General features: G+C 41.0%; 4 protein-coding genes and 1 long non-coding RNA gene across 28 annotated transcripts in view; 4 read left to right on the top strand and 1 right to left on the bottom strand.

The window, feature by feature from the left end:
- LOC122551561 (uncharacterized) overlaps positions 1–28,169 on the bottom strand; it is a 38,611-nt gene extending 10,442 nt beyond the window's left edge. For 2 of the 3 annotated variants that reach the window (XR_015757673.1, XR_015757675.1), the window contains exons 1-5: positions 27,862–28,169; positions 26,844–26,897; positions 25,024–25,124; positions 22,514–22,707; positions 6,712–6,815 (exon numbers count right to left, since the gene is read on the bottom strand). This is a non-coding gene — a long non-coding RNA (uncharacterized LOC122551561). Of the gene's footprint in view, positions 1–4,863; positions 5,057–6,711; positions 6,816–22,513; positions 22,708–25,023; positions 25,125–26,843; positions 26,898–27,861 lie in introns of those variants that run through there. The other variant, XR_015757674.1, reaches the window with a different exon arrangement.
- LOC122551560 (ferroportin-like) overlaps positions 1–63,144 on the top strand; it is a 67,782-nt gene extending 4,638 nt beyond the window's left edge. Inside the window, exons 2-15 of one of the 9 annotated variants that reach the window (XM_087989026.1) lie at positions 8,197–8,319; positions 14,869–14,973; positions 16,780–16,852; positions 17,564–17,632; positions 17,975–18,064; positions 19,215–19,322; positions 33,162–33,266; positions 33,349–33,416; positions 34,360–34,519; positions 34,642–34,757; positions 41,731–41,854; positions 45,151–45,378; positions 53,415–54,083; positions 57,636–63,144. In XM_087989026.1, coding sequence (XP_087845152.1) covers positions 33,179–33,266; positions 33,349–33,416; positions 34,360–34,519; positions 34,642–34,757; positions 41,731–41,854; positions 45,151–45,378; positions 53,415–54,083; positions 57,636–57,961 — 1,779 coding nt within the window. In that variant the 5' untranslated portion in view covers positions 8,197–8,319; positions 14,869–14,973; positions 16,780–16,852; ... (2 more) ...; positions 19,215–19,322; positions 33,162–33,178 and the 3' untranslated portion in view covers positions 57,962–63,144. Of the gene's footprint in view, positions 1–8,196; positions 8,320–14,868; positions 14,974–16,779; positions 16,853–17,563; positions 17,633–17,974; positions 18,065–19,214; positions 19,323–28,255; positions 28,413–33,161; positions 33,267–33,348; positions 33,417–34,132; positions 34,264–34,359; positions 34,520–34,641; positions 34,758–41,730; positions 41,855–45,150; positions 45,379–53,414; positions 54,084–57,635 lie in introns of those variants that run through there. The other 8 variants (XM_087989025.1, XM_087989023.1, XM_087989030.1 and 5 more) reach the window with 8 other exon arrangements.
- Positions 63,145–91,136: 27,992 nt separating this feature from the next.
- Positions 91,137–384,786, top strand: LOC122551557 (rap guanine nucleotide exchange factor 4). Of its 7 annotated transcripts, XM_043693618.2 has the most exons (32): positions 91,137–91,408; positions 150,274–150,416; positions 163,371–163,459; positions 166,175–166,321; positions 236,005–236,077; positions 247,634–247,692; positions 262,247–262,300; positions 264,996–265,102; positions 268,529–268,650; positions 269,885–270,068; positions 270,760–270,844; positions 285,626–285,686; positions 291,933–292,009; positions 292,431–292,577; positions 296,327–296,442; positions 297,017–297,105; positions 299,624–299,665; positions 304,802–304,892; positions 306,026–306,176; positions 310,158–310,246; positions 322,576–322,612; positions 322,925–323,003; positions 332,098–332,244; positions 336,015–336,112; positions 349,226–349,351; positions 356,049–356,227; positions 363,237–363,327; positions 378,360–378,410; positions 379,958–380,045; positions 380,308–380,372; positions 381,180–381,234; positions 383,185–384,786. In XM_043693618.2, the coding sequence occupies exons 1-32, from the start codon at positions 91,326–91,328 to the stop codon at positions 383,310–383,312; spliced, it is 3,153 nt and encodes a 1,050-aa protein (XP_043549553.2). In that variant the 5' UTR covers positions 91,137–91,325; the 3' UTR covers positions 383,313–384,786. The 7 variants fall into 7 exon arrangements, with proteins under 7 accessions (XP_043549553.2, XP_043549554.2, XP_087845144.1 ...); XM_043693619.2 differs by lacking the exon at positions 262,247–262,300; XM_087989022.1 differs by lacking the exon at positions 150,274–150,416 and having other exon boundaries at positions 91,372–91,408.
- A 22,259-nt stretch (positions 384,787–407,045) lies between these two features.
- LOC122551555 (mitogen-activated protein kinase kinase kinase 20-like) lies at positions 407,046–550,727 on the top strand. 7 transcript variants are annotated; one of them, XM_087989012.1, is made up of 20 exons: positions 407,057–407,255; positions 408,196–408,376; positions 419,002–419,089; positions 431,535–431,636; positions 439,009–439,074; positions 440,636–440,664; positions 443,489–443,626; positions 446,590–446,676; positions 467,418–467,492; positions 471,390–471,496; positions 489,720–489,855; positions 501,953–501,997; positions 502,553–502,583; positions 502,674–502,813; positions 505,113–505,175; positions 514,539–514,631; positions 531,795–531,911; positions 536,396–536,470; positions 544,072–544,216; positions 546,920–550,727. In XM_087989012.1, the coding sequence occupies exons 2-20, from the start codon at positions 408,218–408,220 to the stop codon at positions 547,768–547,770; spliced, it is 2,547 nt and encodes an 848-aa protein (XP_087845138.1). In that variant the 5' UTR covers positions 407,057–407,255; positions 408,196–408,217; the 3' UTR covers positions 547,771–550,727. The 7 variants fall into 7 exon arrangements, with proteins under 7 accessions (XP_087845141.1, XP_087845138.1, XP_087845140.1 ...); XM_087989014.1 differs by lacking the exon at positions 407,057–407,255 and adding an exon at positions 407,287–407,410; XM_087989013.1 differs by lacking the exon at positions 407,057–407,255 and adding an exon at positions 407,288–407,423.
- Positions 550,728–572,632: 21,905 nt separating this feature from the next.
- Positions 572,633–576,716, top strand: part of cdca7a (cell division cycle associated 7a) — a 27,724-nt gene continuing 23,640 nt past the window's right edge. Inside the window, exon 1 of one of the 2 annotated variants that reach the window (XM_087989017.1) lies at positions 572,633–572,800. In XM_087989017.1, the coding sequence (XP_087845143.1) occupies positions 572,780–572,800 (21 nt within the window). In that variant the 5' untranslated portion in view covers positions 572,633–572,779. The remainder of the gene's footprint in view (positions 572,801–576,716) is intronic. The other variant, XM_043693609.2, reaches the window with a different exon arrangement.

Here is a 576,716-nt window from a genome sequence, read left to right as displayed (position 1 = left end):
CACCCCCCCCCAACCCCCACACCCCACCCCCCAACCCCTCACCCCACCCCCACTCCCCCCCCCACCCCACTCCCCCCCCACCCCCCCCCACACCCCCTCCCCCCACCCAACTCCCCTCCCACCCCCTCCCCCCACCCCCACACCCCACCCCCCCCCCACCCACACCCCCCCCCAACACCCCTCCCCCCCCACCCACCCCCTCCCCCCCACCCCCTCCCCCCCCACCCCCACTCCCCCCCACACCCTCCCCCCCACCCCCCCACCCCCCCACACCCACCCCCCACCCCCAACCCCCCCCCCCACCCCCACCCCCCCCCACCCCACCCCCCCACCCCCACACCCCCCCCCCACCCCCCACCCCCCCCCCACCCCACACCCCCCCCCCCCCCCCACACCCCCCCCCCCCCACACCCCCCCCCAACCCCCCCCCCACCCCCCCACCCCCCCCCCCCCACACCCCCTCCCCCCCCCACCCACTCCCCCCCCACTCCCCTCCCCCCCACCCCTCCCACACCCCCCCCCCACTCCCCTCCCCCCCCACTCCCTCTCCCCTCCCCCACTCCACCCCCCCCACCCCTCCCCACTCCCCCTCCCCCTCCCCCCACCCCTCCCCCCCCACACCCTCCCCCCACCCCCCACCCCACTCCCCTCCCCCACCCCACCCCCACCCCACTCCCCCCCCACCCACACCCCTCCCCCCCACCACCCCCCCCCCACCCCACCCCCACTCCCTCACCCCCCACTCCCTCCCCTCCCCACTCCCCACTCCCCCCCCCACTCCCTCTCCCCCACCCCCACTCCCCTCTCCCACCCCCCCCCACTCCCCTCCCCACCCCCACCCCCCCCACACCCTCCCCCCCCCCCCACTCCTCTCCCCCCCCCCCCACTCCCTCTCCCCCCCACCACTCCCTCTCCCCCCCCACCCTCTCCCCCCCCCCACTCCCTCTCCCCCCCCACTCCCTCTCCCCCCCCACCCACTCCCCCCCACTCCTCTCCCCCCACCCTCCCCACCCCCACTCCCTCCCCCCCACCCTCCCCCCACTCCCCTCCCTCTTCCCCCACTCCCTCCCTCTCCCCCACACCCTCTCCCTCTCCCTCCCCTCCCCTCCCCCCACTCCCCTCCCCTCCCCCACTCCCCTCCCTCTTCCCCCACTCCCCTCCCCCCACTCCCCTCCCTCTTCCCCCCCTCCCTCTCCCCTCCTCCCCTCCCCCCACTCCCCTCCCTCTTCCCCCACTCCACTGCCCCCACTCCCCTCCCTCTTCCCCCCACTCCCTCTCCCTCCCTCTCCCCCCACTCCCCTCCCTCTCCCCCCACTCGCCTCCCTCTCCCCCCACTCGCCTCCCTCTTCCCCAACTCGCCTCCCTCTTCCCCCCACTCGCCTCCCTCTTCCCCCCACTCCCCTCCCTCTTTCCCCCCCACTCCCCTCCCTCTTCCCCCCACTCCCCTCCCACTTCCCCCCCACTCCCCTCCCACTCCCCCCCACTCCCCTCCCTCTTCCCCCCCACACCCCTCCCTCTTCCCCCCCACTCCCTCCCCCCCCACCCCCCTCCCTCTTCCCCCCCCACACCCTCCCCCCCCCCACTCCCTCTCCCCCCCCACTCCCTCCCCCCCCCCACACCCCTCCCCCCCCCCACTCCCACTTCCCCCCCACCCCCACCACCCCCCCCACCCACCCCCCCCCACCCCCCCACTCCCCCCCACCCCACACCCCCCCACTCCCACTCCCCCCCCACTCCCTCTCCCCCCCCCACTCCCTCTTCCCCCCCCCACTCCCTCTCCCCCCCCACTCCCTCTTCCCCCCCCCACTCCCTCTTCCCCCCCCCACTCCCTCTTCCCCCCCCCACTCCCTCTCCCCCCCACTCCCCCCCCACTCCCTCTTCCCCCCCCACTCCCTCTTCCCCCCCCCACTCCCTCTTCCCCCCCCCACTCCCTCTCCCCCCCACTCCCTCTTCCCCCCACTCCCTCTTCCCCCCCACTCCCACTCCCCCCTCCACTCCCCTCCCCCCCTCCACCCCTCTCCCCCCTCCACTCCCTCTCCCCCACTCCCTCTCCCCCCTCCACTCCCTCTCCCCCCACTACCCTCCACTCCCTCTCCCCCCACTACCCTCCACTCCCTCTCCCCCCACTACCCTCCACTCCCTCTCCCCCCACTACCCTCCACTCCCTCTCCCCCACTCCCTCTCCCCCCACTCCCTCTCCCCCACTGCCTTCCTCTCCCCCCCTTCCTCTCCCCCCCTTCCTCTCCCCCCCCCCTCTCCCCCCCCTCCCCTCCCCCCCTTCCTCTCCCCCCTCCACTCCCTCTCCCCCCTCCCCCCCTTCCTCTCCCCCCTTCCTCTCCCCCCACTCCCCCCCTTCCTCTACCCCCACTCCCCCCCTTCCTCTCCCCCCACTCCCCCCCTTCCTCTCCCCCCACTCCCCCCCTTCCTCTCCCCCCACTCCCCCCTTCCTCTCCCCCCTCCACTCCCTCTCCCCCCCTTCCTCTCCCCCCCTTCCTCTCCCCCCTCTCCCCCCCTTCCTCTCCCCCCCTTCCTCTCCCCCCTCCACTCCCTTTCCCCCCATTCCCCCCTTCCTCTCCCCCCTCCACTCCCTTTCCCCCCACTCCCCCCCCTTCCTCTCCCCCCTCCACTCCCTTTCCACCCCCTCCCCCTCCCCCCTCCACTCCCTTTCCCCCCACTCCCCCTCTTCCTCTCCCCCCACTCCCCCCCACCCCCTCCCCCCCCCACTCCCCCCCACACCACTCCCCCCCACTTCCCCCCACCCCACCCCCCCTCTCCTCCCCATTCCCCCTCCCCCCACTCACCCCACTCCCACTCCCCCCCTCTCCCCCCACTCCCCCCCCCTATTCCCCCCCTCTCCCCCCCATTCCCCCCTCTCCCCCCCATTCCCCCCTCTCCCCCCCATTCCCCTCCCCCCCACTCCCCCCTCTCCCCCACTCCCCCCTCTCTCCCCCCCGTCTCCCCCCTCTCTCCCCCCCTGTCTCCCCCCCCACACCCCCCTCTCTCCCCCCCTGTCTCCCCCCCCCATTCCCCCCTCTCTCCCCCCCTGTCTCCCCCCCCCATTCCCCTGTCTCCTCCCCCATTCCCCTGTCTCCCCCCCCATTCCCCTGTCTCCCCCCCATTCCCCTGTCTCCCCCCCCATTCCCCCCTCTCCCCCCCCATTCCCCCCCTTTCTCTCCCCCCCATTTCCCCCCCTTTCTCTCCCCCCATTCCCCCCCCACCACCTCTCCCCCCCATTTCCCCCCCACCTCCTCTCCCCCCCCCCTCTCCCCCCCATTTCCCCCCCACCTCCTCTCCCCCCCATTTCCCCTCCCTCCTCTCCCCCCCATTTCCCCTCCATTCCCCTCCCTCCTCACCCCCCCATTCCCCTCCCTCCTCTCCCCCCCATTCCCCTCCCTCCCTCCCCCCCATTCCCCCTCCCCCCCATTCCCCCTCCCCCCCATTCCCCTCCCTCCTCCCCCCCATTCCCCCTCTCTCCTCTCCCCCCATTCCCCCTCCCTCCTCTCCCCCCCATTTCCCCCTCCCTCCTCTCCCCCCCATTTCCCCCTCCCTCCTCTCCCCCCCATTTCCCCCTCCCTCCTCTCCCCCCCATTTCCCCCTCCCTCCTCTCCCCCCCATTTCCCCCTCCCTCCTCTCCCCCCCATTTCCCCCTCCCTCCTCTCCCCCCATTTCCCCCTCCCTCCTCTCCCCCCCAGTTCCCCCTCCCTCCTCTCCCCCCCATTTCCCCCTCCCTCCTCTCCCCCCCATTTCCCCCTCCCTCTCCCCCCCATTTCCCCCTCCCTCCTCTCCCCCCCATTTCCCCCTCCCTCCTCTCCCCCCCATTTCCCCCTCCCTCCTCTCCCCCCCATTTCCCCCTCCCCTCCTCTCCCCCCCATTTCCCCCTCCCTCCTCTCCCCCCCATTTCCCCCTCCCTCCTCCCCCCCCCATTCCCCCTCCCTCCTCTCCCCCCCATTCCCCCCCCTTCCCCCCCTTCCTCCCCCCATTCCCCCCCTTCCTCCCCCCCATTCCCCCCCCTTCCTCCCCCCTCCACACCCCCCCTTCCTCTCCCCCTTCCACACCCCCCCTTCCTCTCCCCCTCCACACCCCCCCCCCTTCCTCTCCCCCTCCACTCCCCCCCCTTCCTCTCCCCCTCCACTCCCCCCATTCCTCTCCCCCTCCACTCCCCCCATTCCTCTCCCCCTCCACTCCCCCCATTCCTCTCCCCTCCACTCCCCCCCTTCCTCTCCCCCTCCACTCCCTCTCCCCCCCTCTCCCCCCCTCCACTCCCTCTCCCCCCCCACCACTCCCCCTCCCCCCCACCACTCCCCCTCCCCCCCAACCACTCCCCCTCCCCCCCACCACTCCCTCTCCCCCCCACCACTCCCCCTCCCCCCCTCCCCCTCCCCCTCCCCCCCAACCACTCCCCCTCCCCCCCAACCACTCCCCCTCCCCCCCAACCACTCCCAATCCCCCCACCATTCCCTCCCACTCCCTCTCCCCCCCACCACTCCCTCTCCCTCTCCTCCCCCCCACCACTCCCTCTCCCCCCCCACCACTCCCTCTCCCTCTCCTCCCCCCCACTCCCTCTCCTCCCCACTCCCTCTCCCCCCCACCACTCCTCTCCCTCTCCCCCCCCGCCACTCCCTCTTCCCCCCCGCCACTCCCTCTTCCCCCCCGCCACTCCCTCTTCCCCCCCCGCCACTCCCTCTTCCCCCCCCCGCCACTCCCTCTTCCTCCCCCACTCCCTCTTCCTCCCCCACTCCCTCTTCGTCCCCCACTCTCCCCCTACTCCCCCACTCTCCCCCTTCCCCCCCTCTCCCCCCCCCACTCCCTTTCCCCCCCACAAAGATGATTGATGAGGACAGGGTGATAGATGTCTATTCAGACTTTAGGAAGGCTTTTGACAGGGTCCGTCATAGCAGGCTGATACAAAAGGTGAAGTCATATGGGATTTATGGTGAACTGGTAAGATGGTGAACTGGCTCAGTCATAGACATAGTGTAGCAGTGGTAGGGTCTTTTTCAAATGAAGATCTGTGACCGGTTGTGTTCTGCAGGGATCAGGGTGGAATGCCTCCTGTCTGTAATATATGTAAATGTTTTGGAGGAGAATGTCAGTGGCCTGATTAGTAAGATTGCAGACAACACAAAGATTGGGGTGCCATGAATAATGAGGAGGACTGCCAGAGGATACACCAGGGTATAGGCTAGAGACTTGGGTGGAGAACTGGCAAATAGAGTTTAATCCAGCAACATGTGTGTTGATGCAGGAGGGAATTATACTGTAAATGGCAGATTTCATTGGTTGGGGCATAGAGTATAAAAATTGGTAGGTCGTGTGCAGGTCACACATGGAATATTGCAAACAGTTCTGTTTGCCACACTACTAGAAGATTGTGGAAGCTTTGGACAGGGTAGAGAAAAGATTTACCAGGATGTTGCCTAGTTTGGAGGCTATCAGCTGTGAGGAGAGACAGGATAAAGTTTGTTTGTTTTCACTTGAACATTAAAGGATGAGGCATGACCTGATAGAAGTATAAAAAATTATGAGAGGCATAGAGAGAGTGGATAGTCAAGTCTTTATATGAGGGTTGAAATGTCAATTACTCGGGCACATAGGTTTAAGTTAAAAGGAGAAACACTTAAAAAAAAAAGATGAGAGAGCCAGGTTTTTTTATACAGAAAGGTAAGTGCCTGGAATGCGCTGTCAGTGGTGGCAGTAGGAGGGGAGGCAATAGGCAATGTTTAAGAGGCATCTTGCTAGCAGAATGCAATTACAGAGCAATTCCTTCATTTTGGCACCCCACGTTCACTCACTCCATCACTGTCACACAGTTGCAGCAATGAGTACGATATGCATGATGCACAGCAGCAACTTGCCAAGTCTCCTTCAACAGCACTTTGGAAACCCACCCCCGTAACCATTTGGAAAGACTAGGAGCAGATGCTTGGGAACACCACTACCTGTATGTCCCATTCCAAACTTACTATCCTGACTTGGAACTCGAACAGCAGTCTTGGTGTACCATACCAAATGAACTGCAACAGTTCAAGAAAGCAGCTGATCACCCACCACCACCTTCAGTAATTGGGGATGGGAAACAAATGCTGGCCCTGCTCGTGACATCCACATCCAAGGAAAGGATTAAAAAAAACTACTGCAAGCAGTTTGGATTTTGTGCTGTCTCAGAGTCATACACCGGAAACAGACTCTTCATTCCCACATGTCCATGCTGACCAGGTTTCCCAAACCAAACTAGTTCCATTTGCCTGCATTTGGCCCATTTCCCTTTAAACCTTTCCTATTCATGTACCTTTTCAAATGTTTTTTAAATGTTGTAATTGTACACACCTCTACTACTCTCTCTGGCAGTTCATTCCTTACATGCACTACCCGCTGTGTTAAAAAGTTGCCCCTCAGGTCCCTTTTAAATCTTTACCCTCTTGCTTTAAACCTATAACCTCTAGTTTTGAATTTTCCTACCTTAGGGAAAAGGCCTTTGCTATTCACCTTATTTATGCCCCTCATGATTTTATAAACCTCTGTAAGGTCACCTCTTAACCTCCTATGCATGAGGGTAAAAAGCCCCAGCCAATCTAGCCTCTCCTTTTAACTTAAACCCTCCAGTCCCGGTGACATCCTTGTAAACCTTTTCTGAACCTTTACCAATTTAATAATATCCTTACTATGGTAGAACAATCAGAACTGTATGTAGTACTCCATAAATGGCCTCACCAATGTCCTGTACGGCTGCAACATGATGTCCCAACTCTTATACTGAATGCGCTGATCGATGAAGACAAATGCACACTTGATTAGACTGGTAGTTTCAGGTTGATCTGCATTTAAATAAAAAGGGTAATATAATTGGACACCCACACAAACTTGCTTACTAGATCAGAAAGCTAGTACATTATGCTTAATACAATTCGGCAAGTACAGACCAGAAATTAATGAATTTACATGACATTCGAAGGAATTTATGGGTGCAGCCCTCACCAGGTCTAAACATGTTATCATTTAAAGATTGCTTAATCAGTATCTTTCATCAGCTAAGAAACAATTTAAGCAATCATAAACCGTGTTTTATATGTTGCTTATTTTACACATCTCTGACTGAAAACTTGGATGTTTTATCCAATTAAATCATCTTCGACTGTCACAATTTCTTGTTTAATAATTGTTAATATTTAATATTGCAACTGCCTAAGGTAATAATTTACAATTGACATCACTTATGATTTTCTGATGTGTTTTTTAATTTTGTTTTTTTGTGTTTCAGTTACGTGATGTAACTTTTTATTTAAATGTTTTTACTTTAATTTTTAAACTTTTTTGCTTCCTCAAGGTAACCAGCTCCTTTATGTTCCGTTAACTGGTACCTCCGGCTTGCACTCTTATACTCCATAACTGGGCTGTTGTAGCCTTCTCTGCAATCAGGGGTGCTCCATTCTCTCAAGATACCTTCTTTATTCATCGCACCCCTTGGTCCATGCTTGCTGGTCCTACAAGAACTTACCCCCACATTACCAATCCCAGTTCTCCCTTACTGTTCTTTTGTAATGATCCACCCATCACTTTATGTGCTTCCACCTGTAGCTCTGTCTTCTGATTCCTTTGCTCATGGCTGCCACAGATAAAGTTCTAGTCTCTCGCAAACAGTTCTGCATGTCCTTTGTGAACTGAGCTGTGACATCCTGCTGTTGTCTTTCCTACTTTTACCCACCTTGTTTCTCCTAATCACTTCAGTATGCTTCCACCTTTCAATCCTGATTGTCAGCCTTTGGCCATTACATTTTATATTGGTCATAGCTTCTACTGTAGTCATATGAAAGTTTGTCAGTTAAAATACTTCTTGGGGTATTAAAAATTATGTTTACAGAATTTTCTGCTATGAGCTACTTTGATAAAATAAATTTAAACCACATCCCATTGTCATCTCACTTTGGCTTCTTTCTTGCAATTTTCAAGAAAAGATCAGACAAGCTTTTGATACTGCTTGCTGAAACAGTTGGCCTTTCCAAAAGGTTTCAGTTCTGTCCTGATACCACATGATCGGCTTGCTCAAAAGAAAAGTTCAACAGAGCAACAATGGATAAAGAAACCCAAGGATAGTTTTAGATCCTAACACATTGGGTTTAGAAAGATGGAAACTGAAAACTTTAAACATTTGAAACCCAAACAAAAGCTATTTTAAACCTTCCCACTTTTATTTTTAAGGGAGATGACCAACCAATCCACTCAGAAGAAGTGAGTCAGTCAATAACATTATTTGAGGAGGCTGCACATCTCCCAAGATAAGAAGGACTCTGTTACTAACTCATTGCCTGACATCCCTGGCAGGTAAAAGGAAGCTAGATCTATTAAATAATTATTTTGACAGTGTTGGTTGTAGGCAACGAAAGGCATTTCCACCCTATGAAGAAGTCTCTGGCTTTCCACTCTATCTATACCTCTCATCATCTTGTACACCTCTATCAAGTCACCTCTTATCCTTCTTCGCTCCAATGAGAAAATTCCTAGCTCCCTCAGCCTTATTTCAGAAGATATGCCCTCCAGCTCAGGCAGCATTCTGGTAAATCTGCTCTGTACCCTCTCTTTCACATCTTTCCTATAAAGAGGCGACCAGACAGGGCAGCATAGTGGCACAGTGTGGAGTTTGTACATTCTCCCTGTGTCTGTGGGGATTTCCTCTGGGTGCTCAGGTTTCTTCCCACAGTCCAAAAATGTGCAGATTAGTGAATTGGCCATGCTAAATTGCCTATAGTGTTCAGGGTGTGTAGGTTAGGGGCATTAGTCAGCGGTAAATGTAGAGTAGTAGGGGAATGTGTCTGATTGGGTAACTCTTCAGAGGGTCTGTGTGCACTTGTTCCAACCATAAGGATTCTATGATTTCTAGAACTGAACGCTATATTCCAAGTGTGGTCTAACCAGGGCTCTTTGGAGCTGCAGCACAACCTCATGGCTCTTAAACTCAAACCCCATGCTAATGAAAGCCAACTCACGATATGTCTTTTTAACAACTCTATCAACTTGGGTGGCAGCCTTGAAGGATCTATGGACATGGACCCCTAGATCTCTCTGTTCCTCCACACTGCCAAGAATCCTCCCTTTATCCCTGTATTCTGCATTCATGTTTGACCATCTAAAATGAATCATTTCACACTTTTCTAGGTTGAACTCCATCTGCCACTTATCAGCCCAGCTCTGCATCCTGTTGATGTCCCACTGCAACCTACACCAGCCCTCCATAATATCCACCACCCCACCAACCTTCGTGTAGTCAACAAATTTATGAACCTACCCTTCCACTTCCTCATCCAAGTCATTTATAAAAATCACAAAGAGAAGAGGTACCAGAACTGATCCCTGTGGAACACCACTGGTCACCTAGCTCCAGGCCGAATACTTTCCATCTACTACCATCCTCTGTGTTCTATGAGCCAGCCAATTCTGTATCCTGACAGCCAGATTTCCCTGTATCCCATGTCTCCTTACTTTCTGATTGACCCTACCATGGGGAACCTTATCAAACGACTTGCTAAAATCCATGTACACCACATCCACTGCTCTATCTTCATCAATGTATTTCGTTACATCCTCAAAGATTTGTGAGGCATGAGCTGCCCCTCTCAAAGCATGCTGACTATCTCTAATGAAACTATGGTTTTCCAAGTAATACAGTCATAGAGATGTACAGCATGGAAACAGACACTTTGGTCCAATTCGTCCATGCCAACCAGATATTCTAACCTAATCTAGTCTCATTTGCCAGCACTTGGCCCATTTTTCTTTAAACACTCCCTAATGATATACCCTCCAAATGCCTTTTAAATGTTGCAATTGTATCAGCCTCCACCATTTCCTCTGGCAGCTCATTCCATACACACACCACCCTCTGCGTGAAAAAGTTGCCCCTTAGGTCCCTTTTAAATCTTTCCCCTCTCACCCTAAACCTGGATCCTCTAGTTCTGAACTCCCTCACCCCAGAGAAAAGACCTTGTCTATTTATCCTATCCATGTCCCTCATGATTTTATAAACCTCTAAGATCACCCCTCAGCCTCTGATGCTCCAGGGGAAACAGCCCTAGCCTATTCAGCCTCTCCCTATAGCTCAAATCCTCCAATCCTGGCAACATTCTTGTAAATCTTTTCTGAACCCTTTCAAGTTCCTACCCTACTGTTCTTAGAATACTGAATGGACTCTCAAACTCTTAACACTCACTAGTACCTGTGTTTTTGTTTTTGCTGCTGTTTACCTATTATTTACTTATCTATGCTCCCTAACTCTGTGATCTGTCTGTATTGCTCACGAGACAAAGCTTTTCACTGTGCCTAGGTACACGTGACAATAGATTCAATTCAATTCAATTAAATAAGTTAGAACATGAGAGAAACTAATTAGAAATATTTTTAAAATGGCAAGTATTTCTATAGATATCTAAAAAGGAAAATTTTAAGTAAAGCGAGTGTTGGAGAGTCAGAATGGGGAGCTTCTAATCCATAGTAAAGAAATGTCAGGTGTAATGAGTATATATTTTGCTTCTCTCATTGTTATAGAGGATACAAAAAAAATCCAGTAATATTTGTGAATCAGAAGGTTGAAGGAAGACAAGAACCTGATAAAATTATTATACGAGTGGGGTTTTGCTAGGGCGTGTGTTGGGCTCTCCACTTCCTACAGTTTATATCCATGGAGATTAGGATGAGGGGACCGAAGTCTTGGTGGCTAAATTTGCAGGTGACACAAACTTGAGTAGGAAGGTATGTTGTGAAGACGATATATGAAGTATTCAGATGGATATAGACAGTTTGAATGAGTCAGCAAAAATCTGGCAGATGAAGTATAATGTGGGAAAATATGAAGTTGTTCATTTTGGCAAGAAGAATTTTAAAAACATATTATTTAAATGGAGAACTATGGCACAGTACTGAATTGCAGAAGAATTTTGGTGTTCTAGTGCATGAGTCACTAAGCATTATTTGCAAGTACAGCAAGAGATTAAGACAGCTAATGGAATGCTATCCTTTAATATTAGAGGAAATGCATATTAAATGCAAGGGTGTTATATTTCAGTTAGATAGGACATTGGCAAGAGCAAATATTGAATATGTGTACAGTTTTGGTTTCCTTACTTAAGGCTGTAAATGAATTGAAGACATTTCAGAGTATGTATACCAAATTGATATCTGAAATGAGTGGATAGTCTTCTGAGGAAATATTGGACTAACTTGGCCCAATTGGAATTTAGAAGAGTGAGGGGTATTTGATTGGAGTTTATAAGACTGAATGGTCTAGAAAAGATGGATATGGAAATTATTACTATTTTAGTGGGTGAGTCCAGGACTAGGAGATGTATTTTAAAATTAAGGATTTAGGACAGAAATGAAGTGAATTTTTTTTTAATCTGAGTTGTGTGACTTTGGAACTTTATGCTTCAGAACATGGTGGAGGCAGGGTCTTTGAACATCTTTAGGGCTGAGGTACATAAAACTCTTGTTTGACAAGGGAATCAAATATTATCGGGAATGGATGGAAATGTGGAATTTGGAACACAAACAGATCAGTCATGACATTACTGAATGGCAGAGCAGGTTTGAAGTGTTGAATTGCCTATTTCTTCTCCTAATTCATTTGTATGTACTAACAGCATAACAATCAAGGACTGCAGCGGTTCAAGAAAGCAGCTTACTACCACTAACTCAAGGGCAATTAGGAATGGGCAATAAATGCTAACACACTAATTTGCATAACGAATAAAACAAAAGATGCATTACTGGGCTTTCACTGGCTGTTCAGCCAGCAGGAGACCCCCATTGTCTGCATACTATACCATAGCATGGGTGCCATTTATACCACACCCCAAAAACATTACTTGAAGTGATAACAAAACTCATGATCTTCCACAATAATTTGAACTGCAATTATACCTCATCTCCATGCCAAGAACTGCTAAATAATTTTGAAAACTATTAGTGGAGTTTAGTGACAGATCTGTAGAAACTGTGCAGAAATCACATAAATGGTGAGGAATACAATTTCTCCAAAGTTTCCATTGAAGTTGAACCTGGAGATCAGAAGAGCCCTTGTGGAAATTCAACGTTTAAATACCTACCTTACATTGGCACGTCTTAGTGTCTTTAATATCTGAACTTTTTAAAGAAAATTGTGATCAATATAAATTATATGCATTAGTGAAAGAATACATATAAAAGTCACATTTGCAGTTTTTACAGAGAGTATTAGAAATTATGCCATTTGTCGAGATTTCCTTTCATAGAAACTAGGAGCAGGATGTGGCTTTTCAGCCTTTTGAGCCTGCTCTGTCATTCATTATGATCGTGAATGTTTCTCTAGCTCAACGCCATATTTCTGCTTTTTATCAATATCCTTGATACATTTAATATCTAAAAAAAATTATCATTTTCTGAGGAACTGTTTCATTCAAATGTTAACAGGGTTTATATGCCAATCCAGTTTGACCACAATACATGAAATTATTAGAAGTTTGACTTGACTACCCAGATGATGGTGAACCAGATGATGGGCATTACTAAAGTCATTTAATGGAATCATAATAAGTTTGGGTTCCTAACATCCAGTGTCTCATAGATAAATGGTCAAACTTCAGACCGTGAAATTGTTTCAGTTTCCTGCTGAAAATTTCATTTCACCGTTAAAGCTTGAACTTCATATTGGTATAAGAGAATATAATTAGTTACTTATTAGTTGTGATCAAGTCAAGGTGCAATACTTGATAATGCATTAAACTAGAAGCAGTGACTGAGAAGATACTGCATAAATCAGTGCACTGAAATGCTGTGGACTGGTGTTAATGTATGACAAATATTAAACAACATAAATTATTACCTCAGACTGCACCTGGAGGTTGTGTTTGGGGAAGTGACTTAGCAAGTGTTACATTGTCCAAAAAAAAATGCAGGACAGGACCTATAGTGCAGGGAAGGGAATGAACAAGGAAGAGGGGTTCATGTTCTGAAATTGTTAAAGTCAGTGTTGAGTCCTGAGGCTGTTAAGGTGCCAAGGTAGAAAATGAGATGTTTTCGTGTAGATTGTATCGAGCCTCACTGGAGCACTGCCATAGGCCTGAGGCAGAAGTCTGTGCATCTTTGGACTGTGGGAGGAAACAGGAGCACCCAGCAGAAACCCATGTAGACACAAGGAGAACATGTAAATTCCACACACATACTGTGAGTAAGGTTGGAATTGAACTCGGGTTCCTAATGCTGTGAGGCAGCAATGCTCACCATTGAGTCACTGTGCCCATTATCACATTGCTGTTTATGGGAGCTTGTGCATAAACTGACGGCTGTGTTTCATCCACTGCAATATTGACTAATCTTCAAAAGTACTTTGTTGACTCTGAAGTGTTTTGGAATGCTGTGTATGTGTGAAAAACACGAGATAATTACAGGTCCTTTTTATATCTGTCAACATGAGTCCATAAAAGTGTGACAGCTCTCTCTTGCCAGTTTAAAGAAAGTCATTGAGAAGATGCAGGAAATTTTGAATGGGAAAGATGAGTAGCCAGAAATCATTATCTATGTGGAAACCAATGGCATAGGAAGGAAAAGAATTCAGGTGCTATGGTCAGAATTTCATAAGCTCAGGAGAAAGTTATAAGATAGCATCTCCAAGGTAGCAATCTTTGGATTACTTGCAGTGTCAAACAGGACAAAGTGTAAAGGTTCAGTCGGATAAAAACAGATCAACCAATGACTGGAAACACTCTTTGAAGTTCAAATTTATAGGGCATTCGTACAAATTTTTGGGCTAACAGAAATCTGTTCAGTATGAACATTTTACACCTTGAAAGAATTAGAATAACGGTTCTTGCTAATGGTTAACGTTTAAGACCAATTTAGCAGAAAGATGAGCACAGCATGGGACATTTTCAGAAGAAAAATAAGATTCACAAATGGCTGGGAGACATGAATAACATTTAAGAATAGTTCAGAAATAGATGAGATTAAATGAAGTCAAAGCAAGACAGACAATGATGAGTGCCAACACGTAAGACACATAGCCATGAATGGGCTATGAAGATAAGAATTTGTCAACCACAGATAACCTGGGATTATATTATTGCGGCAATAACAGACATGCCTTAAAGAAGAGGAGAATTTGGGATCTTAAATGTTCCTGGCTACACGTAGGTCAGGAAAAACAGGAAAAGAGAAAGAAGAATGTGCCAGCATTAATTATCAAAGAAACTGCAATAGATTGGTACAAAGAGAAAAGGGGAGGAATTCCTGAATTGTCTTTAAAATAAACTCAAAAGCTGAAGGCAAAATACTGGATCTGGTTCTGGGGAGTAAAGTTCAGCATGTTTCAGTGGGAGAAACCTTTAGGAAATAATGATCATACTTTCACAAGTTTTAGAATTGTTAAGCAAAAGGACAAAGACCAATACTGTATAATTAAATACTTAATTTGAAGAGTGCTCAATTCAAATATGATCTGGTATGGGTAAATTTGAATCAAATATTGGTAGATAAAACATGACAGAATAATTAAAGAAGAGAAGGTTTGGGTACAGAGTAGATATATTCTGCAAACAAGAAGGGAAGTATATTCAAAGCTAGACTTTTCTGGAAGACCAAAAAAAGAGATCTCATGTATTGGACCAATACAAGCAGATGAAAAATTGCTAAATACAGCAAATACAAAGATGTTCTTTAAAAAAAAAGATTTGTAAGAAGTTATTAGACAGTATTAGAGGTTATATAGAAGGGAAACCAATAATCTTTTATAAACATATATATAGTAAAAGGGAGCAGTGCCAATTAGGGATCAAAAAAGAAATCTCGTTGTGGAGGCCATGGCTTGGAGTTGGACTAAAAGCACGTTTTGCAATTGTTTTCATTCAGTAAAGGATGCTGCCTACTCAACAGTAAAGGAGGACTTGGCAGAGATATTGAATAGGATGAAAATAACTTGGGTTGGCCAGAATCAAAAAGGCACCTGTCGAATTGGTAAGCATCCTACTTATGGAAGCAAGGTGGAAATTATGGAAGCTCTGGCAACAGTCTTCCAATTGGTAGTGTCAGAGGGCAGAAGGATTATAAATTGTATTCTTCAAAAATGGGAAGGGAGTAAGCTGAAAAATTATGAATAGTTTTGATAGCTTCTCCCTATTTATTCTATTTGCAGTGCTAGATTGTTTGGAAACCGGAGGACATTATTTTAGGGTGTTAGACAAAAGAACTACAGGCAACATGAAGAAATTTGTTTCTCATTACGTTATGATCTCAAATGTATTGCCTAAATGGGCAGTGGAAGCAAGTTCATAATTTAGAAAGGGCATTGGATAATTATTTGAAGGTAATAAAATAACAGATCTATTGGGAAACATCAGTGAAGTGGAAATAATTGGATTGATTTTTCCACAGGCATGATAAAGAACTAGAGGCAGCTGTCTAATGACTTCATTTTCAGTGATAAAACCACATCACAAGAATGTTGAGGGCTGAGTATCAAAGGATGATCTGGAATAAGATTGTTTTGTAATGTCAGAGCATTGGTAAAAAAAAAACTTGATTTATTACTATCTTGGTTTCAGCGAAGATCTTTCAATCGAGTAACTTTAATTTTAAAAGCAAAACTTATTAAAAGTTGAATTAATTGTTCATCAGAGAAAGTAAATTGCTGACAGTAGTCTATTCTTAATAGGGACACATCTTTTTGTTCTTGCCACAGTTCACTTTGCTGTCATTACTGATAAGGTGCTCCTGCACCCTCAACCATCATATACAGGCTTTTGTAATTTTGTGAATGATCGAAAGTCTTCACATGTGCATTGTTCACATTTATGCTTAAATGACTTGCAGAAAAATCTGGAATGTGTCTTAGACTGGGTTGTTGGAGGTCATTAGAACAGCAGATTTTCTGGAACAAGTACAAAAAGCATTTCAAAAATGCTTGTGTTTGTAAAATATCCAAACACTCCTCAATTATAATCAACCACCCTACTTTCTGCAAAGGGTAAAGGTTTAATAAATATACTAGCAAAATCACTGACACAGTTATGCTATTTTAGGCTGAATGTGCGATACTTTATAATGCAGAACCCCTACACTGTGGAAGTAAGCCATTTGACCTATCAAGTCTACACCAACCCTCTGAAAAGCATCCCACCATCTCCTTGTCACCCTGCATTTTCCATAGCTAATCCACTTAGTTTGCATATTTCTGGATACAATGGGCATTTTAGAAGAGCCAGTCCACTTAATCTGTACAGTTTTGGACTGCAGGAGGAGACTGGAGCTCCCAGAGGAAACCCACCCGGAGGGAAGATGTGCAAACTCTACACAGACAGTTGTCTGAGGCTGGAATTGAACCAGAGTCTCTGGCACTGCAAGGCAGGAGTGCTAACCACTGAGCCACTGAACCACTGAGCCAACTAAATCCATGTAACAGGACTGCAATAGTACACCTACAAACTGTTGTTAAATATTCTAAAGTCATATTAGTAATATTTAAGTAAAATATGATGATCACACACAAGTGCCTTCCTTATCCAAATTCAATGTTTGACATTGGTAAAAATGCTATCTGTGGACACCTGGGTGCTTATTGTACTTGATTGCAATGGATGGGTATTTGGAAGGACCCAAGGCCATTATTTCATGGCCCTGAGTTAGCAGTTTGCTGACCTCGAAGTAAGCATCACTGAGAGATAAAACCCTCTCTATAGTGAGAATTCCCCAAGCTTTCTCGTGAAAATTTCAGCTCTGTCATCTTGTGTTGGTATTGCAATTGATTACAGTTTTTTTTAACAGGAAACTTACAGCATGTACCAGGCGTGATAACACTAGACTGTCCAATCAAGTAATCACAAAGGAATTTTCACAGGTAAACAAACGACAGTAAAATAAAACCACTTTTAAAATGGAGCAAGTGAAAGATTGAGGTGAGGATGAAAGCCAGAATATTGTGAAAATGTTTGTTTTAAAAAGTCACTAAAAAGGTGTTCGATTAAAAACACTGATTACTTAATAAAATTAGTTTTTCAGGGACAAGTCTTTTTATCATTAATCACATCACTCTGAGAACACCAGTTACACTTGAGGTGTGAATTTTTAAGGAGTTTCCCATGGCAGTGTGGGAGCTGGGAAGTTGAAGTCTTGCTGATTTAAGGATTGACAAGTCTGGGTTGGGGTGCACACCAGAACACAGGCAATGTCGGAGCCTTAAGTAACAGATTGTAACTTCTCTGACTGCCCACTTTCTCAAACTTGTGCCTAGTTTCAGAAGGGTAAGAATGGCAGACATCGACAATTTTTAATTAATTCCCCTGCAAAATCTGCACAGTGTTGTGGGTATTTAGACTGAAGGTGAACCTTTCTGGGATTATTAATTAAACCTCAGATCTCTTCATGACATCTGTATAGTTAGTCTATCCAATAAGGCAATGTGCTAACAGTTAAGACTATTTCTTTGAGATTTGATGGTCTTCCCTGTTTCAGTAATGAGTGAACACTATTTCTCCTATGGGTAATAATGCCTAGAGTGTTAAAAATGAAGACTTGAAAGCTAATGTTGTTTTATCTGGTATTTCCACAGAGCCACTTGCAGTGCCTGGAATGGATGGATACAGTATAATACCATGTTATTGGCTCTATATTGTCACAGGTTAGTTGTGTTATTTCTGACAATAATCTGCCCTTAACAGTGGTGCTTTTTTTGTGTCAAAGTTTACTTTGCAGTTATCTCCAATGAGCTGCTTCTGTAAATTCAACAATCACATACAGGCTTTTGTAATTTTGTGATTGAATAAACATCCTCTTATGTGCGTAGTCCATGTAAGTGCTTAAATAACTTGAAGGCTGTTGGAGATCATGCTAAGGCAGATTTGCTATACCAAATGTAAACAACATTTAAAAAAAAATGTGCTGTTTGCAAAATAACCCAACATTTATTAAGTGTCTCTGTGCTCCACCTTTGTATATTAATTTTTTGTTGTTGTATCTCAAGCAACCACAGTACACATCCTGCACATTCTGTGTTACAGCTAATGGATAAAGATGGGTGTGAATCAAATGAAAACTACTCCTTAAAAATGAGGTAGGTTCAATGAATAACTTAAAACGTTTACAAATTTAGCTGAAGAGCACAAATTAGAGAATGTTAATGGAGGGAACAATATATGGAAAAGTAACTTTATTGCTGAGGCTCAAAAGATGATTGACAGCCAGCTTCCCTTTGTGGATCAGCAGAAACTCACTTTACTCAAACGTTGTGAAAGTATAACTCTCAGGCCACTGTCTCAACAATCCCAGGTATTTGGAAAGATATGTGGAGAAGTATATCTGATGTATAGAAAAGTATACAAATAGACAATGAGGTTGATTTATGTCTCTTGCATTGCCATATAATGGTATGCGTGCCAATTATTTTACATTGCTGTATTTTTTCTGAGTGCCAGTTATCTAACATTGGTAGAAATATCGATACAAAGAACTTGGAGCAATTAGCTATATTACTCAACATAGCTTTGCATTTAGTTGAATTTACCCCGTAACTTTCCACAAGTGGAATATGTTAATATTTTTCATAATTGTTACAAAGAAAATATTATGTTTATGAACAGCTAATTCTTTCTCTACATAATTAGATTTGAGTACATATGGTGTTTACTCCTTCTCCATCTTCAACCTGCATGACATCTTGCGTCTCATTCTTCTAGATCCACAATTATAAATGCGTTCTGTAACTTGTGTTTCCTCTGCGAAATTGTATTTCAAATAAGGAGTGCTATTCTTTACACAAAGTACCCTTTAAAAGACACCATTGTCTTGGGATTGTCAACATCTAAATTCCTTGTCTTCAAAAAGCAGACCAATGTGGGCATCATTGCCTGATAAGTGACATAAACTATATTACGTATGGAAGTTTGCGAAAATAATAATACGCCCGCTTTATAACATGTTGATCACATAAATTTACTGTGGCAATTATTTTCATTTCCTTTCTTTTCAGAACAAATACTTTTACTTAGAAAATATTTCTCAGAATGTGGCTGTTCCCAATAAGACCAGTAATTATTGCCCATTCCTAGAAGGAATTGTTGGACTTTGACAACAACTCTGCAGTTATGATGTCATTTCTATTGAAAGGAATTATTCTATTTCCAGATTTTTAAAACTGAATTCATATTCTCAAATTGTAGTTATATGTCTTAAATAAATACTTACCGTGTATTTATTTTCTCCAGAAAGATCACAAGCTTAGAGGAAGAATTCAGTAGTCAGAGATGTCACTTCACATCACTTAAAGCTGATGCCAGCTAGGAGAGCATTACTGAATCTAATGATTTAACACAGTGAGTTACTGAACAAGGATAATATGACATCTGCTGCTTGAAGGCAGGCTGGTACCGTATGTTATGGGCTTTGCTGATTTTTATTGCATGTATCCGCAGATGAAATGGAGGAGCCTTCACTTGTTAAATGATGAGTAATCCACTGCCTGTTCGCATAAGATGAATAAAGCTGGTCCGGTTATAATAGAGGTTTACAGCATGGAAACAGTCCCATCTGTCCAAATCGTCCATGTCCACCAGATATCCTAAATTAACCTTGTCCCATTTGCCAGTATTTGGCCCATATCCCTCTTAAACCCTTCCTATTCATAAACCCATCCTATCTTTTAAATGTTTTAACTGTACCAGCCTCGACTACTTCCTTTGGCAGTTTGTTCAATCAATGTATCACCCTTTGCGTGAAAAAGTTGCCCCTTAGGTCCCTTTTAAATCTTTCCCCGCCCACCTTAATCCTATGTCCTCCAGTTTTGGACTCCCCTACCTATGGAAAAGACCTATCCATGCCCCTCATGATTTTATAAACTTCTATAAATATGTATCCATTATCAGTTGTCAGTATCATACAGCAAAGCTGCCAGTTCTACAGAATGCTGAGAGACACAGAACATTAATGGCATCTGTAGAGAAAGCTCATGACCATCTGTAACATCTTGAACAGCTGAAATTTGTTATGGACCAGGCCAGACCCCCTCAAAACGTTTCAAACAAGTGGCCCAGACCCTAACTTTGCTACTTGTTTTAAGCACGTGTAAAGTGGACATTCCAGGATGGATGCAGCTGGTCAAACCACTGAGTTTTAAACAAAACAGGATTTATTTATAAGATTACCGAATGAAACACAAACAAAAGAGAACAGAATACAGAATAACTTAACCTATCCAAAAACCCAACAGATTGTCCCAACTTAATGATGCTATTCCAAACACTTGCAACAATCCCCATAAACACTCCTTGGCACAAAAGGTAAAATCAAACACAGGGTCTTCCAGGAGATAAATCAGAGAACACCAGCCTGGACCTGCTTCTTTGGGTCCAGCAGCTTTTTTTTTAAAATTCTACTGCTAAAAACCAAACCAAACAAAACCAGAGAAAAGCTGAGCTGGGAGAACTGGCCACTCCCCTGCTACAGAGAAGTTTTCTTTTTCAAAGACTTGAAAACCTGTTGCCTGAGGCAGTATCTGTTAGCTATAATCAAACTGTCCCTAAAACCTATCAACTTAGATTTTTCAGAGTGTGTCTTCTACGACCTCTCCGAAAAAAAAAAACAAGGACAACATAACCTTGTTAAAGGAGCAACTTTGTCCACATTGATTTGAGTTACAATGCCGGGTGGCACGGTGGTTTTGTGATTAGCACTGCTGCCTTACAGTGCCAGGGATCCTGGTTCGATTTCACCCTCGGGCGACTGTCTGTGTGGGGTTTGCACATTCTTCCTGTGTCTGTGGGGTTTCCTCTGGGCGCTCAAGTTTCCTCCCACAATCCAAAGATGTGCAGGTTAGATGGATTGGCCATGCTAAATTGCCTCTTTGCTAGGTGGGTTAGGCATGGGAAATGCAGGGTGACAGGTTTAGGGTGCCTCTAGGTAGGATGCTGTTCAGAGGGTCGGTGGACTCGGGCCGAGTGTCCTACTTCCACACAGTTGGGATTCTATGATATCCCCTTTCTTTTAAAAAAAACAAGTTGATTTTGTAAATACATTAGGCATGATCATTTGTATCATCCAGAAATTACATTGCTTAGCTGCATTGGACTACAATGTCCTACTTATGCAAACAGAAGTCTAGAAATGTGTACAGTGTGGCACATATCGTCTATAGGCTCCTTCTGTGTCAGAAATAAGCTGGTCACCATACTAGACTGGGCTGCACACAATGAGTTTAGGATATGCAACTGAATCATTTAAAATGTACCTTTAAAATCCGAGGATTGTTGTAGAATACTCTTCTGAAATTGCATCATCCCATTAGCTGATTCAACATGTGATAGACACATTCAGAACTGGTGGCATTAACACCAAGGACGTATCAAAAGTGCTATTCTGGGATAGATTACATCAGGTCCTGGGACTTACCTTAATGTTTTAGAAGACCACCCAATACAACCTCCTCCTTAATATTGACATGCCCTAGATTTTCAACATACTCCTCTGTAACCTTACCATCATCCATCTTTCTCCTTGTGAATACTGATGTGACGTACTCTTTAAGGACCTCACCCACTTTCTCCATGCATAAGTTCCCTCCTTTATCCTTGAGTGGGCCTCTCCTTTCCCTCTTGTTCCTAGTAGATGTATAAAATGCCTCCTTAATCTTACATGTCAAGGACATTACATGACCCCTTTTAGCCTTGCTAATTCCTTGTTTAAGTTTTGTTTAAGAGTTTGAAAATTATCTGTGATCTCAATACTTTTGGCTCAATTTATGTTTCTCTTTGAAGTTTTTCCAGCTTGCATAAAATGGAATAAGCAAACAATGCAGACGAGCTCTGCAATTTCCTACTGATTGCTGTTTGTGTTACATGCTCTTGAATGCAGTACAACACTGTTTTCACTGTCCCCACTGTTGCAACGTTCTGCTCTACCACTGACAGTTAGGAAACTAGGGAAATTATCACCATTGAGCCGCCCACCGTAAACATTCTGGGTATCACCATTGACTAGAAACTGATCCAAATTTTGTTTCCATGTCGATTCGGTCACCCGAGATAGAAATGGAAAGGTCTAGGAGGGTAGGGAGGAGTTTGAGACGGTCCAGAAACTGACCCAGCCATACAAGTACAGAGGATACAAGAGCAAGCCAGAGACTGGGAATTCTGAAGCAATGGCTCACTATCTGACTCCCCAAAGCTTACCATCTATAAGGATCAAGTCAGGAGTGTGATGGAATATTCTCCATTTATGTGGATGAGTGCACCTTCACTAACACTGAAGAAGCTTACCATCACTTAAGATAGAGCTAAGACATTCTGCTTGCTAAGCACCCCAGCCACCTCCTTAAACCTTAATTCTCCCAGTCATGGCATATACTAGCTGTAATGAATACCATCTGATTATGTTTATGTAGCTCATCAAGGCTTTTTTTTGACAGCAACCCCCAAACCTGTGACCATTACTTGAAAGGAAAGAGCAGTAGGGTGTGTGTGTGTGTGCGCACATATGGGGTGGAGTGGAGGAGTTTAAATAAAGAACCCACCTGAAAGTTGCTTTGCAAGTCACACTTCTGACATGGCCGTATATCGTTGCATCTTCATCATTGCAGGGTCAGAATCCTGGAACTCTTTCAGTCAGGTTGTATCCACACAACTTGGAGTGCAGAGAGTCAGGTGGCTCACTGCCAATTTCTCAAGGGCAGTTAGGAATGTGTAATAAAAGCTGGCTTCACATGTTCTGTGATTGAAGAAAAAATTTCAAGAAAAAGTATTAATTGGCTGAAAGCAGACTTAGTTGTGTTAACTATATATATAAGATAAACTCACTTGGCCATTCAAGTAGTTCAAGTACTTTATTCTTTAAAACGTGAATGGAATGTACTTTTACTATTTAATATTACAGAATTTGTTAGTGTAGAATTCTGTTAGCTCAAAGTTGACTATGCTATTTTCATAGGACTTTTTCCTTTATATGGAAGAACCACTTTAAGCTTGACTTTCTGGTGAGATCTGCTCAACAAAGCCCAACAGTTACAGTATTATCGATGAGACCTCCAATGGAATTTTATAGATGCCAAACTATTTGAGAAGGAAATTTCAGCATTAGATCATTGTGAAAATACTCAGTTGGGAAGAATTTATTTTTAGCGACTAAAATAAAATTTTATTGTGTGTATTCTTGATTATCTAATTTTCAACATGTACTTTTCAGTTTTAAGTAAAACTGTCAAAATATGATAGGCAAATAAACATTTCTTCTTTCTTGAATCTATGAAATGTTCTGTGGTGCTCGAATATTATAGTAAACAGCTGCAGTAATGAGTTCCTTCCCAGAATGTATTGCATCAGGGAGGCATAATTATATATTCCATGGGTAACTACTTCACTGTTACGAGATTAATTCTTCCATAGGTGTAGCAGCATATGATTCAAATCATTTTGTTTGATCAATTGAAATTTAAGAGTTTTGATAAGATAAATTGGTCATGTACTGAATTATTTTTGCCACTATCATTTTACAGTTCCTGCCATTAAAATCAGAATTATTTTTAAGTTATCTTCATTAAGATCAGCAAAATAGATACTGATACAATCTATTTTAAGGATATTTTCATCTCAATTAGTCAGAAGGAGGAATTGTCTAAGATCTAACTTAGTAAAACACATGTTCCCATATTCTTATGTATGACAAGTGACAGTGTTTCTCCAACTAAGACAGCAGATGAAGCTTTCAGTGCTGAAGTTGATCTTTCCATTTTTCTCTTGGAATTACATCTGAGGTCATAGACAAAATAAAGCAACCTAAGTGAACTAAACAGCGTTTCAGTCTCTAACGTTAACCCCATTATTTGTTTCAAGTGAATCAGTAAAGATATGAGGCAACAATTGAGAGTTAGGAAAGAAGCTTACGTTGTGCACAAATACAGCAGAGGAGCTGCATGATAAGAATGACTGAAGAAATTAGAAGAAAAGTGTAAAAAAATTAGGAAGACAAATAGGCTATAAAATTAAATTAACAAGAAACATCAAATAAAAATTTTAGAAGCACACCTGTAAAAGAAGGAAGGCTGGAATGGGTGTAGAACCATAGACTTAGGCATTGGTCTTTTTCAGATTGGCAGGATATGACAAGTAGAGTGACACACGAGGTGCTGGGGCTTAATGCGTTATAATTTACATCAATGAGTTTTAGGTGTGTGAAGGCATGATAGCTAAATTCACAGACAGCACAGAGATAAGAAGGTGTGTTGTGATGATGAGTTCTTCCCAGCCCCGGAAGAAAATGGATGTTGGCAAGTCATTTGGAAAAATTGGTTGATGTTGCCAGAAATGAGATTCTTGGGGGAGAAAAATGTTTGATTCCCGAGCCAGATTTGAATGTCAAAATGAAAATCTTGCTTGAGTGTCAAAAGGCTTATTTGTATCTATTTACATAGATTAGCATGCCATTATTACCTAATCTCACCACATTAATATGCACAGTACTGAGAAAGAGGCCTACCAATTGACATAATCATCAGTCACCAACTCAGATTCTGATACTTCAAGGCTAGTACAAAGTTGGAATCAGCAAATGGTGAGAAATCTGGGCTTGAATAGCCTGCAAACAGGACAGGGGCGAAGGATAATTTAGTTGTGAGTTCATCAGAAGGTGAGGTGAAAGATCAGGACTGCTGAACAGAACTCGCCTTCTTGCAAAATAAAGGAGAAAGCTGATGGGCATTCACACCTAGTTTCTGGGTGCTTTGGTGACCTGGCAAACAGTCTTATGTCATTGCCAAGGAGCATGGAGGAGTGTGGCTCTAACCTAGCAAAGGGTAGAACTCAGAGCTTGCCCTTTTTTTAACATATGTTCCAGCTCCTGTCATGCAGCACACCTGATGGCACTTCAATTGCTGAACCCATATCTGTCGCAGTCTTGGGTGGATAGATGATTTATTCTGCTGGCTCCCTGAGGATGTGGCAACACTAACAACTCCACGAATACACTTCCAGAAACGCTTAAGTACTTCCAGATACATTACAATATAAACACTTCTAAAAGAAACCTTACCTTGAATTTAGTTTCCTGGTCTTTTTAAATAATACCACTGAAAGGGCCCATTTTGCAACTTCATGCTTATAGTCACGTAGTATGACAAAACATGGGTAGTGCTGATTAAAAAAAAATACATGCTGTCAAAACTCTTTGTCTTGCACTTACATAAAAAAAGTGAAATTTCAAAGGAAGCAACAAAAGCCAGTGTATTCTTTCTCAACCAATCACCATTCTCTTCTTAGAACTTAGAATCTCTACAGTGTGGAAACAGGCCCTTCGGCCTAGCCAGTCCACACTGACCCTCTGAAGAGTAATCCACCTTGACTCATTCTCTTATTTCTTTATGTTTCCCTTAACTAATGCACCTAATATTATGGGCAATTTAGCATGGCAAATCCATCTAACCTGCACATTTTTGGATTGTGGGAGGAAACCGGAGAAAACCCATGCAGACACAGGGAGAATGTGCAAACTCCACAAAGACAGTTGCCAGAGGCTGGAATCGAACCGGTCCGTGGTGCTGTGTGGCTGCAGTGCTAACCACTGAGCCACCATGCCACTCTTTCAATACAACTTGTTGTTTCTTTTGAAATTGGGCATTCCTGCATCTGTCATGATGAGTGTAAGAAAAAAATTTTCATAGCAAGTCTCATTTTTCAGCAAACGTTTTGTGCTTCTTGTTTGCACTGAAATGGAGGAATATGTTACCTGCACTTGCGTTCCCCAAATTAGGAATCCTGGCATTACATCAGCCAGTTATGATTTGGAGATGCTGGTGTAGGAGGTTATAGTCCAACAGGTTTAATTGGAAGCACTAGCTTTCGGAGTGCTGCTCCTTTATCAGCTAGTTGTGGAGTACACAATTGTAAGACGCAGAATTTATTGCAAAAGTTTGCAGTGTGATGTAACTGAAATTATACATTGAAAAATATTTTGATTGTTTGTTAAGTCTCTCTCATCTGTTAGAATGACCAAGAAGTAAAACTAACACAGTCATTCTAACAGATGAGAGAGACTTAACAAACAATCAAAATATTTTTCAATGTATAATTTCAGTTACATCACACTGTAAACTTTTGCTATAAATTCTGTGTCTTACAATAGTGTACTCCACATCAACCTGAAGAAGGAATAACGCTCCGAAAGCTAGTGCTTCCAATTAAACCTGTTGGACCGTAACCTGGTGTTGTGATTTTTAACTTTAATCACCCAATTAGACTGTATCCATTGAGAGACTGCAACATGCAGAAACATTCCTGAATGCAGAAATGAAGCAGCCAGCATCAAAGCAGACAGAACAAAATAGGATAAAAGCCCCATTGTACCAGTTATACTCTGGGAAATGTTGCATCTGTAAATTTAAACTGTCCTTGTGGGAATGCACTGACAGTATTTTGTGTATAACAAAATGTCAACTACATATAATCATAAGAAAGGAATTTTTTGAAATCTAAACAAAATTTAAATCATACTGTAATCAGCAACTTGTACTCAAACACCAATAACTGCTTCACATCAAAATATCTAAATCTCAAACATTTCTTCTTAAGTTGCTTGGGTAATTTTTGACATCCAACATTTAATTAATTTAGAAGATCAAAGTAATGATATTTGAGGAGGAAGGAAATAGCTTGCATTTATGACTTCATGATTTCTAAATATTTTACAATTAATAAAACAGTTTTTGAAGAGTAGTCACTGTTGTATTGTAACATGGCAGAGAATTTGTTGCCAGCATGGTCTCAAGATGTAATGTGATAATGATCAAATCATCTGTTTCTTTTGGGATATTGATTAAGGAATAAGTATTGACAAGAACACTGAGGAGAGCTCACCTGCTTTTGTTCAAAATAGAAGCCTCTGGCGAAAATGTGATCTTTTATGTACTCCTAAGGATAAATGGGTTTAGCACATGATTTAAAAGATGCTGCCCACCCACCCAATAGTACAGCATTTCCTCAATACTGCACTGGAGTGTTAGACTAGCTTTTGTGCTCAAGAGAGTTGACTGGGTCCTGAACACAATCTTCAGTGCAAATAAAAATCTTCTGTTCACTTGTTTAGTAAAGCCTTTCATTAAACTGAATAACATGCCAATACCTTTGTTAAAGTAACAGGTGCTTATGACTAAAGCTGAGTAGCATTATTTCAGCTCTTGTTAAATTGAGTGCTCAGCACAAAAAGTAGTTGTTCAGTCCAGTCAGCTGACAGCAATCTCCACCAGCCTTGTTAGCTACTGTATTCCAGTCATTATATCCTTCTATTGCATATGGTCTCATGCCAATCTAACTCCACCGTAATTATACCTATGCTATTTGACTCAACTACTTCTTGTTCCACTTTTTTGCCATTCTTTTAAGTAGAGAAGCTTTTTCTACAATCCAGTTGAATTTATTTATAAGTGTATCTATGACCCTAGTTTTACACTACATTTACAAAATCACATTCTCTACATCAACCCTCCCAAAATCCTTCAGAATTTTTCTAAAGAATAAAAATTAGTTATTAGATATTTCATAGAAACTCACAGTACACTAAGAGGCCATCCAGCTTTTGTTGTCTTTGTTGGCTGTTTGAATAAGTAGTTGTGTTTAGACATACTTGTTTTCTGACTGCAGCCTTCCAATCCTCAATATTCAACTTTTTAAAATAATTTATGTAATCAATTGCTGTCATCTCTTCAACATAACACTCCAAATCCCAACAAGTCTCAATTAAAATATTCCAGTTTTCCCTCTAAACCTTTTCAAGTATTTTAAATCTACAACCCCTGGTATTGACCCGTTCCACCAGAAGGAACAGACTTTTCTAACTTTTAAAACTCAACAAAACTCTTCAAAAGCACACTGGTACCTCTAAAGCTCCTCTGTTCTGAACAGAACTTGGTTCACCGTTCCAACATCTCGTAACCGAAGTCTTTCATCTGTGGTAATATCCAGATAAATCTCTTCCGTACTCTTTCTAAAGCCTAGACTTGGCCTATCACATTCTTTTTGAACCCAGTCTCAGTCTAAATGACCTGAAACTAACTTCTGGCGATATGCGTGAGTAGTTTTCATGGTTCTGAGGCCATAGTCTCATCAAAATTAAGTAACTAGGCACTTATGCTCAGTATTTAAACTCTGGTAACTCGGTTTGCCCTGACTGTTTGACGCTGACAGTAAAAGGTCATGCATGGGTCTATTTTACCGGAAGAATTGTTGGAGGAGCATAATTGGGATTTGAGGTGTCGATGCTTCAAACCTCGGTCCACAAAATATTAATAGAAAAATCAAATGCCAAAGCTCTTTCGAAAGAAAAGTACGCAAACCCCTCGATGGGCTTTTTAGATTGCGATAAAAGTGTGTCTCTGCAAGCACCGCCGCCCCCCGGAGCCCGTAACCTATCGTGACTCTGTGTGCTGGGTGAGTAGGGAAGCTGTCCCGACTGGTAATTATTGACAGAAAAATCGAGCTTGTGGTATCACTTAAATTCTTTGTGTTTCGTGTACTTTCGCTGTTGCCTGAACCGTCGGTTAGGTCGAACAATGTTTACAATGAACGAGATTTACATAGCATCAGAGGGCAAAGTATTTGGAAGGGAAAATTCTGACAGGCCAGCCACAACAAGGAAGGATCTGGTTGGCTCGTCCTCAAGGATGTGGCTGCGAGAATTTTTGTTGTTCAACTTGTAAAAATCTAAAAAAGCGCCTCCAACTGGATTTAGCTTTCCATTTCTTCTTGCTACTGATTTTAATAGACATGTGCTGCCTCCAACAGCCCAAAACTATAATTTGCAGCTGATTTTGTTGACATTGTCAATAATATACTGAATGTCAGTAGATGAAAATTATCCTTCACTTGTCAAATTTCATCCTTAACATTTTAAATAAATGTTTTAGTCTATACTCTTACTTTCAGAAGCCACTGGCATACGTTACACTGAAGCAAGCATTTGACAGGAAGGTGGTAGGGAAGATCAATGTAAATCTAATGTTAAAGTAAATCAAGTTTCAGGGTTTGGATGGAATCAAATGACACTAATCTCCAGGCAGAATATTTGGTCCAGAAACAGATTTTAGTCACGTGATTTGCTCAGCTACGTAATAGCTTGGCTTAAAAAGAAAAGGATTTATCGCAAGAAATAAACTTAACCACAAAATTTAACCACAAAAGTGTAACAATACATTGCACAAATACTTAATTAACAAAGTACATTGAGTTGTCTGGTTTCATTCTAATAAAAATAATTAATTCTGTAATTTAAGGCTCAGGTACATGCTCAGTTCCTTTTGAAGAGGCAATCAGTTTCATTGTAGCACAAAAGTAATATACGGTAGATGCTGGAAATCTGAAATAAAAGCATAAATTTTTGGAGAAACTCAGCAGATCTGGCAGTTACTGCGAAGACAGAAACATTGTTAACATTTTGAGTCAATTAATATTTCTTCAAGAACTCAAAAAAATTACATTCAGCAGGAAAGTGGTTCTGAGCAAGTTATTGGAGCTAAGGGCTGACAAGTCCTTCATTCTGTTGGATGTTATTCTAGGATCTTAGGAGCATAAGATATTGGAGCAGAATTAGACCATTCGGCCCATTGAATCTGTTCATCCATTTGACCGTGGCTGATATGCTTCTCAACTCCACTCTCCTGCCTTCTTCCCATAACTTTTGATCCTCTTGCCAATCAAGATCCTTTCTATCTCTGTTTTAAATACATTCAATGACTTGGTCTCCATAACCTTCTGTGGCAATGAGTTTCACAGATTCATCATCCACTAGCTGAAGAAGTTTCTTAAAAGAAATGGCTAGTGAGATCATAATCGTTAGTTTAATCGTTGAATTTAGAAATTTTCAGTCAGAATGAAAAGTAGCAAATAGAAACTCTTTATTCAAGAAGTGAAGGAGGCAGAAAACTGGAAAATATGAGCCAGTTATCTTGACATTTGTATTAAGAAAGATGTCAGAAACTTTGGTTAAAGACATTATAACAGGGGACTTTAGTTTGTGATAATCAGGCAGAGCTAAAAAGGTTTTGTGAAAGAGATAACAAGTTTCATCAATTTATTCGAATACTTTGAAGGAGTTGCATGTGCTGTGTTTAAAGGGCAGCCTGTAGAAATACTATCGTTGGATTTCCAGAAGGCATTTGATAAGGTGACACATCAAATTTTATTGCGGAAAATTAAAGTTCAAGATATAAATTGTAACATCAGAGCATGCTAAAAGAACGGCTGACTGGCAGAAAACACATAAGTGGATTTTTATCTGATTGGCAGGATATGACGAGCAGTGTCCCACCAGTGTCTGTGTTGGCCTCAACTTCTTCCAATTTATATCAATGACTTAGATGAGTGGAACAAAGCCATGATGGTTAAATTGTCAAGCATATAGGTAGGAAATTAAATTGTGACGAAGGCATAAGAAGTTTGTAGGCAGCTATAGATGGGTTAAGTTAGTGGACCAAGAGCTGGCTGATGGAGCATATTGCAGGAAAACGCGAAGTTATTCAATTCGGCAGGAAGAATAAAATCAAAGCAGAGTATTACTTAAATGGAGAATGAATGCTGAGATGCAGAGGGTTCTAGGGGATCTAGTGCAGAGTTACAAAAAGTTAGTATACAGGAAGAACAAACAATCAAGAGGCTAATGGAATACTTTACGACTTTATCATGAGAGGAATGTAACGTAAAAGCAAAACTGCTGTGATTTCATTCTGCATGGCATTAGTGAGACCTTATCTCAAATATTGCATCCAGTTTTGATCTCCTCAATTGAGAGAGGATGTAAATGCGTTGGAGGAGGATTAACAGGAGATTTATTAGATTGATACTTGTAATGAGTGCATTGTCTTGTGAGGATAGATTGGATAGGCTAGCTTATTTCCACTGGAGTTTAGAAGTTGAGGGGTGACTAGATTGAAATATTAAAGATCCTGAATTGCCTTGACAAGTTGGATGTCCTGCTCACATCTGGAAAGAATGTTCCAGAAGTAGGGTTTACCGTTGTATAACTGAAATGAGAAATCTTTTCTGTCAGATGGATATGCAACTTTGGAACTTTCTGCCTTAGAGGGCGATGGAAGTGGGGTCATTAAGTATTTTTTAAGACAGAGGTACTTAGATTCTTAGCGAGGTTTGAGAAAATTTGTAGCTCAGGTTGAGATTCTGGATATAGATTTGCTCGCTGAGTTGGAAGGTTCATTTCCAGACATTTCGTCACCCTACTAGGTAACATCTTCAGTAGACCTCGGGCGAAGCATTGCTGATAAGTCCTGCTTTCTATTTATATGTTTGGGTTTCTTTGGATTGGTGAACACCAAATAGCCACAAAAAGACATGACCCTCTCTCACTAGTATCCTTACATACAGATGAGGAAGGACACCACTTTGACTGGGACAACACATCCATCTTAGGACAAACCAAACAAAGACACGCATGAGAATTCCTAGAAGCATGATTTGGAGATGCCAGTGTTGGACTGGGGTGTACAAAGTTAAAAATCACACAACACCAGGTTATAGTCCAGCAGGTTTAATTGGAAGCACTAGCTTTCGGAGCGCCGCTCCTTCATCAGCTGGTTGAGCGGCGCTCAGAAAGCTAGTGCTTCCAACTAAACCTGTTGGACTATAACCTTGTGTTGTGTGATTTTTAACTTTGTAGAAAGATGTAGACAGGTTAGGAGAGTGGGCAAAGAAGTGGCAGATGAAATACAATGTGGGAAAGTGTGAGGACATGCAGTTTGGTAGGAAGAATAGAGTAATGGACTATTTTGTAAATGGGGATAAAATTCAGAAATCGAAAGTGCAAAGGGACTTTGGAGTCCTAGTCCTGGTTTCTCTTCAGGTAAACTTGCAGGTTGAGTCAGTAGTTAGGAAGGCAAATGCAATTCATCTTGAGAGGACTAGAATATAAAAGCAGGGAAATATTTCTGAGGCTTAAAAGGGTCTGGTCAGATCACATTTAGAGTATTGTGAGCAATTTTGGGCCCCTTTCCTCAGGAAAGATATATTGGCCTTGGGATGAGTCCAGAGGAGGTTCATGAGGATGATCCCAGGAATGAAAGGCTTAACATATGAGGAACATTTGAGGACTCTGGGACTATACCCGATGGAGTTTAGAAGGATGGGGGGGATCTGATTGAAACTTTCAGCATAATGAATGTCCTAGACAGAATGGAAAATGTTTTCATTGGTAGGAAAGATGAGGACCCGAGGGCACAGTCTTAGAGTAAAGGGAAGACCTTTTGGAATTGAGATAAGGAGAAACTTCTTTAGCCAGAGTGACGAATTTGTGGAATTCATTGCCACCGAAGACTATGAAGGCGAGGTCATTGAGAATATTTTAAAAACAGATAGATAAGTTCTTTATTGCCGTGGGAATCAAAGGTTGTGTGGAGAAAGTGGGAAAATAGGCTTGAAAAACCAATCTGCCATGTATGAATGACAGCGCAGACTTGATGGGCCAAATGGCCTAATTTCTGTTCCTATGTCTTCTGGTCTTATGCTTGATGTATAGCTAAACTCCATTTAAGCATCTTTATTTCCATACTCCTAGTTACCACAATTCCATTAAAACTTATTTAATGTCAACTTACAAAATCAGATAAAGGCCAAGATTTCATTGGCCTTTTTGATTACTTATTATTACCGGAAGGAAACTAGCAGTTAGTAACTTATTGGGTCACTTATCAGTGATGAGTTTTAATTTATCCCAGGACTAACAAAACTAAACAAAAATTATGCCAAATATTCAGTAAAATACAATTTAAGTACTGCCAGACAATAATTATATGACTTATTAGTGGATAAGTATAATTGAGTTTTGCGGCATCAAATAATAGAAAATTGACTGTCTGTAAATTGTGAATTACTTGCTCCCAATTTTCTTTTTTGGATTTGTTCATGCAATATGAACACCACTGGCAGGGCCAACATTTATTGTCCATCTCTAACTGTTGCTGAGAAAGTGATAGCAAGTTTTTTCTTCAAAGTTTGCATTCCATACCCATATGGGGTAGTTCAGGCTGGAGTTCCAGGGTTCATGTCCAAATAAATTTGGACATTTTATTTTATTTACTTTTGAGACCGATTTATTTTGAGAAAAATAAGTAGTTCTACAATATAAATGCATGTTGTAAAATTGATTTTTGCTTTGGTCTTTCTGTTTTTAAGGTGCTTTTTAACTATCCATGGATTTTCAAATAGAAGAAGAGCCCTCTGTTAGCACAAACACACATTGTACAAGAAATAAAAAGGGAGGATGTTTAAAGAGACTAGGTAAAACATTTAATTATTTCTTCACAATACAGGGTGATTTAAAAAAAAAACAAATTATAACATTTTATTTTAAAATATATAGATTCTACTTGGAGATTCTTCCATTCAGCCCACTTTTTTGTCTACCTGACTCATTTAATATCTACATGGGTGAGTGACTTTATTTAACACCATTGTACATTTGAAACTTTGTATAGATTTTAAAATTATATTTACCACAATTGATTATTAAATTATAATTTTCAAATATTAATTAAAACTATAAAAAGTTATTTATTTTTCTTGGCCAAGCCTTTTATTGATCCTTTCTTATGGCTTTAAGTAAGGGAACCTTATCTATGTTATTATTCCATTGTATGAAATGTAGTAAACAGATTTTAAATTATCTCAGAATCAACTGTTTTGAACTAAAATGTCACACAAGTTATTATTATTTAACCTGCACAATTTGTAAATATGCTACTAAAGTTCAAAAAAACTACACAACTATTTTTATAGATACAGTGTAAATATCTGTTTATTTTTACAATTAACAATGAATTACAGGGAAACCTTTTATCTTAAGACAGCAGCTGGAAAAGTTGATATTGCCATTCAGTAAAATGCAGTTTGAAAGGAACTATACATCTGAGCTGATAATGAAACCTTATCAAATGTTTTTGAATGTTATGACTTCAATACAATTTCTATCTCTGCATACCCTGAAAATAGGTTTCGGGAGATCTTAAAATGCAGTAATATGAAAGTTACTCATCATAGAATACTTTTCTATTATATATTTTACAGCATTATAATTCTCAGTCGAAATATTCTTTGCTGCAGAATAATGAGATAGCTATTCATGTCCACAATCTCCCTTATATTAGATTATTTGTTTGAAGTGTGTTAGCTTCGTGGCTTAATTTACCCTGACCCACTTTGAGATTGAATTGTGTTGGCTGAAGGATGAGAACAAGTTGTTTTTCTCTTTTGGTCCAGGGAACCCAACAAAAGGCAGGTGAGAGTATTTTTCCTTCTTTCCTCCCAACCGCCGAGGATATATATATTATAAAAATCTGAAAGTGTTATAATACATTTGTATTTTGTTCTTCAGGGCGATCGCATGTGGCACTTTGCTGTCTCACTTTTCCTGGTGGAACTCAATAACAATAGTTTGCTGCTTCCAGCAGTTTTTGGTTTGGCTGTTTCTTCATCACTTATTTTATTTGGTGCCTTAGTTGGAAACTGGGTTGACAGAAACACCAGAATGAAAGGTTTGATGGTTTTATTACACAGAAAAAATAACTCATGATGAGCATTAACATAGTAAATTAACAATGGTCCAATGTATTGATATATTAACCATAAACCAATATTTTCCTTTTTTGAATTTTAGTTGTGCAAGTTGCTCTTCTTATCCAGAATCTCTCTGTGATCTTATGTGCTGTGGTGCTTATGTTGCTATTTGTTTATAATGCTGAGATCACTATCCTATGGAATGGTTGGATGAAGGTAAGTATGACTTAATAGTGTTAAATTTGCTTGTCAAACAAGGCCTTTTTTGTTATAAGACCATATTAATTTCTTCATGCTTGTAATTATTATTAATGTCATTTTCTCAAAGTTTATCCAAACCGCACGAGTGATTAAAATAATGATAAACTTTGGATGAATTGCAAATTTGTTTACGAAAACATTTTTTTCTCTTTGTTTTTAGTAATGCTAAGTGGATTCTGTGGAGCAATAAATGGAAACTGCCAAGTGGTTAGCCTGGTGTTGGATTATGGATAGGGGAAGTCCTTGGTTATTAGTGGGAGGGATCTTGGGTCAAAGAGAAAACTGACAGTATTATTTGAGAGTTGAAAAAGGGAGAGGCTGGTCTTGGGATAACTGCTGACTGGATGTGAGACTACTAGAATATACTTAGATTTCCTAGACTCAGTATCCCTGCTTATACTACACTAACAATCAAACACATCTCTAATCAACAGCCCAACACTATACCACCATTCAGCACTTCCCACTTCTTATTGTTGTAGAGAATCCACCAAGCATTGTTAAAAACATACTACTCTGCCCTTCTTCAGAATATGTTTCCATGTTTCCAATCTACCTACATACCTGCACCATCTTGCTTTATGTCCTTAAAGCATTTTAAAAAAACTAAAATTCATATTTATGAATTCATAAAATTACATATTTATATAAAAGAACAAAAACTACTAGTTTACATTTCACATTATGGACATAATCCCATAATGGACATCTTATGGCAACAGTAAGGTTTGTGGATTAGAATTGAGAAAAATGCTTTCATTTTATATGTGTCACATTCATTATTTATAGATCGCCTAGGAAGTGGCTATAAGATATTTTGAAAGCATTGAATAAGCTTTTTACTAAGTATACTCAGTGCATTAAAAATGTAGACCTTAGTTAGAGTTCACAATACGGTTTCAATCCTTGATGAAAGACAAGGGAGGAGGCATAAGTATTTGGGTGCAATGTGGGAGTAGCAAGAGCTAACAGAAAGAGGAAGAGCAAACATGGGTTGGTGGAGGGGATTGTGGTGGTGAAGAAGGAAATCTGTAACCTCTCATTACTTTTCCTTTCTCATGTAAAAAAAGGCTTTCTCAGCACCAAAATAAGGAACCATCCATTTATGTAAAGTGTAATAACAGTCATGACCACAAAAAGCATTGAATCTTAATCTGATTTTACTTGTGGCAGGAAATGTTAATCTGATTTTTCTTGTGGCAGGAAATGTTACTTTTTAGCCTGTTATCTAGGAATAGGAGCTGTGGGGAAGGCAGGAAAGGACTGTCTGTGGGGAACGCTGTCAAAATAAAAGAACTACGAAGGTGGGAGGAAAAGGCTATCAATGGATATAGATTGAATAAAGTTATAAATAGGTCATCTGGATGATGTAATTAAAAAAAAGAACACTTTGACAACAGGAGATAAAGTATGGAAAACAATAAAGTGTTAAAGCTGCTTTTTGAAGTTCTGAAACACAGTACTACATGCCTTGAAAGTGGAGCTGAAAGGACTTATAGGAAGTTACATTAAACATATATACATTGTTAAGTGTACAGGAATTGCCTACTCTACTGTTTTTATGGGATCAGGATACTTACTGGGCACTTCTGAACTCCTAGGCCCAAACTTCAATGCAGCATTGACTGTCATTTTAGAATAACCCAATGGGGTTTACAGTTAATTAAGTAATTTAAGTGTTGTGCACTGCTGTGCACAAATGCTGCAGCCAATTTGTTTGTGAGTGATGACTGGGACATAATAATTGGCTGGAACATCAAGTAGGACTGCTGTAGCTGTCAAAATAGTGTAATGGATTATTTTGGTGCCCCAGTCATCACTCACTAAACAAACACATTGACCACTGCATGACCATTATCACATTGTTGATTGTAGTTTGTTGTGCGCAAATTGGCTGCAGCATTTCCTGCATCACAGCAGTGACTAACACTAATTGGAGAGGATAGGCAGTACCTCAATTTAACGTCACATTTAAAAGATGGAGCCTCTGACTGCATAAAGTATTGAATGGTACTATCACCTAGATTTTGTGTTCAAGTCTCTGAGGTGGGAGTTCAGCCAAGAACCTTCTGACTCAAAGCGACATAACACTTAAAAATTTGTTCACAGGAGGTGGGCCTTTCTGGCTAGGTCAGCATTTCTTGCCTAACCTGAATTATCTTTAATTCAATGGTGATGGGTAGCTTTCTTGAACTGCTACAGCCAATGGTAGATGAGTACATCCATGCTGATGTTAGGCTGGGAGTTCCAACATTTTGACTCAGCAACAGTGAAGGCATCTGATATAATTACACATCAAGATGGTGTGTAGCTTGGAGGAAATTTGCAGTTGTGGTATTCCTATGCATCATCAGCTCTGTCTTACTACAGGATAGAGGTTATGTGTTTTGGGGGTGCTGTCTAAGGAATCTTGGATAAGTTGTTTTATAAGTGGCACACACTGCATTTATAAGTGATATGCACTGCAGCTACTATGTGTCATAGGTGGAGAGTGATAATGTAAATATTGGATGTGGTGCCAGTCAAGTAGCCTGCTTTAGTTTGAATGGTGTTGATATTTGTGTGTATTGTTGGAGCTGATCATATTCAAGCATCTATAATATTCCATCATGCATGGGTAGTTCTGCTATAACGTGCATTTCGTTAATGCGAATTCGCTATAACAAGATTGATGAATTGGTGTTTCTAAAGCACAAACTTTTAAAATGTGTGTTGGCTGTAATATGATTACATGGGCAACATTTTAAGCACTGTTTATAAAGCGTGATTTTTCTGTAATGCGGAGTTGCACAAGAATGCAACCATTGTGTTATAGAAGAACGACCTGCACCTCACTTGTACCTTGTAGATGGTGGACGGGATTTGAGATGTCTCCCAGGATGTTGATGGTGCAGAATTCTTTAACAGTAATGCAAATGTCAAGAGCAATGCTTGGATTCTGTCTTGTTGTAGATGGTCATTTCCTGGCATTTTTGTGGTGTGAATGTTACATGCAACTTATCAGCCCAAATGTGGATGCTGTCCAGGTCTTGCTAAATCTGCTTCAATATCTGAGGAGTCACCCTATCCAATACTTGCAAAATTCATACTCTCTGCCTACAACAGACAGTAGGTGCAGTGATATCACTTATAAATGCAGTTATTAAACAACTCATCAGGGTTCCTTAGACAGCACCTCCTAAACACATAACCTCTATCCTGTAGTAAGACATTGTGCAATCATTAGCGAATATCTTCACTTCTGATCTTACAATGGAGGGAATATCATTAATGAAGAAGCTGAAGATGGTTGTGTCTAGGACACTACCTTAAGGAATTCCTGCTGAGATGTCATAGTCATAGAGTCATAGAGATGTACAGCACGGAAACAGACCCTTCAGTCCAACTCATCCATGCCAACCAGATATCCCAACCCAATCTCGTCCCACCTGCCAGCACCCAGCCCATATCCCTCCAAACCCTACCCATTCAGATGCCTTTTAAATGTTGCAATTGAACCAGCCTCCACCACTTCCTCTAGCAGCCCATTCCACACACGTACCACCCTCTGCATGAAAAAGTTGCCCTTTAGGTCTCTTTTATATCTTTTCCCTCTTACCCTAAACCTATGCTCTCTAGTTCTGGACTCCCCCACACCAGGGAAAAGACCTTGTCTATTTACCTTATCCATGCCTCTCATGATTTTGTAAACCTCTGTAAGGTCACCCCTCAGCCTCTGACGCTCCAAGGAAAACAGCCCCAGTCTATTCAACCTCTCCCTATAGGTCAAATCCTCCAACCCTGGCAACAGCTTTGTAAATCTTTTCTGAACCGTTTCAAGTGGGCGGCACGGTGGCACAGTGGTTAGCACTGCTGCCTCACAGCGCCAGAGACCCGGGTTCAATTCCCGACTCAGGCGACTGACTGTGTGGAGTTTGCACGTTCTCCCCGTGTCTGCGTGGGTTTCCTCCGAGTGCTCCGGTTTCCTCCCACAGTCCAAAGATGTGCAGGTCAGGTGAATTGTCCATGCTAAATTGCCCGTAGTGTTAGGTAAGGGGTAAATGTAGGGGTATGGGTGGGTTGCGCTTCGGCGGGGCGATGTGGACTTGTTGTGCCGAAGGGCCCGTTTCCACACTGTAAGCAATCTAATCTAATCTAATCTAATCCTTCCGATAGGAAGGAGACCAGAATTGCGCGTGATGGCCCAACCAATGTCCTGTACAGGCGCAATATGACCTCCCAACCCCTGTACTCAATACTCTGACCAATAAAGGAAAGCATACCAAATGCCTTATACACTATCCTATCTACCTGTGACTCTACTTTCAAGGAACTATGAACCTGCACTCCAAGGTGTCTTTGTTCAGCAATACTCCCTAGGACCTTACCATTACATGCATAAGTCCTGTTAAGATGTGCTTTCCGAAAATGCAGCACTTCACATTTATCGAAATTAAACTCCATTTGCCATTCCTCAACCCATTGGCTCAGCTGATCAAGATCCCATTGTAATCCGAGGTAACCTTCTTCGCTGTCCGGTACACCTGCAATTTTGGTGTCATCTGCAAACGTATTAACTATACCTCTTATGCTCACATCCAAATCATTTATGTAAATGATGAAAAGTAGTGGGCGCAGTGTCCAGGAGGCGAGATAACAGATCTCCAATAACCACAGCCATCTTCCTTTCTGCCAGCTATGATTCCAACCAGTAGAGAGTTTCCACCTCATTTCCTATTGATTCCAGTTTCGCTAAGGCTACTTACTGCCACACTTGGTCAAATGTCAACTTGAAGTGAAGGACAATCAAACTCATTTTCCCTCTGAAATTCAGTTGTCTTGTTCATGTTTTGACCAGAGCTGCAATTAATTCAGGAGTTAAGTGGCTTTGGTAGAACCCAAATTGACTGTCAGAGAGCAGGTTATTGCTGACTGAGTCCTTTGTGATAGCACTGTTCCATCACCTTCCATCACATCTTCCATCACTTCGCTGATGATTGAGTATAGACTGATGTGCAATAATTGGCTAGAATGGATTTGTTCTGCTTTATATGGGCAATTTTCAACATTTTCAGGTGGCTGCCAGTATTGTGACTGTACTGGAGCAACTTGGCTAAGGGCACAGTAAATTCTGGAGCATGTCTTCAGTATTATTGCTGGAATTTTGTCAGGACCCATAGCTTTTGCAGTATCCAGCTCCTTCAGCCATATCTTGATACTGTGAGAATTGAACCAAATTGGCTGAAGTTGTTTTCTTCACATTCTATATTCTCTTTTACACTTTGCTGTGTGTACTGTTCTTTCAGTAACACACTCATCACATATAGTGTATCCATGTCTGTAAGGCCTATTTTGTCCGACTCATATGTCTGACTTTTGTCTGGGCACGTCCTGTCCCCTGTTCCTAGTCACTGCTTATTTTTCTCTTCCTGTCTCTTTCCTGTTGGCTTCTTTCTTTCTGTTGCCTTGCTCCCACCAATCCTCTCAGTTGCCTGTGTTAACCCTCAGTGACCAGCATTATTATCCTAAAGCCTCATCTCATTGAGGTTTTCTAGCTTCTTTTCATTTTTCAGCTGGTTGGAGCAACCAACAGACTGGGGACAGGAATAAGGGATAAATCAAGAAAGAACAGCAGAAAGACTGGGCAGTAGACAGGGGAATAGGAGACTTGCAGGGATGATGAGAGATTAACAGAAGATTGTAAGAAGGAGAAATGCTGACGCTAAAACTAGAACAACATCAGTCCCAAGGAAGGGTCACTTGACCTGAAACGTTAACACTCTGCAGATGCTCCCAGACTTGATCAGGTTTTCTAGCAATTTCTGTTTTCGTACCAGAATCTGTGAAACGTTTAACAAATCCGCTGGCAATTTTTGATAATGCAACTAGAAAATTAGAAATGGAAAACTGGTGGATGTGATATTTTTGATTTTCAGAAAGCTTTTGACAAGGTTCTGCATATGAAGTAATTAAGTGAAGCAAGAGCACATGGTGTCCGCAGAATGTTCTGGCATGGATTGTGAACTGGCTAACTGACAGAAAAACAAAGAGTAGAATAAACAGCTAATTCTCAATTTGGCACCTTTGACAAGGTGGGGTAACAGAAACATTAGTGCTTGTGTACAACTAATCACAACCTACATCAATTATTTCGAATAGGGATTAAATGTGATATTTCTAGGTTTATAGTTGATATAACTGACACTTTTACCGAGTTTTATGAGGAGGATGCAAAGGCACACTCAAGGGGATTTAGGTAGGCTAGGTAAATGGGCAAAAATTTAATAGATGTAATTCAGTTCAACAATTGAACATCCACAGCTGTCTCGGTAGTAAATTGCATTGATCCAGAAATCTGAGTGAAGAAATCTCCCCTCTTCTCCATCTCATAGCTGATTCTTTTTTCTGACATTGGAAATCCTGGTTCTAGATTCCTCAGTAAAGAGAAACATTCCCCCAGTAGCTACCCTATCAAGCCCCTTAAGAATTTTAAATGTTGTATTAAGATATAGGCAAATTTAGTTACTTCAAATGCATCAGACTATTTGACAGTATATATAATCCCTATCATACCTGATAGTCAGGTTTGCTTTCTGGTCTAATGGTTCTGTTAGGGAAAGGACTAAATGGTTTGGTCAACTTGTACTTCGTGACATGTGGCTATGCTACTAGCATTCTCAAGAATGTGCTTGTGCTGAGAGTTGCAGACTTTACTCTATTAAAATAAACGAGTGTATCAAGAGGTTCACATGTCCTAACAGGCTGTCTTCAACACAAAGAACAAACTACTATTCCACAAGTGGCAGTGATTTTATTTAACAGTTGGCCTTGCATGAATTCCTTACTTTCAGAATATTGTTTCACTTTACATGAGCATGAAACTCTATTGTAGACACTATATAGTTTATTTTCTTGCTTAATGGTAATCAATTTACTTCTTGTTTAACAGATTGTTTGTTACACATTGGTGATTGTCATCGGTGTGATTGCAGACCTGGCTAGCACAGCAATGTCAATTGCCATCCAACGGGACTGGATTATAGTGGTTGCTGGAGACAGTGACAAACTATCAAGTAACTATCATAGCTCTTTTGGAAAAATACAATTTCTTAGTTGCTGAACAGATATACATTTTCATTTTTCACCTTGGAATCAAAGGTAGTAATTGTAGAAATGGCCACAAAGTTACTTATAATTTAGCATTTCCAAAAAATGACCTTGCTTTCAATGTTGATTTTGGCAGTGTTGTTTTTTAGTTTTGTGATTAAAAATTCTTGCGTGCATTCTTTAACTTCATTTTTTCCCTCCATCTGTGCTTACTGACCCGACAGTAACCCAACCCTATGTTTTACATTCCCTCTCTGCCTCACATCTTCATCAATGCATTCTCATCTTTTTTTATTTGTTTGTTTTCTCAGGTTCAACATGTCTACTCCTCCTGACTGTGTGCCCTTAAAGCATGTCTTCCCTGTGACTTGTCTACCATGTGCTTCACCTCTCCACTACTACTTTGAGATGCATGCTGTCATTTCCTCTGTGCATGTTCTCACTAGCTATTGCAATTTTGTTCCCTGTCCAATGACTCACCTGCTTACCCTTACCATCCATAGTGTCCTTTCTCTTGCTGTCTCTCTGAGGTAGATAAAACTTAACGACAACCAGTCAGGATAATTCATGACATCTTAAATTTCCTCAAGGCACTTTTCCATTTGCCATGCTAGGTAGTTACAAGCGTGTTATCTAAGGTTATTACAAATAAAGATTTTGTGTTTATTTTTGATGATATTACAAAATCAATTGAGGTTTATCTACTTCAGTGCCAAAGTCAGATTTCAGACTTCCTGGAAAAATTAAATGACATGCATTTAGGACTATATTTTCTCCATTAACTACTTTTCATATGAAAGCAGAATGAAGCAAGATTTGAAATATTTGTAGAATAAAACTTTATTAGTAAGATTTTCTTAACTGTCTATAAATGGGTTTTGTTATGATCTTGTTACAGACCATTCACATTTCAAAAGAAATCCAAATAACCTGTTTTGACTAATAGAAATATATCTGACAATTTCACTTTTTAAACAAAATACAAATTTAAATGGATCAATTAAACAAAGTAAGTATAAGTGATCCAACACAAAGGCTTATAATTACTTACGTTTTGGACACAGGTTAACCTCTTATTTCCCCCATGAATTCTCTTATAAGATAAATCAGTCTTAAAATCATTTACTACTGCAAATGTGAGGGACCACTCACACATATGCTCCATCCTCTGGAGAATTTTTCAGCGCCACGCTTTCTCAGAGATCAAATTTTATTCACGAAGAACCTTAGGAAAAGTTGATGAGCAGAGAGATCTGGGAGTTCAAGTACATTGTACTCTGAAGGTGGCTGCACAGGTGGATAGAGTGGTCAAGAAGGCATATGGTATGCTTGCCTTCATCGGACGGAGTATTGAGTATAAGAGATGGCAGGTCATGTTAAAATCGTACAAGACTTTGGTTCGGCCGCATTTAGAACACTGTGTACAGTTTGGGTCACCACATTATCAAAAGGATATGGATGCTTTGGAGAGGGTGCAGAGAAGGTTTACGATGACGTTGCCTAGTATGGAACATGCTAGCTATGAAGAGAGGTTGGGTTAGGATTGTTTTCATGAGAAAAAAGGAGATTGAGGGGGGACCTGATTGAGATCCTCAATATCATGAAGGGTGTAGGCAGGGTGGATAGAAATAAGCTTTTTCCTAGGGTGAGGGATTCAATAACGAGAGGTCACGCGTTCAAGGTGAGAGGTGAAAAGTTTAAGGGGGATATACGCGGAAAGTACTTTACACAGAGGGTGGTAGGTGCCTGGAATGCCTTGCCAGCACAGGTAGTAGAGGCAGGCATGGTAGATTCATTTAAGGTGCATCTGGGCATATGCATGGGTAGGTGGGGAGCAGAGGGATATAGATCCTTAGAAATTGGATAATAGGTTTAGACAGTGAATTTGGATCTGCTCAGGCTTGGAGGGCCAAAGGGCCTGTTCCTGGGCTGTAAATTTTCTTTGTTCTTTGTTCTTATTTAATCTGATTTCATAAATGGGGTTTACAATCTTTTGAGGTTCACTGAATGTTTTTTAAAAATTAATTTGGCTCAAATTCCAAACAAAACTTCTTTCTGAATGCGGTTCTCAAAATATATAGGGGTGCCAGACAGATCTGCCTCTGGAAGTCCCCAACCACTTTGGAAAATGCGCTCATGTAGGGCAACAAATCTGGGAAATGTTGCCTCCATAAATAAAAGGGAGGGACATAGTGAGGACTTGCTCTTCCAGTTGCAAGCTGGTTCCCTCTTGTGCATGGTGCTGATATGCTCACTTTGAACCTATCAGCAGAAAATGTAGAAGAGACCCAGCCTGTGATGGAAGGAGAGGGAGAGTGTAAACCACATGAACCATGAATGAGATGTTTGTGACACTATTCAGTTGAAGTGTCACAGCTCAATATTTTACAGATTTATAAAACTGTTTCAATGTGCACTATTTTGCCTCTTTTGATAAAAGAATTTATATTATGGGCTTGAGAAAAATATTGACATTTCCCTGCTGTGCCTGAGACCTTATCAGTTCCAAATTTCATAAAGGAATGTCACTTCCATATTTTTTCCTCCAAAATCTGGGTATATTCTATTGATAAAGATGAGATATGCTTTCCATTCAAAGACATTAGTACTGGACACTACCCATGTTTTCATTCCAATAATTTAGATTATTTTTGGAATTCTTTTCTGGTCAACATTAAACAAATTTTAAATAAATTGAAATCTGCTGTATGAATATTTTTACAGTCTTAATATTGTTTTCAAACACATTTTTGTTTGCTTTAAGATTGATCCTAAATTAGCACATCTAATATATTTATTTATCACCTTTTTTGAAATATTTTAAATTAAAAATCTTTCAAAATCCAATGCTTAACATTGAATAAAATAAAAAAAGGAAAACTGCAAATACCAGAAATCTAAAATAAAAACTGAAAATGTAAATTTCCAGCTGATCAGTCAACATCTGTAAAATGAGGTTATTGGCATTTCAGGTGTGGGACCATTCAACAAAATGTTTAAACAAATTTTACCGGTTAAGGGATTTTATACAAAAATTTCAAGTGGATTTAATACATGTCTTTTTAGTAGCCAACAGCTGTCATAGATCAGGAAAATTCTGCTTTTATGTGAAAACAAGTTCAGTGTAAGAATATGATCCTGATCATTCAACTTTTCTCAGAAGTTTGAAATCTGAATTTTATTAGTTATTAGTGTGAACACAATATAGAATATTATACATTCCCAAAGATTATCGAACCAAGACCTGCGTTTGCTTTTGTAGGCATGAATGCTACATTGAGGCAAATTGATCTTCTCAGCAAACTGCTTTCACCATTGGCCGTGGGCCACATTATGGCTAACACATTTTCTGTAGCTGGATGTGGTTTTATAGCTGGTTGGAATTTGTTCTCCATGTGTTTTGAATATTTGTTGCTGCAAAAAATATATAAAATGACTCCAGGACTTGCAAAAAAAGGTGATAACCAGAAGAAGGAGGAAGAAGTTTCAGGTATGAGAAATCATTTGAAAAAGACACTGTAACTAAAATAATTCTATAATCAGTTGTTTTTGCACAATTTTTTTTCTTGAATTAACTCATTAAAAACATTTAATCATAAAATGATGTTATTTAAAATCAAGTACTGAATTGTTTAAATAATAGTTTATGGAAACCGTATGTTCTCTGGCACTGATTGCAGACTGATGACAGACTACCTCTGATTGTAAAAACAAGAATGCCTATTTTTGTCATTATGGTGCAGATAGTAAGCTAGTATTGCAGTTGAACTTTTGTAACTATTTCAAGTAATTCTGCTCAGAAGTCTTAACCAAAATGATTCTCAATCCCAAAGAGCAATAGGAATTAGTTCCCTGTTATGGACGTGAATATCTATGGGATTTCTCGATTTCTTGTCATAACTTTGGTAGATGATGGTCAGAAATCACTTTTTAGGTATTCCTCTGGGAGTTAAGCTAATTTCTATTTCAGAAAAGCCTCCCAGAAATTTTATGCATGTTTCTTTAGTTTCTGATGTTCTTTCACTGATGTTGTTGCCTTCTACATGCAGAAATTACATATTTATCATCTATACCATCACCCCCTTACCCAAAATCAGCAATTACTCCAGACTAGCGGGTTATAAAATCATGAGGGACTTGGATAGGATGAATAGCCATGGTCTTTTTCCTCAGGTGGGGAAGTCCAAAATTGGAGGGCATGGATTTAAAACAAGAGGGTAAAGATTTAGAAAGGATAGAAGAACAAAGAAAATTTACAGCCCAGGATCAGGCTCTTTGGACCTCCAAGCCTGAGCCGATCCAAATGTACTGTCTAAACCTGTCGCCCAATTCCTAAGATCTGTATCCCTCTGCTCCCCACCTACTCATGCATCTGTCCAGACGCACTTTAAATGAATCTGCCTCTACTACCTTTGCTGGCAACATGTTCCAGGCACTTACCATCCTCTGTGTAAAGTACTTGCTGCGCATATCCCCCTTAAACTTTTCACCTCTTACCTTGAATGCGTGACCTCTCGATATTGAATCCCTCACCCTGGGAAAAATCTTATTTCTATTTACCATATCTATATCCTTCATGATTTTGTAGACCTCAATCAGGTCCCCCCTCAGTCTCCTTTTATCTAATGAAAACAATCCTAACCTATTCAACCTCTCTTCATAGCTAGCACCTTCCATACCAGGCAACATCCTCGTAAACCTTCTCTGCGCCCTCCCCAAAGCGTCCACGTCCTTTTGGTAATGTGGTGACCAGAACTGTATAAAGTATTCTAAATGCGGACAAATCAAAAATCTGTACAATTTTAACATGACCTTCCAGCTCTTATACTCAATACCCTGTCTGATGAAGGCAAGCATACCATATGCCTTCTTGACCACTCTATCCATCTGTGCAGCCACCTTCAGGGTATAATGGACCTGAAGTCCCAGGTCTCTCTGCTTATCAACTTTTCCCAAGGCTCTTCCATTTACAGTATAGTTCGCTCTAGAATTAGACTTCCCAAACTGCATCACCTCACATTTGCCTGGATTGAACTCCATATGCCAATGCTCACCCCAACTCTCCAGTCTATCTATATTTTCCTGTATTCTTTGACAGTCTCCTATGCTTTCTGCTACTCCACCAATCTTCGTGTCATCTGCAAACTTACTGATCAGACCAACAATGCCCTCTTCCAGATCATTTATGTATATTACAAACAACAGCGGCCCCAGCACTGATCCCTGTGGAACACCACTGGTCACCTTTCCCCATTTCGAGAAACTCCCTCAACTACTACTCTCTGTCTCCTGTTGGGGAGAAAGTGAGGTCTGCAGATGCTGGAGATCAGAGCTGAAAATGTGTTGCTGGAAAAGCGCAGCAGGTCAGGCAGCATCCAGGGAACAGGAGAATCGACGTTTCGGGCATAAGCCCTTCTTCAGGAAGGGCTTATGCCCGACGATTCCTGAAGAAGGGCTTATGCCCGAAACGTCGATTCTCCTGTTCCCTGGATGCTGCCTGACCTGCTGCGCTTTTCCAGCAACACATTTTCAGCTCTGTCTCCTGTTGCTCAACCAGTTCTTTATCCACTGCTAGAATACCCTGCACACCATGTGACTTCACTTTCTCCATTAGTTTACCATGGGGAACCTTATTAAACGGCTTATTAAAGTTCATGTATATGACATCTACAGCCCTTCCTTCATCTATCAACTTGGTCACTTCCTCAAAGAACTCTATTAAGTTGGTAAGGCACGATCTACCCCACACAAAATCACGTTGCCTATCACTGATAAGCCCATTCTTTTTCAAATATAAATAGATTTTAACCCTTAGTATCTTCTCCAGCAACTTTCCCACCACTGACGTCAGGCTCTCTGGACTGTAGTTACCTGGAATATCCCACTACCCTTCTTGTACAGGGGGACGACATGAGCAACCCTCCAGTCATCCGGCACCTCACCTGTGTTTAAGGATTTTACAAAGGATCTGAGAGGTAGTTTTATCATGCAGAGGGTGGTGCATGGATAGAACGAGCTGCCAGTGGAACTGGTGGAGGTGGGTACAATTACAACATTTGAAGGGCGTCTAGATGGATATATGAATAGGAACGGTTTAGAGGGATATGCGCCAAATTCTAGCAAATAGGACAAATTAGGATATCTGGTTGGTGCAGATGAGTTGAACCAAACACAGTCTGTTTCTGTGCTGTATGTCTCTGACTCGAGTTATCTTTGGAGGGCAAGAATATTTCAGGTTCATTTTGTCCATGACAAATTGCATCTTTGAACTCCTCCCATTTCCATGGGCCTCCAGATATTTTTAAGAAAGTCCAAAGAAAATTGTAAGGATGATATCAAAATTGAGGCAGAACAACCAGCAGCAAAACGGGAAAATGTTTCCTTTTCCAGAAAAGAAGAGGCTAAGCGAGGAGCTGATAAATTAATATTATGAAGGGCTTTAGTAAGGTACATACAGAGAAAATCTTTCAATTTTAGAGGGAGTTTGAAACTGAGAGCCGTATAAGGTAGCAATAAACCTAATCGAGAATTCAGGAGAAATGTGAGTCGGATTGTGGAATTACTTGAAATGATGATGATGCATTTACAGAGAAGTTAGTTTTATGCCGGAAGAAGAAAGAATGCCATCCACTGAATCTCTCTGGCATTTTGAAGATGTTCTCCATTTTGAAGAGCCCCCAGTTCTGCTTCGTGAATCCATTCGCTGCCAGGCACTTCTTGAGAAATCATCCTATGCCTTTCAAAACCAATTTTACTACCAATGTCAAAACAATCTTGCCATGATATATCTCTCCGTAACCCCTCTGAGATCTTCCTAGTTCTGTGTCTATCGCTCTCAAAATCACAGTTTGAAGATTTCAGTCTGACTTCCATCTTCTTCCAGCATTGAAGAAGTCTCAAGTGACAACATCTATAATTGACTGTTTCACTCTTCCTTTTGACCTCTCTGCTATTGTCCAGTTTGATTTACCATGCCATTATTATTCAGTGCTTGTACTCCATGGGGTGACTATTGTGCAGTTCCACACTTTGTAAACATAACCGAGTCAATGTATCTTTCAGAATTGTTTGCTGTTTCTTTCTGTGTAACCAGTACACTGTCAATCAGTGCTCTTCCATATTTGGCTTATCTGTTGTATGTGCCACTTGCCTCCTTACTTCTTTTCAATGCCTTTGTGCTGTTGGATACTCTGTTCAACAGAAAGGGCAGAGTTTTGTCCTCCTCTGAATTGCTTTGCAGTAGCAGGGATGATGAGTGTGTAAAATGAGCATATCTCCCAGGCCTACTCACCTGCTCCTGCATTTGTTGTAATTGTGACAGGGGAAGCAGCAGGCAATTTGCTAATTAATCCTGAATGTCAGCTTTAAAATCTTTATTTGTAAATTAGAGTCATAGAGATGTACAGCACAGAAACAGACCCTTTGGTCCAACCCGTCCATGCCAACCAGATATCCCAACCCAATCTAGTCCCACCTGCCAGCACCCGGCCCATATCCCTCCAAACCCTTCCTATTCATATACCCATCCAGATGCCTTTTCAATGTTGCAATTGTACCAGCCTCCACTTCCTCTGGCAGTCTATTCCACATATGCACCAACCTCTGCGTGAAAAGGTTGCCCCTTGGGTCTTTATGTCTTTCTCCTCTCACCCTAAACCTATGTCCTCTGGTTCTGGACTCCAACTACACCAGTGGAAAGACCTTGTCTATTTATCCTATCCATGCCCCTCATGATTTTATAAACCTCTATAAGGTCACCCCTCAGCCTCCGTGCTCCAGGAAAAACAGCCCTAGCCCATTCAACCTCTCCTTATAGCTCAAATCCTCCAACCCTGGCAACATCCTTGTAAATCTTTTCTGAATCCTTTTAAGCTTCACAACATCATTCTGATAGGAAGGAGACCAGAATTGCATGCAATATTCCAAAAGTGTTCTAACCAATGTTCTGTACAGCCGCACCATGACCTCTCAACTCCTGTACTCAATACTCTGACCAATAAAGGAAAGCATACCAAATGACTTCTTCACTATCCTATCCACCTGCGACTCCACTTTCAAGGAGCTATGAACCTGCACTCCAAGGTCTCTTTGTTCAGCAACACTCCCCAGGACCTTACCATTAAGTGTATAAGTCCTGCTAAGATTTGCTTTCACAAAATGCAGCACATTGCATTTATCTAAATTAAACTTCATCTGCCACTTCTCAGCCCATTGGCTCATCTGATCAAGATCCCGTTGTAACCCAAGGTAACCACTTTCACTGCCCAGTACACCTGCAATTTTGGTGTCCTCTGCAAACTTACTAACTATATTTGTTATGCTCACATCCAAATCATTTATATAAATGACAAAAGCAGTGGACCCAGCACCGTACCTTGTGGCACTCCACTGGTCACAGGCCTTCAATCTGAAAAACGACCCTCTACCACCACCAAACGTTCTTGTACACACTTAACAAATTCCTCTCCATCTAAAACCTTAACACTATGGCAGTACCAGTCTATGTTTGGAAAGTTAAAATCCCCTACCATAACCACCCCATTATTCTTACAAATGACTGAGATGTCCTTACAAATTTGTTTCTTGATTTCCCTCTGACTATTAGGGGGTCGATAATACAATCCCAATAAGGTGATCATCCCTTTCTCAGTTCCACCCAAGTAACTTCCCTGGATGTATTTCCGGGAATATCCTCCCTCAGTACAACTGTAATACTATCCCTTATCAAAAATGCCACTCCTCCTCCTCCTCTTCCTGTGGCATTTGTATCCCGGAACATTAAGCTGCCAGTTCTGTCCATCCCCGAGCCATGTTTCTGTAATTGATATCCCAGTCCCATGTTCCTAACCGTACCCTGAGTTCATCTGCCTTCCCTGTTAGGCCCCTTGCATTGAAATAAATGCAGTTTAATTTATCAGTCCTACCTTGTTATCTGCTTTGTCCCTGCCTGCCCTGACTGTTCGACGTGCTTTTTTTCTCAACTGTACCAGTCTCAGACTCATCTCTTTCCTCACTATCTCTCCGGGTCCCATCTCCCCCCCCCCCCCCCCCCCCCCCCCCGATCCTGGCACCAGGGAAGCAACACCATTCTGATCTTTGCTGCTGCCCACAGAAACGTCTGTCTGTGCCTTGGACTAGAGAGTCCCCTAACGTAATCGATCCCTTGGAACCCAGTGTATCCCTCATTGCATTGGCGCCAGTTTCAATACCAGAAACTTTCCTGTTTGTGCTACATTCCCTTGAGAGTCCATCACCCCCTATGTTTTCCAAAACAACATACTTGTTTGAAATGGGGATTGCCACGGAAGACTCCTGCATTACCTGCTTACCTCTCTTCCCTTTCCTAGAGTTAACCCATCGATGTGACTGTATCTGCAACTTTTCTCCATTCCTATAACTGCCATCCATCACATGCTCTTGCTCTTGTAAATTCCTCATTGTCGCTCCAACTGATCCATTCGATCTAATAGCATTGGCAACCAATGGCATTTATTGCAGATATAATCCTCTGTAACACGTAAACTCTCCCTAAACTCCCACATCCCACAAGAAGAGCCTATCACTTTTACTAAAGGCCATTTTTGCTTCTTCACAGTCTACAGACCCAGAAAATAGCCCCGTCTTATTCCTCAACAAATCACTGCTCCAGGCGAACCTAATACTTATGGCTTATATTTTTAAGTTTAATCAAGAGACATATCTCAATAAATATATAATCAAGAAAGAACCCATTCTATTCACTACTGCAGATGCTCCAAGGCAATACTTAAAACTATTCACTTATCTGCCTCTGTGCTGTGACATCTCCCAAATAGATTCCTCCAAGATTAGTTGTGAATTTCACTGTTTGTTCATTTTCCCAAATGCACTCCGATGTCCAGAGATACATGAATTAAACAGCAAAGGCAGTAACTGCGCAGGTTCACTGCTGTGTCAGTTAGCAATGTGGGTTTCTTCTCTCTCTCCTGCACTGACCTCACCATGTGCTGCCTTTGTCTGTTCCTCTCCCTTTTAAAAGTGCCGTTGTTTTGACTTTTTTTTCTCCAAAGTTCCAAAACAATGCAACAGCATAGAAAACAGTAATTGCTTCTGGAATTTGAGGAAATTACCTCCCATATCTAAAATACCTCAAAAGAATGAGGAGCCTATTACAGCCAGAAATCTTTCCTGTTCTCCATCTTGGATTACCCAAAATCCTTTCCTCCATGACTGCCCACCCTCTGCAATTTGCAGCAGTACTACCTTCTCAGAGCATTCTCTTGCATGGGCTTGTTTATTAGATCAGAATTATCCAATTTTTTTCACGTGCTGGGAGTGGGCAGAGATTAGAGCTGGTGAGCAAATCAAAACGATATGTGACTTAGCTGTACAGGAAACAAGAGTTTCAGAAAAAAAACACACATACTCTCCACATTCCTAACTCATCCACTATCCCTCCCAGCCTCCCTCTCACACACACACACACACACACACACTCACTCACTCTCTTCTTCTGCTTCAGTCTCACACTCTGCCTTCCTTACAGAAATTCTTGCCATCCCTCTGCTTTCCTCTCTCACATTCTTCCCCATCCTCTTGTGCTTTGAAGACCTCAGCCTGAACTCGGTGACCCTGGTGAAGAGCTTATGCTCGAAATGTCCTCTCTCCTACTCCTCGGATGCTATCGCACTCTTCGATTCAGTGACCCCTGTCTCCTTCTCCAATCAGAATCAGTTAGTCTCCTGCTTTTGCTGCTGATAGGTTTACTAATGAGCCTATTAGCAGCAAAAAAAAACCCAGGAGAGAAGTGACATCTGATTGGAGGAACATCTTGCAGAATCTTCCAGCTGTACTTCCTGCATTCAGAACCCAATTGGCAGAACAGATAGGACTGTTTGTTGGGCTGCCTGTTGGACAAGGCAAAAGGGAGGACTGCAGATCAGAGTCAAGATTAGAGTGGTGCTGGAAAAGCACAGCAGGTCAGACAGCATCCGAGGAGCAGGGAAATCGATGTTTCGGGCAGGAGTCCTTCATCAGGAATGAGCCTGTTAGACAAGCCATAGTTAGATTATGGTTGATCTGTACCTCAACCCTATTGATCCACCTTTGACCCATATCTGTTGGTATCCTTGTATAACAATAAAAAGACCATATGCCTGTAAGTTTACAGCATCTACAACTTTTTTGAGAGAGTTCCAGATTTCTGCTTTTTATTTAGTGAAGTAGTGCTTCCTGGTTTCAGTCCTGAATGGTGTGGCTGTAATTTTTTCTTGAGCTCCTCCGTGAAAGGAAACACAGATTTCACTGATACCTGCCTGAAGTATAATGCCAAGAATGAGAAAATTGTGGGTGTGATATGCATAGTTGACTGTTCAAGACAAAATGATTTAAACATCACTGCACAATGATGACTTTAGTCTTAAACTTAGACTTTAGTTTTTAAACTTAACATTTTTCAAGTTATAGTGTGCAAATATGCACATTGCTTTTGCACTTCCTCAATTTTCTGGAACATTCCTTTGCTTTGGATTGTTTTTGCTATTTCAGAAAGAAATCAGACTGCTTTTAAAGATGGAAGAATGGCCTCCGCTGCAGTTTCAGTTGAGGATGAGCTGGTAAATAACAACTGTACAAATCAAAATGACAAGGAAACAGGCTGTATCAAAGGCATTCTGGTTTCTGGAATCAGGACATTCCGAGACGGTTGGATTATCTATTATAAGCAACCAATGTTTCTTGCAGCATTGGGTCTTTCATTTCTTTACATGACAGTACTAGGATTTGATGGAATTACTATAGGGTATGCTTACGCACAAGGAATAAGCAGTTCTGTACTTAGCATCATGGTGGCACTGTCTGCTGTCACAGGACTAATAGGAACTATGTTTTTCACCATATTGAGAAAATATTGCGGCCTTATTCACACTGGATGTTTCTCAAGTATTGCACAGATCACTTGCCTTACACTATGCGTTGCATCTGTGTTTGCTCCTGGAAGCCCACTTGTTTTGATTGCACCTCTGTATTCAAGTGCATCGGATCAGCTGGAAAACTATACAACTACCATCTTTCCCACTGACGTTTTGAATACATCTGTCACTAGTGTTCAATATGACGTACCTTCGCAACTACCAACCAACCTGACGAATTTCACAGAAACAAAGGAATATCTTTCCATAGCACTATATTTTGCTGGTGCTGTTTCAGCAAGAGTTGGTAGGTAATAGTAAGAAAGTAGCTTGATAACACCTTATATGTATATCACAGTATAAATGTTATGCACATTTAAGGACATCAGGAATGTACAATATAGGGATGATTCATGAGAAGTAACAGTGTTACAAACCCATGTTAACATAATGAGGAAGCATTCCAAAAAATGTGTGTAGTAGTAACATAGCTTTGTGGATATGCCTATGACTTACACTGTAATGGTTCAAGGTGGTCACTCACTACTAACATTTCAAGGACAATTGGAGATGGACAATAAATGCTATTCTTATTAGCAATACAACATCTCACCTTTTTGTTTGGTATTTCACATTCTTTTGCACCTCAACTCTTTCTATTGCAGCTGTTTGTTTGCCTCTACCAAATGAACTTTTATTTGGCTTGTTCACCTGCCTAATGCTTTTGGCTGTACCAACATTTAAAAATATTCTTACTGCCAACTCCTATAAGTATTCTAACTGCCCTGTAATAGGATCTAGGAACAGGGCACAGAAGTCTTCAAGCCTGTTCCCCCATTGAGTTAGATTGTGGTTGATCTGTTCTGGGATAATACGGACATTGGTGTGATGATTACGACATTGGTTGGATCTCACTCACTGGCTTCTGCCATTCTTATTTGTTGGCTGGAATTCACAGAAAGGTCACCTCATGAAAAGCAAAAAGAGAGGATAAAATGTCAGGATAGAGTTATAACTTTGGAAATAGGGGTAAATAAAAAAGATATTGGCAATAGAAGCAAGGCAAGAGGATCCTTTTATTCATTCATATGATGTGTGCATGTTGCTGATTAGACCAGCAATTATTACCCATCCCAACTGCTCTTGAGAATCTGGTGTTGATCTGCTTTCTGATGGTTTGCTAAGCTGTTTCAGTGCACAGGTAAGAGTCAGCAATGTATTAGATTAGATTAGATTCCCTACAGTGTGGAAACAGGCCCTTTGGCCCAACCAGTCCACACCGACCCTCCGAAGAGTAACCCACACAGACCCACTTCCCCTCTGACTAATGCACCTAACACTGTGGGCAATTTAGCATGGCCAATTCACCTAACCTTCACATCTTTGGACTGTGAGAGGAAACTGGAGCACCCGGAGAAAACCCACGCAGACACAGGGAGAATGTGCAAACTCCACACAGACAGTCACCCGAGGCTGGAATCGAACCTAGGACCCTGGTGCTGTGAGGCAGCGGTGCTAACCACTGAGTGACCATGCTGCCCCTACAGCGTGCTGGGAATTACATATAGATCACACTGGATAAAGACGGCAAATTTAAATTCCTAAAGAATATAGTCAACCAGTTGACATTTTATGGTAATTTGATAGTTTGATGATTACAATTATTGATGCTAGTTTTGTTGATGTTTTATCTGTGGATTTAGTTCAGTGATTTGAATTTAAATTTCTCAGTACCCAAAGAGAAAATAGCACTTGGGAATAAGAAATTTAAGAGAGGAAGATTATCAAGAAATGTGATTCGGAGGGGCAAACAAAGCTCAACAATAATTGTCCGTGTCTTTCTGTAACATCATCAGACTTTCTTAAACACTGTCAAGTTATTTCTTGTATGCTGATTCCTAACGACAGGCGAAGAATGCGTTAGGTGGATTTGCTACCACCTTCATCTTTCTTGTTGGGGATTCATTGAACTTCCTTGGTCTAGTAAGGTAGAAGAGAACCACCAGGAAATCTAGTGGAAAGAGGCTCATGTCTTTTCTCTTATAACTTTTCCATTGGAAATCTTTTGACACAAATTTCAATCCCTTGCAATCGTAAAGTACATGTTTTTTCTACGTTACTGGAAATTATATAGCTATTCCTATTCAGGTGGGTAAATAAATGCCACAGTTACATCAAACTATCTCCACAGATTGTACTTTTATGACATTTTACTGGCTCTCTAATAAAACTGGTGTTTTATTGCAAATGTTAAGAAATGTATGAAACTCAAGTCACATCTTTTTCAGCAGTAAGTAACAGTATTCATGTCGAACTTGTGGAGACAACATTTCTAAATCATTGTTATATTTCACTCTTAAAATTAATTCCCAAGAGATTTTAACTCTCAACAGTTTTTATTTGGAAATCACAGAATCTTTATAACACAGAAGGGTACCATTTGGCTTGATGTGCCTGTGCTAACTCCCTAGAAGAGCAACTCAGCATGTTCCACTCACCCACATTTTCTCTGTAGTCCTACATTTTGTTTTTTCTTCAGATAATTATCCAATTCCCTTTTGAAAGCAAGGATTCAGTCCACCTTCACCACATGCTCGGACTTTAAATTCCAGATCTTAAAAACTCACTGTGTAAAAAAAAAAGCATTTGCAACAGCAAAGTACACTTTCAAGTTAGACTGTAATCACCAACAAAATGTTTATAAAAGTAGTACAAACCTGTTTGCACATGTGCTTAAGTTTTTCTTGCGGCAAACTGGCATTCTAGTCAATACATTTGAACAATAAGACGATACACTTTATTCAGTGAAGAGCATCCAGTTAGAGAAAAAGGGGACTTTACTGTTGTAATTGCAACAGGAATATAAATGTCAATAGACCTCATTGGTTCAAAGAATTTACTGTTAAATGAAGGTCTAATAGTCTAGAAACAAAATTAGGAACCAAAAGAGGTGATGCTGCAATGGTAGTATCACTGGACTGGAAATCCAGATGTTTAAACCCACCCCAGTTCATCATGTTCAGCACAACGTCGTAGACCAGAGGGGCCATTCCTGTACAGTACAGTTCTGTGTTCTATCTATGTTCTAAGGTTATGTATGTATGTCTTTTTTTCCCCTTTCCCCATCAGTATAATCTTCATCTTCAAAAACAAACTGCATTAGAATGAGCCTGTAACAATGCACTCTGCTTAAGCATGCACTCATTCAGAATCTTATGGCTAACTATTATCAACTCAGTGCAGTTACTTAACCACACAAAATTTCTTCCTCCACTTTAACAGGGTCATATTATATAAAAACTGAAAGAACAGCGGATGCTGTAAATCAGAGACAAAAATAGAAATTGTTTTAAAAGCTCAGCAGGTCTGGCAGCATTTGTGGAGAGAATTCAAAGTTATTGTAATGGATCAAGTGACCCTTCCTCAAAACTGCAGATACACACAGACACTGCCAGGCCTGCTGAGCTTTTTCAGCAGTCGGTTCTGCTATAATGTATATTTCCTCAACGCGAATTGGCTTTAACATGATTAAAGAATTTAGACCTTTACTTGAACACAAATTTTCCTTACCTGTATTGGCTATAATGCGATTCTGACTCTATTAAGTTTAAATGGGGTTGCTATTGTGCGATTTTCTTATAACACGAGCTTGCACCAGAACAGAACTATCGCATTATATCAGAATTGTATTATGATATCTTTTACTTAAGCTTTCAGAAGGTATTGTTAAATATTCAACTGCCTGCCTTCATCTTTATAACTTGATGATTTTTCAGGAGAAAATGCCCCATGATGTCCTCAAATGGCAATGTGGCATCTTCAACCTAATTCAGGTATTGACTTAAAAATATTTTTCTAGGTTTGTGGAGCTTCGACCTGACAGTAACACAGCTTATCCAAGAAATGGTTTATGAATCAAAAAGAGGAATTGTAAATGGCGTTCAGGGCTCCATGAATGGTATTATGGACCTTCTCCACTTTGTCATGGTTATCATCATCCCGGCACCCGAACATTTTGGTATTCTTGTTATCCTGTCTGTGATCTTTGTTTCAGTGGGTGGGTTGCTTTTCTTTTGCTTTGCAAGAAAGACTTTGGGAAAGGATTTATTCAAATGTGTTTGTATGAAGGAAAAACACTCTGAGAATGGCAAAGATCCAAAGATTGTAGCAGAATCTATCCTTTGATGGGCTGTTGTAGATTTTAGTGTTAGTTTAGAGGATTTGACAGAAGTTAATATCACAAAACAGTTTCTATGAGGTGTATTACAATGAAAATCCAGAACATGGAGACTAATGAGAATTCATTTCAGCTTGAGGACAGAGACTGCAATACACAATCAGTAATAGAACTAAAGTATTTAAAAATAATATCGTTTCAAGTATAACTTGACTGAGTTTTTTTTAACTTATTTTGTCTTAAAAATTGCCAATACAGTTTGACTAATAAATCAGGTGAAAGTTTGTGTGTGTGTACACGCACATTTGATTTTCTGCACATTTTTACCAAAGGGAGATTCTGGGCAGAATCTTATATATTTTGGCTAAATTGAAGTTGTGTTAGGGTTTCACGCTGTGATAGCTAGTGAGTTTTCTACTCATAGCCTACTAAACACGCAACATTAATTATCTTCCATGTGCCATGACGTCTCTTGCATCTGATTTTCACCTCATCTTCCCACACCGTGTTTCTGTAACAACTTGCTGCTCAGTGGATATCCTGGATTTCACAGGCATCCTTTGCCCTTGTGCCATCTTTAGAAGCCAGTTGTGTACCTGGACAAACACTGTCAGCCGTGAGCTCCCTGCATGTTTGCTGATGGTTGTTCCTGACGAGGCAGGTAGGGAGAAATTAGCACCGAGCCATGGAGAAATGACCTCGAGGCCTTCCTGCACAAGATGATGCTTCCTGTTCCCGCTTGACCGGCATTGGAGGCCACAATTCCAGACGTACCAATCTGATCTGAGGATACCACCTTTATAAAGTAGTCTCAGCTGTCTGGAGGAATCTATGGCACTGGAGGAAGAAGATAAATGTCCTTCACACTCCATCAGCATGTGCCTTCATCCTTCCCCTGGTATTCATATGCATTCTATCTCAGCTCCTCTCTCCACCTCTCACAAAGGCTCATGCTCTTCCACTTTCACTTGCTTGCAATATCTCCCCATTCACTCTCACCCACCCTAACCAAGACACCAGTAGCCCTGCTTGCCCTCTACTGCTACTCATTCTCTCCCCACCTGCATCAATAGTAATAGCTATGCCATCCACTTCCATTTTCAGTAATACATGCCTCTCTCACTTCCATGAGGAAAAAAGGCCACAATGGAAACAAAAAGAGTCAAGATGAATGATGTGCTGCCCCTCAATCAATTTCTCACCCATTATGAGAAGAGCATCTTGACTGATCAATCCGAGCAGAACCTGAACTGGTTTCAGAGCCTGCCCTTGATTTACCAAGCCAGGAATCGGTGTGCGAAAGCTATCTTCAAGACATGCCTGAAGGCTGCTTATATCTTTGTCAAGATTTCTGTCTTTGTGACTGCACAAAATGGCATGGCAAGGCAGCTCTAAAATGAGCCTGGTACCTCATGCTGAAGGGACAAAGGCATGCAAGGCAGGGATGCAGCAAGCATCCAGGCAGGGTCACAGTGAGGGAGTGCAGAGATATAGCCATGGTCCAGTCCAGCACTAGCAGTGTCCCTGGTGGGGCAGACAGGTCCAGATGGACACATCAGCAATCAGCAGTGCACTGAAGCATTGGGTACCCATACTTCACAGTGAAAGGAACCCATCACATAGCCTTTACCAGATTGTCTACTAGGGCTTAGACTTCCTTCCTCAGCTTACACTCATCTGACGCCTACTGGCGTGACATCAGCATGCATGCATTGCCCTGCCATGCTATGTCTTGCATTGGAAGTTGGCACAGTCAGGCAACCAGGCAGGTGGCCAGGTTGTGCAGCAGTTCTCAGTCCAAGGATACATTTATCTTGTTTTACATAAGTTGCCACATCATCAAGCATCTGTGCCATACAGTGTTAACGTTGCACTGAACATCTGCAGCAAGCAGTGCAACATATCTGGAAGCCTTAGAAGACTAGTCCATGGGAGTATTTGTTAGTTGGTGGAAGGTAACCAAGAGCAGAATTCCATACCAGTCCCAGGCTTCAGGCATCCTGTTGCAGTTTCATTGCACAGTGTTGACATAGTGTCACCATGCTGCAGGGAATCAGTCATGATCAGTCCTTTGTCTTCATAGGGGCATGTTCCAGGCGCAAGACTATCATGATGGGTGACTTATGTGTCTACCAGCTGGGTGTTTGGGCAGGTGCTGGCACTGAAAGGGTGGGCCACAGTCCCATCGCATCTGTCCACAGAAATGAAGGGAGATGGGGAAATGCTTGGTGCCAGCTCATTCTTCTCTGCTATTTCTCCTAACTCCTAACACAAACAATCAGGGCAACTTCTATTGGCAGTATTCCTGCAGGTGCACAGCGGGCTTTGAAAGATGGCACGGCCCCAAGTGATGCTGATCTTATGGAGGACCCGTGCATTGTCACAGGTTTCTCAGTGAACAGCAAATGATAAGATGGGGTAAACTGGTGTAATTCTCACCATAAGGATGCAAACATTAATTAAAGTAATGAATTTAGTAAGATATGGAGTTAACTTGCTTGGTCTTGTGGTAAGAATCACTCCACCAAACTCAACAAGACTCGTTCTTACCCAGAAAAAGTACTTTTAGTGATAAGAATCTCAATCACGTTTTTTCAATGAAGTTGTTATTCCCCTTTCATTTAGGATGGTTTATACCTTTTCTGAAGGGTTATCAAATGGATTGATATTGAAATGTAGTTACTAAGAGATAATTGAGGCGGTGATTGCCTAGTGGTATTATCACTGGGCTGTTATTCTCGAGACCCAGGTAATGTTCTGGGGACCTGGTTTGAAACCCACCATGGCAGATGGTGGAATTTGAATTTAAGAAAAAATCTGGAATTAAGATGCTATAAATGACCATAAATGCATTACTGATTGTCAGAAAAACCCATCTGATTCACTAATGTCCTTTAGGGAAAGAAATCTGCCATCCTTACCTGGTCTGGCTTAAATGTGACTCCAGACCCACTGCAAATGTGGTTGACTCCCAACTGCCCTCTGGACATTTAGGGACAGGCAATCAATGCTGGCCGAGCCAGAATGCCTTCATCCCGCAAATAAAAAATAGTTGGAGAATAGAGGTTCTACTTAAATCCCCCATGATATGATTTCTAATTCCTTTTCACCTTGATTTTTTTAAACACTTTATGAACTCTGCCTTTCACTCCACTCCCTGCCCAAGCTGGAATTTTCTTTGTTGTATAAGATAAAAACACAGTTTCAACACCACTTTATGTTTGCGTATATTTTCAAATTTAGCCTCTAAATATTTATCTTTCTGTACTATAATCATGCCATTGATGAACCTGGGAAAATTGCATCAGGCAAATACGCTTTTCCTGAATTGAAAATTGATAAAGAACAATCTATGGCCAGCTATCTCACCAGAGCATCTAAATGATCTAGCAGAAATGTAAGGTGAATGTCAGATTTGTCAGAGCTTTGCTCCTGAAATACTGTACCAGAACTTTGCCACAGCTGAAAGACAAAAAGAAAGGTTTCTGTGTTGGAATATGGCTCATATACTTAAATTACATTGATATTTTTAATGCCTTTTATAATCAGTTGACATAATTATCATTTGGTACATATTGCTTATCACTTTGTGAATTAATTTTACATTACCTATTTCATGCATTCTTTTTCATAAATGCTCAGATTTGACATCATACTAAGAAACAACTTCTAATATAGTTGTTCAATAAATCACAGGGACCTGAAATAAATCCTTAATGGTGGCATTCTGCAAGTAAAATGGCTTGAGCCATTTTAATATTCCAGTATGAAGCTGCAGTAATGACGTTTTCACACTTTCGCATTACATTTTATGGGATTTTTTTACCACAGAATTTTTTTAAATTCTCCCCCACACTACTGCCTAATAGCGATAGTGCTTATTTTCCCCCAGCAACCACTGATTTTTTTAAAGTGATTTGTGAAAACTTTCAACTAATGATTGTTGAGTTTATCTATGTTAATGTTCAATGTCACAGCTGAAAGCACTTATGATTAAACATTGTTTACCAAAATAAGAAGATGTTTGAGGGTTTTTGGAGTAGCATAATGAACAATAAAGAAATTGGTAGTCACTGAAAGATGACTAGATTAACTGCAAAGATTTTAGCAGCCCTATGGAGATAGGGGGAGCTGGTAAAATGTTTGGAGGGTATTGAAAGAAACCCAACAACTTCCCACCATATAAATAGTGGTCCAGCCAGGCACTGACCTGAGGTGAGCAACCAATTGAGGTAATTGTTGGCTGTTTTAAACCTTGTTTAATATTTCACCAGCACTGGACCTGGGCCTCTTATGCTTTTGTGGTGCAATAGTAATGCCCCTACCTCTGGGCCAACTGGTGTGGGTTCAAGACTCACCTTCTCCGGAGGTGAGTCATAGCATAGCCAAACAGGTTTCTTCAAAATAATTTTTGGTTTGGTCCCTGAGCATGCTTCATGAGGAGACCAAAAGGTACATTGAGTTGGCTAAGTAAGGGTGGGGTTAGAGGGGATATGGAGGTGTTGGTGGATGGGAGGATGGGTCTCTCCAGTGGCAATGGCCATTCTGGTGGATTCGACATCACTGCATCATCAACGTTTGTCTTTACTGATAGCACAGGTGGGCAGGCTGCTACTCTAAAATGGATGCTAATCTCAGTGGCCATCACCAGTAAAATCTCCTCTGTGGTTCCAATACTTGCCTGCTCAGGCTCGGGATCTACAACGTACTGATAAAATTCTGGCCAGAGCACTTGAAGCTGAGATAATTACTAAGCCAGTGAAAGAGTTGAACTATTAAAAACTCCAGGTGATCTTAACTTATATGATTAAAAATCGAAGTTCAATAAGAAGTATTTTAGTATTACTGTATTTCAATCAGGTATATTTTCTAACTTTGGAAATTATATATAATATATATTATATATTATAAACCTGTTATACATTATAGGTTTAAACTCAACTAATATTGGAATGATGCAGTTATTAAAATCAAATTTATTTTTATGCTTATGATGATTTTGATTCTTTTCAACTTTCAAGTTACAATAGTGATTATATTTCATGTTCGTAATTAGCTTGAAGTGCTTTACAATGTTCCAAGGCTGTGAAACTATGTTAATCTGATGATGGTTGATCATGAAACTATTTGTGTTGATTGTAATTCTGTCTGTAGTTTCCAAGCTTACCAAATAAACTAGTTGCTAGCAAGATGTTCAGTGTTCTTAAGTTATTGAATATTTAAATATTTGCAATGCCAAATGATAATCACGGGCTGTGAAGACCCTATAAGTTATTGCATGAATTCAGATCAAACACATTGGCCTGGATATTTCCAGAGGCAGCAATGACAGCATTCCACTCCTATTCTTTTCCATTGATACTGAACTCCACATTACTAGTCAGGAATTCTGATCCAGATGCCTTCAGAAAGCAGAGCATGTCTGATATCATGGTGCAGGATATTTGGGGCAAATCAAGCCACGTCCCCTTTCACAGCAGACAGTCTGCCAAGTTCTGTGATTTAAATGGCCAGCAGCACAGCCTTTGACAGCCACTATGAAAGGGTAAGTTCGTAAGGTCATTGTCGGGTTAGGGTGGCCCCTGGTGAAGGGGCTAGGGAGCAAGGTAAGTGATGGTGTGCTTTGGGTAGGCCAGGATTAGGGTGTGTGTGCTCACGCCACTGGTGACTTGGAATGTGGCATGTAGGTCGCAGCAGGTTTGGGTGACATTAGGACCAGTGGTACGCAATGTGGTGAAAGTGATGGGGCAAGCAGAGGATAAAGGGACCAGTGGGCAAGTTAGGTATCAGAAGTAGACAAACAGGAGGCTGGAAGAACAGAGTAAGCCAGGCAGCATCAGGAGGTGGAGAAGTCAACATTTCTGATGTAATCCTTCAGAATTGAAATGTTGACTTCTTCACCTCCTGATGCTGCCTGTCTTGCTGTGTTCTTCCAACCTCCTGTTTGTCTACTTTGGATTCCAGCAGTTTTTTTTTTGTCTCTAACTAAGTTAGGTATCAGGGTTAGTGAGCGGGTGGGACATCTAGGCTGGCAGGTGAGTAAGATTTCAGGGTTGGCAGGTCGGTTGCATGACAGTATACAGGTAACTGTACAAGCTGGTGACACAGTGGGCAGTTGGGGGTTTGGAATCATTTTGATCCACTGGAGTTTTAAGCAGTTCAACGATTATTTTCCTACTGTAATATTCAATGTCTTAGTGAATAAAACCTCCTGTATGCCTTCTTGAACATCTTATCTGTTTGTCTGTTACCTTCAAGAATTATGCATTGCCACGATGTCTGTTCCTTTACATTTCTCGTTATGCTCAATTACAACCTTTAAAAGACATTTGAATAAGTACATGAGTTGGAAAGGTTTGAAGGGATATGGGCCAGGAATACTCAGATGGGATAGTTTAGTTTGGGATTACGTTCAGCATGGACTGGTTGGACCAAATGTTTCCATGCTGTATGACTCTACCATTTCTTGTGTAGCTCTTTGCCTGATTTTCCTTCTTCAAATACATTCCTCCACACTTATCCTCCGCTACATTGATGACTGTATCGGCGCCATCTCATTCTCCCACAAGGAGGTTGAACAGTTCATCAATTTCACCAGCACGTTCCACCTGACCTTAAGTTCAGCTGGACCATCTCAAACACTCCTTTCCCCTTCCTGGACCTCTCCATCTCCACCAACAGTGACCGACTCAACACTGACATCTTCTACAAACCCACTGACTCCCACAGCTACCTGGACGACACCACCCCTCACTATCCCTAATTCCCAATTCCTCCGCCTCCGCTGCATCTGCTCCCAGAAGGACCAGTTCCAACACAGAACACGGCAGATGACCTCCTTCTTTAAAGACCGCAATTTCCCCTCTCACGTAGTTGATGACGCCCTCCACTGCATCTCATCTTGCGCTTTTGCCCTCGAACCCCACCCCTCCAACTGCAACAAGGACAGAATCCCCTGCCCCTGGTCCTCACCTTCCACCCTACTAACCTCCGAGTACATTGCATCTTCCTCTGCCATTTTTGTCACATACAAGCAGACCCCACCACCAGAGATATATTTCCCTCCCCACCCCTATCTGCTTTCCATAAAGACCATTCCCTCTGTGACTCTCTTGTCAGGTCCATTACCTACCCCCACATTTCACCCTCCCTCCCCAGCACCTTCCCCTGCCACCGCAGGAATTGCAAAACCTGCGCCCACACCTCCTCCCTCACCTCCATCCAAGGTCCCAAAGGAGCCTTCCACATCCATCAGCGTTTACCTGCACTTCCACATCTGTCATTAACTGTATCCATTGCTCCCGATGCAGTCTCCTTTAATTAGGGAGACAGGGTGCCTACTTGCAGAGTGCTTCAGAGAACATTTCCAGGACACCTGCACCAACCAACCCCACCATGACTTAACACTTCAACTCCCCCTTCCACTCCGCCAAGGACATGCAGGTCCTGGGCCTCCTCCCTCGCCACTCCCTAACCACCAAATGCCTCATCTTCCACCTCGGGACCCTCCAACCCCATAGCATCAATGTGGATTTCAGCAGTTTCCTCATTTCCCCTCCCCCCACCTTATCCTAGTTCCAACCTTCCAACTTGGCACCCTTATGACATGTCCTACCTGTCCATCTTCCTTCCTACCTATCCGCTCCACCTCCTATCTGACATATCACCATTGCCGAAACCTCCATCTATCTCTCGCTCTAAGCTACCTCCCCTCCCCCCCCCCCCCCCTCCCCCCCAACCCAGCTCCAACCCCTCCCAATTATCTCTCCACCCCCACGGCTCCCAGCCTCTTTCCTGATGAAGGGCTTTTGCTCGAAACGTCGATTCTCCTGTGCCTATCCACCTATAGCTTGTCACCTTGTGGGACATTTGTTCACTGTAGATGAGTTAGACCAACTGGTCTGTTTCTGTGCTGTATGACTGTAATGACTCTATGACTTTCAAGTTTTATACCATTTACAAATTTTGAAGTTGTGCTCTGTATAGCCATGTCTAAGCCATTAACGATGGATCCTCTCATTGCTTGAATGGACGCGTGTTCTGTGAAAAAGAAATAAATTACCATTATATTTTAGGTTGATGTCTGATGTGTGACATTAGACCAAATCTCAGTTTGTATAACCAATTGCAAGTATTGCACTTGACGTCAGTATCAGAGGGATAGATGGAAACATCTGCTTTATGTTGCATTCACTTGTTCTGAAGATACTTTGTTCTGCTCACGTTATCCTGTGCAGCAATTTGTGAAAATTCAAGAGATCAAGAACTTTTTAAAGTAAAAATTAGCAACTTTATTTCTTAAAGTATAGCAGAGAATAATTAATTAACAACTATTTACAAGTACTTTCTCTAACCTATCTTTTACCTTCCCTTCTACAATACTAGTCCAATAAAACCACTCGATTAAGGTTCACCAAAAATCCAGTTTTCAAAACCAGCCAGCTGTTGAATCTTCTACTTGGATCTTCCTGTGTCTTTTTACTTTCTTAGGGATTATGCTTCACAAGTCACAGATCAATAAAGGTACCTTTAAGAGAGCTATTCTCCAGGCAGTCTGCAGGTGTTGTTGGCTTGGCAGTTCTCCTCCCAACTGTTCAATTTTTCCCAGTCTTGTACCTCTAAAGCATTGGATTGTATCATTGACTTTTAAGATTGTCAATATACTAAATTCAAACTTGATTGGAGTTTAGTATTTTTCAGGATATAATTTAAAATGATTGGCCTAATTCAAATCTGTTTTGTCTTTTCCAGGCAACCAGCTAATCTAGTTTTCAACCAAGTTTTGCATTGTTATCTTATTCAGAACACCTGGTGCTATGTCAGGTACTTCTCTTAAAGGTACAGTTCAGCCACATCTACATAACAATAGAATGCTCCTTGTTGCTTTATGTAATGCTAATATGTTATCCATGTCTCACATCCATAAAGGAATGATGTAAAAGCCACTGCTTAGTAAACATTCATCTTTGAAAACGATAAACCTTTACTCAGACTGGATAGATTCTGTTGGTAACTTTAATGGTGATGCAGTGATGCAGCGAGAGGTAGATGGAGGTTGGGGCAATGGTGAAGGATGATGCCCAATGCAATATTGACCCTCCTTATAAGTGTAGCATAAACATTCAGGATAAACCAAAACTGAATTTGGATTCATGGTACAAATATGATTCACAAAGTTGGGCATCTCTATAATTAGTGAGGTTCTGTTATCTGTGTTTTGATAAGCTTAACCTGTCTGTTTAGATGCTAAGTGATTGCACAGTGCACTAACAAGATGTCTACATAGGATGCCATACATTTTCCCGAAGTTACAGACAGAGACAACTTGTAGAACTCTCTTCTGAAGATGCAATTTTCTCAAATTACTATTTGGATTAGCCATCTGGCAGGGTATATTCCAACCACATATGACTCATACCATAGAGAATTCACTAGGTTGTCTCTGTATTGAAAATGTCATTTCAGATCTCAGGAAAACTACTCAAGCATGAGTCAAAATTTGTTCAGCTTATGGAAGCAGTGAGAAAAAAAGCCATAGTGTTCAGCAGCAAGGATTATTAAATCCACCTGAGTCAAAAAAAGGCTTGTTTAGATGGACATCCAGCTGTTTGTTAAATCATAGGAATCGTGACAAATATCACAGTTTTGTAATTTTACCTTCAATAACAACATTGTTGACAAGGTATGCTATTTCTGATGTCTGAGATGAGAAGACTTTTTAAAATGTAATTCTCCTGGTTGGAAACTCCAAACTATCCTCAGCAATATTTTCAAGCCACCTTAATCATCTGTTAATCATTCATTGTGATTGTGATGAATATTCCATTCTGGGAATTGATGTTCTGGGATGATTATTCTCTTCAATTTTTAATTGGTAATGTGTTGAAGGGGTATGGAGAGAAGGCAGGAAAATAGGGGTGAGGAGCAGAACAGTCGTGATCGAATGGTGGAGCAGACATGATGGGCCGAATGGCCTAATACTGCTCCTACATCTTATGAATTTATGAAAACAACTGCATCAGATCAATCTACTCTTCAATGGTATTAGACCTGATCCTACCAAAATAAAAGATGTACAAAAAATGTCCACACCACAAAATAAAGGTGACTTATAAAAGTGTGTTGTTTTCTTCAACATTTTGTCCCCATAAATTCAGATTTTGTGAGAAAAGTGTCCAACTTTGGCATTTGCTTCACAAAAATACACCAACAAAGTGGCAGGAAGACCACCAACATTTTTTTCAATCCCTCATATGCTTTATTTTACAGAAAATACATTTTTCAATATAATGTTTGCTCCAAGCTAACCACTGTCAGAAGGAGATCATCCCAGAAAGGTCTGGGAGTATGTCTGTTGCAGGATGACAAGCCTATTATGTTTTGTTCTGAAATTCTTACGACAGCTGAGGTGAACTACTCCCACACTGAAAGATAGTTGCTTCTGTTGACGAACAACACCTTCTGGACTGAAGTATTGGGTGTTCTCGCAATGTATACCTGGTACCTGAGGGTGGTTGCTGGAGAAGTTTGCAAGGATGCTGTCTTGTCTCTTTCAATCTGTAAGAGTTGAGGTAGGAACTGTATGCAGCGCTTTCAGTGGATTCTTTAGTAAGGTAGTTTGGAAAAAAAATCTAATAAAGTTTCAAATATCAGGACTCCTAACTGTTTCTCAACTGAATGTAAAATCTGATTTGAAGATTTCCCATCATTCTGTACAACAAAATGAAGTCATTGACAAGAAACTAAAGGAACTGTGAGAAAGTCATCTTATCAAACACCTGGGAGAAAGTGAGGACTGCAGATGCTAGAGATCAGAGCTGAAAATGTGTTGCTGGAAAAGCGCAGCAGGTCAGGCAGCAGCCAAGGAGCAGGAGAATCGGCGTTTCGGGCATAAGCCCTTCTTCAGGAGCCTGAAGAAGGGCTCATGCCTGAAACGTCGATTCTCCTGCTCCTTGGATGTTGCCTGACCTGCTGCGCTTATCAAACACCTGGCCTGGTTCGTTACCAAGCACCAGATCCAGTGTGGCCTCCCCTCTTGTCGGCCTTTGACATACTGTGTCAGGAAACCCTCCTGCACACATTGGACAAAAACGGATCCATCCGACATATTAGAGTTATAGCATTTCCAGTCAATGTTTGCTAAGTTAAAGACCCCATAATGACCATCCTGTTCCTTTCGCTCTTACACAGGATCGTTTTGCCAATCCTGTCCTGCTCATCGCTGGAACTTTGCGGAGACCTATAAAAAACTCCCAGCAGTGTGACCTCTCCTCTCCTGTTTCTCGCCTCAGCCCATACCACCTCAGTAGATGAGTCCTTGTCAAAAGTTTTTTCAGCCACCGGTATGCAGTCCTTGACTAACAAAGACACACCTCCCCATCTTTTACCACCTTCACTTCTTAATGAAAGATCTAAACCCTGGAACCTGCTACATCCATTCCTCACCCTGCTCTATCCATGTCTCCGAAATGGCCGCAACATCGAAGTCCCAGGTACCTATCCATGCTGTAAGCTCACCTGCCTTATTCCAGATATTCCTGGCGTTGAAGTAGACACACCAGATCCAGTGTGGCCATCCTGTTCCTTTCGCTCTTACACAGGATCGTTTTGCCAATCCTGTCCTGCTCATCGCTGGAACTTTGCGGAGACCTATAAAAAACTCCCAGCAGTGTGACCTCTCTGGTGCTTGGCGTTGAAATCTGCTTGCTGTCTGCCAGCGCATTCCTGTAACCGTGAATTCCTGTCCATGCCCTCCCTACTCACAACCTCCTGTGAACTGGAACTACACCTCAGGTTCCCATCCCCCTGCTGAGCTTGTTTAAACCCATCCGAATAGCACTAGCAAATTTCCCACCCAGGATATTAGTACCCTTCTGGTTCAAGTGAAGATCATCCTGTTTGTAGAGGTTCCACCTTCCCCAGAATGAGCCCCAATTATCCATGTACCTGAAACACTCCCTCCTGCACCATGCCTGCAGCCATGTGTTCAGCTGATATCTCTCCCTGTTCCTTGCCTCGTTATCACATGGCACGGGTAACAATCCAGAGATAACAACTCTGTTTGTTCTATCTCTCAGCTTCCACCCTAGCTCCCTGAAATCCTGCCTTACATCCCTATCCATCTGTCTACCTCTGTCATTGGTACTTTTGTGGACTATGACCTGGGACTGGTCACCCTCTCCCTTCAGGACCCCAAAGACACAATCCGAGACATCACGGACCTTGGCACCTTGGAGGCAACACACCAACCATGAGTCTCTTTCGTTCCCGACAAACCTTCTATCTGACCCTCCAACTATTGAGTCCCCAATGACTAACATTCTCCTCCTTTCCCTCTTCCCTTCTGTGCAACAGGGATAGACTCTGTGCCAGAGACCTGCACCCCAATGCATGCCCCTGGTAAGTCATCCCCCCAGCAGTGTCCAAAATGGTGTACTTGTTTTTCAGGGGCACGACCACAGGGGATCTCTGCACTGACTGTTTTTCCCCTTCTAACAGTTACCCAGCTTTCTTTGTACCTAGGAGTAACTAGATACCTGTAACACTTATTTATCACAGCCTCTGCCTCCCAAATGATCCAAAGTTCATCCAACTCCTGCTCCAGTTCCCTAATGTGGTCCTGGAGGAGCGAGAGTTGGGTGCACTTCCTGCAGATGTACTTGGATGGGACACTAATGGTGTCCCTCACCTCATGCGTCATGGAGAAGGAACATTCCTCTCCCTGCACTGCCATCCCTGCTAGTCCCCTTATCACAATGTAAAAAAGAAGAGAAACTTACCTGATGTGTCCCTGGTGTTTAAGGTTAGAGGAGGTGGATGGGTGACTCGCCCTACAAAGGTAGGGTCTCAGGTTTAGAAAACACTCACTTACATAGCTGAGGGGAAAGCAAAGTCCCTCCTTTCCCAGAAACCTCTGCTCTCCAATGTCAGATGTAAACATTTAAATTAGTGACGCACCTTTCTCGGCAGGCCCCCAGTCCAAGCTCCCTCCCTTCCTTCTGCTGAAAACAGAAAATATTCTTATTGTATAAAGATGATTTTACTGATGTGCAACCTTGCATATATTTATCAGAACAGGTTTCCTAGTCTTTAAAAGATGATGTATTATTGTACAAATCTCAGAAAAAGTTATACACTTAAGACAGCGAGATGACATCAAGACACGTAATGCTCAAATATAAGCAGCCACCATCTTTTTCTCTGTCCGTTCCTTTGTTTGTCTGTTAGCAGCAATTAGCTAGTCAGCTATGCAAGAAATCTAACACAAATCAAAGTAAACATATCACAGACTGTAAATGCAAGTCAGAGATGTCATATTAGTGTACATGGTTGGTCATAAACCTCAGGATACCTGACTCAGTATGAACCAGACTATTTGTGACATATCTTACATGGGATAACACAGAAAACCATGAAGCACATCATACTGGCAGCCAGTAGTTATATCATGGAGGCAAGAAGTAATTCCATCAGTGTCTGGCATTCCTTGCTCATGGAGATCTGAGAGCATAATACATGTTCTAGAAGCTTGCTCATATCTTAGTTATTATTGTTAAAACCAGTCTTAGTGCTTCTGTTCAATAAATTCTGGGAGCTCAGATGTCATGTTGTAAGTAATAGATTTTAACTTTTTCCAAAAATGCTACTTTCCAATGCTATTTTGTCTTCTTGGATGGCTGTAATTTCTAAGGCTAATTTGTGTTCCAGCTCTTGTCTCTTGGCCATGCCTTTAAAAACAGTTCCATCAAGCTACCATCTCTGTGCCAAAGTGCCTTAGATTTTATCTTTGTCAGACCAAGATTTTCCACCTCAAAGAGAATGGGTAAAGTGCATACCCTTGAGATCTCTGTGTAGTACAATAACGCTGTCCAATATGTGCCATTTTTTGAATGTTGTTTTTGGGTTGTCTGCATGCTGACAGATTGTTTGTGTTGGTCAAACACCTTGCAGTTAGAGAGAAGGAGTTTGCCATCGCAGTTGTTATGCCAGTACCATAGCATCCTAAAACTCATTCCAGCTTTTGCTGTCTGTGACACTTATGCATCGAAATCCCCTTGAATCATGAGTTTGTCTTGGCAGGGTAATCTCTAATTATTTCATTCAGGTTGCTATAAAATACTTCTTTGGAGGCTCTTGTGGTGCACTGGTAGTGTCTCTACCTCTGAGCCAGGAGGCCTGGGTTCAAATCCCACTATTCCAGATATATGTCATAACATCTCTCAACAGGTTGATTTAAAAAAATCTAAAATGCTTCTTAGACATATTCTGCATGTGTCATCATTGGAGCATAGGTGCCAATAAGCGTTGCGTGCTGGTTACTGGCAAAAGAGGGATGTATGAGTCAACCGCTGATTCCTGTAGGGACTGAGTCAAGCTTATGTGCCAGTTTGGATTGATGTCTTACTGTCGAGGCTGGGATGTGAACTTGCCAATCCTGTAGAATGTGTAGCCTGCACCAACCTCCTCAAATTGAGCCTCCTCAGCCAGCCTGTTTTCACTTTGAGTGACTGTGTTGATGTTGTACCTCGCCAACAGTCCAACTTTGAAGGCTGATCTGCACTCATATTGTCTCGATGTCATTAATATGGATCAAGAAACTAGTGTTCAGGAATTGACCACTGGGGAATTCTGTCCTATACCTTCTTCCTGTCTGAGAAAATAAGCTTTCACCAAAGTTCTGGTTGCTTTCACCTCTGTTTTCTGTTTCCTATCAGTCAGCTAACTTCATGTTCATGCTGCCATTGTCCCATGTCATGGATGTCAATTTTGCTGAAATATCTATCTCTTTATCAATGCCTCTTGGAAGTTCATGAGCACCATATCAATCACCACATCCCTTCTTTTCAAAAGGCTTCTAAAAGGGATTAAACTGACAGGCCTGTGGTTCCTGGGTGGATAACTTATGCAGTTTGTTACAATTGTCTAGTCCTCTGGTGTCAGGAGGATGAAACAATCATGCTAGTACCTCCACTATTACCATTCTTATATCTCTCGGCATTGTCAGATATACCCGATTTTGGTTCTAATAGTATTTCAATGTTAGGTGCAACCAACTTTTCTAATATCAGTTCTTTATCAATCCTTAGCCCATCTATTTTCCCAAATTACTTCCTCTATAATTATAACTTTGACAGCATTTTCTTCCTTCATAAAGGCAAATGAAAAGTATTCATTTAGTATCTCAGCTGTGCCCTGAGCCTTCTTCCTAATAGAAGACTTGAATTCTGTTTCATCTGAATTGCTACTTCCACTCAGCTCCTGACCTCACTACAGCCTTGGTTCAAACATGGACAAAAGAGCTTAATTCCAGAGAGGCCCTAACGGACCTGGAATCAATGTGTATTCGAGGTCAACTCTTTGCTGGTTGGAGTCATACCTGGCACATAGGAAGATGCTTGTGACTGTTGGAAGGCAGCCATCTCAGCTCAAGGTCATCTCTGCAGGCATTCCTCAGGGTAGTGTCGTGGGCCCAATCATCTTCAGTTGCTTCATCAATAACCTTCCCTCTATCATAAGGTCAGAAGTAGAGATGTTCACTAATGATTGCATCATTTACAACTCCTCAGATACTGAAGCAATCCATGTTCAAATGCAACAGGATTTGGATAATAACCAGGCTTGGGCTGACAAGTAGCAAGTAACATCCACATCACACAAACACCAAGCAACAATAAGGGACAATTTAACCACCGCCCCTTGACATTCAATGCTGTTACTATCATGAAATCCTCCATGATGAATGTCCTTGGGGTTATTATTGAACAGGATCTCAACTGGACTCACCACATAAATACAATGGCCACAAGAGCAGGTTACACACTAGGAATACTGAAATGAGTAACTTACCTCCTGTCTCCCTAAAGCCTGTCACCTGTAAGGCACAAGTCAGGAGAGTGATGGAATACCCCCCATTTGCCTGGATGGGTGCAGCCCCAACAACACCCAAGAGCCTTGACACCTTCCCAGACAAAGCAACCTGCTTGGTTGGCACCACATCCATAAACATCCATTCCCTCCTCCATTGACGCTCAGTAGCAGCAGTTGTACTGTCTGTAAGATGCAGAAATTCACCAAAGATCCTCAGACAGCACCTTCCAAACCCACAGCCATTTCCATCCAGAAGGACAAGGGTAGCAGATACACGGTAATACTACCACCTTCAAGATCCCCTCCAAGCCAGTCACCATCCTGACTCGGAAATATATCGCTGTTCCTTTGCTGTCGCTGGGTCTAAATCCTGGAATTCCCTCCCCAAGGGCATTGTGGATCAGCCTACAGCAAATAGATTGCAGTGATTCAAAAAGGCAGCTCACCTCTCAAGGGCAGCTAGGGACGGGCAATAAATGCTGGCCAGCCAGCGATGCCCTCATCTCATGAATGAATAAAAAAGCTCTGTCCTTTTGCTTGTCTTATTTCCTTTTTAATTTCTCTGAACTTTCTGTTTTCATCCTGATTCTTACTTATGTAAACAACTTAACATCTATAATGCACAGCTTGACAGATTTTTCTGCCTAACCTCACTGTCCATTTCTTTTGTCACCTGGTGATACATGGCTTTGTTTGCTGTACCTTTCCCATTCTTGGGATTGGACTCCAATTGTTGCATGTAACTATTTGTATCTGCAGCTAAGCAACCTTATTTACCATACTCTGTGCATTTTCATATATACACTGTAAACACAGTTATTGCATTCCCACATACCCTGAGATCACATAATGACCTGCTAATTTTTATTCTACGGTCCTTGTGCAAAAAGCAGTGGGTGATGTGAGAACAAACTTTTTCACAGAGATAGGGAATGGAATGCATTACCTGGAAATGTGGTGAAAGCAGGTTGAATTGAAGCATTGAATGGGGCATTGGATGATTATTTGGATAGAAATGGTGTGCAGGGATATTGGGAAAAGGCTGTTGATTGACATGAAGTAATAGAACCTGTGCAGGCATGTCGGACTGAATGGCCTCCTGCACTGTAACAATTCTGTAATTCTGGAAAGCCTTGACCCAGCTTTTGGACTTGCTTTCTTATCTAGGTTTGATGCCAAATTCAGTTTGCTAATGTTCCTGGGACATTTTACAAAAGGGGCTACATACCTGTAAGTTGTCCTTGCACCTGTTATGATCTCATTGTCATTTCCTTCACCTCCTGATACCTGTACCATCACTCAAACCTCAGAAACACAATTCTATCCCAACAGACATCTACAAAACAGTTCGTCAGCTTAATCCTAACACAAGCTCTTCATTCTTACTGGTACATATTAATGAGTAAACATCAGACAGATCTCCAGCATTCACATAGTCCCTCTCTTCCCTCAATGGCAACACCACAGACATGGTGGAGAAGGGCACATTTTATAAGGATAGTTTCTAGTAACTTGGGGGGATATCCTTTGGTAGATCTTTGTCTATTTCCTTCTCTGAATCTCACTTTCACATAAATAGGGCAAAGGTTAGCTGCAATTGTCTTTGCTTATCGATGCCTTTTGACTGTGAACATTTCTCTCTCTTCCCTTTCAGATAGTCCCTGGAGAGCACATTAAATAACAGTTAAGAGTCTGGCAGCCCAAATACATTGGAGGCTACTTTAAACAGTTTTGCATCAGGAGATGCACTGGGCATAAGCAACACGAGCAAGGCCTGATGGATCAGATAGTGCAGGAAACATGCCACAAAGGGTGTCCTTGCATGTTATCTCTGGTGCAGGATGCAAACATTAAGTGCTTAACGATGGAACCGAAAGAAGAAAAGCAATTGAGACACAGTGCACTCTCTGGCACTCTCTGCATTCAGATCAATAGTGTTCGACTGTTGGGGTTAAAACTGACAAAAAATCACAAACCTGAAACGTTAACTCTGTTTGCCTTTGCACAATTGTTTCCAGACCTGCTAAATAGTTCTGGCATTTTCTGTTTCTATTTCCACCATCCATAGTATTGTGCTTCTGTGTTTGTTTCAGGGCTACAGTTTGGAGTCTATAGGGTACACATTTTATTTGTTTGCAGAGTGATGATCATCACCTGTACGTAGGTCAAAGAGCAGAAAGAAAGCCAATGTCATTCTCAAGCAATGGGATGCATTGCTTGAGAATGTAAAGATAGTACTGCAGGATGTAAGATGAGGAATCCTGCATGAGAAAATGTAAAAAGTATATTTTATATTGAAGTTGATCACACTTCTTTCCAGCCTCCCTCTCTCCCACTCCCCTTGTGGTCACTCAATCTTCCCCAAGCCTTCCCCCTCACTCTAGGTTAAAAGGACCCAGGGTCCCCTCACAGTAGAGGCCTCTGCCCGCAGTGCCCACTAAGCAGGCCTTATCCCTCCCACCTGAGCCGGGGCCTAGTCTCTGCCTTGTCTGCCTGGGGCTATTTTCATCGACACATGTAGACACATGCTGCTGCCTGGCTGGTTGTGGCCAGCAGATATCAATGGCCATGCCTGTGCAAGCACGCTGGCTATTCTGCATGTTGGCCATTTATTTGTTCATGACAATCATCTCCAGAAGCCACTTGTTCCAGTTGGTCTAACCCAATTTTTCTTGGGCCTTAAATATTACTGATGCTGTCTTTAATTATCACAATTCCTATAAGGATACTTTACTTTCCTTCAACATTTTCCTTTTCTTTGTATGAAATTGTTAAGAAGCCATTTGGTTGGAAGCTTTTGTTCTGCTTTTGTTTACATTTAGACATTTGTACAATTCTGTGAAAGAGATCATTACCCTATGACTGTAAATCACAATCCTTTGCTGTGAATATTTTGTAGTCGGAGCAGAAAGTATCAGTTGTGTTATCAAGAAATACAGTATAGTTGGATAACGAAAAGTTTGCGTTTGTGGCAAGCCTCTCTCTTGTGAGACAATGTTTCCCATCACAGTGGTCAGCCTGTGTTATTTGTCACAGGAGCCCCTTTGGGTAATGATAGTTTCAGTTGCATTAACTGCTCAGGATGACAGTGGGCTGACAAGGCACACCATTTGCTGGGTTCTGCTTTCTTTGGCTTTGTTCTCAGCCAGCTAAGCTTTCATTTCTGTTTGTTTCTTCAGATGTTTTTCCAAACAGTCAGCCTCCAGTGGTCATGTGATGATGCTGTGACTTTAAGAATTATTTTGTCCTTTTTGTGAAGAGAGATTGTAAGACAGAGGTGAAGAGCAGTCTACCAGGACCACCAGAGTAAACAACTTGGGAGCTTTGGGATTTTGTAAATCAGCCTGAATGGGTGTGGCTGGCTCTCACAGATCAGGATTTCTGGGTTTTTGGCTTCAGCTTTAAGCAGAAGCTATTGGGAGCTCAATGAGTTGGAACCTTCAGTGAATGTCTCCTGGCTCCTACTCTCTTTGAATTTTCTCTTGGATGGGAGAACTGCATGTGAGAATCTGTGTCTAAATTTCCCTTTTTGCAAGGGGTATGTTTATGGGATGTTACTATATTGGAACAGTTAATTAGTAATAGTTACTGTCTCTGTTATTTTGTTAAATTTTCTAACAGAGTGAAGTTATTCTAAATTTCTCTTTCTTTGGTTGTATTTTAACTGCAGGGTTTAAATAAATTGTGTTTTGCCTAAGGTCGAGTAGTTTGACCAGTCGCATTGTATCTGGAACAGGCACTTCACATTTGCCTTTAAAATAAGTAAAAGTTAGGTCTAGGCTACTTTCTTCAAGTATTTTGAGGGGTCTGGTCTGATATGACTGTCAGTGACAGTCTCCCAGTGGTCAGTGACTATATCTGCCATCTTTATTGCTTGCACGTGTCCTTGTAGCCTAGGCATTTTTGATTCAGCTTCTTCTCCATTGGAGTGATAGCCGTAAAGTAGTTGGCTGATTGAAGACTGAGCTTCTTTGTTCATTTTAATCGCTTTGTTCAGGTGCATTGGATCCTGTCCATTTGTTGAGCTCCAAGCTCCAAGCACCATTGAGACGTATGGACTACGGCCACTCAACATTTTATTATTTGAGGGTTATGTGACTTGAGTCAGCCATGGCTGATAAATGTGAAGCAATGGTTCCTCCGACCTGTGGAGATAGCCCATATGGTCAGTGGGCATGCTGTCTGGTGGAGGTGATGAGGGGGAATCCTCCTGTGAAGCTTTAGCCTGGGGCCACAAGGGATCCATGTATCATCATGAGGAGGCACAGTTGAGGAACAGTCAATGAAGAGCTTTTGCACTGACAAGAAGAAACTGGCACATGTAATTATTTTCTTTGTATTATTGCTCGTCAGTGTTGTGGGATGAAAATACATGCTAGATGCATCACATTGAGCTGCTGCATACACAACTGGATTAAGAATTACATTTATATAATACATCTTATGACCATAGAATATCTCAAAGCATTTTATAGTCAATGAAGTACTTTTGAAGTGTTTGTTTAATGCAGCCAATTTGCATCCAGCATGGTCTTACAAACAGTAACAGTTTTGTTGATTGAGGATAAATATTGGCCAAACACCACAGATACTTTCTCTGTTCTCCTTTAAAATAGTGCACCAGGAGATTTTACACCCACCTGAGAGAGCTTCAACTTTACATCTCACTCACAGAACAGCACACCAACACTATAGCACTCATTAATAGTACAGTGAAGCATTAGCTTAGATAGTTGGGATTTGAACCCACAGCCTTCTAATTCAAATGCAACTATGTAGCAACTGATCCACAACCAAAGCTGACCGTTTAATTTGTTTCCCCCTGTTTACCAAACCCTATCATATAGGGCACCAAATGAAGGGGAATTGTTCATAGGTTGGTTTCTACACCTGTGTTGATCAGAAAGAAACATTTACAAATATTTAAAGTGAATAAACCAGAGTCAGGAAATTACATGCTTAAACTCAGCTTCTTTACAGCTGGAGTTCACAGCAGAGCCACTGTGTGGAAACACCACTCTTGATCCAATTGCTGATATTAAGCCAGCTTTAATTTCTGTAAACTAATTTTTGGAGGACCGTCTTGAAACCCTCTTGTGAATCCCTAGGAGGGTGTGCAGAGATATGGATTCCTGGTTGAGAATCCATGATTTAGAGCATAACAGAGAGCCGAGATTTGCACCAGTCAGACACTGGGCATGAGTGGCCTGTCAGTCAGGTAATCCAGACTGTTGCCACTTAGGCTGTTGGGATCCAGTCTGTGCTAGGCCCTCTTGGCCTAAAGCTGCATTAGGCCATCCGCAAAGACTATCAGCAAGGGTTATCTGCTACCGACTAGTTAGCACTATTTAGGAGCAATTGGACAAAGATTCACATAACATGGTCACCAAGGGAATGCATAAGGGTAATTAGTTGACTTTTGTACGCAGTATGGAATTATTTAGTTGATAATTTTGGGGGTTTACAATTTTTTTTATGTACTGGTTTTAATTTTGCATTCTAACCAAATAAACAGTGTGATGATCAGTAATTAATGTATGGTCAGGATAAAGCTTTATATACAAAAACCAAAATACTGCAGCTGCTGGACGTCTGAAATACAAACAGAAAATATTGAAAATACTCAGCCTGAATGAGAATCTGTGGAGAGAGAAATGGGGTTAACATTTCAGATTGATGGCCAACATTTAATGAAATGGTATTTTCTATCTTTATTTAAGATGTAGAAGTGATGGAAGAATTGGGAATTATGATTGAATTACTGACATCAAACTCTGAAGAGTGCTTCAAAGACTACTCAGCCATAATTGGGCAGCCTGGGTTGCTTCTTCTTTTCCTCTGTCCCCATCTCCACCCCCTCCTCATGTTTCTACTTGAGAGTTGCTGATCATGTAGGTAGTGACACGGGCTGTCCGCTCATGAGAGGGAGGATTGCAGTCTGTCACAGACCAGGATGAACCTTGAAAGTGTGCTTTGCTGAGTATTTCAAATTCTTCCAGATCTGTCCAGGATTTATTTTGGCCAGTGGTCTGCTCTACCCATATTTCAGGTGGCAGCGTGGCTTTCATTGAATGCATGCTACAAATGGGAGTCTTTGGGTTGCACACCAGTGTCACAATGTGCACAACATTGTCTATCTCATAGGCTGCAGGCAAGGATGCCCTGAGACATGGTACATTGGGGAAACCGAGCAGAGGCTACAGCAACGGAAGAATGGACACAGCACAACAATCAACAGACAGGAGTGTTCCCTCCCAGTCGGAGAACACTTCAGCGGTCCAGGACATTCGACCTCGGACCTTCGGGTAACCATCCTCCAAGGCAGACTTCGGGACAGTCAACAACGAAAATTGGCTGAACAAAGGCTGATAGCCAAGGTCGGTACCCATGGGGATGGCCTCAACTGGGACCTTGGGTTCATGTCACACTACAGGTGACCCTATTGCACTACACACACACAGACAGATGGACACAGACAGACACTCAGACACACACACTCCTACACCCACACACTCCTATAGACACACACACACACTCACGCAGACCCTCTCTCATACACTCCCACACTCCCACACACACCCTCTCACAGTCTTAAACCCCTTTCCACTCACGCTCACACACATATGCACACTGTCTCACAGACACTCATGACCCCCACCCCCCACATACGCACACACACACACACACACACATACACATATAAGTTTGTGGCATGAATTTGTACTTACAGAATTACATTTTACTTTGCTTAAAAACTGCATGAATCCACGTAAGATTCTGTAAATCTGTTTTTTTAGATTAGAATTAGTCTGACCATTGTGGCACAGACAGCCTCACACAGGGAAACTCACACCTTCAATACCTTACCTAGGCCGACATGTCAGCAATTGTTAAAGTTCACTTGAGAATGTAACTTTTAAAAGAAGTTTTGCGATTTACATATGAAAGAACTGAAACCAACATGGTCATTCTAAAAGATGAGAGACTTAACAAACAATCCAGGTCTTTTTCAATATATAATTTCAGTTACATCACACTGCAAACTTTTGCGATAAATTCTGCGTCTTACAATCTTATTCTCCACAGCCTACTGATGAAGGAGCAATGCTCCGAAAGCTAGTGCTTCCAAATAAACCTGTTGGACTATAACCTGGTGTTGTGTGATTTTTAACTTTGTACACCCCAGTCCAACACCGACGTCTCCAAATCATGACCATCAGTCACTTGGTCAGCTTTTCATTCAGTCACCATCTTTTGCTTCGCCATGATTGCCCAAATTCAGTTGGCACTTCAGCCCCAGACTGAAAGCATCAGTGCAGTCACCCTCTGGCCTCTGGAAATGTGCTCTGCCTCTGCTCTTCCAATTGTACTTGTCGCAGAGTTCCATGAGGTCATCCTTTTATTGAAACACAGACCGCTTTTTGACTGCCAGAGACCCAAACCTCCTCCTCCCCTTCCTTTTCCAGCAGGTTTTCCTGCACTGTGTAGCCTTTGTTCATTCTTCAAGTTATTCTTGATTCAAAGGGGAATATTTACATGTGCATCCATGCCTGAAGAGCAGCTTCTTTGTGCAGAAGTTTATAGATCAGAAAATCCTCTCCATTACCTGCCTCACCATTCCCTTTAGACTTTGGCAACTTAAAGGAAATATAACAGCTCTGAACTCCTGTCAAATTGAAGCAAAGCTCGAAGGAGAGCAACTAGGGATGAGCAAGAAATATTGGCCAGTTAGCGACGCCCACGCTCCATGAGCGAGTAAACAAAAGAGATCAACCTGTAAGTAGTTGACGGTCCTTTTTAACAGTGCTGGTGCATGGGGGCGGATTCTCCATGCTGCTGAACATATGTACAGCTCAAGCAATGGATGTGTTCAATGAGTTTAGCAGATAACACTTCACATAAGGATATATTTTCATTCTCAGTACTTGCTATAAATAACAATCACACAAAGAGCAATGAAATATCTTGCTGTTTGTTTTGCATTGCTGTGGGTCTTTATGTATACTTTGTCATGTAAAGGTAAAACCCATAAAGTTAGACTGTATTGGATCATTCATGTGACAGTTCTGAAGACTGGATGAGATGGATAGGGATTTTTAGTGAAATGGGGAAGAAAAGGAAGATTCATGGGAACTCCTTCATAAGCTCCTTGGAGAGCCAAATGCACTGCTGTGTAAACTTGAGGTGGGAAACTGATACATAGACATCATCATGGGCATGTGTTTTACATACCACTGGTCTCCACCTCCACTAGAAGAGGCGTCAGACACACCCTGATATATACAGAAGTAGGAAGGGCTCATGCCTGAAACATCGATTCTCCTGCTCCTTGGATGCTGCCTGACCTGCTGCGCTTTTCCAGCAACACATTTTCAGCATATACAGAGGTAGCTCATCCAACAGCCACAAAATGTTGGACGGATTAGGCTAAAGTGGTTGAGAGTGGGACTTCCATTTCTTTGTGGATTGGTTTAAAGTCTAATTCACCTTGAATGTTATTTTACGAGTCAGGTGGGCTGTCAATTTTGGCACCCACCCAGACAATTTTGTGGTGAGCTTAGTAGAAGTGGTGGGCTCGCTGACCAGTCGGGGCACATAAAATTCAGCTCAATGCAAGGCTGCTCCCTTCACCCACTTATAAAAAAACATGGACAGATCTCTAGTGCCTTCCTTGTTGTTGCTGCCCGTCCTCCTGTTGCAGACCCAAAGGCAGACCAAGCAGAATGATCATCAGAACATAAAGACATACTAATGAGGATTGTTGAGGTCCCAGCACTGATTCATATTGCACACCACCTGTTACATCTTGCCAACCTGAAAAAGAACAATCCATGCCTACTGTCTACTTTCTGTTAGCTTAAAACCTCTGTCTAACCATGCCAAAATGCTACCACCTTTTATTTTCCACAATAATCTTTGATGTGGAATGTTATCAAATGCTTTTTGGAAATCTTACCAGTGTCCCTTTATCTATAGCATGCATTAGCTCCTCAAAGAATCCTAATAGATTGGTTAAACATGATTGTGTTTTTAGAAAACTTATCCAAGTTTCCTGCTATAACTTATTTAATAATTGCTTCTTACATTTTGTTTTATGACAGACATTAGTTAACTGGCCTGTAGTTCACTGCTTTCTGTTTCTGTCCTTTTTTGAAAAAGAAGTTACATTCACTATCTTCTAACCTAATGGGATCACCCTGAATCAGGACAGTCTAGGAAAATTAAAGCCAACGCATCAATTATTTCACTAACTGCTTTTTCTAAGAATGTAGGATGAAGTCCATCAAGAACCTGCCAGCTGTCAGCTCCCAACTACAACAATTTACTCAGTATCACTTCATCAATGATTGGCATTTTTCCCCGAGTTCCTCTCTCCCTTCTATTTCATGATTTATCGCTGTTTCTGGGATGTTACTTGTATCAACTACAGTGAAGACCGATGCAAAAGACTTGTCCAATTCATCTATTCTGTCTTATTAATCATTCTCTAGTCTTACTTCTAATAGGACCAATGTTCATTCTCCTTCTTTAAATATTCATAGAAACTCTTAATTTCTGTTTTTATATTTCTAGCTATTTATGTTTCTTATATTTTCTATACCTATTTATATATAAATTACATTTATACTTTGCTCCACTTTATAGATATTTTGGTCTTTCTTCACTGTTCCTTACATTCCATCCAATCTTCACAGAATCATAGAATTGTCATAGTGCAATAATGGAATTATGGAAGGAATTCGACCCATCATCCCAATTTACTACATATTTGCAAACTTGGTTCCTTGCTCCCAATATATAGTTTGAAATCCTCTGTACTTCCTTAATTATAAAGTCAGCAACAACACTAGCACCAGGAATTCAGGTGCAAAGCTCACTTCTCCCACTTCAATCTGTAGGCCACACATCCATCTTGTAGCCATCATTCTAATCCAGACAAGCTCTAAGAACCTCAAAGCTGCTGTACAATTGCAATAGCTGAAAGTTCCACCATTCCTGCTCTCTGACTCCCCCCATCTGCCTCACTCACAGCTCCACTCTTGTGTCCATGAACACTGACCAAATTAAATGACCTACCCCTAAGAGGTGTACTTGCCACCTGGACCAAAGAAACCAGGTAACATCCCCTCCCTCGTGTGTCATAGTATCTGTAGTTCAGACTCTAGCCCATAAACTGTGAGCCCAAGCCACTGAAACTTCAATCATTTGCCACAGATGTCTTTGCTCTGGTCCACAATGGCATCCAAGAACTCCAAAATGCAACTATGAAATAGCATCTGTCCTGATAGCCTTCATGATGTTATGTATTTTGTTACCCTTACCACCGGTTGCTTTTTTTTTTGATCCTGAGAAATAGAATAAACACTAGTCACTTACCAGAAACTCACTAAGTAACTAGATTCTTCTTCTACAGCAGAGTGAGAATCAATTTATGAAGCTGAATAAGTTTAGGAAAAGAGAAAGCAACATAAATTTCCTTCCCTTCCTCCCATTAACCTCCCTGCACTTTATATGTAGTTCCCTATCTCTATTGTAAGTAGCATTCAAGTGTTAAGGCACACAAAGTTGGCTAGTTTTATATGTTCCTGAGTCAAAAGGCCTATCTGACTTACTTAATGAGATCCAGTTGTAGCTGATTCTTAATTAAGTTGTTTTTTCACTGGATATGGTGTGAAATCCTATTTAATTCTGACAGCTACAGAACTTGAACAATAGATTTCAGTTTAATGCCAACTGCAAAGTAAGTTAAATTTATATAAAATAAAACTTTTGACTTCATTAGTAAACAAGTGTACATACTCAGTGGTAAAGTACAGTAAACAAATGCACAGTAGAAGGGTTCTCCATTTAAATTGTTTATCTAGAAATCTTGAAATCTGGGACCTACTTATTGTATTTGGGTAGAATATTTGCCAGTTTTAAGAAAAGCTGCAAATGAAACTACGAGGAAGCAACAAGAGAATAAAATAGGTAAAATTACAAGAGAATGGAAGCAAACAACATTGACCATCTAGAAATGTCTCAGTTAAAGCTTTTAATCATAAATTGTTTTAAGAAATTAAAGAAAGAGGAACATTATAAATGGTGCAGAAATAAATTTTAGGATGATCCATCAGGCAATGCAAGCAACATGTCCATTCCAAAGAAGAGACATATTGGAGTTGAAATGTTAAATCTGTTTCTCTCTCCCCACAGATGCTGCTATACCTGCTGAATTTTTCCAGCATTCTGGTTTTTTTATTCCACCACTGACTGACCTGGTCCAATCCTGTACGGAATAACTGCTAGATTAAATCCACGGTGGTGGTGAGTGAACCAACAAGAGGGAAAACCTATTTGACATCATCCGCACCAATCTCCTATTGCTGATACATTTGTCCATGGCAGCATTGGTAGGACATATCACTATACAGCCTTTGTGGAGAAAAAGCCCCTTCTTCACATTGAGAATATCCTCCATTACACTATCAACATGCTGAATGGGATAGACTTTGAACAGATGTAGCAACTCAAGACTGTGGGCTATCAACAGTAGCAAAGTATGTGCTAACGTACTAAATAGGAGGAGAAGCAAACCATTATTTGTATCATCGATAGTCACAGGTGAGGTGCTGGAAGACTGGAGATTGGCAAACATGGTGCCACTGTTTAAGAAGGGTGGTAAAGACAAGCCAGGGAACTATAGACCAGTGAGCCTGACCTCGGTGGTGGGCAAGTTGTTGGAGGGAATTCTGAGGGACAGGATGTACATGTATTTGGAAAGGCAAGGACTGATTCAGGATAGTCAACATAGCTTTGTGCGTGGGAAATCATGTCTCACAAACTTGATTGAGTTTTTTGAAGAAGTAACAAAGAAGATTGATGAGGGCAGAGCAGTAGATGTGATCTATATGGACTTCAGTAAGGCGTTCGACAAGGTTCCCCATGGAAGACTGATTAGCAAGGTTATATCTCATGGAATACAGGGAGAACTAGCCATTTGGATAGAGAACTGGCTCAAAGAAGACAGAGGGCGGTTTTTCAGTCTGAAGGCCTGTGACCAGTTGAAAGTTTTCATATTTCCACTGCTCTACTCTTCTTAGTCTGTCACTCAGGATTGATAAATCCAAAGGGTTGCCTACCTACTCGGTCTCATGCTTGGAGGGGCGGGTCGATGAGCTGTTGGAAATTTGAGTTCTCTCTGATGCCTCAACCTTGCCCCATGTGTTTTCGATGAAGTCTTTTGATGTATTTGGTGCCTTCCAGAATGAACCTCCTAGATCAGTCACAAGCCAGGACTCTCATGAGTCGGGGGAGATATTTGATCTCTGTAGGAGTGCCTTGAACACATCTGTAATGTGTTTCGATTGTTCTCCCAGCAGACTTTTGCCTCCATCCAGTTACATGAGCCATAGGAATGGGAGTACACCATGCAGTCCCTCACACTTACCTCACTATTCGATAAGATAATGGCTAATCTGTCCCGGTCCTTAACTCTTACTTCATAGCATTCAATTCCTCAATAATACCAAAATCTATCGGTCTCTTCTTTAAATGCTTTCAGGGATCTAGTCTCCACAGATTTCTGACGTAGTGAATTCTAGACTGGAAACTAGTGATTGCTGGGCCTCTTGCTGAGATATTTGTATCATTGATAGTCACAGGTGAGGTGCCGGAAGACTGGAGGTTGGCTAACGTGGTGCCACTGTTTAAGAAGGGTGGTAAGGACAAGCCAGTGGTGGGCAAGTTGTTGGAGGAAATCCTGAGGGACAAGATTTACATGTATTTGGAAAGGCAAGGACTGATTAGGGATAGTCAACATGGCTCTGTACATGGAGAACATCTCCAGGACACAGATGCAAAGCAACCTCACCACACTGTGGCTGAACAATTTAACTTCCCCTCTCATTCCCCCAAGGACATGCAGGTGCTGGGCCTTCTCCATCACCAAATTCTTACCACCTGCTGCCTGGAGGAAGAACATCTCTTCTTCCGCCTTGAGACCCTCGAACCACATGGGATCAATGGTTAGCACTGCTGCCTCACAGCGCCTGTAGACCCGGGTTCAATTCCCGACTCAGGCGACTGACTGTGTGGAGTTTGCACATTCTCCCCGTGTCTGCGTGGGTTTCCTCCGGGTGCTCCGGTTTCCTCCCACAGTCCAAAGATGTGCGGGTCAGGTGAATTGGCCATGCTAAATTGCCCGTAGTGTTAGGTTAAAGGGGTGGATGTAGGGGTATGGGTGGGTTGCGCTTCGGGTCAATGTGGATTTCACCAGTTTCCTCATTTCTCCCTCTCCAACCTTATCCCAGTTCTAACCTTCTAACTCGGCACCACCCTCATGACCTGTCCTACCTGTCCATCCTCCTTCCCACCTATCTGCTCCACCCTCCTCTCCAACCTATCACCATTACCCCCACCTTCATCTACCTATCACACTCTCAGCTACCTTTGTCCCTAGCCCTACCCCCTCCTGTTTATCTCTCAGTTCCCTTGGTCCATAAGCCTCATTCCTGATGAAGGGTTTATGCCTGAAACATCGATTCTCCTGCTCCTCGGATGCTACCTGACCATCTGTGCTTTTCCAGCACTACACTCTTGACATGGGAAATCATGTCTCACTAACTTGATTAAGTTTTTTGAAGAAGTAACAAAGAGGATTGATAAGAGCAGAGCGTTGGATGTGATCTGGTTACTCTCAGTAGACTGGTTAGCAAGGTTAGATCACATGGAATACAGGGAGAACAAACCATTTGTATACAGAATTGGCTCGAAGATAGAAGACAGTGTGTGTTGGTGGAGGGTTGTTTTTTCAGACTGTGACCAGTGGTGCGCCACAAGGATTGGTGCTGGATCCACTGTTTTTTGTCATTTATAGAAATGATTTGGATGTGAACATAGGAGGTACAGTTAGTGAGTCTGCAGCTGACACCAAAATTGGAGGTGAAGTGGACAGCGAAGAAGGTTACCTCACAGTACAACGGGATCTTGATCAGATGGGCCAAAGGGCTGAGGAGTGACAGATGGAGTCTAAATTAGATAAATGTGAGGTGCTGCATTTTGGAAAGGCAAATCAGGGCAGGACTTATATATTTAATGGTAAGGTCCTGGGGAGTGTTGCTAACAAACAGACCTTGGAGTGCTGGTTCATACCTCCTTGAAAGTAGAGTCGCAGGTAGATAGGATACTGAAAGAAGGTGTTTGGTATGCTTTCCTTTATTGGCTAAAGCATTGAGTATATGAATTAGAAGGTCATGTTGCAGCTGTACAGTACATTGGTTAGGTGACTTTTGGAATATTGTGTGCAGTTTTGGTCTCCCTCCTATGGGAAGGACGTTGTGAAACTTGAAAGGGTATAACAAAGATTTACAAGGATATTGCCAGGGTTGGAGGTTGAATAGGCTAAGGCTGTTTTCCCTGGAGTGTTGGAGGCTGAGTGAGGGGTGACTTAAAGAGGTTTATAAAATCATGAGAGGCATGGATAGGGTAAATGGACAAGGTATTTTCCCTGTGGTGGGTGAGTCCAAAACGAGAGGGCAAAGGTTTAGGGTGAGTGGGGAAAGATTTAAAAGGGACCTAAGGGGTAACGTTTTCATGCAGAGGGTGGTGTGTGTATGGAATGAGCTTCCAGAGGACGTGATAGTGGCTGGTACAATTACGGCATTTAAAAGACATCTGGATGGGTAAATGAATAGGAAGGGATTAGAGGGATATGGGCCAAGTGCTGGCAAATGGGAGTAGATTAATTTAGAATATCTGGTTCGCATAAATGAGTTGGTCCAAACAGTCTAATACGGTGTTGTACATCTCTATGACTCTCTGACTCTGAGAGAAAACATTCCTTTGCACCTCAGTTTTAAATGAATCTCTACTTATTGTGTAATCATGGCCACTAGTTTGAAATCCGGACTAATGGAAATATCTCTTCAACAAGTGCCCTGTTGAGCCCCCTCAAAATCTTACGTCTCAATGAGATCACCTCTCATTCTTCCAAACTCTGATGACTAAAAGCCTAACTTGTTCAGTCCTTCTTCCCAGGGAACAGCCCAATGAATTCATTTTAAACTACCTTCAATGTCAGTATATTGTTTCTTAAATACAGGGACCAAATCTGTGCACAGTACTCCAGGTGCAGCCTCACAACATACCCTGTTGTAACAAGATTTCCCTGTTTTTAAATTCAAACTCCCTTATAAGAAAGGCCAGAATTCTATTTTCTTTCTTAATTACTTTAAAAGTTGCTTCAGGAATTTGGTGTTAGTCTTACATGTATGTTCAACAGAACTGGTTTTGAGTGATCAGTGTTTTGCTGTTATTTTAGGAGAGGATGCCGTTTTATCATCCCCAGACTCACAGACTTACAGTGGCTACCAGTCCAACAAGAGCTCAATTTAATGTTCTCATCATTGTGTTCACATCTCTTCATGGTCCCTCCGGCTTTGCATCCCCTGGGGAACTCTGCATTTGACCAAATCAGTCTTCTTGTACTTTACTGATTTATTTTGCCTCAATCACTGGCAGCCATGCCTCTTGCCCTCTGTTTTGATACACTTAGAAGTGTAATAACTTTTGAAAAAATATTTTATGTGGAAGAAGTCAAAAGTCCCCAAAATATGACTGCATTTTAACAGAATGGATCCGAGCACATAATATGACTTATCAGAAATAGTGCGACACCAATTTGCAGCTATAGAGCTAAACATCTCCCACCACCAGGTTATAGTCCAACAGGTTTATTTGGAAGCACTAGCTTTCAGAGTGCTGCTCCTTCATCTGGGACAGCAACTTTGTAATTTTTAACTTTGTACCCACAGTCCAACTCTGGCACCTCCAAGTCATAGCAACAGTTAATAGTTATTGAGGCTTTTATAAAGTAAATGTATAAATATTTGGGAAAATATAGTGTGGTTAAGGACATTCAAATGGGGCTAAATGAGCAGGTACTCTGGAGAATTGTAACGGTGCTCTGGGCCTTATTAATTTTGTGTTTTCCATTTTGAACTGAAGAGCATGTGCAATCTTAAGTTGGTATGTACATAGTCAATCTTTATGAATAGAAATATTGAAGTAATCATTTCAGTGCTAATTCCGTTGTCCATTGTCCTTTTGCACACTGTATAGAATCAGCACTTGGATTAGCCTTTATTCCTGATAAAGGGCTTTTGCCCGAAATGTCGATTTTGCTGCTCCTCGGATGCTGTCTGACCTGCTGTGCTCTTTCAGCACCACTAATCCAAAATCTGGTTTCCAGCATCTACAGTCATTGTTTTTACCCATAGAATCAGCATTGTTTGTTTATGTGTCCAGGTCAAGATGAATTCCTGTAAGATTGATGAAGTGTTGTGGTGTGGTATAGTCACATTTTACACTGATGCAGTGCTGTTCTACAAAATGTAACACACAAAAACACTGCAGCTGCTGAACCTGAAATAGAATATGGTGAATTCTACAAACACTGAACAAGTCAGGCAAGTGAATTGACCTTTTAAGCAAAGACACTTGCTTTATTGCTCTTCTAAAGTTGGGTAAAACACATTGTTAGCACAGTGAGTGTAATGAATAGTAAAGTGTTCAATTCAGGTCCCTATCATTAATAACCTTCACCCTGACTCAATCAATTCAGCCAAAAAAGAAAGCTCTCAGGCAAAAGATTTGTCCAAGTACTCTAAACAATCGTGGCAAATTAATGATACATACAGTAAGTCCCCTATCAAAGAAAATGATGCATTGGCTTTTGAAATGTTCATTAACGAGAAAGTGAATACTGCAGATCAGAATCAAGATTACAGTGGTGCTGGAAAAGCACAGGACAGTAGCATCCGAGGAGCAGGAAAATCGACGTTTCGGGCAAAAGCCCTTCATCATCAACATTTTGAAATGTTCAGTTTGCTGTGAATTGTGAAGGCTTCGGTCTCTATCGCAAAGTATCTAACTCACCTCAAATGGAAAGCGTTATAGTTATATAAAGGATCAAGTTAAAATACAATCAGCATTGTAATCCGGATATTTGCAGCGCTGGTGCTTTGTAAATTGAGTGTAATCATCCTCAATTTTACCACCAGCACAATGTTGCATGTGTTTACCGAGTCCTACCGGCAATTCAGACAAACATTTTCCCAACAGACGGTAAAGTGCGGGATGTTACATGTGGAGTAGCCAACCCTGGCTGCAGCCGCAGGTTCACTGATAGATGTTGAATGTTTGCACTTGTTGCACAGAGAAGCTGGTGTTCAGTCAGCAGTGCAGTGGTATCTCTCACCCCCCCTGCTGTCAGCTCTCCGCAGTTGCTTGTGTCCGCTCTCATGGGTGCAGACAGCTGCTGTGGCCCCTCGACTACACGCTGCACTTTCCCTTTGCTGAGGCACAAAGCGCTTCTCTCTAGCTTCTGCACTCTGACGTCAAAAGGAGTTGTTTTTGCTCCCAGCTGTGGGGCTTTAAATGTGAGGAGATGATTTTCCCAGCAGCCAGCTCCTCCTGACTCGATCGTCCTCTTGTTTGCAAGAAGTCTGTACAGCTGCTGAGCCCATGATCTCCCTGGCCATGGTCGCTGCTCATAGCTCGTCCCAATCCTCAGCATCATCAGAATGGATCTCTTGCCTGGATAAAAGGTAGCGAATGTCATCTGGGAACCTTCAACATAGGACAGGAAGTAAAAATAATGCGATCAAGATTTCTTAGCAATAGCTCGACTCGGGTTTCTTTCGGTTCTGCAGAAAATGAAATCAAGGGGATGTGATGATAACAAAGACGTTTAATGATTTTAGAATAGTCCACAATAGCAGGCAGGCAGGTTGGAAGATGGTTACGCGGTTAAGATGTTTTCTTTCGACCTCTGAATAATATCGATTACATATGTATAATACATATATCATGCAGTACAGACAATTTTCCTTATTCCTACATCAGACCTGGTTAGCTGCTTATTTGAATGCACAAGTAAGCACCGCGATAGGAGAATGGTGTTATTTTGTATATTTAAATCCCACAAGTATTGTAGATCCATGTAAATATCCACCTTAAAACGCGACACCGGTATTTTTTTGCAGACAATTATTACAAACTTTGATTTTTAATATTTTATGTGAAAGATGTATATTTCTGAACCTCGTGTTTCAGTGGGGATAAGGTGATGTAAGTTTGGTGTCCATTTCTACCAGCCTCAATTGGAAGAACGGCAAGATAACGTGGGAATGTAGGCCTCCCGTGTACATCAAAGCGATGTGATAATTTATAGATTAGAAATGAATAACGTTATGTGATTTATACTTGGGCAACTAACCATTTCTGCCGGCAGTAAAGCTTTGGAATACACTCTTGAAATCTAAATCAATGTTTTATTCATAAGGTTACACAGGACCCTTTAAAACTAGCTCCAGTAAAATGAAATAGTTGATGGCTGAAGCGTGCTCCTGATGCACGTGCAGAAATTGTGATGATTGTTAATTGGTTCCTTTTAAAATGGTTTTGATTTTAAAATGTACACAAACATTTTTCAATATTTATGTTGATATCCATAGGGCAGTAGACCCCAATAATCAAACACGGGAAACTTACACTTTGACAGTGTGTATGCCATTCAGTGGTATACTGGGGATTGACTAAAATTGAATGTTAAATTACACGTTAAGTTAAAATAGAGTTTGAACAACTAATTCCAAGGCAGTAATATAAACTCAAATATTAGATGATAGTTTACCCTGTGAGTTATGTACAGGAGGGATTATATGATACAGATGATCTAAAAAAACGTATCTGACAAGAAAGTAACAGCAGTGAAAGCAAATTATGTAAAAATTCATGAATTATTACAAGAAACATTAAAATTCACTTCAGGCTTATAGAATCAGAATTATACAGGAGGAAAGGGCTTTCAGTCCATTAAGTCTGTAACGCTAAAAATATGCTACAGCACAACCCATCCTAGTCACACTTTCCTGTACAAGTCCCATACGAATGTTATGATACTTAAAGTGCTCATCCAAGTACTTTTTAGAGTTTATGAGGTTTCCTATCACAACTACTCTCCCAGGCAGTGCATTTCAGTTTCCAACCACTCTCTGGGTAAAAATGTTTTTCCCCTCTAAACCTCCTACCTTTCACTTTAAAACGATACCCCTTGTCTCTGACACTTTGACTAAGAGGATCAGTTGCTTTCAATTCACTTTTGTCCATGCCTATCATAATTGTATAGACTTTTATCAGGTCCCCCCTCAACCTACTCTGCTTCATAGAAATCAGCCCAAACTTATCCAGCTTCACTTCACAGCTCAAGTGCTCCATCCCAGGCAACATCCTGATGAATCACCTTTGTACCCCTTTCAGTACAATTACATCCTTCCTATAGTGTGGTGACCACAATTCATATTGTATTCCAGCTGTGACCTCATCAAAGTTTTGCACAGCTCCAATGTAATATCCCTGCTCTTATAGTCTATGCCATGACTGATAAAGGCAAACATCTCATATGCTGCCTTAATATAGAACATAGAACAGTTCAACACAGGAACAGGCCCTTTGGCCCACCATGTCTGTGCCAACCCTGTATGCCATTCTAAATGAATCCTATCTGTCTGCACATAGTCTATATCTCTCTATTCCCTGCCTGTTCATGTGTCTGTCTAAATACCACTTAGAACCAGATATGATAGCAATGTTTTATCAGTGCACTTGGCAGCATGCTCCATGCATATATCACACTCTGTGTAAAAAAAAATTACTTTGTACAGCTCCTTTAAACTGTCCCCCTCTCACCTTAAACCTATACCCCCAGTATTTGATACTTCCACCATGGGAATAAGACTGACTATCCACTCTATCCGTGTCCCTCAATTTTATGTGCTTCTATCAGGCCACCTCTCAGCCTTTGTTGCTCTAGCAAAAACAATCCAAGTTTGTCCAAACTCTCTTTATAGCTGATACTCTCCAATTCAGCAAAATTCTGGGTAAACCTTTTCTGTATCTTCTCCAAAGTTTCCATATCCTTCCTATATTGTGGCAATCAGAACTGTACACCAAATGTGGCCTAACTAAAGTTATATATGGCTGCAACATGATTTGTCAACTTTTATATTCAATAGCCCAGACTGATGAAGGCAAGCATACTGTCCACCTTCTTTACCACCTTATCCACATGTGTTGCCATTTTCAGGAAGCTATGGACTTGCACCCAAGATCCCTCTGTAAGGCAATGCTGTTAAGGGTCCTGCCATTAACTATATATTTTCTACTTGCATTTGATCTCCTAAAATGTGTCACCTCACACTTGTCTTCTGCTATTCCTTTGCCCAGCTTTCCAACTGATCCATATCCTTCTATATCCTTTGACAGCCTTACTCATTATCCATAACTCCACCAATTTTTGTGTCATATGCAAACTTACTAATCAGGCCACCAACACTTTCATCCAAACAATTTATATATATTACAAACAACAGAGCTCCCAGCACTGATCCTTATGGACACCATTGGCTACAGACCTCCAGTCAGAAAAATACCCCTCCAAACTACCCTCTGTTTTCTATAGCCAAGCCAATTTTGTATCAGGTTTACCAACTCACTATGGATCCCATGTCACTTAATCTTTTGAACCAGCCTACCATGAGGGACCTTGTCAAATGCTTTAGTAAAGCCTATGTAGACAAGATCCACTGCCCTTCATCAATCATCTTTGTTACTTCCTCAAAAAACCCAATCAAGTTATTGAGACATGATCTCACCCACACAGTGTCATGCTGACTATCCCTAAGAAGTACATTGTTTTCCTAATGCACATAAATCCCATCCCTAAATATTTTCTCCAATAATTTTCCCAACCACTGATGTAAAGCTCACCAGCCATTAATTTCCCCTTGGATTGCCCCTGTTGCTCTTCTTTAACAATGGAACATTGGCCAAAGAGGATACATAGATTTCTGGCAAGGCTTCAGCAATCTCCTCTCTTAATATTGTAGGATCAATCAAGTCAGGCACTGGGGACTTATCTACCCTAATGTTTTTCAAGACATCCAACATCCCCTCCTTCTCAACACTGATGTAGGATTGTAGAATCCCGAAGTGAATAAAGCAATCCATTCTGGCCATTGAGTCCACAGCAACCCACTGAAGAGCATTCCACTGAAACCCACCCCATCTCTGTTACCTTGCATTTCCCATGGTTAATCCACCTATTCTACACATCCCTGGACACTATGGGCAATTTAGCATGGCCAATCCACCTAACCTGCACGTCTTTGGACTTTTGGAGGAAACTGGTGCACCTGCAGGAAACTCATTCAGACATGGAGAGAATGTGAAAACTCTACACAGCCAGTTGCCCAAGGGTGGATTCAAACCCAGGTCCCTGGCACTGTGAAGCAGCAGTGCTAACCACTGAGCCACCCCATGCTCTAGAGCATCAAGATACTTCTCTCTAATCTTACCATCATCCATGTTCTTCTTCTTGGTGAATACCGATACTCTATACTGTACCCACTTCCTCTGGCTCCACAACTAAATTACCTCCTTTGTCCTTGAGTGGAGCTATCCTTTACCTAGTTACCCTCTTTCTCCTAATATATGAATAAAATACCTTGGGATCCTCCGTAATCCTACTTGCCGAGAACATTTCATGGCCTCCTATAGCCCTCCTAATCCCTTGTTAAAGTTCTTTCCTGTTTCCTTTATATTCCTCAAGAACTTGCTTGATTTCAGTTTCCTAAACCTCACATATGTTTCCTTATTATCATTGATTCAATTTCTCTCGTCAGCCAGGGTTCCTAAATCTTGCCATTCTTATCTTTCATCCTCACAGGAACATGCTGGCCCTGAACTTTAATGATCTAACCTTTAAAACACTCCCACATGTGAGATGTAAATTTACTCTGAAACAGCTGACCCCAATCTAATATTTCCAGTTCCTGCCTCATCCTGCCCTTCTTGCAACCACCTTTCGATAAAGGCTACAATATCATAGTCCCATGTATTAATCCAGGCCCTAAGTTTATCTGTCTTATCTGTTATACTCCTTGTATTAAAATAAAGATACTTTAGACCATCAATCCTGCCGTGTTCATTAATCTGGCCCTGCCTTTTCTTCCTAATAGACGTACTTGACTCAACCTTCTCCTTAATGAATCCAAAGTGGAGCGTTTAAATTACAGTAATGGTGAATAGTTCCTTTTCTGACTGAGGAAGCTGTGGCACTAGCAAAGCTGTCCAGTTTAGGTGCATCTGTCTTTCTTGTACAGGTCCCTAGAATAATCTAGATATCTGAAGTTTTCCCTCCTACACCAGCTCTTCAGCCACCTATTACCTTGCTATTTCTAGCACATGTTATAATCCCGAGATTGTAACTGGAGCTCGGAATCCCGCTTTTCCATTTTCTACCTAACTCCCTAACTTCCCTTTCAGGACCTCACTTCTCTTTCTACCTGTGCTGTTAGTACCAATATGGACCATGACCTCTGGCTGCTCACCCTCTCCTTTCAGAATGTCTTGAGGCTGCTCAGAGCCATCCTTGAGTTTGGCACTAGGGAGGCAACAAATATTTTGAAGTTTTAATCTTGATCACGTAAATGCCTATTTGTGGCCCTGACTATACAGTCCCCTATCATTACTGCTCACTTACGCTTTACCCTCCCTGCTGTAAAATAGTACCAGTCATGGTGCCATTGATCTGGCTTCTACTGTTGTTTTCCACTGAGAGGCCAGCTTCCCCAACAGTATCTAAAATGGTTTACTTGGTTGAGAAGGGAATAGCCATAGGGGACTCCTGCACCGCCTGCCTGCCCCTCCTGGTGACCACCCATCTACTTGGCTGAAACTTTAGTGATTAGATTAGATTAGATTACTTACAGTGTGCAAACAGGTCCTTCGGCCCAACAAGTTCACACCGACCCTCCGAAGAGCAACACACCCAGACCCACACCCCTACATTTACCCCTTCACCTAACACTACGGGCAATTTAGCATGGCCAATTCACCTAACCTGACTGTGAGAGGAAACCGGAGCACCCAGAGGAAACCCACGCAGACACGGGGAGAATGTGCAAACTTCACACAGACAGTTGCCCGAGGCGGGAATTGAACCTGGGTCTCTGGCGCTGTGAGGCAGCAGTGCTAACCACTGTGCCATGTGTGGCCACCTCCTTGAAACTCCTATCTATAAAACTTTTGCCTCCTGTATGCTCCTCAGTGAGTCCACTGGCTGCTCCAATCGATCCACAGTGAAACCTAATGCTTACTAAAGCCTGCACTTTGACCACACAACCCCACTCCAAAATGGCCGCTCCAATGAGAGCTTGCCTCCTTCTTTATGTGCTGCTGTCATATCTCCCAGAGTCCTCCTCAGCCATTTCTCACCACTGTATTATGGCCTCTGTAGTTCACCCTTACTATCCTATTAACCTGTCCTGCCACTTTCAGAGATCTGTGGATACGCACCACATGCACTCTGTTCCTCTGAGCTTCTGAGTGTCTTGCCATTTATTGTGAACTAAGAGAAAGTGAGGACAGCAGATGCTGGAGATCAGAGTCGAGTGTCTGGTGCTGGAAAAGCACAGCAGGTCAGGCAGCATCCGAGGAGCAGAAGAATCAATGTTTCGGGCATAAGCCATTCATCAGGAATGAGACTCAAGAGCCAAGGGGGTAGAGAGATAAATGAGAGGTTGGTGGGGCTGGAGGGCAGCTAACTGAGAGTGTGATAGGTAGATGAAGGTGGGGGTAATGGTGATAGGTTGGAGAGGAGGGTAGAGTGGATGGGTGGGAAGGAAGATGGACAGGTAGGACAGGTCATGAGGGCGGTGCCAAGTTAGAAGGTTAGATCTGGGATAAGGTGGGGAGAGAGAAAATAAAGAAACTGGTGAATCCACCTTAATCCCGTGTGTTTGGAGGGCCTCAAGGTGGAAAATGAGGTGTTCCTCCTCCAGGTGTCGGGTAGTTGGGGTTTGGGGTTAGAGGAGGCCCAATACTTGCATGTCCTTGGTGGAGTGGGAGGGAGAGTTAAAGTGTTTGGCCACGGGGCAGTGGGGTTGCTTTGTGTGTGTGTCCCTGAGATGTTCGCTGAAACTTTCTACAAGTAGGAGTCCTGTCTCCCCAGTGTAGAGAAGACTGCAATGGGAGCAATGGATACAGTAAATGACGTGTGGAAGTGCAGGTAAAACTCTGATGGATGTGGAAGGCTCCTTTAGGGCCATGGATGGAGGTGAGGGGGGAGGTGTGGGCACACGTTTTGCAATTCCTGCAATGGCAGGGGAAGATGCCGGGAAGTGAGGGTGGATTGGTGAGAGGCGTGGACCTGACGAGGGTCACAGAGGGAATGGTCTTTACAGAATGCAGATAGGGGTGGGGAGGGAAATACATCTCTGTTGGTGGGTTCCGTTTGGCAGATATGGCAGAGGATGATGAGTTGTATGATAGGCTGGGGCCTATTTTCTCTGGAGCATTGGAGGCTGAAGGGTGACCTTATAAAGGTTTATAAAATCATGAGGGGCATGGATAGGGAAAATTGAAAGATCTTTTCCCTAGGGTGGAAGATTTAAGAATTAGAGGGCATAGGTTTAAGTGAAGAGGGGAAAGATTTAAAGGGGACCTCGGGCAACTTTTCCATGCGGAGAGTGGTGTGTGTATGGAATAAGCTGCCAGAGGAAGTGGTGGAGGCTGGTACAATTACATCATTTAAAAGACATCAATAGGAAGGACATGGGCCAAATGCTGGCAAATGGGACTGGATTTAGTTGGGATATCCAGTCGGCATGAACAAGTTAGACCAAAGGGTCTGTTTTTGTGCTGTACGTCACTATGACTCTATCAGCTCCCAGTGATTGATCTTATTTGCTCTCATAATTTACTTTTTGTAGATATTGTAAACTTTTTAAGCCTTTCAAGTGTCAATTTCCCTCAGTTGAGCCATATCTTTGGGATGGATTTTTGTGTAGGTGCTTCACTATGCGTGTGGCCATACTCGGTTTTTTGGAGGAAATCTGATTTCCCCCAACATTTCTGACCTGGTGTCATTTCCCTCAGGCCTGTTTGAGTGTTGGACCGAGTGTGCAAAACACACACCTGTCCCTACTGAGGTCAGATTCCCATTGTTTTGACTTTTCACACTCACTCCTCATACACTCGAACTTGGCTTGCAAACTGCATTGTAAACCTGGGCGCTGTGAAAAGCCATAAAGAGCTTGTGAGTTCACATTTGGACAGGTGTGTAGCTCGTGATCTGTCAAAGTATGCACACCGGGTTTTCCTGAGTGGGGGTGGGGTAGCTTTGGCCTTTATCTCCAGGTTTAGAGCTAGTTGTTTCAAATCCCACCGTAGGAGTGGAGGAGCTAGATGGATACTTGAATGTAGTGCTGAGGGAATGCTGCCGTATTGGGGAATATTTCCTTTTAGATCAGATGCAAAACCAGTTTTGATGATATAGCATATTCCGTGGCCCTAAGAAAAGAAGAGCAGGGAATTTTCATGATGTCGTGGTGAAATTTTCTCTCTGACCAACTTCATTAAAAAGGATTGAAAAAGTAAATTATTTATCACGAAGCACTTTGCAATATTCTGAGGACTTGATAAGAAGCTATGCACATGAATTGCAGTTGTAGCTTTTTAGTTAGAAACAGCATAATGTAAAATATGTTTAAATTCTACTTACTGGATCTTTACTAATGGCTCACGACAACATGTTTGGTTAACTTTATTTGTACTTCTACAAGGTATTTAAACAAAAGAAAAGCTGTGCATGCATGAGATAGAGAGAGAATGCCCAATAGGTTTAGCTACAATTAACTATGAAATACCATGAAATGTGGGCGGCACGGTGGCACAGTGGTTAGCACTGCTGCCTCACAGCGCCGGAGACCTGGGTTCAATTCCCGACTCAGGCGACTGACTGTGTGGAGTTTGCACATTCTCCCCGTGTCTGCGTGGGTTTCCTCCGGGTGCTCCGGTTTCCTCCCACAGTCCAAAAAAAAAAATGTGCAGGTCAGGTGAATTGGCCATGCTAAATTGCCCGTAGTGTTAGGTAAAAGGGGTAAATGTAGGGTAATGGGTGGGTTGCGCTTCGGCGGGTCGGTGTGGACTTGTTGGGCCGAAGGGCCTGTTTCCACACTGTAAGTAATCTAATCTAATCTAAATCCTCTGTCTTTCACCATATTGTGCTTTAGTAATGCCTGTTTCCATTGCTGACCATGGAGTACTATATAGCACAGTGGTAATGCTCTCACTGCTGTGTGTGGCTCCAAGTCCCCTTCAGTGGGCATCAGGACATGATTTAGGCTAACACTGCATTGCAGTACTGAGGGAATGTTCCATGGACTGAGGTATCATTTCTTGGATAAAACATTAACGCAAAATCCTTTATATCTTCTGAAATGGATGTAAAAGATTCCACAGCAAGATTTCAAAGAGGAGCAGAGGAATTCTCCCGTGTCCAAATAATATTTATCCCTGAACCAAGATCACCATAAAGGATGATTTGCTTGTCATTACATTCCTATTTGGAAAGGTTGCTGTGTTTCTTATATTTCAACAGGAGCTTCAGTTCTCTGCCCAAAGGCGATTCTAATCCACAGTACCGTGAACTGTAGCGTGGACAGGGCAAGGAGGCTCAGCTGGAATGTGAAGTTGGCAATAATCTGCTCCACACCAGCTATCCAGTCATCTGTTCCAATCAATTCTTTAAAGAGCTGGAACATACACTTTGCCCTGTTTGTTGCATCCTGGAGTTATGAACAATGATGGTACGGGCTGCAATTTCTTTCTATGACATGGCTGAAAAGGCAACTGTCCTTCCCTAAATGGCTGCCTTTGTCATGTGCTGGGAGGATCTACGGATGATACTCACTGTGCCATAAGATATTCACAGCTATAACTACATTTCCAAATTGTTTAATTGCTTATAAAGCTTGGTGGGACATCTTAAGGTCTTGAAAGATCTTATGTAAATGCAAGTTATTTATTTTTCCTTCAGTTACAACATACTGCAATATTATATCAAGCATTGATATAAGCCTTGGTTATCTCTCCAGAAGCTAAGAGCCAGATATTAAATTTAGATGTTAGCACATTTTACAAATCAATAACTTTTAATGATTTATGGAAAGGTTGTTCAGATGTAAGTCTTAAATGCAGTTCCATTCACATTAAAAAAATCTTAACAATCTGTTGCAGTCATGGAAGACCTTGAATTAACTCTACAGAGGCTGGTATTCTGTCATGAAGTCACTCTTTATTTCCATGGCGGATGTCCTTGACACTGATCCAACTCCCTCAGAGCTAGCATTCAGAGTGAACAGGGTGTCTGACACTCCAGTTTTTTTTCTTTTTTTTTCTTTTTTCTTTTTTTTCTCGAGTGAAGAAGGTGACACTCCTGTTTATTTAAAAAAAAAATTCTCCACACTACCACCTAACTGCGGTAGTGTTTATTTTTTCTCCTGCACCCATGTTGTATGTGTGCAGGTGTGAGACACAGTGAAAGACACAAGGTGCACAAACCTTTATTCAGTTTCCACCACCAGGAAGAAAGGAAACACCCAAGTCGCACACTGGTCCAGCTCCCTCAGAGCCAGATCTCAGAGTGAACAGAACCTCTGACACTCCTGTTTATTTATTTTTTAATAAGATGTCTGACACTCCTGTTTTTTTTTACTTTTTTTTCTTTCCCCACACTACCACCTAACTGTGGTAGTGCTTATTTTTTCCCCAGCACCCATGTTGTGTATGTGCAGGTGTGAGACACAGTGAGAGACACAAGGTGTACAAATCTTTATTCAAATTCCCATCACCGGGAAGAAAAGAAACACACGAGTGGCCAGTGACAAGCACTGCCCTTCACATCAAAGGGCAATGCTGTGTGATCGAACAGTGAAGGGGAGGGCAGGGATTAAATCAAAATAGAGTTGGAGGGGGAAATAATACACTCCACTCCTGGCGGTGTCCACCTCTCCCTGAACAGCACACTCCAGTTTATTTTTTTCTTCTTTTTTTTTCTAAAACTCCTGTTTTTTTTCTTTTTTCTTTTTTTTTAACCCCCACACTACCACCTAAGTGCGGTAGTGCTTATTTTTTCCCCAGCACCCATGGTGTGTGTGTGTGTGCAGGTGTGAGACACAGTGGAAGACACAAAGTGCACGAATCTTTATTCAAATTCCACCTCCAGGAAGATAGGAAAACACCCGGGTGGCCAGTGACAAACACTGCTCTTCACATCAAAGGGCAGTGCTGTGTGATCAAAACAGTGAAGGGGAGGGGAGGGACTAAATCAAAATAGAGTTGGACACACTCCAGTTTATTTTTTCTTTTTTTTTTCTTCTTTTTTCTATAATTTAACTCCACGCTACCGCCTAACTGCGGTAGTGCTTATTTTTTCCCCAGCACCCATGGTGTGTGTGTGGAGGTGGGAGACACAGTGGAAGACACAAAGTGCACAAATCTTTATTCAAATTCCACCACTAGGAAGATAGGAAAACACCCGGGTGGCCAGTGACAAACACTGCCCTTCACATCAAAGGGCAGTGCTGTGTGATCAAAACAGTGAAGGGGAGGGGAGGGACTAAATCAAAATAGAGTTGGACACACTCCAGTTTATATCTGTCAGCGAGAGCTCCCTGATTGGATCAGATTAAGAGCCTGAATCAGGGAACCCATATCCTATGTGGACCACCTGGCTGATCACATTACAACCACTTTATTCCTTCCCCTCTGAGTCAGAGAACATAGGCTGTTTTTATTTTGTAGCTCCTCCTGGGTGTTTTAGTACCAGGTCAGGTTCCTCTGACTCTACATTGGATGCACACAGCGTGTAATGTTCAGGAATTCACCTCTTGTGCCTGGGGTCTTGGGGAAATTCATTCCCTTCTTCCAGTGGCAAAGACATCAATGTGGCAGCATCCACTGTGTCCATCTCAGAATCTGAGGTCTCTTCAATGCTTGATGGAGAAGGAGACCCCAGGGGTTCTGACAGCCTTTCTGACTGTTCCGAAGAGCAGGACATGTTTTGCTCTCACACTGTTTGCAAGTTTGTGGCTTTCATATGGTCCAAGTGCTTGTTCAAAACTATCACTCCCTACCTGAACTTTATATATCCTTTGTTCATTGACCAAACCTCTTTCTCATGTAGGTCCATTTCTGTAGTTTCTACACCAACCTTTGTCCTCTGTAGTAAACTGTCTCTTGCTCAGCGCAGTCTGGCATCTGGCACTGGCCCTCCTGATGCTGTTTCACCCTCTCCTCTCGGTCTGGGAAGATCAGATTTAACCTGGTGTGGCATCTTGTTGGAGCTATCCTGTAGTTGCATGAGGGGTGGTACTACAATCAAATAGGAACCGGGACAATTTGGTATCTAGCGAAGCTGTAGGCTGTTTCTTCAAACTTGTCTTCAAAGTTTGAGCTGCTGTTTCTGTCAGACCGTTGGATGACAGATGGTATGGAACTGTCTTTATATGTTGAATCCTATTTGACTTTAGGAAATGCTCAGATTCTCTGCTGGTAAACAATAGCTTATTATCTGTGACCAACATTTCTGGGAGTTGGTGGAGGCTGATACAATTGCAACATTTAAAAGCCATCTGGATGAGTATATGAATAGGCAAGTTTTAGAGAGATATAGTGGTCAGGTCCACGCGCCCCTACAACCCACCCTCCCATCCTGGCACCTTCCCCTGCACCGCAGGAACTGTAAAACCTGCGCCCATACCTCCTCCCTCACCTCTATCCAAGGCCCTAAAGGAGCCTTCCACATCCATCAAAGTTTTACCTGCACATCCACTAATATCACTTATTGTATCCATTGCTCCCGATGCGGTCTCCTCTACATTGGGGAGACTGGGCGCCTACTAGCAGAGCACTTTAGGGAACATCTCCGGGACACCCGCACCAATCAACCACACTGCCCCGCGGCCCAACATTTCAACTCCCCCTCCCACTCTGCCGAGGACATGGAGGTCCTGGGCCTCCTTCACCGCTGCTCACTCACCACCAGACGCCTGGAGGAAGAACGCCTCATCTTCCGCTTCAGAACACTTCAACCCCAGGGCATCAATGTGGACTTCAACAATTTCCTCATTTCCCCTTCCCCCACCTTACCCTAGTTCCAAACTTCCAGCTCAGCACTGTCCCCATGACTTGTCCGGACTTGTCCTACCTGCCTATCTCCTTTTCCACCTATCCACTCCACCCTCTCCTCCTTGACTTATCACCTTCATCCCCTCCCCCACTCACCTATTGTACTCTATGCTACTTTCTCCACACCCCCACCCTCCTCTAGCTTATCTCTCCACGCTTTAGGCTTACCGCCTTTATTCCTGCTGAAGGGCTTTTGCCCGAAACATCGATTTCGCTGCTCCTTGGATGCTGCCTGAACTGCTGTGCTCTTCCAGCACCACGAATCCAGAATCTGGTTTCCAGCATCTGCAGTCATTGTTTTTACCTTAGGGATATATAGGTCCAATGCTGGCAAATGAGACGAGATTAATTTAGGATATTTCGTCAACATGGAGCGTTAGATCAAAGGGTCTGTTTCCATGCTGTAAATCCATGACTCTGAGTCTATAAATTTGTGTATTGCAAAAGATGCGTGCCATTTTTCTGTCATTGTTCCGGTGTTTGACTAATGAATTATTCATATCCAACTACTTTGAGTGGTTGTCTACAATTACTAAGAACATTGACTCCTTGAAAGGTGCTCAATAGGCAACTTGTAAGTAAATTCAGGGTACACCCATTCATTCCCATGAATGTGGGGGAGCTGATGATGGGAACTTTTGATACTCTGGGCACTGCCCCACCAACACAGCTATGTGCGCATCCAGTCCTGGCCATCAGGCATAACTTCTCAACAACATTTTCATTTTGGAAACCTCTGGATGACCCCGGTGGAGTTCAGCCAGTATTTGGCAGCAAACTTTGCTTGGACCAATCATTCTTGCTCTCCATTACAATATGATCTATGGAGATCTGGTCTCTCTGGGTCCAAAGTGGTTTCAGTTGTGGTTGTGATGGACCTGTAGTTTCCCCCATCGCTAGCAGCTGTTTCAGTTTTGCCAGGACAGGATTGTTCTGTGTCCAAATTCTGCTATTGTCAGCTATGACTAGAACATTTAAAACTATTACGGACACTTCCAGTGGTGGTATATCCGCCAGTGGGAGGTGGCTCAAAGTGTCTGCATTTGCTACTTGGCCTCCAGGAGGGTGTTCCAATGTGTAATTATATGTGCTGAATTTGGCCTGAAGCTCTGGGCAGCACTGCCTTGACTTCTTTAAGCAGACCTAATAGAGGTTTGTGATCCATTGTTATTACAACTCTACATCCATGAAGGTGGAGACAGTAAGGATTGCAGATACTGGAGGCTAGAGTCAATAGCTGAGAAGCCAGAGAAGCACAGCAGGTCAGATAGCATCTGGAGGAGCAGGAACATCAATGTTTCAGGGAATCCTCATCTAACTGCAATTTGCAAGTACAAATGCCTCATGTCCAGCTTGGAGAAGGACAGCACACCTGCTAGCTTTGTGTATAAGCCCTCTCTGCAAGGAATTAGGTATTTATCCAGTTGCAAAAAGTTTGTTCAGAATGCCCACAAAGGCGAACGGACCTTTTGGGCTTCATAATCGGTACCACTGGTGCTGCCCATTCCACATGCTGTATTGGTTTGATAATTCCTTCGCTTTCCAGCTTTCTGTACATGACACTGGGTAGCCTTACAGAATTGTGAAATTGTTTCCTGGTCAACATGTAAGTGGTCTTGGCTCTTCAATGGCTGGGTTGAATGATTTAAGTTTCCCAAATAATGGCATGATGCCAGAAATGCTTGCCCCAACTCAAAGACAACTGTTGCGAGCAAGTTTCTTAAAGAATGTGCTTTACTCTCATCACCACTGAAATAACTTGAGAGAGGCTGGTATCCCATCACCAAGTTGCTCTTTATTTACTTATGGAAAGTCCTTGACACTGGTCCAGCTCCCTCACATGCCAGCTCTTGGACTGTCAAAATGTCTGACAATCCTCTTTTTATCCGTCTGATTGGACCAGATTAACAGCTCTCGTCAACTAACTCATATTCTGTGAGATCCACCCGGCTATCCTTGTTTCAATCGCTACAGAACTTGTACAAAATACTGTTCTATAAAATATCAAAATAAGTGAACCAGCAGCGTGACTCAAGCTGATTAACCTGAGTTATTCATAGTTGTAGGTCTTCTTAAACTTGAAGCTGTCTGTGATTTTTATAAGAAGCAGAATCCAAATTCATGTTTAACAATGTAGATTGATTTTTATGAGCATTGTACTGCAATTCTAAGTGCAAAAGCCAATGCCATTCAACTTGAGTTTGTGTATAGGTATATACAATTTTTGTTATTACAATTTGAGAGATAATGGTAATTCTTCATTGTCTTGGCAGTAATAAAAGTCAACCAAGTAGGGAAGGGTAGCTGGTTCCTTAGTGAATCCATTGATTTTTAACAAACTCTAGGAGCTTTCATCATTGTGAGCATAGGAAACGTTTGGAAAATGAAGGCTACAGAACATGTGCCCTTCCCCAAAGAATGAATGTTCTCTGATGTACTCCCAAAAAGGGATTAATTTGATTTGCATACAATACTTAGTGACACTTTGCAGATTACTGGGATAAAATCCTATTCTATCACATTTTGGCTGTCACATACGTCCCTTGAATATACAACATAACAACGTAGTATAGGTCCTTCGACCCTCAATGTTGTGCCGACTTGTTGAATCAATCTGAAGCCTATCTATCCTACACTATTTCATTTTCACCCATGTTTATCCAATGACCATTTAAATGCCCCTGAAGTTGGCGAGTCTACTGCTGTTGCAGACAGGGCGTTGCATGCCCCTACTACTCTCCGAGTAAATAAACTACCTCTGACATCTGTCCTGTATCTATCACCCCTCAGTTTAAAGCTATGTCCCCTTATGCTCGCCATCACCATCTGAGGACAAAGGCTCTCACTATCCCCTCTGTCTAACCCTCTGATCATCTTATATGTCTCAATTAAATCACCTCTCAACCTTAGAGTCATAGAGTCATAGAAATATACAGCATGGAAACAGACCCTTCGGTCCAACCCGTCCATGCCGACCAGATATCCCAACCCAATCTTATCTATTTATCCTATCCATTCCCCTCATGATTTTGTAAACCTCTATAAGGTCACTTCTCAGCCTCCGACGCTTCAGGGAAAATAGCCCCAGCCTGTTCAGCCTCTCCCTGTAGCTCAAATCCTCCAACCCTGGCAACATTCTTGTAAATATTTGGATAGTTAAAGTCCCCCATAACAACTACCCTGTTACTCTCACTCCTATGCAGAATCATCTTTGCTATCCTTTCCTCTACATCTTCAGAACTATTTGGAGGCCTATAGAAAACTCAGAGCAGCTGACCTCTCCTTTCCTGTTTCTAACCTCAGCTCATATTATCTCAGTAAGAGTCCTCAATTGTCCTTTCTGCCACCATAATACTATCCTTGACTAACAATGCCACACCTCCTCCTCTTTTAACATCTTTTCTGTTCTTACTGAAACATTTAAATCCCTGAACCTGCAACAACCATTCCTGTCCCTGCTCCACCCATATCTCCAAAATGGCCACAACATCAAAGTCCCAGGTATCAATTCATGCTACAAATTCACCTACCTTATTCCGGATGCTCCTGGCATTGAAGTAGACACACTTCTAACTACCTTCCTGCTTTACGGCGCACTCTTGCAATCTTGAAACATATTTCTGACCTCACTACTCTCAACTTCCTGGACAATGGAACTACAATTTAAGGTCCCATCCCCCTGCTGAGTTAGTTTAAACCCTCCTGAAGAGCATTATCAAATTTCCCTCCAGGATATTAGTACCCCTCTGGTTCAGGTGTAGACCATCCTGTTTGTAGAGGTCTCACCTACCCCAGAATGAGTCCAATTATCTAGATATCTGAAACCCTCCCTCCTGCACCATCCCTGTAGTAGTTGCTCTCTCTCCCCATTCCTTGCCTCGCTAGCATGTGGCACGTGTTACAAACCAGAGATAACAACTCTGTCTGTTCTAGTTCTAAGCTTCCACCCTAGCTCCCTGAATTTCTGCCTTAAATCCCCCTCCCTTTTCCTACCTATGTCGTTAGTGCCTATGTGGACCACAACTTGGGGCTGCTCCCCCTCCCCCAGAGGAAAGGAAAGGAAATTTTTCAACTCAAATCATAATAATTTTAAGAGTGGAATGAAAGCATATATTTTCTGATTCAAAGTATATCTCATATGCCCTAATGATTGTTTGATGCTGACTGTACAGAGTGACTAGGAGATGCACAAGATTCATACAGGTCATTCCACTATAGCACGACAGTTGTGTTCTTTTGCAGCCTGGCACTACAGAAACTTGTGCTTTGGAAAACTGCTATAGAAAATCCCGCTGTAGAAGATGGCTAATAGAAAATCGCTGTGTTCATTCAGTAGAAAGTTTGAGTTACCCAAACAACATCCACAATTCGTCAATTGCGTTTTCGATAATTTGCGCTGACGAAACATGTGTTTTCGCAGAACGACCTGTATGTTTTATTTACTTTCCTACATGATTTTGGCTTTTGAGATTTAGGTTAATTAAACATCAATGAATGATCTTTGTGACTTCTTTTCAAAACTACACTGATTCTGTGCTCATGTTGTTGGTAAGTATGACTTCTGCATTTGGCTTGTGAGTTATTGGAGTCTGTACTAACTTCTGCTACTTTACACAAGAGAATGTACCGTGACAGTATATTTGCAGGTCAGCAGCAGCAGAAAGGAAGTCTTTGCCATTACTGCATTGACATCAATTACTAATACATAGCACACATCCGTCTAATAACTGAGTAGGTGATATCAAAAATAATAAGAGAACTTTCTAGTCATCAATGTAATGCAAAAATATGCAAATATGAATACTAGACTGAAGAGAAACGGTTGCACCTCATTTAGTTTTGTTAATTTAAGACAAACTTTTCAGAGTAGTGTTGACAAGTGAACCTGTAGTGGTTAACATTGAGTTTAATCAAAGAATCCCGACAGTGTGAAAGTATGCCATTCGGCCCATCGAGTTCATACTGACCCTCTGAAGACCATCCCACCTTGACCCAGACTCCTGCCATATCCCTATAACCCCTACATTTCATGGTGCATCCCTGGGCATGCCTGCACATCCCTGGGCACTATGGGCAACTTAGCACGGCCAATTCACTAACTTGCACATCTTTGGACAGTGGAAGGAAGCCAGAGCACCCGGAGGAAACGCATGCAGACACAGGAAGAATGTGCAAACTCCACACAGACTGTCAGCTGAGAGTGGAATCAAACCTGGGTCTCTGACCCTATGAGGCAGCAATGCTAACCACTGATCCACCGTGCTGCTTTGTTTCATCTTGTTCTTGGCATTCTTTAGTAGGTGTACTGAAGCCTGATTGGAAAAGAACAAGATTTACTCTTAAACACCAAAATAAAGCTATTACTCTTGCCAAACATAGGATGGTCCCAGCCCAGGACAGACAGTTCTGCAGACCTATCCCTGGGTCTGCTTTATTATATTTTCCTAATTAACCTGTTTACAGCTGTTATTACACACGTCTGTAACAGGTGGGTCTTGAACCCAGGCCTTGCAGTCCAGGAATAGGGATATTACTGCTGTACCACAAGAGGGCCCGAGGGTCTACTTTATAAAGGGCTCAGGTGATGAGTTCTAGCTTAGCAGGCCATTGCCAGTTCCCAAGAGTTGTGAGCTCCATAAGGAGATTAGTTAGTGATTCCCCATGGGCCGTGTACTGTTTACTACAGTAAGTAATGCATGCTTGTGCAGGTGGTCAGTGCTGTGATCTTTAATGTTTCTCACATGTTCTCTGTGGACTGGAGCATGTCTTTAATATTTAAGTGTTGCCTTGACCTATCCTTTCCAGGTCATTGCTGAGATACACCTTACAGAGAGGCAGTCCTGAATTACTTGCTTCCTAGTATGATAAGTTGCTAAGTGTTTCTAAATGTACAGCTCAGAAAAAAAAGTTTAACACTTTGAAGCTGATGACTTAAATGTAACAGATGCTTCCAAAGCATTTTACCAGTCTTTCAGTTTTCTCCCTTCCCTCCTCCAGAAAATCACAGTTTCATTAGAAAGAGTTCTTTGGAAAAACTCAAGGTATATAATAGGTGACTTAGTGTTTGGTAGCAGATTTCCCCATATTTACCCTTGCACAAAGGGTTGTTAGTCCAATGATAGTAACTCGCTCATGATTCACAACCATGTGTTTTTATAACAGGCTTTAATGCATTTATTGATAAAGGTCTGACATGTTAAATGATACGCAAATAATAAAACCTGGTTCCTGATGTACATAGTTTTATTTTCATTTGATCACAGGACGTGGGCATCAGTGGCTAGGCAAATATTTATTGCCCATGCTAATTGCTTAGAGAGCAATGAAGAGTCACTCACATTGCTGAAGGTCTGGAGTCACATGTAGATCTGACCAGCTAGGTCCTGAAGTAACTAATAAACAATGATTGTTGTAACGATTCTGTTTACTTCCTTCAATAGAAAGTATTCAATTATTTTTAACAGCAACAACAACAGCATTTTATGCACTCTTCTGATGTGCCATTAATCAACACAAGGGACTGTATGAAAGGAAAAAGTCAAAGGAACACATTTCAAGACTTGGAAAAAGCAATTAAGGCAGTGACCAAAAGTTTATTTGAATTTACGTTTTTAAGATATTTAAAAGAAGATATAAAATTGTTTTGGCATAGGGATTAGGAAAGGAGTTCCATACAGAGGGCCCAAGGGGTCTGAAGATGGGATTAAGAGGGGATACACAAAAAACGGAATTAAGAAGATATAAAGCTGGACGGTGTTCCAGAGACTTGTTAGGACACAATGATTCAAGAACTTAACGATAACATTGAAGATTCTTCTAATCCGGTAATTTAGGGTATAGGTTGCCAGTGTAGGTCAGCATGATGAACAAATAAAACATATTTTTGGGAAAGCTGCATTTTGAACAAGTTTCTTGATAGGAGGCCAGAGTGATGGATGTTTCACAAATCACATTTCGAGGTAATGAAAGCATGGTTAAAAGGAGCAGGAGAAAGTGTGGACTGCATTTCAGTGTAGAGAATGTGGTGCTGGAAAAACACAGCAGGTCAGGCAGCATCCGAGGAGCAGGAGAATTGACGTTTCGAGCATAAACCTTCATCAGGAATGATGGAGCAGGAGCAGGAACTGAGGTAGAAGCAGAACATGGTGCTGTTATAAAGGTGGAAATAAATAACTTGGGTTTGGGGTTTGTTGTTTCAATCTGGATCTACTAGAATGCTAAGTAGGAGTAAGTTGTGACTCATAGATGACAGATGTTCTTTTGTCATATTTCCATCACTTCCCTTTTCTCCATATTGCAGCTTTTGATTATTGCTTATAGCTTATTATTGCACTGGTATTACTAAACAGTCATTTCAAGTTAAAAGACTTATTTGATCTCCTGCGGCATCAAAGTGGTTTAAATCACATCAGATTGCATCCCATCTTGATAGCCAAGCATCAAAAGATTTTTAAAAATTAACCTGGAAACTTTACATCCTTTCCTCTTTGATGTGTGGTGTACATTGTGAACCTGTGTTAATGAAGGTTTCTAGCAATAATGTCAGTTTAGAGTGGACTGAAGTCCATGAAAAGCATCTTGGGAGACACTATTTATAGATGGGAAAGGTCAGAAATGGAGAATTAGCAGTAATTTACTTTTACAGAATCACTTACATTTATATAGCACTTGGCTGTTTCAAAATTAGGATATCCCAATCATAGAATTCTAGAAATATATAGCATGGGAAGAGATCATTTGGCTCATTTTGTTTGTGAGGCCTAAATCTCATTTTTCAGCTCATCTAAATTGTCGCATATTGAGCGAACCTGCAAATGTTCTTTAAGTGCAATGAGCATTTCACCTTTCACCCTTCCAGACAGTGAAGTCCAGACTACCACCAACCCTGAGTGAAAATACATTCTTCTCAATTTTTCTCCAGTTGTCTGCCAATTGCTTTATATCTATGGCTCTGAACATTGACCTTTCAAAGAAGTGTAAAAGGAGATTAGAAAGATAGGGAAAGGTGGACATTAGCTCTTTTAATTAAAGGTGTCATTAGTACAGTAGTTAAAGATGATCTTAGCTCAAAAAGTGAGATGTGGAATCAGTTTTGTTAGGGATAAGAAGTAGGAAAAGTATGAGGTCAGTTTTGGGAGTTGTTTATAGGCTCCTTAACAGTAGAACTACATAAACAGGAAGAGATAAATGAGGTGTACAGGAAATATGCCTCAATAATTATGGATGATTTTACATATATATTGGGTGAATCAGACTGGTAAAGGTAGCCTGGAAAATTAGTTCATTGAGTGTATTTATGATAATTCCTTAGAACAGTATGTACTGTAGCCAACCTCAAGACTTGCAAAATGGGATTTAGGTCTGACAGACAAAATGAACCAAATGATCTCTTCCCATGTTATATAATTCTAGAATTCTATGACTGGGACATCGTCATATTGAAACAACCAAGTGCTATACAAATGTAAGTGATTCTGTAAAAGTAGAGTACTGTTATTTCTCCATTTCTACTCTCGATGTGGGAGTGAGCAATGAGACTGGATTAATCAATAACCTCATGGTAAAGGAGCGTCAACGTGACAGTAATTATAAAATGATTGATTTCACATCTGACTTGAATGGGCAAAGTGTGGGTCTAAGATTAATGTTTTAAATCTGAACAAAGGTTGTGGCGATATCGTGGGAGTGTAGGAGAATGAGAGGTGAACTATATAAGATCCTGAAGGACTAGGTATTGAGGATAGATACTTGTTTAGGAGGCTGGGGTATATAGGAACATGGGTAATAGGAGCAGGAGTAAGCTGTTTGGCTATTCAAACCTGCTCCATCGTTCAATATGATCATGGCTGATCACCCAACTCAGTACTGTGATCCTGCTTTCTCCCCATACCTTTTGATCTCTGTAGTCCTAAAAACAGTAAATAACTCCTTCTTGAAAACATTCACTGTCTTGGCCTTATCTGCTTTCTGTGGCATTCCACCGGTTCATCACTCCCTGGGTGAAAATGTTCTCAGTTCACTCCTAAATGGTTTACCCTGTATCCTTCAACTGTGTCCCCGGTTCTGGATTCCACAGTCTTTGGGAACATCCTTGCTGCACTTATCCTGTCTCCTCCTGTTAGAATTTTATAGATTTCTATAAGATTCACCCTGTCATTCGTTTAAATTCCAGTGAATATAGATTTTTTTTAGATTACTTACAGTGTGGAAACAGGCCCTTTGGCCCAACAAGTCCACACGGACCTGCCGAAGCTCAACCCACCCAGACCCATTCCCCTACACCTAACACTACAGGCAATTTAGCATGGCCAATTCACCTAACTTGCACATTTTTGGATTGTGGGAGGAAACTGGAGCATCCAGAGGAAACCCACGCAGACAATGTGCAAATTTCACACAGAGAGTCGCCTGAGGCGGGAATTGAACCCGGGTCTCTGGCGCTGTGACGCAGCAGTGCTAACCACCGTGCCACCCTAACATAGTCCTAACCCATCCAATCTCTCTTCTTTCATCAGTTCTGCCATTCAAGGAATAAGTCTGAGATAATGTTGGGAATAAATATCTCCCTTTTAAGATATAGTTTAGGAAAATTCTTTTTCTCAGGATTTTTAGCATCCGAGTTAGATGGATTTTTGACAGACCAGGGCATTAAGGGTTTTGGATTTGACATTGATACCACATCCAGATCGACCATGATTTGATTTAAGGTAGGCAAGAAGGGTCTACTTCTTCAATAGACACTGCTGCAGTGTCCCTCCTATCACCTTTGTCGAGACACTACATATTGATATCAACTTCAATTAAATCTCTTTGCCCCCTCTGCTGCAAAAGAGACAATTCTATCCAGTCTTTCCTCATTGCTACATTTTCCTGATCTTCTAACTCTTTCCTCTCAACTCTGGTCTCTCTAATATTCTCTATGGTATTTATAATTGTTGACCAATGCATCAGTTCATCTGCTGTATATAGCAGACTACTTGCATTGAAACATATACTGTTCAGTACTGCCAACCCCTTTTATTGCCTAATTCCTAGTCTTTTTTGCATCTTGCTTCACTTCTTGTTCATTAAGTTTCCACTTTCCATTTCCAGATGTGCTTTTCTCCCTTTTGATTCTTTGCTCAGATTTCCATTTTCTGCCATGTTTATTTAAACTCTGCCACAATAATAGCAAACCTATTCATGATAACAATGGTCCCAGCCTCACTGTTTTACAAAGTATCTGGTTTGAACAGGCCTCACCCACTGCCACACCATTTACAATGCCTCCAGGAATGTAAAACCTTCCCTCATCGTGTGCCTATAGCCACACATTCATTTACATTCCCACTCCAAACCTGTACTCACCAGAATATGACATTGACAGTAATCAACCTTACAGGTCCTTCATTTTTAGCTCCCTAAACTCTGGTTGCAAGATTTTACCCTCTTGCTAGCTCCAGGATTTTGTCCCTCATTCTATCTTTGTCACTGGTGCCAATATGCAGCAGTTTCTGTCTGTTCATCTTCCCCTCCTCAAAATGTCCTGCGGCTGCTCAGTGACATCCATGACCCTGGCATTAAGGCAAAAACATACCATCCTGGATTCAACTGTGGGGCTGCAGAGATAATTAGATCCCCAGCACTTTATTTTTCTAACCCTCCAGCTGCCTGCTGTCCAGCTATGTACAAACACATGAATCAAGACCACAAATAGGCCATTCAGCCCATCAAACTTGCTTCATCATTGCATAGGATCATGTCTGATCTGACTGTTACCTCAAACTCACATTCCCATCTACCTTGATACACTTTTAACCCCTTGCTTAATAAGAATCCATCTACTTCTGCCTTAAAAATATTCAAGATCTATGTTTCTACTGCCTTTTCAGGGACAGAGTTCCAAAGACTCATAACCCTATAAGAGAGAAACATCACCTAAACACCATTTAAAATAAGAGACTCCTGGTTTTCTAACAGTGACCCATGTGCTGTTTACCTGCCCTGGCTGCACACTCTAGGACAAATCACCATCATGAGTATTTGGAATTAAATACAAATTGGAAAGAAAGGTGCATTCAGGTGTCTCCCATGGCTGGGTCTTCCATGAATGTCTGGCAGTCTTGTGTTCCCTGTCTGCCTGCACATGCTCATTGTGACATATTTCAGTGATGTCAGCTGCCACGCAAGCTCCAAAACAGGATCTTGAACTCCTTTAGCTGATGACACCACTTTCAGGTGTGGTTGCCCAGGATGCAAGAAGTGACCTAAAGTTCCCACGTGGTGCATCAAATGCATTCAATCAGACTGAAGTGCTCTTCCATACATTTCTTACATGACTATCTAAACATACCAGAAATTTGTATAATACAACCAGAAATTGCTGACTATTTGGTGTGCAGTATCCTTGTTAGTATTTCTGTGTCATGTTTTTCTGAAGAATTTTTAACAACTGGTATGTTATGTTTTATGCTGTTTTTGTACAATTATATTTTTACACCGACTTTGCCCTCTTCAAGTCAGGCAACTTTTTCAAGACCTCCAGCCGAGCCCTCTGAATCATTGTGACTGAGCACACAAATTAAGTGACATATTGCTGTGGTTGGCACTGAGGCCAAGCTCACATTTAAAGTGCCATATTGCCATGATTAGCACCTCTTTAGTATATTTGTAAGTTGTCATCTTCCATCAAAAACACCCTGACAGAGACTACCAGTATGCTTAAATTTTGTTACTAAATCAGTGTTCTCTCAATTGTTGTTTTATTATTTTCAATAAAGTATGCACTGCACTCCAAAGGTAATAAACTTTCAAGGATTTGTAAAGATATAGAGTGAAAAGAAAAAAAGATTTGTGATGACAAATGTATGTTCTTTACAGTCAGGCAAAGTTATAACAGGGAACAAAGCTTTGACGCACAAATTAAATACAAATTTTGATTCTGGTTTCACAAGCAAGGGCACAAATAATGTCCCAAAATGTTGGCGAACATAGGATCTAGTGAGATGGAGGAAGTGGAGGAAATCAGTGTTAGTAGGGAAGTAGTGTTGGGTTAATTGATGGGATTAAAGGTTGATAAATCTCCAGGGCTTGATAGTTTATAACCCAGAATACTTAAGGCAGTGGCCTGAGAAATAATAGATGCATTGGTGGTCATCTGTCAAAAATCTATAGATTCTGGAACAATTCCTGTGGATTGGATGGTTGCTAATGTACATTCGCACCTACGTTCGGGACACCACCCACGCCCTCCACCTCCTCCATGATTTTCGCTTCCCCGGTCCCCAACGCCTTATCTTCACCATGGACATCCAGTCCCTGTACACCTCCATCCCCCATCACGAAGGACTTAAAGCCCTCTGCTTCTTCCTTTCCCACCGTACCAACCAGTACCCTTCCACCGACACCCTCCTTCGACTGACTGAACTGGTCCTCACCCTGAACAACTTCTCTTTCCAATCCTCCCACTTCCTCCAAACCAAAGGAGTAGCCATGGGCACCTGCATGGGCCCCAGCTATGCCTGCCTCTTCGTAGGATATGTGGAACAGTCCATCTTCCGCAGCTACACTGGCACCACCCCCTACCTTCGTAGGATATGTGGAACAGTCCATCTTCCGCAGCTACACTGGCACCACCCCCTACCTTTTCGATGACTGTATCGGCGCTGCCTCATGCTCCCACGAGGAGGTTGAACAGTTCATCCACTTTACCAACACCTTCCACCCCGACCTCAAATTCACCTGGACCATCTCAGACTCCTCCCTCCCCTTCCTAGACCTTTCCATTTCTATCTCGGGTGACCGAATCGACACGGACATCTACTATAAACCGACCGACTCCCACAGCTACCTAGACTACACCTCCTCCCACCCTGCCCCCTGTAAAAACGCCATCCCATATTCCCAATTCCTTCGTCTCTGCCGCATCTGCTCCCAGGAGGACCAGTTCCAAAACCATACAACCCAGATGGCCTCCTTCTTCAAGGACCGCAATTTCCCGCCAGATGTAGTCAACGATGCCCTCCACCGCATCTCTTCCACTTCCCGCTCCTCTGCCCTTGAGCCCCGCCCCTCCAACCGCCACCAGGACAGAACCCCACTGGTCCTCACCTACCACCCCACCAACCTCCATGTACAACATATCATCCGCCGTCATTTCCGCCACCTCCAAACGGACCCCACCACCAGGGACATATTTCCCTCCCCTCCCCTATCAGCATTCCGAAAAGACCACACCCTCCGTGACTCCCTCATCAAGTCCACACCCCCCACCAACCCAATCTCCACTCCCGGCACCTTCCCCTGCAACCGCAAGTAATGCAAAACTTGCGCCCACACCTCCCCCCTTACTTTCCTCCAAGACCCCAAAGCACACTTCCATATCCGCCACAAATTCACCTGCACCTCCACACACATCATCTATTGCATCCGCTGCACCCGATGTGGCCTCCTCTATATTGGGGAGACAGGCCGCCTACTTGCGGAACGTTTCAGAGAACACCTCTGGGACACCCGGACCAACCAACCCAACCACCCCGTAGCCCAACACTTTAACTCCCCCTCCTACTCCACCAAGGACATGCAGGTCCTTGGACTCCTCCATCGCCAGACCATGGCAACACGACGGTTGGAGGAAGAGCGCCTCATCTTCTGTCTGGGAACCCTCCAGCCACAAGGGATGAACTCAGATTTCTCCAGTTTCCTCATTTCCCCTCCCCCCACCTTGTCTCAGTCAAATCCCTCGAACTCAGCACCGCCTTCCTAACCTGCAATCTTCTTCCTGTCCTCTCCGCCCCCACCCCACTCCGGCCTATCACCCTCACCTTGACCTCCCTCTACCTATCGCAATTCCAACGCCCTTCCCCCAAGTCCCTCCTCCCTACCTTTTATCTTAGCCTGCTGGACACACTTTCCTCATTCCTGAAGAAGGGTTTATGCCCGTTCCTTGGATGCTGCCTGACCTGCTGCACTTTTCCAGCAACACATTTTCAGCTCTGGTTACTAATGTAACCCAAGTATTTGAAAAAAAGGCAGTAGAGAGAAAGCAGGGAGTTATAGATCAAACTATCAACACTCTAATTCTCTGCCACCTCTTATTTCTCTGTCTGGCTCTGTCACCACCTGTATTCTCACTCCTTTCTGCCCCTTCCTCCCACCCCTTTCAGCATAACCAGTACATTTTTCTAGCTGCTTCTAGTTCTAAGAAGGGTCACTGAACTCGAAATGTTAACTCTGTTTTCTCTTCATAGCTCCTACCAGACTGGTTGAGTTTCTGTTTTTGTTTGAATTGTAGTCCAATTAGCAGCGAAAGAATTGGACAAGGTTAGCGTGGGTTTATGAAAGGGAAATCGGCTTAACAAACCTTCTCAAATGTTTTGAGGATATAATGGATAGAGTTGATAAGGGGAAGCCAATTTAATGGACTTTCAGAAGACTTTTGATAATGTCCCACATAAGAGGTTAGCATATAAAATAAATGTGCATGGGGTTGGAGGTAGTGCAATGACAGGGATAGGGAACTGGGTGATAGATTGGAAACAGAGTAGGAATAAAAAGGCCATTTTCTGAGCCGCAGTCAGTGACCAGTGAGGTATTGTAGGGATCAGTGCTTGGACCCCAGCTATCCAAAATGTAAATTCATGATTTAAAATAGAGAACTGAATTAAATCTCTCCAAGTTTGCAAATGGCACAAAGTTGGGTGGGAGGGTGAACTGTGAGGATGATGCAGATCTTCTTTGTGATTTGGACAAGTTGACTGAACTGTCAAATACATGGCAGATGATGTATAATGTGGATAAATGTGAACCTATCCTTTTTGCCAATAAAAACAGGAAGACAGATTATTATCTGAATAGTAATAGATTAGGAGAAGGAGAGGTGCAAAGACACCTTGCTGTCCTTGTACACCAGTCACTGAAAGTAAGCATGCATGTGCAGCAGGTAGTGAAGAAGGCAGACAGTATATTGGCCTTCATGGTGGGAAGGTTTGAGTACAGGAACAGGGATGTCTAGCTGTGATTGTACAGGGCCTTAATGATATCACACCTGGAATAATGTGTACCATTTTGGTCTCCTCATCTGTGGAGGGATGTTACGACTTTGGAGGGATTGCAACAAAGGTATACCAGACTGATTTCTGGGATGGCAAGGCTGATGAATGAAGAAAAACTGGATTGGTTAGAACTGTACTCATTAAAATTTAGAGGAATGAGAGGGGATTTCATAGAAAATTCTAACAGGACTAGATGTGGTAAACGCAGGAAGGATGTTCCCGATGACCAGGGAATCCAGAACCAGGGTCACAGCCGAGGGATACAAGGTCAGCCATTTCGGACTGAGATAAGGAAGAATCAGTGCACCCAGAGAGCAGTGAATACAAGATATCCACTGTTACGCTCCAGGTATACCTGGAGAGGGAACACGCAGTATCCAGCAGTACTCTTGACGTCTTTTGTGATCAGAGGCTGGAGTGCATTATTAGCTTGAAATCTATAATTTAATTTGATGAGTTTCCTTGCTAGTTTCTTTTGTTATAGCACCCTGTTAAAAGGTTTTCAATGAGTTAATTATTTTGTTCTTTTAGAGATGTACAGCATGGAACCAACTTGTCCATGCTGATTAGATATCATAAATAAATCCAGTCTCATTTGCCAACTCTTGGCCCATATCCCTCTAAACCCTTTCTATTCATATACCCACCAAGGTGGAACCAGCTAGACAGTTGGTGTAGCACCTGAAAATAGAGATAGGAGAAAAGCCAGGCTACATACTGCCTCAGGAACAGAATTAGTCTACAGGCCAATAAAGGGAGTTGGCTGTGGGCAATGGAGGCCTAGCCTTATGTACTGGAAAGGTAATGGAAACCAGGACCAGTCTTGGGTAGTAGGGAATACAGACAGTCCTGAAGAGCATTGAAATGCTTGATGATTATTTCCATGGATCATCTTCAATTATGTGTTGATTTCTGAATGTTGTGACAAATATTTGTGATTTTGACAGTAAGCAACCATCCACTGGGAATATAGGAGAATAGAGGCAAATAATAAAATCATTCAGTGAAATGGAAAATAATAACCAGCCAGGGAGGAGGTGGGAGGGCTGGCTGCAGCTAAATGAGAGCTGTTGCTGGTAAATGTGTTACCATGAAAAGATGCAGGATATTAGTTTTGGTTTTAAAAGCAGCATTTGACTTGTTGCTTAGCTACCAAGGCTGAGGATCAATATATACTGGCTATCTGTGATTAGGCTGTCTTAAAGCTGTCAGATAGGAGTCAAAAACCTACCTCAGATTATAAAAGTTTGATAATCTTGAAGATTTTTTTTTCTTGAGGAAGTTAATGTGCTTTTATATAAAAATAAATCAGCTGGATAACTGTAGATATTTGGACATTCATCTTTATTTCATTACAGATTCAGTTTGTGTTTGTCATTTTGTTTGCTGAGCATCATTAGATGCAGAAAGATAAATATTTCCATGGTGTCAGACTTTATATTCCCAGAGACTGACTGGGTTACATACCGAGTGTTAAATGCAAAACTGGAAATGATCCATTCAGTAAACCACATGCTTTGTCAAGATGTTCTCAGCTTTGTGGATTCAGAAATAATGCAGATTCAGAGTTACACTTAGTAGGGGAGCTAGTGGGTAAAGTCAAAAAATAGTTGCTGGGATTGCAAAGCACCATTAATCCATGGTCTCTACTTCCAATGCAGGCAACATACAAACTTCACCAGGAGCTAGTATAAAATATGAATGTTAGCCATGAGACTTGTTATAAAGATCATTAGGTGATGAGTCACTTGGCAAAAGTACAGACAGTTGGTAGGCGAGAAATGGGCTTGTGTTGAATTAAGCAGTTCCTGACTGGCCGTGCAGTTGGTAAGATATGGAGTTTGAAGATATATTCATTAACCTTTACTATTTAATTGAAGGCATTGAATTTTTTGCAGCATTTCCTCCAGGAGCATGTGGTTACATTCCTGGTACTTGTATTCCCTTGCACGGCTATCGGCACCCATTGTCTTCTCAGGCTTTGGGCTGAATCCTACGTTTTTTTGGCTAAGTCTGAGTTGCGTTGAATTTTTGGGAGGGTTTTTGGAGTGAATTTTTTTGTCCTACATTACCAAACTCTTCTTACTAATGACCTACCCTTCCCCATAGCATCTCTCACCTCCAATTTCCACTCCATTTTACCATGTGCCATTCCCACAAACTGCTTTTCAGCAGATATCCACTTAATAATCAGCATTCCTTGCACCCATGCACCTGGATGAGCACTGGAATTCTGTAACTTCTCTGCTTGTTGGCGGAGAGATCTGGAATATGGCAGAGAAGGGCAAGATAGCATGTGTTGGTCCAACAGGAACCTGGAGGTCCTGGTGGTAGGAAGGAGAGGAGTCCTCTTCCTGGAGGACTGTCAGAGGAGGCTGCACCACCAAACCTGGCCCGCCTGGTTTGAGGGTACCATCTGGGTCTGCAGGGTGCAAAGGGATGTTCTGCATTCATAGGGAGTGGGATAAATGACCTGACCTGTGAAGGTTGGGGTGGGGGGCGGTGCGCGGGGGGGATCCTCTATAATTTCTTCTCAGTTCATTGTTAGACCTCCCCTCCCATCCCAGATTTGCACCAGCACTAAGAGCTGTGTCGCTCACTCATCTCCTCCCCTCTTTCACATTCTAGGAGAAGACAGCCTGTAATTGGAGAAAGACAGAGCCCATGTGCAAGAGGGAGAGTTACTATGGAGACCCAGGTCCAGGATCATCAGGGGCTGCTGGAAAGGCACATGGACCTGTACTCCATCGCCGTAGCCATTGATCCCCAGGACTGAAGGCATGGCAATAGGGGAACAGAGAACTGTGACTCCATTGCAGGTGCCCCATCCTCCCAAGGAGACAGGGCAGTAGCAGGCACCCAGTGGAGGTAGAAGCACACACAGGCCCTTGGGCGGTTTCCGTGCAGGACACTGCAGAGTTGGCTGGACCCTCCATCAACGAGAAGAAAGTGAGGACTGCAGATGCTGGAGATCAGAGTCAAAAAGTGTGGTGCTGGAAAAACACAGCCAGTCAGGCAGTCTGAGGAGCAGGACAGCCAATATTTTGAGCATAAACTCTTCATCAGGAATGTGGGGGTCCCCAAGAGGGCTGAGAGATAAATGGGGGTGGGGGGGGGGGGTGAGTTTGAGGGGAAGGTAGCTACGAATATGATGATGGGGGCTGATGATAGGTCAGAGTGAAGCGGATAGGAAGGGAGATGGACAGGTAAGACAGTTTGAGAGGGTGGTGCCAAATTAGAGGATTGGATCTGGGATAAGGTGTAGGGAGGGGAGATGAGGAAATTGGGTCAGATACACTAAACAACCCCACCGCCCTATGGCTGAACACGTCAACTCCCTCTCCCACTTTGCCAAGGACATACAAGTCCTGGACTTCCTCCACTGCCAAATCCGAGCCACCCAATGACTAAGGAAGAACACATCATCTTCCACCTTGGAACCCTCCACCCACACAAAATTAATGTCGATTTCATCAGTTTCCTCATCTCCCCTCCCCTCACCTTATCCCAGATCCAACTCTCAAATTTAGCCTCTTGAACTGTCCTAACTGTCCATCCTCCTTCCCACCTATCCGCTCCACCCTCCACTCCGACTTATCATCATCAGCCCCCATTGCATCTACCTATCACATTCCTAGTTACCTTCACCCCATTTCCACCACCCCTCCCATTTATTTCTCAACTCTCTTGGGCTACTCCCCACATTCCTGATGAAGAGCTTATGCTCAAAATGTCAACTCTCCTGCTCCTCGGATGCTGCCTGACCGGCTGTGCTTTTCCAGCGCCTCACCTTTTGACTCTGGGCCCTTCCTCAACTTGGGGAACCATGTAATCACATAGCATTGGCTGCTACTGAGACCTTTTGCCCTCCTGGTTCAACGTCCCTAACTTTGGGCTCTCTCTGTGCACGATGGTGCAACTGTAAGAGATTTGCCCAGCAGTGGCTGAGCCTGGGAGGTGCCATGTCCAGAAAACCTCAATGTTGTAGAAAGCCAGGGAGTAAGAAGCCTCCATGTGCTGCACCTTACGTAGACATGTAAGCTGTTTTGTTGCCCTGTGTAAGTCTGATGTATGGTCAATAATGCAATACCCTCCCTCACAGTTGGAGTCATTTACTCCTTCCACTCCGAGTACATACACAGCCATTTCCTCCCATTGCACATTTTCAGTTTCCTGAACAGTGCAAGGTACTGTGGCTCCCAGCCTTAGCCTGCCCGTGTGGTTGAGACTCCAGATATCCACAGCCCCTTCCTGGCAGCACATCCTGTCAGACCTTTTGGACTCAGACTTCCCAATGCACCCCCAGCTGTCTCCATTTCCCCATCACGTGCCTACATTTCCCTTGCAGATGCCAACAAATGAGATGTACATACCTTAAATGGTTTCTGAGCCCCCTCCCCATCTCCTTGAAGCCTTGAATGCCCCTTACATGCCCTCCCACTAACCATGCTTTACTCTATTGTGCCCTTCTGTGGCAGAGATTTCCACAGGGTCATCACTGTCTGGGAGCAGTGATTTCTCCTCTTCTCAGCTCTAAATGGTCTACCCATATCCTTAGAATGTGACCCCGGTTTTGGATTCCCTGGTCATCAGGAACATAGACTCATAGAGTCTACAACACAGAAACAGACCCTTCGCTTCAACCAATCCATGCTGAACATGCTGAATCCCAAACTAAATTCATCCAACCTGCCTGCTCCTGGTCCATATCCCTCCAAACCCTTCCTATTCATGTACTTATCCAAATGCCTTTTAAACGTTGCAATTGTATACAAATCCACCGCTTCCTCAGGAAGTTCATTCTACACGTGAACCACCCTCTGTATAAAACATTTGACCCTCATGTCTTTTTAAAAACTCTTTCCTCTCACCTTAAAAATGTGCCCCCCCAGTCTTGAAATCCCCCATCTTAGGGGAAAGATACCTACCATTAACCCTATCCATACCCCTCATGATTTTATAAACTTCTCTAAGGTCACATCTCAATTTCCTATGCTCCAGTGAAAAGTGTCCCAGTCCCTGCTGAGATATTTGTATCATTGATAGCCACAGGGGAGATGCTGGAAAGCTGGAGGTTGGCTAACGTGGTGCCATTGTTTAAGAAAGGTGGTAAAAAAAATCCAGGGAACTATAGACTGGTGAGCCTGACGTCAGTGGTCGGCAAGTTGTTGGAAGGAATCCTGAAGGATAGGATGTACATTATTTGAAAAGGCAAGGACTGATTAGGGATAGTCAACATGGCCCTATGAATGAGAAATCATGTCTCATAAACTTGGTTGAGTTTTTTTGAAGAAGTAACCAAGAGGATTGGTGAGGGAAGTGCATTGGCCTTCAGTAAGGTGTTTGACAAGGTTGCTCATGGTGGCCTGGTAAGCGAGGTTAGATCACATAGAATACAGGGAGAACTAACCATTTGGATATAGAATTGGCTCGAAAGTAGAAGAAAGATGGTGGTGGTGGAGGGTTGTTTTTCAGACTGGAACCCTGTGACCAGTGGTGTGCCACAAAGATCGGTGCTGTGTCCACTGTTTTTTGTCATTTATATAAATGATTTGGATATGAACATAGGAGGTATAGTTAGTAAGCTTGCAGCTAATCCCAAAATTGGGGGTGTAGCAGACAGCGAAGAAGGTTACCTCAGAGTGCAGTGGAATCTTGATCAGATGGGTCAGTGGGGCAAGGAGTGGCATATGAAATTTAATTTAGATAAATGTGAAGTGCTGAATTTTGGAAAGGCAAATCTTAGCAGGACTTATACACTTAATGGTAAGGTCCTGGGGAGTGTTGCTGAACAAAGAGATGTTGGAGTGCAGGTTTATAGTTCGTTGAAAGTGGAGTTGCAGAAAGGCAGGGTCGTGAAGAAGGCGTTTGGTACGCTTGCCTTTATTGTCAGTGCATTGAGTATAGGGGTTGGGAGACCATGTTGCAACTCTACAGGACATTGGTCAGGCCATTATTGGAATATTGTGTACAATTCTGGTCTCCCTCCTATCAGAAGGATGTTGTGAAACTTGAAAATGTGCAGAAAAGATTTACAAGGAATTTGCCAGTGTTAGAGGGTTTGAGCAATAGGGGGAGGCTGAATAGGCTGGGGCCGTTTTCCCTGGAATGTTGGAGGCTGAGGGGTGACCTTATAGAGGTTTACAAAATCATGAGGGGCATGGATAGGGTAAACAGACAATGTCTTTTCCCTGGGGTGGGGGAGTCCAGAACGAGAGGGAAGAGGTTTAGGGTGAGAGGGGAAAGATATAAAAGAGACCTAAGGGGCATCTTTTTCACTCGGAGGGTAGTATGTCAATGGAATGCGCTGCCAGAGGAAGTGATAGAGACTGGTACAATTACAACATTTAAAAGACATCTGGTTAGGTACATAAATAGGAAGGGTTTGGAGGGATGTGGGCTATGTGCTGGCAAATGGGACTAGATTAATTTCGGATATCTGATCAGTATGGATGAGTTGGACCATAGGGTCTGTTACCATGCTGTACACCTCTCTGACTTTTTGACTCTATCCAGACTTTCTTTATAAATCAAATCTTCCATTTCCGGCAACATCCTGGTAAATCTTTTCTGAACCCTCTCCAGCTTAATAATATCCTTCCTGTAACTGTGTGACCAGAACTGGACACAGTATTCCAGAAGAAGCCTCACCAATGGCCTGTACATCCTCAACATGATTTCCCAACTCCTAGACTCAAAGATCTGAGCAGTGAAGGCAAAAGTGAGGACTACAGATGCTGGAGATCAGAGCCTATATTAGAGTGGTGCTGGAAAAGCACAGCAGGTCAGGCAGCATCCGAGGAGCAGGAAAATTGACGTTTCGGGCAAAAAGATGAAGTCAAGCATGCTAAATATCTTTTTAACCACCCTGTCTATATGTGACACAAACTTCAAAGAATTATGTACCTGAACCTCTTGGTCCGTCTGATCTAGAACACTACCCAAATGCCTACCATTAACTGTATAACTCCTATCCATTTGTTGTATCAAAATGCACGACCTCGCATTTATCCAGATTTTTCAGCCCATTCACCCATTTCATTAAAACCTGCGGTTGCCCTGTATAATCCTGTGAGGATTTTATAGGTTTCCACAAGATGCCCCCATTCTTTTTTTTTATAGATATTTTTATTGAAGAAAAAGGAAATTTTTTTAACATTTTTTTACAAACTTACAAAATAACACAATGTAAACACTAATATACAATTAAATATTAAAGAAATAATAACCAAAACGCAACAAACAAAATAAAAGGGAAAAACAAGACTCAACTAAGTACTAATCTAACCTACAAATAACCAAAGCATATAATAAAATATCCTACATTACTCAAAAAAAAGTAATTAAATAATGAAGTACATGCTCAGAATGAATTAACACCAAGTCATAATAAAACCCGTATTCATTTAGATTTAGATTAATTACAGTGTGGAACCAGGCCCTTCGGCCCAACAAGTCCACACTGACCCGCAACCCACCCATACCCCTACATTTACCCCTTACCTAACACTATGGGCAATTTAGCATGGCCAATTCACCTGACCTGCACATCTTTGGACTGTGGGAGGAAACCAGAGCACCCGGAGAAAACCCACACAGACACGGGGAGAACGTACAAACTCCACACAGTCAGTCGCCTGAGGCGGGAATTGAACCTGGGTCTCTGGCACTGTGAGGCAGCAGTGCTAACCACTGTGCCACCATGCCACCCAAAACCCACTAAAAATTGCTTTCCTGACCAGGAATCAAACCCGGGCTGCAGCGGTGAAAGCGCTGAATCCTAACCACTAGGCCACCACGGGATTCCTCCCCGGACCAGCCAGAACCGCTATCACAACTAGATAAAAACCAATATGGCCGAAATATCTATCTATATAATTCAGGAAGGGCTGCCATTTTTTATAAAATAATTCAGTTTTTTGGTGCACCATATTTGTAAAAAAGTCAAGGCGGATACATTCCATGATTAACCTGTGCCAATTCGAAAGTCCTGGATGGCCCTTAGCTACCCAATTTACTAAGATATTTTTCCTTGCACAAAAGGAGAGAATGGAAAATAATTTCCTCCCGTGCACATCCAGGGAGGGCAGGTTCAAAAAGCCCAGGAGAAGAGACTGGATCTACTCCAATTTCCGCTCCCAAGATTTCTGTCAAACATTTGCTACTCTGATTCAGTATTTACGGATCTTATGACATGTCCATAAGCAGTGTGTGAATGCCCACTTCTGTTTTACATTTAGGACACATTGGGGATGTTCCTGCCCTAAATTTTGCCAGTCGTTCCCGTGCTATATGAGTCCTATGGAGTACCTTTAATTGAATTGCTTGTGTTCTATTACAAATGGAGATCTTTCTGGCATTTTCCCAGATGTCGTCCCATGTTTCTGAAGGGATTTCCAACCCCAATTCCTGATTCCATGTTTTAAACAATTGTTCCATATCTTTTGATACTTCGTTCTGTAATGAGTGATAAAGAGTGCTGACCGAGAGTGGACCCAATGGCCATAACACTCTTCTTTCCCTATCCGATTTATAAGAGCTATCTAATAATGTGGTCTTCTTCTGTTTATAATCTCGAATTTGGAAATATCGAGAAAGGTCTGCATTAGGCAGTCCAAATTTCTGGTGTAGCTGTTCAAAAGACAACATAACCTCCCCATCGAACAGATCCCCTAAGCAAGAAATACCCCTGGACCTCCAGGTTTTAAATGTAGCGTCTGTGTGCCCCGGTTGAAAATCCCATGCTCCCACTATAGGAGTATAAGGGGAGGTTTTTTGTGAATTACCCTTGACTTGCCGCATTATTTTCCAAGCTTTAATTGTATTTAATACAATAGGGTTTTTACAATGGTCCATAATAACTTTCATCTTATCTAAAAATAAGAGATTAATGAGGGAACACTTTGCTTGAGAAGCCTCAATGTCCAGATTTGATTGCGGGTCACACCAGACCCAGTTGGCTATGTCGTGTAATAGAGAACTCAGCTGATACTTCCTTAAGTCTGGAAAATCCAGTCCTCCCCTTGCTTATGGAAGCTGCAGCTTCTTTAATTTAATAAGGGACCGTCTATGAATCCAAATGAAAGAACCAAGCCAACCGTATAGTTTACGCAATGCCAGCCTTGGCAGCATCACAGGGAGCATTCTCGTAGGGTATAAGAGATGAGGCAAAATATGCATTTTAATTAGAGCTATTCTGCCTAACCAAGATATTGGGAGGTCCCCCCAGCATTGAAGATCCTGCCTTATCCTCTCTAATAGGTGCACAAAATTGGCTTTATACAGCTGACCAAATACTGGAGTGATAAAAATACCTAAATATTTTTCAGAGACCACTGAAAGGGAAAGCAAGACCCGTCCGATAAAGTGGACATACTAGCGAGACCACCCATCGGCATGGCCTCCAATTTTGTGAAATTGATTTTGTAACCTGAGAAGCACTAAATAAATTGATTACTTGGATCAAGCGGGACACGGATATCAAAGGATTACTGAGAAAAATGAGAATATCGTCTGCATAAAGGGTAATTTTATGTTTACCCGAACCAACCCTCGGAGCCGTTATATTAGAATCGGCCCCATATAGCTTCCGCTAGTGGTTCAGTTATTAGAGTGAATAATAACGGTGAGAGATGGCATCCCTGATGACAGTCCCTACTCATACTGAAGCTATCTGAGCCTAAACCACTAGTGAGCATGGCTGCTTTGGGGTCATTGTACAATATTGAGACCCATTTAGCGAATACCTCTCCGACACTGAAATTTTCAACCATTCAACCATATGACCATTCAACCCGATCAAATGCCTTCTCCACATCTAAGGAGACTACTATTCCCGGTATTCTTTCCTGATGACAGACTTGAATCACATTTAAAACCCTTCTAATAGATGAGATACGGCCTCTGATAAAGCCCCTCATTCTTTTAAACCCCAGTGAATACAATGTGAATTGATCCAGTCTCTCTTGATAAGCTATTCTTGTCATTCCAGGAATCAGTCTGGGAAATCTTCATTGCACTCCCTCCATAGTCAGAACATGCTTCCTTAGATAGGGAAACCAAAACTGAACACATTATTCCAGGAGTGGTTTCACCAAGGTCCTATACAGTTGCATCAAGACATCCCTCTTCCTACACTTGAATCCTCTCGCTATGAAGGCCAAACTACTGTTTGCCTTCTTCCCCACCTGCTGAACCTGCATGTTTACTTTCAGTGACTGGTGTCGAAGGGCACCAGGTTTCATTGACCTTTCCCTCTCCCAATCTATCACCATTCAAACAATAATCTGTTTTCCAGTTTTTACTGTCAAAGTGTATAAGCTCCACATTATACATCATCTGCCATGTATTTGTCCACTCATTCAGCTTGTCCAAATCATACTGAAGCATCTCTGCATCATCCTCACAGTTAACCCTCAACCACCACCACCACCCCCCCTCCCCACCACCCCCATCATTGGATAATCCCTTTCTTTTAGAATTCTGACATGGATTGTGGGCATCACTGCCTGAGCCAGTGTTTATTGATCAATTCTGCTTGCCCTGAACAGGTAGTGGTGAGCTGCTCTCTCGAACCATTGTCCTGCTTGGTGTGGTGGGGTATCCACAGTGCTATGGAGGGGATTTCCAGGATTTTGATCAATGAGAGTGAAGGAACAGCAATGTAGTTCCATGTCAGGATGGTGTGTGACTTAGAGGGGAATTTGCAGATGGGAGTGTTCCCATCTATCTGCTGTTCTTGTCCGTATAAATGGTGGAAGTCGCCAATTTGGAAGGTGCTGTCGGAAGTACCTTGATGAGTTGATGCATTTGTGGGTAGTATACATTGATACAATGATGCATTGGTGGGCAAAGGAGTGACTGCTTAAAGCAGAGGATGAAGCAATAATCAAGTGGGCTGCCTTGTCGACCTTTTGGAATGTTGTTAAAACTGCATGCTTCCAGGAAATGGAGAGTACTCCATTCCACTCCTGAGATGCCTAATGTAGATGGTGGACAGGCATTGGGGAGACAAGAGGTAGCTACTCTGTGCATCTTTCCTGGCCTCTAACCTGGTTTTAGAATCATAGGATTATATTGTACAGAAGAGGCCATTTGGCCCATTGTGTCTGCACTGCCAACACTACAAGAGGTCCTCAACCGACGAAGGAGTTCCATTTTTAAGGCTGTTCATAAGTCGAATTTGTATGTAAGTCAGAACAGTTATGTATGGTTCACATCTAGCATTAATTAGTCAAATGTTTGTCATAGTATACAGTGTAAATTTTAACTAAAACTTCTTAAATATAATAATACAGTAATAATAAGAATAATAATAAATATAACTACAGTACAGTATTCATAACTGAAAGAGAGAGAATGTCTATGTATGTATGTACTTTGTAGGTATAAAAAAACAGTAAAGAATGATTCCTTAAACTGTTGAGATAGAAAAGAAAGGATAATGATTAATGGTTATGACTTACTGTTGTTCCAATAGATGTCTTGCATACCAGAAGGGAACTTAATTAATCATTAAGATGACTTTATTAATTGGATGATGGGCCTTTCGCTGGAGAGGATCGGCTTGGTGCTGGAAAGAGTTGACCTGGTATTGGAGAGGATGGACCTGGTGTTGGAGAGGGTGGACCAGGTGTTGGAGAGGGTGGACCTGGTGCTGGAGAGGGTGAACCTGGTGTTAGAGAGAATGGGCCAGGTGCTGGAGAGGATGGGCCTGGTGTTGGAAAGGATGGACCTGGTGCTGGTGAGGATGGGCCTTGTGCTGGAGAGGATGGGCCTGGTATTGGAAATGGTGGACCTGGTGTTGGAGAGGAGGGGCCTGGTGCTGGAGAGGATGGACCTAGTGTTGGAGAGGATGGACCTGGTGTTGGAGAGGATGGACCTGGTATTGGAGAGGATGTGCCTGGTGCTGGAGAGGATGGGCCTGGTGCTGGAGAGGATGGGCCTGGTGCTGGAGACGATGGACCTGGTGTTGGAGAGGATGTGCCTGGTGCTGGAGAAGATGGGCCTGGTGCTGGAGAGGTTGGGCCTGGTGCTGGAGAGGATGGGCCTGGTGCTGGAGAGGTTGGGCCTGGTGCTGGAGAGGGTGGACCTGGTGTTGGAGAGGATGGGCTAGGTGCAAAAGAGGATGGACCTGGTGTTGGAGAGGGTGGATGTAGTGTTGAGAGGATGGACCTAGTGATGCAGAGGATGGGCCTGGTACTGGAAAGGATGGGCCTGGTGCTAGAGGGGATGGACCTGGTGTTGGAGAGGATAGATCTGATGCTGGAGAATGTCGACCTGATGTTGGTGAGGATGGGCCTGATGTTGGAGAGGATGGACCTGGTGTTGGAGAGGATGGACGTGGTATTGGAGAGAATGGACCTGGTGTTGGAGAGGATGGGCCTGATACTGGAGAGGACGGGGCTGGTGCTGGAGGGGATGGACCTGGTGTTGGAGAGGATGGACCTGGTGCTGGAGAGAATGGACCTCCAGTTGGAGAGGATGGACCTGGTGCTGGTGAGGATGGGCCTGATGCTGGAGAGGATGGGCCTGGTATTGGAGATGGTGGACCTGGTGTTGGAGAGGAGGGGCCTGGTGCTGGAGAGGATGGACCTGGTGTTGGAAAGGATGGACCTGGTGCAGGAGAGGATGGACCTGGTGTTGGAGAGAATGGGCCTGGTGTTGGAGAAAGTGAGGAATGCAGATGCTGGAGATCAGAGCTGAAAATCTGTTGCTGGAAAAGTGCTGCAGGTCAGACAGCATCCAAGGAGCAGGAGAATCAATGTTTTGGGCATGAGCCCTTCTTCAGGACTAGGCCAATCCTCTGGTGTTGGAGAAGATGTGCCTGGTGCTGGAGAGGGTGGACCTGATGTTGGAGAGGATGGGTGGACCTGGTGCTGGAGAGGATGGACATGGTATTGGTGAGGATGGGCCTGATGTTGGAGAGGATAGGCCTGGTGTTGGAGAGGATGTGCCTGGTGCTGGAGAGGATGGGTCTGTTGTTGGAGAGGATGGGCTTGGTGCTAGAGAGGACGGACCAGGTGTTGGTGAGGATGGGCCTGATGTTGGAGAGGATGGACCTGGTGTTGGAGAGGTTGGAACTGGTGTTGGAGAGGATGGGCCTGGTTTTGGAGAGGATGGACCTGGTGCTGGAGAGGATGGACCTGGTGTTTGAGAGGATTTACTGAGTGCTATAGAGGATGGGCCTGCAGTTGGAGAGGATGGCCTGGTGCAGGAGAGGATGGGCCTGGTGTTGGAGAGGACAGACCTGGTGTTGGAGAGGATGGACGTGGTGCAGGAGAGGATTGACCTGGTGTTGGAGAGGGTGGACGTGGTGTTGGAGAGGTTGGACCTGGTGTTGGAGTGGATGGGCCTGGTTTTGGAGAGGATGGACCTGGTGCTGGAGAGGATGGACCTGGTGCTGGAGAGGATGGTGTTGGAGAGGATGGACCTGGTGTTGGAGAGGATGTGCCTGGTGCTGGAGAGGATGGACCTGGTGTTGGTGAGGATGGGCCTGATGTTGGAGAGGGTGGACCTGGTTTTGGAGAGGATGGACCTGGTGCTGGAGAGTATGGGCCTGGTGCTGGAGAGGATTTACCTAGTGCTGGAGAGGATGGGCCTGATGTTGGAGAGGATGGACCTGGTGCAGGAGAGGATGGGCCTGGTGTTGGAGATGGTGGACCTGGTGTTGGAGAGGATGGGGCTTGGTGCTAGAAAGGATGGACCTGGTGTTGGAGAATATGGGCCTGATGTCGGAGAGGATGGACCTGGTGTTGGAGAGGGTGGACCTGATGATGGAGAGAATGGACTGAGTGTTGGAGAAGATGGGCTTGGTGTTGGAGAGGACGGGCCTGGTGCTGGAGAGGATGGGCCTGGTGTTGGAAAGAGTGGGCCTGGTGTTGGAGAGGATGGGTGGACCTGGTGCTGGAGAGGATGGAGCTGGTGTTGGAGAGGATGGACGTGGTGTTGGAGAGGGTGGACCTGGTGTTGGAGAGGATGGGCTTGGTGCTAGAGAAGATGGACCTGGTGTTGGAGAGGATGGGCCAGATGTTGTAGAGGATGGACCTGGTGTTGGAGAGGGTGGACCTGGTGTTGGAGAGGATGGACCTGGTGCTGGAGAGGATGGACCGGGCGTTGGAGAGGATGGACCTGGTGCTGGAGAGGGTCGACCTGGTGCTGGAGAGGATGGAGATGCAGTTGGAGAGGATGGGCCTGCAGTTGGATAGGACGGACCTAGTGTTGTAGAGGATGGACCTGGTGCTGGAGAGGATGGACCTGGTGTTGGAGAGGGTGGACTTGGTGTTGGAGAGGATAGGCCTTGGTGCTGGAGAGGATGGACCTGGTGCTGGAGAGGATGGACCTGGTGTTGGAGAGGATGTGCCTGGTGCTGGAGAGGATGGACCTGGTGTTGGAGAGGATGTGCCTGGTGCTGGAGAGGATGGGTGTGGTGTGGGAGAGGATGGGCTTGGTGCTAGAGAGGATGGACCTAGTGTTGGTGAGAATGGGCCTGATGTTGGAGAGGATGGACCTGGTGTTGGAGAGGATGGGCCTGGAGCTGGAGAGAATGGGCGTGGTGTTGGAGAGGATGGACCTAGTGTTGGAGAGGATGGGCCTAGTGCTGGAGAGGATGGGCCTGGTGCTGGAGAGAATGAGTGTGGTGTTGGAGAGGATGGACCTAGTGTTGGAGAGGATGGGCCTAGTGCTGGAGAGGATGGACCTGGTGCAGGAGAGGATGGACCTGGTATTGGAGATGGTGGACCTGGTGTTGGAGAGGTGGGGCCTAGTGTTGGAGAGGATGGGTTTGGTGATAGAGAGGATGGACCTAGTGCTGGAGAAGAGAGGCCTGGTGCAGGAGTGGATGGGCCTGGTGCTGGAGAGGATGAGCCTGTGGCTGGAGAGGATGGGCTGGTGCTGGAGAGGATGAGCCTGGTGTTGGAGAGGATGGGCCTGGTGTTGGAGAGGATGGGCCTGATGTTGGAGAGGAAGGACCTGGTGTTGGAGAGGATAGGTGGACCTGGTGCTGGAGAGGATGGACCTGGTGCTGGAGAGGATGAGTGGGCCTGCAGTTGGAGAGGATGGACCTGGTGTTGGAGAGGATTTGCCTGGTGCTGGAGAGGATGGGCCTGGTGTTGGAGAGGATTTGCCTAGTGCTGGAGAGGATGGACCTGGTGCTGGAGAGGATGGTGCTGGTGTTGGAGAGGACGGGCCTGGTCTTGGAGAGGATGGGCCTGGTCATGGAGAGGATGGACCTGGTGCTGGAGAGGTGTGGACCTGGTGTTGGAGAGAATGTGCCTGGTGCTGGAGAGGATAGGCCTGGTGCTGGAAAGGGTGGACCTGGTGTTGGAGAGGATGGGCCTGCAGTTGGAGAGGATGGGCCTGGTGCTGGAGAGGATGGGCCTGGTGTTGGAGAGGATAGGCCTGGTGCTGGAGAGGGTGGACCTGGTGTTGGAGAGGATGGGCCTGCAGTTGGAGAGGATGGACCTGGTGTTGGAGAGGATGGACCTGGTGTTGGAGAGGGTGGACCTGGTGTTGAAGAAGATGAGCCTGGTGCTGGGAAGGATGGACCTGGTGTTGCAGAGGATGGACCTGGTGTTGCAGAGGATGGACCTGGTGTTGGAGAGGATGTGCCTGGTCCAGGATAGGATGGGCCTGATGCTGGAGATGGTGGACCTGGTGCTGGAGAGGGTGGAACTGGTGTTGGAAAGGATGGGCCTGATGTTGGAGAGGATAGATCTGGTGCTGGAGAAGGTGGACCTGGTGTTGGAGAAAGTGAGGACTGCAGATGCTGGAGATCAGAGCTGAAAATCAGTTTCTGGAAATGCGCAGCAGGTCAGACAGCATCCAAGGAGCAGGAGAATCGATGTTTCAGGCATGAGCCCTTCTTCAGGACCAGGCCAATCCTCTGGTGTTGGAGAGGATGGGCCTGGTGCTGGAGAGGGTGGACCTGGTGTTGGAGAGGATGGGTGAACCTGGTGCTGGAGAGGATGGACCTGGTGTTGGAGAGAATGTGCCTGGTGCTGGAGAGGATAGGCCTGGTGCTGGAGAGGGTGGACCTGGTGTTGGAGAGGATGGGCCTGCAGTTGGAGAGGATGGGCCTGGTGCTGGAGAGGATGGGCCTGGTCTTGGAGAGGATGGGCCTGGTCATGGAGATGATGGGCCTGGTGCTGGAGAGGGTGGACCTGGTGTTGGAGAGAATGTGCCTGGTGCTGGAAAGGATAGGCCTGGTGCTGGAGAGGATGGACCTGGTGTTGGAGAGGATGGGCCTGGAGCTGGAGGGAATGGGCCTGGTGTTGGAAAGGATGGGCCTGATGCTGGAGAGGGTGGACCTGGTGTTGGAGAGGATGTGCCTGGTGCAGGAGAGTATGGACCTGGTGCTGGAGAGGGTGGGCCTGGTGTTGGAGAGGATGTGCCTGGTGCAGGAGAGTATGGGCCTGGTGTTGGAGAGGATGGACATGGTGTTGGAGAGTATTGACCTGGTGCTGGAGAGGATGGGCCTGGTGCAGGAGAGGGTGGATCTGGTGTTGGAGAGGATGGACCTGGTGCTGGAGAGGATCGCCCTGGTGCAGGAGAGGGTGGACCTGGTGTTGGAGAGGATGGAACTGGTGTTGAAGAGGATGAGCCTGGTGCTGGGGAGGGTGGACCTGGTGTTGGAGAGGATGGGCCTGGTGTTGGAGGGGATGGACCTGGTGCTGTAGAGGATGGGCCTGGTGCTGGAGAGGATGGGCCTGCAGTTGGAGAGGATAGACCTGGTGCTGGAGAGTGTCAACTTGGTGCTGGAGAGGATGGGCCTGCAGTTGGAGAGGATGGACCTGGTGTTGGAGAGGATGGACCTGGTGTTGGAGAGGAAGGGTCTGGTGTTGGAGAGGATGGACCTGGTGTTGGAGAGGATGGACCTGGTGTTGGAGAGGAAGGGCCTGGTGTTGGAGAGGATGGGCCTGGTGTTGGAGAGGATAGGCCTAGTGTTGGAGAGGATGGAGCTGGTGCTGGAGAGAATGGGCCTAATGCTGGAGAGGATAGGCCTAATGCTGGAGAGGATAGACCTGGTGCTGGAGAGTGTCAACTTGGTGCTGGAGAGGATGGACCTGGTGTTGGAGAGGATGGACTTGGTGCTGGAGAGGATGGACCTGGTGTTGGAGAGGATGGACCTGGTGTTGGAGAGGATGGACTTGGTGCTGGAGAGGATGGACCTGGTGTTGGAGAGGATGGACCTGGTGTTGGAGAGGATGGACTTGGTGCTGGAGAGGATGGACCTGGTGCTGGAGAGGGTGGATGTGATGTTGGAGAGGATGGGCCTGGTGTTGGAGAGGATGGGCCTGGTGTTGGAGAGGATGGGCCTGGTGCTAGAGAGTAAAGGATTGATACTGCTACTGGAGAGTGGGGGTGTACTTCTGAAGTCAATTTCTTAAAGTAAACATCAAGAGTGGTTTGAACAGAGCTTTTCTTTTTCTCATTATGAAAGGCCTTGTGGCAGCTGAGTCCATCAGTAACTACCCAGTAAACTTTGGTGAACCTCTCTGCATTTGGATCTTGCTTCTATAGCTATGCCATCCCTGTTTCAATGAGATGAAAGTCTTCAGCTAACTCCTTCATCAAAACTTCTTGGGTTCAAGGGTTTCTACGTCCCTGTCTTCTTCCTCAAATCCTGCTCCAGTTCCATAAGGTCCTCATTGGTCAGTTCTTCAGCATGGCATTCAAGCAAGTCCAAGACATCCTCTTCGTTGATATCTAACTGCAGTTGATTATTTCCAATGTCAAACACAGCTTGTCTGGCTTCGGCAATGTCCTCAGCTGTATACTGTTTAAAGCCATCTGCAAATTGGGGGCACAATTTGTTCCAGATTTCTTTCATTTTGGTATTCTTTGCTTCCTCCCAAGAGTCTGCAATGTTTTTGATGCCATTGTAGATGTTGTAATTCCGTCAGAACTCATTTAAGGTCATTACGTCATCTTGGGTAGCCCTGACCGCTTGTGAGAAGGTCCGGTGTAAATAGTAAGCCTTGAAGGAGACTATGATTCCCTGATCCATTGGCTGAAGCAGTGATGTGGTGAGGGGTGGTAAAAAGATGACCTTTACATTGTGGTGAAGGTTATCTGAAGTGCTTGGATGTCTGGGGGTTTTGTCAAGCACAAGGAGAATTTTGAAAGGAACCTGCTTGGCCAAGCAATAACATTCAGCAGCAGGAACAAAATAGTTCAGGAACCAATCTTCAAAGACAGCTTTGGTTACCCAAGCGTTTGCCTTCCAGAGATGCCTTGATGATTTGGCTAAGTGCCCTTGGATTTAGGGAGCAATACACAAGCATAGGCTTAAGCTTGCAGTCACCGGATGCGTTACCACCAAACAATAACGTTAACGTTTAGATTCTCTATTGTTGGAGATGTTCATTGCTGGCATTTGTGTTCCACAAATGTTACTTGCCACTTTTCAGTCTAAACCTGGACATTATCCAGGTCTTGTTGTATTTAAGCATTGAAATGCTTCAGGATTCGCGTCGTTGAAAATAGAATGGAACATTCCCACTTCTGACCTTATGATGGAGGGAAGGTCATTGATGAAGTAACTGAAGATAGTTGTGCCAAGGACACTACCCTGAAGGACTCCTGCAGAGATATCTTGGAGCTGAGTTGATTGATCTCCGACAACCATAACCATCTTCCTGTATGCCTGGTCTGCCTCTAGCTGTGGCGATTTTCCCCGTGTTTCCCACTGACTCCATTTTTGCTGGAGGTCCTTGGGCACACACTTCATCAAATGCTGTCTTGGTGTCAAGGCCAGTCATCCCCACCTCACCCCTGCTGACAGCTTATTTTCCATGTTTGGACTAAAGATATAATAGATCAGAAGCTTAGTAAGCCTAGGCAGAACTCAAATTAAGCAGCAGTTTGAGTGTCATTGCGCATCCACTTTTGCTTTTCCTCTCCATCATTTGCACATCTTCTTTTTTCCTTTCTTCTATCAGATTTTCAAAAACTGCCACAAAGTAATGGTGCAGGAACAGAATTTGAAGAGGAAGAGGATCTGTCTGTCAGTAGATACAAGCGATTGGAGCCAGGGCAGAGGATAGAGTAGCACAAGTGCTAGCCTGCCAAAGGATGAGGTCACACAGTTGTGCACCTGAGGGGTTAGGTGGAGTGCTGTACAGGAAAAAGCTGGTGAGTTAGGACACAGAAACGCTTTGATGCATGAGCAGAAGTATCAGAAAACCAATAGTCTGTAAGTAACATAGCAGACAATGAGTATGCATTTTCCAATCCAGGAAACACCGTTTCAGTATTTCTGAGCTTTCAACATTTTTTGAGTGCTTTTTTATTTCTTTGACATTGCCTGTAAGTTTTTTTTTCTTTTTCCCCTGTAAACCAGGGATAAATTAATTTTGGAGCCATAATGGGCAAAGTGGTGTCCAGTATAGTTTGTATGCATAAGTGAATTTGGCAATGGCAAAGTTGTGAGCTGCAGTACTTGACTGTTATGCATTCAGTTTCTGCACCACAAATTAATCTCAGAAACCAAGGGGGATCTGTGTAGAGTTGCCCAGGTTACAAATTGAGCGGGTGATTGAAGCCTACTTTGAAATACTAAATGCTATGCGCCCAATATGTTAGATATTAGTACAGTTCACTTTATGGTATATGGATTTTCTGCAATTGAGCGACTATATGAACATCAGCCTTGACAGTTTTGGAAGTTCACATCAATGGTTTGTCATTCAAAAGAAATCTTTTGGAAGCAAAACAACAGTGCAGATGGAGATAAACAAAATATACTGTAGAGTATTGCATTATCTATTGTTTGAATTGCATTACCCTTGGGCCTGCCATTTTCTCTACAAGTTCATTTAATACTATTCAGTGCTGTTCAGCTCAACATTGAAATGAATCTTTGAACTTTGAACTTTGAACTTTTAGCTTTTACAGATGAGTTGTACCTGCAGGTATTTATTCTCATTTATGTTGGCCAAGTATGCTGGCAGCATCAACTCTTTTTGTAGGAGGACAGAACAACTTTTAAAGATTATTATTTTTCAGTCTCCTATTGTCTGGTTCTGCTTCATTTCTATTTAATAGCCAGCAGAACAGGTTGTTTTGCAAGTAATTGTACCATAACCAAAAGGCAGACTAATGCATTTGATAGATATCTAATTCAAAAACAGAAAATGCTGGAAGAAACGCTGTAGGCTTGGCAGCATATGGTAGAGTGAGAAACAGTTAACATTTGAAATCTGTGACCTTGCATCAAAACTCGGAAAACTTAGATATGTAATAGGTTTTTGTGTAAGGGAAAGGTGGACAAGAACAAATAGAAGGTTGATGATAGAATGCAAGATTATGATAGTACTTTATTTATTTTTCTATTCCATTGGCAATGAAATAAACTGTGCAGATATCCTGAAATCATATAATAAAGAGCTGACTGATAAATGTGGAAAGAGTCGTTTGATATTGCTGGGAGGATCTGGAGTATAAAGTTTAAGGCTGCGGTAATCTAGACACTTGCAAAAGTTTCTGTTCTTCTGGGTTGCCCTAATTCTCCAAAGACTTACAAAGGGAAGTGCAACTTTCTGAGACACAACTGGTCAGTGAGGACCAAGTAAGGTCTCCTGATAACTGAGTGCTCACATGAACAGAAAGGCCTTTTTGAAATACATTTTGCTTGTTAACAACTTTTTTACAGCATCACAATAAAGATATTCCCATTGGAAAAATCCATGAACTGATTGCTAAACAGTGCTTCAAGCAGAGCTCAGTAAATTGGAAGGTAGTGTCGATCTCATGCAAAAACAAAGTCATCAACTTTCATTATGAGCGCACAAAGTTTCTTTGACAACAAAGCATTGATTAATTGTACTGAAGATGAAAACAAGAAACAAGCTATCTAGACATAGAAGACAGTTTAGAAAAGTCTGAAAACAAATGGTAAACATAATTTTCAACTTATACCCCAACCCATCAAATTGCCCATTTAAGTCAAAACTTTAAATTCTGCTTAAATGGGGAAGAGTGCCTAGTACAATAAGGAAGATAAAGGGTAATGCAATTTAAAATCCTTAGAGTGTTCTTTTGGGATTTTACTTGAGGCCACAGTCGATTAGGAATGTTGTCAGTCAATACTCCAGATCCTCCCCAGCAATATCAAATGACCCTTATCACATTTATCAGTTGGCTCTTTATTGTATGTTTTCAGGAAATCTGTACAATTCATTTCATTTGCCAATGGAATAGAAAAATAAATGAAGTACTATCATAATCTGGCTGGCATTTCATAGGTGCAGGAGTAACTGTCACAGTCAGTTCTACTGAAAGCTTTCCATGAAGTCTCAACTGTTATAGGAAAAAAAAATGGATCCTGCTCCTTCAATGTAGCTAGTGTATATGTTAATATTGAAGATATCTTTGAGTTCTCAGTGTTCAGATGTTTCTGGTTATTGGGCTTTATCTCTCCAGAAAGCAAAGAGAAAGAAAGAGAGAGCGAGAGAACTTTCTCATGTTCCAGTCATAAATTGATCCATCTGCTGTGCTAAGCAGCTCCCTGAATAGAGCTGGTTTATATATTTCAGTATCTGAATTTTTTGTTTTCAAGTTCAACAAATGCAGTCAATTTTTTTTATCTCCAATATGTGAAACTCATCACACAGGTGTAAGTCAAAATAGGAAATTCGAGCTTCTTCATGTCTGACTAATTTAACTCTCTTGACAAAATCTTGACATCAAGATCATTGTGATGAGAATAATAACCTCATGTAGAAACTACCGAATGAGAAATGTTTCCAGTACAGTGTTCACCTTAATAATAAATCACCAATATCCAAGCACAATGCCATTTGAATCATCCACAGGACTATCTGATGCAAGTTCAGAGAGATACAAGACACTCATCTGAATCAGAAAGCACATGAAGCTCAGTCGTAGCAGACTACAAGGAGAAGAAGAGGTTCTTCGATTCTCTGAAATCTGTCTACAGGCCTCAGTCTATCGATTCATCACCCATCCTCAGTACTGACAGGTCAGCACTGCTCACAGAGAAAGGGCAAATTCTAAAAAGGTCAGCAAAGCACTTTAACTGCACCCTCAATTATCCATCATTCTGTAGACTTTGTAGTATTTCTTCAAATACTGGCCACTACCTGTCTGCCATCAAATCCCTTAGTGTAGTTTCCCAATCCTCTATAGATCCTTTCCCCTCATGCCTTCATAATTTCCTTTCTTCAGCTTTAAGACTCTGGTTTCAGAGTGAACTGTATTGCTTTAAAATGTAGCGTGTAATTCTGTCAAATTATGGTCAGTACTTCATAGAGGTTCTGTACAGCAAGGATATTAATGATCCCTTTCGCATTCACAACACTGAATCCATAATAGCCTGATATTTAGTTTTCTCCTCAATGTACTGCTCCAGAAGTCTATCCTATAGATGCTTGATATTTCATTACTAATCTTGGTCACCTTGTAGTTGCTTCTCTTTAATGACAGTTAAATCACAGCCATTTTCAACAAATTGTATTTTGGACGGCATGTTGGCTCAGTGGTTAGCAGTGCTGCCTCAGAGCGCTAGAGACCTGGATTTGAGTCCTGCCTTGGGTGACTGTCTGTGCAGAGTTTGCACATTCCCCCCGTGTCTGCATGGGTTTGCTCCAGTTTCCTCCCACAATCCAAAGGGTGCAGGTCAGGGTGAATAGGCCATGCTAAATTGCCCATAGTCAGGTGTAAATGTAGGGAGTGGGTTATCCTTCAGAGGGTCGGTGTGGACTTGGTGGGCCAAATGGCCTGTTTCCACACTGTATGTAACCTAATCATCAACCATTTTGCGAATGCTACATACATACAGATAAAGCGCCTTTAATTCTGCTGATGTCTATTCTACTCCTCCAGATCTCTGCTATGCACTGAAATCACTCAACTCCTCTATTTCTGTTTTCATTAGCATATTGTTTTGGACGTTATTCCTGAGATTACTGCCTTGGAGGCCCTGTTTTTTAAACTTCTCCTTAGCCTCTTGAAATTTGCTTTCAGGACATCACCCTGCTGTCCCACCTAATCATTCAGAGTGTTTTGCAGCTTCCCTCTTTCCCTAGAAAGGAAATTTATAGCCTTTGTTTTTCTTTTATCTCTGGCAAGGAACTCACCAATGTAGCTGATCATGATCATAAACCTTAATCCTATCGAACTGGTGAAGCCAGTTGATTCTCCAGCTCACTGTCTATTTCCACCGAGTCCAATAGCAGTCCTTTTATGAATGCTGAAACCTAGAAGTAGGAGCTCTTTATCGGTCATTAGAAACCAAATGCTTAATATTCATAGATTATTGGTCTCCAGATGTTTTCAGAAACTGAAATTCACATGCCAATCAGTTGTCAGCAGTTTAAGGTAAACACAGTCTATTTTTTATTTACATCTCCAGTATTTAATTCAAAATAAAAGTCACAGTTGAGGCATTAATGTTTTCTTCCGTAAACCTTTCCAGCATGTAAGTCTTGAATTCAGTGCAGTAGAAATAGTGAAGAACTGTTGCATTATTAAGTTACTCTAATCATTTTAAAAACTAAACAATGTCAAAATGATACAGTTATCTTCTATATCAAACAACAACTGCTAGCACATTGTCACTGTACTTGGGTGGCATGGTGGCACCATGGTTAGCACTGCTGCCTCACAGTGCCAGGGACCCGGATTTGATTCCACCGTCGGGCAACTGTCTGTGTGAAGTTTGCACATTCTACTCGTGTCTGTGTGGGCTTCCTCTGGGTGCTCCAGTTTTCCCCCACAGTGCAAAAGCTGTGCAGGTTAGGTGGCTTGGCCATGCTAAATTGTCCACAGTGTGCAGGCTGGGTGGGTTAACCATGGGAAATGCAGAGTTACAAGGATAGGGTGGAGGATGGAGCTGGGATGGATGCTCTCCAGAGAGTTGGTTTGGACTCGATGGGCTGAATGGCCTGCTTCAATACTGTAGGAATTCTATTCTATGATTCATTGGTGCTAACAAGGACTATAACGTGTGGCTGTTCATCCTCCCATGAAAAATGCCCTGCAGCCACTTTGTGACATTCAGTACCCTGGCACCAGGAAAGCAACACCATCATAGAGTCATGTCTGGAGCCAAAGAAACGTCTGTCTGTTCCCCAATCCAACAAAAATCCTCCATTACTATGGCTCTTTGCCTTTTCTCCTTACCCGAGGGTTTACCTGAGCCAGCTGTGGTGCTCTGATGAACTAGTATCCAAAATGGAAGGCCAACTGGCGAGCTGAACCTCAGGGATTCCTTGCAATGACCTGCCTGTTTTTTACTGCGCTATCTGGTGGTCACCCATTCTCTTTCTGCCTCCATCCTTCGAGCCTGTACTTCTCTGAACATGCTATCCATGTAGCCATACCGAAAATCTTAACCACGTTCACTTGAACTGCCTTTGGAAGATTCTGAAAATCAGATGCCAAACTTTGAGGTGCTCACTCGAGATCGAATGCCCGTCACCCACACATGACAATCAAGGAAAGTGCTACAAGAACATGTTGAAGGCTTCACTCTGCAGTTTTGATATTGCCTTCATATTCTGGAAGCAGCTTACCCTGGATCACTACACCTGGCCCAATCTAATAGAAAGCAGTGTGGTCTCTGCAAAAGCAAGCACGTATCAGAGGCAGAGAGAAAGCACATGAAGAGGAACTCCCAAGCCAGCAACTCATCCAAATCATCTGCAGTATTCTGTCCTATTTACAACAGAACCTGCTGTGCACTGATCAGCTTTAACAATCACCTTACCCACTCTGTCAAAACCCCAAAGTGATGAACATTATCATCTTCTCCTCGAAGGATGGACAATTGATTTATGTAATCCTTTCATGTTTTTATCAGTTCGAATGCCATTAACCTGACCATGTGCATGCTATTAAAAATCAAAATATTGATTTTACCTTCGCTTGCTGAGTTTTGAACTTGACCTCCCGTCCCTCTCAACCCTTAATATCCCTGCTAATATCTTGAAATCAATGCCTTTAATAGATGTACATAGTAAATTGCAGGCAATATATTCAAATTATGGCTGTTTTGGCTATTCTGTTCGTGCGTACCTTAGTGATTGAAATATGAGTTGCTATATAGTAGTGGTGTTGTTGGAGGTAATTTACATTATGTCACTGGGGCAATCCAGAACACTGAACACCAAACTAATGACCAAAATTAGCAACAAGACAAAGGTCAAATGTACCTATGTTAGGCTAACTGTACACATCTGGCATCACACAAAGGAGTTATGTGATGTTCTCTTTATGTAGTAGATTTTCTTTGGGATATAGTTGTTTTCAATTTTATGTGGCATCCACTTTATTCCCCTGATGATAACAACACCTGCATTTATATAGAACCCTGTACATTTTGAAACATCCAAGGTACTTCATAGGAACATTAGACCAAAGTTGGCTATCGAGTGCTCACTACTAGCTAGCACAAGCATCAGTGGGCACTGAGTAAAAGAGATGTTGGGTAATCAACTGGACAGTAAGTTTGTGATGCAGAATGATGCCAATGGCATAGGTTTTTTCCTATGATGCCAATTGAGGTTACCATTTAAGAATCTCCTGCTCAACCTCTTCCCTCACCAAAGATGTGGTGACCCTCAGCTTAAACCACCACCTGTCATCTCTCTCTAATGAGAGAGCAGTCCTGTGGCCTGGTGGGACTATGGCGACTTTGCCTTTACCGGTTGAATGGCCAAGCAATCCAATGCACTGAATGGTGCATTCTTGTTCCTACATTTCTTTGTTTTAGATGGATGCACCATACTTACATTTCCAGAAGGCATTTGATTAAGTGCCACTTCAAAGATAACTTATTGAAGTAAGAGCTCACAGAGTAGGGGGTAACATATTATGATGGACAGAGATCTACTTAATGACTAAGAGGAAAAGAGGTTGGGCAAAGATGCGTCATTTTTGGGTTAGCAGGTTGTATCAATAATATATGTAATATTGTCAGTCTGGGAACCTCAATAATTTACAATCCATGGAAATAAGTTGGATGCAGAGAGTTAATGCACAGTTGCTAAATTTATTGATGACACAAAGGTAGGGAAGTAAGTTGTGAAGAGGAAGGATAGAGATAGGTTGAATGAGTTGTCAAAAATTAACAGGTGAGATATAACATGGGAAAATGTGAAATTGTCCACTTTGGCAGGAAGAATAGAAAAAAGCAACATATTATTTAAATGGAGAGAGATTGCTGAACTCAAGTGTAGAGGGATCTTACTGCCCTGCTACATGAATCACAAAAAGTTGGTGTACAGGTGATGAGGAAGGCAAATGGAAAGTTGTCATTTACTGCTGGAAGAATGAAATAAATAAGTCAGGAGGTTTTGCTTCAATTATGTAGAGCATTAGTGAAGTCAAACCTGGCCTACCATGCACATTTCTGGTTTCCTCATTTAAGAAAGAATGTAAATATTTTCAAAACAGAAGAGGTTCACTCAACTGATATTATGAATGACAAGGGACAGACTTGGTCATGTCAGGAGGAAAGTATGGATAGGCTGTGCCTGTAGCCTCTGGAGTTTAGAAGAATGAGAGGTCATCTTGTTGAAACACAGAAGATCTTGTGGAGACTTGACAGATTGAATGCTGAAAGCCTATATCCCCTTGTGGGAAAGACTAGAAGTAGGGAATATATTTTAAATAAGGGTAGGATTAATTAAAGGCCCAATAGGTTGGAAACGAAGGTTATTTTCTCTCAGAAAGTCATGAGTCTTTGGGGCTCTACACACTGTTGCCTCCTCAGAGTCGGGGAGGCAGAACATTGAATACTTGTAGGACAGTAGCAGGTTCTCGAGGCCAAGGTCAGAGCAGCTATCATTTTATTGAATGGTATAGCAGGTTAGAGGTGCCGAAAAGCTTATTTCTGCTTATAATTTCTATGTTTCTATGTACATCAGTTATGCGTTTTATATTTTCTGGATCAGTTTTAACATTATACTGCCCTAGAGATCACAGACATCATTAAAATTAATTTGTATTCATCATTAATGCACTTTATTGGAAAGTTCAAATGTTCTCCTTAAATAAATGTTTTCTGTGAACCACAAACACATTAGAACACTTTATCTTATGAATTTAAAAGACTTGTATAATTAGTTATATGAGCATACTATGGTGTAATTGATCAAAAAAGAGGATTTTTGAATTTATTGGATGTCATTCAACATTATTCTATTAATAAGCTCGCAATAAGCTCAGCCTTTTATTATTCTGCAAGACTTGAATCAACTGTTAATCAGCCTATGCACATCTCAATAGCTCAAATGATTTTCTAGATCTCACCTTATCTCCAAGCCTAATGAATATATACCATGTGTTCCAACTCCTGGACACTTCTGACCTGATACATATATAAGAAAAGACCCTGCAGTAAGTTACTCAAAATTGGAACTCAGTGAACAGACATGATTTCCACAAAGTATTTGCAGCTTTTCAAAATGTTGTTTGAACAAACATGCTTAGAGAAGGCATTTCTGTTGATTGTTGGCTGAATTTGTAGCACCTCATCGCTGACTGCAATGATGTAAGGTGCAATTAGTTTAAAACTCCAGCATTGTTCTCTGTCTCAAGTTGCCCAATACAATGTATTTATAGAAACAATAATGGATCCCTGTCACCTGTCAACTCGAATTAAAAATGCTCATTCTCATTTACAAGTCCCTTTGTGGCCACATCCTTTCCTACTTTTCCAATGTCCATGATCTACAGGCTGGAATTGAAGATCTCAGGATTCAGGAAAGGTGACAGAAAGTAGGGTCAAAATTACAGATCAATGAGGAAACATGACAAGGGACTGAATTCTAGGCAGTAGGCCTAGGAATGCTGAAGGTTGTGCCTCCTTTGGAGAAACTGTGGGCAGGAAAGAAGATGCACATGAAGCAGAGTTGAAAGACGAGCCAGCATAGAAGGAAATGTACTGTGTGCACAGGTTGCAAGTTTTCTAAGGATTTATGTACATGGGTAACTGGGGATTAGTTTTTATAGTGAGAGCAATGGACATTTTAAACTAATTGCACTGCAATTAATGTTTTGAGGGATTGTCCACAAACACAGGCTAAAGTCAAATCAAAGGGCTCTTCCGAACATATTTTCACATTTCTGATGCTGCTGCACCACAAGTGACATTTCAAGTGAGAGTGAAAATTCTCTGTTGCTGTAGGACAGTATCAATCATCTAGAGCAAGTTGATAAAAGATAAGAGCTCTCAAAGGCAAGGAAATGAGCAGCCCTGTGGAGCAGAGAGAGGGGATGGGAAATATATGGACTACATCCACTTCATGTATATGAATGCATATTTTAAAACCTAATAGCAACATCTTGTTAGGAAAGAAAGAGGAGAGCTTGTGAAGAGCACTTTTGGAGACAGAAACTAGAAGTCATGTCATAGGAAGGAATTCCCTAGTGCTAACTGTGAGATGGAACATGTCATAATTAAGTCACCTGGGGTGACGGGATGGAAGGAGAGAAAGTACAACATGAACTATAGGTGGAAAAAGTGTGTCCCCTTGAACATGTGAGAAGCCGAATGAACTGAGAGTAAGAAATGTGCCAGCATGAACTGGAAGAATATGGTCAATAGGATCTTTTAAATAAAATTATGCAAAAGTAGCAAGAACACAAAACAAAAAAAAACATATTCATGTTGATTCCAAAATACTTGAAATGCACTGAAGTGTCTGACTACAGCATCTTCGGACTTGGCAGACACCATTTCGAAAAGAAGTCTCGCCCCTTTGACACCTGTTTTTCTGTAGAGGGTTTCATCTGCTCAGGTTTTTCTCCTGATTCAAGTGAAGGAATATTGGTCTAGAAATTCAACCATAAGATGTAAATGTTATGGTTGTAAACCAAACATCAATATGGGAGATAGGATCATGTATACATTTCAGAGTATATTTAATCTGTTGAAAGAAGTGGATTTGGGAATATTTTAACTGCACAACAAATGAAGTAAATTAAGCCCCTTGCTTCTTGCAGAACTTGTTTTCAATGTTTTTGACCTTTGGTGGACCCACAATTTTGTTGGGGTTGAGTTCCAGGATTTTGACACAGTAACTGTGTAGAAATGTTGAAATAATTCCAAGACATGATGATGTGTGGCTAGGAGAGGAATTTGTAGATGGTGGGGTTCCCATGCTTCTGTTGTCTTTGTCTTTCTTTGTTTATTGGTTTAGAAATTGCTGATAAAGAATGCAGTGTATGTTTAATGCACTACTCCAATGGCACACCAGGTTTGGAAGGAGTCAAGAATGGTGGATGAGTTGTCAGTTAAATATGTTGCTTTATCTGAGGGGTGTCAAGATTCTTGAGTTTTATTGGAACTGTGCTTATCCTGCCAAATGGAAAGGTGTCCATCACACTGCTGACTTATACCTTGCACATCATGGACAGGCTTTAAGGAATCAGAAAGTAAGTTATTTGCCATTGAGTTCCTAGCTTTAGATCAGAATTCAATTAAAGTAATGGTGCTGAATGTCAAGGAGAAATGGTTATATTCTTTCTTTTTGGAGATGATCATTGTCTGGCACCTACTTATCAGCCCAAGCAGAATTTTATCCATGTTTTGCTGTGTATGAACACAAACTGTTTCAGTATCGGAGAAATCACAAGTGATACTGATTACCATGTGATCGTCAGTGAACATCCCTACTTTAACATTACAATGGACGGAAAGTCATTGGTGAAGCAACTGAAAATGGTTGGCCTTGGAAATTACCCTGAGGAACACCTAAAGTGATGTTCTGGGGCTGACATTATTGTCTTCCAACAACCACAATCATCTTCCTTTGTCCTAAGTATGACAGCAGAAATGGAGAATTCTCTGCCTGAGTTTCACTGCAAGGCATCACTGATGTCACAGATAAATGCTGACTTGATGTTGATGATAGTTACTTTCACTTCATCTCTGGAATTCAGCACTTTTGTCCACGCTTGGACCAAGGCTATAATGAGATCAGAAGCTGTAGCCCTGGGGAAACCCAAACTAAGTATCACGAGCAGCTTATCACTGTGTTATTCAGTTTGATAGCACAATCAACAAATCCTTCCATCACTTTGCTGATGATCAAAAACATATTGGTGGAGAAGTAATGGCCAGATTTATGCTGCTTTTCATACATAGGCTAGATGTAGCCAATTTTCTACTTTGTTAGGTAGGTATCATCATTTTTGCTGTACTGGAACAGCTTGGCTAAGGGTCAGTCGTCAGTCCTAATTCTGGGATTTTGTCAGGACACTGCCTCACAGCACCAGGGGACCCGTGTTGGTTTCCAGCTTTGGATGACTGTCTGTATGCAATTTGCACATTCCCCCAGTGTCTGTAGGTGTTTCCTTTGGGTGCTTTGGTTTCTCCCACAGCGCAGAGAAGTGCAGGTTAGGTAGATTGGCCATGCTACATTACCCCATAGTGTGCATACTAGATGGGTGAACAATGGTAAATGTAAGGTTATGGGGATAAGATGGGATACTCTTCAGAGGGTCAGTGCACACTCAATAGCTGAATGGTCTCTATCTGCTCTGCCAGGATTCTATGATGCTGGGGATCAAAGGCAAAACTGAGATGGATCATCCATTGAACACTTCTGCCGAAAGTGATGGCTCCAAATACTTCAGCCTTGTCCTTTACCCTCCTCTGTGCCCTAACCATGAGGATAGAGATATTTAAGGAACATCTTCCGCTGAATATCAATTGTCCACCACATTATGTCTGATAGAAAAAATCCCCTCAAAACTACAAATTCCATATTTGTAAACAATGAGTAATGGAACACTTACAAAGTTGTATCCCATTGCACTCATAGCTTAATTACTTATTTTGCTAAATTATGGGCTTATATTTAGTGTTTCTTTTAATTGTCATTATTGTCAGATTGTATCAACCTTTGCTAGTTTGAGAGATCAGGCTGTACGGAAAATATATGTTATTGGAGGCCCCTAAATTGCTGAGAATTAACCTTTCTAACTTTCCAACATAGTTCTGTTTGATAAACAAAAGGATGTCTGCAGAGGCAATAGTAAGAAGTTATACTGTTCAATATTTGTTATCCATACCCTGAAAAGGTCTGGTTTATTAATAAGATTCAAGATAACAAATAAAATTGGTTATTATTGTTAATTGGGTTGAATATTAATTCTGCTGCTTTTTTAATATCTAATACACCAGAAGTGATGTATGCTTTATACAGCTGAATGGAACAGCATCCACTGCTGATTACAAGCCATAAAATATTGCAATTTTAATCAGATTCTTTGAAAACTAATTATTGATTAAACTCCTTTTATATTTCTGCATGATTCACTGATCAGCCAACAGCTAAAGGTCATCAACAATACAAATGATTTCTTCTTCCCAGACCTGCGGAACGTTCTAGTGAAGATGTTGACATTATATTCAGCTGGCTCAAAGGACTGAAGGCATTTGAGAAATTCCATCCCACCCTCTTGTACCAGATCTGCTTGTATGGGTACTATGAAAATTTGGAGAAAGGTGTCACGTGTAAGTTTACTGATATTATTATGTATTTAAAATAAAAACAGAAATTGCTGAAAAAGATGATCCGGTATGGTAGCATCTGTGGAGAGAAGTCAAATTTAACATTTTGGGTGCAGTGACGCTTTCTCAGAACTGGAGGTCACTGGACCCGAAACGTTAACTCTGCTTTCTCTCCGCACATACTGTTAGACTGGATGAGCTTTTCTGGCAATTTCTGCTTTTGTTTTTGATTTCCAGCATCTGCAGTTCTTTTGGATTTTATTATGTATCTATCTTGTTTAAAATTGATTTTGAAGTCATTTCTTGAATTTCCAAAAACATATTTATAGGTAAAATGTGTTCTTATTCTCATTTAAGATGCACATTGAACCACCTTCAAGGATCAATAGAAAGTGAAAAGACAATTGATGCCAGTTAATGTCTGTATAGATTTGTTTTATTTATTCCATTCTGACTTTTCATTCAGAACATTTGTATTCTTCACCTTTTGCATTTTAATTTGCTCCAAAGAGTAGGTTTTACAATTGTGCATGCTTGCAAAGGGACTTCATTGACCATGTTCTCTGTGTGCATTTTCCATTCGTATGGACCAGGCAGATAAGGAGTTTGAGCCAGGTCTACCCCTGGCACATGCCCCCACTGGTTGTGTTTTGACTGGTGGGGCATCCCATCAAGTTCCCACCCACCCCTGAGCTTGCTGTTAGAATACAGTGGCTGGTTGGGTGTCAAAGATGGCATCCCAGCCACCATAAACAAATAAATAATAAAGGGTCAGATGACCTTGTTAAATTACACTGCTCAGCCCATAAATGAGTTATCTTTTTTTCAGAAGTGCTTAAAATGGCAGGTGGAAAGGAAGATGTGCCATCATTAAAAGGTGTCTCCTTACCGATTGTGGGACCCACGCAGGAAGATAACATTTTCTTTTCTTCCAATTTGAATGTGCTTTAAAACCCATCCACCTTACCTGCCTTATCCCAGAATACCCTGCCCAAAGCCTCCTGACTTATCCTGGTCTGGAATCCATGGGTCCTTTTGAATGGGTCTATCTGAAATCCTGATGTTGCCATGACAGAGCCCTCGCAATGCCAGGATGGTTGAACCAGCTAAACCTTCTCCCAGTAATGCGCACAATTCCCAAAACGAACTCACTTAACCTCCCTGCAGCACTTTATGGATGGGAGCTTTTTATTTGCTGTCCAGCAACATTTCTGCCCTGTATTGCCAGTTGCTTTCCATAGTTAGAACATAAATGCAGTTTTTACCTTAAAAAAGACAAAGAGTCTGACTGCTCTTTCCTAGTGGCCAGATGGAAAGATATTTTAAAAAATCAGGTTTAATTTGCACTGTATACGGAAGTTATTTGTTTTGAAAAGGTGATGGAGAAAATTTGTGGTCAAGAAATTTGTGGAAACCTAAAGTTATTTCCACAGAGCTCTACTATATTAGTTTACAAAAAAATATTAAGCAGTTGGTGGTGAAAAAGAATTTCACTTGTCCATAAATTTCGAGGTGATATGCACTGACTGGCTGTTAGCCTCACCAAACATTAACCTGTTGCCACCTTGGCATGAGCCACTCTGTTGAAGGAAATTACTTGTCATAAATTAGGTGATTTGCATCGTATGTGAATTGTTCTGACCACTGCAACTTACAGCTGGTAAATCAAGTTGTAAGAAGCTGTAAACAATGTGATTAATGGTCCTTACGTGAAACACAGCCTGGAGGCCCAGACAACTCAGGAAATAAACTGTGGAATCTCACTCCATCAGCTCGATAATTATTTATAGTTTTATATGATGTATTCTGTCAGTATTTAGTGTCAGTCTTGCCATTCACATTCTTCTTAATGTTGAAAAGGCAGTAATCTTCAGGATGTAAGGATGTTTTGACATCATGAAAAGCAGATTGCATAGATTTATCTGAGAACAGTTTAGCCTATCATCTTTGTTTGTACATTTCACATACTGGCCTTCCGATTTCATCAATCTTCACTCCCCAGGAGCCAATAATAAGTCCCAATCAAATATATCAGCTTGCAACTTCCTTCCTTCTACACATTGAACCTCACTTCAGTGGGTTGGTCCAGGCCTGATGGGCTGATTGGCCTCGATCTGCACGGTAGGGATTCTAAAAGCTGATAAAACTGTAATTTGTGCCTGTAACACAACTGCTGATGTCAGTAATACTGTTAATAATGCAATATTGCTGGTAACCCAGCAGGAATTGCCTATAGTTTAAGTGATGCTGGAATATGTGTGTGTATGTGTGTTCTGTGCAGTTCAGTAGATTTTGAATTTGCCCAGGCAAACACTCAGAACAGATGTTTCAGTAAATGACATGCAAATGTAATTGTGGAATACCTTTCCAATTGCACAGTTACTCCACATACAGACTTGCCTCCCCAACAATGACAGTCATTGTGCCAGCTACAACCTGCATATTCCAGGCTGTTGTTGTCACACTGAGAAACAGTCCTGAGCTGCAATGTTCCACTGAGAGGCTGGTGCAGTCCTTTTGCTGAAACTGATAACAAAAATTCATTATTTTACACTAGAGTTTGTGAAAGGGTGGAATAACTTCTGCATAACTCCAATAATGTTATCACCTTTTTCTGACCAGAGGATCGCTCTGTAGTGAGCGTTGAAAGATACGGCAGGTAACTTGAAATTGCAGAATATTGTGACCCTGTCTGAAAGCTGCAAGAATGTCTTCTTGGAGGCAGCAGCCATTGACTCTGAAAATCCATCCACCTTTTCCTCGAGTACTGCCCTTCTGTGCTGCTAAACTCCTGGTCTTAGCGAGTAGCTCTAATATGTCACCAGCTGTCATTGAGAAAGGCACTGGGTGAGACTGGGCTAGAGCTGTGGTCCAGCAAATGCTAAGCCGACCTGACAGGTGCGATGCTGATTCAGAATCACACAAAACCTCACTGAGATGAATTCACCACTCAGTCTCTATATTACTGAGAGCCTCGTTTTATCACTGCTGCTGGTATTTTATTGTCTCCTCGTGCTGCCTCAGATGCCTCTCAACCTCCTCCTCCATGTCAGCTGCCTCACTGCTTTGGCCGCCTCCTGCTGTTATGTATCCACCTCCTTCTCTCCTCCTGCCTCAACTATCCTGTCCTCCTCCACTTTAATCACCTGCTCTGACTCCATTTTCTCTGCCTCAAATCCCTCTCCTGACCTCTCCCACACTGATAGCCCCACCCACACTGACAGCCTCCTCCCATCCCCACACTGACAACCTCCTCCCCCACATATACTGGCAGGCCCCACCCACACTGACAGCCCCCCCAACCCACTGACAGACCCCTCCCCATCCCACACTGATAGCTCCCATTCCCACACTGACAGCTTTCCCTCCCACACTGACAATTCCCCCTCCCAAACAGACAGCTTGCCCCTCCCACACTGACAACTCCCCCTCCCACACTGACAACTCCCTTCCTCACACTCACAGCTCCCAGTCCCACACTGACAGCCTGCCCTCCCACACTGATAACTCCCCCCCACACTGTCAGCCTGCCCTCCCACACTGACAGCTCCCAGTCCCACATTGACAGCTCCCCCTCCCACACTGACAACTCCCCCTCCCACACTGACAACTCCCTTCCTCACACTCACAGCTCCCAGTCCCACACTGACAGCCTGCCCTCCCACACTGATAACTCCCCCCCACACTGTCAGCCTGCCCTCCCACACTGACAGCTCCCAGTCCCACATTGACAGCTCCCCCTCCCACACTGACAACTCCTTCCCACACTGACAGCTTGCCCTCCCACACTGACAGCTCCCAGTCCCACACCACCAGTTACCTCCAGTCCGATAGTTTCCCACTCACTCTGAGAGGTTCAGAGAGTTGCAGTTTTTTGCAAATCTAATTGCAGAACAGTTCTTATCATGTAGTAATTTGTGACAATTCACAATTCTTGGGATGTTTCTTTCTCATCACAAATCATTGAATGATATACAAACTAATTCATGAATTGTATGCACATTAACCTTGGCATTATATTGCTGGTAATTTGTGTACTAATCCTTCCTACAATATCTACATTGGAGTAGTGGTTTATGCCACAAATGTGCAATACAGGTGCTAATATGTTAATGCTAACATATTCATAATATTTTAACAACACTGCAAAATGTTTTAATGTGCTTGTCATTGATTTATGCCACAAAAAGAGCTTTGTCTATGGGTTCAGTTTATGAATTCTTTATGTCTCTGTCATGAAATATTGACAGATATATTAGCATAATTGTCTAGGAACACTTGTCCCCAAGACATATGCATTAATAGCAGACCATTCTGTGATTGTTATGTAAAATAATGATTTTTAAGAAGAAAGTGATAACCAGAAACAGGACCTGACATGGGGCCCATAAACAATGCGACAGAAATGCAATCTACTTTCATTTTCATAGTTATCATAATTTTGAATAGTTTCAACATTTGATGTGAAATTCATTTTAAAATGGTTCTGAAGGTATTTCATGTGAATGTTACATATTATATACCCATAAAGTAATTTTGAGATTTTGTTAAATTTACTAAAATGAATGATCACCACTCTATAGACTGATTGAAACGACCATAAAAAAAACTCATTTTGTCATGCACCAATGTTTTTATCTGTAATGTCTAAAGCTGTACTCCATTTGACACCTCTGAATAGAATTCATGAATTATATATTTATCCTGTTGTTTAATTACTTTGACTTGTAACAATCAACTAAAAATAAGCAGGAGCCCTGTGAGAATGAAGATATTCCCAGCAGTTTCGCAGCTTGAAGCACATTCAAAGCAATGAACGTCTATCAGACAGATGAATGCGGCATCTCCTTTGAATGGGATTGAATGGAACAAGAATTTAGTCCAGTTCTCAGGATGTGATGGCAGAAAAATATTTAATTTTACTTTCAAAATCAAACAAATTTGGACTTAATATTTCATTTGCTGCCAAAGCAGGGGACAGAGGGAACAATCTCTGTACCTGAATGAATAGACAAGGCATAGGTCTATGACTATGCCCCAGGTGGCACAGTGGCTCAGTGGTTAGCACAGCGCCAGGGACCCGGGTTTGAATCCAGCCTTGTGTGGTGTTTGCACATTCTCCCCGTGTCTGCATGGATTGGCCATTCTACATTGTCCTTAGTGTCCAGGATTGTGTAGGATAGGTGGGTTAACCATGATAAATGTGGCGTTACGGGGCCAGTGGTGGGTGTTGGGTCTGTATGGAATGCTCTTTAGAGGGTTGGTATTGACTCGACAGGTCAAATAGCCTCTTTCCGCACAGTTGGGATTCTATGATTCTACCACTAATATTGGGTTTCAAGCCACTTCACCACCCACCTGCTAACCTCTAAGACTATGTTGCTGTTGCTTCCATTAATTGTCAGATAGGTCCTTGCGAGGGGTGCGAGCAAGTGCAAGGTTGGCAGTGGCCAGAATTAAGTCAAGTGACAGTAACTATGATTGCAAGGCATTGTGGAGCTTTTGTGGCATCAGTGACCAGTGTAACAGGGGATTGAGAAGTGGGAGGAAAGGTTTCAGAGTGGCACTGCAGTGGACAGTGATTTCAGTGTGCAGACAAGATGCGCATCCTGTACCTCCTCAATCCATGTTCAGCTAAATACTTTAAAATATTTTCCCTTTTAGTGATGGCCTGCAGATATGCAGACTATCCTAATATTGTACAGGGTTCCCAAAAGTGACATTATGCCCTTATTTTTATCTAATAGGGGCTTACAGCCTGTCTTAAGTGTGGAGCTTCCATACCTAGTTTTTGACAATTTCAATAATGTTTTAAATTTTTGTCCATCATGTGGTGACTTAGGTCCCTGTTTAGTGTCTGTAAGTAGGGCACAGGGACATTAAACTTCTTAGCTTTTGAATCAGGTACTAGATAGTTGGGAACAATGTTACCTGTTACCAATGTTGCCAGCGTAAGGTGTGCCTGTAGGAATGTGTCACTTAGGCAAAAAGTAGATTGTGCACAAGTAGTTATCAAAATCCTGGGAGTTACCATTGACTAGAAGTTGAACTGGACTAGCCATGTAAATACTATGGCTACAAGAACAGGTCAGAGGCTAGGAATACTATGGAGAATAACTCACCTCCTGAATTCCCAAAGCCTGTCCATTATTTACAAGGCACAAGTCAGATGTGTGATGGAATATTCCCTACTTTATTGGCTAGGTGCTGTTCCACCAACACTCAAGAAGCTTGACACTATCCAGGACAAAGCAGCCTGCTTGATTGGCACCACATCCACAAACATTCACTCTCTCCACCACCAATGCTCAGTAGCTGCAATGTATACCATCTATAACATGAACTGTAGTAACTCACCAATGCTTCTTAGAGAGCAGCATCCAAACCTATGACCAATAACATTTAGAAAGACAAGGGCAGCAGACATATTGGAACACCACTACTTACAAGTTCCCATGGAATTACACTGCCATTCCTTCAGCATAACTAAATCAAAATCCTGGAACTCCATTCCGGTTCTCTGTCTATGCATGCACCACATGGACTGCAGTGGTTCAATAAGGTGGCTCTCACTACTGCCTTCTCAAGGGTAGTAGGGATGGGCAACCAAGGCTGGTGTAGCCAGTGCCACCTATATCCAAATGTTATACTGCCTCATTCAAAAATGGTGTTAACTTGTGACATGGAACTTTCATCCGTTATGTTCACTTTTCTCAAATGAATACTTTAAGTGGATTGTTTACTCAATGTCTGGAAGATTTATTTAGCTGGTAAGACTGCCCAGAATCTAACCTGCTGCCTTCCTAACGGCACCATGGTCATTCCTAGACCTCTTGAACTCTAGTAGTTTGAGAAGGCGGCTCACTATCTCATTCTCCAGAACTAAAGCTAGACAACAAATGCTGGCCCAGCTAGTGATAACAATAGTTGAGTAATGAATTTTAGAAAAGTCACATCTGGCTGGTTTTTAATTTTACAGCGCTCCTATTTGAAATGTCAGTTATATGTACCCAAAACTAGTAATAGGCTAGTTGGATGGATTTTGATAGGAAGACCCTTGGCTACTCAGACTATAGCCTCCAGCCATAATTTCATCCCTTCTTCATTTCTCGATCGCTAGGATGAACATGTACAAACATTCCATGTTGAATTGCATCCTACGGCACAGTTTTACTGTTAAAAATCAGTATGATGATGTTTTCTTTGTAATTTTCAGGATACAATAATACCACAGAGTAATGAGTCTTATTGTACTCAGAAGTTTCTCTTGGTATTGGTTTAGCAATTTAATGACTGCAGTCTTGTTTTATAAAACATCAAAATTGAGGTGAATTGTATCCACATTGTCAATCTGTCTGAATCTGAAAACATGCTTCTCCCCTTGTATTCATAACAAACCTATTAAAATCAAATATGTTTGCTTTGCTATCAGACAACATCTTCTGTTCTATGAAGAAATGATGTTGGACTTGAAATGTTTGCTGTTTCTCTCTATATAGGGATGCTGCCATCCCTGCTGAGGTTTTCCAGCAATTCCTGTTTATATCTTCTATGTAGAAATATAGAAAATAGGAGCATGAATCCGCCATTTGACCCTTCAAGCATGCTGCATCATTCATTATGATCATGGCTGACCATTCAACTCAGTAGCCTATCCTTTGATCCCCTCAATCCCAAACGTGAGATCCAACATCTCCTTGAAATAATACAATGTTTTGGCCTTGACTGTTTTCTGTGGTAGTGAATTCCATAGGCTCACCATTCTCTGGTGAAGAAATTTCCCCTCCTCTCAGTCCTAAATGTTTTCCCCCATACCCTCATTCTGTGGCCCTTGGTTCTGGGCTTTCTGCATCTACCCTGTCCGGTCCTATTAGAATTGTATAGATTTCAATGAGATTGCGCACTCAATCTTCTAAACTCCAGCGAATATAACTGATTCAACCTCTCCTCAAGAGTCAGTCCTGCCATCCCAGGAATCAATCGGGAAAACTCCCTCAATACAAAAAAAAACTATTTCTGATAAGGAGACCAAAAATGCATACATTATTCCAGGTGTGTTCTTACCAAGGCCCAGTATAATTGCAGCAAGACATCTCAGTACATGTACTGAAATCCTCTCGCTGTGAAGACCAATAAACTATTTGCCTTGTTGACTGCACCTGCATAATTACCTTCAGTGACTGGTGTACTTGGATCTCGCTGTGCATTCCCCTTTCAATTTATAGCCATTCAGATAATAATCTGCCTTCCTATTTTTGCCCCCAAAATGGATAACCTCACATTTAGCCACATTATACTGCATCTCAGACACATTTTCTCACTCACTCTCCTTGTCCAAATCATACTGAGGCATCTCTGCATCCTCCTCATAGCTCACTATCCCATTCAGCTTTGTGTCAAATGCAAATTTGGAGATATTGTACTTAGTTCTTTTATCTAGTTCATTTATATATATTGTGAATCGATGGGGTCCTAGCATTGATCCCTATGATACCTCACTGCTCATTGCCTGCCTTTCAGAAAAAGACCCATTTATTCCTATTCATTGTTTCCTGTCTGCCATCAGGTTTCTATCCTTCTCAATACACTACCCATAATCCTGAGTACCATCTGCTTTGCTTAGCCTGGATCCTTTCATTAATGAGTAGAAATGAGATGTTGGCTCTCTTCCTCTTCTTGCCTCTCATAATGATCACTTTAATAGATGCAGTAATTCTGCTCTTCCACTGGTCTACTATCTAATTCAGCTGTGCTTCCAGCTGTTGCTATTTTGCAGTTTTGCCAACAAAAAGTACCTTTACTCATTTTTTTATTTCTCCCATTCCCATATAATTTTCTTGCTTGGAAAAGGACTAGAATGCCTTTCACAGCCACTCTGTTTTTACCAGTTCAAGTTTTAATTCTACTGTACAAGAAAACCCTTTTAGTTTTGTATCCATTAGGTTTGCCTGGATTTTACAATAAAACTGCGACAAAATAATAATTTAGCATAACTCAGAAACAACACTCGTGACCTGTGTGCTTTGGTGAATTGGTAAGCTTCAGATCATAAGACAAGATCATAAGATTTTCTTGCACAGTAGGATTAAAACTTGAACTGGTAGACATACAGTGCTGAAAGGCATTTTAGTTTTACTGCAATCAAGAAATTTCATACAACTTCTGGAACAAAAGTGTGTTTACTGATGAAGCGTTCTTTGTTCAACTTGATTGTGTGAGACTGTGTCCCATGCAATCCTACCCTGAAGAATGATACTTGATGGTGGATTAGCTACAAGTGGTCAAAAAATAATAATGAGATTTTAAAGATCACAATAAGTATGTTTCATATGAATATTGCTAATGGTTTGCTTCACTTAGTCATAGTCATAGAGATGTACAACATGGAAACAGACCCTTCAGTCCAACTCATCCATGCTGACCACTTGATAAGTACTCACTGACACTAATAGAAGCATTTTTTTGGTAAAAGCAAAATGCTGTGGATGCTGAAAATCTGAACTGAAACATTTTTTAAAACTTTGACAAAACAGATTCAGCCATTGAACACTGCAAAAATTAATACATTTCAGTTCAACTATATTGTTCAAAAAAACTATAAAATGCATATTTTGTAAGTGTTTCAGTTGATTTTAAATGCACAGAATCTAAAGTACTGCCTCTTTAAGGTTAAAAATCTCTCAATTCTGAACCATGAAGGTGCTGAAAAATTAACTAGGATCTCACTTTTAGTTGATTGATTCCTAGGGCTGACTTTTTGCAGTTTTGGATAAAGTGAGAATCATAGCAGTTGGTACTCCATGGTCCATGTCGGCTTGAAATCCACTTCTCTCGAACTCTTTAATTCTGTAACTCACCTCATCAGCACATATCATTGGGCAGGAATAGTGGAAGTGCTCCCAGCTGGGACACTGGGACATTCATGCTGTTGGTGTCATATTGAAACTCCAGCTCTGTAGAATGTTAGCCATTACACAACAGGAGTTGCCCTTCACACTGTGGTGCTCAACTGCCATCGCTAGGAATATTGTCTAAAATGGCAAGTTGGGTCCCTGCTTCACTGACAGCGAACTGAAGGTTCTGATTGTTGGGTTAGTGGAGAGGATAGCCATCCTCTTACCTGCTGACCAGCAACGGAGGCCACATTAGCCAACCTAGCACGCCTGGACTGAGGTAGCGCCCTGCGCCAGTGCAGTGACCCAGGTTAAAAAAAATGCACAGCAGTACAAGAAGAATGTTAGTGATCTCCTGCACTCTGTAAGAGTATGTGCTTCTCTCTGCTGCATCAAACTCACAAGGCCACCAATCACTGAGTCTCAATGACGTTCACGTCTCACGTGGGCTCATGGATGATAACTCTCGCTGTTGCAAGGTATAACAACTCTGTTTTAAAAGTCTGACAGCCTGCAACCTAGCATTGAAGAGTCTATGAGCTGAAAAACAATGCAAGCTCTAGAGCTTAGCAGTGTCCAAGTAAGAACAAGGTGACTAAGTGTTAAGTTAGCTCAGAGCCATAAGATGCATCCTGTGTAGATGTATGAGATGTATGTGTGTCCCAGTGCTCAAAGCGATCAGGTAGAAGTGTACAAATCATTAGAATCTCTGCGCTCCAAAAACAGTTTCTGATGTGCAGAAATGATGTGAGAGTTGGTCCGAGAGCAGGAATGATATCGTGATGAGGCTGGTGATTTGGTAATGGGTCAAGAATGTGATGCTGGGAAAGCGCAGCAGGTTAGGCAGCAACCAAGGAACAGGAAAATCAATATTTCAGGAAAGAGCCCTTCAACGTAGATTCTTCTGCTCCTCGAATGCTGACTGGCCTGCTGTGTTTTCCCAGCACTACACTCTCAACTCTGATCTCCAGCATCTGTAGTCCTCACTTTCTCCCTGGTGATTTGCTAATGCCCACTTGTAGTGGATGAGGACAATGTCCACATAACATGAAAAGATACTGTGGGGAAGACTGAGTTACCTGAAGGCCTGGAGAAGCAAACAGAGAGTTGCTGCTGTCAGGAAACCTCTCTGACTTTATTTTGGGAATTGGGTCTGTCTAGTTTCTCAGAGAAGAGAAGAATTGCGAGCTGCATAGAAGTTTGGTAAATTGGGCTAATAATCAGATGCAAATACATTGGAACTAAAATGGTCACTGTTCATTATTGAGATTTGGAACATACTGTTTGAAGGTTAAGGGATACGTTAAAAACTGTCTCTTATTGTTGGGATTCTGATTTTTTTTCATTCTCCATATTTTTGAACATTCTTACCATTGCACATGCTGCTCAAGGGAGTGGAAATTTCTGTCCAATGTTTGAAGAATATCCCTCCAATCTCTCTTGAATTTTAGCCTCAGCTTTGTACCATTAAGAGTCTAAAGTGTAGAGCATGTGTAGCTTCTTTTGGTATCGTATCACATGCTTATTGTTGCAGGCCCAGAATGTCAGTTCAGCTTTGGGAAGCATGAGGTAGGCCTAACCCTCTGATACCTGAGCCTTACTCTGAACCATATCCCCATCATATTCTTCACCTTAAGTATGGAAGGAGTGTGAAAGGAATCCATGGGGAGGTGGGCTGAATAGAAAGTCTGTCTTGGTTCTCGTGGACTGCAGCTCAATTCCCAATATCTTTCTAAGGCTGATTAAACCTCACCACTCCCACCCAAAATGTCCATGTCCACCTATATCTTCAGATCTCCAAAACGCTACCTTATGTTCCATGTCCCTTATACCTCCATGTCCACTCTATTGCTTTCTATATCCCCATACCATCTCCATGCCTTCCCAGACTTCCTTTTTTGTACTCTCATGCTCTATTCCCTCTCCATGAATCCTCCATCCTCCTAATGTCTCCATGCTCCCTTTTTCTCTTCCTCCCATGTATCGTGCACGGCTATGCACTTAATAAACACTATGGATAGACCTTGGGAGCTATACCTTTGCAATGAAAATTAAAAGAAATAAATTCCTAACAATTCAATAGAGCTACTTTCAAACACTCTGTAAAAAATTCAGAGAAATGTAAAACCTCTTAAGTTGTCTATCTGTTGTAAAAACAAACAAATGTTTGTTCACTTATCACATCAAAGGCAGATAATCCTTAAACAACTGCTGACAATTGCTAATCAACCCCCAAAAATGTGAACACAGCTCCCTGCTGAGATGATTCTGGAGCTTGTGAAATGCATAAAAATGTTCACAATGGCCTGAGCTCTCAAGTCAAACACTTGGAAATATAAACAATGAAGAGACAAATTGAAATGGAAGAACAGATGGTCCTTTTTTTCTATCCTACAGATGAGACTTCAAAGCAGATTGCATGTCAGTCAAGAGGTGCAGTACCTGATTTGTTTTTTTAACATAAATGTTTCTTTTAGGTTCCTCCTGGTGGTGGGATGTATGTAAGTTTCATTTGTTTAATGCTCTTGAACATTTTGCAAGGAATACTACAAAGTAAGAAATGTTTTTGTTTTGCATGTTTAAAAGAAAGTGGGAAGGCCAATAGATATTTGAAAGAAAAGAATAGACAGGGAATAGGATTGGGCAGAGCTGTGGGATCAATTTTAGACTGCACTAACAACGAGTAGCCAAGCAACGACGGTGGAGACCAGCCTCCTCCGAGAAAAGGCTGGATATTACTATTCTTCAAAAGATTAGCTATGACTTGGAAGTGCCAATGATGGACTGGGGTGCACAAAGTTAAACATCACACAACACCAGGTTATAGTCCAACAGGTTTATTTGGAAGCACTAGCTTTTGGAGCACTGCTCCTTCATCAGGTGATTGTCACCTGGTAGATTAGCTATTATGTGATCAGGGAATAGCCAACCAGAACTGTGGAGTAAGATATTGGTCCTTGAAGCGATTAAACAAATTTTTCTCAAATGCCAATTAATTAGTAGGCATTAGTGAGAATAATTCCATTCCATGTTTTAGAGTTTTTGTTTGTATTTTGTTTTGAAGTGTTTCGACAAGGAGATCTTGGGACAAGTTGGTATGCAGTACTCGCTGGATCCCTGGATGTTAAGGTGTCAGAAACAGCCAATCACCAGGTAAGTGGGATATTTTGTTCAAATGCACTAACCACAGTAATTGACTTTGTTGCACCCAGCTGTTCAGCATGATGAGAGCCATTTTGATATTTCAGCTTCCACCTTAAGCTTGTGTATATAATCTAATCTTTCTTTTATTCTCTATAAATTGATTAAATTGTTAAAGATTTTGAGCTTCCAGGTTTGCTGTCTGTAAGATTCCTTCAGTTAGCTGTTTTACCAATAACATCACTGTTGCTGGATGTCAGAAATCTCCATTGGTGTAAAGGTAAAATTAACATCAAGGGAGTTGTGGCCAATTTGTGAGATTAGCAGCACCGCTGATCAGAATATTACATTTTTAATAAAAATAATGCCACCTAAGGTGATAGATATGGTAAAACAAAGACGTGCGTTTGTTAGAAATCTGAAACAAAAACGGAAATTATTGGAGAAACTCAGCAAGTCTGGCAGCATCTGTGGAGAGTAATCAGAGTTAACGTTTTGAGGCTAATGACCCCTCTTCAGAACACCTCTTTGAGATTTTTCTTGAATTCTGAAGGTCATTCGACTCGAATTGTTAACTCTTATTTCTTTCCAGAAATGCTGGCAGACCTGCTGAGTTTCTCCAACAATTTCTGTTTTTTGACAGACATAGTGATGGGAAGGAAATGCAGCAAATATTAATGCTCGCTCTAATTATTTTCAATTTACCCTTGGGAATAATAATGTATAAGGTAGATGGTTTGGTAATTCAACTTGTAGCAAATTAAATGATTGCTTTGGGTGCAATGTCCCCAGTCAGTTTCTGTCCTCAGTAGCAGATTGACAATACGATTGGAAAGCACAACATGCTGTAAAATGCCCGTGCCCTCCCTTTTCTGCCCACTTCACATTGAAGGACATTCTAGTTGATCCTGCTGTTGGCAACTTGGCTCTCTGATATCATTTAACTTAAGGATCTGGGGAGAAAAGCGAAGTTGAGTATTGTTTCTTCCAAGAACAGTTTTTTTTTACTTTATGTGGGGAAGAACATCTGAAGTTTGCACAGTGACAGATCAGGGTCCGGGTTGGGTCTGGTCAAGAGCTAGGTCTCGAGGGGTTTGGGGCTGGGAGATTGAGGGACAGGGTTCCAGTGCCTTGGGTGGAGGAGTTCAGGGTAAGCAAGTTTGGGGCAAAGGGATTCAGTTTCATAATTAACCGAGAGTCACAGCAGGTTTTAACTCCTTTAATGTTGTCTGGGTGACTATTTAGGTAAGTAAGTTGGAACCCTTCAAAGTCTCCAACTCTAACTTAGAGAGCTAGGGAGTTTTTCAGAGCATTGCAAACGCTGGGGCTTTGTCCATTGGAAACGTCACTTCCCTGGGTAATTGTCACAATAGATTGGAACAGCTACACAGTTCTGTCAAGCACCTTTCAGGGTATGGCCAATTTCCGACTATCCTGAGATCGGAAGGTGTGCACTGTAGTTTTAGATGCTCAGTACAAAGGTGTTTCCATGCCCTAGTTCCATCATCCAAGAACTAGTGTGTACAAAAAGACTAATGAGATCACTGCAGATTTTTAATGAAACAATTTGTATTTTGATACAAGTAAATACTGTGATTGATAGATAAGCCAACAGTTGCAATGAGAAGCTTTAGGATGATTTTTTTATTGGATTCAGTGCTTTACTTTTGCTTAGGTTGACAAAACGTGTTAAAAATGCAATACAAATTTGTTTTTATTGTTTCCTTCTAAAGATGTGCTTAATACATTAGAGCAACAGTTCATGCCTCATTTAAACATTTCAGCTTATCTGTTGAAAGTTCATGGTCTCATTTCAGTCACTGATTCAAGACTTACATTCCAGCTTCTGATCAATGCTTACTCATTGCCTTGGTAGACAAGATGGACTTTATAATGAAGCTCTGGGTTGGCTTGATTCAAACCTTAGGCTCTAAGATCAGTTCTTGGCATATGCTTCCTGTTGAATGATCCTGGCACTGATCACTGTTTCTAACTGCTCAAGGTAGAGATGATGCTTCATTCAGACCCTAAGGTAATATCAGACGTTTCTGGCCAGGTGTGCACCACATCGCAATGGGAAAGGAGAAAATTTAACTTGCAGTACCTTAGCCTGAAACAGGCTTTAGATTCCTTTGCATATGCAAATATAAGGTCTGTAGGCTTCAGTGTACCTTGCTGCAAGATTGGTTTGCCTGGGTTTCGCATGTGTCGGTGCCTACTCCCAATATGGAGAGTTTTCAAAATTACTTATATGAACTGGCAGCCAGGAGGGGCAAGAGTTCTCCTTCTTAGTGCCCTTTAAGTCATGCATGTTGCTGATCCTTCTCTCTATATTTATTTGTTCCCATTCCCAGTCTCTGATTGCCAACTTTGGTCTTGCATCTCTTTATCCTTGCCCTCATCCTCCTCACCGACTTTGAATGTCTTGCTAGCCGTGGCATGATCTTCACTTACTCTTCGCTGACTGGCTGTGGGCTCCATTGTAATGAGGACTCAGGCCTCACCACATAACTATGAAAATATCCACATATACTTGCCATGTTGCTCAAAATCCAAGGCATTACCACCTCATTAGACTACAATAGATGTTAAATTCTAAGTAACAGGAAAAATGTTTAAGAAACTAAATGATTATAAAGTGTAAACATATTACAGCAATGGTCCAAAGGAATTATTCCATTTAAAATTGTATAATGTTTGAATTTTTGGTTTATATTTTTTTGAAAGGATGCTGTTGTACTGTGCACTCTCGGAATTGGAACAGCATTTGGAGAATCAATTCTGGACAATACTCCTCGCCATGCAACAATTGTTACCAGGGAGTACAGCGAGCTTCTCCGCATTGAACAGAAAGACTTCAAAACACTTTGGGAGGTAAATCTGAAAACAGCATGTACTTCTTGATTCTTTTGAAAAATGTTATGCAATTGTTCTGAATGGTAAATTTAGTGTCCACTTAATGCCACTTGTAATCAATTAGGTTACTTTGGATAAAATCAGGAGCAACATCTTTGTGGAGAGATTTGCTAATGCTGTTGAACTAGATTGGCAGAAGTTGGGCTACTGGCAAGCAGTTCAGAAGAGAGAGAAGCTGAGATGGAATTGGAATTTGAAAAATGAGTAAATGAGTCTGGAAGACAGAGGAAATATTGGTCAGATAAGAAAGAAGTGAGCTTATCAAGGGTAAATGGAATATGTTTTAATGCACGGAGTATTTAGTAGGCAATATTCTTAAATTGCATCCAGGGATTTTCTTTTCGCCAGTACATGGAAAGTCCAACAAAGGTTCAGGGGAATTCTGGACCTGGTGTTCAGAAATGAGCCCGGAAGGTGGAAGATATATCAAAAGGGGAACATTTTGGAGAACATTAGATTTAGGTTAGTTATGGAACAGAATAAGGATGCGCCAGAAATAAAAATTCTAAACCAGGAGAAGACTAATTTTGCACAAGAGGACTGGGAACAGCTACTTGCAGACAAAACTGTGTCAATGCAATGTGAGGCATTTAAGTAGGAAATAACGAGTGTAAAGGGCTGTTAAAGGGCTGTTGTATTCCTGTGAAAACAAAGGGTGGAACCAAGACTGGAGAATCCTGATATCAGGGAATCTGAAAGTTAGGATGAAGAAAAACAAAAAAGACTTAAGGAAGATACCGTTGGCTCAATATGGCAGAGTCACGATAGGAAAATAAATATGTACAAGGGGAACTTAAAAAAAAATTAAGAAAGTGAAAAGAATGCATGAGAAAGCTTTGGCAGGTAGAATAAAGAAACACACAAAAGGATTTTTAAAAAATATATAAAGAGCAAGGAAACCACTAAAAGAGTAGGATGCTCAAGGGATTAGATTAGATGCCCTACAGTGTGGAAACAGGCCTTCGGCCCAACAAGTCCACACCAACCCTCCAAAGAGCAACCCCCCCCCGACTAATGCACCTAACACAATGGGCAATTTAGCATGGCCAATTCACCTGACCTGCACATCTTTGGACTGGAAGAGGAGACCAGAGCACCCAGAGGAAACCCACGCAGACACAGGGAGAATATGCAAACTCCACACAGACAGTTGCCTGAGGCTGGAATTGAACCTGGGACCCTCATGCTGTGAAGTGGCAGTGCTAACCACTGAGCCACCGTGTTGTCTGCAGCGGCAGTCTATGTGTGGAGCCAGAAGACATGGGCAAATCCTCAATTAATACTTCCACCAGTCTTCAAAATGGAAAAGGATGCTACAGACATCAGGGTAAAGGACTGTGAAATATTAAAAGAAATTGCATGAAGATAGAGGAGTTATCAGAGAGTTTTGCAGCCTTACAAATGGATAACTTAAAGGCCCGGATGAGATATATTCCCTGCTGTGAGGGAGTGAAGGAAGGATATATCAAGGGCCCTAGCAGGAATTTTCACATCCTCTTTAGCCGCAGATGAGACTGGGGGATTCACTGGACCACTGGGGGACTGCTAACATTGCCCCAGTACTTAAAAACAGGAGGAAATGATAGACAAGGAAATTGCAGGCTAGTCAGTCTCACCTTGGCAGTAAGAAAGTTATTAGAAAGAATTCTGAGGGCCAAAATATATCTGCACATGGAGAGACAAGGATTAAACAGGGATATGTAGCTTGGATTTGTTAAGGCAACTTCATATTTGACAAATTTGATAAAATTTGTTGATAAGTTAACCAAGAGTGCTGGCAAGGATAATGTACTTGTAACATGGACTTTAACAAAGCTTTTGATAAGGTCTCACATGACAGACTGGATAAAAAAGTAAGAGTTCATGGGATCCAAGGCAAAGTTGTGCTTTGGATGAAAAATTGGCTGAGAGGCAGGAAGCAGAAGATGATAGTCAAGGGATGTTTCTGTGGCTAAACTTCTGTTCCTAGTAGGGTTCTGTGGGGTCATTGCTGGGACCTTGCTATTTGAGGGGTATATTGATAATTTGGACTTCAATGTAAGGGGTTATGATTAAGAAGTTCGCTGAGGAGAGTTTTCTCATGCAGGGAGATCTGGGAGCCTGGACCTCAATGCCTGAGAAAAGTAGTTGAATCAGAAACTCTTCTGATATGTAAGTGGTATTTATTTATTCACTTGTGTTGCCATAACTTCCTGGGTTATGGGCCTAGAGCTAGAAAATGAGGTTGTGTAGTCCAATCTTTGTTTACTGGCATGGACACAATGGGCCATGTAGCCTCTTTCTCTGCTAAAAATGTCAATGAGTTTATGAAGGAACCGGGGTCATCTCCACTGTATGCAGACGGCAGGGAAGGAAGAATCAGTGTCTTTCTGAACAAGAATGAGAAGGCGAACATACAAGTTAGGCAGTGAGGTGATAGTAGGCTTCTTTGCCTGAATTTTTGTTCATTCTCTACTGTAGTGCGTTTGCTGTGGTGATTCCAGCATGTCAAATGACTGAAAATGATTTACCTAAAACAATAAATATACAGTTAGTCCACAAGGGATTAAAAATTGCTTTTAAAATGTATTAAAAAGGAACAGAACAAAGAGAAACAGGAGAAAAATATGTAGAGACAGAATTAGGTAACCGCTGAGTGACCTGTAAAATGTTTAAATGGAAAATAGGAAATTGTAAAATAACTGCAGTGCTATTAACATGATCTGAAAGTAGGCATAATGAGTGAAATTAAAGTAATTTATGAGACACAGAGAAAATATAAATAGCTACTGCAGTGGGTGGTGGTGTAGATAGAAATAGAAGCAGGTAAATAGAGCAGGTTGCAAGAGCCTAAGAGGAAAAAAAAAGCAGGTCTACATCAAAGCATCTCCCTAAGGATCTCAACCCCCAGTTAGCAACTTGCCCATCCCACTCTGCCAAATCCTCATGGCAAAGAAAGGTTTGGGAACTGTGATGCTATCTGAAGCTATTGGTCACCCTTACAACTGGATTTCGCAAAGTAAGACCACAAGACGTAGGAACAGAAGTAGACCATTCAGCTCATCCATTCTGCTCCACCATTCTGTGAGATCATGCTAATCTGATAATCCTCAAATCTACTTGCCTGTCTTTTCACGATGTTAATTGATTCCCTGACTGGTTAAAAATATGCCCATATGAAAATACTTGATGACCCAGTCTCTGGGGTAAAGAATTCACAAATTCACAATCCACTGAGAGAAGAATTTCCACCTCATTTCTATCTTAAATATGTGACCCTTTAGCCTGAGATCGTGCTTTCTCATCCTAGACTCTCACACAAGGGAAACTACCTCTTCACATCTACCCTGTTAAAGTCTTTTAAGTGTTTGTATGTTTCAATCAGGTTGATAAAATGTTGAGCTGGAAAAGGCACAGCAGGTCAAGCAACATCAGAGAAGCAGGATAGTTGACATTTCAGGTTTGACTCTTCATCAGGACTGTCCTGCCCGAAATGTTGACTTTCCTGTTTCTCTGATGCTGTTTGACCTGCTGTGCTTTGTCCAGCTCCACGTTTTATCAACTCTGACTTTTCAGCATCTGCAGTCCTCACTATCTCCAAGTTGTTTCATTCAGGTTGCCTCTCATTCTTCAATATTACAATAACAGGTCCAAACCATTCAACCTATCCTTGCAAGATAATGCACCCCCCCTCCTCCCAACCCCCCATACCTGGTTTCAACCTAGTGAACCTTCTCTGGCCGGCCTCCAATACCAGTATATTTTCCCTTACATAAGGGGCCCAAACCTATTCACAGTATTCTAGCTGTGATCTTACTAATGGCATCTGTAGTTTCAATCTGCTTCCCACTGAAATGAATTCTGTGATGAGTTTTAATAATTCTTAAGGGGGTCTGCATTAATGTATTATATTATACATAGCAGTATTTGATGGACAAAAGCAAAAGCATGTCCTCACCCAATAGGAAGACAGCAGTAACTGATAGCTGCACAGATATGTCCCTTAGTTCCTGGTTTGCCTGCCCTGAGGGCTAGCAATTTAATAATCCCAAACACTATCATTAGTTGAGCTCAGAATTTTTTTTGTGAACTTAGCTGTAATTAATTTCACTGTAAGGAATGGAAACTTAATTGGAAAGTTGTCTTAATATCCACTCCAACCACCCCAACATCATCAAATTCCGAAAATCAAAATCTAACCAAAACAAATAGTTTGCACGTAGTAGCATTCTAAATCCTAATTTAAAACTGTGCATGCAAAATCTGTTCAAGCAAAGGCCACCATCTAAATGGTAAAGTGAATGAGCTCCACCTGTCACCTAGTAGATGAAAGTAAACTATCAGTTACAATGACACACCCTCAAGGTCTTGACATATCAGATCAAAGCAGAAAAAACAGAGGCTCTATATAGCAGATTCTGACAGTGGGGTGGACTTAATACTGTATGTAAGGAGTAAATGAATGCTTCTATTTTTGTTTCAAAAAATTGTTGATATTCATTGATATTTTCAAGAGCTATAGATCACAATCTAATTGTTGTGAATTTTAGTTTTGTGAGAAGATTGTCTCCAATATTTTCAGATGCGATCCTTTAAGAGGGTATGAATGTAATTAGTAACATGACACCTATTGATTAAAAATAGTGTAATTGGATAATATTATAATAACTCCTTAAATGAAAAAGTGTTGATTAAACAAGCAGTCTGTTTAATAGATCGGTTCTTTCCTTCTATGATGTCACCTTCAGCAATGTTTTGAAGTTTAATCTATTTTTCCTAATGTCCTGGGGTTCATAACAACTCAGCAAAAGTTAAAAATATATCCAGGTCATTGCACAGTGTTGCTGTGACTGTTCTATTGAAATGGAATATGTTGGTGAAATGATTCAACCAGACATGTTTGTGAGTTAAAATTTATTTCTGCTGTAAACTTAGAATGTATATTTATGTCATGAATAACTAAAAGTTTAGCATGTGATTGCAGTAAAAGGAGATTTGATCTAATTATGATGAACCTGATTTTGATGGTTGACACCAAGTACTACTAATTGATATTTTAATTGTAATTTAACATTGGGGCAGTCTACCTATCCTAAATGGATAAAACTGGAACCGTTTGTTTAGAGTCCATAGGCATGTTTTATACAAAAAAAGGAGTTTTTGTCCTGCATCAGCTGAGTCACATTGGTTTTCCTTCTGATAGCTGGCCTTTGTTTATAACTTATATCAAAAAACTTAACTTTAGTGTAATCCTAATCATCTGCAGACATGTATCTTTTCTCAGCTTCTCCATTTTTCAGTGTATAATTGCACTTATGATCAAAATAATGTGGTACACTAGCTGTACTTGAGTTAGATGATTATATCTGAAACCTACTTAAATGTGCTATAATTATGGCAGCAATGATGGTAGCTTTTAAGAAGCCACAGTAAAAGTTGTCTTTCTGATGTAATGTTACTGAGATTTTCAAGAACAGATGTGAATGGAATCCCAGGGAAGGCAGAAATATTAAAGTTTTGTATCAGTCTCTAATCCTTGAAAGTAATACTCACTTATTTGTAGAGAGTTGCACTGTTAACAAAATGCTAATGGTCCAAGTCAGTTCTGAACAGTCAAAAGACTCTAAATCTTGTCTGGTAATGTACTTGTTACATGCTAATTGCCTTAATTATTCACTGAGGCACAAATTTTACATGGATTGTACAAGAATTAAATCCTGTACAAGCACCATTTTTAAAAAATATGGAAAATTTAAAGGGAAATGTCACAATAAGGTGACAGAAATTCTGTAAGCTTTTAGAAACTGTTGTTGAATTTTCCAAAAGCAATGAGGTCTAGTTATTTATCAGTGAATGCTTGTGGATGAATTCAGACTTTATCTTTTGCATCTGTTGGGACCAGCAGTAGAGAATACAAGTTCCTGTAGAAAAGAAAACTACAGAGGAAGAAAGGCTCTGCCGAAAAAAAGCCTTAAAAATATTTTGTAGTATGAAAAGGCTGTCTTACTGGGTACTTTTAAACTAGTTTTCATATACAGCTCCGTACTGAGCAACACTTTACATGCAATATATATGACATTCATTGTTTTACAAGCTGTGTTGCAATGATGTAAGAAGCAGAAAAATACAAGGGAAGCTTTCTTATATTCCTCCAATATGATTTGAATATTATAATGACGGCAGGAGTTTCCTGTTTCTAAATATCACTTGCAAAGAGATGGAGACCTAGCAAGAATGTTTTCTGCTCATTTGTTTTTTTCTGATTCCAAATGCCTAATTTGTCTGTTCACAAGCACCACCACAAAATCATAGTCTTCGATTTCTGATGTTGTCCTTTTTGTATATGCATGGCTTTATCAACTTGAATTGAATATTTATAGACCTAACCACCAGAATGCATCAGAAAATTTTAAATGCTATTAGCAAAATTCTTGTCGTGTGCCATTCTGTTGTAATCCTATGCTATTTTATTCAGATCAGGCTCTCTGACCCTGTTATGGGGGAAGTGACTGGCATTCAGTTACCACCTTCCTGTTATGGGCCAGCTAATATTGGCACCCTATTTCATATCATTTTAATAAATGAAAATGTTCTTGTAAACAATTGCATTTATAGCAGCCTTTCACAGGTAGCTCAGAAAACAGTTAAAGTGGCACAGGTTATAGAAGAGTGATGAATTTAGCTTAGAAAGATTGGGGAAAGGGAGAAATAAGAGTTGAGATTGCAAGATGTACTGGGGCAAAAACACACTGAAGTGATGGTTGTTTTGATATCTAGGAGGTAAAACTAGGTCATGTGAAGTTGTTTGTTTAAAAAATTCCCATAGCTGGTAAATTTGAGACCATCTTAGAATGATTATTTGGATGAATTGTAATGCGCTTGTTTTAAAAGTAGGCATTATAAATGCCAAAACAATATTTTAGAAGTGTGAAAACTATAAAAATACAGCCACTGAAATATTGTGCAAAAAGCAGTTAAATGAAGTCAGCTCTGAACTGCATGGAGCAAAACCTGACATGTAGTGGTGGGAGGTATAATAAATAGAACACATTTATATTTTGTTGGTAAATGAAAATTTGCATGAAATGTCTGCTTTTAAAAGTAATTGTTGCTCTGACACTCTGAAACCTTGGTCTCTGCTGCCACCTACTCCTGGTGTCGTGTGTATTTTTTAACATTCTGTCAGTGAACAGAGCTCTAGATTTAACCAGTATTTATTTAATTGTGAATTTATGCCATTGCGTAATTTAGTTTTCTTTCTGTTGAGATGATTATGATGAATTTTTCTTTTTTTAAAAAAAAGACCAGTTGCTTTGAAATTATTATGGGCAATTTTCTGAGAATAAACAACATTTATTTATTTGCACAACATACTGAAAGATTATTCTTATTGATGTAATTTCCGGTTTACTGTATGTTAGGGTGTGTAACATATACCACAAAAACTGGGTTGTGTTTGAGCTAGATCTTGAAGTTTACTTAAAACACTAATTGCTTATACTTCTACAATGCCACAGACTTGTATAAGTGGTCTGGGTTCTTCATTTATTAATGTTACTGTACATTGCATGTGCACAACTGACAGACTGCATGCATTATAAAGCAGAGTACGGCTGAAAGTGAGGCAAGAGTTTTTTTTTGTTAGTGTCACATGTATGATATCCCACAACTGTGTAAAAGATACAAAATGCCCATTTTCCCTTTGGAAAATTGGCACCCTTTTTCCAGTATATATGTACAATGATACATAGAGATATTGTTATTTGAATGCATAGAGACATCGTGGACATACAACCCAATCTAGTCCTTGTGTGGCTATTACTACTTAGTGGTGTGGTTTCACTGTGCAGTGTTATCTGTTGCCATGGGTGGATGTGCTTTAGTTTTCATAGATGCTTGATAGTTGTCTGGCATGATGTCTCTAGACTCTGAATTTTCTTTCAATGTGACTGCTGTTCTTGATGTGAATATATTATCTATTTCTTCAAAGAACTTGGACTTTGCTTATTACAACAATGCTGCTCCTCGGATGCTGCCTGAACTGCTGTGCCCTTCCAGCACCACTAATCCAAAAAGTGTATCACCTCAGCAAATGCAACAATGTAGTATCTTCCCACAAATCCATGTGTATACTCATTGATTGATTGTGCTCCTGTACCACTTTGTCCCTCCTTTCCATGTACATGGTTGGGCAGTGAGTGTGAGGGGGAAAGAACTGTGCAGATCTGTCTTTAAAAAAGCATGAGTTGCTGGTGAGGGTGAACCACTGCCTAGAGGGCAAAGATAAAAGTTTAACAACACTTTGAAAATTTTAATAAGTCACGTTACAATTAAAGACCATGGATTTTATAGCATGGATAGTGTGTTCTGAGAGACTTAGACTGAGGAGTGAGAAGAAGGGTAATATGTTGAACACACCATTTCCTGTGTGTCTTGGAACCAACATAGTATACTTTGGAGAGGACTCTGATCCAAATTGTTGAGGTATGTTGAATATATTGAATACAATGGCCAATGTGTTAACAGCCATTGCACTAATGAAGTGCTGTATTTTGCAAACATTTTCCCATCGTGACCTCCACATTGATGCTCAGTTGCTGCTGAGATTTTAAATTGTTCATGCAGTTGGCTATTATCTGACATAGTTTGCTGAATCTGCTTGCCTGTGACCAGAATGTGTGAAATTGATGTTGCAGTCTCAAATCTATGGTATTATAACTGACTTGTTATCTCATTGATTGAAATAGATCAAAGCATACTGGAAGATGAATAATAGGCTATCCATCTCATTCAATGGTGTGAAAGGTTTCTGGTGCCCATCTAAAGGGTGCATATGGCCTTTTCAGGCCAGTTGTAAGCACATAATTGCAGTTTCCCCAGGTATACCATGTACTAGCTGTGAAATTATATTGACACTAGTGTCAATTTTGACATATTAGGCTTTTTTTGGGACACCTCACTTAGATGAAGAGGTTTCAGTTTTTCTGATGGTGTCCATGTGGTGTGTCAAGTTGGTTCAGTCTGACTGGGATCTGTAGACGGGATATTACGGTCACCTCTTGGACTGTGTTGACTTGCTTTGTGTGCCAGGGATGAAACGTTTTGGAAGCCCAAAGAACTGCGGATGCTATAAATCCGAAACAAAAACAGAAGTTGCTGGAAAACCTCAGTAGGTCTGGCAGCATCTGTGCAGAGAAATCAGAACTGAGGAAGAGTCACTGGAGCTGAAACGTTAATTCTGATTTTTCTTCACAGATGCTGAGCTTTTCCAGCAACTTCTGTTTTTGTTACTACTGAAACTTTAGAAGCTGATTTGGCATTTCATGTGCTTCTGTAGAGCATTGTTATTTTGTGTTCCCTGGTGATTGGAATTCTGACACACTTTATCCCCCAAGTTCCCTATGTAGAACATAGCTAGAACATATTTATCATAAAATGCTAGACACATCCCGATGGGTAAGACAAAATATGCAGAGGTTTGGATGTGCTGTGCTACCTTGGTTAGTCATCACTAAAACAGGATGCACACTTTTTGGCAGAAGTTTCAAGTTTGAAAGGGACTTCTGTTATTGTTAATCTCCTTTCAATGTGCCTTCATGAAGCCTCGTCTCACTTGACAGGGGCCAGAGCTGCTGTTTAACTCTCAGGCCTTCGTCATTATTGCTTTTGTTCGGCTGCTGGAAAGTGTTCATAGCTAAATCTGACTCACTTTTATTCTCCTGCTTCCTTGTTTTCCAAACATGCGTCACATTCGTTTGACATTGTTTCCTTTCTCCCCACCCGCTCTTCCTTCATGGGAAGGTGGGAAACAACCAGCTGAGATTAGAGGGAAAAAAAACCTCTGCAGAGGATGGTATGTGTTAACCTAACTCTGCAACTCCCATGGTGGAGTCACTGGATTAGGTTTTAATAAGACTGTTTCAGGAAAGTGTTTTTGCTGAGCAAATTTAATATTCTAAGTTTTTTGTTTTGCTTTGCTTATCCAAAGTCAATTAAACATTGGTTCCATTGTCAGTTCCACTTATGATTTCCCATCATCTCATGGTGATTTAAGGTACCAAGGAATCTTATTTAATCAAAATATATCAGGCTCAAAACTCAGATTTGCTTTTTTTCACTGCCACCTGCTGGCAAGGTCGGTTCAGAGTGCATGGAACTTGATCTGGTTTCTAATTGATGACTTGAGGTCCCCTCACAAGTGAATAAGACACAGACAGCAGAGGAGCAGCCCTGTCAGGGACACTTGCTGCTCTAAGCTCTAATCCATTCGGCAGAGATGAGGTCACTCTGAGGCCATTGACAAATAACAAGTTTGCGGAGGTACTGGAGGAGTCTAGTCCTACCATGAGTGGCATATAATCATAGTTTGAGATTGTCTTGTGGAAAGACTGGCCACCGTCCTTGAGTAAACATGACATTCAAACAGTTGCACTCCAGAGCTTCAATGCCTTATCTGCTATATGAATTGGAGATGTTGGTGTTGGACTGGGGTGTACAAAGTTTAAAAATTGCACAACACCAGGTTATAGTCCAACAGGTTTAATTGGAAGCACGAGCTTTCACAGCGTTGCTCTTTCATCACCTGATGAAGCGGCGCTCCAAAGGCTAGTGTACTTCCAATTAAACCTGTTGGACTATAACCTGATGTTGTGATTTTTAACTGCTATATGAAGCTTGCCAAATAGGATGAATCTTAAACAAAAACCAAAAAATACTCAGTGCAACTTTTCTGAACAGGAACTGTCAAGTGCTCGTTGAGTTCATCGAAAGGAACTTTTTTGGGTGGGGAAGGGCCATTCCATTAATGTTGGACACAAGTGTGAAGTGGCTGGCTACTAGAAGTTACGTGTTTCAGGAGCAGCCAACACTGTTGCTCTGATCAACGCGGCACAGCAAACTGACAAGATCTGTACAGGTGACATTTGTCACACCTACCCAAAAGCTGTCCAGTTTTTCTTGATCTTTTAAAGCATCTGGCACTGCAACATTTGACACGCCTGTGTCGGGAAGCTGTGACATTAAGGGACACTAGATGTGCACGTGCAGGAAAACTAATTCCAAAGGCCAAGCCAGACTCCAGAGCAGAATGAGATAAAACTTCAGATGCTGGAAATCTGAAACAAAAACAGCAATTGATGGAGAAATGTAGCAGGTTTAGCAGCATTTGTGGAGAGAAAGCAGAGTTAATGTTTTGAGTCAGTGACCCTTCTTCAGAACTATTCAGAACTAATAGTAGCTAGGAAAAGGTGAAAAGTTTGACTAACAAAACAGTATAACACCAGAACAACAATGACCGCAAAGTAAATGTTAAGAAAATATGCAAACACATCAATGAAGTTCAGAGTCAGCCAAGCAAAAGGCAAATTTCAGTAGATGGCAGTGCTTTCTATATTTTGCACACCGTTCAGACTGCATACAGCAATCAAAAGCTTACACAAGCATCAATCTGTCCTATCCTGAAAGCAGGATGGCATACACTCCAATCCAAAACAATATTTGTGCTAGTGCCAGTATTCACTACTTTGCATCCTGAACGAAGTGTACTTTAATAAATGGCACTCCATAGTTAAGCCTCCAAGAGGCCAACTCAGTGTATCAATGATTCTGTGCACAGGCAGAATCTCACTGCAGTGTCCATTCACATTCACCTTTTTAGCTTTCCAAAATCTTCCACCTTACTGTTGCCAGTGGTCCAGTAGTGGCAGGAATTCCAGTATGCACAAGTCTCTGTATAGTCACAATTGGAGACATTCCAAGCACATTCTCATGGCAGGGAAGCAGACCACACATGATACAGTACCTTGGAAGAGTCTCTCATTTTGGGCATCGAGATGTCTATCATGTATCAAGCGCAAATACCAGAAGCATTACACACATTAGAGAAGCAAAGAGAAATTGAGGGGAAAAAAAACCTGGCAGCCATTTAAATGGATGTCCCAGTGTATTCTCCAGGTATATAAACAGTTACATTGTGAAAAGGAGTAGGGTACTGAGGGGCTAAAGTGGAAAATCCCACATGGAGGCAGGGAGCAGCGTTGATGTATGACATTGTTTGCAATTGTTTTTACCAAAGAGTGTTGCTGCCCATGCTCTGCGACAGAGGAAGAAACTCTATCACGAGGAGGATTTTGAAATAGTAAGGAGGAAGTGTTAGATTGGTTCTGGTGTCTTCCAAGTACTGACAATGTGATGTGATGTATCAGAAGGAAGTTAGAATCACAACGATTACAAGTGCAATGACCATAACCTTTCAGTCTCGCCTAAACTCAGATGGTGCCACCAAGACTTGGGTGTTTGAAGAATCACAAACAGCACACCCCTTATTCAAAAAGGTTGTGAAGAAAAGCCCAGTGATTACAGACTAGTCAGTTTAATGTCAATGGTCAGCAAGCTTCGAGAAATACCCTTTCTGTACAGACTTAATCATGTGGAAAAAGATTGGTTGATTAGAAATCCATGCTGGCCTTTCCTAAATGAGAAAGTGTGTTTAACTAACTGAAATTTAATTTTTTCTTTTGGAAGAGTTGATTGGTGCCATGCTGTTTGATTGTGATGAACAAAGACTCCCAAAGATGTTCAATGTAGTTCCATACAACAGGTTTGAGATGGGATACAAGTGTTAAAATCCCCATTTGAGACCGCTCAGGGAATCCCTGATGGACTCGACCTGTAGCCTCTTGGTTCATCCCAGAGATTGTACTCTGTGATAGTCTGGAATATAAAGATCTAACAGACAACTTAGTTTAAATTATTACCTTTATTATTTACCGATGGCATAAATATTACATTATATAACATAGCTCAAGCCTGGCTTGTAGGTATCTAGGTTTCTTTTTTGTCTCGATTTTCTCCCCCCCCCTCGTTGTTGTCGTCGTCGTCGTCGTCTCCTCGTCCAACCCTTCAGGTGGTGAATGTAATTTACAGAAGAAAGTTTTCTCTCTATCATTCGCACAACTTCCTTATTATTAAACTTTCAGCCTTTGTGTTTTCCTAGCCTGTAAGGGTCATCAGGCATTCACATATCAGGAGCTTCATAAATTCAAGTCTGCTCAGTGTGGTATACATAAAAAGGTATCAGGGTTGTTCTATTATGTGCATATTCCACTCAACTTATTAAATTACAGGTTCTTTTCCTATTGAGTATGGGTTTTGTTCAGTGCCTTAGAAATTAAGCCAGCAATTTAGCTATCCGACATCCTATTGTGAAGTATGTGCGCTTCCAGCCTCTGGTGTGAGAAGGAAGTACTGCCACACATTCCACAAGTGAATAAATGGTTATCACCTTACTTACACTGCTCCATTGACACGACACTAAGAACAGATGGCCCCAATTCTTCTGAACAAGCACTTTCCCGCATCCTGTAGCAAATGTGTCACATCTAAGGCTACATGCTTTCTCACAAGGGTTGGTAGAGGTGATTGCCTAGTGGTATTATCGCTAGACTGTTAATCCAGAGACCTGGGTCATGTTCTGGGGACCTGAGTTTGAATCTTGCTATGGCAGATGGTGGAATTTGAATTCAACAAATCTGGAATTAGTCTAATGATGACCCATGAATCCATTGTTGATTGTTAGACATACCCACGTGGTTCACTAATGTTCTTCAGGGAAGGGAACTGCCATCCATACCTGGTCTGGCCTACATGCAAGTCCAGACCAACAGCAATGTGGTTGACTCTTAACTGCCCTTTTGGGCAATTAGGGAGGGGCATTAAATGCTTGCCTGGCTAACTACTCTCTCATCCCATGAACGAATAAAAAATACAAGGGACAGCAGCAACGTGGGTTACACGTTGGCTGAGTTTTTTTAAAAAGGCAATAATGGTCAATGGATATTTTGCAAGCTGGAGGAAGATTTGTAATGTAGTTTACCAGGTGTCAGTAGTGGGATGCTTGATTTTCCTGATTATATATTTGCGATCTAATCTTAAGTAGGGAACAGTTTCCAACTCTCTAGATGATACAAATCTTGGAAGTATTGTAAACTCTGAGATGGATAGTTTAGAACTCCAAAGAACATTGACTAAGTTGGCGAATTGGATGGTTAGGTGACAGACCAATTTCAGTGCGGAAAAGTATAGATGGAATAACATGGGCAAACAATCCAAAATAAAGGGTATAATTCTTAAGGGGTTGCAGGAGAAATGAGATCAGGAGGTATACGTGCACAGATCATTGGCAGGAAGGGAAAACATAAAGCAGTTATAAAATATAAAGCCTGGGCATCATTAACAGGGGCAAGGAGAAGAACAGCACAAAGGTGATGCTGAACTCAGACACTTGTTAGATCGCAACTGGAATATTGTATGCAGTTCTGATCGCCTCACTATCATGCATTAAAGGATGTATGAAGAAATTTATAAGAATGGTTCCAGGAATGAGACTGGTACATTATATGGAGAGGTTAGGACTGCTCTCTCCTTTTTAGAGAGCAGAGGCCAATGGAGGATCTGATAGAAATTCTCAAAATTGAGAGAGCTGGATTAAGTAAATAGGAAGAAACTGTTGCCATGTGTAAAAGGATCGAGAATAAGTGACACAGTTTAAAGTAATGTGTGGACGACTGAAACGTGATGCAAGAAGAAAAGATTTTCAATGTTAGAATGTGGAATTCCGTGTCAGGAAATGTGGTGCAGGAAGATTCAATTGGAGCATTAGATAATGGTTTCTATTTAATGTGCATGGGTATGATTTAAAAGGCAGGAGAGTGGCATGAGTTAATGATCATTTAGAGAGCTCGTGCAGACCTGAGGGGTGAATTGCCACCTCCTGTGCTGTAACACTTCTGCAATTCTGCAATGGTATCTGATGGACAACAATATAGTGACCAACCACTTGTGTACAGACACTAAGTTAGGAGAATCCATATCACTTTACTGTGGGATTACCCTCATCAGTTGTTTCAGTAAAATGTTTGGTATGTGCTATCATCAACAGTTCTGCAATCTCAAGCCGCAAAGATTTTCAGTGCATTGCTGCATTTTTTGTGCAACATCAGAAGAGATGACCATCCCCAACATAAGTTGTTCAGAAGGCAAGTATGAATAATCTGGGCCAGCAACCAAATGTCTAACTATTGAGACACAAGATGGTGCTGTTCAAAGACAGAGGAAATGAGAGAAACACTAACTGAATGAAAAGAGAAAGGACTATCAAAACCCTGCATAGGAGAGACTGAATTAGAAATTAAAATACAAATATTTGGGTACAAGCCATAGTGTACAAACTCTGCAATCTGCCTAGATTAGTATAACAGTCATTACTGATCATGATTCCAGGATTGAAGGGTTTATCATTTGAGTGTTTGAGCACTTTGGGTCTGTACTCGATGGAGTTTAGAAGGATAAGGTGGGATCTGATTGAAACCTACAGAACACTGAGGCCTGGATAGAGTGGATGTGGAGATGTTTCCACTTCTAGGAGAAGAAATGATCCTTTAGAACTGATGTGAAGAGGAATTTCTTTAGCCAAAGGATGGTGGCTTAGTGGAACTCATTGGAAGCAAAATATAATTGAGACCGAGAGAGTGACATTCTTGATTAGTATGGGGATCAAAGTTTACAGGGAGAAGACAGGAGAATGGGTTGAGGAATATTTTTGGCCATGATTGAATGGCAGAGCAGACCCGACGGGCTGAATGGTCTAATTCTGCTCCAATATCTTTATGATCATCTGGTATGACATTGTGAAGAATTGGGACTGATGTAAGGTACTTCAATCATGTACAAAGTGAGGAACAACATTCCAACAACCAGGATTTTGGATGGTGATGTTGAGTAAAAGCAACCAGATAACTGACAACCAACTTTAGCAGATAACCAAGCTGTCAAACAAGTGTAACAGAATGACCTGTACCCATCCAGACAGTCAGAGATTGCTAGATCAGGACATGTTGTCGAGTGTTACATTGAAATTTGAAATGTTAGCCTTGAGTTTCTGTTTGGCTTGAATGATTGATTGAATTGACAATGCATACCCATGATTAACCAGTATATCTGTTTGAGAAGCTCTTATTTTTGTATATTTTGAAAAAGGGCAACACTTACGTCTTTGTGTGTTTTAAGAGGCATGCTCATGATATCATCACTCAGTCAGCTTTTGCCCAAGGTTTTGCACTCATCTTACCTTCAATACCTTGAAGCATGATATGCTACTGAAGCATGTCCACTGTTGTAAGCTATTGGCATAATGACCCAAATACTTGGGTGTCAGAGTCAGCTGTAATAAATGTCTGATTCTTCAATACCACAATATCAATACCAAGTTTCTTAGGTTATGAAGGATAACCTATGCATTGTTGTATCATACCCTGCCATAGGCAAATCATGTTAGCTCAAACAGATTTTGTGGAGAGAAACAATGTTTATATTTGGGGTGGGGTGAGGTGATAGAGGAATCCAGCCAAAAATGATTATTTAATTTGAAGATAGGATTGAATCATAGAATCGTACAGCACAGTAACAGCTTTGCCCAACTCATCCATGCCCAACAGGTTACCTAAACTGAACTAGTCCCATTTGCCTGCATTTGGCCCGTATTTCTCTAAATCTTTCTTCTGCCTGTATCTGTCTAATTGCTTTTTAATGTTGTAATTGTAATTGTATCTGCATCTACCACTTCCTCTGGCAGCTCATTCCATAATCCGCACCACCCTCTGTCAGGAAAAAGTTGCCCTTCAGGTCCCCTTTTCTAAAAATCTTCTCCCCTCTCACCTTAAACCTTTGCTGTCTAGTTTTGGACTCCCCTACCTTAGGGAAAAGACCATGACTACTTGCCATAGCTGTGCACCTCCAGATTTTAGAAACATCTGGAGGATCACCCCTCAGCTTCCTATGCTACAGGGTCAGAAGGTCCAGCTTATCCAGTCTCTCCCTATGAGACAAACCCCCCAGTCAGAGTAACGACCTTTTGTAAATTGTTTGAACCTTTTCCAGTTTAGTAACATCCTTCCTGTAACAGGGCGACCAGAATTATGTGCAGTACTCCAAACGTGGTTTTAACATTGTCTTATACAGCTGTAACATGACGTCCCAACTCCTGTACTCAATGCTGTGATCAGTGAAGGCAAGCGTGTCAAATGCCACTTTCAAGAGGTTTGGTAAGGATCCTACTTTGTAAGGATAGGATTTGTGCAAACCACTTTAAGGTATGTTATCTAGGGTGGAGGCTGGGAGGTTAGCAAGGAAGCCAGTGGAGATATTGAGTTTCAGGTGGGAAAATATATTCACTGATCAACTGCAATCAAACACATAAATTTTAAAATTAGAATATTATCTTTTAACTCTATTGCAACATTCTGTCTTGCTAAGCCAACTTTAATGAGTTTCTTCTGGATATCTAGTCATGATTTTGACCAGTCTGACTCACCGGTCACGACTTCTGAAAACACAATTGGCGCTGCTGTAGGCTTGAATGCTATTGTAATGATAAACTGTTCAAACCCAGGCAGGAAGGTAGTGAAACTACGAGGAGGGTACTCTGTATTAGCAATCCACAAGCTACAAAAAGCCACTAGTTTCCTGAAAAAAGTTGCCAAAATAAACTTCCTATATGGAGACATTTTTAAAGTAAGTTCAGAGGGTGTCTGAGCGAGAGGAAGAAGAAATCTGATGTTTGCTGTTACAATGGAATAAAGAAGCTCTGCATTCATGGGTTACTGTTGATCTATTGCGTAAAGACGCACACTTCTTCTCAGGTTAGGTTTATTTCATTGTTGAATTAGTCAAATAACAGAAGAAACCCATCCAAGTTGTTTTTACTGTTTTCTGTTAACAAAAGTAGTATTTGTGACTAGCTATAGTCACTATAAGCATGTGGTAGTTGCTTTTGTTTTAAAGTTGCGAAGCATTAGTATTTCTACTTATATAAAGCATGTAATTTATAAATGTGATCTTTTTGTTATGCTAAGTTGTTGAAGCAAACATCCTAAGTACTATATATCTGAATCTCACTTGTCATCCTTTGATGTAAATGTGATTTTAAAATCTGCTCCGTAGTCTTGCTTTCAACTAGACTGTCTGTCTTGAGCAGTTGATTTTATTTTGAATTGTAACCAGCAGCAGTTTGCTTTTGTAGCTCAGGGGAAAGAGGTTATTAGATAGTGTACTAACAACTTGGCTAAATTTGAACGTCAATCTCCTTTTGACTTTTTATAAAATAGATATAAAAGTGACATGTCATTAAACAGTTTTATTATTGAGTGAGTGCATTTGAGAATTGAGTCTCTGTTTCAAGGTCTGTTGAAAAGTTGTCCTCATCTTGAACGAATCTTAAAGGTAAAAATGGATACAAGTCTAATCTGAGCAAGCAAAAAACTTTTAACTCTTTAGTTTATCGTTCCCCTAGGAGGTGCTTTCCCACTTTTTTTGCGATCATATTTTTCTGTTCCTGTTTATTTAAATTCATGGGTGAATTATTGCTCTGGCAATCCTTTTTTTTTCCACTTTTGATGCCTCTATTTGTTTCTAAATTAAAAATAAACAGATTATATGGCAATGCTTAGGTTTTCTTGTTCAAGAATGAAGAACTAAGTCTTTTGAAGGGAGCATTAAATGTCTGCAGTAAAATAAGACGAAAAAAAGTTACAAAACAATCCTCTGAGAATGAAATCTGTGTGTTCAGTCATTTAGGTCCTATGTTAGAAATTCCCTTACTAAAGCTTTCCATGTTCACCTCCATCTCCTCCTTTTGAAGATTTTCCCCCTAAAATCTATCTTTTTGCTCTTCAGAATCTTGACCCCTCAACCAATTTTTTTTCTTTGATTTACACTTATACTTTCGTGGAGCAGCTTGGGGTGGTAATGGACCGGGCTAGATCATACAAACTACTTGACGTTAAGCAAAACACACTGTATTTTTATGGTGCCATTGAAATACAGACAAAATAAAAATCGGTTTAATTGTAACTCTAGCAAAATGCTTAATAAACTGGTATATTAACTATTAATTGAGAGAGGGGGAGGAGAGAATGAAAATAGCAGGTAGAAATGTACTGCAACTTCCAAAGTCAACCTCAAGACCCCAGCAACTGCTACTGAAAAATTAAAACTAAAAATCTTGGCTTTGTGGGAGTTCAACTTTACCCGTTCAGGCTGCTTCTATTGTTCTAACCTTAAAAAGAAAACCCAAGGTGCCTCAAGCTGTTTACATTATTGAAATTCAAATAGACAACTTATCACCTCTGTCTTAACCTCCCTTCCAAAAAAAACAAATACAACTCTTAAAGCCATAGTGCCATCACAATTACACAAATCTAAAGTAATTATATATTTGCAAGTTGTAGCGAACTAGATTTTTAAAATACAGTCTGCTAATTGTTAATATTTTGACAGTTAGATAAAGGCTGAAAGGAATTAAGTGTTCAAGATTTGAACAGATTTTAATATTAAATAGTATCATGATTAATGCTACTGCATGTCACACACAACTAGGTCATTTGGCCCATTTGAGTCTGTACCATTCAATGTGATCGTAGCTGATCTGATAATCCTCAACTCCAATATCATGCCTTTTTTCCATATCCAAGAAGCTAGACACCACACAGTACAATGCACAATTGAAATTCAACAAAGATCCTTGTACACAACCTTCCAACCCTCCCTCCACTTCCAGTTAGAAAGACAAAGACAGCAGGTACAAGAGAAGACTACAACCTACAAGTTCCCCTCCAAGCCACTCACTATCCTGATATTTGCATGTTCTTAAATTCAAATGGTATCTGCAAGATGTTTAATATGGCTGGTGTTAAGTATTAACAGAGTTCATAATCCTGTGCCCTTATGGCCTACTGAGTAACTGCTGTTATCAACCGTTACAATTGCCTTCTGAATATTTGGTCAGTGTTCCAGCTCAACGGCTCTTTGTATATTTAATTTTAATAACTAGTATTTTGTGATCCTGTGGGTATTTGTGAACTAGGAGCACTATTCAGTCTAACCTTCTGAACTGATCGTCTGATTACTTAAGCTCTGATCAGTTATCCTCACAAAGCTAATCTTTGATCAATTTTAAATGTGGATAGTTTAGTTTGATTGTGATTTGGCTGTACTGAAGATAAGTGCTTCACGTGACAATTGAAGTGCAGAGTACATTTGTGATGGGAATCTGAGATTGAAGATAGGAAAACTGAAGAAAATGACCAGTGTTAATTGTTATCGTTCTCCACCTTTACATGTAGCAAATCATTACTCTGTAATAGGAATCTAACATCACTGATGTATTGCAGGAGCCCATTTTTTAAAATCAATATAGAAAAGTTTCCCTGCTCACCACTGACATACGGTGGCAGCAGTGTGTACCATCTGCAAGATGCTGTGCAGTAACTCACCAAGGCTCCTCTGACAAACCTACAAATTCTATCAGTTACATAGACAAAGGCAACAATGCATGGGAACACCACTATTTACAAGTTCCCCTTCAAGCTGTCACCATCTTGCCTTGGCATGATGTTGCCATTCCTTCACTGTTGCTGTGTCAAAGTCCTGGAACTCCATTCCTAACAGCTCTGTCTGTACATTCACTGCATGAATTGCAGTGGTTCAATGAGTTGGATCACTGCTGCTTTCTCAGAGAAAGTCAGGATGGGCAACCAAGGCTGGCCTAGCCAGTGACACCCATATCCTATAAAGGAACATTTCCAGTCATCATCTCTGGTGTTTTTGTGAATTGTCATTTTCTTCACATAATGCATCATCGTCACTGACATTTAGGACATGATGAAAACCCATTTCTTCAATGGCTTGATCGATGTTCCTTCACTGTCAAAAGTCTTGGAACTTCATAAGAGCACTGTGGGTGTTTCTGCACCCAAGAACTTCAGCTCGCTACCACCATCTGCAGGACAATTCAGAATGGACAATGAAAGATAGCTCAGCCAATAATGTCTGCATCATATGGAAGAATGAAAGAAAAATCGTAGCAACCTTTTTGCTTTAGTGGCCTGGATGCCACAATTCTGAATTAACTCCTCAACAACCTTCTGCTAACTCTTTCATCATCCACGTCTTGAAAGATCATGTTGAAACTTTGGAATGGTAAACTTTTTGCAAAGGTATGTGTTAACATTTCCCACTCTGCATTGCTGGCTATGTATCAAAAACTGAACCTAGTTTTTCTCTTTCATGTCTTTTAATTCTTATCTGATTCTTTGTAATCTGCTTTGTTGCAAGGTATACCTGCCATTTAATTCGATGAACCTGAAATAAAAGGATTCCTATCTTACAAAATGTTTAATAGCTACTTCAATTTCTTATGTCCTTGTAGGATAAAAGCAGCGAGAGGGTTGTAACGAGGATTAAGTGGCAAATTTTAATTTTATAGTAAACTTGCTGAGTTAAGTAACCTGCTTGAAACAACATGCAAACTTTTTTTGTTTCTGATTCTTAAGGTTGGATTATTTCAGTCACATGTAACACTGTGGTTGACAGATGAACCAACATGGTTATTTTTAGTTATTTCACTCTTAAGGAAGGAGAGTGAACTTATGAAAGAGACTTCTCACAAGACAAAGGGAAGAAAGAAATTGCATTCCCCACTCAGTTGGAAGGCAATTGACATGCAGGGAATGGAGAAAGAGGATACAAAGACTAGCTGAGAAGCAGGTTGTAAAAACACAAAATGGAAACTTTGCTGTATTGAGACATTAACAAATATGTGAATATTTAGTTTTCTTAGTTTCAGTAGAAATTGTATTCTTGACATCTAGAACATGAATAGGTAAGGGCTCTGAGGGATATGGATCAAACGCAGGCAAGTCATAGTGATAGATCTGTAGTACAGAAACAGACCCTTTAGTCCAACTCGTCCATGCCAACCAGATATCCTAAATAAATATAATCTGGTTTGCCAGCATTTGGCCCATATTCCTCAAATCCTCCTACTCATATACCCATCCAGATGCCTTTTAAATGTTGTAATTGTACCAGCCTCCTCCACTCCCCCTTGCAGCTCATTCCATACACACCAGCCTCTTTTAAATCTTTTTTTCCCTCCCTCTCCTTAAATCAATACCCTCTGGTTATGGACTCCCAACACCTCTGGGAAAAGAACTTGTCTATTTATCGTGTCCATGACCCTCATGATTTTATAAACCTCTATAAGGTTATCCTTCAGCCTCTGAAGCTCCAGGGAAAACAACCCCAGCCTACCCAGCTTCTCCCTATAGCCCAAACCCTCCAACCCTGGCAACATCCTTCTCCATCTTTTCTGAAGCCTTTCAAGCTTCACAATGTCCTTCCTATAGCAGGGAGACTAGAACTGCATGCACTATTTCAATAGTGGACTCATCAATGTCCTGTACAGCCGCAACAGTGGGATTACTTAAGTTTGGGAACATGGTCTGCGTGAATTAGTTGGACTGAAGGGTCTGTTTCTATGTTGTATGACGCTAAAGGAAAACTAAAACAAATGGGTGATATGTCATTGAAATTGTGTTTTGTATATTGCTGCACTGTTTTGTTTTTTTCCCAAATCTTGAGGCCATATCTGGGAGAGATGTTGTGATCTTCAGCCTGATACACTTGTTCTAGAAGCTCCTGTGAATTTTTAAAAGGTGGGCAAAAGTGGTATTGAAATAGAGGATATACCATGATCGTATTGAACAAGCTTGAAGGACCAAACTGACTATTTTAATATTGCATTTTGATCCTGGTGGTTCCTTGATTGTACACTACAGCACTGTATGTGGTGTGGCTGTCAACATTCGCTTTGCAGAAACTGGCAGACCTCAAATCAGTCTGATGTAAAGTACAGTCATGTTTTTGCCCTATTGAAATTTCTTGGAAGGGAAATTCCTCCTGCATCCTTAAAGCTACAATTATTTTAGTAGCAAGTAAAACAGGAAACCAACAATCTATTTGTGGCTTCTTAAACATAGTACTCTGTAAAAACTTCAGATTCAGGATATCCAGTCTTCTAGTTTAATGCTGCGTGTAGACAGTGTTTTCACTGTTTCTGTCAACATTGCTTTGAGCTAACTTATTTGAAATATTGCATGTCCTGACCTTATTCAGTGTATTGTTTGGCTAATATTGTGTTGAACTTTATTCCTGTTCAAAGTTCAACAATAGTTTAAAGTACACAAGAGCCTGGAGCATTTTTAAAATTCATCAAGAATAGCTAAGTGTTTCTTCTCCACCATCCTTAAAATGTGGTGGTACCTCATAAATACATGCTGATCTTTCCCAAAACTCCAGTTGTGTACAGGCCTCTGAGCAGTATTCAGGAGGTGGGGCAGAAAATAAATCATGACTTAGAAAAAGTATTTAAGAGCAGCATTATTACAATAATTATGGAGGACTTGAATACGCATCGGTTTTCAGAGTGGAAGACACTCTCAGCATGCCAGAGCTTAGAGTCAGGGAGCAGAGTAGAGAGTAGTGGCTGTCACTAAGTAGAAGGTGTTGGGGAAGCTGAAAGGTCTGCAGATGGATAAATCACTGAGACCAGATGGACTGCCACAAAGTTCTGAAGAGATTGCAGAAACTATTGGAGTCAGGAAATGGTCCAGAGGACTGGAAAATGGGTAATACAACATAACATCCCTGTTTAAGAAGAGAGGGAGGCTGTAGGCTAGTTAGCCTGACCTTGGTTGTTAAGATTTTTAAGGGTCTATTATAAAAGGATGAATACTTGGACGTATATTGTAAAATAGGGCAGAATTAGCACGGTTTCATTCGGAGGACGTCATTGCCTGATAAATCTCTTGAAATTCCTTTGAGGAGGTAATGAGCAAGTTAGACAAAGGACAGCTCGTGGAGATGATCAATTTGGATTTCCAAGGCACTTCACAAGATGCCACATCGGCAAGTGCTAAATAAGATAAGGGAGTACATGGTGGTAGGGGCAAGGTACTGGCATGGATAGAGGATTGGCTGACTGGCAAAAGGCACAGAGTGGGGATATAAGGGTCTTGTTCAGGATGGCAACTGGTGATTAGTGGAGTTCCTTGGGTCTGTGTTGGGACCACAACTATTCACGTTGTACATTAACGATCTATATGAAGGAACTGAAAGCACTGGTGCTTGGTTTGCAGGTGACACAAATAAGTGGAGGGGCGAGTAGTGTTGAGGAAGCAAGGAGGACTTGGACAGGCAAGGCAAGTGGTCAAAGAAATGGGAACATGAGGTTATGCACGTTGGTAGGAAGAACAGAGGAGTAGAATATTTTCTAAACATGGAAGGGCTTTGGAAATCTGAAGCAAATAGGGACTTGGGAGGCCTCGATTAGGATTCTCTTCAAGTTAACATGTAGGTTCAGTTGAGAGGAAGGCAAATGCAATGTTAGCATTCATTTCAAGGGAACTAGAATAAGAAAAGGGATTTAGTGCTGAGGCTATAAAAGGCTCTGGCCAGACAATACTTGGAATACTGTGGGCAGTTTGTGCTCTTTGTATAAGGGAAGATGTGCTGGTGTTGGCATTGTAGCCTAAGGAGGTTTACAAGAATAATCCCTGGGGCTGAAGGGCTTGTCATATGAGGAGCAGTTGAGGACTCTGGGTCTGTATTTCATGGAGTGTAGAAGGATGAGGGGGGTGGGATCTGATTGAAACCTACAGAATTGAGAGGTCTGAATAGAGTGGATATGGAGAAGATCTTTCCACTCCTAGGAAAGTCTAGGATCCAAGGGCACAGCCTCTGAAGGGACAACCCTTTTTTATAGCTGAGGTGAGGAGAAACTTCTTCAGCCAGAGTGTGATGAATCTGTGGAAGTCATTGCCACAGATGTTTGTGAAGGCCAAGTCATTCTCTGTATTGAAGACAGATAGGTACTTGATTGGGAAGAAGATCAAGGATGACAGGGAAAAGACAGGAGAATGGAGTCGAGAAACATATCAGCCATGATGGAACGGCAGAGTTGAATTGATAGGCTGGTCTAATTCTGCTGTTGTATCTTATGGTCTTATAACCAGTGTTTGAATCCCACAAATCTGATTTCTGCCCCTTAGCACAAGACTGCAATGGCATTTATCAATATCACAGATAACTCAGTGTGACTGTGAATGCAGTGAATGGTCCCTTCTTGACCTGTCTGCAACCCATAGTGTGGTCAACCTTATCAATGTCCTCTGATGCCACTGTGCTAGCCCCCTGCAGACTGACTTACCTGGTTTCAGTCTTAACGATCAATCATGGTCAGAGAATCACCTGCAATAGTTTCTCTTCCCACGTCCTGCAGAAAATGAGTGGGCAAGGATTGCTGGAGTTAAGTGTTCAAGCCGCATCTGTGCTTTTTCATCATAAGCCGACAGCCTGCTATTGTTTTCGGCGAGTCCTCTTTGAGAAGCCTAGCATGCAGGGGAGCAAGGTACCTGGATACCATAACATGACCAGGACACGACCAGAAGCATAGTCACTTTGCATTGTAGCATGCTTGACAAATGATGTATCCAGGTATCACCCCAAAATCTCTGTGTTAGTTTTAACTGCAAGTGAATCCAAGAGAGGAGCCTAACAGGAAAGACAGGTGAACAGTAATTCCAGGAGTTTCTGGGTGTAATTCAGGAGACAGCAGAGATCCATCCCTAGGAAAAAGAAGCATGGTGTAGGGAGGAGGATGAAATATGGCTGACTAGGGAAGTCAGGGATAGCATAAAAGCAAAAGAAAGCATAAAATGTGGTGAAGGACAGTGGGAAACCAGAGAATTTGGGAAGCTTACAAAGACCAACAGAGGGCAACAAAAAAAATGAGGGAGAAGATTAAATATGAAGGTAAGCTAACCAGTAATTTCTTTAGATATATGAAGGGCAAAAGTGGACATTGGGCCAATGGAAGATGACGCTGGAGAGAGTCCTGGGGAACAAGGAAATGTCTGAGGAACTGAATAATTACTTCACATCCGTCTTCAAGATGGAAGATACTAGTAATATCCCAAAATGGAACACAGCTGAGTATGGTGGCCATCACCAAGGAGAAGGTGTTTGAAAACCTGAATGGCCTGAAGGTGGATAAATCACCTGGACCAGATGGACTACACCCCAGAATTCTAAGGGACATAGCTGAAGAGATGGTGGAGGTATTAGTGGCAATCTTTCAGGAATTGCTAGAGCCTAAGGACTGGAAAATCTCTAATGTGACATCCCTGCTTAAAAAGAGTGAGGCAAAATATGGGAATTACAGACTGATTAGCCTAACCTCAGTCATGGGTAAGATCCTGAAATCCGTTTTAAGGCTGAGATTTCTGATTACTTAGAAGTGCATGGTAAAGTAGGGCAAAGTCAGCCTGGTTTCATCAAGTGGAGGTCATGCCTGACAAATCTACTAGAATTCTTTTGAGGAAGTAATTAGCAGGTTAGACCAAGGAGAACGAATGGATCATCTGCAAATTTAGCCAGAATGCCCTCCGTTCCTTCATCTAGATTGTTAATTTATAAAAGTGAAAATTTTTGATCCCAACACTAAGCCTTGAAGAACACCAAGGCTGCTATCCTGAGAAGGGCCTTTTTATCCCCACTCTCTGCTTTCCGCCAGACAGCCAAGCTTCTATCCATGCTAGCACCTTGCCTCTAACACCATGGGCTCTTACCTTACTCAGCAGCCTCCTATGCTGCAGGAGGATTTGGACAGGTTAGGAGAGTTGGCAAAAAAAAGGCAGATGAAGTAGTGTGGGAAAGTATGCACTTTGGTAGGAAGAGGAGAGGTCTGGACTATTTTCTAAATGGAGAGAAAATTCAGGAGTCTGAAGTGCAAAGAGATTTGTGAGTTCTAGTCCAGGATTTTCTCAAGGTCAACTTGCAGCTAAGTCTGTAGTTAGGAAAGTAAATGCATTTATTTTGACAGGACTTGAATATAAAAGCAGGGATGTACTTCTAAGGCTCTGTAAGGCTCTGGTCAGGCCACATTTTGAATATTGTGCACAGTTTCTGACCCCATATCTCTGGAAGGATATACTGGCCCTGGAACATGGTTGAAGGAAGTTCACGAGAATGATCCTAGGAATGAAAAGCTTAGCAAATGAGGAATGTTTGAGGACTCTGGCTCTATCGATGGAATTTACAAGGATGAGGGTGGATCCAATAGAAACTTATGTAGTACTCAATGTTCTGAATGGAGTGGATGCTGGGAAGGTGTTCCTATTGGTAGAGAATAGGACCCGAAGGCACAGCCTTAGAGTAAAGGAAATACCTTTTAAAGCAGAGATAAGGAGAAACCTCTTCAGCCAGTGAGTGGTGAATCTATGGAATTCATTGCCACAGAAGGCTGTGGAGGCCAGGTCATTGAATACGTTCAAGACCAAGCTAGGTTCTTGATTAACAAGGGCATCATGGGGAGAAAGTGGGAGATTGAGTTTGGGAAGCTTAGCAGCTATGATTGAATGGGAGAGCAGACTCAATGGGCTGAATGGCCTAATTTCTGCTCCTCTGTCTTAAGGTCTTATGTCCAAGCAAATGTAATCTGCTTATGTAACTGCTTATATAAAAGATGGAAAGAACGGCCACCTCATCGTCCGCGTATCTGTTTGGATGTGGTAGGATATTTTATCCCACAGTGCCACTCTCACCGCCTTTTTAGCGGCCTCCAAGAATCTATCTATTTCTCATCTACATAGCCCCTGTGTGATGTCACCTAAAACCCATCATGTTTTTCCTGTATGCTGACGATATAGCTTGATCCCACTATCACCTGTCTTGACTTAAACATAGATAATGCTGAAAAAACACAGCAGGCCTGACAGCATCTGTGGAGAGAGAAATAGCCTTCAATCCATGTCACAAGTTTAGTTGTCTAGCTTTTGACATTGTGGGCCTTCCTGGCAACTGACCGAGTCTGATCGGACTGTTTGCAACCTTGGTCGTGTTTTTGACCCTGAACTAAACCTCCTGAGTATGGTTCCATGCCACCACCCAGACCACCTACTTCAACCTTCATTGTTACCTTTGGACTTTTACATTGCAAACTCTCTGGATGAGATTGAGCTTATGAAGGGTGGAAGATAAGTGTCAAAGTTTGGTCCATATCCTAACTTGCACCAAGTTTCCTTCTTTCATCACCCCACTTTGTTGACCTACACTGGCACACAGAGTGCTTAAGTTCTATATCCTTTTCCAATTCCTCCATTACCCAAATCCTTCCTCTCTCTATCTCTAGCCTTCAATCCTCTAGGGTTACTGCATCCCTCCTATTCTTAGGCACTTTGTATTTTATTTGTTTGACTGTTGAGAGCCAGCTTTTCAGCTACTTGGGATCCTAAACTCCAAAGTTTTCTCCTCCATCCTTTCTTTCCATTGCTGCATAAAAATTACCTATTTGACCAAGTTTCATTTTGCCTTTATCCTTAGCTGTTTTGCTCATGATGAATTTTTGTTTCGTTATGGTCCTGTAAAGTGCTTTGAAACACTTTACTACATTATCTAAAGTGCGATTTGTTGAGTAATAGTTTCAGCATGATGCATTAGGATCCTTTTTATCACTTTCTGTACTGTTTCTATTAATCATATTTGTTTTTTTTAAATTTGGACTGTGATATATTGGGGGTCCTGCTGTGCCTGGTGGAAGTGCAGATTTTTGGAACATGTGACCAGCACCCCTCAAGCTGTTGTCTCCTGTTGTAAATTCTGATGAAAGGCTTTTGCCTGAAACATCGACTCTCCTGCTTCTCAGATGCTGACTGACCTTCTGTGCTTTTCCAGCACCACACTCTCAACTCTAATCTCCAGCATATGCAGTTCTCAGTTTCGTCCTGTTGTAAATTGCTCCAAATATTTAACCCTTGTTTAGTAATGTGACCCATGTATAAATAAGCATTAAAAATGCCTGACCCAGTAGTGAGTAAGAAAAATGAACTATCAATGCCTCATTCTCAAGAAGCCTCCTCCAGTATCTAGTTCACTAGAAGGAGAGGTGACCCCATTGAAACTTTACACCAGCCAAGCCCTGCAATGATTTTTAATGACTATAATGAGGTCAGCCAGGTGGACTTTATAGGATGAGTTCCCTGATTGGCCCAGATTAATAGCCCCAATCAGGGAGTCCTGGCTGACAGATATAAACAGGAGTGCAGCACTGCCCTTTGATGTGAAGGGCAGTGCTTGTCACTGGCCACCCGGGTGTTTTCCTATCTTCCTGATGGTGGAATTGAATAAAGATTCGTGCACTTTGTGTCTTTCACTGTGTCTCACACCTGCACACACACACCATAAAAAAAGAAAAAATAAACAGGAGTGTGGAGATTTAAGGTTTGTCCTCATTTCCCTGAAAACTGGTTGAATGTCAAGGTTTGGGGCTTGGCTTTGCCATTCCTCTCCCTTGTAAAATTGCTGTTTCTGTATATAGCTGTAAATGCTATTTATTTTTTTAAATTTTATTAAACTATTCCCAGTTTTTAAAACAAACAGGAGTATGTTAGATGGTAGTACGGGGGTATTTAAAAAAAAAAAAACAGGAGCATTATACATGTCTGTTCAAAACAAAAAAAAAAAACAGGAGTGTCAAAGCTTCTGTTCCCTCTCGGAGCCAGTTCTGTTAGCTGGATTGGTCTTGTACCATGCACAGGTAAATAAAGGGTGACTTGGTGATGGGATGCCAGCTTTCGTGGAGTTATTTCGGCAGAATACTTGCAGAATGGATGTTTCACCTGAACATTTTCCCATTAGGTCTAGAACCAGTGACACTGTCTGCATGTAAAAGACAAACCATGTAGGACTGAGATTAGGAGGAATATCTTTGAATTGTAAAGTCATAGAGATGTACAGCACGGAAACAGACTCTCTGTCCAACTCGTCCATGCCGATCAGATATCCTAAATTAATCTAGACCTAATTTGCCAACACTTGGCCCATCTCCCTCTGAACCCTTCCTATTCTTGTACCCATTCAGATGCCTTTTTAAATGTTATAATTGTACCAGCCTCCACCACTTCCTCTGGCAGCTCATTACATACACATACACATAGCAATGTTAGGGTAGGGATTTTGCAACAGAATAAATGTAATGTGGTTAACAAGATTTTTTTTTAAACTAACCACTTTTTTAATTGAACATTATTTCAACACTTGGGTAAAATAGTCAAATGATATTGGGAATTAATGAGAATGTGAAATTTGAAAACCGATCGGCCCTGATCTTATTGAATGGTGGAACAGGCTCATGGAGGAAGGTGGTGGTGGTGAAAGAAGCAATTAGTTTATGAGCAAATATATAGCTAATCTTTTCTGAGTTTTGCAAATAGTATATTAACAATTTTAAAGGATAGCCAGCTAGACCAAAGTGCTCAAATGCAACAAAGATTCTGTGCTGAACCTTGTACTGTGTTTGTGTTTTTGGTTTTGTTTTCTTCCCATGTCAGTTTTTGAGTTTCACAGAGGTCACTTTTTGTGAGGCCTAGCAATTCTTCTCTTCGCATCATGGCAAACACTCCTCATTAACCATCTCCCACAGCCCTATAGCACCCTCTCTCATCTGATTCTGTCTCCATTCCACCACTCACTGTAATGACACCCCACTGCCAGGATAACCCAGATTGGACTTGCATCCTTGCCAATAGTGTCATCTTAAATGTGCACCTGATCAAGCACCATTTAATCCAGAGCTGCCCTGCACTGATTTCCTGCATATGACCAAGAAGGGGCCTACCCCTATACTTTGTGTTGTGAGCCAAGACCTGGTGGTTCTGGTGGATGTGGTGGTGCAGGAGTGAGACGTCCTCTTCTGCCAGCAATGGTATACCTTGCCAACCTGGTTGCCATCAGGGTCAGTGTATACTCCACTGTTGGGAGGAAAGCCCAACACTGATGGAAGAAGGTCAATGTCCTTCTCCACTCCACCAGAGTAAATGGGACCACCATCTTCTCTCCAATATCTCGCACTCACTATCTTTGCTACTGTAGCCATCTCCTACTATTGCACTGTGTTGTGAGAGGCCAGCAAAGACTATCTTTTTTGACTTGACTGAGGATGCTGACAACCATGACCAGCTTCCTAGGCTTTGTGTCTCTGATAACCAGTACAGTAAGAAAGCTGTGAATCTATTCGGTGAACCTAGTATCTCTGGCTGAGGGGGCAAGGCAGGGATGCTGTGAGCATCTGGGTAAGCTCAGTGAGTTAACTTTATGAAAGCAAGTCAACAGGCTACTAATGCAGTCTAGATCAATCCAGGAGTGGGTGGGTGACCCTGAGCACAGTGTCCTTACTGCAGTATTACAAGGATAGTGCCCTTGTGCCCTGAGGTGCTGCATTAAACCATGAAGCAGCCTGTAAGTACCAATTGGAGATGGGCCATGTGGATTCTTTTGGCATTTAAAGCCTGTTCCAGCCTACGTCTGTGTAGTGCTTATGGCTGGCACTCATGGAGCATGCCTTGAGATGTTCGTCCAACGTGGCGGAGGTGGATACTACAGATGCTGGAGATTAGAGTCAAGATTAGAGTGGTGCTGGAAAAGTACAGCAAGTCAGGCAGCATCCGAGGAGCAGGAAAATCGATGTTTCGGGCAAAAGCCTTTCATTAGGAAGGCTTTTGCCTGAAACGTTGACTTTCCTGCTCCTCGGATGCTGCCTGACGTGCTGTACCTTTCCAGCACCACTCTAATCTTGTTAGTCCAATGTGGCTGTCCTTTAGAGCGAGTGGTGCCTGGTATTCTGACGGAGTTTCACATTGCGAAGGTGCAATGTTCACTTTGCTGGCAGCAGGTTGAATATTAGAAAGGTGTATATTTAATGAGATTAAAAATCACACACCACCAGGTTTATTTGGAAGCACTAGCTTTCCTGCCTCCAAATAAACCTATTGGACTATAACCTGGTGTTGTGATTTTTTAACATTGTCCAACACTGGCTCCTCCAAATTATATTAATGAGAAGAGATCTGCAGTTAATGAGGTTGTTAACAAGCAAGAATCTTCCTTTGTAGGTAACTCCCTGATGCTTCATAAGAATCTGATCTCGGTGCCCAAAAATTTAAATGAAAGATGCAGTCTTAGAAATAGGACTTCTCATATGATTCACCCACACTTTTCTCCCCATTAGCTGACACTGTTCAAGTTCCTATAGATTCTGTCCTCTAATTTGTAAATGATGACTGTTCCAACTGTACAATATTTCACTTTATTTGCATTTAATGACTATGATGGAATGTAGAGCTCTTAGGATTCTGCAAATAAAATTGAAGTTACTTAATGGGAATAATTACAGTTTTGTGCCATTAGACATCTCAGTGAATGTACAATTATCCAGTTTCTGATTGTGCTATGACAGCATTGCAATTACAATGGAATGGCAAGCAGGAAATGGCCTTACAAGAAGCAGGAAATTCACAGGACATTCCCTCTTTGGATGTGGGATATAAAGCAGACACATTTTAAGAACAAGTGGATGACAAAGGATGTGAAAGTCTCTATTCTGTAGTGTCACTTCATTAAGGTTTTTTTGTACTGCCCTGTATAGAGACTCTCCTCACAAAGTGGGATTGAAGATACTGTTGGCTCTTGGAAACAAAATTACAAAAGAGTTCCTGGTACCCCAAATATTTATTCCATTGCCTCTGTAAAACACTTCTCAAACCTCGAAGTAAAAGAAGTGATCCAGATTCTAAAAGTGAATTACATTTCTGATGAATTAAGCATATATCTGTCTTGTCTGCAGCAGTATAATTCAGATAGAAGAATGAACCTCCAATTTCTTGCTAGGTAATCTCATCATCTCTTAAGAATTAACTGCATTTACCCAGCATGAAGATGTCAATACAGAAAATTAGTTGAATTGAAAATGCTCCTATATTTCATAGTGATTGTACTATAATTGGGGGTGAAAAATTCCAAGCTCTAAGTAGCATGCAGTGAATTGCATTTGAGCTATGAACTGAAAAACAAAGCAACATGCTGGTTTGCAAATAACGCCAGTGTGTTTTTTCTCTGAAAAATCTTATTTTTTCATTCTCATTGCTGCAAGAGATCCTTTCTTGTTTGCTGGGGCTATTCCTTGCCCCACTGATCAAATACGAACCTATAATGAAGGTAGGTATGTCTTCATCTATTATGTGTTTTTCACTGATTTCCTCTGGTTCATGTTCAAATATTGTTTTAAAGATGTGAAGTTGCAAAAAAAAAACTAAACTGGCAGTATTTATAAATCATTTTTGTCAAGCACTAACTTTCATGTTTTATTCTATCTGATAAATATCTTGTATTCTGCCAGGCAAATGTGACTGTCTTTTATTACTACCTAAAAATTAAAGATGTCTGATGAATGTATCCCATATAGAAGATTTGGTGTCTTTAAGTAAATTTGAGGTAGTAATCTGATCGGCATTTGGATGGAGTCACAAAGAAGAATCAAATTTGAGTAATTTGTCACTTGAAGTCTCCTCTGAGAGTGAATTAATGGCAGTATACTCCGTTCAGTTATTTGACAGTTGCAATAGGATTTTTTTTTTCACTAAGATATTAGTTTGACTCATTTTTCTATGTAGTACTCTATGCTCAGCCTGCACACGTGCAAAGATTAAAATTGACTTGTTTTTCCTAATGGTATAAACTGGTCAGATTAATTTGAATCTCTTGAGCTTTTAAAATTCAGGTTTGCCTGTCTCAGTCAGCACACCTAGTTGCTGTGCAGTCGCTTACCCATCATAATGCATCTTGTTTTAGACATCTGAGCTATTACAATCATTTGCTCTTTGCTTTTTTTTTCTCTTTGCATTGCTACCTTGTGCCTTTCTCCTTATAATATTCCAAGGCTCAAGGGCTGATTCCTCCCCTGCCCCAAGCAAAGGAAATGGGTGAAAACAATTAAACTTGCATCAGGAGACTTCACAACAGATATCATCCTGCTGAGCAGTTCCTTTAGGCACCTGCCAGAGCTTTGTAATGTTTGTGAATATGTGCAAGTCTGGCAGTTGGAACTCTGATTTTAAGCTGTAAGAATAAAGTCTTGCTCAGAAGTGAATCCACCAAATAGACCCCTGGACACTGATCGTGATAGGTTTTTTTGGAAGTGATATTTCAAAGGATATTCAACTTGCAAGTTAATTGGATCACAGTTCATATTCAAAATTGCATATTTAAAGTAAAGAATTGTACTTTGTTTCAATCAGTGTGGCTCTTCACCATGTACATGGTCTGCACCTCACCATGTGTATGGATTTATAACCGCTATTCCTTAAGTATAGGATCTGTTTGGTTTTGTATGATTGAAGGAAACCACTTACTGGATTAATGAGAAAATGTTTCTGTATTGAGCAAGGAATTATTCCACGTTAGTGGCTAGTTACAGGTTACATTTAGTATGATAGACATTGGGTAATATCATTAGTGGGCGGTGGTTAAGGTAGTCCTCAATATTAGCCCTTTCAGATCTTTACACCCATATACAACAGAAAATTTGCCTCCGATTTAATTCTTTTTGCTATATTGACTTAAGCACAGTCTCAGTTTATGCTGGATTTCATTTTTTCAACCAATTTGCTGACAAGAAGTCAAGCAACAACAGGATGTCCAATGCCACAGGATGCTGAAATCCTACTTGCTGGGGGATCAAACCAGAGGGAGTTTTTCCTGAATTTATGAAGAGTAATGACTGGTGTTTTTCTTGTTATCTTAGATCTGCAGGGGTTTCTGAAAGAAGATAGACTGAATGCTGGGTCAGGTGCCTTTGCTTCATTGCTAAGATTTGTCAGCAGAGTTTAATTCCTTTTATGTCAGGCTCATTAAAGCTGCTACTGAAGACATTTCTTACAAATCCACCAATTTTAACATTGTCATCAAATCCACACATGATCCCAAACAAGCCAATAAAATGAATATCCTTTTATTTGTCACATGTACTACAATGTAGGAGTGCAGGGAAACGTTTTTATAATATCTGTCTACTGGCGACATCTTGGGTACAAGTACTTAGGTAAAATTCTTGGATACAGTAATGGAATAAATGTAGTTGCATTACTTTAGAGTTGAAAAACAGATTTAAAAGTAGGACATCACTAAAGGGTTGACTTACAGTAAAGTAGGAAATTTCAAATCGACATTACAGTGTAACAGCTCAGCACAGACCCTCTGCACGTGGTCTGACTGCCCACACCAGACACCACTCCACTCTGAGCCCCAGTCCACTCTGTACTGGCACTCAGCTGCTCCAAGTGACCAGGACCTGCTTTCCTGTGCACTGTTCTGGGGCTCACCTCCCTATGTGCTGCTCCAGGGGCTTGCAGCTGGGGAGAGAAGGGGGGAGAAAAGGAACGAAGAAGGAAAAAGAACTGGTGGAACAGAAGTTCCAGCAGGAGCGCCCCTTAGTTTTCTCTAAGAGTACTTGAATATGTCTAAAAAAGTTCACGGATGCAACTCTCTGAATCAGAAGATTGATTTTTCTGTCTTGTTTGTTAATATAGTTTCCTATTTAAAGCTTGCTTCTGCCACCCACCCCAACCCCTCACCATTTCAAGTTACCATACCTTCTCTTGTTTCTGGTGGGTACTGTTGTTGGACTTAATCTCTGTCACCTTTTTTATTCAATGCAGTATGCAAGCATAATATTGGGTCAATATCTCTCTACTACCAGGTCAACACATTATTTTTTTAAATTGATTTTTCACATTTGTAATGTTCTTACACATAAGAACACTAGCCAGTGACCTTAAAATTAAAAAAAAAATTCACCGGCCGTTAACAGGAGCACCACCATGCACGTGTGTGGGTTAAGAGGAAAAGGGAGGTGTTTAACATTGAAATGGGGGTGGATTTAAGATAATTAGCAATTAAAGCGCAGCAGGTCAGGCAGCATCCAAGGAACAGCCTGAAGGGCTTATGCCCGAAACGTCGATTCTCCTGTTCCCTGGATGCTGCCTAACCTGCTGCGCTTTTCCAGCAACACATTTTCAGCTCTGATCTCCAGCATCTGCAGTCCTGACTTTCTCCTCTCACCATGCCTGTGCCAACAATATTGTTCTAAACTAACTCCATCTGCTCCTTCTATTCTCTACCTGTTCATGTGACGGTCTAAATGCCTCTGGAACATTGCTATACTCTCTGCTTCTACCACCTCCCTTGGCAGGGCATTCCAGGCATTTATCACCCTATGCATAAAATTGTTTTGCTACTAAAGAATATTTCATCTGCTAAGGTAAGAAAATTATTAACTACCTTAAAGAAATCTCTTACTGTTGTTTCATCATGCCACAACGCTGCAAGAGTGCGCACGAATCATGTGACATTGAAGCACTTTGGGTGATGTACACTGTTTAATTTAGTATTTCAGTCAGAATTAATCCCTTATCCTACACCTTTTGCACAATGTGATTCCAGAAACACACTCGCGTGTGAATTACACCGTCTCATTTCAGATATTTCAATGTCACTCACAACAGTATAATTTTTGTGTGCTTAACGCTGAGATGTTGGAATATTGATTCTATTATAATACATAAGATGTGCTAGAGAATGCCATGTGATGACTTAATATATGGTATGGGTAACTTTGGCAGTTTGAGAAAATAGAATTTATATGGAATTAAGTCTACTGTTCACAACTGGTTGAGCAAATTCTGTGTCTCTCTTAGCTTCTTAATGACAAAGACAGGGTCTGCTCAACTGGTCAACCTCCCCTGCTTGTGCCCTAAGTTGACTGGTGGTACCTGCTGCTTGAGACACTATTAAAATGGGTTCCAGTGCAAAAAATGGCCATTCTGCCGGTTGTGTCCATGCTGGCATCTCACCTCGACCACTCCCCCTCCACTCTTCAGCCTTGCAAATATGTTGCTTTTCCTCAGAACATTATCAGGATATCACATTATTGAAAGTCACATTGAGAATGTGGAAACAAATTCCAGTCAGTCGGTCTTGGGCATCATTGTGATGCCGTGTTGCCTTCATTGCTTTTGTGAACATTACATCTCAGTTGCCTGTTCATGCAATCCCTTTAGATTTGTGCCTTTTGATTTTACGTTGTCTCTCCTACTGCTCTTAAAGTCTGTCACTATTCGCTCTCGCTCTCCCCTTTTTGTCTTTCTTTTCCGTCTCCATCTTCTGACACTGGGGAGATGCCAAAGTGTTTTCAACTGGTCAGGTTCGTTGGTAGTGCCATTGCCCAGAGTGAGGACTCCTCGCTGTGGTAGGCAAGGAGCATAGTCTTGATAACTCGGCGGATCTTTGGCTGCGGCACTGACTGTGTGCCTGGAGCAAAGAATCCTGGTTGAGGTATGCTGGAAATGTGGAGTCTTGGCAGGGCTATCCTTGCTGTGTGTGGAGCAGGGAATCCTTTACAGAAGAACTGTATTTGTGATATCTTTTTGTAACACTCAATGGTAATGGAGTGTGGCAACAAAACACTTTTTTTCACTCTTTCTAGATATGTGACAATAAATAACTTGTGAATATAGAACATGCCCTTCGGCCCTTGATGATATGCTGGCTGCTTAACCTACTCCTAAGATCACACTAACCTGCATTCCCTTCATTGTACTATCTTCCATGTGCCTAATGTCTCTGACTCTACTACCACTGCTGGCAGTGCATTTCATGCACCCACCACTCTGACATCTCCTCTAAATGTTTTTCAAATTACCTTAATATTGCCCCTCGTGATAGACATTTCTGCTATGGAACAATGTCTCTGGCTATCCACTCTGTGCTTCTTAATATCTTGTACACCTCTGTCAAGTCACCTCTCATCCTCCTTCACTGAGAAAAGCCCTAGCTCCCTCAACCTTACTTCATAAGATATGTCCTCCAGTTCAGGCAGCATCCTGGTAAATCTCTGCACTCCCTTCTAAATCTTCCACATCTTTCCTATAACGAGGTGGCCAGAACTGAACACAATATCCCAAGTGTGGTCTAACCAGAGCTTTATCGAGCTGTAGCATGACCTCATGGCCCTTAATTTCAGTTCTCCTGCTATGAAAGCTGACACTCCATACGCTGCCTTAACAACCCTATCAACCTGGGTGGCAACTTTGAGGGATCTATGGACTTGGACCCCAAGATCCCCCTGTTCCTCCAAGAAGCCTGCCTTTAATCCTATATTTTGCATTCAAACTTGACCTTCCAAGGCAAATGACTTCACACATTTTTCCAGGTTGAGCTTCATCTGTTACTTTTATTAGCCCAGCTCTGCATCTTGTCAATGTCCCGTTGCAACCGACAACAGCCCTCCACACTATCCACAACTCTTCCAACTACACCACGTCCACTGCCCTACCTTCAGTAATGTGTTATGTAACATCCTCAAAAAGCTCAATAAGGTTTGTGAGGCATGACCTGCCCCTCGAAGCCATGCTAATTATCTCTAATCAAGTTATGGTTTTCCAAGTAATCATAAATCCTGTCTCTCAGAATCTTCTCCAATACATTGCCCACCATTGATGTATGACTGATTTGATTGATTGATTGATTGGTCTGTAATTCCCAGGATTATCTCTATTCCCTTTCTTGAAGAGAATGACATTTGCCATCCTCCAATCTTCGGGCACTACAACAGACAGTGAAGGTGCAAGGATCATCGCCAAAGGCACAGCAGTCTCTTCCCTTACTTCCTATAGTAACCTAGGTCTATTCCATTTGGCCCAGGGGATTTATCTATCATATTTTACAAAATTTTCAGCACATCCTCCTTAACATCAACCTTTTCGAGCATATCAGTCTGTTTCATACCATCCTCAAACATCAAGGTCTCTCTCAGTAGTGAATACAGAAGCCAAGTATTCATTAAGGGCCTCCCCTACTTCTTCTGACTCCAGGCAAAAGTTCCCTCCACTATCCCTGATCTGCCCTACTCTTTCTCTGGTCATCCTCTTGTTCATCGTGTAAGAGTAGAAAGCCATAGGGTTTTCCTTAATCCTAAAGCTTTTTCACATCCCCTTCTAGCTCTCCAGTCTACTCTTCAGTTCTTTTCTGGCTACCTTGTAACCCTCTAGACCAGTGTCTGATCCTTGCCTCCTCAACCTTAAGGTAAGCTTCCTTCTTCCTCTTGACTAGATGTTCCACATCCCTTGTCATCCAAAGTTCTTTCACCCTACCATCTCTTCCTTGCCTCAGTGGGACAAACCTGTCCAGCACTATCAGCAATTTCTTCTGAAACAAACTCCACATTTCTGTCTTGCATTTCCTTGAGAACATCTGACCCAATTTAGGTGCCCCAGTTCCTGCCTAATAACATTGTAATTCCCCCTCTCCCAATTAAATACTTTCCCATACTATCTGCTCCTGTCCCTCAGTTTAAGTAAAGGTCAGAGTTGTGATCACTGTCGCTAAAATTCTCTGAGAGACACCTGGCATGGTTCGTTGCCAAGCACCAAATCCAATATGGCCTCCCCTCTAGTCGGCTTATCTAAATATTGCATGAGGAAACCTTTCTGGACACCTAACAAAAACTGCTCTATCCAAGCTATTTGAACTAAGGAGATTCCAATCAATATTCGGAAATTTAAAGTCACCCATGACAGCAACCCTGTTACTTCTGCATCTTTTCAAAACTGGTCTCCTAATCTGCTGTTCTGTGCTTGTTGCTATTGGGAGGCCTGTAGAAAACTCCCAATAAGTGACCGCTCCTTTCCTGTTTCTGACTTCCACCCATACTGACTCAGTAGACAAGCTCTCCTCGACTATCTCCCTTTCTGCTATTCCTGATTAGCAATGCCACTCCTCCATCTTTATTACCCCACCACACAATTCCTTTTGAAACATCTAAACTCTGGAACATGCAGCAACCATTCCTGCCTTTTGATATCTAACAGCTAAAGTATTTCCCACCATTCACCAACTTCATGTCCACACAGCCACTGTCTCTTTTAATCTGATGGGTTTGAGCTGTACTGTCCTTTTGCAGAAGTCCATATCAACCACACTACCATCAACCTTCCTGTTACCTCACTTTCCTGTTACTTCATTAATAACTCCAGTTAGTTGAATAGACCTTTTGACAAGACTGGCTTTCCTTTAATTAATCTACACATCCAGATAATATTTTTAGATTTTTTAAAATGAATTATCATTTCTGAAAGCTTTCCAACCATCAAAATCAAACTGAGGAGCAACTGTTGACTTTAACGTCTTTCCTTTGTACAAGGCTGTAACAGTTGCAGTTCTCGGGTCCTTTTGACACCACCCTTGTATTTAAGATGTATTGAAAGATTATGATCAGTATCTTCACAATTTCCTTCCATATCTCCCTCAGTATCCTTGGATGCTTCACATCTACTCCTGGTGACTTATCAACTTTAAGTACAGACAGCCATTCTTAAAATCTCTTCCACATTATAATTTTTATTTTGCACTTCCAATATCTCGGCTACCTCTTTCTTTCACACTGACTTTAGTGGCATCGTTTTTGGAAAAGACAAATGCAAAACACTCTTTTAGCATCCCAGCCACACTGTTTCCTGGAGTAGTTCTCCTTTTTGGTCCTCAATCACCTGATGCATATTACCAGCTTTTCACCATTTCTCCTGCAATAGGAGACTTTGAACTACATTTCATGTTCACTGCAAGTCTTTTATCATCCTCTTTCTTCACCCGTCTTACTTCCTTTTTTACTTCACATTTGAACTTCTGTTCAGCCCAGTTGTCATTATTATCAACCTGATATTGCCATATCCACAGTTTTTTAGCTCTGTCCTGTTTCTCCCATTTGCAGTATACACGGAACTTTGGTTTTGTTTGCCCTCCTTTCACCCTCGTGGACTTTAAGCTTCTGACAGGCAGTGAATTTGCTTCTGGAACCCTCTTGGGGGAGAAAGAGTTTAGCTTGGAGTTAGTCAGGGACTTGTGTTCTGACTTACTTACCTACCGTAACCTAGGAAATGTTGGACTGATTAAAACCAGTTCTAACTACTGGGTAGATTCCCAGTACTTCATACGCTTTGTTTATTAACATGATGTTCTATAAACCTAATTTAAGCCTTTTTGCATTCATTCCCTCTTATTCTGAACCTGCCTTGGTACCTCACTAATTAATTCTTTCTAGTGTTGCAATGAGATGTGACAGGTGAAGTGCGTGGGCAATAAGATGGCAGATGGAGAAGAATGCAGGGAAGTGTGAGGATGTAAGAATAGAAAAGTAGAAGGCCTTTGAAAAGGTGTGAAACTTATAAACATTTATGTTCCAAGAGATTTGGCTGTGCTCATCCAAGGAACTCTGAAAGAGAGAATTTAGACACAGCAAGAATTAGGAAGGCAAGTAGCATGTTACCCTTTACTGCAAGGTAGTTGGAGTATGAGAATAAAGAAACTTTGGAATAATTGTTCAGGCACCACACTTGGAATACTAAGCATAGTTTTGGCCTCCATATCTAGGGTAGATATACCTGCTTTGAAAAATAGATAGCAAATGTTCAATAAATTGATCCTTGGAATGAGGCTGTCCTATGCTTACAGACTGAGAAAATTGGACCTAGATTTCCTGGAGTTTAACCCCTTTTGTGCATTTTGTTTCTGCATGCAAAATCAATCCCTTGGTGAGGCAATTATTATTATGAGCAATGTTGCACCTTTTTAACTGGTAATTAATCTTAGACTGCAATAGAACCATAAATTCTAACAGGATGAGACTGGGTAGATGCAGGAAGGGGCAAGAGAAGGCAGCCCAGAACCAGAGGTCACAGTCTAAGGAAATGAAGCTGACTATTTAGGACTGAGATGAGGATAAATTCACCCAGAGAGTGGGGAGTTGTAGAATATACTCCCACAGAAAACTATCGAGGCCAAAACGTTGATTTCAAGAAGGATATAGCACTGGGCTACAGGGATCAGCTGAAATAGGGAGAAACAGGAATAGACTGTTATGAGTTGGATGATCACTAATGATCATAACGAATGGTGGAGCAGGCTCGAAAGACCAAATAGCCTTCTCTTGCTCGTATTTTCTGTTTCTGGGTTTCAGTGTCACCAAGAATTGAGCTATCCTGTGCTGTGTCCTGTCTGGAGCTGCTCTTATACTGAAGTTTTAACATTCTAGTTTGATAAGGTAATTCTTAATTTGTGTGGGTTTGTTTAAGGTGGGGAATTATCAAACGGTATGATTTGGTTTAGCTGAGATATTGAAGAAAGATACGTATAGTTGTTTCAAGGGATTTGTAATACAAGAGGCTGTGCTTTTTTTTCCCTATTGGATGGCGTGTTATGATCCTAAAGGAAGGGACCCTTCTGGATTTGACCAAGCAGACTGATACCCCATTACTACCCTACCATCTAGTTAAATAAGGTTCATCCTCAGTCCATCCTCTCCTCTTCCAAGTGCATTTTATTTTAAAGTGTAGGCTGAAACCTTTTGAAGTTCTGTCAGGCTCCCAGTTGTAAATTAAGGGAGAAAAATATTTTTATTTTCCAGGATATTCGGAGGTTTCTTACAGTGCATCATAATATTGGTGGAAGTGAAGTTAGTTTATTTTAAAGAACGTCTTGATTGTTTTTATTTTACTGACCGTATGAAAGGATGCTAGTAGCTGGACCTCTCTTAGGTGAGATTGATTTTTTTTGAGGCTATACAATGGGGAAATTATTACAAATACTTGACAAATAACAAAAACAGTAACCTAAAAATCAAAGCCCAGGGAAAAAAGTTTATCCTATCCATGCCCCTCATGATTTTTGTAAACCTCTACAAGGTCACCCCTCGGCCTCTGACGCTCCAGGGAAAACAGCCCCAACCTGTTCAGCCTCTCCGTCTCGCTCAAATCCTCCAACCCTGGCAACATCCTTGTAAGTCTTTTCTGAATCCTTTCAAGTTTCACAACATCTTTCTGATAGAAGGAGACCAGAATTGCACACAATATTCCAACAGTGGCCTAACCAATGTCCTGTACAGCCACAACATGACCTCCCAACTCCTGTACTCTATACTCTGAATAAAGGAAAGGAAATCCTGCCTTCACTACCCTATCTACCTGTGACTCCACTTTCAAGGAGCTATGAGCCAGCACTCCAAGGTATTTGTTCAGCAGCACTCCCTAGGACTTTACCATTAAGCGTATTAGTCCTGCCATGATTTTCCTTTGCAAAATGCAGCACCTCGCATTTATCTGAATTAAACTCCATCTGCCACTCCTTAGCCCATTGGTCCATCTGATCAAGATCCCATGGTAATCTGAGGTAACCGTCACTGTCCACTACACCTCCAATTTTGTCTTGCAATGAATCTTCACCATATTGTATGCTTTCTCTTTTGATTTTTATGCTGTCCCTGACTTCCCTTGCCTACTGTGGTTACCTCACCCTCCACTAATATGTTTCTTCTTTGTTAGGATGAATTTCTGCTGTGTTTCCTGAATTACCCTCCAGAAACTCCTACCTTTGCTGTTCCACTGTTTTCCCTGCTTGGCTCCCCTTCCAAAATAGACAGTCAGGAGGCTGGAAGCACACAGCAAGCTAGGCAGCATCAGGAGGTAGATAAGGTGAAGTTTCAGGTGTAACCCTTCTTCACGACTGGGTGTGGGTGTAAGGGGAGCTGCAGATAAAGGTGATGGTAGAGGTAGGGTGGCGAAGTGGGCACAGATGTAGACAGGTTGGTCAATGGAAGGAATGAATCTAGTTGGTAGCAGGGAGAAGTGGAAGGGAGGTGTTGGGGCTGGGAAGGAAGGAGGAGAACTCCGTGTTAAGTCCTCTGGGCTGTAGGCTGCTCAGGTGGAAGATGAGGTGTTCCTCCAATTTGTGGTTTGGTTCATTGTGGCAATGGAGGAGGCCAAGGATGGTCATGTCGGAAAGGGAGTGGGAAGGGGAATTAAAATGGGTAATGACCGGGAGGTCTGGTTGGCCCTTGTGGGCCCAGCTGAAATGCTTGGTGACCCGTTCCTTAAGTTTATGTTTGCTCTCCCCAATATAGAGAAGACCATATCTGGAGTAGCTGATGCAGTAAATTAGGTTGAAAGAGAGGCAGGTGAGCCTCTATCTCTCCTGGAAGGACTGTTTGGGGCCCTGCATGGAAGTGAGGAGTGTGGTGTACCAGCAGATTTTGCATTTTTTCTGGTTGCAGGGGAAGGTGTAGGGATTCAGGGAGGTTGGTGGGGAAAGTGGTACAAACCAAGGACTGTCAAAAGGAATGGTCCTTGTGGAAGCCAGAGAGGGGTGGGAAGATGTCTTTGGTGGTGAGGTCTTGTTGGAGTTGGTGGAAGTGTTTAATGATGCGTTGGATGTGGAGACTGGTGTAGGGGCGGGTAGGTGAGGATAAGGGGGATTCTGTTTTTATTGCGGTTGGAAGGGGGGGTTTAGAGCAGTGGAATAGGGAATGGAGGTGGTGCAATGGAGGGCTGACTGGATGATAGAGGGAGGAAAAGCATGTAGTTCAAAACAGGTGGACATCTGGGATGCTTGGGAATGGAATGTTTCCTCATCTGATCAGATGCAGTGGAGGAAGAGGAATTGGGAGAAAGGGATGGAGTTCCTACAGGGTACTGGGTGGGAGGTGGTGTGGTCCAGACAGTTATGGGAGTCTGGGTTTTAAGTAAATCTCCATCTGGAGAGTGTCACTGGAGGTGGAAATGGAGAGGTCAAGAAAGGGGAGGGACGTGTCTGAGATGGACCAAGTGAGTTTGAGGGCGTGGTGGAAATTGTGGGAGAAGTCGACTTAAAATTGCTCCAGTTCAGCCTGGGTGCAGGATGCTGCACCAATACAGCCGTCAATGTAACGGTGAAAGAGTTGGGATGTGATGTCTGTAAGTACTGAAGAGATAGACATTGCCATCAAAGAGGCAGGCGTAGTTGGGGCCCATCCGGGTGCCCATGGCCACCCCCTGGATTTGGAGGAAATGGGAGGAGTTAAAGGAAATGTTGTTGAGGGTGAGTTCGGCAAGGCAGAGGAGGGTATTGGTTGAGGGGGGCTTGATGGGTCTCTTGGAGATGAAGAAGCTGAGGGCCTGAAGGTATGGACGTGTATAAGGACTGCACATACATAGAGAAGATAAAGCACTAGGGGCGAGGGAACTGGGTTATTGAAGAGATAGAGGGCGTGGTTGGTGTCATGGATGTAGGTGGGAATCCCCTAAACCAAGGGTGATGAGGTTGGAGTTGAAGGATGAGATGAGTTCAGTGGGGTAGGAGCATGCTCCCCTTCAAATCAGCTCTGGCCAGCTTCTCCATCTTGTCTTTGTAGTTACCTTTAATCAATTGTAATACTGTTAGATATGTTTCCAGCCTCTTTCCCTCAAACTGCAAGATTAATTCTATCATTATAAAGGCCATTGCCCCTAGAGGTTTCTTCACCTGCTCCCTAATCAAGTCTGCCCATTACATATCACCAAATGCCGAACTGCCTGTTCCTTAGTGGGCTCTACCACAAGCTGCTACAAAAAAAATCTTGTAGACACTCCACAAATTCCTTCCCTGGAGATCCACTATGAACCTGGTTTTCCCAGTCCACCTGCATGTTGAAGTCCTCCACAATTATTGTTTCTTGCACTCCTTTTCTGCCCCACCTCCTGACTACTGCTAGGAGGCCTGTACACAACTCCCATCAGGGTTTACCTTTTATCTGTGGTTCCTCAGCTCTATCCCCACAGATTCTACACCTTCTGACTCTCTCTCACTACTTGATTTTGATTTAAGCTTATTTCTTACAACAAGACAGTCCCTCCCCAACTGTCCGCCTGCCAATCCTTTGGATAGGACATGTGTCCTTGGATATTTAGTTCCCAGTCCAGATCCCTTTGCAGCAAGGTCTCTTTTACACCCACCTTGTACCTGCCAAATTCAGTCTATGGTACAAGCTCCTTCTAACTGGTTTCATCTTCTCTGTGCATTTCAGTACAACACCCTCACTCCTATGTTAACCATTCTCCTTGTCATGGTTGTCCCCTTATCTACTATATCAGAAGTTAGATTCCTGAGCCTTTCCACATTCTATTCTATTATTCGTTTTGGAAACTTTAATAACCTCTCCTGATACATCCCCTATTAACATTTTTTCCATAATTTTCCTGCAGTTTAAAGTCCTGTCCACAGCCTAGGTTATGGAATTTGCCAGGACTCTGGTCCCAGCATGGTTTAGCTTGTCCCATTGGAATAGTTCCCTTCCCCAGTACTGGTGCCAATATCACATCAATTCAAACCTTTTTTTCCACATCAATCTTTGGGCCATGCATTTACATCTTCAATCTTGTTGACCCTGTGCCAGGTAATAATCTAGAGATTATTTTTTGATGCCGTTTAGTTTTTTGAGTTCATTGCCACATTTCTACTTTGAGGTCTTACTGTTTTGTCGATTTGACGGCATTCTCATGATCCATAGATCATGAAATTAGTTGTCTAATACTAGATTAGATTAGATTACTTAGGTTACTTACAGTGTGGAAACAGGCCCTTCGGCCCAACAAGTCCACACCGCCCCACCGAAGCGCAACCCACCCATACCCCTACATTTACCCCTTACCTAACACTACGGGCAATTTAGCATGGCCAATTCACCTTACCTGCACATCTTTGGACTGTGGGAGGAAACCGGAGCACCCGGAGGAAACCCACGCAGACACTGGGAGAACGTGCAAACTCCACACTGTCAGTCGCCTGAGGCGGGAATTGAACCCAGGTCTCTGGCGCTGTGAGGCAGCAGTGCTAACCACTGGGCCACCGTACCGCCCACCTACTAGTATTAAATAAATTCAAAGTGGATATGTTGACTGCTGGCTTTGTAATTTGGTAACTGTTGTAATGTTGGGAAATGTCAAAAACGTGTGTACAGCAAATGGTTTGAATGGGTGGCTAAGAGAAGGGTGTTGGTCAAGATGTTGCTCTTCTCCCGATCCTTAGCTCTACGGCCCAGTGAGTGAAGGAGCAGGTCTCCGGTGGCAGTGCCAGATATGGCTCCAACCCAGCTTGGTGTTCCTGGCAAACAAGGAGCAGGTGTCTCTCCTAGCCCTGATTTGCAGGCTAGACAGAGGCTCCAGGTCTGCAGCTAGGCAGGGGCACTGTGAGGAGGAGAAAAACCAGCTCAGCCCAGTGAGGCAGTCTTGTCCCAGCGCTAGTGTTCAGCGGCCCAGTATGGTGGTTGTCTGCTCTGGATGGTAACAGCCTAGTGTCCAGCGACCTGGCGTGGTGGTCTCATCCACGCTGTGTCTTCAGGGTATTCCATCATTCCCCAATCAGCTTTCCCCAAGTCTAGGAACTATTAACTGAACTGTGGTGAACTTGTCTTCATTTTATTTTTATTATACATGACCTCGGTCATTATAGACACTGGTGGGACAATTTATGAAACGTTTTACTATGGTTTTTCACGTACAAGTACACTTGACAAGTTAGTATTCTATTCTCATGTAGTATAATGTCCCATTAGTGTTTAGTATTATGTCCTGCTAAGTGTAAGACAATACTTATTGAAGATTGATACATTGGAGTCTAGATGGAATGTATTACAGATTTGTTGAAAGAATTGAAAGCAAAACAAAACCAGCATTAGTTGCAGTATGATCCTCATTGGCTGCAAAGAATAGTTCTCTACAACTGAATTGCACCCTAACATTTTAAGGCATTATTGAAGAAAGTGGAGGGAGCAAACCAGGAAACTACAGGTCAGTCAGTGCCTTTGTAACAGTATGGGTTAATCCAAGAGAGACAGAAGGTGTAAACAGTGGAATTACGGGAATTCACTGCAGAATTTGTTCAGTGGCTGATTTGAAACCAGATGATGACGGTAGTTGGATAGTTTATGGAGTAGGAGACCGTTTGCCTTGGTGTTGGTCCATTATCTTTCCTTCAGGCTTCTGAAGTAACCTACACTGAGTGGCTGGGACAGAATAAAGTTTGTGGATCATATGAAACTTAGCAATGTTGTAAATGGTGGTGTGGATTGTTGACATCAGAATGGTGAATTGGGCTGTTGCCAAGCAGGTATACTACACATGGTACAATTTTAAGAAATGTAGATAAGCAATAAGGAGCTTGGTGTATACCTACTCAAAGGTGGTTGAAGAGGTTGACAAGGTGGTGAAAAGACAGATGGATAACTTTTGGTGTATAAATAAGACTGAAAACTCTTAGGTCACAGTAGTAGTGACCCTAATGTGTTAAGCTGGAAGGTGCAGGTTCAAGTCCTACCTGCTCCAGAGGTGTCAACAAGCTTCAAAAGGTCGATTTTCAAGAATATCTATAAAGAAAGCTGTTAATTTGCCTGCGATGCACAAACACATAAATATTGGCACACTGAAATCAAAGGATGTTACATTATTGCAGAATTGGTTTTAAGTTGTAGGAATGAACTGCAAAAGCACAAATAGCAAATAGTTGATTCAGAGGTGTTAGCTGAAATTCGAGCCCCTGGTGCCTCACCCACTGCCTCTTTGACCCAGTCCCTGAGCAAAGTAGTAACTGTGTAGCAAGGGAAGGAACTAGCAGTGGTTGGGTGGAGGGGTAGGGTGATCTCATTGGCTGCATTTTGTATGTTTCATTCAGCCCATTCGAGTCTGCTCTGTCATTTAATAAGATCATATCTGATCTGATAACCCTCGTTCCACTTGCCTGCTTTTACCTATAGCCCTCAATTCCCTTTTATTGATTACAAATCTGTCCATATCAGCCTTGAGTATACTTAACTCGGCCACTACAGTCCAATGTGGTAAAGAATTCCAGAGCTTCTCTCTCATATCGAGAGAAAGGTCCTCCTCATCTTTGTTAATGGGCAACTTCTCACTTTGAGAGAGACTCTCTAGTCCTAGACATTCTTCACATTTACTCCATCAAACACCTCAGAATTTTGCACATTTCAATAAGGCCACATCTCACTCTTCTAATCTACACTAAGTACAGGTCCAAACTACACAACCTCGTCTCATGAAGTGGCCATGATGTGGAGGTGCCAGTGTTGCACTGGGGTGGACAAAGTTAAAAATCTCACCACCATCTTATATATAGTCCAACAGGTTTATTTAGAAGCACTAACTTTCAAAGCGCTGCTCCTTCAGGTGGTTGTGGAGAATAATATGGTCTTATTCTCCACACCCACCTGGTGAAGGAGCTGTGCACTGAAAGCTAGTGCTTCCAAATAAACCTGGTGTCATGTGATTCTTAACTTACTCCTCATATGAAAATCCCTCTGTACCTGGGATCAAAATAGTAAGCTTCCTCTGAACGTCTGTCTGTAAAAATCCCTTTGAAGCATTTGTTTGCATTTTTCTTGTATCTCTCATCCCTGCAGACTTTTAATCATTTATGAACTTAGAAATAATGAAATTGGCCTCCAAATCCAAATCATTCTTCGAGATTAAGACGACCTGGGGTACAAGCACTAATCCATGTGGTATTCCATTGTTTCACAGCCTGCCAACCTGAAAGTAACCTATTTATTCCTACTCCTTTTTTTTTCCACGTATTAACCAATCCTTAATCTGTACTAGTATATTAACCCCAATCACGTTTGCTTTAACTTTATTTGCTAACTTGCATGTACTTTATGAAAAACCATTAGAAACTCCAAATGGACTACACCCGCTGGTTTTCCCCTCTGATTTTACTAGTAACCATCTCATTGTCGAGGATGATATTTCCTTCATAAATCCATGTTGACACTGTCCAGTCAGAAGTATTTTATAAGCATTGAGTAATTATATCCTTCTACCACTGATATCAGTGTTATAGGTGTAGAGTTTCCTATTTTCTCTTTCTGTCTTTAAGTGGCTGAGTTACACTTGCAACCTGCAGGCATTGTTATAGAATTAATAGGATTTTGAAAGATGATCACCAAAGCTGCCATTATCTCTGTTGCCATCTCTTTCAATACTCTAAGGTGAAAATCTTATTGTCCTGGGGATTTGTCAATGTTCAGTCCAATTATTTCTTCAATACTAAATATACTAATATACTGACTCTGTGACTCTATAACCTTGTTAAAGGAGCAGCATCATCACACTTTCCAAAATTTCACTTACATTGAATGTTAAATTCCCAGCCTTGGTCACCTGGAAACTACAGTTTGTATTGGTTAACAGTATACCCAATTGCTTATGAATGTTGTATGCATTCAGAAAAACAGCATTTAGTTTGTCTGGTGCAATTTGCTGATCTGTTATGCTGTACTTTCTCTCCTTCTGGCACAATCTCTAGTTATCATATGATTACTCTGACTATTCTTGTGTTCTTCCAGATGTGAATCCTCCCTTCACCCCTCTCTCTCTCCCCACCCCTTCCAAATGTAGCTTTAAATTGAAAAAGTGCTACCTAGACAGCTTGAGTTATGATTCACTAAGACATTACCTACTCCTACTACTATCATTTTTATCATATGTCTACAGGGTCTCCTTATGCTCTCCCTCATGGATATATGATATTTTACTTGCTTTATTACTAAAACCACGCAGTACAGTACCAAAAGCCTTTGGAATCCACTTTATCGTCTCATTTCTCCTTTAAGCCTATTCACCTACCAGCTGCTTCAACTATGATATGCATCTTTTAAAAGATGTAGGTTAGCTTTATGTATGTTAGCTACTCATGCTATTGACCTCCACCAGTTAATCATGTGGTTAACAGAGAATGCAGAGAACATTCTGATAAGCAGGCTGCACAAAGTTGCTGTTGCGATTAACAGGCAGAGTGTTAATCAGACATTGAATATGTGCATGTTTTTGGACACTATCCAGTTTAGCTACCTGTGATTTGTATTTGACAATTTCCAAATCTGTAGCAATGCCATCTGTCAAAGCTGCTCTGAACCAGTAGTTAGGAAATTGTTGGTAGCTTTTACTTTAAATTGTTATAGTTCACAACATAGTCAAGACAGTGGAGATTAGTGGGGGTGAGGGGTGGAAGCTGAAGCATTGATTTGGCACCTTTCTCATAACCATGACTAATGAGGTGCTTTTTGAAGCAGAGTTACTGTTATAATGTTCAAAATCTGGTCACCAAGTTGCACACTAAGCTTTCAAAAGTAGTAATATGATCATTACCAGATCACTTCTTTAAATGATGACTGGTATGTAATTCCCAGGGCTCCTTTGTGGTTTCCCTTTGAAATTGTGCCATGGGAATCTTTTACCATCTACCTGTGAAGAGTGAGGTTATTAATATCGCACATTTGACAGTGCAGTATTCTCTCTGCAGTGTCTGTCAAGATTTTTGTGCTCGAGTGCTGGTTTGGGACTTAAACCCACAACTTTCTGACTAGGATGAGACTGCTATCAGCTCAATCATTGCTGACACATTTGCAAATTGTCACCCTGTCTCCTGTTATGATATTGGAGAAAAGCACCAATATTTTTCTGAAATTATTTTTGAGCTTTATTTTCCGTAACATAATTGTGAAATCCATAACTTCTAAAGTACAGGTTGGTGTATTTAAGAAAATATTCTGAGACCAATTGAGCTGCTCACTGACGGGATTTGTATTTTTAGTCGTAATAAAATCCTACTTTCAACTTTATTTTACTTTAGCTTTAAGTTTGTTGCTTATGCAGTTATTTGTCTTTAACACGTTGAAAATAACCCATAACTCTGCAATTGATCTTAATTATGTCCAGTAGTAAGGCTTGAGAAAGTTACTCCAAAAATAAACTGGAATCAACAAAAATTGATTTAGAAAGAGGAAGACTGCAATTAATTTAGATTCTGAAGGAAAGCACTGCGGGAAAATCCGATATAAAAGTTTGTAGAGGCGTTTTTATTTTTACTTTTTACATTTCAGTGTAAACTCCAACTCTGAATATGTTCAGTTAGTTTTCATTCACACAATGTCTCAAGCATTTTTACCCTATTTAAATTGTATCTTGTGTTTAGTCCTCTGATTTCTGCCCTCTCAGACATTGAATTCCAGTATCAGATGCAGTGCATTTGGATCAGGTCACCTCTGTTTAGATAAGATCTTGATTCTTTCCAAACTGATTCAGATTTGAAAGGTCATGGAATAGATTGTTCACACTGTGCCAGTGACACAATACATAAAGCAAGGAATAAATGAACTCAACCCAGAGTACTAAAACTTCACTCTTCCAAAAATTTCCAAAACATCCAACTAGCATACTAGTGTCCCCACCCAAAATATATTTAATAGTATTCCTGTTCTCATTTTTGAATGTGCATTTACTGAATAGGTTTGCTGTTAACATCCTACTTAGGCACATTTGTTTGATCAGAGAAGGATAATGGTTGATTGTTTGTTTGGAAATGGCTAGCATTCAGATCCTGACTCATCATTTTTTTTCATTTCAGTCTAATTCAAAGAAATTTGCAAAATACAGCACACAGAATGGATTCCAAAGATATAGACATGGCCATTGTATTTTGGGAGAGTAGTGGGGTTATGGGCTCCATGTTAGAGAAAATCCAGGAAGAGATCAGTCTCCATTCAAGTGAACACCAACTCTATGGTGCCATCTATTTTGCAGGCTTGATGCCGCAAACATCCCTTGGGGGCTCTTATGTGGGAGGTCATTTCTGCATTTGACAGGATCTGAACTTTTAAATGATTCATATATTCTATATAAAATTTGAAGCATACAAATACTGCTGTAATATGAATTAATAATGTATTGCTGTCTAGATTTCTTTCTAAAGCTAACTTTAATTGTATCAACCTTTTTAGTCTTTGAACTGTTTCTTTACCCAGTTGTACACTGATAACCAAGTTCAATGGTTACAATTTTTATGTATTCACATGTTGACATATGAAAAATCTAGCAATTTCTTTGTAATAACTAAAATTGTTTATTTTATTTCATGATTGAATATTCAAAAGTATGCTGATTTTCACATTTTCACAAAGGTGCATACATATGATGGAGGTAATTCTGCCATGCTGCATTTTGTTTTTGTTTAGAAACCTACAGCATAAATAGCATAGCAAGCAGCTGCTAAACAATTTGAGTTTTCTTTCTCTTTTCTGGTGGACAATTCCAGATATCACTGTTTTATAACATTTTGTCTTGATGATGATGGCCATAGCTACTTGTGTCTCCATCCCCTTGTCTTGCAGACATGTGTTAACTCCAGTAAAATAACTATCTCTTATTCCCAATTCCACCATCACCTCCCAGGAGGACCAGTTCCATCACAGAGCACACCAGATAGCATCCTCCTCCAAAGGCCGCAATTTCTCCCCTCATGTGGTCGATGATGTCCTCTAGCACATCTCATCCACTTCTGCACACCACACTTGAACCCTACCCCTCCAACCTCAGCAAGAACAGATTCTCCCTGGTCCTCCTCTTCCACCCCACCAACCTCCACATACATTGCATCATTCTCTGCCATTTCTGCCAACTACAAACAGACCCCACTACCAGAGGTATATTTCCCTCCCCACCCCTATCTGCATTCTGTAAAGACCATTCCCTCTGACTTTCTTGTCAGGTCCATACCTTCTTCCAACCCACCCTCCCCTCCCGGCATCTTCCCCTGTCACTGCAGGAATTGTAAAACCTGCGCCCACACCCTCCCTCTCCACACTGCCTCATCTGTGATATCCCTAGCAGTTGAATAGCTTGCTTAAGTTTAAACATTAATATGTGTATTTTCAGTGGGATACCAGAGAGCTGCAGACACCTGTGGGACTAAGCTACTGTCATTAAAGGGGCATATGTTTTCAAAATATCAGGAAAAAATGTTAATTTTTAGATGTTGCCTTGATCTAGGAGTGGACCCATCCAAATAAACAAAAATTAGCTGAATCAGTAATTCAGAAAAAGCATGATAAAGACTATATTCATGAGATGACAAATTTCTAGTAATTTGTAATTTGCTATAATCAGTCTTAAAATCACATTTAAAAAAAAAGTAATTCCAATTAAATTATCTGCTTCCACTTTAGACCCTTTTAGTTAAAAATGTACAGCAAGTAGTACTACTTTTTTAGAATGAAGTATAAATGAATCTTTTGTGTAGCCGCATCTATTGGGAACAGCCTCTAGTGCAAACCTCCCATCTAATGTGTAGAAGGGATGTGAAATGATCTGTGAGAGATGACTATATTGCTTATGGCTAATGTAAGCCCTCAGTGACTCTTTCAGCTGACTATTGCTGTAAAATGTGTTATACTTGCTGTTGACTAGGTCAGGAGAGAGAAAACCTGCAGGAAGAGAGGTTGTATGTACTAATCCTCTGTGGATAGTCTGATTTAATCAGAATGAGTCTTGCTCAGCCAGAGAGAAGCAGGAATTATTCATTACACCACTCCAGTGAGACAGCAACCACATGCCTGGAAGGTATTCCAAGGAACAGAGTATGATTTTAAAGGTTCTTGTGACCTGGAATTATTTACTGAATTGGGCTGATTTTATTCTACTTACGTAAGAACAGTTTATTTATTTTCTGATAGCTACCTTGTATATTCAAAGAAGAATGTAATATAATTCAATGTCCTAATGTGTGTCTGTGTTTAAAATCCAGCTGAGTTGATACAATTAATATTTGCATGGATTTCAAAACAAAACAAAATTGTAATTATAGCTGTATTTTGTTTTTGATTTCCTATCTAAATAGATTTGCTACAACTGAGTTGCAATTTTTGAGCATCGTTACTGGAATATTTCCTCTTATTTTGTGCAAGATTCTTGCTGCTATGTTGTAGACACAAATACTTGCCATCAAAAGACTTTCAAAATCTTTAGTAATAAAAGCACAATATTTTTGGGATCATTTTAATCTTAACATTTTGAATTAACAAACTTGTGAATACAAGGCAAGCAGATTAAATTGATGGCATTTTTAAAAACTTTTAACATGGAACTATAGTGCTGTCAGTAGATTTCTTTTTGCAACAATAACTGTAGTCTTACACGGACAGTCGGTCAGTTTAAATTGCGTAAGTATTGATTGTTAGTCGAAAGGAATCAAATGGCAAGGCTGTTTTTTTTTTCGCAGTGAGCTGAATCTTATCAAGCTGATTAATGTGGTCGATGGCAAAATTGGCAACAAATGTAGCAAGGCCTATCTCATCATCAAAATCCTCTCACTTCATCTTTCAAAGTTTTCACAAGTGGCACAGTGAGATTCTGGCTAGGCAGTGGTGAGATGTCAATTGATGGTCTGTTGCTTATTAAGTGTTGTAAATGTTGCAACTTGTCTCATTAATATTCAGACTCCCACATTTCACAACATGCCAAACCAAGCTCAACGATGGGAAATCTTGACAAGGAAACCAGAGCGAGCACCTTTTTAACTCACCACTTGCTCCAAATGATCTCCATATTGGAAATCCTGGCAACAGCATCTCTGGGCACGCTCCATAGGCTATGTCCATATACACCCATATCCACAAATATTGGCATTTGATGTGCTAGTCTCTCTAAGTCCGTGTGCCAAATCTCCAGTCTCCTTAGTGGCTGTTTCTGCACTTCAGCTCTGCTGGTGTAGCCAGAATGTAAGCATTGCAGTGTGGGAGCAAGGACAATGTGTGCTCAGGGGGACACACCAAGTTCATGGACTGGGCCAGGCTGCATCACCAGCTTTCCCCACTTGTCACAGCAGTGAGCCTTTCTGGATGCTGGAAGATGCTGGGCTTTCTCATAAGAGTCTAATTTCATGAGGTCTGACCATTATATTGCATAATGGTTCCTTTAGAAATTGTGTGAAAAGTGGAAGAACTTTCTTTTATGGAAAGACTTGTGTTGCTCACTTTCAATGCTTCTCATATAGAAGTTATTTCAAGTACAGTTACTGTTATGTTACAAAATGAGTGTGCAGCATATAAATCTGAAGGAATGCCTCAAAATTCCAACATTAACTTGGTCTCTGGTCATCTCAGAATAAGGGAACTTATCCTAAATGTAGTCAGTTCCATATTAAACAAACATTTGTATGTAATGAATGTTGAATGTAGCAAATTGAAAGATTGTGATAATATGGTGAAGAAAAGTGATTAAATTTAAGGTATGTGAGGATTAATATGAGATATTATCCTCGAATGAATTTTGTTGGGTTTTTGACTTGAGTGCATAAATAATTTGTACTGTCGGGTATTGTGCATCAGAATGAAAACTAGCAAGATGAGCTCCTCTATCCAAGAAGAGAAGGGTACAGGAAATTACAGGCCAGTTAGCGTAACATCTGTCATAGGAAAAAATGCTGGAATCCATTATTTGGGAGGTACTGATCGGGACTAAAGATGTTAATGTAATCAGGCAGAGATAACATGGTTTTGCAGAAGAAAAAGTGTTTGAACTTTAGTGTATCAAGGAGGTAATAAGCAATTTGGATAAAGGATCACCTGCTGATGTGATATACTTGGTTTTCCAAAGAGTATTTAAAAAGGTACCATATAACAGATTATTGAATAAGAGCTAATAGTGTAGGAGGTTACATTATTGGCATGTCCAAACGATTGGTTAGCAAGTGCTGTGCCACAGGGATGGGGCGTTTGCTATTTACCTACACCAATAATTGTGAATAGAACAGATGTATGATTGTTACATTTGATGACGCACTTAGGTAGGAGAATATTTTGTGAAGTAGATGTAAGAAGTCTGCAAAAGAATATAAGTTGAGTGGGAAAACCTTTGGCAGGTAGAATATAATGTGGAAATTTATGATAGAAAAGTTGTATTTTACTTAAATGGAGAAAGATGAGCTCTAGTACAGAGGGATCTGAGTGGTTCTGTGATGTGAATCAAATAGTTAGTGTGAAGGCACAGCAAGTGATTAGGAAGGCAAGTGGAAGTTTGAAATTTACACGTGGAATTTAGTACAAAAATAGGGAAGTTTCACTCTATTTATACAGGGTATTGATGAGTCCAAAGCTGGAGTACTCTGTACAGTTTTGATATCCTTTTATAGGATATAATCTCCCCAATGGATACAATTTTATTACAAGTAGGACAAAAGATTCAAGAGAATGATTCCTGGGATGAGAGGTTATCCTAGAAGGAAAGTGGAGTCAGTATTCCATTGGCATTTAGAAGTGTTGAGAGGTGATCTTGTACAAATATGTAAGCTCCTGAAGGGATGTAACAGGATGGATGCTAAGGATGTTTTCTGTTGTGGGAGAGACTTCAACAAAGGGGCATAGTTTAAAACTAAGGTCTCTCATTTTAGACAGGGTTTTTCCCCCTCTGGTCATGATCCCATAGAACTATCTACCTGAAACCGCAGTAAAGGCAAGATCGTTGAATATTTATAATCCTGAGTTAGACAGCTTGTTGACTGAAGGGTAGAAAGAAAAATGGAATTGTATCCAATGAACTCACTCCTGATTTATCAAATGGGGAGCAGCTGCATGGGGTTGAATGGCCTCTAGCTTCTAAATCATAATTTGTATTTTAGTTCATGTCCTTGGGTAATTAAAGAGCAGCAACAATTCATTGGATATTTCTTGTGACTGTTTCATGTTGTAATATAATAGTATAAACACCTGAACTCATTGAGAGACTTTCAGATCATTGTTTTGAATCAGTCTATGTCAATTTTATCTTGTGGTTGTTAAGAGGCAGAGTCAATAGAAAAAGAAATGTGTATTGTGGTTACCTTGTGGCCTCTCTCTCTATTTTTCTCCATGAAAATCAGTAGAACTTTCATCCCAGTCAAATTCCCTATGATTGAGCAAAGGACAAGCTGCAGAGGATTGCTTTCCACATTTTTCTATCATAATGTGGGAAGGTGGAACTAAGTGAATTGACCGGTTGCCTGTGTTTGTATTGTAGTCTGGTACTCTGAGAAATGTAAGTTCAGTTGGGTGATAGGGGATGTGAGGGGTTTGCGAAATCTGATTTGTCTACTGTTTTACATGCGTCCGGTATACAGCTGAAGGGACTTTCTTACGCATGTACTGATCAATTTGAATTCAGGATTTTATGGGATCTGGTTGGCTTAATGAAAGGCTTTATTTCTGTTTTACCCTTGCAAAAATATTAAACGCCAAAACCTATCATTCAATTAAATTGTTAATTTTTGGAGAGAACTTGTTTAGTACTAGAAGGTAATAAAATGTAATTGAAGAAAGGAATTTTACATCTTTTAATCAAATTATTATATTAACAAATTTTAATAGTACTTTTCTCATTTGCCTTTTTTATAACCGAATTAATATTAATGCCTTGAAAATTATACTGCCTGTTCTTTTCACTGCAATGGAATACTCTATTTGAATTCCTTTACTAATAAACAGTACTTGCAGGTCTGGACGCATTTGTAGCAAAGTAGAAGTCTGTGTAATTCTGGGATCCTTGATGTACATGACCAGTTATTGCCATTGTGTGTAAGTCATAATGTGCAACATTTGTGTATTAATCTGGTTGCTTTCTATTGAAATAATATCTTAAGATATTAATAATCCATTACAGAGATTGAAGTGTCCTAGCAGAGATGTTTTAGTAGTAATGAGTATGAAACTAATAACATTACATATAATCACTCTTTCTCTGAAATGGAAACCTTGAGTTCACACAGGTAGTTAAATGTAGAAATCCAAAAATTGCTGTCGGTGAGACGATGCTTCCCTCCCATTGCAAACAAGTGGAAATTACTGAGCTGACAAGAATTTGTTTACGTTTTATAGCATTAACTAGATTTTAACAGCATATTAAGTTCATAGTTATTGCTGAACATTTGTGAAATTCAAATTTGAAATGGAATTTGAAGTTTGATATTTTTGGTTCTGCAGTTTTATAATTTTGCATATATGCCTCAATCATTTATTTTAATTTCGGTAAATTGTTGAGTGAAAGTGAAAGCTTCCGTGCATTTTACCTACTTTTTGCTGTCTGCGAGTACTTGAGTATGATTGGCTCTTTTTTGCTGATTGATAATATTGCTGTTAGGCACCCTGGGATCCCTGTGACTTGATGTCAGATGCAAATGGACACAGGAAAGGGGTAAACCACAAAGATTGCTAGATCGTTAGCAGCTTTCTTTCAGGTCTGTGCACTCCATCACTTTGTTCTTGACTACAAAGTTTAGACTCTGGCTCTTTTGACTGCATGAAATGTTTAGTTCCATTTGTAACTTTTTTTAAATTTCAAGTTGCTAGATAATTGACAAATGATGGAACATCTAATTTGGTTATGGAGCCTATCTTTTGTGAATGGGCTTCTGTTGCACTTTAAAAAGATTTAAAGGATACATAATGCAATAATTTAACCCTAATAAAGCCTACGGTCATCAGAGGGTTTGAAATCCTAATGATGTTTTACTATTTCAGAGGTGAGCCTCTAGTTTCCACTCTTTCCTGTAGAAGTATTAAACTTGTATCTTGCAACTTGTTTGATGCAAAATATTGTTTCTTAGTCTGCTTTATTTCATTTAATTTGACTGCTGGTTTTAGTCTGAGATTGTCTATTGGCGATTACATGACTAATGTGGTAGTATATGATATGTTACAATAACCTGAAGTACAATGATGTTTTTCTCTTCCAATTCATGGTCATCCTGTATTTGCCAAGGTATTGTGCAATTGAAGATGTGCTTTGGATTGTATGGTACATGCAGTTTACTTGTGCAGGTCCCTGCTGACCATCTGTACTGAATATCTTGCACAATACCCAAACCCTGAACCTGCAATTGACTGCTTTGACTTTCTTGTTAACAATGGGGGCAGCTATACTTTTTTAAAGCCATGGAAAAAAATGTATTTGTGGTTTAACTGATTTTGTACTGTGGGATTTTAAAGCACACGTTAGTTGTTGTGATTTTGGGGATTTTGAAATTAAGTACTCCAACTGAACAACAATAAACTTCAAAGTTTGCTGCAAAGTGGCATTATTAATTTATGCAAAGGTTGAGTTTTCTCTCATATTTAAGAACAACTACTGCTGAGATGAAATCTATGACAAAGTTTAAACAAATTGTTGGCACTACACAATGGATGATAACTTGGCAATATTTGTTTGCCTTTTAGGGATTGTTGTGAATGCTGTTAGAACTCTAAATTGGCATTTACAGCATCCACATTATCTTTTGGGCTTAATCATGCCAGACGCGCGCTCTTCTTTTTTTTTTGTCGAAGCTTTTGGTCTGTCTGCAGTGAACGGTCATTGGAGATATAGGAAAAAGTGAGGACTGGAAATCAGAGTCAAAAAGTGTGGTACTGGAAAAACACGGCCAGTCAGGCACCATCTGGGGAGGAGGAGATATGCAGAGCAGGCATAACACTATGCTATTGAGTGAACAATGTTGATTTGATACTAGTAATGTCACTCTGGAGATTATCATTCCAGCTAAAGCTGTCTCACTCTTGCTCACTCGTTCTCTCTACCTCCCACAACTGAATATTATCTGCTCAACATCAGGGAAGATGTGACATTCCCTGCCCATACCCAACATCAGTATTTAGAGAGCTATCAGACATTATCATGTGAGTTATTGGTTCATTTTCTCCTGGTTGTTAATTTCATTCTGCAGATGTTTAATGCTTTTCATCGCTGTTTGAGACTTCAGGACTACAGGGAGTAGCTTTGCAGATATTGTAAGTATTTTTTGCATTTCCAAGGATTTTGCACAAAACCGGTTTGTTCTGGAGATGGGTTCAGCAAAGCCGTTTCCCTTTTAAAGACAGCAGGATTGTGAGTATGATGCAGAGCAGGACAAGGTTGCTGCATGCACATGATGAAAGCCACCATGACGAAGGGTCAACTGGAGGAGCCCTGTTGTACTCGAGAGCTCGTATCAAGGTTTGTGCAGTTGTCAGCTGCATGCAGTACCACCTCACCATTGTGAAAAGACCACTCTTGGAGTAAGAAGGCAGCCATTCTGGACAATTGCTTGGATAGCTTCAGAGTACAATATCAGTTACCACGATCCCAACTGCACATTCACCAATACTCTCTCATATTGCTTTCCCTCAATTCCTGAATATCACAGCATTCACTTGACCACAATGGCACAAGTCAAAGTATGACAAAATAAATGTGTTTTGGAACATTTCAAAATTAGATCATACCGTGTTACATACAATGTAAATAAATCATTTTTGTTCTTTTCTTTACAGCCAGTCACCCATGTGCCTTTGGCTGCTCTGGTGCCCCTGTGCAATATTACCCAGCCTTCACAGATGAAAGGTTACTGACTTTATTGGAAGAGACTTCACATGGTTATGGAGTGTGACCTTGAGCAGCTTTGGGCCTAAATGGCTTGGCTTCAAACTGCAATGTGTCAACATGACAACAGCAGTTTGGGTCAGCTAACTGAAATAGAAGACCATTGAGGATGCTTAGCTGCAATTTGTAAACCAGAAATGTGTACAGCTGGTCAGATATGGATATCAGAAGAATGAGGTGCAAATTACCATCATCAACCTCACCATTGTTCTGATTTGATGCATTTATTGGTTTTCTGTCCATTTTTAATGTATACCATGAAGAGGTGGGTTTGTGTCAAGTCAGATATTTTTAATTTTATTTACAAACTAGCTATGCAAATGGATACAATATTCAGAGTCTTGGTTCTGTGCTTACTGATCTGTACATTGTTTATACATTGGCTACATTGCAGTCATTCAGAGTAACTGAAGATGAGGCAGTTATCAGTGTCACATGTGATGTCATGTAAGTGTCTTGAAGGTACTGGGCTGTCTAGTCTGGAATCAATGCTATGTTACATCATTAATTATGGCTGGAATCATCTCCATGTGGATTATGATCTGCCTGGTAGGTGAGCCCCCTCTGGTTGCTCCTTCCTCCTGTTGTACAAACCTCATCCTGCAGGAGAGGAGGAAATAGGTCATGTAATATATTTGGGTGTTCTAGCTGACTACATGTGAAAGTTTTGAGAGATGGGCATGAGGCTGACAGCATTGTAAAGTATGAAGTTGTGATAAAGCATTATGAATGAGATGAGACCAATAGAATTTTTTTTAAAAAGAAAAGATTTTCTAATGGACCTGTATGCTGCAGCTGAAACTATAGCTGCTGAAATCTGATATGTCTTGTTTCCTGATGTATAGTCATTTGTAAGTAAGAACTGATTTTAAAAAGAAACATTCTTCTTCAACTCAACATCCAAAGGAGTATCAGTTTCTGAGTTTCTATTCCCTTGGGTCCCTGGCAGGATTTCAGTACATAGTTTGAAGAATTGCCTCAATAATTGCACTAAAAGTTTTCTGACCTTGTATTCGACAAATCTGCCTTTTCCATGGCAAATTTAACACCTGCACAACCCTTTTTTAAAAACAAATAGGCCATTTCCCTTTCTTGTGTCTTGATTTTGATGACACAACCTCCTCCTTTACGATTTCTGCTGATGCTTCACTTCTGGAGATCCAAATATTAATTTGCTCTCTCCTGCTCCTTTTACTCTTCCAGAAGTCTTATTCCTGGCTGGGTACACCTTTGTGACTAGCAGTCATTGTTCAGTACCTCTCATAAACACAAAGTTAAAAATCACACAACACCAGGTTATAGACCAAGGTTTAATTGGAAGCACACTAGCGTTTGGAGTGACGCTCCTTCATCAAGTGGTAGTTGCTCCGAAAGCTAGTGTGCTTCCAATTAAACCTGTTGGACTATAACCTGGTGATGTGTGATTTTTAACTTTGTACACCCCAGTCTAACACCGGCATCTCCAAATCATGACTACTATCTCATAAACACTTATGATAGTAACACTTATGAGTATTCCCTTTGGCTGGCTCACAATAAATACTACCTGACCGTATTCTCCTGCCTTCTACAGAATAGGAATAAGTCTTACACAGTGTTTTCCTGGAATCCCACTGTTTCCAACTCTGTTCAAGCCAAAGCATTAACACTGATGACAGACACCTGCTCTATTTTGTTCGTGGCCCAAAAACCAAACTTGTGAAAATTGATTTCTGTGAAAATGGATTTTCTAAGAATAATACTTAAATGTGAGAAAGGAATGAAATTGTGGAGGTGTGTTATTCGGTGTGGAAAAACCACGTTTATCTCCCTATTTGGAGTACAACATTTGGAAGTGCCTGGTTGAATTAAGTGAAAAGAACAGAAGAAAATCAAAGCTTGTACTCCAATCTTCTCTAATCTACAAGAATGTCAATTGGTTTTCTTAATTTTGAGTGAAATGGGGTTTCTGGTCATAGGCAGTTAGGAATGGAAAACCTGATCAATTTTATTTCCCAGACCACAATCTCGTAGAGGACTGACCTCAGACCATCATAGACCATACAGTCCATTCCAGCTTTGTGAAGTGAATTTTCTATGCTTGCGCAACTTTTTGATCAGGTACCAACCTGCAATTAACTTCCAGACCTGACTTCACAAATAAACAAAAGCTTGTTTGGTTTGTTTTCCATTTAACACAAGCTGTTACCCACCATCCAAAAGTAATCTTCACCTCTCCATTTCCATTTCACAGCTCCAAACCAAAATTAATATTAGAATAATACAAAAATAATGAAAATTCACCTGAGGGCTCTAACAATCAATATCAGCAAAATAATATGGGTTTCCATATGGTTACCAACCAGTGGATAGGATCTGCATGAGGAATATGAGAAGATTCTCGCTTTTTATTTTGGAGGTTATCTTCATGAAACAGAAAGAAGAATGTAACACCAGATGTATGCATTATCTTCCAAAGAAGAATCTTATCACATTTGAAGCATTAACTCTTCCTCCACAGGTGCTGGCAGACCCAATGAGTTTCTCCAGTATTGGCTGTCTGTTGGCATTAATTCCAGTTTGTAAGACATTGTCTGAGTGGTGATTTTTTTTCATAGGCATGACTGAAGGCAAGTGGGGTGACTGCATAATAGTGGAAGGATAGCAATGGAGGACTGACAGTAGATCAGGCCTAACTTTAGATAACTACCCCAGTCATTCCTGTGGCTGCTTTTTCATGAAACAAATTTCTGCTTCACTGGTGCAGGAGAGCCATTAAGCTGGAGTCTCCTCTGACTAAGGGAACATCTATAAGTCAGGATTCCGTGATAGGTTACGGTGCAGAAATCTTTAGAAGTTTCCCCACTGGTATTTCCATGATGAGATTGCCTGGATGGCTTGCAGCTGAGGAGCATGCAGCATAGCAAGCAGGTTGTCTCCACGTCCTCTGTATAAATGTGGCTGAGAAGAAAGACTATCATGTGGGCAGAGCACTGAATGGGTCACTGGGTTTGTTTCACTTGTGACTGAGTGTACTTGCTGTTTTTCAACACAATCTAAATATGAACAACACAACTTAACGTAACAGGTAGAAGAAGAAAAGACTGAAGCGGTGAAGGGGAGCAAGGACATAGTGAAGACACGTGGAACCTTTGGACAGATGTGTATCCTTCTGAGTAAGAGTTGATGTATTCCAGGTAGCGTTCTCAAAGGCAGCTTAGTGTGTTCCAACCAGCTCCCCAGGTTAGAAGGGCTCCGCTGTAGTGTGCCTGAATTGAGTGATACTTGATATTCGTGAGAACCTGTTTGGTATTGGTCACTCTCCTATGTAGCTAGGAGACCTTTCTGCTCTGCATCATCTTTGTTCTCCTGTGCTTCCACCTCCTGTTCCTCCTCCTTCAACTGTTGACCTAGTGCATCACTGGCTTCAAAGTCCACGTTCTTTTGAGGATCATGTTATTAAAAAAGTCACAAACCAGTATTATGTGCAAGACCTTGCAGGAGTGTACTGGAGGCTATTGCCAAGCATGGGAACTACATGTACAGGAACCTGTTGGACTACTTGATAGTCTGCTTGGTTGTACTTGGGTATAAATTACACTTTTTGTAGTCTCTCCATGGCTCTGTCTTGGAATTTCAGAGAGGTACATAGGTATTTCAAGGAATATCGTGTGTCACCCTCCAACACTATTGCATTGTTGATTTGGATTGGTGCTAAAACTGTGTTCAGTACTCTTGGTTAGATCTCATCCAGTCTCTGTGCAACATTATTTCCCCTCTATTTGTATTTCAGCCCTTAAGATAATGGCCAACATAGCATTAGCTTCTTTCATGGTTTTGTGGTTGTCACTCTGTTTAATCAAAAACTTCTCTTCTGGCACATTGCCGCTACTGCTAACAGCTCTTCCTTGTGGAAATAGAAATCTATAATTTGCATGTATTTTATTTTGATTCCCAGCTTTCATTCCACTGTTTCTAATGGGCTCTCACAGCTCACACATTGTCAGATTAAATAGTTCTCAATGAACAATTTCAAGTATCTTGTAACATGTCCTGAAAGATATCAGAACAAGTGTCTGTCAGAAGATTCCCTAAAGGGACACAACAATACTATGCAATCATATGTCATCACTATAATCTAATCACCTTCCAAGTGCTGTATAAAACTGCTCAGGGCCTTGTCAAAGGCCTTTCACAGCTCTGTCAACAGCAGAATTGCTTCCACAACTGAATGGGGCTACTTTATCTTGTAATGACTCCAATGCTGACAGTAGGCATTAGGCTTTTATGTTTTTTGTTAAATTTCATTTTCTTTGCTGATCATATCAATAAATGTTGAGAAGTAATTCTGATATGTTTTGTGGGTCATTTCTGCAAGTAGTTTGCGAACTGGGAAGATTTTGTCTTGTGTCTATAAAGATATGGGAAGTAATTTTTTGCACTGTAAATGCAGGTGTTGCATCTAAAGCAGTTACTGTCAGGAATACTTGAGTCACTTTTTCTTAAACTAAGTTACTCTTGTGGAGAATCCTATGGAGGCAGGAGTGTGTATGCTGGAGCCAACTGGACCAAGGAGAGTTTGTCCCGTTTTCACACCTTGCCCTACTCCTCTCTCCAGACCTACCTTCGCAGGCTTGCTCAAGAGATGAGTTTTGACAGATTTAAATCCTGTTTTGTGCTTCTAGTGCAATGTTTGTACTTATTTCAAAGACCTGAATCAATGGTGAATATAATATAGCTTGTACGTAGATTAAAGCATTTGTATAATGATGATGTAATCCTGCCATCCTCAGTTCTCATTATAATACCAGGAGAATTAAAGTTTCCTTGAGCATTTAAAACTAAACTATTTAAAATTATTTTTGGTTAAAGCCATAATATTTTAATGCTTAACTATTTTATTCAAAGTATAAGTGGCTTTTGGTGCTGTAATGCCATGCCACGAAGCTGTTAGTTTTGCCAGTCTGTCTGTGATGTGTGCAGTCTGAGCTATGCTGTCTGGGCTGTGAAAAGAGTGAAGATAAAATTGGGGAAAGAGTTTTGTTCATGAGCAAATAATGACATAGGAAGAGAGCAGTTCCAAATAAAGTATTGTATTGTTCTAATTTGGAGATGCCGGTGTTGGACTGGGGTGTACAAAGTTAAAAATCACAACATCAGGTTATAGGAGTGTCGCTCCGAAAGCTAGTGTGCTTCCAATTAAACCTGTTGGACTATAACCTGGTGTTGTGATTTTTAACTTTGTATTGTTCTAAACATTCAGAAGAGAATTTCTAATCACCAGGTCACCCATCTGCCAGGCAGTTCCTTTTGCTGCATGGAAGAAAGTTTTATATATGACTATTGGTTGCATGGATAAATTTAAAAGAAAAACCTTACTTGTGCTAATGATTAAATGCTCATCTCAGAGGTTAGGTGAATTGGCCATGCTAAATTGCCAATAGTGTTAGATGCATTAGTCAGGGATAAATGTAGGGTCAGGGAATGGGCCTGGGTGGGTTTCTCTTCGGAGGGTCGGTGTGGACTTGATGGGCCAAGGGGCCTGTTTCCATACTGTAGGGAATATAATCTAATCAAGGTATTTAGAGTTGTAGAATGTTTCAACACTGGAAGAGGCCATTTAACTATTGGACAGGCCTCCCCCGCCCCCCGCTGTTTCTTTGAAACAGCTATCAAATCACCCAAGCCCTTGGCTCCGTTACTGGAGCCCTACCATTTTCTCCACCTTCAAGTACTTGCCCAATTTCTGTTTGGAAATTGGTTGAGTTTGCTTCCACCGTTCTTTGAGACAAATCCTTCCAGATCACCACAACTTGCTGTCTATTGTTTTACTAAACCTGGAAGTGGGTAATCCTTATGAACAATGCATGATTTTCACACCCTTTCTTAAATATCTTTATCTTCTCTGAGGAAAGCTATTCCAGTTTCTCCATTTTGCTACATAAGCAAAGATCACATTTCTCATCCATATGTCTAGAAGAACATGTCATCAGAATATCTGACTATTAAAGAAAAAGAAGAAAAGTATGACTGTGTGGGATACCTCCACACAAGTCTGATATTTTCCAGTAGTGCCACTACAAAAGAAGTGGAAACTGATGGTAATGGACACTAACGTTTCACTAGTAAATTGTCAGGGGTCATTTAAGAGACCAGAGACTAATCCCAGAACTTTTTTTTATCACTGGCTTTGCACTATTCAGTGCATTTACTATTGAATATTTGTAGGTATGTTTCTTTCGTTTCTGAAAGTTAAATTGAACACTGATGTGTGGGTTGGTTGTTATATAAATATATTAGAAAATGTGACAGATATTGTTTTATTCTGTTCTGGTGATCTGACGGGATTTGGCATCCGATGACAGATCGGAGGTTATTTCTTTTCAATACAGTACAATTAGAGGGCAGTGACCAAAGTTTCACATTTAATTAGAGCCTGCCTGGAAGATATGTAACTGTGTGTTCCAAGGCATTGAATATGTGCAGTCTCAAGTTAATGTCATGAAAATGCCAGTAATGTGCATGGAAACATTCCACAGTGATAAAGCCAGTTTTCATGTGCCAAATAATTGTGACTTTTCAATGGCAGCAGATCTGTTTTCCATAAAACCTCATGTCGATTCATGCATTCCTAAATAGAATCTCTGTTTTTAAAATGTCAAATAATTTGGGGAGCTCAATCTAGATCTAACAATTTTAAACTAAATAATCCTCTGCCATCAATAGTATAAATCCATCAGATTTGTAATGTGCAAATCAAGATAACGATTTGTAATCTTTGTTAATCCACTGCCTCATGCTGTTTTTGGAAACTGTAGATTTAGAAACATTAATGAAATCCTGATGAACGGGGCAATAATGCTGTTATTGCAAAACAGCCTATTACCAAAGCGCATACCTCAATTTTGTTTCACAGCTGTTAAATTTAACACCCCCAACCTGAGTAATCAGTTTAGGAGAACATTGTTTTAACAGAGGTAACCGTACCTTATGTCAGAAGAAAGTGAGTGATTGGGTTCATCTGAAATTTGTTCCCAGTGTTAAATTGAACACTCTCTTCCCAATATTTGATCTGTCTTTTAAAAAAATTTTTTTTTTTTTTTTGCCCCACAGCACTGAGCGAAAGCTTGGGAAAGGCAACCCCAGTTTGTAGTAATTTTGGTGAGGCAGGATTTGTTGTGTCACTGTGGTCTTAGAGAACAGCCCCTATGGTCTGCTAAAAGGAGAGAGATGTGACTGGTGGTGACTTAACCTGAGGGCCACCATTCTTTTGAGACAAATCCTTCCAGATCACAGAACTTGCTGCATTTTGAAAAATATCCTAATTTTTTTTTGTCTATTGTTTACTGAACCTGGAAGTGAGCATCACACTGCTCTGTAAACCAACAATCCAGCTAACTGAGCGAAACCAATTCCCAAGTTTGTAGTAATGTTGTGCAAGCACAAAGATTTGCTGTGTGAAGCCACAATTTATTCTGGTTTAAGGAAACTGTAAAACAAAATCAGCATTCCTCTGGAAGGAAAAGTGTTTTTTATTCTTCCAAATTAAACCAAATAATCAAAGTAGAAGTTTTTACAAGCATTATTAGTGCAGTCTTCAGAATTTTCTTACTTTGTGCAATAGACTACAGCTGAATGCAGTGAGCTTCTGAGTGAAATGGACACAGCAATAGGCATTGTGAGCATTTTGAAAACCTTTAAAGAGCAAAAGGATATTAGAAATGCAACATTAATTGGAGAAGGATAGTGAGATGGGTTTTTCAGTGAGAAAGCGATGAGATGTGAGAATTGACGAGGGAGCTGGACTGGGAATGAGATGGTGACATTAATAAACTGGTCATGAGTTGAGGGAAAGGGATTATGGCAACAGATCTTGGAAAGCGTGTGGCTGAACAGAAGACACTGATAGAGATGGGTAGATGCTGCAGAATATCACAGTATTCGGGTGAGGGTGGATGGAGGGACTGCAGGAGAACCTTAGGGGGAGAGGCGTAGAACATAGATGCAGAGACAGTTGCACAAATCAGTAGTCTTTGAAATAAAGAAAGTCATGAATACTTGGGTAGGGCAAGGGTAGTGAGATTAGGGCAGGTGAGTGGTGTGGGTAAAGGTGACCCAGGAAATGATCAGGGACAGCGTTACTGGTATTCCAGACTTTCCGAATGGAGTCAGCAAGAGATTGTGGTCACAGTGATCATGGGATATGATGACCAACACAAAGCTGTGCTATGTTAGAAAATAGTTCAATCATGGAATGTGAAAAGAAAGATTTAAAATATTGCACATTTAATTTTAATGCTGTTTTAATATTTTAAAGAATATCCTAAATTGTTTTTCTGTCAATTTACCAATAGTGTGGTTTAGTTCTTTTATTGTCATGAAATGATGCAGCGATAAAGCAGAAACAGCTGTGAGAATCAGCTGCGTAATTATATAGAGTAGAGTTCCGCAGCAGAGATTTGTAACTCTAATAGTACATGCAAAAAAAACTGGGCACAAACCAAATCTGCCTTCTGTACGACACTGCTCAACAGTATTCATTAAACAAATAGTTGTGTTTTTGCAATTGTGACATTCTCAACTTTACAGATGTCGGTGACATTGTAAGAATTTCCTAGACTTTAATTTTTGTGATCCATTCATTTAGTACACAAGCCAATTCTCTTTTTTAATTCATTGGGATATTTTATACTGTGCTGCAAATCATTTATGGTTAAATAGGCTGTTTTTTTTTAAAATAAGCCTTCTGTACAAACTGGTGCAAATCTGCTTGAATAAAGCTGTCTGTTCATTGAGAGTGAATGCACTAATGCACATGTTACTTTATTTCAGAAATATCGACAGTACATGGCAGGGCATTTGGTCCCTCCCTATGGTGTTATGGAAACTACTTCTAGTAATGACCGTGAGTACAAGCCTTTTTCAGTAGATTAAAAATTACTAAACATTAGTAACTCTTGAGTCTAGGAATTTAAAAAGTCACTCATCGCACTGATTTACCTACTTAATTGTGTCCATAAATAACTAACTAGCTTCTGTAAGGAAGGGATGAACTGCACTCTGAAAGACTAGGGTAAAGTATCAGCTTGAACTCTTCAGAAACCTAAACAAGCATTTTAGATATCAGTTAATTTGGGAGCTGTTTGTTCTGTATCTGGAACTTGGTTTGCTTCCCCAGCAATGTTTATCAGTACCCCATGGCAAATTAAGTCTATCACTTTATTGCATTATCTCCTCCTAAATATTTTGCAGATTTTGTTAAGTAATTGTCCCTTTTCTGTGAATGATCAATTCAAGAATTGCCATGGGCTTTAGTGCAATATATTTGACTGGGATAATAGGCATGGTGATGAGAAATAGATTAGTTAACTCATTTGAGTGTGTGTACCTTCAAACTTTGCTGGCTTAGACATAAACATCTCTTGCAAATGGAAGATTTAGGGTTTTGACTGAATTTAATGATCTCAGAAAATTGTACTATGAAATGCAAAACTCAGATGGGAATTAAATGTAATTGAATTGTATTTAAACATGCTATGGCAATAGGAGTCATGATTCCATATCCGAAATCTGGAACAAACTCAATCTAGATTTCTTGACTTCTCACTGTAATGATGGAAATCTGATGGAGTTGAAAAGTAATTTCTATGACACTTCCTGGATTCATCGATTTGACAAATTCGATGAAAAGGAGACTTAGGCAGAAATTTAAAAAGGAGGTCCTTGAGAGTAGTAATATCTGGATTACTCCTGGTGCTATGAGCTAGTGAGGGCAGGAATAGGAGGATAGAGCAGATGAATGCATAGCTGAGGAGCTGGTATATGGGGGAAGAACTCAAATGTTTGGATCATTGGGATCTCTTTTGGGGTAGAAGCGACCTGTACAAAAAGGACAGATGCACCTAAATTGGAAGGGGACGAATCTACTGGGTGGGAAATTTGCTAGAGCTGCTCGGGAGGATTTATACTAGTAAGGTGGAGGGGGTGGTGGGACCCAGGGAGATAGTGAGGAAAGAGATCAATCTGAGACTGGTACAGTTGAGAACAGAAGCGAGTCAAACAGTCAGGGCAGGCAGGGACAAGGTAGGACTAATAAATTAAACTGCATTTATTTCGATGCAAGGGGCCTAACGGGGAAGGCAGATGAACTCTCGGCATGGTTAGGAACATGGGACTGGGATATCATAGCAATTACAGAAACATGGCTCAGGGATGGGCAGGACTGGCAGCTTGATGTTCCAGGATACAAATTCTACAGGAAGGATAGAAAGGAAGGCAAGAGAGGAGGGGGAGTGGCATTTTTGATAAGGGATAGCATTACAGCTGTGCTGAGGGAGAATATTCCCGGAAATACATCCAGGGAAGTTATTTGGGTGGAAATGAGAAATAAGAAAGGAATGATAACCTTTATTGGGATTGTATTATAGACCCCCTAATAGTCAGAGGGAAATTGAGAAACAAACTTGTAAGGAGATCTCAGCTATCTGTAAGAATAATAGGGTGGTTATGGTAGGGGATGTTAACTTTCCAAACATCGACTGACACTGCCATAGCGTTAAGCGTTTAGATGGAGAGGAATTTAAGTGTGTACAAGACAATTTTCTGATTCAGCATGTGGATGGACCTACTAGAGAAGGTGCAAAACATGACCTACTCTTGGGAAATAAGGCAGGGTAGGTGACTGAGGTGTCAGTGGGGAGCACTTTGGGGCCAGCAACCATAATTCTATTCATTTTAAAATAATGATGGAAAAGGATAGACCAGACCTAAAAGTTGAAGTTCTAAATTGGAGAAAGGCCAATTTTGGCGGTATTAGGCAAGAACTTTCAAAAGCTGATTGGAGGCAGATATTTGCAGATAAAGGGACGCCTGGAAAATGGGAAGCCTTCAGAAATGAGATAACGAGAAACCAGAGAAAGTATATTCCTGTCAGGGTGAAAGGAAAGGCTGGTAGGTATGGGGAATGCTGGATGTCTAAAGAAATTGAGAGTTTGGTTAAGAAAAAGAAGGAAGCATATGTAAGGTAGAGACAGGATAGATAGAGTGCATCCTTAGAGTATAAAGGAAGTAGGAGTATGCCTAAGAGGGAAGTCAGGAGGACAAAAAGGGGACATTAGATAGCTTTGACAAATAGGGCTAAGGAGAATCCAAAGGGTCTTTACAAATAGATTAAGGACAAAAGGGTAACTAGGGAGAGAATACGGCTCCTCAAAGATCAGCAAGGCAGCCTTTGTGTGGAGCTGCAGAAAATGGGGGAGATAGTAAATGAATATTTTGCATCAGTATTTACTGTGGAAAAGGATATGGAAGGTATAGACTGTAGGGAAATAGATGGTGACATCTTGCAAAATGCCCATATTTTCCAGGGGAGGAAATGCTGGATGTCTTGAAATGCATAAAAGTGGATAAATCCCCAGGACCTGATCAGGTGTACCCTAGAACTCTGTGGGAAGCTAGAAAAGTGATTGCTGGGCCACTTGCTGAGATATTTGTATCATCGATAGTCACAGGTGAGGGGCTGGAAGAGTGGAGGTTTGCTAATGTGGTGCCACTGTTTAAGGGTGGTAAGGACAAGCCAGGAAACTATAGACCAGTGAGCCTGACGTCAGCGGTGGGCAAGTTGTTGGGGGAAGTCCTGAAGGACAGGATGTACATGTATTTGGAAAGGCAAGGACTGATTAGGGATAGTCAACATGGTTTTGTGCATGTCTCTCAAACTTGAATAAGTTTTTTTTGAGGAAGTAACAAAGAGGATTGAGGGCAGAGCATTCGATGTGATCTATATGGACTTAAATAAGGTGTTCGACAAGGTTCCCCATGGGAGACTGATTGAAAGGTTAGATCTCATGGAATACAGGGCAAACTACCCATTTGGATACAGATCTGGCTCAAAGGTAGAAGACAGAGGGTGGTGGTGGAGGGTTGTTTTTCAGACTGCAGGCCTGTGACCAATGGAGTGCCACAAGGATCGGTGCTGGATCCTCTACTTTTTGTCATTTACATAAATGATTTGGTGCTGAAAAATGTGTGGCTGGAAAAGCGCAGCAGGTCAGGCAGCATCCAAGGAGCAGGAGAATCAACGTTTCGGGCATAAGCCCTTCATGAATGGAAAGAGAGCTTCTTCAAGGAAGGCATCCTTGCAAGAGGATTCGCCATAGGTTAAAATCAACTAGGAGAAAGTGAGGACTGCAGATGCTGGAGATCAGAGCTGAAAAATGTGTTGCTGGAAAAGCGCAGCAGGTCAGGCAGCATCCAAGGAGCACGGCTTATGAAGAAGGCCTTATGCCCGAAATATCGAATATCCTGCTCCTTGGATGCTGCCTGACCTGCTGCGCTTTTCCAGCAACACATTTTTCAGCTCTGATCTCCAGCATCTGCAGTCCTCACTTTCTCCTCCTAAATGACTTGGATGCGAGTATAAGAGGTACCATTAGTAAGTTTGCAGATGACACCAAAATTGGAGGTGTAGTGGACAGCGAAGAGGGCTACCTCAGATTACAGTAGGATCTTGACCAGATGGGCCAATGGGCTGAGAAGTGGCAGATGGAGTTTAATTCAGATAAATGCGAGGTGCTGCATTTTGGGAAAGCAAATCTTAGCCGGACTTATACACTTAATGGTAAGGTCCTGGGGAGCGTTGCTGAACAAAGACACCTTGGAGTGCAGGTTCATAGCTCCTTGAAAGTGGAGTCGCAGATAGATAGGATAGTGAAGAAGGTGTTTGGTATGCTTTCCTTTATTGGTCACAGTATTGAGTACAGGAGTTGGGAGGTCATGTTGCGGCTGCACAGGACATTGGTTAGGCCACTGTTGGAATATTGCGTGCAATTCTGGTCTCCTTCCTATCGGAAAAATGTTGTGAAACTTGCAAGGGTTCAGAAAAGATTTGGAAATGTGTTGCTGGAAAAGCGCAGCAGGTCATGCAGCATCCAGGGAACAGGAGAATCGACGTTTCGGGCATAAGCCCTTCTTCAGGAAGGTTTGCTTTCCCAAAATGCAGCACCTCGCATTTATCTGAATTAAACTCCATCTGCCACTTCTCAGCCCATTGGCCCATCTGGTCAAGATCCTACTGTAATCTGAGGTAGCCCTCTTCGCTGTCCACTACACCTCCAATTTTGGTGTCATCTGCAAACTTACTAATGGTACCTCTTATACTCGCATCCAAGTCATTTATGAGGAGAAAGTGAGGACTGCAGATGCTGGAGATCAGAGCTGAAAAATGTGTTGCTGGAAAAGCGCAGCAGGTCAGGCTGCATCCAAGGAGCAGGAGATTCGACGTTTCGGGCATAAGGCCTTCTTCATAAGCCGTGCTCCTTGGATGCTGCCTGACCTGCTGCGCTTTTCCAGCAACACATTTTTCAGCTCTGATCTCCAGCATCTGCAGTCCTCACTTTCTCCTAGTTGATTTTAACCTATGGCGAATCCTCTTGCAAGGATGCCTTCCTTGAAGAAGCTCTCTTTCCATTCCTGAAGAAGGGCTTATGCCCGAAACGTCGATTCTCCTGTTCCCTGGATGCTGCCTGACCTGCGCTTTTCCAGCAACACATTTCCAGCTCTGATCTCCAGCATCTGCAGACCTCACTTTCTCCTTCAGAAAAGATTTACAAGGATGTTGCTAGGGTTGGAGGATTTGAGGTATGGGGAGAGGCTGAACAGGCTTGGGGCTGTTTTCCCTGGAGCGTCGGAGGCTGAGGGGTGACTTTAGAGGTTTACAAAATTGAGGGGCATGGACAGGGTAAATAGACAAAGTCTTTTCCTTGGGGTCAGGGAGTCCAGAACTAGAGGGCATAGGTTTAGGGTGAGAGGGAAAAGATATAAATGAGACCTAAGGGGCAACCTTTTCACGCAGAGGGTGGTACGTGTATGGAATGAGGTGCCAGAGGATGTGGTGGAGGCTGGTACAATTGCAATGTTTAAGAGGCATTTGGATGGGTATATGAATAGGAAGGGTTTGGCAGGTTATGGGGTGGGTGCTGGCAGATGGGACTCTATTGGGTTGGAATATCTAGTCGGCAGGGATGGGTTAGACTGAAGGGTCTGTTTCCATGCTGTACATCTCTATGACTATGACTAAAAGCTCATGCGACGCAGCAGACAGCTGAACTTGTGTAACTAAAGTGTGCCTAATTCGAGAGAGATTTATATTCTGACTGGAGTTATTAAATTTGAAAACTTAACATACGACCTGATGCAAGATAGAATAAATAGATTGAATGTTTTGTCTCTGAATGTTTGCTCCAATTCTGCGAACATTTGATGTAATTAATTGATTCTAGTGCCCTCCTGTGGTGTGAGGTTCTATTTTGTACAGAACACTGTTTGTCACAATACTGTCTCCAAATTTCCACTTCTTTCACTTTTATACAGTTGTAAAAAGCCTAATTTTGCAAATTGTTTTTTTATTATTCATTTGAAGCCCACCATTTCCAAAGCTCAGTTTGTCATTTTCACATTTCATTCACTTATTTCTGCTTTTTATTTTTGTTTTCTTATGCTGTTCATATTTTTGTGGTCTCCTATCGATTCAGGCAGTTGGTCTCAGTTCTGTACTCTCTTAGCAAACAAGCAATCCATCTTGATGCAGCCAACTCTAATGGAGTCAAAGCACTTTAGGCACAATCTATAAAGGCAATGGAAGTCAGACTATTTTAAATAGACAGGACACATGAGACTAAAATTTTCCCATTGAACAATTCAAATAAATGCTACACCAGGAATTATGCCACTATTAAATACTCTCCCGTTTTGACTTAACTCATTATGAGGTGAGGTGAAAGATATAAGAATATTCTTCTTCTGCTGTTTAAAGGACAATCTACACGAATAGTTATTGAGTAAATGATAACAGCTGAAATCTTCTTCCAAAGTGATTTCAATGATCTGCGATGAAAACTGTGACATTTACTGGCAAATGCCTGTAATTGCATATTGACTGGTAATAGGGGATTCCATAGTGAGAGGAACTGACCGGGGTTTTTGTGGCAGCAGGCGGGACTTAAGGATGGTGTGTTGCCTTCCTGGTGCCAGGGCTAAAGACATCACAGACAGAGTGCAAAAAATCCCCAAGGACGAAGGTGAAGAGCCAGAGGTGGTGGTACATCTCGGCACAAATGATGTTGGGAAGAAGAGGAGGAACATACCACAGCGGGACTTCGGAGAACTAGGAAGAAGGCTGAAAAGCAGGACGTCCAAGGTGGTTATCTCCGGTTTGCTTCCAGTTCCTTAGACTGGAGAGGCCAGGAACAGGGAGATAATGGACTTGAATGTGTGGCTGGGGAACTGGTGCAGGAAGCAAGGATTGAAATTCTTGGATCACTGGGATATGTTTGTGGTAAGCATAAATTCTACAAGAGAGATGGTTTGCACCTTAATAGGTTAGGGACCAGCATTCTGGCAGGCAGGTTTGCTACTGCAACACAGCTACGTTTAAATTAAGTAGCGGGGGAGGGGAGGGGACAAACTCTGTTTAAGAAGGAAATTGAAGGGAAAGTTAGAACAAGGGAAGTCAAGAAAGACCACTATCAATGCGACAGAAAACTCAGAAAGGGATCATGCTGTAAGGTTGAGTGAAATAGGAGTTGATGGCAAGGGTGAGGGCAGTGATAAATTAAAAATACTATACATGAATGCATGAAGCATTAGAAATAAGATGGATGAGCTTGAGGCTCTTTTGGAAATTGGCAGATATGATATTGTGGGAATAACTGAGACGTGGCTTCAAGTGGACAGGGCCTGGGAAATGAATATTCAAGGCTACACGTGCTATTGTAAGGACAGACTGACGGGCAGAGGGGGTGGGGTGGCCTTGTTGGTAAGGGATGATATTCAGTCCCTTGCGCGGAGGGACCTAGAATCAGGGGAATGTAGAGTCAGTGTGGATAGAGCAGAGAAATACTAAGGGTAAAATGACCCTCTTGGGAGTTATCCACAGGCCCCCAAACAGTAGTCTGGATGTCGGATGGAAGTTGAATCAGGAGCTGAAATTGGCCTGTTGCAAAGATGTTACTACAGTTGTTATGGGGGATTATAACATGCAGGTAGACTGGGAGAATCAGGATGGTATTGGACCTCAAGAAAGAGACTTTGTGGAGTGCCTCAGATGGATTCTTAGAACAGCTGGTGCTGGAGCCGACCAGGGAGAAGGCAATTCTGGATCTGGTATTGTGCAACGAACCAGAATTGGTCAGGGACCTCGAAGTGAAGGAGCCATTGGGAAGTAGTGACCATAATACATTAAGCTTCAATCTGCAATTTGAGAGGGAGAGGGTACAATCGGAAGTCACAATATTTCAGTTGAATAAAGGGATCTATGGAGCGATGAGGGAGGAGCTGGCCAAAGTTCAATGGTGCAATATCTTAGCAGGGATGACCGTGGAGGAACAATGGCAGATATTTCTGTGTATAATGCAGAAGTTGCAAGATCAGTTCATTCCAAAAAGGAAGATAGATCCTAGGAGGAGGCATGGGTGGCCGTGGCTGAGGAGGGAAGTTAAGAAACATATAAAGTTAAAAGAGAAAAAGTATAACTTAGCAAAGATGAGTGGGAAAACAGAGGACTGCGAAGCTTTTAAAGAACAACAGAGGATTACTAAGAAGGAAATACGCAGAGAAAAAATGAGGTACGAAGGTAAACTGGCCAAAAATATAAAGGATAGTATAAGTTTTTTTTTTTAGGTATGTGAAAGGCAAAAAAATGGTTAAGACTAAAATTGGACCCTTGAAGACAGAAACAGGGGAATATATTACGGGGAACAAGAAATGGCAGAAGAATTGAATTGGTACTTCAGATCTGTGTTCACTGGGGAAGACACAAGCAATCTCCCTGAGGTAACAGTGGCTGAAGGACCTGAACTTAAGGGAATTTATATTTGCCAGGAATTGGTGTTGGAGAGACTGTTAGGTCTGAAGATTGATAAGTCTGTTATTACTATCCAGATGGTCTACATCCTAGGGTACTGAAGGAGGTGGCTCGAGAATCGTGGATGCGTTGGTGATTATTTTCCAGAGTTTGATAGATTCAGGATCAGTTCTTGTGGATTGGAGGGTGGCTAATGTTATACCACTTTTTAAGAAAGGTGGGAGAGAGAAAGCAGGAAATTATAGACCAGTTAGTTTAGATTAGATTACTTACAGTGTGGAAACAGGCTCTTCGGCCCAACAAGTCCACACCGACCCGCCGAAGCGTAACCCACCCATACCCCTACATTTACCCCTTTACCTAACACTACGGGCAATTTAGCATGGCCAATTCACCTGACTTGCACATCTTTGGACTGTGGGAGGAAACCGGAGCCCCCGGAGGAAACCCACGCAGACACGGGGAGAACGTGCAAACTCCACACAGTCAGTCGCCTGAGTCGGGAATTGAACCCGGGTCTCTGGCGCTGCGAGGCAGCAGTGCTAACCACTGTGCCACCGTGCCGCCCACCAGTCTGACCTCAGTGGTGGGAAAGATGCTGGAATCTATTATAAAGGATGAAATTACGACACATCTGGATAGTAATAACAGGATAGGTCAGAGGCAGCATGGATTTACGAAGGGGAAATCATGCTTGACTAATCTTCTGGAATTCTTTGAGGATGTAACTCCTGAAGATGGGCGAGGGAGATCCAGTAGATGTAGTGTACCTGGACTTTCAGAAAGCTTTTGATCAAGTCCCACATAGGAGGTTAGTGAGCAAAATTAGGGCGCATGGTATTGGGGGCAAAGTACTAACTTGGATTGAAAGTTGGTTAGCTGACAGGAAACAGAAGTGATAAACAGCTCCATTTTGGAATGGCATGCAGTGACCAGTGGGGTACTGCAAGGATCCGTACTGGGACCGCAGCTTTTTACAATATATGTTAATGATATAGAAGATAGTATTAGCAATAACATTAGCAAATTTGCTGATGATACTAAGCTGGGTGGCAGGGTGAAATGTGAGGAGGATGTTAGGAGATTACAGGGTGACCTGGACAAGTTAGGTGAGTGGTCAGATGCATGGCAGATGCAGTTTAATGTGGATAAATGTATGGTTATCCACTTTGGTGGCAAGAAGAAGAAGGCAGATTACTACCTAAATGGAATCAATTTAGGTAAAGGGGCAGTACAGAGAGATCTGGGTGTTCTTGTACACCAGTCAATGAAGGTAAGCATGCAGGTACAGCAGGTAGTGAAGAAGGCTAATAGCATGCTAGCCTTGATAACAAGAGGGATTGAGTATAGAAGCAAAGAGGTTCTTCTGCAGCTATACAGGGCCCTGGTGAGACCACATCTGGAGTAAGTGTGCAGTTCTGGTCTCCAAATTTGAGGAAAGACATTCTGGCTATTGAGGGAGTGCAGTGTAGGTTCACGAGGTCAATTCCTGGAATGGCGGGATTACCTAACACTGAAAGACTGGAGCGACTGGGCTTGTATACCCTTGAGTTTAGAAGACAGAGGGGATCTGATTGAGACATGTAAGATTATTAAAGGATTGGACACTCTGGAGGCAGGAAACATGTTTCCGCTGATGGGTGAGTGCCAAACCAGAGGACACAGCTTAAAAATACGGGGTAGACCATTTAGGACAGAGATGAGGAGAAATTTCTTCACCCAGAGAGTGGTGGCTGTGTGGAATGCTCTGCCCCAGAGGACAGTGGAGGCCCAGTCTCTGGCTTCATTTAAGAAAGAGTTGGATAGAGCTCTCAAGGATAATGGAATCAAGGGCTATGGAGATAAGGCAGGAACAGGATACTGATTAAGGATGATCAGCCATGATCATATTGAATGGTGGTGCAGGCTCGAAGGGCAGAATGGCCTACTCCTGCACCTATTGTCTATTTACTTGATTCTTCTGCCTTCAGAAAATCGAAATGGAAATATGGACTGAACAATTTACAGTAAGATTCTGATAAAGTAAAGTTTGTACAGGGGATGTACAGGCAGAACTGTGAATTTTTGTTTTACGTAATTTTTGCACTCCCACAGTTGTGTACGTCAGGTCAAAGAACGTGCCCACTTCTGCTGACTGCTACATTTGTGTTTCTCTACTTGGACATCTCACCATCATGCTCTGGGTTGTCTTTTACTCTTGGCTTATCTATTTCTGGTGTTTGATTTGGTGGGACAAGGAGCCTTCATTGGCTGCTGGATGTTTTTGAGGAGGTAATTAAGATTGTGTGGAACATTAAGCCCTCATTACCTTCTTTCCCTGACATGAACAGAACAAAGCCTTGGCGGTTTCTACCACAGGTGAGCAATTAGTGCGCTCTCTCTCTCTCAAGTTGAATTATGACCAGTATATTCACCATGTTCACTCATAGTTTATAAAAACTCATTTCCTAAGTGTTTGAATACTAATTGTACTTTTTTTTTCAAACTAACGTCAACTGCTAGATTGCTTGTTTGTTTCATCAATGACCTTGGCCAATAATTTTCACTGCTGAGTACTTCAACCCAAAATTTTCCATCTATTCATATTAATGAATGAGAAGATCGCAGGCTGGAAGCATAGAACTTGTTTCATTTTGCTATGTTCTTCAGGGGCTTTTAAAGTATAACATGTTAACTCTATCTATAGAAATAAGCTGTTCTATTTGGTATGTGTAACCATCAGATGATTGACAAATAGTAATATTATTTTCTGACCCAACCCATCAATAATCCTTAAAATATCAAATGTATAGAAAATTAATAACTTATAAAATAAATCAAATCTTAAACATGCTAACATAGCATAGGAAACAGTGTCCCTTTTGTCCTCCCCTTCCACCCCAGTGCCCTTCACCATTCCCATTACTTCCAGCACAACACCAGCATTAAACTGTCATCTTTTGTTGTTCAGAACCATTTTTTTTAATATATCCATCTAGCCCACATCTATTCCCCTTACCATGGTACCTTGTCTTTTTATCTTCAATCTTCCAATATTTGAAATACTAGATGGTAGGATCATTGCATAAGACTTTTATATCTGTGATATTTTCTACATCTGGCAGAAAGTCACTTTGTCAACAGCTGTAATTTTGTCTTTAGCTGCAATGCCAAGAAATTAGTCTCCTTTATGACAGAACTGAAACAGACCCTATTTTTATTTTCTCACTTGTACTTCTTGAGTACAAGGCTTTTCCATCTCCAGCTTTTTAGCCCTTCGTTATTCACCCTTTCATTCTCCACATGTACTAGACTTCACACTTGCCCTCCTGCTTGATAGAGAATGGCCATTGTACTTCACAAAAGTTTGATAAATTTGCATCTACTTGTCAAATCCCTTGCAACATGCTTCACTGGCAATTTTCCCTGCATTTAACACCTCCACAACGCAATTGCATTAATAGTGCATTAAAACATTTGGAGATAAAAAAATAAAGATCTAAAACAGAAGATGTAGATATTTTCCTATGAAATAAAAGGAACTGTACTGTGGTAACAGGTCTTTGATAACATTGAAGTGAAATGCTTCATATTAAAAATATACTGCTTGTGTTTTTCCAGGAATCCCTGAAAAGGAGAATGTGAGCAGCAGTACACTGTGTTCTGTGTCAAAAAACAAGGTATATGATCACTTGTTTCCTGGTGGAATTGAATCTTTACTGGCCTCTTCAAGCCAACATTATTTTTATATTCTTGATTTAAATATGTTTTAGAAATTTTGGCATAATTAAACAAGTGTATATAAATAAAATCAAGCTTGTGTAAAAGCAACAGCCTTTCAGGAGATACAAGGCCAAGAGTAAACTTTCATGTGCATAATGGAAAGGCTTTGGTGATAATGGGCTGAGTCAGTAGGTGGCAGGGTGACACAATGGTTAGCGCTGCTGCCTCACAGCACCAGGGGCCCAGTTTCGATACCAGCCTCTGCTGACTGTCTGTCTGGGTGGAGTTTGCACATTCTCCCCGTGGCTGCGTTGGTTTCCTCCGGGTGCTCTGGTTTCCTCCCATAATCCAAAGTCGTGCAGGTTGGGTGAATTGGCTGTGCTTAATTGCCCAAAGTGGTCAGGGATGTATGGGTTAGGGGCATTAGTCAGGGATAAATGTAGAGTAATAGGGTAAGGGAATGGGTCTGGGTGGGTTACTGTTTGGCGGGTCAGTGTGGACTTGGGATGAAGAGTCTGTTTTCACACTGTAAAGATTCTATAATCTATGATTGACATTACTGGGCTGTCAGTCCCAGTACTGAGATGGGAAAGTCCAAGCCAGATCTGAGGCTGTAACTGAAATATGATCATGCACCTTCTAGTCTGCTTTGGTCATGTGACCTATACTATGGAGGGGACATGTTTAATGTCTTCTCTTCAAGGAAGGCCAAAGCAGCTTGCTTGTTGATGAAGCACCACATCATCTAACATCCACTCAATTTACCACTGATGCTCAGTAGCTGCAGTGTTGTCCTATCTATAAAATGCACTGCATGAGTTCACCAAGGCTCCTTAGTCAGTACCTTCCAAACCCACAACCACTTCCTTCTAGAAGGACAAACCTAGAACATAGAACAGTACAGGACCTTCCGGTCCTCCATTTCTGTGCTGACCATGATATTCTAAACTATTCTCATCAGCCTGCACATGGTCCATATCCTCTATTCTCTGCCAGTTCATGTGTTTGTGTTAATGCCTCTCAAATAGGATAGCAACATTTGCTCCTCCCTTGGCAGTGTGTTCCAGGCACCTACCATCCTCTGCGTATAAAAAACAAACTTACCTCGCACATCTCCTTTTAAACTTTACCTCTCTCGCTTTAAACCTATGCCCCCTAGTATTTGACACTTTCACCCTGGGGAAAAAAGCCTCCAACTATCGACCCTGACCAAGTCTGTCCCGTTTTTATATACTTCTATCAAGTCATTCCCTCAGCCTCTGCTCTCGCTAAAACAATCCAAGCTTGTTCTTATAGCTAATACACTCAAATCCAGGCAGCATTCTGATAAACCTCTTCTGCACCCTTACCAAAATCTCCACATGCTTCCGATAGCATGGTGACCAGAACTGCACGCAGTACCTCAGATGTGACCTAACACAGCTGCAATATGACTTTCCAACTTTTTACTCAACGTGACGACCGGCGACTGTAAGGTCAGGCCCCAATCAAATCGGCCTGTTTTTGCATTATACACGTTTTTCATGTACATTTTCCATTTCCTTCAATCGGTCATTGTCATGTCCAATTGACCCTTACTGATTAACCATTAATGGTCTAGTTTGAAGATAGTACAGGGGTCAGCTCAGTGGTTAGCACTAATGCCGAACAGTGCCAGGGACTCTGGTTCAATTCCTGCCTCAGGCAACTGTCTGTGTAGAGTTTGCACATTCTCCCCGTCTCTGCATGGGTTTCCTTCCGGTGCTCCAGTTTCCTCCCACAATCCAAAGATGTGCAGGTCAGGTGAATTGACCATAGTGTTAGGTGCATTAGTCAGGGGTAAATGTAAGGGAATGGATCTAGGCGGGTTACTCTTCAAAGAGTTGGTGTGGACTTGTTGGGCTGAAGGGCCTGTTTCCATACTGTAGGGAATCTAATCTTGTCATTTTTTAAGCTCAATGCTACAACCTTCTCAAAAACCTTGCTGAAATCCAATTAGATTACATCAAAAGCATTGCTCTCTTCTATACACCTGGTCACCTCTTTGAAAAATTCAATCGCATTAATGAGACATGGCCTCCCTTTAACCAAACCACCCTGACTGCCTCTCCAAAAACAGATTAATTCTGTCCCTCAGAATCACTTCCAATAGGGTTCCCACCACTGAGGTTAGACTGGCCTTGATTAATGATACCATGTTAGCTGTCTTCCAGTCCTCTGACACATCTGTTGTCATAGAGGAATTCAAAATTTTTGCAAATGCCCCTACTATTTCTTCCCTTGCCTCACTCAACAACCTGGGATACTTTTCATCTGGCCATGGAAATGTACCTACCTTTAAGCCTGTTAGATGACTCTGCACCTCCTCTCTGTCTATGCTAATTTCTTTAATTAACTGGTGAAATTTTAATTCAATAAAAAAAAGTCTGGAATTAAGAGTCTTGTGATGACCATGAAACCATTGCTGAATGTTGGAAAAAAAAACCTATCTGGTTCATTCATGTCCTTTACGGAAAGAAAGTGCATTTCCGCCTACATGTGACTCCAGACCCACAGCAATGTGGTTGATTCTCAACTGCACTTTGAGTAATTAGGAATGGGCAATAAATGCTGGCCTAGCCAGTGATGCCCTCATCCCATGAATGAATGAAAAAAAAATCAGTCTTTTTTTTTCCCTTCACATTTTCCCTCACTGAACACCCAACCAAAGTATTCATTTAGAACCCTACTTACTCTGGCTCCACGCACAAATTACCCCTGTGGTCCTTAATGGACCCTATCCTTTCCCTCATTATTCTTTTATCCTTAATGTACCTGCAAAAACACTTAGGATTTCTAGCATCTGATATATTTTGCTTTGTCGTTTGAGCTGGTTTCTGCGAATATTGAGCTCTAGGTTTGAGTATTATTTTCAGCATGTCGGAGTTCATAATTGCTACATGTTTCTGAGAATCGTTTGTATCTTTATCTTGAGTGATTGCTGTGCACTAAATGCAACTTGATATCTTGGATCAAATACCACAGTTCAATTAACTAATCAATAAAGTGATTTCCAGCTCTTTCATCTGAGAACAGGGCTGTGGTGCAGTGATAATTTAACACTGGTGTCATTTTCTGCGTACAATGACAGCTGCTCTTTTTGAAAAAAGTCATCACATCGACTGTTTGAAAGTTAAACATGGTATCTGTAAGTTAGGTTTGAACTTAATTGTTTCCTTTTTAGAAATGATTTTCAAAAATATGTTTGGTGTTCCCAATAACGTTTGCAGCTGATTCAGAGATGTACTGTTAGAGCTCCTTCTTTTCAAATGTCTTAAGTGTGTGTGTGTGTGTGTGTGTGTGTGTGTGTGTGAGATAATCGTTACTGTAAACCAGACATACATTACACCCTTGCTGTGGATATTCAACTTTGAGGGACCGTTTTAATATTATGAAGTCCTCTATATGAGATGATGATGAAATACCTTAATGCCAATTTTTTGTGGTAACTAAGACTATTGGGAGAAGCTAAGTTAATCTATCTGTAAGATGTATTGAGAAGGAAATCTTGCCAGCCACCCAGAGCAGCAGCATGGGGAAATTAAGACTTGCTCGCAATTATTTTCCATAAATTTATCTCTGCAATTTACATCTCAACTTTTACATCACAATTTCACAGTTAACAAATTGCTTTTCAGATATCATGGTAAATTTATCTTTAACTGGCCATGTTGAACAGGGTATAAATCCCTTGAAATTGTGTTATGCTGGGTCAAAGTCTGGGTTAAAGATAGCCAATGCAAATCCATGAAATTTACATCAGTTTAAAGCAAAAACTAAAGGGCTGAACAGTTATACAATGACCTTTCAAATCAGATGGGAATTCAAATCCAGGTTTGACTAAGAACATCAAAGCCTTTATGCCCATCTACTAACTGTAAAGATGGGCAAAAATGAGTTTGGATAGGGAATACTATTTGATTAAAAAATATTGTTATTCTCTGCTGTGCTGGATATGATTCTGAAGTAGAGTTTTGAAAAGAGTAACAAAGAGGTGATGTAGTACTTAGAATCTGTTCACTGAACTGCTGCCTACTGACTGGTGGATCCCACCAGCTCAAAGCAATACAGACAGCAGAATTGTTCTTAAATGTGATCAGACATTTTTCCACTCTACTGCCAACTGTTGCATATCTGTGCTGTACTCTGAATAGACTGTTCAGACTGCTTACTTCTCTGCCCTGCCCATTTTCACAATGCCATTTTCAATTTGCACTGGTCAAATTGCCATTGTCAGTCAATGCAAATACAGTACCATGGGATGGGTTCTCATTTGCAGTAGATTTGGGTGGAGACCAGTATTTGTGCATCGAACAATACTGGAACCGACATAGTCATTGAACTGAAACTGCAGCATCCCCCAAAGTCAAGAATGGAATTAGGGGCCACGATAGTGTCTATTACAAAATGCTGTTTCTAGTGCCTGCAATATTCACTAGTGGAGGGAAAGTGGACAGGAAGGGCCCTGATGAAGGGTCACCTGACTGGAAATGTTAACGTTTTTCCTGTCTTAACAGATGTTGTCAGTCCTGCTGAGCTTCTCCAGCTTTTTACTCTTTCTTTTTCATTTGATTTCCCGTGTCAGCAGTTCTTTGTTGTCTATTATGGACAGAAATCCTGCTCTCCCCTCAATTGAGACTGGTTTAAACCATTTAAAAACTAAGGACTTTCAAGGCTGAAACTTGACTTTGTTTTTTGAAGTGGTATACAGGTTACTGATGCCTTCAGAAACAGATCTTCTGATCAGAGGTGGGTAAAAGGTAGCTGCTCCATTGCATCACCTCAGCCTTGTAAGACACTGAATGGAACAATATGGGATGATATTTGGTAAGTGTCTCCATTTTGCAAATGATAGGAGAGCCTGGCAGATCAGTGTAAAACAGTTGGGCTGATGCAGTTGATAGCTCCTTCATTCAAAAGGATTCAGCCCAGTCTCCTCCTGAGATTGCCAGCATCACCGATGTAAGCTTTCAATGAATTTGATTCATTCTATATGATGCCAAGAAATGGCTGAAGGAACTGGATAATGAAAAGGTTATGGGCCCTGATGATGTACTGGCAATAGCTGAAGGCTTGAGCTCCAGATCTAGCCATGCTCATTGCCATATTATAACACCGGCATCAATCCAGCCATGTGGGAAATTGCCCAGGTATGTCCCATCCATGAAGTGTGACAGCCCAACACAGTCGATTATCGCTCTATTTGCCTTCTCTGTTATCAGCAACTTAATGATGCCACTGAAAATATTTTCAGGAATCATTTTCTTAACAACAACTTGCTCCCTCAGTCAGGCCCACTCATCTCCTGATCTTCTTACAGTTTTGTTCCATAACTCGGCACGAGTCCTGAACTCAAGAGAAAGTGAGGATAATGGTCCTGGATGGCACCAAAACAGCATTTGATTGAGTATCACATCAAGGGACCCTAGCAAAACTGGAATCGTTGGGAATTGGGAATGATTTCTGCCGTTTGAAGACATCCCTTTCAGAAAGGAAGATGGTGTTTGTTGGAGGCTGGTTATCTTAACCACATACCATTTCTGCAGGAGCTCTTCAAGGTGGTGTCCTAGGACCAACTATCATCAACAGATGCATCAATTACCTTCCCTCCATCATACAATCAGAGTTAATGGTGTTCATTGAGCAATGTGTGATCCACATGTCTGGATAAATGTAGCGCTAACATCATTCTCTTGAAGAAACATGACACCATGCAGGACAAAGCAGTCCACCTGATTGGCATTCCATTTATCACTGTCAACATTCATTTCCTTCAGCACTGCTTACACTGGCAGTAGGTGATTTACTACAGTAACCTCACCGAGACTCCTTCGACACCACCTGTCACCCAGAAGGACAATGGCAGCAGATGTGTAGGAATGCCACTACTTATAAGTTGCCTCAAAGTGTCATGCAATCCTAACATGTAAATATGTCAATGTTCCTTTCTTGACCTCAACTTCACCAATCTGCCTGCTGCAGACACCTGTCCATGACAGTGTCAATAAGCATGACCACTTGTGGACTTTAAGTTTAGTCGTCTTAGTGCCACATAACATGTATTCGAATATCACCATGCTGAATGGGACAGATTTTGAGCAGATATAGCAACTCTAGACTGGGCATCCATGAAGTGCAATGGCCATCAACAGCAGAATTGTGCTCCAGCACAATCCGTAACCTCATGACCCAGCATATTCCCCACTCGCCCATTACCAGGGATCAATCCTGATTCAATGGAGAGTGCAGGACGGCAGGCCAGGAGCAGCACTGGGCAGACCTGAAGATATTGGCCAATCTGGTGAAGCTACCAAACAGGAGTACTTATTGGTGAAGAGCTTATGCTCGAAATGTTGACTTTCCTGCTTCTTGGATGCTACCTGTACTGCTTCTTGGATGCTACCTGACCTGCTTTTCTAGCATCACACTTTTGACTCCGGACTACCTGCACGCCAAACAGCATAAGCACCAACAAATATCTCGCAACCAACCGATCAGATCTAAACTCTACAGTCCTGCCACACCCAATCATGAATGGTGGGCAATTAAACAACTCACTAGAGCAGGTGAAGGTTCAACAAATCTTCCCATTCTCAATGATGGAAAAGCCCAGCATATCCATGTAGAGATAAGGCTGAAGTTTTCGCAGCAATCTTCATCCAGAAGTGGCAAGTGGATAAGCCATCTTGGCTTCTGCCAGTGGTCCCCAGCATTACAGATTCCAGTCTTCAGCCAATTCAATTCACTCCATGTAATATCAAGGAATGGTTGGAGATGCTGGTTATTGCAATGGCTATGGGCCCTGACAATATTTTGGCAATAGTACTGAAGACTTCTGTTCCAGACCTTGCCACTCCCCTAGCCAAGTGGTTCCAGTACAGTTGCAACACTGGTATCTATCCAACAATGTAGAAAATTGACAAGTGTGTCCTTTACATAAAAAGCAAGACAAATCCAACCCAGCCAATGACTGCCCCATTAATCTACTCTCGATCATCAGTCAAGTGATGGAAGATGTCTTCCACGCTGCTATCAAGCAGCACCTGCTCAGCAATAACCTTTTCAGTGATGCTCAGTTTGGGTTCCACCAGATTCACTTAGCTCCTGACCTAATTTATAGCCTTCATCCAAACGCTCACAAAAGAGCTGAATTTCAGAGCTAAGATGAGAGTGACCGCCTTGACATCAAGGCTGCATTCAACCGAGTGTGGAATCAAGGAGCCTGACCAAAACTGGAATCAATGGGAATTTGAGGGCAAACTCTCTTCTGATTGGAGTCATACCTAACATATAGGAAGATGGTCATGGATGTTGGAGGTCAGTCATCTTGGGTCCAAGAATTCTCTGCATGAGTTCATCAGGCTAATGTCATAGGCTCAACCATCTTCAGTTGCTTCACCAATGACCTTCCCTCCATAAGGTCAGGAGTTGAAATGTTCACTGATTAGTGTTCAGAACCGTTCCTGACAACTCAGTTGTTGAAACAGTCAGTGTTCAAATGTAACAAGATCTGTATCTAAACTTTGGCTGACTAGTAACATTTGCCCAACATAAATGCCAGGCTATCTCCAATGAGACAACGTAGGCACTGCCCCTTGGTATCAATGACATTAACATTACTGAATCCCCCACTGTCAACATCCTGGGGGTCACCATTGATCAGAAACTCAACTGGACTCACCATCTAAATAGTGGCTACAAGAGCAGGTCAGAGACCAGGAAAACTGCAGCAAGTAACTCACCTCTTGACTCCCCAAAGCTTACTCACCATCTACAAGGCACAAGTTCAGAGTGTAATGGAATACTGCCGGCTGGCCTGGATGGCTGCAGCTCCACTAAGACTCCTGAATCTTGACACCATCCAGGACAAAGCATCCAGCTTGATAGGCACCACATCCACAATCATCCACTCCCTCCACCATTGATGATCAGTAGCAGCAGTGTACTATCTACAAGATGAACTGCAGAAATTTACCAAAGATCCTTTGATAGCACCTTCTAAACCCATCTTGAAGCTCAAGGACAGCAAAAACATGGAACACCATAACCTGCAAGTTCCCCTCCACTCTCTATCTTGACTTGGAACTATATCGCTGGCTCAAAAATCCAGGAATTTCTTCCTAATGGCATTGAGAGTCAACCCTCAGCAGGTGGACTGCAGCCGTTCAAGAAGGCAGCTCACCACCACCTTCTCAAGAGTAACTAGGAACAGGCAATAAATGCTAGCCAACCAGTGATGCCTACATCCCACAAGCGAATTAAAGGATGAGCTGCAGACCTTAATAGTTATATCTCAAGAAACCTCTACATTTCACGGAGTACTGCTGCCCCTTTTCCAAAACTGGGCAGTTGGCTCATTTGGCGGATGTAGCCTTGCAGAGATGGGCATTTCATAGCAGCAAAATGACTTTCTCCCTCTCTCCCAAGTGTAACCTCCTGTCTCACTGACCAGATCCAATTAGTGCAATATCAGAAACCCTGGGTATCCTCTCGTCCTTTTCCCACTCGTTCCCTTCTGTCAGGAAAGTTTTTCTGTTTGCTGCAGCTAGAGCCTACGCCTCTCCCTCACCTCTTACATGCTAAGCGTACAGCCAGTGAAAAGTATGGGTTCCGCTGACTGCATGCTAGAATTATAGTAAGCAGCCAGAACAAATTTTGCATTATTCTTGGTGCCTGGTTTTGATTGTCATTAAGTAGCTAGTCCCTGTATTCATGTCCCAGTATGGATGATTACAAAGTTGAAATGCAAATATTGCGCTGTCCCTTTAGGGAGCGATTACTGACCACCTGAGGACAGTAAGCACCAATTTCTGAAATGCCAGACTGCACGGAGATTTCATTCATTATGAAATGCAGAAAAACTGATCATTTGTGGGGTGTAAAATGACATTCAATTCCAATGGAAAGGTGTATGTTTATGATTCACTTTTATATCTAAATTAATCCTATAACACCACAGAAATGGCATTAATTTTAGCTTGTAACATTGCTGTGTGTCACTCTCTGGAAGAGCTATTATTAGTGAATAATTCTGCTATCCCCATAATTAAAGAAAACATTGAAACTCTAATTCTCGAGTCATAGAATTGTAGCAACTTTACCAATCCATATTATAGATTATTTATTTCTATTTTTGAACTGTTTGCTTTGTCAGGTAATTAATGAATATAAGCAGGTGCTTTCACAATACCAGAAGGGAGCTGATAAAGGTTATGGGTCAGGTACAGGATTACAGTACTACAACTTCAATTTCCAATCTCAGTCTCTTCAAATAGAATGGTGGAAGTTGCCCTCTATGTAACACTGATTCACACTCCAGGGTTCGTGTTAGAAACATTAACAAAAGCTCTGATGGAACAAAGATTCTTGTAGCATAGCATCCCTGCCTCTAATCCAGAAGACCGGGGGTTCAAGTCCCACTTGCTTCAGAGGTGTGTAATAATATATCTGAACAGGTTAACTAAAAATATCTAAACTGACAGAATATAGTGGGCGGCACGGTGGCACAATGGTTAGCACTGCTGCCTCACAGCGCCAGAGACCCAGGTTCAATTCCCGCCTCAGGCGACTGTGTGGAGTTTGCACATTCTCCCCGTGTCTGCGTGGGTTTCCTCCGGGTGCTCCGGTTTCCTCCCACAGTCCAAAAATGTGCAGGTTAGGTGAATTGGCCATGCTAAATTGCCCGTAGTGTTAGGTGCAAGGGTAAATGTAGGGGAATGGGTCTGGGTGGGTGCGCTTCGGCGGGGCGGTGTGGACTTGTTGGGCCGAAGGGCCTGTTTCCACACTCTAAGTAATCTAATCTAAGTAATCTAACATAATATAATTTGTAAACAGCATAATTTGTGAATCAAAACAGGACCCAATGCCGTTTTTTTAAAATTTTTTTGCATGTTTCTAGGCCACATGCAGTGTAGGAAATTCACTTTAGGTGGCCTACATTAAATGACTATCACATTGGCCTCAAGCTGTTTTTCTTTCTGTGCAATCTTATTTAGTGAGTCTTTGAAGCATCTCCATTATCTTGTCCCTGTGTTCACAATTGGATACTGTTTGCCTATGCAATGTTGTTATACACAAATGAAATATTATAATGTTTTGCACATCAAAAACATGTCACAAAAAAATCTTCTAATAGAAAATTTCTGCATGAGTACAGGTACCATGAAAATCCAAATTAAGAAAGCACACTGAACATGAATGAATTGTTTTTGTCAATCTGGTAAGTCTGTACCGCAAAAACACTTCTCAAGATCCATTCCCCTCCCACTTTACTGCCTCTGTCAGAGAGAAAGCCAGTGAATTGGTCACCAAAAGTGTTCTGTCACCACTTGTTGGAGATGGTCAAACAATTAGGAAATGTGTAACATTAGGTTTTCCTTGTCTTCGGGACAGCATTTGAAAACCGCTAAGTACTTTGATCACTGTAAATGATTTCCTTAGAGAGGTCAAATTCACGGTCTTACACTGGTGTCTTTATATTGATTTATGTAATTTGTGTTGCCTGTAATGAATTAGACTTGGGTTGTTTTCCTTGGAGCAGAGCAGAGGAGAGGAGAGGTGAGGGAGGGAAGTGGCACGTTTGAGATGTATAAATATTGAGGGACATATTCTGGGAGAGAATAAGAGACTTTCCCCTTGATAGAGGGATCAATGTCTGGGGACATACATCAAAGGGATGGGGAAGAAGGTTTAGAGGAGTTGAAAGGAAAACTATTTCACTCAGGGTGGTGGGAAACTGGAACTCACTGGCTGTAAGGGTAGTAGAGGCAGAAACCCTCTTAACATTTAAGAAGTGTATAAATGAAGACTTCTGATGCCAAGGCATACAATGCTATGGGCTGGAAAATTAGATTAGAATACTCTGATTCTGGTTTTTGACAGGTGCAGACCTGATCTGTGCTGTAGGCTTCAGATTCTGACCCTGACATTTCTTAGTTACTGTTACAGCCAGTCATTTTTAAACACAAACTGTTTTTTCTAATTAAATTCATAATCTAAGTAGATAGCGAGTTGAATACTTCAGTTATGTGGGTAAGGTAGAGAAGTCCTTCTGAAGAAATTAAGTTTAAAAGGAGATCTGGTAATGGTATTCAAAATCTTGAGCAGTCTGGATAGAGTAGATGGGAGAACATGTCCTTGTTTGTGGAAGGAGAGAGACCAAAGGCCACAGATTTGAGGTAGTTCATAAAATAAACAATGGTGATATAGGGAAAAATGTTTTCATGCACCAAGTAAGTTAAGATCTGAGTGTGTGGTACAGATCGATTCAGTCAAAGCATTCAAATGTTATTTTGATAATTAGTTGAAAAGGAACCCTGTACAGAGCTACAGAGAAAAGACGGAGTCATACTAGGTAAATTGTTCCTTTTAGATAGCTAGCACAGACATAGGCCAAATTATCTCCTTCTGTGCTGTAACCATTTTGTTATTTTGGGTGACACGGTGGCTCAGTGGTTAGCATTGCTGCCTCACAGCACCAGCGACTCCAGTTCAATTCCAGCCTCTGGCAACTGTGTCTGTGTGGAGTTTGCACATTCTCCCCGTGTCTGCATGGGTTTCCTCCGGGTGCTCCGGTTTTCCCCCCACAATCCAAAGATGTGCAGGTCAGGTGAATTGCCCATAGTGTTCAGGGATGTGTAGGTTAGGTGCATTAGTCAGGGGTAAATGTAGGAGAATGGGTCAAGGTGGGTTACTCATTGGAGGGTCGGTGTGGACTTGTCGTGCTAAATGGCCTGTTTCCACACACTGTTGGGATTCTTTTTTGAGAGCACATTCTAAGCAATGTTGAAATACTGTAGTAGGAAACATTGTTATGTGACTTCTAAAGATATTGTTTTAAATCACAACTACTGCTATCCTTACAGTACTGAAGTTAATTTTTTCTGCAATATGTACTTGCCTAAGTGGCTGCAGAACTACTGTACATTGATCATCACGTGTAGCCAATTAATATTTCAATGCAGAATTTAAAGATTCAAGAGTTTTCCGTTTGCAAGACTGTTATTTATGCCTTTTATATAAGGTGTGACGATGTTATTTTGTCCTTTTTTGTTTTTGAATAGAGGTTGTTAAGACCAAGATGAGTGTGTCTGGGGGTAACAGTTTCGCAATGGAAGAGGAGTGACCAGTTCTCCCAGTTCTGATTTACTCTAGTTTTTTTTTAAGCTGCAGCAGTCACAAGATGTTTTGAGTATCAGAAGTGTTGAAAGCTTCAATATAGAATTCCTGACTTTTTCTGAAATCTCTTTTGGATGTTGTTCCTTCATACCTGTAAGAATCTAATTGAATTTACCTTTTTGTCAAAGGGTGTGTTTATGGGATGTTACTATTTTGGAGCAATTACTTAGTTAAGTTGCTGTATCAGGTCAGTTGTATTCTAAATTCTGCTTTCTTTAGTTCATGTTTTAATTGAAGCATTTAAACTAAATTCTGTTTTGCTTAAGGCTAAGTGGTTTGACCAGTTGCATCACACCTGGAGCATCCACTTCATCAGCCTTAAAAATAAGAAAAAGTTAGGGTCAACGCTACCTTCTTAAAATATTTTGAGGGGGTTTGGCCTGGTCCATAACAGATGCAAGGACTATTCTAACTTATTTTAAATTACTGAATGTTTATCAGTCACACTGTTTATTGACGTTGTTTTACTGCTAAGGAACAGGTCCATTTTTAAATTTTTTTTTATGTGCAGTGGATTTTCTCATTAACTAAAATATGTGGCTCTTCTGGCGCTGGCATCATGTCTCTATCCCACGATGGGGAGGTCCAGGTTTCAGTCCCACCAGTTCCAGAAATGTGCAATAACATCTCTGAACAGGTTGTTTAGAAAAATAGGTTAAATTTATTAAAAATATGACCCATGACAGAATATTTTCCTTCAATGGAATTTCCAGGTAAACAAATTCATTTAGAAATAGTATGCAATTTTTTCCAATTCTAAACAGCACTACTCAAGGAACCCACTATTCACTACTTAACAATATCTTGTAAACTTTTTAAGACCAACTTTTCATTAAAATTCCACGTGCTCTTTTTTTAAAAACCATCCTCTTGAGATATCTCTTTCAGGATTTTTTAGTTAGTTTTAAACACTCTTAAGAATATTTAGCAATGTTGCTACTCTAATTGCCAGCTGAGTTGTAAGATTCTGTAAAAGCTGGAGTTGAAATTTCACTCTAGTCACTTATGAAAATATTACATGCTAATTCAGAGCAATGAAAGAGAATCCTCTTCATTATCTTTCCACTTGAGAAGATTTATTCAAATGATTGTTGAGATGGGTCGTCTTGAATTATATCTGTTTATTTGTTGTATCTGATGCGATTTTAAACTTTGTTCCTCAGACAGATATTACAGTGGAGAAAATTTCTGTGGCATTCAGTCCTGAATGTTTTGGTCCAGAGAGAAAATTCTGCATTGTGCAATGTGTTAATTTGTTCAGGTTTATTTTAACCTTGCTGAAAATGTGTTGCTGGAAAAGCGCATCAGGTCAGGCAGCATCCAAGGAGCAGGAGAATCGATGTTTCAGGCATGAGCCCTTCTTCAGGAACCAAGGTTATTTTAACCTTGGCCTTGGAACTAGCAAAAATCCAGGTTTAGTCAAAGCGAAATACATGACTAGCCAGCAGATAGAATTGTTTGAAGTTTTAAGGTATTTGCAACACTCTGGATTCGTTTGGGCAAGAAAACATGAAAGAAACTTCAACATTGGAATCTGTGATCGTAGGAGGTCTGATCTTTTGGCTTCTTAAAATGTCATCAGTAATAATCTGCTCAGTATAACATCACGTTTTAAATAGGTAGTTATTGATGAACACCCCACTGTTTGTTCGTTTTGTTTTTTGCAGACTTGGTGGGAAGTGTTAGAGGGATTAGCAGGCTAATACATTTCAGCCTACTGAAATGTTGAGTGCTCCTTCTGTCTGAAGTGGGAGTTGAATTTCTTGCTCATGCAAGTGTATGACCTACCAAGCTGCAAACCATCACCCCTTAGTTTCGAGTGGGTGTACTAATGTACTGTTTTTGAAAGACAAGTTGTCCAAAAGCTTAAAATCTGTATTAGAAGACTATACCAATGCTTAAATTACTAAAGCCCAACTGAAAATTACTTTGTTTGGTTCTTAATTCCAGCGATTTAGTTTTGGTGAAGAGATGTTAGTTTTTGAGATTCTTGCATTAAATAGTTTGCTCATAGAGTTTTAACTTTCACCAATATTTCTAGATACCTAAGCATTCTTTCAAATGTTTAGAATATTTCTGCTGTTTGCAGGAGGTTTTAAGTTTTATGATCAGATGTCTCCTCTAGCTCTGCCCCCCTCACCCCCAAGAAAGAAACTCCTATTCCTAGGAATTTTACAAAACAAACACTGTTTCTAGAGATATTACATACCATACTTACTTTTTTGCATTACCATTTTAGACCTGTTAATGTTTTTTTAATGCACAATTGTATTGACATTTTCATTTTGTTTTAGTTTTCCCATGTTTATCTTTCAGACAGCAGTTATTGAAAATCGTGTCCCTCTACATCCAGTTAAAACCATTACTCAGGTAATGGGAGTTTACAACTACTTTGTGGTGAAGATTGTTTAAATTAATATACACTTTTTTTTTTTCTGAAGGTCCTACAATGTCAAAGCACAACATACTCTTAAAGTAACATAGAATCCCAACAGTCACTAAGAGTAGTCAAATGCTTAGCATAATTTAAATTGGGATCCTAATTTTGTTAGTTCAGAATAAATTGTGGAGAAGTCCTACTGATGCCAAAATTTATAACTTTTTTAGAAGGTTCAAATATGAAGTTATTTTATAAAGTATTGGTTCTAAAAGGGTTAATGTTGAATTCGGCACTAAATTCCAACGATTCTGATTCTGTCATTTTGGTTTGGGTGGTGATAAGGCTGAATATCTTAGAATCTCATGGAGTCAAAAGACTTTACATTTGATAATCAACCTGTTCTGACATATCATACATCTCTGGAGGAAGCAGGACTTGATGTCAGATGTTTAGACCCAATGATAGGGAAACAACCTCTGCGCTACTACACGCCTTGAGTCTTAGCTTGAATCCCTGTGGAGCTACTTAGAAGTTCACAGATCTCCTCATTGTTTAATGAACTGAGTATATATTTATAATTAACTATTTGGACATTCCTCCAAGACAGGTGAGGCTAGAACATGAAGCTTCTGGCTGAGTGGTAGGGTCACGAAATTCCAATGAAATCATGTATGGTGAAGAACAACAGGTGTGTCCAAATGAGGTGTGAATGCTGCATAAAACTCGCCACAGTGCCAGTGTTCAGGCCTTTCATTACAGAGAGACAACTGGTGGTGAGTTTGAACTGAGGATTACAAACCTCTGAGATGCAAGGTTCAGAAGGCAGGACCTCCTGGTGACCTCCACCAGTGCATGGATTGAACCTACACCGTTGGTGTTGTTCAGCATTGTATTCCAGCTGTCTAGCCAATTGAGCTCACTATTTCCCAACAATGATGAGTTACAATGCAGAAATATTCTGACCAACCTCTTCAGGTGGCAATGCATATCTCTGGAGCAAGTGGGACTTGAACCCACACCTCCTGGCTAAGAGGTAGGGATTTTACCACTGTACCACAAGAGGGCTCAAAAACTAATATAAATTGTCTAATTGCCATCAATCATTAATCTACATCTTGTTAAGACTTTACAGGATGATTCTCTACCACTGTCAATGAATTAGGTCCTTAGATCTAATTGAAAGAAAGAACACAGCATCATTTTATCCTTTATTTTATAGATTAGATTCCCGACAGTATGGAAGCAGGCCCTTCGGCCCAGCCAGTCCACACCGACCCACCCAGACCCATTCCCCATATTTACCCCTGACTAATGCACCTCACACTATGGGTAATTAGCATGGCCAATTCACCTAACCTGCACATCTTTGGATTGTGGGAGGAAACCAGAGCAAACCCAGAATGTGCCAATTCCACACAGACAGTTGCCCGAGGTTGAAATCTAACCCGGGTCCGTGGTGCTGTGAGACAGCAGTGCTAAACACTGAGCCACTGTGTCTTATGTACCAGAATAACCTCGTGCTTTTTACACTTTATTTGCAAATGTACTACTTTCTGATAGCATTTTATATGGCTGGAAAATAATCCTTGCTTGAGATGTTTCTGAAACCATATATTAAGCTTTTTTTTTAAGATGACCTCTTAAGATACAAAAATATTCTTATTTACAGAATACAAATGTCAAGATAGTGGAAGTGCTCCTTGCTAATAGTTGTGCCATAGTCAGATTTGAATCAAGACTGCATTTTATCAGGTGTAATGTTATGACATGTACTCTGAGCAAAATTGAACTAATTGGCAATCAACAAGCAGATTTTGCGGTTGGAGTCAAACCCAGCACAAATCAGAAGTGGAGATGTTCAGTGATGATTCGAGTTCAATTCCATTTGTGACACCTCAGATAATAAAGCAGTTCAGCAAGAACTAATGTCCAGGCTTGGGCTCATGCTAGCCTGTAACATAGCACACAAGTGCCAGGCATTGACCATTTTTAAAAAGAGTGAATTTAACGATCTTCTCTTGACATTGATTTGGCATTACCATCACTGAATCCCTCACTGTCAACATCCTGGGTCACCGTAGACTAGAAAGCTCATTTGCTCCAATTATATTAAATAGAGAGACTGGGAATTCGATGAGTTACTAATCCTGATATCTTAAAGCTCGTCTGCAAGGCACAAGCCACAAGTGACAGATGAGTTCAGCTTGATTAGCACTCGAGAACTTCAACACCATCCAGAGCAGCCCACTTGACCACCACCCCAATTATATGACTGTGGTCAAATGACAACTGCAACCGTGGTTCCTTTGACAACATCTTCCAAACCTGTGACCTCTATCATCTAGAAGAATAACAGTAACAGATGAATGGGAGCACTACCACTTGCAATTATCCCTTTTGAGTAACACCATTTTGACTTTGAAATATATCACTGTTCCTTCACTGTTGATGGATCAAAATCTTGGAATTTGTTCTCTCGAAGTATTGTGTGCACCACATGAGCTACAGGTCACGAAGCTCGCTCATCATCATCTTTACGAGGACCATTAGGGATGGGCAGTGTATGTTGGCCTTACTAATGATGTTCACATCCCATGACATAATTTTAAATGTGGTATAGTCAAATATATTAAGTGACTGAATTCCTTGAGACTGGATTGTATCTTTTCTCCACCACCACGTTAGGTTCCATCTGAAAAAATCCTTAGAGCTGCAAAGGTTTTACGAAGTGTGATACTATCCCAAGCACCTCACATGATTAGAGATCGGAAATACCATCTGAAGACCTACAAGTGAGTATGGTGTTGATCATTTTTGAAATTTTAAAAAGGTCCCTAGTCTATCTGGCTCATATGGGATTTATATCTATGCTGCTGATGTTATTCTGAAATAACCAATTCCAATGCCCCCCCCCCTCCCTCCACCACAATGGTTTGTGTACCTAATTGCAAAGTTGTTTCTGTCTCTCTCTTTCCAAAACTAATTTTCTATTGCTCTCTCTTCCAGGCTTCTAAAAGCCAATCCATGGTTTTCTTGCACATAATCTCTCTTGAACCTTTCCCTACTTTTGGATAACACTGGTCTGATGCTTTATAACCTGAGCCCCTGAATTGTCTTTGTTGTGGACCAGATCAAACCCCTTCAAAACACATCAAGGAGATAGCCTAGATCCTAACCTTTATCTTAAAGTCCAATGTAAGGTGCTGTGTTCCAGAAGTGATTTGATTGATTGAACTACCAGGCTTTTTAAAAAAAACACACTTTATTCTTATCATGGTCAAAATACAATTGAGAAAAGAATTGGCATAACTTTAACTCTGTTGAAATACTTAACAAAATAATATATTTTAACAACAACTCATCAATAATTCCAATATAACAGCATCCCATGAACACATCTTTGGCAAGGGTAAATTTGGAAGAACAGATTTGCTCACATGCTATCTGCAGTCCAGGAGTAAGGAAAAACTGAACGAATGAGTCTAGCAGCAGAGACCAAACTAGAGTATTTTGCATCTGCAAAGAGTTGTATCTAGCAACCCTAACTCCAAAAACCACAGCTTCAAGTGAAAGTAAAACCTAAAACCCGAGGTCTGTGTTAGCCTGACTCCACTCACTCATGCTAATAAAAAAAAAATCCAAAGGCATTTTGCTTTGCTTTGTTTCCCGTGGAGCAGACACCTCCGCACCAGTTTTACTACACCAGGAGAAGTAGAACAATCAAATCCCTTTCAAAGGAGCATCTCGCCACATTTTATTGTTACTCATGTTTATTAGGATCTAGGTTAACAAAGATTAACAATGGGAACTGTATCCGATTTAAATCACAAAAGTAATAAAAGGTCTGATAGAACTCACCCTGCACCTTAAGTGTTTCCCATTCCTATTTCTCATCATTCTCCAAACGAACCTACCGTCAATATTTAACTAGACACTTCCCCCGCAAAACCAACCATATAATAATAGCAACTAAAAATGTTTGAAACATTATAATTTTTAAAAGCCCTCACGATAGCCCTGCAAGCAGGCTGTCTTCATTTGGGCTGGTACCATCAGGAGGAAGCATGGTGTTGCCTCTTCTTGTCTTCACCTTAAAAATACTTTTGTTTATGAAGACTATATGGCCCAGATTTTCTGATCACTGGATAGTCATTTCTACAACATGCACTGTTGCGTGTCAGGGCCCTGCTGAATGGAGTTGCAGACTCCAAGGGACTTGCCCGTAAATCTAAAAGTTCTGATCAGTTAAAGGTGTACCTGCATCCATCACCACCTCTGGAGGTTCAATCCACAAATGATATTTCTTCAAAGAATCTTGATTGATCTTCCTTAATGATTAGATTATTAGATTAGATTACATTACAGTGTAGAAACAGGCCCTTCGGCCCAACAAGTCCACACCGACCCGCCGAAGCGAAACCCACCCATACCCCTACATTTACCCCTTACCTAACACTACGGGCAATTTAGCATGGCCAATTCACCTGACCCTGCACATCTTTTGGACTGTGGGAGGAAACCAGAGCACCCGGAGGAAACCCACGCAGACACGGGGAGAATGTGCAAACTCCACACAGTCAGTCGCCTGAGGCGGGAATTGAACCCGGGTTTCAGGCGCTGTGAGGCAGCAGTGCTAACCACTGTGCCTCCGTGCCACCGTGCCGCCCACCAATGCTTTTGCGATTTGTCCTAATCTCTTACCTGGGACCCTCCTGAAAGTATCCATTTAAAATCACAGAATTCAAAGGGTTCTACTTCAGTAAAATTAATATTTGCCCAGGAAAGAGTTAGCTGATTTAAAAACCTCGTACAACTTCTGGGAACTATTTAACTGGCCCCCATCCTCCCAACTTAGTAAATATGTCTGGAACTACACCTTCCCCAGACTGACACGACATTGCCTTCCCCTTTCAGAGCCCTCACCTCATCCCACTGGTTCTGACAACCCCTGATTTAGGCTAAACATTCCCCTCATACCTGGCACCATTCCCACCTTGAGCCTTGACTAATCCTGGCATCCATCCTCGCACTTAGCATAGATAGGTATCCTTCCACAAGAGCTGTCAAAGTGATTCTTTCTGCTACAGGATATTTAAATCATGGAATGCAACAACTACTCCAATGAAAAAAAGGGTGGTTTTCCTCCCCACAACTATCCTACACTGAGGGACCTGCTATATTTAAGGTACCTTTAGTATTTCTACAGGAGTCACAATCGGAATGTACTGCCAGAAATACAGAGCTCGTTCTTGATAGGGGACATGTAGGAGCAGAGTGACAACCTGACTGATTTCCAGTCCTCAGAAAATCCAGCCCATTAAAATCACCACATATTCTGCAAACCCTGAAGCTGGACTTAATGGCCATCTAACCTCCTGTGTAACCAACTTGATATTTCCAATTTGAAAGTTCTCACTGGGATAATTGTAAATATAAAGTTAATGCTTATTGTTTTCTTTTCACTGGAATATTATTGATGTAGTCTACAGCTTAATTTCAGAGACAACGTCTGGCGCTGGAAAAGCACAGCTGTTCAGGTAGCATCCAAGGAGCAGGAGAGTTGACGTATCGAGCATAAGCTCCTCTTCAGGAATGGGGAGGGTTGGTCAAGGCGGCTGAGTGATTAAGCAGGGGATGGGGTTAGGGGAAAGGTAGCTGGGAATGCGTTAGGTGAAGATGGTGGCTGATGGTGATAGGTCAGAAAGGAGGGTGGAGTAGATAGGTGGGAAGGGAGATGGACAGTTCAAGAGGGCGGTGCCAAGTTAGAGGGTTGGATCTAGGATAAGGTGGTGGCAGGGCAAATGAGGAAACTGATGAAATCAACACTGACCCTGTGTGGTTGGAGAGTCCCAAGGTGGAAGATGAGTTCTTCCTCCAGGCATCGAGTGGCTAGAGTTTGTTAGTGGAGGAGGCCAAGGACTTGCATGTTCTTGGTGGAGTGGGAGAGGGAGTCGAAGTGTTTGGCCACAGGGTGGTGGGGTTGATTGGTGCGTGTGGCCCAGAGATGTTCTCTGAAATGTTCTGCAAGTTGGCATCCTGCCTCCTCAATGTAGAGGAGACTATGTTGAGAGCAACGGACACAGTCAATGACGTGTGAAAGTACAGGTAAATCTGTCAGATGTGGAATTTTTAATGTCAAAGGCTCTTTAAAAATTATATTTTATTATTTGAATTAATAGTTTATCTTGATAATTTCTTAGAGATTCTCCTTTATTTAGGCAGTGCTGTGTTGGCACAGAATTAGTGGACTGGATGATTCAGCAGACACCTTGTGTTCATTCCCGCCCACAAGCTGTAGGCATGTGGCAGGTGCTGCTTGAGGAAGGAGTCATGAACCACGGTAACACTGTTATCTGTTGTAATAAATGCTGCATTATTGATATACTGTTAACAAATGTGTAATTCACTTACAGTCCACGTTCTTAGTTGTCAAAGAACCGAGCTATGCAGCAAGGGTAGAAAACATACAGTACTTAATTGAATACAGAGTGTGAAAGTAGAGCATTGCTTTGCTTTGGTTGAATACAGGTTAAATGATGAATGCAGATCAAAGGCATTCAGTACAAACTGGGAGCAAGCATATTCAAGATTGATATGGTACACTTGGCTATGAAGAGTGCTTAATAACTGGAACAATTCATGATAACTTATACTCTCTTGAAAGATTAGAGATTATCGGCTATGATTTGCGATGATGGGTTTACTATTCATATGGCTCTGCTAAAGGAAGGATAGTATTAACTTGGAGAGGGTTTAGAAAAGATGTTACCAGGCGTGGAGGATTTGAGTTATAAGGAGAGGTTGGATAGGTTGGGATTTTTTTTTTCACTGGAGCATAGGAGATTGAGAAGTGACCTTTATGGAGGTCTATAAAATCATGAGCATATGCAAGGTAAGGTGAATAGCAAAGGTCTTTTCCCGAGGATGGGGGATTCAAAACTATGGGGCAGAGGTTTAAGGTGAGGGGACAAGATTTGAAAGGGAACAGAGGGGTAACTTTATCAGAGGGTGGTGTATAAATGGAATGAACTGCCAGAGGAAGTGGCGAATGCAACAAATACAAAGGTTTAGAGGGATATGGGCCAAATGCAGGCAAATGCCATTCTTGGGAAATTTGGTTGGCATGGACAAGTTGGACCAAAGATCTGTTTCCGTGCTGTATAACTCTGACTCTCTGAATTGGATGTGAAGACAAATGTTACTCACCTGTGAACAAAAAAAGGACAAAATACTATGGATGTTGGAAGTCAGAAAGGCAAACACACATCATTGGGGAAAAACTCAGCAGGTCTGGCAGCATCTGTGGAGAGAAAACAGTCAATGTTTTGGATCCAGTGACCCTTTTTCAGAACCCTGTTCTCTCCACAGATGCTGTTAGAACTGCTGAGTTTTTCTAGCAATTTCCATTTTTGTTACTTCTCTCTATTCATCATGCTGATACTATGGAAAACCCTGACTGTGTTTTTAAGACAAATGTTTATTCTTGAATAAAGTTAAGATGTTAATTTAAAAAAAAAGAAAATTGACTAAAAGCTGGATTTTAATTCTAACTATTTAAACCACTTCTGTTCTAGTGGACCAAGAGCACAGTTTCCAGGACAAGTACCTGTTTTATCGGTTCCTGGATGATGAACAGGAGGGTGTCCCTCCACCCACAGATGAGGAGAAAAGAGAGTGTGAGGAGGAGCTACAAGAAACCATGCTTCTCCTTTCTCAGATTGGGCCAGATGCACACATGAGAATGATTTTACGCAAACAGTAAGTAAAATGAATTAGGCTAACACTCAACTGGTAAGTTGGAAAACTACCACTAGTGTTATTTTGTAAATGATAAATCGATATCAAGAAAACTGTTATGATTCTTATTTCCTATTTCACTTTTTAGTAACTTATCTCCATAAGAGATCTCTTGCATTTGATACAGAAGTAGTTAATCGTCATGTGCAGATCAAATATGTTTGTTTTGGAAGTTTACAGGAGTTGTTGTCTTTACAAAATCATCTGTTAGAACCCTATAAACAGGGGGAACAAAGCCTGTTCTTTTACCAGGTTCACAGTATATCAAATAAATAAATACATATTGTCTCTTCAGCTTTCCATCTTAAATGTCTTGATGTTTTTCAATCTAGCCCTATGGATCCATAAATTCACACAATTTTTTTAATGATTTGGAAAGGACAACATATTCAACTTTAAATAGTACTAAACAACATGCTGAAATACATATTGCTCTGTGTTTGTGTTTTAAAAACTAACTTATGCATGCTAACATAGTAAACCATATTAAGCGACCAGATTGTGAATGTTGCTTTGTGCTTCAAATAGCTTTTCGTTTAGCTTGAGACCAGAACAAGAGGCATGTATTCCATTGTCACTTGGTCTATGTGTCGTTATCAACTAATATAGTCTTAAATAAATTCACTCTTCCTATTTTTTTTTTAATTTGTAGGCCAGGCCAGAGAACTGTTGATGATTTAGAAATCATATATGAAGAATTGTTACACATTAAAGCCTTGTCTCGACTCTCTACCACAGTAAGCCTTTTGATTCCATTTTGACTTTGTAATGGGTTAAGCTTTAATGTAAGAGTTATTATGGTTCACTGATTTTTAGATGGACCGGTGTGCTACAACCCGGAGGTGTGTGCGTGCGTGTGTGTGTGTGTCTTTCTTCCAGTGCCCTGTCCTTCTATGTTAATGTTTCTTCTCAATCTAGGGTTCTTTCTTTTTCACAATTGTGTATATTTACTGTTGAATTTTATATGGATAGCATGAACTATGGATTCACTGAGCTCCCTAAATAGACACTGATTAAAACCGGAATAATTAGGTTGAGGTGTATGGTTGTAATGTGTAACTGTAAATGTTAAGACGTGTAAAGACGGATTGCAGTTCTGTTATTCAACCAGTTGGCTTTCTAAATTAGAGTGGAGTAAAGAATTAGAGCATAATTATCTGCATTTGAAGGACATAAGCTTAAGATAATCAAAGAAATAACTATTCTAGAAGCTATTGTGAAAAATGGCAAAGCACAAATGCAAATTGTTTGTTTGGATGTGATTAATCCCTGATATTCTTGGAGTCTTCACCATGTGACCAATGGAAGAATGTAATAACCATGATTACAGTCTGACCAAAGAGGAAACAAGGTATGAGCATGGTGTTGTCATGTTCAAATATACTAGATTTAAAATCACAAACACTTTGAGCTGGGTGCTTGTCAGTTATACAGTGATGACATTTCGTGTTCTTGGATGCAACCCATGGCAAATATGGTCTGTTAACTGTCCATGATGCATAGCCAGACTATGACTTTTTTGGAATCTATCAATCAGTGGATGCAATATTTCATGGACTTGAACAGATTGTTTAGATGACTGACTGACATAATAAAAGATGGGGATTCCTAAATCTGTACATGTATACTTTGACAGAAAAGCATGAATTAATTTAAATGGCAGTTACAGAACTCCACGGTATAGAGAAAGCATGGTGCTCTGATATGTGAATCACATGAAGTTTGTTTCTAGTTACAGAAAGTGATTAGGAAGCCAAATAGAATGCTATTGTTTATTGTGCAAGGAACAGCACATAAAAGGAGATTTTTGCTACAGTGGTATGAGGCATTGAGACTACATCTGGAATACTGTACACATTTCCATCACCTTATTTGAGAAAGAATACCAATGCATTAGAAACAGTGCAAAAAAGTTCACTTTACTAATTCCTGGGATGAGGGGGCTGTCCTAAGAAAGTTTGGATAGATTGAACGTGGTTCCATTGGTCATTTTTAAAAGTATTGGAAGTGATCTTTATTGAAAAATTAATATCCTGTGGGGCTCAATGGGATAGATGCTGTGTGGATGTTCCACCTTGTGGTAGAAATTAGAACTAGGGGACAGTTAGAAAATAAGGAGTTTCCCATTGTTGATGGAGATGATTTTTTTTCTCTCAGGAGTCATGAGTCTGTAGGATTCTCTTCCCCAGAGCGCAGTATGGACGGGGACACCGAATACTTTTAAGACAGAGGTAGATAAATTCTTCACTTCGTAAGGAACTCAAAGGTTCTTGAGATAGACAGGAAAGTGGATTTGAGGCCTCTGCCAGATCAGCCCAAGCTGATCAAATAGTGGTGTAGCAATTTGGCCCCAAGCCTAAGTTGCATGCACGCATGTTATTTTGTAATTCCATGAAATATGGCAAGATTGAATAATTTATTGGTATCTTGATGTAATTTCTAGTGAGATATCTATATTAAAGTGAACCTTCTACGAGAAAAGCATAAATGAAACTTTGAACATAAGACAATTATATTCCCAAACCTGTAGATCAGCAGTTTACCCATTAAGAACATAATTATACCTTTGTGAACTTGACCAGAAAGTTGGAGAATTTTAGATGATTTTAGTTGAGGAATCACAGGGAAGAAAATAAGAAAATTAAGGTAAATTTGCACCAATAATTTGAAATAACTTGTCAAATGAGTAATTGTGCAAAAAGATGCAAGTGGATTGATGGTGAGCATGCAAGGCTGACATTGATTTGCAATAAATCAATAAAAGTACAGGTACATGCCTCCAAGTCTGATTGTAAACCTTCCATTGACATGTGACTATAAGAAGGTAATTCCATGAATCTAAAAATGTGGATTTAAAGATGGAAATGCTTCCATTCCAGATTAAATTAAATCTGTTGACCCTAATACATGGGACAAAGTTATAGAAAATTTTGTGGAGAAATTTTGACTTCAGCGCCATCAACATTTCTGGCTAATAGTCAGAGGGAAAACTGAACCTTCAGTCCAACTCGTCCATGCCAAGCAAAACTAATCTGGTCCCATTTGCCCAAACCCCTCCAAACCCTTCCCATTCATATACCTGCCCAGATGCCTTTTAAATGTTACTGTGCCAGCCTCTTCCACTTCCACTGGCAGCTCATTCCACCCATGCATCACCTTGTGTGGAAAAAGTTGCCCCTTAGGTTCCTTTTTCAATCTTTCTTCCCTTACCTTAAACCTATGCCCTCTGGTTCTGGACTCTCCAAAACCAGGGAAAAGACGTTGTCTGTTTATCCCATCCATGTTCCTCATGATTTTATAAACTTCTATAAGGTCACTCCTTAGCCTCTGATGTTCCAAGGAAAACAGCCCCAGCTTATTCAGCCTCTCCCTATAGCTCTAATCCTCCAACCCTGGCAACATCCATGTAAATCTTTTCTGATCACTTTCAAACTTCACAACATCTTTCCGTCAGGAAGGAGACCAGAATTGCACGCAATATTCCAACAGTGGCCTAACCAATGTTCTGTACAGCTGCAACATGACCTCCCAACTCCTGTACTCAATACTCTGACCAATAAAGGAAAGCATACCAAACGCCGCCTTCACTATCCTATCTCCCTGCGACTTTACTTTCAAGGAACTGTGAACCTGCACTCCAAGGTTTTTGTTCAGCAACACTCCCCAGGACCTTACCATTAAGTATATAAGTCCTGCTCTGAATTGCTTTTCTAAAATGCAACACCTCACATTTGTCGAAGTTAAACCCCAACTGCCACACCTTGGCCTATTGGCCCATCTGATCAAGATACCATTGTAATCTGAGGTAACCTTCTTTGCTGTCCACTACACTTCCAATTTTGGTATAATCTGCAAACTTAGTAACCATATCTCCTATGTTCACGTGGAAATCAATTATGATAACTGACAAAAAGTAGTGGACCCAGCACCGATCATTGTGGCACACCACTGGTCATAGGCCTCCAGTCTGAAAAACAACCCTCCATCACCACCCTCTGTCTTCTACCTTTTGAGCCAGTTCTGTATCCAAATGGAGAGTTCTCCCTGTATTCCATGAGATCTAATCTTGCTAACCAAGAGGAACCTTGTTGACCACCTTTACTGAAGTCAATGTAGATCACGTCCACTGCTCTGCCCTCATCAGTCCTCTTCTTTACCACTTCAAAAACTCAATCAAGTTTGTGAGATATGATTTCCCATGCACAAAGCCATGCTGACTACCCCAATCAGTCCTTGCCTTTCGAAATACATGTAAATCTTGTCCCTCAGGATTCCCTCCAATGACTTGCCCGCCACTGACATCAAGCTCACTGGTCTATAGTTCCCTAGCCTTTCCTTACCACCTTTTTTCTTAAATAGTGGTAGTCAACCTCCAGTCTTTCAGCACCTCACCAGTGACTATTGATCCAAATATCTCAGCAGGGGACCCAGCAATTACTTCACTAGCTTTCCACTGAGTTCTAGGGTCCTGGCAATTCACAAACCCCGCACTGCCTGGTTCTACTTCCTACCTATTATCCATAACTGTGACTGCCCCAGTCACCCCATTGTCTCAACCTGCTCCTGACCCACCAAACGTATCTCCGCATACCTTGACACCATCCTGTTTCCCCTTGGTTCAGGATCTCGGCACATACATTCAATACACTACTCACGCTCTCCACCTCCTCCATGACTTTAGATTCTCCAGCCCCCAATCCTCATCTTCACCATGGACATCCAGTCCTTATACACATTCATCTGCCATAACGAAGGCCTCCAAGCCCTCCATTTCGTCTCTCACCAACCCAACCAGTACTATTCCACTGACCACATTCATTGAATTGGCTAAATTGGACCTCACCTTCAACAATTTTTCCTTTTGAATCCTCCCAGTTCCTCTCTACCAAAGGAGTAGCCATGAGCACCCATATGGTCCCCAGCTGTGCTGGCCTCTTCGTTTAGTACATGGAACAGTCTAACTTCTGCAGCTACATTTCTCCACCTTTTCCTCTGCCCTATCAATGACTATATTGGCACCATCTCATGCTCCCATGAGGAGGTTGAATTGGTCATCAGCTTCACTAACCACCTTCCTCCTTGATCTCAAGTTCACCTGGACCATCTCGGACACCTCCCTCCCCTTCCTGACCTCTACCTCACCATTTCCGGTGACCGACTCAACACTGACATCTACTTCAAACCCACCAACACCCAGAGCTACCTGGAACATACCATTGCCCAACCTACCTCCTGTAAAAACACAATCACTTATTCCCAATTCCTTCGCCTCTGTCGCATCTGCTCTCAGGAGGACAAATTCCACTTGAGAACATCCCAGATGGCCTCCTTCAAGGAATGCAATTTCCTCTCTCACGTGGCCAATGATGCCCTCCAATGTATCACCTCCACTTCCTGCACCTCTACCCTTGAACCCCACCCCTCCAACAGCAATGAGGACAGAACCCCCTTGGCACTCACCATCTACTCCACCAACCTGCAGATACAAAGTATCTGCCTCCACCATTTCAGCCACCTACAAACAGTCCACCACCAGAGAGATTTCCCTCCCCACCCCAACTGCATTCTGCAGAAACCATTCCCTCTGTGACTCCTTTGTTAGGTCCACGCACCCCACCAACCTACCCTCTACTCTCGGCACCTTCCCTTGCCACCACAAGAGGTGTAAAATCCGAGCCCACACTTCCCCCTCACCTCCATCCAAGGTCCCAAAGGATCTGGTAGAGGTTTTCCTGCACCTCCAAGACATGTCATCTATTGTGTCCATTGCTCTTGATGTAGTCTCTCTACATTGGGGAGATAGGACACCAACTTGTCCTTGGAACATTTCAGAGAACATCTCTGAGGGACACACGCACTGATCAAATCCAGTGCCCTACGGCCGAACACTTCAACTCCCCCCTCCCACTCTGCCAAGGATATGAAAGTCCTGGATCTCTCCACTGCCAGATTCTAGCCACCCGAGACCTGGAGGAAGAACATCTCCTCTTCTGCCTTGGGACTCTCTAACCACATGGGATCAATCTTGATTTCACCAATTTCCACATCTCCCCTGCCCCCACCTTATCCCAGATCAAACCCTCCAACTTTATCTGTTGTACCTGTCCATCTTTTTTTCCCACCTATTTGCTCCATCGTCCACTCTGACCTGTCACCACCATCACCTTCCATCTATCGCATTCCCCACCTTTTCCTCTGCCCCATCGATGACTGTATCAGCGCCTTCCCCGCACCCCCAGCCACACCCCTCCTCCCATTTATCTCTCAGGCCCCTTGGGCCTCCCCACATTCCTTATGAAGAATTTATGCTCGAAACGTAGACTCTCCTGCTCCTTGGATGCTGCCTGACCAGCTGTGCTTTTCCAGCACCACACTTTTTGACCCTGGGGATTTATCCACCTTTATGCATAAAGATGAGAGAGAAAGAAAAAAACAATGGAAAGGAAGAAGGAACTTTTTAAAAAAAAACTTGATTTCCAAAGTGAGAAGTCAGGTATTGAGAAGTCAGCTTGAAGCAAAGGACGAAAGAGAATGATTCTGATTCCAAAGACCTATCTAATTTAATGAGAAATCTGTGCATAGTGCCTACGTTTAGAGAGGGTGAAGTTGAAAGCTATTTCCTGTAATTTGTAGGGCAGTTGGAAAGGTGAAGTGACCAAAAGATTTTTGGACCTTTTTTAATGTTACAGAGCCACCTATGTTTGTGGACACCAAAGCAATTTGCAGACTATGAAGCTTCTAACACATAAGCAACTTGATGCTTATCAGTGTCCCCCTGAAGCTTATTAATTGAAACTTTGAACTATAAGAGCAAACTTAATTAGACATTTTGTAGAATTAGCAAGAGAAAGAGATCCTATGGGATCAGTGGGTTTGCTCACTGAAGAAAGAAAAGATTTCAGAATGAGTGAAATCATGACTTGGAATAATTCTGAAATTGTCATCAGTTAGCTCTGAAAACTCATTTAAGTGAGCACTCAGAAGCAGCAAGCCCCATGATATGATATATCTCCAAGTTACACGTGGGGGAATGGTCTCGTGGGAATCAACCAGGAAATTGGAGAAATCAAAAATCTGGAGATGGAAAAGATATTTGTTCTCTGTAACAAATTAAAGAGGCCAGAAATAATAAATGAGCTGAACTGGAACTTAAAATATTTTTAAACTGTCCTTCTATTGTAAAAAAAACAGGACATAATCCAGTTAATTGCTGAAAGTTAAATGGGAAACCAATTGCAAAAGTAGGAACACCTCAGAAATTCTCGGTGTATTGGGAACAGTAAAATAGTACAAGTGGAGCATGTTCCCTCCAAGCTACCAGGGAGTAAGAAGGAACTCACCACCGTCAACAAAATTCTTCCTTAATTATTGCAAAGAGAATCCGACTACTGGAGGTTCCAGTTCAAACTTACAGCTATTTCCTTTTCCTCTAATCAAGGAGGCAAACGTACAAAGACATTGAGGGAAAACAAAGTACTAGAGAAACTCAGCAGGCCTCTCCAAATCCATGAAGAGAGAGACAAAATTGACACTTTGTGTTCAGTGTGACAGAAATATGACTCTTTCATTTCCAAAGATAAGACTCTGGAACAAACTAGCTGGTACAGTGTGTCAATGAAGCTCATTGCAAACTGGAGTTAATTTCCATTTGAAGGCAATTTTTAATCTTTTGGCTCTTAATGATTTCAGCAACTTTAGACATTGAACTCTGTCCTTGATTTTAATATTTTCCCATCTCCCTCCCTTCACCTGCAGTATTTTATTTCCACGGTTTTGCTTCCAAGAGAGCTGACTTATATTCTGCTTTTAACATCACCTTATGATCCAAGTTTTGCCGCTTCTCTGCAACCATTACTGCTACCCCCACCTTTTGTCTGTAACACTTTTGATCTCTAATCTTTCTTGCCCTCCAACCTGCCCCTAGCCTTCACTTCAGTCCTGGTTGCTCCTTCCTACCTCTTGCAACCACACAAATCCCATAGCTTATATCACTTTGCAGCTCAAAAAATCAGCCATATTGGATTCAAAACTGTTTTTCTCTATACAGATGCTGCTAGATCTGCTGGCATTTCCCATGTACACTTCTAGTATAAGATCTCCAGCACTGACAATAATTTCTATTGTTCTAGAGGGGCCAGCAACCATAATTCATTAGTTTTAAAAGTGATGGAAAAGGATCAACCAGATCTAAAAGTTGAAGTTCCAAATTGGAGGAAGTCTAATTTTGATGATACCAAGCAAGAATTTTCAAAAGCTGACTGGGGGCAGATGTTCACCGGTAAAGGGATGGCTGGAAAATGGAAAGCATTCGAAAATGACATAATGAGAGTCCAGCGACAGTATATTCCTATTAGGGTGAAAGAAAGGCTGATAGGTGTAGGGAAATCTGGATGACTAGAGAAATTTTGCGTTTGGTTAAGAAACAGAAGAAAGCATGTGTCAGGTATAGGCAGGATAGATCAAGCGAACGCTTAGTGTAAAGACCGTATAAAGGAGTATGCTTAAGAAGGAAATCAGGAGGACATGAGAGAGCTTTGGCAATTACAGTTAAGGAGAATCCAAAGGGCTTTTACGAATACATTAAGGACAAAAGGGTAAGTAAGGAGAGAATAAAGCCCCTCAAAGATCAGCAAGGTGGCCTCCGTGTGGAGCCACAGGAGATGGGGGAGACACTTAACAACTATTTTGCATCAGTATTTACTGTGAAGAAGGACATGGTAGATATGGAATGTAGGAAATAGATGGTGACATCCAAACAGACCCCACCGCCAAGGATATATTTCCCTCCTCTCCCCTATCCGGAAAGACCACTCCCTCTGTGACTCCCTTGTCAGGTCCACACGCCCCACCAACCCAACCTCCACTCCCGTCACCTTCCCCTGCAACCGCAAGAAATGCAAAACTTGCACCCACACCTCCCCCCTCACTTCCCTCCAAGGCCCCAAGGGATCCTTCCATATCCGTCACAAATTCACCTGCACCTCCACACACATCATTTACTGCATCCGCTGCACCCAATGTGGCCTCCTCTACATTGGGGAGACAGTCCGCCTACTTGCGGAACATTTCAGAGAACACCTCTGGGACACCAGCACCAACCAACCCAACCGCCACGTGGCTGAACACTTTAACTCCCCCTCCCACTCTGCCAAGGACATGCAGGTCATTGGCCGCCTCCATCGCCAGATCATGGCAACACGACGCCTGTAGGAAGAGCACCTAATCTTCCGCCTAGGAACCCTCCAACCACAAGGGATGAATGCAGATTTCTCCAGCTTCCTCATTTCCCCTCCCCCCACCTTATCTCAGTCCCAACCCTCGGACCCAGAACCGCCTTCTTGACCTGCAATCTTCTTCCCGACCTCTCCACTCCCACCCTCTCTCCGGCCTATCACCCTCACCTTAACCTCCTTCTACCTATCACATTCCCAATGCCCCTCCCCCAAGTCCCTCCTCCCTACCTTTTATCTTAGCCTGCATGGCACACCTCCCTCATTCCTGAAGAAGGGCTTATGCCTGAAACGTCGATTCTCCTGCTCCTTGGATGCTGCCTGACCTGCTGCGCTTTTCCAGCAACACATTTTTCACATCTTGAAAAATGTCCATATTATAGAGGAGGTGATGCTGGATGTCTTGAAATGCATCTGGATGTGATCAGGTATACCCTAGAACTCTGAGAAGCGAGGGAAGTGATATTTGTATTATTGATAGTCTCAGATGAGATGCCGGAAGACTGGAAATTGGCTAATGTGGTACCACTATTTAAGAAAGGTGGTAAGGGCAATGCAGAGAACTATAGACCGGTGAGCTTGACGTCAATGGTGGGCAAGTTGTGGAGGGAATCCTGAGGGGCAGAATTTACATCTATTTGGAAAGGCACGGACTGATTAGGGATTGTCAACGTGGCTTTGTACATGGGAAATCATGTCTCATGAACTAGATTGAGGTTTTTTGCAGCAGTAACGAAGAGGCTTAATGAGGGCAGAGCAGTTGATGTGATTATATGGACTTCAGTAAGATATTCAACAAGAATCCCCATAGGAGACTGGTTAGCAAGGTTAGATCTCATGGAATACAGGGAGAACTAGCCATTTGGATACAAACTGGCTCAAAGGTAGAAGACAGGGTCGCGATGGAGAGTTGTTTTTCAGACTGGCCTGTGACCAGTGGAGTGCCACAAGGATTAGTGCTGGAACCAATACTTTTTGTCATTATATAAATGATTTGGATTTGAACATAGGAGGTATAGTTAGTAAGTTTGCAGATGACACCAAAATTAGAGGTGTAGTGGACAGTGAAGAGGATTACCTCAGATTACAACAGGATCTTGATCAGATGGGCCAATGGGCTGAGAAGTGGCAGATGGAGTTTAATTTATATAAATGTGAGGTGCTGCATTTTGGGAAAGCATATTTTAGCAGGACTTATACACTTAATGGTAAGGTCCTAGGGAGTGTTGCTGAACAAAGAGATCTTGGAGTTGTTATGAAGATATGGGTGTACTGTACCTTTTCAGTGTTAAAAGTTAGCATAACTACCTGACACAGCACTAAATGTTCTGAAAAAGATAGAATGTAACATTTGGTCAAGCAACTCGATTAGCTGGTTGCGTGGAGACGACAGAACAAATTCAAATTAGGCCAATCAGTTTAAATTATACCCCCCAAAAAAACAAACTCCAATCAAGTTTGAATTAAGTATATTGACAATGTTAAAAGCCAATGACACAATCTTATGCTTTGGGGGTATAAGACTGGGGAAAATTGAACAGTTGGGAGGAGGACTGCCAAGCCACCGGTATTTGCAGACTGCCTAGAGAATAGCTCTCTGTGACCTGTGAAACAGAAATCCCCAAGAAGAAAAGAAGACCAAGGAAGAGAAGATTTGACACCTGGCTGGTTTTGAAAACTTGAATTTATGGTAAATCTTAATGGGAGGGTTTTATCAGACTAGTATTGTAGAAGGGGAAGGTAAAAGATAGGTTAGAATAAAGAGTTGTAAAGAATTGTTAATTAATTATTCTTTGTTATGTTTAAGAAATAATGTTAAAAATTTTTACTTTAAATAGATCTTGGCTTCTTGCATTTTCACAGATTACTGCACGGGATAAATCTTGTGTTCCTGGTTTAAATAAGCACCTGGTTTACCCGGTGTTGTAACAGTGCAGGTTCATATCTCCTTGAAAGTAGAGTCACAGGTAGATAGGACAATGTAGAAGGCGTTTGGTATGTTTTCCTTTATTGGACACTGGTATTGAGTACAGGAGTTGGGAGGTCATGTTGCAGCTGTACAGGTTTATTGGTTAGGCCACTGTTAGAATATTGTGTGCAGTTCTGGTCCCCTTCCTATCGGAAGGATGTTGTGAAACTTGAAAGGGTTCAGAAAAGATTTACAAGATGTTGTCAGGGTTGGAGGATTTGAGCTATAGGGAGAGGTTGAATAGGATGGGACTGTTTTCCCTGGAGCGTTGGAGGCTGAGGGGTGACCTTACAGAGCTTTACAAAATTATGAAGGACATGGATAAGGTAAATAGACAAGGACATTTCCCTGGGGTGGGGGGTGTCCATAACTAGATGGGAACAATATAAAAGGGACCTACGGGACACCCTTTTCATGCAGAGGGTGGTGCATGTGTGGAATGGGCTGCCAGAAGATGTGATGCAGGCTGGTACAATTGCAACTTTTAAAAGGCATCTAGATGGGAATATGAATAGGAAGAGTTTGGAGAGATATGGGCTGGGTGTTGGCAAGTGGGACTATATTAGGTTGGGATATCTGGTTGGCATGGATGAGTTGGACCAAAGGGTCTGTTTCTGTACTATACCTCTGTGACTCTACACAGTATTCTTGGATTTCCAAAAGGCATTTAAAAATGTGCCACACCAAAGATTAATAAATAATACAAGGGTGCACTGAGTTTACAATTGTATATTAGTTTAGTTAACAGGTTGGCTAATGGACAAGAAACAAATAGAGGTAAGTGGGTTATTTTCAAGTTGGAAGGCAATGAATAGTGGAGTGCCCAAAGGATCAGTGCGGGAACGTCTGCTATTTACAATGTGGACAGAAATGAAAATTAATGTCTAGGTTTGCAATGATATAAAGGTAGTGAGAATGTATGTTCTGAGAAGCATGCAATGGGGCTAAAAAGTAAAATATATAGATTAAGTGAATAGGCAACAATAATATCAGGTGGAATATCATTTGGGGAAGTGTATAATTATTCACCTTGGTGTAGGTGTAGAAAAGCAGAATTTTTTAAAAAAGACAAACTTCTAAATGTTAATATTCAGAGGTATTTGGTGTAAGAATACCAAACGTTAGCACATAGAATAAACAAGAAAAAAATAAAGTGGGATATTGCCTTTTACTGCAAGGATTGAAGATCAAGAACAAAGTCCTTACAAAAATTGTGCAGGGCTTTAATCAATTTGATATTGGAATATTGTTAGTTTTGAATTCCATATTTTAGGAAGGATGTGCTTTTGTGTTGGTAATTCAATGAAGGCTCACTAGATTCTGCTTCAATTAAATTGGATTTATGTTCTCTGAAGTTTAACAGAATGAGAGATGATCTATTTGAAATATACAGGACTCTGGCTTCAGAAGGTAGACAGTGAAGTTGTTTCCCTGATCTAGGGAATCTATAGTACAGGGCATTCCTTTTCTGGATTAAGAAATGATCTTCTGAGACTGAAGTAAAAATGCAATCTTTTGGTTGGAGAGTCCCAAGGCAGAAGATGAGGTGTTCTTCCTCCAGTTGTCGGGTGTCTCTGATTTTGTGGTGGAGATGGCCCAGGACTTGCATGTCCTTGGCCAAGTGGGAGGCAGAGTTGAAGTGTTCAGTCATGGGGTGAACCATGTCCTAGCCACACAATGCCTGGAGGAAGAACGCCTCATCTTCCACCTTGGGACTCTCCAATCACACTGGATCAATGTCAATTTCACCAGTTTCCCCAACTCCCCTCCCCCCACCTTATCCCAAATCCAAGCCTCCAACTCTGCACTGCCCTATCAAACTGTTCCACCGGTCCATCTTCCTTCCCTCCAATCCGTTCCACTCTCCACTCTGACCTATCACCATCACCCCCCACCTTCTTCTACCTATCACATTCCCAGCTGCTTTCCCCCCAGCCCCACTCCCTCCCATTTATCTCTCAGACACCTTGCCCCTCTTCCCTCCCAACTTTCCTGATGATTTCGGAACGTCGACTCTCCTGCTCCTCAGATGCTGCCCGTCTGGCTGTACTTTACCAGCGCGACACTTTTTGACTCAGATCGCGCATGATTTGCAGTCCTCACTTTCTCCTAGTTACAAATCCACTCTGAGTGCATGTATATTTTTACAAATTTCACAGAACTAAGTTTACTACACAAAATTCAGAAAAATAGTACTTAGTGGATCTATTAGTTTGCTCTGGAACACCAGCTCATCAGCTGTAGCTGACTGGGCCTTATCTCATGTTTTGTTTTTTTTAAACTGACATCCTTAAGTCTCCTCTGCTAACTCTGTGCTTGGCTGCTAACAATTACTGTTTACTGACTTCGCTAGCTATCACCTCTGGGCGTGGTCAGTGGAAGCTCTGAACTAGTGGTAACAATACAGAAATAGTGAAAGGTTTCAACTTCAGATGTGTGGTGAATGCCCAAAATTCTGATTGGTTTCCTACGGGTGATAGTCATCTTACTGATGTCACTTCCTGTTGTCTTCTGGCTGAGTCTCTAAGACATCAGTCATGTTGAAATGACAGTACCATTCTCCTTTCTCTCACCAGAGAGAAAGAGACAGGTGTATAACTCATGACCTCATTTGGTCATAAAAATTATCATGAAACAAAGCTCATAGAAACCTTCTGTAGTTTATTAAAGGCAAATAATATAAAGTAACAAGGTGCCATTGCAAGATGTACTTTAGAACAAAGTCACAAAAACTACAACTCAAAACACCAACAGAACTTAATTCCAAAAGTAATGCCTATATCACTTAAAGAATATACAATCACTGCCTTTTAAAGCATTATGTTCTTGAAGTTTTTAAAGATAAGGCAGGAGATGTTTTAGGTTTCAAAAATAGTGTCTCCACCGTAGGCCATAAATGTAGGTTGCATCCAGTACTGTTAGCCTGGGGCCATAAAGGTGTATGGTCAATCTCACCCAACAGGCAGATACAGATACGTAGGGGGTCAAAAAGTGCGATGCTGGAAAAGTGCAGCCAGTCCGGCAGCATCAGAGGAGCTGTAGAGTCGACATTTCGAGCATAAGCCCTTCAGCATTCCTGATGAAGAGCTTGTGTTCGAAACATTGACTCTCCTGCTCTTCTGATGCTGCCTGACCGGCTGTGCTTTTCCAGCACCCCATTTTTTTGACTCTGATCTCCGGAGTCTGCAGTTCTCACTTTCTCCACAGGTAGGTAGAATAATGCTAATGTCCTTTTGACCACAATTCATCAGAATATATCAGTATTTCACTCTCTGACTTGGAGTCCTATTATGTGAAATAATGAACTGTTGATAAATAATCTCTATCCTACAGCTTGTGAAATTCTTCGCACATTTTGGGCTGCAATTGGTGAATAATTCAATCATGTAATCAACATTAATTTTTTAATTTTGAGTTGAAGAAGTCCTTAGAACAGCACTAGTTGTTTGAGCTTTCGAGCATTTAAAAAGCTTCAGATGCCGGGGCTGTCACTGTTTCTGTCTGTGCCTCTGTCTCTTCAACTTTTTTGTATTTCTGAATGTTGTTTACGCTCTCTCCATTATTATTGTGCCTCCATAGTGTATGTCTTAAATACTGTCTCCTGCTTGGCTTAATCACCAAAGGAGGTTTTAAAGAGGTTGGTTTAAGTTACATGGTGCAGATTACAAATCCTTTTCCTCTGGTGTTAAATATAACTGTTACAATAAATAGAATTTATATATTGACAAAACTTGGTGTGAATTGCATTTGTCCTTAACAGCAGTCATTCAGGCAGGATGCTCTTTTTGATGGTCGCATTGGGTTTTATACATTTTTTTTTAGGTTTTATGATGGCTTGTGGAAGAGTGAGGAACAATTATCAATGCACTCTTGCTAGTTAAGTTGTTAAAAATCGCAACACCAGGTTATAGTCCAACAGATTTACTTGCAAGTAAACCTATGTAATCCTTTATTCGAAATATTCGGGACCAGCTGGTTTTTGGAATTCAGAATTTTTGAATTTCAGAGTAAATGACGACAGTTCAATGGTGAAATTTAAAAAAATCGTACTGAAGAGCAGACTCACTGAGTAATGGGTCCTGAGACAGAATTGCTGTCTACCCCCCCACCCCCCCAGCGCCCCGGTGACATGCATCAAGTGGATGTGGAGTTGGATTAACTGTTTGCACGCCAAATAACCTTGTTAATGGGATAAAAACATCACACAAAAAACCTTTTGGATTTTGGAGGATTTCGGATAAAGGTTGTCTACCTGTACTAGTGTTTGTTTGCATTTTAAACCTTTTTTAATTTTTTTGTTGTTGTGTTGTTTGTTCTAGGTAAAGCGAGAGCTTGCTGGTGTTTTGATATTTGAATCTCATGCCAAAGCAGGGACAGTGTGTAAGTAATCAAACCAATCCAAATGGATTGGAGCTTTAACAAAATAAATATTAAATCTGATCAGTTTAAAGTCTCTGGCTAAGTTTTCCAGGCAAAACAACCAATTTAATTATGAGAGGCTAATTCATAATTGTGTTATAAAAGGACCTTTTAGGGAAAGAATAAATATTCATTAAAAGTTCTCTCCATTAAAAATGCATTTTAATCCAAAACTGGAATCTTAATTGTTAAGCAAAGGAAAGGCTGAAGGATACATTGGCTGTGATAAACTAGAAAAACACATTAAAAGGCATGACTGTAGACTGGCATTTGATTAAAATAAAGAATTAATATAGTTTACAACAAGCAATCATTCCTTTAAGGCACAAAAATCCAACAGGAAAGATAAATAAACTGGAGCAAACAAAGGGAGTTAAAAATAGCATTAGATCAAAGGGAAGGACATAAAAGGCTTAAAGGGGAGACAATGGCCTATTGGCACTACTACCATACTATTAATGAAGAAACTCAGTTACTGTTCTGGGGATCCAGTTTAAATCCCATGGCAGCAGATGGTAGAATAAAATGAAAAATAAAAAGGGAAATTAACAAATAAAAAAATCTGGAGTTAAGAATCTACAGCTGACCATGAAACTATTGTTGGGAAAAGTCCATTTGGTTCACTAATGTCCTTCAGCAATCTGCCATCCTCAATGGGTCAGGCCTGCCTGTGACTCCACACCCACAGCAATGTGGTGACTCTCAACTGCCCTCTGGGCAATTAGGGATGGACAATGAATACTGGCCTTGCCAGCGATGTCCACATTCTGTGAATTAATTAAAAATAACGTTGCCAAAAAATGTAGTAAACTTGAGGTTTGGGGGCAATTTAGAATTCAACAAAAGACGATCACAAGACTTGATTAAAGGTATAGAGTACAAATGAAGAGTAGGAAGATACATAAAAACAGACTGTGTGAAATCTTCTCTCGGTATGTTAAAAGGAAAATATTAACATTAACAAATGGGGTTCCATTACAGACCGAATATTTCATAATAGGAAATACGGAGAAACCAAATTTTTAAATTAAAACAAAGAATTGCCGATGCTGGAAATCTGAAACAAAAACAAATTTCTGGAGAAACTCAGCAGGTTTGTCAGCTGTGAAGAGAGAACAGTCACTGTTTCAGGTCCTAGATTAGAGTGGTTCTGGAAAAACACAGCAGGTCAGGCAGCATCCAAGGAGCAGGGAAATTGACGTTTCAGGTCCAGTGATCCTTCAGAATGGAGCGAAGTAAGTCTCTGCTATCAGGGGTTAAAATACAAGAACCTTGAAAGGCTAAACAGCCTGCATGATTAGTACAGACATCTACAAACATTCATTCCTTCCAACATGGCTCCGTATCAGCAGTGTATACATCTGTAAGACGCAATGAGGAAGTTTACCAAAGCTCCTTAAACACCACACCAAACCCATGACTACTTCCATCTCGAAGGGCAAAAGTAGCAGATTCATGGGAGCATCAGCCATCTGCAAGTATCCCTCAAAGCCACTCATCTTCCTGCCTTGGAAATGTATTGATGCTCCTTTGGTCAAAATTCTGAAATTCCCTCCCTGATGCTATTATGAGTCTACCTACAGCACATGGACTGTTGTGGTTAAAAAGGCAGTTCACCATCACCACCTTAAGGGCAATTTGGGATGGGCAATAAATGCTGACCCAGCCAGTGATACTCTCATGAGTAAATTTAAAAAAATACTAGAAATAATAGGGAGGGAATAGACAGAATGGAAATCTGAAAAGAAATGAGTATTAGTTGAAAGCAGTATTGGTAAAATTAATGGGATTCGAAGTTGACAAAGCTCAGGATCCAATTATCTTCTTTCCAAAGTGTCAAAGGAGGTGGTCTTGGAGGTAATGGATGCATCTTTCCAAATTATTCATTTTGAATGTTGTAAATGTAACCCCACCTTTTTTTTTTAAAGTGAGCGAGAACATGGGATTCGCAAACCTGTTAGTTTGACATTTGCAGTAGAAATGATTTTGAATCTGCAATGAAAGATGTGAGAACTGATCACTTGAAGCTTAATTTTCCCTTCCCAGGTTAGGAAGGTGGCAAGAAGGGACAACTAAATGAGCAAGTTGGTCTGTTGTGATACTCCCTTTCTTGCTTTTTCAGCAACAATGTGTTAAGCAAGAAGATCCATGGGTAACCTTTTTTCAATGCCACCAATTAAGTGGTGAATTAACAAACACTTAAGGACTTCAACTCACCAATGGCTCAATTAGCCACCTTCCCAGCAAGGGGTCCTGCTTGCCAGCTTGGTTGGGAGGAGCCGTCAGATCAAATACAGGGGAATGTGGATGTCCAATAAAGGTGAACTCCATGCTCTTGCCTTCAACTCCTTTGACCCCATGATGTTTGCAGATCAGGCTATTTCGGCCCCTTGTAGCTTTCAACTCCAGTCTCCAGTCTCTTGTCTATAATTGTCCCTGAAATCATCCACCCCCCCCACCTACTGCACAGATCAAAAGATCAGGGTCTTCAATAATAATAATCTTATTGGGCTGAGTCAACATGGACTTAATCATAGAGATATACAGCATGGAAACAGACCCTTCGGTCCAACCCGTCCATGCCAATCAGAAATCTCAACCCAATCTAGTCCCACCTGCCAGCACCCAGCCCATATCCCTCCAAACCCTTCCTATTCATATACCCATCCAAATGCCTCTTAAATGTTGCAATTGCACCAGCCTCCGCCACTTCCTCTGGCAGCTCATTCCATACAAGTACCACCCTCTGCGTGAAAAAGTTGCCCCTTAGGTCCCTTTTTTATATCTTTCCCCTCTTACTCTAAACCTATGCCCTCTAGTTCTGGACTCTCCGACCCCAGGGAAAAGACTTTGCCTATTTACCCTATCCATGCCCCTAATGATTTTGTAAACCTCTACAAGGTCACCCCTCAGCCTCCGACATTCCAGGGAAAACGGCCCCAGCCTGTTCAGCCTTTCCCCATAGCTCAAATCCTCCAACCCTGGCAACATCCTTGTAAATCTTTTCTGAACCCTTTCAAGTTTCACAACATCTTTCCGATAGGAAGGAGACCAGAATTGCACACAATATTCCAACAGTGGCCTAACCAATGTCCTATACAGCCGCAACATATCCTCCCAACTCAATATTCTGACCAATAAAAGAAAGCATACCAAACTCCTCCTTCACTATCCTATCTACCTGCGACTCCACTTTCAAGGAGCTATTAATTCCTTGACGAATTTGAGGGCTTTTTATGAATGTTACTAGCAGGGTAGATAAGGTGGAACTAGTGAATGTAGTGCATTTTGATTTTCAGAATGCTGTCAGTAAGGTCTGACATGGAAGGTTAGTAAACAAAAAGAGGACGTGAAACGGCCTTATAAACAGCACAGTTTGAGGATTGATTAACAGGAAGAAAACAGTAGGAATAACTGGTTATTTCTCAGGTTGGCAGGCTGTGACTAGTACTTGGGCCCCAACTGTTTACAATCTATAGGATTGATTTGCGTGTGGGAACCAAATGTAATAATTCCCAATTTGCAGATGACCCAAAGCCATGTGGGAACGAGTGTCGTTAGGTTAATCCAAAGTGGATTTTTGGACGGGTCGAGTGAGTGGACAAGCGTAGGGAACATATTGGACAAGTATGAAGTTATCCCCTTGGTAGGAGAAATAGATGTGCAGAATACTTTTTTAAATGGGAAGAGGTTGGAAAGTGTTGGTGTCCAAAAGCACCATGGTGTACTTGTTTATAAGTCATTGAAAATAAACATGCAGGTGCAGCAGTTAGGAAAGTAAATGGTATGTTAGCCTTTACTGCAAGAAGGTGCTAAGTACATGAGAAAACATGTCTTGCTTCACTTGTGTTAAGCCTGGATGAGACTATACCTGGAGTATTATGTACAATCTTGGTCTCCTTACCTAAGGAAGGATTGACAGAGAGGGAGTGGAGCAGATATTCACCAAACTGATCCCTGGGATGGCAGGGCTGTCCTAGGAGGAGAGGTTAAGGAGACATTTTTTATTTGTTCATGGGATGGTGGCATTACTGGCCAGGCCAGCATTCATTGCTCATCCTTCACCGCCCTGAAGAAAGATGATGATGAGCTATCTTTTTGAGCATTTGCAATTCTTGGAGTGTAGAAATACCCACAGCTATTAGGAAAAGCGTTCCAGGATTTTGACCCAGCAGTAGTCTGATATATTTCCAAGTCTGGATGATGGATAACAGAGAGAGGAACATAGGCCTTTCCCATCATCTGCTGCCCTTGCCCTTCCAGGAGGTAGAGGTTGTAGGTTTGGAAGGGGCTGTCAAAGGAGCCTTGGTGTGTTACTGCAGTGCATCTTATTGATGGTACATACTGCTGCCACAGTGCCTCAGTAGTGAAGGGAATGAATGTTGAAGGTTGTAGATGGGGAACTAATCTTCTGTGGTTGGAACTGAGTGCATTCCATCTGACAACCTGACTTGTGCTTTGAAGATGATGGACACACTTTGGGGAGATGGAATGAGTTGCTTGATATAGAATCTTTAGCTATACTTGTAGCCACCATATTGATTTGGCTGGTCCAGTTGAGTTTCTGGTCAATGACAATCCCCATTTACCAATGTCGTGAGGGTTCAGAATTGGTAACAATATTGAATTTGAAAGGGTAATGATTAGATTCTCTCTTGTTAGAGAGTCATTCCCTTGCCCTTGTGTAACATGAATATTATTTGCCACTTATCAGCCCAAGCCTGATTGTTTCCCAAGTCCCGCTGCATATGGGCACATACTGCTTCACTGTCAGAAGTTGCAAATTACACTGAACATTGTGCAATCATCACCAAACATTCCCACTTCTGATCTTATGAAAGGAAGGACATACAAGCAGCTAAGATAGTTGGGTCTAGAAACTAGCCTGAAGAACTGTATTCCCTAGAGTTTAAAAGAAAGAGGATGATCTCATTGATAATTAAATGTTTTTAACCAAGAATAAGGACCAAGGCACTTAGGACTGAGGTAAGGAAGAATTTCTTCACTGAGGATAGTGAATTTTTGGAATTCTTTTACCTCATTGGGTTGGGGTAGATTGAGCATATTCTAGATAGAGACCAATAAATTTCTTGGTGCTAAAAACATCAAGATATTTGGATGGCACAGGAAAATGGTGTTTGGTAGATGATGAGCCATGATCAAAAATAGCAGAGCAAGCTGAAGGGACTCAATGGCTGACTCCTGGTCTGTGGCCCCACGACTGCCAAACACTTATAGGAGCTCACTTCTGCAAAATGATGTAAATGTATGGTTCACTAATCCCAAATAAAAACAAGTAATGCTGGAAGTGCTCAGCAGGGTATGCAGTGAGAAAAAAAGTAAATGTTTCAGACCAACAGCCTTTTTTCATTTCATCCTTTGTAAATAGTAGAAAAAAATTGACATCAATCCAATTTAATTTAATTTTTTTGGAGCTGGAAAAAGCACAGCATGTCAAGCAGCAGGAGAGTTGACATTTCAGGCAGGAAGTTTCATCAGGATCCCAACCAGAAACATTGACTCCCTGCTCCTCTGCTGCTTGACCTGTTGTGCTTTTATCAGCTTCATACTTTTGACTGACTTTCCAGCATCAGCAGTCCGCTCCGAGTCAGTGTGGAGCTCGCCAAAGCACAGCAGGTCAAGGAGCAGGGAGTCAATGTTTCGGGTTGGGATCCTGATGAAATTTCCTGCCCGAAATGTCGATTCTCCTGCTCCTTTCATGCTGCTTGATCTGCTGTGCTTTTTCCAGCTCCACACTTTGACTCTGACTTTTCAGCATCTGCAGTGAACACTAACTCCTTGTATAGAGGTGATAAATGCACAAGTGATTAAGCATTGACATAAGGTGTTAATTAGCAAACTGATTAAGTATTGTATATTTTCCTGCTATCTTACTATTAATTACAACCGCAATGAAGATTTTCACTTCATGTATAGTGGGCCAGCATTGTTCTGATATAAACTATATTTTCTTGCCTTCAAGAATTTTAATGATGTAAATATAAAATGAGAAATTCTGTTTTATTATCATGATAGATCTATATTTCTCAAATATACTGAGTTTCTGCAAAGCATACCGGCAAAGCAAATCTTCAGAGCTTCCCGTGCACAATGTTTTGCATTTACTTTGTAATAACTTAAAAGTTAACTGCTTTGACAGTTTTGTGCAGCTGAAATAGGATGATTGTTGCTTTAATATTTATACAGTGTTTAATCAAGGAGAAGAGGGCACTTCATGGTATATTATCCTCAAGGGCACAGTGAATGTTGTTATCTATGGCAAGGTACAACTTCCAATTTTTCAACTTTTATAGCATGTGTGAGGAATCTCGGGACTACACAATTATGATTTTAGGAATATTTGAAAGGAAATTTAGCAGTACTAACACTAGTGAAGGTCTTGCAAATTGTTTTGTAGATGGTATCTTTTAAATATTGTTATCTATTAAAACTGAGATGCGTACAATCTTGTTCAAGCCTTCTTGTACATAATTAACCATAGCAAATTTATAATCACTTTAATTCTCATCAGCAGTTAAAATTTAAATGAACCTAGTATTTGCACATCGTATTTTACTCGATGTAAAACATCTTTTCATTAAGTTTACAAGAAATCCAGGAAAGTTGTATGCGTTTCTCATTGACTGCAAAGTGATAAAGGTTTGTAAGTTCATAATCATAAATGACTTTGATCTAATATTGCAGGGAGTAGTCTGTACATTACAGGAAGGAGATGATTTTGGAAAGTTGGCTTTGGTGAATGATGCTCCAAGAGCAGCCTCCATAGTACTTCGTGAGGATAATTGCCAGTTTCTACGTGTAGATAAAGAAGATTTTAACAGAATCCTTTGCGTAAGACACTCTCTCATAATAACTTGCATTCAGAATCTTAGTAAGAATATCTTGTAAAGATTTGATAAAGGCATTCACCTGTTCTGAAAGGTTCAGATAATTATTAACCTCGTGTTACATAACATTTAAGGGTGAAACCATTGTGAATCAAATACCTTACTATTTTCATCAAAAATGTTTTCAAGTATTGTACTTCATAGTTTCAAGGGGCCATGTGTTTTAATTTTGGCATGTAGTTTCTAATTGTGATGCTAGTTCTTAGTGTTTGCAGAATTCATGCTTTGTGCAAAAAAATACTTTTGGCAAGAAGAATACAAGAACTGAATATTAATCAAATGAAGAAAGCTGCAGCAGAGGGATTTGGGAGCACCCATCGCCATGGGTGGCCGTGGCTGACGAGGGAAGTTAAGAAACATATAAAGTTAAAAGAGAAACAGTGTAACATAGCAAAGATAAGTGGGAAAACGGAAGACTGGGAAGCTTTTAAAGAACAACAGAGGATTACTAGAAGGAAATACGCAGAGAAGAAAATGAGGTACGAAGGTAAACTGGCCAAAAACATAAAGGAGGATAGTAAAAGCTTGTTTAGGTATGTGGAAGATTAAAATTGGGCCCTTGAAGACACAAACAGGGGAATATATTACGGGGAGCAAAGAAATGGCAGAAGAATTGAATTAGTACTTCAGATCTGTGTTCACTGGGGAAGACACAAGCAATCTCCAAGCTAACAGTAGCTGAAGGACCTGAACTTGAGGGAATTTATATTTGCCAGGAATTGGTGTTGGAGAGACTGTTAGGTCTGAAGGCTGATAAGTCCCTGGGGCCTGATGGCCTACATCCCAGGGTATTAAAGTTGTGGATGCGTTGGTGATTATTTTCCAGAATTCGATAGATTTGAGATCAGTTCCTGCGGATTGGAGGGTGGCTGATGTTGTACCACTTTTTAAGAAAGGTGGGAGAGAGAAAGCAAGAAATTATAGACCAGTTAGTCTGACTTCAGTGGTGGGAAGATGCTGGAGTCTATTATAAAAGGATAAAATTACGACACAATTGGATAGCAGTAACAGGATAGGTCAGAGTCAGCATGGATTTATGAAGGGGAAATCATGCTTGACTAATCTTCTGGAATTTTTTGAGGATCTAACTCTGAAGATGGACGAGGGAGACCCAGTAGATGTAGTGTACCTGGACTTTCAGAAAGCTTTTGATAAAGTCCCACATAGGAGGTTAGTAAGCAAAATTAGGGCGCATAGTATTGCGGGCAAAGTACTAACTTGGATTGAAAGTTGGTTGGCTGACAGGAAACAGTAGTGATAAATGGCTCCATTTCGAAATGGCAGGCAATGACCAGTGGGGTACTATTTGGATCAGTACTGGGATCGCAGCTTTTAATTTGCTGATGATACTAAGCTGGGTGGCAGAGTGAAATGTGAGGAGGATGTTAGGAGATTACAGGGTGACCTTGACAGATTAGGTGAGTGGTCAGGTGCATGGCAGATGCAGTTTAATGTGGATAAATGTATGGTTATCCACTTTGGTGGCAAGAAGAGGAAGGCAGATTACAACCTAAATGGAATCAATTTAGGTAAAGGGGCAGTACAGAGAGATCTGGGTGTTCTTATACACCAGTCAATGAAGGTAAGCATGCAGGTACAGTGGGTAGTGAAGAAGGCTAATAGCATGCTGGCCTTGATAACAAGAGGGATTGAGTATAGAAGCAAAGAGGTTCTTCTGCAGCTATACAGGGCCCTGGTGAGACCACACCTGGAGTATTGTGTGTAGTTCTGGTCTCCAAATTTGAGGAAAGACATTCTGGCTATTGAGGGAGTGCAGTGTAGGTTCACGAGGTCAATTCCTGGAATGGCGGGATTACCTTACGCTGAAAGACTGGAGCGACTGGGCTTGTATACCCTTGAGTTTAGAAGACTGAGAGGGGATCTGATTGAGACATATAATATTACTAAAGGATTGGACACTCTGGCAGTAGGAAACATGTTTCTGCTGTTGGGTAGGTGCCGAACCAGAGGACACAGCTTAAAAATACAGGGTAGACCATTTAGGACAGAGATGAGGAGAAACTTCTTCACCCAGAAGAAGTGGCTGTGTGGAATGCTCTGCCCCAGAGGACAGTGGAGGCCTAGTCTCTGGATTCATTTAAGAAAGAGTTGGATAGAGCTCTCCAGGATAGTGGAATCAAGGGTTATGGAGATAAGGCAGGAACAGGAAACTGATTAAGGATGATCAGCCATGATCATATTGAATGGTGGTGCAGGCTTGAAGGGCAGAATGGCCTTCTGCACCTATTGTCTATTGTCTAAGATTAACATGCAAGTTCAGTTTGTAATAGGGAAAGCAAATGGAATGTTGGCCTCAACGGAATGGAATATAAAACGAGGGAAGTCATGCTAAAATTATACAAGGCCACACCCAGAATAATGTGAATAGTTTTGGTCTCCCAATCTAAGGAAAGATACATTGACATTCAACAGTCTAGAGAAGTTTCATTAGGTTGATTCTGGGTATTGCCTTATGAGAAGGGGTAGAGTAGATTGGGCAAGTACTAATTGGAGTTTAGAAGAATAAGCAGTAACTTTTTGGCAGTGTAAATACAGTGAGTGCTCCATCCCCTTGTGGGAGAGTAGGACCAGAGGGTACGTTTCAGAGCAATGGGTATTCTGTTTAGGACAGAAGTGGTGAGGACCTTGTTTTGAGGGAAGTAAATCTATGGAATTCTTTGCCAAAAGGGGGTGTCAGGGTTGGCTCATTAACTATATTCAAGGCTGAGATAGACTGAATTTCTAATTAGTAAAGGAATTATAGGGAAAAAGCAGGCAGGTAGATTCAAGATTAACAGATCAACCATCACTTCATTCAGTGGGCTAAATGGTCTCTTTCTGCTCCCTTGTCCTGCGGTCTTATCTCCATTTTAAAATAGGATTGTAGGTGCAATGTGCAGTTGTTTGAGTCCCAACAACAATGAGGAGAGTTTAATTTTTTGTATTTTAAGAACTTTTTTTAAAAAATTGAACAATATGCTCAGACAGGAATGGTGCTATATAGTTGAGTTGTTGAGACTTTTCAGTGTCAAAGCCTGGTGAGGGATTTAGGAGTCTTTCCTAACGGTGTTTATAGTCGATGACTGACTACCATGGAATAAATTTAATGGATTAGTCATATTATGTTGCAGTTTGAGATGCTTTAAACATACTAATTTGACATTAAGTAAATGACAAGCCCACAGCCCTCTGAAGAGTGATTCATGTTGTTCATTATCTGCAGCACGATTATTGCCTGCTCCATAAATTTTCTTCATTTGTTACAAATCCAAAGTAATCTCTTTAGAAGGATGGAGTGAACTAAATTAAAAAACCCTCAAAAGCATCTAACCAGTGGAAAATGACATCAGTTTAGAACATATTTCACAGATAATTTGTAGTATTACCTGTAGTACAGTGTTACATCTTTCATTAAATTTAAACACCAAATCAAAGGCATTGTGTTGAACTCATCAGTTAAAATAACTTCAAGCTATTGAATTACAAGATTATACAGAATTTTGCCTCCATTTGACATGCCTTGTAATAGAGTAACAACCTATTCATAACTGATCAATAATAAAAGGCTCAAAATTTCCATTTAAATCTATCAATAAGTAAGTAGATACTTTCTCCGTTGAACAAACAGCTTTCATTTTATGACTTTTACTCCTTTCTGCTGTCAACCCCAATCCCCCTAACAATGCACTTCAGGATGTTGAGGCCAATACAGTGAGACTCAAAGAACATGGACGAGACGTTTTGGTTTTGGAGAAAATACCAATGGGTAGCAGACCTTCTAATCAGGGAAGCACACAGACACAATACAAGTAGGTATTCTACAGCATTGCACTTTGTGCTACTTGGGATCTAACATAGGGAATGTTGCTTAAGTGTGTGGCTGTAGAGGTCTGAGTGATCACTTCATTTCATAACTGTTTCAGTTTCATCATCGTGAAATAAGAGGGGGAAGTACAGGGAGAATAAAAATGGATTATTAATATGACACTGCACAACTTAAAATAACAAGAATAATCACCTGTGGAGGGGCTAGTCAGTAAATGTAATTGGAGGATTTCAATCCATCAGAAGTGATTAAAATATGAACAGTTGCATAGAGTTTGACATCTTGCTCTTTTTCCCTCGTCCAGAATTTTCTAATCATTATTTTAAATTAGCTCCTACTTTTTGAAGTCATTTATAGCAGTAACATGTTTTATACTGTACGAACAAATTAAATTCAGCTAATTACTGTCTAAGGCAACATCTTGATTTTAATGATTCCTTTCTTTAATTATCTTGATAATCTGTTTAGTCCTTTTTAACAGCAGGTTAATTAGGAAGTCCATAGCAATTTAAACTGCATTTTCTGTGATTAATCAAGTCATTCTTTCATCCTTCCAGATACACAGTGATGGCAGGAACTCCTGAAAAAATATTAGAGCACTTTCTGGAAACTATACGCCCTGATTTGCCTGCTAATGGAATGACAGGTTTGATTTTTAAAAGACCAAAGGCATTAATTTAATAGGTTGCAACTTACTGCGTTTCAATATCGTCTTAATATGGGAAAATGGTTAGGATCTTTGAATTTCTAAGTACTGTATTATTTCTGGAGTGCATTTTTAAGATTAAATAAAGCTAATTGTATCAAAATTGTGTTTTGGGTTTTGAAAAAAACCCATTAAAATTATGGTCTTATTTTTTTTTTCACTAATCTGAATTCTCAAATTATTTTCATTTAATATAATAGTTATGTCATCTAGATAATGGATTATTTTGTCTGAATTGATATGTTCCATGTAATTAAATTAAGTACGTGTATGGTCTATGTATCTGAATTAGCTTGGCTTAGTAACACGCTTGCTTCTGAGACAGAGGATTCAGAATTCAAACTCCACTTGAGGAATTGTTAAAGTAGATTTGTACAGCATTTCACAATACTCCAACCTGTATTAGATCAATGTCCAATTTAACTGTTGTGCAATGTGTAGAATATTAAAGAATGAGAACAGGACCAGGATACCTTTCTAAATAAGAACACCAAAGACCGTTAACTGTTTGGTTTATTGATGTTCTTATGAACAGTGTGTACAAAATAACTGTTGCATTTACTTAGTGTCACTACATTTGGAAGTAATTTCATATACAGTCTGGTCAAACCATTTCCCAGGGTTATGTTCCTGGAAGATCTTGCAAATGACAAATTCACAAATGATGAATATGTTTTGTAATGCTAGTCAATTCGATGAATTTAGACCATCTAAACTTTTGAGCGCAGTAGAAGATAAAATTCAGTTAATAAAATGTTTTTAATATGAAGATGTTCTATGAGAGAAATTGTGATAAAATAAAAATATACATAAGATTTGTCAAACTGCTCTAAGTTATTACAACAATGTGAGCTCATGTGCATGATGTTGCATGTGCAGTCCTACTTTCCAATAATGGAAATATGGTTTCCTGTTTATCATTGCTTTTGTTTCTTAGTTTGACATGGGCATAATTTCATTTATTGACGTTGCTAGCAAGTGGTTCTTTTTTTCTGTAAATCATAGGTAAGTGAACATTGGACCCACAGTGGGTGAAATGGTGAACAGAATGCTTTGTGCAGATTCCCAAAAGGCCTAACTATAGGATTTCAATGCACGTGAAGCATTGAGATAATGATGAGGGGCTATTTAAATACAAATTCATCTTTGGTGTTAAATCATGTGTTTATCATATTTTGGCTCTCTACTGAGAGCACTGTTTTTGGCTTTATTGATAATGAATATCCCTTTCCTCGCTCTGAAGGAGGTTGCTGGCATAGCAGTTTTCAGTGACTTCATCTGGACATAAGTTGACCTTGGCTCACTTAGTTTTTCTATCAGAGTTAAGATGTTATGGCTTTAAATCCCACTTTAGGTGAGGAAATAGAGTTGAGGTACAGATTAGCCATGATCTAACTGAATGGCAGAAAGGCTTGATAAAAGTAGGTTCAAGCTGGAAATGGACCCTGGATAATGTCTACTCCTAAGACTAATGCTACATACTGTTCTTGAATTGATGCAAAGTGGAAATTTGTTTTCCATTAATGTATTGTGAAACATTTACTTCTATTGTATGTCCATTACAAATATTGGATAGCATCTTTATATAAAATGAGACTATACTATTTTCAATTTTTAAAACTAAAGTATTGATTTTGTTTAATTCAATTTGCATTGGAAATAGCTTATTGCTGATTGCTTATTGCTGGACCGATTTTATTGTTAAAAGTGGGCAGCACGGTGGCACAGTGGTTAGCACTGCTGCCTCACAGCGCCAGAGACCCGGGTTCAATTCCCGCCTCAGGTGACTGACTGTGTGGAGTTTGCACGTTCTCCCCATGTCTGCGTGGGTTTCCTCCGGGTGCTCCGGTTTCCTTCCACAGTCCAAAGATGTGCAGGTTAGATGAATTGGCCATGCTAAATTGCCCGTAGTGTTAGGTAAGGGGTAAATGTAGGGGTATGGGTGGGTTGTGCTTCGGCGGGTCGGTGTGGACTTGTTGGGCTGAAGGGCCTGTTTCCACACTGTAATCTAATCTAATCAGAGTGTATGATCCTAAAGTGTCCTAACCAGTTCAGCAAGTGATATTTTCCCAGCAGCCGTGCGCAAGCACACCCTACATACCATTTTTAATCTTCAGGACTAATTTTTGTTTATGCAAAAGAGTGCTGAATGTTAGTTTCTAATCCCTTTTGTCTGGAATTACATGAAGCAAGAACACTTGATTGAAATCAGAGAATAACTATCTTGGAGCATGTTGAGTGGTTCAGGGAATTGTACCTCAGTATTAATCTAACAAATTGAAGTAACCCAAGAAAATTAAAAATCAGATATAAATACAATTGTACACTGACTTCAAGCTTATGTTTTTAACATGAAAACGTTCCACAAACTTCAAAATATAATTATTATTGAGACATGAAATTAAAAATGTACTGTAATTTTCTGCCACATTTTGATGTACATTTTTTTTCTCTTCAGGTGTCCCTCCACCATGGTCCCTGACTGAGAGGAAGGGTGAGGGTGAGTACAAATCTGTTCCCACTGCACAAGTGTTCTAGCCACTGGTAGGGACATGAGCAGCTCAGCAGGACACATTTGTGTTCTGATGTTCTAATATGGAATTCCAGTCCTGTGTGAGACCTGTTTCCTAGTTTCACAGCTATTGCTGGCAGTTCTGACAGAGGATTGTGAGTTTAAGTCTGCATCCTTTCACATCACTTCCTAGCATATTAAAGCATCATTGTTGTCCTTAAACCAATTTACTTTTACTTTTATAAAAAAAAATTCTATTTTATTATTTTAATAATTTATCTTAATAACCAGCAGAAATCAATGCAATGCTAGCTCAATCCATTCACCTCTGCTTTATCCTAGGATTAAACAATGGTTCTTTGAGGTGCAACCAATAATTACTGTTTATTACTGCTCCTTCATAGTCAAGGATTAAATTAAGTGTCCTGAACAAAACAACAATTTTGAAATTACAATTGCACATTATTAACTTTATTCAATCTAGTATTGGGCCTTATGAATTCATCAAGGCTGCTCCAACAGTACCTTCCAAACTAGAGATTTTCTCTATCTAAAAGGATACACCATTTCTGGCTAGGAAATATGATAGCGTCCCTTCACTGTCACTGGATCAAAATACAGCAACTTCTCCTTCCTAAAAGTATTGTTTGTCCCCTTCCAACACAAGGAAGGCAGTAGGTGGACTGCGGTGATTCAAGAAGGCAGCTCACCATCACCCTCTCAAGGGCAACTAGGGCTGGGTGATAAATGCTGACCAGGCAGCAATGCCAACATCCTACTAATGAATAAACAACAAAAACAACTCTCAATCTAGTATTGTGACCCAGGTTCGATTCCACCCTCAAGCGATTGTCTGTGTGGAGTTTGTTTGTTCACCTAGTGTCCGCATGGATTTTCTCCAGCTGTTCCGGTATTCTCCCACAGTTCAAAGATGTGCAGGTTAGGTGGATTGGACATGCTAAATTCCTCATTGTGTCCAGGGATGTGCAGGTTAAATGCATTAGTCATGGGAAATGCAGAGTTACAAGAACAGGATAGGGGGATGGATCTGGGTGTGGGTGGGTGTGAAATTGATGGGCTGAATGGTCTGCTTCCACATTGTGGAGATTCTATGAAAACAGCCTGAACCTATTCAGCCTCTCCCCACAGCATAAACCCTCTAACCCTGGCAACATCCTTGTAAATCTTTTCTGAACCCTTTCAAGTATCACAACATCGTTTCAATAGCAGGGAGACCAGAGTTGCACACAATATTCTAAAAGTTAAAATGATCCAATGGCTCAGTTTTTTTCTGTCAAAGTTCGCTGCTAGAAAATGTCTGGGACAACACAGGGAGGGCAGAGTAAGTGTCAGTTTGATGGTGAAAGCACGGGATCCATGTTTGTTGGATGCTGGGACATTAAAGGCCCAAACGAATCAGCAATTAGTAAAACAATGAAGGTGAGAGAATGGGGGGGTGTGTGAGGGAATGTCAGCCATCCTATTATGTGGTAATGTAGCTTTGTGGCTGCTGTGCCATGTTGTCACCAGTGTTCAACACCATTTGCAACTCCTCAGATACTGAAGCAGCCAATGTTCAAATGTAACAAGATCAAGAGAACATCCAGATTTGGGATGACAAGTGGCAAGTAACATTTACGCAACATAAATGCCAGGCTATAACCATCACTAATAAGAGACAATCTAACGACCGCCCCTTGATATTCATGGTGTTACCAGCACTGAATCCCCCACTATCAACATCTTAGCAGTTACCATTAACCAGAACTGAACTTGACTCACCACATAAATGCAGTGGCTACAAAGAACAGGTTAAAGACTAGTAATATCGTGGTGAGTAACTCACCTTCTGACTCCCCAAAGCCTGTCTACTATCTACAAGGCACAAGTTAGAAGTGTGATGGCAGCCTAAACAACAGGATTGACATCATCCAAGACAAAGCAGTCCACTTAATTGGCATCCACAAGCATCCACCCCTCAACCAGCAACGCTCAATGGACACAACTGCTAATCTACAAAATGCAATGCAGAAATTCACCAAAGATCCTTAGACAGCATCTTCCAAACCAATAACCATTTCCACCTAAAAGGACAAGGGCAGCAGAAACATTGAACACCACTACCCTCAATCCCCTCCAAGCCACTCACCATCCTGACTTAGAAATGTATTGCCATTCCTTCCCAGTCATTGGGCCAAAATCCTGGAATTCCCTCCCTAATGGCATTGTGGTCAAATGGTGTTGAACACTGTGCAATCATAGGCAAACATCCCCATTTCTGACCTTTATAGTGGAGGGAAGGTCATTGATGAAACAGATGAAGATGGTTGGGCCAGGACACTGCCCCCGAGGAACTCCTACAGGGATGTCCTGGAACTGAGATGACTGACCTCCAACTACCACAACTATCTTCTTCTTTGCCAGGTATGACTCCAACCACTGGAGTGTTTGCCCCAATTGCCATTGATTCCAGTTTTGGTCAGGTTCCTTGGTGCCACACCAGTAGAATGCAGCTTGACATCAAAGGCTGTTATTCTCACCTTACCTCTGAAATTTAGCTCCTTTGTCCATGTTTGAACCAAGGCTGTAATGAGGTCAGGAGCTGAGTGGCCCTGGCGGAACCCAAACTGGGTGTCACTGAACAGGTGCTGCTTGATAGTGCTGTTGATTACATCTTCCATCACTTTACTGTTGATCTGAGAGTAGACTAATGGGGCAGTCATTGGTTGGTTTGGATTTATCCTGCTTTTTGTGTGTAGGACATACTTGGGCAATTTTCTACATTGTCAGGTAGATGATGGTGTTGTAATTGTGCTGGAATAGTTTGGCTAGGGGAGTGACAAGTTCTGGAGCACAAGTCTTCAGCACCATTGTGGTAGTGTTGTCAGCGCCCGTAGCCTTTGCAGTATCCAGTGTCTCCAACCTTTTCTTGATATCACATAGTGATATCAGAGAAGCCAATCCCTTCAACAAGGGATGAGAGAGATAGTACATTTTAAGGATTTGGGCAGGCACTTCAGAGTGGTTGATATGAGAGGAAGAACATTTTATCTGCAATGAACTGGAACTTGCTGTTCATGAAGACATTGGAAGCAGAGATGATGATGGATTTCGGAAGAAAAATGGAATGGAGGGAAATAAACGGGCAGGGGGTTGGGAGTTGGATCAGGTGTCCAGGATGTCACGTGACTGTGTTCCTGTGGGAATCAGCATTCGTGATGAAACTGAAAAGAGCTCCAAGCCTCAAATTCTTGACTTACGATGCCCTTGGAAATGAGCTGCTCTGCATATTTCTTCACTGCCTTCTGTTTCTTGATCTACTTGTACATCAGGGACTGCATGAACATTGGCTTGTCCATCTCATTGTGGCCATTGCGTTGATAACAGTCCAAATCCCCTGAAGGCTGAGGGGTGACGTTATAGAGGTTTATAAAATCATGAGTATGGATAGGGTAGATAGACAAGGTCTTTTCCCCTGGAAGGCATATGTTTAAGGTGAGAGGGGAAAGATTTAAGAGACCTAAAGGGCAATTTTTACACACTGGATGGTGTGTATGGAATGAGCTGCCAGGGGAAGTGGTGGAAGCTGGTAAACTTACCCATCGACATGCCTTTTAAATGTTGTATGAATGGGAAGGGTATAAAGGGATATGGCCAAATGCTGGCAAATGGGACTAGTTTTATTTAGGGTATCTGGTTGGCATGGACGAGTTGGACTGAAGGGTCTGTTTCAGTGTTGTACATTTCTATAACTCTATTTCTGAAAGCTTCCTGAAGTTGGTAGGGTTAAGGAGTCTCTTGGTGTTCGAGATCAGAAGGAGGTTATCGAGTTATGGAGGGGTAATGTCTTGCCTGGATCTGGAAACTAGAATGGGAAATTTGAGAAACAACACTTTACTGAACTAGAAGGCCACAGTCACAGTAATAATGGGTGAACAGAGCCTGTTGACGATTAGGATACAATCTGCTAATTGTTAATTATTATGGAACACCTTCTCTGGCATTGAAAGTTGACTATTTACAAATGTGAAGTCTCATTACTTCAGGTTATAATTGCTGTTAGAAATTTAACTAATGCCTACCTTATTTTTTTCTTCTAATGAAATCCTTTCTGTATCTTTTTTCTCTTTCAATCTAATATTTTTATACTTTTTTGTATATCTACTTCTGTATCTATTATTTGTATTGAAATCAGCTGCTCTAATTTGCGTGGTTTCCTCAGTCCTTATGTTTAGTTTTGCAGAGTTCCTTCTCCTACTTATTCAGATCCCAGCACCCAATCTCCCTCACCATCGAAAATAAAAATATGCTACCCAGACAAATTAATGTTAAATGTGGAAGAGTAATGAAACATTTACAACTGCCAGTAGATAGCTTGCTGCCACACAACCTGATCCAATTTCTGCTTTGTACCATTGTTAGCCATATTTAAAGGTGCTCTGTAAATGCAAGTTTAGGTTCCCATATAGGTCATAGGAGTTCAATTTGTGGTGTTTATTCATGTTCCCATATAAGTATTCCACTAAAACAAGTGCTGTGAAATGGAGAATCTGGGATCCATTAGAAAATGGTGTTGCTCCATTTTAAGTGTTCTGCTCTTTTTCTGCTAATTAGAGAATTAATATTCCTCGGGTTGCATTTTCCAACAAAGTACCTTTCAGAGGTACTTTATCACAGCCTTCCAGCACTGGCAGACATTTTCTGTTCAACAACTTGTTTTGAGAAATGATGAGATTGTTTGTACGAATCAACTCCATTTTGCTCCAAGCTCCTTCGGATTAGGAGGCTTGAATCCAATCTGTTGAGATCTGTACAAAGTTGAATTTTTGTGAAAATACAAAAGCTTGATGCACACTTCTAAGGCATTAATTAAATTTAATCAGTTCTATTGTACAGTTCTGTGCTAATCAATTTGACTGAGTGCAACAACTACAAAATGGACAATTTTCACAAGTCACAGTATGAGAAATTATTTCAAAAGGTTTCACAACATATTGCAAAATCACAGCTATTGAATTGTTTTAATGAATTACATTTTCTGGAAGAGTGGAGTTTTTTTTATTAAGTTTCATAATTTCTTGTATTCTCAAAAGGATGCTGATTTTTTTCTTTTTTTATTTTCAGCTTTTTTGACAGATCCATGCCTTGATGACTTTGTTCTGTTGCACTGCATTTTTATGCCACACAGCCAGCTTTACCCAGCCCTAATGGCTCAATATCCTTTTTCCAGTGTTCCTTAAAATGCATTCTAATTTTTCAGGTATTCTTCCCATGGATTATAACACTAATTGTTCAAAATGGAGTACTTTGCAAGATTATTTTTTAAAATGGCGATGTCAGTCATAGTTATTACTCAAATGCTTGATTGAGACATTAAATTTTCAGAAAAGAATAAGAATTACAGGTGAGTGCTGTGCGCAAAATATCTGTATGAGCCTTTGATTCTGACAATTATGTGCAAGCTCTCAACATAATTGCAGCTCCAAAAATAGATTTCAGTGTGGGTGTTAACCCATTCCATACTAGTAGTATTTAGCAGCGAGGGTTTCTAGATCTGTTTTCTGTATTGAAGTCAGAGCATGTTTTTATCCTGCTGCCAAATGACCTGGTTAAATCTGGAGAAACATCACAGGGGAATGTAAATGTCACTTGACACCTGCAGTTTAACATTTTCTCCTGCAGTCAAAAACATACGAATTCTACTATTGTGGGCGGCATAGTGGTTCAGTGGTTAACACTGCTGCTTTACAGTGCCGGGGACCCCGGTTTGATTCCAGTAAGGCGTGACTGTATGGTGTTTGCATTTCTCCCTGTGTCTGCTTTAGTTTCCTGTGGGTGCTCTGCTTTCTTAAATCCAAAGATGTGCAGGTTACGTGGGTTGTCCATGGTGTTCATGGATGCGTAGGCTAGATGGATTAGCAATAGTAACTGGGGTTATGGGGGGAGGCTGGGTCTGGGTGGGATGGTCTTCTGAGGATTGATGCAGACTTGATGGGCTGAATGGCCGCCTCCTGCATTGTAGGGATTCTAAGATTCCATGGTCCTAAGCCCACATGGTTATTATCCATTCTCCATCGGCTCTTGTTTCCTTGCTACAAAGCTAATGTCTTTTTTAGCTCTGCCACCTGGGAAGAAAGTCAAATTAATAAAATGCATTTATATAGTAAAGTGTTTTCAGTATTCAAAAGTTATGTTGTCCCTTTTTTTCTCACATAAAAAAAAATATTCAAAGTTGGCAGTGATTATTCACATGTGTAACCTTAAATGAAACCGTATCTGACTGGGACCAAATTGACAGTTTACAAACATTGCTTCAAAATGATGTGAATTTCCTTGACATATGTGCACTTACCATGCAGAAGCATTGCAAGGTACAGAACAAGAGAAGCTGGACTATGCCCTCAGTAACAAGAGACGGGTCATCCGCCTTGTCCTACACTGGGCAAAGGTATATGCAGATCTCTTACAGGAAGAAGACAGTGCTGTTGCATTTCTTGAAGTGAGTATTGCAATCCAAGATGGTACTATCCCCCACAATAGTCATCTAACCAAACCAGATTCAATTACTGACAAGTGAATAAATGTAAAATTTATTTAAGGAATTGTACAATATTTAACAATTTCAATAAAAATATTTCTAGTATTTTGTTGGTTGTAGAAAGCATATCAAACTATATGTAAATATGTTGCTGATCTCCATTTCTGATCAAGAGTCCTGCAATGACTGAACATGTAATTGAGTAAATTTCCACTGAGTGCCACAGTGTAAACCAGAGTTGTGAACTGGGGATCTATTATAGAGACTGCCCAATTGTCGTTGCCATTACTGTAATCCTCCTCTTTATAGGCTATGAGCAAATAACTTGTAATTGTTTAATGGTTAGCGCTATTAAAAAATTGAGTAAGCTGCAATTTTTTCCTTTTATTCCTTCCCCACCATTCGAATGATGCCACATTCCAACTTTTATATTTGTAATTATTATACTTACAGTACACATCAATAGTCTGCATGAGTATTATGTAGCTCTTGGGGAAAGAAGGAAGCAAAGTTAAGGTTTTTTATAATGTGAATTTTTTTTCCAAAAGAAGAGCTGAGTTCATGTTTACAATGTCAATGGTTTTCTCCAGTGTCTTGCTATATGACATCATTAGACAAATGTGTATGAAGGAGAGGAATTGGGTGTTTCTGCGCACACAAGCAAGAAGAATCCAAAGGAACAATAACTCTGGTGATTGTTGTCATCCTCCTGATAGCTAAGTTGAGAGTGTGGGAGGTGGGAGGAGGGTGGATGATAACATAAGACTGTAGGAGCAGAATTGGGCCATTCAGCCGATGGAGTTTGCCCCACACGATTTGCTCATGGCTGACCTGTTTCTGAACCCCATTCTCCAGCCTTGTCCCTTTTGATCTCCTAATAATCCAGAACATATCTATCTTTGTGGGAATTGTCATCAACCCCAGCCTTCATAGCACTTCAACAACTAGCTGTCCAGTTAAGCCTGGTGGCTGGGCTGTTCGAGCTGGAGAGGCAATTGGAGAGCTTCCAGCTTGAAAGGAGTGACAGACTGCTCTATTGGGCAGAAAGAAAATAATAGGACCATTCTAGCTAGGGTATTGCTGTGTGAGCGATGAATTGGGAGCAACTCTTCCTACACTCAAATGGGTTGAGACGTAAGGGCAGAGGTTCACAAAAGAAGGAAATGCAAGGTGAGAAATCTTTTCCACACAGCAAATGATTGGGGTCTGGAATGCATTGCCTTGAATCGTAGTGGAATTAAGTTCACTTGAGGCATTCAAGAGGGCATTGTTTCTGGTGAAATAGTCATTCAATGTGCAGGAAAAGGGGAGAGTTTTCACACTAAGTTAGAATACTCTGAGAGCCTGTGCCCACATCATAGACTGAATGACTTCCTTCTGTACTGTTACAGTTCTGTGATTATGTTGAATTCAGCAGGGTATGGGTGGGATTGTCTTTTTGGTGCAGAGAGGCTACTTCCTTGAAAACTAACTGATTTCCACCACAAGCACTAGCAGCTACCTATAATTAGTTCTCAATAGGCTCTTAATGATTCTTCATAGCAACCTGAATGACTAGCCGGGTAGCCGTGCCACTCACCCTCTATGCCGCCTGCACCGATGTGTCTCGGATCAGAATGGAACTGGGGCACCCATGGTTCTTGTTGTCATGTCCCTGCTGCTTTCCACTCACTGCACCAACCAGGTCTGAAAATCCAGCCCCATGTTGGATAATAAATGCAGCATTTATTTTGAATAGCTCATGCCTGCTGCCAAAGCCTGAAGAGCTATTCATAGTAGTTGCCAAGCTATTATATATGTTTAGCAAGCACTAATGACAGCAAGAAGGTAATGGTAGATGCTTCTACTTCAGTCCCTATGGTTTATAGTTTCTCTGTCTTCATTTTGTACTTTACTGCAATAATTAGTTCAGCTGGTGTTTTATGGAGGCCTATATTGCTTGACTCAGTTTTAAATGAGTAAAGACTTGTTTTGAATTGCCTTTGAGATATTCATGAAAGAATGCAGTTCAAGTTGTTTGTTAACCTCCAAGTAGACACTTATTTTAAAATAATCTTTTTACTATTTGCCTTTATCAAAAACTTGAATGCTTCCTAACAGTTGACAAAATCTTTTCTCCCTTCTTCCTTATCTTTAAAATATAAATTTGGAATTCTTGTGAAACCAACAATCTTATGGATTATCCTTAGAATACATACAAGATAAACTAATATTAAGTTGAAATATGTTGAATCTGCAATATTTGTTTGATTTGCGTTTGTTTTACATGTTAATCATGTGTGCAACTGATTTAGTGAAAGGGGAGCTAAAAAGATAGTGAACTGGGCTGTGAATCTTATTAGCCATTTCATTTTGACAATATTCTGAAGAAATTAAAATTTTAAGGAAAAACTAACCAGTTAAACACTAGATGGTGCACATGTGTCAAATTTGGAACAAATCTTATTCCATCACCAAGCTGTCATGTGCATTTTGTTTTAAAGCAAGTGTGCAGACAAAAAATTATCTGTTATGAAAAATATAAAGTCTACAGCATAAATCAAGCCAATAATGTCTCTTTAGAGCACCTCCCAATGTTTCGTGTGATCAGGTTTTATCATTTGTCAAGCACATGATTTGAAGGAGGCTTATGCTGTCTTGTGATTTGAAGTGTGGCTTACTTTACTCCTGTAATACTGTGTATATAATAACTTGAATATAAATAAAATTGAAGGTACATTATTTTACATGTTTCCATCTTGTCAAAATTTAAGCATTCTAGCTAATTCTCACTTTACAGGAGTACAATGCTTATTGATTGATTGAGCAAATCTTTTCATGTTTTACTTTGAAATGGGAAAAGAATTAGAAATAAATGAACATCTTTTACATTAGAGTCATAGTCATAGAGTCACAGAGCGTGAAAATAGACCTTTCAGTCCAACCATTCCATGCTACCCATGTTCCCAAACTAAACTAGTCCTACCTGCCTGCTCTTGGCCCTTATCCCTCCAAACCTTGCTTATTCATGAACTTATCCAAATGGCTTTTAAACATTGTAACTGTACCTGCATCCACTTTAAATCTTTCTCCTCTCACCTCAAAAATATGCTCCCAAGTTTTGAGCTCCTGCACTCTCCTAACCCTTGTCATTCATCTTTTCTATCTTCCAACAACAGTGCAACCAGAACTGCCCACAGCATTCCGGAAGCAACCTCAACATGAACTCCTAACTCTTGTACTCAAAGATCTGAGCAATGATGGCAAGCGTACTAAAAACTGCCTTAACCACCCTTTCTATCTGTGACACAAATCTCAGAATTATGTACCTGAACCCCAAGGTCTTTCTGTTGTACAATACTACTCAGGGCCCTGTTAATTAGGTGAAAGTGAGGACTGCAGATGCTGGAGATCAGAATCAAGATTAGAGTGGTGCTGAAAAAACGCAGCAGGTCAGGTAGCATCCGAGGAGCAGGAAAATCGATGTTTCGGGCAAAAGCCTTCCTGATGAAGGGCTTTTGCCAGAAATGCCAATTTTCTTGCTCCTCTGCTGCCTGACTGGTGTGCTTTTCCGGCACCGCTCTAATGTTGACCCTGTGTTAATTGTTATATTATTAAAATTAACATTATTGAGAACTGAATTTACACTAGCAGAAATGCAACCACCTTCCCATTAATTATGTAAAAGTCACTACATTATATCAAAATAATCTTGAGTATAATTCAGTAGGCTGGAAGGTGGGATTGATTAATGTTAATGGGCATGATGGCTACTGGCTATTTCATTTTAATACATCTCGCTGCCACCAGACTTTGGACAATGACATTGCAATAATTCAAATGGTATCTGCTGTCCACAGAATGGAATAAGATATCTCTTCACTACCCAGTGATGATTACTGAACATTTAAAAAACACTACCATTTGTTCTATAATCTTAACATTAATTGTCTGATTTTATAGGAATTTTATGTGTCAGTGTCAGATGACTCACGGATGATTCCTGCTTTGAAGGAACAGCTCCCAGAATTAGAGAAACTGGTAAAACAGAAGTAAGGATTTTTTTCTGATTACTTATTATTAATGAAGTTTGTGTTTTGTATGCTATAAGTAATTCAAACACTAGTACAGTACTTTAAATTTGTTCAAAAACACAACCATTTAACATATATATTTTAAACTGGGAATTTGTGTTGCAGATATTTCGTCCCCTGTCTAGGTGACATCCTCAGTGCTTGGGAGCCTCCTGTGAAGCGCTTCTGTGTTGTTTCCTCCGGAATTTATAGTGGTTTGTCGCTGCCGCTTCCGGTTGTCAATTCCAGCTGTCCGCTGCAGTGGTCGGTATATTGGGTCCAGGTCGATGTGCTTATTGATTTGAATCTGTGGATGAGTGCCATGCCTCTAGGAATTCCCTTGCTGTTCTCTGTTTGGCTTGTCCTATAATAGTAGTGTTGTCCCAGTCAAATTCTTGTTGCTTGTCATCTGCATGTGTGGCTACTAAGGAAACGACATGACCAGCTATCCTTAGGACCCACACGCAGATGAGAAGCAACATGAGTTCGACTGGGACAACACTACTATTATAGGACAAGCCAAGCAGAGAACAGCCAGGGAATTCCTAGAGGCATGGCACTCATCCACAGATTCAAATCAATAAGCACATCGACCTGGACCCAATATACCGGCCACTGCAGCAGACAGCTGGAACTGACAACCGGGAGCAGCAGCGACAAACCACTATAAATTCCGGAGGAAACATCACAGAAGCACTTCACAGGAGGCTCCCAAGCACTGAGGATGTCACCTAGACAGGGGACGAAATGTCTGCAACACAAATTCCCAGCTTGGTGAACAGAACCGCAACAATGAGCACCTGAGCTACAAATCTTCTCACAAACTGAATATATATTTTAATTTTGACAGATAAAGGCTAACAAACATTTGTGAAAAACACTGATTCATTTCAAAACTACAATTACTAAACCCTTGCTTCCTTTCCTATAGTTTTTCTGTCTCTACCACTTAAGCCATTTTCTTTCCTCAACATTTATGTGGGATTTTTGAGGTGATAACTAAGAGCAATCCAATATCATCGATTTTCTATAGGTTTCTGAAAGCAAGCACTTGTCAGCCAGATTGAGCTTGTTGCATTATAGAATATCTATGAACATATCCAAGAATTGGATTAAATGATCATTATCATCAATACCTGAGCCAGAAAGTATCAGTAAGGGCAATGTTAAATCAGGAATAGGAAGCAATTTAGGAACAGGAATAAACAATCTACTCTTTTCTTGAATCTGTGCTGCCATTCAGTTAGATTATGGCTCATTTGCGACCCAATTCTAGGAAAAGTTCGTTGATCGCAGAACTTGATCTAGCATCGATTACCACTGTGGAAATAAGTTCCAAAGTTCAATCATCCTTTGCATGAAGAAGTGTTTGAGTTTCACTCCTGAAATCTTTAAATCTATAGTCCTCAACTCTCCAACAAGTGGAAATAGTTTCTCCGAATCAACGCTAACATTTCTCCCTCAATATCTTGGAAGCACCATGTAATACTTTAAATTCTTGTAAACAGTTTGTTATCTCTTCTCCAAAAGTTAACTCTAGGAATTCAGATCCCAATCTAATAAATGTATGTTGCATTCACTCCAAGGACAATTTATCCTTCCCAAGGTGTGGTGCCTAGACTGCTCTCCGTACTCTACAAGTGTGGGTTAACCAGGGTTCTATATGATGTAATGGAACCATGGCTTCTGTCACTTGTATTCTATTCTTCTGGGTTTAAAGAATAAAAGAGAGCAGCTGGCATTTAACTTGAGCCTGTAGTAGCCACCAGATATTCCAAAGCACTTCATAGCCAATGTAGTAATTTTTTATCTGTAAGTGTGGTCCCTATTGTAGTCTAGGACACTCAGCAGCCAATTTGGGCACAGCAACTCTCTCAAACAGTAATGTGATAATGATCTGATAATCCGACTTTTGTGACGTTGATAGAATAATAAATATTGAGCAGAACATCCGGGATAACTAGTTTGCTCTTACCAGGGAATCTTGTATATTCACCTGAGGAGGCAGATGGTGCTTTAATTTCTTGTATGAACAGGAGCAGGAGTAGGCTATTCTGTCCCTTGAGCCTTCCCTGGCATTTAATACTATTCTTGCTGCAATAAGCTGCAATTCTCATTACTGTCTACCTCCAATAACCTTTCACCACCTTGTTTACTCCGGATCTATCCAAACTGCCTTAAAAACATTCATCGATTGTTTTTGGAAGGTATTGTCTGTATTTGGGGTATGCAGAGGAACTCCGTACTTGTCAATACATTTAAACAGTAAATCAGATGGCAGGAATTTCAAGGGAGAAAGTTGCATCTCAGCAATTTCTAGATTTCAGCACTTAACTGTGCATGTGCTGTGGCTGGAAATTACTGTTCATTTTGCATGAAAATACAATTAACACTATTAGTCAGGCAAAAGCAATTTAATTTTTCTGATGTGTGGAGATGTTTATTATTTAAGATAACAACTTTAAAGGCACTGGCTCAACTGCATCAGTCATAATGAAACCAATTAGCATAAACCATAAACTGCTGAGTGAGCATCACAATATTGAAGATCAGTAAGATCTTCAGTCACCCATGATCACGTTAGCATTGTAACAGGAGTAGGCCATTAACTATCACAGCATCAGGACACAGGTTCGATTTCAGCCTCTGGTGACTGTCTGTGTGGAGTTTGCACTTTCTCCCCATGTCTGCGTGGGTTTCCTCCAGGTACTTCAGTTTCCTCCCACAGTCCAAAGATGTTCAGGTCAAGTGAATTGGCCATGCTAAATTGCCCGTAGAGTTAGGTGCATTAGTCAGAGGGAAATGGGTCTGGGTGGGTTACTCTTTGGAGGGTCGGTATGGACTGGTTGTTCCGAAGGGCTTGTTTCCACACTGTAGGGAATCCAATCTAGTCTATATCCCACCTTAGTCAATGCAACTTATACGGTTTCCATATTCCTTGTGTATTCCAAACTCAAAGGGGATAGAAATTTGAGGAGCAAATGAGAATGTTCAACAGGACTTGGACAAATACATGAATGGGCTCAAACATGGCAGATGGAATGTAAGTGTGAAGTTCTTCAAACCAACCACAGCCATTACTGCCATAAGACAGAGACCTCATCAGTGAAATGGTTTTCATTCTCACCAGCTGTTAAACAAGTTGAGAAAAGGTGTACAAAGTGCGATAATTCATGGTTTGTTCAACCCCAGTATGAGAGGACTCCATATTACACCATTGAACCTGTGAATCATTGCAGCTGCTTAGTATACAGTCAGTGTGCTGCATGTAGCATGTCCCTGCTTGAGACATTTTTAACTAAAGGAAAACAGAAATTGCTGATGAAACTCAGCAGGTCTGTCAGCATTTGTGGGAAGAAAACAGTTAACATTTCTTCCCCAGTGACTTGTCCCCAGAATTGTTAGCAGCTAGGAAAAGGTGGTATTTACGCTGCAGACAGGGATGGGGGAGGGGAGCAAATAGGTGGAGCCCAGAGACTCAGCTGAAAGGGGGAGGTAAACAAGGAGGTAATGGTAAGCAGGCCAAGACACTAGCTGAATAAGTGAAAAGAACAAACATTTGGAGAGAATAGGTGTGTTATACTGAAAGCAAGCCACTTAATGTGGTGATAAATCTGGGAATAGGTGAGAATGGGTGACTGTGCTAAAGTCAACCCATGTCATAAGGCTGGGTGTGGATGGGTAAAGAAAAAATGGAAGGATGCAATCCGGCTTTAAAGTTATTGAACTTGATGTCGATTCCTAGAGGCTGCAGGGTTCTTAAGTGGAAAATGAGATGCTGTACTTTGAGCTTGTGCTAAGCTTCACTGGAGCCTGCAAACAGATGTTGACCAAACAACAATGTTGTGTGTTGAAGTGACAGGCCATTGGAAACTCGGGCTTGTTTTTGTATACACAAATGTCTTCTGTCCTGGCTCGCTATCCACAATGTCCTTGTTATCTGTGTCTCTAGGCTCTGTCTCTAATTATCCACTCCCCCTCTCTCTCTTTCTCCCCCCCCCCCCCCCCCCCCCAAACTATCCACTCCCTCTCAAACTTAGTCTTAAGCACAAGTACCACTTTTTCGTTCTGCTAACAGTCTGAAGATTTGAAACAGTAACTCCGTTTTCTTTCCATGGATGCCTGTCAGACTGCTGAGTTTCTCCAGCAATTTCTGTTGTGGTTTCAGATCTCCAATATCTGCAGTTCTTTGGTTTGTTCTTATGTAACGAGATTGAGTGAGGAGCGTCAGTGGTGAGGGTGCCAGTTCAAGAAGTTGTGATGAGCAGCAGGTGGTGTTGGTGAGGGAGGACACTGGGCAGGATGGTCGGAGCAGCCAACTGTTTGGAGAAAAGTGGGTCTTTGGGGAAGGACAATTCATGAGGATAAAAATAAGACAAAGGTCTTTCTCAACCAGATGTAAACCACAGATTTAATTCAATGTAAATACTGTGTTTCCCTTGTTTAATCTTAATTTCCCTTCATGTTTGTCATGACCTGATGCCAATAGAATAAAAATCCCTGCTAATGTTCATTGGGCTCTCCGTGTTTAAATCTCATGTCACAATAAGGCTTTTGTAAAAAAGCTTTTATCTGTTGATCAAGGAATGTCAAGTTACCAGATTTAGATCTGATGTATAAATTCTGATCTAATATTGGCAATGTGTGGGCTAATGTGCAATACAAGTTATACTGAAAATTAAGTTGCCTACTTTATGCATATATATTTTGTCATCAGTAACAGTGCATTCTATCAAAAGAAACTATACTGACCCATATTTCTTGTTGGCAACCCTTACTTTGCCAGCCACACTTGATGGTCTGGTGGTTTAAAGGGTTCAAGTGTTCACACACTCTCCTCTTGTGGGGGAGCATCATTGTTTCAATCCTAATTGTCCTTGGCCACTGGTGAACTTGGAGCCCCAGTTAAGAGTGACTTAGTAACAAATGCATTTATACAAAACGGTGTACTTCAATTATGCATAATATGGACCTAGACGCCAACATCTAATGTAAATGAAGCAAAACTGCTTCCTGAAGTAGTTCTTGTAAATTGTCAATCAGAAACATAAAGGTTAATCAATTTGTGTAAAATGATTGAAGTATATTTTGTCTAAACAGTGAGACTATATTTCTAGCCTCATGGATTTTCCTAGTATAATACAATTTTATGGTAATGAGATTCATTAAAATCATCTTTTGGTATTTTGCAACCAGCTCATGCAGACTGTTAATGACTTTTAAAGTACAGTACTGTGGTGGAGAGTGTGCAGGCCTGATGAGAAAAATGAGGCTAAAATATATGTTATGCCCTTGTATCAAGATAGGGGAAAGCAGTCAACCTTTGGCCCTGTCGAGTACATATGCACAACTACTAGTCAACTTTTGTACCTTTTTAACTTCTCTTGTTTTGATCAGTTGCATTGTGCAGGCTCTCTCAAAGCTCGATGCTGGAAGTTCCTATTCTTAGTTTGCACCTAGATTTCAGAAAAGTTTGGGTTGAGAACTGTAACTTGTAAAAGCTAAATTGCTTATCTAGAGTGAGAAATTACCAACATTTTGTAAGACTTGTAGTCACTTTTCAGCAACTAAGATGTGCAGGTTGGGTGGATTGGCCATGCTAAATTGCCCATTGTGTTCAGGGATATGCAGGTGAGATGGGTTAGCCAGTGCAGGCCAGTGATGGCCAGTGCAGGATGACTGGGATAGGGTAGGGTAGGGTGGGTTTGGGTGGATACTCTTTGGAGGGTCAGGTGTGGGCCCGTTGGGCTAAATGACCTGCATCCACACTGCAGGATACCTGTGATTCTAAGTATCTGTTTTATGCTGCAGAAGCTCAAATAAATGTTATTTCTGCCACCGCTGGGCCCTTTTTCCTACTTTGCCTTTAGCAGCAGAGGCCAGAACACAAATGCATCAAATAGTCCCACAGAAATGGAATGCTCAAAACTAATTCTAATCATCCAACTCTTGTCATGAGCAGCAGACCTCTTTATGAATGTTACTAGGAAAATGGGAGCTTTTAATTTTGTATTTCAACAATGAGAGGAGGTGGTGTTGTCGTGGTGATGTTACTGGACAAGTAATTCAGAGGCGCAGCCTGATGTTGGGGCATGGGATCAAATCCCAGTATAGCCGCTGGTGGAATATAAATTCAAATTTTTTTAAGTTCATTCCTGGAACGTGGGCATCACTGGATGGCCAGCATTTATTGCCTGTCCCTAGTTGCCCTTGAAAGGGTGGTGGTGAGCTGCCTTCCTGAACCACTGCAGTCCACCTACTGTGGATTGATCCACAATGCCATTCGGGAGGGAATTCCAGGACTTTGACCCAGCCACAGTAAAGGAATGGTAATTATATTTCCAAGTCAAGATGGTGAGTGGGAGGGAACTTACAGGTGGTCATGTTCCTAGGTATCAACTGCCCTTGTCCTTCTAGATGGAAAAGTCATGGATTTGGAAGGTGCTAACTGAGGATGTTTGATGAATTTCTACTGTGCATCTTGTCAACAGTACATTGTGCTGTTACTGAACATCAATGGTGGAAGGAGTGAATGACTATAGGTAAGGTACCAAACAAGTGAGCTGCTTTGTCGTGGATGGTGTTAAGCTGCTTGAGTATTGTTGGAATGGGGAGTATTCCATCACACTCATGGCATGTGCCTTGTAGATGATGGACAGGATTTGGAGAGTCAGGAGGTGAGTTACTTGCCTCAGTATTCCTAGCTTCTGATCTGCCCTTGTAGCCACATTGTTTGTTTATGTGGTAAGTCGAGTTGAATTTCTGGTCTTTGATCACCTCCAGGATGTTAATAGTTGGGAATTCAGTGATTCAGTAGCACCATTAAATGTCAAGGGTTGGTGGTGAGATTGTCTCTTATTGGTGATAGTCATAGCCTGGTATTTGTGTGGCATAAATGTTACTTGCTACTTGTCAGCCCAAGCCTAGATGTTGTCTAGATCTTGTTGCATTTGAATGTGGACTGCTTCAGTATCTGAGGAGTCATGAATGGTGCTGATAATTGTGCAATTATCAGTGAACATTTCCACTTCTAACCTTATGATGGAGGGAAGGTGATTGATGAAGCAGCTGAAGATGGTTGGACTAGGACACTGCAGAGATGTCTTGGAGCTGAGATGACTGACTTCCACCAACCACAATAAATTCCTATGAGTCAGGTATGACTCCAATCAGTAGAGTTTGCCCCTGGATTCCCATTGATTCCAATTTTGCTAGGGCTTCTTGATGCCACACTTTGTCGAATGCAGCCTTGATGTCAAGGCTGTCGCTCTCATCTCACCTCTGGAATTCAGTTCTTTTGTCCATGTTTGGACCAAGGTTATAAATGAGATCTGGAGCAGAGTGGTCTAGTGGAACCCAAACTGGGTGTCACTGAATGGGTTATTCCTGAGAAGGTGTGGGTTGATACCACTGTTGATGACACCTTCCATCACTTTATTCATTTGATAATTGACTTGAGTAAAGTCTGGAATATAAAGCTAATCTTAGTATTGGTGACCATGAATCAATCAATTCTTGTGAAAACCCACAAAGTTCACCAATCGCACATCATGTGGAAAAAAAACTCTTTAAAAATGCTGAAAACACCGGTGGAAAAAGAATGCTTTGTGGATTTCAGCACTGAACTGAACCGAATGGTTTCTTAAACAATACATATTTTGATCACCAGATGGCACTGTTCCTTAACACACTGACTTCTAGCCATTCACAGTTGGGCGAACAGATGGCCATCCTTTCTCTGAATTTATTTCTACTGGGAGCCTGAATGGGTGTCAGAACAAAGCATCCTTTCTGTTGCTAATTTATTATTCTTTTCTGAAGAAGCAGTGCAAATGTTTGAAAATGTTTGCAGTAATGTTTCACTCATACGGACTTTGCATCTGTTTGATAATAGACCAAAAACAATTAAGTTTATCATTTGTGTGCCAGGTTTACACTTTGGATTTTTACACAAATCCACATGGTTAAGAAACAATCTGAGATCCATAACCATTTCATGAAAAAAAAGTTATTATGAAAGATTTTTTTCATATTTGACTCTTTTCTCTTTTGTTGCATTAACAAAATTAGTTTGAAACTTTTGTAGGTTAGGAAAAGCAAAGATCTGGAAAGGTCAGGCAGCATCCGAGGAGCAGGAGAATCGACATTTTGGGCTGAAAATTAATCTATATTTTGTCTTAAATTTAAGTATTATCATTAACAAATAAGTATTAACTATATTATTACAAGCACACACAAAAATTACTTGGTTGTCTTCTATCAACAAACACGTTGACTTGGATCCCATTTACAACCCCCTGAGAAAGAACAGGAAATGACATCACCAACTCAAGGAAATCTAAACACAAGTAAAACGCAGGCCACATCACCAGTGTTTCACTGGAAGTTCACTGATGGTGTTACCTAGTATGGTGATAAAACGTCTGAAAATGAACCTTCCAGCTCAGCGAGCAAACTTACCTCCCCTGACTTCTGATATTTTAATATTGTAATGACGAGTCATGAAAATTAACTCCCAGTCTTTAAAACCATGCTACCATTAGGGATGATGCCCCTTTCTTTGAACCAACTTTAATTGCAAGAGCTTTGTGGTCAGTTAACAGATTAAATTTCTTACAGTATAAGTTTTTGTGAACCTTTGTAACACTGATCACTAATATCTCTTGTGAGTAATTTTGTTTGGACTTAACAAATGTGAAGCATGTTATGCTACAGGCTTCCTTACACTTATTTCTGTTATGTGAAATAGCACCATACCTAATCCTTGAGGCATCTCAAGCTAAAATCAAGTTTTTTTTTCTTGGGATCACAGTGGATCAAAACTGCATCGTGCATCAGTATTTTCTTCACTTTTCCAAATCGAAAAGCACCTGCCTATCTTGCTGCCTCAACCGCCCAGAAAGACAAAAGGCAGCGAATACCTGGAAACTCCACCTGTTGCAAGTTCCTCTCCAAGCCCCACACTATCCTGATTAGAACCACATCACCTTTCCTTCATTGTCAAAATCCTGGAACTGCTGCCTCCTTCCTACAATAGCAATGTGCCTGCACTTACACACAAAGGACTGCAGCAATTCAAGACAACAATTCACCACCACCTTCTCCACAGTAATTACTGATGGGCAATAAATGCTGGCCTAGACAGTGACACCCACGTCTCCTGTTTGTTTAGGAAAATTCACTTTTGATTACATTTTGTTTGTAATCTGCACAAAACTAAATGGACTTGTTTGCTGTTTAAACTGCCACAATTGGTACAGATTAGATTAGATTACTTAGTGTGGAAACAGGCCCTTCGGCCCAACAAGTCCACACCGACCCACCGAAGCGCAACCCACCCATACCCCTACATGTACCCCTTTTTACCTAACACTACGGACAATTTAGCATGGCCAATTCACCTGACCTGCACATCTTTGGACTGTGGGAGGAAACCGGAGCACCCGGAGGAAACCCACGCAGACACGGGGAGAATGTGCAAACTCCACAGTCAGTCGCCTGAGTCAGGAATTGAACCCGGGTCTCTGGCGCTGTGAGGCAGCAGTGCTAACCACTGTGCCACCGTGCCGCCCATCAGAGAAAGATCTCGATTTTTCTGAATTGTACCCATTCTTTCTACTCCATCCAATCCTGTACTTGCTGCTTCCAACTAAGTATAAAGCATTTGCCTAGCCTTGACTGTGTATAGTTCTTTCATTTCAGCTTTGGCCGTGTGATGCCTAATTTTAGTGTTTGATCCTCCTTGCTCAAATGGCCACTTTGAGAAATTGTAAACTGAGCAAAAGTATTGATTCCAACAGTAAACAACCAGTTTAATCATGTCTTAAGCCAGTTCTTTTCTATCAGGAAGACTTGAATCCAATTGGACTTTTCCTGCAGCTGAATACTTGATGTATATTGAGTGACAAGTGAATTAATCAACAAGCAGGTCTGAACTTGGAAGTTGGGTGTAACGTCTGAGTAGTGATGGCATCAATTTGTCTGTTTCCAGCATTTAGAGGAGAAGTTGTTTTTGAAAGTAAGTGCCCCTTTAAAACATGGTGTGCATTGCAGCATGCACCTCCAGGATGGTCCTGGGCTTCTGTCATGCCATCCAGCAGCTGTATAGATCCACATTTCCTCCAGTTTCTAACCTTCCAAGGAACAAGTGTTTTTTTCTTTTGCACCTTTTGTGCCAGAAGGAATTTCATCTAGTATTCTATCCTCTTAAACGTGTTCATGTCTTGACACACACATTTTGTAGCAATCGCATGTTATTAGTAGTTTGGATCAGCTTGAACTCTCAGCAGCATCCCTGCAATCCTACATGCAAATCTTTTAGGTGAAGTGTATGGTAAACCACAGCCACTGAATCTGCAGTGGCCACTTTCTGTGGGTTTAAGGAAATTCCCAACACATTTATTCTTTGTTTTCTGCTTTTGTCCATCTTTTCATTCTTTGTTACCCAGACACACAGACTTTCTTTAACATGGTACCTACTCAAATACCTTCTGAAAGACCATATATACCAACCCACAACATTGCTCTTATTAGCTCAAACGCTCAATAAATTTGGTTAACATAACCTTTTCAAAATCCATTTTTGACTGATTTTTGTAATGTTCTGTGTCTGGAAAAATGTCATTGGATCATAGAGGTTTTTGAGGAGGTTGCCTCCAACAGGTGCTTGGCGCTGCAATGTAGATGGGAGAATGAGAGGACACCATTGACAATGATTTCAGGGTTTGGAGAGGGTGGGGAATTAAATGAGGCATTACTAACTCTGGCCTCTTGTCATGTGGCTGTCTCTACAGGTTGCCTGCTCACCCTCTGAAAAATCTAGACCATATATTTTCCTTTATTCATTTGGTCACAGGATGTAGGTGTTGCTTGGCCAGAATTTGTTGCTCATCCCTAAATGCTCTTGAGAAGGTGGTGAGCCAGTCTTCATCCAATTCATGATACAGTTCCAAGTCAGAATGGTATGTGATATGGAGGCAAACTGGCAGGTGGTGGGTCCCATGTATCTGCTGCTTTTTTTTTCTTCTGCATGGTAGAGGTCACAAGTTTGGAAGATGCTGTCTAATGAGTGCACTCAATAGAAATTATAAATGTAAATCTTTTTTAAAGCACTATACATGAATGCCAGTCAAGAAAGTACTTTCAAGAATCACATAGTATATGCAGCAACCACTTTGACTGTAGTAAGCTCCCACAGCTGTTATGAGGAGAGGTTGGGAGGCTGAGCTTGTTCACACTGAAGGATAGAAGAGTGAATAGTGACTTGATTAGAATAGAGAAGATCCAGAATGTTCTCCATGATGTAGATATGAAGAGAATGTTTCCACCCATAGATGAGTCCAGAACTAGGGGGTCACTGCTTTAAAAGGCTGACATCTAATTTTAAGACCGAGATGACAATGCTTTTATCTCCAAGGATTGTGAACTTTGAAACTCTGCCTTAGAAGGTGGTGGCGTCATAGAATATTTTTAAGTTGGAGTTGTATAGATTCTATTTAGGCAAAGGAATCAAGGGTTATTGAGAGTAGATGGGAATGTGGAATTCAAAAACACAGAACAGCCATGATCTTATTGTATGATTGTGAAAGTTTAAGGGGTCAACTTCTGTGCCTAGTTCATACATTCTTACAAATGACAATTTAAAAAATAACCAGATACCGGTTTTTATGATGGTCGAAGGAAAAATTTGGCCAGGGCTTAAAGGATAACTCCTCTCTTGGTCAAACTATAAGCCGTTCTGCTAAAGCGAGTGTTTCATTAATACTAATCAGCTATAACATGATTGACGAATTGAGGACACTTTTCCTAAAGCGCAAACGTTTAAATCATATATGGTTATATCACGATTCCAGCCCCATTGTTTAAGTATTATGCGATTTTCTTAGAACACAGGATTGCATGAGAATGGAACTCCTGCATTATAGGAGAACAGTGTATTAGCTTAGGATCTTTTTACATCTACCTGAGTTTAAAAACCATATTTCCAAAAGTGCAGCAGTCCCTCAGCAATGTACTGGAGTGTCAGCCTTGATTTTTTTTTTTTAGTTTTTTGGAGTGTTTGAGGTTAATTGATGTGGTTCCAAATATTAGAACAATTCTAGTTGGAACCAGCCAACAGGTGGTATGTTGGAGCTAACTTTGACTCCTTGCTCCTTCGAGGAGTCATTCATGGCATGAAGCATTGTTGATCAGCACACTTTAATGGCGCCATTATCTAATTTGAGACACATTTTCTTACTCATTATTAACATCCTCCATCTTTGTCTACATTGTGTGATATCAATAACGTTATGCTTTCATTATTTTAGCTCCGAAGAAGGAAATGGCAAGGCATCACAAAAAAAGGTACCAACAATGAAGTCTAAAATTTGAAGCTATTATTTTACTTTGTAAAAAGGATTTAATCAAAAACTTTACCATGTTCTGAAGGTCTATTATATCTTATTCGTGAACATTAAAGTAGTTGTTGAACGTTTAACTAAAGTTATAAAACATAACTGAATTTATATATCAACATTTTAGCATGTGATTTACATTTTCAGCTATGACTAAATTAATGGAATATCACTTTATAATGTTATGTATTATTGGATTGGTAGATATTTGAACATTTTAACCCCAATAAAAATAAAGCCAATTTTTCCTTTTAATCTGCAGCACAAAGTTATTTTGCGTCAATTCAGCATTGGTGAGGATAGACTCCAAAAGAGACAACCAATACGAAGTACAGATGAAAGTAAGTTCAAAGTGCTGCTGTTTTTAAAGCACTGCTTGAAGGTATGGAATCACACTTGGGTGCGCGCACAAATCATCTTCAGACATGGGTTGTGGGTGGTTAAAATGAGTGCATATATACTGTGTCTTTCAATCTTAAGAGAAGGATATTTATTTCTACTTTTCAAAGCATGTGTCATTGACTTTGTCTCCTGACACCACCAAAAGATTCACATTGTGCAAATGGAAACTTCTGCACGTGCACACTTTGCCAGTAAAACAAAGTGTCCAAATAAACACACTAAAGATGACTCGTACAACTGAATGATGTAACTGGCAGTATTACCAGGGGCACTGCATGTGCCCATTTTGCACATACTTTGGGGGGTGTCAGTGGACATTCTCTTTGTTGGCAGTGCTCTCCTTTTGTTTCTAAAGGTCTCCATTTCTGGCGAATATAGAGCTATTTTTGTGCATTCTAAGTGGCTGTAGAATCCAATTGCATATGTTCATGGATTTTTACACTGGGCAAGAATGAATTGTCTGATCTTGCACTGTCCAGTCATTCAAGCTTACCTTTTGTTCTAGATGCAACTTTGCTCCCTGATCTGCAAGGTTCGTTTTCAGACGTTTTGTCACCATACTAGGTCACATCAGTGAGCCTCCAGTGAAGCATTGGTGTTCTGTCCTGCCTTATAGTGATCAAACATCTGAAAACAAACACTAAACAAAACAAATTAGAGGAAACCTTCAAGACCATCAATAATACACTTACTGGCATAAAATTTACAAGAGGAGGAAAACAACAACAAACTACCATTCCTAGAATTCGCAGTAGAGCCAACAGCCAATGGGGAACTTGAAGCCAGTGTTGACAGGAAAGCAACACATATGGACCAGATACTGAACTACAGAAGCAGTCATCCAACACCCACAAACGGAGCTGCATTAGAACATTATTTCAACAAGCCAAAACACACTGCAGCACATAGGAACTATGAAGAGCAGAGAAAAATCACCTATATAGCATATTCAAAAAGAACAGGTAGCCAATGAACACAGTCCGCTGCTTTCTCAGCAACAAACCCAAACAAGCAGACAAAACACGTCCAGAAACCCTAGCCACTCTCCCCTACGCCCGAGACATCTTGGAAATGACTGCCAGACTACTCAGACCTCTTGGCATCATGGTAACCCACAAATCCACCAACACACTAAAACAGCAGCTAATGAACTTGAAAGACCCTATACAGGCAACAAGCAAAACTAATGTCATCTACAAAATACCTTGCAAGAACTGTAACAAACACTATATTAGACAAACAGGCAGAAATACAGGATACATGCCCATCAACTAGCTACAAAAAGACAAGACATGACCCACTCACTAGTATCCTTACATATAGATGAGGAAGGACACCACTTTGACTGGGACAATACATTCATCCTAGGACAAGCCAAACAGAGAGACACATGGGAATTCCTAGAAGTATGTCATTCCAACCGACACTCCATCAACAAACACATCGATTTGGACACCACCTACCACCCTCTGAGAAAAAGAACTGGAAAATACATCACCAAAACAGGAAATGACATCACCAACCCAAGGAAACTTAAACACACAAATAGAAAGCAGGACATAACACCAGCGCTTCACCAGAGGCTCACTGATCTTACCTAGTAAGACGACGAAATGTCTGAAAATGAACCTTCCAACTCAGCAAGCAAACTTGCAACCAGAACCTCAACCTGAGCTGCAAATCTTCTCAAATCTCACTCACCTTTTGTTCTTAGTTGCCTGCATTCTATGCCATTTGAGATTTGATATTGCTCCATATGTAGCTTCTTGCTGTGTATCTATCTAACAGTCTGTAGCGGACATGCCACATTCCTTTAATTTCAAATTCAAGGTGAAATTCAAACAGTTCAAATGTAGTGTCACACCAGACTCTATATTAGCTGTTTCTCCCAGACCTGCTGAGTCTCTCCCAGCATTGTTTGTTTCAGACTCCAACATCTGTTGTGGTTTGCTTTTATTCTGATGTGTTTTAATTCCAGACATTGCTCTTTGAAGTAGCTCAATGTTGGGCACCTTAACTATTTGATGTCCATGACATTTTGCACCTCATGTGGAACTGATCCTACAGCTTGATATGTTGACAGTATGCAGGCCATGTCTATCCTGACTATAGGATCTCACTACATATCGGTTGATAATGCCACAGTGTCGTTCACTGCAAATGTTTTTGAAAGTTTGCTAACTTGTACCTTCCATAGTGTCTCTGAAAAAGGGTGAGGGTCAGTGGGGAGGATCTAGTGCTCATGATCAATTGGTACTAATGACTTGGTAAGACTGGGAAAAAGGTTCTCAATACAGGTGATGATCTAGGTACTAAATTAAGAAAGTAGAACCTCAAAGGATATAATCTCTGATTATATTAGCTCGCTGCTTTCAAATAGGCATATGGTACATAAAGTTAGTGACTAATCCATGGCGCTCATACTGCTGTAGGAGAAGTGGGTTCTAGTTTGTGCATTTCTGGCACCAGAACTAGGGAATGTAGGATCTGTATCAGAGCTGAATCATGCTGCAGCCACTGTTGTGAACTGCCTAACTAGGGAAATAGAGAGTTTTCCACTAAATGCTGGAGGCAAAGCATCAAATTTAGAAACACCCGCTTGACCAACGACCATAAGATGTAGGAGCAGAAGTAAGCCATTCTGATTCACCATTCAATGAGCTCAAGGCAGATCTGATCATCTGTAATTTCATTTTCCTGCTCTTTCCTATACCATTGATTGCTAACTGAATAAAAATATGTCTATCTCAGCCTTGAATATACTTAACAATCCACCAACTATAGCCCTCAGTGGCAAAGAATTTATGGATTTATTACCATCTTGGAGGAAATTCCTCCACATCTCTGACTTAAATGGGTGACCCCTTATTGTGATGCCCCTTTGGTCATGGCCTATCCCACAACAGGAAACAACCTTTCCTCATCTACCCTTTCAAGTCCTTAAGAATCTTGTTTGTTTTGGTGAAGTCTTCTCTCATTGTTCTAAAATTCCAATGATTACAGGCACAACCTACTCGATCTCTCCTCATAAGACAGTCCCTCCTCCCAGGTATCAGCAGAGTGAACCTGTTCTGGACTGCTTCAATAAATAGCAGTGTATACAAGGAGGAATATTAGATGCTTATGAGAAAGGGATGGCAATAATCGTGAGTGAGTGGAAATATCAGATTAGCAGAAGTAGCCTGTATGAGGAGTGCATAGAATGTTTTTTGGGAGTTTCTTACAACAGCAAGTTTTGGAACTGACTAGAGAATAGGTCATTATTAGACTTTGTACTATGTAATGAGACAAGATTAATTAATGATCTCAGACTAAAGGTAGCAGCAACCAGCATATGATTGAATTTTCTGTCCAGATTGAAAAGGAGAAGACTAATATTTTCAATAATGACCAGTGGGCATGGGCACTTAGTTAAAGTGAACTGGCATACACGCTTTATTATTGAGGTTATTTCAGGTTACTCAATAAATATATTCCTACTTATATTAACATAAAGGAAAAAAGAAGGGACCTACCATCCATGGTCAACTAAAGTTAAGGAAAGCTTCAAACTGAAGGAAAGTACTATAACTGTGTGCAAAGATGAGTGACTGGTCAGAATTAGAATGAGATTCCCTGCAGTGTGGAAACAGGCCCTTCAGCCCAACAAGTCCATACCAACCCTCCGAAGAGTAACCCACCCAGCTCCATTCTCCTATACTATATTTACCCCTGACTAATGCACCTAGCCTACACATCCCTAAACACTGGGCAATTTAGTATAGCCAATTCCTCTAATTTGCACATCTTTGGATTGTGGGAGAAAGCCGGAGCACCTGAAGGAAACCTACGCAGACACTGAGAATGTGCAAACTCCACACAGACAGTCGCCCAAGACCGGAATTGAAATTCGGTCCATCGTGCTGTGAGGCAGTAGTACTAACCACTGAGCCACCGTGCCACTCAGAATGTGAAGAATGGTCTGAATGAGTATAAGGAGATGCCAGTTAGGAATGTAAACACAGATGGCAAGAGTTTGTGTATTTAAAAAATGAAAAAGTAAGTAAAGAAGGTGTTGGTCCTCTAGAGAGTGAGAACGGGAGGTTAATAGTAGATAATAAGGAAATAGTGAATGTAATGAACAATTATTTCACTTCTGTGATCTCTCTAGTGGATACAAAATACACTCCAATAATAGGTTTGTATCAGGAGGTGGAAGCGAGAGAAAAGAACTTGGTGAAATCACCATCACAAGGAACGTGGTTAAAAAGTAAATTCGTGGAGTGCAAGCTAACATGTCTCTGGGTCCAAATGGAGTTCTTTGAGATCTTAAAAGAGGTAGCTAATGAAGTAGTTGGTGATTTGGTGTTAATTTGCCAAAATTCCTAAGATTCAGGAAAGGTTCCAACAGACTGGAAAGTAACAAATATAACTGTTCAAGAAGGGAGAGAGGGAGAAAAGAAGAAACTGTATACCAGTTGGCTTGACATCTGCCATGGGCAAAATGTTTGAATTGATCACTAAAAAGATTATTGCTGCAAACTTAAAAACTTCAAGGTAATCCGAAGCAGTCGGCATGGTTTCAGCAAAGGGATATAATGTTTAACCAATTTATTGGTGTTCTTTGAAGGAGTAGTGCATTGTGGAAGAAGGGGAACCTGTAGACCTGCAATACTTGGATTTCCAGAAGGCCTTTGATAAGGGCACAGTGGTCATGTCCCTACTACTGTCCAGGGAAACCCAGTTTCAAATCCCACTTGTTCCAGAGGTAGAATCTCTACAGTATGGAAACAGGCCCTTCGGCCCAACTAGTGCACACCAACCCTCCAAAGAGTAATCCACCCAGACCCATTGCCCTACCCTATTATCCTATATTTACCCCTGACTAATGCACCTAACACTGTAGGCAGTTTAGCATGGCCAATTCACCTAACCTGCACATCTTTGGTATGTTGGGGGAAACCAGAGTACCCGGAAGAAACCTACACCAATACGGGGAGAATGTGCAAGCTCCACACACAGTTGCCAGAGACTGGAATCGAACCCGAGTCCCTGTCACTTTTGAAGCAGCATTGCTAACCACTGAGCCACCATGCCACCCCTTTCTGAAAGGGAAATCGTGGTGGACAAACCTGTTGGAATTTATTGAGGATGTTTCTTGTTGGATAGATAAGGGGAAAATTAGCAGATGAGGTGTATTCAGATTTTTATAAAGCCTTCTTCAAAAGTCCCACACCAGGGACCAAAATTGGAACAAGTGGAGTGGAGGAATATACTGCTACAGATTTGGTTAACAGAGCAGAGAGAGAGTAGGAGCAGATGGGTCATTGTCAAGATGACAAGCTGGTAGAAGTGGGGTAATGCAAAAATAAATCAGTGCTTAGTCTACATATGTTCAAAATCTATTAAAATGATTTTGATGTGGGTATCAAATGAAATACTTCCAAAATTTGTCGTTGACACAAAACTAGATGGAAATGAGTTGAGGATCATGCAAGAAGGCTTCAAGGGAATTTATTCAGTCTAACTGAATGGGCAAGAACATGGCAGATGGAATATAAATGTGAGTGAGTGCAAGGCTATACACTTTGAGAGAAAGAAAACTGGTATTTCTTAGAGAGGTTTGAAATGTCCAAAGAGCCAGAGATGTTGTTTTTCCTAATCAACCTGTTCAGAGATGTGATTACACCCCCCTGGAGCAGCTGGGACTTAAACCTGGGCCTCCTGGCTCAAAAGTAGGGACATTAACACTGCAGCACAAGAGCCCCATTCCTGGGTGTCCTTTCTTTTATTTAATCTATTTTTCTAAGCAACCTGTTCAATGTTGTTATACACCGTTGGAGCAGATGGGACTTAAACTGGGTCCTGTGTTTTTTTTTAAAAAAAGTTTGAGCAGGTTGATTAGAAAAAAAGGTTAAATTTACAAAAGTGAGTGAGGGGAGAGAGGCCCTCTTGGGTAGTGGCAGTGTCCCTACCCCTACGCTGGGAGGCTTGGGTTGAACTCCCACCTGTTCCAGCAGTGTGTAATATCTCAAACCGGTTAATAAACAGGTTACAAATAAAGTAGTGAGGATGAGTTGACTGAAGTGTACAAGATCTTTAATGTTAAAAATCACACAACACCAGGTTATAGTCCAACAGGTTTAATTGGAAGCACACTAGCTTTCGGAGCAACGCTCCTTCATCAGGTGATAGTGATCACCTGATGAAGGAGCATTGCTCCGAAAGCTAGTGTGCTTCCAATTAAACCTGTTGGACTATAACCTGGTGTTGTGATTTTTAACTTTGTACACCCCAGCCCAAATCAAGATCTTTAATGTTTTTGACAAGTTGAACATAGACATTTCCATCTGAGAATGAGTGTAGAACTGTGTTTTAAAATTGGCTATCACCTTTTCAGGACAGATGAGGAATGTTTTCTCTGCACTGTGTAACTTTAGAACATTCTGGAGGTGGGGCCATTGTATATTAAGAGAGGAAAGAGAACTAAGGGGCAAATTTTTCATGCAGAGGGTGGTATGTGTATGGAATGAGCTGCCAGAGGATGTGGTGGAGGCTGGTACAATTGCAACATTTAAGAGGCATTTGGATGGTATATGAATAGGAAGGGTTTGGAGGGATATGGGCCTGGTGCTGGCAGGTGGGACTAGATTGGGTTGGGATATCTGGTCGGCATGGACGGGTTGGACCAAAGGGTCTGCTTCCATGCTGTACATCTCTGACTCTATGACTAGGTAGTTAGCTTCTTTAATAAGACCAAGGAATGATGGAAATGTGAATGAAAAAATAAACTCAACAGGCTTGGCAGCATCTGTGGAGCAAACACAGGTAATGTTTTGAGTCTAGCGACCCTTCATCAGAACACCATCACTGCATGTTCGGCAGGGGATTCAAATGTTACTGGGTTTAGATGGAAATGTGTAATTTGAAACACACTGATCAGCCATTATCTTACTGTAGGGTGAGTAGGTTCAAGGAGATGAATGGTATACTTCTGCTCCTGTGTTTTACATTTGAATGAGCCACAATCCTCTTCAATCATAGCTGAGAGGTTGAACGTTTGTTTCCTTGCAATTCTGTGTCTGTGCTCACCTAATATCCTGCTGACAGGAGCTTCACTGGATTCTGCCTCTTGATTTTCCATCAGATCATCCCAAACCTGATCATTACCTATTACTGAAGCTACCTATCAGAATGATGATCTCCAGTGGAGTGTTTGCAATAGCTGTGTCTACGTCCTCAAAGTTTGTCCTTGACATCCTCAAGACTAGCTGTTGGATTGTATGTATTGATGCTTGTTGCATATTTGTTGACATAGGTTAGGCATGACGACCATGTGAGGTGATGAGGTGATCATTTATGCTCCTGGGGAGCGTATCCAATCATTTTGCAAAGGCAGACTGGAGAGCATAATGGACACCTGCCTTTCACTCTTTGACTGCCCATTCAGAAAAATGCATGGCCTCCTGACATCTCTGACCATTAGCTCTCTCTGTTAGGATGGTTACACTTAAAATAGGAATGTCAATATAGCATTGCAGTTCTGCACTGGGGTCTGAATCTCTGTCATTATCAAGCAGAGGCATGTAGATTTCAAAACCTTAAGTAAAGTGTCCATTTTCTTTTTAATCTACCCACAGTATACAGTATTGCTTGCATAAAACTAAGCTAGTACATTTCCAGATGTAACGGATGAGCACATTATGTTTGATCAATCTGGGCAGGTTATGTACTTGAACTTGCATGATATGGCCCAGAGCTATGGGCACTACTACTGAAAGAGTTTGCAAGAATGTACACGAGAAACCCTCCTGTGGGAGCTGATTAAGTATTGATGGGTTTTACTTGGCCAGCATACTCTGTTTTTCACGTATGTTCCTGGTGGCTTGATGAGTCAAGATGACACAAGTTATGATCAGTACAGTGGGTGGTCCACAGCATCTTGTGCACCAGTGCACTTTACAGCTGCTCACACAGCTGTACTGCAGTACTATCAGAACTAGTGATAGAAAAACAGCTGTTGTGCTGCATCTTCAAGGCAGCTGCTTTTTGTGCACTTGAATAAGATTGGCTGGTCCTGATGACACTGTACATTTTAGGTTTGTTTTGGAAAGGAAAAAGATGGTCTGCAACAAAGGTTTTGAATGGAGGAAGGCAGATTTTATTGAAACAGAGGTTTGTGTTCCTTAGAAACTAAGTTATAGATTATTGCAGTAAAAATGTCAAAAGGGCCATCTTAATGTTGTGAAAATTAAAGGAATCAATCTGTATTAAATTAATGATAAACATTCACCCTACTGGTAAGGAAGATAACTTTTGACAGTCTCTTTTTGCATAACAAATTATTACAGAACACACTCTCTCCTTGGACCGCTATGGGTTAGAAGACAACACCGTGCTGCTTGCTTATTGTGCTGTGGTCCAGAACACACTTCATGGTTCTTTGATCACTTAGCAGCTAATTTAATCTCTACATGACATTAAAGTCATATAGCAAGAAGTCTGTATGTGATCCAGTTCCAATGGTCTTGAAGATTTTTTTTAATGAATATTTATTAAAATCATTCTCAGTAGCTCAATGTTTAAAAACACCACAATTCTTAAATGACAGGCAGGTCTCTGAATTAGTTCTTTTTCTTTTCTTGATTATTTCTCTGCTAGCTCAGCATTTAGAATGGCATCTTCAATTTCCCCTGATATATTGCTAAAACTTCCAATCCAAATCAAAATTCAGAATTCCATATATGAAAATTGTGAGCACGTTTAGTGATAACATGGAGGACAATGAAAGAGCCTGTTGGTACTCCCTGTTAGCAGTGACACAGAAATGTGCCCCAGGCTAAGCCGATCTGCAAAAATGGAAGGAAACAAAGGGTTAAAGAAAATGGTGATCTATCATTTTTCAAATTTAATAAGCTAGCATGATTGTCACGTTGATCTTTTGAGTGGTCAACATCAAAAACCTTTCTTGACAAAACAAAGTTCTGTTTTAAGCTGCCAATTTGTCATGTTCTTTGCAATCTCAAAGCTGTTGTGATTTTTTTTTTTCTCTAGTTCTCTTTAAGATTTACTGCATTGATCATACGTACACCACGATCCGTGTGCTTGTGGCAGCCTCCGTAACAGAAGTCATCAGTGCTGTGAAAGACAAGCTCGGATCAACAGAAGACCTAATTCTTGTGCAAATGAGCTCAGCTGGAGGTACTTATCGTGCTCTGCAACGTAAAACCAAATATTTGCATAGTATTTTTATACCTATGGAAACAAATATGTGAAATGCTGATCATTTTATAAAGCAAATAATGTAACATTTAGTCTGCAGTGAAAATTTAGTTTTTGAGAGAGATGGTCATTGTCATGCATGTTGTTTGACACTTATCAGACAAAGGAGAAGAAGGTGAGGACTGCTGGGGATGCTGGGGATCAGAGTCGAAGGGTGTGGTGCTGGAGAAGCACAGCAGGTCAGGCAGCATCAGACCAAGTCCAGGTCTTGCAACATTGGACACAGGACACTTCAATGTCTGAGGAGTCATGTATGGTTTGAATGTTGTGCAGTTTATCAGCAAACATCCCCACTTCTGACTTTATGATGGAGAAACAGTCATTGATGAAGGAACTGAATGTTATTGGGCCTAGGACACTACACTGAGGAACTCCTACAGTGATGTCCTAGGATTATGATGATTCACCTCCAACAATCACAACCAGCTTCCTTTGTGCTGGGTGGAGCATTTGCTTCCAATTCCCCTTGTTTCCAATTCTGCAGGAGCTCCTTGATGCCACACTTGGTCAAATATGGTCTTGATGTCAGGGGCAGCTCTTGGTCAGCTCTTTGCTCCATTTTAGCACCAAAGCTATGATGAGGTCAGGAGCCGGTTGGCCCTACCACAACCCAAACGGAGCATCTGTGATTTAAGTTATTCCTTTGCAAACACCACTTGATAATGCTGTTGACAACCCTTTTCATTACTTTGCCAATGATCGAGACTAGCTCTGGTTACTTGCTCTGGTTCTAATTTCTGCTACACTGTTTATATTTGCTGCCACTTCCTTGTGACTCTTCAAGTATCATCCATAAATATCTTTATTGAAATCATCATCTTTCAATATTTATAGATGGTGCTATTCTTAAAAATACATTTTTGTCTCTTGGTTAAGCTTATGTCTGGGTATGCTACTTTAATAGGCCGAGAGGACAGCTTATTGCCAAGGCTCTGTCATTTCTGCTGTCAAGCCAACTGCAAGAAAGTGCATAAATTTTGTATTATCCCTATTTGGTGGAGGAGTCATTTCCTCTACCCACTACTTGTTACTTCTGTAGATCAACAAAGTTCAAGAATGTACTGTCACTGGTTATGAACGACTCACTGAGGTCGAACGATCGGTCCTCAGCACTCATTGAGGATGAACGATCAGTCCTCAGCAAAGGCCTCACCTTTATCCCCCTCCGTCCACTCATCAATGAATTTAATACACGCCGTGACATCAAACGCTTCTTCCGCCGCCTCAGCTTACTTTTACAATCCGGATTCCCGCCCATCTCCAACACTCCATCCACCTGAACACCCCGTGCTGGCCTATTACCTGCCCTCGACCTCTTCATTTCCAACTGCCGCCGAGACATTAACCGCCTCAATCTGTCTACCCCCCTCCCCCACTCCAACCCCTCACCCTCACAACGCACAGCCCTCCACTCCCTCTGCTCCAATCCCAACCTCACCATCAAGCCAGCAGATAAAGGGAGTGCAGTGGTAGTTTGGCGCACTGACCTCTACACTGCTGAAGCCAAACGCCAACTCGAAGACACCACCTCCTACCGCCCCCTCGACAATGACCCCATCCCCCCCATCACCAAACCATCATCTCCCAGACCATACAGATCGGCATCACCTCAGGAGATCTCCCACCCACAGCTTCCAACCTCGTAGTCCGGGAACCCTGCACCACCTGATTCTACCTCCTTCCCAAGATCCACAAGCCTGACCACCCCAGCCGACCCATTGTCTCAGCATGGTCCTGCCCCACCAAACTCATCTCCACCTACCTCGACACTGTCCTATCTCCACTATTCCAGGAACTCCCCACATACATTCGAGAAACCACCCACACCCTCCACCACCTCCAAGACTTCCTTTTCCCTGGCCCCCAACGCCTCATCTTCACCATGGATAACCAATCCTCTACACCTCCATCCACCATTACCAGGGCCTCCAAGCCCTCCATTTCTTCCTCTCCTGACATACCCAACAGTCCCCTTCCACCAACACACTCATTCGTTTGGCTGAACTGGTCCTCACCCTTAACAATTTCTCCTTCGAATCCTCCCATTTCCTCCAGACCAAAGGGGTAGCCATGGGCACCCGTATGGGTCCCAGCTATGCCTGTCTCTTTGTTGGTGACGTAGAACAGTCCATTTTCTGTAGTTAAACCGGCACCACACCCCACCTCTTCCTTTGCTACATTGATGACTGCATTGGCGCCACCTTGTGCTCCTGCGAGGAGGTTGAGCAATTCATCAACTTCACCAACACATTCCACCCCGACCTTAAATTCACCTGGACCATCTCTGACATCTCCCTCCCCTTCCTGGACATCTCCATCTCCATTAATGACAACCGACTTGACACTGACATTTCTTACAAACCCACTGACTCCCACAGTTACCTGGATTACATCTCTCCCCTCCCTACCTCCTGCAAAAATGCCATCCTATATTCCCAATTCCTCCGCCTCTGCTGAATCTGCTCCCAGGAGGACCAGTTCCACCACAGAACACACTAGGTGGCCTCCTCCTCCTTTAGAGACCGCAATTTCCCTTCCCACGTGGTTAAAGATACCCTCCAACGCATCTCGTCCACATCCCACCTCTCCACCCTCAAACCCCACCCCTCCAAACATAACAAGGACAGAACGCCCCTGGTGCTCACCTTCCACCCTACCAACCTTCGCATAAACCAAATCATCCGAAGACAATCCTGCCATCTGCAAACGGACCCCACCACCAGGGATATATTTCCCTCCCCACCCATTTCCGCTTTCCGCAAATACCGTTCCCTCCATGACTACCTGGTCAGGTCCATGCTCCCCCTACAACCTACCCTCCCATCTTGGCACCCTCCCCTGCCACCGCACGAATTGCAAAACCTGCGCCCACACCTCCCCCCTCACCTCTATCCAAGGCCCCAAAGGAGCCTTCCACATCCATCAAAGTTTTACCTGCACATCCACCAATATCATTTATTGTATCCGTTGCTCCCGATGCAGTCTCCTCTACATTGGGGAGACTGGACGCCTCCTAGCAGAGCACTTTAGGGAACATCTCTGGGACATCCGCACCAATCAATCCCACCACCCTGTGGCCCAACATTTCAACTCCCCCCTCCCGCTCAGCCGAGGACTTGCAGATCCTGGGCCTCCTCCACTGCCACTCCCTCACTTCCACCTCTGAACACTTCAACCCCATGACATCATTGTGGATTTCACCAGTTTCCTCATTTCCCCTTACCCCACCTCACCCCAGCTCCAACCTTCCAGCTCAGCACCGCCCGCGTGACCTGTCCTACCTGCCTATCTTCCTTTCCACCTATCCACTCCACCGTCCTCTCTGACCTATCACCTTCATCCCTACTTCCATTCACCCATTGTACTCTTTGCTACCTTCTCCCCACCCCCACCCCCTTCTCATCTATCTCTCCACTCTGCCTCTATTCTTGATGAAGGGCTTTTGCCCGAAATGTCAATTTTCCTGCTCCTCGGATGCTGCCTGACCTGCTGTGCTTTTCCAGCACCACTCTAATCTAGACTCTGGTTTCCAGCATCTGCAGTCGTTGTTTTTGCCTAATCAATCCTTATTCCACACCCTAAAGTTTGACCAACAATTTCCATGGTTCTTAGTTATATATCGATCAAAGCAGGACTGCATTTTATGGTCAGGATCAATTCACTGAATTTCACTTCTGTTCCTCCCCCAGAAAAAGTGGTGCTGAAGCCAAATGAAGTTTCGGTTTTTACAATGTCAAATGTGAATGGGCGTTTGTTTGTCTGTCCGAGGGAAAAATTTGATTGTCTGGTATGTATCTCTGCTATATCAATAATAGTTTGTATTTTTCAGGTGTTATCCTAGCATAGTTCTGCTGTTTAAAATTTTAGTGTTTGTTGTTAACATTTTTATTGTGATTTAAGTGAAAACCAATTTTTATATATATACATTGCTAATGTACTTGATTTTGGGCATTTTTAATTCCAATTTTTCTTTCATCTGGCTTCTGGCTCATCCAGTGAGCCCTATCTAGACATCACAGTATGTTTTGATCATCATTAGCAGTGGTTTCTTTCAATGTATTTCTAAATCCTTTAACTGGCATATCATCAATTATAGGTTCCACTGAGATAAGGTTACTAACAATATCAGAGATGGAAATGTGTTGCTGGAAAAGCGCAGCAGGTCAGGCAGCATCTAGGGAACAGGAGAATCGACGTTTCGGGCATTAGCCCTTCTTCAGGCTAATGCCCGAAACGTCGATTCTCCTGTTCCCTAGATGCTGCCTGACCTGCTGCGCTTTTCCAGCAACACATTTCCATCTCTGATCTCCAGCATCTGCAGACCTCACTTTCTCCTACTAACAATATCATGCAGCCTGCGTTGATATTCCTCTGGAGCAAAGGAAATGCCAAATGGCATACATATCAAACTATATCTCCTGAACAGCATCCATAATGTTGTTAAAAAGCTGCCACTTGCAGCCAGCTTTACTTGCCAGTAACCATTATTGCATCCAGGGCTTGCAAGTTGTGGAAAATTTCTTTCAATGCTAAAACATCTTCAGTATTCTATTTAGATTATTCAACAAGACATGCTGTCATTTATTTCAGTTGTTTCCCTGCTGCCATCCCACTAATCCATTCTGTAGGATTGTCACATTTTAATAACTTCCTCGTCTTTCAGGCTGGCTTCAAGGATAGCTGGAACCTTCCTTGGTCAATATTGGATTGGGGTCACAGTCTTCTACTTTTAAGATGATATTCTCCAGAAAGACATCCTAAACACACTATTTATTCCTCTAGAATCTGTTCTCCTATCAATGGTTTAATATGCAGGAACAGATTGCAAATCTCTTTTGGCATGTTGAAAGACATTAGTACAAACTTCTTCTGGCTGAGATAAGTGTTCTTTGATTGCTATCTATGATCTGAAACTTCAGATTTTGATCTTATGCATTGGGCTTTCACAGTAATTTATCATCCTTTTTTAAGTAATAGGTTGACATGTAGCTTTAACCTTACTTTTAAGGGCTCCATTTATTGACCAACCTTGATGTTGAGGAAGGTCAATGAAAATCATGATATTGCATGATGTGCTGATGTCTATTTGACACTTTTTATGTTGACCTGATGTTCTCCTTCTATAGCTGTCATTCCAATAGTGACAAACCTATGTATCACTTATCAACCTGAGTCAGCCAATCTATTGTATGGCATAGACTGATTCATTAGTATCTTTGCCTAATATCTACCAGCGGCCATTCATGCCCGCATTTTGTGCTTCCTTCTGACCAAACATTTGCAAAACGATTTGGCTCTTGCAGTGATAATACTGTTTTCCTAAACCGGACCTGCCTTGGTTTCTGGGATGACCCCTACAGCATATACACTCTGCCCATTGTCCATGATCTTTCTGCCCTCTTAACCTGGAATATCTGTCAGCATAATGCAAAGTTTAGTCTGTTCTGCCGTGAATATGATCTAGTTACTGAAATTTATCAGTTCTATCGCACATGCCAATTTGCTTTCTTGAGAGTGTTTCTCCTGTTTCAGTGGATGCACTGTCATTATGAAATTTCTTATGCTAATACAATCCTGTTTTTAATATGATCATCTTTATTAAAATCGACAGGATTCTGTAGGCTATGTGAATGCAGTCACATATTGATCAACAGATACTTTTATACCTTGGCCCCTAATGTTGAACATGTGCTGTTCATAAATTATGTTCACTTTAAGCTCAAAGCCTGCTTTCAAGACTTTTGAAATTTCTGCGACTGTCACTTCTGTTCTTCAAAGAAATCTAGGGTAGAATGCATGTTGAAATAATCTCTCCCCGACAGTGATAAAAGTGATGCTGCCTGGTTTGTTAATTCTGTCACAGTCACATTATTGTGGTTCTGTTCGCCGAGCTGGGAATTTGTGTTGCAGACGTTTTGTCCCCTGTCTAGGTGACATCCTCAGTGCTTGGAAGCCTCCTGTGAAGCGTTTCTGTGATCTTTCCTCCGGCATTTGTAGCGCTTCTGTGAAAGATCACCAGAAGCGCTTCACAGGAGGCTCCCAAGTGCTGAGGATGTCACCTAGACAGGGACGAAACGTCTGCAACACAAATTCCCAGCTCGGCGAACTGAACCACAACAATGAGCACCCGAGCTACAAATCTTCTCACAAACTTTGAACAGTCACATTATTTTTCCATTATGAGTAGGATAACAGCCAGCATTGTATTGCGTTTCATATTAATCAGTGCTGGGACAGGAAAACTTGCAACTATTGTCTTACCTAGTGACTTCAGCTATATTTGTTCCTTTTTCGTGGCTTCTTGTGGGTGTTAGCAATTTTCAGAAACGCTGATTATTTCCATGCTCCTGTTTTTGGAAATTGCTTCTATGTAGTTTTTCATCACTCCATTTCTATTCTACTTTACCTCTGAGTGGAATTTTCCCACCCCCTAACTAACATAGGTAGTGGCAGAAAAGTTAGAGCTGTTACCTGATAATTCTACCTCTCTTCTTGCTCTTTGGACTCCATCTTGGTCATTGGGCACTAGCAACTCAAAAGGCAACTGTCGCATGCATCTCCCCATAACCCTGTCCACGGGCCTTGATGCTGTCCACATGTACCAGTCTTAATGCTTCATCATGGCACATCTCCATTCTGTTATTACAGCATTATGCTTTAGAGAGCAGTGGCACCTTCCATTGCCGTGCTGCTGCCAGGACACTTTCCTGATATACAGCACAGTGCTACAACACGTTTATGTTGTGTGAGACGACAAACTTTGCATCAGATTTTTTAAAAAACCATCAGAGGCAACCTCATCACAAATTTTGATATTTGTATATTGGATGTTTTCCATGATAAAAAATGTGGAACGGCTAAAATAGCAGTGCAGCCCTGAATTGGCTTTTTGTATTCCTACAATAGACTGAAAGTCAGAAAATAAAATGCAATACTTCTGTTTTAAATATTGCCTTGCCTGTGATTCTACATTTAAAATGGGCTTTCTGTATTCTATAGTTTCCCTTAATGGGAAATCTTCATTTTATTATCACTTTATTATGGATTTTAGGTCAATAATGTTCTACAGAGCCAATTACAATATAAGCCAGAATTTCTTTTTGTTGCTATTATCAAGTTGGTCGTAAGCAATTTAATGAGGGTTCGGAGGCCTGTTAAAGGGATATTTCTTCGAGCATCCTCTGCCTCCTGAACACTTGAAGCAAAAACATTGCAAACAAGAAACCAGGAAATTGAATTCTGTTTGTAAGAGGTGAAGCTGCAGGATTTACAGAATCTCTAAGTTTTGGGGGAACAATATATTACTTCAATGTATATAATTTAACAGGTCAACAATTCATGTTTATCTGACGATGTATGAGTGAGTTTCATTCATCGGATAATCCACTATAGCCAAAATTATACACTGCATTGAACAGAAGCATAAACATAATGTGATATATGTAGGAAATGGCAACTACAATTCAAATCAGCAAAAGCTATCTCTACCTGAATACTTCAATAGTTGACTGTTTTTGTGTTTGCCTTCATATCGAAGCAATTAAATATACTTGGAATACTAAAATTTTCCTTGCTTAGTGATATTGCCTCAATTAGCAAATCTCTGGGGCATATAAAGTTCCTTTAGCAGATAGCTTGCATATTAAAGCAAGAGGCAGAATCTTTACAATGCTTTTTGTATTGTGATCATCACAGTATGTATTATAACTTATCATGTACATTGTAACTTTAGAGAGAGACTTTGGCTGTGGAGCATTATCCCTGTTGTTCTCTGTAGCTTCTTCACAATTTTTGGTACATTAACCACACTCCCATTTGTCTAATGCTTTTCTTCTGTTGATGACTGATGAGCCAAAAAGCATTTTTCTTAAGTGTGTAACTCGCAATCAAATTATGGGCAGAGCATCTGCAGCAATAGCATCTTTTCACTCCATACAAGGATGTATCATTCACCTTCCTTCCCTTTCCTTATCTACATGAGGTTGTCCACACTACAGGCTCCACCTGTACAGACATGGTGTTAACTCTCCAATGACTGTTCTGCTAGTTTATCAGACCAACACTTTAGAAGTTGATTTTAACTGCTGTCCCGGTCAAGTTGCCTTGAAAGCAGTTCTGAGGAAGGATCACTCCACCTGAAATGTTAACCGTGATTGATTGCTCTCCACAGGTTCTACCGGATCCTCTGAGCTTTTCCAGCAATTTCTATTTTAGTGCTTTAGAGCAGTAGTTGGATCAGCTACCCATTTTCAGTGGCAAGGAAAATCGGGGGAATCCACAACAAATGTCACTACTGCAGCTCTTTTCCCACTTGATGTAAATAATTAGCTTAGAAGTTACACTTTCGTCCACTTAACTATTTAGAAGAATGAATTTCATCTACAAGCCCACCTGACTTCTGTGTGCTTGATTCCATCTTGCTCTCTGGCTGCTGCCTCAGGTGGGCCACACTTAAACCAACACACCAGAGGCTTGGAATTCTATAGCAAGTCACCGATCTCCAGAAATTAGGAGTAAAGTAGAATATTCTCCACTTACCTGTTTGGGTGCAGGTTCATAGTTCATTTGGTACGCTTTCCTTTATTGGTCAGAGCATTTAGTACAGGAGATGGGAGGTCATGTTGCAGCTATAATGGGCATTGGTTAGGCCACTGTTGGAATATTGTATACAACGCGGTCTCCCTGCTATAGGAAGGACGTTGTGAAACTTGAAAGGGTTCAGAAAAGGTTTACAAGGATGTTGCCAGGGTTGGAGGGTAGGAAGGACGTTGTGAAACTTGAAAGGGTTCAGAAAAGGTTTACAAGGATGTTGCCAGGGTTGGAGGGTTGGAGAGGCTGAATAGATTGGGGGTGTTTTCCCTGGAGTGTCAGAGGCTGAGGGGTAGCTTTATAAAGGTTTATGAAATCATGAGGGGCATGGATAGGATAAATAGACAAAGTCTTTTCCCTGGTGTGGGGAGTCCAGAACTAAAGGGAATAGGTTTAGGGTGAGAGGGGAAAGATATAAAAGAGACCGAAGGGGCAACTTTCTGACTCAGAGGGTGGTGTGTGTATGGAATGAGCTGCCAGAGGAAATGGTGGAGGCTGGTACAATCACAACATTTGAAATTCATATGTTCATCCAGCTGCCTAGGAAGGGTTTGGAGGATTATGGGCCAAGTGCTGTCAAATGGGACTAGATTAGATGAGGATATCTGGTCGGCATGGACAAGTTGGATCAAAAAGGTCTGATTCCATGGTAGTCATCTATATGACTATGACTCTGACTCTATATATGCTTACCTATCAGTTTTGTTTCCAGAACTTACACCATCTAAATAATAGAATGAACAATAGAACCAAGAAGAAATGAAGTCTGGCCTTGGCTTTGTCTTTGCCAGAATAAAATAAGATCAGAGGGAAAATATTTTCAGAAATGGGTGCAAGTGACTTAGACTGTTAAAAGTCTATTACTATTTTGTGGACAAGATTTACAAAAAGACTATTGTTAGAAGCCTGTGAAGAATGTTGACCTTTAATAATTTAAGATGTATAGTCAGTCTATGGAAACATATATCCTGAATTTTGGTAGTTCATACTAAAAACTAAAATGATTTTTTCATCTAGAAATTCCGGAGTCTGTTTGTATTCAAGTTCTTAGATTGTATGCAAATTTCTGATATGGATGGTCTTTTGGTTTTGACAGGGTTTGATTATATAGAACAAGTTCTCTTTTGGAACAAATGACTGCTGCCTGCAGACATCTTTGGGAAAACAATTGTTTCTAGCTGCTTTTATGTTCTAAACTGAAACACCATGAAAGGAAAGGGATCCATGGTGCTATCTTTCAAAATTGTTAGAAACATAACTGAAAGCTGTTGGAAAAAGAGTGGGTTACAGAAAGATCTTAAGGTGTGTCGTGCTTTAAATAGGCTTGTGAACCAAGACAAATGTAGCTAGAATGACATCTGAAAGTGAATGAACCCTAGAAATGCATTGGAAATGTTTAATAGGTGTTCTTACTGAGTCAAGATCTCATTATGCAAGGAATTGCCTGAAAACAAGGAGTTTTCAGTAACTTGTGAAATGAACAGTTTGCATGATGAGAATAAATGGAATTGAAAACATTGTGTTGATTGCTGAAATCTTAGATTGGGCCATGAGTATTTCAGCACTGAATCATTTAATTGTTCTGAATTGGATATGGCTACACCTCATTTGTGGATTCCGTTTGCTAAACTGTGTTACTTAGAATCCCTTGGTAAGACCAATAACCCTAACGGTGAAGAATATTGTTTAAACTTGGGGGTGATGGAACATTTATTTTAAAAAGAATAGTCTATGTGCAATAGCAGGAACGTGTCATATCAGCCCCAAATGGCCTGAATTACATTGCTCAGTAAGTCTTTGATTTATGTAAAAAGGTAACAAGTAATATTGGAAATGGAGAATAATGAAGCATTTATCTTTGGTTAAATTTCACCATGTGAAAACTTTTTTTATTTTTTTCTGTATTGTGAAACTGTGTTGAATTGGGAAAAGAATGGTTTAAAATGAAGATTTAATGATGGATTGCTGCATCTTTTTAAAAAAGAATGCATTAATGAGATGAGGATATCACTGGCTAGGCAGGCATTTATTGTCTATCCCTAATTGCCCAGAGGGTATTTAAGTGTCAACCACATTGTTATGGGTCACATGCTGGCCAAACCAGGTATGGATGGCCGTTTCCTTTCCGAAAAGATATTAGTGAACCGAAGGTTTTAACTGAAAATCCGATAATGGATTCATGGTCAATGTTAGACTCTTAATTTCAAATTTTTATTGAATTCAAATTCCACCATCTTTCATGGTGGGGTTCACACTTGGGTCCCCAGAACAATACTTCGATCTCTGGATTAACAGTATAGCAATGACATCACTAGGCCAAAAGACCATAAGATATAGGAGCAGGAATTAGACCATTCAGCCCATAGTCTGTTCTGCCATTCAATCTGATAAATTACTCAACTCGATTCTCCCACTTTCTCCCCGTAACCCTTGATCCCCTTGATAATCAAGAACCTATCCATCTCCATCTTATATATACTCGATGACCTGACCTCCACAGCTTTCTGTGGCAGTGAATTCCATACATCTCCTCTTACAATAGAATACTGGAGCTAAATGACTAAAGGGGTTTAAGCAGAAGAAGGAAAAGATGTGTATGGCTTTTTTTTTTTTTACAATCTTTTCAGCCTCACAAATTGAGAGGATGCAGCAGGATGACATGCACTTGGACCTGAATTTTGAAGGGTACAGATCATTTAGGAATGAGAGGAAGGAAAAGGTGGAGTGGTGGATCTGTTGATTAATGATGGTATTAGCACAATGCAGAGAGATGAACTAATTTCAGGAAACCAACATGTGAAAACCATTTGGGTATAAATTAGGAAGACAAAAAATCGCATGTACAAAGGACCCTTAAGATAGTCAGGTGTAGCATTAAGGAAAAAACAATTAAGTTTGTCCCAGCAATAACGTGGGTGATTTTACATGAGTCAGCTGGGGTAGTCAGGCCTGTGAATCTTTGATAAGAGGTAGGAGGTTAAACCAGGCAGTGTGGGGTTCCTGAACTGAGGTTGGAAGCTGTGGATGGAAGATCCCATGAGGTGATGAGGTTGTGTATGGTCTGGGAGGTGATGGTTTGGTGTTGGGAGATGAGGTCATGGTCGAGGGGGCAGTAGGAGGAGTTGTCTTCAATTGGCACCTGGCTTCAGCAGTGTAGAGGTCACCACTCCCTAACCACCCAACGCCTAGAGGAAGACCACCTCAAATTCTGCCTCTGGACTGCCCAATCCCATGGCATCAACGTGGATTTCACTGGTTTCCTCATTTTCCTCCCCTCCCCCCACCCCCCCCCCCCCCCCAACTATCCCAGATCCAATCTCCTGACTCTGCACTGCCCTCATGACCTGTCCATCTTCCTTCCCAACCATCCACTTCACCCTCCCCTCTGATCTCTCACCATTACCCCCCACCTCCATCCACCTATTGCATTCTTAGCTACCTACCTTTCCCACCATCACTTCCCTCCCCATTTATCTCTCCACCCATAGGCTCCCAGCCTCATTCCTGATGAAGGGCTTTTGCCCCAAATGTCAATTCTCCTCCTCAGATGCTGCCTGACCTATTTTGTGAAATTAACCATTTGCCTGGAAGAATAAAATGGAAGCACTTTAGTTATATAGTGAGAGATTGCAGATACAATGGGATCTTTCTGGCAGAATCTGTTATGGCCCTGAGTGATATGGGCAATGGTGAAAGAAATGGCAGAATCAAACAAAAAGTCCTGTAAGACCATCATGTGGGAATGACCTGTATTTTCAGACTGGGTTCTGGTGTCAAGACAAGATTCTCACTCGGCAGGGGCAAGTTCCCTTTTTTAAAAGGGACTATTACTACTTAATGACCTTATTAAATACAGATCTCCCCTCAATGTGCAGCTTTACATGCCTACTACCTAGCCACAAACAAACTAGATGCGAGGAATTCTCAAAATGAAGTCAGAGCAGGTACCTAGTGACTTCAGTTCCCCGCTTGCCCTGAAAAAACTCCATGTTGGACACCATAGAACAAAAAATATTACAGCGCAGTACAGGCCCTTGATGTTGCATTGATCTGTGAAACCAATCTGAAGCCAATGTAACAGAGACTATATTCCATTATCATTCATATGTTTATCCTACAACTATTTAAATGCCCTTAACGTTGGCGAGTCTACTACTGTTGCAGGCAGGGCATTCTATGCCCCTACTATTGAGTAAAGAAACTACCTCTGACATCTGTCCCATATCTATCACCCCTCAATTTAAAACTATGTTCCCTCATGTTAGTCATGACCATCCGAAAAAAGGCTCTCACTATGTCCACCCTATCGAATCCTCTGATCATCTTGTATGTCTCTATTATGTCACCTTCGAGGAGAAAGTGAGGTCTGCAGATGCTGGAGATCAAAGTTGAAACTTTATTGCTGGAACAGCACAGCAGGTCAGGCAGCATCCAGGGAACAGGAGATTCGACGTTTCGGGCACATTCCTGAAGAAGGGCCTGTGCCCGAAACGTCGAATCTCCTGTTCCCTGGATGCTGCCTGACCTGCTGTGCTGTTCCAGCAATAAAGTTTCAACTATTATGTCACCTCTCAACCTTCTGTCTAACGAAAACAGCCTCAAGTCCCTCAGCCTTTCATCATAAGACCTTCCCTCCATACCAGGCAACATTCAAGTAAATCTCCTTTGCACCTTTCCAATGCTTCTTCATCCTTCCTATAATGTGGCGACCAGAACTGCACGCAATACTCCCAAGTTCGGCCGCACCAGAGTTTTGTAAAGGTGCAATGTGACCTCAAGGCTCTGAAACTCAATCGCTCTACTGATAAAAGCTAAGACACCGTACGCCTTCTTAACCCTATCAACCTGGGTGGCAACTTTCAGGGATTTATGCACATGGACACTGAGATCTCTCTGCTCATCCACACTATCCAGAATCTTAGCATTAGCTCAGTACTCCGTATTCCTTTTACTCCGTCCAAAGTGAATCACCTCACACTTGTCCACATTAAACTCCATTTGCCACCTCTCAGCCCAGCTCTGCAGCTTATCTATGTTCCTCTGTAACCTGCAACATCCTTCTGCACTGTCCATAACTCCACCACCCTTAGTGCCATCTGCAAATTTACTAACCTATCCTTCTACGCCCTCATCCAGGTCATTTATAAAAATGACGAACAGCAGTGGCCCCAAAACACATCTTTGCAGTTAACCTATCAGGGCATACTCCTTGGGCACTGGACACATGGATGCTACATTCACCAGTATTGAATCCAGCATGTGCCAGCCTCTAAGAATGCTCATGGCATGTCTCCAATCCACTTATAGGCCTTTCCTGGGTTTCACTGCTTCACAATGCCACAAGTAACCACCACTATAATGCTGCAACAAGAAGACTTGTGTTCAGAGAGACACACCCAACTCATGGTTTGGACCAGGCTGCATCTCCGGGTTGTTCCTTTGCCTGGAGTCACTCTGATCCTACCTGGGTGCTCAGAGCATCCCTGCCTGCCTTTTTGCTGCTTGCCCCTCTGCCAGAGATACCAGGTTCACAGCACTGCTAGTATTAGCTTGCTGTTTAGTGCGCACACACAGCCCAGAGTCTTAAGGAAGTTGTCAACAGTCCTCCGTGAAATCAAGAGAGATCACCATCAATTGGAGGGTCCGAGCATCGTTTGTCAAAAACGAATCTTCAATTCCAGTTCAGGGACTTGGACATGAACCATCAGCTGCTTGGGACAGTCAGAGTCTGCATTGCTTCTTCACTAGGGATAAGGAGCTGAATGTTGGACAGCCATCCATCCTTCTGGATTCTTTCTGCCCTTTTATGGGCTGATCTCCTCTTGGAATGAAAGCAAGGCAGGTATTATAGGAAGTGAAAATGTATGGCACAGCTGTTGATGCAGGTGAGGTGGTATTCTGAGTAAGTGCGTAGGCAGCACAGAGGGCTTGGGGTGGGTGACAGTGAGTCAAGGAAAATGTAAGCAACGGTCAGCGTGGTGCAGCATGAGCCTTGGTGGGAAATAAAGGTGCAGTAGCAGAAAAAAGTGAGGTATTAGAGAGACTATAGTAGCATGTTCCCTGGCACATTGAACCGTAGTGTTGTGCATTCCTCCAGATGGCTGAGACTGCATTAACTTGGGTAGCAACCTTGGTCCAACCACTGCCAGTCCAAGAGGAAGAGAATGTAACAGCTCTGTGCCATTGGTCCAGTAGAATCTCTGAGTCACTTTCATGTAAAGCAGATCACCAATTTACCCTTACCTGCAATGTTCAGGGCAAATGTCAGGAACCATGCAGGGCAGCTCCAGAATTCCCTGCATGTCTGGGAGCACAATGTTTGAAGCTTTAGTACTGATGTCAATGATGGTGTCCATTCTGTGCTTTTAAGAGTAGAACTGAATTGCTCCAGGTATGGTGAGTGACAGAATGGTGCTAGCATTTGGGAGGGGGGGGAAGGTGCCATGTGGGCAGAGTGGACATTAAATGACATGGGTTTGGTAAGGTGCAGTGAAAAGACCTTGTTAGGCCTCGTGGAGGGAACCCCTGCATTAAACTCCTTGAAATTGATACTGAGCCAGAAATATGTATGGTTGAGCCCAAGTATATGAATGATATCTGGTTAGTATGCAGGTACAGCAAATACTTAGGAAAACTAATACAACATTATCACTTAATGTGAGGTGAATTGAATACAATATGGGATTATCATGCTTCAGTTATACAGGATACTGGTGTGACTGCATCTGGAGTACTGTGTATGGTATTGATCACCTTCTCTAAGGAGTGATGTAAATGTGCTGGAGAAACTTCAGAGAAGGTTTCCTGGAATACTTCATTACCTGGAATGGGCAGGTCATCCTGTGATGAAAGGTTGGCTTGTGTGTAATGCGGTTTATAACCGTAAGAAACTAATGTTGAAATGCAGGATCCTGCGAGGTCTTGACAGGTTAGATGTAGATGGTATTCTCCTCTTGTGGGTGAATCTAGAATTTGGGGACACTGTGTTACAGGGGTCACCTGTTTAAAACAGATGAGGCAATATTTTTTTCTCAAAGGTCAACAGTTTTGGAAATCACATCCTGAAAAGGTAGTGGAGCATAATCCTTGAGTGTTTTTAAAGCCAATATAAATTCTTGTTAAGCAAGGGATGAGAAGTTGTCAGGGCTTAGTGGGCGTGACTTTATTCAGTGGAACAGGTTTGAGGGGCCAAATGGCTTACATCTGCTACCAATGTGTGTGTTCGTGTGTAAGCTATGTAATAGTATGAAAACGTTTTTTCAGATCAATGGTATTTTCTTTCTCTGACCATAATTTTAGACCATAACACTTAAGCTCCATTTGTATCTTTTACACTGCATGGGGTTTATTGATTTTTGAAGTGTGCTTTTTGATTATATTATATTTCTTTCTCATGAAAAAAAAATCAAGCGACAGCCTAGCTCTTCCAATCCCCATGATGGCAAATATCTCTCAATGGTATCAGAAGTTCTGGGAAGCTGATTTATGTCCAACTCAAAATGGGCCCTATGGGAGTCCTCACTGGTTCCATTTGAACCTGTCACTTCATAACTTGGCTCATACTAACATTTATTTTTAAAAACTGATATATTTAGAACTGTTCTTAGCTGGTGAAAAGCTTGCTGAGAAGTGCAGCTCTAAGTAAATCAGATGGAATGGCAGAACACTTTAGCATTACTTAGAAATTTCCTCCCTCATCAATGCATTCAAGACCAAAAATGATGCTCAACCCTTTTCCACCAGATCCTCCACCTCACCATCCACAATCTAGAATCCCAGGCTCCTCCGTTCAGCCAATGTTGATTTTTATCATTTGTGACCAGGGTAGGGTGTGGTTGCAGTGTTGAAAGATCGGGAATTGGAAGCATTTACCTAGCATTGTCAGAAAGTGTTGCAAAGATCATTGTTGGGGTGTAATGATTATTATTGAGGGGATGAGCATAATAGGGAAGTGCAGGAAGGGATTAGCAGTGTAGTGGGGTCAGGGTGGAGGAATCTTAAAAAAATGCTTCATTTCAAAACAGTGGAGTCCCATGAAGCTGGGGCTCCTCATGACCATGTCTTCAGCTCTTGTTGAGATAGGATGTATGCTTCTACAGAATTGTGCTTTGCCACTTGACTTGCCAAATCACTCCTTTACTGGATCAAAGCTGGAGGTGGGACAAGAATGTCCAAAGGCTCTTGGGTAAAAAGGCAAGGGTGTGGTTTTAAATTGTTCTACTTCTAACCAGAAGATTTGGCTCCAAAATAATTTCCACTTTGCATTTAAAAAGATCTTTTTTTTTGACTTTTGTCGTATGATCTTTTCCAGACACCACTGCCAGAACAGGAGGGCCCATCCACTGGAACTATGGCAACTTTTGAGTTAATGAGTTCTAAAGATCTAGCCTATCAGATTACGATTTATGACTGGGAGTTGTTCAACTGTGTATATGAGGTACAGTAAGAGCTTTAATATCACCATTCATACAAATCTTTTTAAAAATGAATTACTAAATTATAAAATTTATTCTCTATGTAACCTTGATGTAGAAGACCCACTGGACCCAAGTATTCTAATAGGCCAAAGTTCCTATTTGCATAGACGTAACATTATTTTGTCGCCTTTTAAACAAAGGAACTAACATTTGTATGTTTCCTTTCGTGACCTCTGAACCTTCTCATCAGCTTTATAAACAGTGAGGTCCTTTTTGAAATTTAGTTGCTGTTGTCATGTAGGAAATGTGTATCCAATTGGTGCACAGCAAGGTTGCAGGTCAATGTGATAATGACAAGTGAAATCTATTTTTGTCGTTTTGAAGGATATATATTGATCAGCAAGGTAGAAAACCCCTGTCCAAGATCTCCTATTGAAGTAATATAACTCTTACTTCACCTTTTTAGGGGCAGGGAGGGTTTCCGATTAATGCTTCATCCATAAGACACACCGATGAAAGTGCAGCACTTGCCTGGTACTGTACTCGTGTCCAACCAGACTACAAGCTCAAGTCCTTGGAGCATGACTTGGACCCACAATCTCCTGCCTGAGACAAGAATTATACCTAATGACATTTCTGTACTTGAGCTGCATTGTTAAAAGCCAGATCCATGTTCTGCTTCTGTAGTTTAATTGACTACACTTGCTGATACAAAGGAGCATGTGTCTCACAGATAGATATGACCTATTGACAATCACCAATTAACACAACTTTAATGAAATATTAGGTGAGAAATAAAGTGTTAAACAAAATAGAACTTATTTTTAAAATGCACGTGCATTCAGCTATGATCAACAGGTGTGTTGGTGTCAGCAAACCTGGGTTTTAATAACATAAACTAGCCACTTTGAAAGATTTGCAATTGGATTTCAGTCTTCTTGTTCATTAGCTCCTTTCAATGTTTCATCATCCTTTGTATTTTCTTTTCCTTTCTTCATCTCGAAAGATGCATGAAATTTCTGATATAATTGTTTACATCCTTTCAAATCATAAAATATGCAGTTACCGTAACTGTCTTTCCCTTAGTTCATATCCATGTTGCCATTATTCCATAGTGTGTGTTACTAGCATTGATGAACCTCCCTACGCAGAATTTTATTAAATACGTCTAAATGAGATATTAACATACATACCACATAAATTGTCTTGTTCTATGCCAACTTTACATGTTCTAATACGATTTTTAGGAAATGTCAATGTAAGTTGCCCCCAGCATAGAAACCAACAGAGATTTCAGTGTGAATGGATGCTGAACTAATACTTCAATTGTATTTTGATTTACTTCTTTACACATTAAGCTAGAATTGCCACTGTTCTAATGCTTCTGTAACATGGAATCTGTCTAGTGTGACCGTTGGTAATGTTTTATTCTTGTCTTGAATTTACTGCTGTAGTTGAGGGCCCACATGTAAGATGATATCCTTCTGGACTTGCTGAACTTTCTTTGGAACTTGCAATGAAATAATAAATGCAGCAACTTTATTCAGGCTATATTTCAGAGAGCAACTAAACCATTACAAAGCTAAGGAAATCAGCCACAGAGCAAAACACATGACCTTAAAAAGCTAAGAAATGTTATAAAATACAAAGGAGTTGTGTTGCATGTCGAAATGGGTGTGTGTTTCAAGCTGAAATTCTTGATTTGTTGCCAGGAACATAAATGCAACTGCTTTCTGTTTCTATTTTTGGATGTTCTTTCCTATTAAAATGGAGAATTCTTCCTTTTAAAGTGCACCTAGTCATGTATTTAACACAGGGTCAAGTGGCAGGGTCACGATTTTTTAGTTTTACTCTAAATGTCTTATAGTAATTTTCTAGTTAATGTACAAAAGTATCTTTACTTCATCTTCTGGCTTGCTGTTTATGATGCAATCTGTTTCATCTGCTAAGTTTCAGATAACAGAGTAACATTTACCAGGTTATAGATTAGACCATAAAAGACTGAATTAGTTTTATTACAGATAACAGAAAGGGAGTGTAAAGAGACACTCCTTTTTATTGCACTCTTACTTCCTCTTCGGATGCATTAAAGTGAACAAGACTTTGCTAACTCTAAAACATACTCCATTGAGTATAGGAGTTGGGATATTATGCTGGAGTTGTACATTGGTGAGGCCTCTTCTGGAGTACTGTGTGCAGTTTTGGTTACCCTGCTTTAGGAAGTATATTATTAAATTGGAGAGAGTTCAGAAAAGACCTAGCAAGATGTTGCCAGGAATGGAGGGTTTGCAATGGCTGGATAGGCTGGGACTGTTTTCACTGGAGCGTAGGAAGTTGAGGGGTGACTTCCAGAGGTTTATACAATCATGAGGGACATAAGATGAATAGCAAGGATCTTTTCCCTAGGGTGGGGGAGTTCAAATCAAGGAGGCATATTTTTAAGGTGAAAGGACAAAGGTTTTTAAAATGTAGACGAGGGCAACTTTTTAAGAGTGTAGTTTGCGTGTGGAATGAACTGCCAGAGGGAGTGTTGGATGCAGGTGCAGTTATAACATTTAAAAAGACATTTGGATAAGTGCATGATTAGCAAAGGTTTGGAGAGAAATGGGCCAAACACAGGCAAATGGGACTAGTTTAGTCTGGGAACATGATTGGCTTGAACTGATTGGACTGTTTTCATGCTATACACCTCTAAACTGTAAGAGCAGGAGAAGGCCATTTGGCACATTTGAGTCTGTCCTGCCATTCGGTGCAATCATTGCTGATCAAATAATGTCCAATTCTACTTTTCTGCCTTCTCCCCATATGCCTTGATCCCCATATTGATTAAAATCTGTCTCTCAGCCTTGAATATATTTAACAACCCAGTCTCTAGAACTCTCTGTGGTAAAGAATTCTACAGATTTATTAACCTTTTTAGAAGAAATTCCTCCTCCTCCTCCTCCTCTCTCGCAAATGAATAACCCCATATGTCTTCTGGCCCTAAACACTCCTATGAGAGGAAACAGTCTCTCCATATCTACCTTGTCAAGCCCCATAGAATCTTATGTATTTCAAAAAGGTCACTTCTCATTCTTCTAAAAACTCTAGTGAGTATAGGCCCAACCTACTCAACTTCTGCTCAGAAGAAAATCCCTCTGTAGCTGGGACCAACGAAATGAACCTCTATGGCCTGCCTCAAATGCCAGTTCTTAGATAAGGGAACCAAAATTGCTTTCAGTATTTCAGGTGTGAAATAGTGCCTTGTATAGTTTTTGCAAGACTTCCTTATTTTTCTATTCCATTCCCTTTGAAATAAAGACCAAGTTCCATTTACTTTCCATGCTACCTAGTGAACTTAGTATACTAGCTTTGTGATTTGTACGCAAGGACTGCAGTTTCTGCATTTGAATAATATTCATCTCCTCTATTGTTCCTAGCGAAGTGCAAATTCTCTCATATTTTCCAATGTTGTATTCCATCCGCCCAGTTTCTAACCACTCACCTAGCCTATTATATCCCTCTGCAGACTCGTTGGGTCATCCTCCACTTGCCTTCCACCCATTTTTTTTTTGAGTCATCCACAAACTTCGAAATGGTACATTCACTTTCCTCATCAGAACCATTAAATGATACTGTAAATAATTGTGACTTCACTGCTGAGCCCTATGTTCAGGCTGTTATCCTTATCCCAACTTTTGGTCTTCTATTAGTTAGCCAATCTTCTATTCATGCTAATAACCTTCAACACCATGAGCTCTTAAGTAGCCAAACATGTGGGCTGAGAAGTGGCAGATGGAGTTTAATTCAGATAAATGCGAGGTGCTACATTTTGGGAAAGCAAATCTTAGCAGGACTTATACACTTAATGGTAAGGTCCAAGGGAGTGTTGCTGAACAAAGAGACCTTGGAGTGCAGGTTCATAGCTCTTTGAAAGCGGAGTCGCAGATAGATAGGATAGTGAAGAAGGCGTTTGGTATGCTTTCCTTTTTTGGTCAGAGTATTGAGTACAGGAGTGGGGAGGTCATGTTGCGGCTGTACAGGACATTAGTTAGGCCACTGTTGGAATATTGCGTGCAATTCTGGTCACCTTCCTATCTGAAAGATGTTGTGAAACTTGAAAGGGTTCAGAAAAGATCTACAAAGATGTTGCCAGGGTTGGAGGATCTGAGCTACAGGGAGAGGCTGAACATTCTGGGGCTGTTTTCCCTGGAGCGTCGGAGGCTGAGGGATGACCTTATAGAGGTTTACAAAATTGAGGGGCATGGATAGGATAAATAGACAAAGTCTTTTCCCTGGGGCCAGGGAGTCCAGAACTAGAGGGCATAGGTTTAGGGTGAGAGGGGAAAGATATAAAAGAGAACTAAGGGGCAACTTTTTCACGCAGAGGGTGGTATGTGTATGGAATGAGCTGCCAGGGGAAGTGGTGGAGGCTGGTACAATTGCAACATTTAAGAGGCATTTGGATGAGTACATGAATAGGAAAGGTTTGGAGGGATATGGGCCGGGTGCTGGCAGGTGGGGACTAGATTGGGTTGGGATATTTGGTCGGCATGGACGGGTTGGACCGAAGGGTCTGTTTCCATGCTGTACATCTGACTGTAAATGCCTTCCAAAAATCCAAATATTGTACATTCACTGCTTCATCTCTCCTTCTTACTGCTTCAAGGAATTCTAATAAATTTGTCAGGCACGATGTTCCTTTCATGAAGTCATGATGATTCTGGTTTTTTATTATTATGTTTCTAAATACTGTGGTTACATCCTTTATATTGGACTCTAATATTTACCCAATAACAGATGTTAACATAACCAGCCTAAAGTTATCTTTTTCTGTCTCCTTTCATATTAAAATAAATGTGTCACATTGGTAATTTTGAATTTAAGGATTCTTGAAAGATTACTTCCAGTACATCAATCTCTGTAGCTATTTCATTTAGTGTTCTAAGATGTATCCCAGTGAGTTTGAGGATTATCAGCTTTTAACCCCATTACTTTCCCTCCGTGCTTTTTCTTTTGCTTGCATTCTCAATATTTCTTATAAAGTTTAATTTCTCCCTCTGCTGTGACCCTTCCACATGAAGGATTTATAATGAATCACAAAGCTCCACATAACTTGTCCCACACTGAAGTTGAATAAGATATATCTCTGATCTATTATGGATTTGAGCATACAGCTCTTAATCTGCCTTTATAAAAGCTAATATTATGGGGCCTTTCTTTAAGAAAATTGTGCTATTAACCAGAAAAAAGAATATTGATAGTTATACATGTCAGTTAGTACCTGGAAGAATTACACGATATCACAAGATAAGTTCTTCCTGTCAGGATATAAAGGGCAGTTTCTAGGAGGAGTGAACCAGTTGCTGTTCTACTGCTAAATCCCCTGTAGCTAAATAGTAATATGTAATTCCTCTATTTAATCTCTTGAGATCTCAGGTTGGACTATCAAGCAACCCTGACACAATTATAATTAGTAAGGTACTATGTAATCTATTCTGCATAACAAGATTGAACCGTTTCTGTTGATGACTTTATGTGGGCACCTTTCCCCATTTGTTATATGACGCATAACAATAAGAAGTGTTCATAGCAATGAATCTACTCAAGGTATATCAGTTGGTTCCAGTGGACATGACTACTACACATTTAATATCTGTATTTTTCACACTGCACAAGGGGTTCGATTTGCATAGGAATTTCTACCCAGGAGATATTTTCTGACCAAGGTGCCTCACTTGCTGATTTAAATTAACTGTTTGGAAACCTATGAGCAGAGAGAAACTTTTACCTCCTGTAATGATTATTTTCTGAACAAAGCAATCCTGTTGGATGGTATTTAATTTGAGGTTTTTCTACTCTAGTGATGCATCTCTATTTAGTAGAATGCAGTTTGATAAACTTGAAATTACTGACCATTTCTCATAGGTACTTGAAGGTATGAAGAATGTTCTCGAGACTCAAATTATATTACTGTCTATTTATCATGTCTGCATGTGAATCGCCAGTTTCTATGTTTTTTGTTCCGCTAATATATACCTCCACTACTGTCTATAGGTGTCTATTACCTTATTAATACATGAGACTTTAGTTATCTAACATTTTGACTATGGTCAATTTCCACTACTGTCCTCTCCAAATATCCACATGCTTTTCCAACAGGATAATGATCAGGAGCTTGAACTCAGGCAGTCACAGCTGATCTTTCTCTTTCTAAACCAAATTGTGATCCATTTCATTCAGTGTCAACCAATCCATACATTCTGGACATTGAATTCGCCAACCTTTCTGGTTTCACGGAGATATTCAGACCAACGTTATCCAAAACCTCCAAAACCTTGCTGAATAAATTCGCTAAGCAATTGAGAGAACTTCCTCCCAAAATAATCTGAGCTTTAACATGCATTTCCCCAAGTAGTTTTGGTTCTCTGAATTAAGAAGTCAGACAAAATAACCCATGTGGCTTATGGCCTCTGCAAATCCCATACTGTGATTAGGACCTGATAAGAACAGCACAAAGTAACTGATCTTTTGATTTTATACCTGTTCACTGTAAGGGAAATACCCTGGTATGTGCCATACACTTCTGACTGATGCCCTGTTACATTGTTGTGGCATTGAATTTTCAAAATATTCACTAAGGCACAGCAAGCATGCTTCAGATTAAAAGAACAGCATCTACTTTTGAACATTGCTAATACATTTCCATCATTATCTTCTTCTCCCCTCCCCCAAAAGCTGGAATTGATTTATCACACATTTGGAAGACATCATTTCAAGAAAACCACTGCCAATCTCGATCTATTTCTTCGAAGATTCAATGAAATTCAGTTCTGGGTTGTAACAGAAATCTGCCTATGTTCTCAGCTCAGCAAAAGAGTACAACTTCTGAAGAAGTTTATCAAGATTGCAGCTCAGTAAGTATGGATAAGATTTATCTGCAATGCAATTATTGTTTAATCAGCTACTGCTTTATTAGTCCATCATAAAGGTTCAAAATGTTCAGTTTTCAGTTGCAATTGTCACCTATCTTTATATACTATCTGAATATCATCAATGTATCAATAAAATAATTCCAGCACAAAACATTCTGAATAAAACTGTCAGGCCAATTGAATTGGTGGGGAGAAAAGAACAGGAACACAAATTAAAGGTTCATAAAATGCCTGAAAAAAGTACTAAATTTTACTGTACAGCTGTTTTAAGAAAACTTTCTTAAAGAGGACTCTAAAAGTTTAGTTACCTATTTTAGAGAGAGAGAGATTGTATAACTGGGGATTTGCATTCAAGTGTAACTGTGGATCGCATTAATGCACTGAGTTGCAAACTGAGGACATTTCTAACAGTTCAGAATCTGATCGAAAAATTAGAAAGGGTGTCCAATAAGTAGAAATTTGGGATAACTGATCTCAGTGCATTTTAATTTGAAGCACTTTTTTGTGTACTTTATGCCAATTGTTGTATTTTATTCTTTCATGGAATGTGGGCATCACTGGCTCGGCCGGCAATCCTTGCATATACCTAATTGCCCTCAAGCTAAATCTATCATAGTTTTGTTGTGTGCAGATTCATTTTTTATATGTACGTTCAGCCTTTTAATTATCTGAGCCAGCCACTGGCTGAGTGGCACTTTATATTTTTGAATCAGGTGAAAGGTGATTATTCATTAAGCCATGCTTTTCTCTGATCTTCTTGTGCAGAAGGGCCATTTGGCCTCTCCTCCCTGTGCTACCTCTCTGGAAGGTACTTAATCCCATGCCCCAGCCTTTTCCCAATAATTTTTCATCATAAATATTATCGTACGGAAGGATGCCATTCAATCCATAATTTCTCTACCAGTTCTTAAGAGAGCTGCCCAGGTATTCTCATTAAGCGACACATAGGAGCAGAAATTAGACTATACAGCTCATTGAGTCTGCTCCACCTTTCAATCATGGTTGATAAGTTTCCCAACCCCATTCTCCCACTTTCTCCCCATAATCATTGATCCCTTTGACAATCAAGAACCTATCCATCTCCATCTTAAATTTACTCAATGACCTGGCCTCCTCGGCTTCTGTGGCAGTGAATTCCATAAATTCATCACACTCTGGTTGAAGAGGTTTCTCCTTATTTCTGTTCTGAAAGGTCTTCCCTTTACTCCAAGGCTGTGCCCTCAGGCCCTACTATCGCTTACCGATAATGTCTTCCCAACATCTACTTGCCCAGACCTTTCAGTATTCTGTAAGTTTCAATTAGATCCCCCCTCATCCTTCTAAACTCCATCTGAACTCCATAGATCGAGTCCTCAAACATAAGTTAAGTTTTCATTCCTGGGACCATTCTTGTGAACCTCCTCTGAACACATTCCAGGGCCAGTAAATCCTTCCTGACATATAGTGCCAATTCTCCAGCCCCATCTCCCTAGCTCTCTCAATTCATCACTTTGAAATAAATATGCAGCTCTCTTTTGAATCCTTCTATGGTCTCCTAGACAGTACATTTCACATCATAACAACTGAGTTAAGAAAGTTCTCCTCATTTCACTCCTAGCACTCTTACTGGCAATATTGAAATTGTGATCCCCCTTAGTTACTAACATACCAATTAGTGAAAACAGAATATCTTTCTTTACCCTGTCAAAATTGGTCATAATTATGAATATCACAATAAGCTCACCTCTCTTGATCTTTTTCTCTGTTCGAAGGCGAATGATCCCAACTTCACTAATCTTGTATCTAGAATTCCTCATTCCTGTATAATTCTAATAAAGCTCTTTTTGAACTCAGTCCAAGACTTTAACATCCTTCCCTTACTTAAGGGTATCCAGAACTGAACACAATGTTCCAAACATGGTCTGACCAATGATTTTTAGAGGTATTGTATTACCTGCTTTTGTACTCTTGATAACAAGCTTGGTTCCCGCTCGAGAAACTGGACATAAGGTAGGGTGTGCCTGCTGAGTGCCAGTCCTGTGCCTTTACTGCCCCCCATCTCAAGAAACCCCAGTTTCTTTGCTCTTGGCCCCTTCAGCGTCCCAGGTGCCCTTCCAACAGTAGCCACCTCCCTTCAGTGGCACAGCTGAGTCAAAGAGCTGCAAGAGAGGTGAGCTTATTGTGATATTCATAATTATGACCAATTTTGACAGGGTAAAGAAAGATATTCTGTTTTCACTAATTGGTATGTTAGTAACTAAGGGGGATCACAATTTCAATATTGCCAGTAAGAGTGCTAGGAGTGAAATGAGGAGAACTTTCTTAACTCAGTTGTTATGATGTGAAATGTACTGTCTAGGAGACCATAGAAGGATTCAAAAGAGAGCTGCATATTTATTTCAAAGTGATGAATTGAGAGAGCTAGGGAGATGGGGCTGGAGAATTGGCACTATATGTCAGGAAGGATTTACTGGCCCTGGAATGTGTTCAGAGGAGGTTCACAAGAATGGTCCCAGGAATGAAAACTTAACTTATGTTTGAGGACTCGATCTATGGAGTTCAGATGGAGTTTAGAAGGATGAGGGGGTATCTAATTGAAACTTACAGAATACTGAAAGGCCTGGACAAGTAGATGTTGGGAAGACATTATCGGTAAGCGATGGTAGGGCCTGAGGGCACAGCCTTGGAGTAAAGGGAAGACCTTTCAGAACAGAAATAAGGAGAAACCTCTTCAACCAGAGTGTGATGAATTTATGGAATTCACTGCCACAGAAGCTGAGGAGGCCAGGTCATTGAGTAAATTTAAGATGGAGATGGATAGGTTCTTGATTGTCAAGGGGATCAATGATTATGGGGAGAAAGTGGGAGAATGGGGTTGGGAAACTTATCAACCATGATTGAAAGGTGGAGCAGACTCAATGAGCTGTATGGTCTAATTTCTGCTCCTATGTGTCGCTTAATGAGAATACCTGGGCAGCTCTCTTAAGAACTGGTAGAGAAATTATGGATTGAATGGCATCCTTCCGTACGATAATATTTATGATGAAAAATTATTGGGAAAAGGCTGGGGCATGGGATTAAGTACCTTCCAGAGAGGTAGCACAGGGAGGAGAGGCCAAATGGACTTCTGCCCTGGCTTTTTAGCTCTGATGCTGAAAATGTGTTGCTGGAAAAGCGCAGCAGGTCAGGCAGCATCCAGGGAACAGGAGAATCGACGTTTCGGGCATAAGCCCTTCTTCAGGAATGAAGAAAGATTGTCCAGCAGGCTAAGATAAAAGGTAGGGAGGAGGGACTTGGGAGAGGGGCGTCGGAAATGTGATAGGTGGAAAGAGGTCAAGGTGAGGGTGATAGGTCAGACTGGGGTGGGGGCGGAGAGGTCAGGAAGAAGATTGCAGGTTAGGAAGGCGGTGCTGAATTTGATGGATTTGACTGAGACAAGGTGGGGGGAGGGGAAATGAGGAAACTGGTGAAATCCGAGTTCATCCCTTGTGGTTGGAGGGTTCCTAGGCGGAAGATTATTAGCTCTGATGACCCTCTAATAGTTTCCACGTTACTGATATTAGATTGAGTCATCTGTAATTACCAGATTGATTCCTTGCTTTTCAGTTTATAAATAAATTCTGTTTCCTTTCTTAAACTAATTCTTATTTTGTTGTGCATTAAAAACCCTGTATCTTACCTGATCTTTCCCATCCTGACTGATGAGCTCAATCTTTGTCATTCCTAACTGATTAATAATTAATTTACTTCTGTGTGTAAATTTGGATAACTTCAAAAAGCTGTAATAGCATATTACTTATTTTCTATCACATTTAACTTACATTTCACCAGTGCTAAATATTGTGTACTTAAACTCTTAGCTGCTGTTCCCTAGTTTCCTCTAGATGTGTACTGCTTATAGTGCACAACATGTTATGGCATTTTATTTTCTCTCTCAAAAGTCAAAAGTTTTAAATTATTATTGGAATGTTTATTAGAATTTATTTATTAGAACACAACCCAGACCTTCAAAATGTATCAGAGCCGATGAAATTCAACCGACAATTCAATCACGATTATAATTTATGAATATGTAGCAACCAACTTGTTCAGTGAATTTCCAATCAGCAATGCGATATAGGACATAGAACAATACAATGCAGAACAGGCCCTTTGGCCCTCAATGTTGCGCTGAACTGTGAACTAATCTAAGCCCATCCCCTTGCAATAACCCATCATGATCATCATCCATGTGCTTATCCAAGGTATTGTTTAAATGTCCCTAATGTGGCTAAGTTAGCCACATTGACAGGCAGGGCATTCCACACCCTTACCACTCTGAGTAAAATAAAGAACCTTCCTCTGACATCTGTCTTAATATGTAGCTAATTAAACTGTTTTGGTGATGCTAATTGTGGGAGTTGGCAACCAAGTCAAGAGAATGATGTTACCTTTCATTGAATATTGCCATGGAATCTTTTTGTACCTAATTCACAGGGAATTCTGACTCTTGAGGGAGCATCAAAGCCAAAAACAGCACTTTCCAAACAGTGCACAGTCCCTCAGTCCTGCACTTGAGTGTTCTCAAAAATTATACACTCATGTCCTGGAGTGAAACATGAATGTATAATCTCCTGACTCTGGCAATACCACTGAGCTTGGATACCACTGGGTCAAGCACATCCAAGTCACTGGTTAATTTGACTTGGGTAATTTCGCAACCTTCCTCAATACGCATAACACATGGCCCTTGTAATTCACACAGTTATGTTATAGCTGTTAGAATTTGTGCATATTCCCTTTAAAACTGGTTATCTTAAAAAGTAGAGTTGTCTGAATACCATGTATTTGTATTAAATTTTACTCAAAAGGAATTTAGTGGACCATTCAGCTAGGGGCGGTGTTGCAGTGGACTTGACTGTTTTACCACCAGCATGCTCATCTATCCTCTCACTCCAGTTCCCCTTGACCCCATTCGATTCAAATTGCCCGAAACACTTACGTAAAATTAAGCTTGACCTCAGTCCTCACAAATCCACTCTGTTAGCTAAAATAGGAAGGCATGTCATTACTTGAATGGCTGTAAATTGAGAGGGGAGGATGTTCAACAAGACCTGGGTGGCCTCATGCACCACTCATTGAAAGTAACCATGAGGTGCAGCAGGCAGCAAAGAAGGCAAACTAATACGTTGACCTGCATTCAAGTACAGGAACCAGGATGTCTTGGTGCAATTGTACAGGAATTGGTGAGGCTACACCTAGAATAGTGTGCAGTTTGGTTTCCTTATCTGATGAAGATGTCCTTTCTTTGGAGGGAGTGCCATGAAGGTTTATTAAATTGATTCCTGGGATAGCAGGACTGATGTGAGGAGGCGTTGAGTCAATTAGGATTGTATTCACTGGAATTAGAGGCATGAGGGGGATCTCATAAAAATCTATAGAATTTTAACATGACTGAACAGGTTAGAAGCAGGACGGTGTTCCTGATGGTGGGGTGAGTCCAGAACTAGGGATTACAGTTTAAGGATAAAGGGTGAGCCTTTCAGGACTGAGATGAGAAATTTCTTCACCCAGAGTGGTGAGCCTGTGGGATTGACAACCACAAAGTGGTTAAGATCAAACATTGTCTTTTCATCAAACACATAACCCTTGTGGCTAAAATGATCAAGGGATGGGTGATTAGGTCCGAGGGAGTGTTGCTGAACAAAGAGACCTCTGAATGCAGGTTCATTGTTCCTTGAAAGTGGAGTCTCAGGTAGATAGGATAGTGAAGAAGGCATTTTGTATGTTTTCCTTTATTGGTCAGTGCATTGAGTATAGGAATTGGGAGGTCATGTTGTGGCTGTACAGGACATTGGTGCAGTTCTGGTATCTTTCTTTACCCTGGTATCTCTGCTATTGGAAAGATGTTGTGAAACTTGAAAGGGTTCAGAAAAGATTTACAAAGATGTTGCCAAGATTGGAGGGTTTGAGCTATAGGGAGAGGCTGAATACACTGCAGCTACTTCCTCTGGAGTGTTGGAAGCTGAGGGGTGACTTTATAAAATCATGAGGGGCATGGATAGGGTGAATAGCCAAGGCCTTTTCCCTGGGGTGGGGGGGGGGGGGGTCCAAAACTAGAGAGTATAGATTTAAGGTGAGCAAGAAAAGATTTAACAGGGACCTAAGGGGCACCTTTTTCACGTAGAGGGTGGTTTATTTGTGGAGTGAGCTGCCAGAGGAAGTGGTGGAGACCGTTACAATTACAGCATTTAAGTCATCTGGATGGGTACATGAGTAGAAAGGGTTTCGAGGGATACGGGCCAAATGCTAGCAAATAGGACTAGATTGATTTAGGACATCTTTGTCAGCATGGGTGAGTTGGACTGAAGGGTCCACTTCCATGCTGCACAGCTCTGACTCCATGCAGCCTAGTTTTGAGTGTGTGCCTGTATTTCTGTTGCATCTTCAAAATCTCACTTGTGTTGTGGGTTTATGTGAATGTCGTTCACACCACCAATATGTTGGTTGCTCTTGCAGATGTTGTTAAGCCACACTAATCCATTTTACAGGTTTTTTTTTTACTTAAGTCGTCATAATTTTGGAACTAATCTCATCCTAAATACTTATTACTGGGCATTTAGGAAATGGGAAGCTCTTGTTGATCATAACTATCAACAAGATCATCACTGTTAAAGCATTCTGAACCAAGTTTAACTTTGTGCGTGTTATCTATTTTAAATAGGGCAGTAGATCATTAAAAATAAGTATTCATAATCAAATAATACAATCGATAATTATATTCTAAGCATACTCATTGGGTAATCATTCATTGAGATGGCCAGTGCTGACCTTTTTATTGAAGTAATTTTCATAGCATTAGGTTGTGAAATGCTGTGAATCAGTAAAATGTGTCTGGCTTGAGATAAATTGCTACTTAGTTAGTAACTCTTTGACATATTTACTTGTAGTCTAAGTGTGTCAAATAAATACAAAAGGTTGAGAAATCTTGGTTTATATAATAATTCTAATGAATCTTCTTTTATCCTTCCAGTTGCAAAGAGTATAGAAATTTGAACTCCTTTTTTGCGCTGGTAATGGGACTGAGCAATGTAGCTGTTAGCCGTCTCTCTCAGACCTGGGAGGTAGGTCATTTTCGTCAACCATGTCAGCTAAGACCTTGTTTTTAATTAGGAACACTGCATATTTTGAATAATAATAAAGCTTTGAAATTGCAAGTACAATAGAATGCATTTTGGAACGTTTTCTAATACTGCATCTGTTTGAGTAGTTATCATCTAAAGGAATAGAACTGCCAGCCATGACCACAGTCTTTGGCACCTCCATATCAAACTAAACCAATGTTGGACTGGGGTGGACAAGGTCAGAAATCACATGACATTAGGTTATTGTCCAACTGGTTTATTTGAAATCACAAGCTTTTGGAGGATACCTCATTCAGGGAATGTTTTGAATTTAGTTTAATATAGTTAGTAATGATAAAGCCCAAATCACTACTGGACCAAAGGGCTGCGCTCTCATTAGGGGAGTATACTGATGGTGGTTTAACCTGAAGATCACTGTGCCTCAAAAGGAGGTTGACAAGAACTCCTGCTGAATTGAACCCAGCCAACTGGCCATCCAGCCAACTGAGCCAACAGGTCAACCCTTCACCCAGTGTCATTAGTAAACCTCAAGGAAATGAATGCAAACTCCTGCTATTGTGCAATGATTGAGACTGTCTGTGCAGTTACTGTGAGAGTTACAATGGAATGAAGAGTGGTAGTTACTCAGCTAACAGGACATGGCTGGCTCATATCTTTTGAAGGAGCAAGCAAGGGCCAAGATTCTCTCCTTGTAAGGGCTAGTGCATAGAATATTGGGCACCTCTCCACCTGTCCAGGCTCTCTCGGCCCTAAAGTAGGCTGTCATCTCCTGGAATGAGAAAGAGGGGTGAATTAAATGAGGTGAAAAGGGTTGTTAGTGTTGGTGCAGGTGGGAAATAGCTGGTGAAGTTTTTTGATTAAGTAAGTGGTGCAGGTGCCTAGTGGAGGATTAATGGTGTGGGAAGATTGGGAGGGGGTGCTAACGAGAGCGAGCGACGGAAGATGTTGCTGGAAATAGAGAGAGTAGCAGAGCATGAGCCCTGGTGTGAGGTGGGTGTAGTAGCAGAGAGAAGATCTTAGCATTTACTATGGCAGAGTGCAGGAGATCATTGACAACCCTCCTGCAGCACTGGACAATTTAGCATGGCCAATTCAGCTAACCTGCACATCTTTAGATTGGGAGAAAACTGGAGCATCTGGAGGAAACCCATGCAGACACTGGGACAATGTGCAAACTCCACACAGTGTGGAGTTCAATTCCACCCGAAGCTGGAATTGAACCCAGGTCTCTGGTGCTGTGAGGCAGCAGTGTTAACCATTGAGTCACCATGCTACCCATTATCTAGGATATCTGGTCAGCATGGACAAGTTGGGCTTAAGGGTCTGTTTCTGTGCTGTACGTCTCTATGATTCAATGACTGTAAATTAAGTCAAATCAAGCCAGTCATCGGGCTCTTCGCATTTAGTGTAAATGTGTCATTCTCCTTAACATTGGTATTCTTATGAATCTTCCTGATGAGTGAAGAGGAAAAGGTTCAACAAATGCCCTCCTTTCTCCCTCTTTCCCTCCCCCCCCCCCCCCCCCCCGTCCCCGCCCCCGTCCCCGCCCAGTGGTACTCAGGTTCTGTAAACCAAAATGTAATTTTGTTTCTTTTATAATCCTAAACTCCACTTATAAAGCACTATATACCTTTTACCCTCTTTCTTGATCGGCTCTGCCACCTTCAATAATCTGAAGACAAATATCCCCAGAGTAGCGAGTTTTGAGAAGATTAGTAGCTCAGGTTGAGGTTTTGGATGTAGGTTTGCTTGCTGAGCTGCAAGGTTCATTTCCAGATGTTTCGTTACCTTATTAGGTAACATCTTCAGTGGACCTCACGCGAAGCAATGCTGAAAATTCCTGCTTTCTACTTATATGTTTGGGTTTTTTTGGGTTGGTGATATTATTTCCTGTGGTGAAGTCACTTCCTGTTCCTTTTCTCAGTGGGTGGTAGATGGGGTCTAACTCTGTCTAACAAACCCACCAACACACTAAAACAGCAGCTAATGAACTTGAAAGACCCAATACAGACAATGAGCAAAACTAACGTCATTTACAAAATACCGTGCAAAGACTGTAACAAACACTACATTGGACAAACAGGCAGAAAACTAGCCACCAGGATACATGAACACCAACTAGCCACAAAAAGACATGACCCTCTCTCACTAGTATCCTCACATACAGATGAGGAAGGTCACCACTTCGACTGGGACAATACATCCATTCTAGGACAAGCCAAACAAAGACATGCACGAGAATTCCTGGAAGCATGGCATTCCAACCAGAACTCTATCAACAAACACATCGAGTTAGACCCCATCTACCACCCCCTGAGAAAAGGAATAGGAAGTAACTTCACCACAGGAAATGACATCACCAGCCCAAAGAAGTCTAAACATATAAATAGAAAGCAGAAAGTTTCAGCATTGCTTCACGTGAGGTCCACTGAAGATGTTACCTTGTAAGGTAATGAAACGTCTGGAAATGAACCTTCTCAGCTCAGCGAACAAACCTACATCCAAAATCCCCAGATTCTCTGTCCCACACCTGCTTTAGATTGTACACTAGGCTTCTCTCATTTCTTGTCATTTCTACCAAAATAAATTACAATACATATTTTTATTACATTTCATATTCTATGTGCCACTTATTTCATCAGCTTTTATTCTCTTGATATTTGTCATAATCTATTTCACAGTTCACAATGCATCCAAGCTTTGTGATAATTCTAAATGTTGAAATTGTGCCCTGTACTTCTAGATCTAAGTCATTAAGAAATATAAGAAAAGCAATGTTGTCAAAACCTATCATTTTCTTTCTGTTCAGGAGCCTCATTCCTGATGAAGGGTTTATGCCGAACTGCTGATTCTCCCGCTCCTTGGATGCTGCCTGACCGGCTGTGCTTTTCCAGACCCTGACTCATTTTGACCCTGATCACCAACATCTGCAGTCCTCACTTTCTCCTACATTCTTTCTACTCACCTCTACTGCTTCCTGTCACTCAACCAACTTTTATAACCATGTTACCACTGTCATTTAATTTCCTTGGCTTCAACTTTAGTGGCAAGCCTATTTTGCTCACTTCATCAAATGCATTTTAGAAGTCTGTATAGAACCCCCCCCCCCCCCCCCCCCAATACCATTTTCTTCATCAATCCCTCTATTGCCTCCAAGAAAAAATGAAGTCAATTGAACATAGTTTACCTCAAATTGGTATTGGCTTTCTTTACTTCTTGATTTGTCCAAGTTCCTTTCAATTTTGTATTGTATCATCGCATTTTCAAATCTTCCTCCCTATCAAAGTTAAATTGAGTGGTCTGCAATCACTGGATTAATCCTTACTCCTTTATTTAAAGAAGAGCGCACCATTCGCAATTCTCTAGTCCTTTTGTGGGAAGCACCACCAAGAAGGTTTTGAAGTTTGTGGCTAGTGCTGTTATAAGTTTCCCCCTTTATTTCCCTCCTTAATCTTGGATGCACCCTGGTAATTTATCAACCTAAAAAACTGCCAACTCTTCTCCTAACTGTACTTCGATCAATTTTTAGTTCTTCAATATCTCAACTGTCTCTACTTCCAGTTTATACCAAGAGAATCTGCTTCCTTAATAAAGATGAATGCAAAGCATTAATTTAGTCTCTCACTCAAGTCCTCTGTCTGTGTGTAGTTTCCTGCCTTTTTGGTCTCTGTAAAATCATTTTATCATTATATGCTTTGGAAGACTTTTTTACGTATTCCTTTTACATTAGCTGCCATATATCACCTTCCTCACTTACTCTCTCTACTTTGATAGTACAGTTGAAAACCATACTGAATATACAATCTTGACTTTACCCAACCAACTCCTCTTTAATGGCCGTAATTAAGTTTTGCCTGCTAATCTTGTAACCCAATTCATCTGTGTCAGGTCCATTCTGAACCCACCGAAATTGATCTTCCTTCAAATAAGTCGACATATGTTGATTGGTCTTTGCCTTTTCAATAGCTGCTTTAGGCTGTACGATACCAAGATCACTATGCACATTTTTAATGGCTAATAGGAGAGAGGCCATTGTGGGAATTAAGGAAGATTCAGTCAGTTTGGTCCCAGGCATTATCATTCTGCCTAATAAAAGCTTGTTTTCTGTGGAGAGAGTTGTATCAAAAAATAAATCCTTTTATTAAATCCACATAATGATGCTTATTTTGTTCAACAAGTGAGATCAAGTAGATCTTTTGAACAGAAGTCACTAAAGGTAACACAAGATTTATGTGTCCACAAGAGAAAAGTGTGCATGTGAAGTTTGCGTGAAACAAATCAAAGCAAATTGAATACCATATGATAAGACAATGAAATTGGTGTAAATAATATACCTTCCATAATTCATGTACAGCTAACTAGTAGTCACTTGATTGTTGGTTTTGCTATAGATCATATTCAGTTTGAAACACAAGCAAAGAAAGCATTTTGCATTCATATTCAGTTGAATAGATGTGACAATCTTCCCATACAGGTGTATTTTTGTTTGTGAAAGTCAACAAGAATAGACTGTCACCATCATTGTAATATTATTGCTCCCTTCTTTATATTGTATGGTTATCCTCTCCCCTCATGATTTCTTTTTTAGCCTCTGTAATACTTTGTTAATTGTAGAAAATGGGAATTGAAATGTGAGGATTAAGGGTAATTTGACACACTTTCACAGTTGCAGGCATGAATTTGAAAGAATTGATGCTCAACATGTCGATCATTGCAATAATTAAACTTAGAAGATACTTAATATTGAACACTATGGCAGGACAGGAGAGACTGTTATTCTCCTATTTTAGTCTAGACATAGATTTATAAGGAGCATCTAGAAAGAGGAATGAGTAGCAGCAAGGCTTTGAAAGAAGCAGCTGAATTACTGTTATGAGAAAGATTGTGTGGAAGAGGTAAATCTGAAACCGAGGAGACTAGACTGTGACTGGTGGGAGTAGGTGCATCAACTGACAGTAAACCCAGGACTGATACTCTTGGTAAATACATGGAATAAATTTAGGACAGGGTGAACAATTTAATTTAAATAGCTATTCTAGTTGTGGAATCCTGTGGTTTTATTTCTGAAATTGAGCTAAATGACACATTGTCTAATGTTGCCTTTTTTATTTCGTTGTCAGATAACCAAAAGCATGATCAAAGATTTTAGATAGCTCCTACTACCTGCCAAGAATCCTGAATCCCACCAATTGCAGCCCTTTCAATTCCTCATTGTGAGGCAAGCATTCACTTTCTATGCCATTAATTTCTTCTGAATTCTCTATTGAACCCTCCACACAATATAGGAGAAAGTAAGGAATGCAGATGCTGGAGATCAGAGTCAAAAGTGTGGTGCTGGAAAAGCACAGCAGGTCAGGCAGCATCCAAGAAGCAAGAGAGACAATGTTACGAGCAGAAACTCTTTTTCAGGAATGGGGGGGGTGGGGCGCGTGGGTGACCTCAAGGGGACTGAGAGATAATTGGGAGGGGACTGGGCTGAGGGGAAAGTAGCGAGGAACGCAATAGGTTGATGAAGGGAGGGGGTGTTGGTGATAGTCCGGAGTGTGGTACTGGAAAAGCACAGCTGGTGATGCAGCATCCGAGGAGCAGGAGAATTGATGTTTCGGGCATACGCCCTTCATTAGGAATGAGGCTTATGATGGGCTTATGCCCAAAATGTCGATTCTCCTGCTCCTTGGATGCTGTCTGACTGGTTCTGCTTTGCCAGCACTACACACAGGGCTCTGAACCCCAGCATCTGCAGTCCTCACTTTCTCTTAGGTGATGGTGATAGTGATAGATCGGAGTGGATAGGTGGGAAGGAAGATGGATAGGTATGACAGTTCAAGAGGGTGGTGCCGAGTTGGAGAGTTGGATCTGTGATAACGTGGGAGAGGAGAGATGAGGAAACTGGTAAAATAGACATTGATTCCGTATGGTTGGAAGGTCCTAAGCCAGAAGATGAGGCATTCTTCCTCCAGTCATCAGGTGGCTAGGATTTGGCAGTGGAGGAGGACCAGGACTTGCATGTCCTTGGCAGAATGGGAGGGGGAGTTGAAGTGGTCAGCCACAGGGTGATGGGATTGTTTAGTTCATGTGTCCCAGAGATGTTCTCTGAAACATTCCACAAGTTGGCATCCTGTCTCACCATTGTAGAGGAGACAACATTGAGAGCAAGGACACAGTAGATGAGGTGTTTTATGTGCAGGAAAATCTCTGCTGGATGTGGAAGGATCCTTTGGGGCCTTGGATGGAGTTGGGAGTTGTGACCACAGGTTTTAAACCTCTTGAGGTGGCAAGGGAAGGTGCCGGGGTGGATTGGTGGGGAGCATGGACCTAACGAGGAAGTCGCGGAGGGAATGGTCTCTGCGGAATGCTGAAAGGGGTGGGAAGGAGAATATGTCTCCGCATCTACAGACAATGTATTTGCCTTGTCATTTTAAGGTTCTTCTTGAAATTTATCTTTAAGACTCAACTCTTTGTCACCTATCCTAATTTATTATTTTGTAAAGAAAAACTGTCACTGGGTTAATCTGGCTCTGGGATGTTATTTGAAAATATTTACTATTTAACAGTCCCTATATAAATGCAAGTTGTTACTGAATCTAGTATTTCACATTTCACTTCAATAGTCTATAATTAATCAATCATTGCTGGGCTAAAGTCTTGGAATTCCCACTGAGACAATCGATAATAGTATAAAGATGGGGTCAGTTCCAATCTCAGTGCAACTCGGGATGTGGATTGATAATTTAACATTTCCAGAAGTTTTAATTAGCTACCCAATCACAAATGTAACTAATGATGTCTCGAATTTATAGCCTTTAGAAATTGACAGCTCAATACACCAACCCTCTGTGGCAGGGAAATACAACACTCAGGTGAATTCTGGGTCATAATCCCACATCCACATTGCATCTCTCCTGTAACTTGATAATTGAATGTAAATATCCTAATTTGCCAAATGAATATTTGGTGCCTGATTAGAGGCTCCAAGAGGCAGGAATCACCTTCCTCTCTCCAGTAGCAAAGGTGGGCAGCAGCCATGTTGGGGTTTGCCATTGTCTTGCCCACTGGAGAAGACAGTTTCTGGAAAGGCTATGGAGGCAAAATGAGCCAAACTAATGTTATGTGACAAATTTTTTCGATGTTCCTCATTGCTGTGGTAGTTGGTCTGCAAATTATTACCTAAGACATTTTATTTGAGCCTTGCAGCTAACCCAACAGTATCAACTGATGTACAGAAGACTGTTTAGGTTCACCAGAGGAAACAAAATTGGAAAGTACATTCTGACTGGCTTGTTAAGAAACTATTCATTGGTGGCAAGCACATTGTCGCTCCCTTTTCCCTATCAGTTCTTTGAAAACTCAAGTCTGCCTTTGAGGCATTTGGCTTATGAGGTGACCTCAAAGATATCTCTCCTCAGTGCCAACTATTGTAAGAACAGACTGATGGGCAGACGGGGTGGGGTAGCCCTGTTGGTAAGGGATGATATTCAGTACCTTGCACGGGGGGGACCTAGAATCAGAGGATGTAGAGTCAGTATGGATAGAGCTGAGAAATTCTAAGGGTAGGAAGACCTTCTTGGGAGTTATCTACAGGCCCCCAAACAGTAGTATGGATGTAAGGTGTAAGTTGAATCAGGAGCTGAAATTGGTCTGTCGCAAAGAAGTTACTACAGTTGTTATGGGGGATTTCAACATGCAGGTAGACTGGAAGAATCAGGATGGTATTGGACCTCGAGAAAGAGACTTTGTGGACTGCCTCAGAGATGGATTCTTAGAACAGCTGGTGCTGGAGCCTACCAAGGAGAAGGCAATTCTGGATCTAGTATTGTGCAACGAACCAGAATTGATCAGGGACCTCAAAGTGAAGGAGCCATTAGGAGGTAGTGACCATAATACAATAAGCTTCAATCTGCAATTTGAAAGGGGGAGGGTACAATCGGTAGTGACAATATTTCAGTTGAATAAAGGGAACAATGGAGCTATGAGGGAGGAGCTGGCCAAAGTTCAATGGTGCAATACCTTAGCAGGGATGATAGTGGAGGAACAAATGCAGATATTTCTGGGTATAATGCAGAAGATGCGGGATCAGTTCATTCCAAAAAGGAAGAAAGATCCTATGAGGAGGCATGATATAGATGATGGTATTAAAAGTAACATTAGCCAATTTGCTGATGATACAAAGCTTGGTGGCAGGGTGAAATATGATGAGGATGTTGGGAGATTACAGGGTGACCTGGACAGGCTAGGTGAGTGGACAGATGCATGGCAGATGCAGTTTAATGTGGATAAATGTATGGTTATCCACTTTGGTGGCAAGAACAGGAAGGCAGATTACTACCTCAATGGAATCAATTTAGGTAAAGGGGCAGTACAGAGAGATCTGGGTGTTCTTGTACACCAGTCAATGAAGGTAAGCATGCAGGTACAGCAGGTAGTGAAGAAGGCTAATAGCATGCTGGCCTTCATAACAAGAGGAATTGAGTATAGAAGCAAAGAGGTGCTTCTGCAGCTGTGCAAGGCCTTGGTGAGACCACACCTGGAGTACTGTGTGCAGTTCTGGTCTCCAAATTTGAGGAAAGACATTCTGGCTATTGAGGGAGTGCAGCATGGGTTCACGAGGTCAATTCCTGGAATGGTGGGACTATCTTATGTTGAAAGATTGGAGCGACTGGGCTTGTATACCCTTGAGATTAGAAGACTGAGAGGGGATCCGATTGAGACGTATAAGATTATTAAAGGATTGGACACTCTGGAGGCAGGAAGCATGTTTCCACTGATGGGTGAGTCCCGAACCAGAGGACACAGCTTAAAAATAAGGGGTAGGCCATTTAGGACAGAAATGAGGAGAAACTTCTTCACCCAGAGAGTGGTGGCTGTGTGGAATGCTCTGCCCCAGAAGGCAGTGGAGGTCCAGACTCTGGATTCATTTAAGAAAGAGTTGGATAGAGCTCTCAAGGATCGTGGAATTAAGGGTATGGAGATACTGATTGAGGATGATCAGCCATGATCATAATGAATGGTGGTGCAGGCTCGAAGGGCAGAATGGCCTACTCCTGCACCTATTGTCTATTGTCCTCTTCGTGGCCCTTACAAAGTCTCAACATCCCTGGTTGGTCAGTCTCTCCAAACTTACCCCCCCTTTCCAAATTCTGGGATTATATCACTGGATATATGTATCATATATTACCATCTATTCTGAATTGTGTCATGTTCAGTGTCCATAGCTTTCTATGGTTCAAGAGTTATCAGCTCTTCAAAGCTCATCACACAAATGCCTTTTAGGTTAACTACAAGTTCAAAATGATTTTTAGTTGAGAACTACTTGGCACAAATGTTTGCTTTATTTTTCCATGTAGAATAGATATTAAAGTATTTGAAAATGAGGTATCAAATGGATTTGACTCTAATACTGACTAGACCCACATTGTGAGTATTCTGGACATATTAAGAATTTGTTTTCCTTGATTATTAGTAAGTGGTGTATCTTAGACTATCTTTTTGTTCCTGCTGCAATTTCAAAGGATCCAAGGGTATCCCACAGAACAGTCTTTCATCAGTTACTACAATGGATTAAGGAATGGCATATTCAGCCTTTGAATGACTTTGACAATAGTGAGGTAGTTGGAGTCAGCATGGAAATAGACCCTTTCTGTCCATGCTGACCAGATATCCTAAATTAATCTAGTCCCATTTGCCAACATTTGGCCCACATCTGTCTAAACCCTTCCTATTCATGTACCCCTCCAGATGCCTTTTAGTCATAGAGATGTACAACATGGAAACAGACCCTTAAGTCCAACGTGTCCATGCTGACCAGATATCCCAACCTAATCTAGTCCCACCTGCCAGCACCTGCCCCATATCCTTCCAAACCCTTCCTATTCATATACCCATCCAGGTGTCTTTTAAATGTTGCAATTGTACTAGCCTCCACCAATTCCTCTGGCAGCTCACCCCATGCACTTACTACCCTCTGCATGAAAAAGTTGCCCCTTTAGGTCTCTCATTTCTTTCCCCTCTCACCCTTAAATCTCTGGTGCTAGACTCCCCTGAGAAAATATGGTGAGAATGGGAATGATGTTTTCTATGAAAAGGGAAGAGAAGTCCAGTTTTCCATATAAGCTCTGAAGCTATGCTGAACAAATAGATCTTGGTGTGCAGGTTCATAGTTCCTTGAAAGTAGAGTCACAGGATATTGAAGAAGGCATTTTGTATGCTTTCCTTTATTGGTCGGACCATTGAGTATAAGAATTGGAAGGTCAAGTTGCGGCTGTACAGGACATTGGTTACTCCACTTTTGGAATATTGCGTGCAATTCTGGTCTCCTTCCTATCAGACGGATATTGTGAAACTTGAAAGGATTTAGAAAAGATTTACAAGGATGTTGCCAGGGTTGAAGGATCTGAGCTATAGGGAGAGGCTGAACAGGCTGGGCTGTTTTTCCTGAAGCGTCGGAGACTGAGGGGTGACCTTGGAGGTTTACAAAATCACAAGGGGCATGGATAGGGTAAATAGGCAAAGTCTTTTCCCTGGGGTGGAGGAATCCAGAACTAGAGGGCATAGGTTTAGGGTGAGAGGGAAAAGATATAAAAGAGACCTAAGGGGCAACATTTCCATGCAGAGGGTGATGCATGTATGGAATGAGCTGCGAGCGGAAGTGGTGGAGGCTGGTACAATTACAGTATTTAAAAGTCATCTGGATGTGTATATGAATACGAAGGGTTTAGAGGGTTATGGGCCAAGTGCTAGCAAATGGGACTAATTAGGTAAGGATATCTGGTCAGTGTGGGCAAGTTAGACTGAAGGGACTATTTCCGTGCTGTACATCTCTGACTCTAATTGTACAAGGGCAGCAGCTTTCAACTAGTGTACCATGACCAGATGAGTAATGTGATGCAGAGTTTGCAGGAGCACTTTGTTTCATGGCATCTGACACATCGACTGCGTGGAGATTTGTCACTTGTGCATGCACAGTTTCTTCTCATAAGTTTTGGTCCTTTGTGTGCACAGTAGAGAGGTATGCCATTAAAACAGCTGGCAAACTGACCTGTCTGCCTGGGCACATTTCCATGCTAACACAAGTTTTAAAATGAGTATTTTTGGAGTTTTTTTCATTCTACACTTATCTAAATCTTCGATTCCAAGAGGAATTCGAAATTGCATCTTGACAAAATGGGCGATTCTTCTGCTAATTCAGTTGATGAAACATCTCAACCTAAAGGCAAAAAAAGTAAGAACTGTTCAGAGATTGGCCTCTGGATTTACATGAACAGGAGATGCTGCTTACCCCTTAGCTGAATGTCTTATCTGCAGGGAGAAGTTGGCAAACATTTTGATGGTACCAATGAAGTTAAGATGCCATTTACAGATGACACATCCATCTCAAAGACTTGCAGTACTTCAAGAGCTTGAGGAAATAAAACCTCAAGAAGAGACACTGTCTGTTGGGGTGTGTGCGCATGTATCAGATGAAGTTCAAGAGTACAGTTGCCTGGTGGCTGAACTTGTCCCGAAATCATAGAAGTTTCAGGCAGATGCTGAAACCTAAATCGAGCCTTAGGAGATAATGCCACAGAAGAGATCAACAAAATTCCACTCTCGGATAGTCCAGTTATACAGCGAATTGACAATACATCAGTTGATATTAAGAAGATGCTGCAAGAGAAGTTAACTACTAATGTGAAAGTTGTTTTTTAAATTTGTATGAGCAGACATTGGTAAATGTTCAGTGTGGTGATGGGAACTCCATTCAGGAGAATTATTCCCTTTGTTAGGAGCTACTGAGTCATGTGACTGGTGAGTAAATATTTTGGGTAACATTCCTACTTGAGGGAAACCAAATTGTACGCAATGAAGGTGAAGTTTGGAGAGGTGTTCTTTGTGGTACATGAATATCTGACAATCCTTGACCAAAAGCTGTACATTGCTGTTTGCAACAACAAACCTCTGTACGCAGGTATTTTCGACATCAGTGTACATGAAAAACATCATGGCATGTCTGACTCATGTGGGACACACTTCAATTTTGCACCAATATCTTTCATTGCAATCCTGCTGCCAGGGCACTTTGCCTGCATGAACAGACACCTATGTCAGGCATCTGAACAGAAATGCATCTCAGGGCTCTTGGCTTGCTTTCTCGGCCCTCAGCTCATTGTGTTTGCTTGGACGCTCACACCATTTCTACTTTTCCTTGCCTTGCATTTTAGTACAGACAAAAAGCTAGGCGGCTTATGCTTTTTAGCAATGGTCAGTTAAGGAGGTGGACAGGTTATTTGATTAATTTATTGTCACAGGCATTTTGTTCCGAAATACAGTGCAAAGTGTTGTATCACCGTGCTCCAGCACCAACTTAAAATACAGAAAAATAAAACAAAACACAGAATATAAAGGCAGAAGAATAAAGAAATGTGTTCAGCTTTACAGTCCTTCTTGTTAAGTGCTCCACCATGAGCCATGGAGGGCAGGTACAATTTCCCTTTGCTGCATCACTACCACTTGGAACAAAAAGCACTGCTCTAGCGCTGTCTCGCCTTCACCGATGCCCTTGTCACTATCTGACCTTGCTGATGCTGTTGACCCTCTTACTCACCTCCTATTACTGCCTCCGTGAACCTGGGCTGGATACATCCACTGCTGGGAATCCAAACTCTCCTCTAACGTAGCAGACATGAGTCAGCACAGGACCACCTGGTCGATGCAGAAGCTACCAGGAACCTAAACACACTCCAGCACTGCTGCGAGTCCACACTGGGGCCTAGACACTGAAGATCAAGCTCTTCAAGAGGTAGGTAAAATAAGATGATAAAGAAAAATAAATGAGAAGAGGGGGGAAAAGAAAAGAAACAAAAAAAAAAGTGGACGGAGCGGATAAGCCCCAGTCTCTGAAGCCCTTCTCTACCACCATCTTACCGGAAGGTTACTGTGTGATGTCATACTACATCAATGTCACACCCTTAGTATATACTAGCAGCTTACTGTAGCAAATGCACTGTCCCTGTTTCAACACAATAGGCATCTCTCAAAGTCTAAGAGTCCAGGCGAACTATTGTCAGTAAAAGGGTGCCACCACAATCAGTGAAGGCATCATTAGTCCAGGTGGCTGGACACTGTTGTTTGGTTGTTTGGAATGTTTGAGCTTAGGTATTTGTATCATTGCAGTCTGAGGAGTGAGCCACAGGCAGGTCTAGTGCAGGGATTAGTGGTAAATGAGTCAGGGAGCTACACAGTCAGGGGTCTGGTCACTCAGGTCAGCCAGGCAGGGGTGGGCATTGTCAGTCCTCAGGATCTATTCGTTGACATTCAAGGTGGGTTACGTGGAGCATTGCTGGGGAGAGGACATTGAGGAAGTGATTCCTGGGGTTTGGAAGCAGCAGGCTGTGATGTAGCATGGAAGATAATTGTGACAGGGAGTAACTTTAACATATGAAGGTGGGAGACGATAAGAGTATGGGAGGGAATGGGATACTATCGAAGAGACATTGGTTACCACCACCTTCACTTCAATGGGGAATTGTGCATCATGATGGAAAACTAAGCTGTAGGCTGAGGGTCCTGGTCTTTAAGTGAGTTGAAAAGTTAAGTACAGTTGGAAGATCAAGGGGAGGTGATGGCCGCATGGTATTATCACTGGGCTGTTAATCCAGAGACTTAGGTAATGTTCTGGGGACTTCAGTTTAAATTCTGCCATGGCAGATGATGGAATTTGAATTCAGTAAAAATCTGGAATTAAGTGTCTAATGTTGAGTATTGTCAGTTGTCAGAAAAACCCATCTTGTTCACTAATGTCCTTAAGGAAAGGAAGCTGCTATCCTACTAAACTACACATGACTTCAGACCAACAGCAGTGTCATTGACCATTAATCTCAAAATGGCTACCACCACACCCAGAGTAGACTTTTTTTGTCGTTGTTGTTGTTGTTGTCTGAGGGAGCAGGCTCCATTCAGTGGTGTGAGCTCCTTCAAGGAGCAATGGTATGCATAAGGCAGTCACGTTTAGGATAAAAATACCTGCACACTCAAAATCCTCCATGTGAACCTCGTGCAATGACCAACTATGTTGAAGAAAAAAAATCCTGGTCAGAGGCTATGTTTAGTCATGCCAGAAATCTTGACAAAATAATCCTGTAATGCCTGTGAAGCAGAAATAATGTGAAGTCAGCGATAAAGTTTCAGTTCCAAAATTCATCAACACATTCCGAGATCTCTCAGGCTGTGCAAGGTCCTGGAGCTGCTTTCCTCACGCCTAGGATGATAAAGTTTTCAGACTACCAAGAAAGCCAGCTTTTTGTATAAGATAATGGGGTGGGGGGTGTAGGGGTGCAGGAATAGGATAGATAGGCTCACTTTTCCTACCACACTGGTCTCTGTGTGCTACACAGATTATGCACCATTCACCTGAATCAAGATCCATGTAGAGACATCCTGCTGCCCTACTTATTCGGGCCTCCATGTCAAAAGGATTTGAGGATGTTGGTTAAATGTTGTTCGTAAGTGCTATGGCTAATGTGTGATCATGTGACTGAAGAGCTGCTTTATTTCTGATCTTGCCCACATCAGCTCAATAGATCCAGGCTCAAAAGCTGTTGTGTCAGCATCAGCTATACTGAAACATGTACCTGAAAACCCAGGACCAGCAGCTACCTCCAGTGGATGTGGAGCAGCCTCCTAATGAGTTCCCAGTTATATGGTTCCTTCATGGTGCAGAAAACATGTAGGAAACTAGTCATTTGTCTGGCTGGTCCATGACCTGAAGGGATTTGTGAGCATATAGTAAAGGATGGGAGTTTAGGAAATCTATGTACTCAGGCAAAGTAAATTATACTTCAATTAAAGTTTTCTCAGTAACCATTTATGATGCATTGAATTAATAACATGACTCTTGAAATAAGCATTTGGAAATGTAATGTAGATTTCGCAGTTTGTAATATAGGTTTTACAAAAATATATTGCTGCCCAAGGCATCTTTGGTTAAGCACTGAATTTTTAATACAAAATAAAATTCTCCTTCCTATTTTTTACAGAAACTTCCCAGTAAATTCAAGAAAATCTATTCAGAATTTGAAAGCTTAATGGTGCGTAAGCTTTAACATTTATAGTTATTTTAAGTGTATTTATAAAGATAACCAAGACTATTATATTCGGGTATCACAGAGATCCCGAAACTTTGTCGTCAATTTGTATCTTTATTGCATTAGTGCTTCTTTAAATCCTCAACTCAGATCATTCCAATCTGTTAGTTCAAGTCCCCTCATCTCCGTTGCTATTATTTCGAGATTGTTCCCATTGTGCCTTTCCCTTGCCACTGCCCCATGTGTATCCACCCTGCTTCCATGCCACTTAGTGCTCCCACACTCCCAAATTGATGCAGACTTTTCTGCAAATCTGATCCTGATCTGTGTGCATTATATTTATGAATTAATTATGTTTGTTGCATCTTCTCTACATATTTGTACGTATACATACCCAAAGAAACTAGGTTATGTTACGTTACATATGAGTGTATAGATAAGGAGCAGGAGTAGGTCACTTGTCCCTTCAAGCCTGCACTGCCATTCAATAAGATCAGACCTAATGTTTAACCTCAACTCTACATTTCTGCCTATCCCCCATTATCTTTCATCCCCTTAGTAATCAAGAATCTATTTATTTGCATTTCACTTTTTTTTACATCCTCATGGCACGGTGGCACAGTGGTAAGCACTGTTGCCTCACAGCGCCGGAGACCCAGGTTCAATTCCCGCCTCAGGCGACTGACTGTGTGGAGTTTGCACGTTCTCCCCGTGTCTGCGTGGGTTTCCTCCGGGTGCTCCGGTTTCCTCCCACAGTCCAAAGATGTGCAGGTCAGGTGAATTGGCCGTGCTAAATTGCCCGTAGTGTTAGGTAAGGGGTAAATGTAAGGGTATGGGTGGGTTACGCTTCGGCGGGTCGGTGTGGACTTGTTGGGCCGAAGGGCCTGTTTCCACACTGTAATGTAATCTAAAAATCCCATCATGCTTCAAACTCTTTCACAATCAATGAATTATTTTTGAGGTGTTCTTTAGGCAAATCGTCATGTAACTATTTACCACAAACAATAGTCAGATGGCCAGATAATCTGTGTTGGAATATTGGTTGAATGTTGGTGAGACTTTCTGAAATAGCATATTAAGATCTTTCACATTCATTTGAAAGCTGATGATGCTTATTTATTAACTTAATTAGGGATGATATGTTTGATAATATCCCATCTGCACTGCAGTAGTTGAAAGGCTGGATTATGTCCTGTAGTCCTGAAATGGGACTTGAAATTTTCTTCATCTTTTAAGTGTGCACAAAGTATTGTTTCTAACAATCTTTTTGACCAAGCACAGCAAAAACTGTGCTGCAAAAATCAGTGTAGATATTTAATTTTCTTAATAAATACAGGCCTTTTAAATAGGAATATAGCATATTTTGGAGGGGGGGGTTTCTACCTCCTGGAAATCATCATTGTTTTGAAAATTCATCTTTGTTTAAAGCTGTGGTATTTATTTTATACTTACGTAAAAAATTGTATTCCACTTAACATAAATCTGTTGAGAATACTTGCTGCAGTTAGTTAATCAATATGACTATTAAATACTAAAAAAAATTTCTGTAGGATCCTTCCAGGAACCATAGGGCATACAGACTTACAGTAGCCAAACTGGAGCCACCAATCATTCCCTTCATGCCTTTACTTATAAAAGGTAATTCAATCATACTTCCTTCCTTTTGCATTGCAAATGTTATTTATCAAGCTGTTAAGCATAGATTGTTTTTATTGCTTTAATAATTTCATCCACAACAGTTAAATAAGAATAAGCAATAATTATAATACTTAACTAAAGCTGGTTAAGTCATGTTCCCTAATTAATTTAATCAGTTCAGGAATGCGTGAAGAATGTAATGCCAGCTTGAGGTCTTTTACAATTGGAAGAAATTGTTTGCTGATTGCTTCTTTTTTCACAGACATGACATTTACCCATGAAGGCAACAATACACTCAGGGATAGCCTTATCAATTTTGAAAAAATGGTAAGCTTCAAGATATATTTTTGGGGGAAAGCACAGAAAGGAATTTTCACTTGCAAATTATCTATTTCGACTCTTTAAAATTGTTTGGGTTTTTTTTAAATGTGTTTTTTAGTGTTCTATGCTATTATTTATACTAAATGGTGTAGCATAGCATTTCATTCTTCATATGGGATATTCAGTATCAAATACTGAAAATTCTATATTCATATTTCAATTTACTTTGTACCTTCTGCTACAGCTAACTTCACAAACACCTTTCTAGACTTTTCAAATTGGATATACTGATTGGAAAAGATGAAGGGGGATGAGAGGAGGCCAATGCAGAATACCTGTGTGTCATAAAAGTCTAGGCGCATAGGTCATTGGATCACATTTTGTGTAATGGGATATGGGAGAATTCCGCTCCTAAAGTTTCAGGCTACATGTTCATGCAGTGCCAATCAGGAACAAACCTATCTGGAATTTAATATGTGATTCCTCTTCAGGAGTTGTCCGTATTTTACAAACTGAGTATTTAAATCTGCTGATTTTTCCCTCCTCTCCTGCCATTCCCTTGCTGCATTCTACTATCATTTAAATTAGCAAGCAGCACAAAGTTTAGATGCTTCCTACATCAAAAAGAATGTGCACAGGTGAATCAGACATTGAAATTCCTTTGCTCTTGCTTCATGTTCCACTAAAATTTGTATTGATTCTAAAACCAGTTTTTTTCGAAGATGAGCATCCATAACAAAATGGATATTCAATAAGATTTATATATATTAGTGGTTCTCATGACTTAAATTTTTCTTTTTATTTTTGTTTCAGCATATGATTGGCAACTCAGTAAGGACAGCCAGACACTGCAGAAGTCAGCCCTTCAGTAAGTCAATATTTTTGAATATGAGCTGAACGCCAGGTATTCAGGGCCTCATGTTCCTGCTCTGATTTGTTACTCTTCTAACTTTCTGCTTGAGGATTCCTGGAGCTAGAAGTGAAGAGATCCAAACCCATAACCATGATTGAAATGATATTTATAAATGCTGTTAAAACTGTGTACTCCAGCTAGTGGTGACTAATATACTTATTCCACCAGCTGTGTGAAGGGATCCTATATTTTGAGAAGAAAATAGGCTGCTTCTCAGTTCCTGAAGGACTTTACAAGTTAATTTCACAGTAAGGAAGCAGGAACAAATGAACTCCTCCACCGAATCAGCTCAACAAACCTTTTAGATCTTTTCTCCTTTAATCTTGGGATTAGTTTGGCAATCCAATTTGTCCATGCAAACCATTTTCTTCTTAATGAAAGGTGCCTTATGATTTTACAATCTTTTGTCATTTCTCATATGATTCAACAAATGAATATTTTATCCCCTTCACTTTATTCTTCTTGTGGCCTAATGACTAATGTAATTCATACCAAGTTCAGATACCTGCATTTCCCAATTTTATAAGTTGAGCAAGGACAATTTGCTGAAGGGCCTCTAACTAGTACCACTGGATTACCAGTGGACAGATTTCTCCTTCCATCACTTGCCTCAAGTAGACACAAAGTGAATATCACCTTTGAGTATATTGTTATCATTTCTGACAATTAGAACTCCCTTTAGATTTCAAACAGTTGAATGAGATTTTTGCCATTCTTTATAACTTCTCTCCTGAAGAAAGGCCAATAGGTAGAAATTCAAAATACTATTCTGCTTTGGTCCAGTTAAATTTATTAATTTCAGCTTACTTAAATGTTTTTGTAATATACGTTTTATGTAGCTTGATGCGTTTCTGGGGATAAGTGTGGTCTGAAGGAGAATGGGCTTCATGCACTATTAATTTTTATCAGATACTTTGTTTCTTTTCTGAGCTCGTACCAGTCTGTCAATTTAGAAAAAGATGTAGAAAGAAATGAGATTATAAAATAGTATTTTGAATTTCTACCTATTGGCCTTTCTTCAGGAGAGAAGTTATAAAGAATGGCAAAAATCTCATTCAACTGTTTGAAATCTAAAGGGAGTTCTAATTGTCAGAAATGATAACAATATACTCAAAGGTGATATTCACTTTGTGTCTACTTGAGGCAAGTGATGGAAGGAGAAATCTGTCCACTGGTAATCCAGTGGTACTAGTTAGAGGCCCTTCAGCAAATTGTCCTTGCTCAACAATCACTCATAGGCAGTTCACTACTGATCAAGTGTTCAGGGAGATCCAGCTCTACTCCATTGAGCCAAGTCAAAGTAAGGGATTAAATGAGGGAGGACAACTGAAGCAGGTAGAGAAGACCATTGTATTGGGAACCAACTGCTTTGGAACCCTAATTTAAATATTTCAGTAAGGCTTTCACCTGTTTTCAGTGAGATTGCTCACTTAATTGTGGTCTTTGAAAGTTTGAGCTAAGTCACCTCAGCAGGCAGTGACCATTTTTTTTTTTAAACATCCTCTGCCAATTCTTCCATTTTTCAAAGTGAAAAGGAATGCTAAGCAACTGAAATATTCTTCATTCAATCGATGGAATTCAGAGTGTAATCATCTCCTTCATTACGACGTGGAAGGTCCACAGCAGCCACTCTGACAGAAGCAAATATACTGTTTGTGCTTCTAATAATAGAAGTATTATATATTGAATAATTGAAAGGATAATATACAGGATTAGAAAAATCTAATATTTTCCATCCAAGCCAGTCCCAATGATGAAAAAAAAACATACTTGTACTCTCTTATACCACTCAATCACTTCCTTTTACTTAGTTTTCCTGCTGCTTCCTTAATTTCTTGCATATATCTGCCTGATTCTAAATGTCCTTTGTCATTTTGTTCAGCTAACAATATTTTTATTTACCAGATCCAGATTCATCACTTGCAAACAAGAACCATCAGGATGTCCGTGTATATGTTCGACAGCTTAATGTAATTGACAATCAGAGAACTTTATCACAGTTGTCTCACAAGTTGGAACCACGGCGATCCTAATAGCTTTTCACTGCCATAAAAGAAAATATTTATTGAATTTCAGCACAATGGGCGCTGTGTGGTTTGTAATAAAAGTAATTATTGAAATTGGATGGTAAGTTAGCTACCTTCATTCCAGAGGAAGATCATTCTGAATGCTTTAGTCCATGTTACAGTTATTATACCTGCCTTTTCCAAGATTTGGAATTCATAATGTGTTTCATAATGACCAAAATATCTTCTCTATTAAAAGAACAGTTTTCTTTTACTTAGATTCTTATGTGTACAATGCAGAAGAATTTGTGCCAAGAATTTCCCTATTTAAGCACACTGAGTTGATCCTTAAATCTTTAAAACAAGTTACATTTGTTCAGATTCTATAAGCAGGTTGTTTTGTTTCAAGATGATGGCACAAAATATTTGATATTTTCACTAATTGTTACTTCTTTTTAAGGTATTTCTAAACTTTTCACTTTAGGTCAAAACTTGGAAAACAGCACAAAATGCACAAGATAAAATTGTGGAACAAATTCCAGCATTTCCTGTAACCTTTTTTGTTAGTATTATAATCAAGTTTTAGTCTTTTAATATAAAATCAGTGTAACCTTTAAAGCTGAGTGAATATAGGCATGTCCTGTTTGCCTAGAAGGTGCTACCTCAAAGTGTTAGTTGCCCCAACCAACTCTCGATAACATGGTGTGGAAGTCTGCTGTGCTTGTTAGTAACACACTCGTTTAATTAAGCACCACCCAACTAGTTAACCGCAAGCACACCTCGACACCAGAGTTTTATTCTTTTTAGGATGTTTTGTAACTTCTGCTCTCAAAATTATTTTCAACTAAACAAAATTGGATTTAGAAATTGAAAAATGTGTCCAGAATGCACCAAATTTACTTTATAAAATTCTGATCATATTCTGTCCATCCCTATCCCTCAACCCTCAGGGAAGCATGCCTCCAGACACTTGAAAAAAAGTATCAAACATCATGTTATTGTGACACACAGCCACCCTGTTACAGAAATCTGTGGAAATCCCTGAATGCTGATTTATTTGTTTAGCACTATTAAGCAAATATAAAATTGTTTTTTTTAAAAAGCTTAATACATTTATCAGTGAACGTTCTTTAATTGATACTGTGCCAAAAGTGTTGCTATATTTAATTTATTGTTTCTGTTTTAATTTATGTATGTTTATACATTTGTCAACTAACTATTACATCAAGTTACATTTTTGTTAGAGTTCAAATGTTCACTGCCTTGTATTCATTGTTTATAAATAATGTTATTATGTGTACAGCAAATGTCTCTAATGTTTGCTCGGATAAAACAAATGTGACAATGGTATGTTTCCTCGAATCAAATAAAAATTAAGCTGTTTCTACAAAATAGCTTATTTTCTTGTAAACCGGTAATAAACCGTTGCTTTGCCATTTATCAACACTGATTTAAAATGTTAGGCCAATTAAATTCTCCTATCTAATACAGAAAATATACTTAGTTAAAAATCACACAACACCAGGTTATAGTCCAACAGGTTTAATTGGAAGCACACTAGCTTTCGGAGCGATGCTCCGTCATCAGGTGATTGTGAAGGAGCGTCGCTCCGAAAGCTAGTGCTTCCAACCTGGTGTTGTGATTTTTAACTTTGTACACCCCAGTCCAACACCGGCATCTCCGAATCAGAAAATATACTGATTTGCTTGTCTCGAATTCACTTTATTTCAGCAGTTCAAGGAATATGGAACAAAGGCTTGTGGAGTTTTTTTCCCTTTTGCACATTTTTTTTAGCAGTTCATATATACCACACATACATAGAAGTTTAATTATGATACAAGAATGGCACAGTGCACCACTATGATTTAATGATTTATTTGCCTTCCAAACAATTCCAGTGTAAATAGACATCCTGATTTTCCAGATTTTGAATAGGAACCAAAAGTGAGTTCAAATTTCCAACAAGGTTATTTCAACTGTTTTCAGACTTAAAATCTTGTGTAACTGTTCTTTGCTGAAAATGTGTTGCTGGAAAAGCGCAGCAGGTCAGGCAGCATCCAAGGAACAGGAGAATCGACGTTTCGGGCATAAGCCCTTCTTCAGGAAGAAGGGCTTATGCCCGAAACATCGATTCTCCTGTTCCTTGGATGCTGCCTGACCTGCTGCGCTTTTCCAGCATCACATTTTCAGCTCTGATCTCCAGCATCTGCAGCCCTCACTTTCTCTCTGTAACTGTTCTTTCCCTTGTCAGTGTTAAAATACTGATTAGCTCTGGCCTCACCATTCTGCTTCCATCCAGGCATGCAGAAATAATGCAATGGGGACTGTGCAAATGGCATTAGAGCAAAAGCTTCTCTCAACAACTTGTTGTAAAATCACTAGTTTATTCACCATCAAACAATGCCAGGTTCTGGACTGAACCAACACTTGTCTGAAAATTCAAGGCGACCTATGAAATCTCCTTTCCCTCTTTTGTCTGTATCTTAATCCCAGTTTATTTTTGTGGCAACATGTGCCAATGCACTAAAATACTGTACAACACTTCAAAACATTTCTTCTTTAGTTTTCCACACCATATTCTGACAGTTCCTTTTTAATTATTCTTGTCGCGTTAAGGTTCACAAACCGAGAATGTCCTATTCCTGTTGTAAAGTGCCCCATGTTCCTGCCTGAATTTGAGAGTATAATTATGCAAATCGACTGAAACAAAACTTTGCACATTAATCTTAATAATAAAATGTACCAATTCTTAAGCATTTTGACATGATTTATATTAGTGAATGAAAACAGCTCCATGTTTGTAAAAGTTTTTTAAAACACGCATTGCATTCATGTTGTGCAATTTTAATGGTCAGCTACAGTATTGATTTATAATTACGGAAAAATAAACTTTTAACTGAATACAAGAAATGTTTTACAAAATTTGACTTTTCTGCATGTCCTAGTAAACTGCTGTTCACCTGTCATGTCCTCATATTCAGGTTAGCTGTATTTAAAAACTAATAAATAGTTTGCCACTGGCATAAGTTTGGAGAATCAGGCAATCTCCAAAAAAGGAGAGAGAATCTGACTATCACACCTCGAAATGCAAAGGTGTTACCATCACGGAATCCCCTCACTATCAACATGCTGGGAGTTATGATTGATCAGAAATCATCTGATTGATCCAAGCCAAAGCAGTTAGAGTTCACCAGTAGTGTTAGTTCCTAAACCAGATGGGTTGACGTACGTTTCGCATAGAGAAGTAAATAGAGTAATGAAAGCAAATTCATACTTTAATTCATCAAGGAAATCCCTGGAGGTTTACAGGGACTTTGAGACTTTACTGAAGAAGGAAATCAGGAAGGTGAAAAGGAGGCATGAGACAGCCTTGGCTGAGAAGATAACAGTGAACCCAAAGAGGCTCTTTGAAAGATAAAGAATATTAAAAGATAAAGAATAACTGGAGACAGAATATAGTGCCTCAAGGACCAAACTGGACATGTATGTGTAGAACCGCAGGAGATAGGCAAGGTCCTCAATGAATATTTCTCCTGTGTTTACCATGGAGAAAGACATGAAAACTTGGGTACTTGGGTTAGTTAGTGGTGATACCTTGGGGACAGTCCATATCGCCAAGGTGATGTTGGATGTATTAGAATGTACGAAGCTGGATAAATCTCCTAGTCCTGACCAGATAGATCCAAGAACACTGCAAGAGGCTAGAGAATAAATTGCGGGGGCCCTGACGTTTTTGTATCATTGTTAGCCTCCGGTGAGGTCCTGGAAGACTGGAGGTTAGCAAATGTTGTACCATTATTCAAGAAGGGCTACAAATAAAAGCATAGGAACTATTGACTAGTAAGCTTAACATCTGTGATGGGTAAGTTACTTGAGAAGATTCTGAGGGATAAGATATACCTGCATTTGGAAAGACAGGGTCTGATTAGGAATAGTCAGCATAGCTTTGAGAGTGGGAGATCATCCCTCACATATTTGTTGGAATTCTTTGATGAACTGACCAGGATGGTAGATGTAGTCTATATGGATTTCAGTAAGGCCTTTGATAAGGTTCCACATGGTAGGCTGCTGTGGAAGATTAGATCACATGGAATCCAGGGCGAGCTGCCAAATTGGATACAAAATTGCCTTGAAAAGTAGGAAGCAGAGGGCAATAGTGAAAGGATGCTTGTTGGACTGGAAGCCTGTGACTAGTGGAGTGCCTCGAGGGTTGGTACTGGGCCCATTGCTGTTTGTTATCTATATCATGATTTGTACAAGGCATGATTAGTATGTTTGATGACACTAAAATAGAAGGTATCATGAATCATGGGGAAAGTTATCAGAAATTGCAGCAGGACCTTGATTAGCTGGGGAAGTGGGCTGAGAAATGATAAATTGAAGTTATATAGAGAAATGTGAGGTCTTACATTATGGAAAGTCAAATCAAGGTCGGAGTTTTCATGGTGAATGGTAGGGCCTTGGGGAGTGAAGTGGAACAGAGGAATCTTGGAGTTCAGGTTCACAATTCTTTGAAAGTGGAGTTACAGGTAGACTGGGCAGTGAAGAAAGCTTTTGGCACACTGGCCTTTATCAGTCATGGCATAGAGTATAGAAATTGGGAATGTATGTTGCAGTTGAACAGTATGTTGGTGAGGCTACACTTGGAGTATTGTCTTCAATTTGGTCACCTTGTTATAAGAAGAATGTTATTCAAGTGAAAAGAATACAGAAGAAATTTACAAATGTGCTTCCTGGACTCAATGGCCTGAGTTATAGGGAGAGATTGAACAAGCTAGGACTTCTTTTCTGCAGGACACTGAGGAAGGGACCTTATAGAAATGTTTAAGATCATGAGAGGCATGGATGGGGTGAATGCAGTATTTGTGGAAGGAAAGATGAGCTGGTTTTCATATTGCAGAGAACGGAGTGTTTTTGTTTGGCTGCTGTTGACCTGATTTATCTTCTGGTCTGACTAGTCTCTCTCACTATCTTGCTCACAGCACAAGCTGTTCAGCTACCTGCCAACAAATCACCTTGTTGACAGGTAGAGAAGCTTTGTTATTGGTTTGTGGACCTGGGACCAATTATCAACCAGCTTCACTTGTAAACAATGCCTCTGTCTGCATATTTTTAGAATCCACAGCTAAACAAAAAGAGTTTACAATAAATATCAAATTCTTCATTTTCAAAACATGTAGTCATTCTTGTAAATCTACGGTCTTTAAAACCACTCTTTTTCATTTGAGTCTAGTTTTTAACAGTTTTTGTTTAAATTAAGTCTTTATAACCCTTTCTAAATGTGAATTGTAAAATGCTACTGATTTGGAAGTGGGTACAGTCTTGTTTGGGAATCATGTATAACAGTGGGTTACCCAGAAATTAAACTGGTATCCGAGGAAGAACTCTAAACTGGAAAAGAAGACTTTGTGATTATTTTTGAGTCTTTAACATTTTGTAGTCACTGCCTGTCACAACTACAAATAAACATTAATATACACAAACTATAATCTCTTAGCTTTTATAGGGGATGTTAAAACTCAAAATGCAAGATTATTTTGGTAGAGTTTACTAATTCAATCTTATTGCATCAAATTTTTTCACACTGCTGGACTGGACATGCATAACACTTAGAGGGCCATATCAAAATGCTGCAGAATTCATCAACATGAAGGAGTTCCATTTCATTAATGTTCAGGTGATCTGTGATCACCATTATCACTTCCTGGATGTTATCTTAGCTGCTTCATGATTCCTCCATACTGGAATACTCTAAGTATCTTTTGCTTCTGAGGGTCCAAGTACCTTCCAAGGCAGGTTATGGGGGGTCAAGGGCTACCTGTGCATTCATGGCACATGATTCAATGCAAAAACCCTTTTACTGACGTGGAGCATAGACAAAACGCTGCCCATGCATTGACAGGGACTTGGTGAAGTAGACAAAGCAGCTATTGAAGATGGTATTCTACTGCTTATACCTGTCTCGTATAAGCCTGGAGCGTGTCCTCCAGTGTAATCTGGTAAGGGTATGCTGCATGATCCTGGCATGCTCTGCTCTGTACAATTGAAGGAGGCAACAAGTCGGCATGTTGGATCCTAGGAGAAAGCAAGGACTGGAGATCTGAGTCAAAAAGTGTGGTGCTGGAAAAGCACATCTGATCAGGCAGCATCCAAGGAGCAGGCGAGTCAATGTTTCGGGCATAAGCCCTTCATTACCTGAAATGTCGATTCTCCTGCTCCTCGGATGCTGCCTGACTGGCTGTGCTTTTCCAGCACCACATTGTTCAGCATGCTGGATCCTGAAGAATTGGCGGGGGGGCAATGGGGGATTGGGTATATCCTCTGAGGAGAACGAGAATGTTGGGAAGGAGGAGGCTGCTGCTGTTCATGAGAAAGGTCAATTGCTTCAGGCGCTATAAGCCAGACAGGGCTTCATTAATACCAATTCCAATGTCTGAGAGATAGATGCAGAAGACCATCATAGACTGTAAAGTATTCATTGGTCATGATGCCAAAATCTTGCCTCCAATGTGGGGATGAACTTTAACTTCTGTTGGTTTTATTTGCTTTTCTTTTTGCTGTCTGTAAGCAAAAGTTCATGTTTGCCTTTGTCCAACTGCTTGTCTGTATGTGATTATTCCCCACTGAACAATGATAACTCTGAGTCTACAGTAAGCATTGGGATAAGGTAGTGCTGTCTTAGAGGGTGTCCAGACAAGATGTGGCTTTGGCTCCAACAACAAAGAAGTTTGACACATTTCAGGACCACATCCATAAACATTCGTTCCCTCCACCAGCAACACTCAGTAGCAGCAGTGTGCACTGTCTACAAGATGACTGCAAAAATTCACCAAAGATCCCTCAACAGCACTTTCCAAACCCACGACCACTTCCTTCTAAAAATGCAAAATCAGCAAATACACGTGAACACTGCAAATTGCCCTCCAAGCTATTCACCATCCCGACTTGGAAATATATCACTGTTCCTTCACTGTTAATGGGACAAAGGGCAGTTAGGTCACCCTACAGCATATGGAAGTCAGCTTGCCACCCTTTAGTCAAGGGCAAATGGAATGGGCAATAAATGCTGGCCAGCTAATGACACTCACATTCCACAAGTAAATTTAAATAAAAGGACGGGCAAAGTGTTGAGTCCGGTGGTTGAAGTGTGACTAGAGTGAGAGAATGGGTTTGTACATGCATGGAAGTGTCAGTTAAATGTCATAACAGCGAGCATTTGGGACTGCTGTGCTATGGCGTTACCAGTGAGGGGCAATGCTGATTGTCAATTTTTGTGTAAGTGTATAGTAGCTTTTCACTGATGGTGCAAGTGTAATAGATGTCACTTTTTCAGCAAATACCTGTTGAGAGGTACTTGAAAGGCATATGATAAGATGGGGCTGCAATTGACCATGAGAGATGCCATAGAGGTGGAGTTGGTAATTAATGTAGGACTTTTGATGTATGACAAAAGAAATCCCCTGATCTTGCAATGAAAAGCCCTCCAAAAACTCAGTAGAAAACACACTTAGTCAAAAGAAACCTTAAGATTCAGCCCCATGTTTTTTGCAGCGCAGCAAGCAGGATTCTTTGTGAGATAATGTGGCACTAGGATAAGTTAAGGAAAAAATGCCATCAACAGATTTTTAGGTTTGCTTTTCAAGTTGCAATTTTACTCTGAAGGCACCCAGAGACATCCAGAAGCCTGCAAATAAGAAACACCTTTCACCATCTCTGTCTGTGAGTGGAAGAAAATTCAACAAATCATCTATAGGCTCTGAATAAAGGACTTCAATTCAGAGGAATATCTAGGTCCACCTGAATCAAAGACTGAACATTGCTCCACAGTCAACCTTGTGCCAACTTTGTTAAAAACCTAAAGAACTGTGAGAATTAACTCATTCCACCCTTCTGGTCAGAACTGAGCTCTTTGTGCACCTTCCCTGCAGCTGTAACATTGTATTCCTCATTCTGTGTTATTACCCTATGTAATTTATATTGCATGATTTGCCTATATTGCATGCAAACAAACTTTTCACTGTACCTAGGTACATAGGACAATAATATTTTCCATATCTATATTTTTCCACCCATCCTATTTCTATCAAAACATTATTTTTGTTTTATTTGTGAAAGAAAGTCTGTGTGTTTGTGCTTTTAAAGTTGCTAACTTAGTAATAAAGCAGTAATCCATTTGTTTTATAATTGTTAGAGAAAAGTTTGTTTCCAATAAATAGTTAATGTTAATGATAAAACCAGATATGAATTACTTTTGTCCCAAATAGCTGTCTGTTGGGCAAATTGATCATCTTAGTGGCTTAATTGTGTAGTTATACACTTGTGATGTTTTTGTGGAAAAGTGGCATTAAATTCTTGGTACAATTTTCACAAGTGAATTACAATAAAGACATTAGCGTGATCATTCAAGGTTGAAGAATCAGGCTGATAATAAAAATCACAGAGGACAAGTGGAAAAGGAACTAAAATAGGGAAAGATACAATAGGAGAATAGATTGTGGCTAACAATACAGAAGTCAAAGTCCTCTGTATGCATTGTAACAGTAAAAGGATTGTCAGAAGGTTTGTGGGGATAACTGAAGAGTGATGAGGACTTGAGATTACAGATTACATTACAGTGTAGTGTAGAAACAGGCCCTTCGGCCCAACAAGTCCACACCGACCCGCCGAAGCGAAACCCACCCATACCCCTACATTTACCCCTTACCTAACACTACGGGCAATTTAGCATGGCCAATTCACCTGACCCTGCACATCTTTTGGACTGTGGGAGGAAACCGGAGCACCCGGAGGAAACCCACGCAGACACGGGGAGAACGTGCAAACTCCACACAGTCAGTCGCCTGAGGCAGGAATTGAACCCGGGTCTACAGGCGCTGTGAGGCAGCAGTGCTAACCACTGTGCCACCGTTCAAAACATGCCAATGACATGAAAGTTGTAGATACAGTAAACATGAAGATAATAGTAATAGGTTTCGTGGGGACATTGACATGCTGGTGGAGTGAAGGGATTTATGGCAGAGTAAATTAAATATAGAAAAGCGAGGTGGTGAATTTTGGCAGAAGGAATGAGGAAAGATACAGGCTAAATCATACAATTACAGAGGTGATGCAAGAAGAGAGAGATCTCTGAGTATTTGTGCACAAATGTCTGAAGGTGGCAGAGGGGGTTAGCAAAGCAGTTAATAAAGCATGCGAAATCCTGAGCTTTATTACAAAGGTGTAGATTATAAAAGGTTGGAGGTTTGCCCCCAGCTGGAGTACTGTCCCCAGTGCTAGAGACCATGTATATGGAAGAGGAAGGCTTGGGACAAGGTACATAAGGGATTTAACAGAATGTAATCCCTCATCCCTGGAGTAAGTCACATGGACAGTCTAAAGTAACTTTGGTTTGTTCTGCTTGGAGCAGAAAATTCTAAGTGGAAACTTGATATGGATGCTACGAGAGAAAGAGGAACTGTTTCCAATCTATGAAGGAAAACAATTTTCTGATTCAGTATGTAGATGTACCTACTAGAGAAGGTGCAAAACCTGACCTACTCTTGGGAAATAAGGCAGGGCAGATGACTGAGGTGTCAGTGGGGGAGCACTTTGGGGCCAGCGACCATAATTCTATTAGATTTAAAATAGTGATGGAAAAGGATAGACCAGATCTAAAAGTTGAAGTTATAAATTGGAGAAAGGCCAATTTTGGCGGTATTAGGCAAGAACTTTTGAAAGCTGATTGGAGGCAGATGTTTGCAGGTTAAGGGACGGCTGGAAAATGGGAAGCCTTCAGAAATGAGATAATGAGAAACCAGAGAAAGTATATTCCTGTCAGGGTGAAAGGAAAGACTGGTAGGTGTAGGGAATGCTGGATGACTAAAGAAGTTGAGAGTTTGGTTAAGAAAAGAAGGAAGCATATGACAGGTATAGACAGAATAGATCGAGTGAATCCTGACGGTAGTGGGCAAGTTGTTGGATGGAATCCTGAGGGACAGAATGTACATGTATTTGGAAAGACAAGGACTGATTAGGGATAGTCAACATGGCATTGTGTGTGGGAAATCATGTCTCACAAACTTGACTGAGTTTTTTTGAGGAAGTAACAAAGAGGATTGATGAGGGCTGAGCAGTAGATGTGATCTATATAGACTTCAGTAAGGTGTTCGACAAGGTTCCCCATGGGAGACTGATTAGCAAGGTTAGATCTCATGGAATACAGGGAGAACTAGCCATTTGGATACAGAACTGGCTCAAAGGTAGAAGACAGAGGGTGGTACTGGAGGGTTGTTTTTCAGACTGGAGGCCTGTGACCAGTGGAGTGCCACAAGGATCGGTGCTGGATCCTCTACTTTTTGTCATTTACATAAATGATTTGGATGTGGGCATAAGAGGTACAGTTAGTTTTCAGATGACACCAAAATTGGAGGTTTGGTGGACAGCGAAGAGGGTTACCTCAGATTACAACAGGTTCTGGACCAGATAGGCCAATGGGCTGAGAAGTGGCAGATGGAATTTAATTCAGATAAATGTGAGGTGCTGCATTTTGGGAAAGCAATTCTTAGCAGGACTTATACACTTAATGGTAAGGTCCTAGGGAGTGTTGCTGAACAAAGAGATCTTGGAGTGCAGGTTCATAGCTCCTTGAAAGCGGAGTCGCAGGTAGATAGGATAGTGAAGAAGGCGTTTGGTATGCTTTCCTTTATTGGTCAGAGTATTGAGTACAGGAATTGGGAGGTCATGTTGCGGCTGTACAGGACATTGGTTAGGCCACTGTTGGAATATTGCGTGCAATTCTGGTCTCCTTCCTATCAGACGGATATTGTGAAACTTGAAAGGGTTCAGAAAAGATTTACAAGGATGTTGCCAGGGTTGAAGGATTTGATCTATAGGGACAGGCTGAACAGGCTGGGGCTGTTTTCCCTGGAGCATCGGAGGCTGAGGGGTGACCTTGTAGAGGTTTACAAAATCATGAGGAGCATGGATAGGGTAAATAGGCAATGTCTTCTCCCTGGGGTCGGGAAGTCCAGAACTAGAGGGCACAGGTTTAGGGTGAGAGGGGAAAGATATAAAAGGGACCTAAGGAGCAACTTTTTCACACAGAGGGTGGTACGTGTATGGAATGAGCTGCCAGAGGAAGTGTGGAAGCTGGTACAATTGCAACATTTAAGAGGCATTTGGATGGGTATATGAATAGGAAGGTATTGGAGAGATATGGACCGGGTGCTGTCAGGTGGGACTAGATTAGGATCGGATATCTGGTTGGCATGGATGAGTTGGACCAAAGGGTCTGTTTCCATGCTGTACATCTCTATGACTCTATGACTGACAGCAAGGGAGTACAGCGTTGAGTGACTAAAGAATCTGAAGTAACATGAGGAAAATCTTTTCCATATTGTTTGTTTGGGATTGATGCTGAATTAACTGATAGTTGGATACAACTGCTTTGGTAGCTTTCAAAAAGGAATTGGATAACTTAATTTAATTCTTCATTCATTCTTGGGATGAGGGCATTGTCAGCAAGGCCAGCATTTATTGCTCATGCCTAATTGCCCATAGCGCAGTTAAGGGTCAACCATATTGTTGTTGGTCTGGAGTCACATGTAGACCAGTTTAGGTAAGGATGGCTGTTTCCGTCCCTAAATGGCATTAGTGAACCAGGTTGGCTTTTTCCAACAATCGACAATGGGTTCATGGTCGCCATTAAACTATTAATTCCAGATTTTTATTGAATTCCAATTCTACCATCCAGAATTCAAATCTGGATCCCCCGAACATTACCTGGGTCTTTGGATTGACAGTCCAGTGAAAATACTCCTTTAGGAAAACAGACTGCAGGTTTAAATGGGAAAGAGCAGGGAGTGTTACTAACTCTATTGCTTTTTAAATGAGTCAGCACACACTCCATGGAATTTGTGGGCTTCTTTGCACAAGTATTCTATCAATAACAATATAGGAATGTTGGTCGGCCTCTGCAAGTGCATATTGTTCTTTATTTTTGTCTGTCCGAATTTCATGTTTGGTGATTTCCTAATTTTTCCCTCCACATTGTCCAAATTTAAAATCATTCAAAGTTTTTTTTTCTTCAAATGTGTTTTTGTCAAATTTTGTTGCACATGTTTGATTCTAAAGTGAGATGAAAGCAACCTGTGATGTTTCCAGGTCTCTGCAAATGCTTTTCTTGACTTAAGAAATATTTGAGTGGTTTATTGATTCATCCATTAATTTGACTTATCTTTCAGAAAAAAAAACATCTGTTTGGTTCTCTTCTTCTTCAACCACAGGATGGTCAAGCTTAGAATCGTGCCCTATTGATTTTCACAAGTATTTACCTTTCAATGGCTGTGTTAATTATTTAGCTTGGCAGATTTCTCCACAAAGTGGTCAGCTTTAAGTGGAATGCTTTATTCTGTATTTTGTCCTCCATAAATATTAATGTACTAAAATTTATTTCCTTGGCTACTTGCATCAAATACAATTAACCCAGGAACTGAAGAGCTAATCTGTTTTAATTTTGCACAATTAGAAATTTTTACAGAAGAATCAATATTTGTAACATTGCAATAGTACACCATGTCATAGAATAAAAGTTTCACCAAAACTGATGTTACATCCTGACTAAGCACAACTACACAACAGGTATCACAGTTAAATTTCCCAATACACTCAATAAGACATATGTGCAGCTATCCAGGTTTGTGTATCTATCAGCGTATGTCAGTATGTGCGGCTATCCAGGTTTGTGTATCTATCAGCGTATGTCAGTATGTGCGGCTATCCAGGTTTGTGTATCTATCAGCGTATGTCAGTATGTGCAGCTATCCAGGTTTGTGTATCTATCAGCGTATGTCAGTATGTGCAGCTATCCAGGTTTGTGTATCTATCAGCGTATGTCAGTATGTGCAGCTATCCAAATTTGTGTATCTATTAGCGTATGTCAGTATGCAGAAAGCAGTTATTTTGCCTATTCTGCTCCACTTGGATCCATTTATTCAGTTTGACTACCTCTGGACTACATGTCTTTAAATGGCTAACATCTGCAGAATTCTATTTGTTCAGTAACATTCCCAGTTCTGTTACTTTCATAATTTTGGTCACCTTTCTCTCATCTCTGTTCTCAATGTTGAGACCCACCCGTTTCACCGAGGTCCTCATCAAATTTACATTGCATCTTGTGTGTACCTAGGCTGGGTTTTATACTTCCCAGCCAGCAGTTTTGAAGGTAGTGGAAGCACATAAACTAGTTGATGCCCTGGGTTCCTCAAGAGGGCTTGGATTCCTTGTGGTCCTGGCAATGATGACAAATGGGCTTCCTTCCGAGATGGGGACTAAACGTTTGCCTTAAAGAAATTAACACTGCTTCCAGTGTCCCAGTTAAATTCCTGCAGGATAGCTATCATGATCATGGACAGGCAGCTGCCAACCTCTTGGCTGGGGGTGGAGAGAAACTGGGACCGAGGCACCCCATAAAATCCAACAGGATCAAGCAGAAATGTATTCAAAACAGTAAGCTAACCAAAGGTAGTTTCGAATGGAGATGCAGATCTCCAGTTTATCCCTTCCCCAGTGAAGAGAAAGCATCTGTCCGACCATTTCCTCAGGTTTTACTCTGAATAATTTCATTGATCTATGTCAAATTTCAATTATCTCTTTGAGATGTTCAAATTACAATTCTCTGAAATTTGATGCAAAGGAAATGTTCAGTTTTTTAAAATGAAAATTAAATCTATTTTATACGGGATAGTGAAGAAGGTGTTTGGTATGCTTTCCTTTCTTGGTCAGAGTATTGAGTACAGGAGTTGGGAGATCATGTTGTGGCTGTACAGGACATTGGTTAGGCCACTGTTGGAATATTGTGTGCAATTCTGGTCTCCTTCCTATCAGAAAGATGTTGTGAAACTTGAAATGTTTCAGAAACGACTTACAAAGATGTTGCCAGGGTTGGACGATTTGAGCTATAGGGACAGGCTGAACAGGCTGGGGCTGTTTCCCCTGGAGCATCGGAGGCTGAGGGGTGACCTTGTAGAGGTTTACAAGATTATGAGGGGCATGGATAGGATATATAGACAAAGTCTTTTCCCTGGGTTGGGGGAGTCCAGAACTAGAGGGCATAGGTTTAGGGTGAGAGAGGAAAGATATTAAAGAGACCTACGGGACAACTTTTTCACACAGAGGGTGGTACGTGTATGGAATGAGCTGCCAGAGGAAGTGGTGGAGGCTGGTACAATTACAACATTTAAGAGGCATTTGGATGGGTATATGAATAGGAAGGGTTTGGAGGGATATGGGCCGGGTGCTGGCAGGTGGGACTAGTTTGGGTTGGGATATCTGGTCGGCATGGATGGGTTGGACGAAGGGTCTGTTTCCAGGCTGTACATCTCTATGACTCTATGACTTACTGACTGAAAATAGTTGATTTTTTTATTTCGAAAAAAATGCGTGAACAATAAACCTGGAATAAAGAACATTAAAAATAGTATTTGAACCTTTCATTTTTTTCTTTAAACTATTTTCTGAAATAATTAAAGTATCAGTAATATAAATAATTAAGTGTTTTAAGGCATTAATAATGATGGTTCACAAATGAATTACCAAGATTTACTCCTGGCAGTTGCTGAGTAAAACACATACTATTGGTTACAAGAAAACAGATTATGTCATTGAATCAGCCAAATGCAAACAATTGTACTTTACTCAACCAATGAAAAGTCTAAGCAATTTCTCGGGATATGAGAGTGTACAATCCTAAATTGCAAAACAAAACAAAAGCTTTAGTCAACTTCCATTGTGCTAATTCATATCCTTAACTGGAGGTTTATTCTCTAATCCCAGTTAATTATCTTTTTACTGTATCCTTTGACATTTTTTCTTTTTAAATCCATTCTTAATTCCTCTTTAAATAATGTAAATGTTTTCCCATGTATCATCACTTGTGTTAAAACATTGCACATCCTATTAACACTGATTTTTTTCTCCTAAGTACACTGCCCTTGAGCTATATCATTGAATGATACACTACAGAAAAACATTCAGCCCATCATGTTAGTGCTGACTCCTTGAAACAGCTGTTTAGATGAAAGTGCTGTTGGAAAAGAACAGCAGGTCAGGCAGCATCCGAGGAGCAGGAAAATCAACGTTTTGGACAAAATCCCTTTATCAGGAATGGAGGCAGGGAGCCTCCAGGGTGGAGAGATTAATGGGGTGGGGGGAGGGGGGGGCACGGGGGGCTGGGGAGAAGCCACCAAAGAGAACAATAGGTGAATGGGGGTGGGGGTGGAGGTGATAGGTCACAGAGGAGGGTGGAGTGGATAGGTGGGAAGGGAGATAGGCAGGTCGGACAGGTAATGAGGATGATGCTGAGCTGGAAGGTTGGAACTGAGGTAAGGTGGGGGGAGGGGAAATGAGGAAACTGGTGAAGTCCGCATTGATGCCCTGGGGTTGAAGTGTTCCAAGGCAGAAAATGAGGCGTTCTTCCTCCAGGCGTCGGATGGTGAGGGAGTGGCGGTGGAGGAGGCCCAGGACCTGCATTTGATGGATGTGGAAGGCTCCTTTGGGGCCTTGGATAGAGGTAAAGGAGGAGGTGTGGGCACAGGTTTTGCAATTCCGGCGGTGGCAGGGGAGGGTGCGAGGATGGGAGGGTGGGTTATAGGGGAGCATGGACCTGATCAGTTAGTCATGGAGGGAACGGTCTTTGCGGAAGGCAGAAAGGGGTGGGGAAGGAAATATATCTCTGGTGGTGGTGTCCATTTGGAGGTGGCAGAAATATCGGCGAATGATGCGGTTTATGCGAAGGTTGGTAGGGTGGAAAGTGAGGACCAGGCGGGTTCTGTCCTTGTTACGGTTGGAGGTGCAGGATGTGAGTGAGATGGGTTGCAGGGCATCTTTAACCACATGGGAAGGGAAATTGCAGTCTCTAAAGAAGGGTGGGAGATCTCCTGAGGTGATGAGGTTCTGTATGGTCTCCTTCTTTAGAGACCGCAATTTCCCTTCCCACGTGGTTGAAGGTGCCCTCCACATCCATCAAAGTTTCACCTGCACATCGACCAATGTCATTTATTGTATCCATTGCTCCCGATGCGGTCTCCTCTACATTGGGGAGACTGGACGCCTCCTAGCAGAGCACTTTAGGGAACTTCTCCGGGACACCCGCACCAATCAACCACACCGCCCTGTGGCCCAACATTTCAACTCCCCCTCCCACTCAGCTGAGGACATGCAGGTCTTGGGCTTCCTCCACCGCCGCTCCCTCACCACCCGACGCCTGGAGGAAGAACGCCTCATCTTCTGCCTCGGAACACTTCAACCCGAGGGCATCAATGTGGACTTCACCAGTTTCCTCATTTCCTCTCCCCCCACTTTATGCCAGTTCCAACCTTCCAGCTCAGCACTGTCCTCATGACCTGTCCTACCTGCCAATCTCCTTTCCCACCTATCCGTTCCGCCTTCCTCTCTCACCTATCACCTCCATCCCTACTCCCATTCACCTATTGTACTCTTTTCTACCTTCTCTCCAGTCCCCCTACTTATCTTTCCACCCCAGAGGCTCCCTACCTCCATTCCTAATGAAGGGCTTTTGCCTGAAACTTCGATTTTCCTGCTCCTTGGATGCTGCCTGACCTGCTGTGCTTTTCCAGCACCACTCTGATCTAAACTCTGGTTTCCAGCATCTGCAGTCCTCAGTTCTGCCTCCTTAAAACAGCTAGCCACTTCATCCAAGACCACTGCCATTTCTCCATTTCCCACATTCAAAAACGTATAAAATCTACTTTTACAAGTTATAATGGAATCTGCTTCACCGCCCTTTCAGGCAGAGTATTCCAAAGTCTTCAATAACAACTTAATGCATATTTCTTTCGCCTCATGTTCCCTTTGGTTCCTATGCCAATTTCCTTTGTGTCCCCTGGTTGCTAACCTTTTTGTAACTGGGAGCAGTTTCTCTTTACTTGCTCTATTAAAATACTTCACAATTTTGAACACTAAGTTCAACCTCCCTTTAATTTTCCCTGGTCTAGGAACAACAATCCTAATTTTTTCCAATCTGTCACAGAACTGAAATCTTTCATCTCTGTTAACATTCAGATAAATTTTGTTCATATTTTATTAAGGTCTGGATGTCATTCTTTTAGTGTGATGCCCAGAATTGGCCACAAAACTCCAACAATGATCTAACCAGTATTTTGGCACAGGTTTACCATTATGTCTTTGCTTTAGAACTCTGTGTCTCTGTTTATAAGGCCAAAGATACCATAAAAACTCTTCACAATTTTCTAAACTTCCTCTCACCTTCAAAGATTTACGTATTGTAAATAGATCCCCGGTCTCTTCAAATGGTACAACTCAGTTTATCACAATCCCTCCCATGAAAATGAATACTTAACACTTCTGTGCCTTAAATTTTATCTGCCAAATATCTATTCAAATCTCCAGTGTATCTGTATCCTTCTGAAGTCTGTCACTATCTTTCTCACTGTTTCTCACTGTTTCAGACTGACGGGCAGAGGGGGTGGGGTGGCCTTGTTGGTAAGGGAGGATATTCAGTCCCTTGCACGGGGGGACCTAGAGTCAGGGGATGTAGAGTCAGTGTGGATAGAGCTGCGAAATACTAAGGGTAAAAAGACCCTCTTGGGAGTCATCTACAGGCCCCCAAACAGTAGTCTGGATGTCGGATGTAAGTTGAATCAGGAGCTGAAATTGGCCTGTCGCAAAGATGTTACTACAGTTGTTATGGGGGATTTTAACATGCAGGTAGACTGGGAGAATCAGGATGGTATTGGACCTCAAGAAAGAGACTTTGTGGAGTGCCTCAGAGATGGATTCTTAGAGCAGCTGGTGCTGGAGCCGACCAGGGAGAAGGCAATTCTGGATCTGGTATTGTGTAATGAACCAGAATTGGTCAGAGACCTTGAAGTGAAGGAGCCATTGGGAAGTAGTGACCATAATACATTAAGCTTCAATCTGCAATTTGAGAGGGAGAGGGTACAGTCGGAAGTGACAGTACTTCTGTTGAATAAAGGGAACAATGGAGCTATGAGGGAGGAGCTGGCCAAAGTTCAATGGTGCAATACCGTAGCAGGGATGACCGTGGAGGAACAATGGCGGATATTTCTGTGTATAATGCAGAAGTTACAGGATCTAAAAGGAAGAAAGATCCCAGGAAGAGGCATGGGTGGCCGTAGCTGACGAGGGAAGTTAAGAAACATATAAAGTTAAAAGAGAAAAAGTATAACATAGCAAAGATAAGTGGGAAAACTGAGGACTGGGAAGCTTTTAAAGAGCAACAGAGGATTACGAAGAAGGAAATACGCAGAGGAAAAATGAGGTACGAAGGTAAACTGGCCAATAATATAAAGGAGGATAGTAAAAGCTTTTTTAGGTATGTGCAAGGCAAAAAAATGGTTAGGACTAAAATTGGGCCCTTGAAGACAGAAACAGGGGAATATATTACTAGGAACAAAGAAATGGCAGAAGAATTAAATGGGTACTTCAGATCTGTGTTCACTGGGGAAGACACAAGCAATCTCCCTGAGGTAACAGTGGCTGAAGGACCTGAACTTAAGGGAATTTATATTTGCCAGGATTTGGTGTTGGAGAGACTATTAGGTTTGAAGGTTGATAAGTCTCCGGGGCCTGATGGTCTACACCCAGGGTACTGAAGGAGGTGGCTCGGGAAATCGTGGATGCGTTGGTGATTATTTTCCAGAGTTCGATAGATTCGGGGTCGGTTCCTGAGGATTGGAGGGTGGCTAATGTTATACCACTTTTTAAGAAAAGTGGGAAAGAGAAAGCAGGAAATTATAGACCAGTTAGTCTGACCTCAGTGGTGGGAAAGATGCTGGAGTCTATTATAAAGGATGAAATTATGGCACATCTGGATAGTAATAACAGGATAGGACAGAGTCAGCAAGGATTTATGAAGGGGAAGTCATGCTTGACTAATCTTCTGGAATTTTTTGAGGCTGTAACTCTGAAGATGGGCGAGGGAGATCCAGTAGATGCAGTGTACCTGGACTTTCAGAAAGCTTTTGATAAAGTCCCACACAGGAAGTTAGTGAGTAAAATTAGTGTGCATGGTATTGGGGGCAAAGTACTAGATTGGATTGAAAATTGGTTGGCTGATAGGAAACAAAGGGTAGTGATAAATGGCTCCATTTCGGAATGGCAGGCAGTGACCAGTGGGGTACCGCAGGGATCCGTGCTCGGACCGCAGCTTTTTACAATATATGTTAATGATATAGAAGATGGTATCAGCAATAACATTAGCAAATTTGCTGATGATACAAAGCTGGGTGGCAGGGTGAAATATGATGAGGATGTTAGGAGATTACAGGGTGACCTGGACAAGTTAGGTGAGTGGGCAGATGCATGGCAGATGCAGTTTAATGTGGATAAATGTATGGTTATCCACTTTGGTGGCAAGAACAGGAAGGCAGATTACTACCTCAATGGAATCAATTTAGGTAAAGGGGCAGTACAGAGAGATCTGGGTTTTCTTGTACACCAGTCAATGAAGGCAAGCATGCAGGTACAGCAGGCTAATAGCATGCTGGCCTTCATAACAAGAGGAATTGAGTATAGAAGCAAAGAGGTGCTTCTGCAGCTGCACAAGGCCTTGGTGAGACCACATCTGGAGTACTGTGTGCAGTTCTGGTCTCCAAATTTGAGGAAAGACATTCTGGTTCACGAGGTCAATTCCTGGAATGGCGGGATTACGTTTCACTGAAAGACTGAAGTGACTGGACTTGTATACCCTTGAGTTTAGAAGACTGAGAGGGGATCTGATTGAGACACATAAAATTATGAAAGGATTGGACACTCTGGCAGCAGGAAACATGTTTCCGCTGATGGGTGAGTTGCCGAACCAGAGGACACAGCTTAAAAATACGGGGTAGACCATTTAGGACAGAGATGAGGAGAAACTTCTTCACCCAGAGAGTGGTGGCTGTGTGGAATGCTCTGCCCCAGAGGGCAGTGGAGGCCCAGTCTCTGGATTCATTTAAGAAAGAGTTGGATAGAGCTCTCAAGGATAGTGGAATCAAGGGTTATGGAGATAAGGCAGGAAGACGATACTGATTAAGGATGATCAGCCATGATCATATTGAATGGCGGTGCAGGCTCGAAGGGCAGAATGGCCTACTCCTGCACCTATTGTCTATTGTCTATTGTTTATAACATTTCTGAGTTACATTTGGCATGTAGACTTTGAAATTATGCTGTGCACGCTCAAGTTGAGGTCATTAACGTAGATCAAAAAGAATCATGGTGTCAACTTTGACCCCTGAGGGACCACTGGTGCAATATACAGGACCGCTACATACTCACCTCCAGTCTGAAGAATATCACTCACAGGTACTCTTCCTGTCTCTTACATCATTGCATATCTACATTACTATTATCCCTTTAATGACATGGGTTTTAATCCAAGGTTATTGATTACACATAACTTCTTCAGAACATTCTGAAGAAGAGACATATTGGACTTGAAATGTTAATTAGGTTTTTCTCTGCACATAATTCTGCCAGACCTGCTGAGTTTCTGAAGTATTTTCTCTTTTTATTTCAAATTTCCAGCAACTGCAGTTTATTATTATTTGAGTGTTTAATTCACTGCCTCTTCTCTTCCAGGAGTGTATATTTTGAAGGAGTTCTGCTCGTCTCTCTGACGGGATTTCCATTTTAATATTTTCATTTGTTTGCCTTCTTTGATTTCTATTTTCCTCCTGGTCTTTGATAAAATGTTTACCAAAACTCTCTTTTATAGCCACATCTCCTTCCTCAGTGACTATCTCCAACTCCACCTTACTTATACAAATTCCAGCTGAAATTCCATCCTTCATGTTTTCAATCCACCTGGAATTACAGGTATCCTTGGATAGCTGTTCTCATCACATCCTGAGACCCAAGCTGGTTGCCATGCACACTCTCAACTTCTCTCTCCACCAGCAGTACCTCACACTAACTCAAGGCAGTTCCCCTCCACCTGTTCCACCTTATTATTCTTCTTATTTGAAGCTTTCACAAGAAACTTTTTTTCTTCCTTTAAGGTGTTAAGGCTTGCAAGCTTGAAAAAATTCATACACTCCCACCCCCTCTGTATTCTTGCCCCCTCCTTCCCATCTCTCCTTTTAATCTCATCGCTTTCTGTGTATTCACTACACTCTCTGGCCTTCTTATACTGTATGATCTGTGCTCAGCAAAGCATTTAGTTTCATCCTTTTATACTCCCACCTCAATGAATTACAGGCACAACATGGGATTAGATTGGATTCCCTACAGTGTAGAAATAGGCCCTTCGGCCCAGCAAGTCCACACTGTCCCTCCGAAGCGTAACCCACCCAGACCCATTTCCCTCTGACTAATGAGCCTAACACTATGGGCAATTTAGCATGGCCAATTCACCTGACCTGCATATCTTTGGACTGTGGGAGGAAACCAGAGCACCCAGAGGAAACCCCCACAGACACAGGGAGAATGTGCAAACTCCACACAGACAGTTGCCCGAGGTAGGGATCAAACCTGGGACCCTGGCGCTGTGACGCCACCTTGCCACCCCCATTGTCTTTTGTCATTGTCTTCACTTCTGTGCCCACTTCTTTGACAGACTTCCTTCTCTCAAATAATAATAAAATACTGCAATTGCTGGAAATTTGAAATAAAAAGAGAAAATACTCAAGAAACTCAGCAGGTCTGGCAGAATTATGTGCAGAGAAAAACCTAATTAACATTTCACCACCACACAACTCACCAGCTGCAACTCACCAGCTCCTGTACTCTTCTTTCACCTAAACATCTCCCTCTGACCTTTTGCCTGCACTTGTTCTCTTCATTGAGAACTGTTGACATGATGTTGGTGCTCACCTCATGCACGCTAATTGTTTCCCTTTGAATTTGCTACTCTCTGTTTTCTCAGGTCTAACTCAACCTTGCTGATGAGGGTTATGAATGTTGTTATCAGGCATGGTGATCTCTACCTGGCAGAAGTTGAGTACCTACTCTCATTTACTTCCTCCTAACTCCCCCAGACCATGAATTCACAACAGAACATCAAACAGTTTTGAAGAGCCATATCGGATTTGAAATATTACCTCTGTTTCTTTCACCACTGATGCTGCCAGACCTGCTGTGTTTCTCCAGCATCTCTTTTTATTTCAGATTTCCAGCATCACCAGTATTTTCCATTTCATTATGTATGTTTCCCCTTGTTACAGATCTGGAAATAAGCCATCACTACATATCCTCACAAACGCCAGCTACTGTATTTGATGTTTCCATATTCACATAATAGGGATAAAGATCCAATTGCATGCCTTTTGTTGTAAACAGAACCTGATTTTTTGCATATAAATGTAACAAATTTTAACTTTGTCAGTTACATGGTGAAGTTTAATGAGATGTTCAATGCCATACAATATGATGCTAGTGTTGATTAGCTCTGACAGTGCAGCTCACCAGCAGGAGGCTTTAGTTATCTCTGATGGTGCGGCTCACCAGCAGGAGGAGCTGGCTCTCTCTGACAATGCAGCTCACCAGCAGGAGGCTGATGGTGCAGTTTGCCAGCAGGAGGAGCTGGTACTCTCTGATGCTGCAACTCACCAGCAGGTGGTGCTGGTTCTCTCTGACAGTGCCGCTCACCAGCAGGATGTGCTGGTTCCCTCTGATGGTGTGGTTGACCAGCAGGAGGTGCTGGTTCTCTTTGACAGGGTGGCTCACCAGCAGGAGGTGCTGGTTCTCTCTGATGCTGCAACTCACCAGCAGGAGGAGCTGGATTTCTCTGACAGTGCAGCTCACCAGCAGGAGGTGCTGTTCTCTCTGATGGTGTGGCTTACCAGCGGGAGGTGCTGGTTCTCTCTGACGGTGCAACTCACCAGTAGGAGGTGCTGGTTCTCTCAGACAGGGTGGCTCATCAGCAGGAGGTGCTGGCTCTCTCTGATGGTGTGGCTCACCAGCAGGAGGTGCTGGTTCTCTCTGATGGTGCAGCTTACCAGCAAGAGGTGCTGGTTCTCTCAGACAGCGTGGCTCACCAGCAGAAGGTGCTGATTCTCTCTGACAGTGCGGCTCACCAGCAGGAGGCGCTGGTTCTCTCTGACAGAGTGGCCCACCAGCAGGAGGTGCTAATTCTCCCTGACAGTGCGGCTCACCAGCAGGAGGTGCTGGTTCTCTCAGACAGGGTGGCTCACCAGCAGGAGGTGCTGGTTCTCTCAGATAAGGTGGCTCACCAGCAGGAGGTGTTGGCTCTCTCTGACAGCGCAGCTCACCAGCAGCAGGCACTGGTTCTCTCTGACAGGGTGGCTCACCAGCAGGAGGTGTTGGCTCTCTCTGACAGTGTCGGTCACCAGCAGGAGGTGCTGGTTCTCTCAGACAGTGTGGCTCACCAGCAGAAGTTGCGGGTTCTCTCTGACAGGGTGGCTCACCAACAGGAGGTGCTGGTTCTCTCAGATAGTGCGGCTCACCAGCAGGATGCACTGGTTCTCTCAGACAGTGCGGCTCACCAGCGGGAGGCGCTGGTTCTCTCAGACAGTGCGGCTCACCAGCAGGAGGCGCTGGTTCTCTCAGACAGTGCAGCTCACCCACAGGAGGCGCTGGTTCTCTCAGACAGTGTGGCTCACCAGTAGGAGGTGCTGGTTCTCTCAGACAGTGCGGCTCACCAGTAGGAGGCGCTGGTTCTCTCAGACAGTGCGGCTCACCAGTAGGAGGCGCTGGTTCTCTCAGACAGTGCAGCTCACCAGCAGGAGGCGCTGGTTCTCTCAGACAGTGCGGCTCACCAGCAGGAGGCGCTGGTTCTCTCAGACAGTGCAGCTCACCCGCAGGAGGCGCTGGTTCTCTCAGACAATGCGGCTCACCAGTAGGAGGCGCTGGCTCTCTCTGGCAGTGTGGGAAGGAGGGACGAGGAAGGGGCGGTGTTTCGGTGTTGGTCACCTTGTTTGCAGCGATTCTTGCCCTGCGCTGTGTTTCTCTTATACTCCCAGTTGGAAGCTGGAGTAAGTGCATTAGGAGGTGAGAAATGATCCTGAACAGAACGTCGACGCTGTGTTTGTAATGTTCATGGTCAAGTGTTTTTTTAAAACTGCAGACAGAAGTGGAGAAGATTGCTTCCTGTGACTATGGAGTAACTGCCGGTTGTACTTTTCATGGCCTTATGTAATCGTGTGGTTTGTATCATTGGCAAGTCTCGGAGTCCTATGAACTTTGCTGGTTGGAGTTTTTGTTTAAACACATTTACTCTGGGATCCGCAGCATTGCACAGAGCTCTCACGTGACAGATTGCGGCAAAACCGCCTCCCACTTCCCAGAAGTGTTTTTACTTCAGGGAATAGCCATTAAGTTTTGCGAAAGTTGCTCCTTTTTAGGAAGTCATCGGTGGCATTTAAAAAAAAAGTGTCTAATTTGTGCGTAAGAGCGTTGTAGAGGGACCCTGTCCAATCGATGTTACTCGCTGCTATTTTCTCTGAAGTGGAGAGTTTGCGTATATCACATTCCTGAGCAATGATCCAGTCTCCAAGTTGACAGCGCTTCCCCGTCACGATAAGTGTCCCTGGAAGCTCAGCGGGCGCAGGGGCTCTTGTAAAAGCAACAACTTGTCTTGATAGAGCGCCTGCGTTGGTCTCGGGACGATCCAAAGTGTTTTGCAACGAGTGGATTACTTTTGAAGTCATCACTGTGGCAACGTAGTAAGGCTAAGCGTTAAAATGGAAAATATAGTGTGGTGAAAGCCATCCATGGACGTTATTCTGATCGTTAAAACGTTAAAAGCATAGTTGTTCTCCAGCCCTCCTTCCCAACCGATTGCAGAAGTTCTTTTTTTTGGGACCTGTGTTTTCCTTTGCATTTTAAGTCACTTATCTGGTGTGTTGAAACCGACCAGTTAGTTTAATTTAGTTACAGCATGCTGATTTTGGTGGCATTTTATTTAACACATTGTTTTTATATTTTTCAGATTCTGAAATTGTCAGTATGCAATGTTGTCCTTCAGTCCATCGTTTTTGCAAATCAAGTTTGATGATTTGCAATTTCATGAAAACTGTGGCGGGGGAAGTTTTGGTAGTGTGTATAGAGCAACATGGTTATCTCAAGACAAAGAGGTGGCTGTGAAAAAGTTGTTAAAAATAGAAAAAGAGGTAAGGTTTGTGCTATGTGTCCTTCTGATGACTTATATTCATGTTTTATTAGACATTACAAACACAAGAATAAGAACAGATTGATTTCCAGAAGGCCTTTGACAAGGTGCTGCCCAGGAGACTGCAAAATAAAACAAGAGCCCTTGGTGTTGGGGGCAAGGTGCCAGCATGGATAGAGGATTGGCTGATTGGCAGAGAGTAGAGATAAAGAGTTTTTTTTCAGGATGGCAACCAGTGACTAGTTGAGTTCTGCAGGGGTCCATAGAATCCTTCCAGTGTAGAAGCAGCCCATTTGGTCGATTGAGTCTACATCGACCCTCTGAAGAGCATCCCACCCAAGTCCACATACAAGCCCAAGTTCAGGATTCTGTTAAGGTTTACATACAGGTTCAGTTGGCAATTAGGAAGGCAAAAACAATGCTAGCATTCATTTCAAGAGAGCTGGAATGCAAAAGCAGAGATGCACTGCTGAGGCCGTATAAGGCTCTGGTCAGACTGCATTTGAATATTGAGAGCAGGTTTGGATCCATGAATCTACTGAAGAATGTGTTGGTATTGGAGGGGGTCCACAGAAGGTTTTCAAGAATGATCCTGGGCCTTGAGATGTGAGGAGTGGTTAAAGATTCTGGGTCTGTACTCAGTAGAGTTTTGAAGGATGGAGGAGGGGAACCTGCTTCACTTCTTTTACTCCCACGGGAATTATTTCTTTCTGCTTTGCTTCAAAGTAGTGAATTACAAAGAATAATTTGAGCAAGAGGGATTGAGAATGTAAATTATTTCAGCATGTGGATCAATATGCTAAATGGCTCCAGGTTCAATGTTATCAAAGCTCAACTGTAGGACAGATATTAAGAGGTGTTCCTTTAAAAAGCTAATCTAGTGAGTAGCTTCTAGCAAGGGCACTTGAGACTTAAGAAGTAGCTGGATGCTGAAATAGTGGTGCAATCTGCAGTTTGCATTTTGGGATGATGATTAAGGTCTTGGTTGTCTTTGTCTTCTTGTATTAATAAACCAGAGATGTGAATGTACTAGCTTGAATCCTGCAGGTAACTGCATTTCAATCAGTCTTAACATGAGTCGGAACTATCCCTCAAGATCAAGGTTGACTTTCTTCCACTCTGGAGTTGTGGTTTGAGAGGGGATTAAACTGTCCAATGTCTGGATAAACACACTCTGCCACAGGTTGGGGGGGTGGGCTTTTGAAATGTTGGGTGGGTGGGATGTGCAGATTTTCATACTGTTGGTGTTTGGCCTCTGCTTGGATCTATTGGAGATGTTCAAAATAGTTGGCATGTAAATGATAATGCTTCTACAATTTGAGTGGTCTCAGGCAAAAGATTCTCTCAAGTTAGTGGGGATGTTGTATATTCTAATAGATGCTTTGAGAACATGTTTGAGGACATGAAGTGTTTTCTGTGCCTTCTAGTAACCTCTTGCCATGATTAAACCTGGGACTAGGGAGTCTGATTTTGAAGTTTTGTTTCCACGCACTGCGGGTGACTGACCGTAACCAGTGCCTTTACTGGGTATGTTGACCTGAGAGAGAAAACACTGAAATTGAAGCATCAATCCTGCCAATGGATTTGCAGAAGTTTTGTAGTAGGAGCTACTTGGTTAGGACCTTTGACTTCCCTGATGTTTCGCCGAAAGCACAATCTCCCATTCCCTTGTGAATCCCCCATCATGTTGTGGAATTCTCTTTCTAAGAGGGTATATATGCAGGTATTCTTTGCTTACTACAGCTGATGACAAAGGTCCAGGTCGTCTTGGTTCAGGACTAGAAGTGATGCAAATTGATCTGTTTCCCACGTGTCCTGTAGAGATGCTCCACTCCGACGGGGAAACTTCATGGAGATAGAGTAGAGTTTTGAGAAAAAGAGAATAAAGAAGAGCATTGGTGCAATGACTCAACCCTGCTTGATCCAAGTTTGCAAGTTGGTGAGGATCAAGGTTTGCATGTTGCACAGCAGGTGGAGAATCGTGATGGCAGCCAAATTAAGGAGGATGCTCCATAGCCCCTCCCAGGGGATCGAGTCAAAGACCTGTGTGAGGTCAAAGGACATGTATGAAGATTACAGCTGCCTGCTGAACTCCTCATTCTGTGAGGCTCATGTCCACTGTGCCTCTTGATGAACAGAATCCACATTGTGACTCCAGTAGTAGTCCCTCAGCCACCGGAAGAAGTACTTGAGTTGGATTCTTGTAATGTCCCTGTGGTGAACAGTAGGAAGACTGCCCTGTAGTTACTGCAGTCACTTCTGCTTCCTTTCCTTAAGAGAGTCACAGTTATGGCATCTTGGAGATCTTCTGGCATGCTCTCCTCCTTCCAGATGAGCAAGACGAGGTCATGTGTGTATAATATATCAAAAATGCATCCCTTCTTTGCTTTAGCATTTTGTCAGGCTAAGCGTTAAAATGGAAAATATAGTGTGGTGAAAGCCATCCGTGGACGTTATTCTGATTGTTAAAACGTTAAAAGCATAGTTGTTCTCCAACCCTCCTTCCCAACCGATTGCAAAAGTTTTGTTTTTTTGGGGGACCTGGGTTTTCATTTGCATTTTCATTTATCTGGTGTGTTGAAACTGATCAATTAGTTTAATTTAGTTACAACATGCTGATTTTGGTGGCATTTTATTTATCTGTGTGGGAAGCCTTGTTAGTTCTCAGCTGTTGCATTATCTTTTCAACTTCATATCGGGTCAGGATTGTGCTGAGTTAATGGTGGTAAGATAGTAAACTTTTGGTTGTCTACTATTAGTCTGGAACACTGTAGATGCTGGATACTATTACAACAGTTCAATTACCCATGTACTGTGGATATTGTTAAACAAACAGTGTTTGGGAAACTCAGCAGGTCTAGCAGCATCTGGGGAGCTACTAGACTCAACATTAACTCCGTTTCTGTGCACAGATGCTGCCAGATTGCTGACATTCACAGGGTGCTCTGTTTGTTTCAGATTTCCAGCTTCTGCAGTATTTTGCTTTTAACCTGTAGATATTGAAATGCATATGTATTTATACAGTATTTGAAAAGTACAGTGCAGTTTGTCAATAGTGTATGTACTTGAGTAATAGTCAAAATTTTTAGACTACTTTCTAATGTTACATTTATGGGGTCGACTATTACATGGATACTACTGTTGAGGGGCTGAAATTCATGCCCATCAAAATTCATACTATATCATTAACTGATCTCTTAAATGAATAAAGAAAAGCAAATTACAGTAATTGCCGGATAAAGACAATGGAAACAAAAATGAATTACTGGTAGTAAGCCTTTATTTATATGTAAAAAAAGTGAAGAAGAAATATAATACGGCTTTTAAATCACAATTACCAGTACATGTTACATCTTAAATTAGACATGTCAGATACAAAAGTTCATTCAAAATCCTGCAAAATCCCACTATTCAGCATCTTCAGCACCAAATAAAACTTCATAGTCATCAGGATGAATGATATCATTGTCTGGATCATCTTCATTTTGATTGTCTATAGTTAGCAATACCAAATCATCCTCCTCTTCTGTGTCATCTCATAGATAATCATTCTCTGTACCATCCAATGCATTTGAAATTCCACATTTCTTGAATGATTTGAAAATAGTGTCAGCTTTTATTTCTTTACATGAATCAATAATTTATTCTCGGATCAGTGACAATGATGGAGCCTGCAAACTGCCTCCTTTTGTGGATATTTCTTTTCTCTATCAATCATCGAGTTATTCCACTTTATTCTCATCATGTCTTTAAATGGCTTATTGATACCAATGTCTATTGGTTGCAACACGCTTGTAAGTCCACTGGAAATTACAGCTATGTCAGTGATACGTGATCAGATGTTATCAATAACATTCTACACACTTGATATGATGTAAACTGGTCCTACACAAGTAAACTCTTTTTCTTGTGTAGTCCACCAGGTCATAAATTCCCAATGTCCTTTATCCATTTTGTACATCCACTTCATCTATCTAGCCTTGTGGATTTATATGGATGACAATTTCTTTTGGGAATTTCTCCTTGGGCGAAATGTTTCTCTTAGAAAGCCATTGGTTTTAACTTAATGTCATCAGCCATTCAAGAAAGAACTAAAGTAACCTACTTTTCTCATGGCCAGTGGTTCTCACCAATACTGTTTTTCCTCCTTTCTGGTTGACAGTTCGACTCTAGAATCATAGAGATGTACAGCATGGAAAAGACCTTCGGTCCAACTCGTTCATGCCAACCTGATATCCCAACCCAATCTAGTCCCACCTGCCAGCACCTGGCCCATATCCCTCCAAACCCTTCTTATTTATATACCCATCCAAATGCCTCTTAAATGTTGCAATTGTACCAGCCTCCACCACATCCTCTGGCAACTCATTCCATACACGTACCACTCTCTGCATGAAAAAGTTGCCCCTTCGGTCTCTTTTATATCTTTCCCCTCTCACCCTAAACCTATGCCCTCCATTTCTGGACTCCCCGACCCCAGGGAAAAGAGTTTGCCTATTTACACAATCCATGCCCCTCATAATTTTGTAAACCTCTATAAGATCACCCCTCAGCCTCTGACGCTCCAGGGAAAGCAGCCCCAGCCTGTTCAGCCTCTTCTTATAGCTCAAATCCTCCAACCCTGGCAACATCCTTGTAAATCTTTTCTGAACTGTTTCAAGTTTCACAACATCTTTCTGATAGGAAGGAGACCAGAATTACAAGAAGGGGAGTAGAGTCAACCTAGGTAATTATAGACCAGTGAGCCTTACTTCAGTTGTTGGTAAAGTGTTGGAAAAGGTTATAAGAGATAGGATTCATAATTATCTAGAAAATAATAATTTGATTAGGGACAGTCAGCACGGTATTGTGAAGGGTAGGTCGTGCCTCACAAACCTTATTGAGTTCTTTGAGAAGGTGACCAAACAGGTAGATGAGAGTAAACTGGTTGATGTGGTGTTTATGGATTTCAGCAAGGCGTTCGATAAGGTTTCCCACAGTAGGCTATTGTACAAAATGCGGAGGAATGGGATTGTGGGAGATATAGCAGTTTGGATCAGTAATTGGCTTGCTGAAAGAAGACAGAGAGTGAGGTTGATAGGAAATGTTCATCCTGGAGTCCAGTTACCAGTGGTGTACCGCAAGGGTCGGTGTTGGGTCCACTGCTGTTCGTCATTTTTATAAATGATCTGGATGAGGGCGTAGAAGGATGGGTTAGTAAATTTGCAGACGACACTAAGATCGGTGGAGTTGTGGATAGTGGCAAAGGATGTTGTAGGTTACAGAGAGACATAGATAAGCTGCAGAACTGGGCTGAGAGGTGGCAAATGGAGTTTAATGCGGACAAGTGTGAGGTGATTCACTTTGGTCGGAGTGACCGGAATGCAAAGTACTGGGCTAATGGTAAGATTCGTGGTAGTGTAGATCAGCAGAGAGATCTCGGTGTCCAGGTATACTAATCCTTGAAAGTTGCCACCCAGGTTGACAGGGTTGTTAAGAAGGCATACAGTGTTTTAGCTTTTATTAATAGAGGGATCGAGTTCCGGAACCATGAGGTTATGCTACAGCTGTACAAAACTCTGGTGTGGCCGCACTTGGAGTATTGTGTACAGTTCTGGTCACCGCATTATAAGAAGGATGTGGAAGCTTTGGAAAGGGTGCAGAGAAGATTTACTAGGATGTTGCCTGGTATGGAGGGCAGGTCTTACGAGGGAAGGCTGAGGGACTTGAAGCTATTTTCGTTAGAGAGAAGAAGTTTGAGAGGTGACTTAATAGAGACATAAAAGATAATCAGAGGGTTAGATAGGGTGGACAGGGAGAGCCTTTTTCCAAGTATGGTGACGGTGAGCACGAGAGGGCATAGCTTTAAATTGAGGGGTGATAGATATAGGACAGATGTCAGAGATAGTTTCTTTACTCAGAGAGTAGTAAGGGTATGGAATGCTTTGCCTACAACGGTAGTAGATTCGCCAACTTAAGTCGTCATTGGACAAGAATATGGATGTACATGGAATAGTGTAGGTTAGATGGGCTTCAGATTGGTATGACAGGTCGGCGCTACATCGAGGGCCGAAGGACCTGTACTGCGCTGTAATGTTCTATGTCCTATACATGCAATATTCCAACAGTAGCCTAACCAATGTCCTCTACATCCACAACATGACCTCCCAACTCCTGTACTCAATACGCTGACCAATAAAGGAAAGCATACCAAATGCCGCCTTCACTATCCTATCTACCTGTGACGCCACCTTCAAGGAGCTATGAACCTGCACTCCAAGGTCTCTTTGTTCAGCAACACTGCGTAGGACCGATTCTCCAGCATGTCAAGAGTAATAGACATGATAACTTGTAACCTTCCTGCTGATTTCTGATTACCAACTGGTGAAATTGGAAAATCTTCTAGTTCAACAGGCAGCTATTTTTCAATCTTAATTCTCTGCTGAAGCACTAAGTCACACCTCGTGAACCTTGTGCACCATACAGCATTTGCCTTAAAATCCAAAGTTTCATCCTTCTTTGATTCATTTCGTGCATGGATTTGGCTGACTTCATGATTAACAAGTTTTCCATTGTGACAATTTTTAAGTACCCACTCAGCAACTTTTTTCTCCAATTGTGGCCACTTGCTAGGTTGACCTCTGTTGGCACACTTTTTTAGCATCGTCTGAAGTTGGTTCAATGTCATTCTCCAGTCTCTCACAAAGTTCTCCGAAACACACAATTCTCTTGTTGCTACACAGTTATTTGTCTTCTCTGCAACTTCAATAGCTTTCAGTTTAAACACTGCTGTATATTTTTTATATTTTCTGGAGGGCATTTTTACACAAAATAAAGAAATTTAAAAGCCTCAATGAGGCATATGACTGTATTCCACGAGGTAGGTTGTCACCTGACTCTTTTGCACCAAATTGGTGTGAATTGTACATCTAATCACATAATAGCATGAAAAAGAAATGTATTCCCCCATTGTAACATTTATATACAGGATAGTACTTTGACTCACCTGTGAAGAATTAATGTTGACCTTTACACGAGATATATGGAAAATTCCAGATTTTTTGGCCAAAAATAGGGCATCACCTTTTACCTGAGATCAACAATCAGTCGAGTACTTATGGAAATTGCAATTTGGTTTCCTAGAACCAGCATAAAATAAGTAACTCCACTTGGGATAAATGATGTGTTAGAGGCATCTGCTCAGCATGAGATAATCTGCCGTGCTGAGTAGGAACAGGCAGCTCAGGAAATGGCTTGATGTAGGAGAAAGTAAAGACTGCAAATGCTGGAGATCAAAGTCAAGAATGTGGTGCTGGAAAAACACAACAGGTCAGGCAGCATCCAAGGAACAAGAGGATCGACGTTTCAGGCAAAAGCCCTTCAGAAATGAAGCTGTGAGCCGAGGGAGTGGTGAGATAAGTGGGAGGGGGTTGGGGCTGGGGGAAGGTAGCTGAGAGTGCAATAGGTAGATGAAGGTGGGGGTAATGGTGATAGGGTGGACCAGAGCATGGACCGGATAGGTGGGAAAGAAGATGGACAGGTGAGACAGGTTATGAGAGCAGTGCTGAGTTGGAAGGTTGGAACTGGGATAAGGTAGGGGGAGAGGAAATGAGGAAACTAGTGAAATTCACTCTGATGCCGTGGAGTTGGAGGATCCCGAGGGTTCTTCCTCCAGGCGTCAGGTGGTTATGGAGTGGCGATGTAGGAGAAACCTGTCTTTCAACTCCACTGAAGAGATGCTAATCTTAGGGGCTCAACAATCAGAAGGAATTTATTTTCTAACTGGGGAGAAAATTCAGAAGTCTGAAGTGCTAAGAAATTTGGGAGTCCTAGTCCAGGATTCTCTCCGTAAATTTGCAGGTTGAGTCAATAGTTAGGAATGCAAATGCAATGATGGTATTTATTTTGAGAGGACTTGAATATAAAAGCAAGGATGTACTTCTGAGGCTCTATAAGGCTGTGGTCAGGCCATATTTGGAGTATTGTGCGCAGTTTTGGGCCCCATATCTCAGGAAGATATACTGGCCTTGGAGAGTGTTCAGAGACAGCTCACTAGAATGGTTCCTGAAATGGAAAACTTAACGTATGAGAAACGTTTGAGAACTCTGAGTCAATACTCCATGGAGTTCAGAAGGATGAGGGGGAGATCTAATTGAAACTTACAGAATACTGAACGGCCTGAACAGAGTTGATGTTGGGAAGATGTTTCCATTGGGAGGAGAGACTAGGACCTGAGAGCACAACCTTAAAGTAATGGGAAGACTTTTTAGAATGGAGATAAGGAGAAATTTCTTCAGCCGGAGAGTGGTGAATCTATGGAATTCATTGCCACAGAAAGTTATGGAAGACAAATCATTGAGTATATTTAAGACTGAGATAGATAGGTTCTTGAGTATCAAGGGGATCAAGGATTTTGGGGAGTAAGCAGGAAAATGGGGTTGAGAAACTTATAAGCTATGACTGAATGGTGGAACAGTCTCCATGTGCTGAATGACCCTAATTTCTGCTCCTCTGTCTTATGGTCCTATGAATTTGTTTTCTGGTTGCCAACTTATTCAAAGGCATCCTGGCTCAAAGATAAGGGACATGTCTGAAAGATGTTGGAAAATGATGCAACAACTCTGCAGTCTTTGTGTTGTGTTGGGCTCGATGGATACTATAATCAAGCAGTCGTAACAGAAGTCCATTGCAAGAGCTTGTTCAGAATTCAACATTGATGAAATTGGTATCACATGGTGCTGGAGTAGTCCACTTTCTATATGCTTCACTTATACTCTGGACCATCGAAACACTGCTTTACATTAATTCACTTGGCTTGTAGAGTTACATCACCCCGTGGTGGGGCACATAGCCTGATCTTGTGTATGACCATAAAAGAGACATTATGTCAAAGGGTTTTGACTTGCATCCATCAGGATAGAATGAGAAGAATACCAAGTTTCAAGTGGAACCAAAATTTTTAACCACATTAGAAGAGGGTTCTGATTGGTTGGCAAGTGGACTCTGCTTGATAGAGGCATTACCATGGAGAATGCACTATAGAAAGTTAGCTACAAAGGTTTATATAAATTGATGCAAAGCAATTAACTCTGTCAAAACATTGCCATGGGGAATGCATCAGGGACTAACTGTTCCCAAAGTTTTTGCTCAGTTGAAAAAATACAATGCATGCACGGTATATGTTCATTGTTGCCCTAAATGTGAATACATTTAGCTCCTAGTCTAAACTGCCTTTTCAAAGAACTGTAACTCTCCCATTTCCCCAGCTTTTTCTCTGTTGACTGGGCAAAGTAAACTGTTAGGAGGGCACAAAGTAGTTGCAAAGGGAACTGCAGGTTAAGGGGGTGGGCAAGAACAAGCCAGGTGGAATATAATGTTACAAAGTAACATTTTCCACTTTGTTAGGAAATTTAGGAATATCTGGGTGTGTTTGTACATAAGCCACAGAAAGTTATCATGCAGGTATATCAAGCAATTAGGAAAGAAATGGTATATTTTCCTATACTGTAAACAGTTTGGACTATAAGAATAAACAAGCTTTCGTGCAGATGTATAGGGCCTTGGTGAAATTCTTTCTGGGGCTGCAATGCAGGGTTTTGGTCACCATGCCTAAGGAGAATAAACCTGCCTTTGCGGGAGTACTGCTAATTCTTGAAATAAACAAATTATCTCTGAAGGCTGATTGAGAAGATCATGCCTACATGCCCTGGACGTTAGAAGAACTGAGGGCTGATCTATTTGAAACATAAAATTCTTAAGGGATGTGATAGCGATGATGCTGAAAAAATGTTTATATTAGCTGCCTGGGGAACCTAGAACACAAAGTCACACTCTCAGAATAGCAGGTCAGCCACTTGGAACTGAGGTGGGGAGAAACTTTATCACTCTACACCAGAGAACACACTTGGTATATTTAAGATGAGGTCACTAGATCTTTAGATAGTAAGGGAACGTAGAGGTACAGAAACGGTGTGCAAGATACATTTGAGGTGGGAAATGAGCCCCGCTTCTATTGTATTACTGACTGGCTTTAAGGTCCAAGTGACTATCTCGGATTTCTTAAGTATTTATGTTATGGAGTAATAGTTCCTTCTTTATGTTTTGTGTACCTCTTCAGCACATTGAGTCTGCACCAGTCAAAAACAAGGACCTAACTATTCTAATCCCATTTTCCAGCACTTGACCCATATCCTTGTTTGCCTTGGCATCACAAGTGCACATTTACATACTACTTAAATGTCATGAGGGATCCTGCCTCTACCATCCTTACAGGCGGTCAGTTCCAGATTCCCACCATCCTCTTGAATAAATGTAATTCCTCATATCCCGTTGAAACGTCCTGCCCCTTACCTGAAATCTGTCATTGACCCCTCCACGAAGGAGAAAAGTTTATTCCTGTCTATGCCCCTCATAATTTTATACATCTCAGTCATATATCCCCCCCCAGTCTCCAATTTATTTTCTCAATTTCAGCTATTAATATGGAGCTTTAGAAACAATCATTTTGCACTTAGCTCCAATATTTTATATTTTAAAATATGTAACTTCTGAAGACCCACAATTACTGCAGTTGAATTGTAATAACCATTTATTAATTAAATACCTTAATTTTTATTTGAATTATGTATTTTCTGATTTTGAACTTAGGCTGAAATTCTAAGTGTTCTCAGCCATAGGAACATCATTCAGTTCTATGGAGCTGTTCTTGAGTCACCCAACTATGGCATAGTAACTGGTAAGTTTTTAATAACTTTCCACATAATTGAAATGCTATTCTTAGTCGTCTTGCATGTCATAATCCGTAAATTAATGTTTGCTTTAGTTTGTCTGTTCTCTTTACAATGTGATAAAGAATGAAATAGATTTTTTTGGCATGCATTTATGTTTAAAAACATGGCCTAAATCTATACAACAGGAAATTCCATTTGTACAAAATTTGCTGCACATCTTAGTTTGAATGAATGATGCAGTCAGCAATATTAGCATCAACATTCCCAGTTTTGTGAATCAATTTAATAAGACTACCTAGTTATTCTGCTTTACCTCGATCTCAAAAGAATTTGTTTTTGAAATTAAGTAATCATAAACATAAGAAGGCTATTTGGCTGCTCCACAATTCAATATGATCGCGATTGATATGATTTGATTGGAAATCCACTTGGCTGCCTGCATAATATGTAGCGTGTTTCCATATATTCATATTTTCTCCATGCAATTGTGCATGTATACAAGTACATGTTAGACTTGTTTACCTATTGAGAGCAAGGGGAATTTTCTGACTGTTTAGATTTTGAATTGCATAAGTGTAAGTAGCTGAAAATGTGTTGCTGGAAAAGCATAGCAGGTCAGGCAGTATCCAAGGAATTTCCTGAAGAAGGGCTCATGCCCGAAACGTCGATTCTCCTGTTCCTTGGATGCTGCCTGACCTGCTGTGCTTTTCCAGCAATATTTTCAGCTCTGATCTCCAGCATCCGCAGTCCTCACTTTCTCCATGAAGTGTAAGTATACCATCCTGGCTTTACAAAGTATTCATATGGTCTGAATAGTTTTTAAAACTTGTTTAAACACTATTTAAATGTACTTCAAGTGCAGCTGCTTACATTTGTAATCTGAAAATGAATGTTTTGGTTTATGACGGTATATTGAATTGTGGGAGTGGTGCCATCATTTAAGATGAAGATGAAGAATTTCTCCTCAGAGGATCATCAGTCTTTGGAATTCTCCTCTCCAAGAAGCCCTTGAGGCTGGGTTATCGACTATTTACAAGGCTGACTTATATGTATTTTTAATGCAAAGGAGTCAAGAATATAGGAGGCGACATAATGGCACATCAGACCAGCCATGCTTTTATTAAATGTCGGAGCACAATCAGTGCGCCAAATGGCTACTCCTCCTTTTTCATGTGAATTTACTTATGGCTTCCACCTCACAATCCAGGAAAGTTTTGCAATGTGAGATTCTGACATTATAGATGCTTACAAATAGGCCTTCGAGAAAAGATGTGAAGTCTTGTTTTCTTTCTATTGCCTTCTGTATTCTTGATGCATATTTACATTGGCTGAAGGAATATTGAGTTTATTACAGTGTAGTGTTTGTCACCAAAAAGTTTTAACTTTAAAGTTTAAATATAGAATTTAAATAGTTATGTATCACATTGAAAGAGACACCAATACGTGTCTTTTCAAACTTATAAAATATTGTACTGATACAGAAACAGCCTCTTAAAGTTTATATGTGATTGACAAGCAGAATGTTTTTAAACTTGTATACATGCTGTTTTAATTCTGCTAACAGGTGCACTTGGACACAAGTGCTGCTTCACATGGCAGCATTGAAATTATGGAATGGCAGACACCAGTCAACCTGTTCTACTTGTTTTTTTGTTCCCAAAGAGCCCTGCTCTGTCCATACAAGTCTATATCTTTCTTTCCTTCTACTATTTATTAAATTTTCCCTTCTAATTCCATTAATCCATTTCCTGTTGTTGTGGAAGCAATGCACTGTTTTTCTTTTGTCCCATTAGCACAAGGGTCACAATGTAAATTTAACCTATTCTGTCTGGTTTCTGATATGGCCAGCTTTGTGCTTTTTTTGAGGTTGAACTTGTAATTTAAAAAAAAATTAATCAAGCAAGTTTACTTTAATCTCCAAATTATTGATTTATTATAAAACAAGCTTGTTCAATAAATATGCAAAATTAGTTAACAAACTTGGATTGTAGTATGGATTTGGAATTTTTATCCCTGTAAATGACACAAATGCACTCACCATTGAGGTGAGAAAAAAAATAGATTTATTTTTGCGGAGATAAATTTCCAGAGAAAAAACATTTGGGCCAATCTGTCTTAGGTCTTGAGGGCTGAAATGATGAGGCTTGGAATGGTCAGGTGAGATGTTCTGGCATGTATTGATGTGTGTGACTAACATCATCTCTGGGATCTTGGTAGACACTGCTTCCTCAGGAAATTCAGATTTCATGCTGAATTCTCCATGAAGGTGCTTCAGAAACAAGAGACTTGAGCTGAACAGCTTGTTACTTAGCAGATTATCCTCAAGTCTGCAAACAGTGTTCAGACAGAATAACCTGAATAATGGTAACCCTCCAGATTTTGATGTGGAGGATTTAGTAATTGTAATACCATTGAGCCTCAAAAGGAGGTAGTGGTTTCTCTACTGTTGGAAATATATTGGTTCCCACACAGAAAGCGACACACAGCCTGTTAGTCCCCATGTCTCTCTCTGAAGAGCAAAACAGCTTGTTTTACTCCCCAGATCTTTTATTTAGTCCTGTTTTTCTTTTTGGAAATGTTTATCTAATTCCTTTTTGAGAGCCATGGAATAAAATGGAAAGGGATATTATCATTCATCTCCAAGCATTTGATTTCTGATCCTATGATTGAGGGAAGGTGATTAAGGAAGCAACTAATGTTACTTGGGAAGCTACCTTAAGGAAATCTACAGTGAGATCCTGGGCCTGAAATTATTGATCTGCAGCAGTTATAACCATCTTCCTTTATGCTATTTATGACAGAACTTTCTCCATGATTTGCATTTGCTTCAGTTTTATTAGTGCTTCGTGATAGCACACTCAGTCAAATGCTTCCTTGATCTGAAAGTAACTCTCACCTCATCTCTAGAATTCAGCTCTCTTGTTTATATTTGTCATAGAGTCAGGCCCTTCAGTCCAACTTGTCCATGCCGACCAGATATCCCAACCCAATCTAGTTCCACCTGCCAGTACCCGGCCCATATCTCTCCAAACCCTTCCTATTCATATACCCATCCAGGTGCTTTTTAAATGTTGCAATTGTACAAGCCTCCACCACTTCCTCCGGCAGCTCATTCCATACTCGTACCACCCTCTGCATGAAAAAGTTGCCCCTTAGGCCTTGTTCATATCTTTCCCTACTTACCTGAAACCTATGCCCTCTAGTTCTGGACTCCCACACCCCAGGGAAAAGACTTTGTCTATTTATCTTACCCATGCCCCTCATGATTTTATAAACCTCTATGAGGTCACCTCTCAGCCTCTGATGCTCCAGGGAAAACAGCCCCAGCCTGTTCAGCCTGTCCCTAAAGCTCAAATCCTTCAACCCTGGCAACATCCTTGTAAATCTTTTCTGAACCCTTTCAAGTTTCACAACATCTTTCCGATTGGAAGGAGACCAGAATTGCACGCAATATTCCAAAAGTGACCTAACCAATGTCCTGTACAGCTGCAGCATGACCTCCCAACTCCTGAACTCAATACTCTGACCCATAAAGGAAAGCATACCAAATGCCTTCTTCACTGTCCTATCTACCTGTGACTCCACTTTCAAGGAGCTATGAACCTGCACTCCAAGGTCTCTTTGTTCAGCAACATCCCATTTGGAGTAAGGCTGCATTGAGGAATGGAGCAGGGAGTTCCAGGCAGAACTTAAAGTGAACATTATTGAGGAAGTGCTGCTTGATACCACAGTCCATGATACCACTCAGTATTTTGTTGATCCTGATGCACTAGTTGAATGACTGCATTCTCCCAACCTTTTGGGAACAGGCTGTATCTGTCCACATTGTCAATTTGCCACATTGTCAAGTAGATTAGAGTGTCATAGCTGTTGATGTTCATTGTCTATGCTGTTTCATTGCATTCAGTGGTTGTTGATATCATGTGGAGTAAGTTGAAGCTGTGATACTGGAGTTCTCAGGAGAAGGTCAAGATGGGTCAGCAACTTGCACATCTGCCTGAATATGGCAACAAATGCTTTAGTCTTGTCTTTTGCTTTTGTGTGCTGTGCTTTAGTATAATTACAGATGAGGATATTGAGGAGTCACTCCCTCTCATTAGTTATTTAATTGCCCAAATCCATTCACAGTTTGTAATAGGGCTGAAAAGGTTTGTCCATCCCTGTTGTTTATAGATTGTCTTAGCTCTGCCTATAGGGCATATGATTGTATCCTTGTTCATGGCTTTATTAGTTTGGGCACTCGTGTTTTAAATGTCTGGTGTTGCTCCTGGCATTCTGTTCAACACTTCCCCTTGAACCATAGTCGGTGCCTGTCTCAATGGTAAGTTGAAAAGAGATGTCGAGTCCTGAGGTTACTGATTGTGTTGGAATTCAATTCTGCACACAGGAATTTGGGTGTACCCAGTTTTGGGCTGCTCGCGCTGTTTTGAATCCATCACATTCAGCAGTGGTGCAATTCAACAGTGATAGATATGTCCGAAGAGGGACTTCCTCCCAAAACTAGCATGCATGTGTATTTACAAGAAATTTACTTCTTTGGTATCCCAAGCATCTGACTGATTTACATATAAGATAATGTTTTTATACTAAGACCTGAGTGTTGTTAGTTGCATCAATTGATAAACGTGTATGAGTTGGGGGCATTGATTGAATGGTTACTTGAGCATCAAAAGACATTGATATGGGTAGTGTAGAGTTACATGTTAATTTGTGAGGTTTCACTCTTTTGCTAAATCTAGTAACGACTGGCTTTTCTTTCCTTACGTACTGGCTGTCAGGGGTATGACACAGTGCACCGATGCCACCTGAATTCCTGCCATGTACAACCAACATGTGCGTCTTTGCGTTTCAATTGTAGAGTAATCTCCTGAGCAATCCACTTAGATTTTCTTCCTGTTGAACTCGAGAGATTTGTGTATTTAAAAAAAACTGACAATATGCCAGTTGGGACTTTTATTTTTACAGAGGTGCTACTGGCAGTAGCAGAGTAAGTAGCCAGTTATTTGTTACCAGCTTCATTAGAGTGAATTAGACTTCATAAAGCCACGTGACTTGAGAGCCTGGCTTCAAGTGCTGAACAAAATGTGTATCCAGGAGGAGATGGTTTCAGTTCAACAAGTTCCTTCCTATTTAGTTATGAATGCTTGTAACCATATTTGAAATAAATCATTCTCTCTGCTAGGAGATATAGTTTGTTAGCTTAAGTTGCTCTTATTTCCTGCACTATCAATGTTAAATTACTGGGAAATGCTGCGTTGCTCGGAATCTGCTTGAAAATTCAATACAGATAAAGGCTGATGAATGGTTTGCAAATAACAACTCTAAGCCACATACAGTTTGTGTTAGTTATGCATACATGAAACTTCAATTTTGATTGGCTGCCAAAATTGAATTCTAACAATTAATAGTTATAGTGGCATGCAAATCAAATGTTCATTTCTAATCATTGTTGGAAGACCATTTTCTACTGTTTAATTTCAGAATATGTAAAAGGCATATTTCTTCTAATAAACAAGTGAATAGCAGCACTGTTTGTATAATATATTCTTTTGTAAGAGAGGCAGGACATGAAGTATGTATCATACTTGGCTAAATAGCTGTCAGGCTGCTCGCATGCTTTTTACAAAAAGTTTGCCTCCAACTGTGTATATCTTCTACTTGTGTCCCGCTCACTCATTCTTACAGAATTACAATGGTTTGCACTTGCCTTACATTTTTAATACTGTATATACATCAGTCTGTATCAGTCTTGAATTTTCAAGCAGATATCTAGTTACAACATAGCATTTTTCAGTCATTTAACTTGTATGCTGACATGTCTAAATTGCTACTGTGATTCTGCATCTGAATCCTTGTTAGTTTTCCTTGTAGTAAAGTTTGTTTTCTGTATAGTTCACATACTCACTGCTGCTTTACTAAATTAACTCAAATATATTTTTTCACCTTTTGCTTAATGTCTAGGCCTTGCAGCAATAAAGCATCCAACATTTGGTTGGAAAGAGGGATTAGGTATGGGAAAAGACTGAATGTGTTATTGAACATGCGAATGTTTCATTCAAGTGAGCAAGAAACCGAGCTAAGAAAGGAGAGTGAAGCGAGAGCAGTCTTGGGATAATTAGGAAATTGGGTAATGTGCTTACTAAACCAGTGACTCTACATGATTTTAAAAAAGAAGTTACATCCACAGAGATACTGCTATCAGATATGATGCAGAGAGCACTACAAAAGCAGCTGGACTACTGATAACTACAGTATTACTGTAGCCAACTTGCATGTTGATAGAGGAGAATAGCAGAGATTTGACTTTTGAGGAGGTACATAAAGAATCTTCAGTTCACAGGTTTTGCTTACCTTATAATTTTGTGTAGTGCCAATATCATGGAGCTACAATTATCATGGTGCTACAAACTCCTCTGCAAATTTCAAAGAACAGGGTTTTATATAAATTGCTGGGAGAAACATCTTAAAGCAACTACAAATATTGATTAGGAGAAAGTGAGGACTGGAGATCAGAGCTGAAAATGTGTTGCTGGAAAAACGCAGCAGGTCAGGCAGCATTCAAGGAGCAGGAGAATCGACGTTTTGGGCATGAGCCCTTCTTCAGGATTCCTGAAGAAAGGCTCATGCCTGAAACATCGAATCTCCTGCTCCTTGGATGCTGCCTGACCTGCTGCGCTTTTCCAGCAACACATTTTTAGTATAAATATTGATTGTCCACTCTATTTTCGGTCAGATAACAATCGTTTTCTCGGAGTCAAAACGACTAATTCTCGATCTTCCTAACTTCCGTAGAAAATCTTTCACTTAGCAACATAGGTGTGGTCTAGGCTACATAGGCTGCATGGCAACTGAACTGATCAAATTGTCATTCTTAAAAGCTGTTACTTGGCTGGATATAAATGAGTGGGAGTAAAGCAGAGACTCGGGGAGTCAAGAGAGTAGAAACTGGATAAAAGAAGCAGAGTAGTGCGCCAAGAGACCAGAGGCTGGGAAAGGCAAATAGTGATATCAAAGTTATATCACTACAAACAGTCAGAGTGGAGAAATGGAATGCAGCTGGGTTGAATATACTTGTAAACGTAATTGAATCTAAATGAATCAACTATATTGGGCTTAGTTGTTAGCATTGCTCCCTCACCAGCTAGGAACCTGGTTTGGATTCCTGCCTCATGAGTCTCTGTGTGTGGTTTGTATATTCTCCCCTTGTCTGTGTAGGTTTCCTTGCGGTGCTCCAGTTTCCTCCATGATCCAAAGATTTGCAGGTTAGGTGGATTAGCCATGTTAAGTTGTCCATAGTGTTCATAGATGTGCAGGCATGGTGAATTGGCCATGGGAAATGCAGGGTTACAGGGATAGGTCAAGCAGTGCTCTGGGTGGAATGTTCTTTCTAGGGATGGTGTGTATTCTTTGGGTTGATTGGCCTGCTTCTACAATTGGGATTCTATGATATTGTATTGATCAACTAAATTAGTTTTTATGATGACAAATCACTTATTATCTGATGCCGATTCCATCATTGATCGCAAATAAATCAGTGATTAATTAATTTGTCATGTCTTGATGATAAAGTTTGACGTTAAACACCAAGCGATAATAAAACTGAATAGATTTGTATTTTAAATGAATTGTAATCTAAGGATTTTAAATAATGAAAGTTTAATGAAAATTAAAACGTTTCATTAGCCTCTCCATATGTAAAAGTGACTTCAGCACAGGAGTAGCAGCTTATTGATCATGAATTTAAATAGTAAATTCAGTAGCATAAGCTCAGATATACATGGCTGGGGGTGGAGGTTGGTGCAGAAAGGAGATTGGGAAAAGTAATAATGATGTGATTCTGTAGCTGGGTGCAGAAAGGTGTTTCAGCAATCACAAATGTGGATCCAGTATGCTGTGTTGCCTTATTCAGAATTGAATGATAGAGCAGACTCGATGGGGTGAATGACTTAATTCTGTTCCCATATCTTATGGTCTAATGCCAAGGTCAAATAGGTCATTGACTTCCTGGAGAGCACTGAGTTGAGAAGGTAAACTGACAGGTAAGTATAAGCAAAGGAACAAATCAATAAACTACTTCTGTACTGAAGTTACTTTAACATATGGAGAGGTGAATTGAAATGCTATATATTGTTCATATTGACATCAACTAAGTAGTTAGAAAGAGGAATCTGCACCTATGAGTCAAAGTCGGGGATCTGGAAAAGAAACTAGTAAGTAGAACCTTTTAAGGGTAGCTCTCTCCAGCTCAACGAGCAAACCTACATCCAGAACCTCAATTTGAGCTACAAATCTTCTCAAAACTCGCTAGTCCTTGTACTCATGAATATCAATAAAGGGTAATAAAGCAGGAAATGCAGGCAGGTTCAAGTCCCACTTGCTCCAGAGATGTGTAGTAACATCTCTGTACAGGTTGATTATAAAATATTCCATCTCCCCAGAAGGGATCTTGTGGCATACCGGTAGTGTCACTATCTCTTATCCAGGAGATCTGGATTCTAGTCTCCTGTGTTCCAAAGATGTGTAATATCATCTCTGAACAGTTTGAGTAGAAAATATCTACTCTGGAGAACTAACTTTCTATGGCGCACCAGTAGTGTCAGTATGTCTGGTCAAGTAAAGCTTGGGTTCAAGAACCACCTGCTTCAGAGGTGTGTCACAATACATCTGAACAGGTTGGCTGAACTGAGAAGATAGATCTTGAACAACTATAGCCATCTTCCTTTGTGTTCAAATGACTCCAACCAATGGAGAGTTTTATCCTCTGTAGCCAAAGTGACAAGTTAGGCCATCAGTTTTTTCCTAATGAACAGTCAAGATTCTTGGTACTAGGATCAAACTCCCCACCATCCAACACTGTTCCTTTGCTTGTGGTTGCCTGCCACGTATAACACTGACACGTATAAAGTTACCAAATTGGTATAGCGTGTTTGCAAGTTTCTTATTTAAATGATGTTAGATTAAAAAGCTATGTAGGCATTGATTCTATAGGATTGTATTGTGGTAATAATGTTGAGCCAGTTTGAAGTGCTCAATGTGAGATTTCCTGTTTTGTTTTTTGAGAGTTTGGTGTGCGTACTAGGTACTGTGGAAAAAGAAGAAAGGGAGGTTATGGTTTAGGCTATTGCCTTTCCAGCCCTGTCAATCACCTTTTTGGCTTTGCTTTCCTGACACTGATCATGTGGTTACATTAACGTTCTGTGCCACTGCCATTTCCTTGTGCTTTCCTGAAGCCCTGCACTGGCCACACTTGACCTCCAGGTTTTCAACATCAGAATGCTGAAGGTTCCTAAGGGCTCATTTGCTTTTGATAATGGAAATGATGCTGAAACATTGATAACACTCTGAGTAAAGACATTTTTAAATAAAATTAGGGAAACTGCATTCTGCCACCTGCCTTTCAGTCCCAAACCCACTTTGAACAATTCCACATTTCCAGCTTTTCAGATCTCCAAGAAATACCTATTAATAGGAGTAGTTTCCAAACTGGCACTGACAATATGCCTTCCTATAATAGAACACCCAAGTTGTTCGCAGGAGCATTATAAAACAGAAACCGTACAGTAAATCACAATGAAAAATTAGCGCTAACAAACAAAAGCTTGATCAAAGAGAGAGGTTTTAAGGAGTGTCTTCAAGACAAAAAGAAAAGCTGAGGATTTTAATGAGGGAAGTCAATGCCTTGAGGACCAGGCACAGCAGCAGTGATGGAATGGTTATACTCAGGAATGTTCAAGATGACAGAATTAGAGGAGAATTGATTTCTGAAAGAGTTTGGCATTTGAGATTATACCAGTAGAAGAATGTAAATTTTACATTTGAAATGTTGCTTAATTAAGTGACTGGATAAGGAGATAATATTGGTTTGAATGGACAGCAGAGTTTTGGATGGCCCAAGTGTGTGAAGGGTAGAAGTTAGCAAGCAGGCCAGGAAAACATGAAACAGTAACGTTTGGAAGTAACAGAAGGCATGAGTGAGGTTTTCAGTGACAGGTGAGCTGAGTCAGGTGATGTTAAGGAGTTGGGAATAGGTTGTCTTTGTAATATTGTGGATCTATGGTCAGAACGTTATCTCTGGTTTGAATAAAAGGTCAAGGTTGTGAACTGTTTGTTCTTTTGAGGCTGAATTAGACAGAGTTTATGCTAGAAACTAAAGGTCTTAGCCTTCCCAGCACTTAATTGCAAGAAATTTCTGGTCCTTTGATATTGGATCACAAACAAGTGTATTGACAATTTAAAATCAAGTGGGTGGATGAGGGAGTATGAGAGAGTTGGTTATGAGATAGGGCTGAACATTCAGCTGTATATATGTGGAAACATGATTTTCTGACTGATTTTCATTGAGCAGCACAAAGATGGGAAATACAGAGAAGGCAAGGGTAGATTATTTGAGAGACATCAATAGTAATGTTATGGCAGTGAGAAGAAAAATCATTGCTAATGATTTCCTAGCTATGGTTAGTTAATAATGGAATTGGGCCAGTGGAGAGGCATTGGAAGAGAATAATGTGACCTAACTGTGTCAAAGGCAGCAGGTAGGTGGGAAAAGACATACAGAATTCGTTTTCCTTTACCAAATTGAATAGAAATTAAGATCAATTCAAGATGTTTTTCAGTACAGTGATAGGGATGGAATCCTGATTGAAACATGGAATTCTGGAAAGATGGGCATGACGCAGGAGGAAACAGCTTCGAGGATGAAAGGAAGGTTCAAGGTGAATTTGTGAAGACTTTTTTTTCTCTTGTGGAAAGGGGTAATGACAGCAGCTTTGAAGGAGGATAGTACCTGGGGTGAGAAAATCATCAACATTATCAGCTGTTATGGGAACCAAGAGGGGTATTTGGTAGTCAGCAGCTTTGGTGGAAATAGAGTTGGGTTAGCAGGAGATGGGTCAGTTGGACAAGAGAAACCTGGGGATAGCATGGGGGGAGATTGAACCAAGCTTTCTCCAGTTTATGGACTAAGTTAGTACAGGGGAGAAGGTCCTTGGAAGGTTGGTCAGGTAGACTGAGGCAAGGGAGAGAAGTGAGAGAAGCTGCTGAGTGGATTATATAATCCATGCAGAAGGCCTATCCCAGAAATCATATATCAGTGAACTGTAAAAGAAACGAACAGTTGCAGTAGATATATTGTGAATAGCCTGCATTTCTCAGATTCAAAGTCACAATGACTTCTTTGAGATACTAGTATTCAGTCGTTAACCTACTTTATTACTTTTTTTTATTTTTATGAAATATGTCATTCATGAGTAGAACAAAAGCAAAGATATTCTGAGAGTGACAATCACAGTTTACCCACTCTGCTGCTATCTTTTCCTATGAGGACTGAGCTCTATTTCTAGTCGGGAATTCTGATCCTGGCTCCTTCATCAATGTGGAGCAAATCTGGCATCAAACAATTCCCACACAACACAGATTTGGAGGTGGTGGTGTTGGACTGGGGTGTACAAAGTTAAAAATCTCACAACACCAGACAATAGTCCAACTGGTTTATTTGGCAGCACTAGCTTTCAGAGTGCTGCTCCTTCATCAAGTGGTTGTGGAGTGTAAGATCATAAGAGACAATTATAGCAAATGTTTACAGTATGATGCAATGGAAACTGAACACAGGATAGTCAGAGAAAGTCAGACATGCCCTCTTTTGCAGCAGTAATTGTGCCACATTCTTGTTTTAAATGTCAGGAAGCACAGCCAGACCCTTTGATAGCTGCAGTGAAAGGGTAAGTTTGTAAGGTTAGTGAGAGGTCAGGGTACATTTGTTTAAGGGGTTAGTGTTCCAGATAAGAGATGGAGTGATTAGGGATGGTTGTAGAAGGGATTGTCAGGTCTGGTTTGAAGAGAGGTGGGGGGAGCCGGTTTTGGGTGGGGACATGGAATGATGCATCTGAGGAGTGTGGTCCCAGCGATTCGGGCTGCACAGCAGGGAGTGTGGAGTTAGTTTATTTGTGAAGAGTTGCTTAATTGTGTGTGTGGTTATCGTGTCTGGAAGAGATGTAGTTGGAATGGTGAGTGCTAGATTGGAAGGTTAACTTGCTCGCTACGCAGGCATTATACAAGATTTTAACTCTCTGACTTTCCCTGGATAACTATTAGCTTAACCGAAGCAGAGCCCTCCCAATCATCCAACTTGGTAAAAATAAATTTAGAGGGTTCCAGATGCAGTGGAATTACCCATCAGAATCTTCAATTTCCCAAGCTAGTCCCATGCAAGTGCAGCATGATCCAAATGTGCATCTCCAGTTTGTGCTGCTCCAACAATTATCTGAACATCGGAGTAATTAGGCCTTGGTTGTACCAATAATCTGTAACATGAGAGTCTGTGAACTGTTAACACTTTTCTGCAATAGGAATTTTTTTTTTGGTTTCTATATTGTATTTAAAAGTATTGTTGAATTATTTTATCTATTCTTGTCAAAGTAATATTTGATGGGTTTTTTCTTTCTCTTTCATTAGAATATGCTCATGGAGGGTCACTGTATGATTACCTGTCAAGTGCTAAAAGTGAGGAAATGGACATGGATCAAATTATGACTTGGGCAACAGATATTGCTAAAGGTAATGAACCTTCATAATAGGAGAGTTTTTGTTTTGAAATGATACGTGTATATTTGTATGTCTATGCCTCCAAATCACAAACTATTATATTTAAGAGCAGATTGTACATCAAAAATAAAATCTAAAGTCATAAGATAGTAGGCTCAGCCTGGCCCTATCCCCCAACTTTGGTACTGGAGGGCAAGAAATTATTTTAATAACTATCTTGTTACACCAGTTTCATTAGATTGTAGCAACCAGAATAAATGCATTGCTGTTGTGTGTCTATGGGCTTCAGTTGGAAAATTAACTGTATGGGATCTATACGTCCAGTAAATGCCATCTCAACTACAGTGTTCCAGTGTGAATTCAGAAAATGATTGAATGATAGGAAGTCTTGAATTTGAATCATACATTTTAAATTTAAATAATTTTGGCCATTTTTCTAAATCTTGTTTATTAGTAAGTGTTTTAATGTTTATTGTTGCACTGCAATTCAAAAAATACTTTGTGAATAACACTATTCAATCGATTTACCTCTTGCAATGAACTTCATACTGAGCAAAGGCTTTCAAATCTGCAGTTGACTAAGTATTGAGAATATAATTACCCTGTAGCTGACCACAATGTGCTCATGCAGCAATTGAGGTGACAGTGGTATTGTGGCTGTGCTGTTGAACTGATAATCTGGAGATATGGGTTCAACTTCTATTCTGGCAGTTGCTGAATTTAAGTTGAATGAATTAAATAAATCTGGAATCTTGCATCAGCAATGGCAGGCATGAAAACCTATCAGATACATTAATCAAGTGCATAGGCTTAAGCTGAGAGGGGGTAAGATTGAAAAGGGACCTGAAGGGCAACTTTTTCACACACAGGGTGGTGTGAATACAAAATGAGCTACCAGAGGAGGTGGTGGAGGATGGTACAACTACAATATTTAAAAGACATTGGATGGGTACATGAATAGGAAGGGATATAGTCCAAATGCTGGCAAATGGGAATAGATTGTTTTGGGTATTTGGTCAGCACAGAAGAGTTGGAGCAAAGGGGTCTGTTTTCGTGTTGTACAACTCTGACTCCTAAGTGTTTTTCAAGAGTCTTTTATTTGAAAACGATGAATCTGAGGGCCAGTGACCAAGTTAAAGCTTTAGTTGCTGCTTTGTGGTGACCTAATCTGACCTCAGCTAAGGCGGTGTTTAAGTCACTATATCTGACTTCAACCCTGGCTGAGGGAACAAATATAAATGTATCACCACAAAAAAAAGTCCTAATCTAACTGCTCAGTGCCCCATTGAAAGTTAACATGCATGTAGAAATTAAGCGATGATTGAATCAAATTCAGCAGCATTGCTACCTCATTGACAGTCTGTCCAGATTTCCATACAAGATATAACCATGTTGCCAAGATATAACAACTATTCTTGAGTATATATTATGGTGTTTAGAGAGAGGGGAAGCATAATTGTTGGGGAATTCTTAACATTGCTGAGTTATTGAGTAGCAAATGCAATGGATTGCTACTGTCATTGTTGCTTCAATATCAGCAGAGATTCTAATTTCTAACTCAAAATGAAATCAGATGTATGCCAGAAGTTATAAAAAGACTTTTATTTTGCAGTTGCTCAACTGTCTAATTTCAAGAAAGAGTACTGAGATTCCTTGAAAATCCTATGCAGCAGTGATTGTAATTCTCTTCTAGTTTAAATAACAATGCATCTGCTGATATGCCAAGTATAGTTATAAATTATTACTAAGGTCACAATTGTAGAATTACCAATTACGTAAATCATAGTAGGATTCTTGTCCACTAGAAACAAGATACTTCAGGAGTGGAAGAGATTGCACTTTTTAAAGTATGATTTGCCCCACTTTTTAAATCTGTCTCCATAGTCTTCTGTCTTTTCATTTAATCATTTGCTTTTGTACATTCCCATTTATTCATGTTCATTTATTGAATTTAAGTCTTTTGCTTTTGCTGAGTTGTGCATAACTTGCCAGGTAACACTGTCAGCAGCTGAGCACAATACAAATTCAGCTGGTCCTGCTCAAAAACAGCAACATGAGGGGCACTAAAACTTAATGGTCCCTGGCAGCCGTGCTCCATGCCAATCCATTTCCTTAACATCATGTATTTTCCAATTTCCTGGAGCTGTAGTACAGCTGTTTGCTGTAGACCTTTGTCACTGAGGGATAGGAATTATGAATATTAAAAAGCATTGTCGGTACAAACTGGAACCAAAATACTTCACGTTCCAACTGATCCTCTGTACATTTGTGTCTGTTTTATGATGTGCTGCCATTGCGCTAGTTCTAGAAAAGTCTCCACTGTAGTATTATTTATGTAGAATAAAATGATTTATACATACAAGAATCAGGTTTATTATAAAAAAAGAATCATTGGTATATTTCTAGCATTTCATAGCTGTCTTATTTGTAGTCTGTATATATTATGGAATTTAATGGTAATAATTGATAGTGTTTATACTTCTGAGTCTATAACGTACAGAAAAACCAATGAACCACTGGCAGATTGTTCTGAACCAAACTCAATCATGTTTTGGTTTCACACCAGCAAATGTATAAGTTTTTCAGTTCAGAAGAGCAGATTCATTCTAGCAATAAGACTGGTTAGGTTTGTTGCATCTTCTGGATCTAAGAACTTATAGAAGTCTGTTGGCTGTCAGAACCGAAAAGAATCCATTCTCTCAACTAGAAATAAGGGTTGAATGGTTTCAGCGTCTATAAAGGAAAATTGGATAGATTTAGTCAAGTGAGAAATTAAAGAGAAGGTGGAATATTTCTCTGCAACCAGGAATGAAAAGGGTGTTGTTAGAAAAAAGATTGGATTATTTTTGTTGTTTGTCGTGACCTTTTCAAATTATCTTGCATGTGTAGGTGTTTGTTTTATTTTGCATACTAAACTTGCATTCTTGCGTTTATGGCAGCCTCGTGTGAATATGTTCAGTAATTAACAGTCACAGTAACTAACAGTGAAAAGAAACTTATGAGGTTTCAAGTCAGGTTTCATTTTGGGGTCTGACTTATTCAGTATTTGTATTAACTGAGATCCTATCTGGCTGAGTCTTTAGTGAAGGCATTATCCCTATATACCTGAATTCCCTTGTGATTGATAGGTCTATCAACTTCTGTATTGAATACACGTAACAATAACTCAAAAACAGCTGTGTTAAGAATTTTGGAGATTCAACAGAACCCTTAGGGAACATGTAAGTCCTAAATGCCTAACCCCTTATTTTTAGACCATGATCTAATATGCAGCGTTAATTAGAACAGAAATTTACAATGATCGAAAAAGTTACAATCCATTTATATTAAGTTGTGTTCTGGGATTCTTGCTGGTTGTATAAGGAATAAATTTCCCAAGCGAGTAGCTCAGATCTGGAATGGTTTGTCTGAATTTGATTTGGAGGCAGATGCATTGAAAGATTTCGAAGGGAATTCAATAAGAAGATTGAAAATTTGCAGGACCACGGGGAAAGGACAAGGGCATGAGAACAGCTGATTGATCTGAGCAATCAGGCTCAGAAATAACAGACCGAATGGCCCATTATTTATTTACAGAAAACTGCAGAGCTGCACACTGTAGTCCTGAAGCAGCCTTACTTTTTATCCTGTCTAACTGTAGTAAGACATCTTCACTTTTGTGTTCTAGTCCCTAGGGAATAAACATGAATATGTTGTTTACATTCCAAATTCCTTGCTGCTTGTGATTCCTGTAGAAGGATACACCTTCCTTTGAGTGCCAACATTTCCCAGTTTTTCACCATTCAGAAATATTCTGTTTTTGTTTAAAATGTTACCTACTAAAATAACTTCACACTTCAGTCAGCAGTATTCCAACTGCCCTTGTTGTCTATTCATCCAACCAGTCCATATCCTTTGCAGCATTTGTGTCATCCTCATCAATTATTTGCCCACCTTGATGTACTGTTGACAAACTTGGATACGTTGCATTCAGTCCTTGCATCTAGGACATTAATGTAGATTGTAAATAATTGAGACTCAAGTACTGGTCATTGGGAATCCCTGCTAGTTGCAACGTGCCAACTAAAACCAGTCTTGTTTATTCGTACTCTGTTTTCTGACTATTAATGATTTTAAACTCATACAGTATATTAATCTCAATTCTTGGATACTTCTGAAACCCCAAATATACCACAATCACTGCTTTCCTTTTATCTGTCCTATTACTTATGCCCTCAAAAGACATGAAACAGATTTATCAAACACACCTTTACTTTCATTGTTCTGTGTTGACTCTCCTGAATCATATTCCCTTAATGATATTATGATTTCTAAGTTCCCTATTACCACATTTCTAGTCCTTGGTTCTAGCATTTTGCCTTCCACTGATGTTTGGCTGTCTGTTTCTGTTTCCCTCTTCTTCTCTTCCTATTTAAATATCTATAAAACATTGTTTATATGAATAGAATTTTCCGTTCCCTTGAGTAGTGAGGACAGTGGCAAAAAGTTGGGGAAATGCTATGTAAATGGAAAAATCACATTCTTGACAAACAAAAATGATTTTCATTTTTCTTAAGAGTTCAATGGCCTTGTTCAGAATCTCACCAATTAGTGGCAAATATCTTATTTTCATGCTTGTATTTCCTTATTAGCTAATCACACCTCATTTTTATGCAGCTACCAATTCTCCTAGAATGGTCCCGATTCCTGACATAATCTGAGGCAGTTTCCTGGTGACAACAGCTTACCATGTGCTACTTCAGCCTTCTTTAAATTCTATCTTCGCCACAACATTTCTGCACGCTTCATAGATACCGTTCTATTAATCCAAGCAAGTTGATATCGTCAACCTACCAGTCTCACACAACATCATTCCTTCTTTCAAGCCACCTCGCACACCAGCTCAGCTTTTCAGGGGGAATTCAGTTTGCAGTTGAGTGACCACTTATGGCTTGCATGTTTCTGCCAGGTCACTGTGTGTGTGCTGGGGCACATGTACATCTCCTCTATCCATACAGGATGCATCTCATGGCTTTTAGTTTCATTTCTTAACACTTACTCACTTAATGTTTATGTGGAGGTGACCAACCTCTATGGTTTGCATTGCTTTTTAGTGTACAGGATCCCCCAATATTGGAAAGTAGAGCATTCCTATGAAACCTTTCATAAGCTGAAATGGCGTAAAGCGTAGAAGCATTAATTTATATGGGAAAAATTTCATCTTTGTTTTGGTTAGCGAAAACAGGTACTAGTTGTAGGTCTTTCATAAAAGGAAGTGGCATAAAGTGAATTTTCAAAAAGGAGAGGGAGCAGCTTGCCACAGAACAGTAAACTATCAAAGGGATGGACAAGTTGCTGTACATCACAGTGTTATGTTAATGTTACATCTACAGCATGTGCCAGCAGCTTACATGGCACAAACACTGCAAGTGCTTCAATCAAATGGCCATGTGTGAAAGTCAAAAGGGGAACAATTTGTCGTGTGTTCAAAGGGGACTATGGTCAGTCAGGGATATTGCCGTAGTCACTCAATGGGATTGTCTGATTCTAAAACGGGGTTAGCTACCATCATTCCTGTTGGTCAGATGCAGCAAGCCCTAGAATTACTGGTATGTGTGTTGTGATGCTGGGAAGACATCAGTCTGAGCGAGGATGATTATTCCTGCTATGAGTCAATAAAGAGACTGAATATAATGACTGAATAAAATATCATTTAGCAGTGATGTGCGATGTGAGGTGATGAGGTGTTCCCAGTCAGTGAGTAGGAAGCGCAAATGGAAGGAATAATTAGTAGTTTGGGAGGATTGATGAGTGGGAGTTGTTGAGTGCACATGATGTATACAATAATAATAGTTGTGGAATATGAGTATTGGTGAGATGTATGTGCACTGGCAGGGTTCGTGTGGTGAGTTTGTGTGAATCTCACTTGAGAAAGCACTTTGTCAACAAATGGGAAATTTCAGCCCTGTGTTTCTTTCTTGGCTAATCTCATTTCTTTTCTCTCCCATTCTCACTTTGCTGAATTCTAAAATTCTCCCATTTCCCACTACTATTTTAGGTATAATTATAAACTTTTCTTTTCTTGATCAAATTCTATCTTGACCTCCTATATTAATTACAATTGGGCTACTTTTTCCAGTGGATTTTCATGCCTTAAAGGGTTAACTGCAAATAATATAGTGATTATTTAAAAGCTTCCAAATGTTTGCTTCCTGCCTTTTCATGTACTTTCCCAATCTACTTTGGCTGAGACATGACGTGCTGTTCTAGAAGCTTTGAATAAATGCATTGTGCAATACAGCACCGCCCAGGAAAACCTTGGGTTTGCCCCTGAGCTGAGTTTAGTTTTGAACTAATCACTGAGATTAATTAACTCACAATTGATTTCATCCTGAGCTAGGGAGAGCATATTATGCTGGAGGTTCACTTCAGATTGCTATCCAAAAATTCTTTTGAAAACGATATGCAGGTGCTACCAAACCACTTATGCCAACAACACGTCGTCCCTTCAGTTTTCTATGTGATTGATGATTGTACTTTCTCTCCATAGTCTTTTTTTTTATGGCACTGCCCTCTCATTAATGATTCTCTGCTTTTCTAGCCAGAAATGGACTATTTGAAACCACCTACCCCGCCCACCACCACCAAATTCCCAGTTCTAACTTTCACCATGTCAATCATCTCAATCTTATTGATCCTAATAAAATATGTTCTCTGGCTTCAGTTGGTCTGTTTGACTCTAAACTGAACTTCAGACCCTACAACCTGCCCATCATCAGGGCCCTTCATTTCCAATGTACTAGCTTCATCTGTCATTTCCTTAGATCTGTTAGCAAAACATTCTCTCTCACCCATCTTTATCTCATCAGCTAATCTGAAATGTAGAAAGTATATGGATATTATTTGCCGAATAAAAGCATTTTTGAATCATGTTGCATTAAAACAGTGCCAGGTCTTTGAATGCCTGAAAAGCGTTTTCTGAACTTAAGAGTTGTTATCTCCAATTATACTAATAGGGTTCAAAGTCGAACCTAGAAATATTATGTCACTTGAAGATAACTAGAGTGATTAAAATCACTGTGATTTGAACATTTGGAGCTGTTCTTGTGCTGTGTTTGTTAAGAGTGACTGACTGTGGCAGAATATTTCTAATTTTTAAACCAAAAAGAATGGCTCATAGCCGATGAATGATATTTGGCATTTCTGTCTTTTCATCCCTTGATGCTTTATTCTTCTCCTATCTTCCTCGATCAGCTTTTCCTCACTGGTACATTGTTAAGTTTCAACAACTGCTGTTTCTGTTTCCTCGTGCTTCTGTATTTTAACTTGACTTTAGATTTTGCAGACTTCGATAAATCCATTTTATTGTGACATATTCTGAATGTTTGTCTCATTTTCCTTAAAGGTATGCATTACTTACATATGGATGCTCCAGTGAAGGTAATTCACAGGGATCTCAAGTCTCGAAATGGTAAGCTATTAATGTACTAAAATTAAAAACTAAGGCATATCTTTGAAGATAAATCTTTGCAAATAGAGATATTTTTAAACAGTCAAAACAATATTAAGGTAACCATGCTTCCAGAAGTGTCTTTGGGACTCCGATGTGTTGGTTCTCAGCAAAGGTACAGGAAATGGAAAAATTTTGTCCTGTCACCCAATCTTGTAAATTCCATACCCACACTTGTAACTTTAAAACTGTAAACGTGTAAGTAATATTTTAAAGCAATTTTGATGTATTTTGAATTTGCACTGAAGGATAACTTCATTGGAGACTCTTGCCCTGTAGTATTCTTGAAGGAGAACTACATACTCAGTTATAAGAAAATTCAAAATATTATATGACTCATCAAGAAAGAAGCCCAGATGTTTCAAAGTTCCTTCCTATCGCGCACACAATGAAATTGTTTGCAGTATATTTATGGTTGATCTCAGTTTCAGAAACATGTTTTGTATGCTGAGTCCATGAAACTGTATTTATCATCAATGATGCACAAGAGGGCTTGAATTGGATGTTCAGATTTTTTTAGGCCTGCTCACCTATTTGTTAAGATCTTGGTGACCTCAACTTTACTTTGCTGTTTAATCAATAGTCTGTCTAATACAGTCTTAAAAACATTCATTTCCCTGACCCACTTCAATCTGGGAAAAATAATTTCTCCAATTAACAACCCACTGAAGAAAGAGTGTATCAACTCAAACTTTTCCCCACTTTAAATTTAAATTATTTTTGAACTGTGTCCCCTATTTCTAGTCTCTCCGATAAGTATCCTCAGTACCCACATTTGAGAATTTTACATGTTTCAATGAGATTACCTCTCATTCTTCAAAATTCTAATGGATGCAGCCCAACCTGTCTATAATGTACCTCTTTCAGCCCAGGAATCAGTCATATGAATCTTCTCTGAACTACCTCTAATACAGTTTTATCCTTTTCTTGAGTTAGGGATTCAATATTGTCCTCTGTAAACTCAAGCCAACGCACTCAGGTAGAGAGCAGCATAACTGTGTCACTATCAATTACTGCACTTTTGGACAATGCTAAAGCTCCTACTTTAATAACTGAAATCCATTTCCACTTCCGTTCTTCTGTCTTGGATACCACAGTATTGAAGGCACAGAATGGATTCAGTCTCTTTATTGAGCTGAGAAAAATCAGTGGAATTTCAGAGAGCAGATTCCTGCTCCCTCCAGGAGTTTCTTTAGCCAGTATGATTAAGGAGGAAAAGTTGAAGTTAATATTTCTGCTTTAGTTCATTGAATATTAGGATGACAAAACTGAGCAAACGACTGCAATTTGTTCCTTTTGTTTTACAATAAATTCTATAATACAGTAATTTTCTACAAATTGAATATTTTTAAGTTGTGGTTTTGGTGATAAAATAGTGTTTTATCCCTCATAACTATCTCAAAGACCACAAGGTTAATTAATTAAAATCTGTTATTTTCTGTTTTGATTCTATTTTCTACATATAAACTTCCCAGCTGAAATAACATCTGACCTCTCTCTCTCATTTTAATGTTACATCTAGTGGTGATTGCTGCGGACAGAGCGCTAAAGGTGAGTATAGAGTCATAGCATGGAAACAGACCCTTCGGTCCAACTCATCTATGCCAACCAGATATCTCAACCTAATCTAGTCCACTTGCCAGCACCCTGACCATATCCCTCCAAACCCTTCTATTCATATACCCATCGCATGTTGCAATTGTAATAGCCTCCACCACTTCCTCTGGCAGCTTATTCCATACACATACCATCTGTGTGAAAATGTTGCCCCTTAGTTCTCTCTTATATCTTTCCCCTCTCACCCTAAACCTATGCCTCTAGTTCTGGACCCCTCCACCCCAGGGAAAAGATTTTGTCTATTTATCCTATCTGTGCCCCTCATGATTTTACAAACCTCTATAAGGTTGTCCCTCAGCCTCTGACGCTCTAAGGAAAACAGCCCCAGCCTATTCAACCTCCCCCTATAGCTCAAACCCTCCACCCCTGGCAACATCCTTGTAAATCTTTTCTGAACCCTTTCAGGTTTCACAATATGCTTCGCTAGGAAGGAGACCAGAATTGCACGCAATATTCCAACAGTGGCCTAACCAATGTCCTGTACAGCCGCAACATGACCTCCCAACTCCTGTACTCAATACTCTGACCAATAAAGGAAAGCATACCAAACACCTTCTTCACTTTCCTATCTTCCTGCAACTCTACTTTCAAGGAGCTATGGACCTGCACTCCAAGATGTCTTTATTCAGCAACACTCCCAGGACCTTATCATCAAGTGCCTGAGTCCTGCTAAGATTTGCTTTCCCAAAACGCAGCGCCTCGCGTTTATCTAAATTAAACTCCATCTGCCACTTCTCAGCCCATTGGCCCATCTGATCAAGATCCTGTTGTAATCTGAGGTAACCTTCTTTGCTGTCTACTACACCTCCAATTTTGGTGTCATCTGCAAACTTACTAACTATGCTCACATCCAAATCATTTGTGTAAATGACAAAAAGTAGTGTACTCAGCACCGATCCTTGTGGCACTCCACTGTTGACCATCCCTAATCAATCCTTACCTTTTCAAATACATGTACCTCCTGTCTGTCAGGATTCCCTCCAACAACCTGCCCCACCACCAATATCAGGCTCACTGGTCTATAGTTCACTGGCATGTCCTTACCATCTTTCTTAAGTAGTGGCACCATGTTAGCCAACCTCCAGTCTTCCAGCACCTCACCTGTGGCTATCTTTGATACAAATATCTTAAGCCGGGGGTCCAGGAATCACTTGCCTAGCTTTCCACAGAGTTCAAGGGAACACCTGATCAGGTCCTGGGGATTTATCCACTTTTATGCATTTCAAGACATCCAGCACTTTCTCCTCTTTCAAGATGTCAGCATCTATTTCCCTACATTCTATATCTTCCATTTACTTTTCCGCAGTAACACTGATGTAAAGTACTTATTTAGTATCTCCCCCATCTCCTGTGGCTCCACACTAAGGCTGCCTTGCTGATCTTTGAGGGGCCCTATTCTCTCCCTAGTTACTGTTTTGTCCTTAATGTATTTGTAAAATTCTTTTGGATTATCCTTAACTCTATCTGCCCAAGCTATCTCAGGTCCCTTTTTTGCCCTCCTGATTTCCCTCTTAAGTATACTCCTACTGCCTTTGTACTCTTCTAAGAATTCACTCAATCTATTCTGTCTATACCTGTCATATGCTTCCTTCTTTTCTTAACCAAACCCTCAATTTATTTAGTCATCCAGCATTCCCTACACCTACCAGTCTTTCCTTTCACCTGAATAGGAGTATATTGTCTCTGGACTCTCATTATTTCATTTCTGAAGGCTTCCTATTTTCCAGCCATCCCTTTACCTGCGAACATCTGCCCCCAGTTAGCTTTTGAAAGTTCTTGCCCAATACCGTCAAAATTAGCCTTCCTCCAATTTAGTTCTTCAATTTTTAGATCTGGTCTATCCTTTTCCATCATTATTTTAAAACTAATAGAATTATGGTCACTGGCCCCAGAGTGCTCTCCCACTGACACCTCGGTCATCTGCCCTGCCTTATTTCCCAAGAGTAGGTCAAGTTTTGCACCTTCTCTAGTAGGTACATCCACATACTAAATCAGAAAATGTTCTTGTACACACTTAACAAATTCTTCTCCATCTAAACCATTAACGCTATGGTAGTCCCAGTCTATGTTTGGAAAGTAAAAATCCCCTACCATAACTACCCTATTATTCTTACAAATAGCTGAGATGTCCTTACAAATTTGTTTCTCAATTTCCCTCTGACTATTAGGGGGTCTATAATACAATCCCAATAAGGTGATCACCCCATTCTTATTTCTCAGTTCCCTCCAAATAACATCCCTGGATGTATTTCCGGATTTATCCTCCCTCAGTACAGCTGTAATGCTGTCCCTTATCAAAAACACCACTCCCCCTTCTCTCTTGTCTCCCTTTATGTTCTTCCTATAGCATTTATATCCTGGAACATTAAGCTGCCAGTCCTGTCCATCCCGAGCCATGTTTCTGTAATTGATATCTCAGTCCCAAGTTCCTAACCTTGCCCTGAGTTCATCTGCCTTCCCTGTTAGGCCTCTTGCATTGAAATAAATGCAGTTTAATTTATCAGTTCTACCTTGTCCTCTGCTTTGTCCCTGTCTCCTCTGAATGTTTGACTCGCTTCTGTTCTCAACTGTTCCAGTTTCAGATTGATCTCATTTCCCTTGCAATCTCCCCGGGTGTGCCCCCCCCCAACGACCTGCCTAGTTTAAATCCTCCCGAGCAGCTCTAGCAAATCTCCCTGCCAAGAGTTCTGAGCTTTTATGTAGTATTGTGCTTGAAAACAAGAATGTTTTTACATGATTGCGTTTTGCATTACCCCAGATTTGTGATTTTGGTGCCTCACGGTTTCACTCTCACACAACACACATGAGCCTGGTGGGAACCTTCCCATGGATGGCACCAGAAGTTATACAGAGCCTGCCAGTGGCTGAAACATGTGACACGTTCTCCTATGGTGTGGTAAGTATATGATGCAATAGAAAAATAGTCTCTCACAAACATTAATTGTGTAAGTGTCAATTACATTATTCCATATTTATGATATTTCTTGAAACTTGTAAACTTGAGTGAAAAATTAATGTGTATTTACCAATATTCTCATGTAAAAGCTGTATTTTTGAGACTGAATATTTGAGTCAAATTTTCGGTAAAAAGTAGGGTATTAACTTTTATCCAAGTAACACGTTAGAGGCCTTGAACTCTATGCTTTGCCCTCGGAACTGCTGATAATGCCACTGGTTCCTGACCACAGTTCTGAACTCAAGGAATGGTTCATCCCAACTATCTATTGATTTTATCATTTGAGTGGGAAAAGAGCAATTGGGGAGGAAAAAAAAATTCAATAGTTTTGTCCCCCACCAACACTGCTCCCAAATCAGCACAATATTTGAGAAATTGAGGATTTTGGACCAAATGTTGGGGGTTAACGCTTACACAAGATTGCTTGTGACTTGAGTAATTTATGGATAATTTCTAAAAATCCATTTTTATTGACTGTAACAATAATGATCTTTGGTATGATAATATCTAGGCTTTGCTGTGTATATTTAATTTGTTCAAATGTATTTTGATACTTGTGAAGAAAGCCAAATATAGCATTTCAATAGTTCAGAAAGGAGGTAACTTGGCTATTGATTGAAAAGATGAATCACTAAGCAGATTACTCTGGAGTTTTCATTTTGGGCACAATTGCCCATCCAGGCACACATTTTACTCAAAATTACACAATGTTCTCAAATTTTCTGCATATAAATGTGGCATGAACCAGCATGATCTGACTATATCATAGAATGCAATTTTTTAATCACAGGATCAGCGCTGTTAACCCAGTGTCTAGAATGCCAGTCAATTTTTAATAACTGAATATAACTTCAAAACATTTGTGATGGATTCTTTACAAGTTTGTGTTGGTGTAGGCAGTCAGTTTCTCAGTAAATTAAAAGGATACCTATTTTCAGAAGTTTTCAAGACTACCTCTAACAGTGTCCTCCTGCCTTAAAAAAAGCTTAACTTTTAAGACCTTGCTTGAGGGCCTTTGGGCGGCTCAGTGGTTAGCACTGATGTCTCACAGCGCCAGGGAACCCGGGTTCAATTCCCGCCTCGGGCGACTGTCTATGTCTCCCCGTATCTGCGTGGGTTTCCTCAGGGTGTTCGGTGGATTAGTCAGGGGTAAATATAGGGAAATAGGTCTGGGTGGATTACTCTTCGGAGGGTCGGTGTGAACTTGTTGGGCTGAAGGGCCTGTTTCCATACTGTAGGGAATCTAAGTAAGTAATTAGTGCAATCTCTCAATTGCAAATTCATGAGCTAGTAATTTTCTGATCATTCTGCCATGTGAATTCTTGTTAAATATCTTGCTAAAGTTCACCTAGTCGAATCAAATATTTTACCAGAATCAACTCCTCTTATTCCCTCTTTGAAAAGTTAATTTATTCAGACATGACCTTCCCTTAAAAAAATCCAGATTGACTGTCCTCCATTTGCAAATGGTGATCTATTCTGTCCGAAACTTTTCCAAATAATTTGTCCACCATCAGGATTAGACCGCCTTGTCTATAATTACTTTGTGTATCTCTTGCTCCATTTTGACATGATGGTAAAATTAGTGGTCCTCTGACCAGCTTTCTATTCCTCTGTGCTTTGAGGTGTGATGCCAGAGATGACACTTTTTTTTTTAGCAGCCTGGTATATTTTGATCCAGACTCTCTGATTACTCTATTTTTACAATCTTTAAATATTTTTAAGACAGAGGTGGATAGATTCTTGATTGCTAAGAGGCTGAATGATTATCGGGGCATGCAAGAATGAAGAATAGAGGTTAAAATCAAATCCGCTATGATCTTATTGTGAATGGGTGGGGTAGGCTCAAAAGGACTGAGTGGGCTATTCTCATTCTTGTTTATATGTTTGCAAGGATGCTGAACAATTCAATATTTCATTTCTTTGTATGCATGTTCCATTCAACACTTCATATGTCAAAAGTCTGCTTAATGCCATCAAAGTAGTAATGCTGCCAGTCTGGTTTTGTCTGATCTTCCTTGCCCAGTGGAACAATTTTTTGCTTCACTTGAAGATCTGTTCCATCATTCTTGCTGCATGTTAGCATTATAGCTTGTACTCACTTCATAAACAAACTATTTTTGTACTTGTTCTTCCACTGATAAAACTGAAAATCTCAAATCCTTTCATAACAATTGTCTTGTTGTAGATTACTATTTCTTGGAAGATTGGAGACAGATAAAGGATGGAATTTTCCTGAGACCTTTGAGACCCAACATTGGAGTTAGCTGGAGTTGCCCAGCCCACATTTGCCTGCAGCACATCCAGTGGCATATTCTTCTTGGGGGCAGTCTCTTAACTGATTGTTTCTGTCTCTGGGTTTGCTGCCCTGTTAGGGAAGGTGGGCAAGTTTTTGATGCTGCAGATCCAAACAGAAGCCCCATAGCTGAGGAGCATCAGTAAGATGGGTATTGTTGCAACATGCTGGGAAATTAGAGCACCTCAATGGGGAGTTATTCACGCAGTTCCACAAAACAATAAGTTAAAGGGATCAAGGCTGGTAGGTCAATCAGGGTAGATGTTTCAAGTCCAATATGACTCTTCATTCTGCAAAGTCAGAATTAATTGTGTTCATTTTGTTTCTCTCCCCACAGATTCTGTCAGATCTGCTGAGTTTAGATATTCTGGCTGTTTGACTAATTCAAATGTGCTGTGACTGTATCAGTCATAATCAGAAAACATAATCTGCAAAGTCCATATTAGTAGATCTGCATCATTACCAAAGTATTTTTCTTGGATATACTATCATTGAATGTCATTCATTGCCTTAATAGTTACCTGGAAGAGTTGTTGAAATGATCTGCGTTTTATGTTATTTACCAGTGGGTTTAGCTAAATGTTAAAAGGTATACTGTATTTTCCAGGTTCTTTGGGAAATGCTGACAAGAGAAATCCCATTTAACGGCCTTGAAGGTTTACAAGTGGCCTGGCTAGTTGTGGAGAAAAATGAGGTACTTTTACAATTTTCGATTGTTACAGTTTGTAAAACCTTGTTTATAAAGTTCTGCTTAATCTATTGAAAATACACCACATGCACACACACCCTTTCTTTCCTGCCAATCCTCACATCCCCTTCCTTGTAGTGTAGTGATTAATGCTTGAGTTTGTACTCCAGACTCTGGCATAGTAATCCACCAAATTTAACATTTTAGATCTTAAACTCAGTTTTTTAAAAAATTGAAATGTAAAGCTTTTATTGATAAAAGTGAATATGAAACATTTTAGAAACTCCCAACTAGCATATTAAATAATGTAAAGAAAAAGCCACGTTTGGTCGAGCTTTTTGTCATGATTGGGACATTTCTAAGGCCAATATAAAGGGGAATAACTAGTGATGATTGGTGGCACTTGAAGTCTGGTGAAGGTGTTGTCCAAATGACAGCTTTAAATTGGTCAGCAGGGTACGTCATAGCACACTCGGGATTATTTAAGCAAATGATATCCAGTCATAGAATCCCATCTAGTGTTGACGATGTGTTACGAGTTTTGCAGGCACAAGCCTCTTAGACAAAATCAGTACCGTGTCACTTCAGTTGTTCAAAATGACCATGTTGTTTAATACAATTCACCAGTTTTAAGATGTATAATGACATATCTGGCATCACACTGACTCTGAAATACATTTACATTTTTCATTTGTGAGATATGTTCTTGGCTTAATGGCAGAATCCTGTTAATGGTGACAATCCTTATGCTGCAACCAAAAAACGAAACTGGTGGAACTCAGCAGGTATGGCAGCATCTGGGAGAGAAAGTAGAGTTAGTGTTTCAAGTCCAGTGTCCTTTCTCCCAATTTGTATTGCTGATGTATCATAGCAGTGTGAAATAACTGATGTTCAATTTGTTTTTGAGTTAGGTTGTAGACTGAGCACACTTCAGGATGGAGAGACAGGATTAATCAAAGCTTGGAAAGGGGAGGATTGATCAAAGATAGCAAAGTTTTGTTGGAGGGTGATCCTTTTTGACTAATTTAATTGAGTTTTTTGAAAAAGTGGGTAAAAACAATGACTGCAATTGCTGGAAACCAGAGTCTAGATTAAAGAGGTGCTGGAAAAGCACAGCAGTTCAGGAAGCATCCAAGGAGCAATAAAATCGACCTTTCGGGCAAAAGCACTTCATCAGGAATTCCTGATGAAGGGCTTTTGCCCGAAACGTCGCTTTTACTGCTCCTTGGATGCTGCCTGAACTGCTGTGCTTTTCCAGCACCTCTCTAATCATTTTTGAAAAAGTGACTAGGTATATTGATGAGGGGAGTGCAGTTGATGTGGAGGGTTGTTTTTGTGATTGGGAACCTGTGACCGTGTATGTACCACAAGGTATCGATGATGGTACCTTTGCTGCTTGTTATGTATGTTAACAGCTATAACGTGAATGTTGAATGTTAGTAAACTTGCAAATGACAGGAAAATTGGTGCTATTGTTGATAGTAAGGAAGATTATTTACAGGCTATGATCTGATATTGATCAGCAGGAAAATTGGGCAGAGCACTGGTAGGTGGAATTAAATCCTGATAAGTGTGAAGTGCTGCACTTTGGGAGGTCTAATAAGGGAAGGATATACACAATGTATGGTAGGAGTCTCTAGGGAGTACTGAGGAACAAAAGGACCTTGGTGTACACGTCCCAAAATTCCTGAAGGTGTTAGCACAGGTAGACAGGGTGTGAAAAAGGCATACAGAATGCTTGTTTCATTAGCCGAGGAGTAGAATGTAGGAACAAGGATGTCTTCTTACAACTTTACAAAACATTTGGTTAGGCCACACAAGGAATACTGAGTTTGGCAACCAGAACACTGCACACTCAGAAAGACATGTTTGCACTGGAAAGGGTATGGAGGAGATTCACCAGGATATTGCCTGGGATGAAAAATCATTAGTTATGAGGAGGGACTGGATAGGCTAGGTTTGTTTTCCTCGAAGCAGAGGAGGCTGAGGGGGAGTTTGACTAAGATTTGCAAACTTACGAGAGGCATAGACTGAATAGATTGTGAGAATCTCTTCCCCAAAGCAGACATGTTTAATAACAGAGAGCATAAGTTTAAGGTGAGGTATAAGAGGTTTAGAGGGGATCTGAAGAAACATTTTCCCTCCCAGATGATGGTGGAAATGTGGATTGATCTGCCTAAGAGGGTGGTAAATGTGGGTACTCTTGCAATTTTAGGGTGGTGCATGTGTGGAATGAGCTGTCAAAGGAAGTGGTGGAGGCTGGTACAATTACAGCATTTAAAAGGCATCTGGAGGGGTACATAATTAGGAAGGATTTAGAGGAATATGGGCCAAGTGCTGGCAAATTGGACTAGATTAAGTTAGGATGTCTGATCGGCATGGACGAGTCAGACCGAAGGGTCTGTTTCTGTGCTGTACATCTCTGTAACTATAAGAAGCATCTGGACAAGCACATAAAATGCCAGGTCATATTAGGCTATGGATCAAGGGCAGATAAATAGGATTAATATAGTTTGTGTTGGCATAGACATGATTTGCCGAAGGATCTGTTTCTATGCTGCATGACTCTCCACGATGAAAGTGGTAGTCATAGTTTACATAATAAACAGCAAGAGATTATCTCCTTCAGGTAGCCAGTGTCTTGTAGGATCACTTTACATACTATTTCAGCATCAAGCTCATAGTGAGCAAATGTCTTGGGCCCTCTTTATGAGCATTTAAATTGAAACTATGTGCAGGAACAGATGCTTTGTTTTCAGAGAATATATGATCAGAAAGATTTATTGTGTTTAGTAATATAGCAAAACAACTTCTGTTTAAGTGAATTTGCGGTGCAGGACTATTTCCAATGGATACTGTTTAACATGTGATAATTAATTGAGGTAATATAAATGGCATAAACAGGTCAAATCAAAAAAATAAAAGAAGTTTATGCATTTCAGGTATAGCTAAGGAATAAATTTGTAACCTAATTACCAATCTGTTCAATGTAATTTTGCATAAATGCTAACTCAGTCATAGGATTCTGTCACAAATTTTAGCAAGCCATGAAGCTATTCTGCCTCTCTTAAATAATTAATGTGGAATATGAATTTCTGTTCTGTTGTGCTGATACTGGTTTCAAATTAACGGAATAGTGACAGCCATTCTCTGGTTCATTCTTCAGGATAATTTGTTGACCAATCAGTGTCAATCTGTTCCTCGTTTAAATTTACATAAAGCTTGCTAGTTAACTGTCAGTTATTGCTGAACTGATTCCTCCTCCGTGCCAATGCCTGTACCATGTCATCCAGTCAGCCCACTCTTCTTGTACAGTATAAAATATTGTTCCTTTTTACATAGTATTCTTGTGAATGCCCTGATTTGCAAAATGGAAAGCTTTACAAATTGACTGTAATTTTTTCAGCAATGCTCAAGCTCTTTACCACCAAATAACTCTTGCTTCCTGGATGGTTTGTAGGGAACAAGCTCAACAGATAGGTGTCACTTACGTGTAACGTCAGGTCCACACACCAATACAATTAAATGCTACTTCAGCTGAGCTAGAAAGTCACTTGGTTGCACCAATCAGCTACAAAAAAACGTAAGAATAGAATCAGACCAATTACGTAGCTACAAACAAGACATTGAGTCGAGACATAACAAACACATGTTCAGCCTAGGTAATCCTCCAAAGTTTTCATCATTAACATCTGGAGACTGGTTCCAGTATTGTTCAAAGTGTTCCATAGATGTTCAAGCAATAACTTTGTGTAATATCACAGCCAGTCGCCAGCCAGGTTACTCACTTATCACAGGACAGGATAAAATAATTCATCCAGATCCTGGGTAAAGAGGGGTGAACTCACCTGCTTTCCATGTCCATGTTTCCCTCAGTTGATTACACTTACTTTCTAAATTAACTTGAATTAAATTATCTCCTCCATTATGGATGCCTTTCCCCCAGACTAAATAAATTCATGATTGAAAAGAAACCACTTTAACCAGGCTTTCTTGAGCTAATGGAAGAATACTTTCTCATTACGAAGTGCAAGAAGAAACAATAATGCAACACAGATTAGAAATGAAAGGTGAATCCAAAAAAAGTTTTAAAAGCAATGTATTCAGCTTAGTCTCTGAATTCTATGAAAGGTAGGTAATATGATGTTGGGTGATACCGGTCACACTGATGTTGCTAGATGAGCAGTTGGTTTTGAGATGCTTGGCTTTGCAATTCAGCTGAAAAGTCTTTGTCCTTTTTCCTTTCAGCAATTTCCTTTTGCTTTCTGGCATCCAGAAAAGAGAGGGATATTTCCTTTTTTATCTGCAGCATTTAGAGGGGTTTTGCAACTGTGACCTTCATGGCACACACAGACCAGAGCTAAAAGTGGGTTTCAGAGAACTGTTTGTTTGTATTCTTGAAAAGGAAAGTGCCAACATGCCTCTCATGCAGATTGCTCTTTTTTACTCTAATAATGTTCCATCTGCAATAATGTACAGATGTCAATTTAGTTTACATGCACTACTGCCTTTGATATCCTTCTCTATGAAGCTTTATAGACATCCATTGGGTGTGACATTCCAGGGTCTCTCTTGAGACTGAGGATAATCCACACTGATCTTCTGGACGTTCTCCGAATCATGTTGCTTAGAATTTAGATTTGCAGTCATTTGGTTTTGGTCGCAGAGTCTGCTTTTAAAAACAACCAGAAGTTCAATATGACTATATATCATAATTTTCATAATAATAATCACATTTATCAAATCATAACCATGCTAAATTCCTAGATTGTCCATTACTAACTCTTCCCCACCCACAAGACAGACCCATCTGAGATGGTGGCACTGTGCTATGCAGTCATTTGGCAGGAGGAATGGCTTTAGGAGTGCTTGATATTGAGGGCCTTAATTCCTTGAAACCTTGTAGCTTCAGATCAGATATAAACAGGGAAGTAATTTGCAGATTAAGATCGTTTTTGTTCTTTCGTCAGATGTGGGCATTGATGGTAAGGCCACAATTTGTTGCCTATCTAATTGCTCTGAAATTGAGTAGCAGTTCAGAGTCGATCACAATACTGTGGATCTGAAGTCACAAGTGGGCCAGACTGAGTAAGCACAGCAGACTTCCTTCACTAAGAGCCTCAATGAAACAGATTTTTCCAACCATCAGTGTTTGTTTAATGATCACTAAGAACTACCTTTCAATTCCAGATTTGTAAAAATTAATTTAAATTCCACCTGATGGTGTGATGGGGATTGATGTGATCTGCACTGAGTGCTAACCTTGGTCTTGTAATTACTAGTCCACTGACATTACCACAACAGATCTCCCCACATCCTCCATGCTGCTCTCTTTTACCCCATGAATAAGTATTTTAATTGGACAAAACTGACAGAAGTATAAGTGGTTTTTATGAAACTACATGCTCTCTAGGTGAGTGCCTTCTCCATCTATATCACCAAGAACGGCTCAGTAGTACCATCAGAGATTGGGTTTGCTGAATCGGGAAAGAAATAGTTGCTAGAATGTAGTTGTAGGAAACAGAATGAGAACACGGTGCTAGGGAGTGTTGCTGAATAAAGACACCTTGTACTGCAGGTTCATAGCCCCTTGAAAGTAGAATCGCAGGTAGATAGGACAGTGAAGAATGTGTTTGGTATGCTTTCCTTTATTGGTCAGAGCATTGAGTACAGGAGTTGGGAGGTCATGTTGCAGCTGTGCAGGACATTGGTTAGGCCACTGTTGGAATATTGTGTGCAGCTCTGGTCTCCTTCCTATCAGAAGGATGTTGTGAAACTTGAAAGGGTTCAGAAAATATATACAAGGATGTTGCCAGGGTTGGTGGATTTGAGCTATAGGGAGAGGCTGAATAGGCTGGGGCGGTCTTCCCTAGAGCATCGGAGGCTGAGGGGTGGCCTTAGAGGTTTATAAAAGACAAAGTCTTTTCCCCGGGGTGGGGGAGTCCAGAACTAAGGGCATAGGTTTGGGTTGAGAGGGAAAAGATATAAAAGAGACCTGAGGGGCAACTTTTTCACACAGAGGATGGTACATGTATGGAATGAGCTACCAGAGGAAGTGGTGAAGGCTAGTACAACTGCAACATTTAAGAGGCATCTGGATGGGTATATGAATAGGAATGGTTTGGAGGGATATGGGCCAGGTGCTGGCAGGTGAGACTAGATTGGGTTGGGATATCTAGATTAATTTAGAATATCTGGTCAGCATGGACGAGTTGGACCGAAAGATCTGTTTCCATGCTGTACATCTCTATGACTCTATTTGAGGGAATAATCAACTTAACCTGTCCTAGCCAATCTCATTGTACTAGATGCATCTATGTACGGCAATATCTGTAAGAGGTGACAATGGAATAATCCCTGTCGAGATCAAGTCTTCTCTTCAAACTGACGGCACCCTTCCAATGTAAGATGCAGCACATTCATTGTCTAAAGTGGGATATGTTAAGAATGTAGGGCCATTGAAAAAGAGATTTGTACTTTAACACAATTTATAATCTCATTCCCAGGGTATTCATAATCTCCTCAATCTAGATGACCAACCCTTGATTAATATTCAGTGCAGAAGAGCAACAGTAGCTAGTAGCTCCACCATATCATCCTATTACAGCAGAAAGGTTGTACGTATGCTAAAGAGTAAAAATAGCATAAGAGTGCGAGAGTTATACAGCACGGAAACGGACCCTTTAGTCCAACTTGTCCATGCTGACCAGATATTCTAAATTAATCTAATCTCATTTGCCAGCATTTGGCCCATATTCCTCCAAACCCTTCCTATTCATATCCCCTTTTAAACGTTGTAATTGTACCAGCCTCTATCACTTCCTCTGGCAGCATGTTCTAGCTGGAGCTAGAACAAATGTATCAGGCCAAAGATCTACAACCTAGCTGGATCAGTTAAGATATGTGGCAAGTATGAAGCAATAACAAGACTTGCAACTTGCATGATTATATCCTCCAACAAGATGGAAGAGCCCAATATGTGAGTGCAAGGTATTTTCAAAGATCTGCTTCCACAAATGACAAATAGATGATCATTTTATGTCTGTACCATCAGAAATGCTATTCTGGCTATTCTTCCACATTACATCATGAATTGACTGAGTGGGCTGACCATGGAAAGTTGCAGGTTGTGGTATTAAAGCCTTTTGCTTCAGAAGTTGCCATGTTCATAATCTAGCTGTTCAGTAGAGCAACAGGGCAACAGCAGGACAGAGATATTCCAGACAATTACTGTCCCATCAGCCTTTTTTTTTCTCATCGGAGTAATGGAAAGTGTTATCAATGGTGCTGTTAAGTGGCACCTACTTAAAGAATTTCAGCAAGATGCGTTTTTGGATCAAAACTAGGACCTGATCAGGCATTAGTGCACAAACCGAATGTGGAGGTTACAGAGAATGATTGCCCCTGACATTAAGGCATCTTTCAACAGTGTTTGGCACTAGGGGGTACAATTAAAACTGAAACTACTGGGGAACAGTGATGAAGTCTCCAGTCTCTCCTAGCACAAGAAAGATGGTAATTTTATTGGAAGTCAATCATCTCAGTGACTGGACATCTTTGCAAGAGCTTGTGATGGCAGTGCAGTTCAACTATTTTCAGCTGTTTCATCAATGACCTCTCCAATGTAATGTTCAGCTCCATTTATAATTCCTCAGATTATTAAGCCTACGTCCATTTGGATAATATCCACACTTGGGCTGATTTAGCGGCTTGTAACAATTTTGTCAAACAAATGCCATCTCTACTTGATATTCAAAGGCAGTACCATCCTACCATCAACACTTCCACTAACTTGTTTCCTTCACAGATGCTGTAAAATTGATGAATATTTCCAGAATTTTGTATCTTTATTAAAAATGTGAAAAAGACTTTTATGTAGAATACTGCACCTTTAAGATGCTGGATCTGCTTTCAAAAGTAGTATTATGGTATTAAACGTGCTTAGCAAGACGTCTGCACGTTTTGAGAAATAAAAAGGTCTTTTGTGATTCAAAGGAATAATTGAATACTAATGATAAATCAAATGATTGTAGCTGTTTTGGATAGTAGCAAGTTTGGAGAAGATTTGTAGCTCAGATTGATGTAAGTTTGTTCGCTGAGCTGGAAGGTTCATTTTCAGACATTCTGTCGCCATACTAGGTAACATCAGTGAACCTCCAGTGAAGCACTGTGTTATGGTGCACCTTCTAGTTATGTGTTTAGGTTTCCTTGTATTGATGATGTCATTTTCGGTGGTGAGGGCATTTCCTGTGGTGATTCAATTTCTAGTTCTTTTTCTCAGAGGGTGACAGAAGGGATCCAAATTGAATTGTTTGTTGATAGAGTTCTGGTTGGAATGCCATGTTTCTAGGAATTCTTTTGTGTGTCTCTGTTTGGCTTCTCAAAGGATGGATATGTTGTCCCAAAACAACAACAAACTGCCACTTCTAGATGTCACAGTAGAGCGAACAGTCAATGGGGAACTTCAAACCAGCATCTACAAGAAAACAACACACAGACGAAATACTGAACTACAGAAGCAATCATCCCAATACCCACAAACGAACCTGCATTAGAGCATTATTTCAACAACCACCACACACAGCAGCGCAGAGGAATATTACCTATACAGCATATTCAAAAAGAATGGTACCCAATGAACACAATCCGCCAATTTCTCAGCAACGACCCCAAACAAGCAGACAAAACATGTCCAGAAATTCTAGCCACTCTCCCCTATATCAGAGACAGCTCAGAAGTGACTGCCAGACTACTCAGATTTCCTGGCATCATGGTAGCTCACAAACACACCAACACATTAAAACAACAGCTTGAAAGACCCTATACAAACAACAAGCAAAACGGATGTCATTTACTAAATACCTTGCAAGAACTATAACAAACACTACATTGGACAAACAGGCATAAAACTAACCACTAGGCTATATGAACATCAACTAGCCACAAAAAGACATGATCCACTATCACTTATATCCTTACATAAAGATGATGAAGGACGCCACTTTGACTGAGACAACACATCCATCCTAGGACAAACCAAATAGACACACACACGAGAATTCCTAGAAGCACGGCATTCCAACCAGAACTCTATCAACAAACAGATCAATTTGGATCGTTTCTATCACCCTCTGAGAAAAAGAACCAGAAATGACATCACAGGAAATGACATTACCAACCCAAGAAAACCTAAACACATAAATAGAAAGTGGGCCATAACACCAGCGCTTCACTGGAGGCTCACTGATGATGTTACCTAATATGGTGACAAGACGTCTGAAAACGAACCTTCCAGCTCAGCGAACAAACTTACATCCTGATTTGAATATGCCATTTTCTGTATTTTTGGAAGGACTTTCTGATACATTTCACAATTTATCCTAGAAATGCATCTGTTATAAAATATCGGTTTTTGTTTCTCTGTCGTGAGATGTTATTCTCTTAACAACTAGGATGTATCAAATTTTAACCCTGACGTGGCATGAATTTTGAGAACCTTGCTTAAAAATGAAACTATATAAAATGTATCCAGATGATTTTTCAGGCTTCTATGTACTGTGTGTTTTGTTTTCGTTTATGTATTTATGGCTTTAGTACCAATTTTTTTCCTCTTACTGTTATCTGTTATAAAACTTACCCTGTGTGCAATACTGATTTGTCTATTTGCGTTTCATTGGCACTTGGAAATTGAGTCAGTTCTGCAGGAATATCTAACGAAAATTTGTATTTCTGCCCACTGTTTGAAACTGAGAAAAATGTGCCAACACTCATATTAGAAGCAGCAAGGTGCTGGTTTTGAATTTTTATAACTTCTACATTTACTAAAAATGGAATCCATTCGCTCTTTAAATGGAATCAACTTTCTCTCATTACAACTTACTGATTATTTGTTGCACATCTTTCCGAGGTAGGATTGCACAAATAAAATTTGAAGAACAAACAACAATGTTTTATTTTATAAAACAGAACTCCATAAGCAATGTTTTTTTAAAATATCTAACAGGGAGGAAACCTTTGGTCATTACTTAGGACAGGGATACTCTCATCTTCAGCCAAGTCATCTGTAAATATTGATGCAATCTTCAGTACTCGCATAGATATTGACATACATCCAGGAGCCCCACTCCTTACACCCTGAAGGCTCTAGCTATCCAAAGAAAAAGTGTAATTAATTCAATGATAGTGTGACCAATTGAAATACCGTGCTAATAAATCAATTTCCATCAGGACCTTAAATATCCAAGGGGCCTGGTTTTAATACCTATAAATCAAGGCATGACCCAAATCTTATTCTCATAATGAAATCCTTGTAAAGTTGTTGGAAAATTATGGTGTAGGAAGCTTGTCACAAAGCAGACCCACTGTTAAGATACTGTGAAGTACTCCTCCTCAGGTAGATTGTGGTCAAGTTTCAAGTCTTCCAACTCTCAAATGGTGATATATCTCCCTAGCTATTTGTCAATATTTCTGACAACTGATGAGTCACCAACAGTGACTAAAGTTCCAGTGGACCCTTCCTTTGTTCTTATTAGGTTGGCACATCTTCCCAATTTCCATCTTTCCTCAGCCTTCCTGACAGAGTCATGGAGATGTAGAGCACGGAAACAGACGCTTCAGTCCAACCGTCCGTGCCGACCAGATATTCTAACTTACTCTAGACCCGTTTGTCAGCACTTGGCCGCAATCCCTCTAAAGGCGCAGTAGGTCAGGCAGCATCTAAGGAGCAGGAGAATCTGCCCGAAACGTCGATTCTCCTGCTCCTTGGATGCTGCCTGACGTGCAGCGCTTTTCCGGCAACACATTTTTCAGCTCTGATCTCCAGCATCTGCAGTCCTAACTTTCTCGCAACTCCTCTAAACCCTTTCTATTCCTATACTTGTCCAGGTGCGTTTTAAATGCTGCAATTGTACCAGCCTCCTCCATTTCCTCTGGTAGCTCATTCCATACATGTACCACTTTCTGCATGAAAAAGTTGCCCCTTAGGTCCCTTTTATATTTTTCACCCCTCACCCTAAATCTATGCCCTCTAGTCCTGGGCTCCCCACCTCAGAGATAAGACCTTATCTATTTATCCTATCCATGTCCCTCATGATTTTATAAACCTTGATACAGTCACCCCTCAGCCTGGTCCGCTTCACAGAAAACATCCCCAGCCTATTCAGCCTCTCCCTATAGCTCTAATCCTCCAACCCGGGCAACATCCTTGTAAATCATTTCTGAACCCTTTCAAGATTCACAACATTCTTCCAATAGAAAGGAGACCAGAATTGCATGCAGTATTCCAAAAGTGGCCTAACCAATGTCCAGTAAAGCTGCAACATGACCTCCCAACTCCTTTACTCAGTACTGTGACCAATAAAGGAAAGCATACCAAACGCCTTCTTCACTATCCTATCAATCTGTGACTCTACTTTCAAGGTATTGTGAACCTGCACTCTAAGGTCTCTGTTCAGCAACACTTCCCAGGAGCTTACCATTAAGTGTATTAGTCCTGCTCTGATTTGCTTTTCCAAAATGCAGCACCTCGCATTTATCTAAATTAAACTCCGTCTGTCTATTGGCTCATCTGATCAAGATCCTGTTGTAATCTGAGGTAACCTTCTTTGCTGTCCACTACACCTCCTATGTTGGTGTCATCTGCAAACTTATTAACTATACTTCCTGTGTTCACATCCAAATCATTTATATAAAAGATGAAAAGTAGTAGACCCAGCACCAATTCTTGTGGGATATTGCATACCAACACTCCTTCCTCCCAAATGATATCACTCTCCAGATTTCCACATCCCTCGTACAATTGCCACACTCGCATCAAGGGCTGCAAGGTCTAAGTGACCTATTCCATCTCCAAATCAATGCCTAAACCCTAACTTAACATGTGCCAAATCCCCTCCCTTCACAAAACAACTGTTTCTCACTCTATCCCATGGATCCAATCAGCCCTAGTAACCTGGTATCTAGTCTGATGGGCCAGCGTTTTAACACTGTTGCTTTTATGGGATGCAGTGGGTGTTTAATGGGCTAAAAAGATAGAGACACAAAGACAGAGATTGCTGGAAAATGTCAGCAGGTCTGGCAGTATCTGTGGGGAGAAATCTGAATTAACATTTTTGGTCCAGTGACTCCTAAGAGCTGTCAGCATTAACCATCTGTCTTCTCAAGGGAATTAAGAATAAATAAATGGCTTTACCAGTGATGACTATATGCTATTAATTAGGTTTTTAAAAATTTGTCCAGCATATTCACTAGCTTCTAGACAGTCTGCATTAATCACTGATTAAAACCTGATCAGTAATAGGAGTTATGTAGAGTTATATGAAGACATTGGGTGATGTAGAAAATATCCGCAGGGCATTGTTAGTACCGTGGGGAAAATACTTGTGCTCAGTTAATTTTGTCAAATTAAAAAGATTATATATTTCCATATCTGATTTGATGTATATATGGCAAAAGTTGCTAATGAGTCTCCAACAACCCCTTTCAAAATCAGCCAGTTCTTTGCTCAGAAGAAATTTCAAGCTACATTTGATAGCCAAATCACTCGCTCCACAAAAGAGAGCTAAAATAAAATTTTGCAGGATTACTTAAAACAAAAAGTAAACAGAACACCCGTACCTTCCACCTCAGACGTTGGGAGAAATCTAAATATGCTGGAAAGAGCAGACTGCATTTGCAAGAAAGCACTCTTGTCAGCACTTACCCTAGCAGCTGTTCACTTTGATACCAATGAGAAATTGGAGAAAGGCTGATTGCTTCCCACTCAGCCTAGAGAAGAAGAGTGGTTGTACTAATCAACAAACACTTTCTCTTCAATCTGGAGGCAAGTAGTGTAAAATTTCCAATTTTAATACAATATTGAATGGCAGCATAATTCATACGATACAAAATGGCTCTATGTTCACCACATCACTACTCCTCTTACCCGGTCCATGTATGGAAGGCATAATGATTGTGAAGCTAAACTGTCTTCTGCCCACAATGGGAAACTGTAAGCAAGTGCAGAGAAGCCAAGCTAACCTCAAAGCAATGTAATGACTTGAGCTTGAAGTTGTTGGCTTACAGAGATGGAAGTGGCCTGTAGCATAACTAATAAAAGACATCTCTAAGATGTACTATTTCTTGATGTTATACCACATGGTCCCAAGTCATACACTGAAAAAGAACCAACAGTCACTTTGGACCAAAACCCACTTACGACTGAATTAATCACCTTACTGCCTTAACTATGCTTCTGCCTGATACAAACCAATCAAAAGTCTTGTAAAGCTGAAAACAACTGTGGATACTATAGTGTAATGTTGTGGTCAGGCTGCCATCTTTATCTTGGTAAAAACAATGACTGCAGATGCTGGAAACCAGATTCTGGATCGATGGTGCTGGAAGAGCACAGCAGTTCAGGCAGCATCCGAGGAGCTTCAGCAAAATCGACATTTCGGGCAAAAGCCCTTCAAAGAGGAAGTAAAGAGATTAGTGATTCGGGGATCTAGAACAGAAAGTGAATTTAAACTCCTAATGCTGAAAACGCCTTGATGGTGGCAAGGAGAGAATTAAACAATTTAGCAATAGTTGCTGAAAACGCCTCTAGTAAATGGGATCTAGATATTTTCACAGTAGTAAGCTAAAGAATCATCTCTCACACAGTTTAAGCCAGAAAATGCATAAAAGTACATTGTGTGTAAATGATCCAGTGGTAACTTTACCACTACAGGTGCTGAGAAAGGATTTACACCTGTAGTGTTCTCTTAATAAAATGTGCTACAGGAACTTTAATAATACTTAACAAATCTCTGCCTTCCATCAACCAGTGAACTCCATCTACAACTAAAAGCTACTAGTGTGGGAACATCGAAGGACTTGATCGTAAACCTTCTGAATTTCAGATTCACTTCCATCCAAGGCCTAACAGGACCATTCCAAATCTAGCAGAGATTTACGGTAGCGCCTTGACATAAGAACTACCCCGTTCATGAACAAATCGGTTTACAAACAGCATTGTACATAAAAGTTTGCTTCAACATACGTACAAAATGCAAGGTACGAGCAGTTCGTCTTTGGAGCGTGCGCTGTGAACATGGGAAAAATTGATTCAGTTCGCGAACCGTGACCCGAAACGGATTAAGTTCGTAAGTCGAGGTGCTACTGTACTTGCATAGCAAGTTTTGAGAAGATTTGTAGCTCAGGTTGAGGTTTTGGACGTACGAATGAGGAAGGACACCACTTCGACTGTGACAACACATCCATCCTAGGACAAGCTAAACAAAGACACGCACGAGAATTCATAGAAGCATGGTATTCCATCTGGAACTCGATCAGCAAACACTGAGTTAGACCCCATCTGCCACCCCCTGAGAAAAGAAACAGGAAGTCACCTCACCACAGGAAATGAGATCACCAACCCAAAGAAACCCATGTAAATGGAAAGCAGGAATTTTCAGCATTGCTTAGCATGAGGTCTACTGAAGATGTTACCTAGTAGAGTAACGAAACGTCTGGAAATGAACCTTGCAGCTCAGCAAGCAAACCTACATCCATTTACTTGCATAGCCTTGAACTTCATTTATTGGATCTGTTGCTCGCAATGTGGTGTCCTCTACATCGGAGAGACCGAGCACAAACTTGCAGAATGGTCCAGGGACCCTCTCTAGGCCATATGCACCAACTGATCCCATCTTTTTGTAACCATCCATTTCAACTCCCCCTCCCACTCACTGCATGACATGTCCATTCTTGGCCTCTTCCTCCACCTCAACAACGTCACCCACAAACTGGAAGAGGAACACCTCATCTTTTGCCTCGGGAGCCTACAATCACAATGCCTCAACATTGAATTCATCAATTTCCAAATACCCCTCCACCCACCCGTCCCAGATCCAACTCTCCAACTCGACTCCACCCTCTTACCTGACCTCCCACATACCGGCTCCACACTTCCCACCAACCTATCACAATCACCTCCTAGCTTTGCCCACCTATCGCCATCCTAACTACCTTTCCCCCAGCCCCATCCCACTCCCCCATTTATTTCTTAGCCCCTTCCCCACCCCAGTCCTAATGAAGGGTTAAGCCCGAAACATCGACTCTGTTAAGATTGCCATACTATTAAGATCAATTTCAGAAGAACCAACATGGTCCTACTTTGGTCCTTGACCACTAGAAATGGAGGACCCATTGCAATGAGTAGGCTAGTGTAAAACTTGTTACAAGCTTCAGGAAAATGCTTTCATTTTTAGGTTCTGGGAAGATTTTAGCAGTTCTGAAAACGTCAATATAATGCTTCAAATGAGGATAGAGAGAGAAAGCAGGAAACTAGAACAATAAATCTGACATCTGTCATGGGAAAATGCTGGAATCCATTAAGGAAGTAGTAGACATTAGAAAAACCTAACACAGTCCGATTCAACATGGTTTTCTGAAATAAAGTCATGTTTGACAATTTTGTTAGAATTCTTTGACAATATTACGAGTAGTATGGATAAGGGAAAACCAGAAGATATGGTATATTCGAATTCTCAAAAGGCAATTATTAAGATTTCACGTAAAATGTTATTGCGCAAGAGGTGTTGGGGATAATACCTCTACAGTACAGGAGTGGCCAGTCAAAATAGAGCAATTAATTGGGATAAATGAATCATTTTAGGATTGATAAATTGTAACTAGTGAGGGGTACCACTGTGATCAGAGATGAAGCCTCACTACTGTCTATATTAATGACTTGACAAAGTGTATTGCTGCCAGATTTGCTAACAATAAAAAAGTAGGTAAAACACGTGTGAGGAGGAGTCACAATTCTGCAAAGAAGTATTGATTGAATAAGCAAGTGGGGAAAATTCGGCAAATGGAGCATAATGTAGAAATATAGGATGATGTGTACTTTGGAAAGAAGAATAGAAATTCAGACTGTTATTTAAATCAAGGAATTGCAGAATACTGCAGCAAACGGTGTCTGAGTGTCTTCAAGGTTAGCAGCAGGTACAACAAATAATTAGGAAGGATAATTATTGGTGAAGGGATTGGCTATGAATGTAGGAAAGTCTTGCTATAACTGTAAATGGTATTGCTGAGACTCCATCAAGAATAATGTGTATTTTGATCTCCTAACCTCGTAAGGGATAAACTTGCATTGAAAACAATCAGGGAAGGTTCATTAGGTTGATTCCAGTGAAGCAGTTGTCCAGTGAGGAAAGGCTGAGCAGTTTGTTCCTGTATCCATTGGTGTTGAGAAGGATGAAACATGATCATATGGGGACATATTAGACTCTGAAGATACTTGACAGGGTAGGTGCAGAAAGCATATCACCCCCATAGAGAAATCTAGGACCGGAGCAAACAATTTATAAATGCGGTCTCCATTAAAGATAGAGATTAGAAATTTCTTGTCTGAGACATATTAATCACGAGAATTTTCAGCCCAGTGGAAGCTGGAGAATATATACAAGATAAAGTTAGACTCCCTTGTGGATCAAAAATCTGTTTGTATTTATGGAAGACCAGGCAGAAAAATGAAGTTACAGCCAGAATTTGTTATTGGACAATCTCACTGAACGATGGACTAGGCTTGAGGACAAATGATCTACACCTGCTCCTATTTCCCATATTTCTATGAAATGGAACCCTCTGTACATCAACTGTGTTTATAAAATGTAAGCTACATGCTAAATGAACAGGAGTGTGCATGGTACAAACACAGAGACTGCTGGAGAAACTCAATATTTCTGGCAGTATCTGTGAATTGAGAAAGAGGGTTAATGTTTTGACTACAATATGGCTCTGTGAGGTCACTGTATATAATGCCATGTAAAGCAATTGTGTTAATGAATGTATTGTTTGCTTCATTATGCAACTCCCAAGCTCAAATCAAGACCCTCATTTCAAAGCCTCTACCTTGTACAAACTGCTGTGCTGAATTATTTACAAGTAATTAGCTTATAGTGCTAGATTGATATTTGAAATGGGTGAACATCATGCAAAAATTGGATAAACAGATTTGTTTCTTTGCCTTAGATAATAATTCAGTAAATGTCTCTATGCTATAAATTTAAATAAATGGAGGGACAAGAAACAAAGGGATTACAGTTCCTGGAATCATAGAATTCCCGCTGTATGGAAGTAGGCTGTTCAGCCCATTGAGTCCACTCTGGCCCTCTCAAAAGCATCCCACCCTGACCCACAACCCTGCATTCCACATGACTAATCCACTTAGTCTGCACATCGCTGGATGCTATGGGCAATTTAGAATGGCCAGTCCATCTATGCTAAACTGAAGCATCCGGCAGAAACAACGCAGACACAAAGAGAACGTGCAATCTCCAGACAGACAGTTGCCTGAGGGTGGAATTGAACCTGGGGTCCCTAGTGCTATGAGGCAGCAGTGCTAACCACTGAGCCACCATGCCATCTAAATCAGTCAGGGTCCCATTGAATGGTGGAACAGACTCTAGGGGCTGAACAGGCCTACTCCTGTTCCAATGAATGGACATTATGCTATAGTCTGTCTTGCACTAACAGATAAAACAGCATTGGAATTTTAATGGTGCAATTAAAAGTGGTTAATTTCCAGTCATTCAGTCATATTAGAGGGACAATTAATTTTGAAAGTCATCTGAATTTTCATCGGTGTAGCTAGTCTCCATGGCCAGTTTTGCAGAAAATAAAAACCTGAAATCCGTGATACCAAGAAATTAATATGAAGAGGACTGCTTCCTTCACTTCAAATGCCTGGGATCCATAAGTATAGGCACCAATAATTGCCGCAAGTACTGGACCTGTGCAGGAAACCAACGTGCAGGAAATGAAAAATAAATTCAAAAGATACAGGTGTTATTTTATTTAAATCCTTAGAAATTAAAGTACTACAGAGCAATAATAAATTATTAATACGGCAAAATAAATTGTTATCAATCGAATGCATTGGATTTTGCAAATTGTTATATGAATGTAAAATGGAGTGCTAACTATGCTTTATGATATTATTTCTCATATAAGTCATGCACCACCTCCCAATCTGATTTTCTCCTGAGCTAATGCCTGGCAACTGTTACCTTGCAGAGTGCAGGTCAATCTACTTGTTTTCTTCAAAACTCCAGCCCCTACATTTTGTCCCTTCCTGCTGAGTTGCAGTTGCCACTTGCATTTTCTCCATATCAAGCCCCAAGAGTATCTTAGCTTCTACTAAATAGAAACAGCGTTAACGATGACTTCACTTCAAACATATTTTATTGGTTACAAAGTATTTTGTGGTGGCTTGAGAGTGTGGAAAATGGCATGTAAATGTGTCTTAATTATTAGTAGCATTTCAGTATTATTAAGATAAATAAACTGATTGCTAGAATTAATAGATGTAATTTCTAAATTGATATCCCAATTTGAAGATTCACATTTAGAGCTCATTTACATAAACACTTGTACTGTTAGGCTCCATCATTAGCATTGGGCCTAGCTTCGCCACATTTTGTTCCTTGGCCAGTGTTGCTTGCAGGTTCCCCATTACCCACAGCCTGCATATTACCTTAATGTTCACCCCTGCACTGTTTAAACAGGATTGCAGAAGATCCATTAGAAAAGTGTAAATGTACAGTGGAACCTCACTAATGCTATTTACATGTGGATGCAAGGAGAAACTAATCATCTGGCATAAGAATAGAAATACAATCTGGGTTAAGGCCCTATAAACTCATTTTTGAGGAAGGATTGCTATTGAAGATGTTAATCTATATTCAAATGATTGACTTGTATGATCCCAGCATTTTTAAATTTGAGGTGTTCAATTTTTTGGTTAGTTATTTTTTCCCCCAGTGATTGATTCCTTGCCCAATGTTACATACATGTGTACCATATTCTTGCAATTTTACAATGAAGTCAATTTTCTAATTTAGATACTACTCCCAAAATACGAAGTAATGTACTAAGAAATATAAGTTGTGTATCACATGTTGGAGCGGTACTTTGGTGTTTTTGTCAACTGGAACTGTATTGCAATCAATGTTTCAGTTCCTCAACCCCACCCTACTGTATCTTCCTCCCTCTTTCACATAGCTGGGCTGAATCTAGGTTGCCCTTCATATAAATGCACAATCAACTTAATATGCAGAAACATCTTACATGTTATCTTGTGCCCAGGGATTGAGTGAAGCTGCTTCTTTATTTTTAATTAACTGAAAACCATAGGTACATCATTTCAAAATGTAAAGTATATACAGTTTTGTTTCAGTAAACAGTACTATCAGCAGTGAGATGAGCGTGCATAGGACATTTCAGTGGCTGCCAAATGGAATAGACTTACATGTAATAATTCCTTATTGTGTCATTTATCTACTAGTTAAATATTCTCCTGATTGCTGGTGTGTAACTATGAGCATGTGATGTCAACCACTGATAACCAGCTTTCCCTCCGAGGAGACAAAAACAGAAATTGCTGGAAAAGCTCAGCAGATCTGGCAGTATCTCTGGAGAGAAATCAAAGTTGATGTTTCGAGTCCAGTGAGGAAGGGTCACTTGACCTGAAACATTAATTATCATTTCTCTCCAGAGATGCTGCCAGATCTGCTGAGCTCTTCCATCAATTTCTGTTTTTGTCTCTGGTTTACAGTGTCCACAGTTCTTTTTATTTTTATTCCCTCGCAGGAAGTGTGTATGTGCAGCCCCTTCAAAGTTCTGCATACAGTGATTGGTATTGACGCACCAGTCACAGCATTGCCTTCAGATTCTGGATGTCTCTTGGATAGAATGGGGAAATTTGGGCCAGCTCACTATTTTCTTATTGCCCATGTATATATTTAGTGAGAACATGAGCAGACATATCAGCAATGTTTCGTTCATTTCAACAGTTCACCATCCCTCTCTAAAAATTGCTGTTAAAGTTAAATCTCATTACAAACTTATTCCAAATGTAGACAAAAGAACTGAATTCTGCAGGTGAGGTGAGAGTGAATGCCCTTGATATCAAGGCAGCATTTGGCTGAGTTTGGTATCAAGGAGGCCAAGAGAAACTGGAGTTGATCAGAATTTTTGGGGGAGAGCTCTTCACCGGTCAGAGTCATACCTCAACCAAAAGAAGATGCTTATGGTTATTTGATGCCAATAATTTGGGTTACAGGACATCACTGTAGGAGTTCCTTGGGTTTTTATTGTCCTAGCCCCAACTACCTTGATCATCCATCATCATGTCAGAAGTGGAGATTTTCACTACTTTCTCAGTATTCAGTACCATTTGTGACACTTAAGGTACTGAAGCAACCGTGCCAACACACAACGAAATATGAGCAACCTTCATGCTTTGGCCAATGAGTGGAATGTAACATTGCTTTCACGTGTGTACCAGATAATCATTATTGAGAGAGAGAGAGAGAGAATCTACCCATCTTTTCTTGACATTCAATGACATTACTATCAATGCATCACATGCCATGGCAATATTTCATCAAGCCTCCATTGATAGCACTTTCCAAACTCATGACCTCTGCCACCTGAAAGTTTCCCTCCAAACCGTATAGCATCCTAACTTGGAGCTATATTGTTGCTTGTTCACTGTTTTTGGTTCACAATTCTGGAACTCTTTCCTAGATGACATGAACTGCAATAGTTCAGCATCGACCTCTTGAGGGCAATTAGGGACTACCAACATGTTGTCCTTGCCAACAATGCTCACATCCCGAAAGGAAATTAAAAGGTTCCCAGTTTGATTGATTCTATTATTAGTGCTTTTTTTGAAGAATTACCTTTGTGTAATACATGTGCTATTTTTATTACAGAGGTTGACCATTCCGAAGGGCTGCCCTGCCAGTTTTGCGGAACTCCTGCATCAGTGCTGGGAAACAGATCCCAAAGTGCGTAGTGAGATTTAAAAGATTTTTTTTAATGTTGAATGAATGCTGTTGATGACAGTTGGTTTGGGAGGAAGAAGAGACAGTTGAGGAGGTTCTGCTGTTACTTTACATTATTATTTAATATAATGTTGAATGAATGCTGTTGATGACAGTTGGTTTGGGAGGAAGAAGAGACAGTTGAGGAGGTTCTGCTCTTACTTTACATTATTATTTAATACAAGATTTGCAGTCTTTGATGACCCATGTTTTCATGGGCCAAATTAATCTCCATTTGACTTTCTGTAAATTAAATAAACAGAAGGGACCATTTCTCAGTGGTGATGGATCTATTTTAGAGTTCCCTTGGGATCATCTATTGTATAAAATGGTGCCCTTTATTAATGTTCCAGTAATATATGACAATGAACACATCGTAACCGTCTGTATTTTTGTTTTTAGACCTCCAAAAATGTTGATAGGTTCCACAAATGTAACCATTTATAAATATAGTTCCTTCACACATCCAATGCAATGTTCCTAAAATGTACTGATTGAGAGGTACAGCAACTTACTGTGTTAAAAGTGTAAAGAAAGAAACAGCTGTGATTCAGTCGTTTATGGTGCTTTTATTTTGCAATCGTGTTACATTATACCAAACTCCAGGGCTCTTAGCTCCCAATTATGTTACTCACCTATTGTGGCTCTCCATATCCCGTAGGAGGTCAGCTTGAGAATACTGCCTTGCTTTCCTGTCATGCATGCAGCAAAATGATGTCACTCTAGCTCTTAGTTTCTATCAGTTTCTAATTGGGCAGCTTGCCATGATCAGCAGTGTGCCACATTTCAGAGTCGCCACTATCCTTCTCCAAGCTACTATTACTAAATAGAACTGCACACTACCCTCCTGTACAAATACAATCAGCATCAATTATCTGAAAAATCAAGTACTATTCTTGCAGAAAATTACTGACGATCTTCACCACTTAGTGTGGATGGACTGTATTCTTGCTGCTGACATTGATGTCGTGACTCACATGTAATAGGCCAGAAGTGGAGTCAGTGAATGAGGCAGCAGCTTTCAAGATGGACACAACAGTGGTCTACTGCTGTCAGAATAATGAAGGTCATATTTATGAGTGCAGCTGCCAACAGGAGTACTGTACACTTACCATCAGCTACTCACTTTTAACATAAAATTACCTCTAGAACTTTTGAGTCTGCTGGACTTCACCAAAATAATTTTAGATTCTGATATTTTGCAGTCAGACCATTTTTATTTAGCATTTGGCTATTTAAAACAATGTATTTGTGGGCATTTTCTTTTCAAGTTTGTATTGTTGTTAGAGGTCAGTGCTTTACATATCCTCTTTCCTCTCTTTGGAAAGGAATAGTTGTACTGTCAATCACAGTTATCATGTTATGAGTTTGTTTGTTACAGAAGTGGATTAAATGGCACAGCAACATTGGTCACTGTTCTTGAAGCTGTAGAAAATTACTAGCTTTGACATGCTGATTCAGTACTAAAAGGTGTAAACATTGTTAAGAAAATAAAATAAACAACTATAGTGCTATGATTACCCATAAATAAACAACTATTTAATTAATTAAGAGCATGAGAACAGATCATTAAGTTCTAAAACCATTCAGTGAAATCGTAGTTGATTTGTAACTTAACTGCATCCATCTACCTTGGTTTTAAACTCCCTTGTCAAACAAAAGCCTATAGGTCTCAGATTTAAATTTCCTATTGAGCTGGCATCTACTGCTTTCTTGTGGGACTGGTTTCCTTGCTTCCACTATCCCTTATTTGAAGAAGTATTTCCTAAGTTATGACAATAGACAATAGGTGCAGGAGTAGGCCATTCTGCCCTTCAAGCCAGCACCACCATTCATCATGATCATGGCTGATCATCCTTAATCAGTATCCTGCTCCTGCCTTATCCCCATAACTCTTGATTCCACTATCCTTAAGAGCTCTATCCAACTCTTTCTTAAAAGTATCCAGAGACTTGGCCTCCACAGCCTTCTGGGGCAGAGCATTCCATCCACCCACCACTCTCTGGGTGAAGAAGTTTCTCCTCAACTCTGTTCTAAGTGGCCTACCCCTTATTTTTAAACTGTGTCCTCTGGTTCGGGACTCACCCATCAGCGGAAACATGCTTCCTGCCTCCAGAGTGTCCAATCCTTTAATAATCCTTCTCCTCTGAAATGCCTGGCTATGATTCTATTTATTTTCTAATCAACCTGTTCAGAGATGTTATTACATACCTCTGGAGCAGATGGGATTTGAACCCAGGACTCCTGGCTCAGAGTAATGCTACTATGGTTATGAACCCTTCAAGTTGCCAAATAAAATTTTCTATGTAGCCTAGTAACATACTTCAAAATCCTAAAAAATGATTAAATCCTCCCTTTAATCTTCTTTATTCTATGGAATACAACCTGTTATGATCACTGAGACTGAAAATTTTAAAGTAAAATTTGAAGTTCCAGTTGACAACTGAAAGGATAACACAAGATTTTATGTTTTACGACGTTTATAGTACAGTCTAAAAGTACGATTAATTAATACTATTCTTGTAGGCAATTGACACTTGAATGTTCTGTGGTGACATGAATGCTTAATTTAAATAAGGAAACCATTTCGCAGTTACACTTTACAAGTACCTAATGTGTCATTCGATTCCCGAAGACCCAGCCCAAAGTGATTCTTGTCTCCATCCAGTTTACATTGTACCTTTCCTTTCCCACCCTGACAACTTCTAACCCCAGAATAATCAAGCAGTCAGTCATTCACAGTGAGCATTTTTCTAATGAATCACTTCCAGCTGGTAAATTTTTCAGCCTTGACTCATATATCACAAATTTGATCTTTTCAATCTGAGCACAAAATTCCAGCTGTATCTTTTCATGGTGAAACAGAGATTGTCAGCCTCTCCCAGATCCTAACAGACTGCCTTTATCTGAGTTTTCAGAGATAATTTAAAACTCTTGTCCTCTCAAGCCTATCTCCATAGCAACATGAATTACTTGGACCTTGTATCCAAGCAGCAATGCTGATTAACAATCCTTGTGACTGCAACTACACTCTATCCTGAAATCAAATGAAATATTAAAACATAATCGTTTACAACCCGACATTCTCAACACCTTCCTGGGTCAAACAACCGAACGATGTTATTGTAATTGTGTGTGTAAACCTTTCACCTTCCAACAAAACACCCCAGGCTTCTCTTAAATATTTAACATATCAACTAGCACATAATCACTTCATTTTGTCCTAAATTCAAAGCACATTATAATGTTATAAAGCTTCATACAATCAATGAAGTCTAATTTATGTTCCTCTTAATATTCTAACCCTTGGAAAGCTCATTATGTTCAGGTGAGTCTGCACTATATTACTTCCAAGAGCAGTATTTCCTGTCTAAATGACCAGAACAATTTGCTCAACTCGACATGGTCCAGCCAGAGATTTGCATAGTTGTAGCAAAACTTTCTTTCCCTTATATTCTTGCCCTCTAATTATGAAGACTTACCTTTTGTAGTCTTTATGATTTATTTTTATCTACTACTTTAGTGAATTATGGACCCATAAATCTCTTTGGATTTTTATTATTTAATGATGGTCAGATCTAACAATTTTTTGTCTAACAGAGGTGATCCAATACCTAACTGCTTCTACAAGCCTTTTGCCCACTCACTGAATCTCTCAATAGCTCTTTGTAATTTTAGGCTCACATTTTTACTATTCACTGTAGTACTGCACCTCAAGTCTGTGTTCATGCAATGTGTGTATTTCAACCAGCTGTTAAATCTTTATCTTCCAATTAAGTTAAATATATAGAAGACACTGTGTACAGTATATATAACAATTTGCTTACTGCATTTATGTTTGCTTGTTATTGGTTCTTACAGAAAAGGCCAAATTTTAAGCAGGTCTTGGGGATTCTTGAGATTATGTCACATGACAGCAAACTTCCAGATCAGTGCAATTCCTTTCTGCATAATAAGGCTCAATGGAGGTAAGCTTATATCCTCTTTCAGCGTACTGGATGGTCATTTTAATCTGTTGAGTCTTTTAACTTTGGAATATATGGGAAATATTACAACTAGGTTATGGTTTTATTTCATTGATATAGTATTAGAAAAGTGATACACACAGAACTGCAAGTTTGAATATGGCTGCCTTTTTGTGATACTTGAGGCATCTGCATTTATGCTGTCTCTGATACAGTGTAAAATGGTTGGATTTGCCATCGTTATGTACAGACTGTGCTGTCACCGGCTAGAGTGCTGCACATCTAATGTTGACAGCACATTGTCAATACAGAAAATGTATTCTGCAATTCCACAATCCAAAGTATGTAAATAGGTTAAGTACTGATAGCTTTATCCTGTATTTAAATGTTTTTTGGCAGCTTAAGTGGAGATTATCACTTCGAAATTAACTTGATTCATTCGTCTCACAAATTAACTCTAAATATTGCACAATTCTTAGTCATCTCTCGTGTTTGACAATGTTAATGGCTACTGAGGCTATCAATATGCACAGAAGATGATTGCCTGAACTGACAACTATTGCCATGATGGAGAGAACTTCTGGATTTTGATATTTTTAACCTGTACAACTATAAATGTTATTACTTCAGCCAGAATCCAAAGGATTGAGTATTGAGATTAATTGTTATCACCAGGGCATCACTGAGGAATTGCATATTGTTGAAAAGTTTTTGATCATTAGAATAATAAAAATTATATAAATATGGCAGCAGTTGATGTAATTGATTATTACATATTGCCATTATTTCTATTTTGTTCAGAACTAAGGTTAATTTTTAATAACCTATAAATTGGAAAGCTGACTAACTTTGGGCTCACAGCTGATGACAGGTCACATGGTTGAGATATAGCAGGGTACTTATCACTCATGGGATTAGAGTCATTACAGAAAATATAATAGCAAAATATTGAGGAAGAAAATTACTAATAAAGATAAAACAAATTAAAAGATTTGTATATGATATTAAGGCAATTATTTGGAATGACTAATTAACAGGGAACTGACCCAAATTTCAAAAGTGTAAAGTTGGGGTCAGTTGATATGGCAGCTACAGCTCTAAGTAGAAACAGGAAGTTAGCTGCATTTGGTTTGAATTGCAATAAATACATTTTATTGTTCAATAGTTCCCATTCAGTTCTGTATTAAGCAACTATAGAGTCATAGAGATGTACAGCATGGAAACAGACCCTTCGGTCCAACCTGTCCATGCCGACCAGATATCCCAACCCAACCCAATCTAGTCCCACCTGCCAGTATCCGGCCCATATCCCTCCAAACCCTTCCTATTCATATACCCATCCAAATGCCTCTTAAATGTTGCAATTGCACCACCCTCCACCACATCCTCTGGCAGCTCATTTCATATTAATTCAGAACTATATTCTTACAACAACCATGGTTGTATTAGAAGGACAATCTTGGCAGAGGGAGATGTTTATAGCAAGGAGAACAACACAAATGGGCTTATAATACATACCATTAATGTTTTGCAACCAAACTGTTGCATCAAGAAAATCAAATATGACAAACATTTACTCTCTGATTGGAAAAAGTGAGCCTGAGCATGTGGTGAAGAGTTATTTTTATTTGTGACATGATATCATATAAATAGCATGTCTCCCAGATAAAAACATAGTGGCAGTGACTCAGCGGAGAGTAATGAGTGTTACAGGGTTTGCATATTGCAGCTGTATACTGTAACATCGGCATCATGCCTTCTAATGTATGTTGTTGTGGTTGATGTAACACATTATATGTTATTTTAATTTAGAGACTATGTTGGTGCTGAGATGCAGAAAATGTTTTATAGATTGTGCCAATATTCATACCTTCATAAGATTGAAATGTGAAACCAAAGTTCTTGAGCAAGTACAAAAATGTTATTTCCAAAGATATTGGATGAATTGGGTATTATAACTATTAAATGCTGCCCTGTTTGAATAAAAAATTTTCAGTAAATAGCTCATTAGGAAGTAAAACAGGCGTATGGGTTTCACAGAAAATGCTTGTAATTAAGGAAATGATACTAAAAACAAAGATGAAAATCACAGAGACGCATGTAATAAAAATGGGATTTGACTTAATCCATCAGAGTAAACCTAGAAACATTATGTAGGTAATATCCAATGTTGTGTTAAGACTAAATCTGTTCATTCCATAAATAATTCCTTAACAGATTCATTTGTTGTTCTCTCCATGCCCAGTTGAGAAATTGGCACCCTATCTATCTTGATACGTTTTAGTGCAGAACAGTCAAGCATTGTCAAAAGACAGCTAGGTTTATAGGTAAAGAGGAGCAAAGTAGTATTGTCACTGCATTAATAATTCAGAAACAGGGGTTAAAGCTGAGAACATAGGTTCAAATGCTACCATGATAGCCAGTGAAATTTAAATTAATATATCTGGAATATAAAACCATTCTCAAAATCTGGGCCATAATAATCATTGCTTTTTCTAAAATCTCAGATGGATCACTAATGTCCTCAAGGGAAGAAAATATGTTTTCCTTACCTATTCTGGCCTATATGTGACTTTAGAGGTATAATAACGTGGTTGTCTCTTAACTGCCCTCTGAAATGACCGAGCAAACCATTCAGTTTCGCGGACCGTTAGGGATGGAAAACAAGTGCAGACTTTGCCATTGACATTCACTTTCCATGTATGAATAATAAAAAAAAGAATAATCTTGTAGCATAGGGGGTAACATTTTGCCTCTGAACTGGGAACTCCAGACTCTGGAAGGTTACTCCAGGTTGAGAATTAAGTTCTAAATCCTCCCAACAGATGCCAATGGCAGGTGCTGAGAATGGAACATTAGCTAGGAAAGAATCAGAGCCTCTTCCAGCAATGTTCATAGCTCTATGCTCCAACATGCATGTACAAGTGTATGTTGCCGTAGCAACCTGGATGTCTTGGTAGGGCTGATTGGCTCAGTTAGTTGGAACCCAGTGTTGATCAGCTTGATGGCAAAAGCACTCAGTTCAATCCTTCTTTCCTTACCTGTGGTAGATGTTGTGAAGCTACGGGTCAGATCTACCTACAGATAAAGGATTACATTTGTTTTTGCTCATGACCTTTCCTCAAAAATTTGTTTGGGATTGGGAACCACTACTTGTAACAGGTAATATCTTGCATCTTATTAAGTTTAATGGTGCAGAGGTAAGGTAGACACAGTAACTGTTGAGTCACATTGGGTGAAGCAGTGATCTGGACAGCATGGATCAATTCCAGCATGATCCCAGAAAAGAAAGGAATTTGAAAATTGAAGTTGGTGACCATTTCAGGATGCTTAGGATATTTTTGATAGAAATGCCATGAAAAAAACTACTACAACGACAATTACAGAGTCATAGATATATACAGCAAGTAAACAGACCCTTCAGTCCAACTCACCCATGCTAACCAGATACCCTAAATTGTTCTAATCCCATTTGCCAGCATTTGGCCCACATTTCTTTAAACCCTTCCTATTCATATATCCTTCCAGATACCTTTTAAATGTTGTTATTGTACCAGCCTCCACCACTTCCTCTGGCAGCTCATTTCATACACACACCACCCTCTGTATGAAAAAGTTGCCCCTTAGGTCCTTTTTAAAGCTTTACCCTCTCACCTTAAGCCTATGCCCTCTGGTTTTGGACTCTCCTACTCCAGGGAAAAGATCTTGTCTATTCACCCTATCCATTGCCCCTCATGATTTTATATATCTCCATAAGGTCACCCCTTAGCCTCCGATGTTCCAGGGAAAATAGCCCCAGCCTATTAAGTCTCTTCCTCTAGCTCAAATCCTCCAACTCTGGCAACATGTTTGTAAATCTTTTCTGACAGCTTTCAAGTTTCACATCCTTCCTGTATCAAGAAGACCAAAATTGCACATGGTACTCCGAAAGTGGCCAAACCAAGGTCCTGTACATCCGCAACATGACCTCGCAGCTCCTATACTCAATGCACTGATCAATACCAAATGCGTTCTTCACTATCCTGTCTCCACGTTCAAGAAACTAGAAACCTGCACTCCAAGGTCTCTTTGTTCAGCAACACTCTCCAGGACCTTACTATTAAGTATATAAGTCCTGCGTTGAATTGCTTTTCCAAAATGCAGCACCTCACAATTATCTAAATTAAACTCCATCTGCCACTCCCGGGCTATCGGCCCATCTGATCAAGGTCCCGTTGTATTCTGAGGTCACCTTCTTTGCTGTCCACTACACTTCCAATTTTGGTGCCATTTGCAAACTTACTAACTATACCTCCTGTGTTCATATCAAAATCATTTATATAAATGACAAAAAGCAGTGGACCCAGCACTGGTCCTCGTGGCGCATCGCTCTCACAGGCCTCCAGTCTGAAAAGCAGCCCACTGACTTCCGGTGTCAAGCCAGTTCTGTATCCAAATGGCTGCTTCTCCCTGTATTTCATTTGATTGTTCTTTAGAGAAAACCAAGTTCCAGAGAGGGAGAGAAATAGAAAAATAGGTATTTAGAGGTTAACATCTGTCATTGGGAAAATTCTAGAATTTGTTATAAGGGATATATTGCAAAATATTTAGAAAGGCATAATAAATTTAGGTGGCACGGTGACACAGTGGTTAGCACTGCTGCCTCACAGCGCCAGAGACCCGGGTTCAATTCCCGCCTTGGGCAACTGTCTGTGTGGAGTTTGCACATTCTCCCTGTGTCTGCGTGGGTTTCCGGTTTCCTCCCACAGTCCAAAGATGTGCAGGTTAGGTGAATTGGCCATGCTAAATTGCCAGTAGTGTTAGGTGAAGAGGTAAATGTAGGGGAATGGGTCTGGGTGGGTTGCTCTTCGGAGGGTCGGTGTGGACTTGTTGGGCCGAAGGGTCTGTTTCCACACTGTAAGTAATCTAAATCTAAAATTCAAGAAAAACTAGTACAGCTTCAAAAGATAGAAATTTTGCTTGACGTATTAATCACACTTCTTTTGAGGAGATAATAAACAGGATAGATAAAGGAAAATCAGCAGATGTAATATGCAATATATGGATTTCCAAAAGACATTCTGTGAAGTGCTAATCATAAGGCTATTCAATAAGTATCCATGGTGTTTGTGAAGCATATTAGCATGGATAAAGGATTGACTGACTAACAGACAAAGAGTTGGGAAAAAAGGGGTTATTTTCAGGATGGCAAGCTGTAACTAGTGGTGTGCCAATGGGATCATTGCTAATGCCACAGTTATTTAACATAGATTAATGACTCGCATGACAGAAGTGAATTAATATAGCCATGTTTGCAGATGACACAAAAATAGGATGGAATGCAAGTAATGAGGATGACACAAAGTGTTTGCAAAGGGTTATAGGAAGGTTAAGTGAGTGGGCAAACTTTTGGCAGATGAAATATAATGTGGGAAAATGTATGGTTATGAACTTTGACAGGAAGAATACAAGAGAAGAATATTATTTAAATGGAAAAAGACTGCAAAAATGTGCAGCACAGAGATTTGGAGTCCTTGTGCATGTATCACAGAAAGCTAGCATGCAAGTTCAGTGGATGATAGGGAAGGCAAGTGGACTGTTGGCCTTTATTTCAAAATTAAATTCAAAGGAATGTCTTGCTAAAATTATACTAGGCACTAGTCAGATCACACTTAGAACACAGTGAACAGATTTAGGCTCCTTATCTAAGGAAAGATATACAAACATTGGATGCACTTCAGAGAAGGTAAGGTTTACTGGGTTGAGTTTGGGCATGGAGAGGTTTTCTAAAGATGCGAGGTTGAGTAGGTTGGGCTTATACTCAGTGGAGCTTAGAAGATTTATATCTTCCTAAATCCTATTAAAATATACAAGATTTTTAAAGGTCTTGATAGGGTAGATGCAAATAGATTATTCAAACTGCTTAGGATCAGAAGGCAGCAATTCAAAGTAAGGGGTTACCATTTAAGTCAGAGTTAAGAAGGAATTCCTTCTCTCAGTGGGTAGTGAATTTATGAATGTCTGTGACCAGGCATGGGATATTCTGAAAGGGGAGGGTAAGCAGCCAGAGATTGTGGTTGATATTGGTACTGACTACATAGGAAGGTTGAGAGATGAGGTCCTGCAAAGGGAATTTAGGGAGTTATATAGAAAATTGAAAAGTAGGATCTCTACTGTCATTTGACAGTGAAACCGGAAATAGAGAGGTCAGACATTTGAATGCATGGCTAAAGAGTTGGTGTAGGAGGGAGAACTTCTGTTTATTCAAAAAGGAAAAGAAGGCTTACACAAAGATTAGGAAACTGAAGCCAAACAGACCCTCGAAGAGCACAAAGATACCAGGAAAGAACTCAAACAAGGAATTAGGAAGACTTAAAGGGACCATGCAATGTCTTTAGCAAACAGGATAAAGGAAAATCCCAAGGCATTTTATAAAGTTATAAGAAGCAAAACGGAAGGATAGGTCCAATCAAGAGCAAAGAGGGAATTTATGCTTGGAATTGGTGGAAGTGCATGTGGCCCTTATGAATATTTTGCATTGGTATTCATAAAAGCGAAGGACATGGTGGAAATAGAGTCTTGGGAGGGGTACATTGATATTCTAGGGCATATCACCATAAAAAAAGGAGATGGTGCTGGGTGTTTTCAGAAGCATTAAAGTAGATAAGTCCCTAGGACCTGATGGGATTTATCACAAAATGCTGAGAGAAGCAGGTGAGGAAATTGCTGGATTTTTGTACAAAACCTTTGTATCCTCTTTAGTGACAGGAGAGATCCCAGAAGACTGGAGAATAGTCAATGTTGTTTCTTTGTTTCAGAAGAGCAACAGGCATAATCTGGGAAATTACAAGCCATGAGCCTTGAGTAATGGTTGAGAAATTATTGGAGAAGATTCTTAGGTATAGGATTTACTCAAAATTGGATAAATATGGACTTATTAGTGATAGGCAGCATGGTTTTGTGTGGGGACAGTTGTTTTTTGAGGAAGTAGTGAAGATGATTGATGAAGGCAGGGTGATAGATGTATATATGGACTTTAGCAAGGCCTTTGACAGGGTCCCACAGCTACCTGGATTACACCTCTTCCCACCCTACCTCCTACAAAAATGCCATTCCGTATTCCCAATTCCTCCGCCTCCGCCGTATCTGCTCCCAGGAGGACCAGTTCCACCACAGAACACACCAGATGGCCTCCTTCTTTAGAGACCGCAATTTCCCTTCCCACGTGGTTAAGGATGCCCTCCAATGCATCTCGTCCACATCTCACACCTCTGCCCTCAAACCCCATCCCTCCAACCGTAACAAAGACAGAACCCCCCGGTACTCACCTTCCACCCTACCAACCTTCGCATAAACCAAATCATCTGACGACATTTCCGCCACTTCAAAAAGACCCCACCACCAGGAATATATTTCTCTCCCCACCCCTTTCCGCCTTCCGCAAAGACCATTCCCTCCGTGACTACCTGGTCAGGTCCACGCCCCAACAACTCACCCTCCCATCCTGGCACCTTCCCCTGCCACCACAGGAATTGCAAAACCTGCGCCCACACCTCCTCCCTCACCTCCATCCAAGGCCCCAAAGGAGCCTTCCACATTCATCAAAGTTTTACCTGCACATCCACCAATATCATTTATTGTATCCGTTGCTCCCGATATGGTTTCCTCTACATTGGGGAGACTGGACGCCTCCGAGTAGAGCACTTTAGGGAACATCTCGCGCCAATCAACCACGCTGCCCTGTGGCCCAACATTTCAACTCCTCCTCCCACTCAGCCGAGGACATGGAGGTCCTGGGCCTCCTTCACCGCCACTCCCTCACCACCCGATGCCTGGAGAAAGAACGCATCAATGTGGACTTCACCAGTTTCCTCATTTCCCTTTCCACCGCCTCACCCCAGTTCCAAACTTCCAGTTCAGCACTGTCCCCATGACTTGTCCTATCTTCCTTTCCACCTATCCACTCCACCCTCCTCTCTGACCTATCACCTTCATCCCCACCCTCATTCACCCATTGTACTCTTTGCTACCCTCCCCCACCCTCCTCTCTGACCTATCACCTCCATCCCCATCCCCATTCACCTATTGGACTCTATGTTACTTTCTCCCCACCCCCACCCTCCTCTCATTTATCTCTCCACCTTGCAGGCACTCTGCCTCTATTCCTGATGAAGGGCTTTTGCCCGAAACGTTGATTTTCCTGCTTCTCGGATGCTGCCTGAACTGCTGTGCTTTTCCAGCACCACTCTATTCCAGAATCTGGTTTCCAGCATCTGCAGTCATTGTTTTTTACCTAGGGTCCCTCATGGCAGGCTGATACAAAAGGTAAAGTCATATGGGATCCATGATGAGCTGCTAAGATGGTTACAGAACTGGCTCAGTCATGGACAGTATGTAGCAGTGGAAGGATGGTTTTTAGATAGGAGATCAATGTTGTTCCGCAGGGATCAATGTTGGGCCTACTATTGTTTGTAGTATATAAATGATTTGGAGGAGAATGTAGTGGCCTAATTAGTAAGTTTGCAGATAACACAAAGATTCAGGGAGTTGTGGATAGTGAGGAACATTGCCAGGGATAAAGCAGGATATGGATTAGATGGATACTTGAATGGACAAACAACAGATGGAGTTTAATCCAGAAAAATGAGATGAGATGCATTTTGGGAGATCTAATACATGAGGGAAGTATACAGTAAACGGCAGAATCCTTAGTAGCATCAACACAGAGAGAGATCTGGATGTACAGGTCCACAGTTCCCTGAAAGTAGCAACAATAAGATGATCAAGGAGACATCCTTGCCTTCCTTGGTTGGGGCATAGAGGACAAAAATTGGCAAGTTATGTTGCAGCTATATTGAACTTTATTTAGATAACATTTGGAATATTGTGTACAGTTCTGGGGGCCACACTACCAGAAGGATATGGAGGGTTTGGGGAGGATACAGAAACTTTTTACCAGGATATTGTTTTACCAGGCCATTAGCTATGATGATAGATTGGACAAACTTGGTTTGTTTTCACTTGAATGTTGAAGAATGAGGGGTAACTTGATAGTAGTTTACAAAATTACGAGAGGCATAGATAAAATGGATAGTCTGAATCATTTTCCCAGGGTAGAAATGCCTATTACTAGAGAACATGCATTTAAGGTAAAAGGGGGAAAGTTTAAAGGAAATGTGAGAGACAAGTATTTTACACAGACGGTGGTAAATACATAGAATGCGCTGAAAAGGTGGTGGAGGTGGATATAATAGCGTTTAAGAGGCATCTTGACAGATACAAAAGGCAGGACAGAGTAGAGACAAAAAAATTTTTAGTTTGCAAAGGCATCATGTGTTGGGCAGTCCTGGTGGGCGAAAGGGCCGATTTCTATTCCATACTGTTCTTTGTTTTTTTATATCTGGATCATTGGGATCTCTTCCAGGGCAGATGAGACCTGTACAAAAAGTGTGCATTGAACCTAAACTGGAGCGTCACTAATATCTTTGCAGGAAGGTTTGCTAGTGCTACTTGGAAGTTTTAAACCAGTGTGGCAGGGGGTGGAAACCAGAGCAGAAGGTCAGCATGTAGAGAGTGATTGAGGAGAATGTAGAGGTTAAATCAAATAATCTACTACGAAGAAAAAGGAATGGCCAGATTAATAGATACGAAGGGACTGGCGGTCTTCAAATGTATTTATTTTAGTACAATGATTATAACAGGTAAGGCAGATGAGCTTAGACCTTGGATTAATACATGGAACATTAGTACCATGAGGAGAAAGTGAGGTCTGCAGATGCTGGAGATCAGAGCTGAAAATGTGTTGCTGGAAAAGCGCAGCAGGTCAGGCAGCATCCAGGGAACAGGAGAATCGACGTTTCGGGCATAAGCCTGAAGAAGGGCTTATGCCCGAAACGTCGATTCTCCTGTTCCCTGGATGCTGCCTGACCTGCTGCGCTTTTCCAGCAACACATTAGTACCATGGTGTGCTAGCCACTGCAGAAACCTAGTTGATAGAAGTATAGGACTGTCAGCTCAACATTGCATGGTTTAGATGTTTCACACATGAGAGAGAGGGATGTATAAGGGGTGTGGGAGTTATATTACTGATTAAGGGGAATGTCACATCTCCACCAAAGAGGATGTCTTGGAAGGCTCATCCAATGAGGCCATTTGGGTAGAACTCAGGAATAAGAAAGGTGCAGTCACTATGATGGGGTTATACTATAGGCCTCCCAATAGCCAGCCGGAGATAGAGGAGCAGTTATGTAAGAAAACCATGGAAAGGTTTAAAAACAACAGCGTTGTTGTAGTGAGGGATTTTATATTTCCCAAAATATGACTGGGACTCCCTTAGTGCCAGGGGCTTGAATGAGCTAGAATTTGTTAGGTCCATCCAGAGGGGGTTCTTGAAACAGTATGTAGATAGTCCAACTTGGGAAGGGGCCACACAGACCTTGCTTTGTGTAATGAGACTGGCCAGGTGATCAATGTTTCAGCGGGGGAGCATTTTGGGAACTGTGGTCATAATTCTGTAAGTTTTAAGAATAATTGGATAAGGATACAATTGGTCCTCAGATGAAAGAGCTAAAGTGGAGAAAGGGTAATTACAACAGTATTAGGCAGGAACTGGAAATATTAGATTGAGAGTAGTTGAGAGTAAATTCACATCTAAGTGGGAGTGTTTTAATGGTTAGTTGTTCAGAGTTCCAGGCCAGCATGCTCCTGTGAGGATGAAAGGTAAGGATGGCAAGATTTGGGAACCCTGGATGACAAGAGATGTTGGAAGAGATGTTCAAAAGAGAAAGGAAGCATATGTAAGGTTTAGAGAACAAATCAAATAAAGCCCTTGAGGAATGTAAAGGGAAGCAGGAAAGAATTTAAGGAATTAGGAGTGCTAAAAGTGGCTATGAAATGATCTTGGCAAGTAGGATAACGGAAAATCCCAGAACATGTATAAAGAGCAAGACGGTACCAAGGGAAGGATTAGGTCCACTCAGGGGCAAAGAAGGGAATTTAAGTATGAAGCTAGAGGAAGTAGGTGAAGTCCTTAATGAGTACTTCACATCAGTATTCACCAAGGAGAAGGTCATGGATGAAAAGATTAGGGAGGGGTTTGTTGATATTCTAGGGTAAATATTTTCTATGTTAAGGAGGAAGAGTCTTGAAAAACATTAAGGTGAATAGGTCCCCAGGGCCTAATGGGATCTATCCCAGGATACTGATGGAGGCAAAGGAGAGGATTGCTGAGGCCTTGACAGAGATCTTTGTATCCTCTTTAGCCATAGGCAAATCCCAGAAGACTGTAGAATAGCCAGTTGTGTTCCTTTGTTTAAGAAAGGCAACAGGAATAATTCAGGAAATTATAGGCCAGTGAGCCCTACACCAGTGGCCATAAATTCTGTGTCCTACGATCTTTACTCCACAACCACCTAATGAAGGAGCAGCACTCCGAAAGCTAGTGCTTCCAAATAAACCTGTTGGACTATAACCTGGTGTTGTGTGATAGGGAAATTATTGGAGAAGATTCTTAGGGACAGGATTTACTCACATTTGGAAAAGAATGGATGGACTTATTCAGGATAATCAGATGGTCACAAATTTGATTGAGTTTTTTGAGAAAGAGACAAAGATGATTGATGATGGTAGGGCAAGGACTTTTCATGATAAAAAGCATTTCACAAAGGCTGTCATGATGGGCTGGTCCAGAAGATTAAGTCACTTAGAATCCATAGTGAGTTGCTAAGTTGGATGCAAAATTGGCTTGGTCACAGAAGACAAAGGGTAGTTGTGGAAGGGTGATTGTCTGACTGGAGGTCTGTGACTGATGGTGTTCTACAGGATCAGTGCTGAGGCCTCTGTTGTTTGTAATATATAGATAAATGGTTTGGATGAAAATGTTGGTGGTCTGATTATTAAATTTGCAGGTGACACAAAAATTGGTTGAATTGTGGATAGTGAGGGAGGTTATCAAAGGATATAGCAGGATGTAGATCAGATGCAAATTTGTGTGAAGAAATGGTAGATGGTGTTCAATCTGGACAAGTGTGAGGTGTTGCATTTTGGGAGGTCAAATACAAGAGGAAAGTATACAGTAAATGGCAGGACCCTTTGGATCATTAATATAAGAGGGATCTTGTGGTGCAAGTCTGTAGCTCCCTGAAAGTGGCAACACAAGTGGGTAAGGTGGTAACAAATGCATAAGGCATGCTTGCCTTCATTGATCGGGGCATTGAATATAAAACTTTAGTTAGGCGACATTTGGTACATTGTGTACAATTCTGGTTGCCACACTGTGGAAAATTGTGGAGGCTTTGGAGACAATGCAGAAGAAGTTTACAGGATGTTACCTGAATGGACAAATTCGGATTGTTTTCATTAGAGCTTCAGAGGTTGAGGGGTGACCTGATAAAATTATATAAAATTATGAGGGGCATTGATAGAGTGGATATTCAGAGTCTTTTTTCCCAGGTTGGAAATATCAAAATCATGGACAAATGTTTAAGGTGAGAGGAAGAAAGTTCAAAGAAGATGTGCAAAGCAGGTTTTCTTTTTACGCATAGAGTGGTGGGTGCCTCGAGTGCGCTGCCAAGGAACATGGTAGAAGCAGATATGATAATAAAGTTTAAGAAGCATTTAAACAGACATATGAACAGGCAGGGAATAGAGCGATATGGACCATGTGCAGTCAGATGAATTGGTTTGGAATGTCGACATAATCAGCATAGATATGTTGGGCCAAAGGATCTGTTACTCTGCTGTACTGTTCTGTGTTTACCACAGAGGGCTGTTGAGGCTATGTTATTAAGTGTGTTCAAGGCTGGGATAATCAGTAAGGGAGTCAAGGTTTCTGAGGATAATGCAGAAAGACAGAGTTGAGGATTATCAGGTCAGCCATGATCTCATTGAAAATAGAATCAGACCCGTTGTGCTGAATGACCTCCCTCTGCTGCTCCTCTGTCTTATGGTCTTACGTGATTGAATATACAATTGGCGTCATAGATTGGGCTTAATAAAGAGATAGGTGAGCTTTAGAGGTAGAGACTGTCACACTTGAAATAGGGGAGACATTAATTATTTCAGTTGTGTATTGGGAGAGATTTATTCCAGTGAGATTCCTAACAGATTGAGTGAGATGCGCAAAATAGTACTGGCTGCAAGATAAACCATTACAGTAGACCCCATGTATGAAATATGTTTAAAAGGAGATAAATTTGATACTTAACTGTGAAAATTGTAGGCTGTACATATCTGATGCACAATTCTGTTTTTAAATATGAAAGAATAGACTGAACAAATTGTAAGAAATTTGTGATATTTTGTTATCAGTATAGCAGCCGGCAGGACATAACCGTTAGGTGACAAACTGCAGTTACCTCATACCACGCATGTGTTCAGCAAACCAATTATTTAATTCCAGTGAGATCACCAGCATGCCAGTAGCATATATTTTGAATTAATTTCCTTTTTATGATGATTTTCACCATACTAAGTAGTAAATTTTGCACCAACAGCACATAGGAAAATAATTCAGCTTTAAATTCTTGGGGGGAATATACAATCCACTCGGCTTTGAAAGGTGTAAGAATCTATTCTCTGAATGTCTTAGTAAATAATACACTGTCTGGTATGGTACTAAGCCATGAAGATCAAGAAACTCCTTAACTTCAGTTCTTGGTTTGTATGAAGATAGCTGATCTCGGTTGGCACAGTTACAGAAGTGCTACAGTTAGCTTCAGCACTGTGTACATATGGTCTTTATTGAAAATGGGCCAACTTGAATTTCTGGTTTGTTACAACATAAAACTCAATGTATACAGATGTCATGAAACAGAAAATGCAGCAATTAGAAATCAATGTTGTAATGTATTTTTTTTAAAACACCATTGAAAACTGTAAAACTTTAAAAAAAACAGGTAAAACTGGTTTAGCAAGATTCTGTTGTTAATAGTTTCAAATTATAGTCATGGTGGGGCAGATGAAAAGACATCAATATTTTTAGATCTTTACATCAATACTAACGAATCAGAAACACTTGCTTGCTATGAGAGATGACGATCTATTTCTTAACATGGATGTCACACACACTGCTCTCAGATGGTCTCACAAGTCAGCTGCTGCATTCTGGCAGTGAGCAATGATGTAAAAAAATTTCTGTTAACATTTTATGAAAGCCAAACAGACATTCAAAATATTTATTACCAAAATTGTTTAATTATTCTTGTCTTTATAATGTTAATTTTCAGATAGTATGCAAGTACTCAGCTATTTAAGTATAAGTTGTAAATACTGAAAAGAATGGGAAAGAAGTGTAGACTGGGGCACTGGGACGTTATGAGAAATGAAGTGGAGGTTACGCAAAGATGAGTTCAACACAGATCTCTGTGAATTCATCTAGAATGCCCTTCCCAAGGATAAAGTGGTCATCCTTGGAAATTCAATGCCAGAATTGATTGTGACAGCCTGCCAAGGAAGGGAGCACTCAGAAACCATGGAATCGGAAACTGCAGTGGAAATGAATATTTACTCTTGGAAATCTATTCAGAAAATCAACAAGCCAAAACCAACAACTTTCAACAAAAAGACCACTTCAAGACAAAATGGGTACATCTCCGCACTAAACGCTAGCACTTGAAAGACTATGTCTTGGTGCTCCAGTGAGACCTAAAGGATGTCCTGCATTCTCATCCTGTGCTGATTGGGATACAGACACTGGCTTATTCATTTAAATCTGAACTTTCACTTCAAGTTTAAGTCCAAGAACAGACCTCGTGACAACTCAAAGTTTGAGTCAGCAATCTGCAAATGCCATCTTAGAGTCATAGAGATGTACAGCATGGAAACAGACCCTTCGGTCCAACCCGTCCATGCCGACTAGATATCCCAACCCAATCTAAACCCACCTGCCAGCACCCAGCCCATATCCCTCCAAACCCTTCCTATTCGTATACCCATCCAAATGCCTCTTAAATGTTGTAATTGTACCAGCTTCCACCACATCCTCTGGCAGCTCATTCCATACACGTACCACCCTCTGCGTGAAAAGGTTGCCCCTTTGGTCTCTTTTATATCTTTTCCCTCTCACCCTAAATCTATGCCCTCCCCAACCCCAGGGAAAAGACTTTGTCTATTTACCCTATCCATGCCCCTCATAATTTTGTAAACCTCTATAAGGTCACCCCTCAGCCTCCGACACTCCAGGGAAAACCGCTCCAGCCTGTTCAGCCTCTCCCTATAGCTCAAACAACCTACAGGCCAGACTGGAACACTCTGATCTCACTGTTGTTTTCACTCAGACTAACTCTGGGAACACACCAAAGCTGTAATATTGGATACTTCCAATTAAGTCATCAGAATCGACACCAGGGAGAATAGGGATCAGTTTGATGAAAATGACAATGTAAAGGTCAGCTTATAAGGCTCACACATGGCTCAACCAAAGGAACTGAGAGGAATTGACAATCAGCCACCAAGCACACAGCACACTTCAGGGTAAATGGAGGAACTTTCAAAATGACTGGTGGATCATACTTGTGTAAAAATCTCAATGGCATGCTGTTACTGGTAGCATATGAAGCTTCTATGAAGCACTAAAATCTATGTACCAGCATATCAAACCCAAAATCCCTGAGGAACACTGATGGCAGGACAGTACACACTGACGAAAAGTCAGGTCTGGTTTGCTTGTCAGAGCACTTTGAAATGCTCTTCAGCACCAAGTACACAGTACACAAGACTAGTATCAACTGCATCTAACAATAAACTTAATATGCTGGCATTCCTGTGAGAAATGTGACTGGTACCGATCAGATGAAGAGCAACAAAGCCCAGGAGTCAACAGAATTCCTCCTGAGGTCTTAAAGCATGGTGGCACTACCCTACATACCAAACTCCATGAGGTTTTCATGGCCTGCTGGAAGCAGGGTAGCATTGCACAGACTCTTCATGATGCCATTATTATCATTGTGTACAAACACAAAACAGAGAGGGCAGATTGCTGTAACTACCATGAAATTCATCCTCTTTTGTTTTGCTGGGAAGATCCTGGCTAGAATACTTCTGAACAGCAGAAAGAAACTTCCCAGAGAGCCATTGCAGGTTCACCAGCACCAGAGGAACCCCAACAAGATACTTATGTTCAGACAAATACATGAGGTATGATCTGAGTAAAACAAAGGGCCTATATGTCACTTTTGTAAATCTCACCAACACAATAAACACTGTAAGCAGAACTAAACTTTGGAAAATCTTTGAAAAACAGATTCCTGGTTATGATGCAGCAGCTTCATGAAAATCAGGATAGACAAATACAACAGTGACCTCTCGAATCTCTTCTAAATCTTCAATGGTGTGAAACAGGGATATGTAGCAGCCAGAGCTCTATTCACCATTACCTTCAGCATGCTGCTGTAGAAGGCAAGAGAATAATTCCTGTGATAGTTCATGTCTTGCGTCCAGACTGATGGATTTCTTTTCAACTTCTGACATCTTCAGGCTCATGCAAACACACAAGAGGAACTCATGTGAATGTCTTCTTACTGATGACTGTGCTCTCTTGACTCACAGGCAGTCAGACATGCATTGGCGCCAAGTCATGGGTCCTTTATGAGCGCTTCCACCAATGCTACCACTGCAACATCCTCATGGTCTGCTGGCAGGGTCACATCACTAACATTGAAGTCCTGGAAATGGCCAAAATCACCAGGATTGAGGCTATCCTCCTGGAAGACCAGCCATGTTAGGTAGGGGATGAGGGCTGTGGAATGTGGTGGTAATGGGTTTGTATCTGTCTGGATGAACAACAGTTGCTTGCCCAAGACTGTTGTGTGGAGAGCTGGCCACTGGTAAATGGAACAGAGGGGCTCCAGGCAAAAAATTTGAGAAACTGCTGAAGTTACTCTTTGTGTGACACATTGACCATCGCTAGATTAGATTAGATTAGATTAGATTACTTACAGTGTGGAAACGGGCCCTTCGGCCCAACAAGTCCACACTGCCCCTTCGAAGCGCAACCCACCCATACCCCTACATTTACCCCTTACCTATCACTACGGGCAATTTAGCATGGCCAATTCACCTGACCTGCACATCTTTGGAGTATGGGAGGAAACCGGAGCACCCGGAGGAAACCCACGCAGACACGGGGAGAACGTGCAAACTCCACACAGTCAGTCGCCTGAGGCGGGAACTGAACCTGGGTCTCTGGCGCTGTGAGGCAGCAGTGCTAACCACTGTGCCACCGTGCCGCCCATAGTGGAAAACATCGGCCATAGATCATGGTTCCTGGAGATGCAACATCAAAAGTGCAACAGGGACCTTTGAGACTAATTAAGAACAAGAATGATAGATAAAAAGAGGAAAAGGATAGATCCAAATGTCTCCAGCAGCAACTTCACCTGCCTCTGCTTTGGGAGAATTTGCCAGTTTTGTGTAGCCTTGATTCAGCACCAATAAGCCTGCAAGCACTGAGTATACCCTCTCTAAAGTCTTCATCCACTAAACAATAGTTGGAAGTAGACATTACACAAGAAGTGATACAAATGGTAGAGTTTACTAGAAATGTGATCTTGGAATGGCAATTGTGGACCATGGAAGCATTGGGGAGTGGGTCCTTAGGTGTGTTGTTCAACGCTATATGTTAAAAAAAAAACTTCTGCTGGAAAACATTTTTGCAAGAAGAGGATAATGAGTAAAATAATGTAGCAAAATAAATGTGCAAAGTAGGGAATTGCCCAGAAAATTTATAGAAGCTATTACATTGTTTGGTCCATAAATTTACATATTTATCGGTATACTTCTCTGTATAAACAAAATATGCATAGTGATGAATTACTATGTATCCTTAAATGATGTTTATTGATTTGCTTAGCCTTGTTAACCATTGTCTGCTTTAAAATTCTCGTTTAGAAATAGCCGAAGATTGTTGTGCATGGAGCTAATACAGTAATACTATAACAAGACTGGGGGATTGTGGCTAAGATATGCCACCAGTCCCAGTTATGGTAACCATTTTACAGTGACACTGGGAAAACCTCCATGCAAAGTTTCTGTTACTAGTCTGTTTCAATCTATAACAAGGTGCCTTTAAACAAATACTTTATATATTTATATTTATAAATATTTTGCACGTGTCTAATTCAAAATATTGTGGCACCAACCCAGTATTTGTTCTGATTATCTAGGAAGACAGTGAAATTTAATTAGGATTTAAGTGGGAATCTAAAACAAATTTATTCTCGTTAACAAGTGCTGTAATTGTTTCCTACAGATGTGAGATAGAGGCCACTTTAGAAAGACTAAAGAAACTGGAACGAGATCTGAGCACAAAAGAACAGGAGTTGAAGGAACGAGAAAGACGTTTGAAAATGTGGGAGCAAAAGTTGGTGGAGCAGTCCAGTGCACCTGTAAGTAATCAAAGCTATATCATTAACTGTAATTTTTTAAATGCTACAACTACTATTCACATTTTCCTCTGCTTCAAAAATTACTTATTACACATGTAATAAAAATGTAATAAATGTTCTCCTGCATAAATGATGGATAATCTATTTTACCAGCAAGTATGGGGCAAAGTATTGACATACGCCCTCGGAAGCCCCTGTCCTTTATGGTGACATCACTCCAATTTCTTCACATTTTCTTCTAACTACATCATGTGATTTTCTGGAAAATGAGGGAAAAATAATTTTTCCTATTCAACCACTGGCCACAGCATTCCAGTAAACATTTTACAGTTTTACGTAAGCTTAGGCAATTGAAAAATCTCAACTGTATAAGGTCTTAGTTTCACAAATTGTGTAAGTCCCAGACTGTCATAAATAATGACAATGTACATATTGGGTTTTCAACCTTATCCAGAAATGATTCAATTTAATGTGAGGATTCTTATTTAATAATCATCAAAACTTATGAAATTTCCTCTTAAAAGTTATTATGCCAGAAAATGTTGGGACAAAATGTATTACCCACATATACATATGATAGGAACAAAATGGCCCACATCTGTTAATTTACATCTGAATTTTAAGTTAATTAATTAAGATTAATAGTGTTCATCAAAAAAATCCAACAGAGTAGAGGAGGACTCCATTGGTTGTAGTAAATATTTTAAGTTAGCTGCTATTAGAAGATAAGTGAAAAAAATGTCTAAGACACCTGCAAGAGAAAGTGATGTGCTGTTACAAGGCCAGTGGTCACAAAAAACTTTCCCAATTAAGTTGGCTAGCTCATAGTATTACCCATTAAATGTGGAGGAGGACTTTACTGGAAGGTTAAGAATTGCTGCATATATGGTGAGTAATCACAAGCTAATAAAAAAATCAATTTTGTGCTTTTTCTAAATATTCTCCAATGCTGATATTTAATCTTTTGTTTGCTGTTGTGTTCATCTATGGTCTCTCTCTCTCTCTCCTCTTTTTACTTAGCTTTTCTTACCTCTTACTGCAAGGTTTTCTGAAGAGTCTTTCTATGAGTCTAAGACAGAGGAGTCAAACAGTACAGAGATGTCATGTCAGATCACAGCTACCAATAACGAGAAGGTAGATGGCATGAACGAAAGTCTGCAGAAAATGATGAGTGGTTTTGGCAATATCCTGTCTATGAACCTAGCAGGACCTGTCATGCAGTCTGGGATTCAGATAGATATGCAAGCCAAGCAGAATTCCTCCAAATCAACTTGTGTCAGAAAGGGGAAAAAAATCAATATGACAATGGATTTTGATCACTGGTCATATGATAGTAATTAAATCTGAGCACATAAAGCTTTTGAACATTATTAAAGCAACCAACTGTATTAGCCTAGTGAATGTTTGTTTTCCACAGCAATTCTAAACAATACAAATATTAATATATCCAGCTTAGTGTCTTATTTATGCTGTGAGCTTACAGTACTTTATTAAGCATAATGCATGGCAGAAATTGAAGCATTGTTACTTTATTAGAATATCAATCTAAACACTGAAAAGTAGTGCAGCCATTCATGAAACGAAATGTTCTAAAGTTTAAAAAGTTAAAGATAATTGTAAGTAGAGTGTTTCGATATCAACTTTTCATTACCGGAGCTCATTTTTATAAGACCTGAAAATATTTATACAACATTTGAGATTATTTACAGTTTGAAGGCTGTTTTAATATGGACGTCTTTTCTGTGTTTTGTGTTACCTATTTTCTATTCCTTTTTTCAATAAACTTAATTTAGTAGCTTATTCACAATTGTCTGGGTTCTCTTTCCTTCAGAGTAGTAATTTTGAAAGAAAATATTTTGTATGCCTGTTTTCTAATACTGTGTATGCTACTTTCACTTCTACTTAGTATTCAGCTATTAAATCCATGCTTTTTAATCTATCCTGCTATACATATTCTAGATGCTTCTCCATGAGAACCTGGTCACCTTCCTAGTTAGTGGAACAGAGCCCTGCATTCTACTGCTGCTCAGTAAACCAGTATTTATGACTCCAAATTTTTAATAGGCTGTGTTTCAGCCATTTTTGAGACCTGAAATGCAATGTAAAATGAACATTTTGGCTGTTCTGACATGGATAATTTGATTCCTTTACATTTAATTTTATGTCTGAACACTAGTTGAATATATTGTTTAGCTAATATATTTGTTTGGGACATTGACCATTACAAATATTGTCCTGGCAAATGGATACCAAATACTTAATCTAATTACTACTATTTTATCATATTTTTATACACACTTGTTGAGAGTTTTTATCTTAGTCTAGTTTTGGAAAATAGAGCTAACCTTTTATTTGCAGTAAGTAACAAAGAAATGAAGATTATGGTCAATCAGTGACACAAGATAAAGAGAAATTGATCCACAAACCTAATTTTAATTGTATCTAATTAAAACAAAACTGACCTTAAAGGTGGAGTTAGTATTTCATTCCATTCATTGTATTAAACTTCTTTTGGTTTCCCTGATGTAACTTATTCTTGTGGCTAGAGCTCAAAATAATTGCTGATGTTGAACTAAGAGTGAATGAAAGTATCTCTGAAACCATAATAAGAAATTTTCTTTGCTGGAATTAAAGTTAGGTTTTATTGTCACGTACTCAAATACAGGAGTAGTGACAAATGTATAAAGTCACCATTTTCAGTGACACCTCAGGTACATAGGTGCCTAGGTACAAAATCTTAAGTATAACTTATAAAAATAAAGAAATAAAGTTTAAAATTCAGCATGACAGACCTTCTAAAGCAGACAAAGAGAGAGAAAAAATAAAAGCAGACAGAGCAAACAAGTCTGCACTGGACTTCAACTTGGGTCCATGCTGGGTTTCATCTGGAGGCTGGGAGTCCGCGTTGGTTTACTGCATGTGATTTTAGGAGAAAGTTAAGCCAGGATGACCTTGCAATCTCACATTAGCAATTAGAGTACTCTAGCCATTTAATAAGAAATTACAGAGTTTAATGGGAGGATAAAATAGGAGTAATATGAACACTGGCTTCTTTGTCACTCATGATTCATTCATTGCTCTCTACATATGGTTAATCAAAGGTATAATCAAAACCATATTTAATCTGCTAGTATCTCCGATGTTTAAAGTATTTTAACAGCTCTTCCACTTAAGTTAACTTTAAAAAGGGGTTGTTTCAGTTTCCAGATGCATAATACAATCTGCCAAAATTTTTGCTATTTGCATTCTTCAGAATAATTCAGTAACCTAGTCAAGACTTTGTCGACAGCGCCTCATTCCTGAAGTCAAAACTGGAGTTGTGCACCTTTCTACTTTCTCTCTCTTTGCCCTTAGGCTTCCAGTTGTAATTAAAATTCAAAGTGCTCATAATACGCATGTGAAACATATTTAATTTTGCAGCAGGAAAGCTTCTCATTGGTGAAATATGGAGTAAGCTGACATCATTAGAATGCGAATTAGACAGTGAAAAGTGTACAAAGTCATCATTTCTGGTGCCATCTTAGATACAAAGGTGCCTAGATACAAATTTTAGTATAAGTTAGAAAAATACAGAAGTTAAAAGTTCAGCACTACAGTCCTTCTAAAGCAGAGAAAGAGAGAAAACAAAAGTAGACGGACCAGACATGTCTGTGCTAGTTTACTGTTTAAAAGAATGTTAAGCTAGGATGACCTTGGGATCTCGCATAAGCAATTAGAGTGCCCTGGCCTGAAGATGGCGGTGGAGTAGCAGCGCAGCATGCAGGCTTCTGCCTGGAGTTCATCTGCTCCATCCGCTTTTACATTTCTTTGCTCTTCTCTCACTGTTTTAAAATCCTTTCTGGAATCTACTCACCTTCCGTGGAGCAAGCGAGACCGACATGGTGGAGAATGAGATCCCTGGCATCTGTGGCTACAATGAGAACAGGCAGGAAATAGATTGAGTTTGCCACAGTCTGAAGGTGAGGTCCCCCTCAGGGGAGATATGGAGGTGGGACCCCCTCAGGAGCAGTATGGAGATGAGACACCCCCTCAGGGGCGGTGTGGAGGTGAGACCCCCTCCGGGGCGGTGTGGAGGTGAGATCCCCCCCTCATGGGCGGTGTGGAGGTGAGACCCCCGCTCCGGGGCGGTGTGGAGATGAGACCCCCACTCATGGGCAGTGTGGAGGTGAGACCCCCCCTCATGGGCGGTGTGGAGGTGAGACGCCCCCTCAGGGGCAGTGTGGAGACACCCCCCCCTCAGGGGCGATATGGAGGTGAGACCCCCCCCAAGGGCGGTGTGGAAAAGAGACCCCCCCCCTTCAGGGGCAGTGTGGAAATGAAACCCCCCCTCAGGGGCGGTGTGGAAGTGAGACCTCCCCTCAGGGGCGGTATGGAGACGAGACCGCCCCTCAGGAGCAGTGTGGAGGTGAGACCCCTTCCTCAGGGACAGTGTGGAAGTGAGACCCCCCTCAGGGGCAGTGTGGAAGAGAGACCCCCTCCTCGGGGCGGTGTGGAGACAAGAACCCTCCATGGGGGCAGTGTGGAGGTGAGACACACACCCCCTCAGGGGCGGTGTGGAGACGAGACCCCCCCTCAGGGGCAGTGTCGAGGTGAGACACTCTCCCACCCCCCCCCCCCCCCCCCCCCCCCCAGGGGCGGTGTGGAGATGAGACTCCCTCCGGGGCGGTGTGGAGGTGAGACTCCCCTCATGGGCGGTGTGGAGGCGAGACCCCCCCTCCGGGGCGGTGTGGAGATGAGACCCCCCCCTCAGGGGCAGTGTGGAGGTGAGAACCCCCCTCAGGGGCAGTGTGGAGGTGAGAACCCCCCTCAGGGGCAGTATGGAGACGAGACACCCCTCAGGGGTAGTGTGGAGGTGAGACCCCCCCCTCAGGGCGGTGTGGAGGTGAGACCATCCATCAGGGGCAGTGTGGAGACGAGACCCCCCTCAGGGGCAGTGTGGAGGTGAGACCCCCCCTCAGGGGCAGTGTGGAGGTGAGACCCCCCCTCAGGGGCAGTATGGAGGTGAGACCTCCCCCCTCAGGGGCAGTGTGGAGACGAGACCCCCCTCAGGGGCAGTGTGGAGACGAGACCCCCCCTCAGGGGCAGTGTGGAGGTGAGACCCCCCCTCAGGGGCAGTATGTGGGTGAGACCTCCCCCCCCCTCAAGGGTGGTGTGGAGACGAGACACCCCTCGGGGTACTGTGGAGGTGAGACCCCCCGCTCGGGGCGGTGTGGAGGTGAGACCCCCCCTCAGGGGCGGTGTGGAAATGAAATCCCCCTCAGGGGCAGTGTGGAAGTGAGACTCCCCCCTTCCCCCCCCCATCAGGGGCGGTGTGGAAGTGAGACCCCCCCCCCCTGTCAGGGGCGGTGTGGAAGTGAGACCCCACCCCCTCAGGGGTGGTGTGGAAAAGAAATCCCCCTCAGGGGCGGTGTGGAAGTGAAACCCCCCCCTCAGGGGCGGTGTGGAAGTAAACCCCCCCCCTCAGGGGCGGTGTGGAACCTCCCCTCAGGGGCGGTGTGGAGACGAGACCCCCCTCAGGAGCAGTGTGGAGGTGAGACAAGAACCCCCCATGGGGGCAGTGTGGAGGTGAGACACACCCCCCTCAGGGGTGGTGTGGAGACGAGACCCCCCCCCCCTCAGGGGCAGTGTGGAGGTGAGACACTCTTCCCCCCCCCCCCCCCCCCCCCCAGGGGCGGTGTGGAGGTGAGACACTCCCCACCCACCCCCAGGGGCGGTGTGGAGACGAGACACCCCCCTCAGGGGCGGTGTGGAGGTGAGACCCTCCCCCCTCAGGGTTGGTATGGAGGTGAGACCCACCCCCCTTAGGGGCAATGTGGAGGTGAGACCCCCCCTTTATGGGCAGTGTGGAGGCGAAGCCCTCTGGGAATGGTGTGGAGGCAAGGCTCCCCCCCCCCCCCCCCCACCCCTGCTGGGGGGGGGGGAGTGCAGTGTGGAGGCAAGGGACCCCCCACTCAGAGGTCTGGTATGGATGCTTGAAACACTGCAATTCTGGACTTGTTTTTACTTCTTGGTTTTTCTCATTTATTCCTGAGATTTTGTACTTCGGTACCTTGTACTTAAGATGGCACCATAAGTGGCGACTTTGTAAACGTTTCATTGCACTGATGTGAACACATGTGACAATGAATCTAATTGACATTGCATCTACATGTAGCTTATTGAAGAGTCTCCTGGACAAACTGGGTGGTTTTGTATCACAGCTGCAACTTTCTCCCCAATTCTGTTTCCATTAACATAACATTTCAGAGCACAAAGGTGGCATGGATACTTTTGCAGTCCCTGTTTATTGATTATGCATATTAATGCCAAGTGCTGTACCCACCATTCTGTGGGACATGTCTGAACTTGCAGGATTAGCTGGCCCTCCCTTCTGTGTATTGTGATACTGACCCTACCTTTCATATCCTAATTTTGACTGACTAACCATACCACCTCACCCAGGACACCAGGACCCTCCCACTCCTTCAGACCCCCAATCTTCCCCCCACCTTTTGTCCTCCTCTATATCCATTTCCTAACCTTCCATGCCTTGCATCCCACTCCACAACCCCCTTCACCATTGACTCCTCCTTTCCAGTCCTGAGTCTCCTTGCTCCCCTACATTGTGCCTAAACCAGGAAAACTGCTGTTCACATACAATAGTACAAATACAACAGATGCACATAAACTTCAGACAAAACTGTGAACCAAGCACCTTGAAAATCTAGTGCAATGCCGACTTTGCCCTGAAGATTGGACTTTAAGTTGTTTCACATTAATGAATATTCATACAATGCAAATAAATTTTAAAAAATGAATCCCTGCCACAGGCTGGTGTAATGCTAAAAGGCCACGAACACACCACTTATTTTTATCTAGTATCTCAACATGCCATCCAGAAATCAAAATTTTGCATCCTACCTAACTCAGTCAATCCATGTGCCATTTTAGCCTGAACATATAGATGCCAGAAAATCTCCTCATCCTAGTTTAAACTTGGAAAAATCTCTCCTATTGTATTTTGTTACAAATGCAAAGATACTTAGCTGTTATCCAATTTAAATCCAGCAAAATGGAAATGAAAGTATCAATAACAAATGGATTTGGATATGTACTCTCAGATTCTTAAATGATTAATGCAATTGTTTTATCATTTAGGTTCTCGATAATTGAATAGACTAATGATTTGCACACCTCGTCTGGCTCCATTTTAGGATTAACTTTTCTTATGAAAAAATAAATCTTCTTGTACCTTTTCTGCTATAGATTATTTACACAGAATTGTTCATGTTAACTTGTCCTCTACAGCAACTAACCATGCTAACAACAGAATTGTTTTAACGTGCCTCCTCATATTCTTTGTCTTAAGATGTGTGCAAATCAGTACAATCCGTATCAAAACAACTATCTCAAATCAAAGTAAATATTTTAGGTTCAATGAATGTAATTGGTGTTGTCCCTTCTAGTAGTCCATTTTTTTCATTATAAATAATGGTGACTTGGACCAATCTTTGCAACATCAAAAATGATTCAAATGACATCTATGTATATGGTGTCTTTAATGAACATCCAAAGCACCTCTATTTGAAATTGACAAAATATTTCAGTTGCAACATTTTTACTACAATTCCCAGTGTTGTAAGAACAAAATAAAATAGTGTATTCATTTTGTTATCTTAGTATTAATTAAATTAAGTAAAGCTGGACCATTAAGTATCAGTGGTCAGTGTGGAAAACTTCATAGATGAGAGTGCCACCTACTGGAAATAACATGTTTATCACAAGTGCATGGGGAAAAAAAATCAATTTTTCCATATTTAAGTTTAATTTCAGCTTAGCTCCCTCATTACTTAATGTAACACTGACCTGTTCAGAACAGAATCTTCAATTCACCTCCTGGTCTTTGCTGTGATTTATTTTTATCAGTTAGCAGTCCAAGTGCTTTCAGTGCCTTTTGTTTGCAGAAAGAAGATATCATCCAGGTTTCCTTCTAACTGTTAGCTATGACCATCTCAAAATGTTGCACAAAAGGGCAACCAGGCAAAAAGTGCAACAAGGCCAAAGGAAATATTAGGACAGGTGCTTAAAAGTTTAGTCAAAAGCTATGTTTTAAGGATCATCTTAAAGGAAGAGGTGGAAAACTTTAGGAGAAGATGCCAACGGTCAAGACCTAGACAGGAAATGACATAACCATCATTGGGACGAGAGGCCATAGTGGTGGATATCAGAATCACTAAGGCTTGTAGAGCTGGAGGAGTCATGTTATTGGGAGGGGGATCGATGGGTTTAGAGAAAGGGTGAATCCCAAATATGTAGGTCCACATATATAGTTCACATATATGCATACATGTATGCAATTAATTGGATGACTAGAGTCCCCATGGATGTATGCCACAATGTGAAGGATAAAAAGAAACTGATAAAAATTGATTTTTTTTCCTTCACAAACTTGTTTATTCACAGTTAATGAAGTATTTTTGGAGTGTAGATGCATAATTATCGTTGCATATTATCAAACACATAAAGTGCATTTTTTATACTGTGTAGTTTTGCTTCTGTGTTTGCAAATATTGATAATTCAATTTACCTAGTATAGCTAATTATTACTAGTCCTATTTATTTCTGAATACCGTTCACTCTTTTTAGATAGCCATCACCAGAGTGGCATTTTGGGAACAGCAGGCAAAGATTTTCAACACTACTGACTAAACTATCTCTATTTTTTTACACTGCTGAGCATGGTTGAAAGCAAGTTAAAGCTAACCTCAGCTCGCCACATATGTTCCTGCAGTTTATTTTGGGTTACTAAATTCCATCTTGAGCAGCATAGTACTTCAACTATGGATTTCAATGAAAGACAATTCTAATTTATTTTTGGGAAGGTGGAAGAATATTTATTACCATGACCTGGCTGCTGCCCATTGGAGTTTTCACAGAAGCTAGCAAAATCTGCTCACCAACCATTAATTTATTTATTCAGACAAAACCAAAATTTGGATTCAGAAGATATATTGTAAGACATACTGGCATGTGTTGCATTTTTATTATTTAGTGTATGGTATCTCTAATCTTTCAATATTATAATTTCTAAAGAATACAAAACAAGTCTGTTTGCATGTTTAGTGGATTTTGATTTACCTCAGTATTTCCATATTATAATAATTTCCATATTATAAATTACTATTATACTTGAGACAAATTTAAAGGCAAGTATTGAGGAAATAAGTGATAGATTGAAGAGAAGATGCTACCTGTATTTATATAAATGATAGGTATTTAACATAAAGTGTTAACGTTATCTCACAATACAGCATAACTTACAATGCAATGCATTGTGGCAGAAAGAGTTTTGTCCTTCAATGAAGACATGCACCATATCATAACAGTACAAGACGTTTATGTTTTATGACACCTATGAATGCAATGTGAATAATACATTTTCTCTGTCCTTTGTTATTTTCCCCTGCTTCTTTAACCCACCCAGGGTGAATAAGAAATCAATTTTTCTGCCAAGGTGTACAAGTCCATTTTTATATTTTAAAAGTATGTACATCACAAAAACTCAATTTTCTAAATGAAAACAAGAAAAAGATTTTTGCAAGTACTGTATTTGGTTCAGCAGGACTGCATAATTACCTGTTGTCATTTTAACCACAAACATTGAAAACCAACACTTGCATTTCTTAGCTTTCAAAATATTCCATAATTTCAAATAAATCTCACCATCGTATCTAAAACTCTTATACCGGAATAAGTTAAATTGTACAAACCTGCTTGGTGAGAGGGTGGCTTTAACAATAGCACAAAATTGAGGCCGGCCTTTGTAAATCACTTGCAGTTTTGACATTTGAATTAGAAGGCCAATCTCAATTGTGTATTAAGGAGGGGTTTTTTTTCCCTAATTCTCTCTTGTGAGTGATGTAACTGTTGATTAATTAAGAATTAAGTTAAATTACCAAAGTGCCATACTGATTATAATGTTAACTTTTTTTTTTAGACTTTGCATTTGGGAATTATTCACTAAAGGTTCTGAACATTGAATTTATATGCACTTTTAAACAATTCTAAATTAATAGTTGGTGAAAAATGTTCAGGCAAGTTTCTAAATATTAACAGTATTAAAATCACTGAAAATAATATTTTCTGCACAGGACTTTCCATCATCAAGATTGATTATTAGAGGGGTTTTTTTCTGTCATTGAGAAAAGTTTTGTTCTAGAAATTGCTAAGTTACTTATTTAAATGTAAAATTGCCATAGTCTTACCAGACTATAGAGATGACTGGTGGGAGTTTAACCTGAGGGTCACTATGCCTAAGATGACAAGTGCAGGAATTGAACCCATACTGCTGGCATCACTGTGCATCACAAATAAGGCAGTCAACCAACTGAACTAATTGACACCTTATTACTTTCTTAACTAAAGTGACAGTATTATGTTTTGTACCAGAGTTTTTTTGATTAGATTAGATTCCCTACAGTATGGAAACAGGCCCTTCGGCCTGAAAAGTCCACACCAACCCTCCGAAGAGCAAACCACCCAGACCCACTCCCCTACATTTACCCCTGACTAATGTACCTAACACTATGGGTAATTTAGCATGGCCAATTCACTTAACCTACACATCTTTGGATTGTGGGAGGAAACCGGAGCACCTGGAGGAAACCCATGCAGACACGGGGAGAATGTGCAGACTCCATGTAGACAGTCGCCTGAGATGGGAATTGAACCCGGGTCCCTGGTGCTGTGAGGCAGCAATGCTAACCACTTAGCCACCATATGGAGTTGATGTATGGATTTAAATGTTACTAAAACTTAAACAATGTTATAGCTTACTTCATTTTAACACAATTATAGTTACAAATTTGGACGTACAATAAATGAAAATCAATACCATGGCCCTAAGATAAGAAGATCGGTGAATTTTTAAAGGCAATGCTGTACATGAATGCTATATCATCGAATAATGCATATGAATTATGATTACAAAGTAGTGCCATTAAATAGAAATAAAATTATGTAGCTTTTAAATTCTGATGTTATTGTGAAAGAGATTATTACCCCCAGATACTTTACTGAAGCTATCCAACACAAAACATCTTGCATGTTTTGGTGAACCCCATTATAGTTGCAATAGATGTTTGAATTTCTAATCATTACTAGGTAATGTGGTCAGAACCTTTTAGAGACCAGAGCACTGTAAAATGAAAATCCAGTTCATAAGAATGAGCAACTTTTCTATTTGGAAAATATTAAGATGTAATTGTCTGAGGTGGTTCGGCATCTCTTTGAGTGTAGTATAAGTTCTACATCCGGGACCCAGATTAGAATTCTAATACTGACCAACATTCACATCTAGCTACCTAGCGTCTGCAGTTGCCCACTCCTCAGGTCTGTTCTTGGGATTGTCTCTCTGTATCAATCCATTTCGCTTCAGAAGTTTGAAAGAATCATGTTGGAATTTTTGTAATGTACAATGCATTCCTCTTATTAATGAAGAAAAAATAGTGTTGAAATGTGTGACTTCAAACCTAAACAGTGCTACCCAGTTATAAGAGGAAGGTGTGGAATGAAGAGAGCTAAAAAAGGAGGAACTACAATGAAGATGAAAAACAGTGTTCTTCTTTAGAATGTTTTACAAAGTAGTTACCAACTGTGATATTAAAATGAACATCAATACCATGAAATTCCATCCCAATGACTAAATTAGAATTTCAAACTACTGCAGTGAATTTACTCAGCAGATGCAGGAAACTCAAATTTCCTCACAATTACAGTGCAAGAACCGACTTGCACTTTAAAAGCTGAGCAAGATTATGATGGTGGCAGATACATGAAGGTTTGACAGCCCGCTCTGATCTGTTTGAGATCCTGGCACAAAATCTCTGCCAACATGTTTTTTTTTGAAACAAGGCTATTATGACAGGTGATAATCAGAAATACATATGCATGGGATTCAGCATCTTCAATAAAGATAATAAATGGCCTTGTTACATAAAGTACTGTTAAAAAAATCACATCCCCAATTTTGTTTCACATGTAAGTTCTCATTTCTAACCATTTTATCTATTTGAACATGATCATATTGTAATGTCTATACTTTGCTTTTGTCATACAGTTGCTGCCCTCCTTGGATATATATTCTTGGACAGAAGAGGATGTGGTAAGTATATGGTTCAATCTTTCAATTTAAAATTTTGATGTATTATAACAGTTAAATTCAATAATATAGGACAAAGACTATTAAGATTAACAGATAACTAGATTAGTTAGGAATATAATTTATCATAACAAGGTTTAAATATTTTTTCAGCAAGGAAGATATGTAAAACTAAACATGTAATGTCCAAAGTTATGCAGCTTAGGTGGATTGACCAAGCAAAAATTGACCGTTGTGTCCAGCGATATGTAGACGAGGTGGATTAGCCAGTGTAAATGTCAGGATACAGTATGGGGCTGGGGCTGGGTTAGATACTCTTCAGAGGGTCAGTGCGGATTCAATAGGCTGAATGGCTTCTTTCCACATGGTAGGCAACTGTTTCTTAACTTTCCAATAAATATTTCTTCTATGGCAATTTTTTTTAGTTGGCATTAACATTCGATATTTATCTATGCTCACCAGTACTTGGAGTTGCAGAATAGGGGTATACAAAATTAGAAATTATATTTTTTTCCTGTCCTATATTTTAATTGCTTTCATTTTATTTCTTTTGTGCAGTATTTTTGGATACAACAACTATTAGATAAAGGTAATAAAAGTTGCTATCTGTTTGCATTACTTATTCCAGTTTTGACTAATTTTGCTGATGGTATTTAGTTTTGTTATTTTGTGATCATAGGTGACACAGATTGTTACCAGAAAGGTTATGCTGAATTGTTTAAAAGTCATCACATCACTGGAAGAAGGCTACTTTTGCTAGCAGAACAAGATATGAAAGATATGGGAATACAATCCAAAGGACATATCATTCATTTAAAGGTATTAAAGTAAGAAAGATCAGATGTGAAATGACAAATATTTCAAGCAAAAAAAACTGTATAGGCAATGCTTCAGAATCTTGAACTATAGACATATTAAATTGGTAAATATTCCAATCACCAGGTAATGGAGGCCAAGAATTAGAAGTTTTTTTCTCTTTGATATCTATATCAGAACCAAGTACTTTAGTATTTTCTATTTGTATTTCACACTTCCAACATTCATGCTTTATTACAGGAACAAAGCTATATGAATAGGCCTTTCAGGTTATTCGACCTGCCCTGACATTCTGGATTTGGGTGATCAACTCCTCAATGCCATTTTCCTTCACTGTCGCCATTCCCCACATCCCTTAATGTCATTAGTCTCTAGAAACTTAACAATTTCTGTCTTGAACTAGCTTGGTTAGTGAGTGTTCAAGGTCCTCTGGAGTAGAGAATTCCAGAGATTTAACATCATCTTGAGTGAAAAAAATTCTCTTCATCTCAGTCTTTATTGAATTATGATTCGGAGATGCCGGTGTTGGACTGGGGTGTACAAAGTTAAAAATCACACAACACCAGGTTATAGTCCAACAGGTTTAATTGGAAGCACACTAGCTTTCGGAGCGACGCTCCTTCATCAGGTGACCTGATGAAGGAGCGTCGCTCCGAAAGCTAGTGTGCTTCCAATTAAACCTGTTGGACTATAACCTGGTGTTGTGTGATTTTTAACTTTATTGAATTACTCCGTCTTCTGTGATTGTGACTTACCGTCAGGAAAAACATCCCTTCTATTTCGACTCTGACGTGCCCTGTAAAAAAACTTTGTAAACTTTGATGAGATCTCCTCTCATTCTGCAAAACTTTGGAGAATATAGACCCAGTTTTCTCAATGCCTCCTAATAAGACAACCCTGCCACCACAGGGATTACTCTGGTGGGCTTCCATTGCACTCCCTCTGTAGCAAGAACATCCGTCCTTAGATAAGAAGACTCAGTATTTCAGGTGAGATCTCACCAAGGCTCCATATAACAGTAGCAAGACAATTTCTGTACTTGTATACCCTTGAAATAAATGCCAGTATACCATTCAGCTTTCTAATTGTTTGCTGCAATTGCATGCTAGATTTAGTGATGTGACTTGTAGATAATCCTTTGGACATCCATTGTTCCCAAACTCTCTCAATTTACAAAATATTCTGCTTTTCAATTTGTTCTACCAAAGTGAACTATTTCAAATTTATTTACAGTATATCCCAGCTGCCTGTTCAAGCCCATTTACTTAGCCTGTCCAAGTCTTCATGATGTCTTCTTGCATCTACCTCATAACTTATGATTTTCACCAGTTTAGGGTCATCAACAAAATTAGAAAAAATATAAACAGTCCCTACATCCATGTAACTTAAATAGATTTGACATCTGTGGACCAAGCACCGATGCTTGCAGTACCCCACAAATAACAGCTTGCTATTCTGAGAATGATCTATTTATTCCTGTTCTCTGCTTTCTTTTATTAACCAATTCTCAATCCATATTACCCCTAGTCAGATGCCCTCCAAATTTGTTTACTAACATCCTGTTTAGAAACTTAAAGTCCTTCCAAAAATCCAAATACACTACATCCACTGGTTTTCTTTTGTCTATGAAATTAATAAAATGTTCACAAAAACTCCAACAACTTTGTCAAACAGAGTTTCATTTTCATAAATCCATGTTGACTCTGCCTAATTTTGCCATTCTTTTCTAAACATTCAGTTATCATATTGTCTTTTAAACTTTCTCTTACCATTTAAGTTTCTTTATTAATTCCCTAAATATATTCTGCAAAAACCCCATTCCTGTGTGGAATGTTTAGTTGTACAGTTTTCTGAAAAAACTGAATGTTCGTGTTTCAGTTTCTGGCTTTACCCTGCTCACTGCAAAAAAAATCTTTGATATCAACAGAGGGAAAATAGGTTTCCAAATATATGTTAGGAGAAAATTCATTGCAATTTGGAATTCAGAGGAAATGCATTTATAGCAAGATGCAGAATGAATAAAATGTTTTGCTACACATATTTATGTATTCTCTGTCAGAATAACAAGATAGACTGAATAGCCTAATCCTGTCCTTATGTATCATTATATAAAAATAAAATGATTAAAAAAGAAATATTCATTTCTGAAGGATAAGAAGCTGCAGTAGTCAAAACTATTTGAACTACATCTAAAATATTTTCTGGTAAATTGACATGTTGACTGTTAGCATGTAGGTGAAAGTTGTTGAAAAGATGGAAGAGATTTCCTGCTGTTAACAGACCAATCTGTGCTCTCTTTCAGACTGAAATTGAAAAACTGACCCTTGACTACTTGAATCTATTTCACTTTCCTCCCTTAATCAAGGTAGGCAAAGAAAAGTAGTGTTATTTTCAAGTACAGTATATCTATTGTATTTTTTGCAGGCTTTACCAATTTTGTGTATGGTGCTTCATTGGTCATGATGCATTCTGGATCATTGTGATTCCTTTGCTTTTCTTTAACTTAAAATGCAGCTCTGTATTATTTTTAAAATATTAATGAGAAAATGTCATATGCAAAAGACTGACAGAAGCCTTATCACAACATGCATGCTATAGATCTATTAAGCACCTGCTGATAAGCTATAAATGTATTTTGAATTATTAGTTCCAAACTGTGAAGGTTTTCATATTTTGTACAGAATAATGTTGATTACTTGATCATGTGGGTCAGAGCTATAAGGGAATATAAAACCACTGTCTATGGTTTAAGATTTGTGTAGCACCCAGTGAACCTGACCACAAAACTAGCAAGCAATGAAATAAGCTAATTATTACACTCTGTGGTATAAAATTGATATAAGTTGTAATTGGCAGCTGTGCAATGTCTTTTTGCTGTGTTTCAGTTATTCATTAAATCTGCTGGCCCTGACGTAATCTTTATATGTAACATGTACAATAATCAACTGATTGTATATAAATGGAACAGAAACTGAAGATTTGGAAGAAAATACTTACTTTTATAAATTGAAAAACAGTATCTTCTCCACGTCTACTCTGTCCAGGCCTCTCAGAATTCTTCAAGTTTCAATGACATCTCCCCTCAAAATTCTAAACTCAATTGAGTACAGACCCAGAATCTTCAACAGCTCCTCATATGACAAGCTCTTCATCCCAGGATCATACTTGTAAGCTTCCTCTGAACTCCCTTGGAGGCTAGCACATCCTTCCTTAGATACGGAGCCAAAACTGCTCATAATAATGCATGCAGTCTGGTTCATAATATTGCATGCAATCTGACCAGAGCCTTACATAGCCTCAGCAGTACATTTCTGCTTTTACATTCTAGTCCTTTCAAAATGAATGCTAGCATTGCATTTGACATCCTAACTGCCAACTGAACGTGCATGTCAGACTTAAGAGAATCCTGAACAAGGACTTCAAATTTCTGTAGTTTTTCGCCATTTAGAAAATAATCTAATCCTGTATTCCTCCTACCAAAGTGCATAATCTCACACTTTCCCACATTGTATTCCAGCTCCCTCTTCTTTACCCATTCTCCTAACATGTCTAAAACCATCTGCAGCCTCCCCATCTCCTCAACACTACCTGTCCTTCCACCTATCTTTGGGTAATCTGAAAGTTTAGCATTAATACCGATTTGTCCAGATTGTTAATGTATAATGTGATATTGTGATCCTAACACAGATGCCGACATTAGTCACCAGCTGCCATCCTGAAAAAGACCTCTTTATCCCCACTCTCTGCCTTCTGCCAGTTAGCCAATCCTCTATTCTTGCCATACCTTACCCCTAACACTATGGGCTGTTAGCTTACTTAGCATCCTCCTACACAGCATCTTGTCAAAGGCTTTCTAGAAATCCAAATGGATCATGTTCACTGGCTCTCCTTTGTCTCACTCACTCATTACCTCCTCAAAGAATACTAACAGAATTGTCAGCTGTGATCTCCTCTTGAGCAAGCAGTGCTGACTCAGACTATATTACCAAGCACTTTCATGTACTCTCAATCTCATCCTTAATAATGGACTCTAAAATCTTACCATTGACCAAGGTCAGGCTAAATTGCCTATAGTTTCCTGTCTTCTGCTTCCCTCCCTTCTTAGACAGGGGTATTTAATCAGCCATTTTCCAGTCCTTTGAAAGTTTGCACATTCTTCCCGTGTCTGCGTGGGTTTCCTTCAGGTGCTCCGGTTTCCTCCCAAGATCCAAAGATGTGCAGGTCAGGTGAATTGACTATGATAAATTGCCCATAGTGTTAAGTGCATTAGTCAAGGGTAAACATATGGTAGGCGAATGGATCTGGGTGGGTTACTGTTCGGAGGGTCAGTGTGAACTTGGGCCTATAGGGCCTATATCCATACTGTAGGGAATCTAATCTAATCAAACCTTCCCAGACTCCAGTGATTCCTGATATATCACCACTACGAACTCCACTACCTCCTTCAGAACACTGGGGTGTAGCCCATTTGGTCTGAGTGATTTATCTGCCTTTAGACCTTCCAGCACCTTTGTCCTTAGTGAAGCCCATTACACTCACCTCTGCCCTCTGACTCTCTTGAAGTTCTAGTGTGCTACTGGTTTCTTCCACTGTACTTAGTCAGATCCTCTGCCATTTCTTTGTTCCCAGTTAGAACTTTTCCTGCCACATTTTTTGTGGTCCGATGTCCACTCTTGTCTCTCTCTTACCTTCTATGTATCTAAAGAACTTTTGCAAACTTCTGTTTTATTACAAGGTAATTTATATTTCAATTTCATCTTCTCTCCCTTTATTGCTTTCTTAGTTGTCCTCTGCTAGTTTTTAAAGGCTTCCCTATTCTCTGGCTTCCCACTAATCTTCACTACATTATCTTTTGCTTTTACCATGTCCCTGACTTTCCTTTATCAGCCATGGTTGCCTCTCATAAGTATGTTTCTTCTTCCTTGGGATGAATTTCTGCTGTGCCTCCCAAATTACACCCAGAAACCCCTGCCATTGCTGCTCAGCCATTTTTCCTGTTAGGATCCCCTTCCAATCAACTCTGGCCAGTTCCTTCCTCATGTCTTCGTAGTTATTTTCAGTCTTGGAACAAATAGTGTTTTTTTTTATTTCAGGACTTTTGATCTTAGTTCTGTTCTGTAAATCCTTTCACCGCGATAGGGTCTTATATCTGTTAGTTATACGTTTTTCTGCTAACTTAGTTTCCTATATCATTATCTAATGAAACTTGAATCACATTTGTGTCCATCCTGGAGGACATCAGCTCTCTTGAAACTGGTACTTTCTTCCTTGTAGTATCCTAGATTTCTAGATCAAGCAATCACTTTCTAATTGACAGATGTATTATCTGTTTGCAGTAGACAAGCCAGTTTATTCTCCATGACATGCCTCCTATCTGTACACATTTTTCTGTTTCCAATGAAGTCAAATGTGGCCTATATGCCTCGAGTTGTTGTTCATATTGGAACTTTTCAGTGTCCTATTGTACTTGTATGTGAAGTAAACATTTTCAGAATCTCATGTTACTGAAAGATTGCTGCTCACACATCAACGTTTCTCTTACTGGCATTGAATGTTCTGTGATAGAAAACAGGATTGAACATTTTCATCAATCCTGTGAAGCTTGACTTCCTCAGTGTTGCTAATGTTAAATATTTCCCTTGTGCCAACATCAGTATTCTCACTAGATTTGATCATCTATTTGGGTTGCACCATGAGTCTGGAAAGCCCAATAGAGTCTTCTACTGATATAAAAGCAAAATACTGCAGAGGTTGGAGCTCTGAAATAAAAACAGAATGCTCTGAAGAAACTCAGCAGGTCTAGCAGCATCTGTGGAGAGAGAAACAGAGTTAATGTTTTGAGTCAAATATGACTCTTCATTAGAACTTGAGATTCTGAAAAGGAATCATTTGGGACTTGAAATGTTAACTGTTTCGCTTTCCACAGATGCTGCCAAATCTACTGAACTACTTAAGCATTTTCTGCTTTTCTTACTGAAGTCTTCTACTGCTTAGTCAATAATAGTTTGTTCCTGGTCTAGTGTTTGGTCAGTTGTTTGCATCTCTAAAAGGTTGTCAGTCTCCTCGAACTCTTCTAATGAAAGTTCAGGTCAAGATGTGTGCAGGTTCAAAGTGAAAATGTACACTTTTGTAACGATCCAATATGAGTCACATTATCATGTGACTTGCAACATTCCTGTGCTTCTGACAGTTATTCCACCTGTACCATGTCCTCATATCTTTGTGGACTTGAACTTTTACTTCTTCAGCCATGGTAACTGATTGGACAGAAACACTTGCCCCTTAATCTCATACAAAATCAACAGAATGAACATGAACAAGTTCTGTCTCTTCTTTCTCTTCCAGATTAGCTAATTTCCCTAGGAATGCCACAGGTATTTTTGTCAACAGAGGTACCTTGTTTAATGCAGGTATCTTTTCTATTAACAGTGGGTGTCCTAATCTGTAGACCTGTTACATGTGTGATCACTTGCTCTTGGACTGCTCTACAATTGTGAATAAGAACAAAGAAAATTACAGCACAGGAACAGGCCCTTTGGCTCTCCAAGCCTGTGCTGATCCAGGTCCTCTATCTAAACCTTCCATCTATTTTCGAAGGATTTGTATCCCTTTGTTCCCTGCCCATTCATGTATCTGTCTAGATACATCTTAAATGACGCTATCATTCCTGCCCCTACCATCTCCACTGGCAACACGTTCCAGGCACCCACCACCATCTGCATGAAGCACTTTCCATGCATATCTCCCCTAAACTTGTCCCCTCTCACTTTTAACTCATGGCCCCTATTAATTCCCCTCCACTCTGGGAAAAAGTTTCTTGCTATCCACCCTGTCTACACCTCTCATGATTTTGTAGATCTCAATCAGGTCCCCCTCAACCTCCTTTCCAATGAAAATAATCCTAATCTACTCAACCTCTCCTCATAGCTAGCACCCTCCATACCAGGCAACATCTTGGTGAACCTCCTCGGCACCCTCTCCAAAGCATCAGCATCCTTTTGGTAATGTGGCGACCAGAACTGTACGCAGTATTCCAAATGTGGCCAAACCAGAGTCTTATACAACTGTAACATGACGTGCCAACTCTTGTACTCAATACTCCATCTGATGAAGGAGGGCATGTATTATGCCTGGCCACTCTACGGACCTGCATTGCCACCTTCAGGGAACAATGGACCTGAATACCCAGATCTCTCTGTACATCAATTTTCCCCAGGATCTTTCCATTTTCTGCATAGTTCGCTCTTGAATTGTGTCTCATTATACAGTCATAGAGATGTACAGCATGGAAACAGACCCTTCGGTCCAACATGTCCATGCTGACCTGCTATTCCCAACCCAATCTAGACCCACCTGCCAGCCCCTGCCCATATCCCTCCAAACCCTTCCTATTCATATACCCATCCAAATGCCTCTTAAATGTTGCCTCCACCACATCCTCTGGCAGCTCATTCTATACACGTGCCACCCTCTGCGTGAAAAAGTTGCCCCTTAGGTCTCTTTTATATCTTTCCCCTCTCACCCTAAACCTATGCCCTCTAGTTCTGGACTTCCCGACCCCAGGGAAAAGACTTTGTCTATTTATCCTATCCATGCCCCTCATAATTTTGTAAACCTCTGTAAGGTCACCCCTCAGCCTCCGACGCTCCAGGGAAAACAGCCCCAGCCTGTTCAGCCTCTCCCTGTAGCTCAGATCCTCCAATCCTGGCAACATCCTTGTAAATCTTTTCTGAACCCTTTCAAGTTTCACAACATCTTTCCGATAGGAAGGAGACCAAAATTGCACGCAGTATTCCAACAGTGGCCTAACCAATGTCCTGTACAGCCACAACATGACCTCCCAACTCCTGTACTCAATACTCTGACCAATAAAGGAAAGCATACCAAACGCTTTCTTCACTATTCTATCTACCTGCGATTCCACTTTCAAGGAGCTATGAACCTGCACTCCAAGGTCTCTTTGTTCAGCAACGCTCCCTAGGACCTTACCATTAAGTGTACAAGTCCAAAATGCAGCACCTCGCATTTATCTGAATTAAACTCCATCTGCCACTTCTCAGCCCATCTGGTCCAGATTCTGTTGTAATCTGAGGTAACCCTCTTCGCTGTCCACTACACCTCCAATTTTGGTGTCATCTGCAAACTTAGTAACTGTACCTCTTATGCTCACATCCAAATCATTTATGTAAATGACAAAAAGTAGAGGGCCCAGCACCTATCCTTGTGGCACTCCATTGGTCACAGACCTCCAGTCTGAAAAACAATCCTCCACCATCACCACCCTGTCTTCTACCTTTGAGCCAGTTCTGTATCCAAATGGCTAGTTCTCCCTGTATTCAATCTGCATATTTTCCAGAAGTTTTGCAAATATTGCATTTCTGAGTGATTTCTGGGCATTGTCTGTGCATGTGAGGTCTTATTTTTGGACAGCAATGGCACTGTTTATAGCATCAGGTGATTGCCTTGCTATCTATGTAGTGTTATCACGCTTATGTAGAGTGTCCATACTGTATGAAGTGAATAGGTGCACTCGATCTTCTTCTTTCAGAATTTGTCCATGAGTCCTTCTGGTTTCTATGTCCACTTAAGTTTCGGTTGATAACTCCCAGAATATTGATGGTGGGATTTCAGTGACAGTAATGCTGCCAATGACGAAAGGAAACTGTTGGATTCTCTCTTGTTGGGGATGCCACTTGGGTGTCACAGCATGGGGACATTAAGTCAAAACATTAGTATTAGTGAATCATTTAATGGAAAAATAAACAGAAGAATAATATTAAGACTTTAGATACAATTTAAAACATCGTAGCTGAGAGTTGCAAATCAACATAGAAACAGGAGTAAGTCATTCAGTCCTTTCAGTTGTTCTGCCATTTATGCCTTGAGGTAATGGTTAATCTGAAACCCACTCTATATACCCACTTTTGCTCCATATACCTTCGTACTTTTGACTAACAAAATCTATGCAACTATTTCCAATTCTACCCCCACCCAGGTGTAAAAGCCAGCATTCCATTGTCCTTTTTGATTATTTTCTGAATTTGTTCATGACATTTCAGTGAAGTGTTCTTGGATCCCAAGATATATTTGGACCTGCACTTCAACCTCTTCACCAACAAGGAAGTACTCTTATCTACTTAGGAAGTAAATTAGTGAAGTACCTCAGATTTTACTAGGTTGAAATCCATTTCCATCAGTGCTATTTACAATGCTGCCTATCTTGTGGCATTGACAAATTTGGACATGTGGCTTGCTGCCCCATCTTCTGTGTCATTAATATATAAGGTGAATAGTAAGGCCAAACACAGATACTTAAAGGATATCACTCCTAATTAAAGTACCTTCACATCATTCCTATGTTCTTGCCTCCTTTTGCTCAGCCGATTTCTAACCAAGACAATTCCTTCAATTCCGTAAGCTTCAACATTAGCTAGCAGTCATTTATAAGAAACCTTCTCAAATGCCTTTTGGAAATTAATTGAAATGACATTCATAGATATTCTCTGGCTCTGTGCTAGTGGCTCTTGAATCCAGCAACTGTGTTGCTATATTATTTCCAGGTTTTATGACCAATTAGTATGATGACTGGCCATGAGAGGTGAATCTCAATTCTAGTATTTAAAGGATTACTCCAAATATTAAGTTTGATGGATCTTGGAGTTAGGAGAAATACAGAAGGAATTGACAGAAAGGATTCCATATGCTCAAAGGCTGTTTTTTGTTTTAAAAACTTCCCTGGAGATGATGTTAAGGACTATAGGGGCTTAGAGGGAGACATCCTTTGGAGAGATACTCTTTCCTTAGTATGGGAAGCTGAAACTTGCAATTGAAATGAAGATATGTGATTGGACGTGTCCATGAAGTCAATAGCAAAAGTATGGTGTGATTCATGTGGATTCAGTGCATGAAGCATTTTAATGGTGAAGCAAAAGAGGAAAGATGAGTTCATTGCCAATTTCACACAGATTCCCACAACAACCCCAACTCTGTCTTCTCAAGCCTAATCCAGCACAGCACTCCTCATACCAATATACTTTATAGGGACACTCATCCTTCTCTGTCTTTGCAATTCCTCACATTCCATCGATTCATCCCACCACAGACATTCACTCAACTCTGCATGCAAAGTCATGTCTCTCCCTCATAGTCACCATCAACAAAAGCTGCCCATCTATTCATGACATGGAATTATTCTCACTCATAGACCTCCTCTTTGCCTCCTTGCAGAAAAAAAGGGCATAGAACACATTGAGAGGTAAAGAACAAGAATTAGCTGGCCAGCCATTAATCAGCTAACAACTGCAGTGGTGAAGGTGCTGGATATCGGTGTAGACTCAGCAATACTGGTCATCAGAGATAGGGCCTTCCTGCTACTTTGTGACAAATTAAATATCAGGCAGCACCTTGATGCACAATGCTTACTCATGTTATAAACAGTAAGTGAATGTGACTGCATAATGATCACTCAAGGCATTCTTACCTTGATTGGATTAATTCTACACCTTAATCTCCAGCAGGGTCTTCAGGCATTCCAGCAGAGGTAGTGTAGGGAATTTGACAGGTCCTCAGAGGGGATCATTCACTCATAAGGCACACCATCTCAGGACTCAAACAGGCCAGGCACAGTGCAGTTCCTTAGTTTGAAGAACTTTACCCTTCTTTACTAAAATTAACGTTAACTGGTAAGGTGTTTAATTGGGTTTTCATCTTGAGTTACACATTTCACAAGTGAGGAACATAGGAAATAGAAGCAGGAATAAACCATTCAGCCCTTGACGCCACTCCATCATTCTAGGTCTTGGTTAATCTTCTACGTCAATGCCATTTTCTACACTATCCTCATATCCCCTGATACTTTTTAACATCTTGAAATCTCTTGATCTCTATCTTGAATGTGCTCAATGACTGAGCGCCCACAACCCTCTCAGGTAGGGAATTGCAAAGACACATCCCCCAACTATACACAATATTCCAGCTGCAGAATCACCAAAGGTATATACAAGTCAGCATGACTTCCTTAATACTGTATTAAAGCCTTCTTGCAGTAGGAGGTAGGATACCAACTATATGTGTTAGCTTTCAGTGACTTCTAAATAAGGACACACATATCCCTTTGGACATCAACATTTCCCAATCTCTCACCATTGTCATCAGTATTAAAGTCAAAAACAAAATTTCTGCCTCAGTTTCTGTATAGTTTCAATACTTCAGGTGAGTCAAATGAGCATGCAATACCAACCACTGTCACTATGTGCTTAGGTAAATAGCTGCCATATCATCATATTTTGAGTGAGTATACAGGACTTAATGATCTAAAGGTTTTAGAGGAACACCATTTGGTAATCTATTGAAAAGGAGCTCTTTCCTTGAAAAAATGTGTAATTTATTCCATGATAGTAACCAGGTGCAAGCAATATTAGTGAAATAGACATTGTTACTAAGACTATTGGGAAACCTTAGATGGCAATTCTGTCTCCTTCAAGATTCAGAAATGTTCTGCCTTTCCCACTCAAATCCTTATTGACATCATCAGGTTGGGTGGAGCTTAATTCAGTCTTCAGCATTAACCCTTTCAGAACTATTAAATTATACAATAATTTGTAATTCTTTGCAGATTTGTTTGCTAATGCTGCTGTATGTTAGAATGCTACAATACCTACTGCTCTTGTATAACTAAAAAACTTTGTTTGAAAAGCCAAATATGAATTATTAAACAATTTCTTTGAAGGATGAGGATTCTGAGGAGGATGATTTTGGAGAAAAAGTAGTGAATCTGGATCTGCTTTTCGGTTATCATTTAAAACCAGGCAGAGGATCTCAGGTAAATTGCTTCTGAATATAATTTATGTTGTTCTCTATTCGTTCTGTATAATTTGTTTATTTGTGGGATGAGGGCATTACTGTCCAGGCCAGAATTAGTGGCCCATCCCTAATTGCCAAGAGGGAAGTTAAGAGTCATCCACATTGCTGCGAATCTGGAATCAAATGTAGGCCAGACCAGGAAAGGATGGCAGTTTCCTTCCCTAAAGGGGATTAGTGAACCAGATGTTTTTTTCTGACAATCAACAATGGATTCATGGTCATCACTGACTCTTAATTCCAGATTTTTCTTTTCATTGAATTCAAATTCCACCATCTGCCATGGCAGGATTCGAGCCCAGGTCCCCAGCAGATTATCTGGGTCTCCTGATTAACAGTCCACCAATAATACTACTAGGCCATCCCCTTAAATATGTCAGGTCTAGGAACCTTTGCTCGAGTTTCAACCTTAATACAGATTTCCTGAAAGATAGGAAGTACTATTGGTGTGAGAAAATGCTGAGAATTTATTCCCAGCAGAGATGTAGTAGTTGCTAGATGCCCCAAATAAAAAGATCTTACTATTAACCTTAGTGAGGCATTTTTGTTGCTTGCTAAAGCAAATCTATCCAGCAAGCCAACAAATTGACTAAACCCCACTTACCCACCATCAGTTGATTTGAATAATTATTCATAGATTAGATTAGATTACTTACAGTGTGGAAACAGGTCCTTCGGCCCAACACCGACCCTCCGAAGAGCAACCCACCCAGACCCATTCTCCTCCATTTACCCCTTCACCTAACACTACAGGCAATTTAGCATGGCCAATTCACCTAACATGCACATCTTTGGACTGTGGGAGGAAACCAGAGGACCCGGAGAAAACTCATGCAGACAGGGGGAGAATGTGCAAACTCCACACAGACTGTTGCCTGAGGGGGGAATTGAACCCAGGTCTCTGGCGCTGAGCTAACCACTGTACCACCGTGCCGGCCGTAAGTTTGTTTTACACCTTTCACCTTGGAAGCCAGTCTAATATGAGAAGTGGAAAATTTGGTCATCAGATCCAAATTAAAGAAGTATCTGTTTTGGGGGGATGAATGTCATCTCTGCTTTTATTCCTTCAACATTCACAGTAAATACTTAGCAGCTTAGGTTAAGAATGGCATGGATGAGGACCATAAGGCATAAATCATGTGAAAAGAAACCTAATGCAGAAGAAAAGTCTCAAAGCAAATATTGGATTTTTGCAACAACCAATCACTGCTTTGGTAACCAAGTACACTTGCAGCCGCGTGAGGTTGGAACACGTGATTTTGTGCCATTTGAAACTTCAGGCGCAGTACACCATTCTTGGCAAAGGGTGATAAACAGGCTTTTTGTTCCGTACACTAACTACAGCATCTGATAACTGATGCGTAGAGTTAGCAGACTCAGGCGTGTTTTATACTTAGATCGAAGACCACCGAAGATTGCCAGGAACAGTATGTTTTGGGTTCTAGTGGTGCTGTGGTGGTGTATCTCTGCCTGGACCAGAAGGCTCAGGTTCAAGTCCTACCTGCTTCAGAAGTTAGTTTAGTGACAATCTCAACTTATATTTTTTTAAAAATCGAGAATACCTCAAGTAATTTATAGAAGAAGCTTGATTTGTGACGTACAGTAATATACTGATACCTAGATTGTTCACATATTTGACATTGTGCATATGCTTCTTCACCTTGCAGCTGTTTGAGACTGTCTTTCAGTGTATCTAACAAGATGGTGCATCTCAAAATCAGAGTTACAATGGAGAAATATACTTTCTGTTTAAATGTGGGTTGGGAAAGCACATATTTCCAAGTAGTATTGATGCTATCTTTGGACTTGTCTATGCAGTTAATAACCAGTCCGTGCAATCAGTCTCAAGTGCAAGCAGACCATAAACTAAATATGCTTCTCAAATTCTTTCTTGACTTTCGGCTATCCTTAAGAGGGTGCAGAGGAAATTTACCAGAACAGTTCCTGTTTGGAATGGTTGTAACTTCAAAGTTAAGTTGGAGAAGCTGGTTTGTTTTGCTTGGAACATAAGACATCAAGGGAATTTTATAGAGGTGTACAAAATTCATGACAGGTTTAAATAAGATAATCAATAAAAAATTGTACTCATTAGCAGATGATAGGAGACACGGATTTACGGTTTTGGACTGAATTGTGAATTAGATTTTGTTGTGAATTTGATTTTAATTTTTTGTGTACTCAAGTACAGGAGTACAGTGAAAAGTGTAAAAAGTCATCATTCCTGGAGCCATCTTGGATATGAAGGTGCCAGATACAAAGTCTTAGGTATAAGGTAGAAAAATAAAGAAATACGGTGATAGTTCAACATTACAGTCCTTCTTAAGTGCTTAGCCTCTGGTCTAGATTCTGGCACTTCCACCCTGTGCAGAGACCAACATCAACAGGAAGCAATCGGCCAACCTTGAGTCCCTTCGCTTGTTACCATGAGTCTGCACTGGACCGATCACAGCAATGCAGTTGCCATGGGGCACCTGCACTGGGCCCAAACACACCTCTGCTTCCCCCACCAGGAACACTCTCTCGACTTCCTCCTCCTCCACTGCTCTCGCTTCTCTCCGCTGCTAATGAGGAGAACATTCCATCAGATGTGCTGGACACCTTGGAGCTGTCAAAGCTTCTACAGAAGGTAAATAAGGTTAAAGTAAGAAAAGAAAGCAGAGGAAGAAGGAAACAAGGTAAAAGCGGACAGAGTAGACGAGCTCCAGGCAGGAGCCCGTACACTGTTCTGCCACTCTACGGCCATCTCCCGGTGACTGGAGATGCAAGAGGGATGTGAGGAAGAACATTTTTTACAAAGCAAGTGGCAGTGAACTGGAGCTCACTACCATGAGAGAGGTGGAAGTGCACACAATAAATGCCTTCAAAAAGAAATTGAATGGATATTTGGGGGAAATAAACTTGCTGAGCCACAGAGATTGAATAGGGGAATGGGATTAACTGGATTGGTCTACAAAGTGCTGGCAAAAGCATAATGGGCCAAATACCCTTCTTCTGTACTGTAATGAGTTTATGACTGTGTATTAGTTAAAATTCAAAAGAAATAACCATTCTAACAGCAGGGCCTATTGTAAAGCACAGTGAAAACTCCCTGAATGGTGGCGATCAGAAGTAAAATGACAAGGTAAGATTAAACTTAAAAAACAGTGAAAATGAACAGGTAGATTTCTGATGAAGAGAGAAATAGAACAGTAATGGGAAACATTGGAAATAATCAGGAGAATGCAGGAGAAATATATTTCACTCATAAACAAAAACAAACCAGCCATAATATGCTGTCAATGTATGACGGAAAAGGTACCGAACAAGTACAGCTTTTGTCATAATAAAGGAAAGGTTCGCAAAAAGGACTTCAAAATGATTACAAATAAGTCAAAAATTCAATTAGAAAGGCCAAGTGAATCTATAAACTAACTTAACAAGGAGCTTAAAAAGTAATACTAAGCTATTCTGCCGACACATAAGTAACAAATGAAAAGTCAAAGTAGACACAACAGTGCGAAGGGTTACAGTTGATGATTTCATGATAATTACTCTGAAATGACAGAAATATTCAATAGTTACTGGTGTTTACCAGAGACCAACATGGCAGTCATGACATTAGAAGGAGAAATCAAAACGATATCAAGATATTTAATATAGCAAAGTGGTTAAGGCTAAATAATTGATCAGTTAAAATGATTAAGGACAAGATTACCAGTCTAGATGGATTGCACTTGTCGATCTTAAAACCAGGCAAGGGATATCAGAAAAACTATTATAAATAGAAAAATTAATTAGTAGTGGAAAAGACTGACAGGAGAAGACTGCTGACGTTTTTGTACTTAAAAAAGGGGATCGAACAAAGGAACTATAGACCAATTCGTTTAAAATTGGTGGGGAGGAAGTATAATGGGATTTTTACTTAGAAATGCAATAGATTAACATTGAGAAACAAAAAGAAAATCATAGTAGTTAGAATGGATTTTAATAAAGGGAGATCGGTTTGTTCATCCTTCTCTGAAAGGTAACAAAAATCGTAGATTAAGTTAATGCAGTTGACCTAACACATTTAGATTTCAAAATGACTCCCATTAGAGTACAGTACAGCAGAGTAGACTCAATATTAAGGTCAGATTATTTGGAGTAATGGGACAAGTAGCAGAATTGGACAGTGTTACGTTATATTCTACAGCCAGCGTATTTTTAAGAGGCACAGAGGGCTAAATCTGAGTAGATGAGGTCAATGCTTTTGATATAGGCTCTTTGGATTTCAGCAAGGCTTTTGATAAGGTTCCACATGAAAGTCTCATAGCAAGGGTAAGAGCCCAGATCCAATGAAACTTGGCAAAGTAGATGCAAAAGTATGTGGCAGAACTCAGAGGGTGATGGTTGAGTGGTGTTGTACTGACTAAAGATCTGTGCCCAGTGGGGTCCCACTGTATTGGATCAGTATTGGAGCCCTTGCTGCTTGTGATTTATATAAATGATTTAGACTTGAATGTAGGAGGGTTGATCAATAAATTTGCCAATGATATAAAAATTGGGTGGTAAATAAGGGAGTATAGCCTTAGATTATAGGAGAATGTAGGTGGGCTAATCAGTAGCAAATGGAATTCAGTGTGAATAAATATGAGGTGATGCATTTGGGCAGCACAAACAAGGCAAGGGAATAGATGACAAATGGTAACACCCTGAGAAACTAAGAACAAAGAACAATGCAGCACAGGAACATGCCCTTTGGCCTTCCAAGCCTGCATCACTGCATTTTGCTCTCCCACACTAAAACTGTTTTCACATACAGGATCAGTATTCCTCTATTCCCTTCCTATTCATGTATTCATCCAGCTTCTTGAATGCTGCCATTGTACCTGCTCCCACTATCTCCTCTGGCAATGCATTCTAGGCACTCACCACCCTTTGTGTGAAAAGCTTGCCGTGCACATCTCTTTTAAACTTCCCCCCTCACACCTTGAACCCACACACACAAATGATAGACCTTTCCCTGGGAAAAACCCTCATACTTTCAACCCTCTCCATACCATTCACAATCTTATAAACTTCTATAAGGTTGCCCCTCAACCTCCTGCATTCCAGTAAAAATAAACGCAGTCTATCCAATCTTTCTTCATAGCTAAAATCCCCCATATCAGGCAATATTCTGGTAAACCGTTTCTGTACCCTCTCCCAAAGCATCCATCAGAACTGTTTGCAATATTCCAAGTGTGGCTTAACTAAAGTTCTATAAATCGGCATCATAACTTGTCTATCCTTATACTCAATGCCCCATCCAATGCAGGCAAGCATGTCATAAGCCTTTTTTACTAACTTATTTACCTTTGCTTCCACCTTCTGTGATCTGTGGATCTGCACACCCAGATCCCTCTGCTTACCATACTCTAAGGGTTCTGCCATTCACTGTATAATTTCCACCTGTACTTGACCTTCCAAAATGCATCACCTCACACTTGTCCAGATTGAACTCCATCTGCCATTGTTCCAAATTCACTTCATTAACTAGGTAACACATCCCAATGATGCCCATCTCATTCAGTGCTAGTCAGATGCTCTTCTTCACCGTAGGCATAAGTATTTGCCACTGTTGGGACATCGCAGGATTATTGGCCATGATGCCATCTTTAAAAGGTCATTTTGCATCCAGTCAAGTGATAGCAACCCAGAGATGCCCTCCCCATTTTGTGAAATTTGGCATGGCAGATAAAAGGAATTTGATGTGCCACTTTGCAATGGGGTGCTAGATGTCCTTGTGGACGGGGTAGTGCAGAAGAAGACCATCCCAGGACTGGCAGAGGAGACCATGATGCCAGACCCTAACTTAGTATGGGTTTACAATCTGCTTCAGTGTGTTCATAACCATCTGGAGGAATGCTGCAGGAACGTCAATGAGCTCCACACCACTGTGTAAGTGCCACTGTCTTCTCTCAGCCACCTCACACTCACTGTATCACTGTCACTGCACCCACCTCTGATAAAGGCTCATTTTCTCACACTCTCGCTAGTGCATGCAACATCTTTCCTCACTTACTCTCAGCCATCTAACCCCATCCCAGACAACTAACCTTTCATGACCTCTGTGCCTCCAACTCAGTCACTTGGGACACCACCTTGCCACTATTTGCACAAGTACCAACAGTTTTCATCTTACTCAATCCCTCGCTTTGCCTCATTTCAGTAGAAACCAGCATACAGCAGTGCAGAAGAAATCAACACAGATGGTTCCCCTCGTGAGGAGAGGATCCTTATCATGACCAGCCTGAGTGGCTGACTGACTGTTTCCATGCCCCCGGACTGATACTAGACAAAGCTCTTGAATGACTGTACCAGGATATCCTAACTGACAGTAACCCCCCGGACTTGATTGAAGGCTACTCCCCTTTGACACTGAGACATGACTATTTGGTTGAAGCAGTGTGTTTGCTGTGTAGGCTGCTGATGCATGCTCTAGGTATGACATTGAGTTAGGACAGTGTGTTACATCAAACTGTCTGTCCCTTTGCTGACATCCATGCCAATCTGCCTGGCTTTTTGTCTGCACTGAACAGCAAGGCAAGTGAGAAGTACTGTGGGCCTTTAAACTTTTTTGTGTTGGGGGGGGGGTGAGGGTGTGCAAAGGGCAAAACATCAATGGAAGGCAGGGTCCTGTGAGTATCTAGGTAGGTGCAAAGTGAGTGGGTGTTAAAGGAACAAGCAAGCAATCCTAAGAAGCTCACCGTAAACTGGGTGCTTGTCCCTGTATAGGCGAAAGTGAGGACTGTAGATGCTGGAGATCAGAGTCAAGATTAGAGTGGTGCTGGAAAAGCACAGCAGGTCAGGCAGCATCCGAGGAGCAGGAAGATCGACGTTTCAGGCCGGAGCGCTTCACAATTCCTGATGAAGGGCTCCTGCCCGAAACGCGATTTTCCTGTTCCTCGGATGCTGCCTGACCTGCTGTGCTTGTCCCTACATGCAAACTGTCCTTGCAGCAGCATTACAGTGGAACTAAGTTAAAGCTAAGTTAAATTGCTTTTGCATTAAAGTGCAAAAGCACATTTGAAGTGGATTGGAAATGGGCCCTGATGATACAGTGAGCATGTAAGGTGCACGCGTCTGCTGCCCTGGGGTGTGCCCTGAGATGTTGGTGACCGTGTCCAAGATGAAAGTTTGGAGAAGCAAGTGGCAAGCTGAGGTCACCAAGTACCCATTAAGACTTTAATTTGGGAATTCTCGGCATTTAGTTTCTTTCCAGAGGGTGAGAAAATGGGAACCGGCATATCAAAGAGGTGACAGAAGGTGGCAGTAAGGATAATGAAGCACATTAATCCCTGTTAATAGGTCTCACACTGCTCACTAGCAAGTATTTCATTTTGACATCCTGGACTTGGTTAAAAAGGCAACATTTTAGTCTCAGTATTGTAAATGGCTTCACTTGACAGCTCTTCTAAGTTTATCCAATTTCTTGCAAAAGCTCTCATCACTTGGGTTTGGGAGGATTGCACCCAACCTGTCAGAATGTGTTTAAGAGAGATGCTTGTATTATCATCACTGTGTGTGACCTGAAGGTATAAAGGTTTCCATCTTACCTTGTATCACTTGAAGTAATACATGCTACTTGAAGCATTCTGCTCTCCATAACCTCATAGCTTAAACCTATCTGAGACTTAAGTGCCTGTGAATGTAAGTATGTATAGAAAGCTTTGTTTTAACTGGCACCTTATTAACAGGAGCTCTTAATAAACCTGCAAAAGTTATACATTTCAAATACCATGATCTACATCGATATTTTGATTTGATTTATTATTGTCACATGTATTTAGGTACAGTGAAAAATTTAGTTGTGCATGCAATGCAGGTAGATCATACCTTACAAAGATCATCAGGTGATAGAACAGAGTGAGGAATACAAAGTTACATCTGTAAAGAAGGTGCACAAAAAGCAAGATCAACATTATCTTTGTACTTATGTTGTAAATTATACTTGTACGTAATATGGTGCCATATATAGCACCATTGAAAAGTTTTCACTGTAGTCCTGTACTTCTATTCTTGAGGAGAAGTGACAATAAAATTTATATCTGAATACACTATAACAGTGATGTATACACCTCCCTGAATTAACCTTGTATGGTTTTACATTGATTTTAGGAGATGCATTGATATTTTTACAGAGATTTTTTCAGGAATGTCGATATCTCGAAGCTTTGCATGGTCAAAGTTTATTATGGTTGTGTGTACCCATTGATTATCTGGAATCCTGGTCCCATTGGTGCCAGTTAATAAAAGGGTTGGTGTATACAATAGCTAGTTGTAATAAACGACTGTTGGTTTCCTGAATACCTCCCTCATGCAATAATAAGGTATATGGGATATTTGCGATTATTAGCTGAGGCAGAGAGTTGAAGAGCAGGGAGGTTATGCTGGAACTGTATCAAATGTTTTAAGATTAGATTACTTACAGTGTGGAAACAGGTCCTTCGGCCCAACCAGTCTACACCAACATGCAACCCACCCATACCCCTACATTTACTCCTTCACCTAACTCTACGGGCAATTTAGCATGGCCAATTCACCTGGCCTGCGGGAGGAAACCGGAGCACCCGGAGGAAACCCATGCAGACACGGGAGAATGTGCAAACTCCACACAGTCAGTCACCTGAGGCGGGAATTGAACCTGGGTCTCTGGCGCTGTGAGGCAGCATTGCTAACAACTGTGCCACCGTGCTGCCCTGATGTTGGTTAGGCCACAGCTAGAGTATTGTTTTAAATTCTAGAATCCACATTATAGGAGGGATGTGATTAAAGTAGAGCGGGGAAAAAAGGAGATTTACCAGGATGTTACCTGGCCTGGAGAGTTTTAGTAATGAGGAGAGATTGGATAAACTTGGGTTGTTTTCTTTGGAGCAGAGAAGACTGAGGAGGGACCTGATGGAGATGCATAAAATTATAAGGGCGTAGATAAGGTAGATGGGGAAATAAGTTTTCCCCTTTGTGGAAGGATCAATTACCAGGGGCATAGATTTAAAGAGGTTTAGAGGGGATGTAAAAACATTTTTCATCTAGACATGGCAATCTGGAACTCACTGACTGTGAGGGTGTTAGAGGCAGAAACTGACATAACATTTAAGAAGCATTTAGCTGTACACTTGCGATGCCAAGGTATACAAGGCTATGGGACAAATGCTGAAAAATGGGTTTGGAATAGTTAGGTGGTTATATTTTGACTAGCAGAGACTCAATGGGCCAAAAGGCCTTTTTTTCTGTGCTGTGTTCCTCTATGACTGTATGACCATGACATCCACATCCAATTTCTTAATTTACAAAGGATATTATAGGCGTTGCCACATCAGGTAAAATACCCTGCTAGAGGCAAAACATGAATCTAATAGCAACCTGGTTACAAATAGAAATCATAGTTTAGGCATTAAAGACAGGTATTCAGACCTTTAAAAGATGCAATGAAGTGAGCAATTTGGGCTCAAGAATCGGAGGTGTAATTTCAAAATTGGGTGGTGTTAATGCAGAAGTGTGCAACAAAATATAGAAAGATGTTAATAAGCTTGGAGACAGACATGTAATTGGCAAATGAACAACAGTATGGATAAGTGGAAGGTAGTATGTTTTAGTAAGACGAACACAGAGGTCACATATTCATTTTAACATGACTGTATAAATAGGGAAAGAAAACAGGGTACAGATGCACAATTCACTAATTCACTGCAGTGGTGCAGATTAGTTAGACGATAAAAGAAGCAAAGGATCAGGGTTCATTTCCAACAGTGTAAAGGTATAACTTCTAGGAAGTTTGATTAAATTTGAATTTAGCTTTGGTTAACCCAGACGTGGAGTATTGCAAACACTATTTACCTCGACTTTATAGAAGGAATATAGGAACATTGGAGATGATGTAAAAACATTACTAGGATGATTCTAGAACTGAGAGGAAGTAGACTAATCTGTTGTTGCTGAGTAACTAGGCATTTAAGTCTTTATGTCTAGAAAAGAGAGGTTAAGGGGGTAAGCTGGTAAAGATCTTAAAGATCATGAGGACGATTCATAGAGTGGATGCAGAGAAAATATTTTTGCTTTCGGTAATATCTAAATTAGGGATCATAAATGTAAGTGAATCACAAAGAATTTAGGAAAAGGCACTTTACTCAGAGGAATGTTAGAATGTGGAACTCTACCACAAGATTTGGTTGGGTTGAGGCTAAAGGGAGAAATGATACCAATTGGCTTAAATTAAGATGAGTGAGACAAGGCTCAGATGAAGAGTAAACAACAGAATAAACCAATCGGATTATGTAGCACATTTTTAATTATGTAAATTCTAATCAAATAATTGTACCCAATGAAAACCAAGAAGATCAGAAACACAAGTTATCAATCAAATACAAAATTAATTAGCAACTTGTCAACAATGCAACTTCCTGCTTCCCCATCACTATCAAAAGCCAAGCAGTGCATCATTGATGTATTCCCAGCATTCTGAATCAGCACTTGCCCCTTCCCAAATTCCCACTTCCAAGCAGAAAATCTGACCTCATATTTAAAAGTCAGGATAAGGAGCAGTCTCAATAGTGTTACAGTTGGTATTTTAAGTTGTTGGTCTACAGTGTGATGAAGCATGCTCTGTGTTCAGTATGGTAGAAGAAGTTGTAAGTTCTATAGTTGCGTGGTATTGATAACTTGTACAGTTTTTTTGAGGATAATTTATGATCTTCATTTCAGTAAACATGGTTGGTGAAGTATGCTGTTATTTCCGTGGTTTGGTGGAGGTTGTTAATTCTATTGTTCAACAGTAATTGTTAATTCTGTGGTTTGGAGGAAATTGTTTGTGTTTTGGAAAAGGCTATCATGCACTTTGTGGTTTAGTGAAGGGTTTATGGTCTGTGGTTTGGTAGAGGTGTGGTGGATGTTTCACATATGGTGTAGGATGTGTTTCATGTTTCACAAAGATAACATGCAGGAGATTTGTTACCTTGTGCTTTAGGTCTCTTTTATTCTACTTAATAGGATTCAAAGGAGCTGTGGTTGTAATATAGAACTCAAACTTTAAAATATATCCTCAATTTTATAAATATTGATTTATAAATATTCTTTTACTGGTATTGTATGCATTATGCATATTCAAATGAAGCTAGTTAGCACTGGGCAATTAAACATTTTTTGCACATTATTGTACTCAATGATTGAAATCTATTATAAGTCTAACACAGTGTACAGCTACCTTTACAAAAGTATTCCAAACCCATCTGCAAAACATATCATTCAGCTTTTTTTCAGACCTTCAGTTCTTATGGCTTATTTGAATGATATTGTTTAATTTGTGAATGTTTTGAGATATATCTTGTTTCGTCAACTCCTTGGAACTCCTGAAAATTCAAACTGCGCTTGAAATCCTCATTCACTGTCAGAGAAAACGTATCACAGATTTTAAGACAGTCAGTTATTGTGAAGATTTTTGATTTGCTTAACAGCTGATCTTTCATAACTTTTTAAGGTCAATACTTTATATTCTACAGAGTTGATTATTCATGTTTGATTTTCTGACATAATAAGCACTGTTTGATTCTAAAACTATGAGGTGTGTTTTCAATAAATAATCCTATTTTCTGCCTCCTTCTGTTAAGCTCACATTGTTGTTTCTAATACAACAGAAAGCAGCATTAAAAGTTAATGGTGGTATGCTGTCCTTGTTGCTATGCTTGTGAGGAATCTTGACTTTAGATTTGAAATCCTAGCAGTTACAATATTTTTTCAATAGCTTTGTAAATGCTAGTTTAAATTTTAAAATCACAATTTTCTGTTTATTTGTATACTCCAGTATATAGTGAAACACCAAATTGCTTCCTTAAGTTGCATTTTATTTTCATGCTTTTAGCTGTAAATGACTCATTTTGTGTCCTTTAAGGATCCTATATCACATAGGCAGGCCCCATTTAAAACTGCTGCGCTGAGGCTGGTTGAATATAATCAAAAATGCCCCATTTAGTCAGAAGTCATTTTCTTTTCAAAAGGCAAATGTTATTTAATCTTTCAGCTGTTCATTGTGCCATCATAAATACTTTCTTTTTGCTGCAGTTGTGGGGCTGAAATGAGCCCACTAATTGCCTCCTATTTCCAATGACATGTGGTGGTTTAGTGGGAAGAGAACGCAGCAGGGAGGAGGAAATAGGAGGCTGAGAAAATGAGAGCTAATTATTTTCACTTGCTCATGTCAGGTTGGTGTCAGGCTTGTTTTTACAAACTAGAAGGTTTAGCACTAAATAAAACAAACTGGCGTCATGTTTTTATATACTGGCAATGTCATGAAAGCAGCTGCACGGCAAATAATGCCTGCAATTGCATGGACACCATCTGACTTCCACTGTGTGTCTGTGCTAATGAGTATATCACAGTGGTGCCAAGTGAAAGGTGCTGAATTATGTATGATTCTTCATTAGTGCAGTAATAGTTCTGTACATCATTATGGGACATTGTTTCTCCTGAGGCGATTAAAAAAAAATCCTCTGTTCAAGACCTAGTAGTAACCCCTACATGCTAGTGAGGTCCACTTGTGTAGTTCTATGTGAGCAGCTTCCTGTAGATTCTTTTTATATATTTACAATTGTCCCAAGGGATGTTGGAACAGTAGGCAATGACATTGTAAACAGAATGGAGTAACACAGATTAACAGATACTTATCTGATCTCAGGCCTCATTTCCACTTAAAACCAAGCACAATGACATTTGCTGATCTGTAGACCAAGATAATGATGCAAAGTAAAAATGTTGGTAGGCTTAGATGTTTGTCAGATACTGTCAGTTAATATTAGCAGTTTATAAAGTTTTATTTCAGAACTTATAGAAATCCTTTAGGATTCTAAATGAAAATCTTTAATAATAAAGCTTAATTATTAATTTAAAAATCACACAACACCAGGTTATAGTCTAACAGGTTTAACTGGAAGCACACTAGCTTTCGGAGCACCGCTCGGTCCTTCACCAGTCCAACACCAGCATCTCCAAATCATGATTATTAATTGTGATCCATTTCAAGTATGCCTCGATTTAGATGGATCCACAAACATTTGCTACCTTAAAAGTGTCATGATATGTTTCTATAATATAATGTTTTTTGCATATTAATCTTTGGACGTAGAAAGTGATGTGAGTTTGTTGATATTTTGCAGATCAAGTAGAGAGAGCTAAATCCTTTTGATTAGCTTATGCATCTTTCCTTTACTTACCTCATGCATTGTTCCCTAATTAAGATGTGAGAAATAGATATTTGTTCCAAGATTTCTGATTTATGGTTAATTGCCATGAAGCAAATGCAAGTGGCTATGGATCATCTCAAGAAAAAGACTGTGGCTTTAGAAGGGCTACAGCACAGAGTCACAAGAATGGATATAGGTTCCAATTCTTTATATTCCATGTTTGGATAAACTTGAGTTGTATTATATTGAGCTTAGGAAGTTAATGAGTGCTTTAATCAAGGTATTTAAAGTGATATGGCTATTTGATGAAATGGCTTGAAAGAAACTGTTGCTTCCTGAGGCAACGTCCAGAGCAAAAGGGTGTTCTTAAGCTACAGAGCAAAGCCATTAAGAAGGAGGAGGTTTGGAAAACTGAAACTCTTCACAAAGGCAGTGTATGCTGGGTGAATTAAGGTTTTCTAGACTGAGGTTATTAAAGGGGATGAAAGATTAGGGGTAAATGGGACTGAGGTATAGATCAACCATAACCTAAACTAATGATTGGAAAACTCCACGGGCTGAATGGCCTGCTGCTATTCTTATACTTGCATGTTTTTACAGAAGAATTTGATTGTGACGAAAGAAGCCACCGCTGGCTGAAACATTCTTTCTGAGATGAGAGCAGAATTTAATTGCATGTAGTGGATTTTGAACAGTAATGGGAATGCATCATATCCTGAAGAGTCCCCATTTTTATGTTTTTCCATAAGGGGAGGCAGTGATTCACATCAGTTCTGGCTCAGTTGGTAGCACCTTTGTCTCAGAGTCACAAGGTTCTGTGTCCAAGTTCCTCGCTTGAGTGTAGTACTGAGGGAATGCTGACTGTCAAAGGTGCCATTTTTCAGATGAGGCTTTAAATCCAAGCCCGTCTACTTACTCAGGTGGGTGCAAAAGATCCTATTACATTATTTCACAGAAAAAAGTGGAATTATCCCTGGTGTCCTCACCAACATTTGTCTTTCAATTATTATTTAAAAAAACAAAATATTTTCTGTTTATTATCCTATTACTGTTGTGGGAGTTGTGGACAAATTTTCTGTTGCATTTCCTTCGTTAAAACAATAACCACATTTGAAAAGTACATTGTTAGTTGTAAACTGTTTTGAGATGTCTGGTCAGAGAAAAAAATCTCTGTAAATACATGACTTTTATTTGGTTGGCACTAGAAATTCACTGTGTGATGCAATACAGCATATGCACATAAGGCAGACCCTCCTTCACCCTGGTGACATTCCATTGTCAACAAAGTGATGATTTCACAAAACCTCTACAAGATGCCATATTTTATTGCTGCAGACATCTAGCAAATCTTGAAGTAAATCTTTAACATGTAGGACTGATTGAAATCAATGCAGAAAATCATATCATGCCCTGGGAGGTGAAAAAAAGTTGCAAAGCAGGATTCATTGTCATTGCTTCCATGGCATAAAATCCAGCAAATTGATGGAGGTTTGGGGAGTGGTTAGCCAGGAATCATTGTTTTGCACTATTAAGTTGCACGCATGGATTAAATATTACAAAAAACCTCACATAGTTATGTGATTTATATATCAGATTTTACAGATTAGTGAAGTGTGCACATTTTGGTGTAATGATCTTTCGGCAGTTGACTGAGAAAAATGGATACACAAAAGTATTCTCTTGTGAGTTGTATAGTTTTTGTGTTTTTTTCAATGTATCCCACGTAATTTGTACTCCAGTCTGCTTCTGTATATTTCTTCTCACCAAGGATGAAAGTTATCAGACAGATTTGCACAACTTTTCTGGAAAGGAGGGGGAAGGGAATCAAGAGGTCCACTTACACAATCCGCACAGTGCTGCCAACAGCGAACAAGCAGAAATCATCTGGTGCTAACAAAGGACATGTCACCTTGTCATGCCTCTCTTACAGAGAATGCAATTCCTATGTACATCATGAATAAGTATTGAAAGGGAAAGATTTGTGCCCTTTTGTCCACAAATGCATTTGTAACTCCATTTCTAACTTAAGCATGCAAGCACAGGGAAAATATCTCAATGTGGGCTCAAGTTGCAAATATATCAAATCACAGATAAAAATCAATTCTGTTTCTAACAGTCGTTTTAGTTTTGTGGGAAGGAGAAACATTCTTGATTTTGCATTAAAAATGAGAAATGTTTGATGTGCAAGAAAATAGAAAAGAATTTACATATTTTTTTAAGCTAGTATTATGGGAATAAAGAAGGATTTCTCAGATGCAAGTCCGTTGTACCTATTAAGTCTCTGTAATGTTTTATGCCAGTCATGGAAATGATCATGAAAAATGCAAATCACACAGTCTTAACAGTACAAAATGGCCAGTAATGCTATGTCAGCTGTTTGTAAAAACAGATGTTACTGGCTAGTTACATAACTATTTGTAAGGAAAATAAAGTGTGCATCAAAAAAGTGTTACCTCCTCTTTGTGAGTAACTGAATTACTTGATATGGTACTCGATCTCAGAAATCAGAGAGAATCCAAGTTTGGTTTCTTGGTCTGTGTGGATTGTTGATCACAGAGTGACGTCAGGGTCTCACAAATGACCTTAGTATGCCCTGATTTCCGAAGGTAAGAAAATTAACCAGGCTTTCCACTCCCGATCATTTCTATCGTCTGTATCTGTTGGCAACAGGATTAAACCAGGTTGCAACACTCTCTGCCAAATAACCCAGCAAGACCCAATATCTGGGTTTGTATATGAAAAGAGGTAATTTGATGAGATCGTAGAAAATTAATAGCATCAGTGGAGCTAAACCTGAGCACTGGACACCACAACCTGCAAAGGAAGGAAACATTTTGTGTAAACAGATGAGCTGCTTTAATCAAAGCCACATATTGATATATGTTTTCTGAATTACTCTGAAATCTCATTTATTTCTGTTTTGTAACATCTAGAAAAAGATCAATTTCTACAGTAGGTTTTACTTATGTTTCTGAATAACTGTTTCCTTTTGCTGCTTTTGTGAGGGAAAAGATTCAGTCTATTAGGAAATACAAGGTTGACTATGGCATTGCTGTACTGGTCAGTTAGTATTTATAAATATGTTGTTAATATTGCTGGATTTAAGTACCTTCAATCAGTTTCTCTACAGGTTGAAAGCAATTGTAGTGCAAGTTTGACAATTTAATACATGAGGAATGTTTTCACAATTTGGGGAATGTTTATTAATGGTAAATGTTTTTGTTTCGATTATATAATCAATTTCTACATCTCTCTGCAAAGAACTAATCCCTGGTGTATTTTTAACATAACACTATTGTATGTCTATAGCAGCCTCTAGGTTGTGCTGTTGAATCACCTTTCACATGGTGAATAATGTTTTGTAGATTTTCACTCGTACAAAATTAATTAAAATAAATAAAATAATTTCAAGTACTATTCCTTATATATTCCTAACCATATTAGAAAAATAAAGTATTGTGAAATTATATTTGTAATCCAATGTGCCCCTGAATAAGAGATTTGTAACAATTAAGGCACACTCTTCTGTATAACCATTATTTCTCATGTTTATAAACCAGAAAACGTGAACAATATATTTCTTCAATAAACTAAATCCCTGTTTGTAAAATAAAACAATATAAATTTGGTTAAATCAAAAAGAACTTTGAAATATAGAAATATTTAAAAGGTTAGTCTAATAGTAAATAAAAATAATTGTTTCAGTTTTGAAGTGTTTGAGCATTCAAGTATGACAAGAAATGTTTTTGAGTTTAATGCCAGGCCAACCCCATCTGACCAAGATCTGTTACCTGGTTTCACTTCTAATATTGCTTGTCATCATGCTTTTGAAAGAAGATACAGTTGGCATTTATATATGTCAAAATCTGACAGTAAAATAGATGTAAAGCTTCTCTTTGATGGGATGACATACTCATGTAAACCCTGTTACAACTTGTTTTTGTTCTTGTCAGGATTCTAAATGGAAAATGTATGTGGAAGTGGATGGTGACAGTGTTGCGTTGACCTATATCAAAGATGTAACTTTCAATGCTAATCGGCAAGACACAGATATAATTAAAATAACCAAGGTACAGATGTTTGTGCAGACCTTTTTGTAAATGTATTTCATATTGAGCATTTGAGTAAATGTATTTAAGCATTTTTCTGAATTAAGATGGGTGTCATGATATCAGCACAGTGGAGTCTAGTTTACAAGAATTAGAATTTCCTGCAATGTTTTTGGTCATACATTCTCCATGTTGCTACATTTATAGCTTTATGGTTTAAATGTAAATTATTTTTGGAGATAAAAATGAAGGAATAAATGGTTTGTATTTATCCCTTTTTGGTATTTCAGATCTCAACTATTAGTATTTCAGAACAATGATTGAATCGTGCCGCACAGTTGTAAAGATGTAATTTTTAATTTTAGATTACAGTGTATCTGATTATGTCAGTAGTAGCAATCTAGTCTCTGAATCTGAAGACTGAGAGTGCAAGCCCCATGCCAACAGATATTATTGAGACCCTTTCTGTCCATCCGAAAAAATTCCTTTAGATAACCCGAATGGCAAGAAAGTTCCTCTGATGGCCTAATCGATGTGTATTTCTCAAAAGGTATCACAAAGAGCAGATAAAATTCATTGAATTTAATTGTCTTGTTTACCTACAAACAAAAGCAACTTGAGAATAATTCATTTACGATGAAGTAACTCAAGATGTAAATCAAGTCTTTCTTATAGTAGTAATGCAGCATAATGACACTTGTGTATCATAGTGGAAATTTTATAGAATTACAACATTGACCCAACCTATTTATGTCAATGACAATCTTCATGACAGCAGCAGTCCTGCTTTCATGTGGCTCCTTTGTTTCCCAATCCCCTCGTATCACTTTTCTTCAACTACCTAATCCTTCTTTAACACACCGCATGGGACTGACTTTTATGGGATATCACTGAGCCTAGCCTCCATCCATCATCATATCTAGCTAAAACTTATTGGGGGAGGGTCTCACCCATGATTCCTACATCTGCCATTCAGCAATTTAACACTGGGAACAGTGTTAATTGTTTTAAGGCATTACCTCTACTCCAATCTTGTGAGGAAGACTAGTGTTTCTGAGCTGCCTGCCAATCCAATTGGTCACCAACTCTATAGTACCACCAGCATCAGCGAAAGTTGTAGGAAGTTCCACCACGCTGAGGAGCACAGGTAAATCCAGGGCTGGGTGCCTCAGCAGCAGTCAGAGATGTGGGGGAAATTTCATAGAATTACAACATTGACCCAGCCAACTGAGCTAACTGTTCTTTGTATGTATACCTTTGCTGAAAGTTAGGTAGCAGCTCCATACCTTCAAACACACTTTATGAATGAACATCTCCATGAACTTATCTGCTAGAAATCTGTGGGTAACTATAAATGAGGTGACTGACAAAAACTGTTACATCACTCCTCAGTGCAAAATCCAGACCTATGCTATAGATGGAAAAATTTGATTCTTTCAAGACCTCCCAAGGCTCCAGCTTCACGTACACCACCATAGTTTTAATCCCACTTTCCGATTTGACTCCATGTTCTTATACTTGTGTTTGTGTTTGAAAGGACTTCAATTCAACTACTCCTGATGGCAGAGAATTTCCATGTCCGAATCCCCTTTGTTTGAAAAAGTCTTCTCAAAACTTCCCTCTAACTCTTTAATGCACAATTTAAGCACAAACATGATGCTAGCGATTCACTGTTTTAAAAAAATTGCTAATTAGGCTAGCATTTATTGCCCACTCCTACCAACTCTTTAGAAGGTGTTGGTGAGTGGCCTTCTTTAACGCATCATAGTTTCTATCATGATGTCTGTCATATGAATGCAACCTATAACTAGTTGCTGACATTGCAATGGACTACTTCTTGTTCAATACAATCCTTTCTGCAATTCTCCTCCCTATAAAAAAAAACCCTCATTACATTCCAGCTGCCAAGTTTTTGCCAACTCATTTAATCTGTCTACATCCCTTCACAACTCAGTCTTTGAGTCATCCTCACCACATGCCTTCCCACCTTTTTTTGTGTCATCTGACAACTTGACATTCACTTTACTCGCTGTAAATAATTGTGCACCAGCACTAATCCCTCTGGAAATTCATTAATTACAGGTTGCCATCCTGAAAATACCCTTTTTATCCCAACCCTCTGTTTTCTATCAGTTAGGGACAAGGTAAGAAAAGAAAATAGTAATATGGGAAATGAGGATCAGACAAAGGCAGGAAAGGGCAACGAGAAGAAAAAACCTAAGAAAACAACACATTTAGTTAACCAAACCTATATCCATACCAATTCAAAAATACAAGACCATGTGTTATATCATTAAGTAGCGTGTGGTACCTTTAAACACCTTTTGAGGCAGACAACTCTCTAACAGCTGGGAGCAACACCAAATTAGGGACATTCCATGAGCTGACAATATGGAAAAGATGATAGAGCCTAATTGGCTACATTGATCACTGTTAGATAGGTTGAAGAGGACAATGAATAATAATGCATTACACGCGTCAATCATTGGGGATATCAATCATGACTAGCCAGGATAGCTTCACTCCTGTGAAAACTGAAATTTCATAAATTTCAGCAAGGAAGTTTGGAAAGCTGCAATGATGATGAACTTAGAAAGGAAAATGAGGACCTAGCTGGTGTGACAGTTGCAGTTTATAGGCAGAACAAGGGTAGAAAACAGAATGAAAATGATGACTATCAAGCAAATACAATCATCAGCTATCCACTTTCCAAAGGAAGCTTGCAATAACACTGGAGAATCTCTCTTTTAGCTTGAAGATAGAAAATCACACATGATTACTTCAGGCCATGTAGATAACTGTTCACATTAAACCCATGGGAGTGTTAACTCGACCCTCTTTGCTAGATGTAACTGTCATAAAATTTACCAAGATTCTCATATATATTCTGATCCACATAGGACCAGAGGAATGATTGTGTTCTAGATCATTCTCAGTCAAAAAGTGTGGTGCTGGAAAAGCACAGCCAGTCAGGCAGCATCCAAGGGGCAGGAGAGGCAACATTTTGAGCATAAGCTGTTAATCAGCTCTTCCTGATAAAGAACTTATGCTCGAAACGTTGACTGTCCTGCTGTTCGGATGCTGCCCAACTGGCTGTGTTTTTCCAGCACCAAACATTTTGACTGTGATCTCCAGAATTTGCAGACCTCACTTCCTTCTCAATCATTCTATCCAGTCTAGAAATGAAGAAACACAAGATAGAGAAAGTTCTTTTTAAATTCATTTTAAATATAAGGTCATGATGTAAAGTTTGTTCTTTTTAAGAACAGTTCTAATCAGTTTTTGATCACTTTTGTGCTGAAAGAGTTAATTCTTTGTATATTTAATTTTGCTGAAAGTTAGGTAACAGGCTCCATAATGTTCAAGCACATGCTATATGAATGGACATCTCCACTAGCAGCCAATCACTACCCATTTATTAAAGTGGTCATTGTCCATTGGGAGTAGGAGATGTCACAGTCAACAGTATTTTGTTATCAGTCAATATATATAAACATTTACTTAACAATGCTTGTTTCAAATATTAAAGATAAACTCCCACAGGACCATAGGGCAGCTGTCTTATGAGAGAGAGAGAGAGAGAGAGAGAGAGAGAGACAGCAGCTGGTACTTTAAGCTGAAAGTCACCGCGCCTCAGGCAAGGGGAGATGTGGAGAAGTTGTGACCTTCATAGTGACTTCAGGCAGTATGGGAATGAAACCCACACTGTTGGCATCCTTCTGCATTGCAAATCAGCTGTCCAGCCAACTGAGCTAACCAACATTTAGATAGTAAACTCTAAATGGTAGTCAGAACTGGAAATCCTGGGCTGGATTATATGGAGTGTCATGCTGTAATGATTATAATGAGGTCAGATAGGTGGGCCTCATAGAATATGAGTTCCCTGACTGGGGCAGTTAATCTGGATATGACAGATATAAACAGGAGTGTCAAAGGTTCTCTTCAGTCTGAGAGATGGCTCTGAGGAAGCTGGTTCAGTGTCAAGAATTCTCCGTGTGTAAATAAAGGGTGACTTTGTGATGGGATAGTGGCCACTGTGGAGTTACTTCATGTGCAACCTGTTTCCCCTCCCTGCAAACTAAAACATCACGGAGTGGGAAGATTGGCTGCTCTGCAGTCACTGAACAGCAATTAATAGGGCAGAGGCAGGAGTTTCCCTCCTCAGGGAGAGGAAGAGCTGACTCCGTTGTAGGTCAATAAAAGGCTAGCGTCCCCAAAGTCCTGGTAGCACCAGTGGGTGTAGTTGCCATTGCTGGTACTGCAGTCAGGTTTTGAGGAGATGAGCTGTGATAGATTGGATGTGTTTTGGGATGGGCAAGGCGGGGAATATCAGATGTGCCTGGTATTCAGTTCAGGAGGAACCTTCCCAGCCTGTATAATGAAATTTGTTGACTGGTCAATTAGCTACAGTCTCTCCCGCCACATTAAGTGCCAGTGGCAGCTGGATGGAACCCTTAAATGGACATTCTTAAAGTCTTGGACCTGAACATGTTCTGTTTTCACAGCCTCCCTACCTAATGGAGAAGTGGATTGTGGGAATCAGTGAGAACCAGATTGTTGAATGTATTGTTAATTATGAGGTAAGTCTTGAAATTAAACAGTTTGTTTTCTTATAAAATGCTTATAAGATCCACATATGTTCCATGTGAAGTTTCAGATTGAGACATACTGCTTTGAGAATGGTTTGAGAATCCTGAGGAGATTAATTCTGCTGTGACTTGGGGCAGTCTTCAAAATAATTTCATTCTCCCTGCCACCATCTTTTAAAATGACTCTTGGGCTATTCCAGCCCTCCCACCAATCTCATGTTATTAGTTTTCTGCAGTCAAAGTGGCTGACAAACCAATTTCACACAGTTACTCATGCAATTCTGAAACTAACTGCTGGGAGGGACATAGAACCGGTTCAAGTTGAACTCTCCAATTTTCTTTCCCTCCCATAGGTAAGACCTTGTGTTCGTATTAAGTAGATACAAAATATGAGCCACAGAGCAGGATAATGTGAGAGTAAAAGTAGTGTAACAGAACCTAAAATATACAGTTTATTTAATCGTAAAATTGAAGTTACCTCTGTCTGAACAGCATGCATGTGCTGTTTTGTTTTATTCTGATCCCACAATAATCCTGTACAAGTTCAGGTATTTGATATTTGGTGTGGTCAAATTTCAACAGTGTTTTATTCCCTTTTTCTATCTGATTCAAAAGTGATAGAATTTAAATTACTTTTCATCTTTTCTTCTTCCTCTTGCATTCTGAGCTCAAATACAGGTCTTTTGTGATTATTCACTGAACTACAGCAAAGTACCGTGATTTTGTTTTGCTATGAGCAGGGTGAGAGTGCAGGCCAAGTCTATCTCAATGGAATAGTGATTGAATCCTGTTTTTCCAATCAATCTGTTCAGAGATGTTATTACACACCTCCAGACCAGATGGGACTTGCACACCTCCCAGTCCAGAGGTAGGGATATACCACTGCACCTTAAAAAGGTCCCTACTGATCGAATCCTATGCTGATGGCATTAATTTGATCCACATGATGGCCATCTAGACAACTGAGGTAAAAACAATGACAGCAGATGCTGGAAACCAGATTCTGGATCAGTGGTGCTGGAAGAGCACAGCAATTCAGGCAGCATCCGAGGACAGGCAAAATCGACGTTTCGGGCAAAAGCCCTTCATCAGGAATAAAGGCAGAGAGCCTGAAGCGTGGAGAGATAAGCTAGAGGAGGGTGGGGGTGGGGAGAGAGTGGCATAGAGTACAATAGGTGAGTGGGGGAGGGGATGAAGGTGATAGGTCAGGGAGGAGAGGGTGGAGTGGATAGGTGGAAAAGGAACTGGGCAGGTCGGACAAGTCCGGACAGGTCAGGGGATCGAGTTGCTGGAGGTTAGAAGCTAGGATGAGGTGGGGGAAGGGGAAATGAGGAAACTGTTGAAATCCACATTGATACCCTGGGGTTGAAGTGTTCCGAGGCGGAAGATGAGGCGTTCTTCCTCCAGGCGTCTGGTGGTGAGGGAGCGGCGGTGGAGGAGGCCCAGCACCTCCATATCCTCGGCAGAGTGGGAGGGGGAGTTGAAATGTTGAGCCACTGGGCGATTTGGTTGATTGGTGCGGGTGTCTCGGAGATGTTCCCTAAAGCGCTCTGCTAGGAGGCGCCCAGTCTCCCCAATGTAGAGGAGACCGCATCGGGAGCAACGGATACAATAGATGATATTAGTGGATGTGCAGGTAAAACTTTGATGGATGTGGAAAGCTCCTTTGGGGCCTTGGATAGAGGTGAGGGAGGAGGTGTGGGCGCAGGTTTTACAGTTCCTGCGGTGGCAGGGGAAAGTGCCAGGATGGGAGGGTGGGTCGTAGGGGGGCGTGGACCTGACCAGGTAGTCACGGAGGGAAGGTCTTTGTGGAAGGCGGAGATGGGTGGGGAGGGAAATATATCCCTGGTGGTGGGGTCTGTTTGGAGGTGGCGGAAATGTCGGCGGATGATTTGGTTTATGCGAAGGTTGGTAGGGTGGAAGGTGAGCACCAGGGGCGTTCTGTCCTTGTTGCGGTTGGAGGGGTTGTGTCTGAGGGCGGAGGTGCGGGATATGGATGAGATGCGTTGGAGGGGGGATAGGACAGTGTCGAGGTAGGTAGAGACTGCCCGGTTCTACCTCCTTCCCAAGATCCACAAGCCTGACCACCCTGGCCGACCCATTGTCTCAGCATGCTCCTGCCCCACTGAACTCATCTCTACCTACCTCGACACTGTCCTATCCCCCCTAGTCCAGGAAATCCACACATACGTTCGAGACACCACCCACGCCCTCCACCTCCTCCAAGACTTCCGTTTCCCCGGCCCCCAATGCCTCATCTTCACCATGGATATCCAATCCCTCTACACCTCCATCCGCCATGACCAGGGCCTCCAAGCCCTCCGTTTTTTCCTCTCCAGACGTTCCCAACAGTACCCCTCCACCGACACTCTCATTCGTTTGACCGAACTGGTCCTCACCCTTAACAATTTCTCCTTTGAATCCTCCCACTTCCTCCAGACCAAAGGGGTAGCCATGGGCACACGTATGGGCCCCAGCTATGCCTGTCTCTTTGTTGGCTACGTAGAGCAGTTGATCTTCCGTAATTACACCGACACCACTCCCCACCTCTTCCTCCGCTACATTGATGACTGCATTGGCGCCACCTCGTGCTCCCACGAGGAGGTTGAGCAATTCATCAACTTCACCAACACATTCCACCCTGACCTTAAATTTACCTGGACCATCTCTGACACCTCCCTCGCCTTCCTGGACCTCTCCATCTCCATCAGTGACGACCGACTTGACACTGACATCTTCTACAAACCCACCGACTCCCACAGCTACCTGGATTACACCTCTTCCCACCCTACCTCTTGCAAAAATGCCATCCCGTATTCCCAATTCCTCCGCCTCCACCGTATCTGCTCCCAGGAGGAGCGGTTCCACCATAGAACACCCCAGATGGCCTCCTTCTTTAGAGATCGCAATTTCCCTTCCCACGTGGTTAAAGATGCCCTCCAACGCATCTCATCCACATCCCGCACCTCCGCCCTCAGACCCAACCCCTCCAACCGCAACAAGGACAGAACGCCCCTGGTGCTCACCTTCCACCCTACCAACCTTCGCATAAACCAAATCATCCGCCGACATTTCCGCCACCTCCAAACAGACCCCACCACCAGGGATATATTTCCCTCCCCACCCCTCTCCGCCTTCCGCAAAGACCTTCCCTCCGTGACTACCTGGTCAGGTCCACGCCCCCCTACGACCCACCCTCCCATCCTGGCACTTTCCCCTGCCACCGCAGGAACTGTAAAACCTGCGCCCACACCTCCTCCCTCACCTCTATCCAAGGCCCCAAAGGAGCTTTCCACATCCATCAAAGTTTTACCTGCACATCCACTAATATCATCTATTGTATCCGTTGCTCCCGATGCGGTCTCCTCTACATTGGGGAGACTGGGCGCCTCCTAGCAGAGCGCTTTAGGGAACATCTCCGAGACACCCGCACCAATCAACCAAATCGCCCAGTGGCTCAACATTTCAACTCCCCCTCCCACTCTGCCGAGGATATGGAGGTGCTGGGCCTCCTCCACCGCCGCTCCCTCACCACCAGATGCCTGGAGGAAGAACGCCTCATCTTCCGCCTCGGAACACTTCAACCCCAGGGCATCAATGTGGATTTCAACAGTTTCCTCATTTCCCCTTCCCCCACCTCATCCTAGCTTCTAACCTCCAGCAACTCGATCCCCTGACCTGTCCGGACTTGTCCGACCTGCCCAGCTCCTTTTCCACCTATCCACTCCACTCTCTCCTCCCTGACCTATCACCTTCATCCCCTCCCCCACTCACCTATTGTACTCTATGCCACTCTCTCCCCACCCCCACCCTCCTCTAGCTTATCTCTCCATGCTTCATGCTCTCTGCCTTTATTCCTGATGAAGGGCTTTTGCCCGAAACGTCGATTTTGCCTGTCCTCGGATGCTGCCTGAATTGCTGTGCTCTTCCAGCACCACTGATCCAGAATCTAGACAACTGAGTTAACCGATCTCCACTTTTCAGCAAAAATTGCCACATGATCTGCAGTATTGATGAAGGATTTCTGCAATGAAACGTATTCCAAACTCACATGAAAACAGAAAATACTCGGTTTTTATGCAACATCAGTTCTGAGCTTTGTACCTCCACACCAGTGCTTCCAAAACATCCTCCTCCTCTCATCTCTGGGTTCCCATGCATTATGGTAAACATCCATGATGGCATGGCACCATGGCTCAGGGGTTAGCACTGCTGCTTCACAGTGCCAGTGTCCCGGGTTTGATTCCACTATTGGGCGACTGCATTTGTGGAGTTTGCACATTCTCCCCCTGTCTATGTGGATTTTCTTTGGGTGCTCTGATTTCCTCCCACAGTCCAAAGATATGCAGGTTAGGTGGACTGGCCATGATAAATTGCTCATTGTGCCCAGTGATGTGCAGGCTAGGTTGATTAGCTATGGGAAATGCAGGGTTACTGGGATAGGGTAGGGGGTTTGGTCTGGTTGGATGCTCTTTGGAGGATTGGTGTGGACTCAGTGGGCCAATTGGCTTGCTTCCATATTGCAGGGATTCTATGAATAACATATTTATTAGTTCCTTCCAACAGGTCTGTCCTGTTTCTTGCTCTTATGTTTACATTCCTTCCCAGTTTCCCAATTATGATTATACTCACCTTGTACCTAATCAACCTCAACATTTAACATAAGATATTCTGTCATCTGCAATATGATGCCCAAGCTAAAATGCTGCACATTCTGGAGGACCATTCCCTTTTATGACACGGTGATTCATTGTTCCTTGACACATCCCCATGCAAGCTGTCATTCAACCCCCAAGCGATCTGATGGGAAAATGATCAATTATGACCATAAACATACAAATTGGGAGGAGAAATAAGCCATTTGGCCCTTTCATCCTCCCCGTTATTTAATCAGAAAGTAGGTGATCTGCTTGCTTTCCTATTTTCACGGACTCATCTTCCAGTAATAACCTTTGATTCCCTTGCCTAACAAGAATCTGTCCAGCTCCTCCTTAAAAATATTAATTGGTCCTGTCTCCAGCATCTCTGAAAGAGTGTTCCAAAATTCGAAAACTCTGAGAGAAAACATTTCCCCTCTTTCTGCAAACACCCACAAGGGAAAACATCCTTTTTCACATCAACCTTGTTAAGACCATTCTTCAATCAGATCACCCGTTGTCCTTCTAATCACCAGTGAAAGTAATCCGAACCTCAAAGGAACTAATTTAATCTTTGTTAATCCTGACAACTGCTGCACCAAGAGTGAGTGCAGTCATGACTTAATATTTCTTTCTTTCTTTCAGCATTGAAAATCCTGTGTTCTACTGAAGCCACAGGAACCAAGCTGAAGGTTCACCTCAGGCAGCAAACACCCATACACTAGCCATAATAGTCATGATTTCACCAACTGAGTTCACACTAGAGCTTGCTGACTTCCAATGCCTTCTTCTCCTCTAAGATACTAACAATAAGAAAAAGCTAGCCTAATGGTAACCATGTAGCCAATAAAGGTTGTTGGAAAACCCATTACTCTAATATTCTTAGTATCATAGAGATGTACAGCATGGAAACAGACCCTTTGGTCAAACTCATCCATGTTCACCAGATAGCCTAAATTGATCTCATCCCAATAGCCAGCATTTGACCCATATCTCTCTAAACCCTTTCTATTCATATTTGCATCCAGATGCCTTTTAAATGTTGTAATTATACCAGCCTATACAACTTCCTCTGGCAGTTCATTCCTTATGCACACCACGCTCTGCTTGAAAAGGTTGCCCCTTAAATCCCTTTTAAATCTTTCCCCTCTCACCTTAAACCTCTGCCGTCTAGTTTTGGACTCTCTCACCACAGGGAAAAGACCTTGTCTATTCACCCTATCCATGTCCCTCATGATTTTATAAACCTCCATAAGATCACCCCTCAGCATCCGACACTCCAGGGAAAATAGCCCCAGGCTATTCAGCCTCTCCCTATAGCTCAAATCTTCCAACCCTGGCAATGTCCATGTATTTCCTTTCTGAACCCTTTCAGGTTTCACAACATCTTTCCAACTGCATACAGTATTCCAACAGTGGCCTAACCAATGTCCTGTAAACATGCATGATGCACCAACCCATCTGCAACATGACCTCACAATCTCTGTACTCAATGCACTGACTAATAAAGGAAAGTGTACCAAACGCCGCCTTCCCTACTCTGTCTACCTGCGACTCCACTTTCAAGGAACTATGAACCGTAGATTATTTTGTACAGCAACACTCCCCAGGACCTTACCAATAAGTGGATAGGCTCTACCAAAATGTAGCATGTTACATTTATCTAGATTAACTCCATCTGCCACTCCTTTGCCCAATTGCCCATCTTATCAAAGTCCCATTGTACGCTGAGGTAACTTTCTTCGCTGTCCATTGCACCACCAATTTTGGTATCATCCTATTAACCATACCTCCTATATTCACACCCAAATCATTTATATAAATGACAAAAAGCGGTGGACCCAGCGCCAATCCCTGCATTACACGGCTGGTCACAGACCTCCAGTCTGAAAAGCAACCCTCCACCAATTAGAGACGGAAATCTGCTGTCCTTACCTGGTCTGAACTACATATAACTTCAGATACTCAGCAAAGACATTGATTCCTAACTTCGCTTTGCACAATTACAGATGGGCATTCATTAACTTGGCCAAGCCAGCAATGCCCACATCCCATGAACAAAAACAAATCTGTGTGACATTTTAACATTGCTTTCGATTGTTCAGTCCTTACTTGTACGAACATGTCACTGTTTAAAAATGTAACTCCATCTAAAGTCACTATATAAATATGTTATTTTTGGTCTAGCATTTTATACACTTAGGCTAATGTTTGCTAAGTTATTTTTCTTTTTCAATTCATGTTTCCCTTTTTTTGGATTAGTTTGAATTATCTTTAGGTTCTCTTTTTTTTGTCTTTTTGGCTAGTCCTGCAGGCAAATGAATTTGTAAACATCAACAAAAGGCCTCAAAATCCTGGGTTAACATTGGCTACATCATGATTTCATCAGCAGTCTTCAAACGTCTTATTTTAAATAACCTTTGCCTGGATCACTTGTCTTCTGGATATGCAAATAGAATTTGAGCCTGTTCAATTTAAAGTAAATGCATAATTACTCAGCAGAAGAAATTAATGTTCCCTAATGCCACAGTGGGAGATTGCACTATTCATGTAGGTCTTTATTATATGAGCAATTAGGAACAAATTTGACCCCTAAGTTGAGTTTTGATAGTTTATCACAAGCAAGACACTAGAATTGGCAAATGCACATCTGCAAATACTAGACAAAGACAGGATCGTGCTAGACTGTGATTTTCCCTTTTTCCTGCATCCTCTCCCTCTCGCCTCACTAAAGTTAGATATCTATTCCAGATTTTCACCTGTTGTATGAAAACTACCTTCTTGCGTAAGTTATTAGAGAATGACTGGCGCCGGTGGGACTTTACCTCACAGGAGTGTGGGAAATGTTTATCATTGGGCTTAAATATGAGGGAAAAATGTTAAAGTGAATCTTTAAAGACATTGTTGGAATCTCTAAGATGTCTCTAAAATTTTCTATTGTAAATTATTCAACAGAATGATGTCAAAACTCCAAAAACAACTAAGCACAACCACACTATCACACTGAGTACTGCCAACGTTGAAATGAAGGAAGTGGTGCTAGTCATCCAAGCCATGCCAACAAATACAGAAAACAAGTTTCAGAGCAAGTGCCAGTTAAGTAAGTCATCTATTAAACCCATTAAATTTTACTTTCTAGAACTACAGAAAATCCAACAGTATTATAGACTTTTTTTTTAACTAACATTTATTCAGATCAAAACTAGGCTGGAAAGCCTTCCTGCAAATGCATTAGAGTTAAATTAGGTTGTGGTACCTCTAATGTTAATGCTAGTATTCCTTTTATTTCATTTGTTCATTGTCTGTGAGTGTCACAACCTCACCAGCATTTATTGCCCATTCTTAAATGCCCTCAAATTGATAGCAAGTTGTTGTCTTGAACTACTGCAGTCATCTGGTGCAAGTACACCCACAATGCTGTTAGGAAGGGAGTTCAGGATGCCGTGTGGCTTGGTGATGATGTTCCCATATATCTGCTGTCTTTATCCTTCTAGGTGGCACAGAATGTAGAATTGAATGTAGAATTGCTGTTGAAGGAGCCTTGGTTGATTGTTGCAGTGCTTGTTGTAGATAGTAGATATCGCTGCCACTGTACATCAGTGGTGGAAGTAGTGAATGTTAAAAATGGTGAATGGGGTGCCAATCCAGCAGGCAGATTTGTCCTGCATAATGTTGAACTTCATGAGTGTTCTAGGACCTTCACTTATTCAGGCCAGTGAGGAATATTCCATTACACTACTGCTTTATGTCTTGTAGGAAGTGGACACACTTCAGAAGTTCCTTGCCTCAGAATTTCCACAGCTATAATATCCACGGTCATTAAGTAGCCGGTTCAGATCCACTTCTAGCCAATGATAACTATCAGAGTGTTGATAGTAAGGAAATCAGTGATTGTAATGCAATTAAATATCAAAGTGAGTGAGATAGCTGGATCCTCTCTTCTAAGAAATGCCCATTGCCTGGTCGTGAAATTGTAGCTTGCCACTTACCAGGCCAAGCTTGAACATTGTTCAGGTTTTGCTGCAAATGAAATCGGCTGCTTTAATGTCTAAGGAGTTGCAAATAGTGCTGAACATTATGCAAACATCAGGGAACATTTCCTCTTTTGGCCCTATGTTGGAGGCAAAGTCATACTAGGAATTTCTTTGGGAGCTGTCTTGAATCTTCTTCTTCATGAGTCTCAATGCCTGTAATGGTATCTTTGCCAATCTGCTGACAATATGTAACAACATGAAAAAATAGGAGCAGGGGTACTACATCATCTGGCCAAACTTTCTGTGAGAGTATCTTTCAATCCTACTGCTTCTTCTGCCTAGAAGGTCAAGGATTGTAGATGCATGTTCCTCTCCAAGCCACACATTATCTGTTGGCATGCTTCTCAATGGCTGTTAGGGATGAGAAATAAATGTTGTCCTTCAGGCAATGCTCACATCCCGAAAATTAACTTTTAATATCTTCATGCACCTTTTCTAAACCAATGCAACTAGATCCTCCTTAAATAAGGAAAAGTTGTGTTGGATGATTGGAAAATCCCTGAGCCACTGTCTTATTATACATCCAAAGAATTGTGGTTTAGTTTCTGCACCAGAAAACAGTGAATTTTATTGGATCTACAGACGAGCAAATAGCCAATGTGCTTGAAAAGATTAATAGGAAAAAATTAATCATGTACGTGATTTCTACATATCATAAATATCCTCTTATACACTAAATTACCATTATGAGGAACATAGATGAAAAGCTTCTTTTGCATCTGAAAAGTTGAATATTTCCAGTATTTTTTGTTTTTAATTTTAAATATGTTGTATCATCCTTAATTTTTTTTAAAAATTTCATTTACCACTACAATTATGTATCTGACTTAAGTAGATATGAGTTCTCAGAACTCCTAAGTACTGTGTGATTGAAATGCTGCTTTCTCTCCTTTAAATTGACATACAGAATTTTAGATATTACAAGTTACTAGCAGGCAGTTACATGGGTTTTTATATACACTAAATTTTTTTCAGTTTTTCTTATGAAAAATTAATTCTGGAAATTAATCTTCAGTGCATATTACAGGTTTATAATCATGTTAAGTAAGGTGTTATGAAAATTATTTGCCAGTGCGTTATGGTGTTGACATATTATGGCAGAAATCAAAATAACTTTACCAAAGTGACAAATGCCTTTACTGTAATATCACCTCTGCAGAATTTATACAAACTTCCCTAAAGCTAGACTGTTAATCCACTTGTGATGGCACAACTGTTTTGTACAAATCAGTTTTTTATTCTTACATCAAGCAATGGGATAATATTGTTTTAGGATGCTAATTATATTGTAGTTGTTCAAAATCTAGAATATAAGTGGATTAAACTGTATAAAAATGAGAAACGAAACTTGCAGAAGCAACCATAGATTAATCTTTATTTTAAAATATTTCAATTTATATTATACAAATGTACTGTTCAAAACAGATTCTCCTCAACAATAAAACCTTAATGAGGTAACATTAAAAGTCTACCTTCAGTCAATCCATTGATCACTTGTTCCAGGTTGCTATGATCAGGAGTTTTTGATCAAATGCAGTTGGATATCAATTACGACTATAGGGATTATAAAAAGTGAATATATAGCCAAATACATGCACTGCTGTTTCTTGAACATTTTATTATGACTTTTTAAAGTCAAAGTCACCTTTATGAACTTGTGGACTTGATAAGCAAGGAATAAACACGAATGATTTTATTTGCAAAGACACTATCTTCAAAATTATTAATTTCAGGTGCTCAACACTTTTTGTACATGTTTTGTATTCCAGATGTTCGTCAACAATGGTTTGATACTTTAAAATTGCGCAGAACATCAACAGGCGACTCATCACAATATTCTGCCATTTTACCTCCTAACCAAAATACTTCCACTTCCATTACACAATCTCAATTGTTTAATTTATTTGCTAATCAAGATACTTACGCAGCAGTTGTAAGACGTATGCAGAGCCCCAGTAGATACCACATTGCTACTCCTCTGACTCAATCCAGACAAAGCTCCAGCCCACTACCTACAACGCCAGTGTTATGCAGTCGTCTTTCTACTGTACACCTCAGCTCTGAAGGAAGCAGCCTGTCAAGCACCACCTCAAACAGCATTTTGGAGAGGGACCATATTACCAGTAGACAAAGCAGTGGCTATCAGAGCAATGAGTCCAATGACTTCCTGTTTAATAAAACAACCACTTCTGAAGGATTTAACCACATTAGTAAAAAAGGAGTTAGCCCAGTGTTCATGCGTGGTAGTGGAAATAGGCACATGAGTAAGGAATATGGTAGGGAGAGAAGCAAAAGCACACCTCTGAGACATTACTCTGGATATCAATCATCAGAAAGGAGGTATTCTCAATCCACCCGTTCTCACCATGCTAGGTCATGGGGCCCTGACAGAAACCTACAAAAGCAATTTCAGCAACAATTAGATACAGATATTAATGGAGTCTCAGGCATGAAAGGTGCTGGTACTAAAAGTACAAAAGACACAGGTAAAGAGAGGCAAAGCAAATCCAATGAAGGAGATTGGATTAAAGTTGAACGGCACAAAAAATCTCATAAAAATGACTCTTTTAAAGTATCCAGAGGTAGAGGCCGAGGAGCAGGACGTAGCCGACTGTTCTGACAGAGAACCTCAGAAGTTGACTTGTGTTTGTGTCAACTTAAATTGTTATGTCTATTTGATCATCTTTCTGTATTCTATAATATTTAAGGCAGATGGATATAATTTGCTAATAGAGATTGTTACAGATTTGAGTAGGATCTGAAATGTTCAAAAGAACTCAAGCCTGTCACTGAGCCTGTCGTGGTTATTCGGTCAAAACTCAGCATTCAGTAAATGGAATCAGGGTTAATGTATAGGATACCACCCCATCACCCCCACCCATTACTTTAAACTGGCACAGGTTTTAATAAAACCTGCAGTTCTATGATAATTTACTAATGTAGGTGTATTAAAGAGAGAGACTGAGCTATGTAAGAGATAGTGAGTGTGTGTGAGTTGAATGTTGTGTAGAGAGGGGGAGGAATATGGGGCATTGCCATAAACACAAACACACACTATGCATTGACAGTATATGGATATCCCAACATCACCTGTTTTTCTTGCCATCCCCACTGAAAGTTCGGACTGTAGTGAATAAAAACCCAGACACACATCCTAACATAGAATTGAAGGCATTTTTTATAAAATTCATGGAATTGAGGACAAATGATTTAAATTTGTTAAGAATTGGCAATATGCGCCCAGTGTTTCCTACATAACTTTGTTTTGGAATTGCAACTATTTTCCGCATTTGTTAACACAGGGGTAGTAGAATAGAAAAACACAAATCCAAATTTGCTGATGATACAGAGGCATGTGACATTGTAAATCCAAAAGTAAATTTAGATATCGTGGGCAAAATTGTGGCAACTAGATTTCAATCTAGGTGAATGTGAGGTATTCCTAAAAAGGATAGAACAGAGTACTTTTTATTACAAAAAGGGTAAATCTCAGAAGAGACATCGGTGTTCATGTTTCATGAACATGTACAGAAAACAATGAAAATTCTGACAAAATGTTGGAATACAAGGTTGTAGAGGGTAAACTGTAGCTATACAAATACCCAGTTAGGCTAAATGGGTGAACAGATCCAAACATCACATCTTAGATTGAGAGAACATACAGCACAGACATACAGCTAGACTGATAATGGGATCCCAAGAATTAAATTATGAGAAAAGATTACATAAATTAGTCATGTTTCTGCACTTTAGAATTTAAAGGGATAATTTGATTGATGTTTTCTGACATTAAGGGGAATAGATAGGGAGATAAAGAAAAACTATTTACACTGGTTAAGGAGTCTAGGTGTAGAGGGGGATAGTTTAGAAATTATTACCAGAGTAAGAGTCATAGAGATGTACAGCATGGAAACAGACCCTTCGGTCAAACCCATCCATGCTGAACAGATATTCCAACCCAATCTAGTCCTCTGCCAGCACCAGGCTCATATCCCTCTAAACCTTTCCTATTCATATATCCATCCAAATGCCTCTTAAATGTTGCAATTGTACTAGCCTCCACCACTTCCTCTGGCAGCTCATTCCATACACGTACCATTCTCTGCGTGAAAATGTTGCCCCTTAGGTCTCTTTTATATCTTTCCCCACTCACCCTAAACCTATGCTCTCTAGTTCTGGACTCCCCACCTCAGGGAAAAGACTTTGTCTATTTATCCTATCCATGCCCCTCATGATTTTGTAAACCTCTATAAGGTCACCCCTCAGCCTCTAACGCCCCAGGGAAAACTACCCCAGCCTGTTCAGCCTCTCCCTATACCTCAAATAATCCAACCCTGACAACAGCCTTGTAAGTCTTTTCTAAACCCTTTCAAGTTTCACAACATCTTTCCAATAGGAAGGAGATCAGAATTGCATGCAATATTCCAACAGTGGCCTAACCAATGTCCTGTACTGCTGCAACATGACCTCCCAACTCCTGTACTCAATACAGTGACCAATAAAGGAAAGCATACCAAACGCCTTTTTCACTCTCCTATCTACCTGCGGCTGTACAGGTCATTGGTTAGGCCACTTTCAAAGAGCTATGAACCTGAACTCCAAGGTCTCTTTGTTCAGCAACACTCCTTAGGACCTTACCATTAGGTGTATAAGTCCTGCTAAGATTTGCTTTCCCAAAATGCAGCACCTTGCATTTATCTGAATTAAACTCAGTCTGCCACTTCTCAGCCCATTGGCCCATCTGATCAAGATCCCGTTGTAATATGAGGTAACCTTCTTCGCTGTCCACTACACTTCCAATTTTGCAAACTTACTAACTAGACCTCTTATGCTCACATCCAAATCATTTATATTAATGATGAAAAGAAGTGGAACCAGCACCGATCCTTGTGGTACTCCACTGGTCACAGGCCTCCAGTCTGAAAAACAACCCTCCACCACCACCCTCTGTCTTCTTTGAGCCAATTCTGTATCCAAGTGGCTAGTTCTCCCTGTATTCCATGAGATCTAACCTTGCTAACCAGTCTCCCATGGGGAATATTGTCGAACACCTTACTGAAATCCATATATATCACATCTACCACTCTGCTCTCATCAATCCTCCTTGATACTTCTTCAAGAAACTCAATCAATTTTGTGAGACATGATTTCCCATGCATAAAACCATGTTGACTACCCCTAATCAGTCCTTGCCTTTTCAAATATATGTACATCCTGTCCTTCAGGATTCCCTCCAACAACTTGTCCAAATCACTTCTTCATACAAAGGATTGGAGAAGTCTGGAATTCTGTTCTGCAAACAGCAGTCGGTGCTAGTTAATTATAATTTGAGATTGATCTTTGTTAACTAAATGTGTAATGGGACACAAGTATGCAGAGCAAAGTTGCAGATCAACTATATGGAACAGGCTCAAAATGCTCAAAGGCCTACTTCTCGATGTATTTTTGTAATATATTTGTGAGTTTGTTCTGATCTGATTTTGTAAATCTGTTTGAAAATGTATTTTTGGTCACTGGATTTACTAAGGTACATCTTATGGAAACAGAAGACTGTATACTAAACGCCATGCATACTCATTCCTTGATCTTTTTGTCTTTTTGGCAATATACTTCAGCCAAAATAATGGTGCTTTATTTGATGCGTTAACTTACTGAATCTAAATCGTTTTTTTTTACAATTATGTGCATTACACAATAGATATCCAAGAGGTTGAGATGTATAAATTTGTACTTCGCACCAAACCAGGCACCTGGCCTGTTGCAACTTTCACACAGATGAGGTCACTAAGGTCAAGGATGTAACTGAAAATTATCACGGAGCATTTAGCCTATGTTCTCATTGCTAAGACAAGAACCAATTTGTATTAGGAGTGTGATTGCCAATTTACAAGCTACTACTGTTTGTTTTTACTGCAACTTTAAGGGGATTCTTCTGGCTTAAGCATTACAAAATTGAACGATGCGTGATCTAATTGCTCCTCAAAAGAACTTTGTAAACATTTTTGCTTTTGTTTTTTCCTTAAAATTCAGCATCTTACTTTTGACTTTCAATCTGATCTCCTTATAGATTTTTGCTCTCTTATTCCTCCTATTAAGGCAAGTTGAAATCCAGATTGTTTCTTCAGATGGACATAGGGTCATAAGCCATTATACAGGGAAGAACAAGGAGGCTCAAATGCTCTGGTCAGAATTTCCTCCTTAATCAATGGCACTAAAAGGACTAACTGGTGACTTCACTTATTTGGCTGTTATATTTACCTTCCCAGTAACAATTAAATTACAGGTCATTCTGCTACATTTCATTAACACAAATTTGCTGTAACACAATTGACGAATTGGCAATGCTGTTTCTGAAGCGCAAACTTTTAAAACGTGTTGGCTGTTACACGATTGCATTACCAACACTTTAAGCGCTGGTTCTAAAGCGCGATATTTCTATAGTGCGGGGTTGCACAAGAACACAACTATTGCAGTATAGAAGAACTAACTGTACAACCAAATTAACTCACTTATGGCAAAGCACTTTGGAAGGCACTATGTAAATTCACTATTTTTTTTCTTCTTTCCTTCTTAATATATCTTGTAAGTAGGTGACCTAGTGATAGATGTTGCATTTTCACCCAACCACTCGATTCTACCAACATTAGCCAGATGAATTTGAAAATTCTGATTGGGCTGCATTTGTTAAGTTGTTCCATCTCTGTGTGAGGGAAAGCAAGATCTGACATTATGTAATTTGCATCTCTTGGATCATGCCAGTACTATTCAAATGGATTGGCATTGATGGCAATTGTGTATTAAGGCCTGGCCTATTCCATGCTTCCCTACAAAGAATAGGATATGTCTCAGTTACAGTAATTACTAGGCATTTCCTGTACTGCTGAGTGTGTGTTTTTGAATAAATTCTCAACACCAATACTTTTGGCACAACATGTAGAAATGTAGAAGTGGTATAATTTCTATATACTTTGCATTTGTGGAAATATCTTTATACATTGATCAATAAGGATCGTAGCTTTAAAGAGGGTAATTTCATTAAATAAGTAATTGTGCACATAAGTGGAGCTTCTTATTTTAAATCCACTCGCATATAAAATGAATTCCACAGAATTGATTAACTCTTTAAGATATATAACTATTGCAAATTCAACCATCAGATTGGTAGGATTCCTTTTTTAGATTCATAATTAAAAGAGCAGAATGGATCTTTTAACAAATAGAAATTCTGACAATTCAGTATCCCTGCAGCAGCAGGATTCCACACAAAAGGTCAGCTTGGGACTCCTATATATTTTCGAACCATGATAGTAAATATTACTCACTTAATTTGGTGTCAATCTGTACAGATATGACTGTGAAAAGAAATATCTGACACAGGCAAATAAAATTAGTTAACAAATGATCATGCTAAGAATGAACAGCTATTTCCATTGTGTAGGTGTATTTGTATTATAGCAAGTTAGAACATGATGCATTAACACTGGTTGCATAGTCATAATGCACTCTCTCGCCCGACTGTCAGCCTGCACTGTATGCTCAATGGGGTTTTAACACATAACGTACTAACTCAGAAGCTAGTACTACCACTGAGTCAAGTTAATATGGAAGAGCTGATTAAGTATCATATATTGTTTTATTTAGAACACAATGGTTCACACGTTTCAGGACATTGTCAGCAGACAACTTTAGTCCCGATAGTTTGTCAAATATTCTGTCCCACGTGATAGTATCTGTTATGCAATGTTTCTCCTATTACTACCTTACCTATCTGTTATCTTTAGGATGTTTATGGTGTCCTTCACACTAAAGATTGATGCAAATTTTTAATGTAAATTATCTGCCCTTTCCCTGTTCCCAATTATTAATTCCCTAATTGCATCCTTCAAGGAGTCCAGACTTACTTTAACTACTCTTTTATTAACTTCTAGAAACTCTTTGTTTTCATATTTCTTGAAATTTAATAAGCAATTTTCAACCTTTTCATTAGCCTTTTACTCATCTTCTGTTGATTTCTAAAAACCTCCTAATCCCCTTGGTCTACCATTAGTTTTTGCTGCTTTGTATGCTCTACGTTTTGACTGGATACTGTCCTTGACTGCCTTTGTTGACAATGTGTAGTTCATCCTTCTGATAAGTTCCTTCTTTTTGACCAGAATTAATTTTGCTGAGTGTTATGAAGTATCTGCTTAAATATCTGTCGTTGCTCATCCACTGACTTTCTACTTACCCTATTTTTCCAGCCAGCTTCAGATAATTCTTTCTTCATACCTCCGCAATTGCGCTTATTTAAGTTAACACTGGTTTAAGTCTGAGTTGCTTGTCCCTCAAGCTGAATTTAAAATTCTACCATGTTGTGATCGCTACTATCTAGAGGATCATTAACTGAAAGATGCCTTATTAATCCGACCTCATTTCCGTTACAAGAGCTAAAATAGCAATGTATTGTTCTAAGAAACAATACTTGATGCAGGCTGGAAATTCAGCTTTCATGTTACCCTGCCTATGTGATTTGTCCAGTTGATAAACCGATTAAAATCAGCCAAGACAATTATCGTGCTTTCTCATATACCTCCATTATTTCCCAGTTTATACTTTGTCCTGGAGTGAAGCAACTCTTTGGGAGCCTATAGACATCTCCCACCCATTCCTTACCCTGCTATTCCTTATTTCTACCCAAACTAATTCAATATCTGGATCTACTACTATCATTACTCGTCACCAATGCACTTTCTTTACGAACAAAGTTACCCCATCTCCTTTTCATTTTTGGCAAAAGTGAGGACTGCAGATGCTGGAAACCAGAGTTTAGATCAGAGTGGTGCTGGAAAAGCACAGCAGGTCAGGCAACATCCAAGGAGCAGGAAAATCGACGTTTCGGGCAAAAGCCCTTCCTGGTGAAGGGCTTTTGCCCGAAACGTCGATTTTCCTGCGCCTTGGATGTTGCCTGACCTGCTGTGCTTTTCCAGCACCACTCTGATCTAAACTCCTTTCCATTTTTGCCTATTCTTCTGGATGTTGCATCCCCTTGAATATTGAATTCCCAGTATTAGACCCCAGCTATCTGTAATAGCTTTCAAGTCATAGTCAACCATTTCTATTTCTACCATCGATCCAACTAGTTACAAATGGTGTATGCATTCAAACAAAGTCTTAAGCTTTGACTTTTTATCTTCATAACTTAAACTGGTTCTAATTGCTGCTGCACTCTTTTGCATATATTTATACTGCTTCCTTTAACATTTTGATTATTGTTCACATCTTCACCATCCTTTGCACTTATTTCTTTTTGATTGTTAAAACTTTCCTTCAATTGAACACTCCAGTTCCACTATGGTTCAAATGGAGCCTGTGCCAACGACACAGCTCTCTCTCCTAAAAACTGGTTCTCTTCCTCATGAATTGGAACCCATTTTTCCCAAAGCAATCTTTGATCCGCACGTTTACCTCTTTAATGTTATTTGCCCTGTGTCAATATTCATGTGGCTCAGGTACTAATCGGAGATTATTATCTTTGTAGTTCTGTTTTTAAATTTACAACTGAACTGTTCATAGTCCCTCAGAAGTGCCTCTTTTCTAGTCCTACCTTTGTCATTGGTACCTACATGGACTATAACAACTGGATCCTTTTCCTTCCACTCTCAAGTTTCTCTCTAGCCTGAAAGAGAGATCTTTAGCCTTGGTACGTTTAGGAAACCCAAACTTCGGCTCTGTCTGTCTATGCTGCAGAGCACAGTTTCTATTACCTTAAGTATGTTAGACTCTGTTACCACTACATTTCATAGTTTCAAAGTACTAGAAGCAGGATTAGGCCATTTGGCCTATCGAGCCAGCTCCACCATTCGTTAAGATCATGGCTGATCTGTTGTCTCAGCTCCTTCTATCTGCATTATTCCCATAACCATGCAAAAACCCATCCAACTGTGTCTTGAATATATTTAATAGAGCTGCCTCTAATGCTTCCTAGGCAAAGAATTCCATAGATTCACTACTCTCTGGGAAAAGCAGTTCCTCCTCATTTCCGTCCTAAATCTACTCCCCCTAACCTTGATGCCATGTCCCCAAGTTCTACTCTCACCCAGCAGTGGAAACAACTGCCTGCCTCTATCTTATCTATCCTTTTTCATAATTTTATGTTTCTATAAGATCACCTCTCATTCTCTAAATTCCAGTGAGTACAGTCCCAGGTAGCTCAAACTCTCCTCATAGGGTGACCCCCTCATCTCCAGAATCAATCTGGTGAACCTTCTCTGTGCTGCCTCAAAAGCCAATATATCCTTCCTCAAGGAGATCAGAACTGCACACAATTATCCAGGTGCCTCACCAAAACATTGTACAATTGCAGCAGAAGCTCACTGCTCTTAAATTCAATCCCTCTAGCAATGAAAGTCTATATTCTGTTTGCCTTACTGATTACCTGTTGCACCTGCAAATGAACTTTTACTGGTTCATGCACAAGCACTCCTAAGTCTCTCTGCACAACAGCATGTTGCAATCCTTCAGCATTTGAATAATACTCTTACCTACTATTTTTACTTCCAAAATATTTTAAACGTAAACTTGCTTTCTGGATTCTTCAGCTACAATAACATTTAGTTAATCAAAACAAACACAAAAGGAATACCAACCAATCAACTACCTTTTTCTGTGTAATTTTACATTTTGGCTCTGACAGGCAGAAACAGGTTAAAGAAGCTCTGTGCTGCTGGTTTTTGGTTTCCTCTATTGCCGCCCTTCTCACATAAGTCAGCTCTTCTTTTTAAGACTGCTGTTCCCTGCTCTCTCTCATTGTTTGATAAGCTACCGAGCCTGCACTGTCTCCCACCTTTTTTGAAGCTGTTTTCCCTGTGCACTCACGCGCTGATTCAGATACACAGGGCCTAATTCTCTCTGGCTGTTTCATTATATAAGATTATGAGAGACAAGTATAGCTTGGATAGGAAGGGTTTTTTTCCATTTGTAGAGAGGTCAATAACCAGTGGCTTTAGACTTAAGGCAAGAGGTAGAAAGATAAGAGAGGAATTGGGAAGAAGTTTGTTTGACCAAAGGATAGTGGAAAGCTGGAACTCAGCCTGAAAGGGCAGTTAAATCAGAAATCTTTATAACATTTAGACCGTGTTTCGATTTTCACTTGCACTGCCGTAGCCTCCAGGGCTATGGGCCAAGAGCTGGATAATGGGATTATTGTAGTAAATCTTTGTTGACTGGTGTGGATATGATGGGCAAATACCATCTCCTTTGCTTTAAATGTCTTTGAATCTAACTACAGCTGGATCAATTCTCTGAGCAGAAGTGGCCTATCCTGCAACCTGTGCTCCAAACATTCCAATGCCTGCTTAGTTTCACCTACTGACTGTTTACAACGCAGGCACTCTCTATCCGTCTGAGTTTGAGAGGTTGTGTTCAAACTGCTCTTGCATTAATCTGGTGAATCTACTATATTATTTATTCATTGACAAGACCAGGATTTGCTGCCCATACCTTACTGTCTTTGAGAAGGTGATGTTGTGAACTACTACAATCCATGTGCAGAAACTTCTGTCTCAGTGTTGTTCAGTAGGATGTTCCTGAATTTGTTTGGTGACAATGAAGGAACAAAGTTGTCTTTCCAAGTCAGACTGGTTTGTGACTTGGAAGTGACAGTCCTCCCACATTACTGCTGTACTTATCTATTTATGCAGCAGAGTTTGTGTGTTTGGGAAATGCTATTGAACAGGCATTATTGTATTGTTATCTTGTAAATTCAGTTACATGATTATTGTACTATACTTTTGTGTGTGGAATCAAGTAACTAAAATGCTATTCCTTTTTCCAGTTTTTAAATTATTTTTTCCTTGATGAAGAGGATTAAACATGATTTGAACGAGAAGCTAGTTTGATGTGCAAAACCATCTTTACTGCTGACTTTACATTATTTTGTGAAAATAAGAATTGTAGTACACTGGGGGTTATTTCCCACAAAGGGTATTGTGTATAAAATTACAAAGCATATGGAATTTGATCTTCAAAGTACCACTAACATGCACAAAATTCTATGTAATAAATACAGAATCTGACTTCTATTGTCATTTTTAATCATTGTTAGACTTTATATGTTGGTTGTGTTTTAAACTGTCCGATTTAAAGTAAAACAGAATGTTCTGGAATGGGGATGGTGATAAGCCCATGTGATTTGTTGGACATGGGTCAGAGGTCGAAAGTCGAATGAAACTCATTGAACTTTTTTGAACACAACCTCTCAAACTCAGACAGATAGAGAGTGTTAGAGAGGAAAACTAAAAGCCAAAATCAAGTAAATGCAAAGACTTCTTTGTGTTAACTACCAGGCAGAATGTTGTTAAGAATGTTTGAACAGATGGGACTTGAGAATGTTTAAAGATCAGAAGCTGGATCAAATGGATCAGGAGATTGAGTGAATGGGGACTTTTAAAGGAAACATTTGGTGTGGTATGAAGACAGCCTGTTGTAAAGTTGGAAGGTGGTTGGGAGTGTAACCACAAGCTGAAACTGTGGCATCAAGTCTCAAAGTATGAATTCTTGTGTGAATATTTTTAGGTTGCTGTGAAATCTTTAAAATCATTTTTTAAGAGTCAGATTTTAACAGATTGTAATAACAGTGTATTGTATTGTTGTTCAACTTGTTTAAACTTAGAGAAAACATGAAACCTCTTTTCATAAACTTATGACTAAATATCATATTTCATTTAAATTATTTTTAAAGACAAAATCAGAAATACCAAATGATCAATCCTCAATTCCTATACTGTATTTCCATTCACTTTTCTTAAATAGTTAAGTATTTTTCTCTGTTTAATCAATAAACTAGAACAATACAGTTTAAGTTATGTTTTTCAACTATTTCTGCTATCATACCTTTGTTACATTTCCAGTTAACAAAATTCAAGCTACAGATCTGAACTCTTAACTATGAGCATGAAGATAACATATAGGGCAGCATGATGGCTCAGTGGTTAGCAGTGCTGCCTCACAGTGCCAGGGACCCACGTTTGATTTCTGACTCAGGTAACTTTCTGCTTAGAGTTTGCACATTCTCTCTGTGTTTGGTGGTTTCCTCTCACAGTCTAAACATGTGCAGATTAGGTGGATTGACCATGGTAAATGCAGGGTTACAGGAATAGCGTAGGGGGTGAAATACTATTCAGAGGGTTGCTGTGGACTCTCTGACCAAATGGCTTGTTTCGATGATTCTATACAGGATCAAAAAACTGGTAAGTGAATCAATTAAATCTTCAACAAGTTCACCCCAAATTGGGTGATGTGTCAAACAAGGCTCTTTTCAGTGCTGAGATCAAAATATCACATTTTCAACCAAGTTCCAAACATCGAAATGGATTCTCACTAGCGAGGGACAAGTGGCCTATTAATGGGGATTATCACTCATTATCAGCCGTGTTACTTACGCAAGCTCCCATTCGTCCATTGCCAGCTAGAAACGAGACACAGAGTACCTAATGTGAAAGTCTGAGTAAATACCTGGCAACTCCTATTTGCTGCTCCAACTTGGACAACTACCACCTGCTATGGCACATTCCATGAGCAGCAGTCTCATGCTTCCCATATCCGCAGATGCTGCTATATAATAGGTACCACCTTCACTATTATCATGGTACATCTCTGATCCAGGTTTACTAGGCTTCTGCACTTTAATACTGCAGTTTGGAGTGCACTGGCACTTTTCTTTGCAAGGCTGCTGCAAGGACAGTTTAAGCACAGGGGCAGACACCCAGATCACAGACAGAAGCAGGCTACATCTCACGGCAACTCACTCACTCTCTGAGCACATACTCACTTTGAGCCTACTTGGATGATCAAAACATCCCGGCCTTTTCTTTTTGTGCTTTGCTACTCAGCCAGATCTTGAAGGCTAACAGTACTTCTCTTTGCTTTGCTTTTCACTGCAGACAGGAAGGAAAACCATTTGTCATAGTTGGCAGCAGTTGGCAGGTGCTGAATGACACTGCCCTATCTCAATGTTGCATGTACAGAATACGTCTTTGGTCTTTCTGCCCCCCACTGTGGGCCATTAGCTCCTGAAAGAAGGCAAAGGGAGGGATTAAATTAAATTAAATTGGATAGCATAGATATAGGTGCTGGCTCAAGATAGAGAAAGACAGTGAGGTATGTTGTGTGAGTGAGTAGGAGGAGAAATGCCATGTGGAGTTAGTAGTCTGGGGGAATCAGGTGAGTAAGATCAGTGATGAAGATGGTGCGTGTGACTGTGAAAGTGGAAGAATATGACCCTTGTGGGAGATCTGTGCAATATTACATATCATGGCAGGGCAGAGAATGCCATTGACCTTCTTGCAGCATTCTGTGCATACCTCCATTTAGTTGTGGCACACTGACCCGGGCTAGCAGGCTCTGGTGTCATGGCCACTTCTGCCTGTCCTGGTGAAAGAGGACAGCTCTCTTTCTCACCAGCCTACCTACCAGGAAGTGCAGATTCCTGTGGCATTCCAATTTCCCAATATATTCCATGTCTGGGGCAAAGTACAAAGCATGTAGAATATCTCTGGACAGGCAGCATGAGAGTGAATGCAACAGCCTTTTAAAGATGGCACAGGCACCAGGAATTCTGGATTGTTCTGGGGCAGTGGTGAATAAGGCAACATTGAGGCATGGTACCTAGCTAGTGAAATGAGTTTGAGAACAATAACATGAGGCCTCATGGAAAGAAACCCTCCACATGACTCAATTAAAATGATACTTACCTAATTTCTGGTAAGAATTAATCCACAAAATCATTACTGTGCAGAAGAAGGCAATTTGGCCCATCATCTCTGCACCAACTCTCTGTTCATTCTGACTTAGTGCCAAACTCCTGCCTTTATCTCTTAACCTGTACTTTATTATGTGTAAATAATCGTCCAATGTCCTCTTGAAGATCTCAATTGAACCACATTTCTAGGTAGTGCATTCAAAATATGGACCATTCACTTTGTGAAAGATGTCTTTCTCACTTGACATTTAATATTTTTTTTACCTTCAGCAGAAGGAGCTGCTTAGAATGAGATAGAGTATGTGATTCATACACTTTTTTTTTAATTACACTAGGAAGAAAATAATCATTGTTGCATTAAAATGTATTTTACTGGAAGTCAATTTGAGTGAACGAAAATCTGTGCTAGCAAAATGAATTTATTTTCATGGTTTGAATGTAAATAGGCTGAGCTTTAATGAGAGTGATGATGGCAGTCTTGCCCACTGATTGGAGAACAAATCAAAACCCTGAATAATCTTCATGGGGAGGCATGACACATTTAACCGACACCCAGGACTTGGATCCAGGAGATGGAACTTTTAACATCTGAGAGCTGCCATTCAGAGACAATGTGAAAAAACATCCTTGACCTGAAATATTAACTCTTTTTCTCTCTGCACAGATGCTGCTGGGCCTGATGACTATTTACAGCATTTACTGCTCTTTATTCAGCAATCATAGTACTTCGCTTTTCTAACTAAAAAAATAGTATCTATTCTTGAGTTGGGCTCTGAATCTGTCCTATATACAAAAGTACCCAGCATTTTTGATACAATTGTGTATTGTATAGCTTCAACTTGACTCATTTGTTAACACTCTTGCTTATGAGTTAGCTTCCCCTGCCCCTGCCACTGTAGGAATTGCAAAACCTGCGCCCACACCTCCTCCCTCACCTCCATCCAAGGCCCCAAAGGAGCCTTCCACATCCATCAAAGTTTTACCTGCACATCCACCAATATCATTTATTGTATCCGTTGCTCCCGATGCGGTCTCCTCTGCACTGGGGAGACTGGATGCCTCCTAGCAGAGTGCTTTAGGGAACATCTCTGGGACACCTGCACCAATGAACCACACGCCCTGTGGCCCAACATTTCAACTCCCCCTCCCACTCAGCTGAGGACATGCAAGTCCTGGGCCTCCTTCACCGCCCTTCCCTCACCAGCCGACGCCTTGAGGAAGGACACCTCATCTTCCGCCTCGGAACACTTCAACCCCAGGGCATCAATGTGGACTTCACCAGTTTCCTGATTCCCCCTTCCCCCACCTCACCCCAGTTCCAAACTTCCAGCTCAACACTGTCCCCATGATTTGTCCTACCTGCCTATCTTCCTTTCCACCTATCCACTCCACCCTTCTCTCTGACCTATCATCTTCATTCCATCCTATTCATCCATTGTACTCTTTGTTACCTTCCCCCACCCTCCTCCCTGATCTAACACCTTCATCCCCACGCCCACTCACCTATTGTACTCTATGCTACTTTCACCTCACCCCCACCCTCCTCTTATTTATCTCTCCACCCTTCAGGCACTCTGCCTGAGTTCCTGATGAAAGGCTTTTGCCCGAAACATCGATTTTCTTGCTCTTTGGATGCTGCCTGAACTGCTGTGCTTTTCCAGCACCGCTCTAATCCAGAATTTGGTTTCCAGCATCTGCAGTCATTGTTTTTACCTTATGAGTTAGCTGTAAATTCAAGCCAACTGAAGACTAAATGTTAGTGAGGATTAAGCACTTTGATTACCACATTGATTTGACTAACATTTAATACTAAAGACTGCTGTGTTTATACAAGTATTGCCTTTAAAACAAGATCCTACCTGTTCAGATGGAATGAGAAGCTTCTGGAACTATTCACAATAGAAGTGAATTGGGTAGCTTGGTCAATAGTTATCTCAGTCACCACAAGAAAAACAGATTATGTGGATACTTGCACAAACACAAAAAATGTTATAAATGCGCAGCATGTCTGGCAGCATGTGTAGACAAAGATCTCTGACAAAGAGCTCTGTTCAAAGATGTAGACTCAATTTTTCAGGTCAATGATGTTTCTTCAGTGCCCACATCTCTGCTGTTTTTCCTGTGGTACAGAGTGCACTGCGACACATAAATTGGTTGTCTCATTCATTTGCACAGCAACAATGGGCATTTTTCACAATAATTAATTTATTGTGAGACTCTTTAGAGGCTGTGAAAGTGTTGTTAAAGTGCAAATTTTTCTTTGTATATTTTTCCCACCTCCTCTGTGAAACATGTTTCATAATGGTAGTCATGATTCGGAGATGCCGGTGTTGGACGGGGGTGTACAAAGTTAAAAATCACACAACACCAAGTTATAGTCCAACAGGTTTAATTGGAAGCACACTAGCTTTCGGAGCGACGCTCCTTCATCAGGTGATTGAGCGTCGCTCCGAAAGCTAGTGTGCTTCCAATTAAACCTGTTGGATTATAACCTGGTGTTGTGTGATTTTTAACTTCATAATGGTAGAAAGCCATTGTGACTATTAGGTTCAGAAATACCGGCAGAGAAGGCAGCATTTTCTCTCAATGTGCCTCCACTCTTTCGATTTAAAGTTATTTGGTGAGCTATGGGTGTCAAACATGTGATCCTCTGCAAAACATCAAAAGAATTGCAGATGCTGGAAATCAGAAACAAAAACAGGAATTGCTGGAAAAGCTCAGCAGGTCAGGTAGCATCTGTGGGGAGAAAGCAGAATTAACATTCCAGGTCCACTGACACTTCTTCAGAATGGAAATGAAGTATGTTAAATTGACCAGGTGACAGTGAAGCTGATCCCGGATAAAAATGAGTTTCCACTCTTCCAGCCCCCACCCAGACAAATACAACCAATAAAACAAATTAGTGAAATGACTGACTTCACTATGTGCTGCTCTGACTTATTTTTTTCTCCAAACTTCCAAAACAATGCAACGGCATATAAAACAGTAATCGCTGTTCCTGGAATTCGAGGAAATCACCACCAACACTTAAAATGCCTCAAAAAAGGAGCAGCCTGTTATAGCCAAAAATTTTTCCTGTTCTTCATCTTGAATTACCAGAATCCAGCACTAGAGGGCATAGGTTTAGGGTGAGAGGGGAAAGATATAAAAGCGGTCTAAGGAGCAACTTTTTCACGCAGAGGGTGTTATGTGTATGGAATGAGCTGCCAGAGGAAGTGGTGGAGGCTGGTACAATTGCAACATTTAAGAGGCATCTGGATGGGTATATGAATAGGAATGGTTAGAGGGATATGGCTGGGTGCTGGCAGGTGGGACTAGATTGGGTTGGGATATCTGTTCTGCATGGCCGAGTTGGACCAAGGGTTTGTTTCTGTGCTGCACATCTCTATGATTCTATGACAGCCAGAAGTCCAAGAAAGATACCTGGTTAGGTCTTTCAATATATAGTACACATTGGTAAAGCTTACATCCATTCTTCATCATATGTTCTTCAAAGGTACAATTTGGAGATGTTGACATTGAAGGTCTTCTGTCAATTTTCAACTACCATCAAATTATTTTTCAATGAGAATCTGGTGACCAGCAACTGATAATAACCTCTCTCACTATTTCTCTGATGGATTTCATGAAATCCATATCTTTGTCTTTGATTAGATTTGGACAGCCACATTCTCCAAGCCAAGCTCTCACCATCCCTGACTTGGAAATATATTGCCATTCCTTTGCTGGGTCAATAACCTGGAATTCCCTCCTTATCAGCATTATGGGTCTACCGACAGCACAAGGATGTAGTGGTTCAAGAAGATAGCTCATCACCATCTTCTCAAGGGCAACTAGGGATAGGCAATTAATGCTGGCCCAGCCAGTAACACACATGTCTCACAAGCGAATAAAAAAATTATACCACTGTCTTAGTGACTTCAACTTTTTTAAAAATCTAATTTTCTCTGCTCACTATCTCCTGTCTTGCAACAGAAACATGTAATCTCAAAGTTTAAAATGCCATCTGTTTCAGTATGTTTATTTTTTGAAAATAAACACAGATCCATGGATTTAATGTTTGCCTGTTTGTTAAAAAGAGGCAGTATATGTTCAAGTGAGTTTGTATTAGTCTCAACAATTTTAATATAAACCTTATTACTAGCATTTATTTCATGTTGGCATTTCTGAGAACAGGAACTAAATGATGTTACATTATAGATTCAGAAAAGTGAAATAGCTTTCCGGTAATGCATCCGCATAGTAAATCTTCTAGATTTTTGAGCTACTTGACTTTACAAGCTAACATAAGCCTTGATCCTCAACCTCAATTCAGTATCCAGATACAGCAAGATCTACTCCAATTCCTAACACACATCCCTCACTCCCTCAACTCATTTAGGCTACCTATTCAATCCCACTTTATCTGAGACTAATTTTGTCATCATAAATCAAGGGCTACTGCTGGTATGACTCAATATCACAGCAGATAGGTGGGATCTTTGTTGAACATACTTAAAAATAAATTCCTGATAAAGAAGTAATATGGAAGTTCAGTGTCAAAGAACTTAAAGATGGACGCACAAAAAAAGCCTAGAAATAACTGAAAATACAAATATGTTGCCTCCTGGGTGCCAGGGTCAGGGATGCCTTGGATCGAATCTATAGGATTCTTAAGGGGAAGGGACAGCAGCCAGAAGTTATGGTACACATCGGTACCAATGACATTGGTAGGGAAAGGGAGGAAGACCTGATAAGAGAATACAGGGAGTTAGGTTGGAAGGTAGAAGGCAGGATGAGTAGGGTAGTAATCTCAGGATTGCTATCAGTGCTAGTGAGGCTAGGAATAGAGATCGAGTGCAGATGAATTTGTGGCTGCAGGGCTGGAGTAGGAGGAAGGGCTTCTGAAATGTGGATCATTTGGATACCTTCTGGGGAAGGTGGAACCTATGCAAGAAGGGTTGCACCTGAACTGGAGGGTCACCAATATTCTGGGTGGGAGGTTTGCAAGAGCTATTTGGGAGGGTTTAACCTATATTGGCAGGAGTGTGGGAACCTGAGCTACGAATCAGATGATGGAGTAGGTAGTCAACGGCTAGATACACCGTGCTGAGAGTCTGTGAGGAGGAATAGGCACTTGACAGGGCAAAGGTGCAGTCAGTGTGATGGATTGAAGTGTGTCTATTTTAATGCAAGCAGTATCAGGGCTAAGGGTAGCGAGCTCAGAGCATGGATCAGTACTTGGAGCTATGATGTTATGGCCATTATGGAGACTTGGACATCACAGGCAGGAATGGTTGTTGGATATTCCAGGGTTTACATGTTTCAAAAGGAATAGTAGGGAAGGTAAAAGAGGTGATGGAGTGGCATTGCTAATCAGGGATAGTATCACAGCTGCAGAAAGGGAGGTCGTCAAGGAGGGTTTGTCTACCGAGTTAGTATGGGTGAAAGTCAGAAACAGGAAAGGAGCAATCAATTTATTGGGAGTTTTCTACAGACTCCCCAATAGCAACAGAGATATGGAGGAGCAGATTGTGAGGTAGATTTTTGAAAGGTGCAGAAGTAACAGGGTTGTTGTCATGGGGGACTTTATCTTCTCTAATATTAATTGGAACCTCATTGGTTCAAATAGTTTGGAAGGAGCTGTTTTTGTCAGGTGTGTCCAGGAAGGGTTCCTGACGCAATATGTAGATAAGCTGACTAGAGGGAAGGCCATATTGAATTTAGTGCTTGGCACCAAACCATGACAGGTGTCAGATCTCTTAGCGGGAGAGCATTTCAGTGATAGTGGTCACAACTCTCTGACATTTACTATACTCTTGGAGAGGGATAGGAGCAGATTGGATGGTAAAATATTTAATTGGGCGAGAGGGAATTACAATGGGGCATGCACCATGGGGTGGCACGGTGGCTCAGTGGTTAGCACTGCTACCTCACAGTGCCAGGGACCCTGGTTCGAGTCCCACCTCGGGCGACTGTCTGTCTGAAGATTGCACGTTCTCCCCATGTCTGCATGGGTCTCCTCTGGTTGCTCCGGTTTCTTCCCATAATCCAAAGATGCGCAGATTAGGTGAATTGACCATGCTAAATTGCCCATAGTGTTAGGTACATTAGTCAGGGGTAAATATACGCTGGTGGAATGGGTTTTGGTGGGTTACTCTTCGGAGGGTCGGTGTGAACCTGTTGGGCCGAAGGGGCTGTTTCCCTACTGTAGGGAATCTAATTTAATCATGACATTAGGCAGGAACTGAGATGCCTAAATTGGGAACAGATGTTCTCAGCGAAATGCACAACAGAAATATGGAGGTTGTTTAGGAAGCACTTGCTGATAGTGCTGAAATGGTTTGTCCCACTGAGGCAAGAAAGGGATAGTAGGGTGAGGGAACCTTGGGTGACATGGGATGTGGAACAGCCAGTCTAGAGGAAGAAAGAGGGGAAAGTAAGGACTGCAGATGCTGGAGATCAGAGCTGAAAATGTGTTGGTGGAAAAGCGCAGCAGGTCAGGCAGCATCCAAGGAACAGGAGAATCGACATTTCAGGAATGAGCCCTTCTTCAGGAATGAGGAGAGTGTGTCCAGCAGGCTAAGATAAAAGGTAGGGAGGAGGGACTTGGGGGAGGGGCGTCGGAAATGTGATAGGTGGAAAGAGGTCAAGGTGGGGGTGATAGGTCAGACTGGGGGTGGGGGCGGAGAGGTCAGGAAGAAGATTGCAGGTTAGGAAGGCGGTGCTGAGAGGAAACTGAAGAAATCCGAGTTCATCCCTTGTGGTTGGAGAGTTCCTAGGTGGAAGATGAGGTGCTCTTCCTCCAACCGTGGTGTTGCTATGGTCTGGCGATAGAGGAGTCCAAGGACTTGCATGTCCTTGGTGGAATGGGAAGGGGAGTTGAAGTGTTGATCCACGGGGTGGTTGGGTTGGTTGGTCCGGGTGTCCCAGAGGTGTTCTCTGAAACGTTCCGCAAGTAGGCGGCCTGTCTCCCCAATATAAGACCACTCCCTCATCAGGTCCACATCCCCCACCAACCCAACCTCCACTCCCGGCACCTTCCCCTGCAACCGCAAGAAATGCAAAGCTTGCGCCCACACCTCACCGCTTACTTCCCTCCAAGGACCCAAGGGATCCTTCGATATCCGCCACAAATTCACCTGCACCTCCACACACATCGTTTACTGCATCCGCTGCACCCGATATGGCCTCCTCTATATTGGGGAGACAGGCCGCCTACTTGCGGAATGTTTCAGAGAACACCCGGATCAACCAACCCAACCACCCCGTAGGTATACAAGTTGTTGAGAGGCACAGATAGAGTGGATAGCCAGAGACTTTTTCTCACGGCGGAAATGTCTATCATGAGGGGGAATAATTTTAAGGTAATTGGAGGAAAGATTAGGGGAGATGTCAGAGGTAGGTTCTTTACACAGAGAGTGGTGGGTGCATGGAATGCACTGCCAGCAGTGGTAGCAGAGTCAGATACATTAGGGACATTTAAATGACTCTTGGCTAGGCACATGGAAAATAGTATAGTGAAGGGTATGTGGGTTAGTCTGATCTTAGAGTAGGATAGAAGGCCAGCATAACATTGAGGGCCAAAGGGCCTGTACAGTGCTGTACTGTTCTATGTTCTATGTCATAAAGCAAAGTGGCAGTAAATGGGAAGAAACTGGCTGATCAAATTTAGAAACTCTCCTGTGAAATATTTTTATCTGATTGGGAAGTGCTTTAGAATATTCTGAGGTCATGGAAAATGTTATATCAATGACATTCTTTATTTATTTTATGTGATCTTAGGTCATGTAAGGGGAGAAAGTGGTATAGTGGTAATGTCACAGGATTTATAATCCAGAGGCACATGGCAGCTGGTGAGATTTAAACTCAGTTAATAAAATTCTGAAATTGTAAGTTCGTCTTGGAAATGTTAACTATGAAACAATTGTCGAGTCATGCAGCATGGAAATGGGTCCTTTGCTCAACTCGTCCATGCTGCCCAGGTGTCCTAAACTGAACTAGTCCTGTGCTTGGCCTATATTCTCTAAACCTTTCCTATTGGTGTCACCATCTAAATGTCTTTTCAATTGTCAATTGTTGTAAAATAGCCAGCTAGTTCATTAATGACCTTTAGGGAAAGATATCTGCCATCCTTGCCCAGTCTGGCCAATAGGTGATTCTAGACCCACAACAATATGGTTGACTCCGAAATGACCTTGAGTTCAAAGGCACTTGGAAATGGACAGTAAATGCCGACTTTGCCAGCAAAATGCACACCCTACAAAATAATTTTAAAACTTAGATATATGATGACAACATGCAAATATTATATTAATCCTTTTATCATATTCATGACTAAGAATTCTTATCTGCAATTCCACTGCATCTTCTAACTCTTCCATTACCTGATCCTACACCTAATGAAATTCTAATCCAGACAGATGCTGTCTGTAGACTCTTCTCTCATACATTACTTCCTGAGCTACACCTTTGTATAAACACCAGTGTCAAAACCTATCCTGCAGTAAGTTCTCCTCTTCCATTATCTATGTCCTTATTGGTTTTGATGGACCCCCTATCCATCAATGTGCTAATTCAAATTCCTTTTTCACTAATTTCCAGTTTCATTCACAATTTTTCTTTGCAAACCCTTTCTCCCAAAGGCTTCGTCTTTGCTTTCCTTTCTTCCTTCTCTGGCTCTTGGATTCATTCTTGTCCCACCTTTGGTGGCAGAGGTTTTAGCGAATCTGATTATATTCTCAGAAATTGCTTTCTAAACATCATGTTGATACTTATATTCCCCCATTTAATAACTTTCTCAAAACGTCTTTTTTTAAACTGTGAACTCAATCAACTCTCCTACAAACTGTCAGTTCTTCTACTCATCTCGGAAGTACATTGAGAAGTTTACTGCATTAAAGGTACAACAAAAATACACTATGTCATTTTGTTCAATTCCTGTAGGATTGTTTAAATTGAAAATGAGAGTAAATTGAATGTTATTTGAATTCTGGGAAGATTGTATAGTATAGTAATATATCACAGTCTTTAAAGAAGTAAATCATGGCATTTAAGTACATTGAAGAAATCTCATCTTTCAAAAGTAGAGCCATTTTCTTAAAAGAGCAGCCTGGTCTTTACATTTGTGTCTTCTTATATTACTGGACATAATAGAAGCACTAGCATGCCTGCATTAAAAAAAATCCTGAAAGATACAATTTTGCTGTCTTCTCACGCTGTCATTAGTCAATAGGAGCACGTGCAGTAACATATTTTAATTAGCATTTTTGAATGCACACCTGCTGATGCTAATTTCAAGCTTGTTGTAATGAGAAGACTGGAGATTCCTCATCTAAACTCCAAAATGACACAAATTACTCACTGAGCCATTGTCAGATAATCTCTGTGAAAGGAAAAACATCTCCTCCCTGACTCTCTTCAAAATCCAAGAGATGATCAAATTGATTTGTCATTTTGCTTGCTATAAAATTGTTTGAAATAGAAGAGTTTTTTTGATCATATCTTATATGGAACTTGATCTGCACCTGTTTACAAGCATTGTTTTAGAAATATATAATGGGAAAAAGGGGACAGTCTTTTGGTTGGAATGCTGGAATTCAATCAGCTGCTTTGTGTTGTGGTAGGATGTGGATTGGCATTTAAAGTTCCTCTGAATGAATTATTTCAGCCATGTTAGCATGGTGAAGTGGTAAGAATAGACCAAGCATTTCCTGCAGGCAAGTGTCATAAAGAGTTATAGGCTACTTATATACAGCTGGTCGAGAGCAATATAGCAGGACGATGTAGCAGGCCTTGGAACAGTGAATGATCCCATTGCTTTAGCTGAGCAGGTATGTAGCAATGAAGTTTTACAACTAGGAATTAAAACTTAAAAGAGCAACATTTCTCAAAAATCTTTGTGTGTAAAATGATTAGGTGTTGTAACACTAAACCATACAAATTCAGCTTCATCTTGTATGATTAAGAAAGAGAATGATCACTTAGGATCTCTCCCTCCAGCTTATTCAAGAAGAACTTTCAAAATAGTGTAGTGATTGCAATGAGGTCAGCCAGGTGGACCTCATAGAATATGAGGTTCCTGATTGGGGCTGTTAATCTGGTCCAAACAGGGAGCCCTGGCTGACAGATAAGAACAGGCATGTTAGACATCCTGATAATCTGAGAGCTGGTTTTGATGGAGTTGGATCAGTGTTAAGGACTTTCCACATGTAAACAAAGGATGACTTGATTATGTCAAACCAGCTGCTGTGCAGTTATTTCAGTCATAAAAGTCTGAAATAAGGAAATCTACATCAAGGAGTGATCATTTGAATAACTGTAGCTCAATCCAAACGTTCCCATTTCAGTATTCAACTACACAATTCTAATATAAACAGAAATCAGTTTAGCATTTCACCTCTCAGCTATTCAAATTCCTTAATGAGCACAATGGAGAATATAGGAATAGGATTGTAAAATGAGAAATGCCTTTCTGAAGTTGGGATTGAGGAAAAGAACTAAAATTGACTTGCAAAGTTAGAATAATAAACAATAAAAAATTCTGACATTGTTGAATTGCATTTTATGGTTTCTACAGGCCAACATTTGTTAATAGGAGTACATGCGTGAACACATATTTTGATTAGAATTCTGTTTAGCGATTATTTGGTGATAATGATCAATGTGTCCTGCCAAAACCACAAGCTATAAGTATCTGTACAGTTACATTTATTTATAATGATAAGTGAGGTTTGCTTATATGGATCAGATTGACCTGTAATCATTGTCTATTGTTTCAGTACAGAAAAGAATTTCACAGCTTGTTCACAGGAATTTCAACCATGCTGAAATAATATATTATTAGAGGTACAATACCATAAATCTGTTTGCATTTATAAACCAAAAACTGGCATATTTTAACTGTTTAGTTTCTCGCAGTTGAACTCCTGATACTTTACGTCTCCCATCACCTGCCTTAATGCAAAAGCTCAGCCTCTTCCCGTACTTAGACATCCCTGTGCTCCATTGAGACCTCTGCATTTATCGACCTATCTAACTCAAGAGAAGAATTACGTCGTTTTGTGTAGAGAGTAGCATATATTAATGAGCACATTGTATCAATAATCTGTTATGGAACAAACAATTTAGTGGTAGCACACTGACCCTTGAATCAGGATTTGCAACAATGAGCCCTGCTTTCAGTCCCTGGAAAGTGAAAACCAGCTGCAGCTGTGTATTCTGGATTGATACTCAGTGGGATTCTTTTAATTAATATGTGCAGTGATGTAATTCCACAAGCTGGGAACATCTAAGATATAGCGCGAGTAGATTCATACATAGAGTGCTGCATAAACTTTTTTTCTAACAAGATAGCATGTTGTTATGATCTCCAAACAGGAAGCGTAAATCAAGAGGAATAACCCCCAAATGAAGAAACTATCAACAAGTCATTTCCTTATAGCTTTTACTTTAATTTGAACAGTATGCATATAAATCAAACATGAATTAGCAGGCAAATTACAGTTGGTACAAGCTTTAAATTATACAGATGCAAGATATGAAATTATAAGCATCCACATCAGTCCTGTGCAAATGTTACACCACTTGCAACCTCACAATTTTTTCAACATGGCCTCCAAGATGGAGGATTGTTCACTTTTGTTGCACAAAGGATTTGGTCGAGCCACCTGTGACGATAGGTTAACTCCACCTGAGCAACCCCCACCCCGATACAACTGTCATCCAAATAACACACAGGGAAAAAGTGCAAGAAGGTGGAGAAGAAAGAAGCAGAGCAATCTTCCAAACAGCTAAAGAGTTACAGAAGGTCTGAGCCTGGTCATTTTGCATCTCCAACAAGGCCATACTAAACATATTCTCAGACTTTAATAGTTCAGCAATTACTCTGCTTGTTTTTATTGCAGTGCAATAACTTCACAATTTTTTTTTCATGGAATGTGAAAGTTTCTGCCAAGGCCAGTATTGCCCAAACCTTGCCCTTTAGAATGTGATGAGGGACCTTCTGGAATTGCTGCAACCCTTCTGATGCTGGTACTGTTAAAAGGCATTTGGATTGGTAATTTATGGGTTTTCACTAGGTGTTGTTGCATCCATGCATGGTCTCACACTTTCTTATTCCTTCCCCAACACCCAACCTGCCAGGATCTTTTTCCAGCTCTCTACTCGGTTATTCCTGATTTCCTTTGCTATGATTGGCAGCTCTACTTCAAAATTATTCAGGCCTGAGGTGTAATTTGGGGTATAACTCCCCTAATTTATTCGCCTCTCTACGCTTTATTATTCCTTTAAATTTTTATTTTTGAACCAAAAATTCTGTCACTTAGTTGTCTGAATCTTTCTTTTGGTGGCTTACTGTGAAGTTTTACCATCTTGGCTGTCTTGACTATGAAGTCCTTCGAGATGTTTTACTAAAACGGCATATACTGTAAATGCAAGTTGTGCAGTAAAACTGTTAGTTTCGGTCACTGTGGTAGAAAGCGGATATTTAACAATCGTTAGCGGTAGCAAAGACCCGAGTGGTGTACATCAAATAAATATTTAGCAGCTACGTGAAGTAGGATATTTGTACAGTGGGTTGAGATGTTGAATTGTATCCAAATGTGCTAAGTTTTAAAAATGATTTCCATCATCCTTATGATACAAATATCCGTCCACAAAGGAGGCGTGGTCTCTGATCTTGTGCAAAATGACTATTCTGTAAATAAGGGCTCGATATAACGAATAAGAGCTTTTAAGGTTTGCACCCTGTCAAATGTTTGCTCTGCAACAGTGCAGGGTTCTCGCGCGCTTTGCACCTGGCAGGACCCAGCAGCGCGCGAAACCCGGAGGCGGGACTGGAGCTACACACATTTAGCAGTTAGCAGCAGTCCTACAGCAAATAACTCGCTGTTACTCGAGGAAAGGAAATACTATGAAAAAACTGCATGTTAAGGTGAGTGTATGTGTTGCATTCGTCCCTTTCTCAGCGACTTAATATGAAAGAGAATCTTTGTTGTATTTGTATTCGAGTGAAGAATGACAGAAGGTCTTTGAGTTGCTTTCACTCGTGCTTGCTCGGTTATCAGAGTTATGCTGATTTTAAACTTCAAAGTGCTGCGGGTCATTTCACTTCCCTAAAGGACCTTTAAGTGCCAGGAACTTTTACGTCAGATTTGTTAGTTACATTCAGTTGGCTATGCGTGAAATCTGGATCTTCAGTTTTCAAGAAAAAAAAATTATTGTTCGGTAAATCACGTTTTGGTCTGAAATCTCTGCTTTTCGTTTTGAGCTCGGTTTAAACTGAGCGCCGGATCACGTGACCCGAGTTGACGCGGGAAAAGCCCGGGAATGATTGACAGTCTGGGTGGGGGGGCGCGCGCTCGCTCCTGGCCAACATCGCCGGGGTGGGCGCGCGCTGACCCCCCTCCCCGCCCACGGTGGAGGGAGGGGGAGTAACGGCACGCCATCCCGGTCCCTGAAACTGTGCGTTTGGGAAGAGTGGTTCTGACCATGTGGAGTCCATGTGGGTCCGGACTGGCGGCTGACCCCAGCCCCTAAGCCGCTGTGATAGTCAGTACCCAGAGCCCCCGGTGGTGATAATCATCCAAGTTTCAACTGTCCCGATCTCTCTCTCTCCTTTTTGTAACTTGGCGTGACGGTTTTGTTTGATAACAGTTCTTTTTCTTTTGGACCGGTCTTGGCAGAAAGATTTCTCCCACTTTAAAGATGGTATATAGATGCAAGCTGTTGTTGCACCCAACATGTTAATTGCTGTGAATAGTGCGGGTATCCATTCACAGCGGCGTGGTTGAAAATTTCACTTTTTAAATTTCGTTTTTCTAATGCCCGAAGGTTACAGTTAAACCACGATGTCCCGGCACCTTTTTACATAAAGCGGCTATTGCACTCATTCTTGTTTTATTTAAGCCCCTTTTTATATATTTTAAATGTTAAAAACTGAAAAGGGTAATGTTTAGGGATTAATTATTCATAATCATAAATGAGAACTACATCTTTAGTTCCAGGCTGAGATTCTTAAGAAAATAAACTGCTCGAATTAACATAAATTTAGGATGGGTAGCGAGAAAGTTAGAATACACATTTTGCTGAGGCTTTAGATTACTATAAAAGTAGTGTACTGCACGGTGTTTCCCACAATGTGCAGAAAGATTATTCAAACGTAAACTCCAAGAACAGCTTAATGAATTATTCGAAGATGAATCGCGATCAGCGCAATCTTCAGCTGGAGAGAAGGCTGCAAGAGAAAACATCTCTGAAGTACAAAGTTAAAAATCACACAACACCAGGTTATAGTCCAACAGGTTTAATCGGAAGCACTAGCTTTCGGAGCGACGCTCCTTCATCAGGTGATAAGGAGTGACGCTCCGACAGATCGTGCTTCCAATTAAACCTGTTGGACTATAACCTGGTGTTGCGTGATTTTTAACTGTGTAAACTCCAGTCCAACACCGGCATCTCCAAATCATTTCTGAAGTATGGTATTATATGGTTTAGATACAGTAAATGTTCTGATCAATATTTTTAGAATAAAGTAGAGTTTAATGACATAAGCATATTCAGGGAAAAAAAATTAATAGAAAGAGCAATTTCAGAGTATAAAATAAACTGATAGATAGATATTGGGCCTTTGAACTGTTCATTTCAGAATTAGATTTAGGCTGAGAAAATAAGAATAGAACAAGGATGAATTCTGGTGTGTTGAGTGGTGTTTTTGACTTGATTGGATATAAGATTGTGACAAAAGCAATATGACACACTGTTGTTATTAAGCCAAACCTAATGGCAAATTAACGACTCATGACTCTCCTTGAACCAGTTAACAGACTCCAGTTTGAAAACTGGGTAAATTATCAGTGACCATTTTCAGTGCATCTTCCCTGATGTTTTGTAACAACACAAACCACACAATAGGAAGGACCTCTTGTTCAAATTCCATTTAATGAAAGCCAGGTAATCGTTCCAGCATTTACAAGTGTTTGAGCTAATATTAGTCTAGTAAATTAATTGGCAATAATATTCAGTGTTTTACTTGTGGATCTTTCAGTCCTTCCAGTTTGTATGCAATAACATCCGTTGTGGGATCTATATTGTTTCACCCTGTTAATCAACAGTAGTTCTAGTGCACAGCCAGCTTATCTATTAGGGTGTTGTGGCTCAAATGGTTGTAACTTAGTAAATAACACCAAATTAATAAAAGGGGAAGCCAAAAAATTACAATATTAATGAAACAATATGAATTAAGAGAAGTAGGCCATTCAGCCTCTCAAGCTTGCTCTGCTGTCCAGTAAGACCAATGCAGGTCTGATTGCAACCTCAAATCCACATTCCTGCCTTATGCAATGTTTTATTTTCACCTGATGAATAAATATTTTATCTCTCCCATAAAACATTTGAGTACTTTGCTTCTAATCGAGCTTGTTGATTTATATTTTAGATTTTTATAAAGTGATAGTTAGTTTGGAGCTTGCATATTTTCTTGGAATTTCTTTCTAAGATGGGGACCAAGGGGAAGCTTTAGTGCCACTCGTACTAAACGTGAATTGCTCATTTAGCTGCCATTTTGTGTTTAGGTAATACTTGTCACTGTACCCTGTATACTAACAAATATCACAATTGGCTAGTTCAGTGACCAAATCATTTAATTGTTTATCACATACTAATTACTTGTAATAAAATGATGAATGTATTTTGGTAAAATAAATCACACTGGCTGTTTGAAAGAAAGCCTAAAATAGTGCAAATATTATATGGCTTTATATCAGTTCTGAAAAAGGGTTTGCATGTGAAATCCTATTTTTGCTTTAATTTGGACTTCTAAATTCAGCCTGTAATAATGAAATTATACTAACGTTCTTGTCTAATCTATTAAACTATTCTAAACTAGATTTTATTTTTGCATAAAAACCAAAATAATTGCAAATGCTATAAATCATAAACCAAAACACAAATTACTGAAAAAGTTCAGGTTTGGCAGCATCTGTGGAGAGAAATCAGAGTTAACGTTTCTGGTCGAGTGACCCTTCTTCAGAACTTGGCATGTTTTACAAGAAACGTATAGTTGTTTCATCTAGCCTAGCCAGTTAATCATGATATCTCATACAACTGGATTCAATCATTCCCTACCCAATTGTAGCCTATGATTTTTTTTGGGTGTGTGAAAGTTTCAAACAGTTCCCATTCAAAAGGGTTGTTTATGTGTGGAATCTGGAATTTTCCCCTCTGACTTATTTAGATAATCAAAAAAGTCCAGTGTCATAAAATCCCTACAGTGTGGAAGCAGGCTTTTTGGCCCATCAAATCCATACCAATCCTCTGAAGAGCCAGACCCACCTGTCTCTATAATGCTGCATTTCCCATAGTTCATCCACATAGCCTGAGCACTGGGCAATTTAGCATGGCCAATCCTCTTAACCTGCACTGTGGGAGGAAACCCTCACAGATATTCTGAGAATGTGTAAACTCGACTCAGTCAAGTCACCCAAGAAGGGAATTAAATCCAAGTCCCTGGGGCAGGAGTGCTAACCACTGAGCCATTGTGTCCCTTATACCATGCGATTGCTGCCATTTACAGGGTACTTCTTGCACAATCTGACCATGGTTCAATTGCTTTGAGTATGTAATGAAAATGTATTCATTTTGAGCTGACTGGTCCACAGTTTTACTGTTCTTTGAGTTGGAGGGAAGAATTTCCTAACATTAATTTGGCTTTCTAGTATATTAACGCAAATTAATATGTGTGTTTTAAACTGAGTATTGATGAACTCAATGTAAGGATGGCTTTGGCAAAGTTAGTTATTACAGTGTCATTAGGAATTGAACGATTCAAGGTTAATTGCTGCATTGCTGAA

Source organism: Chiloscyllium plagiosum, unplaced genomic scaffold, assembly GCF_037043375.1.
Source record: "Chiloscyllium plagiosum isolate Xiang-an unplaced genomic scaffold, Cpla_swu_hap1 HiC_scaffold_7, whole genome shotgun sequence".
Classification (NCBI taxonomy): Eukaryota; Metazoa; Chordata; class Chondrichthyes; order Orectolobiformes; family Hemiscylliidae; genus Chiloscyllium; species Chiloscyllium plagiosum.
The sequence above is the reverse complement of the archived record's forward strand: the minus strand, read 5'-3'. Positions and strand labels throughout refer to the sequence as shown.

Bases quoted from the DNA above. Each gene is read 5' to 3' on its own strand.
- LOC122551557 (XM_043693618.2), top strand. From the start codon at position 91,326: ATGATCTCCCTGGCCATGGTCGCTGCTCATAGCTCGTCCCAATCCTCA. The intron at 163,460-166,174 runs GTAAGTGGGATA...TTTTTTTGAAAG, and splicing joins CAGAAACAGCCAATCACCAG to GATGCTGTTGTACTGTGCAC. The intron at 166,322-236,004 runs GTAAATCTGAAA...ACTTTATTTCAG, and splicing joins ACTTCAAAACACTTTGGGAG to AAATATCGACAGTACATGGC.
- LOC122551555 (XM_087989012.1), top strand. From the start codon at position 408,218: ATGTTGTCCTTCAGTCCATCGTTTTTGCAAATCAAGTTTGATGATTTG. The intron at 419,090-431,534 runs GTAAGTTTTTAA...CTCTTTCATTAG, and splicing joins CAACTATGGCATAGTAACTG to AATATGCTCATGGAGGGTCA. The intron at 536,471-544,071 runs GTAAGTCTTGAA...ATTATTCAACAG, and splicing joins AATGTATTGTTAATTATGAG to AATGATGTCAAAACTCCAAA.